This window comes from Harpia harpyja, chromosome Z, assembly GCF_026419915.1.
Source record: "Harpia harpyja isolate bHarHar1 chromosome Z, bHarHar1 primary haplotype, whole genome shotgun sequence".
NCBI lineage: Eukaryota > Metazoa > Chordata > Aves > Accipitriformes > Accipitridae > Harpia > Harpia harpyja.
Genome location: NC_068969.1, coordinates 61143430 through 61663995, shown reverse-complemented (window position 1 = coordinate 61663995; position 520566 = coordinate 61143430). Strand labels below are relative to the sequence as shown.

Sequence of the window (520566 nt, the reverse complement as noted above, 5' to 3'; positions counted from 1 at the left end):
ATCCATGGAAACCACATCAGATGTGGGAAATACCTGATCTGAAAACACATGGAGGTTGTAGAAGGTGGAAATATTGTGTACACTTGCCCTGCTCTTACCCTTCTCCACCTATCTGCCAGTCTTGGAGAGAGGGCAGGGCAGATATCTGATCTGGCTGTCCTTACATGATATTACTATGTAAAGTCATTTGCTATTCACAAGCATTAAATAAGAGGATGAAAGCTAGGAGTAAGCAAAGGAGGGAGGAATGCAGCAAAGACATCTTGGATGTGTTTCACATCCATTTGTTCCCAGGCCTGCTGGAAACTTGTAGGTCAGATTCCTTCCACCTACCTGTAGGTACTAAATCAGATGCCAAACTGAGGAGGGATGGAGGAATGGAGGGATAGAGGAATGGAAGGATAGAAGAATGGAGGGATGGAAGAATGGAGGGATGGAAAGAGGGAGGGGAAAAGGGAGGAAGTGAGGGAGGGAAGGACGGGCATAGGTTTTCTGTCACCCTCCCTCCCCCATTCTCAACACAAAGAGTGAAGACCTAGTGGGCCAGTCAGACATCAGAACAGGTTCAGTTCCCCTCTGACAACATCCCTGTCTTGCCATAGCATGTAGAGGGATTCTGTAGCCTGGAGTCTGGGTGCTCAGGCTATTTGCCTCACATGAACATTTTAGTCGGGTAGGGCCTTGTCACCTCAGAGCAAGCCCAAGCCAGCATCCCATTGCACAGTACTACTCTTGAGGAAAGGAAGGTGCTCCTCTTATCTTCCACTACAGGCTGTTGAAACAGGAATGGGTTGCTCTGAGAAGCCAGTCTCCTCCTGAGACATCCCCACTGGCCTTTCCTGGATGGGAAGCAAAGGTAGAGGATTTCTGAAGCAGTTAAGTACTGTAAGAACCACTCAGAGTTCAACAGGACTAAGGACCTCACATTTGACACAGACCAGAGTGCTTTAGGAAGCACATCCTTGTGTGTCCCAAATGGCTGTCCTTGCAAAAACATTGTTTGTCACTCCATGCTGTCTTTATCCTATTGTCTCTCTCTGCCAAGCTCCTGCTTCTGCACTTCTCCACAAAGTCTGGAAGCAGTTGGCCTCAGGGAACACTACAGGAAAAGCAAGCAAACCCTTCTCCTCATTTCTGCAGCCCACAGCTGGGTATGCTCTTAGCATGCCAATCCCACCCAGTTATGAGCGCATCATTTGGATGATGCATTCCCCAAGTTAGTTCACTTTGTCTCAGGTACTACTGACGGGAAGAAAACTATATCAAATGTGTCCAGATGTTGCAGCTAGTGGCTGATAATTAACCTGTGTAGCCCAAGCAAAGCAACATGGACTGTGCTCAGGTTATGAGCCTGATAACTCTTCTTTAGTGAAAACCTACCCATAACAACGGCACTGGGAACACTTCAGGGCTAAATCTCATTTTACCATTCAGAAAAAAGGCACAGAGCCTTGGGGATTTCTGATCCCAGAGTGTTCCTTCTACCTGATGCTATGAGCTTTTGCTGGAGTCATTACAAAGTAGCCCTTTTTAGAAAAGTTCTACTGATTGCAAAATTATTCCCCATGTCTCCAGACTAAGTGTGGCAGGACAAATGTCACAAATCACTGGTATGTTCCTGATGCCCCCATTTCCACCCATCAAGACAAGGACTTAAGGAAAGTCCCACATCTCCCAGGAAGGAAGAGGTGGAGCATGATCAGGCCCACGCACATTTAGGAAGGCTGTCACATCAATGGAGTTGAGGACAGTATGGCTCTCTCTACCAGGTGCTATTTACAGCTTTGCACTTTCTAAGCATTGCACGGATTGTCTGAGCCTGAGACAAAGCTGTCAGTATGAACAGAAGGAATTCCCCTTGAAAGCTAGACCTCACTCTCTAAGACTTTAGGTCCAGGAGGTAACCTACCATGAACTTTACTTGGAAGCTGGACTTTTAACATAAATGGCAGCTGCTGACATTTCCTTTTTTTTTTTCTTCCCCTTGGGGATAGCAAGACATTTCTCTGCACTGGACACGATGCCCTGGGAACTCAGGAGATGGGAACCCTGGCAGCAGTGCATAGAAAACACCCAAAGTAAGGCCAGGTCTTCTGATGACAGCAACAGAGGGGGTGGCGAGGGAGTCATTGCAAGGTTACATGTTCTTCAGTTGGTAGGGAGTACAGTGATTGTTAACAACTGATTAAATCATTACTCTGGTAATGGCCAATTTGGAACCAAGCTTCAGAAGCCAAATATTGTGTGGGAGGTATTTTAACTTACCCTGCACATTACTGCAGAAAATTGGGTGATGTGTTCACTATGTGTACACACACATACAGTCTCCCAAATTACTGTAATGATTTCCTGATGTTCAGTGCATGCTCAGTGACAGGAAAGGAAAAAGGCCTCAACAAGGCCATTCAGCAGCTGCAAAATTGCCTGCATCCAAGAGGAAACACCTTTTGCACAGCAGAGAGGGAAAAATGAGGGTGATATTTGACCTGTACAGCCATGAAGAGATGGAAAGGGAATGTCTCTTGCTTCCCCAATTGTACAGGCTGGATCACAGCTTGCAGAGGAGCCTTCACAGGGCCACAGCTGAGAAGAGACTGGCAAGGTGGAGGACTGAGGGGACTCAGACTAGGGTCAAGGGTGGCAGCGTGTCTCTCATTTTATTGAAATAACATGAGACACAAAAGATTCATCCCAAACAGAAAGAGAGTCACTGAAGAAGCCCAAGTGATGGGTCCTGGGCCCTCCATATGTGGTAAAGAGAGAGAATCTCCAAAGAGCTGTTCTCATCCCAAGTTCTGGCTCTCAGGAGGTTCCCGTCTTGGGCTCCACCTTCGCACCCTAAAGCTGAGGGTGAAGTAAGTTACACCCTCCACAAAACCAGACAGTAATCTGCTGAATGTATATGAGGAGACTCAGATACTTGCACCTACAGTGTCATTCCTGGAAAAAGCAATGGGAACTATTAGGGTTGTGAAAGCAGTAATCCAAACTATAGGAAATAAAGGCCACTTACGTGAATGCCACAGTATAAATTGAGGAACCTGCAATTCAGTATCCAGTTTTAAAATCACCCCCTAGTAAAAGCTCTAGAAGACAAAATAATACTGTCCTAGTGATACAGGAACCATTTTAATCATTAAAAAAAAGCCCTGCAACTCTGACATCTTACCATCTGCACACACCATCTTACCATATTCAACTAAAACATGCAATATTTATCTGATGGCTAATGATTATGAAATAAAGCTCAAAGTAATAAAACTCCAGTTAAGAACTGGCAGACCACAGCTATCTTGTATCTGTTCTATAATCAGCAGCTCAGTTTTCATGGTACTAAATCATGCATTCTGGGTCATATCAATGAAATAACAGAAAGGAACTCTTACACTTTAGTCCCTATTACTTTCATTTCCAAGTGCCAGCTTCCTTCAAATAGGCCTGTTACAAACAGCTTTACCAAATCCAAAGAGCAAATTGTGATTACTGAAGTCCAGGTACCAGATTAGAAGTCCAGGTAACCTGAAGTCAAGGTAACAGGATTGTCTTCCCGGTAATTCTACCCTCAGCCCTTTCCTTTATTTGGCTGCCTGATATAGTCCAGAGCCTATCTGAATATTTCTGTGCCTCTCTACAATTAGTTAAAACTGCCATTCTAGGATTTCAGGTGTGGCAATCATAGTATTTTTAGTAAACTTCACTTGCTGCCTTACAACTTTATTTGACTGACAAGTGCTCTACTGGCTCAGCAGCAGAATAGCTCTCAGCTTCGTCCCTAGGTGACTGCAATAGGTTCTCAGCTGCAGAAGAACAGCACGCTTACTGCTCCTTCTTTGGTATTCCACCAGGATCACATCATCAATGTCAGCACATAGTTCCAGGATGTTCTTCAGAAATATTTTTGGTTGAAGATCTAAAGGGGTTGAGTTGGTCTGTTTCCCACCACCTTCCCACAGGCATGCACCACATCTTTCAGATTTAAGGAAATGGAAAGAGCTTTCAAGGGGGAGCAGACCAGAGGGAATGCTTTGAGGTTCTATGTCAGGAGTAAAAGATAAAGAGCTTTGCCATTGAGCTCATATTTAACTTTGTTACATTCACCGAGTAAGGTATTATTCATCACAAACTGAGGTGATGGGAAGTGTGCCATACTGCGTGAGGAATACAGTGATGCTGAACTTCAGAGCAGAGGCTCAAAAACCCTTGCAGTTAAGGAGTGGCACCCAGAGACCTGGCTGACCTGGGAGCTCTAAAAGTATTCAGAAAGGTGGCCATCTGAGTGCATTGCAGTGCGTCATGCCCTAGGCACATGTGGAGGTTTCAAAGGTCAGCCAGTCTTGGCTGCAACTTGCTTTCAGGGGTGTTAAGAGCTCCCAGACTGGCAGGTAAGCCCTTTGCCTTGAAGACACCTATCCAGGACTTTCTTCCTGAAGCCAGTGAGGAGACCCAGGATCTCAGCAGTGCTCCCTCCAGCCCAGAGGAGGAGGAAACAAATGCCCAGCTTGAGTTTCAGTATGTTGGCCTGAAACCAGACACCGTGTCAATACTCTGCTATGACAGCTATGGTAGTGAGAATTACTTTAGAACAGAGGCATCCGGTGACTGAGAAGCTGAAAAATCTCTTGCACCAAAGAGCAAATGTTTTCCCTGATTTCTTGGAGGAGTGGTGGGTGGGAGCTGACATGATGAAGTGCAACAGAAACTTTGAGGCTGGAACCTGGGTTACAGTCCTGCAAAGCCTGGGGGCACAGGCAGCACTTCAACAGCAGATGCTCTTACCCACTACCAACATGGAGCTTCAGCTTGCTCCCGGTGGCAAATGTACCGCAGGCTCTTCAGGAGAGGAGGGCGGCTGGCTTAAGCAGTGCTATTGCTTGGTGGCTGAGGTTGAGACAAGGTCACAACCATCTTTTTACATCCAAGCAGTGACATGAATGTCCAGTGACTGTAGTTCTGTAACCAGCTGTCCCATCCACCTATAGATAAACATTGTACCTGTGTGGCAAGAACTTGCTGGATGTTATCCACCACCTGTGCAAGATGTTTATTTTGCCTAAAGCACGTAATGCACTGATCCAAATGTAAACTCTCCCAAAGGACTCACTTAGTAACTCTAAAAGGTATGATCTCTCTGTAAGAGTCCCTAAGATTTTGCAGACTGGAATCCCTCTAAGGGGAGAGGATATCCTCTTTGCTGCTGATAGCGAAGTAGCAGTGACAGCAGAGAGCCTGGCATGCACTAGCCACATGGCTACTTAGCTAGGCTTCTGTAAAGATTTTGAAGAGCAGATCAAGATCTCTGCTACGGTAAACTTTGATCTACCAGGTTGGCTATGTCTGTGTGAACAGTGGAAAAGTCTTCAACAGTTGACATTTCCAGGAATTGCTGAGCTATCTCTATGGCTAAACATGGTGGTCCTAACTCCCACTCTTGTACTCAGACTAGTAAATTACCCACCATTACTCTCCCCAAGGTACCTGACTCAGGCAGACCTGAAACAAAACAACCCACCTCCTGTATGCTGAATCCTGCCTCCCCAAAACAGCCTTTTCCAGTATTGCATTAAACAGGAGAAATGCCTGAGGTCAGATTCTGTAGGAGGGGCCTGGGTAAGTGCAAAAGCTCTAAAGCAGTTGGGCTAAGAGAATCCTGCTTATGAATCATTAACGCTTTTCTGCCTTCCCACAGAGGAATTTGCTTTTAACATAGAAATTAAGATAACTGGGTTAAATGCACAGAGTCTTCACCCCTACCCTTCCCAGGAGAAACTTTGCTGCTTTTCTTGGTCTTTGATGAGTAATGACTTGCCCTGGAGGAGAAAACCTTCTAAAACAATTGTAGCCCTCATTTGCATGTGCTGATTAGCATCAGTATCACCATAGTCTGGTTGTGCAGATGAGCTCTCTGCAGCTTCTCAAAAGATAAGGATGTTCCTGGCCAAAGGTTTGGCAACAGCATGAATAACTGCTTCACTAATAGCAATCACTAATGCAATGACTGGGATTAAAAACAGGACTGCTAATGCTATTAATGCAAGTGACAGTGATAATGTCACAGTGCTGTATGGTAGTAACCTTGTTATAGCTGATGTTTGTTACCACTAACATACTTTTGGGTTCTCTCTAAGCTAATTTGCAGGAAGTTTCAGCTGTAAATGGCATATGTTTGGAGTATGAAATACCAATCCCATGCAATGCCCTAGGTCTTGGAAGGACCCTGGAACAAAAATGCATCTGAGCCTGGTGCCGTTAATAGAAAAGGAGAGGAAAATGTCTCAAGGGCCCTGCTGGAAGCTGAAACACAACGAAGCTGTTTGGAGTGCTCAGTAATATGGTTTGGTCTTGTTCCATGATCGCTGGTGCTCAGAAGATGACTTTTAGGGTGCATGTGAAATAGGGCATGACCAGCTTCAAAGACAGGAAGCAAAGAGCATCTCACTGCTGCTCCCATTTCCTATGGACTGCCTAGTAAGTCTACTTGGGCATCTCCATGTGGAATAGGGCAAGAAGTTGACCAGCAGTGAGTATTTAGGACCTTTGGGGAAGGAAGGCAGGAACAGTTCAGAAGGCATAACTGGAAAGGAGTGGCATAAATTTCTTGCTAATGAGAGGGAGTAAGAATTCAGCATAGGTATAACACTTAGGAAAACCCCACCCCTGTTAGAGATAGCACCACAGACCTCTGGGCTGAATAGCTGGGAGTTGCAGCTCTGCTTTGAGCCCATGCATGGTCCCCATTCCCCTAACACCTACATGCTGCAGCCAGAGTGCAACAGCCAGGGACAGAACCAATGCTTTGATTAATTCACAGAAAGCTTATTCTAGAGAGGCTGCGCACAGCAGTTATTTTTCTTGTGTCTCCTAAGCCAACAGGAACACCTGCTTGGTCATCAAGAGCAATTACTAAGAGGAAGAAGAAAACCAATGGGACTGCTGAATTATCCAGCTCCATAAGGTCACAGGCTGTTGCTGAAGAAGCAGACAGTACTTGCTTCTCCATTGCAAACAACTGTGCACAGTGGCTAGAAACATCCCACTAGAAGTTACCCCTGCACAAGCAGGACTGGAGGAAAATAGATGTGAAATGAATAGTGCTGTTCAGTCAGCAAGGGAGTCTGCCGCACAGCAGGGAAAGGTCTGCTTGCCTCCTGGCCAGCTGAAACCCTCCCTGGCAGAAAAAAAAGTAAAATGGATTTCTGCAATTACCAGCAGTACACTTCCAGAAACTGAAGCCTTCCCTCGTTTACTCTAAGGATGGAGGAAGAGTGACTTAACTGATTGGCTGGGGCATGTTTATATGGTCATCCACTAACAAATCCCAGGCACTGTGCCAATTAGCAGGCCTGTGTGATGTCTGAATTATGGTCATTAGAGCATTCTTGCATCCTTGCTGCTCTGACTTTTCCACACTTCCGAATAGAAACACACTCGTCTTCCAAAACAGCACCTAAGTGCTGAGCCTAATCCTCAGTCTGATGTTTGTCCTGGTTACCATGTGTCTAATTCTACCCTGGCCTCAGAGAACAAAAACACAAACTGCTAGAAAACAAAACTCTGTTTCTTACACCCAAATGGGGACAAAGTTTTGCCTTTGGGTTTGTGCCCATATAATTCTTCTCCGAGATCATAGCTTAACTCCTGGGTGGCTGCAGCCAGGGCACCTTCCTGTAACAACATTGTTCTGGTCTTGCCATGCTTCATCCAGCTGATGCAGTTTTTCACTTACAGAGGACTGAGAATTTTGTTTCTGCAGAGGGGTTAGTGACAGATTGGGTTAAGTTTTCTCATTGCCCCACAGGACCGTGCAGGTTGGTAAGCTGGGTTTCTCTGAAGTGTGCTGTGGACTTCTTGCAAGGATCGCCACTAATTACCAGGTTGCACTTTGGCATTGCCAGTTTTGTCTGTTCTTCAGTTGCCACAGTCTGTAGGAACTGCCATGCCTCAGCCCAGAGGCTCAGCTAGGCTCTCATGGACTGTCATCTCACTACAGCTATTCATAGATGGAAAACAAATTGATGTATACTGCCAGAGAAGACCTCTTATGCTAGCCACAAGGAAAGGAGTGGTCCACCTGAACAGGACCTGTGTGTTTCAGGGACGGGCACTGTGAAAGGTGAAGATGGACCAAGGTAGACAGGTTCTTCAGTGGCCCACCTTCCCCCTTGGCCGTCTCTATTATTTTCACAGTTAACAGTCTACATTTCCTGTGTTCCCCCAGGTACTGAACCAGCCCCTTCTCACAAGAGGGTGCTCAGCAGCATTTATGTCTGATACTAGTTGCTGTAGCTATAATTACTAAAACTGTATCTCCATTAACAATCTGACCTACATAAGGTCACAAGCTGGGGGAGGCTACCCTACAACATTGGCATTCTATTGCCTCCCTACCCTACTCTGCACCAAATGGAGCCGAAAGTCCTCTGTTCCCTAACTGTTGTAACTTTTTGATTAAAAACATCTCTTAAAGACATACTTGCAATTCTAAGAGTTTGTCACTTGAAACTGCACTTAGAAAAAGAAAACATAAACGGCTTATGTTGAAATGCACCGTCTGGCTTCTTTTTTAGTTGATGGTGCTGAATTACATTCTGGTTTCTATGCAATTGGAAGAGAAGTAAAAAACACTTGTGGAAGTGGGAAATAGCCTAAGCAAGGTAAAAGTCAAGAAGGTTAATTAATTTTTTTTTTTAGTTAACTTGTGCATTGAAGTGCAGCCCCTCAGAAAATCATTTTCTGGATGTGTAGACTATGTTGCTGTAGGCAACAAGAATAAGCCAGAAATTTGATCAGATTTCTGGTCTCACTTTAATGCTGATCTATCCTATCCAGTGCTATTCGTGCATTTAAAAAGCCTTGGTAAGGGGCAGGCAAAGTCAATTTCAGATTAAGAGCACTGAAGGCTAAAAGAATGCAATAGGAAAGGGTTTCCAGAAGTTATGAACAAAATAAAAGGGAAAAAAGGATATAGCCTCAGTTGCCCTTTAGGGCAACTAAGTCCCTGTAGTGCCTTGATTCTGTCTTATGCAGGGAGGTACCCAGTCCTTGAACAGTGTCAGGTGATTAATTTTTAAATTAAAGGGATCTGGGAAAAAAATCGGTGATATCTCCAGTGTTCCACCTAGTTACCAGCTATAATAAATGTTTTCTTGTGTGTATTCTTCAAGTGGCATGGTCCCAACTGCATAAATGCAGACAGCACACATATCGAGACATGGGCTGTGCAAATGATTCAGTACTCAACCCAGTTATGTTTAGGCCATTATCAAAGGTCTGCTTGCTGCAAGGTCTCAGAAAAAAAGGACATGCTAAAAGGAGGCAGAGACTGTGAAAGCAGCTGCTAGCCCATTTAGTCACATCAGCATTCTCAGGCTGTTCTATAGCAGGCAAGAAAAATTGATTTAAGGACACTGACTCAGCTTCAGCCAAGGCATCTCCTCTGTGAGATGGCTGGAAGGGTTAAATTCAACTACTTACTTCAAATATGCAATTACTTGTTAGACCTCCCTCCTGTCCCTGGTATAAGGAGGGGTGGATATGCTTTATCCAGCTGCATGCACTCTGCTGTTTTGCATCTGCCTATACTTGTTCTGTCTCTGAGGGACTTCGGGATGAGGTACTTGAAGTGGATGGGAGTATTCCCTTCCAGCCTTGAACAGCCCCAGTTCTGTTCAAGACAGACTGACTATGGCCAGCTACACTTTTCTTCCCTTCCAGGACTAGGCCAGCAGTTTATAGATGACAATGCTATGTCATCTGGCTCCCAGGCTGCCATATTTTATGCAGGACTGCCAATAGAGGGGTTCCTTTTAACCTCAGAGGGCTAAATTCAAGCTCACTGTTTGGATTAATCACACTAATGTCCTGAGCTGGTCTGGGAGGCAAATGCAGGGGGCAAGCCTTGTGACACCACCCAAATGGGGCTCTGGGATGGAGAGTGTACAGTAAAGAAGTGGAAAGGCAAGTGTACTACCCATATGGAAGACACAAACGCATAAATAAAGACTGAAAAGTCTCCTGTGATGTTGACAAATCGGAAGGGCAAAGAAACAGGAAAGATGCAGACATCTTGTCCACCACAACATCAGTCTCAGTGGGAGTCGAGTCAGACTGGGTCACAAACTCCAGCCAGTTTTACCTGCCTTTCAGGTTAGCTGTGAATACCTTGTGCACTGAAGGGCTGGACTTCCACTTGCGTGCAAGGCATCAGCCAAACATGGGCCATTTTGTGCAGCCTAGAGTATCAGATGGAGTACGTGATCAGGCAAGCAAGGGAGACAAATTTGAACTAGTTGCAAAGGAAATTTTTGGCTGTTCTCACACTTCAACAAACTTTTCTTTAATTCCTGCTTTCAGGATGAGATCTCTCCCAGAAAAGGGGATGATCTTTGGTTTCAGGGGTACAAAAGCATCTACCTATTTGCGTGACTAGCATTTTTACGAGTGTCTAAGGACTGTTAACAGAAGCACAGTATACCTGTTTAAACTATTTCAGCAGCTAGGAGAGTTACATACAGTGTCAGATATTTTTCAGATTAGTCCTTTTAGCAGCTGATAATGTATGGGTCTGAGCTGAAATGCTGCGATGTAAGCCACACAAGAGGCCCACAAGGCAAATTAAGCAAGAACATGCTTGATGCTCTGGCATCATAACAAACCATGTTTCTTTCTAAGCGGTGCACAGTGGGGAGAGAGATTCCCTCCCCTTCACTCTTCTTGCATTCACCCTCAGGCACAAGATGACAGGCTCTGTGCTAAGTATCTCAGGCTGCTTTGTACATCTGAGGGTACCAGCTGTCCTCCGGGCAGCCCCCAACAGCGAGACAGAAGGGCAGCACCTGGAGGAGCTGGCAACTCCTTGCCTCTCCCTGTGGGCTCCTCCAGCCTGCCCCAGAGCCACTTAGGTGGGGAAAGCAGGGGCAGACCATCCAGGAGAGACAAGCTGGGGGAAAGCAGGAGACCAGAGAGAGAAAAAGGCAGAGAGGAGAAGGCTGCGGATTCGGGGTGAGGAGGAATAAAAGGCTGCTTTACACCCAGACCAGTTGCACTCCTCCTGCACACTGTTGCCTGTGGAGGGATAGGAGCAGAGATGGCCCCTGGAGCTAGACAGGAGAGAGCAGCGTGGAAACCACCCAGCAGCATGGTGCAGCCCTTCTCCACACTCTGTCAACAACCAGAAAGCTGTCCTAGGCTGGGCTGAGCTCTGCCTGCTGCTCCAGCTCTGAGTGCCACTGTGCATGTCGCTTGCTGCAGACCAGCCAGTTTGGGAGGGGGCAGAAAAAAAGGTCAGGAAGGGTGCAACAGAGAGTAGGACACACCTGGCCATTAGGATCTCGATCTCGGACAAACAGCCACCAATTAAAGGGTAAGAGGATAAGAGGGGGATGGGGACTACTCCTGGGGAGGGCTGCAGGACTGCCTCAGGCAGCAAGCAGGGGCCAACCCCATGACCTGCAGGAGCATTAGCAATGCTACCTGTCCTCCTCAGCACAGGGGCAACGTCTCTACTCTAAGACCCAAAACCACGTGGTGTCTGACCTATGATTACATGGTTTTCTGCCTGAGAGAGGGTGGCTGGCAGTGCTGCAGTGGGTCCAACATCCCCACACGAGCACAGGGCAATGACAGGCCACCTGCTGCCTGCCATAGGGAGCTGGCAAGGGATGCTCAGCAGCAGGTTTCAGGATGCCCTCATCCTGAGCCATGCTTCAGCTGGCATCCACCACCCTATCGAGGAGAGCTGTGGTCACCCAGCAGTAATGCTGAGATGGCCTCATCGCCACGCTGCTGCTTGGGCAGTTTGCAGGGAGAGGGATAAAAAGCCCCCCCCACAATGGGTCACAGACCAGCCACAATGCCAGGGAGAGGTGTAGTGTGAAGGAAAAAGGCAAGACTTTCGCAGTCAGGAAAAGCCACTGTTGCACACGTTGTATTGCACCCTGAGACTTCCTGAAGCCCAGCTGCATGTTGCAGTGGCAGTGCCTGCATAACTGGATTCCTGAAGCTAGTCCGGTGCTTTTCTGGATCCTTGGAAATCCAGCCTGGCCTCAGTAACAAAGTGCAGATACACACTGAACACACAGAGACATATCCTGTGCTGCAATGCTGTGATGGGGAAAACTCCTAGCTGAACTGCATAAAGTTCAAATAACCCTTACTGGCTGTAGTCTAGCCAGGAAACCTTGACCTCCGAAGTGAGGTCATTAAAGCTGAACTTCTGGAAACTCAGAGGTGTTTAGAGACCCTGTTAATTACTAATCCTTTAGACAATGCTGGCTCCTGGGATTTCCAGAGCATTAGCACTTTAGTAGCAGTTGGGCCCAGACCACTCCACTCCCTCCTCACAGGAGTACCTCCTGATGCAAATACTGCCAGTGTCTTCTCTAGGACCACGCATGCAGAGGTGAGACAGTTAGAAGAGTCAGAGGGTGTCAGAAGCTGGCCCTGAGCATTTCTTAGCAGATGTAAGTCCTTTTTGTCTGATTACCATGGAGATGACATCATCTGTTGCTATGTTTATCTGACACCTATGAAGCATCAGATGGTTCCTACCCGCTGTGGAATGAGCTGCCTATTTTTTCCAAAATCATGACCCTTCGAGTACCTTAACCCTGTAGGCTCAGCAAGCCAACAGGTCAGCAGAGGGATGGAGCACCCTGGAGGCAGACCATGGTTTTAATGACAGTGTGGAAACCAAATGCCTAATCCATGAAAAATGGCTATGACAAAATATGAACAACTGAATTCATAATCATAGCAACACGGGGAACAGAGCTCAGCAAAACAGTTGTATTCTTTCAATCAGGAGAAGTAGCTGTTGCCCAGCAGCTCTCACTCTTTCCAGCTGGACAGTCACATTCCCAAACACGTCCTGTTGAAGGCAAGCCTTCCTCAGAGGGGGGTAACTGATGCCCCTACACAGCAGAGAGAACAGCAGCTTTTTGTGGACCATTGTAGTTAATGAACTTTGTCAGGTTGATCAATGATATTCTAGCAACTTTAGCCGATCATGGTTGAAAAGCAACCACAACTGACTTGTGTTACTGCAGCTACAGTAGCAACCCACACCAGCTACACTTACATCACGGGCATGAGGATGCTGCTTAGCACTTCTGCCCATCAGCCTGCTTTCCTGGAACTCCTTCAGCTGGGCCAGGGACCTAGCACACTCAGCTAGGGTTGCTACACACGTACAATTTCCTAAAGACATTCAGGCATCCAAATCTAGCTGATCTAGGCCCCCAGGTTTCTAGCAGTGACTGTTAGCAAAGTGGGAGCCCCAGGAGCCCTCAGTGGGGTCCCCAACTCCCCCACAGACTATGCTTCCTCCCCTGCAGGCAGCACAGAGGACTCCAGGAGCTGAAATTGAACCCATACCCAACCTTATTGATGGGTGCAGGAGCTCCTGGATAAGGCCTTACCCAAGGACTATAATTTCTTTGGCTTTGTCACTTATAGAGCATGGAACATGCTGCACAAAGCATGCTGAGACAGGTGCACAATGATTTGTTAGCAGGGTCTGTAGCTGATGGCATGCATTGACTGTAATGGTGGAAGTTACTTTTTGGGGGAAAATAAAAATTAAATGAGAGAAAGAGAAAAGGGAAAGCAAAAAAACTCTCTGACAGCAAGTGGGAAGAGAAGCAATGCAGGTTCCCAGACAAGTGTCCTCTTCCTCATTTCATCTCCAGAGCAGCAGCAGATCTCCCCATAATACCTCCCCATAGCAACCATAAAGTTTTTCAGTAGGCACAGAGACTCCTTCCTTTTCCTCCCTGCTTATGGGATTCTGTACACACTAATGCACCCTTTGCTCAGCTCTAAGTGCTGCACACTGACTGGTTGTTAAGCTTTGTACATATATGTAACGGGCTCCCAAAGATAAACCAAAGCAGCCAAAGGCAGGGAAAAAGGGGGAAAGCAAGCAGAGTTCTCATGTAGGTGGCAGTTGCTTCCCATGGGAGCCCATCACTGCAACACTGGTAGAGTCACAGGTGCAAGACCATGAGAACAGCAGCAACAACAAAGACAGAACACTCCAGCAGACAGTCTGGAAAACACAGCCACAGCATCTCCGGTGAAAAGTACCAAGTTGTGAGTAGAAGGCAGGCTGCAGAGTTGCAAGTTTCTGCTTGCAGCAAGGCTATTCGCAATAGCCTTTGGCATTCCAAAAGCTAAGACACCTACAGCACCTTGCAACAAGCAGCTCCAGCAGGGAAGCGTGCAGGAGCCCTGCATTGGAGTAGTCAGTAAGCTAGTACATGAAGTGCTGTTTTTCACTGTGAGAAAGGAAGGCTAAAGTTCCTGCCCCATACCTACTATGGACCCATCAGTGCAAGGATCTAAGCTGCACTCTCCCTCATCCCAGTCAGGCCATCGCTACCATGTGGCTGTGGCTGTTCTGTGCAGGGCTGTGCTCCCATGTGCAGAGACAGGAGCACTCTGATCAGGAGCTGGAGAAGTGTTTATGCTGGGGATTCTGAGAGAGGTTACCTCTTCCTGCTTTGCTCTAGTCATCTGCAGCTCACTTGTGTCGGGGTTAGACAGGTGTAGGCTCATCCTCTTTCCTCAGGCACTTAAATCTCTTTATGCATTGCTTTGAAAAGTCTCTTCATCTAATCTGAATACAGAGGAGAGTCAGAGGCATATTCCTCAGCTGTTTCTGCAGATCTGAGCAATAGCTCTGCTGCACAGAGGTGTCCTTAGACAGATGATAACACTTGAGCCATTGTTCAGTGAAAACTGGGACCTTCAGGAAGGAGTAGTCAATTAATGGATATTGCAGACTAAAATGTTGTTGCAACCTGTGGTTTTCTGTCTCCCCTTATATAAATCAGGTTCAGCACTGGCAGTTCAGAGAAGATAGTCTGTGAAAGTACAGTTTCTTTGTAAAAGAAACCAAATGGCACTTTGCTCTTGCAGACTGTGTCCTCGTGTACCTGAGTAAGGGAGACTGCTGAAGAAGACTGGGCTTGGCCTGATGTCAAATTGAGAAGCATAAAGTTGGTTATCCCCATTCTAGAAGAAGTCTTTTGCTGCCTCTGTGCATGAAGTTTAGTTAACTGATTAGTGGCTAGCTCAGTTTAACTAACAGCCTGCTTATGGTCTCAAAATTGGGTCTAGACCATGTAGGTATCAATCAGGTAACCTGAACACCATTAGGTCTGGAATCATCATGACAGTTATGCTGCTTTAGTGTTTCAACAATTATTAGACAGCACTGCACCTTACGCCTACTTGTCAGCTTTCTCCAAAAATCATAGTGGCCAAACACACGGTCTGAACAAATCCAACAGTTCTTGCTATTTGGGTGTTATTTATCCCTCAGCTTCTGATCCATATGCAAGTCATGTGCATAAGCCATATTCTGCAACCTAGCAGGTTAGACACTGATATTCATAAGCACATCAACCTTAAGTTAAAGGAGCTTCAACAAAACCTTCATGTCTGTTATGAGCAGCAGTGCTCTAGAAGGGTCTCAACAGAGTCTTGCTACCAGTTTAGTAGTAGTTTTGATACTTAAGTCTATGTATTCTCTTATGTCCTGAAAGTAACATGATACAGGAGGGAGAAGTGGGGAGAAAGAGACAAATCCTTCATCTCTGGTCACTGATGTGCCATAGGTGATTTTCCAGTTGGAGAAGTATGGCAAGCTATGGTGGCTGAGGGGCACAAGAAGTGCAGTGCCTTCCTCATGAAACGGCAGTCTCTTACAAGGCCTGACAATGTTATCAGACCCTTGGCCCCTGAGCAGAGCAAGCAGCTGTTCTGCCCCAGCTTGCTCTAATCCCTCTTTCTACAGATGGGGATGAGAAGAAGACTCTTAGACTTCCTCTAGGTGGTACTAAATTACATGGTGCAGTGATGAAGAATCTGCTACAGTTAAGTTTTTTGGAAGATGAAATAGGGTGATGTTTTCTTTCCCCGTGTGTCTTGCTGCACTACATCGCCAGATACAAACAAGATTTGTTACTCTGAGGGGGCAGAGGGAGATCTTGTTCAGACTGTTATGTATGTCAGGAACAGCTTAATCACCAGTAGGGTTGCTTACTTGCCTAAAACCATTGCTGTATCTTTCAGGAATCATCAATGTTCCACTTACTTAGGAAATATTTTTGCCTCTAGCGATTTGTATGTGTGTGTTAGCTATCCAGCAAAAGATGGCATGACTAAATAATCCAACAAGTGTTTTATCAGCTTGTGTTTGCTCCTGATTCAAAGACAATGCCCCCCAAACAGTCATTCCCCAGGAATGTAGATCTTAGTGCTTTGGCATTAAATTTCACTTAATGGAATTTGCTGCACAGATAAAACACAAAAAACAGCAAGTCCTGACTCTGAGGACATTTCCTCTGATAACAAAGTTGACATAGGAAAAAATATAATTTATCCACTGGTTTGTCTGAGGTCAATGATTTAAAAAAACAAAGTTTTTTTAAAAAAATCTAGACAAGCACCCCAGAAGAATGGATTTCAAATTGATGAGGTATTTCATCCTGATTTTCAAGTCACATGAGCTCACTTGTTGCCGGACATGCTTTAGAGGACTGGCACCAGGAACTGCAGAGGAGTTGTGTTGCCATTTCAGCAGCCAGAGGAAACCATGGCTCTTATCTGGTACCCTAAGAGCCCTCTGGACAGCCAAGTGCGACAGAGATCTGGCCCTGGCAAGGAAGGTGGCAGTAAGTGTTACCCATACTTCACATGTCTTTGGAACAAAACCAGCATCCTCAGACCTGTTGGTCCTGATGGCCTCCTGTGTCTGATGCTTTGCCAGGACATTCATGGGGAACCTTTCTCTGGTACACCACAGTGCTCTTCCATACTGGAGACTGAACATGCTGGTAGAAACTCAGGGAAAACCAGAAAAGGCTTCCACCTTTCCAGACTACTGCTACCTTCTACAGATGCTGCTGTCTTTATAAGTTTTACTATCATGTCTTCTCTGCATCCTATGCCAGGGGCCACTGACCCCTCCTTTGTTGATTCAGCAGGTTGCAATGGGGACAGGAGGGAACTGAGATGGGTTGTAATATGTTTTAAGACCTTGGCACGTGAAGAATTTGTGCAGCAGGCAATTGTCTCCATTCATTACTGCTCAGGCATACCAGTCAGATACCTGGTACTTCATACTCCTCTGACTTGTCAAGGTCCCAGAAAAAATTATTAAAGCATCAGGTGGGGATCATGTAATGGGAGAGATATACTGTCCAGCTGCCTCTCAATTAAAGGGTACAAGCCCTGCTGTTGCCTTCCTCATGCCCCACCCTCCTCTCATGGCCCTCCAGTCTGAACTTGTGAAGTTCACCTGCATTGCACCATGGGATGATTGATTTTCTTACGCCAAAGCAAAGGCCTGAGCTGTTCCACAGTACCAGGTCAATCCTGCAGCATAAACTAGCTGGCAGCACTCCTTTAGTGGGCAGAGAAGCATGCTGTGCAGAACCGTGTGCCCACTGGGGATATGAAAGGGGAGCTTTCTTCTCGGTTCCTGTCTTTTGCTTGTCTTTCTGCATGACAGTCCTGAAATTAAGGTGTGCAATGCATTTGCTGTCTCTGTTAAAAAAAGCACTTCCACCCTAGAGGATATAACAAGAGAAACACTGAGTGGTTTGACATTTGCTATCAGCAATGGCAGCATACATGCTCTTTTCAGTAGATTTCAGTCCCCAGGTGAGATGATATTAGTAGCAGTATACCTGAATAGGCACAGACATAGGACTTTCTCAGGGAGAAAAGAAGAGAGCAGTAACTCAGTGCCTTGGGCAAGCAGACTTCCCTGCTCTGCTCTAAGATCATGGGTATCGCAAGAGTGTGTGGTATAGATCCATTTGCAAAGTTACAGAAGGTGTGCTATGGGGCTTGTAGGTTGTTAATGCCTTGGAGTCATCTAAGGAGCTCAGGTGGTGGTGGAGAAAACCATTTCCTCTGGAAAGGAACTCCGTTGTCTATAATTGCCAGTGGTTTTCTAGTATATTGGTCTGCCCATCCAGTCTCAGCTTTCCTAAAGTACAAGTGAAGATGTGGTAAGGGAGCCATCACCCATGAAGAATGACATCTTGACTAGCCTCCAACAGCACCCAGAAGCCTGTTCTCATCAGGAGCCAGGTGACTGTCCTCTTTCCAATGCCCTGCACCTGTAATAAGCTGACAATGACAAAAGTCACCTGGAGCAGAGCTCTTTCTGTTCAGCTCATATTCGCAATAATCAAGTACTAAGAATTAATGCATTCTGGCTGCTGGGAACTCTGCAGCATTCTAGCTAGTTCTGTAGTTTGGAGGGCAAAAGAAGATGACAGCAGGCAGGAGAGGTTATTTGTAGAGTGGGTCAGAAAATTGATTTGTTCCAACCATAAAGTAGTGTGGGTGAGAATAAAAATAGAAACCCTTAGTCAGAAATTTCTGCACTCACTATCCATACTTAAGGCATTTGTTAGAATGTGGATGTGAGCCCTTTGAGGGCACTGAAATTTACTTTTGCTTGTTTCCTTCCTTTTCTTAAGTATTTTTGTCTGTTAAAACCCCTAAATATCAGAAAACGGATCTTCCAAGAAAGAACTTTTTTCTCAATGAAAAACCTTGGTCTGATTTTCATGAGGAATCAGGATATATAAATATGTTGTCTGCTTGCCATCAGTCACTCTGTCCTATAATAGTCATTGAAGGTATTCACTAATATCTCAGAGGATTAAATTTCCACAAGTTTGTGGAAGCTGAAACTTGGGTAGGAGATCCACTGTAAAAGGGACTGCAACTTGAGTTGACCAGGTGTTTTCTTTGGCCTGTGGGCTGCATCATTAACTTATGTCTCTTGTCCAGCCAGTGGTTAAGGACCGGTTGGAAGGGTAAAACAGTGGATGGGACAAAGTGGGGAAAAATAGCAGTGCTGCTTAGAGTGAAATCCTGTAGAGTCTTCTTTGGAGAGTGAGCTGGAGTTATGAGAAAACTGGTTTTGTTAGTGCTTCTGCTTGTTTGATAAACTTTCTGAGAGGAATGAAATGCCCACCTCTCTTTATTCACTGCTCTAAAATGAGAAAAGCAAGTGGACAAATTGCATTTTCCTCTAACTCGTTACTGCTCTGAGTGAACAAATGGAGAAATCCAACTGTTTCCATTGCCTTTGTGGTCCCAAGACGAAGGAGGCATCTGCAGCTCTCTTGGCAGGCCATGGAGGTGTCACCTTGAAATAAGCATTTGGGACAAGAGTCAAAAACATACTTCAGCCCAGAAAGGAATTATGAAATCCTACCAATATCACAGCCTGTGCTTAATTTTCCTCTTGAGAACTTGAGGGATAACATGCTAAAGACACAAATGTTTAAGGCACACAACCTTTTTTGCTCTCATCATTAGTGTGATGGAAGAGCATCTAGATCTCTAGAAGGATCAAATTATGTGAAATTTGAGTCTTGCTCTCCATTAAAGCTGAAATTGGACCCCAGTTGATCTAGTTGTGTATGACACTCTGCTGCCTTGACTATCAAGCTGAGATGCCTTCTCATCACTCTCTGATGGACTTTGACCATAGTCAGTGGTGATTGGAAGATCCACCACTTCTCAAAAGTTTCCCAAAGCCAGCCTGTGATCTGCCATAGCAGAGCTGTGGGTTGTTAGGAAAAAAAAGATGGATCATGTCATGCTGCAACTTCCATCAGAATGCTTAGAGACTCATTTTAAAAGATCTTTCATTGATACCTGGATCCCAAACTAAAAATATTAGGAGGCTATTTTAATTGCTGGTTCCAGCTTACACGGAATCCAGCTGTCCTTGCATGGATGCAATTAAATTCTTCCTTGACTCCACAAACACTGTAGCTGGCAAGTGCAATTACTTTAACAGAATGAAAGAAATACCTTTGTTTGTGTGTAAGTTCTGACATTTTTCTTCTTTGGTTCTTTGACCTTTTGTACATGCAGCTGTTGGGCTAATTTAACTAAAACGTGCCCTTTGTGCAAGCCCTTCTGTAAAAACACTTTCAGTGATTTAACTAAATGCTGTGGTTTGCACATCTGAATGTATTGATGAAAGTTAACCCAGGGTAAGCCATCTTCTCTGAGGGAGCTTTTAAACATACTTTTAGGGCTCTGGCAGGTGAATTACAGTGAATCAGCTACAGCAGTTTAAGCATTTGTAAGATCTTCATAGATCCTAGTCTTTGCTACTGCCACAGGAGGAGTAACCACCCTGGTTCCCTCAACATGCAGGTGAGATGGGTTGTAAGCAGCATCAGCTGAGCTGCAGACAGCCCCTTCCCTCAGCAGTCCGTGCTGCCAATAGGCTGGGAGTTACCATGCTGTTCAGGACCCTGCACAATGACATGAGCCCAGGAACAGGCCCTGCCCAAAGTTTTGCTTTCAGGTTTGTTCTCCAAAGTGTCTTTATGGCTTGGCACAACTGGGCCTTCAAAGAGTCACTTAGACTTTCACTCCAGGTGGCCACATGCATTTGCATATGTGTAACCCGGCCAGTGGCACTGGTCTTTCTGCAGAGGTGCGATCCACTGTGCTGGGCCATGTGGAAAAAAATAGAATTTTATTCTTGGCCCTGAATGCCAAGAGCTGGGGGCAAATGCTATTTAAAACCAAAATCTCCAGTGCCCTGTATGCTACTTAAGGATTCCTCTTAATGGCAGCAGCTCTGGGAAGCTGGAGTAAGACAAAAAGTTTGCCAGCAGTGTCAGGAGGATATGGTCCAGTGAGGCATAGGAGATGTCCTGTGTGTATCAAATCTTCATGTGCAGCTAACCAAGCCTTCTTTTGGAAGGGCTAAGCTGGGCAAGAGTGCCTCTGGATTTCCATGGGATTAGCCGTGTTCTGCATCCTGCCTTCAGTTATATGAAATCTTATACAGGCACTATAACAAAAATTTACCTGGCTGCAGCAGTCAAACAGGTGCCACCAAGCTAGAAGAACATCTGCTGGCCCACAGTTTTGGCCTTACATAAAATCATACAGTTTTGACATGGTTTACTTAACAGCCTAGTGACATGAATCAGCCTGAAACTGTCAGCAGGCTCTGTGCCATGTGGACAGGTAGCATTAATTTATTTTCAGGTTTGCTTCTAAGTGTGTCAAAGGGTTTTCTGAAAATTCTAAAGTCCTAGAACACCAATCTGCTATTGAGATTTGATTCAAAAGCACCTGCTGGCTATTTGTTTTATCAGACAGCCTGCCTTACAGTCCATGAGAGTTGGCATGACCTTAGCTGACACATAACACCCTGCAGCAAGTATCAGTTTCTGCAGGCAGTGTTTCATGGGCCAAAACGGGACAAGGCATATCTGGGCTACCTCACTGCTATATAAGACTGGTTGGGCCAACATCTTAAGGACCTATTGGATGGAAGGGTAAGGGAAAATTTAGGTAGCCTTAAAGTCTCTCCTACCTGATATGAAGAGTCAAAGGCTGTATTGGGTTTGTGTGGCAGGGTTTTGGTAGCGGGGGAGGGGCAAGAGGGGTGGCTCCTGTGAGACGCTGCCAGAAGCTTCCCCAGCTCCAAGTCAGACCCACCTCTGGCCAAGGCTGAGCCCATCAGCAACAGTGGTAGCACCTCTGGGATAACAGATTTAAGAAGGGAACACCTGCAGCAAAGACATGAGTGGGGTCTGAGAGAAACACCAGTGCAGACATCAAGGTCAGTGAAGAAGGAGGGGGAGGAGGTGCACTGGAGGAGGTGATGCCGCTGCAGCCCGTAGTGAGATGACAGGCTGTCCCCCCCCAGCCCATGGAGGTGAGCGGGGGAGCAGATGCCCCCAAAGATGGCCATGACTCCATGGGAAAGCCCACGCTGGAGCAGCCTGTGCCTGAAGGACTGCAGCCTGTGGAAAGGACCCATGCCAGAGAAGTTTGTGAAGGACTGTCTCCCATAGGAGGGACCCCATGCTGGAGCAGGGGAAGAGTGAGGAGTCCTCCCCCTGAGGAGGAAGGAGCAGCAGAGACAATGTGTGATGAATTGACCACAACCCCCATTCATTCCCCATCCCCCTGCACTGCTGTTGGGGGAGGAGGTAGAGAAAATCAGGAATGGAGCTGAGCCAGGAAGGAAGGAGGGGTAGGGGGGAGGTGTTTTAAGATTTGGTTTTACTTCTTGTTACACTGTTTTAATTTGATTAGTAGTAAATTAAATTGATTTTGTTTTTTCCCCAAGTTGAGTCTGTTTTTTGCCCGTGACCATAAGTGGTGACTGATCCCTCCCTGTCCTTGTGTCAATCCACAAGCTTTTAATTATATTTTCTCCTCCCCATCCCACCAAGGGGATGGGGAGGAGTGAGCAAGGGGCCTCATGGTGCTTTCTTGCTGGCTGGGCTTAAACCCTGACAAAGGCTGCCCTACTCCTTTCCTAAGGTGTGTTCGGCAGTAACACAGTCCACTTCAGATCAGACTGGAAAAAGGGTGGCTGCAGCACTAATAGTCTTCAACAGTCAGGACAAAGAACTTTGGCCTACACATTGGGTGCCCTCCAAAGCAACCACTGCCATGACCGGATATTAGATTTTTCCTTTGTCTCCTGGTTGGACCTCTCAACTACATTTGTTATACTCAAGTTGTTAACTTGTAAACATGATGGCCAGAAGCTGGCTTTTGTTGTTGTTGTTGCATTTTTAATGAGATTAAATTCTACCATGTCTATCACTCCTGAAGCTAGAGGTGTATGCAAAATCCAGGCTATCACAGGAGGTGGTAACATTCATATTTATCTCATGTATTTGTTGCTAGATGATAGTTTACTCCACTTAATTCAAACACGGTGGATTTCTCATCTTATTTTTCCTTTCCAAACTCCATTCTGAGACTGGTGTGTGAACTGCCTCTCATTCAACTAATTGACAGTGTGTGGTCATAGCTCTAAATGAAATGAGAAGTTTTGCATAGAGAAACTATAGAGGCTTCAATCCATGGATTTTTGTGCTATACTTGCACTTCCAGATTACCTGTGGAGGAATTAAACCTCTTCATTCTGGTGATATGGATGACATGACAGGTCACTGGAGTATTACTGGTTACACATGTCAGTCTTCCTTTCCTTGCTTCATGAATTTGTTTTGCTATGTTTTTCTCAGTCATTCAGTACCTTTTCCCTATGACTTTCCCATCCCATCAGTCTGTCTGGAAAGATGGAGATTCAGACTTCCTGAATTTAGTGGTACCTACTAAATAAAATACCTGAAAGTCATTTATGAAAACAAAGGTTTAACACCAGCCTGAACTCTGACTTTGTCTATCTTGTTTACAAGGGACATGGCCAATCCCACATGTCCAATGGCTGAGAAAGGCACAGCAAGAAATCTGCCTCTGTCCCATGCCTTGCCCTTCTTCACTCCAGAACATCACATACTTGACCCATACTTTTGCTTTACCTCTTCTTCTTGGACACCTCTGTCTCCTAGACTCTTTCCTACCCTATGGCAAAGGAGATCACAGGCTGGATGAGGTGCTGCCCATAAAAATTGGGCTGTGGGGAAACTGAAGATGTTGGGAATTGTGGTCCTAAGACAGGAGTTACAATTTTGGCTTCCAAGGGAGGGAAGGTGAGGTCCTGTATTTGCAGGGGTCATGGCCCAGAAAGGACCAAAGCTAAGAGAAAAACATCCATACTGCACAGCTAGTTTTACACAGTCTGATGAAAACAACTAGAGTCCAGGGAAAATAGCTCTTATCTCTCCGGGTTTCCTCTGATACCTTCTTTATTTCAGTCTGTTTATGGATTGAGAGAACACATTTGAGAAACAGCATTAATTCCAGCTTAGTCCTTAGTCACAATCCCACTTTCTGTATGTAAACACTCAGAAAACACAAGCCCAAGGCACTGAATGAGGATTTTTACGGCCATTTTTATCCTGACCCTTAGCGTTATGATCATGCTAAGAATTTCTGTTATCAGTAACTCTGGCCCCTCAGAGACCATGGTCATGCAGTAGGCCCACCCAGCAAGGTCACCAGATATCCCAGAGCAAGGGTGGCTGCAGCCCTATGTACCCTGCCAGGTGTCAATCTAAGCAGATTTTTAAGACCTCCAGTCTTGGAGACTCCTTTTTAAAGTGAATTAGTGTTTATTAGGGAGTCAATCTTTGCAACACAACCTGCATTTAGCTACAGATCCCTTTTGCAGAGCTGGTCTGGAGGCACGATTTGCCCATCCTCTCTTTGTGCAGCTGAGTATTGATTCCTCATATAGTACCTTGGGCTTGTCCCCACTGAACAGCATCTCTAGTTTGCTGAGATTGTCTTGAAGGTTAAACCTTCCCTGCCACAGTTTGTGTACTCCCTCCCTCCATTTTGCAGAGTGAACAAAGTACAAGACTTGGCTATTTAAAGGCAAACCAAGGTGCTATTGAAGTGATGATCGTTCATCTACTGAAAATTATCATCAGTTATAAATTCAGACCGGCTCCAGCCTAGCAATGACAGCCTTGCAGGTTTATATGAGGCTCAGGAAGGCCCTCCTAACAGTCTTTTCCATGTCCAGCAATGAAACCAGCCCCACAAACATCACTAGCCCCAACCCGTGCTAGCACAAAGATGTTTTGAGCAAGTTTGTATGTTTCATGTTTAGGGGCTTTATTCTAGAATTTCAAAATTTTTAATAATTCCCTACTCTCCTACAACTTCTTTCTGTCCTGACCTTTGCACTTTTGCTTTTTGCTTACACTACGAGAAAGAAGGGCCTCACTATTTCATGTTATGGTTTTTTTACACACACGGTAAATCACAGGCAGAAATGCTACTTCTACTTTCAAAAGCTGAATTGATTTATATAATCAGTGTGGTGCTTTTGTGATGGGAAAGGAGTGCAGAGATGAAGAGATCTTGTTAAAGAAATGTGAAACTGAGGAGTGCTAATATGGAAGATCCAGAGGTACTATGGTGAAGTCATGAATTGCAGGCACCACTGAATAGAGTGGCCTTCAGCTAGGGTACCTGGCAATCCAGGGGACTTGGTAGCATTGACATAGCATCATGGAACAGAGATGGATGATGTGGAAGACAGGTCATATGGAAAAGTTAGGATGGTGTGGATGTGGACCACCCTGCTGCAAAGAGAAAAGATCATTGTGTTGTCCTGGACCACTCAAAAGGAATAGAATTGGGGCGGGGGGAGGGAGGAAGAGAAAAAAAAAAAGACAAAAAAAAATTTTAAAAAAAAAATTGTGGGCTGCATTAGCATCTTTTATTGTTAAACATTTCCTAAACTTAAAAAACTGAGGCCCTTTTTTTTTCATATAGTAAATGTCTTCCTTCACGGTCCACTGTTCCCTTCCTTAATGTCAGCCTCATGCTTAGCACCTTAGCTTCCTGTTGGCCTGCTTAATACCCACAAGAAGGAAAAGTTGCTGTAGAGCAATGGGAGACTGCCTTTCTCTTCCATGTTTGTACAGCATCTGACACAGTGAGGGTCCATTTGCAGATGCTGCTGCACAGATGATAATGAGTGTGAGATCTGCCAGTTCAACACACCCTGTTCAAGACCTTTATATGCCAGTCCTGGTACTTGCTTAGAAGTAAGGAAAAATTTATAAGAAAACTGCTGAAGAATGTGTCAGTCTCAGAATTGCGTCTCCTGAGAAATGAGCGCGTCCCTACAACAGTGCCTGTTGGCCTTCAGGGAACAGTGTGTCCTCAGCAGCTGGAGACAACTCCCTTAGAAGCCTCTTTCAGTCGTCTTTCTTTGCCCTCATCCCTGTTCTCCATATGGAGCCAACTAACTTAAACTTCTGCAGCAACAAGAATACACAAAGTTCAAATTCAAAGTGAATTCTGGCAGCTTAGAAATCCCAAGTGCATTTCCCTCTCATGGGATCCATTCCCACTGCTGCAGCACTACAAACCCAGGTTTCCTGGGGTTTGGACATCACACTTCATTGTTAGCATGAACCATAGCACATTTTTCCTCCACCACCTCTTCTCAAGAAGAAGTGTCCTGCTTATATTTAATCACTCACTCTTCATGCTACAGCCTTTCCACACACCAGTCACCCCTGTGCTGCTCCTCTGGCTGCACAAAATTCTGTGATGAATGAATTGGAGCTGGTATTCAAGATGTGGATATCCTAGGCATGTATGTATTAACATAGTAATATAGTCTGTTCTGTTGTTTTTCCATCTACTAATTTTTAACATTAGCTGCTTTTTGTATTTTTACTGTTCACTGAACTAATACTTTTGCAGACCAACCCACAGTAATAAAAAAATCTGGGTTTTAGTGAAACTGTGGAATTCACAATTCACCACTTTGTATGCAGCGTTGACACTGCTGTTTCCACATGGGGACTGCTTTGTATTATGTAGCACAGAGTTTCATCTACGAACTTTTCTTATGTTGTTTTGCATCTTGAGGGTTTTCTGCAACCGTTCTCAGCACCTATTGTTTTACTACCCCAACTGTGTGTGCTTTCCAGAGTTGGTTGCCTCATTAGGCAACTACCCCTTCTACCAATCATTTGTAAAGAGGCTGTGCGACATGCACTTCTGTATAGATCCACTTCATTAGAAACCTGTCTTCATTGTAAAATCTGACTTTTTAGTCACTCACTACTTCCTCTATTTTAACCTGTTCTTTACCTAGGCAATGCCTTTCTCTTTTAGCATATTAGAGCTTAGCTTCTCCAAAAACCTGTAGGGAATCATCTTGTCAAAAGCTTTTTTAGAAACCCACATAGTACCTATCAAATGGTTCTTCCTCACAAACGTGTTCAGTGGCTCCTCAAAATGACCCTCACAGATTGGTAAAACATGACTTCCTTCTGCAAAACCTGAGGAGACTTCTTGATCGTATTTGTTGTATCCATAAATTCTATCTTGTATTGCTCAGCGTGGATATCAGAACTACTAACCTGCACTGCCCACAACACCCCTCTCCACAGCTCTTTTAAAACTGGTATGTTATTGGCCACCCACTGTTAGTGCACTGGGGTTGTTCTAAGTGATAGCTCTCACGCCACAGTAACTGATGTGGGAATTTTATACTTGGGCTCCTTTTGAAGTTTTGGGTGAATGTCATCGTTCATGGTGACTTTTTTACTCTTTGTTTTATGAAGTTTTTCTGTAGGTTTATTCAGACACAGATCCTCCAGCATATCCTAAGAGAAAGTGAACTGTGAACCTTAGAGAGCAACTTTCAAGTGAACACAGACGTGAAGAATGTATTTAGTTTTCTGCTATGGCCTTATCTTTTCACCTTGACCTCTGCGACCACCCGCACCTTTTACACAGCCTGTGAAGGGCATCCTTCTCCTGCTGAGAGGGGAAGACAGACATGCCCTGCACAAGTTGCTCCTCCAAGGTTTTTGACCTGCCTGCTCATAACTCTGACTAACCAGAAGGACTCCTATTGTCCTCATCTGGTCTCACTTGGAACTTGTTTTCCTTCTCCTGGTAGCATCTTTTACCCTGCTGTTTAATCATGTTGCCTTTTTCTTTTGAACTGGGCCTTGCACATTGCTCAGGGCCAAGTATTCACCTGTTGTGACATTCAGTGCTCTTTTAATTATCGCTCTTCCACCAAGCTTCTGTTACAGCCAGCTTATTAGTAGTTTCATTTAAAACTGTGTTGTCAGTTCCCACACATTATTTCTAAGATGTCCAGTATTTGTCAAGAAGTATGTATATATACTTATATATATACATATGTATGTATATATTATGGTTTGATTTCCTATTGTCTGTGTTCTGCTTAAATGAGAATTGTTATCTCTTCAAACTGCTCTTTTCCTTTTCTTTTCCATGAGCTTCTACTCTGGCCATGTTTTGAGGGTGCAGTTTCTCTCACTTCACCCTTACAGATGCATTGCTCCTAATAGTGTGTTTGGCTGTACTTCATTGCTTTTCCATCTTTTTTATTTTCTGATTTGCTATTTAACTGTTTTAGCTGCAACCTGCTTCTATGCTAGTTTAGCTGAAGACCACGCACCCCAGAAATCAGTCCCTTGTGAGTTCTTGATGAAACTGAACATTTCCCCCTCACACCTTCCCTATGTCTTTTACTCAGCTACACATTAAGGCTTTGCTTTTCCACATCTCTGACTGGCCCTGAACACGCTCCTGGAAGGAATTCCAGAGATGATATTGTCTAAAGTCATACATTTTTTATACAGAATCTTCCTTCTTACCCATCCCTTTTTCAACCATAACAGATTGTTCATCACTATCACCTCCTTTCCAGTGCTCCCTAAGAGCCTATCTAGACACAAGGAGGGTTTACTACCTTTACATCTTCTGCCAAGCAAGTCTCCATCCAGCCTTCTCCAATATCCTAAGCAGATACTTATACACATGCTATTTATATGCAGGCATTGTAATAGCTTGTATCTTCCTCTCTGTTGGGATATCTCTTATCCTTCATGCAAGGCAATATATGTGCCCACTGTGGGGCTCATTTCTCACTTTTTTTGGTTAGCTGGCTGTTAGATTTATCCTTTTCTTAGCTGCAGTGCACTGCTAAAGCTGAGTTGGACTGCCCTGCAATGTCCAAGACATGTCATGATAAACTCCTCTTTCTCACTGAGTTTTTCCAGACCAGTCTGTGGGGTAAGTGGTCTGTGCATGGGAGCTAGGCAGTGATCCACCTGCCTGACAAGCAATGACATGTGTGGCATGAACAGGAATGTCTCCTGTGGTCCTGCATTTTGTAGGCTTTCCTGGAGGGGAGAACGAAATTCCCTTGCTACTATTGTTTGGGGTGATTGCATTAATTTATTCCTCAGTTTATACAACCTACTTGGCTTCCATGTGGGGTTGGTTTCTCCGTGGGAGTCAGGACAGACTGTTTGTTATACCACTGGCTTGGTGTTGGGGTTTGTCTTGCTTACACACACTACAAAAACCTACAGACATCAACTCTGTGTGCCTGGAGTCTTAAAAGCAGTACTTCTTCAGATAATGTTTTTTCAGAACTGTTTAGTTGAATTCTTGACCGACAGCCTTCCCTGAGTCGTCAGCACACTTGAAAGGGTTAGTTTCAATAGCCATATATCTGAAAAGGACTTTTCCACAGCACAACAAAGCAAATTCTGCCTGCATGAACAGCATACACAGAGTTAGGTGCAGCTAAAGACAAATAATTTTTTTGTAAGGGGTCCACCAGCCTGCCATTTCCATAATGTCAAAGTGGGGGGGATTTTTTCTTTCATACTTGGCGTTCATAATAGTTCTGCCAGTGAAGGAATCATGGGTGAACTTGAAAACATTAAATTGGAGAGCAACACATTTTCCTCCTTGCATCTTTTTAAACAAAGTGTTTGGGAATATTCCTGCAACTGTCAGGCAGTAACTCTGGACACCAGGTATAAAACCCTGGCCCCTAGTGGTAATTAACAACTACTACCACTAAGGCGGCGAGTCCTTTTGTAAAAAGGATGGTGAGGAAGAGCACAAAGCATAGCATCTCTGAAATAACGGTAGTATTTTTTATACTTCTTATCGCTTGGACAGCAACCAACTGTGGTAGGAAATAGTAGAAAAACACAGATAAATGCTCTGTTGTGAAGACCGAAGTCGACATCAATTCCCTAGGCTGCCAGGACCAGAATGAATGCACTTTCCCAAATGAATAAGCTTTCCATTGTGTTCTAAAGTACCCTTTCCTTAAAATAAGCATGGTCTGGGAATCAATAATGCCCGTTAAATGGATTAAAAATGGACCAAAAAATACATCTCAAAAAGTAATTGTTCAAGTGGACCAGTCTGTGAATGCAGATGATTTTAGTTGTATCCCTGAGGGTGGATTTCAGTCCAGGGGCTGTTCAATATCTTAATCAATAATCTGGAAGGAAACATGAAAATCATTGCTGATAAAGTTTGCAGATGAAACAGGAATGCATAGAATAATGAATGGTTAAGGAAGGGTTCCTCAGGGAAATCCAGATTGCTAAGCCATGTACTGCCCAGTATGTATGCCTTTGTATTTGATTAATAGTAAAAACTAGTAAGAAGCAGTCTGTGATGATGGGGGAGACAGTTCTGAAAAGCAGTGCTTCTGGCAGGGTAACTTGATGTGCATTTTGAGTGAGAGGCTGCAGCTAAAAAGGTTAACACAGTCCTCCTGTACATGGGCTGTGAACAAGGAGCAGGGACCAGGAGTTACAGACTTCTGGCTCTAGCTGTGGTGACACCATCCCTAGCCTGCTGTGTACAGGTTGGTGCCACTGGTATGGAGAGGATGCTGGAGGAAGAAAAGGGAAGTAGCATAAAATGGGAAATTGGAGGGCTCAGGAAACAGATACATAAGTGATGCAAGGTCTGAAAATGCTACCTTGAAGTAACAGGCTTCAAGCACCTTGGTTTATTTAGAGAGGGAACGGTGGGAGATTGCTTACTCTAAAAGCAGTGGCTTTCATCTTGCGGTTACTGATGCACTGACAAGAGACCATGCAGGAAAACTAAACACAATTGGAAGTTTAAAATTTGCTGGACTGGAATCAGCTTTTGCATGTGAAAATGCTCAGGAATATGTAAATTTTGAAGTCTTATAAAGAGTGGTTTGCAAATAACAAAACAATAGGAAGGTAAGATACTAGAGAGAGAAAATATAAAAAAAAAATCCTTCTAAATTCAGGAGCTGCAAAGACAAAAGAGGATGGAAATGTTTAGCAGATAGAGTAACTGCTGGAAGTTAAGTGGTGGATTCTCTTTTCATTGAAAGCTATGCATCTTCCTGCAGAGCAGAGTATTCTAACTTACCAGCCACACATGGCTTGCAGCAGATCCAATGTGAATGTAGGCTTGCCAGGGATATGTGCAGCATCTCACCAACTGAGAATTAAGATGCTTCAGGGGCCTGGGCTCTGTGGCCTGTGTCCCTCAGAAAGGTCACACTGGGAAAATTTATTTCAGGTGCTACTTTCATTTGACTTTAGCAGCCACCATAGATGAGAAACCTTTAGTGGGAAAACTTCATTTTGGAAAGTTGGACCAGGAAGAGGGTGAAAAGGTATTTCTGACCCTGAGCAGCAGGGCATGCATGAGAGGTTTAGTACTTATAGTTCACAGTGATTATTAAAGTGTAAAGACTCAGTAAAAATCTGAACTGAAGAGCTCCTAGTCCCCAAAGCTCCTTGACTTGATTTTGTTGCCTGACAAGTGTCCTGATCACAACATACCAGATGGCATAGTCTCCTAGAGGGACAGAGCTGTGCAAATGTGATGAGCATAGCTGCAGGTTTCAGTTTCGGTCCCAGCCCACTGCTAATTTTCTTTAGTCACTGATGCAAAATATTGATTTCAAGGCAAATTTAAAAGTGTTACTAATCCATGGGGGAATAGCAGTATATATTTAAATTCCATATGTTGATTAAAGCTGTCAAAGGTCTTATATGTAATTACCTACATGTTTTTTAATACATTTAGTTCTCAGTTCTGTAAGGCACACACAATCTTCAAGATGGGGAAAAGGAAAAAGAAATAAGATAGCATATTTGGATTCAGGATGACATGCAAATTTGTGAAGTGTTCAAAAAGGACTGTCGTGGTTTAACCCCATCCAGCAACTAAGCACCACACAGCCACTTGCTCACTCTCCCTGCCCAGTGGGATGGGGGGGAGATAATCAGAAGAGAAAAAGTGAGAAAACTCGTGGGTTGAGATAAAGACAGTTTAATAGGGAAAGCAAAAGCCGCACATGCAAATAGCAAAGCAAAACAAGGAATTCATTCACCACTTCCCATCAGCAGGCAGGTGTTCAGCCATCTCCAGGAAAGCAGGGCTCCATCACGCATAACGGTTACTTGGGAAGACAAACACCATCATTCCGAACATCCCTCCTTCCTTCTTCTTCCCCCAGCTTTTTATTGCTGAGCATGACATCATATGGTCTGGAATATGCGTTTGGTCAGTTGGGGTCAGCTGTCCCAGCTGTGTCCCCTCCCAACTTCTTGTGCACCCCCAGCCTACTCACTGGTGGGGTGGGATGAGAAGCAGAAAAGGCCTTGACTCTGTGCAAGCACTGCTCAGCAGAAACGAAAATATCCCTGTATTATCAACAGTTTCCAGCGCAAATCCAAAACATAGCCCCATACTAGCTACCGTGAAGAAAATTAACACTACCGCCGCCAAAACCAGCACACTGCCCCAGCTGCATGGTCTCAGGTGCGAGTGGTTGGAACCTTGCTCATTCAGTTTGGTGGCTTTTGCGTCCGTTGCACTGAGGATGTCAGTTTAGAAGGAGATTGCTCAATATTACAGGCCTTTGGCAAAGTCTTGGCAGCTGGGTGTGGTTTTCTCATTCCAACACCTTTTAGGAAGGATTCCTGGCCAGTAGAAGAGCTCAGTGTGGTGTGACTTTCCCAGGCAATATAACTACCAGTACCCATGATCCCTCTTTGATGCTTTGTTGTCTCCTGAACCTCATTTTCTTTCTTTGTGCCTTTGAGGGCATGTGGCCAAATCTATTTGTTACAGCAGCCAGCTCTGCTTCAGATGGAGTTCCACCCCAGCTTTGGTCTTTGACAATATTTCAGACCCTTTCCCTCAATTTCTGGGCTACTTTCTGCTTCTCTGTTGTCACCTCTTGGTCTTAATGAATGTTAAATGGAAGAAGTGTGACAACACAAAGCAGCACCAATTGTTTTAGGAGCATGAAATCCCTTAACCTTGCACTGGGCCTTCAGTGCCTAAGTCTCTTGGGTGCATTTGGAAACTACTAGCTAAATGTCTGATTAGAGCTGGTCAAAAATATTCTGACTGAACAGCTGTCTGACAGAAAATGCCCTTTTGATTAGATTGAAACATTCCACAGGAACATGCCAGTTTTGATGAAAATTATCAAAGTGTTTTATTTCTGCCAAGCTGGAGTTTTGATATGATGAATTCGGCACATGCATGGCATTATGAAGGGCAAAATGGCAACGATGAAGTGAAGAACTGCAGCCTTTACTGAGATGTTGCATTTTGATAAAATTATTTTCATTATATTTTCAAAATTAATTTTAAAGGGGGGGAGAGTGGTGGGGACAGCTTTGCAGGGAAATGTCAAAAGCAAGGCTCATTAGGAAACACTTTACGCTTTCAAGTTGCCTGTCTTTAAAAATCTCCAAATTCTGGGCAGCTTCCTTTTCAAACACAGCCTGCCACCAACCCTTCCCACATCAGCAGCCCAGTTCAGCCATGCTCCCCACCCATCCCACTGGGCGACTTCCCTTCCTTCCAGCAAGAAACCTCTCCTTGAGACTTGTTGCGTGACAGATGTCTCCTCAGTTCCTGCTAAGGGCCCATTCCAGGTCTGCTTTTCTCAGGGCAGAATTCAGGGAAAGACCTCAATGACAAACAGATGCCCAGGAGGAGTTGGCCCTGGGGAGAGAAGACATGCAATCCCTGAACAGTCCCTTTTCTGCTGGAACTATTGAAAGACACAGCACATCCACAACTGGATGCTGCGCAGTGTGCAGGGACACAGGTCCCACAGGGAACAGGCATTGATTTTGTGGCCCCAGGATGAAACCCTTGAGGCTCATCTTGCAAGGGAAAAAGCAAGGCATGCACCCCTGGGTATTTATCTGTGCACCCTGGCAGAGGAGGACAGGTGATCAAATTAAAAGGCAGGCAATCATAGGCTGACGGGGAATTCCCCTTGCACAAAGCCTAATTAAATTTGGGCTGCCATGCAGAGAAGCAGACTTGTCAGTAAGACTTCCAAAAAGGGATTAGATGCCTTAAATGGAGACAATCTGCATTTGTAATTACACTGCTTGGGATAACGTTTCTGTGGGGTACTTATGCTTGTTGTTTGGGGAATAAACTGATCTGCAGCTGGGCTTGGGACAGGAGTTCCCTGTGCTGAAGAGTCTTGTAATGAAAGGAATATTATGCACGTTTTATTGCTTCCTCCAAAACATTTGGTTGCCAGCCACTGCTGTAGGCAGTCCCTGGACTAGACTGACCATCAGTTTGTACCTCTGGAGCATTTCTAATGTCCCTGCATTGTATTACATTAGTGTGATAACGCAGGCCATTCTGCTCTGCAAAGAGCAAAGTCAGAGCATTATGAAGCACTGCAGTATTAATGCATCTTTCTGTTACCCAATCTGTTGTTGGGAAGAAATACAAGGAAATATAACTAAGTTTGTGATATTACAAAAAAAATTAAAATACAAGGGGAAAACTGCATTAAAGACCAGAATAGGCATGCATGGGGCTGAGTGCTCTACTGGTGGAAATCTGCTCAGTCAAAGAAACTGAGCAAGTGAGAACCACAGCCACTGTGTTCTCACATGAACAACAAATATGAGACACATGAATGAACCTTTGGGGAACATGAGGCTCCTGGGTGCCAGTTTATTGCTGCTTGTGCTGAGCAGTGTACCTTTCTGGTGTGGCAGTGGAGGTTCAAATGCTTGCTAAGTGACAATGGTTTCTCTCTTTCAACTGAGGGGTATTTACTTTCTATTTCAAATAGAAAGTAAAGCCTTCAAACACTGTGAAGAGAGAAGCAGCCTTTATGGGCCACGCACTCTATAACGCATGACTGAAGGGAAAGGTGAAGCGAAAGGTAAAAGGAAATGTTTTATCCCAGAAGACTGACAGAAATAACATTTGGGACTGAACTGCAAACTTTTCAGAAGCATGGAGTCAGTCACAGGGGAAATCCTAGAGAAGATCAAGAGGATTAAGACAGCCTTTTATATTGCCTGAACTTACTTCTGCACAAGGAAATACAAAATTTCCTTGCCTAAGCAAACAATGACCTTGCCTTAGGTTTGTGTATCTGGGATGAGGAAGACAGATGCACAGATTTACAGCATCTGTGTATTGCACCTCTGGTGATTATGCAGTTCATGGTAGCAATCCTTCAAAGTTACATACATTTGTAAGCAGAATGTTGTGAATAGTCCCATTAATCTCAGTGCAATTATTCCTGATTATATTACACACAGGTATAAGTATTTTTGGAACTCTTTATCATTAATTCCTGAAGAAGTAAATGGCCAGGATTAAGGAATTGGCTTTTTCTTTTCTGTATTCTTAATTTCTTTTCTTTGGTTCAAGTCCTGATCAGACCAAAGCTCCACTCCAAAAGTCAGACTATCTGATGACTACCAAATCATGCAGCTGCCCAGGGAGATGGACAGGTCTTGGATGATGACTCAGTACCAGCTTGGAGGGTAGAAGACCCTGGCTTGGAGCACACCTGCACCATGGTTAAGGGCTCCTGGTTTTGTACTCAGAGACATTAGAGAACCTCCAACCAGCTCCAGGCAGATCCTAGGACATTTTCCTGGGTTACTGAAATCCAAACATTCAAAGGCAGGTTTTGTTATCTTTGTTGCCTTTGCAGGATCCTGGTATCAGTATCCCTATCTAAGTGACTTACATTTCAGAATAGGAGAATTTCCACCCACCTGAGGAGTTTAAGAGAGACATAAAAGAGAGAGCATGTGTAAGCAATAGATATCACAGATGTTTAAACCACCATGGCTTATTGTTTGAAAAGACTACCACTGACATTGACAGGGTGCTTGTCCTTTCAGAGAGTTTGGGACTTTTGGTTTCTTTCTCAGGGGGTCTGGACCTACTGACATCTTTGACTAGTATCTTTGTTCACTCTGTGAGAACTTCAGCAAGTCAAGCTGTGCCCAAAGGGCATTGGAGGTGCCCCAGAGGACTGAGATATTTGGAAAGGGATACACACATGTAATGTGAAGCTCATGTGTTTGTTTGCTGAGTGTGTCCCACTGCTCACAACTGGGATAGTCATTGTTCGGGCCTCTGCTCAGCTCTCAAGTTGGTTTTGCAAGCCAAATGTTGAAGTGCATAAAAGGGCCACAGAGACAGCTGAAGATAGAGGATACCTATGTAAAAGATAGGAAAGTGTTGGGGATACTGTATCAAATGAGTTGTGCAAAAGACTTCAGCAGGGAGGTTTATGCTTTAGCTATGGGACACAAAGCCACAGGAACATAGGCTCCATAGCTACAGGGGTCCATGAACAGCCTGTCTGTAATGGCAGTAATTCTCCTCACGGTGCTGGCTGTTTATCTCTGATAGAGCCCGTGTCCTACCCTGGAGAAGACATTAAGGGATCGGAGTCCCTGGCATGTTTCATCTCCTTTGTTGCTGCTCTGGCTGCATAAAGCAGGACACACACGCTCTCATCAGAGACGGCACTTTGATGTCTTGTTTCGGCCCCTGGAGCAGCAGCAAAGCAGATGAAACTTATTGGTGAACCTGGCCAATGATTTCTGAAATCACAGTCTAACAAGGTTTTGTTAGAAAACATGTGAGTAAAGAATACAACACTTCTCATCTTACAGAGTAACTTATCCAGAGCTTGATCCCTCTGGCTCTTGTGATGGCCTTGACTTGCAAAAACCCAAGTCCACCATCAACAGGGGCATCCACTGTCTCCTGAGTTTCACGTGCTGGTCTCTGAGTAGGCCAGATCATGCTGTCTTACTCACTCTTCCCCTTCTTTCCTCTTCTGCCACAATGACGGTGCTGCTTCTCCCAGCTGTTAAAACCTTTCCTCCAGCATGATCTTCTTGCCAGGCATTTCCCTTCTGAGATGTGGCAGAGTCATCCAGGGGTCAACTGCTCTGACATATTACTGGAAATCTGACAAGGTAGGAGAGCTCACGGCAGCTCCTCCCGTCGCTTTTCAGGCCTGCCGAGCTCACCAGAGGCCGATCGCTAGCTGCCTGCAGGACGAAACAGGAGGATTGTGTTGGCAATTTGGCACCCAGCACTGAACATATTGGTTTCCCAGTCTCAGGCTGTTTCCTGGAAACCAAATAATCTCTGTGGCCAGCACCATCTCCTATTATTCTTTATTAAGAATTTAGCTCGATGCATCAAACTGGCCACAGACGCAATTTAATTAATTGGCCTCCTCAGTAGATTTGCTACTCTGATGTAAACAAGGAGGCTGGCTTGGGAGAGCAAAGCTTACCGAGGCCAGACTTGCCTTCCAAGAAGAAAGTGCAGAGAGGATGTATGTGTTGAACGACTGCAGGAGCTACACTTAGTGCTGAAGCTTAGCAGGCATGAATGGTGTGAGCTCATCCAACTCACCGTTCCCATAAGCAAAGAGCCACAGAAGACCTCCAGCTTCTGGAGAAAGGTTGAGGGAAAACATGAATGCATAGGAAAAGGGCTGCTCCAGCACATGTTGCCAGAGGGAAGTACCAAACTGTGATCGCTGGGCAATGCAGATGATTCAGCAAGTAGAAGGCCCTTTTGTTGCTCAAGTTTTCCTCGCAGCACGGGCCTCAGCCTGGGGTGTGACACCAGGCTACACCGGCCTCACCTTCGATCCTCATGGCCCTCCTGAAGGCACAGCCCCAATGAGTGCTGAGGTTGCTGCCTCAGGACTGTTGTGCTCTAGGTGCATGGGGCAGAGGAGGGTTGGGGTTTTGGATTTGGGCACAGCTGCATGTCCAGCTGTTTAATGCTGTTTGTCATCCCTTTCCTCCACCACTCATTTCTTCACTCCTTTCTGCAGCCTCAACCTTGTCCCTGGGTGACAGCCTCCCTCTAAACTCCTTACCATGTACTCGTCCATTTCACCTCCTTTTCAACATTTTTTTCTGATCCTACCACTAGAGCTGGTGCCAGGCCTGGCACCTTTCCTGAGGAGCATTAACATGCAGCAGCTGCTGATTTTTTAGCCACAAAACTCCATCAGACCAGGAATGGGCCAAATTCCTGCAACAGGAGGTTCTTGGCAGCAGAGTGGCATGTTGAAGACAAGATAGGTCTTAGGCAGGTTTTACATCGGTACAGCTAAAGATGAGTAGCTATGCTCAGGTATGTTCATAGGGAGTTTGTAGGTAGCGATGGAGACATGCACTCAAACCTGTAATCTGTGTATGTACATTGCATGGTTCTTCCTTAGTGTGATTCTTCCTTAGTGTGACCAAGCACATATTTTCTAGAGCTGGGTATGAATGCCTGTGTAATACACTCAGTCCTACTCCTGCAACCCAGATGGGACATTCATTTCTGCTAATGAGAACCGTTAGGTTTCTGCTAATTGCTTGTTTTATGCACAGGATTTTTTATTCTTAACATTACCTGAGGAATCACCACCCCTATGTACAAAGACTTGTATTTCAATGGAAGTGAAACAGACTTTTTTGCATATATAAAAGTATTCGTAAATTCTTCTTATTCATTCTTCTTTTAAAAAAAAAATCCAACAATATATGCCAGAAATTAAAGCACCACCCCGCTTAGAAAGAATTAACCACTAACAACATATCATTAAAGAGTAATTTTCTTGTGAAATAAAATTTTGTTCTTGACTACTTTGCAAACAGAGAAAGGACAAAATTTGCCACAAATTGTGCCCATCTCTGTTTCAAAAGATTTTTTAAACATATATCTATTTCTTAGTTGAGTTTCCAGATTGACAACAAGCCTTTAAATTGGAAAGCACAACCATACCTATTCTTAAACATGGAAATATTGGAAGAAAACTTGCTAGAGAAAAGCATAAATTGAAAGACTAGTGCATCCTTCATTTAGAAGCCTGTTTGCTGTCTGATAGGCATTTTTTTCTGACACGAAGACATGAGACTCATCAAAGATGTGAAAATACTGCTATAAAGGCAAAATTACCACTTGTAATTCACTACTCAGATGTTGTTGTTTTCCTGGAGACACAGCTCTGTGCCCAGGGGAGCCTCTTGCCAGAGTCATCCATGAAAAACACAGTCACATTCCACTTGTCACTGTTCCCTGTTCCCTCAGACCTCAGTACTCTGTGGATCCTGGAGTTCTGCGATTTGCACACCCCTTCTTTATGCTGCAGTCTCAGACATGGTGTAACTGGCTGTGAACTACTGCATTTCCAGCGTTTATGCATCCAAATGGCTAGGAAAGCACATGCTTTCGATGGTGAAAGTGACCGACCAGGGGAACCCACTTCTTCAGAGTAAGAAGTGCTACAGGCATATAAAAACTATAGGCTTGATGCAGAGGTAATTGGATGAAGTCCTACAGCCTGTGTGCTTTACCGGATATCGGCCTAAATCAGCTAATGGTCCCTGCCGATTTTTAAATCTATGAAATGCTGACAGTTAAACTGCTTGATCATAGATTTTTCTGATAGAAATCTGTCCCATTTGGTTTTAGACTGGTCCACAACACAGGATCCATACATTTTCACACAGAAGTAGTTGCAATAGGGGCATCCTTAAGTAAGTTCATAGAATGTCTCCAGTCTTCTCCTCCACCTCCCTGCTCCTTTTTTAGGGTTAAAAAGTCCTTTGGGGTTTTTTTCTTTCTTCTTCAGAAGTAACTTTCAGATCCTTTTGCAGTTTCTGAATGTTGGATGCCTGCTGTGGTGTTTGTGAAGGGTTGGTAAGAATTTTTTTGCCAGAGAGGGTGCTAGTGCTGTGAGAGCAGAGAGACCTCTCTATAAAATGCAAGGCTTAGGCATGTGGCTGGCACACACCAGCTAATCCACCGCAAGCATCGCTGTGTGCACTGCTATCTCATGCCCTTTTCCCCACCTATTCTTTGGCTGGGATAAAAGCCACCCACTGCCCTTGCCAGAGGGTTGTGCAGGTGGTGCAGTGTTCAGCCCTGCTTGCCTGCTTGCCAAAGTGAGAATGAGGCAACTGCTGGCTTGGGAACGGGCTGGAGAAGCTATGTGTTACAGCAGTGTCCTGTATAACCCAGAACTGCCCTCACACAGAAACTTCAAAGGAGACAGAACAAATTACAATCAAATTAGAAAAGTCAAGTACACTGAAACGTGCAGGAGTTGTTTTACCAAGGAGGTTGGTTTTGGAAGAACAAAGCTGAAATTAAAATCAAACGTACAGCCTCACTCTCTTCCTCGTTTACTAAAAATCATTAGTGTCACCACAACAGGTGTTATTTCAACACATCAGCATTTTGGCTCCAAAGTGATCATGAAATTATGAAAGGCAAACTGTTGAACTAAGACTGCATTAAGACTAGAAATTCATGGTATAGGAAGTAACGTCCTATCACTCCCTTGAGGAAGAAACAACTAGCCATCTAATAACAGGTTACTTTCATCTTCAATTTTTATAGGATTCTGTAAAGTAAGTTAATTAATGTAAATGTGTTTTTTTATAAACAGGGAAGGTGTGACATCTGCCCTTTATAAGTAACCTGAATCCTCAAAAATAATCTTCTTCGTAATAGCACCCCTGGGTTTTCAGACAAGGTTTCTCGTCGTCCTGCTCAGGCTGGGACTGAGAATGGTGCCAGCACAGAGCATGAATGTGTGGCTAGGGACAGACTGTCTCCTCTTGAACATTTTGTGTTCATGCTGATTATTCCAAATTCATCACAAGGCTGGACCAACATACAGGTCCTAGACAGAATATGTAAATTTCCTGAAATGCTGACATACCTACCAGCCTAAAGCACTCTTCTCTGGGAGGACATCAGAGTTTGCAGTCTCTCCTGTGGGGTGTACAATACTTGTGTGTCACTGAGATGTTCTCCATCTCCACCTGATAAACTGGGATCCAGCAGTTGTACTGGAAGAAAGGATGGAGACAAGGCCACACCAAGGTGTCCTTTCTCCTAACTTGCATTGCCTAGACCAGTGCTTCAATCATTTTTCCATAATCTCTTTTCTAGTTATGATGTTTGCTGTACATAGCAGTTATTCCCTAGATTGTCTCCTTGAATTCAGCCTCATTATTTTATGATTTTGACAATGAACTGCATTTGCCATCTGCTGGCTCCAAATCTCAATATAATCCAAATCCCTTGGAATCTGGTTACACTGTTTCTTGTTATTTGTTCATCCTCCAGTTTCTGCATCATCTGTAACTTGGAGCTCTCCAGTCAGATTCTGCTTTCCATTTTTTAACCAGGGTAAATCTGGACCTTCTCCACTAAAGCCTGTGGAATTACTCCAGAGTGAACAAACGGAAACCAGAGCTGGATATTGCTTAGGTTTTCAACACCCTCATCCAAGTAATTTTATATTTATATATAGACACATGTTATGAACAACAGATGTCCTAAAGCTGACCTCGAGGACACTTTTCATCTATTCTGTTCCTATGACATTTTTCTAGTTGACACCCATTTCACCTCAGTCCTCAGTGTTTGTTTGAAGTTAGTTCAATATTAATAAACACACTCTTACTGTTATGAATGAAGTTTTGGCAAAGTGAAGATACTTTCAGGCTGTGTTTACACTCTTTTTTCCCCTTTCATTTTCTTCATTTTTTTCTTCTTTTTCTGGATAAAGATTTTTTCTTTACTATAACAACAGAGCGTTACTATGTAGTAGACCGCTACACGTGCCTGGGGACAGTAGGTTTACTGTGCTCCCTGGAATAAACAATAAAAAACTTGCAAAGTGCCTCAATGCATGGAGTTTGATACTCCACGCCAATGTAGAGGAGAAACCTAGGAGAACTGCTGACCTGTCACATAACTCTGCAATTTAGTATTATGAAATCCCTTTCCCACACCTTGGGAACACCAGTGTGAAGCAGAAAGCAAAACATGTTTTGTCTTTACAACCCTTTCCCCTTCCCTTCTATTTCTCCTGTGCTGGTGAATCTTATTGCCTGTCATAATTACAATTTTCAGCATAAACTCCCCAGGGCAGACTAGAGCACACGGGAATAGTATGAAGGCAGATGCAACCTGCTATCAGGACATTTATGCCAAACACTGCTGCATGCTTTGAAGGTGTTGCATCTTAACTGGCTGATTTTTCTGCTTACACCTGTTTCCGAACCCAACCCTTTTCCTCATAGTTTGCTGGTTTGCATTTTAGCCCTTAATTTCTGTCACAGTAGCAGGAGAAACATGAAATCAAGCTTTCCTCCATCTTACAGCACCTAGTATTGTCTGTCCTGTGGAAACAGGAGTAATGTGATCCTGTAACTCGAGACATCTCATAATGTGCACACATGAGGGAGTTCAAGTGTTTTTAGCATTACCTAACTCCCAAATACTCAACTTTGAGCTCTTATTTTCTCTTGGCAACATGTGGTGCAATTTATATATGTATTTCTATGCAGTTTCCTAGGTTTTTAAAACAAGAAAATATAAATAGTTCCACGTGCAAATAAAACAGCCCACCCACGTGGTCCACCAGGTTTTGAAATACAAGAATTACCAGACATTGCTGTTCCCTGGGTTAAAGGTCTAATGTCACCAGCTAGCTGCTCTGTTTGGTGGCTGTACTCTGTGGACAAGCCTTAGAGAAGAGAGGCACCACACTGAATCATAATTCAAACAATGTGGGAGAGGAAATGTGCATTTTATGACTGCTTAAATACACAGCTTTAGGAGATCTGGCTTGAAAGTGAGCCTGAGAAAGCGCAAGTGAGATCTCGCCCTGTGTCATGCACCCCCCGGACCACAGGTGACCCTATTCCTCCTCTGTGGTAAAAGATGTGAGCAAGCCCTGGTCTTCTAGTTAAGATGCCAATTCTTCACTCCCTAAAAATAATGTGTTAAGGAATACGGGAAGAGCATCTCTCACAGGGAGAGTAGATGTGTGATGGCCTGGCTACCAGTTAAAGCACCTTGTCTGAACACAGAAGTTATTTAAGGTCAAAAAAGAGAAAAAGCCCTCCTCTTTCTGTGTCCCACAGAAAAACATAGAGCAAACTCAGACTACCATGAAAATCAGGTGAGTTGAAGAGCCAGAGAAGAACATGAATGTTTCCTTGGCTTCAGGATTAATTTCCTGCTGACCTTCAGACAAAAGCTACTGGAAACCTTCAAAGAAATTGCAGGTGTTTAATGATGATTAAAGGTTCCTCAGAATGAAAGAGAAAGTGTTTCCTTGGGGCTTTGTACTTTGTGCCTGGCCTTCCCATGTCCAAAGATACTTTTTCAATAAGGGTAGAGGAGGCAACAAGGCTGTGGCTCTGAGTTTTGCACCCCACTTCAGGAGAGTGGAAATATACAATCATCATCTCACTGCTTCAGTGCCAGATACCAGTCTATTGGACTGCTAGCAGGCTGGATCTCAGGCTAGCCTAGCCCTTGGGCATCACCTTGCAAGTGCCAGCGGAGAGGACAGCAGCAACAAGAGTGTTGCCCCTCTGACTCCCCTGGTGTGAAGCAATTCTCCCAGGACCTGAGCATCTCATTCTCACAAGGCCCATGATGTGCAGAGGTGCCCAGCTGTCAGCAAATGCAATGAAATGCCAGTATTATCTTCTTTGGTCAGTGACAATCTTTTAAATGTAAATCATGACTGACAGTTGGCATGCCTGGATTTCAAACAGTGGCTCTGCAATATTGTCTGACAGCAGTGAAATGTACATCACAGGAGCTGGAGGGGAAGGTGCAGAGGGCACGGTGATAAATGTGTATGCAATGCATTTTATGCTGCTGGAACAGAAGGATATGCCATGTTTTGTCCCTGGCCAGCTTTACCTGCACTCTGTAGGATAAAGTATCTCCACTGTGCAAAGATGCTGAAATGGCAGGGGCACCTCAGAGCCCTGACCAGACATGCTATGCCTCCCAAACCCCATGGTGGCCACAGAGCAGGGTTCAGGAACAGGTGGCTGTGATCTGCCTTGCCCAGCTCCTTCTTGCAGGGAGAGCACCTTCCCCGCCTTCCCTCGGCTGGATAGCTCTGCTCTGCTGGAGCCCTTATCAGCCTTGCGCTCTGAGCCACAGCATCTGCAGAGTACACCAGTGGCAACAGCACTCAGAATATGTTTTCTGAAGTGACTGCTGCTGAACAGGAATTCAGCAAGGTAGGGAGTTGTCGTGGTCCATTGAGCAGCCACCTGGAGTACCACACCAGACACGCAAAGTTGGAGAACAAAAGCAGATGACACAGAATTATCTCCCCTGTCCAAGCAGCCTGCTCAGAATTTCAGAAGAACTTACCAGGTTTTCTGATAAAGCTATCACCTCTGACTTTAATAAGTTTGCTTACTGCTTTCATCCAAACATGAAACCGATTGATTTTATGGCAGCTATAAAACACCACAGGCAGCAGATGTATGAGGGTAGAGCTGTTGCTGTAGCAAAGTGTGCCGTGGAGCAGGTGGAGTGGGACTCCTCCCAAAGTCAGGGAACAAGGACACCAGAGACGCCACACAGGTTTGAAGTTGTAGAGAGGTGGGAATCCAACACAGAAACTGGGGACAGTCGGCAGAAAGCTGCAAAATGGGTGCAGTCAAGTGCAGCGCTGGCTGGCTTATGTGGAGAGAGTTCTTTAATTTGCAAGTCTCTTCCCTCCAATTCTAGCAGTTGCCTTTCTGAGGGAAGCTGGGAGATATTTCTTTCAGTGTTAATCGATGCATACCATACTTTCCCAGCCATATTGCCTTTTCAAGTTCACACATAACAAGTTCCACTGCCATGGAATATATTGAAAAGTGACTAGTAGCAGCTTAATTGAATTATTGACAACCTTCCTTTTCATCTCAGTCATAAATTTATCCCCAGAGTAATCCAGTATTCCCACAATCTTCATGAAAAATGTTATGCAAATCACATTCCTGAACATAGATTTTTAGAGAATATGCCTGCGCACGTTATGGACCTAAGATCAGAGAGAACACACAGTTTGATGAGAGCAGCTCAAAATTGTGCATTTCTCAGATCTGCATGCAGGTAATGTCATAATTCTCACAAGTACCTGCAGTCTGATATCTAAAAATATAATAGATGCACTAATTTGGCTAAAGCTAACATAAGGTAATTGTAGTACAGAAGAATCTTAGGAAAAAAAAGCAACATAATTTATGTCCATTTCAATTCCACATGGTATGGATTCTCTCACTGGTGTTTGATTTAGGACCTGTTGAGTTGCCCATTCAGAAAACTATCCTTTAACTCCTTCTATAATAGCTATTCTGGGCTCTTACATTCCCAACAGCAAAATTGATTTCCGACTCTCAGGCCAAAAAAATCATTCCAAAGAATGTAGCTGAGATATGCTGTTGTTCACACTCTCTGTATGTGTACACATGCATATCTGTGCACACATGTGTGTGTATGTTTCTTGTTAGGGACAGAAGCCCATGTCTTTAGTAGCATGGCGCTGATGCTATAATGTTAAATTAATGCCACCATAAATCTCAATAATGTTTCTCTAGATTTATTCCGTTGTAAGAGGGAGCACAATCTCACCCAATCCCTTGACTGATTAGAAATGTCATTCCTCCTCATGTCATAGCTAGCTAGTGCTCACAGTCCCTGAGCTACACAAATTCATCCCACATAATTTTCAGATTAAGAGGTTTTTGTTAATTTAATTAAAGTTAATTTTCTGAAATTTACTGGAAAATGACGGGGTTTTAAAAAAATTTGTATATACTTTTAAAAGATATTTAAAAGTCAGTTAGACTGTTTCTGGTAAATTGGAGTTTGAGAAAACAATCTATAAGATCTATATATTTGACCATAAAATTTTGACTGTCAACATTTTGTTTGAAACTGTTTTTTAAAAACACTTAAAAACTCTGTTCCACCACCTCTGTTAAAATTCTGTATTTTTCTTTGTAATTTTTTTTGTTGGCTTTATGAATAAAAAGAGCTTATCTACATGTATAGTTATGTATATGTAATGTGTTTCCTAGGAAAATGCACCTGTAAATGCATTGATCTAAAAAAGTTTCTCTTCCTCCTTATAAGCTTAATTCTCCAAAACAAAAGTTCATGCCCACATGCAGTTATCCAAGAAGAGCTCCTGCTCTTTAGACGCTCACTGCCAAGCATAAAGAAGTATTACTTGAGTTCAGCACTTTCTTAAATAAATGAAATACAGGAAATTATTTTAGAAAAGCAGTGCAGCACCCTCTAGCGTGGACACATTTAGATTAGGAAACAATACGACTTTATAAATACTTGATTAACCTCGTGCTGACCCACCAGTCAGCCCAATGTCTCTGTCACTAAACTTCTGATGGACCTTGGGCAATTTGATTCACTTTGTCTCAGCTTCCTCATCTGTAAAAATCAGAAAATAATTACCCTTTTAAAAACACCTCAGACTGCCCTAATGACAAGTCCCTCCTGTACAAAAGGTGGGCTGGTATCTTAATCATGACCATATGATGGAGGCTAGAGTGACCGCTCTACCTCCCCAAAATATACTGTGCAACGGTGTGGCTAGGTAAGCTCTCTTGTGTGGTGCTTCACCTCGTCTGTCAGTCAAGCTCTTTGGTTTTTTTCCCCAGCATGACCTTTTCAGCAAAGGTGCCTTATGGACTGGGATCATAAGCTGTACTGTCAGGTTTTCAAAATTGGTCAATAATGGTTTTGTACTTCTAACTCTTGGAAAGTCTGCTGCGCACTGATTCATGTAAACCGGGATACCTCTCTCTCACATTAATAAATTCCATTGTCTTTGGGACTTAGTAAAAGGACAGGACTTGCTTGGGGAAGTTGAGTGAGGAAGGAGGACAGAGATTTGGTCCCCGTAGGATTTTCTAATGAGGTAAAGAGATTTTCAAAATGCCTGAGCTCTTATCCTTTTCAGAGACAACACTTAGCTTGACAAGAAACTTTCTGAGGAGCTCGTCTTTCACTTCTACTCTGTATTGCACTTTATCATTCTCCAATGCATTCCTGTTGGTGACCATTGAGCATAGCTATTGCTAAAAGCTGGAGATTGTCAGATGTGCCAAATGAAGCACTTTCTAACAGCTTGAGTACACTGGAAAGGATGGGGAAAAAAAGGAAGATTAGTGTGCAAAAGCCTTGCCTTAGAGTGATCTCCTGCCTGGAGTTTGTCTGGGACTGCAGTCATCATGCATGTATATATGATACACACATATATGTGTATATATCCTTTTAAACTCATGTTGCCATTCCAGTGCATGGCCAGATGTATAAATCCCAGGTGGAGTTAGACGGGATATCTACTTGTTGACACTATTGAGGGGACTGTGTTGCAGGACTGGATCTGTAAGGTAATAACCAAGAACTTCTTTGACAGAACTTGTTGGGTACAAACCACTTAATCTTGAATGTCTCTGACTCAAGCATTAAGTGACAAAATAATTAAGGTAATTAAGGACCTGTCTAGGCTGGACAGATATAGAGCAGACAAGGAAATAAGTGCCAACACACTCAGACAGGTGAGACGTACTACTGCCATCTCTATAGCTGGTTTTCACGTGCCATGGCCTGCCCATTGCTCAAGCACATGCAAACTCTGCTCAAGATGACCAGGTTCAGGCCGATTTTTTCCTAGTTAAACAAGGCTTTTACCATTTTGTACAGTGCCATAAACTGCCTCCCAGCCAGGTTCCTCTCCCCTTTCACACAGCAGTCAGTCAGTCACAAGACACTTCCCTTCTTCAGTTCTCTTTAGCCTCTGTAAGAAAAAAAAAACCATCTATCTACCAAAACTAGACCTGAGGGGAGCAGCTTTTCAATTCTCCCTCTGCAGTAAGATCCAATGCATAAAGTCAGGCGAGAGGAGTCTCTTTATATTTGAGAGACAGGAACCAAGACATAAAAAATCTACAGGATTTTCTTAGCACTACCTCATGCTTTTGGGTGTGCAATGATCATACTTCAAATTAGAAATCTGTGATTTAAGAAGAAATGGGAAAAAATGTTTCCTCTGTCTTGCAATCAGCAGTCTTCAAAGCCAAGATTCAGATTTTCAGCAGGAGTAAGTTAACACATTTTGATCTCCAACAGGCAGGGAGGAGACAAAATTGTGAAAAGTAGTAAAATTAGAGATGTGCAGGAAGGAGACAGAAACTTCCAGAGGATCCCGAGCAATATATTACCGGATTTGACACCAGTTTAGTCTTTCTTCTTTTATTTTAAATCATGTTCTTGGAACACCAGTTTATATCAGGATCAAGTCTTTCACCAGTGGGACCAGGGTTTTGAACATCACTGGCAGGAGGACTTGCACAACTTCCTTATACACAGATGTAAAAACCAACAACATGAAAGTGACAACAGGAGATTAGGAACAACCCTGGACTTAGCCATCCTAACTCTCTATTATCTTTTACTTCTTTTGTTCTGGGACAAGCAGGGTCAAAGGACCCTGATCCCGCAAGTAACGATCCAATTATCCTTAGCTCCATTTTCAATCAGTTTGCGGAGTCAGAGTAGGACACTCTGTGCAGAAAAATGGCCAAGGCATGTGGCATAAGTAAATATTTTTCTGAACATATTGCAAGACTTCCCTTAATAAATTTTTAGGTATTATTAGCTCTGTCTTTCAGTATCATGATGTCAGCATTGGTGCAGTCAAACTGCCTGTGGGCCAGGCCTGCTGTTTAGCAGTGTGTCCAGAACAAAGGGGCTATATATTCTCAGGATCACGCCCTTTCTGAGCAACATAAGGCTAAGACCACATCTAGTCTAGGATTTAGACATGTGATATTAATTTGTTCAAGCTAATTAACATATTTCAAAATGCTAGATAAAGCAAACTGCTTGGACCTGAGCTTGTGCTAAATTCAGCTTCAGCAGAGCACCTTGGGAAGTCCAAATGATTCTTACCTAGAGTTGTAGGGGACTCTAATTCATCTGAACTATGTTCACACATTTTAAAGCCAAGGCCATGCATCCAATAAGATGGAAAACAGTTTTCTTTCTAATGTAATCATGAGGAGAACACAGCAACAGTTAAATGCTGCTCTGTAGGCATCTGACAGCAACACTGGGAAAAACTGGAAAGCTGCAGAGAATCTGAAACTAAACCAATGAAGTGCACATTGGATAGCTGGTAATTCACATGGATGCTTTTCTCATATGCAGCAAAGTGAATTATTTCTCTGTTGGCTCTGTGATATGCCTAACGCAGAGAGAAAAGTACCAGGCAGGGGTATTACCGTGCTTCTCTTGCCTTGTTGCACAGAACTGGACCACAGAGAAGTCCAGATGAATCAGGTCCTGCAGGTTCTGGTTCTTTTGCTGATGCAAGGACAATGTACTGTTGTGTTGGTATGCCTGTGCTTGGATGCTGCTCAGGAGAGCTTTCTCCCAGTCTGTGCCTATCTGCTTGTCATACAGCTGGGCCCACATCAGTCCCCAGCCATCTCCCACTGTAGTCCGAGGCAAAGAGTCTGCAGATCCCACTCGCAACTAGGAGCTGTGCAGCAGCATCACAAAGGAGGGTGGAGGCACAGAAACCCTGGCACAGTGTTGGGCAGCACTCCCGTGAAGGGAAAGAGTACGCCCGCTGATGGATGACAAGACAGGGAACTGCAGAAATTTCATCATCTGTGCTAGCAGGATTTTTATATGTCTTTCTAACACTGAGTCACGTTTTGGGGAGGACACTGGAGGTTGACCAGATGGCACTGGGGATAGGAAACACTCAAAGGCATGTGCTTTCAACAGCCATGATCCTCTTTATGTTCTCTTAGCACATCTCAGAGCAGTCCTGTGTACTGCTGTTACTCAGAGCAAGTGCTGGGACCATAATGCACCAGCTGCACTTCTTTCCTGGGTGTCTTCCACGTTTGGGTTTTTCCACCATCATCTACATCTTGCATAAGCCATATTCAGAAGGAGATTTCACAGCCTCATGATAGCTATGTGCTTACTGAACAGCACTGTGTTGGCAGTTTTCAAAGAAAAAAACCGGCATGTTATTTTTGATTGTGAGAAACTGGAAAAGTTACCCAGAAACATCTCTTTTGGAATGCTATCAAATTATTTCTCTATCAAAGTTTATCAGATCACCTAGACTGGCAGAGATATGTGTATCATAGTGCCCCCTCGGTGATAGGATGTGATTTCTGCATTTGCAGCAGGCTGTCTTTCACCATGCTCCACAGTCTGAGCAAACAGCAAATACAGAATGATCAGCCGCAATTGCCATTACTGCTTTTAAGACACTTGCAGTGGCAAATCAGGATGAGGCCTGGTGAACATGACACACCTATGGTGGAAATTACATGGAATTTCAGGAGCAAACTTCATTCACAGAAACATCTCCGCAATGCCCATTATGCAGGAATGATATGGAAGACTAAGAAGATACTAACATTGAACCACATGTGGAAGAATTAACTCATGGTGAAACCATGAAGCTAGTGGGCTAGTGTGGCCTGTTTGCAGTGATGCAGGTACATCAAGATATTACTGCAGTTTTTCCATAGTGATAAACTTGGTTTTGTGTAGGCAAACCCTGTGTCACGGGTTGGTGAGCTAGTAGAGAATTCTCTTGTATCTTTCACATGTCTAAAATGTCTCCTCTGTAAATTGAAAGCAAACAAGAGAGCCAGAACAGAATAATATTGTAAAATGTTCAGCTCTGGTGTACTGTGCTCACTCTAGATTTGCTCATCTACAATTTCATCAATATAATATCTTAGTACACTGCAGGTAGCAATTAACCTTTATCCAGCAGGCTCATTTATCACATGAGGCTTCCCAGGAAAGCAGCCCAGGCACAGAGGAGTACATTCTGATGCCCACTATCTCCTCACCTAAGCAAGGCTAAGACTTTAAAAGGGTTTAAAGAATTTGCTTATATTTCTTTAAAAACAAGGACAAAGTTCCTTACTCCATAAATATGCACCATCAGCAGGAAATGACACAACACTGGCAACAAGAATTTCATTTACTGAATCAATGTTTCTTTCTAGGTAGAGCTGCATTTTGTCGGTTTCATATCTACATGTCTGCTAGTTCCTTCTCCTCCTCTGAACCCCCAGAACTAGGTTGTTTCATGGTGCAGACATCCCTGTGCCTCACTTGAACCATCTGTAGCTTATGTCTAGTCCAGACAAGACATCTGATTCCTCTCTACTTGGTAGGGCACCTCCAGCCTGCAACTCATCCAAAAGACAGGTGACTAATATGAGTGGACTGTACTGGCGGTGGATCTCTCTCCATACCTGTGCAGGCTGTTTGCAGGCAGCACTCAGACTGATTTATATTTTGGTTGTTAATGTGAAGAGAGCTCCCTGTCTTGGTGAGGCTCATCCTGCAGCACCTGTCTATGCATTGCACTACAGTAATGCTATCAGGTCCTTGTTGGAAATGGAGTCCCGGTGTGGCACGCACCTTGTAGACAGACAGTTCTGGACCTTTCCTAGAGAGACATATGGCCTAATTGGGCAAGACAGAACTGGACAAAGAGGCAAAGTGGCTCCCTGAGCTCCTAGGCAGGTAAGTGGCAAAGGGAGGAGAAAAGCAAGGCATCTTTACTCTTAAGTGAATACCACCCCCATCAAATCACACACTGCTTCACATTAAACTACTTGGATTCATCCATCGTTCGGGTCAGAAAGGTCCTCTGGCTCTCTCCAGTGGGAATGTCAGTGAAGCAAAATAGAGTCAGGTTTGACAAAATAAAATAGGAGGAAAAACAGAATTCTGGCTTCTTGGGAGAAAAATCGTGTATGGACTACATTCTTGCTAAATCTGTGGCTAATTCAGAGATAGATCTGAAAACTGGTCAGTTAGCATAGAATATGTTTTTCTGGACATCACAAACTTTGACTGAGTTATAAAAGGACAGAGAAAAAATATCAGAAAGTGTGCAAGAGAATGGGAAATGTCTATTTTCCATGAAATTATTCTGTTGGTGTCCTGGCCAAGTGAATTATTTCTTCTTCAGAGTTACGGACTAGAAAGAGGACTTATTTGGGCAGGTCATCCTTTTTGTTCGTTCTCAAGCTGGATGTTTTGGGCTGGACTTAGCTTTGGGCTGGACATACTTTAGATTAATTCCTTGGTTCCTCCCTGTTTCTCACCTTCAGAGACATGGAGATTCTTTTTTACTGTCCCAGCAATACTCTAAACTTGCTGAATGATGTTCCCCAGTGTGAAAAGCATTGAAAAGGAGCCAAGGAAAAATGGTTGTGCATTCAAATGCCAGCCTTTGTCCTGCTGGAAGGGGGCTGGGTAATGCACTGTCACACAAAGCCTTTATCCTAATGATGTCAGCTGTGAAAATTCACTGCCCACATGCAAAAGTGCTTCCTTTCCATGGGGCTATATGAGTTCAAGCCTCAGCTTTTCTGCCCTGGTGTGAGACCATCTCTCTGAAAGAAGAGACCATTACTAGGCAAAGAGCCAGACCTCCCTACACGGCAAGATATCCATGCATGGTCTTCCTACACGTCCTGGAGATGGGCACTTGGGATCCTGCACCCGCACAGCCCATGCCTCCTGCATACTGAGGCATCTTTGTGCTCTGCCCTCGCCTTGGCGCAGCCTAGCCTACAGAAAGCTCCCTGCAGCTGGCAACATAGTTGGCCCAATGGCTGTTATCCCACCTCTCTTCCACTGCCCAGCTTGGGAGAGAGGAGAAAGAGCAAGGCTGGATCTCATATTCTGAGTTACTGCTTTACCACCTACCATTGCTCTGGTGTCCCAGTGACACAGTCACCTGTGCATACAGTGACAACTAGCTTGGGCCATTAGCCCCTGGCATACCCCGACTCACTTTGGGAGCAGAAACCAAGGGAGAACAAAGCAGTCTAGCTGAAGTACTACACTAAAAGGGAAAGGTATAAAGCAGGCAATGCTTGAGCCAAGAAGACAGAAAATCTGCCAGCCACCTAAGCAGAGCTGGTACCAAGCACTCAAACCTCTCCACCACCTTCCTGCCGAATTCTTCACAGCCATCAGCTCCTGTCTGGATTTGGAGGGCATGGTGCAGTCATTCACCATAGCAGTGAAAAGCTGCCTCTGTGTGCAGAGTTGTCCGACTACTGGGGACTCGGAGCCAGTGAGCATGGCTGTTCCTTGCCTGGCCCTGGCAACCTGAGTTGCTACAGTGCACACTGAAGGAAGTGCAAGGTAATACTCTGAACAGCAGCAACCTGCTGCCTCATCACAAACCTTTGATCTCAAGATGTATTTTATTCACCTCAAAGCTATTTCTGGCCAAGATGTGGGCACTGAGGCCTCACTTTTTAAATTAAACATTCTTCTTTCTCTCTTTTAGAAGAGGAGAGAGACATTTAATTTTTTTTATTAATTTCTCCAATAAAGCACGCAGCACTTCTTGGCTGATTAAGTGCTGTGCCGCTCTTTGGCAGACAGCACTGTAGTGTAATTCCAACCTATTAACATTTTTCAGCTCTCCTTCTGAAATGCGAAGATTTCCATTCCTTGCCAAATGATGAAAAGGATCTGCCAGCTGAGAGTGGTTTTAAAATAATTGCAAGTACTAAAATGGCAAGGAGGAAAAAAACTTGTTGGTCAGAAAAACCACCTGTGACCAGTGCAGAACCATATTCACCAGAAGAGCCCTTGTTGGTTTAGGGACTGTTTTGAGTGATTCACCTGGTGACTTCTAATGTTAATCTGTGAAACAATGAAATCACCATGCTGTTTCAGCTCTAAGAGCTGCACAGAACATAGAGCTTTTTGTAATGCTACAAGAGAGAGGGGATGGTGTTCTGCATGGTGCATGCTGAAGAACCATCCTGTAAGGCTCCACATTAGTACAGCATCCCTCAAGGGAGCTAACAAGTGGCATACTACAGACTGCAGTCATGTCAAAGTCAAGGAGTGACAGAGGTTTCCTGTGGCGTGCAAAGTTTTTAAGTCCCTGGCTGAAGGAAGAGAAAGCATGTCACTTGTCTTACCCCCACATCTATGAACTCAGTATTAGCTTTGTCTACATATTATTAAGCTTCATTGCTTCATTGCTTCCCAAAGCTACAAGGCTTTCTGATGACCTTCCTGACTTCAAGATTTTCCTCTGTAATCACAGACATACAGCAGGATAGCATCAGAAGCCAGGTACAAAGGGCTATCTGTTCAAAAGCCTCCTCTGTGCCATGAGATGAACACAAAGGAATATGACTGATATAGACAAAAAAGAAAGGGCTGCTGTACAAAAGCCAGCTGGGACCTCTCATCCACCCCTATACAGTACATGAGGACTTTCCACTGAAAGGTGAAGATGAGAGATTGGACAGTGGAGGAAGCCCACATACCAGGACTATGTCCCAGTGGGAACTGAACACCTGATCAGCCAGACTATGGCTCCAAGGAACGCACCATGTGTGGTAGGTGCCTGGACATCGACACCAGCAACATCCAGCCCAAATCCCTTCTCTCGCCCCACCTTTCCAAAGCAAAGCACAAAATAGGGGAACCTCATCTGAGTTCCCTTGTAGTGCAGACAGCGGGGAGATGGTCTTTCTTCTCCAGAACAACAGTGACAGGGTGCTCAGAGGAGAAAAAACAGACTCCCCAAAAATCTACGGTAGGGATCATTACTTTCCACATGTCCCTGAAGGACCCGATTACTTTTGACTCTCATAGTGGGGGAGGCAGAGAAGGAAACCTGACCTTACCCATGAGTAGGAACTTATGCATAGTAGGAACTATGGCTTATCACTTTTACAGTATCAATCCCATGCTTGATTTATCAGCACTACAGTGCATTCAGAGCAACACCCATCTGGATGAGGACAGTGTAAATAGGGGCATCTGGCAGGGTCCAAAGCTGCCTTTTAATTTCGAAGACACTTTGCCTTTCTAGCAGGCATCAGTTTCTCAAAAAGACAATAATGTAATATGTTTTTTTTATAATAAGCTGTTTTCTTATAATCTCTATGGTTTCACAAACCATTATTATTATTATGTACTTAAATGATATTTAACTTCCAGGGCAGTCTCAGTCATTTACTCCAAATCTGTTTACATGTAAGTAAATTTCAAGCAACAGTGTCACTGTTGGCCAAAAAAACAGAATATCTCTATAGTCTGATAGTTTTGCTTTTCTATAGGAAAAAGAATGAGAAAACAAGAAAAAGAGGAAAATATTTGCAAGCTTGGAATGACAGCCCAGAATGAATGTCAAGAAACTCCCAGCAGTCATAACAAAAAGATCCTAAGTGTTTTCTTTTTCTTTATTTTTTTCCCCCAAAGGCTACATTAAAATAGGCATTTTATTTATCAAAGCTTTTGGAGTTTTCCAGCACACTGGGATCAATACTTCCTCTCCAAATACTTGGGCAATGAGTCACTGATCAAATGTCAGCCACAATTTATTCATTGTGCAATGTTCTGATCTCAATGCAAGGCCTGCACTGTGAATATTCCTAGGCTTACTAAGAGCCTATTCTGGTATTTCTCGCTCTCTAAATTGCTTTTGTTCTTGAATGTCACCAGAGCATCTTAGTGGACACATGCAGTCAAAGCAGTTTTCTTAAGACAGTCAGTTGTTTACTAAATAATTCATCAGCTGCACAAAAGCCAAAAAGGGGCAGAAAAGCTCCAGAATGAAACAGCACTTCTGTGCAAATCAGTGTTGCTCATACCCTTCAGTTTCTTGAGGCAACTGGTGCTTTGCACTGAGTTTGCAGAGCAAGAAGTATGCTCAGCAGCTCGCTCTGGGGATACACAGGGGGCCAGAGGGGCAGGGTGGTGTCTGCAGCTAAGTGAGACCTAGCTGGGAGTGGGCAAGCTGCAGACCTCCTTGCCATGGCATATTGGTTGCTAAATGTTGATGTGCCTTCCACACCCCTGCCACCCCTGAGCACGCTGCCGCAGAGATCCCACCCTACTGTCCCACCCCAACCTGTTGCCACTGCAGCACTGCATTTTGAGGCTCTGAGGGCAGGGAATAATTTTCTCCCCTGGGGACAGTAAAACGCAGGTTTTTTGCATCTGCCTGATGCCTTGGTTCCTTCTCACTGGCCAATCCCTTTTCTGCCAGGGTGGAAGAAGCGGTAAGCTGTGCCAGGAAAAGAGCTGATGTCCTCCATGGTGGAGGAGAAGTGGAGGATGACTGGAAACCTTCACTGGCAGACAATACCTCTGTGTTCTCCCTCAACCTGGACAAATCTGGAGATGTCTGGTTGTCTGCTCCTAGAAAACCAAGCCATTCCTTGAGCAATGGAAATAACGAAGCATTTTCCAGTGTGTCTTCTGTGTGGGTTTAGTTACGCCTAACACAAGCCCTCTCCTCAGCAGGAGAGTGAGCAGAGGCTTGTCTGTCCCTCCTCCTAAGACAGGGGAATGCAATTATTGCAGAGATATCTCCTCCTCTGTCAAACTGGGTTGGAACTGGCCAACAGATTCAAAACATGTTGGGACTGCTGGAACACACACCCTGTTACTGCATAACCTTAATTTTCTGAGGAAATTGGTCTGAAAATGTCTCTCTGCTCCTAAGCAAGCAGAATGGGTCCATTTTCTCTCTCCACTTTCATGGCCATGTCCGGCTGTGCAATTTCTCATTCAGTTTGTTTAGTTTACTACTATGGATTTAATTTAAAACATTAGTGTTACTGAAGCTATACACGTAGTGGTATTTGCAGCTGTAACTGCATTAAAAGGAATGTGCAATTTTCTGTCACCAGGGATGGGGGGTGGGAGTGGAGAGAAAGAACAAGACCACTCTGAAGATTACTAGTAATAGAAGTAAACCTGGCTTTGATTTAGCCAGCATTAGCCTGATGTATTTATAGATTTTCAATTACATATATCACAGTTAGCTTGAAATGCATTCCTAATACTGCTTTGGAATTTAAATCACTGCCTTACTTTTTTTCTTATCTGTTTCAAGTCTGAGCACTTGAAAAAAAAAAACCAGAGAGAAGAGGTAATGGTGTTAAAGTGGCCAGAAGAAGCAGATATCAGTTTTCTGTGCTATTGAGTTGCAAAGGTGACAAAGGACTGCCATTCAATACATTAAGAAATTAAATTTCAATTGGCAATTTGGAACGGATTTTTCTGCAGCGCTCAGCACTTTTCTACACCAGGATTTGTTCTGGAACAGCCACTCCTGATGGTCCACTCCATGACAACACTTGCTCCTCAGCAGATTGGATTAAATTAGTATACTTAGGCCAGCATGAGAATGGCTCAAGCACAGGGAGTGAACCACAAATCACTCTTTTGCTTTATGTTAATTCCGTAACAGTAACCAAATTAATATCCCTTTGCAGACAAACATTTGTTCTTTGTCGGCACAGGAACATCTGAGGAAATTAATTCAGAATAACTTTGAAAAGGGATTTGTTAAATTGCACTAAAGCCCTATGACCTCAGTTTAGTTTAATTCGGCATTAATTCGTTTAACTCAATTCTTGTCCTAAGTCTATTAAACTCAGCAGAATTATGACCCTTTCAACTCTGAAAGGGAATGCCCACACAGTGCTCTCAGCTGTTCAATTACTGCAAGGGAAATGTACACCTTTTGTTTAATTTGGATCATTTTTCTTCAGGGTCCTGTGCTGACAAGTCCTCTGTGGTGGCCCAATAAGACCAAAGACCCACTGACTTGCAAAGGTCATAAGGATTTGACACCAGACCTACAGCTGCCACTCTTGCTACATGCTATCCAGTGCTCCAGCCTTCCTCCCAGTACTGTGCCTAATACCGTGGATACCACTCAGGGATGGATCCCTTCTATTTGTACAGACATTAAACTACTCTAAGTTCACATAGGACTATTCAGAATAACTCAGTAGGGTTATTTTTGTCCTAGATACATGGCATAACTCATGTTATCAGCAGACCCTTGTTCTCAAGCAGTCTTTTCCACTGTTGAACAGCTAGTTGGGTACTTTGCACAGGGAAGGTCCTAGTAACTTCTTGATGCATCCTCCTCCATGATAGCTGCAGACTGGACATTACTTATAACAGCAAACCTGTCCTAAGAAACACTGCACTGAAAGCCACAGTGTTTCTGCCATTCGAAAAGTGGAGACACGTTCCACATGTGGCAGGTTGCAGAAGCACGATCCTGACTTAGTGAGCCTCTTTGTGGTCTGGCAGGGGATGTTCCCACTCAGTGGAGTGCTTTTGATAAACAAGTTTTTTCCTTCAGCGTGGTGTCCTTAGCTCAAACAAAGAGAAGGTGGTCTTTGGAAAGCTAGCAGGAGTTTCTTCCTGTTTTCTGGCCAAGAGGACTCTCTTTCACCTTGTCTGCTCTTTCTTTTGCAAGTCTGGAATTGCTTTGTCCCAAAAGCAAGGAAGAAACAAGCCATGGGCTCATGACTTAGGTCAAGAAAAGACATGTGAAGGTGTGAGTGTAGCAAACTAAAAGACCTGAGTGATGTGCAATAGCTGCACGTGCAACTGCTGGATCCTGATAGTTAAAAGGTCTGAGTCTTTGATCGTTTTATCAGCAAACATGACAAATTATCAGTTTTCCATGCCTGTAGGCATCTCAGTGGAAATGGAGTTGAGGAGATAGCTGAAGAACAGCTTCAACAGAGGAGAAAGGATCCACAAAACTACACTGAGATCTACAGGATGCATAAGATGCCCAAGAAGCTCAACACATTTAACCTGTCAGAGAGAAGTTAAGAGGTAGTCTCAGCCCATGCAACACAAGAGAATATATATGAGACCAGGTCATACCAATGCAGCAGATAAGAGCAGTGTGGGGGCCTACGAGTCAGGAACAGTTGTGAAAGAATGAAAATGGGCTAAGTAGCATCACAAAAGGGAGGTTAACTAGCCATTGCTGTGGGGAGGTATTCAAAAAGCAAGTGGATAGGGTACTCCAGAGCATGGTTTAGGGGGCATGGTTAATGGTTGGACTTGATGATCTTGAAGGTCTTTTCCAACTGAAATGATTCTATGATTCTATGATTCTATGATATGGTAAAGTCTCTCTCTCTCTCAGGAATGCTGAAGACAAGTTACCTTTTCTGCAAGGTATGTTTCCACCCCTCAAAATGCCTGGGAAGAAAGGACTTAACAGAGACAAGTGGTACAGCTTTGCTATACTTTGCCTTTGAGTCTTTTTTGGTGTCCAGAGAGGCACATGCTCACCGGACACAGCAGAACCCCTGTATTGGTTTGCATTGCAAGGTTTTGGTAGCGGGGGGGCTACAGGGGTGGCTTCTGTGAGAAGCTGCTAGAAGATTCCCCTATGTCCGATAGAGCCAATGCCATCTGGCTCCAAGATGGACCAGTGCTGGCCAAGGCTGAGCACATCAGTGATGGTTGTAGTGCCTCTGGGATAACAGGTTTAAGAAGGGGGAAAAAAACCTGTGCAACTGCAGCTGAAGAGAGGAGTGAGAATATGTGAAAGAATGCAGACACCAAGGTGTCATGGCTTAAGCCCAGCCGGCAACAAAGCACCATGAGGCTGCTCACTCACTCCTCCCCCTCAGTGGGATGGGGAGGAGAAAATATAACAAAAGGCTTGTGGGTCAACACAAGGATAGAGAGGGATCATTCACCAGTTATGGTCACAGGCAAAAAACAGACTTGACTTGGGGAAAAAAAAACAAAATCAATTTAATTTGTTATGAATCAAATCAAAACAGGATAATGAGATGTAAAACCAAGTCTTAAAATACCTTCCCCGCACCCCTTCTTCCTTCCCGGCTCAACTCCACTCCTGGTTTTCTCTACCTCCTCCCCTGCAGTAGCACAGGGGGATGGGGAATGGGAGTTGCAGTCAGTTCATCACACATTGTCTCTGCCGCTCCTTCCTCCTCAGGGGAGGACTTCTCACACTCTTCCCCTGCTCCAGCGTGGGGTCCCTTCCACGGGAGTCAATCCTCCATGAACTTCTCCAGCATGGGTCCTTTCCGTGGGCTGCAGTCCTTCAGGCACAGACTGCTCCAGCGTGGCCTTCCCATGGGGTCACAGCCTCCTTCGGGGGCATCCCCCTGCTCCAGCGTGGGGTCCTCCACGGACTGCAGGTGGGCATCTGCTCCACCATTCACCTCCATGGGCTGCAAGGGGACAGCCTGCTGTCTCACCACAGGCTGCAGGGGCATTCCCTCCTCCGGCGCACCTCCTCCCCCTCCTTCTTCACTGACCTTGCTGTCTGCAGAGGGGTTCCTCTCACCTTCCACTCCCCTCTCCGCTGCAGGTTCCCCTTCTTAAATCTGTTATCCCAGAGGTGCTGCCACCATCACTGATGGGCTCAGCCATGGCCAGAGGTGGGTCCAACTTTGAGCTTCTAGCAGCTTCTCACAGGAGCCACCCCTGTAGCCCCTCCCCCGCTACTAAAACCCTGCCACGCAAACCCAAAGCACTAGGTCAGTGAAGGAGCAAGGGGAGGAGATGCCCCAGGTGCCAGAGCAGAGATTCCCCTGCAGCCTGTGGTGAAGACCATGGTGAGGCAGCAGGCTGTCCCCCTGCAGCCCATGGAGGTGAGCAGGGGGACCAGATATCCACCTGCTGCCCATGGAGGACCCCACACTGGAGCAGGTGGATGCCCCCGAAGGAGGCTGTGACCCCATGGGAAGGCCACGCTGGAGTAGGCTCCTGGCAGGACCTGTGGACCTGTGGAGAGAGGACCCCACGCTGGAGCAGGTTTGCTGGCAGGACTTGTGACACCGTGGGGGACCCATGCTGGAGCAGCGTGCTCCTGAAGGACTGTATGCCATGGAAGGGACCCACATGGGAGAAGTTCATGGGGAACTGTCTCCTATGGGAGGGACCCCACGCTGGAGCAGGGGAAGAGTGAGGAGTCCTTCTCCTGATGAGGAAGGAGCAGCAGAGACAATGTGTGATGAACTGACTGCAACCCCCATTCCCCGTCCCCCTGTGCTGCTGCGGGGGAGGAGGTAGAGAAAACTGGGAATGAAGTTGAGCCCAAGAAGAAGGGAGGGGTGAGGGCAATGTGTTTTAAGATTTGGTTTTATTTCTTATTACCCTACTCTGACTTGATTGGTAATAAATTAAGCTAATTTCCCCAAGTCGAGTCTGTTTTGGCTGTGATGGTAATTGGTGAATGATCTCTCCCTGTCCTTATCTCGATCCACAAGCCTTTTATTATATTTTGCTCTCCCCTGTCCTGTTGAGGAGGAGGAGTGATAGAGTAGCTTTGGTGGGCACCTGGCATCTAGCCGGGGTCAACCCATCACAACCCCACTGCAAAAAACAGTCCCACAGACATGGAGATGCACAAAGCACGCAAGCTGCACAGAACAGCTGAGCCATACAAGGGGTGAACAATTAAAATAACTCCTTTTCTATTTGCTCCCGATACAGGTTTTTCTCCAGGACCTTGTGGAAGTTTGGCAGCTCCAGAGTAGAAATAGGAAAAATAGAAGATAAAAGCCAGCATAGGCATTTTGCTAAGAGCTTCTTATAAAATTCTCATTAATCATCCAGCAATTCTACATTCAAAACCCATCCAGCAAAATGTCTGCATTTTTTTGTCTCAAGATGAAGGGCAGAGAATGGTAATATCACTTCCTCTTTCCAGAAAGGAAATGGGAGGAGGGTTGGCATAGATGTGTGTAAGAGAACAGTGGCTGATGGAACACGTCACAGTGTCCTCCGCCAGCATACTATCGAGCGTATGTAGAAAAAGGTCATTTTCCTGCTGGCTGTCAAATAGACTAACCAGACCAGCCCCTGTGTTGGTGAGCACAGCTCAAAAGAGGGCAAGGTCTTGCATTGACTGATGACACTCTTTGTTTTGCTTGCATTGCAGTTTCAAGGCTTGGTAATTTAAAGGGGGAAAAAATGATATTCTAATGAATATACAACAGTTTTAAGAGTATCCAGACTGTGCAAGGCACTTTCTACACAGACAAGACAGAGTTTTGCATAACCAGCTCCCACATCAGGCTCTCCTGTAGGCAAGCCCCTGCCTCTCATGTTTGCAGCTATGCACCATCACCTTTCTTCAGCAGCTTGGCCTTACATGGCTTTTCAACCCGATTAGCACATACACAGCGAATGTGTCTGGCTTATAGATTCGCAGGGCTGTGGGGAGGCAGCTGAACTGGGTGGATGGGAATCAATGGAGGACAACACCAGGAGGAGTTTGGGTGTGAATCAGCCTGACAGCCATGGATTCTAAGGAGTTTAATGGACTAAAATCTGAGGTTCCTTTTAGGTACTTGAGGTAACATGGAGATCTACAGACCCTTGAGAAAGGTGAAATATCCCAACTAAGGTTAGCTGCGACCTGTTCATGGCTTTGGAAAGCTTACCTCTGCCTGCTTGTGATACTGCATTGTATGAAGTGAGCTGGTAACATCTGAGGCAGCAACCTGGGAGAAGCTGGTCATTTGTTATAGAGATCACTTGTCACATATAGTTGTCCTGCTAGACTGACCTGCATCTTCAAGACTATCACTTCCCCACTCCTTCCTCACCTCCACTGCTTCTCCAAGATCTTGGCTGTTACTTGCTTTCCCTCTTACAATTTGTGGTTCTCATGCAAGGGTTTTTCTCCCACCATAAAAGGCACTGCCTTTATGCACTGGGAATGTCTGAGGAGGGGAAGGAGAAAATAAATAGCAGAGTGCAAAGGAGCCCTTTGCTTGAGCTGACAGCTCAGAAATTTGAGCTAAAGTGAGTTTCTGCCAGGTTTACAGGCAGGGGCATTCAGCCCAAGAACAGTAATTGTTTTATATATATATCTCCAAAGAACAACAATCCCAAAGGAGGAATTATCCCTCTCACAGAACATACAAGCCCAGTACTCTATTGCATCAAGTCCATTGAGATTCAAGTTGTATTAAGCTTAGTTTCCCTGGTTTGCCTTTCTTCCAGCATTTTGCTACTGCAGCAAAATAGCTTCTTCTCAATCAGTGATGACTTTCCTGAGAGCAGACCTCATGGAAAGTCACAAGCACACTTTGAAAACCTAGCCCTGTATCAGACTTATCCTACCAATATGCACTTCCATGGCTGCCTCTAGTGAGGAGTCGAGCTGCTGGTGCTAACCCTGAAGATTCAGGGTGTATTTTCAGCAATGTCCTTCCTCCTCTCTCACTACTCCAGCTTCTGGCACCAGGTAGTCAGGATGATAGGACAGTAGCAGCTAAAGTCCTGCATGTGCTCAAATTTCTGAGTACAGTCCTTGCAACATATAGGCTTGAGGGAGCACAGTCACACACGTCTACATGCCTCAGGACATGCTGAAGGCTGTCTCATCTTGCAGCAGCTCTTGTGACTCTGGATGTGTACAAGCCCATACCAGCAAGGGTGCTCCTTAGTTGTTAGCACATCAAACAAGGAGCTGAGGAGCTGTGTTCAAATCCCCTGTTTGCCTGTAGACACCTGAATCTGCAAATTGCCTTGCCCAAGAAGCATATTTTCCCAGCATGTTTCAGAACCATCTCACAACCTTACCTCTGCTGGCTGCTTAGCTTCACACAGTAGACTTAAATAGTAAGTGATGCAAGAGGTAGAAGGGAGTGTCCTAACCAGTGAGAAAGTGGATGGAAAATGGCATACCATGAGCTGTCTCCCTCCTTCTTACTATGCCATGTCCTCCTTTGCCCAGCCATCCCTTTCCTTCTGAAGGAAAGGGCTCACCTGGCTGCAGGGTGTAGCATGAGGACAACATTTATGACTCCTCAGGAGTAATGTTCCTTCCTGCAGACTTCATGGCATCTCTTACCAACTGGTCTCAGCGCTCTGTACTCAAGTGTGCTGGATTCCATGAGTATTAATCTTAATTATCTACCTTTCCTTATGCATAGGAGGCAGCTTGACTGCAGGACACCTGAAGGTGAGCTGAGTTTCCCCCATTTTCCTCTCTGTCCTACCACTGTGCAGTAGCTGTTATGATGGCCATTCTTTTGCTCTGTATAAATGGCAAATTTTCAGTCTTGTGAAGTCATCAGCCCCAAGGAATTCTTGTGGCTAGAGGAATTCCCAGTATCACCATATGTGCTTCAAAAAGGACTGCCTTGTGTCCATTTTGAACATTCACCCCATATATTTGCAATGGAAAGATACATCGCAGATAATATGTATGATATTTATCATACATAATGGCTTTATCTATAGATGGATAGATGGATATGTGTATTTGTATTACATAGAATTATATAGATAAATGTATATTTTTCAGTATCCTCCTGTCTTTGCACTGAAAGCCAATGGTTAGCTTCTGGCAAACCTCTGATTATATTTTTTCTCATCTAAATTTTGTCTTCATATTTGAAATCTGCACCAATCTCTGAAGATTAATACAACAAAAAGGCATTACTGGGGGCTGCTGGAGGACATTATTCTTTTAAATTCTGATAAACTTAAGTGCTGCTCATTAAGTTTTGTGTCCCAGAGGAGTGCCTGGAGCCTGCAGAATAATTTCCTTCCAACAACTTGCATAAAATTTTGCACTGCACTTCGGATCCAAGCCAGGTTGTTGGGGTTGTTATTTATTGCAACTAGTAAAAATGATTCTCAGCTGTTGTAAGTCAGAGACATTTGTATGACTTTGGTGGAGCTGTGCTCATTTGCCTTGGTGGCCAGTGAATACCCTGTAACATGAATTAACAACATTGACATATCAGCTACTGTCACAGCAGTTATCAGTGGATTTTTAATTACTCAGGGGAGGTAAAGCAAAAAGGAGAAAGAAGCCTTCTTACTAAGATGCTGTGAGCTAGCTGCCTAGCTCAATACTCCAACATTATAAGCCCCCAATTTCATGCACCTTCATGCTCACACACTCCCTTATTTTTAGTTTTTCATGTAATCCATTAAGCAAACTGTAGCCACCAGTACTGACTAATCCCATCTTCTGTCACTATAGGGAGCTAAGGCCCCTCCTTGGGTCTTCACAAACAAGAACTAAAGTAAAGCCAACAAGCAGTTACCCAAGACAGAAGCTGCAATCAATGAAGGGGAAAGGGGCATGCTGAGGCAGTGACGCTAACAAGACCCATCAGTGACCACTATTAAGAATCCTCAGTGGCTTGAGGCACAGAAGAAACCTGAAGAGGCAGGCAATCATATCCTGCTGTACAAATGTCTCAGGCCAAATGCGTCATCTCACCTTAGAGATGACTGTTATCTGACATGTGAATTCATCAAAATTCAGTCTCTTCAGTAGAAGGTATCTGGTCTACTATATACTCTGCCAAAGAGAAGCAGAAACCTCTGGAAAAGGTTGAAATTGTGGCCAGGTTCTTCCCAAACCAATTGGCTTTTCATCTCAGCCATTGTCTGCTTGTAGAAGGAGCACGTAATATTCACACTGTGCCTGAAGAAACATGAGCTAATGGGTGAGCTAAGCTGTGACCTGCAGCTCCTTGCTGCATGGAGAGTTTGCTTTTAGGATGTCAGGTGGCTGGCAGACCCTGAGCTCTACCGGTCAACCTACACCTGAGCTGCACAAGCCTGGGAGATCCAACTTGTCTTCTCTGCATGTGTGCTTAACTCCTGGTCTAAGCAAAGACAAGGTGACACTGTGTCTTTCTATCTTGTGGGGTGAGTGGGTGTCTGTCTCCATGCTTTTGCTGTAATGATCTCTCTTCACATAAAACTTTTCTCATTGACATAGCTAGACAGTGATGTCATTCTTCCCCTCAAATAAACAGAGTTCCCAGCTCTCAAAATCAAACACAATCCCTTCTCATATTGCCCCTGGGCTAGATCCCAGTGCCTCCTCAGACTGCATATCTGTTCCTGTTGTTATTTCTGATTGATTTTTAATGTGTTGCGTTTGATTTTATATTTCCACATTCAACCTGGCCACCTGATCGATGTGTTAAATAATAGAAAACTTGAGGTGATGCACCCCAGGAGCAAGTCAGGCCTGTTAATATGACACAAACATTTTTGTGCTCTACATTTTCTGACCCAAAGACTCTTTGCAGTGGCTGTAAAGTTTGGCGGTCAATCAGGCCATTTATTGCTTTTGAGGTCTCTGCAACCTTTATGGACCAAAGCTTGACTGGTGTAGTTCAGTGTGGCTCCATTGACTTCAAGTCAAGCAACACAGGCTTCTGGCTACTGAAAATCTGGTCCTGCATATTTTTCTCTCTCTCTTCTGCCTTTTCCTCAGAATCTCTCTAAGTATCAAGGAGGCCAAGATTTTCAAACCTGCTGAAGGGCACTGGGTGATGAGCCCACACCAACGTTAATGGGAGCAAGACAGCAAAATGTCTTATCTGTTTTGCAGATTTCACCTTTAATGTTTAGCAGGTGAAGTGGATTAGTTCCTTCAGTGCAGGGATAGGGACTGATACAAAGCCATCTTTATTCAAGACAGTTTTGCATTGATTGGGCAAGTTTCACAACCATCGTGATGAGCTCCTCCTAGTCCAATGACTTCCACAGGTCTTTATGCAGCACCCACAGAAGAGCCTGGCTTCTCACGTAGTCTCTCTTTAGCATGAATCTGACATGCTGGGTGCTATAGACCTGACTCAGCAGCTATCAAGCATTTTATTCTCTTTCCCTTTTTAATGTAAAAAAAAAAAAATCAATTGATTGTAGCTCATGTTTTCATCTTTTATTTCACTCCTTGAGGTTAATACCACTGTTATTGGAAAAGCACATTGCAGAGCCCCTTCTGATCTCAGGAAACCTTTCCATCCTTGCTTCACTGCTGTTTAGTAACATTTTAACTAAGGCTTCAGTGCATGTGATGCCACTGTAGCCTTAGGTACATGCTGTCCATGTGAAAAGAGGGGAATGGAGTAAGTGAGGGTGGAGAGCTCTCAGCTCATGGCAGAGATCAGGATTTGAGATGGATGTCATGTGTGTAATGGCACAGTCTGGAAACTGGACAGAATCATAGGCAGGTAAGGAGAAACAAGTAAAACTAGAGCATAAAGCCATCAGGTTTTCAGAACTTCAGATGGACAGCAAGCAAATTAACTTTCTTTCCTGATGCTCCCATATCCTACTAGCTGAGGACCACCTCTGCTGGCTGAACAGATACTGTCAGGGTGGACCCAGAGAGTCCTGTAGGAGTCTGTGCTTGTGATTGCACCTGAGGTTATAGCCAAGGTGCTGTCTTGTTCCAGATGATACTACATAAATTCAGAATGAAGCAGCTTCTTTCCAAATCCTTAGGGTTTAATCAGGCAAATAGTAAGAAGGGAAAAAAAGTAACAGACCCAGCTGTGACAAAGGGCCTCAGAAATACCTACTGTCCCTCTTGTACTTTTCTGGTAGAGAAAAATAGCTGTTCCTCAACAGGCTCAAGAGCACTCAGACCTCTGCCCATGTCTCCTCTCTGCTGGGCAATGGTGAGGTTAACCCCACAGTGAGACAATAGTTCCTTTAAAGGGCCTTGGTCAGGTTTACTAGAGCCAGCTCATACCAAGCAAAATAGATGACATTGCTCTTGGGCTCTGAAAGCAATGCATTGCTTCCTGGGGCATCTCTGAGCAGCACAACTGCCAGCAAGGTGGGCCTACCAAACACAGGCATAAAATGTGCCACCTGTGGTTGGAAGCATGGGTGCAGTGCAGTTGGATGTGCACCAGGGAGAGGGACAAAGGGCCCTCTCTATTTCCACTTCAGCAGCCTTGGGGCTGAGAAGCAATTCCTTGTACCCGGTGCTGGTTGGGGGGATGGAAAATGCTGTGGTGACGTGAGGCAGCCAGCTGGCTTGATGAGGGGATGTTCATCTTGTTGAGCTTGGCTCAGCCTTGAGCAGCAGGAAGAAACAGTGACACCATTTCCCAGAGGTTTAACTGGCAATAGCGGTGATTGCAAATGCTTAGCAAAGTGCCTTTTGTCACATTTTGCTAACAAAGCAGGGGTCAGGTCCCTTCTACCTGTTGGGATATAAATATCTTAATTAGATCTTTGAAAAGGAGAGAAAAAGAAACTCTAGAAGCCTAGGAGGTATTTTTTTATTTCTTTTTTATTTTTAGTATTAAAAGTATAACTCAAGTAGTGTTGGCACCAGGATGCATAATCCACTTACCAGGGCAGAGAGGACTCTAGAGCTGTGCCACAAATGCATCACTCAATAACAGTAATGAAAAAGACAGCAATCTATATCTGCAAAGAGCATTAGAGCAGACTTTGTTTGTGGACCAAAGGAAGCTGATGCTGAATTTATGAGACAGACATCTCAAACATTTAAGACCAGTGCTTTCTTTCCTTCTCTGTTCTGTTTCATCCTTCCTTACTTTTTTCTTTTTTAATAACTTGACCCTTTGTTTGGGTCAGCTCTTAGCCCTATAATCAGAACAATTTAGTCAAGAAAAGTCATAGACTGAAGTGGGCCTGCCTTGTCTCATGGGCTGAGTGGGACCAGCCAGCTCCTGCTTGTTTACCCTGCTCTGCAGGCCTTGCTCCATCACTGCATCTCTTCATCGTGCACCTGCTCTGAGTTTTACATGCCACATGGATCCATGCCTGCAGTATCTGCTGCTGAGCTGGGGCTAGAAGAGCTACAGGGCCAGACAGGAGAGACGCCATCCAGCCAAGCACCAGACAGGATCTTCTCCAATAGAGATGTCCCACTAATCTTTCTCCATCCCATCTCACACTGTCCATCACATGGCTCCTAAAAGGAGCCTCCTAAAGGAGAAGTGAGCATGTTGGAGGAAATATGTGGGATCTGGAGGGAACAGGCAGGGAAAAGAGAGCACAAGAAATGCTCTACTACTGATGCACAGCAGTCCTCTTGGCCAGTATCCTGTCCCCAGCTGCGGCAGTAGGAAATGCTGCTTAGGGAGAAGACACAAGACCATCCACTTACAAGTTTCTCCAGTTCCTTTGTGAGACAGTCTTCTGTCACAACCTCCTATGCCAGCAAGTTCCAAAAATTCCCTTCCCCTCTGTATAGAAGCAGCTTCTCTCTTTTCTGTTTGAAACTAGTCCCCTCGGCTCCAGTGTTGCAGGATTTGATGAGCTACAGTTCCACTTCAAGCTTGTCCTCCATTTTACTGATTTTGCACATGCCTGTTTCATACCCTTCAGCACAGTCCCAGACTAAAAACTCTCAGCTTTTTTAGTGTCCTTTTTTAGTGAGTTTCTCCATCCACACAGTCATTTTAATTGCTTTTTTCTTTCCATTCTTTGCATCCATCATGTCTTTCTTGGAGACAAGAAGGACAAGACCTGCACTCTCTGCTCAAAATGCAGGTGCATCAAGATTTTTCCATTCACACTCTTTTCCAACTCTTTGATGGACATGCTGAATAAAACTGGTGCCAGCACTAATCTCTGGAGGATCTTCCATTAAGCCCCATCAGGGAAATGGGGTAGTATGCAGCTTTACAAAACCATACTGGTTATTTCTCAACACACTGTGTTTACCCATGTGCTCTGTGACCTTAGTCTTGACTGTAGACTTTTACCATCTTCTTAGGAGAGTACGTCACCCATTGGTTGGTAGTTCCAGCAGCCATATGACACCCTTGTTGTTTGCAATGACAGGTTATGCACCTCGGGCAGCAGATCTGCATGTTCACACCTGAGTTCCTACTCAGCCTGCCAGTGAATGCCATCTGGTCATAGGAGCTTATTAACATCTTATTAACCACAGAGCCAGACACTTCTCAGGCTTTCAGGCTCCTGTCAGGAAAGCATAGGAAGGCATATTCCTTGTGGCCAGCACATCAAATGCCCAGGCTTTACAGGGACATCGCTACCGTCCTTGCAACATTGCTGCTACGCCTTCCCTGGGAATCACCCTCCCTGCAACATTTCTCACAAATGTAGCGCACATGGCCACAGGATTTTGATGTCTTGGAGCATATCTTTAGCTTTGCCATTTATTGGGCTTCCTTCACCCAAAGCATCTCCAGAGCCATCAGGGATGATGGCACAGAGGGGTCCTCCTGGCTGAGCTGACTCAATGCCACAAGCCACCATCACCATCTCAGGCTGCTTTGCTTGCTGCTGTGAGGGCAGCAGGGATGCCTGCGGGCATCAGCTGCCTTTATTGCTCAGGTCTCTCAATGGCTGGCAGGAAAAACATATCTGCCTCTCTGGCAGAGCTCAGCTAGAGGCAACACCAGTCTTTCCTTCTTTTTACCAGGAGGTAGAAAATAAATTGTCTGCTTACCTTTTTTTCATTTATGTACATGAAAACATCAGTCATTTTTCTTTGTAAAACTAAATGCATTCCAAATTGCTTAAAATCAAATTAGATTAGTCTAGTTTAAAAAACTAGAGCAGCCATTTGAAGGGAAAAGGAAACTCTGAACCAGGGGAAATCCTTACCTGAGCCCTGGGGAAGAGGGTGTTTTGAAAAGGTGACATCAGCTTGGGAGAGCAATTGCTTCCAAAGGTGCAGAGAGAATATTTTCCTCATTCTGAAGGACTTATTTGGCTGTTCGGAGCTGAGAACTGGAATGTAAAAGGAAGGGCAGAAAAGTTTAATTTTCCTCTTCTAATCTATGAATATAAACAAGATGTAAAATGAGATTTATTACTGTTAAAATCTTGAAGGTCATCATGACCAGGAACTAAATTCAAATCACTGGCTAAGGATCATATTACTTTTGTTTAACAAATCACTTAGTTTTAAATGTTGGACATGTTTTGATAAACCTTTTGGTTTGCAGTATGTATATAGTACTTCCATGTAATTACAAAGGAAAAAAGAAGAAATGGACAGATACTTCTCTCTACACACACAAACCCCTAACTGAAGTGCTGTTTGGGGGCTAACTGAATCCCAGTTCTCTTCCAGAAGCTGTTTAACTGAGATCACAAGAAAGAACCATATAACTAGGAAAAGCAAATGGGTCTTCAACAGCCTCCAGCATCATAAAGAGAGTAAAAATTATTAATCTGAATAAACATGTTAAACCTTGTAACTGAGTGAAGAATAGCTGTGGGTCCTGAGTGTATCCCCAGCTCAGCCAAAATATATGTTGGATTTTTGTCAGCAAATGAGAATCAGATTTTTTTTGAGGAGAAAAAAAAAACCCTGAAAGTCCACACATAGCAAAATGTAAGCAATAATTTAAATTGAAGCTCCCTGCTTTTTTATTTAAATCATGATTAAACATGATGTTTTAAGTCATCACGATAAATGAATTTCTCCCCCTTGTCAGGACTCTCCTTATTAAGCTGACACATCTAAATTCTCAGTTAGAAAGGCTCAGCTATTAGTCAACACAGGTCTCCTGGAGGGAAAAAAAAAAAGAAAAAGTTTAATCCTGCTTCCCCATCCCCCTTTTTTTCACCTAATTCAATTTCCTTCTATTGATTCTGTTTTTATCACAGATACCCGGCTTCTTTGTCATAAGGAATGTCACCTGCAGTTAAAATCATGGTAAGGAGAACAGAGATTGCCCGGAGCACGTGGTAACGATGTACATAAAGAAAACACAGATGAAGGTCATACTGTGCCTAGGTTTTTTAGGATCTGTGTCCATGTGAAGTCTCCATCCCAGTCAGCCTTGTTTTTCTGGTTGCTGTTTTGTGGTGCTCAGACCAAACAAGACCCAATATACCTGCCCAAGCCAACCATAAGACTTGTGGCAGAAGGTTCCCCCTGCAGCCTATTTCCTCCCACTGTTACCCAACAGGTCCCCAGTGCAGCAGGAGAGGACGACTGCTTCTTGACTTGTGATCACTACTTTGCACACCCATACCTTTGTTTGAGCAGATGCTCCGCCAGTTCCTTGCGTGTCAAGGGGCAAGCAGATTTGTCTTCTCCAGCAGCCACTTCAGCAGTCAAGCTTGTCTTGACCCTCTCTGCCTGATTTTGGGCACCACAACGCCCAGGCGCAGAGACCCAGCTTACAGCACAACACAACCAGCCCACCTGGGGACCCAGGTCCAGTTGTACAGCAGCAACAAAACCTGACTTACCATGGAAGTGGGGGTGGCTGCAGAGGCACTCCTATAACCACATGCTGTTGATGTTTCTAGGTGGGTTGCCAAACCTATAGGAATTTTTACCTTACTGCAATATTGGCCTGGTCCATGAGGGGCTACTGCAGAAAGCTCTTCCCCACCCCTGACCTGGGTTTATTCTAATACGGTGCTCTTCTGAGAAGGTGCTCATAAACACCATTAAGCATGCCTCAGTTGTCTTTGGTAATTCTTTTGAATAATTTTATATATGCCTGTCAACAAAAAAATGAGGAGGCAAACTGTGAATTTTTACTAAAACACCTTTTCCTTTAGTAACATCTAATTGTCCATTTGTTAGTTGCATTTTGTCATACAACTTCTGGTGTTTTCCCTTTTTTTGCTGAGGGTCCAGTATACTGGGTTTTTACTGCTTTTAAGTAACAAATAAGAAAACCCAGATGAGGAAGCCCTGGTACATAGCAGGCATCTTTGTTGCATGCATGGAGTGTCGACACACATGGGGAGGCAGAAGTGTGATTGCCAGGGAGAACGGCGCAGATGACAGTGACAGACAAGCAACCCCAGAACCCAATGACTGAATTGAGTGTGGAAAGGCAAAACTGGGGTTTTTGTCAACAACCAGGACACCATGCAGAAATGGGACTTTCCCTCCCTACAGAGATCAGGGAAGGTGGGCCAGATCTTGCTGGTCTAACTGCACAATCCGATCTGCTGCCATAGAAAGTACTTTGCAAATAAAGCTTCAGAAATGTAGAACAAGGATTAATCATATTTCAGGTTGATCCTGGGTGGGATACCAATATGAATACCATAACATTAATAATGACCTGTGGATTCTTATAAAAAGAGAAGAAAAGCCACATAGCATTAAATGCTTGCAAAACAGCACTTTTCAATTTTCTTCATTTGTGTAAATAAACTGTAGTGTTAATATACTGATTCATATGCATTTAGTACTATGGTATTTCTAACATAAAACTACTGATGTAGTATTACTAAACTGATCAATAAACTGCTGCTTGGGAGTTTGTAAATACAGCCTCTCACAATGGGGTGTGTTAATAGCGTTGCATGGATTTGACATTTTCCTTTTCCTCCTTTTGTGCTTTCCTGCTGTCACTGACATTGTCATTTTGCAGTAAGCTTACTGTGCAGGCATCCCAAAGAACCTGCAGTGGACTGTGTGAGTATTACCATTAGTTGCTATTTCTTGGAGCATAATGCTTTTTAGGATGATAAGGGGAGGGCCACATTCATAGGATCGCAGGTGTCACCAGTGCCGTTGAACTCAGTCCTCTGTTGTGCCAGGCAATGCAGAGCAGATATATAACACAGACAGGACAGCAGGCTGCCTATGCCACATACCCTCCACATGCCTCAAAAAGCTTCCTTGTACAGCCTAAAGGACATGCGGGCTGATTATATAGTCACAAGCTAGTGCCATGGATCTAAGAGAAACAGTAGCTTCAGGTGATCGTAAAAGCAGATCACACTCCATTGTACAAAGCAGAGCCAAAAGAACATCAGCATCTCTCCACAAATCTGTCCTGAAGGGAAAACTGTCCTCTGAACCCAGTCTAAAATTTGGTGTTGATTCAAAGAAACTAACTCAATAGTTTGATTAACTATTAAGTAGGTATTCTTTATTGGCAGCGCTGGATGCACGGGGGATCGTTCCACCTATCGTGCACACCGTTGGGCCTAATTGTGCAGGTTAAGTACATGTTCTACACACATATTCACTAGATTTCCGAGAAATGTTATACATATTCATTAGTTTTCTGGGAAACTATTAGCATATGCAAATGTCCTTTATGCAGGCGCATTGAAGGTCTCTGGTGGTCTTCAGGAGTCCTCTGGTGGTCTTCCATAGTCTTCCTCACTTGTCCGCTATTTGACCCTCCTCAGGTGATTCTGCACAGTATGGTCCTTTACATGTTTTGATACCTCAGTGTTTGTTAGTGCTCCTATTATCTAAGTTTTCATTAGTAGTTTAGAACCATATGGTTAGTTTAAGCTAAATTATCTACAAGGACGAGAACAAAGGCAGGAGTTGTTATCTTTTCCGGCCCTATCTATTCAAGCAAGGCCTCTACTTGTGCCTTCTTAACAAGATCGTAAGTTCATCAAACATTTAATTAAGTTTTGTGATCGCTCATGGTTCCTTCTTGCTCATCACTCCCAAGTGCCAGTCTCTGACAGGCTTAATCCTTGACAAACACCGGTCCTTGATATGTAAAGTTACAGAGAGACAATCATTAAGCAATCAGCAGTTTGTTCTCTATATCAGTGTTAAGTCTGGCTGTGTTGCCAGGATGCACCAGAGGCATCCACAGCAATGTAAGGCTTATGCCACAGAAGTCCTGTCTTGACTATGGTTAGCTCCAGGAGCGGTGTGGGGAATGGTAACATTCCTCACATCATTATTCTATAATAATATTAGAATAACACACAGTTTGGTGTGAATTTGTAAATAAACCATGAAATGGTTCATATGCTAACAATTCAAAGTTTCTTGAATCTGATACAACGGCACTTTTCTCCTTTGCTGTACAAAGAGGATCTTGAAGAGAGAGAGCAGCGCACCGAAAGCCACTCACTCGCACCCACGTATGCCTGGGCTGCTTGCCAGGGCATACTCCTGAAGTTCAGTCCCTTCAGTCCACAAGTCTGAACACTTAATTCACCTCTCATTCTCATAACTGTTTGAGCACATCATTCCCATGACTACATGTCACAGGAAAATAAACAGAGCTTGGAGTACCTCCTTCAAAGCATACTTGAGAATGCTTGTGCTTCAGGCAAGGAAACATGAAGGATTCCCTGGGCTGACAGGGCAGGAACCACAAGTGACCATGTCATAAGCCGTTTCTTATATCAAAGACCATGTATTTTAATCTTCCTGCCCAAGTACTCAGCTGAGATACCGCCCCGGGGAGGGCTGGTTCCTCTCTCTTTACAGGTGAACGAGATGCAGAGCTCATACCCTGCTGTAGGGGAGGTTCACCCTTCTCGAGAGGGCTGCGAGATACCAAAGTGACCGACACCACGAGGGAAAAAAGCCCCGCGGGGGCGAGCGGCGGTCGGGCAGCGGTGCCCTGCCTTGCAGTGGCACCTGGTGGCCGTGCGGGACATTACACCTGCGGCGTGGACAGTCCCGCTCCTTGCCCCCCGCACGAGCAGGACCGGTGGGCTCGCCGGAGGGTTTTTGCCGGAATGTGTTTTGCTGCTCGGGGGGGTGGAGGGGTGTTGAATATTGATATCGGTGCTGAGGATGCGGTTGGTTGAAGCATCATGGATGTGAATTCAGGCTAATCGACAGGGGATGTATTGACCATGAAATGCATCCACAGGGCTGAGTCAGTCCCATCGTCTCTCAAGGTTATGTTGCCCCATCTGTTAACAAGTATCTGGGACAACTTCACAGCCAGTCCTGCTGCTGTTTGGGGCATTGGGATGCTGATGCACAGAATACTATTTTGGGTATCCACAGTCACCCCCGCTACCTGTAGCAGCCGAAAGGACAGACCCCGTATCTCCCAAAATTAAGCTGCCTCCACCGATCCACCCTGGACACCTTTCGTGCACTACACCTGCCATCCAGCCCATGTCAGGGCAGATCTCAGGGCCTCCTCTGAGGACAGCATGTCTGTCACATACCGGGGAGGGAAGCCAGCTCCAGGTGCGTGGTCCTGCTCCATCACATCACCATTGGCTCTAGCATGGTGCCTGACCCTCTCCGACACGCAGGAGCTGAGGTGCCAGTGAGCAAATCAAAGCTTTTGCTAAGCAGTATTCCCACCCGGAACAAGAAAGAGGCCAAGTGGGCTGCAATCTTGTGAGGCATGTCCCTGACTGAAAGGGTTTGAGGTGGGAGCTAAGTTGGGTCAGGTCTCCCAGTCCCCCAGCACCAAGCGGTACTTGAGAGGAGAGAGAATATTGCCCATGATCCTGGGTTCAGCGTTCAGGGCCTTTTTGGGAAGACACACTTCTGCCTCTCCTTTTCTCTCCATTAGCAGCCTAGCACTTACTCCTGACTCCTCTGCTCTTCCCCTCGGTAGACTTGACATTTACATTCCACAGGGAAATGCTCCAAAATCCCATGTTGCACTGTGACAGTCTGAGTCACTTCTGTGCAGAGCCACGTGTGACAGAGATAAAGGAGAAATCATTGTCAGAGGGCTGAGATTTGACCCCAAGCTGCCAACAGCTCCCTCTGAGGAAATACTGTAACACCTTTGACCCTACAAAGCATGGGTATATCTGGGCCAAGCAAAAAAAACCAAACCACAAAAAAACCAGCAACAACAAAAATCACATATAAGAAATCTACTGTTTGGCCCCCTTACAGAGAAAATCAAATTCTCAAAACCAGACTTTCAAAGTGGCAGACTACTCAGAAGTTTCCATTTCAGATGTTGAATTACTTAGCCTCTTTTCCAAAGATGTCCCTAGCAAGGTATGCTCCAGCAGGACATCTGCTTGAATCTGCGAAGAGCCTGGAAAGAAGTGCTGCCAAGGAAAATCTCCTCTGGCACCTTAGCAGTAGATTTGGCCACGGGCAGGGGAAATGCCCTCAGGAAGCTGACTCCTTCAATGCAAATGAGAAACATCTTTCTGGTGGCTTTTCCCTTAAGTACAGGTATTAGTACCTTTACATAGCAGCTAGTGAAGAGGTGCAGAACAGGTGCAGTACAGCCTCTGGCTGCTCGCCACTGGTGTGGACTTCAAAGGCAAAATACTGCCTACAAGAGTGAAGAGACAAGGAATCATAGACACACTTTAGGCTGACTTCACAGCAACTGCATCTGCTTCTCCATAAGCATAAAAATTTCTATAGCCTTGCCACTTTCCATAGCACCCAAATCACTGTTGCTGCTCCTATAGAAAGAACTCTGGATGTCCCCACCCTGTCCTCGCCAACACCCTCAGAGCTAGTTTCCTGCCCAGCAAACTAATTTTTCACTCTAGAGCAGAGCCCTGGTGTCAGGTAGCAGGCATGCCTTTTGGACAGGTGGGAGAGGGGATGCTGGAACAGCTGCAGCATGGGGGCATAGAAACGCTCCAGTAACCCTGCCCAACAGAAGTTGTTGGCTCTGCAGTCACCACCATCCTCCCACTATGCCACCCAGTATTTGAATTATCTACAGTTGTCTGTGTCCTGGTGATCTCACCAGCTCCCACACTGTGGGCTGGTGTTTCAAATGTTAAAGAGCCCTTACTCTGAATTTACATTTATAGTATTTTGATGACATACAGCAATTTCTGAGTAGTATTAAATTACATTACACTTACTATAAGCCCCTTTGCAACGTCCTAGCAGTATGCATGGGGATTTAGGATCCAGGGACTCACGGTTCCTTCATGCTTTGTTCTCTGTTACCAGGTTACTGAACAAATTTCCCTGTGCTGTTGGATGTAGCTTTAATTAGTTTTAATTAGCAATCCTACCACAGATGGCACAACCTGCGTCACAGCTGCACAAGTGAGTTTGGTGTTTGTGTGAACAAAGTAACATTGCTACATACAGAGGTGGGGACAGTGCGTATGCAACCGCCCATTCAGTGCAGGGACAGTGTGGCAGCAATTTCCACCACGCCTGCTGTTTTTTGACAGTCCTTCCCGCGGCAGTGGGGAAAGACTGATCATTTTCTTAAAAAGGATTCTTAAAAATCCAGTAATAATAGAAAATTGTGTGGACATCACCTTCCATCATCTCTGAGCTGGGCAGGCCCCAAAAAGGTGAGTTCTTGTTCAAGAGTGATTGCATCTATTTCCTTCACACACTAAACCTAGGTTTAGGTGATGTATTTAACAGTATTTGCTACCTTAATAACTATCCCTGTGCAGGACACAAGAGGTCTGTTTTTCCATGAGCCGTATGGCGAAGTGCCATCAGGTGCGCTGTGCAAGCATGTAACGGGGTAACTCTGACTGCAGTTAAACTATGCTCCAGTCACAGCAGCTCCCTGCCTTTACTTGCATGTCTCCAGCTCTGTGGAAACCTCAGTTTTAGGCCCCTACAGTAGTGGGATATCCCTCATAACACAACTTGGCACTCCAGACCATGTCACAGGTGTGGCAGACATGGCCAAGGCTGACTCCTGAGCAGGATTGCCTCCTCCTGATGCCATATGCACCGGAGCAGCAACCCGTCTCCCCCCCCCCAGAAGACAGATTCATGTCAGCCTGTCTAATCCAACCTGCCCCACCTTAAGAACAGCTCAAAGTTGTCTCCCAGAGGTTTTCAGGTGCGTTTTCAGCAAGCTTAGCTCAACCTTCACACCTCTTGGCCACTATCTTCTCTGCCTCTACCAAACAAACCCTGAAAAGCAACACCAATTTCGTTCCAAAGCACAGCCAACAGTCACAGCTCCCTGGGGAGCATCCTTGCCCAGTAGCAGCCAGCACAGAAAGCTGCTCTGCCTAAGAAGGGACTCCTTCCCTTCTGGGGCAGGATGACCCTGCCAAAACAAGAGCAAGTCTTAATGCTGCATACCATGGGGCATCTTAAAAACAGCTCTGCGGTGACAGCCAGTGTCCCTTAGGGCATGGGGCTAGCTCCTCTGCCCATACGGGCTATCTGTCTCCAACCTCACCTGAAATCTTCCTTTCGTCTTCTTTCCCACACTCTCTGGTGAGTGACCATCCCATCCCACCAGAAGAAGAGCCCTGTTGGACAGGTTGGCCTTCAGCAGGAGTCTGAGAATGGGCAGGGAGCAGAGTCTATCAACAAAAGGGTGTCACAGCAAGCCTCCCTTTCCTTTGGACCTGCCCTGGCTGCCCCAGGTGATATTTCAAGCCTTTGCTTCCTATTTTTAAAGAGTCGAGCCCAGCGAGCAAGAAGCACTTCTGAGCACGGAGAGGAACCCTCCCCCATTGACAATGGTCCCAACAAAGCTGTCTTGCACGCCTGTCCCCCATGCCTCGACAGCCCAAGGGTCTGGGACCAGCTTCGCTGTGGCGGACACTCATTTGAAGCTGGAGCAAGGCTTTTCAACCAAACAAAATGTGCAGTCCTTTGGTCACACCACCCTCCAAGTGATCCACAATGTGCAGTGACAGTCGAGATACTGTCCCTGTGGCCGTTGCCTACTGCCTGGATTTCTGGTCACATTTTGGCTGTGGGCTTTGACTCTAGTCATTAGGCCAGACAGTCCAATTCTGACCTCTCAGACAGAAGAAGGTTTTTATTTAATTCCAAGATTAAGTCTTTTTAGGCAATGAAGGGGCCTTTTCTGATCAGAGTTTGAATCTACTTCCATTATTATGGGGGCGGGGGTTGTGTGTATTACTCCTACCCCTGAAATGGATCTTCTTGGGTTTCTGTGGTCTTTGCACAAAATACATGGCATGGAGAGAAAGGATGTGTTTTTGCTGACTCTGGGAAAATGGCAACCAACCAAATGCATCAGTCAGGAACAGTGAGTAATAGCTTTAAATGCAAACAACTGTTAGCAGCACATTTTAGTGCATTAATAATTTACACTCCATGGAAAGTTTAATTTATGCAAAGTGAGAGTTTTGTGGCATAGTTACAAAAGGCACACATGATCCTGGGGTTAACGGATCTATAGTGAGCCCATGACTCCTCCCAGGGAGCCATACCCTGACTGCCAATTCTTTTGGTTTCATCACAGGTCTTGCTGTACAGTTTGTACAGTGTATTTCTCAGTGTGCCAATGGCTGGGACAGGGGTGCAGTACGAGAGCATTTCCTCCCCCATATAAAGAAAAAAAGGTATTCTGAGGCCTACCCATGCTAAAGAAATAACCAAAACTGCAAAGTGTGCACACCAAAACATTCCGAAAGGTTGCCAGCAAAGGGGAAAAAAATACAATTATCTTCCAAGGCTCATGACCCTGGAAGGCTTGCTGGATTATTACCAATGCACTGTCACTTCCACCTCCAGGTTGCAGCTGCTGCACCTCAAGCTGCCTTGGACCCTGCCCTGCCCTGCAGACTGCAGCAGCCAGTGTCCACTGGAGGCCCAAGGACACCCCACCATACAGAAGACATATGCTGGTGGGCCAGAGGAGCTGGCTTCTCTGCAAGCAACACACAGCATTGAAAGGAAGATTGACAAAGCTGCCAAGCAGCCCTGGAGCCTGCAGCAAAGCCCATCAAACAGACATAGCTTTGCTTAGGCTTCCCCAAACCTGCTGTGTGCAGCGTGTTTCAGTGCTCTGAGCCTACTGCCCCAACTTACTCTTCCCAGCCTGGGGACCCATGGGACCACAGACCTGCATACCCGGGGCACCCAGAGCCCAGGAAGGTTGTTCTCTGAAGCCACCAGAAAACAACATGCAGCCTCTTGCCATTTAATGTGGCTTTTTCTGTATCAAAGACTACTAGACTGGCAAGTCAAATGCTCCACAGGTTAGAGATGCCAGGTGTTTCCCCTGCTCCTTGGCAGAAGGATACAGCCTCTGGCTAAGTCTCTTTTGATGATGCTTTTCCCAGACTCTCACCTCACTCCAGGTTCAGGATGGACAGCAAGTGAAAGGAAGTGGGAGGAGAAGATAACTCATTTGTGTGTGTGTGTGGTTTTGGGATGGGACTGGGAATGCAAAATGGGTTGGGCTTCGTGGGCTTGGTGGTGTCCCAACTTCCCATTATATTTCACAGCAAAACCGCTAGTTTTAAAAAGACCAGTTGCACAAGTGCTCATCATTCTGCTTTAATTTGCAACCTTAGCAATCTTCAGGTAAGTTTTTTCCTGCAGAATATATGTACATGTATTAAACAAGATTGCTTTCAAGATATTTGATTGATCAGATGCAAAATAGCTGTCTCTATGCCCTATCTTTTTCCAAGGCGAGAGAGTTAAGAGATCAGCAAATGGCTGTAGGTTTTTAATAATTAATTCATTAACCCTGAGTTTAGGAGACACACTGAAAACAAGGTCTGCACATGAGGGTTCAATAATAGTGGTTTAAAAACACTTAGGGCGGAATGTCAGCCAGTGGAACAGAGCAGCATATGTCCACACCGCTCCACACTACCTGGTCTTCCATCCTTTCTGCTGCTGGAGAAAGTGCTCCTGTTAAGGGTAATCCAGGTGAGCTCTTTCCCTCCATTAATTACACAGAGAGAGTCTGGCTTTAACCTCAGTCTGTTTTTTGCTGTCAGCCTCCACAGTGCTGTGCAGTATGTGGCTCTACTATGTCGGCTATATGAAACCACCCCACTATTCACCTCATGCATACACAGTAGTGACACGCTTTTCTACAGAAGCATACAGCAACCCTCATTGTATTTCATGTTAGGCTAATGCCATGCTGCTGACAAAACAGAGCATCACATGCTTTGCAAATGTGCTTTATCAGCGTTGAGACCTTTGGCTTTCTTTAATGCCTGCCACAAGCAAGCTTTTGGCATTGTTTCTCTGCAAAATGCTGAATGAGGGAGGAAAGCTAGGATTTGACCTCTGAAGCCCACAATGCACAGTTGTGCACCCACAGCATAGGATTGAGGCTTGTCTTGCATTGAAATGAACACAGCCAAAGTCCTCCTTATATTTCTTTTCTCTAATCACTTCCCCAGTCATTGGCTTGCTGTTCATTTTCTGGGGTAAATACTCCATTGTGCCTCAAATGTATGCCTAGCACAGCAATCTCATATGACCTGCTCCCAACTGTGTTAACACCCCCACCCCACCAGCCCCTCCTAAAGGAAATGCAACAAGGCAAGTGTATTGGCTAAAGTCAATGTTAAGGAAATTTTTGAAGAGCAAACGAATATGCAAAAATGAACTAATCTGGGACAAACAGTTTGCCAGAAAAACAGTGGCCAGAGATCAGAGGAGGAAAGAAATTTTGAACGTGAAGTGTGTGCACACTTGGGATCAAAGTGTTGTGGCAGGCGAGCCCCCATCACTGGAGTGCTGCAGGAAGTTGAGGAGACAGAGCAAGGTAGGCGAAGGATGGGCCCAACTGCACAGCACTCTGCCATGGGACAGGAGATAAGGCTGTCAAGGGCTTGTGGGTAATGGTCAGGGGATGGACCAACACCAGGGGTGGTGCGGGCGCATCTGCTGCAGACCAGCTCACCAACAGGTGAAGCAACTCTTACACAGTTGGAGAAAGCCTCATGATGGCAGGACCAGTATTCCCAGGGGACTTTTCCCACCAGCAAGAGCTTCTGGAAGGGCCCCTGGGTGGGACACAAAAAATCCACTGGGAGTGAAGCCGATTGGGCAGCATCTCCACAGGGGTGGAGGGGATGCTGCACCACAGGCAGGGAGCGCAGGGCAGGGGTAGCGATGGAGGGCAGGGTCAGCCACAGCCCAGCAATCACCCAGCAGGTCCACAGGGATGAAGCCTGTCAAGATTGAGACAGAAGTCCAGGAAGTTGGTCAGGGTCAGCATGGTGGCCAGGTACCGGCATGGCACAGCACAGCCTGGACAGGGACTTGGGACCTCAAAAGCAGCTCTGGCGTGACAAGGGAGGCCCCAGGTGAGGCTTTCCCCAGCTCCTTCTCATGCTCACCTTAGCTGCTTCCCTGCAGCCTGATCCCAGGTATCACTACACCAGGTCAAAGCTGGCCTCGAGCACAGGCAGCCAGACCCCAAGGAGGACAGGGAGGAGGCTCAGGCCTCTGACACAGCGAAAGTGAAGTGGAGAAATGTCAGCAAATGCTTGCAGTGAAAAAAACACACCCCCTTGTATTTTGCTTCCCTACACGACCAGATGCCATGGAGGACGACAGGCACAAGGGCACAGGTACATCAGGGGGAGCTGGTGGAAGGCAGAGGCTGGAAGCAGAGAGGCCAGGGGAGTGTGGTAGGAAGGGTAAAAGCAATCCCTGCTCCCATTTGTCCATGCCCCAGTCCTGATTTTCCTCAGGGAGAGGGAGAAGGAGGACCATGTCCAGGGCTAACCTCCAGCGTTGCCTCTTTCCCTAGGCTCCCCCAGCCCCACCGGGACTGCTGCAAATTCCCAGAGACACCTCCAAGCTGAACACAGGCATATTCTGAAGGGGCAGTCTGGTCTCGAGGTTTTGTATTTCAGATGCAAATGCCACTGCAGGCTCAGAGGCCACTAATATGTATGACTCCCATGGGAGCTGTTGGATGTGGGTTCAGGGGAATAAATGCCAGCCCAGTAGAAACTGTCTTTGTGTCTTACATCCTGCAACAGGGGAAATCAGGACAGCTTGTTACCACTATGCAAGAGGTTGGGATGCATGTACTCATTCATCCAGAATCAGCTCTTGTTGGAAATACAGCTTTTCACAACTGCTTTACTATTGCCTTTCTAAGGCAAAAAGAAACCGAAGAAGAGAGGGCTGTGCATCCAAGATACACATAGGCCAGTTGCACAAATTAGATTCCTCTGTTGGCTAGAATTACAAACCTGTACATGTCAGGAAGGCTAGCAAATCAGCTAAAAAAATAAATGAATAAATAAAAAAGAGACTGGTCAGCTGCTTCTGCTTATTCCTTCTCAGAGCAGTAGGGGGAGAAAAGAGATCAACTTAAAATTCACGATGGTCAGTCTTTCCTACACTTGATTAGCCTGCACAAATCCTTGCCATAAGTCTCCCAGGGAGATGTTCACTAAGACCTCCCTCCACCCAGCACAGGAAAAAAGGCTCTAGAGGGTGATGAAAGACCAAGAGACCAAATTTAGGTTGCTCTGAACTAATCCATGGGAGCCAAGAGCTTAACGCTTATCTTCTAGAAAGGACGTATTGTGAGAGGATCTTGTGAGGCTGAGTGACAATTATCTTATATCATAGCACACCTTCAGACAGCTGCTCTGGGGACTCATCTTTCTACTTTGTATAGCAGTGAATGAGGATGTTACCTCTTATTCAACACCTGCTGCTGACCACTTGAAATTTCAGAATGTGGGTTGTAAACCAGTTATTTCAGTCCTCCTTTCCCTCGCACTACACCAAAGTAAAATGAGGGACAATAATGCACCATAAACTGAGATCAATATGCCTCCTATCTTTGGATAATATCTATCTACCAGATTGCTCAGGAAGCTCAGGATCTGACAGATTCCACCACAGAAACAAAGAAAAAAAAATCTTCAGTTGTGCAGCTGTAGATATTCTGTGCCATCCTAGGAGGAGAAACAGAGATTGATGGTAATGGGTGGGGATTCAGCAGTTCCCTCTGCAAACATGGGGTTTATGTCCAGCTCTCAGTCCTGATTTAGGAAAGTCTCTAAGTTAATGCCACTTTCCCAAAGAGCTTCATTTATGGAGCTTAGTTTTCATTTGCACTGTAGACCACTGGGGAAAGAGTTTAAGACGTGTCCAACAGATGCTGTGTGCCACACTGGCGAAACACTAGTGGTGAGAAATTTCAGTGGGACTCTTTTGCTTAATTGAAACTAAGTACGTGCTCATAGAAACAATGACCAATACTATATGGTTTGTGGCCACAAAACTACTCTTTCCCTTGCTAGATTTAAAAGTAATAAAAAATTCACTGGCTGTTTGATGAGGAAATTTCTGGTGAGGTAACTTTTCCAAGGTAAGTAAATTTTGCAGCTGAATTTCTTGGTGTAAATGCTATTCACATCCTTCCCCATGGCTACCCATTCATAAAACAGCCAGATGCTTGACAGCAATTTTAAAATAGCATGCTACAAGGAACAATTGCATGGGAATTACCAGACAGGTGAAAATCTGCTTTTCCAGCAATGTGAAGAACTCCGTATTGGTAGTGACATCTGCCTCTGTCATCATACATGGGCATGTGTATGAATGACTGTACCTCATCTGAATGGCTCCACCCAGACAACGCCATTTTGCAGATCCTGTGGAAGTTGACTCCTCCCTAGACTGAGGTTGGAAGAATTTGGGATGAAAACTGCAACAGCCTGCATACCAGGCAAAGGTGTGTCCTTTCGCAAATGATGACCAAGATCACCAAGGTTTTTTTCTTCATCAAGTAAAGTAATTTGGGGTTTTCTGTGTTAAAACAGGCAGGCTGCTTGTGTACCTCTCCTTGTGCCTATTGAAGACTTTTCAGCACCAATGGACTCTCAGTTTTACCCCTGCCCTTTCAAGCACGTAATTCCACATTTATACATGATACAAATACTCGTCCATCATCAGAAAGGCAAGAAGGAAAGTCAGATGGAGGCCAGCCCTATTTCTGGGGAGTGGAGATATTCATGTGTTCTGCTTATCTGAGCCAGCACGTTTTTCATTCAATCTGTCCCTGGACACTATCAGATGGTGCTTCCTTGTGCCAAGCACTAATGCACTTTACATTGGCACTGAGTGTCAGGACACAAAGCTTGCCAAGTCCCTGCTAAATCTGCTGATGCCAGGAAAATTGATAATAAACAGCTAGCCAGGGACACAGTCCCAAGTTTTTCTTCTACCACCAGAGCAGCACAGAAGCTGTACCAGTGCAATGATGTCAGCTCCTCTCCAGCTTGTGGCTATCAATGCAGCAAACAAGGGTCCTGGACTGGAAAAAAAGGGGTCCTGAGGCCATGAACACAGGTATGTATCTGAAGATGGAGGGAGATCGACCTGCTTCATGGGAATTAGCTGTGTGCTTAAAACTGCGTTTTGAGAACCTTGACGACTTGTGTCTTAATGCTCAAACATCTGAACTAATGACAACTAATATAAATATATATGTATACATATCACCTGGCAGGATGATTCTATTGTTTAGCACTCCTTAGTACCCCTTGAGCACTGAACATACTAAATTCAGTCTTACAGGTCTACTTCCTATGGCTACCAATCCCACATAGGATAAGGTCACCCACAAAAGAAAATTCCACAGACTCCTACAAAGTGCTCGCTCTGATTTACAGGTCATTGTGTTTATTCCTGGAAAACAAGCATCCAAAATTCTTGAGCTGTAAAATTCCTGTTCCTTTCCACCAGGTGCCTCAGCGCCCAGGCTTCTTTCTTGGATTGCTCAAAGCTTGGTATCCACATGTCTTGGAGAGAAGTCCAGCCAGGGTTTGAAGATGAGAACCAGAACGCCTCTGGTTTGGGGCAGCTCAGATGGTTAACCTGAGCCTTCCATCTCTGAGGCAGCTGTCCCTAGCAATGGAGAGGAATAAAAGGGGTTATTCAGGGGCCCTGGCAGACAGAGAAGAAAGGTGCTATGCCATTAGTAAACCATCAAACCATGCCAGTGACATTTTCCTTCCCACTACAGGCTCTAGCCATGTCCTTGTGGATGTCAGCGGGTCAGCTATCCCCATAGTGTCCAGGACAAGGCCAGTCATGCTGACAACAGTCTGAGTCTCAGATCAGGTCTGGCTGCAAATGAGCAGCACCAGCCCACCCAAACTGAAATTCTAAGGCAAGGAATTCTATTTTCATCATTATATTCTGTTTTCATCTTAAATATACACACACATAATGAGATTTTTTTAAGGAGAAAAAACAAGCCATGAATCTGACCAGGAGAGCAAACTGGTCTTCATAATTTTCTTTACTAGAGAGCCACAAAAGCATGGGGAAGGAATATCTGTATCTAACCTATTCTATACCTCTCCACAGTTGTATTTCAAACTCAAAGAGAGGACATCTGTCCACATTTGCACCAGACTCAAACAGGAAAGTCTGCTTAAATGTAATGCTTACCAGTCTGCATTCCCCATCACTTCAGCTCACCTTAGTAACTTCAAATGCTTTCTTCATCTCCCTTTTACTGGCTGACCACATAGTGTACTGCTCAGACTGTGACCAGCTAAAATACAGCCTAATGAATATAGGACAGCTGTAGGATACTAGAGTCATTGACCAGTTCCATTACTGGACATAAAAAGTTTTTTGAGTTTTTTTCTCCACTGAGCTCATGGAGAGTTTAAAAAATGGCTACTGACTCTTGGTATGTAAACCTGGAAACCTTAAACGAATGTGGCAACTAAAATGAGTATCCACCAACTCAGAAATATATGTGGTGAGAGTTTTTAGCTTCAGACTAATTCCAGGTAAAGCTCTGTTTATACCAGCCAAATCCACCACAGCTAGCAGCCTCAGGAGACTGAACAGCTCATGGTGCCTTTGAAATGGCCTGCTGGTGTCATGGCTGGCACCCTTGCAAGACTGCTGGACCCTCAGTGCTGGGCTTCCCTGATAAGACAGCCATTTCTAGCCGGTCTCTATCAGCATAATTTCAGGAGGATTAGTCCAGGAGAAAAAGGTCCAATTCCTCTCACAAACGCACAACCTGGCTTAAATATCGATGTTCCAATGTTTAGTCACCAAATGTGGCCACAGACAATGGCATGTTGTCACTACAGGTTTGAATGTACCCACACATATGCAGACCCAGACAGTCATAGAGTACTTAAGTCAGGAGGGACCTCCAGTGATCATCTAGTCCAGTTCCCTCTTCCAAACACGTCTAATCATATCTAATTGTCTAGGGCAGCATTGAGTTGAGTTTTAAAACACCTCCAAGGACAGAGATCCCACAGCCTCTCTGGGCAACCTGTTTCTAAATGTTCAGGTCATCTAAAGCAAGTCAGCAAGTTAGGCTACTCTCTGTAACCTGATAAAAACCTCCTCCCTGAACAATTCAAGCCGCTTTCTGCTGAAAGGACCACCAGCTCAACGGTCAATGTGTATGAGCTCAAGCACTGCTGCAGTATGAGGGACACATGCTCTGGCCATGCACCCACACCTTCTGCCAACACCTTTTGACGTGAGGATGCACAACCCAATGGCGTTGCAATACCAGTGGTTGTAGGCTGGACAGAAATCTGGTAACCAAACTTCCTGGGACAAATCTGAGCCTAGTGCCATTTTAAAGCCTCTCTGAGACATAAGGACAAAGTCACATGTACCTTTTCTTTCCTTCTGATGTTTTCCCACACTCTGTTACACACCATGCACTCAAAGGTGTCAATGTAGTTGTCCTGGGTGATATCTTGCACTCCCCACTTTCGTTCCTTCATCGCTGTAAGCAGTCTTGAGTTGGAAATGTCCCCTTTCAGTTTCCATCGTAGGTAGGACTCATATTCTTGATCGTTTGTATCCAGCATTTTGATATAGTGGGCCAGTTCCCGCGGGTGTGAAAAACTGGATACCAGGATTGCACTCTTGTTACTAGGAAGCCAGTCTACAATGCTGGGAGACCCAAAGTACACTGGCACCACTCCCAACTTCAGCGGCCGCCAGAGTTTTTCGGTGATGTAATCTTCACAGACAGCATTTTCAAAAGCAAGAATGAACTTGTACTGTGCCAGTATTTTATAGAAGTTCCGATCATCCATGGCAGTTGGATTTCTGAGATGTTGAGGAAGGTCTCTGTTACGCAGACATTCCCCGTAAGAGTCTACTTCAATGTGGCACATCAGCTCACGCACATAGCTGTCCCGATCAGAAGGAGGGTTGCAGTCAGACTGCACATATACAAGTGGTGCAAGCCTCTTCCTCAGGTTGTTCTTCATCTGCAGTGGGATCATGTACCTCAACGACTTCAGGACCTCTACACCCTCAAGGTACTGAGTGGTCAGCGGTAGGTGAGAATGGCGGCTAAAGGTTGCAGTGTGGTTGAATAAGGTGATGGTCGGTTCATGGAAGAGTTTGTAGTTGTTTTTTGGTGACTCTTCATGGAAAAGGGCCCAGTCATGATAGTCTCTACGAGGGAGAGGTAGGCTGTCTATCCTGAAGTCAGTACCTAGACAAAAGCAAACAGTGTTTAGTCTGCCCCTATCTGTCATGCAACACTAAGTACAATGACACAGAAGCCTAGTTTTAATTTAATATCAGCCCTACAACCGTCACATTTCTGACATTGTAAGGCAATACTGCAAAGAGAGCAATTCATGCAAAGACAGAGGAGTGTTATGACAGATAAAACTGAATTTGGCAACAGAATAACCTAGAGAATGGGGATCAGTAGTTAATATTAGAAATAGTTTCCTTTCAGGTCATATTAGTTTAAAGGCCTCTCATTTCAAAGGCTCACTAGGAATCTTATATTTTAATGCACTGAAATTAGACTACTAAGGTTCTGTAAATAGGGGAACAGATGGTATTGTCTCCATCTATGATGTGAGCAAAATGGTCACTGCAGGGCTCAATTTTGTTCTAGTACCAAAATAACAAAAAGATGCTAAAATATTGGACAGGGTTAAGGAGAAAAATTACAAGAATGTCTTCAAGTCTTGGAAAGACATTGTACTATAGAGACTCTGGAAGCCAATCTATTTAGTTTATCAAAGAGAGAATTAAGAGATAATGTTATCACAGCTGCCTCCCAGATACATAAAGAAGCAGCTTCTGGCAGAAGATGGCTCCTCAAACAAATGCCAATAGTAGAAGAAGAACAATGTCTAAACTCTAAAAACAGACCACTGCAGCTGCTTGCGCCTCCCCGCAAGGACACAGAGCCTCCATAACAACTTTGGAAAGCTGTGGTGGAAGCTTTAGGACAAACCTAGAAGCCTTTTCTCAAAGTCTGATCTGTGCAAAACTGAATTCAAAATATCAGCTCATGAATCTGACACTTGGTCTCCCTTCAGTACCGCTGTATTACACTTATACAACTAGCCTTATTGCAGATTAAATGCAAAGCTGATGAATCTCTTTCAAGGTACTTCCTCACTGTCTTGTAACTGTTTTTCACTTTTACTTGTATCTGTTTTTTACTTAAGTACAAGCACTGAACATACAAAACTTTTAACTGGTATTGTCAAGCGAGCGAGGTTCAGTGTTTTCCACTGAAGGGTGGTCCCAAGCCCTCAACACTAAAAGGACAAAGGGCTGTGCCACTCTGAAAAATGCTATTTGCTGCCTCTGGTTTTGACATGTTATAGTGATACAAGAAGGTGAGGAAAACTGGAAGTGAATCAAATTCTCACAGGGAAGCTTATAAGGCCTATCTGGTTTTGAAAACACTTTGTTCTAAGTGATCCCCAGAAGAGAAGCAGCAGTGCATACAGACAATAATGAAAATGCTGTGGATTGAAATCATAGCACTTCAGCTGCACCCCTTGCAAGGGTGCTCACTCCCTCTTTAAGGTAGTATTGCAGGGAAGAGAGAAGAAAAATGCAGGAAAGAATGAGACAAGGAAAGGGATGAGAGAGTGTGGCGGGTTGACCCTGGCTGAATGCCAGGTGCCCACCAAAGCCGTTCTATCACTCCCTCCTCCTCAGCTGGACAGGGGAGAGAAAATATAACAAAGAGCTCATGGGTCGAGTTAAGGACAGGAGAGATCACTCACCAATTACCATCACAGGCAAAACAGACTCAAATTGGGGAAAATTAACTCAATTTATTACCAATCAGCCAGAGTGAGGTAATGAGAAATAAAACCAAATCTCAGAACACCTTCCCTCCACCTCTCCCTTCTTCCCAGGCACAACTTCACTCCCGGATTCTCTATCTACCCCCCTCAGTGGCACAGGAGGACAGGGATGGGGTTTACGGTCAGTTCATCACACATTATTTCTGCCGCTTCTTCCTCCTCAGGGGCAGGACTCATCACACTCTTCCCCTGCTCCAGCATGGGCTCCCTCCCATGGGAGACAGTCCTCCACGAACTTCTCCAACGTGGGTCCTTCCCACGGGCTGCAGTTCTTCACCAACTGCTCCAGCATGGGTCCCTTCCACGGCGTGCAGTCCTTCAGGAGCACACTGCTCCAGCGTGGGTCCCCCGCGGGGTCACAAGTCCTGCCAGAAAATCTGCTCCATGGGCTCCTCTCTCCACAGATCCGCAGGTCCTGCCGGGAGCCTGCTCCAGCATGGGATTCCCACGGAGTCACAGCCTCCTTTGGGCATCTGTCTGCTCTGGCGTGGGGTCCTCCACAGGCTGCAAGTGGATATCTGCTCCACCGTGGACCTCCATGGGCTACAGGGGGACAGCCTGCCTCACCATGGTCTTCACCACAGGCTGCAGGGGAATCTCTGCTCTGGTGCCTGGAGCATCTCCTCCCTGTCCTTCTTCACTAACCTTGGTGTCTGCAGGGTTGTTTCTCTTACATGTTCTCACTCTCTCTCCGTCTGCTGTTTCTGTGTCCCAACAATTTTTTTTCCTTCTTAAATATGTTATCACAGAGGCGCTACTACTATCGCTGATGGGCTCAGCCTTTGCCGGTGGCAGGTCCATCTCAGAGCCGGCTGGTATTGGCTCTGTCAGACACAGGGGAAGCTTCCAGCAGCTTCTCACAGAAGCCACCCCTGTAACCCCCCCCGCTACCAAAACCTTGCCACATAAAGCCAATACAGAGAGAGACAAAAATGCAACATGCAAAACTTACTAAACAAGGAGAAAATTAGGCAAAGAGAAACTTAAAGAAAAATGTTCTATAGATCAGAGCACATCAGAATGACTGATTCTAATGCAATGCTCAGTCAATATCAGTCCAACAAGAAGACAAAAGGCTCTTAAGGATTAAAGGGAAGATAACATCAGCATGTTCCCTACCCCATGAGATGAAGGAAATAAAGGAGCTTATGAGGGAATAAAGAAAGCACAAGACTACAATTACAAGCAATTTCAACTTCCAAACTACTAATTAGGAAATCTTATGTATGTGGTAAAGTGCAGAAGAGAAAGACAGATGCTGTCAGAAGTTCTGCATCTAAGGAGACATCTTTCATTCAGGATTCATACTCCAAGGACTGAACACTCCAGTGCAGAAAAGCTGGACATCCTCCTCCCTTAGGAACAACACCCCTGAGGTTCTGACAGCACAGCACCAGATCCAGCTCATGCTGACTCAGTTGCATTGCACTCACTACATGCAAAACTCTGTGAAGTACGTGACAGTGAAAAAGTGGAGTTGGGAATCCCTCTCAAAAGCAGAGACAAAATCCAGCAAGTGGATGCCACATCTCACTTCCAAACAGGAGATGGTGGCGCTTGACAAAGTCATCACCTACACCTAGGGGGTTCCCAGGCTAGGACAGTAAATCAGGACAAGCTGCCAAGGTGTTCCTAACAAAGCAGTTCTGCTCAAAAACATCTGTACCCCATATTTTTGCATAATATTTTTCCTAAGCTTTGGATCATTCTTCTCTTGACTACCTCACTGACCAAATATTAGGGGGAAATTAATGCAGTTTCTTTCGAAAGTGAAACTGTACCCTGATCCAACCTTAGCATGGAAATGCAGATGTTCGAGTCTTCAGCCAGCAGGCTGTTTAGAGGGTAATTCTGGAACATCAAAATCTGCCTTTTTGCAGGCCCACGGCTCAGTGCATCAAGGTGGTTGGGGCAGGGGACAGTGGTGGTGGTGGTATTGGGGGGGGGTGTAGCTTTTCTGTATTGATGCAGCATTTTTTTCACCTTCAATACCACCTATGACCTTTGTCTCTGGAGGTTTTAGCATTGTGAGATCATTTATTGTGGTTTAAAAATAAGTAATATTTTTGCATATTTTGACATTTGCCTTTACACAGTTCACAGCCAGCATCACTAGAAAAATAAAAAAGCTACAGGGATAGTGTTTTGCCCAGTGTAAATAGTCCTTTAAAAATAAGTAAGTAAAGCATGTCCACAAGCCTGCTGAAAATGAACAATAGTCCTAATGTTGAAACAGAGTTACTACCAGAGACCAAAACCACCAGACTTTACAGCTTTCGTGTGATGCAAACACAGCTTTCCTTGTCTTTTATTGGGTCCGCTTCTCATTCCTTTGCTGTCATTCCTTCACTTTCATACTTGACCACAGTATTATCAACTGACAAAGCTGACCTACTTGGAGCTCTGAAAAGACTAGTGATAAGAAGTTTTTGGTTCACTGGTAAGAACCAAGCTAAAGGTCCTTCCTTCTTATATTTCCAGTTCACCTGTATCCTGACTGAGTGAATGAGATTCAGGACTCTTGTTTTGTTTTGTTTCCAGACAAAGGAGCTGAACCTGCCAGTCACAAAAAAGCATTTGGCTTTTTTTTTCCACCTAAAACTCACTTTTTCTCTGAAAAGCAACCATATGGGGAAAAAGAACAAAATTAACAAAATAAGGCCTACTTTTAAAAGATGCATCTTTTGTGTTTTGTAGACTCACTTTACAGTACAGGTAGTGGGAAGTTTCTGAGGCGGCTGAGCCAGAGCAGCTCAGAAATTTGCACTAGCTGCTGCTCCCTGTGCAGAATCAATAGATTTCTTTCACTACTTTCCATTTACAGTCTGCTAGCAATCTCTCAGCACATGAGGCAGGGGAGTTGCACAGTTACCAGCAAGGGCATTATTTTAAGACAAAAGACATGCACAAGTGCAACAAAGGCCTTGCAGAACCTCTGCTAGGGGTGACAAGCTGGAAGACTGGAAAAAGCTGGCTCGATCTCAGACTGTCTTTTCATGACTTGGCAACTACAGGAAATTTATCTTTCCTCCCATAAACAGGGAGCACATGTGATTGGAAAGCAGCATGAGACAAGGCAACAGTCATCCCACAGACGTGCACCATCACTTTTCAGAGTCCTTTTACAGGGAACGTACGTCTCTGGATCCCTACTGATGGTATTCACCACCAGGCAAAGTTTAGCACAATGAGCTGTGTAATTTTCCTGCTCTCAGTGATTGCCACCTAGAATATTTAATCTCTAAAGGAAAATAACTGGGCAGGAGGGAAAGTTACTCCTTTAAAAAGAAACAGATCCTTACCATAGAACAGAAACGCTCTCGTCATCTGATTGTGCTGGTAGGTCTTGTTGATAGTAAAGAAGCAAACATCCTGTCCGCACTGACCCAGTCTCCCTGTCTCTCCAGTCAGGGGAGACCACCAGAGCAGGATGGGATAGTGATTTACATCAGACTCTGTCTTGAAGCTGCTGGGAAATTCCTGCTTCTTAAACTGAAAAGCGTGTATCTCCACAGGCTTTAATGGGCCACTGTGTAAACTGGAGATTACTGCCACCTTATTCTCTGAATTGCCCAGTTCAGTGATAACCTTCAGGGAAATAAACACAAAAATCACAGCGCATCACTGTCATTAGCCAGGACACCCGCTTGACAAGTCAGAGTTTAAGCATCAAGCACTAACTAAGTCTGCATGTGAAGTTCCTGTCAAAGTGGATGCATTTCACTGACTGCAGCACCATCCAGGTGATCTTATGTCAGAACAGCAAAAACTTTAATTTGGATTTGTCAGAAGAAGGGAGAAAATAAATTTCTGTACTGAGATATGGCCACATCACACGACTTAACAACACAACTTCCGCTTTCTCCTTGGAAAAAGCACAAAACAGAGAACAGCCATTCAGTAGCGAGGTTTCTTCTGGAAATTAGCTGTAAATAAATCATGAAGTTTTCATGTCTCTGTGTGGCCATCTGTACTCACTCCTACTAATTTTTAAACCACTAACTGAATAAACCAGGTGCAGACAGGTCTTAAAAGACAATGTAACTACAACTTCATGGCTAGGTAGAGGACAAAAATCTCATCTGCATGCAGAGAAGTGAAAGACCTACCAGTATAAACCATCATTTACAGATCTGAAGCCCTATGAGGAACCTTAAAAACTCTCCACCCATAGGATAAGCCTCTAACACTGCTCACCATCTGCCATGAGACAGATGTCCCCAGAAAATCTGGGGGATTTCTGGTGCCCAGGAAGCCACTGCTCTTTTCTACAGGTAGTACCTGACATAAAAGTGTCCTGGGGCAGAGAAGTCTGCTGAGCAAAGTAACAGAAATGGTGCCAGCACATATTGCCACAGGACACATAGCTCCTGCTGTTAGCTTAGGGGCAAAGACCTTCCCACTACCGTGCAAATGGCTTTTTGTGCATACACCTTCACAGGCAGTGCATAATGGCACCCCAGAAACAGCTGCAAGAATGATGCAGGAACTCAAACCCACCAGTCAGCTTTGGCCACAGCACTTTTGCTTGTCGGATGGCTCTGAAAGAGGATACTGGAAAGCGGGAGTGTTGTTTATATTAAGTTGTTTGGAAACATTTATCTTCCCTGATAGTTTTGCTGCATGCATTCATTTGGCTGTTTGCTGTGTCATTTGCTCTTACTGTGTAGCAAAACACACTGATAGTAGCTAGACTAAATAGGTTCTGTGCAACGCAGGATACTGGGAGAGCCCACACAGGAGGCTGTGCAAAGTGCAGCTGTACAGAAAAATACAGGAACACTCCCACATTGGCAAGTGGACAAGATACTAGCTGAGGAAAAGATTCATACATCTAATAGTTTGAAAAGATATAACTGCAGCAATACAATTGAAGTAAGTCTGTAACTATTTGATGTCCAGGTTTCTGCAGGAACGTGCTCCTTCTTTGCTTCCAAATTTTGCCCTGGCAGAATTTAAGGAACCTCTATATTTGCGTAGAATTTCTAGTAGCTCTCTCTGAACTCCTGGGGATTGATACACCACAACTATATCAACAGCTCATGTGCTACAGCAGTCCCAGCACCAGGGCACCAAGTGTCACTGTCCAGTGAACACTCCCAGATAAAAATCCCAGGTCTTAAAGACAATGTAACTACAACTTCATGGCTAGGTAGAGGAGAAAAGTGCAGAGAAGTGAAAGACCTACCAGACCTACCCAGGCAGAGGGAAGCTCTAACAAGCTCCAAATCTGCTTAGCTGTGGAGGTGCAGCGGAGTCTCAAACCCTCCCAATAAAGGTCCTAAAGACTTGCTAGTGTTACTCCTGTGCTAGGGCAGCCATATCACCTTTGGATGCCTTGTTCAGAGGAACACAACTGAAAGTGACCATTAAGTGTCAGTGACTGCCCTCCAACAAATGGCTCCAATTTGGAGTGGGCAGCTGGCCTGGGAAACCTTCAGAGGTCCTCCTGCTGGCTCCACTGGGAGTTACCTGAGGTACCTGTCTGAACCAGAGCCTCAGTTCAGAGCACAGCCCAAGCGGAAAGACATCTCTGGGGCAGATCCCGGCCTTCTCATGACTGAAGTCTCCTACAGTCCCATGACTGCCAGACAAGGCTGATTTAATTTGTCTAAAAGTTGTTCTCCTCTAACAAAAATCTAGGGTAACCTGCACCAGCCACAAATTAATACGCCTCCATCTTGATTTTTCTCTTATGCATTTTTTCACTGACCAGCTACTGGACTTTCCAACACTAAGAATGGCCTTTGAGTCAGGACTGATGGACAGATTTCCATTACCACTTACGCATGTGCTCAGATTTCCCTGGTCTGTCTGCCACGTTAATATGAAACGGGTCCAGCCTCGCCTCCCTGCCTAATGAGTTCAAACACATGAACAGAGGAGGCAATACTGGATGGAGGCAACACAACATGGCATGGTATGGTACACCACTCCTGAGAAACGCCTCCAGAAGCCAAGGAGCTATGCAAGAAAGGTGTTTTCTGTGCGATGTCACTTCTGGAGTCAGCTATTACCACCAGGCCAATGCTGCTGACAGAGGTTCTTTAAACACTCCTCTTAAAGCACACACTTCTACAGAAAATTTCTGTCGCCTACAATGCTCTCTCTCATCTGACAGAACTGTGTCATACTTTGAGAGCAATCTCATGCATACACCCCCGCTTGCCCCTGTACCTGGAGTGTCACCACGAAGAAAAAGGCAGCTGCAAAGCAGAAGCAAGACGCCCACAGTTTCTTCCTCCTCATCCTAATCATGCTGCACTGCCAGGCCTGCCAGAGCAGTTAGAGCTAAGTGTCAGGAAGGCCGGCTTGTCTGAAGTCTTCAGCCTTTGCTGCAGGGCTTTCCCACTCCATCCTTACTCTTCATGGTGACCGCTGCTGAAAAAGGGTACAGCATCAATAAAAAATGCTCATTCAGCTCAGTGGTTAGCTTGATGTCTACCCATAGCTTTCTGTAGGTGCCAGAGCCACATTTTGAGCCAGGTATCCAGAAAGCAGCTTGCACAAAACAGCACTCTCATGCACAGCCCCAGGCATCTACTCTCCTTCTGGTCACCCTGGACTTGGGCATCCTCTCAAAGCAGGGTCACACATCCTCTCATCCTTGCAGTCAGCATAGAGAGACACTGATGGGCCTGGCTCGGTCCTGTGTGGGAACGGCAGCCGTTTTCCTCAGTTTCAGATGGCAACTGCTGCTTTTCAGCAGACTCACAAACAGGTGAGGAATGAAAGACTTTCCTTCCCTGGACAAGCCCTGAAAATGCTCCTGGAGGAGGCACACAACTATCTGGCCTTGGGACTTACTACATGGCACTCTTCTGGGACTTCTGTTCACCAATGTATCTAGCCCAATGCATAGAGAAAGTAACCATACAGCATACACACAAATGCTGTCCACACCTAAAAACATTTAAATTTAACAAATTCCCCTTCCCTTGTAATCTACATCTGCGCTGGTCTGCCTCTTCTCAAATAACTCTCTCCCTTCCCCAATGATTTTTTGAGCCTTCACAGAGCCCTACTGTTTTGCTGTATGCTGGATTTCACTGTGTGAAAATCCCAACTCCTGACAACAGGAGTAGGTGCAAATTCCAGCTTCATCCTACAAAAAAAAAAAAAAAAAAGAGGATGGGAGAATGGTAAGACTTTATTTCTCAACACAGAGGAGTGAAGTTTGAAAATCTGGGTATTCTGAAAGCTCAGAAAGCAGAAACACACACAAAAATGTTTAATAAATTGCTACTTTAATTGCTATCTCTTTCAGAGATGTGCCTCGTGTCATTTAGGCTGGTTTTCCATGAAAAGAAGGTGTATTTGATTGTATTGTCTCCGTATGCATGCACCTGCCAGCTTTCCCCCCATCCTAATCCCATTCACAAAGTTCCAAAAACCTGACAAAGAGGGATGGGTCTGAAAACTACTGCCTGTTGTAGTACTACCTCTGTGGCACTGGCAGCTAGAGATAAAAAAATGATCCTGTTTCTGCTTCCACTGCAATATGAGTTCATCCCTTCCCACTGACCTCTGAAGAAAAGCCTCTTTAGTAAAATCTTACACAAAACCATGCTGTGTGAGTTCTGCTCTGCATGGGACAGCTGCTTTTGAAGGTTTTGTGTGGGCACAGAAGTGCACGCCTGCCAGCTGAGCACTTCTCAAATCAGGTAGGATCTTTTATAAAGCCTCTGCATCTTCTGTGCCTCCCGCATTATAGCCAAAACGGGGCATCAGGAGGGGAAGAGGATGAATTCTGCCAACAACTGTTGGTGAAAAGCTACTCAAGGCACATCCTGGAGCAGATCAGTATCTTTAACACCACGTCTTACCCTGTGCACGGCAAAAAGTAAGACTCTGATGACCCACTGAACGTCCCCCTACCCCCTGCCCGGTAAAAGAGTTGTAATCCTCCCATTTTTAGGTATTCTTCTAGAGGGGGAACTGCCCACTCCATGGGTGTGCTGTACCAGTTGCCCCAGGGTATTGCGCTGGGTCGGGGCTTCATTCTTGCACATGCAGCGCCCAGCACTCAGTACTTTTACCTAGCGATGCGGTGCGGTCCGCGCATCCCGTGGGCCACACAAGCTTCTGTCCTGTCCCAACTCCGCTGGCAAAGATGACCTTGCAGCGCTCTCCCACCTCCGTCAGGCCGAGCGGAAGAGTTGAGGCAAGGAGGGTAAACCACCACCCCGGCTGTCCCGCGGGAGCAGCAGCTCCCTGCAAATCCTCCCAGACTTCCTACCCGCTCTCCCTGCCGCCTCTCCCTCCAGCCCTGCCTCGCTCCATTTCTCCGGGCTCAGCATCCCCGCCGGGGCTGCGCCGCACCCCCCAACACCGCCCCTTCCCTTCCCGAGGCTCAGCCAGTCCCGCAGCCGCGGCGGGGGGCTGCAGCTTCGGCTCTGCTCCCCGCCGGGGCATCCTCCGGTCGGGCGCCCGCCGCTGTACTCACCCGGAGAAAGTCGCTCCCGCCTCACCGCCGCCGTCCCCCTCTGGTTGGGCTTGAGAGGGGTTGGGGTGTGTGGGGGTGTGGGGGGTTGTGTGTTCGGTTTTTTGTTTACTTTCAGTTTGTGCCCCCACTTGGTGCGGGGAGGGAGGCGGGGGGCGGGTGCTGGGCGAGGGCTGCGGCGAGGGCCGCGGCGAGGGCTGCGCCGGGGCCCGCGGCGGGGCGGCGTGGGTGCGCGCTCCCTCCGCCCACCGCGCTGCCAGCCGCCGGGGAGGGGAGGAATCGGCTCTTTTCGGGGTCCGCCAGGCTCTGAGGAGGAAACGCAGAGGGCTAAGCGGCCGGAGAGCGCCATCGCTTCCCCCCGGCCCGACTGCTCTTCCCTCAAGTCCCGCACTGCCAGACCTCACCCTCCCCCCAAAATAAATCCATCGCCGATTCCTATAGCTGTTGGCGTAATCGCGCTTTTCGCCATTTTATTCTTTAACAACGGTGCCGGTGCTGTCTTGGCGAGGACCGAGATTGACTGCATCAAGCCAGAGGGCAGACCGGAACAGAAATGCATCATGGCCGCTGAGGAGCGCCGGAAGAGGCGGCTGCGGCCCTCCCGGGGCGGGGACGGACACGCGCAGGCACCCCTCCGCCGCGCAGGGCTGCGGCGGCCATCCCGGCGGAGGAGCGTGTCTTGCCCCCCGCCTTCCCGAGGCGTCCACGCAGGGCCGCGGCGAGCCATCAGGAGAGAGCCCTGTACCTCAGCTCGGGGTTCCCCGGGGCTGGGCCACTCTTCAGGCAGTCTTTGGCATTTGTAGTGAAAGATGCTCTGAAAATCTGGTTCTGCTGGCTTGGGGCAGAGCCTGTATTTGTCCACCCGATACAGACACATGAACCATCCATGTTTGTATTCATAACACGTCTGCGTCGTACGTACGCATTTGTATTGACACACAGATACCCCATGCCTGCACACTTCTTCATATGTGCTTGTATTTATACACAAACGCTGGAGAGCACAGTCTCTGCTGCTTCTAGCCCGGACATGGCAGGCAGGGGAGGTGCAAGGGGACGATTATCTGGGGGAGTGGAGGGAGGAAGAACCGAGAGGAGGCAGAGGGAACACCTGATGTGCCTCAATTGAAATGCACGCGTGATACAAATCGCACAAATGTTACGCACACAGCTCATCTCCTTACTCTACAGGAATGGGTCATATCTCTGGCTTTCCTGAGAGGCTCACAGGGGTACCCAGCAGACAACCTGAACCCAGCCCTCTGCAGCAGTTCAAGAGACCCCCACCACACTGGCTCTGCCCCCTTTTCTCCATAGCTATGCTTGCCTGCCATGCATTTGGAGCAGTGCCCACCTCTTGCTGCACATACTGCACCATGGAGCTCTTGATTTCTCTCTGAGCTACCAGGCTCCTCCTAAGACGAAAACTGGTAACTGACACTGCAGTGCTGGGACACGACACATTTATTTATCCTCCACTCTTTGTTTAGAGCTTCATCGCAGCTCTCGTTCTATTGTTGCTTCTTCCCAAATGTCCTAGCTGCCAGAGCCATATTTTTAAGTAGAAGCTTCAGGTGGCATTTTAATATTCTCCGTGAAGTGTGATTACAGATATTAGACCTGTAACATGAACGATCTCCACTGAATCTGAGCCAGGAGGCATGCAGCAAGAACCTCCAAGTATTATTTTATAAAGCAGATCCACGCTAAGGCAGAGTCCTGCTTTTGCAGGCCCAACTAAGGCTTTCAGAGTGCCCCAAGGCTGAGAGGACTGAAGACAGCAGGCCACAACAAGTGCGTAGTTCAGTAAATTAAATTGAGCGGTTGTAGACGGATCAGAAACCTGTACAGTTTATGGAAGGATTTGCTGTGATCTCACTGGGTTTTGGTCTCGCCCATCATTTTAAAATTCAGTTATACTCATGACTTTCAAGCTTCTTTAGCTGGCAGACTCCCGAGTTGCTCTCATGAGGACACAACTTGTTTGTAACATGCTTAAGCTTCCTGCAACAGCCTTGGTTTTCTCAGTTACTGGCCCTCAAGCCTTTAGAAGCAGTCCCCAGACCCCAACAACCCACAGGTTCAGGCTGAAAATGCTAGTTCTGAGGGCAGTGGGATAGCTACCCTATCTGCTGTCCGTCTCATGCCATCAGCAAGATATTCTTGTACCAGCTCCATCCAGTGGCTGGCATCAGAGAAGCTTGCTTTTGTTTCTTGTCCTGCCATGCCGTTCTGAGGAAGTAAGCTCCTATTGCAGGATCTGGCCTGTCTGTAATCCATCTTAAATAGCTGGTAAAGATGATACCAGCATAAGAAACAGCAATGGCAGGTCATTACGTGTTAGTTCTGGAGGAAGCGTGACCAAAACCCAAATTGTTCCTCAAAGAGCAGAGCTAATAAACCAGATTTCTTGAAGATCTGTGCCTCAAGTGCCCTCTGCCCATGGAGAGCTGTTGGTATCTAACGAACTCGCAGTGCAACCTTTCCCTCTGCAGGTCAGGAACAGCAACTTCCCCTTCTGCTCTCTTACAAAACAGGATTTACTGCCTTTGAGGTTTCTCTCATTCATGTGTGCACATATACTCTGATCTGTTTATAATATACCTTGTTTCTTTGTAGGCTCATCTTGGTTCTTTCTCTGTTTTTTTTTTAGAATGTTCTGCATTTTATAACTTTTTTCTTTCACTTAGGTACGGCTGGATATTCTGTCTTTAGGTACGTCCTTCTCCATTTCCTTTCTGTTCTATTCATAGTCCTAGAATCCAAAGCAACCTTTCAGTAGATTGCTCTGTTTTTTCCCCTCCACTATGATGTTACTATAGTCTACATTACTGTAATACCCAGAGGCACCAACCAAACTAGGGACTCCAAACAGTCACTGTACAAACATCCTGGCAGAAACGAAGTCCCCAAGTGCATTAAAACAGGACAGAAAAAAGGCAGAGGCAAGGAAAGTACAGAGGCTAAGTGACTTCCCAAAGGAGACAAAGTTGCTCGGTGACAGAAGAACCACCTGCAAGCCCGATTCTTCCTTGTCCTGGATCTTGTGTTTCAACTTGCAGCCGTGCATTTATACTCCCTCACTGTTGCTCTGGCACCATTCTTCTTTCCCTAAAATCACTGTAAAACATGTGACACACCTACACCCTTTCAACTTGAGCACCCCAGAATTAAAGACTTTAACCCTTTCCACCACACATGGAATGATTTCCCACCTCCCTGAATATAGAGCACAGATGGAGATGTATGCACTGCCCTTACTACACATGTGCTCTGCCTGTCTTTAGCCCTCCCCTCTCTAAAGCATCTCAGCATGCCCCGGACTATGAACCTGTAACACTGGGTCAGCTGCTTTTCCTAATGACTATCTTCAGCTCAGCTACTTTGTCCTTCTGACCCAAGACCACTTCAGAGGATCTCCTGCCTTCCCTGATTTCACCGACTGGTTACAACTGGCTGTTTCAAAACCTCCTCTAATTCCACCTTTTACAGAGACCAGATTCCTCAGCTTTGCCCTGTCAGAAAGTTCGACTCTAAATCGGTGCCATTCTGCGAGTTTCCATAGGGGAGGAACACAGCTCACCGTGCCTGTCGCACCCAAGATTCAGTAATGCCAGGGACCTGCTATTTGCAGCATTGTAACTTTCCACCTCACCTGCTGTATTTCCCAGAGCCTCTGTTTTCCCATGTGTTCCCATAGCATCAGTCTGGTGCTGTTGGTCTCACGGTCTTGCACCTGCAAACCCCGATGTTGGTGTTCAGGTGGGTTCTCACAGGAAATACGCTACCGCTAGCATGAGAAATGCCTCCCTTCACTTCTCATGTCTCAGATTTTAGTTTATAGTAGTGAAAACCCAAGCGTAAAGCACAGCAGAGTAGACAGCAGCCACCCAAATAACCGGTCAGCGCTAGCCCGTAACGCACAGGCAGGGACGTGACGACCCGTCAGGCCACAACGCTGACGGACCCCGCTGGCTCCACAGGTTTCCCTCAGCGCAGGCTGGAAGGGGAAGAGCCAACTGGAGAAGTACCCCAGCCCCGGGGCCCGGGGCCCGAGCCCGGCCCAACCTCCTGCCGACTCCCCCGCTACGTTTCTGAGGGTTAATTAGCAGACCCGTGGATTAAAGCTCCGCAGGGTGCTGCCGGTACCGGTGGCGGCTCCGGGGTCGGAGGACAGCCGTCCTGCCCCGCCGCCGGCCGCCGCGTCCCGGCCAGGCGGCGGCGGGGGCTACACCGCCTGTCAACCCCGCCGCACAACCCTGCCCTCCGCGCCAGGGGAGGCGGTAGCGAGCCACGCAGTAGCAAGCCACACGGCCTCGCGGCACACGGCCGCTCTGCCCCCGCCGCTCTCCATGGTTAGGCCAGGCGCCAAAAGCGGCGGCGGGGCGATGGCTGCGGAGGGGATGGCGGCGGTGGCGGCGGAGCTGCAGCCGGAGGGGGAGGTCGGCGGCGAGCCGGAGGGTGGGCTCGGGCAGCTGCTGGACGAGGAGGAGGAGGAGGAGGAGGAGGAGGACGCCGGCTATGTGCTCTACAGGTACGGCCGGGGCGGCCGCGACGGGGCGCCCTCCGGCACGGGCGGCCGGGCGGTGAGGGCGCGGAGCCTCGCCTCGCCTCGCCTCGCTTCGCCGCACGTCACGCCACGCCATGCCGTGCGGGGGCGCGCGCGGTAGCACGGCCCTGGAAGCGGCTCTTGGTTGTGAGGGGCGCGGGATGGCGGAACCGGGCCCGGAGGACGGCAGCGGGCCGTGGCAGCCGCCCCTGCTGCTGGGGCGGGAGGAGGAGGAGGAGGAGGAGGAGGAGGGCGTTGGCTACATGCTGTGCCGGTACGGGCCCGCGCGGGCAGGAGGAGGGTGGCGCTGGGGCCTGGGGATGACGAGCGCTGGAAGCCGCTGCTGACGCGTGCCGCGCGAACCCAAGTCACGGCAGTTAGGGCTGAGGGACGGGGGGCGGTGTGATCGACTACTCTCCTGTCCCGAGCTGTTTACAGCTGGACTGTGGTACGGGTACCTACGTCAGTACCTCCCGTACGCGTTTATATGCTGGTCTATGTCATAGACAAGAATACAGTGACCGTCGGGAACGAGGATGTGTTGGTGGACGTAGATCTGTGCGTGTAGTGGTTTGAGTAGCGCTTTGTCCTTTTTAGAAGTGCTGAAAAGACAAAACCGTTTATTTACAGGGACAGGAAGGAATGGGCAGACATTGAACCTGTCCCTCAAAATGATGGGCCAAATCCTGTTGTTCAGATAATCTACAGTGAAAAATGTAAGTTTTAAACATGTTCTGTACTGGGAACTTAAGGTGGTTAAACTTGTATCTGTCCTTAGCGCTGTTAAAGCAAGACTTCACATTTTGGATAACATATTTTCTAGAGTAGTACTGTGAAGAAGTGAATAGTTATTGTGTTATGGTGGTCGCATGTGATGTTTTCACCAAGCATCTCTGCAGTTGAATTTTCACCCGAGATGTTAATAGCCAAGGTTTTATTTTAAAATCATACAGCTTAAGAGGTAATACAACAGACAGTCTGGTTCACATAATAAGGCATTTCTGGCCCACAAGTGGAAGAGGTACGTATGAAGTGACCGCATCTGGGGAAATAGTGTGAGTAAGCAGCAAGGAGCTTTTCTGATTGTTTTGGATATTATTCGGCTGGTGTATTTTTGAGGTATTTTTGCAGCTTTTCAGTATACTAACATCATTTGGAGGTTTCAATCAACAGTGCTGTCAGAGCAATATGTAGCTATCATTTTAAAGAGGTATATTTAAAGCACTCAAAACAGGAAGTGACTTCAAAGGATTTTTAACCTTACCCACTAATCAGGCCATTGCCTTATAGCTTTGGATAAGATGCTGTTATCTATTTAGTTCGCGATGTCTATGATTATTTCCGGGCTGTTCTGCAGCGGGATGAGAGAAGTGAAAGAGCTTTCAAGCTAACAGCAGATGCCATTGAGTTAAATGCTGCAAACTACACAGTATGGTAAGTGATAATCTTGGGATTATTTCCGTCATCATTTGATTGCTGACCTCTTATGTCTTTAATAATTTTGTTAGTCTAATCAGTGCACGACTAGTTGAGTGTACACAGAGGAGTAGTGCAGACTTCCAGTGAGCTTCTGAAGAAAGCTTTTGTTCAGTATTTTCCATGTCTCATTTTGATTCGCTGGTTTTCATTCACTTAGCTTTGAGGATATTATCAATCAAGGTCAGGATAAGCCACAAAAAGAACTTTACTTTTTAAAATTAGATAGAATCATAGAATCATTTAGGTTGGAAAAGACCTTCAAGATCATTGAGTCCAACCATCAACCATGCCCACTAAACCATGTCCTGAAGTACCCCGTCTGCTTGCTTTTTGAATACCTTCAGGGATCGTGACTCAACCACTTCCCTGGGCAGCCTATTCCAATGTCTGACAACCCTCTCAGTAAAGAAATTTTTCCTAATACCTAACTTAAATCTTCCTTGCCGTAACTTGAGGCCATTTCCTCTCGTCCTATCTCCAGCCACCTGACAGAAGACACCAGCACCCACCTCGCTACAACCTCCTTTCAGGTAGTTGTAGAGAGCTATAAGGTCTCCCCTCAGCCTCCTCTTCTCTAGACTAAACAGCCCCAGCCAGCTCCCTCAGCCGCTCCTCATAAGACACATGCTCCAGGCCCCTCACCAACTTGGTTGCCCTTCTCTGAACACGCTGCAGCAACTCAGTGTCTGTCTTGTAGCGAGGGGCCCAAAACTGAACACAGTACTGGAGGTGCGGCCTCACCAGTGCCGAGTACAGGGGAGCAATCACCTCCCTGCTCCTGCTGGCCACACTGTTTCTGATACAGATCACTTACCTGATAACGTGGTGTCATGGTTTCAGCCCAGCCGGTAACAAAGCAGCACGCAGCCGCGTGTTCACTCCCCCTGCCCAGCCCCCAGCCACAGTGGGATGAGGAGAAAATACAAAGGCAGGCTTGTGGGTGGAGACAAGGACAGGGAGGGATCACTCACCACTTATGGTCACGGGCAGAAGACAGGCTCAACTTGGGGAAGAAACAAAATCAATTTAATTTACCACCAGTCAAATCAAAACAAGGATAATGGGAAGTAAAACCGAACCTTAGAACACCTTCCCCCCACCCCTCCCTCTTTCCCACCTCAACTCCACCCCCGGTTCTCTCCACCTCCTCCCCTCCACTACGGAGGGGAACAGGGGATGGGAGTTGGGGTCACCTCACCACACCTTGTCTCTGCTGCTCCTTCCTCCTCAGGGGGAGAAGGACTTCTCACTCGTCCCCTGCTCCACCGTGGGGTCCCTCCCACGGGAAACAGTCCTTCACAAACTCCTCCAACATGAGTCCTTTCCGCGGGCTGCAGTTCTTCCCGAACTTCCCTGGCGTGGGTCCTTTCTGCGGGCCGTTCTTCAGTCACACACTGCTCCAGCGCGGGCTTTCCCATGGAGTCACGGCCATCTTCGGGGGCCTCTGCTCCCCTGCTCGCCTCCATGGGCTGGGGGGGACAGCCTGCCGTCTCACCATAGGCTGCAGGGGCATCCCTCCTCCAGGGCACCTCCTCCCCATCCTTCCTCACTGACCTTGGTATCTGCATAGGTGTTCCTCTCACATTCCAATCCCCCTGCTCACTACTGGTTCCCCTTCTTAAATCTGTTCTCCCAGAGGTGCTGCCACCATCGCTGATTGGATCTGCCTGGGGCAGAGTCGGGTCCGGCTTGGAGCCGGGGGAGCTTCTAGCAGCTTCTCATAGGAGCCACCCCTGCAGCCCCCTCCGCTGCTACCAAAAAACCTGCACCACACAAACCCATAACACGTGGCCTTGGCAAAATGCTGGTGCCCTCAGCTGTCCTCAAGAAGAGGCATAAAAGCATGATAGCTGCTATTTCCTGCTAAATAATTACTAAGTAGTGCATTTTAGAGGATCTGTCAGGATAATGTTCAGTTAGGTAATGAATAAACTGAATTTCTGATATTCAGAGTAGGGTCTTTTAACTCGTGAGTGCTAACAAGTACCTCTTGTACATCTTTATTCCACTAACTTGCATAAAATCAGAAAATTTACATTATTTTTAAGCACTAAGTCATAGTTTCTGTGATGTTAAGACTAGTATGGGTAGATAGGTTAATTTGAAACAGGACTGCTGTGATCTTGGACAACATACTGTTGTAACCAGTTACAATCCAGTTCTCTACTGTTCTATAACTGAACGGCCTTTAACAGAACTAGATACATGGTTTAGTTTTTTGCACTCTTTAACTCAGTATCTGTTAGTAGAAGTATGAACAAAGATTCTTTTATGTTCTCCTCTGTGAATTTTAGGAAAGCCCTGTTGCAATGTTTGAATGCTTGACTTTTTTATACAGGCATTTCCGGAGAGTCCTCCTGCAGTCCTTGGGAAAGGATCTCCATGAGGAACTTAAGTATATTACAGCTATCATTGAAGACCAGCCAAAGAACTACCAAGTCTGGTAAAATCCTGGTTTCTTTTCAGTTCTTAACATTTTTTCAGATAATTTTTGTTTTGTAAACTGTCTAGAATAAGTTGTTATCATTGATCCTAAAAATTGTTAAGAGTTGCTTCCTGCACCTACTGCAGTGGCAGTAGTGAAGGAGTTAAATGAAGTTGCAACAGTATCACTGCCAAAGTCCTGTCTGGCAGTTTGTTCTAAACATATGATTATGACATGCTAAAATGGTCTTGGTTTTTTTCTATTTCAGTTTTTAAACTGTCAAAATAAGTGTGACAGATAAAAAAAAGTGACTCATGGAAAGGCAAACAAAAAAGACAAATAGAAATGAATGTTTTTTCTTTTATTGGCTTTGGAGTTTGCTTACCTATTGTGTTTTTCGCAAGTGAATGGGAATACGCAAAACAGCAATGCTGTTATTGCTAGAGAAATTATGTAGTACTAGAAAATTTTATTCTGCTGAAGACTTCGGCCATGAGTGTTAAAAGTGAAAACGTGTCACTTCAAGTAAACATAACTTGTCTAAATGGAGGCGATTGGCCAATGTGTACGTGTACTTAGAATTTGCTATAGTATCATATATTTCCCAGAGCCAAGTGAAATGTTTTGGTAAATTTAATTTGAAGTATTTAACTAGTGGTTTTTTCCTAAGTAGTGCGGTTGCTATATGCTGTTTTAATACAGACCACATATTCATAGACAATTTTTAGACTGTTCTAAAAATAGTTTCCTTCTCTTCTCATTAGGCATCACAGACGGGTGTTGGTGGAGTGGCTGCAGGATCCATCCCAAGAGCTTGAGTTCATAGCTGACATTCTTAACCAAGATGCCAAAAATTACCATGCGTGGCAACACAGACAATGGGTTATTCAGGTATTGTATCCACAGAACTCTTGATTCACTAAATAACCTGCTCAGGTTGTAGAGTTTTGCTTCTTAAATACAATCTGAATTGCATTTGGCACTTTGTTTCTTAAAGCTGAAGGGGGAGAACCAATTGCATTTTAATGTGTGGTAGAGGTTAGTTATAAACTTGGCTTTTAGGAATTGAATTCAAAAAGGTCTATTGTTGGGTGCTTACTGTTAAGTGTGAGAATTTAATGATGAGCTAATACCATTGTGTGCAACTGAATAGTGTAGTGTGTTCCTTTTGCACCCTTCCTTATTTTTCTTTGAACTTTGTGTTGCTCTCTTTAAAAAAGTGTCTGTATCTAATGTTCAGAGACCTTAAGAGCAAGGAAAATACATTTTAAAAAATAAAAACTTTTGATTGTGATATTGTCTTTTCCTTCCCTTTCCGTAGGAGTTCAAGTTATGGGACAATGAACTGGAATACGTAGACCAGCTTTTGAGGGAGGATGTGAGAAACAACTCTGTTTGGAACCAGCGACACTTTGTAATTTTCAACACCACCGGCTATGATGATCCAGCAATACTAGACAGAGAAGTCCAGTTAGTAATGCTGTTCATGCTCACATTAAGCATTCTCCCTTATGTGAAAGCAAAGGAATACTTGGACAGTCCCTGTGGGCTTGTCTTCCATGTGTTTAATCCGGTTTTTGGGCTTACTTTCATGGATAGCAGATCAAGTGCTAGTGCATATATAGATGTGTTCAGTACCACTGGCTTGTTGAGTAGTACTGGAGCAAGATAAGCTTACGCTGGGCAAGCTATTGTCATGAATCTGTCTTCCCACCCTGCTGTTTATTGTGCAAACAAAAATTTTGGCTTTTTATAGTCAACTAGCTATAGTGGAACAACCTGCAGAAAATCTGTGACACTGGAACCACTTAAGTTGTGCTGTTCATTAATATCTTACATCCTACCCCTAGAAAGCTTGGAAGGAGAGGCACTTGCAATATTGTACTAAACTGCTGTTTAGTAGTACAGTAGCCACAATGATTTAAAGATGACGTGGATTGTAGGAAGAATTGCCTTTTGTGAGGAATTTGATGCAGCTGGAAAAAGAAAGGAGCTTTCAAGGGTATGTGGTCAGCACAAATACAACTACCTGTGTGAGTTGGCTATTTTTGAGGAAAATGAGCTTTGGAAACTCTTTCAAAGTGGTATGTTTGTAACTGAAAACAAACTGGGCTTCTAGCCATTTATTTTACTACTGATGGCGGTAAGGGAAGCTTCACTGTATGGTTTTCACATCTCAGACCGCTGATCAGGGTTGATGGTTATGAGAAGATGTGAAGTGAAGTGAAGAAGCAATGAAAAGAAGGTACTGCAGTTTTTTTGAGTTACTCTTCAGACGAAAGACTGAGTCTCTGAATAGGTCCATTGGTACTTTGTTCGTAGAGGATCCCAGCCCCCACCACCTTTCACAGTTGTCTTTGCAAACCGCTGTAGTTGTGCTTGTCTTCCAGTTTATAACTTTACTGCAGATTAATAAATCTGAACCATTTCCATGACTTAGGCTTGGATATTTCCAGCTTTTCTCTCCAAAGGTTAGATCTGACATACTCCCTTGATCTCTTTATACATGGTGTTATGTTCAAGATAATTGGATACCATCTTAAGAATTGGACTGTCTAAGGTTAAGGCTTCCCAGATGTCATTATAGAACTGTAGTTGGGTTGCTTGTTGATTTATAAAACTCAGTCTTTGTCATAGTGACTGCAGAAGGTTAAAAAAGGTTTAGGGTTGGGGGTTTTTTTCCCGTACTGCTTATAGAACTTTTTATCAGTATCTGCTGTCTCTGAAAATCAGCTGAATGCCTGGTTATGTTGGGGAAGGGCAGAAGGTAAAGTCTGTTTCGTGAAGATGAAATGTGGCTTTGTGACTACACGGCAGGTGCTTCTTGTTGCTTTGCTTTTAGAGCAGTTGCGTAACTGCTACTTTAAAAGAACTGCTGCAGAAGGCTGTGTGAGCTGAAAGCTCAGGCCTTTCTGTGGGTTTACTTAAGTGCAGCCTCATGAAGAAAGTTCTGCAAATAGGTACAGAACATACCACATGCACTCATATTAACATAGCTCATCCTGGTCTTTGATTACTCCAGAACATTTCAGCCCCTTGCCATTTCTGAGCATCAAGACACAAGTTATTTCTTTAGCATACCGGGAAAGTATACCGTGTTGTTTCTTAGTGTTACTGCTCATAATTTTGAGAACTGTTTCATTATTGTATAAAACACAGCAAATGGAACATTGCAGAATTTAAAACAGTTCTCACAATGTCTGCCTCTCCAAGACTTGCGGTGATTATATTGCGAGACATTTTTGATCTGTGACCCAGCTGAGATGATCCACAAAAAGACTGAAATGCAGGCTAGGGGGATGTATTTGGAAGCGTCTGAGCACATTCTGGTAATTTCTAACTGCACTGTTAGTGGTTGTATTCATGACCTGTTATCTTTCTTACAGCTACACTCTTGAGATGATCACAGCAGTGCCACATAATGAGAGCGCTTGGAACTATTTAAAAGGGTGAGGCATCCTTCTCTGTGGAGCAAAGAGAATATCTGTAGAAGGTGTCTTATGCCTAGCTCTTAACTGGAAAGAGCTTTTTGCTGTTCATTCTAGTGTGGTGTACTTAAGCAGGCAGGCAAAAACCTCCACAAGGGGTTAATATATTAACCTAATTTCTCTGTAACTTTCAACTAAGTTTCTGGCTCTGTAGTTCTTGCAGGAGGATTGCAAGTATTTTTCAGGCTTTTAAAAACTTAACCTGTAATGTTACTGGGTTCAAGAGCATAGAGTAGGAAGTAATGAGCATGCTTTCAGGCTAATTTCTGTTCAGTTGAGCATAACTGTAGCAGCTTACTACAACATGAAGCTGCATTATTGCTGCATTCTGCTTACTTTCTGCCTTACTTGTATTTGCACTCTTATTTCAAAACTGATTTCCAAATAAAGAAGTTGTAACAAAAATTTAGTTCTTCACATCAAGTATCTCAGCATTATGTTTCAAGCCTATTAACCTCTGTTCTAGGATTCTACAGGATCGTGGTCTTTCTGAGTATCCAAATCTGTTAGAGCAGCTGTTGGATTTACAGCCCAGCCACAGCTCACCCTATCTGATTGCCTTTCTTGTGGACATGTATGAAGATATGCTTGAAAACCAGTGTGATAACAAGGAAGAAACACTAAACAAGGCATTGGAGGTATGTTTTGAAAGCTTGGTTTTGCTTCTCAGGGATGCCATCTATTGCTCTCTTTTTTATATCCCAACAAAATGGGATTGATCTTTGTACAATTGAGGAGTTCCCAGTGCTTTGTAGCATGAACTCACTTTCTTCTCTGTAGGTTAGTGAATCATCTTCTCAGAGTATCTATATCTAAACAGAATCTCAAGCTCCCTTTGCACTTCTTAGCTCTTTCCAAGAAAGCTGGCAGAATTAGCTTAAAGGCCAGCAGGCACTGGGGACATCAGTGAGGAATGTCAGGCACCATTTCCTACAGAGAATAAATGACTTCTGGCAATGTTGAGTATCTCCCTGTGCTTCATATTCAGGGAACTCCTTGCTGTGGTTTGCAGTGTAGTTTTTACAAGAACACTTTTCATTCACTGTGGGACAGACTGGAACTCAGTGTAATTAGAGCTGCAGTTCTTGCCTGGAGTCTCTGTGTTCCAACATCATTCTTTCTCAACATTTTCCCTGTGTTGTGTTCCAGGACCAGTGCAGCTTTACCTCCCAGATTCATGTCCCTTTATACTATTTCACTGAGTTTGACTTCTTCACCTATTTAGGCATCTAAGCTCCAGTTCCCAACTCTGGTTCACTGAGAAAGGCAATGTCATCTGCATAATAAAAGGGAATTGACTACAACATTTGTAGACAGTGTTCATACCATATAAATTTTACACAGCATATCCTGCAAGTAGGGTTGACTTCTGCTATGCCTCACTGCTCGCCCAGATCAAAATAATATAAGAATAGAACATGCAGAAGTACCTGTATAGCACCAGCTCTAACATGTTGTGAGAGAAGGTTATTGACTTGCATGGAGAGTCCTCCTGGGACAGTCCGCTAAGAGAAAAACCATAAACAAAATATCTCCTGTCAGTCCATCAGTAGTACTGAAGATGCAAGAGCAGGATGTTCCCCCACTGTTTTGAAAGAAGTGGTTTACAGCCTACTGGATCACTAAAAGACAGTCAAGTTTGTCAGGAAGTCTCAATTACACTGTAGTATACTACAGACTGAATAGGCTGTGGTAGATGGTGAGTGGTAGGCACAGAAAGGAGTCACAGGGAAGCAGTTGCAACTGAAATAGGACTGGAGAGATTTTTGTGCAGTGTCAGATGGGTTGACTACCAATTGGAGTTGACATCAGTTTGAGGTCATTGGACAGTTGCAAATCCCGTGAATAAAACAAATGTTGTTGCTAAGAAAGGTGTTTCTAATACTGGCTGAACCATATATTGTATGCATTTTATAAAGATAATTAAGGATTCCATAAGCTTTTGGTATAACACTCCAATCTCTCAATTTTCTTTCATAGCTGTGTGAAATTCTGGCTAAAGAAAAAGACACCATCCGAAAGGAATACTGGAGGTATATTGGAAGGTCCCTTAAGAACAAGCACAGCTCAGGCACTGAACAGAGCACACTGACAGACAAGCAGCAGTAACTGAACATGGAAGAAAACAGTGCTAAGCTCTCAAGCTAGAACAGCTAGTAAAGCAGTACTAAGTAGGGTCATCAACTAGTTTAATCTAGTGTAGTATTCTCCTGGTGAAGAGGTATTGCAATGAAAGAGGAGTGCAGAGTGCTGTATAGTCTTGGGTCGCTGCTGCTACTGGTGATAGCTCTAGGTGCAGTCAAGAAATGTATTAAGGCTTAATTATTGAAATGTACCAAATGAAGGGTTTTTTTCCTAATAATAAATACATAAAACTGTGCCTGCTATTTATAAGGCACTAAACCAATTTCTCATGCCCTGGCTTATCCACTCATGGTTCCTAGCACAGCCACATCACATGCTGCAGTAATGACTGCAGGTGACTTAGCTGCAGTGGATATGAAGTAACCTACTTCTGGTTAGTGCAAGCAGGTGCTGCAGTTGTTGCCTGATGTGCGAGCAGCTATGCAACACTTGACAGCACATGCTATTGTATGCAACTAACACCCAAGTGTCATTTTTTAATAAAAATTGATAACTTAAAAGTATTTGACATTTTTTAGTTTGTTTCTTTTGGTTTTTAGATATGCGTAGTCAGTTCTTCTCAGATGCTAATAGAGATAAAATACCCGCTTTTGGGGATATTGGATTCTATGGCATTGAGGTGTCTTTTGCACTGGAGTATTCTCATCCCAGAAACATTCCATACACTTGACGTATTCAGTGGAGCCTTGAATTCTTATATGCACAGTCAAGAAAAATGCTTTGAGGACCCTAGAAGATCTCCTTAGTTTTTTCTTGGAATTCTGTTCAGACAGCTGAAAATCTGAAATTCTTTTTTTTCTTCACCCTTTGTAACCAGACCCAACTGAAATTATACGTCAAAGAGTTTACAACTAACTGGTTAGGTTATGTATCTTCACTGAACTGGAGGGGAAGGAATGGTTTTATTGGGGACCTATTCGCATTAAATGTCTTAACCTTGTTGCTTCTATAGGCTTTTCATATCATCTCCATGCATATATTCAGCCAAGAAGTATTTTTCCTCCCCTTTATGAAAGATAAAAGGCACCTCCAGTACAGAACTGCAAAAGATGTGTGTACTTGTACAAGAAAAGTGCTGCATCTGCCCTGTTTTCAGTAAATGGCTATTGCAAACTGTGTTTTTAGCATGGAGTGCTTGTCTGATATGAAATATTTTCTTGGAGATGATCATAAAGAGAACAAATAAATACCAGTATTTATTCCATAATATGAACAGTCTTTCTGATACTAAACATTAAAAGCTGCTGCTGTAATTAAACCACAGTGGGATTATTTTAAATGCTTGAAATATGTTAATTAAATGCATTCTTTAAATTTAAAACAACTCATGGGGAGTGGAATTAATATATGAAAGCTACATGGTTTTTTTTTTAATGTTTGTGCTGCTTTCCCAGCAGTAGAGAAAACATGTTTATAGTGATATGTGAACATTTAAAATGGACATGAACTTCAAACTTTTAGAGATTTGTTACCTACTTTTTTTTTTTGCCCTTTTTTTTTACCACAGTTGAAGCTCCAGCATAGAACAAAAAGTGTATGTTTTTACCCCCATGAATTGTTCCTAACTGAAACTACACTAAATGTGGAGTACTGATCAGACAGGATGTTCAAGGTCTTCAGTACAAAGTAATGTATTTGCCACTACCAGTCAAGAAAGCTCAGAGAGATACAACAGACAAATGCAATCCTTAAACATCATCAGTGAAGAGGGAACAGAATTTTGCCTCTTCTTAGGGTATTACTAAGTTCCCATATCTTTCATAAACAAAATTCAGAGGCAGAGTATTCTTTATAGACACTGGCATGAATTTCGGAGAAAATAGCTCAGTCCAAGGTAAGATGAGGAACAGTGTCCACTGGGACAGTGTATTTTGGGATGTGACCTCTCAGTCACTTGTGGTCTGAGGGAAGATTTTAGATTTTGCCCTGTTTTGCTTCTGTGTCAAGAATGATGGGACCCTCTGACAGGACTCTTAGACTATTTTCTTACATGTGGTCAACTTATGGCCTTCTTATCCTTGAAAATGATGTCTAGAAGTAATCGGTAATCTACTGACACGGTTAGTAGGGTTTTATACTGGTTATACAAGCATAGTGATACTTGCAAAGATAATGCCATTTCTGAGCTAAGTTTACCAGTGAAGGAATAACTGGATACGTACTTTAACAGAAAAATACCTCATCTCATGTAAAACAAATGTGTGACCAAACAAATCATGCAAATCCTAAGAAAAAAACATGCTGGAGACTAGAGTCCAGTTTAAAAAAAAAAAAAAAAAAAAAAAGTCATGTTTTAACAGAACTGTTCAGTTTTTCTTTCAGATGTTTATGTTTACTGTAATTCAGATTGCAAGGAAGCTCTAAAATTCTCTTCAAAAGGCACCTCAATTCTGTGGTAGTCAACCATACTCAGAAATACTGAGCTGTCAGAGCTTGGAAAATGGCAGCCTGCCCAGCAAGGTTGCAACTGCAGCTACCAAGCCTTTAATTTTAAAAATGTGTCTGAGACAGAATCTTTCTCATGGAAGTGGGAGCTTGACAAAATGTATGAGCTATAGAGAAAAGGATCTTATAGTAGGAATTGTTAGATGACTTTTAACCTGTAGGCATTGGTACTGACTACTTATGATCGGGAGATAAACCCAACTCATTTGTCCTAAGGGTTCATCTGTACAAGAAAACCTACTCGTTACTGATTGTGTGTAGTGATGTGACTCTTGTGTACAATTTTATTACTGAAGAGCTGTGCTGGAATGGAAAACTGTATTGATACAACTGTCCCTTGTAAATCAGTGTAATTGGAACATTCAGTGAAGTTTGGAGAATTATTAAAGCATGTGAAATAATTCCTTATGCCTGCTTTCATCAGAGGCTGATGTTCTTGCGTTGGTCTAGCTGTGTGTGTCTGTGTAAGCTGTTACTGACTTCTACCTTGTTGTCTCTGCAGCTTGGCTGACAAAACAGCATGCAAGTCCCTGCTAATCTTTTCAGTACAAAACCACCTCAGCTAGCACAAAATGCTTCTATCAGTTGCTGTCTGTCTGTGCTGAGGCAGATTAGGAGTGTGCTGTTCAGCTGGATCTTCTGTGGGACCAGAATCCTCCAGCAGGGAAGCAGTGAGGTTTCTAATCACTCCCGCCTTGCGAAACATTTTTGTCCAAGTACTAGCAGGCGATTCACACAGTGGAGTGGTGACAAGGGGCTTATGGAGGGATGGGCCCCTACATGAGCACAAAATGCCTTAAGCTTCCTGCGGCTTTTAGAACAAAGGGGTAAGGGAACAACATTACATGATGGTGTGGAGTCATCCCTTATGGGATCACACGAAGGCTTTGCAGATGCTGGTAGATTTGCCTATGTGCAAGTTCAAAATGGGCAGGGGAGACACTGCAGCTGTGGTTTTCTTGCCCTGTGCACGTGAATGGAGAGAGGATATTAACACCTTGACCCACATGTCTCAGATGTCCCAGATATGGCATGGTGGATGCAAGAATCTGAAAAATGCTGCTCAGCCTAGCTCATGCCCTTTTCTGAATATCAGTGCCTTCTGCACATTATGGTCTTTGTGGGATAAGGTGTGTGCTTCTTTGTACTTTCTAATTCTGGTTTTAGTTGGTGGCTATCCCTGTGGCTTTTGGGTTGGCAGCACACTTCCCTAGTGTATCTTCTGCTTAAGGCGGACTGATTTGGAAAACTTGGGTAAAACGATGTTTGGCTGAGTTTTCGTAAGCCTGTTAATGTGGCAGTATGGCATTTTACTTATAGTCCACCAGTATCAAACATCCTTCAATATATAGTTTTTCCTTGTAAATAACCATCTCTTATTAAATACCTCAAGTTGAAAACATTTTCTCTCCCTTTAAGTCTGAACTGTCAGGCTGTTGGTACAATACATTCTAACAGCAAAGCGTAAAAAAATCACATCTGAATGTAAAAACTACATTATTTTTGTCCTATAACAGGTCCTTTCCAGAATCCCTGGCAGTCTGGACTGATCTGTATAAGTCTGATCATGAATAACATTGTCATTTTAAAGTACACTGTGTACATTTACATGAGTACACTCTCTGTGGGTGCCTACTCAATATAAGTGAACAGTGGATGAAATGTGAAACAGAGAATAGAAATGTCTAAAGTAGACAATAATTTGTTTTTCTCCACTGTATGTTATCTAATGCTTAAGTGTTCAAATAGGGATGATATGTACCTAGCAGAAGTCACAGTGTGAAAGTGACACAGTCATTTTCTCTATTCATCCCTGCTCTGCTTAGCATCCTTTTATCTTAATGCATCACTTGGCTTAAAACAGACACCCTCGGGACACAAGACATTTTGAAAATTAAGAGCCTATTCCTGGACCAGAAGTGATGCTGTTGACACTGTTAGGAAAGGCACACATTTACAAGTTCTGGGCCTCCCTGTGCCTGCTCTGAAAAGAATACTTTACCTTCTGCTGCTAGGGTGGGCCCTGAATTTGCAGAAAAGGAAAAAAAAGCATTATAGTATGTAAAGAGGCACACAAGTGTCTGCATATGAACATTCAGGACAAGACTGCCAAAATTGAGGGTGCATGCATTTATTTAGCTTTCTGTAAGTACTTGGCATGAAGAGCTAATAGAAGCTTCACCAAATTTAGCTAGGAACACCACCTCAGGATGTCTAGATGTCTACATCAGCTGTCCTATGCAAGCTCCTTGCACCTAGGACTCTGTGCTCTATTACGTGTGCCACCCATCACTGTTCTTCAAGAAGCCATGGGATATAAGCCTACCTAAGATTTCAGCCTTAGGGAATTAAAATCTTTGCTGTATCATTTTTCTGCTGCGGTCCAGCAGGGAAAGTGGACTGCTAGATGGCAGTGTGAAATTCACCCGGAGTTCACTGACACTGGCTATGTGCAGGCAAGCAGAGGTGTAACTAGCGTAACTCTTACTCCATGCAACACCACTAACTTCACACCTGCTAATTAAACACGGAAGAGCAGCTGCTTGGTGAGTCAATACATAGCACCACAGAGGGCTTGAGCATAAGTATTCTGGGAGGGGCTAAATGGTCGTCTTCCCTAAATATTGTTGGTGTTAATTGGAGAGCAATTTTTCATTAACTGAAATGATGTCTCCTCTGACACTAGACACCTTGTACCATATCTGGACTCTGTTGAGTCCTGGTGTTCTAAAAGGGCCATGTGACTAAACCCCTCTGCTCAGGGTGTGGGTTTTGTGGCCAGTTTACACCTTTTGGAGAGGTGCGTCCAGCCAGAGTGCTACACTCATGCACCTTCACAAGCTGGGAAGTTTTGGTCCCCTAAAGCCAGCCTTGTTATGTTAAGTTTCTCTGGTCCCTCTGTAATGTAGTGCTGGCCATTACTGGCTGTTTCTGTGAATACGAGTTGAAAGACAAGAAGACCTGCTCCTGCTCATTGGAAGTCAGGGGAGGACTTGGGCCTAACTGAGGAAATCGAGCATGGTACTGCAGGTCCAGAAGTGGTTGCATCACTCATTGGGAAGCAGGACTGAGGACTTTGGTGAAGAAGGGCAAAGACAGACCTCTCCTCCTCATCCACTGGTTTGTTGAAAATGAGTCTTGGGGGTTGTCACCACAGTGCAGGGGTTTTAAGTGAATTAAGAGATGCCATGTGTGACTTCAGCCAAGCCAGCCTGAGCACCCAAGGCTGCTTGGGCGCAGCTGCTTCCTATGTGTGTATGCACTGAGCTGCCAGGACATGCTGCCATTACTGCTTCCCGTGGGTACAATGCTAGCTCTGGTACCTCTGCCCTTATCTGAAATTGTCAGGTGACAGGTGTAATGCTGCTGTATCAGTACTGCTCATGAGCAGTGATCTTGCCACTGCAGAAGAGATCTTGCTGTGCTTGGGCTTCTCATTCTTTGGGGTTTGGGTTGCTTTGTATAGGTGTATTTGATTAATTACTTCAGTGGTTTCCTGATGTGTCCTGTCTGTTGTCCAAGTCGTCTTTCCAACAGACCCAAGAACAGCTGAATAAATGCTTGTGCTGCCAAGAAGCTTTAGAAGGAGGAAAAGAAAAGGAAAAGGGAGCTGTGTTTGTATTGTTGATGTACATCCCCTGCCCTTCCCCTTCTGCCAAAGTCTATCACCAGGACAAGAAGGTGGCAAGTAGATAACCTTCTTCCCTTTTCAGAGCCAAGGTGCTTATGCACACCTGTCCCTGCTCTAGCTTCCAGCCACACCATGAATGTAGTGAGTTTTATTCCTGGTTTTACTGCAGGACAGTGAGAACACACTCTCCCTGTACATCACAGCATATGGTGCTCAGTGGCTCTGCTGGCTGCTTCTTGCACTGACAGCTTCTCTGCTGTAAAATGAGCCAAAATGACCACTTGCAGGTACCCACAGCCCAGGTGCATGGCAGTGTGGAGGGGTCCCAAGCATATAAGCCTTTGCAGCACTGTGCCAGCACTCTGATACCAGTTGAGTGGCAGTGCCCATCATCTTACTAAGTTGTTTTAGAGGTCTAGCCTGCAAAGACCCTGAGCTCAGCTGAAGGCTGCAAAAAAATGAGAGTTCAGTGTTTTAAATAGGCAAATGAAACCCAGAAACATCTGTTTTTAAAAACGCATTTTCAAGTGTCAGTGTTGATCATTATTTAACTGAAAAATTAAAAACTTGTAAATTGAGAATAGAAAACTGCTTGGCTGCTGACATTCAGAGGGAAAATGTATGGGAGAGATTTGTTTTAGGTGAGATCTGGTTTTTTGTTAGAAGTGGATGGACAGAACCGCAAAAGCTGGATGACTTCTGCTTGTCATTAGCAGTATCCCAGGCATAGCTAGGTCCCTCTCAGAGCTGAAATCTTCTTGTGTTACTGCGGAAGGAAAGGGAAGATGAGGGATGACTCGGTCCAGGGCAATCCAAAATCACTACTCATGCATCACTAACAATAGCTAAAAATATTACAGCAAATGATTTCAGGAGAGGTGCCTGCTGCTGAACCAGGCAGAGCCACCTAGCACACCCAGCAATTCTGTGCTTTTGCAGTTCCCTCCAGGTTAGTCTGTACTGACTTTCTCATTTCTTTTTTTAATTGCTAATACATTGGCAGTTCTGTACTTGTCTGAGCTATGCAAGCTAAAACTTACAGGGAGAGCAGAGGAAGGGAAAGATGAGATATAACCCATTTTACTTCAGGATTGCTACTCAGCAGCCATGGCCAGGACATGACCCTCATTCCTGGGCTTTATATCCCATGCTGCCAGCTTTCAGCTGTCACTTTATAGCATGGGCTTTTTACAGCAGTAACCACATGTCCTCCTATGTTTGAAAATGCCAGGTGTACATAGACATGTCCCCCCACTCCAACAAATGCTAGCAGTCTCTTTGTCACCATTGGAGTTTCAACTTTCTGTTCCTCAGCTCCCTGCCTGTATAGCAGATACAAGCAGTGTAGGGCCATGCTTTCCCATGCTGCATTTAGCCTGTGTAGTGCTGGAGTTGAGATTTTGCAGTGACTTCTAAAGGCCCCCTCTGCTCACAGGGGTCCTTATGGAAAAGGACGTAGCCATGAAGGCCCCCTGCAATGCCCCCAAGTCTTGGGCCAGTTGCAGAGACTGGGGTATGTGACTCCATTGAACCACCTCATCATAGCATCCCACCCATCACATGATGCCAGCAGATGAGTTGATAGGTCTAGGCATAAGATAGCAGTCAGCTTAAATTTTACTGAAATAGAGGCGTATAGATCCAAAGATTAACCACTAATGCCTTGCAAAGAGCTGCTTGTCTCCTGTATCCGATGGCAGCATTCACTGCAAGAACAGGCACAGGGCAGCACTCAAAAAGGTCAGATAGGGTCACTCAGTGATTTGAATTCATAGGGAACCTGCTTAAGTGCGGATATTGTTTCAAAAGAGGGTAGGGATAGCAGAGAAGAAAAGGGCAGGAAAAAACAGAGGGTAATAAAAACCTAGCTCATAGCCTGAACCAGTATTGTAGCATGGCCCTGAGAAACGTGCATAAAATATATCTGAGCAGCAGAGAAAAGAGTGTTTACAGTGATGCGCAGATACTGTTTTATTTGCTTCCTCTTGCTCACAGAAACAGTGCTTTTTAAGTAAACAAGGTAAGTCCCTGATAACTCCTCCTTGCTGGAACAGCGCTTGGGATGCTGGGTTTGATTCATTCACGCGGGAAAACAGCAACATTTGTGGTTACCAAGTAGAGGCATATCAGTTGGTTCAGCGGTAATCTCCAAAGGAATAGTAATAATAATTTCAAGAAAGGATAAATTCTTTTTTCTTTGTCCTCTTCTGACAGAGAGCAGAGCTGGAACTTGGAGAATTTTTAAAAACTGTTTCTATTTCCTAGCACACTGTGACTTTAGGTCCTGTAAGAACAGTGTGCCTACTGGAACCATGCCACTACAAGGGTATGTGGTCAGTTTGGAATATTTTTGTAAGAGGACAGAATGATTTGATGAATTTTCAGTGTTCGTTTTGGCTCAAATTCTTAATAAAGGTTTGGCCAGAAAAGTAGGAGAGAAAGAGGTAGCTGGGGCACTTTTAGCTTTGTATCGAGATCTGGCATCTTAACAAACATAAAAAACCGACTGCTGAGAAGGATGAAAGCTCTCAGAAGTAAAGGATAGATCTGGCATAACCTGTTAAAGGATTTTCAGTCATGGGTATCTTTAGGTTTGCTTTATTAACAACTCAGAGTTGGGCCACCACTGCAGTGAATGGCAACTTCCAAAAATTTCTCAGTCTTACATGTTTTTACCACCCATTATCCCAGTCCAAAGTCTTTGTAATTTTCCAGTCGATCTCGGTTCCCATGTCGTTATCATTCATCAATTTATCTCATCAATTCTCGTGTCCCGGTTCTTCTGAAGTTCGTGGTCGTAGGCAGAAGGTCTTGGGTCACCACAATCACTTATCTTCTTACACATCAAAGATCACCTTTGAATTTCTGAAAATCACTCAGGTTATTCTATTGATTTATCTTGTTCTAAAGTTAATCACTTACTCCCATGTCTTAGGTTTAAGATGTATGATCCTTCTTCTGTTGATTCAGCTTGACTGGGTTTTTAGCCAGCCATGGTGGGGGCTACACATAGGACAAATAAGCAGCTTAGGCATATTGTTTTATAAGCACCTGCATTCTATTAATCACATCTAAAGCAATCTCTAATCATTAGTTATATGTCTGATACAAATAGTCTTAGAAACAATGAGGCTTAAGGCCTAGTTCTTTTTACAATTCCCTCCTTTTGTTTTTCATTGCATTCCTGAGATCATATTGATAACTCCACCTTTCTCTATCTTCTGTATTATCCTAGAGCTACAACTTATACAGCATTGAAACAAAACAATATCACACATACTACCATGATTATAACAACAAAGACTATTAATTACAATTAGTTTTTTCACCCAAGTAGTCAAATTTGGAAACCAAGACGTTAACCAAGAGAATGTGTCAGAAAATCCCCAGTATGTGTCATGTCTTTGAATTTGTTGCATTGTAGCACTAACCTACCAAATTTTCTGGACATCTGTTATTAATTCTTCCGATCGATCAGTATACATATAGCAACTGGTATTTAGGATAGTATAAACTCCACCTTGTGAAGCCAGAGTCATGTCTAAAGCCATTCGGTTTTGGATAGTCATTTTTGAAAGTTCAGTTACCTGTTTCTGGAGAGTGAAAAGTCTGTGACCAGTTGAATTTGCTAATTTTTCAATTTCTTCAGAGACATTTAAGACTGCTTTTTCAATTCACTTACTCCTAAAGCCGGAATTAACCACCTAACAAATGAATGGAATCCTGTTGGTCTTTCAATCAAGGGATTTAGAGTTCTTCAGGTTCGAATTAAAAAGGTTCTATGCCATGTTGCACTTGAGACAGCTTTTGGGTGAATTTCTAATCTGTAGACATTACTCCTAAAGTATAAATACCTCCCCAGTCTGGAGGCAAAGCTTTATAAGCTTTGCTCCCACATAACCAAAAAATACCCAAGTCCTCAGGTGCTTGCCAACTTAAACGCAATCCTGAGTTGATAGAAGTTGTGTTTTGGCATTGAGTCCAATTTCCTATAAATGAATAATTTTTGCATAAATGTTGATTATCAACATTTGGGGGATAACATCTTTGTAGACAGTGGACTTGTGAATAGTTTCCTGAATTTGATATTCTAACTTCCCAAATTTGTTATTCATAAGATTCGGAAAAAGTAGTATTAAGCCAGTTTTTTTTCCAATTTGCATTTTTAGGAATCGGTATTCCTACTAACTGAAATCCTTGATTCACTGTCTTTGGTAGAGCAACACAAATCTAACATTCACTTAAATTTAGATTATTAGTAAAAGATTTCAACAATGACACATGCATATTGTTGTTCCAGGCATTTTCTACTTGGTGAACATCTCTAAGTTTCCGTACAAATTGTTTTAACACATTCAGAGATGACATGTTATAATATGAATGAGGATAATCCACGTGACAGTGCCAAAAATTCCACTGAAGATTAGGTCCCCATTTGATTATTACAATCCTAAATTTGAAAGTAAAATGATTGCTCGATAGATGGAATCGATGACAGCACCAGTCTCCCTTACCATAAATTCCCCACATTTGATGGTCAAAGCACCATGTTCCAATTCCCCATGTTGGTTCTTGAAGGTGAATATGATATACAGGATAAGTTCTTGGAATGCCATATCCCCACCACTGTTTAGAAAAGCCATGACCATTGGACCAAGTATCTCACAAATTGTCAAGTCTACTTCTAACATTGGCACAGAATTCGAGAGAATTAAGAAGTGGATAAATAGGGTCTCTCTGTCTGGTCTTCGGATAACTAGCCAAAAAAATTACCTGTCCAGGCTTTGCCTGTAGGCCGGCAATTTGGCCCGAAATTTGAAAAGAACAATCACTATATGTAATAACAGTTCTATTGGTACGGGCATCTCGATAGCGCAATGCAAATTTTGTCCACAAGGTGTCACTCCAGGGTAAAATACAAACAAGTACAAAAAGGAATAATACTTTAGAACTGTCCATTATTCTTCAGATTCTTTGCGAGCATGCGAATGATGGATCCAAGTTTCTTTCCCAGATACCTTGACAGTATAAAAAGAAGTTAGTAGAACAGTATAAGGTCCTTCCCATTTTGGATCAAATCTGTTTTTTCTTTTGAAATTCTTTATATAAACTTTGTCCCCTGGCTGTATATCATGAACTTGGATTTCAGGGCTTATTCCCTGATACCAATAGGCACGGTTACACATTCGGAAAAAAGAATTTTGCAGATACAAAAGGTATTGTGTTACCTGTTCATCTCCATCCAAGAGGCTAGTCTTTGCTGGCACATACGTACCTGGAACAGCAAGTATTATCCCAAAAAGGATCTCAGCCGGAGAAACTCTAATTGGTTGCCTTGGAGTGTCCTGGTTTCAGCTGGAATAGAGTTAACTGTCTTCGTAGTAGCTGGTACAGTGCTATGTTTTGAGTTCAGTATGCGAAGAATGTTGATAACACTGATGTTTTCAGTTGTTGCTAAGTAGTGTTTAGACTAAAGTCAAGGATTTTTCAGCTTCTGATGCCCAGCCAGTGAGAAAGCTGGAGGGGCACAAGAAGTTGGCACAGGACACAGCCAGGGCACCTGACCCAAACTGGCCAACGGGGTATTCCATACCATGTGACGTCCCATCCAGTATATAAACTGGGAAGGGGGGGCAGGGAATCGCCGCTCGGGGACTAGCTGGGTGTCAATTGGCGGGTGGTGAGCAATTGCACTGCGCATCATTTGTACATTCCAATCCTTTTATTATTGCTGTTGTCATTTTATTAGTGTTATCATTATCATTATTAGTTTCTTCTTTTCTGTTCTATTAAACCGTTCTTATCTCAACCCACGGGTTTTGCTTCTTTTCCCAATTTTCTCCCCCATCCCACTGGGGCCAGAGGGGAGTGAGTGAGCGGCTGCGTGGTGTTTAGTTGCTGGCTGGGGTTAAACCACGACATGGAGATTCCTAATATCCCACAAAACTAAATTTAGAGCCTCAGGTCATTTCAAACTAGTCTGTTTACAAACTTTTACTAACTTCTTTAATGTCTTATTCATTCGTTCTACCTGACCAGATGATTCAGGATGGTGTGGAGTATGAAATTTATTAAAAATCCCCAAAGAATTATAAATCTGAATCAGGATAGCAGCTGTGAAATGACTCCCTCGATCTGAGTCAATTACTTCAGGAACCCCATGCCTTGGAATGATTTCTTTCAATAAGGCTTTTACTACTGCCTTAGAATCATTTTTCCTAGTCAGGAAAGCTTCTAACCATCCTGATAGCTGATCAACAATCACTAACGTGTAAGAGTACCCCATTGTTTTTGGCATGTCTGCATAATCAATTTAGAGTTTTTGAAAAGGAAAGGTGGCTGGAGGTCTTTTCCCACTGGGAGGTTTAATTCGTACCGAAGCATATTGTCTGCAAAGCTTACATCCTTCACAAATTCTTTTCGCTGCTGTATAAATTCCCGGGGCTGCCCAGAGTCTCTGGATTTGGAGCACTAGGTTCTCTGGTCCCCCATGTGTCTTCTCATGGTGCCACCGTGTTATGAGTAATAAATACCTTTTTGGAAGGAAGGGTTTGTTATCCAGAATCCACTGCCCTTCTCGCCGGTGGGCTCCCAGCTGAGTCCATTGTTGTTTTTCTTCTTCAGGGAGGTCTTCATACAGCTTATTCACATCTGGGAGCTCAAATGTTATTTCATGTTGTGACAGAGACATAACGGACACGACCTGCCGTGCTGCTGCTCTAGCGGCTTGTTTGGCTAGAGAATTTCCCTTTGCGATCGTGTCTTGTCTCTGAGTGTGTGCCTTTATATAGATCACAGATATTTCAGAGGGCAATTGGATTGCTTCTAAGAGGTCTTCGATCTGTTGTCCGTGGGCAACAGTTTTTCCCGCCAAAGTCAGAAAACCCCCTTCCTTCCATAAAGTCCCCATAGCATGACATACACCAAAGGCATATTTAGAGTCTGTATAAATGTTAACTCTTACTCCAGTTGCATATCTAGCAGTTTCAGTGAGAGCAATTATTTCTGCTCCTTGTGCACCTAAAGGTGCAGGCAAAGATCCAGCCAACAGTACCTGTGTTTCTGTGGTGACTGTGAAACCGGTACATCTTCGACCTTCTTCATAGTAAGATGAGCTATCCATGAAGAGGTTCAAATCAGGGTTATCTAAAGGTTGATCTCTCAGGTCATCTCGCCGCGGCTTGCTGGTTTTGCTTACAAAATAAACACAATTGTGGTTATCTTTTTCTCCGTCAGAGGGTAAAGGCATTAAAGTTGCAGGCTTTAAAGTATTGCACCTTTCCAGTTTCAAATTATCAGCTAATAAAAGAATTATTTCATATCTATGTGCCCGTTGTGGAGACAAAGCTTTCTCCGCATATTGCTTTAAAAAAATTTCTACCTCATGGAGTACACAAACAGTTAGTGGATGACCTAAAACAATTGTTCTGGTTTTCCCAACCATTTCAGCTGCAGCTGCTATTGCTCTGATACAAAAAGGAGTTCCTTTAGTCACTGAATCCAATGTAGAAGAAAAATAAGCAATGGGTCTCTCATGTGGTCCTAAAGTTTGTACTAACACTCTCTTTGCAACCCCTTTTGCTTCATCACAATATAATTTAAAAGGTTTTGAATAATCAGGAAATCCTAACCCTGGGGCAGATAAGAGTGCAGCCTTTAAAGTACGAATGGTTTTCTCCCTCTCAGTGCCCCAAGCGATTGGTTCCTTTTCCTCATTTCGAGTTGCTTCATGCAGAGGTTTAGCTATTTCACTGAATCCTGGGATCCAAGGACAGCAAAATCCTACCTGTCCTAAAAATCCTCTCAACTGTTTTTTCGTCACTGGTCTAGGTATTTCTTTAATTGCTTGAACTCTTTCAGGGTCTACTTCTCACCTTCCAGGCTTTAATATAAATCCCAAATATTTTACTTGCTGTTTGCAAAACTGCAATTTAGACGGAGATGCACGGAGTCCCTGTCCTGGTTTCAGCTGGGATAGAGTTAACTGTCTTCCTAGTAGCTGGTACAGTGCTATGTTTTGAGTTCAGAGCGAAGAATGTTGATAACACTGATGTTTTCAGTTGTTGCTCAGTAGTGTTTAGACTAATGTCAAGGATTTTTCAGCTTCTCATGCCCAGCCAGTGAGAAAGCTGGAGGGGCACAAGAAGTTGGCACAGGACACAGCCAGGGCACCTGACCCAAACTGGCCAACGGTGTATTCCATACCATGTGACGTCCCATCCAGTACAGAAACGGGGAAGTGGGGGGCAGGGATTCGCCGCTCGGGGGACTGGCTGGGTGTCGGTCGGCGGGTGGTGAGCAATTGCACTGCGTATCATTTGTACATTCCAATCCTTTCATTATTGCTGTTGTCATTTTATTAGTGTTATCATTATCATTATTAGTTTCTTCTTTTCTGTTCTATTAAACCGTTCTTATCTCAACCCACGGGTTTTGCTTCTTCTCCCGATTTTCTCCCCCATCCCACTGGGTGGGGGGGAGTGAGTGAGCGGCTGCGTGGTGTTTAGTTGCTGGCTGGGGTTAAACCACGACAGTCCTTTTTGGCGCCCAACGTGGGGCACGAAGGGTTGAGATAACGACAAACCTGACCAGAGCTTGTTAAAACAAATTTGTTATAAGCATTCATTATATCGGTCTAATAGTTGCTGGTCATTATGTTGATTTATGTGTTCTTAGAGTTGTTGCTCTGGTTTTTAAAGTTCTGTTATGTATCACCTCGCTTGCTGTATGTAGTCCCTCTTCTGCTGCTTATCATCCGTGGGAGGTGGATTAAGGTTTTCGCTTTGATGTATTGTATAACACTGGTTTATGGTATGATAAAGTCGTCGGCTGTGGGATTAATCCGGTACTTGCACCCAGCATTGTCACCTTTATACTGTGGAAGCCATCTGTGGGAAACTATTAATAATTATACCATTTACCTTTCCTCCTTGGAAAACCAGTCTATGGGTGGGATACCTTTCTTCCCCTCTCCTTTCTCCTTCAGTCCAGTTACAATGGTGTTTGAGAATTTTGAAAAATTTGAATACTCTTGGGATGTTGGGACCAGCACGGTCCTAGCCCTACTGCTAGGAATTAGCATGCTTCTGAATGTGGTTCAGCTCTCATTTAAGGTTAAACAACTATTTAAGAAAATCACCCAGAGATCTGCCCCAAGGCTGGATAATTATGAGTGGCAGGGTGTGTGGGGTAGTATGGGCAAGTACCTAGAAAAGTGGGCACCTCCAGTGTTTTGGAAATTCACCCCTGAACAAGTGCAGAATCCAGAAGAACTAGTAAAATATTTGGAAAAGGTATGCTGTCACCCCGGCAGCTCCAGAGAGATACAAATTACTGCAACGTGCTGGGGCCTGGCCCATGCCTATCGAGCCCTGTTCGACACCACTCAGTACCCTCAAGGGGAAGAGAAGGTCTCTGGACCTAACAACAAAACGATGAGCACTGTGGCTATCCAAACCTCAGCGACAGGCACTGCAGCCCCTCCAGCCTCGGCAATGAGCACGGCAGCTACCCAAACCTCGGCAACGGGCACTGAGGTCCCTCCAGCCCCAGCAACGAGCACAGCAGCTACCCAAACCTTGGCAACAGACACTGCGGTTATCCAAGACCCGGCGAGCGGTACTGCAACTGAACCAGTGGACCAACCTGCACCAGTATCAGTTGCCCCCGTACAGAAAAAGAAATATACAAAAAAAATCAGTTCGCTTAGCGAAGGATGAAGGCGAACCAGGGTCATCACGGGAACAGGAGGAAGAGGCAGAACCAGAGGTAATAACCCGGTCCCTATCCTTGAGTGAGCTGCGGGATATGCGAAAAGATTTTGGCCGCCGTATAGGTGAGCATATTATCACCTGGCTCCTCCGATGCTGGGACAATGGGGCTAATAGCTTGGAATTAGAAGGTAGGGAAGCCAAGCAGCTGGGATCGCTTGCCAGGGAAGGTGGCATTGACAAGGCAATTGGAAAAGGGACACAAGCCATCAGCCTCTGGAGGCGACTCCTGTCAAGTGTGAAGGAAAGGTACCCCTTTAAGGAAGATGTTATATGTCAATCAAGCAAGTGGACAACCATGGAAAAAGGTATCCAATATCTGAGGGAATTAGCTGTGCTAGAGACAATTCATCATGATCCGGACAACCCACAATTACCCAAAGATCCAGACGAAGTCCAATGCACACGACCCATGTGGCGGAAGTTTGTACGGAGCGCACCATCGTCCTATGCCAACTCACTGGCAATAATGACCTGGAAAGACGAAGAGGCACCGACAGTGGATGAAGTGGCTCGCCAACTCCGTCAATACGAAGAGAATCTCTCCTCCTCCCTACAAGCCTGCATTTCGGCTGTGGAGAAGCTGTCCGAGGATTTCCAGCAATTCAAAGAGGAGATGTCCTGTTGCCCACCTGTAAGGACCAATGTCTCAGCTATTAGGAGTGAGCGCTCCTCTGCCCAAGAGAAAGAATATAGAAGGTACACACCGCGAGGTGCCCTGTGGTTTTACTTATGTGATCATGGAGAGGACATGAGGAAATGGGATGGAAAACCTACCTCGGTCCTAAATGCACGGGTACGTGAGCTGCGAGGAAAAAACACCACAAAAGGGGATTCTACCAGGAAAAATGCCGCTCCGGTTTCCAAACAGAGTAGAAGGGCTGATCTTATTTCTGATCCTCTTGAAGGGACTTCTGAGCCAATTTTACGAGAAGTGAATACTGGATACTCTGACCAGAATTAGAGGGGCCCTGCCTCCAGCCAGGTGGAGGAAAGGGATAACCGGGTCTATTGGACTGTGTGGATTCGATGGCCTGGCACGTTAGACCCACAGGAGTATAAGGCTCTAGTAGACACCGGCGCACAGTGTACTTTAATGCCATCAAGTTATGAAGGGGCAGAACCCATTTCTATTTCTGGTGTGACAGGGGGATCCCAAGAGTTAACTGTATTGGAAGCTGAAGTAAGCCTAACTGGGAATGAATGGCAGAAACACCCCATTGTGACTGGTCCAGAGGCTCCGTGCATCCTTGGCATAGACTATCTCAGGAGAGGGTATTTTAAGGACCCAAAGGGGTATCGATGGGCTTTTGGTATAGCTGCCTTGGAGACGGAGGGCACGGAACAGCTGTCTACCCTGCCTGGTCTCTCTCAAGACCCTTCGATTGTGGGGTTGCTGAGGGTTGAAGAACAACAAGTACCAATTGCTACCACGACGGTGCACCGGCGGCAATATCGCACCAACCGAGACTCTCTGATTCCCATCCACAAGTTGATTCGCCAACTGGAGAGCCAAGGAGTGATCAGCCAAACTCGCTCACCTTTTAATAGTCCCATATGGCCCGTGCGAAAGTCTAATGGGGAGTGGAGACTAACAGTTGACTATCGCGGCCTGAATGAAGTTACGCCACCGCTGAGTGCTGCCGTTCCAGATATGCTAGAACTTCAATACGAACTAGAGTCAAAGGCAGCCAAGTGGTATGCTACAATTGACATTGCTAATGCGTTTTTCTCAATCCCTCTGGCAGCAGAGTGTCGTCCACAATTTGCCTTTACTTGGAGGGGTGTCCAGTACACTTGGAATCGACTGCCCCAGGGGTGGAAACACAGCCCCACCATTTGCCATGGACTAATCCAGACTGCACTGGAAAAAGGTGAAGCTCCGGAACACCTGCAATACATTGATGACATCATCGTATGGGGCAACACGGCAGAAGAAGTCTTTGAGAAAGGGAAGAAAATAATCCAAATCCTTCTGAAAGCCGGTTTTGCCATAAAAGAAGGTAAGGTCAAGGGACCTGCACGGGAGATCCAGTTTTTAGGAATAAAATGGCAAGATGGGCGTCGTCAGATCCCAATGGATGTGATTAACAAAATAGCAGCTATGTCTCCACCAACTAATAAAAAGGAAACACAGGCCTTCTTAGGTGTCGTGGGGTTTTGGAGAATGCATATTCCAAATTACAGTCTGATTGTAAGCCCTCTCTATCAAGTGACCCGAAAGAAGAATGATTTTCAATGGCGCCCTGAGCAACAACAAGCCTTTGAACAAATTAAACGGGAGATTGTTCACGCAGTAGCCCTTGGACCAGTCCGGACAGGACAAGATGTTAAAAATGTGCTCTATACTGCAGCTGGGGAGAATGGCCCTACCTGGAGCCTCTGGCAGAAAGCACCTGGGGAGACCCGAGGCCGACCCCTGGGGTTTTGGAGTCGGGGATACAGAGGATCCGAGGCTCGCTATACTCCAACTGAAAAGGAGATATTGGCAGCATATGAAGGAGTTCAAGCTGCCTCAGAAGTTGTTGGTACTGAAACACAGCTCCTCTTAGCACCCCGACTGCCAGTGCTGGGCTGGATGTTCAAAGGGAGGGTCTCCTCTACACATCACGCGACTGATGCCACGTGGAGTAAGTGGATTGCACTGATCACACAACGGGCTCGCATAGGAAACCCCAGTCGCCCAGGAATTTTGGAAGTGATCACGGACTGGCCAGAAGGCAAAGATTTTGGAATGTCGCCAGAGGAGGAGGTGGCACGTGCTGAAGAGGCCCCGCTGTATAATAAACTGCCAGAAAATGAGAGGCAATATGCCCTGTTCACTGACGGATCCTGTCGCATCGTGGGAAAGCATCGGAGGTGGAAAGCTGCCGTATGGAGTCCTACACGACAAGTTGCAGAAACTGCTGAAGGAGAAGGTGAATCGAGTCAGTTTGCAGAGGTGAAAGCCATCCAGCTAGCATTAGATATTGCTGAAAGAGAAAAGTGGCCAGTGCTCTATCTCTATACTGACTCATGGATGGTGGCAAATGCCCTGTGGGGCTGGCTACAGCAATGGAAGCAGAGCAACTGGCAGCGCAGAGGTAAACCCATCTGGGCTGCCGCACTGTGGCAAGATATTGCATCCCGGCTAGAGAATCTGGTTGTAAAAGTACGTCACGTAGATGCTCACATACCCAAGAGTCGGGCCACTGAAGAACATCAAAACAACCAACAGGTGGATCAGGCTGCCAAGATTGAAGTGGCTCAGGTGGACCTGGACTGGCAACATAAGGGTGAGCTATTTATGGCTCGGTGGGCCCATGATGCTTCAGGCCATCAGGGAAGAGATGCAACATATAGATGGGCTCGTGACCGAGGGGTGGACTTGACCATGGACACTATTGCACAGGTTATCCATGAATGTGAAACATGTGCTGCAATTAAGCAAGCCAAGCGGTTAAAGCCCCTGTGGTATGGAGGGCGATGGCTGAAATATAAATATGGAGAAGCCTGGCAGATTGACTATATCACACTCCCACAAACTCGCCAAGGCAAGCGCTATGTGCTCACGATGGTGGAAGCAACCACTGGATGGCTGGAAACATATTCTGTGCCCCATGCCACCGCCCGGAACACTATCCTGGGCCTAGAAAAGCAAGTCTTGTGGCGACATGGCACCCCAGAACGAATTGAGTCAGACAACGGGACTCATTTCCGAAACAACCTCATAGACACCTGGGCCAAAGAGCATGGCATTGAGTGGGTGTATCATATCCCCTATCATGCACCAGCCTCTGGGAAAATTGAGCGATACAATGGACTGTTAAAGACTACATTGAGAGCAATGGGGGGTGGAACTTTCAAACATTGGGATACACATTTAGCAAAAGCCACCTGGTTAGTCAACACCAGAGGATCTGCCAATCGGGGTGGCCCTGCCCAGTCGGAATTTTTACATACTGTAGAAGGGGATAAAGTCCCTGTAGTGCACATAAAAAATATGTTAGGGAAGACAGTCTGGGTTACTCCTGCCTCAGGCAAAGGTAAACCCATTCGTGGGATTGCTTTTGCTCAAGGGCCTGGGTGCACTTGGTGGGTGATGCGAAAAGATGGGGAAGTCCGATGTGTGCCTCAAGGGGATTTAATTTTAGGTGAGAACAGCCAGAATTAAACTGTATATTAGTTGCTATATAACCCTGCTACTGTATATTATCCTTACTATAATTATGTGCTATATCCATAGTACTATAGTAAGAATCACTTAGATCAAGCAAGAAAAGAACTGTGATAAAACTGAGCAAAGCGCAGTAGTGATGGAACCAGAACTGACTCCAGCATGCAACAATCCAACGGTGCACACCATCCTCCTGCTGCGCCAAATGTCACCTGCTTGTCACACTGCACTGAAGCCCAATTCTGCTCTACCGACTGAGAGGACTTTGCACCATCCCTCCTGCCCAGAAAGACTGGTATGACAGATGGAGCCCAGAGTCGGAAACTAAATGAACTCAATGAACATTTTATGAACATGACCCATGAACTAAAGGAATGATATCTCTGTGTGTGTATACATATATATATATATCATTGCTCATATGTCTTAAAGGGATGGAAAAGTGATGATTGATCAGGATGTAACTAAAGGTATGGGAACTGTGCATGACGTCAATGGTATAGAATAAGGGGTGGATACTGTCCTGGTTTCAGCTGGGATAGAGTTAACTGTCTTCCTAGTAGCTGGTACAGTGCTATGTTTTGAGTTCAGAGCGAAGAATGTTGATAACACTGATGTTTTCAGTTGTTGCTCAGTAGTGTTTAGACTAATGTCAAGGATTTTTCAGCTTCTCATGCCCAGCCAGTGAGAAAGCTGGAGGGGCACAAGAAGTTGGCACAGGACACAGCCAGGGCACCTGACCCAAACTGGCCAACGGTGTATTCCATACCATGTGACGTCCCATCCAGTACAGAAACGGGGAAGTGGGGGGCAGGGATTCGCCGCTCGGGGGACTGGCTGGGTGTCGGTCGGCGGGTGGTGAGCAATTGCACTGCGTATCATTTGTACATTCCAATCCTTTCATTATTGCTGTTGTCATTTTATTAGTGTTATCATTATCATTATTAGTTTCTTCTTTTCTGTTCTATTAAACCGTTCTTATCTCAACCCACGGGTTTTGCTTCTTCTCCCGATTTTCTCCCCCATCCCACTGGGTGGGGGGGAGTGAGTGAGCGGCTGCGTGGTGTTTAGTTGCTGGCTGGGGTTAAACCACGACAGTCCCTTTTTAACAAGTTGGATAAACAGATATTCAGTATCCCAAATACAATCATTCTCAGTTTTACTTGCCAATAATAAATCATCAACATATTGCACCAAGATCAATTTATTTGGAAAAACTAAATCTTGTAAATCATTCTTCAAAATCTGAGAAAAAATCGTTGGTGAGCTGGTAAAACCTTGTGGTAGCCTGGTCAAAGTAAGTTGTTTCCCTTGCCAAGTAAAGGCAAAAATTGGTTGGCTTTCTTCAGCAACTGGAATACTAAAGAAAGCTCCAGTAAGGTCAAGCGCTGTGAAATACTGCGCCCAGACTGGAATCTGGGTTAAAATCAGAATAGGATCCGGCACCACAGTGTGTGGAGCAATTACATGATCATTCACTGCTCATAAATCTTGAACAAATCTATATTCAGGATCTCCATCCTTATCTGTCCTGTGTTTACTCACTGGCAAAATTGGGGTATTATAGGGACTATGGCATTCTCTCAAAATCCCCTTTTCTAAAAAATGCACAATTTTTTTCCTAATGCTAGGAATGGCTTCATTTATAACTGGATATTGCCAAATTGAAGGAGGAGTCCCTCCTTTTGTTTTTATCACAACTGGTTCAGCAGATTTTAATAATCCTACTTCATCTCCTGATGTACTCCAAAGTTCTCTGGGAACTCCAGCTAATTCGGGTAGCATTTTTGAATCACAACAGTTTTGTTCTTTAAGTTGGATTACTTCAGAACCCATTACAATTAACTGGATCCCTGTAGGCGCCAAAGAGATAAACGTGCCAAATTCCTGCAAGAGGTCTCGTCCCAGAAGGGAAACGGGAGAGTCTGGAGAAATTACCAATCTTCCCCAGACTAATTTTCCATTCAAGACTACTGGTAGAGGAGTGGACAAATATTTTATCTCTTCCCCCACCACCCCCCATATTATCATAGCTTCATTTGACATCTTGGGGATTTCAAAATTTAACAAAGACAATGTCGCTCCGGTATCTACTAGGAAAGTAACAAGAATACCATTTACCTTTGCAGACATCTGACCATGCTCATCTACCTTGATTCCAACAGGTTCCATTGCTCTTTTAATTTCCAGAGAAGAGGAGTACCATTCTTTACCATGAATGAGGTCACGGGGCTCGGGCAGGTGGAAGTCCTCAGGTTGCAACAGGTCTCAGTGGACACTCTCTTTGCATATGTCCTAAATTTCCACAGTAAAAACACTCTAAAGAGTTAGCATGTTGGGAAACAGGGGGAACTCTATTTTGCCCCCCTCTTCCCCTAAATCTCACCTGAGAAAATCCCCGACCTCTCATTTGTGGGTTAAAATTCTGAGTAATTGCTGCAGCTAACAGCCCAATTTCTCTCTCCTTCTCTTTCCGCTCTCACTTTCTTTCAATTTTTAATTTCTCTTCTTCCTGTTTTTGTCTTTCTTCAGCTCTTCCATCAAAAACAAAGGCAGCAATACTTAGAATTTTAGCTAATGTCTCACCCTGCCAACCTGGCATATGTTTCTTAAAATATTTACTTATGTCTGGAGCAGATTGATCTACAAAAACAGATAGCTAAAGTCTCCTGGAAATTGTCACGGGTCATGCCCCCATATTTCAATAAAGTTGTCTTCAATTGTTCCCAGTAATCACTTGGATGTTCATCAGGTCTCTGCCTACATTCTAAAACCTTTGTCCAGTTAGTTACTCTCTCACCAGCTTGGTGAAAGGCTTCTATTAATTGTTGAATGGCAGCTCAGTGAGCCCTAGTTCCTTCTGTAGTTGCGAGATCCCATTCTGGATCTTCTTCAGGCCATGGGTTTAACCCCTGACCTTTCTGAGCAATTTCTCTATCCTTTTCAAAAATCTTTTCTCTTTCCTCTGCCTGAAATAATTCTCGCAGCAAAGTCCTCATATCATTCCAACTAGGGTTATAATCAGTGACAATTCCCGATAACAATTGAGCGCATTTTTCAGCATCATCACGCAGCCAAGGCATCTTCGACTGCCACGCTACTAAATCACCTTGCTTCCAAGGTTCATGCCTCATTACTGCAGTTACTGCAGGAACTTTAGCAGGTGCACCTGGACCTGCTCTTGGGTTTGGGATGTAGTCCAAACGCATCGGGTACATGCCAACACCCTTAGAGAAAAGCTCAGTTTCCTCAGCCTCAGGGGCTGAGGGAAGTAAACTTTTCCTCATTTTCAACAAGGGAGTTTTCCTCCTTTGTCGTGCCCAATTATACCAAATATACCAATAATCAATATCATGACTTCCGGAGTCTTCCAAAATCATTCTCAAAAACTTCTGCTTATGGGGTTTAAATGTTCCCTTAGGAGGCCACTCATACATTGGCCCCCCTCCTCTATTTCTCGTGAGGAATGGCCATTCCTCTTGGCACAATATTATCAATTACCTTTTTTGCAATGCCTGTGCCAAGGGTATCTTTTTCCAATTTTCTAAAACCTCAGCAAGGGGCGTCCCCCTTTCAACGCTGGGTGCTGACCCCATCTTTCTTAATATTTTTTTGCAAGTTTAAACACAAGAGTTTCCCAGGATAATTTTATCTGGAATTACCCATGCCCAAGTCTCTTAGGTGAACTCACCCGATTATTTCTGCCGGCAATTGAGCGTTGGTAATGAGTTTGTCCAGAGAAATATCCAGTTGCTCTCTTTCTCTCTTGTGTCCTAGAGTCCCATCTGGGTCACCAATTCTGTTAAAGGATTTTCAGTCATGGGTATCTTTAGGTTTGCTTTATTAACAACTCAGAGTTGGGCCACCACTGCAGTGAATGGCAACTTCCAAAAATTTCTCAGTCTTATATGTTTTTACCACCCATTATCCCAGTCCAAAGTCTTTGTAATTTTCCAGTCGATCTCGGTTCCCATGTCGTTATCATTCATCAATTTATCTCATCAATTCTCGTGTCCCGGTTCTTCTGAAGTTCGTGGTCGTAGGCAGAAGGTCTTGGGTCACCACAATCACTTATCTTCTTACACATCAAAGATCACCTTTGAATTTCTGAAAATCACTCAGGTTATTCTATTGATTTATCTTGTTCTAAAGTTAATCACTTACTCCCATGTCTTAGGTTTAAGATGTATGATCCTTCTTCTGTTGATTCAGCTTGACTGGGTTTTTAGCCAGCCATGGTGGGGGCTACACATAGGACAAATAAGCAGCTTAGGCATATTGTTTTATAAGCACCTGCATTCTATTAATCACATCTAAAGCAATCTCTAATCATTAGTTATATGTCTGATACAAATAGTCTTAGAAACAATGAGGCTTAAGGCCTAGTTCTTTTTACATAACCTCTGAATGCTGACTCCAAAGTGGAGTGGTCTGGGAAGGTGAGATTAACAAGACAGTCCTGGTTTTGCCGAAGTCCAGATAGGTTTCCTGACAGAAGGAAAAGTGTAGCAACATGTTAAGAATTCTGTGCAGTGCCTGCATGCATATGTCTGACTGTGTACAAGTACCAATCAGGTCAACTTCTTCACAGCACCTGTCTGGCTTCCAAAAAGATGTTAGGAACATGCAAAATCTGTTACAGACGGCCTTGGGAGAAGGCAGTAGTTTCAGGGAATATGCACGAGAATATGGGGATGCCACTGCTCAGGAAAGATGGCAGATGTGACATCTACACCTGGACTGCATGTCTAAAAAATGGAACAGCTTCTGCAACTCCTGGTTGCCAGTAAAGTACGGGCATGGCAGTGTAGCATTTTGCATTGCACATCCTAGCAGTGTTGAGCATTCAAAAGGAGGAGCTCTAGTAAAAGTTTAAACTGATGAACAGCATTTTATAGCATATTTAGTTGTGCTTCGCTCATGTCCTGGTTTCATCTGGGATAGAGTTAATTGTCTTCCTAGTAGCTGGTACAGTGCTATGTTTTGAGTTCAGTATGAGAAGAATGTTGATAACACTGATGTTTTCAGTTGTTGCTAAGTAATGTTTAGTCTAAAGTCAAGGATTTTTCAGCTTCTGATGCCCAGCCAGCGAGAAAGCTGGAGGGGCACAAGAAGTTGGCACAGGACACAGCCAGGGCAGCTGACCCAAACTGGCCAACGGGGCATTCCACACCATGGGACACCACATCTAGTATATAAACTGGGGGGGGGGAATCGCCGCTCGGGGACTAACTGGGCATTGATCGGCGGGTGGTGAGCAATTGCACTGCGCATCATTTGTATATTCCAATCCTTTTATCATTACTGCTGTCACTTTATTAGTTCTATCATTATCATAATTAGTTTCTTCTTTTCTGTTCTATTAAACCATTCTTATCTCAACCCACAAGTCTTACTTCTTTTCCCGATTTTCTCCCCCATCCCACTGGGGCCGGAGGGGGGAGTGAGTGAACGGCTGCGTGGTGCTTAGTTGCTGGCTGGGGTTAAACCACGACAGCTCAGTTTAGCTCCAAGGCCAAATACAGTTCCCACAGGAGGGATGTATCTGCTAAAAATTCAAGCCCTGCTCTCCTCCAGTGGGATGCTTGTACTCCATCGCAAAGGCTCTAAATGAGAGGCAGAGTGGGGCTCTAAATGAGACCCACTAAGCAAAGCCATCTGATGTTCCTGATGACTCCAAATTCGCTTGTGCTGTTCATCAGTGCTTTGGACACTTCAAGCTGGATTGTGAGACGCCATCAGTAGGCCTGGGAACATAGAAGGATGCAGTTCATGAGAAGTATTTATGCGGAAATACCATTTCCTACCTAGCATCCAGCCACAGGAGTCCCAGAGCCTTTGTGTTTTCTGGTTTGCTACCACGGCAGAACAGGTGTACTTGGTGCAGATGCCAAAACAAAACAGAAGAAGGTAAGTATGCAAAGTTCTTTTAGGTCTTTTCTTATAAATTAGAAAGCAGCGAGACTGTCTTTCTCTGTTTGATTTTAAAAGCTTTCTTTACAGATCACGCTGAACACAGCCAGTAAGCAGCTCCATATGATGTTGAACAACTACTGAACAAGAGGAGGCAGAAAAGCAGCAGTTAGAAAAGTGCAGTGGAAGGCCCTGACATGTACCAGTGTACAAATTTAACATTTGAGGATGTATGCAATCACAGTTCCATATTTATCTTATGATGGCCGGACTGATCCAAGCAACTGATTTATGCAAGTTTTATACCATTGTGGTGACAGCATCTCTTACCTCCAAGTGCAAAGCTGAACCATCAAACTGACAAGGAGCTAGTGTTGCATGTAGTAGGGTGCCCAACCTTAGTAATGACAAGTTGAAGCAAAGTGAAGCAGAGATCACTTCCTCAAATGGATGAAGCCTGGTAGGGATAGCACTGAAACAAGCAAGAACATTATTTCAGTGGGCTTTCAGTAGCCCACAAAGCAGTGAAAGATTTCAGGGAGATTAATGGACTAAGTGGCTCCTCATGCAAGTTTACCACTGAGGAGCTCTGCTGTAGGACATCACTATTCAGTTTACTATCCAAACTTGTCCTGCTCTGCTCCAGACACTGAACCCTTTTACAGTGGCAGGGAGACGAACCACATGAGTCTACACAAGCATTTCTTCCCTATTTCAGAAGATTTTATTGCTTCCAGGCACAAACTTCATCAGTATTTGCTGTATTTGCAGGGGAGATTATCAGGAAAATTCCCACTGAAGGATGTAACGCAGGTGCATTTTACATAGTATCGCACATGCAGGCATATTCTAATGTGATTCCAGAAGTACCAAGGCTTTTACCTATACTGTCTCATTGCATATAGATACTGGCCTTAAGGCAAGAAAACAGTATATAATAACAGAATTAGTTTTAATTTTGGACTCGAGCCTACAAAGATGGAGAAGAGGCCACAGAATTGTGCTTGGCTGCCACAGGCACCAGGGGTGTTTCAGAAAAGTCGTGTGCTGAGGGCTCACCAGCATGTGCTCGACCATGTGCACTCAAGGGATATCTGTGTGAGTAACACCTAATAGAGGCAGGAAAGGTTATTAAACCATTTTGCAACTGAAGCATGGAGAAACAAGATGATTAGCCGAAGGTGTTCCACGACCAAAGACTGAATCTTCTGGATCCCAGTGACATGCCTGGGTTGCAGTCTGTATTTTACCAGGTGCATGGGGAGAAGGTCCTGTGGGAGGCCACTCCACCAGAAACAGGGTAAAACTGAGCACAGGCCAACACAGCGTTGTAGTCCTCAGAGGCAGCTATGTACACAGGGAACCACAGCCTCGCACAGAGACAAGACATTGCTAGCCAGCTGAGTTACCAGCTTGCAAGTTAGCTTGGTCTTCTAGGGACTGGAAGGCAGCATTAGCCAAGAGCACCTGACGGTCTGTATGTTGCATCTGGGTGAGACAATTTCCATTTGCATTTAAAAATGCCGATGCTAAAATAAAGCAGTCGTTCACACGTGACCCACTGCCCCGCTCTGTGCACTGTTGCTGTGAAATGCTGGCAAGATAGTCACAGCTTTGCCTCCAGAACTGTCTTGGAGATACCACATTCATATTTTGGTAGCGAGTTTTACAACAGCCGCTGATCTATCTTCAGTTTTTTGTCATCTGTGGTGTGCTTCTTGCAAACTCCTTGCACGGTCACTGACCCTTCCCCTGCTTTCAGAAGCAGTGAAGCCGTTGCCCCCCATCAGTCAAAATGACCCCCAGTTTCTCCTACAGCTTATCCAACGCACAGGTATTGCTTGCTTCCAGTGAAAATGCCCACAACCCACTGGACTTTTAGACAGACTGGACCCAGGTCACCCTCTCAGCAGGCACTGTGTTTATGAAACTGCATGGGGCCAAGGGGAAGATGGAAGTTAAGCACATGGCCAGAGTACGGGGCACAGAAGGGCGCACAAGCATGTAAGGGGGAGAAGCAGAGGCTATATAATACAATTGGCATGGGAGGGAGGTGGTGCAAGGAATGAGGTTGGCACTTCCTCTTTTCAACACCGACTGTTCATTCCTGCCTTTCGTTGCAGCTTGATGCTTAGGCCACTCTGGCGCGTGGGCCCTCACGGCCTTCCAAACAGACTAACGAGGAGGTACTTCACCAACGTGAATGTACGAGAATTGCAGGGCTGAGGCAGACATATGGGGGCTGTGGTGTAAGGTAGTGAAAATGGAGGTGTTGGACTGGCAAAGATTAAAGATGGAGGAATGCCACGAGCAGGGTAGGAGGTGAAAGCTTAAGAGGAAAATGAAGGCAGGTGGGAGTAGCGTGGACAGAGAAGGTGAAGGAGATGGTGCTGGTGCCGATGAAATCTGAGAGAAGGCCAGGAAGTCATGGTAAGAAAGGCAGCACAGAATCAAGACGCTTGATGTATGTACCGCATACAGCTGAACCAGAGAAGGCACGCTGCCATGCTGTGGGTTTTTCACCCATCTCAAGACTAGCCTGCTTTCATGACACGGCACGCAGCAACCATGACGGGACGTAAAGTTCTCACGGTGTGGAGAGACCGAGACACTTGTCTGGAGTGTGATGACAGACGGCACGTGGGGCCGCGGCCGCCGCCTCCTCCTCCTCCTCCTCGACTGAGCCGGAGCCCGACTGGAGGACACTTCCGGCAGGAGTGCTCTGCAGGCCTGACAAAGGGGGAAGGGGGAAAAAGTAAGAAGGAGATCAACCTTGTGCCTGCCCTGGAGTCCGCAGCCCGAAAGCCATCCGTTCCCCACGGCTGGCAGAACGAGTAACGCCATCAGCAACTGACAAATTGGCTCGGCGCATGCGCCCTGGCCTCCGCCACTCTTTCCCCCTCTCCTTTTACATAAAAAGCTGATTGAACGCACTTCCACCGGTTAGGCCGGTCCTGGTGGTTTCCCCGTCGAGACCCGTTACCTGGGCCGCCTCTATCCCCCGCCGCCGCCTTTCTCCGCCGCCAGTCCTCCCGGGTGCCCGGCCGGCGAGGCCCGCCCGCCGCCCTCAGCCCCGGGGGCCGTGCCACCAGCGCGGGACCGCCGCCGCCTCGGCGGGGCATTTCCTCTTCCTCCCGACGTGCGGCCGGGGCGGGAGGAGGAAGAGGAGGAGGAGGAAAGGGAAGGGGCCGGCTGCGCTCCGGAGCGTCGGGCAGCCCCGGTGCCGCCGTCGCTGCGGCAGCGGGCGGAGCGGCGCGGGAGGCGGCGCCAGCAGACGTCGCGGCCCAGAGTCACCGTGTCACGGTGCCCGGGAAGCCTCTGCCGCCGGATCCAGCCCCCACCCCCCCCCCCCCCCCCCCCGCGGCAGGGCGAGCGAGCGAGGGAGAGGGAGGGAGGAGGACGAGGGAGGCCGGCTGGCTGGCTGGCTCCTCGCCGCCTCTTGTGTTTCTGCCCCCTTCCCGGCCCTGCCCCGGCCCCTCTCCTCTCGCACCGGGGCTCCGCGCGTGCGGCGGCGGGGGGCCAGGCCTCAGCGGCGCCCGAGCAGCCCGCGGGAGCCCCGAGACGGGCCTGGGCCGCCACCTCCGGAGTAGGATGTCCCGACATGAAGGTGAGCGGCGCGGGGCGCCAGGCCGCGGCGGCGGGGGCGCGTCCCGGGGCCCGGCCCGGCGTTAGGGCCTGGCGCGGCGCCCTCTTGGGCGGATCATCATGGCGCCGCCGCCGCCGGGAGGGGGGCCCGCGGAGCCGGCGGCGGAAGGAGGCCTCGGCGGCGGAGGGCGGCGGCCGGGCCCCGCTCTGCAGTGTCATGGGAGGGGAGGCGGCCGCGGCCGTTACGGCCCGTCTCCCCGCGCGGCCTGCGGCCTCCCCCGCCGCCCCTCCGGGCGCGGGGCCGGGAGCGGGTCGCCGCCGGCGGCGGCGGGCAGTTCCGTTCCGCCCCGCTCCTCTGCCTGAAGGACGGGCGGAGGGAGGTGCGGGCGGGCGGGCGCGGCGCCCCCGGCCGGGGTGGGCGGCGGCGCGGGGCGGCCTGCCGACGTGTCGGCCGCCGCGGCGGGTCGGGCCGGGCACGGCACCCCGGGGCGGGGGGCGGTCGGTGCGGCGGGGGGCCGCGCTGGGAGGGCGGCCTGGCACCCCGGGGGAGCTGGCTGGGAGCTGGGCCCCGCTCGTTGCCGGGGGTCGCGCCGGCGGGCGGGGAGAGGAGCCGGGCACCGGCGCGGGGCGTGGGGAGAGAGGCATGCGGGCGGCTGCCGTGGCCCTGCCGAGGGGCGGCTTGTGTGGGAGCTGCCCGTTTTCTCTCTGTTTCGTGTTGTGGCAGAGGAAACCGGTGCTGGTGTAGTGGCATGTTTTGAGGCGTTAAGAGAGGCCATCAGAGAAACGCGTTTTGTGCGTTTGTCCTGCTCCCCGCTGTGTGTTTACCGCCGTGGGCGAGTTCGGTGGGTAGTTCAGAATTAGTCAAAAGGAGCGGGATGGAGAGAGAGCTGGAAGCTGAGAAAGGAATTTCGACAGGGGGAAGATGGGTCTGTGAAACCAGGAGAGAAAGTTGCTTGATTTTTATGCCCTTTCTTTACCAGCGGGTGAGGTGCTTGGACTGGTGTTAAAATACTGTGTAAAACCGGGGTTTGTCACCTGGAAGGATAACTTTCTGCCATGTTAGGAACTTAATTCAGCACCTGTCTCCATTTGCTCTATCTTACCTAATTTCTCATTTCTCTGTTTTACCTAATCTTAAAATGTTTTGACAGAAACGTTATAGGAGAGTTCCATATTTGTGGCTGATAATGCTGGCTTTAGTTGGTAGCTTGGTGCTGGACAATGGTATAGGTGATGGATTTTCGGTGTGCCATCACAGTATTTTGCAGACTTCTTTTTGTGCAAGTATGTGTGCTTCTGTATCAAGAACTGTCTTCCCTAAAACCACTCACTTTTTTTTTTAAGTTAAAATTTTGTAGGGGTATCAAATTCCATCTGTCTTCTTTTTCCACCACCCCCCCCCCATGTATTTTTCCCAAGTGGGTGGAGATGCTGGATTTCTTTATGATTAAAGATGCAGTTTTTAACAATAGTGAATGAAATGAGCATTGATCACAAAGTTGTTGTAAGTGATGTGGGATTATGCAGTCTGTAAGTCTTTGCTGTGATGCATGTATCCATGATACTCTCTTTAAAGTACAGTAGTAGCATACAAGCCTTTTCTAGCTTGAACAGGTTAAAATTACGGAAGTGATACCATGTGTTGTTCTTTAGTGTTTATAGTGGTAAGTGCATGGGCTGTTATAAAAGGTAGTCACATTTGCTAAGAAGACATTTCAGTCCTGGAGCAGCCTTTTTGTTAAGACAGAAAAAATCTGAAAGTAGGTTTCCTTGTAAGTATGTTTCTGATGGAGGCTGTATCGTACATTTTTCTATTGTGTTAGGTTCTTTTTGTAGTAGGGAAAGTTACATTCCCTTGCTTGTCTATTTGTTGATATTTTTAGGAGTGACTGTTAACAAAACCAGGCTTAATATTCTCTTTCTGAAGCAGATTCATCAGTGTGTGTTCCTTCTAGACATGCCTAGTTAGAAAAAAAACTGTCTGTTTTTCTTGGTAAGTAAGTGTGAGTTTTGGTAATTCCATATTGTGGAGGTAGACTCCTCGGGTGTGTATGCGCACACACACGTGTGAGTGAAACCATGAGAACACTGTGAGAATAAAAAATATCTGTCACTGTATCCTTGTGATATATTTTTATTAAAAATCTGGTCTGTCTCTTAATTTCTCAGTGATTCTCCTCTTCACACTTCAGATATTTTGGTTTAGTCAACTTTAGTCACAGGGTTAGAATAACTCATATTAATATGGGAGGTATGCTTTTCCAACTTCATGGAAAAGGGGTTTGGACACTTAATTCTGTTAGAAATCTGGAAATCCTTGGAAATGAAATACTAAAAGTAATTCTTGTTTCAGATCTGTATGGTGTCATTCACAGCTGACAGGTTTTTTTGATCCAATGTGGCTAGTTTGGGAAGGGCTGTCTTGGAAGAATATGGTATATGGAAAAAGCAAGCTTTAATCATGTTTAGTAACTGGTATCTTTTCTGTGTGTTTCCTTTAAAATGGTCCATTCTCTAAGTTACAAATGAGATTTATTGATTGCTCCTGACAGAAACTGGATGCTGTACCAGTTTTATGATGGGAAAGGATGTCTCTGGAAAGGTAAATGCTGGAGACGTTGGAATTCTCAAAGTCTTGGGACTTTAAATAGGCCATGAAGCATCTTATGGAGATTTAAGCTTAATTTTTTCCATCGGGGTTTCTTGACTGTTTTCTTTGGTGTAATAATCCATAAAATACAATCTGTTGTTTAAAAAAAAAAAAAAAGAGCAATTGTTATCCTTCAGAAAAAGTCTAACCACAGCCTGCTTTTTCACTGTGCTCTCATTTCACACATGAGCTTTGGGCTCACGTTTCTCCTGAATTCAGGAAAATGGGCACAACTAGAACCTGAATTATTGTTGCTCTTTCTTGAAATCTTCATTTGGTGTTCAAGAGACTTTGTTGGTAGTACTGTCAAGAGTAGCTGTTAGTGTTTATCCACCTCTTGCTATTGCTAGTCACTTCTAATTTTTCAAAGCCATTTTTGTTCTGTGATTTGGTGTTAAGAGACTAGCTGTTCTCTGCCTTTGGTTTTCTAGAATGCAACATGAGGTTGTTCCCTGGTCTTGGATTTCATGTTGTTCCCTTTATAGGAGCAACATGCTGTGTTTCTCTGGGTTAGCCCCTCTGTTGAGGAGTATGTGGTGGTGTAATATTTGGCAGCCTACAAGGAGCAGGCAGGTAATTGTTGTTATCCTCTAGAAAGTATACCAGAAGGTATTCTGCGTATTACAGATTTTCTTTCTGTGGACATCCATCTGGCAATGATTCTCTCACATGGCAGTAGATACCACCCAGGACAGCAGAAAAATAGAGAATCGCAACTTCGAGGAATATCATTAGAAGACTATTTTTTGCAACTTCATTTGTGAAACTGGGTTGCTGCAGCATTACTGATCATACAAGGGCCTGGCTTTCTTGGTCTCTCACACTCTGCACCCCACTCCCAGCCTCAGTTCCATACATGTTTCTGATTTTCGCTAAGGGATTTATTCTTTAAGCTTTAAAGAGCCAGCAGCAATGCAAGTGGTGGTTGTTTTTGATGGTGCCCATTTGTCAGCATTTCTTATGAATCAGCAAAGCTCTGCAGTTAATCCTAGTCCCATGTGAAGTAAAGTTGCGAATGGATGGTGGTAACAAACCTAGGAAGGGAGAGCAGTGACTGTCAGGACCATGAGTTTCCAAATGTTCTCTGCTGGCTTCAAGCTCCTTGTATTTGAGGGAGCTGGAGTCTCAGTGCTCCTCTTTTTTTGTGTGTGTATGTATAAATGTCTTGCATAGAGATCTTTAAATCAAGTGCTTCTTTGTAATAGAAGGGTAAATAAGTACATCTTAAAAAGAAATGCACAGAACTTGGTCTTTGAAATTCAAGAAATCCTAGAGTTACACTTGAATACGGACCAACTGCTTGAAAACAGCTAATGTAAGGGTAGTGTTAGCTCCAGTCTTCTAGCTGTACAATGAACAGCTTGGGTGCCTGGGCTGTTGACATTTTCTGTATTATCATCATACAAAACATAAATAAAACTTTATCCATAACAAAATTTTTGAAAATATTAAAAGCAACAGTAATTTCTGCCCCTCATAATTATGCAAGAGCTGTGTCATACTTGAGCTGCAGAAGGGTACTACAAACTTCTCTCAAGACAAATAACACTTAGCAGTTGATGTGTAACTTTTAATATTTCATGCAGTGTCAGTTATAGAATTGCCACTAAATGTAGAATTAATCTATTTTTGCATGTGAAGCTCTTAGTTGAGGTAACAAGACTACATATTTTTCATACAAAGTACTCAAAATACTGTTGTGGTGAAGTATTGCATTTAATAATGAAATATGCATCTGTGAGACTAGTTATAACTTTCTGCCTTCTGATGCATTTTAATATTTTGCTTACATCTTCTCCCAACGTGGAATTTTGCTATTCCACAATGCAGAATAATCACAAATTCTTTCATATGTTGCTGCTATTTAGATCTGTTTTGTAGAAAATAAATCCAGATAAAGTTGGACACGTAATATAAAACAATGAGGTTTTTTGAATTGCACTAATACTGGACTCTGACAAAGCGTTTTCTAACTATTTATGTGAAAGTATTTCATACTGTTGTTAGTTTTACCCTATGGTAGCATATTAATGCATGTAATTACAGGTGTAGTGCAGTATCTGAAAATGAGTGTGATAATTTAACTAGTGAGAGCTGTGTTTAGGACAAAAAATATTATTGTTAAATGTAAACAGCTGCAAAGGTGATTAGAAATACTGGAAGACAGTAATTTGCTTTATTATTAAACTGTTGTTTGCTTTCAGTAAGAAACTGAATCATCATTTAATAATAAAAGGAGCTGGACACATCAGTGATATTTTAACTGGCAAGATACATGCTGGTTTTGAGGAAGCTAGGTTTTCATTTAAAAAAAAGGTTTCTGGCTCTGATGGTTTGGGAAACATACTGTGTGTGAACCAATATGCTGCTCTCCCTGCAGAGTCTGTGAACAAGGTCCTCCAAAAACGTGTAAAGAGAGACCATTTTTTCTCTCAGGTTTGTGAGAAGAAGTAATGCCATGGAACAAATATTCTTTGGGAAATAGGAGAAAAAGATTAGGTTTAAATGATTAGTGTTGAAAGGTCAATAGCCAGTATCTTAGGCAGAAAAACTGGAATGGAACTGTGATACTTTTAGCATTGTTGGGTGGGGGTGAAAAGAGAAGACAATAGTGAAATAACTCTTCCAAATGTTTGTTTGAACTAGTGGTGACTAGAAGGGATCAGGGGAAGAGAGCCATGCAAGTTGCTTGAGTGGTACTGCACAAATAAAATTCGTACACATTAAATAAAACGAAGAAAGCTTTTCAAGTATCTTTGCATGTTTACATTGCTGATAACGTTTGAGGAAGAGTTGTGGGTGTCGCTGTTCATAGCTGTGTCTTGATTGTTGTTGCTTCAGTTACTGTTAAGGAATAAAAAAACCTGAATAGTGACATATAAAAAGTGTTAACTATATTCAGGAAACTGCTGGACAAAGCAGCAGATTGGAAGAACAGTGCTCAGGAGTTGGGATGTGCCAGAATTTGGTTGCACAGACAGCACTAATTCAACCTTCTTTGAGTATCTGCATTGTGTAATTACACAGCTGCGTATTATCTATTCTGTATCAGCCCTGCCTCTCCTAGGGTGCGCAGGAAGGTTTTGTGTGTTAGAACCCTGCTCTGTGGGAGTGTACAGCAAATGAGCAGGTAGGAGGCATTACAGGAAGAAAGGATGGTCGAGGTGTTGACAGTGGAGTTTTGTTGTGGAAAGCTGGATCGACCCTCCTGCAGAGGGTCCTCTACTCCGGAGTTCATGTGGACTACTAGGCAAATCACTTCAGCAGGAATTCACAGGTCGTTGTTAGCTGTTTGCTCCTTATGTTATGAAGGCCTGATTTGGGGATCTGAGCATTCATGACTGCAACTGTAGTAACTGAGCGATAAGCTTTGAAAAACACTTAACTCTAGAAAATCAAAGACTCTGAAAAATGCATCCTTTGGCATCTCAGATTGGGCAGCTGGATTCAGTGGACTTGCAGTTTTAATCTTTACATGTCTTGGTTTACCTCTGTTTGAAGAGAAGGAAAATAGTGCTTAGAAGTGCTGTTAAAGTTAATTAATTGATATTTGTGCTGCACTGAAATGCTATAGAGGAATGCTTGCAGGGAAAAGGCAGTGCAGAAATCCATAGTCAATGCAAATTTTTCAAAGTGTGTGATACATAAAGGCTCAGACTGACCAGTGATGATAAAACAAATAGACTTTTTGGTTTGTTTACTGAACACTATATGCCCTGGTGCACTGAGTGAGGTGGTATTTTTCTAGAAAGGAATACAGTTGTGTTAGATTGCATTTCCTATGGATTCTGGTAATTGATTGATACTAGGATGCATATATTTTAATATGAGCAAAGTTGGGAGTTTTCATGTTTGGTTGGTTTTTTTATTTTTCTTGGAATCACTTGGGCTAAATCTTCCACATCTAATGCATTCTTCCCTCTACAGGATTAGAACAGATGAGTGGATTTGGTACCTGCAGGTACTGAAAATGCAGTCATAATGGAGAAGAGGTATATACAAGCTTAACTGTAGGCAGCAATGTTGCTCACCCGTACAGAAACAGCATTATAAGGCACTGTGAGCAGCTTGGGCACACTGAGTTCCAAGAACTCAAAAAGAGTGCTGTTAGTGACTCAGGACATGTGTGAGGGGGAATTACTGCAGGGATGGAAATTGAAAAGGTATTTACCTCAGGCTGATATGGAGAGGGAATCTGAAAGAAAGGCATCATCTATGCAAGAGTCTGTAATCCCTTTCTGAATACAAGAAGATATCTCATTAATTGAAGAGGGTGATTAAAACTTAAGTGCTTTTTCATACGGTATCTAATGATATTGTGGAGGATTTTTTCACTGAAGGTTCTTGAGGCTACCTAGTACCCAGGTTAAACAATTAAAGCTTTGGATTTTATCTTATGCTTTATATTCCAGGTCTCTCAACTATTTCAGGTTTGAATGCGGCAGTTGAGTATCTCAAATCTTATGTCCCATTTGGTTCTTGCACCTTTCTCTGAAGCATCACCTGAACACCTGGTTTGAACTTACTCCTATCATTTTTGCACATATGGTCCTTATGGTTATCCACATTTTTATGTCTGCATAGCATTATTACAATTAATTTTGACACAGTGAAGTAAGAGCATTTTGAATTCAGTGTGGAGCATAGAGACAAACTCATTAGTTCCACTGTTTCAGAATGTGTGTGTAAACCCAAGGTTTCAGTTTAGAGCTATTTAAAAAGTTTTATTTGGCTTATTGACATTTACAAAGTTGGTAAGTGAGGTTTGTACCAAGTGAAAATTGTGGGGCATCATCATAGAAGTGTCTTCAGCTTTAATATGATTTTTATCACTCACCTAACTAACTGATCTTCATCCATAGGTCTCAGAATTGTATTTCAAAGATGTGTGCAGGTGATGGCTTGATTTCTGCCACTTGAAGTCATTGGTTCTAGTTTGGAATTAATTTTCACGTACGGATAGAAGTTACTGGAGCCTCCAACATACTTGGAAATTCCACTCCCCCACCCCCACCCCCAGGTTTGTTTTGAGAATGTAGTTTGAATGAGTGTTAGGGGGAGGATGGATTTGTTTGATGGATTTTTTAATAATTTTTAATGTTAAAATATTTAAATATTTTTTTTTTTAGGCTTAGTCTATGATTTGCCTTTGTACAAGAACTCCTCTTTTTATTGCCCATTTGTCACCCTGCAGTGAATTTCATGAGTATGTTAATTCTATCTGTTGTGATTGCTTTATCTGGATCTTCTAGGAGACTTTCTCTAAAAGTTAGCCCATTTTCAGTTGGAGACCTGGGTAGAGCTTTTTTGTTACAATTAAACAGGGAACCTGGACACAGGAGACCATGATGTCTCTCCCATTTGCACATGGGATATAAGGTAGAGATTTTATGTCTTGCCAGAAGACACTCGGGAAAGTCTCCTAAAGATAGGAATTAGTGCTTTTGCACTCCACTGCAGTAAGTTTTATAGATGCAAGTGCATTCTTCCAAATTTTTGACTCATTGGGACATTTCAGTGGCATATACTGTTTGCAGCTATCATTTCATACAGCTTCACTATAGTATTTTGAATTTGTTTTTAATTCCAGTATTTACATAGATTTTCACATTTTTATTAAAATACTATTGATCCTGTTCCATATTTGATTTGGATCATCCCACTGTCATCACTGACAAAATCCAGCTGAAGAAAGACATTAATTAAAAAAAAAATTGTTTTTTTAAAAATACATTGCAAAAGTAAGATGAAGCAACAGACAAAGGTTAAAAAAAATAATCATAATTCCATTTTTTTTCTTGCCTCAGGTCAGATTTGGTCTTCCCCCATGACCTCTGCCACTTCCTGGTGCCAGATTCTTTTTGGGAGGCAATGTTTCTTGTCTTGACTGACAAGAGGTGCTGTCTCTGGTAGGATAAATTATCTTCTTTGCTTTCCTTCTTTTTGTCTTTGATCTCTTGTCTTTCACCCTCTTACTTCCTTGTTGTTGTTCTTCCTTCCCTTTACTGTGCTTTTCCTCTCCTACTTTCCTCCTTAGAGACCTCTAGGATGGGATTTTCAAAAACACCTGGGGAAGCTGTAGACCCATATTGGGTTCAAGTGCAATAGAAGTTTAATGCCTGCCCCTGTAAGCCTTTTTGAAAAGGAAAGCTCTGTTATTTCTCGGTAGCACAACTAGCCCTCGCTTACTTCAGAAAATAGCTGTTGCTGAAAATGTTTTTAGGCAGCAGTTTCTCTGACCTATTACAGAGATAGATTTGTGTTTTGGTTTTGTTAGATGAGACAAGGTGGCTTTAGTATTGAAGATTTTACTTACTAGCCTGGGTTATGACTGATGAATTCTTTAATTATTTGTTCAGGAGAGTCACTGTTTACAAAACTCTTCAGTAACACTTGATTCCTAGTGTTAAAGGATTTTTGAGGTCTGACTTCTGTTAGCTTACTGATATTAAAGCAGCCAGTATTTTTGGCTGAAGGCAATTACTATTGGCCAGCTCTCTTAGACTGCGTTTACCCTAAAAAAATTGAAAGGATGGGATGAAGTCTTTGTGTATAAACAGTTAGTGCAGAAATTAGTGTGAATTAATGTGACAGATGGGATAAAGTGGTTTGAGAATATCAATATTCATATTCGGATTGTGATTTTAAACCAATTTCTAAACAAATCCTGCTCCTCTGCAGACCAACAGAGTTGCTCTCCAGGTTGATAGTATGGCAGGAACTTCATGGCAGCTTCTGGAAGCAAACACCTGGGCATGTGCCTAGAACAACATTAGAATTACTTGGAGGCTGAATGGAGGCATCCTGGAGGTGGGTGGTTGGAGAGCAGTGCTGTGAGCTGTTAAATAGGTGATATCTGTGGATACCTATCTCAAGTATCCTAGCTCCAGCAGCAATAGATCATACAAGATTTTCAAGGTCAGAAATGCATTAGGATACAGTCATGTAAGGACTTCTTGTGTGATTGTCAGTAACTTCTGTCTTTACTTCCAAATAAATAATTCTAGTAAGAAACAACATTCAGTTTTACTGGTAATACATTTTTTGCATAACTTATCAGTTTGTGTGTGTATTAGCTGTATATGCTTAGAAATCGGTGTTCACCTGAGTGAATTTGAAAACTGCTGGGAGTCTGACTATAAACCTTTGTCATTTGGTCTTTCTTTTGAGACAGAATGAAATTGACTGAAGAAGTCTGTGGTTTGGGCACAAAGGTTTGTCTGTGCTCAGGATACCATCACCTCGCTTTCATGTCAAGAAAGTAAATGCTTTAATTATTGCAAATATTTGCATATGTTTTTAATATAGGCAGTAACAATGAGATGTGCCTAGTACAAACGGTGTTTAGCGTACAGATATTACGTATATATCAAGCTGAGGTGTGGATTGTCTCTGCAAGTGGAAAATTTCTGTCGGGAGAAGCACCTTGTGATTCACAGATGAAATTGGATCTGTGAGAGCAGCTTCACCAAGAGTAGTAGCGGTGGAACATAGGTTGCAACTGGACAGACATAGTCCTACCACTGCACTTTCCAAAGTTTCTTCTGACTTTACTTTCCGAAAGTAAATAAGGCCACTAACTTCAGCACCTGAATTATTGTTAGTCCAGAGTAGACTCTCTCCTTAAACCTAGCTGTGGAAAGTGATGTAGGATTGGGAAAGAGAATTTAGGATGCCCTTGAAGAAAGACTAAGCTTTGCAAAAGTAAGCTGTAGAGATGTGCATAAGATGGCTCATATGATCTTATTCCATACCTGTTCCCTGCTACTGTTTGTATGGTTCTGATAAGATGAAAGTGTCAGTAAGTGTAGTCTGATCTCCAGCTGGAAGTTGGTTACTTCTGCTGTAAACCATGACCAATTTTTTTAATTGTTTAGCCTTGTATTTGTTAATTATATTAATTAGATGCCTTACAGATTTAAGAAGATGGAGTAGAAACTGTGTAGAGTATCTTGACTAAGGAGGAGGTCAGATAGATTTTTGCAGCTCTCTTCTCCCTTGGTTATATTCAATTTTGGAAAACTGTGAAGGTGAATAAACCTATTTGCCCTCCTGAATGCAGAAAGAATGGATGCTGTGATCTATGATCTCCCAGTATCTTCTCCAAGATTGTTTTGGCATAAGGCCTGCGAATTGCCAGGCAGGATCTGAGAGCATACCAAGTGTTCCTTATTCTGGAAGACTTTTGTGAGGAGCTGAGAAAACAGCTTGAGATTTTGCTGCAGAAGAGTGGCTTTAAAAGTGAAGATTCCTTAGAATAATTGACTGTTATTAGTCAAACTTGTAGAGTTTGCTATTGATAACATTCTTGTGTTATTCCAAACTGCTGTCTGAAGTTTATTTAGAAGCAGAGGATCTGCAGGAAGCAAATTCTCAAGTTTAACTGATAATGTCACATTAAAAAAAACAAAAAAATAAATGGAGGATTTTAATAGGTTTTGGGGTTGTTTTGTAGTCTATGATGTTATCCAGCTCTTAAGTATTGGAGGCAGCTACTGAGAGGTGTCATTCTCATTGTATGTCAAAGCTCACTTAATATTTTGTTCCTGGAAGCATTAGGAATTCAAGGGATCATAGAATCATAGAATCGTTTAGGTTGGAAAAGACCTTCAAGATCATCGAGTCCAACCACCAACCATGCCCACTACACCATGTTCTGAAAGTGACCAGAAAGCTGAAGGAGCAGATGGTTGAGAATTACATGCCAGAGTACAGCTATCCAGCCACGAATAAAGTACTTTGGGGTGATAATTGAGGTGCAGAACTCCAGACTCTGTAGCTTTGAGGAATAGCATGATGTATTTTTTCAGAGCAAATGTTTCATGTCAGCAGCTGATGAATACTGTTCGTAGTGCTTGCATTAAACTTTGTGTTGAGTTTCTTCCAAACCTATTTTTCCTTTCTTCTAATGTTCTTACTCGCAAATTAATGCTTTTGAAGAAATGAGACACTTTCTTAGCTTGTGTAATATGATGTTGCATTAAATGTCCCTAATCTGTAAGATGGCACTGCCTGCATGCTCTTTCATAGTGCTGAGCATTTGGAGATCTTGGCAGTGTATAGCAATTGTGAAGGTCCATGCTGCAGTTTCTTCCAATTAATCCAGGAACTCTAGAGAAGCTGCTGGGACTCTGAGGAATGTCTCTCATAAATGAGAAACTACAGAGGAAATACTTTGAATGAGCTGATGACCTATATTCAAGTCAAAGCAGACCTTAGGGGTAAAGAAGACTAAAGAAGTTGTATGTAAGTAATAGGGTTGTGAATCCTTTTGTTTTCTTCCTGCAGCAATTGTAAGGCATCTTCTAATCATACACAAGAAAAATGGACTCACTATTGGCTGTACTGTAGGCTCCAAGTTGCTGTGTGTGGGTCTGTTGCCTGTACTGAAAGATGTCTGCAAATCCCCAGAAAGCTTCAAAACTCTATGTTTTATGTGGACAGTATTTCAGATGCAGTGTCATACCTCTTTCTTCCTGAAAAATTAATGTAGAATTGTAAACTTTGGGAAGGCAAGAGGTGCTGAATTGCTTCTGAGTTTTACTGCTCTGCTGAGAGGTGTGTCAGTAAAATAAGGTAGCTGCCAGCTGTAGCACATGCGGAAGAGTCTGGAAGGAAAGTAGTTAATGCTTACTGTTTCCTGTAGGACCTGGTGTGTTGTAACAGTTGATAGGGAGTTCAGAAAACCTGTTAAAATGACAGTTGGCTTAAAGTTGTAGCAGGAATGTGGACATGCTGTTCTGCTGAATGGGCTGAAGGTCTCTCTTCGTCCCTGCTCCCCAGTGACACCACCTTGAAGACTGCCAAGGTAAATGGATGGAGTTTCACGCTTATACCCAACTTCAGTTACAGGTATCTGTAGACTAGAACGCTGTGCTCTTTTGATGGTAAAACTGGTTGCATGTTTGACATGTTCCCAAATCAAACTTTAGAATCCAACATGGTGTGCAGTGAGGCAGTCTTAAAAAATATTTATGCATTTGAAGAAGGTACTAACTACAGAAGATGCAAGTATCACAATGAGTGATTTTGATCATAAACATCTGAGAACTTGAAATAGCTCAGCAGTTTAGTGGACGAAAACTACCTTTCTGTGTGGAATTCAAGCAGAGTCCGGTAGAAATGGAGAACAGAGCTTATAAGTTAGTCTGAAAACATAAAGAAAAAGTTGTGGTTGTCAATGTTGTGAATGCACTATGTCTGTCCTTCCAAGATGCAGAAATTGAGGTAAAACAGTGAAAATCTCTGGTGTCTCCCCCAGCTTCATTATCTAGGGTTTTTTTCAGTAGTATCTTTATATTATAGCACTCAATTATTTTCTAATAGGCAATCATGTAAAAACTTCTTTCAATGAAGATTTATCAGATTTGTTTGTACAGTTGATTTTTCTCTTATCCTTAAAATCCTGTTCTGTGCATTTTGCAACTGCAGCATGACACCTATGTAGTAGGGAGACCTAATGGGCTTTGATGCTCCCTCTCCTTGTTTCTTAAATTATGAAGTGAGGTATGTTTTATCTGTTTTGATAAAATGCTGTATTACTAGGCACCTGCTTTATTCTTGTAGTTCAGCAAATAAAGAAAAACTTGTCTATAAATTGCTGTCTGTTATTTTCATTTTAAAAAGCGTCTTTTTTTGTTAAAACAATTTCCAAATTTTTAGAACTCTGTGGGAAATAAGATTTTTTTTTTTTTTTTTGTAGTTCAGTCATTAAATTAGGTTCCTATACTAAGTATTCCTCTGCAACTGTAAGTTTCAGACTGTTTCCATCTGGCTGTTGATCCTTTGTGCAAATGCAGTTTTCCAAATGTTTTTGACATTGTTTAATTCTGAATGTCTTGTTCTAGAGCAAGGCTGAATGACTCTGTCTCCTATGCAGAGTAAGGATGAAGGACTGCAGAAGGCTTTTTTCTGAAGCAAGGTGATGGGAATTGTGGTACCTGTCTGACTCTTGTGGTCCAAGTTAGAGTGCTTGGCAATTTGCTTCATTAAAATTTAACGTGAGGATTTGAGAGATCTGAGTTTTGGCAGGATAGAACAAAAATCCCATTTTTTCGTCTTTATTCTGCCTTTTGGTGTTTATACCTGCAACAAAACAGTTATACTGAAACCACAGTGATTGTTTTGTTCAGAGTTGTTGTTTCCCCCTCCAATTGAAAATAGGTGCTCTAAATAGTGACCTTAATGTATCTTCAGTTTCTATACAGATAGAGATTGTTTTTTCTCTTTGAAATTGTAGGTGGCTGCTTTCAGTTCTAGGAATAAAAATGAACTCTCCCTTCCTGTCCTGAAAGTTCTTAATGATTGGGATTTTATGGCAGAATAATAGTGAAGCTGATGAACTTGTATTTCATGTTTCTACAGTAAATTGATACCTTGTTATCTGGTTTGACAGACTTACAATTATTTTTTTCATACTTGTCCCAAGTGATGCTTTCCTTTTTAGTGTGTTGGATTAAAAATCAAATTGTGTAGGGGTTTTCCAGGAATCAGGTTTACTTTGAGGACAGGTTTGAACAGAAATATTTTTTTAAAAGCAGTTTTTCTTAAATAAAAAGAGTTTTAAGAGATTGAGCTAATTACAGTGAAAAAACTATGAACTGTGATCTGTAAATCAGTAATGGCTTTTAGTGTTTGGTGATAGATTGAAAGCTATTTAGGAAAACAATCTCATAATTTTCAAATAGAGTGGTTAGTAAATTATTCTGAAAAGTAAGTTGGATAGATGTGTAAAGGATGGATGGGACTGTCAGGGAAGTGTTCAGAAGGTAGTGTTCTGATAGTCTTTGGTTCTTTATGCCTATGTGGTATAAGAGGAGAAGAAAAAAGAAACTACAAGTAATAAAGCTAAATGAAACTCTTCCTAATGAAAGGAAGAAAGAAAAAGGTGGGCATTTGGTATGGCTGGCAAATGGCTGGGTTGCCAATCCAGGGAACATATAAGCAATTAGCAAAGAAGTATGTGCCATGGAGAATCAGAAAGAAGGGGAGAGGAATGGAACAAACTCAAAGCCAGACCAAAATAGGCATGAAACCTTTTTTGCTTTAGGTTACTGCATTTCCCACAGCACTTTTCTTGTGTAGCTTTCACATCATAAGCAATTGTAGCTTCTGCAGGCATGTTATCAGCTTGAGAAGCTGTTCTCTGTAACAAAGAGTGGGAGTAATAGTGTTTGCCAAGGCAGTCTGTTTATGTTCATAGTACGCCAAATGCCTGAGAAAGCCCAGGGTAGAACACTGCTACTACTTAGATGAATATACGGTAGGTTTTTAACTTCCTGTTGCCATTGTTTAAATAAATTTATGTTACCGTTCTGTCTTGAGTTCAGAGAAACTCAAGTATTTTTACAAGTTCCTAGACCTCTTGTGGTGTTCAGGAAGGATAAATTTCTTTTATGCCATTGTGGTGCCATTCAGAATGGTGATTTTGAAGGTAGGCTGTAAGTTTGAAAGTGTTCTTGTGCTCCTGTCTGTAAACTTAAGTTGGGTGACAGGGAGAAATCTAGGTATGGCTGCCAGCTGTGTATTGGACATCGCTGCTTTCTTTAATGAAGAGGAGAACCACTTGTTCTTCTTTCCCTCCCTCTCTCAGCTGCTTTCTGGGTGTGTTTTCCTGACATGAAAAGTCTGTATATTTCCAGACCACCTTGTGCAAGTCTTTACTGTAAGTCTCGGCTATTGTGAGACATGAGTCTCATATTGTGAGACAATCACAAGGCATTACTGCAAGAGCTGGAACATTTGCTGCATGAAAACTTTGTCTTTCTCTTCTACCTCTCTGGTTGCCCAGCCAGTGCTGCCTGGTTCCTGCATTGCTGCCTGTGTTAAATCTTAACCTCTTCTCTGTGCTGCAGGGGAGAAAAGCTTGCTGCATTTGCCTGTTTGGGGAATGTTTAAGTCTAAGAGGGTCGGGAGTGAGTCTGACAGTGCAAAAGGAGGTAAAGCCGAGGGTGTATTCCAGACACCAGAGCTATGCATAAGGTGTACCTAAACAGAATACTTAATTTCTGCTAAGCTTTTTGCAAAGGTAAGAGTTTACAAGGGAAACTGATGAATTTGGCCTCTGCCGGGTGTGTTGAGTTATGATGTTTTTCTCTTATCTGCCTGAAACAGTGGCTCATAGAAAAAGGAGTCAAGACTATCGAGTCTTCAAGCACTTTAACTTCTGCTCAGTTGAGCTGTACTACTCAGTTCTCTCCCATGCCTGACTGGACATGTGTCTTGTTCACCTTGTTTGTTTTTCCTTTTTTTTTTTTTTTTTGTTACTCTTATTTTGACTTAGTGTGTTATTTAATAAGCAAAGGTTTATTTTCTGAGAAGACTACATCTTAATTCTTGCAGGGCTCAACAGAGAAGTACCAGTTCTTCCGTTTTAATTTCTTTATTTTCTCAATGTTTCTTCATGTTTCTTACACCTACAAAAGTCATTTTTGTGTGATGTTCTTCCCACCAGCCCAATTCTCTTTCAGTTGGTGTTTGCCTGGGCTGCATCTTTCTGTTGTCTCTTTAATCCTGAACGAAACTCAGGAACCTGTTTCTGTCCTATTAAATGAGAAACTTTGCCATTGATTTTACTATATACAGGATTTACCCCGGTGCTGTTAAAGTTATTTTCTTGCCCTGGCACTGTTTACAGCTTCCTCAGTTTAGGTATTTTTCTGTTAATAGAATTCACATGCTGTTTGCCATTTTCCAGATTAACAGAGTTGTTAAGTAAGATCACGTCTGATGCCACTGCCTTTTGCTGCCACGTTACAAACTTTTGCACTCTGATGAATGTGTTGCAATTTGTTTAATTTTAATGTGTTTACAGTACTCTAGCAGGCTTTCATGTTGTGATGGTTTTGATGGTCAAATTAAATTAATTGAATTATAAGAGACATGTGAGACAGTATCAAATATTAAATTAGAAATCCAAATCTGCTTGATCAAAAAATCCTTGCAGTGTACACTGTTTCTAGTTATACTTTAAATGTCTTAAACATGTCTGGGAAAACCTTTCACTAAATCAGTTCTCATGACAGGTTAAGAATTGTGCTGGTTTTTAAATGTTTAAATATGTTAAATGTAATTCTCTATTCAGAGAAGATACCTGACATTCTTTGTTGAAAATTTAGAAGTCTGTGGTACTCTGAATGAAAACATCTTTGTGCTGTAGGAGGCCAGGATTTAAAACTGTAACCTAGTTTTCTCTGAACTTAAGGAACAATTAGTGAAGAGTGTGATCAGGATATGAAGCCTAGAAAACACTATTTAGATTGTCAGTAAGTATTTAATATGCTTTTTGGGGGGCTAATATATCTGTTTCTGTTTTGTGGTGTTTGCAGTAAATTGTGAAAGTGATAAAACAGAAAATAGAAGGCATAGCAATACTCTTCTAGGAGGTTTCAAACGTAATAGCTGTCTTCCAGTAGCAGTGGATTTATATTTTGCTAAACAAAATGCCTTAGAAACAGGGTAGGCTAGTTAAAAAATGGGTTTTGAAAATTGGTCTCCTGTAGCTGCTTTCTCATCTTATCTGAAGGAGTTTCGCAGGACTCCTATGAACTTGTTAAAATCCTTTTTACATATCTGCTTGCTTTCTGTATTTTGGCACAGGGATGTGCATTATTTTGTCTGTCCTTTCTTGAATGTAGACAAGTTTGTTCTCTATTACAGAAGATTGGAAGGCATTCTACCTAGGTTGTCAGGAAAGTTGGGTTTTTTTGCATCATAGGCTTTATAGTGATTCTTGATAAAATGATGTCTAGATAGCAAGTCCAGAGTTTTCAGAAGCCTCTAGAGCAGTTCCTGGTTTGTATGTGTGGTGTCCCAGCAGTGTATCTATAGAGATGGAAGAATGTGTGGATTTCTGTGTAAAATCTTTACAAAGAAAGTGATTGCTCTTTTTATTGTGTAGAGAGAATATATGTTTAATATTGACAAGAATCGATTGAGATTCCATGTGTGTGCTTGTACAGAACATGTTTTAGCCTGTTTCAGGTCGGAGTACGTGAGCAATATTTAAACCTCATCTTACAAATGTATTTGTATACTGTCTCCTTTTTCAGTGATTTGGTACTTGGCAATGATATTCGGACAGTGATCAATAAATTAATATTGATGGGGTTTTGTTTGGTTGGAATTTTTTTGGAAAAGATAATATTTAAAAGAAAGTTGCGTGCACAGGGTTTACTAGTTGGCCGTTATGTCATCCATCTGGGGTTGTAAGAAAACAGCTTTCCTCTTTCAGCCAGTTTCAGCTAAGGTGTAGTGAAACCACCAGTGTTTCTGTTACCTATTTTTAAAAAATTAAAATGTTCGCTTGGTGTTTATATTTGCATTGATGGTGGCAAAGTTGTTCTTGGACCTGCTGTATAAATGTCTTTGGTGTCGTGGGATGCCATCTACTGGGCAGTATGACGTATGCATGAGATACATAGAACCTGCCTGTGAAAGTAGTAAATCCTGAAGTGAGGTGACTTAGGAATTTTTTGATTAAGGTGTTGAAGAACTGCAAGTACTTTGTTAGCATTTCAGTATGTTTTTCAAAGGAGTAAAAACAGCCCTACTTGTTACATTTAGGTATTGTGGCCTTCCTTTCAAAGTTGCATCTGGAGAAGAGATGTTGAGTGACTTTTTCAGTATTCATTGAATTTTGGATAGTGTTTTAGGGAAATATAAATGGTTGTAATGGCAGTCTTGTTCTTTGACTGATTTTAGTACTACATTATTAAAATAATTTGTGTACTCAAATAGAAATTGATGAACTGACTTTTAAAGGTTACAAATCCAAGTTAGGAAGCAGCAGAATGAAGCTAACTAGAACAACTTCATTTCATCCCTTACACATAGGCATTAAGATAATAAGTTTAATTACTTGGCCAGATATGAGTTTGTGTCTGGGACACTCCTTCCTGACTGTCTCGGTGCACAGGATGAACAGCTCTGAGGATGAAATAGAGACATGTATTTTATCGCACACCTGGAACAGTTATGAGGCAGTCAGCTGTGGGAGATTCTTGTTGTGGTGTCAGAATTGGAAGGCATGATGAATGAATGAATTAGGGGATTCCAGAGAGAAAAGGACAGTTTCGTGGGAAAGGCAGGTGACTGTTGCTGTGGGGAGCCATCTCTCCTGCATGATTCCTGCATAGTGTTGGGCATGTTTTGCAGTGCTTACTAATCGCTTGTCCTGATGCCCTAGATGACTGAAACCGTTCTGTGTGCAACTTCTACAACTTGGGGTGCGAAAGCAAAAATTGAAAAAGTCCTTTTGGTAGCACGCTGACTGATGCTCATGTGTTAGGACCAAGGCTGGAACTTGCTGGGCCAGCAGTACTATTCCATTCTTTCTTTCTAGACCAGCTCTAGACAAGTACCAGACACTGCGCATGTGGGCTTCGTGAAGCCTGTTGACAACAGGGAGATGACAAGATTCGGGTGCCTGTTTTTCCTGCAGACTCTGGAGAGGCAGGAGAAGTGCTGTCCAGAAAACAAAAGCCTCTTTGCCCTTCTGGTCTAACGTAGGCCTGATTCCCTCCCTTTCCTCCCCCCTTTCCAATTCCAAGTCAACATCATCTCTGCCTGCAGCTTTAATCCTGCTAGTTCTTTTTGCAGACATACTGGTCTGGTTGCTGCTTCTTCCACTCTGCTATAGGAAGATACTGCATGTTCAGCCCTGTTGCACACAGGATGTGTGAGGGGATGGAGCATTTTTAGTTACTTCAGGGGTATGGTGTGTGAATTTTCTGCTCAGCACTTGGAGCTGCCAGGGTGATGGAGTATGCTCTGTGTTGTAGGTCTCCTTGATGTAAACATCTGAGAAAAAATAAACAAAAATCAAAGTTCTATGGTTTGGCTGAATTTCTGGTGAAATTTTCACAGAAGAGAATTTTCTGTTCTAGAAATCAGGCAGTAGTCTACATTATGAGATGAGGCTATTAAACTGAGAAACATTCAGCATTTCTTTTTTTAATGTGTCGTGGTTTAACCCCAGCCAGCGACTAAACACCACGCAGCCGCTCACTCACTCCCCCCCCACCCAGTGGGATGGGGGAGAAAATCGGGAAAAGAAGCAAAACCCGTGGGTTGAGATAAGAACAGTTTAATAGAACAGAAAAGAAGAAGCTAATAATGATAATGATAACACTAATAAAATGACAACAGCAATAATGAAAGGATTGGAATGTACAAATGATGCACAGTGCAATTGCTCACCACCCACCGACTGGCACCCAGCCAGTCCCAGAGCGGCGATTCCCCACCCCCCCTTCCTAGTTTATATACTGGATGGGACGTCACATGGTATGGAATACCCCGTTGGCCAGTTTGGGTCAGGTGCCCTGGCTGTGTCCTGTGCCAACTTCTTGTGCCCCTCCAGCTTTCTCGCTGGCTGGGCATGAGAAGCTGAAAAATCCTTGACATTAGTCTAAACACTACTGAGCAACAACTGAAGACATCAGTGTTATCAACATTCTTCGTGTACTGAACTCAAAACATAGCACTGTACCAGCTACTAGGAAGACAGTTAACTCTATCCCAGCTGAAACCAGGACATAATGTTGCCAAATGGCATATATTTTCCTGTCTTCAGTCTTGGAAACAACTGAACTACTTAAGTAGAATGTCTTGCTTTAAGGCCTGGGGTTGCCATGTGGTCTGTGGACTACAGATGAGATAGTTGATATCAAGCAAATTTATTTAAAAACAAACCAACCAACCCACTGAAAGAACATCTTACACTGAAATGTATCAGATGCATATTAAAAGTATTAAAGTGTTACTTATGCTCTTCAGAATATAAAAATAAAATGCAGTACACGGGTTGCAACCTTTTGTACCACAAAAGAGGCAGCACAACTTTTTAATTTTCGCTTGCATGCTTAAGTTGGGGTTTTGAAAGGTAAGAAACCTTGAAGTTTGTCCAGTCCCCTTGAAATTCAGTGTGGTACTCTTGCATGTAATTTTGTCAGCCACTGAGAAGGGTGAACACCTTTAGTACTTCAGTCCTTCCCTATGGTAGGAAGAAATGCTTAAGTAACTGGCATTTTCATTCTGACAGGCTAATCATGTATTTATGTTGGACATTAAAGAAATTCAGTGATCCTCACTCTGAGCACTGATGAATTAAAAACAATGCCTAAATTACAGGCCGGAAGGTTGGTTTTTGGACATTTAGCTGCTGACAGGAATGTTAAATGGTGAAACTACCCATGAACCTAATGTCTTCCAATGTGTTGCTAAAACAAAGGAGTTTAATTCTCAGGGATAGCACACAGACTGAATACTGCTCTCCGGAGCCACATGTTGCTGTCTTCATTGTTTGAATGCTTCAGATGCAGGTTTCGTATGTGTTTTAGATGTTTTCTAGTGATTAGTGGATGGCATTTTCTCTGAAACTTCTAAAAATTAAGTGATACACGCAAAGTATTGATAAAGCCTAGCAGCTCACATTGTTTGATGCAGGAACATATTCCAGTGTCTCTATATAGCTTATCTTTGACCGTATGTTCTTCATAAGAAAAAAAAAAACCAACCCTGAGTTGTCCACAGTTTTTCAGGTCACTTTTATCTGGGCCAGATTATTGGGCTTCTAATGTTATTCTGATTGCCCATAGTATCTGAGGAGGAGGAGGCCCAGTGGGGAAAAAAACCTTTGCTCTGTTACAAATGGGTGTCTAATGGCTTGGGCTGCTCAGGACACTATAATTGATGTTACCTTAGCTTTGTTTGTAACTGTAAAAACAAATTAATCCTGATGTATGTAATATTTGAACCGCATGTCTGTCCAGTGTTATTCTCTCCATTATGAAATCAGATTATGTGCTCCCTTTGGTGTCTCTGTTAAACCCAGGAGAAGTTGCTTTCATTTTAGTTAATTCCTAGCAAAAACAATTCTGTGTCATAAGATCAAATTATATTTGGCTATCAGGATCAAAGTATGAAAGGTGTTGGGGAGGGGCGTTTTGTTTTGTTTTTAAAAAAAAAAAAAAAATCACGATTCAGCATGCTATATATAAAATGCTTGTGCAATAATATCTTCCCTGAAGTAACTGGCCTGCATCAGGTGAAGATGTGGGATGACTTGACATCAAAGTAGTGAGAATTTTTTACTGAAGGAGTAAAACATACTTTGTTAATGGGACTGTTGAGTATGTCCTGATTCATATCACCCAAAATGTGAAGCTGGAGAGACTGAGACTATTGATATTGTGAGGGAATACTGCTGAAGAAACTTTCAGAACTTGGAAGTTTGGTAATTAAAGTGAACTCCAACCCTTCAGGCTTTTAGCACAACGCTACCCTCTAGTGGAACAGTGTTGCATTAAAAAAAACTGTCAGCAGCAAGGTTTTAATTAGACCTGATACATGTTATGTAGGATATGTGGGTACTTGTATAGCAATAATAAAGTCGAAAAACATTTGAGGAAGCCACCTCTATCATCTATGATAATGAAAATGTAATCTGTAACTAAAATGGATATTTCTTACTCCGATCATTCCAAATCCTTGCTTTGCAAAAGGTGAATCAGAAGTCCTCACTGAACAGCAATTCATTTGGGGTTGATAGAATTTCATTCAAGGATGCTTTTAAAGTCAGTAGTGTTTCGTGCAAGTCGGAAATGTATGCTGAGTATCTAAATCCTAGTCACAATTTGTTCGGGCTGTTCTCTTGGTTGGTTGGTTGCTTTTGTTCCCTGCTTCAAAGTGAACCACGCCAGACCATGTTTTCTTCTCAAAACCTGTGATTAATGTGGATGCATCCAGTTTAATCTGACATTCTTGAATCGGTAGCATACCTACTGTATTTGCAAATGTAAGGTAAATGCAGGGAAATGTTGGATAGACATCTGGTGAAAGACATGCTGTGTTGACTGGGATATGTTATCTTTTAGTGTTTGGGGTTTGTGCAGGGAAAAGAAATGAACTTGTGGAATTTCAGTTGATGTAAAGTTTAAAATAGAGAAAAATTAAAACCAAATCAAAGCTTTCATAAGGAAATAAGTGTTTAGTAGAAGGAATAGGGTGGGAGGGGATTATTTGCTTGGGTATTTCAATTTCCAGATCCCAGGTTGGATAGATGGGTGGGGTTTTAGCTGCCAAGTAATAGCTTGAAGAAGAACGGGAAAAACTGTAACAGACTGGACTTTGAGGCTGTTGTAAAAGGAAGAATAAGTGATGTAACTTCTGGAAAAGAGGCCCTACTGAATTCAGGGGGAGGTCTTCGGATTTAGGCATGGGTTTAGCTCCCAAACTGAGGCTTTTAATTTAATTATCATTTTCCCTTTTGTGGTTTTCATTCTGCGCTACACAAAAGGATATAAAAGTAACTTGGTGAATCCCCTGCTGTCGGCCTGTTTGTCGAAGGCGAGGATGTGGTAGTTGTGGCAAAATACTAACCTTGAGAGATGTAGAAAGCATGCTGCCGCTGTAACTTTGCTGTTCTCTTGGTCTGACTTTACCAGCCATAGTGATGTGTTATGCTAATGCTAGTTTTTGTGTTAGAATCAGATTGTAGGCTTTCTGATAATTGATTGTAAGAAGCAAAATTCATCTCTCGTTTGAAGACCTTGTACATTTCCATTGGAAGTGTTCTGAAGTTTTAAATACAAACATTATGTTGTGATTTATGTTTGGCTGAATTTCTCTGAAGTTAATATCACAAAGCGTATGAGGGTTGCAGTTTGGAATGATACGGAGAAGTATTAGCATAAAGAAAACATGTCAATGAAAACTTTTTAAAAAGATGTCTGTCTTCAAGTAGGAACAATCTAGATGTTCATTGTCTAGAGGACGTGACAGGAGGAGTTTGACTGTTGCAAAGAGCCTTACATCTGCATTAAATCAACTGGTTTGAGCTTAAAAGAAAAAAGTGGGGAAAATACGACTTACTGGAGAATGATGGCTTAATATTTCAACTGGAAAGCTGTGTCTGACAGACCTTGGGTTAAACTTGTCTGCTTATTTCAGTGTGATGTCTAACTTGCTGATCAACTGTTTTCTAGAAAATTTAGTAGGCAACAGAAGGACTTACAGTGCTTCCAATAACTGAGAAGTGGTTTCTGTATAGCATGCATTGTTGGGGAGATGGCAATGCTGCATAGGTAAAATTTTGTAGATCTCTATATGGAAAAAAGCAAACAAACCAACTGAAGCAATGAAATTAATTCCACAGAGTTAATAAGCAGGTGTTCTCAGAAGTTAGGTCGCTCTCAGTGTCCAAATCATCAAAGGTTGTTACAGATCCTTCAGAGTTTATGGATGAAACTTCAGAGAAAAGCATGTCAAGTGAGAGATTTTTAAAAAAACAAACTTTGAAGGGGGTAACAGGGCCATCCTCAAAATGTAGTTCTTCGAGGCTATTAACAAAGATTTTTGAAATATTTTCTTCTAATATAGTACTCCGTGTAGAGTGATGCTTTCAAAGTAGATACTGAGTGAGGCAATTAAAGAAATAGCCTCAGTATTCATATACGCATGGTGCTTAGACATTAGAAGTGATTAGATAATGCCTTAAGCTATCCCTGTAAGTAAAGAAACTAAAGGAAAAGAGAAATTTTTTTCCACTGTTCATCTAAGTGTGATGATGAAATTGTTTGAATAAGTAGAGATGTAAAAGAAATTACTTACTGTTGCATTCCTGTATTGTGTGTGGTAAAGCTTCTGTTCAGATGCTACAGAGCAGAGTAGCACAATAAAAAACTTCTGTAATTAACACCAGTCCTCTGGCAGTTAGGCTTAAAAAAAAAAAAAAAAAGGGAGGCGGCTAATGTGAATATTTTGTTCTGGTAGTTCTATTTCTCTAAAGTTGTCTGTGCTCATACGAAGCTATAAAGAACATGTCTTAGCTGATGCTGAAAGAGGATGTTCATCAAAATCCTGCATTAATTGTATATACTGGTTTCTTTTGTGGAGGCCCTTAATTTGCTACTGCAATTGAAGGAAGTTTGTGCTAGACTTGACAGATTACAAGATGATGATACTTCTGCACTAAACTAAATAACCAAGAGGGAACTGAAACCATGCAGAGAAAAATTAAAACCTTTGGAAGCTATAAAGCTTTTCTCTAACACATGCAGCTTGACTACCTTACAGTGCAAAGATTGAACTTGAGAAAGAAATAGGGTGGAGAGAACTGGTGTAGCTGACTTCAAAAAACACCTTAATTTTTTTCTGTTACTTAAAATGGAAGAAGATCCTAATTTCTACCCCACATATAATGCCAGGGATGGTTATGATGTTCTTCAGAATTAAAGTATTGGGAAGTGTGAAAGTAAAGGCTGCAAAGCTAGTGGATTTTTGTCAGTGGTTGGTTTGCTTGTTGTTGGTTTTTCCTCTTGATCAGCCATTATACCGTTTAGCTTTTAAGAGTGTTTGGCCCAAGATTCCTAACTGAACAGTCAAAATACCAGTCAATACTACCAGGTAAAGGTGCCTGTAGGAAGGTGCGTCCGAAGAGATTTTAGAACTTAACCTATTATTATTTCAGGTGCTTGAGCGTGCCCTTATTTTACTTCAGGAATTCAAGATTCTGATTTTGGGAGAGCAGTGTCTTTTAAAGATGTAAATACATTTAAAAATTGAGTCTTGTGTCAACTGCACATGTTAGAGGTGGCTGGCTTCTTTGGGTTGTTGAGAGGCAATAGTAACAAATCTGCCTCTAAAAAAAAAAAGTGCATTTATTGCTGTTTTAAAACAATTTTGTTTGTTTACAGGTGTCAGCTGTGATGCATGTTTAAAAGGAAATTTTCGAGGTCGCCGATACAAGTGTTTAATTTGCTACGATTACGATCTGTGTGCAACTTGTTATGAAAGTGGTGCAACAACAACAAGGCATACAACTGACCATCCAATGCAGTGCATACTAACAAGAGTAGATTTTGGTAAGTGATAATTTCAAACTCTAGTAATTTGCTGCTATGTTGTGTCTACAAACATAATATGGATTTTCATGTTTCTACTTATTAATCATTTCCCCCAGTAGCACACTGAAAATCGTGGAATCGTTCAGGTTGGAAAAGACCTTTAAGATCGAGTCCAGCCGTCAACGCAACACCACCATGCCTACTAAACCATGTCTTGAAGTGTCACATCTATGTGTTTTTTGAACACCTTCAGGGATGGTGACTCCACTGCTTCCCTGGGCAGCCTGTTCCAATGTCTGACAACCCTTTCAGTAAAGAAATTTTTTTCTAATATCCAATCTAAATCTCCCCTGGCGCAACTTGAGGCCATTTCCTCTCATCCTATCAGTAGTTACTTGATAGAAGAGGCCAGTACCCACCTCACTGCAACCTCCTTTCAGGTAGTTGTAGAGAGTGATAAGGTCTCCCCTCAGCCTCCTTTTCTCCAGGCTAAACAACCTCGGTTTCCTCAGCCACTCCTCATAAGACTTGTGCTCCAGGCCCTTCACCAGCTTTCTTGCCCTTCTCTGGATGCGCTCCAGCAACTCGGATGTCTCAAGCAAGCTCTTGTGTTCTAAAAAACGGACCTGTTTTCTTTGATTTTGGTGTACAAGAACTGATTTATATGTTTTTTTCACGCATATATATTTTTAATGTTATTTTGGTCTGATAACAGCAGGTTTTCAGACTAATAAATATACTTCCAATTAATTAATTAACTTCCAGTTCAGAAGATGTGACAACCTTCTCCCCCCCGTATGCTTTACCTAAGTGCTGCAGCGTACAAGCAGAAAAATCCTGGTGAGATTTTGTAGGAATGTTATTCACTGGTGACTTAGGTGGGACTGTAGGTACAGCAGGGGTAGTGATGGGCTGTACTGAGTATAAAAGATTAGTGGCAAGGATTAGCATGTAGTCTTCTTGGAACTCCTTTGAAGATCTACTAATTTAAGAATTACTTCTGTCTGTAAAGCCATGTCAGTATTTAAAATAAAAAGTAATTGTTCTTGTCTCCTATCCTGCTTATTGTTTCTGTTGCATCATTTGTAACACATTGTAACTCACAAAATACTTCTCTGACAAATCACTGCTCTAAGATATTGCTGATGCTGGACATGTATTTCATTTTTGTTAAGCCCATGGGGCTAGCATTTAAAAAAAAAATTTTTTTTTAGCGATTCCAGCTGTATTGTTCCTTATGTTTTGAATTGTTTAAATATGATGATTTCTTAAAAGCTGAAGTCTTATGAATTGTGAATTACTTCTTTACCTTTTTGATTAAAACAGAAGTAAAATCTACTTCTTCATTGCTTTAAAGATTAGAAAATATATAGAAACATGCAGTTCATTTCTCAAAATGGCCTTTAAATGAAGACGTCTTTAATTTTCTTTTAATTCTCAGGCCTCCGCTTGCTCTAAAGCTGCCTGGTCATGACTTCAAAAATCCAGGCCCTGGGAATCCAGGGTTTGGAAGGAAATAATCTAGTGCATTATCAAAAATGCATGTCACCATTTTAGCTTGCATATGTTTTTTCTCAGGCTTTTTTTTTTTTTTTTTGTCTCACTAAGGAGGTAAAATACTCTGGGTACAGTATATTCAGGATTCTGGTCACCGTTTGAGATGCACAGTTCAAACTTCTTAGCCCCTTAGCAACAGTTATTCTTGGATGTTACACGTGGGCTAAAAGGACAGTATTGCCACAAACTTTAAATGTTCATCATAGGGGTAAGAGGACTGAAACATGCTGGCTATGAAGCCTTAAGCTAACATTAAATGTCAAAGCTTTCAGTGTACTGCAATGAGGAAACTTGTTCTAAACAGCTACTCTTTTAAAAAAATGCCTATCATCAGAACCTTAGAATGTCTAAGAAGTATACTTTGTTTCTTGCAACTTGGATATTTCTCTTTTGGAACTCTTTGATAAACCTATATTTTGGTTTAATGCATTTTATTTGTGTATGGTGATGGGCAGAGAGGGGTTATTTTTTACTATTTAAATCTGCATGAAGAATACAGATGGCAAGGTGGGAGAAGGTTCACAGTGAAGTATCAAGATGGGTAGTAGGATTCCAAGGGCTGCTTCTGCATTGCTTGGCGTTTATGCTACTGTGGCTTCTTTAGATAAGAAGAATAAGAAAACATTTCATATGGCTTGATATCTGAGCATTGTTCCCACAGAACCACTGCTAGGGGAAAAAAAGTACTGCAGCTCAGCTCTGCAGCAAGACTCCTGGTTTGATTAACACTGCAGAACAAGAACAGGAAAGAATATATCACCACCAGACTGTGAACCACAGCAAAGGTTGATGGCACCTGAGTACTAGTGACCTTGTAAGCTTATATACTGGAGAATGAATTAGGGAATATTTATAAATAACATATTCCTTAGGGCTCAGGCAGGACTGTGATGTCATTCTTAAAATGTTTTTATTTTACAGTTCCCTGTAGAATGTAGGACATAAAGGAGTGTGCCTTTACAGTATTGTACAGATGCTTAGAGAAACTATGGTAACTTTTCAAAGGGCCTTGTGTAGCCAAGGAGATCATGTGACTTTGAGGAACATCCAAAAAATGGGAAGTTAAAGAACGTTTCATTATTGATCTTCTAATTAAATGTATGGTAGAACCAGTCTAGAATGACCTGTTTCAGAGTTGTCAGGATAGCTGTACTAGTGAATATTAAAAATCACCAAGGCAGGAGATATTAATGGGTTAAAAGGAAATAATCTCAAGGGGAAGATTGACAATGCAAAACTAAATGGTATAGAAGTAATGAAGTCTTCAGTCACTTCTAGTGACATGGGAAGTCAAAGAAAGGAGAATGTCTTCTAATGTATGACAGTATGAGTAGGGAGTTTACCTAAGTAAGGAAGACTTCAGTAGACACACAGAATGGAAGGCTGTTAGTATAGGTATGTGAATTGTAGTTTACCTGGCCATTCATAAAATTCAATACTGTTGTCTATAACCAGGTTTTATTCAAAGGTATGAAAACTGTTTTTAATAGGAGTAAACTTACAGGTTTTGCTGATGGTGGGGAAGGAAGTGGACAGCTGGTAAAAGATGAGTATTTTACCAAGCAGAAGGAAGCAAAACTGATGCAAGCGCTTCAGAGGAAGTCAGTGTCAGTTTACTGATTTTAAAAGTACATGTGGGCATCTGAGTCACTTGCTCAAGCTCCATCTGCAGCTCATGAAAAGGAACCTGTACCTCCAGTGCCCATCACCATTCTAGCCAGCACTGTCTATATGCAGATAACTGTGGAGTCAGCTTAAGTATTCTGTGCCTAAAGCTGTGAGCAAGTTCAGGTTTGTGGTGGACAGCTAATCACATGGAGGATCCTGTGTGTCTGGGATTGTTTTCAGTGTAGAAAAAGTTAATATATTGTATACCTCCATGAAAATCACAGAGGTAAGTGATCATCTGATCAGTTTTTAGGGTTCCTAGGTACTGTAATAATGTTGCAGAGTAGATTGCAAGAAGATGGACTTCTTCAGGTGCTCTGAAGGAGCTTTTGATGTCATCTTGATAGTTTTTGATCCCCTGCCCGGCCCCCCGCCCCAAGACTCGGACTAGTATAGGAGCCCATATGAGAGCATTGAAAACAAATAAAAAGCCCTACTGATCTCTGGCTACACATGTGTTCCCTCTTGTACCATCTGGTTGGCATATTTGTCTTTCAGGAGTCCGTGTATGACCTAGTATTAATTTTGAAGCAAGATGGGATCCAGAACAATGGCAGTGCTATTGTTCTTCAGTCCCCACAAGAGACACTGGAAAAAATGCTTTAACACACACCCACCCCGAGCGTGATATGCTGCTGTAACAGGGACAGAGCTTAAAATAAAATACGAAGTCTCGTATGTAATGACAAGTGGCCTTTAAAGCACTAATCCAATGAGTTTATTTCTGAGGGGTCAAAGAGTAGAATTGCAGTAGGCCTGTGTAAAGAACAGGAATGTGCTTACCAGGCAGTCACTGTACTTTTGTGCTTTTTGTAGGACAATTTTTCAGGCCAAGTTCAGAGCAAATTTCCCAGTTTTTTCTTCCAGGAAAGAATCCTAAGTTGTTTGAAACTGTATGATTTTAAGCATGTGGCTTGCTCATTACCCCCTCCATTTTAAAGGGGTTATACTGGCAGAGAAAGCAATACAAATTGTTAGTAGAATTCTCTGCCAAAATCATATTGCGTTACTTTGACAAAAGTACAGAACAAGTGTACCTTCACTTGTCAGCTCAGGTGCTTATGTCACTGTGGTAGGTTGACCCTGGCTGTGTGCCAGCTGCCCACCAAAGCTGCTCTATCACTCCCCATCCTCAGCTGGACAGGGGAGAGAAAACATAGCAAAAGGCTTGTGGGTCAAGATAAGGACAGTTTAATAAAGCGAAAGCAAAGGTCATGTGCAAAAAGCAAAGGAAAACAAGTGATGTTATTCTCTACTTCGCATCGGCAGGTGATGTCTGGCTGCTTCCTGGAAGCAGGACTTCAGTGTGTGTAGCGGTTGCTCTGGAAGACAAACGTAAAATAACAAATGCCCCCCCCCTTCCATCTCCTTTTACTTAGCTTTTATAGCTGAGCTGACATCATATGATATGGAATATCCCTTTCGTCAGTTTGGGTCAGCTGTCCTGGCTATGTCTGCTCCCAAGATCTTGTGCAGCACCAGCCTCCTGGTGAGTGGGTGTGGGGAAATGTTGGAAAGTCAGCCTTGATGCAAGCACTGCTCAGCAGTAGCCAAAACACTGGTGTGCTACCGGCACCTTTCTAGCTACCAGTACAGAGCACAGCACCGAGGGCTGCAATGGGGAGAATTAACTCCACTTCAGCCATACCCAATACAGTCACAGAAGATCCTGCAATCTTTTGTGTGTAATTCTTAGGGAAAGGGAGCTGCTTCAATAATGGTTACCTTGATAATGTGTAGTTGAGGTCTGACTGGATTCCCCAGAATTCAGCTTGAGGCTGTTGTGATTCTTTTTTTTTCCCCCAGCCTCTAGAACAAGATCTGTCTGGCAAGTGTGTATCTTGCTAAGTCAGAGCATCAGAGAACAGTCTAGTTTGTTTGGAAGGGGACTCTGGAGATCATCTGATCCAACCTTCTGTTGGAAGCAGGGACATGAGCCCATCAAGCCAAGTCTTGAATATTTCCCTCAAGGGATGTTTCACCACCTCTGGGCCACCTATTCCAGCATTTAGTTCCTACAGTGAATGTTGGGTCTTTTTGTTTACCTTTATCCAAGCAGAATTTCCTCTGAAGCAGCTTGCACCTGCAACTCTTCACTATGCTTCCTTTTGAAGAGCATACCTCTATTTCCTCTACAACTACTTTTTCAGTATGTGAAGTTGGAGATGAGATCCACCTTGAGCCTTTTCTAGGGTGGATGTACCCCATTCCTTCAACCATTCTTATGTCAAGTTCTCCAACTCTGTAATTGTCTTGGTGGACACAGACATGTGTGTGCACACATAACAAAAACCCCCCAAGATCTTCTCCATTTTCTTTCAATGTCTGTCTTGAATTGGAGACACCAAAACTGAACCCTGGGTTGCTGATGTTGCTTAGAAAATGCCAAGTAGCATGGGGTAATCGCATCCCTTGATTTGATGGCCAGTCTCTTACTGATTTAGCTCAGTTCGTCATTTGCCTTCAGTGATGCAGGGTCACACTGCTGGCTCATGTTTGGCTTGCTGTCCACTGGGATCCCCTGGTCCTTTTCAGCAGAGCTGCTTCCTAGCTAGTTGTCCCTGCCTTTGAGCAGCAGCTGCTGTTTTGGCACTGCTCAGTATTGGCAGATGGGCTGCAAATCCTCTCTCATCGTCATCAGCATCTGTGCTTGTTCATGGCTTCAGCATGTGGTTCTTATTTTTGGGGAGCAGCAAGACCAGGGCTGCTCCACAGGGAATAACAAACCAGGAGCTGAGGGCGACCACAGCACAGACAGGGGCCCTGTCCTCACTGACAGTGTGCAGGGCAGGATTGGCAACAGGAGCAGGTCCTGTTGGCAGTCCCAGACAAAACAAGTATATATAACAAGTCAACTCTGGGTTCCATGCAGGAAGCCCATCTAAGGCAGGAGGAGGGCTGGGTGCACCTGCAGCATAGTTCATGGCCAGATGGTCAGACCTTAAATGTAGCCCATGGGCAGAGAGTGTGTATGGAGGTCTGCTTTGAGGCTGGTCAAGGCAGCTAAGGCCTGTTGGTCAGCTCAGAGCCCTGATGCTTGCTGGGGAAACAAAGCACCCAGCTGCTGCTGGATGAATAGCTGAATACCTGCCATGTAATCATTGTCAGCCCCAGCAGCATGTCTTTCACACTGAATCAGTTAGCCCAGTGCTATCTGGCTGTGAGGCTGAATACTGAGGTTGGCTGCTGATGAAGCTGCATGTTGAAAAATGGACATGTGCTGTTTCTTCCTGCTAGATATAGCTGTACTGGAAACTTTCTGAAAGATTGAAATAGTGATGCTCTAGCTGGAAGGAATGAGCAGCTGTTTCCAGATTCAGCTGAGCTGGCATTTTACTCTAGCAAATGTGGCTTTTGCACTGCCTTTGTAGTGAACGGGGAGAGTTCCAAGTTAGGGAGTAGAGATCCCACCCATTGAGAGCAGATCCCTCTAGTCTGTAAAGCAGGACAACATTGGTGATTTACAGAATATTAGAGTCTAGATGAGCCTTACAGCTATATTACTGTGTATCTGTGTTTCACAGGATCAGTCATAAGATAATTCTGGTTGGAAGGGATCTCTGGAGGTCTCTGGTCCAACCTTCTGCTCCAAGCTGTGAGGTCAGATCAGGTTAGTTAGGGCTTTGTCCACCTGGGTCTTGAACACCTCCAGGAATGGAAATGGCACAGGGGCTGTTTGGGTATCCTGTTCCACCGCCTGTCTATGTAGGGGAAAACATTTTTGCTTATGTCCTATTGTCCTCCTGTACTGCAGCACTGTGAAGAGCCTGGCTACATCTCCTTGATCCTGTCTCTGTAGGTATGGGGGCGGCTGTTAGGTGACCCAAAGCTGCCTGCTCCAGGCTGAACCAGTGCTTGCAGCCTCTCCTTGCAGGGTGAGTGCTCCAGCCCTGCCATGTTAATGGCCTTCTGCTGAACTCACTTCAATTTGATGTCTCCCCTGTACTAGGAGGCCTCAAACAAGATGCAGTGCCTGGAGGAAGCTGATGGGTGCTGAGCTGAGGGGATCACCCCTACACATACTGCTCTAGGCACGTGGCTGGCCCCCTGCTCAGCTCGCTGCCTGCCCCCCCCCCCCCACCTCCCTGTACCCAGCACCATCTCCTCAGAGCTGCTCCCTGGCCCTGATGGCATTGCTGCCCGGGTCTGCCTGCCCAGGGCTGAGCTGAATTTCATAAGATTTCTGTTGGCCCATTCCATTCTGAAATATTTATAAATAGAAGGTCAGTAAGCATTATTTCTTTAAGTTTATAGCAGAGTATCTAGCAGGTTTTAGTATGTTTTTAGTTCAGAAAATCTGCATCAAAACAGAACTAACAGCAGTTTTAAGGGTAATACTGTTTTGAATAGCATGGCTGCTTGATCAGTGATACAGGATATATACTTTGTAAAACGTGGTGTATTGCCACCATTTAGTTTCTTCAAACATTGAAAAAAAATTTAAAGAAATACACTACAACTTGTATAATATTAGCATTTTTATCTATATGTATATATCAAATTGAAATTACGTTACTCATATGAAGAAAAGTGAAACTAAAATTCCTGACTGCTCTGTACCCTTGTAAAGAAATACGTCATAACTGAAAGCAAGGACAAGCTGTTGTAGTCCTGAATCATCTCTTTGAAAGATTGATTTTTATCTAAGGAATCCTACTGTACTTACGGCTCATTACTAACCTCCTGCCAAGTTGAGAATGTGGTAGTTAGATTTAAATGTTAAATACAAGCAGTCTGTAGCTACAGATAGATAATAAAGCAAAACTGCTTGTATTTTTGCTTGAGTTTTCACATTAAATTCAGGTGTTCTGGTTTTTTTTTTTCCCCAAGAAAAGCTATAATGTCCAAACACTGTTAGGTTTGAAATCTAACTTAATAAACTATTGTTGAGTCCTCTTTAAACAGTATTCTGATCCTTTTACTCCTTTGTATTCTTCCTCTAATTGATAAGCTGTGTGGGTAATGGATCTTCTTCTAGAGGAATGTGATTTAGTCCAGTTTTCTTTTTTACTAAGCAACTGTATCTTCCTAGCTACTTTGAAAAGAGGGCTTTAGAGCTCCAGAGGAGTTTGCCGCTTTTGTGTAGGAAGGTATTTGCAAAGAACCAAAATACACTATCTGATGAAAGATTTCTTTGTGGCCAGAAGGGATAATTCTTTGGTCATGGGCCAGTTCCATCATAACAGTAATACAACTGTAAATGAAAACAGTAATACAATTGTAGGTTGCCTCACTTCTGCAGCCATGGGGGCGTGGCCTTTTCATTTTTTCCCATGCTACCTCTAATTGTTAGGGTCTTCCTTAGCAAATGAGCCTTTGATAATCAATAACAATGACTGTTCTTGATTTTTAGGATTTTGATGTACTTGTGAAAACAAAACAGGTCGAGAAATATCGATTCAGTAACTTCAATGCTAAAACTGGGCACACAGATTCATGATATCACCTAATTACCACGTGGGGGGGGTTGTGTTTGTTGTTTTTTTTTTTTAAATTTGTGTTATATTTTAGAAGGAAACTTACCTGGTGACCTGTATTTCAGATTAGAAAAGGAACAGATTTTGATTGTTAGTGGTAGAGTGAGATTAGAGTTGAGGAGGAGAAAAAAGGGAGGTATAAACTTTCAAGGGAAAAATATTTGGATTTTCCAGTGACTGATTTCACTTCTGACAGGCACATTTTAAAATTGTTTTTCCAGATGAAGGCATATTTATTCAGCATGTGCATGTACGTTTGCTGTGCATTATGAGAAAGATGTGGAAGGAAGTATATGCAGGAGTATAATCAGGAGGCTGGAAAGAACTCAGATTTTTATTTTTCTAATTAATAAATGGCTTGTTTCATATTCTCTAAACGCAAGGACCAGAAACACAGAATTTGACAGTACTCATCAAACCTCTCCCCTCTGATAGAACAGTGTGTACTGCTGGAATTCCTGACATCTGGACTAAGCTAACAACATATCTAAGGAAAAGATATTTTTACCTGCATGCTAATCTATTTACCACTCTCTTCAAATTGGTTCTTGTCCTGTGCCCTTTGCTCAGCGGGGAAGTTGGAGTTGGTACTTCTGCCTTACTTGAAAACACATTCATGAAGTAGTAAGGTTTATAGGTAGAGTTTTTTAGACCACCTGGTAATTTTGAGGGATTTTTTTTTTTGTTTAGGTAGTAGATGCAGCAGTTACTTTTTATATGCAGATCCTCTAAAGAATAAGATGATTTGCCCTTTTTTCCGTTAGCTTTCCCCTTTGAATTGTCATCATCATCTTGTTTTATCCAGATCAGTATATAAGACTCCAGGACTTGGAAAAACCCAGAAATTAGTCTGCTCAGCTAGAAAGAGTCCTTAAAGGAGAATTTGACTTGGTGTTATTGCATGTGTGTGTGTATGTTTGCAGTGATGGAGAATTTCAGTTTTCTAATCAGTAAATAGGTATTTAATCATCATCATAGCAAAGCTTGAGGGAAATCAGAGGATCAACTAAACAAACTGTCATTAGCTTTTGATGTGTTTGTGATGGGCATTTTTGCTATTCCCACAGGTATGCAGACCTTTTTTGTAGAAGTTCTTGTTCAATTACTGAGCTTCAGAGAACAATACAGGATTTGCATGTGCTGTCTTGGGCAGATTAAATGCAGTTAAGTTTGGAATTTTTCTTAACTATTCAGTTCAAAAGTTTGGCCATCTTTCTTACTTTGTTCCCAGAATCTTTATTTAACTTCCAACTCTGTTATATCTTTAGGACGCTGAAAAAGTGAGAATGGAAGTTTACATTTCTTCTGTGCAGTGACACTGTAGAAGAAAGAATGCTTTTAAAGCTTTCCTTTTTGCTGTATACTGCAAAACTTGTGTAATGAGCTGCTTTAATTAGAATTTTTCTTCATTTAATTGCAAGGAGGATTCTTTCATCTGTCTTCATTGAAGCATTTTGCTTTTATCTGTTCTAGACAGCCATCATTTTGAATTCTTTGCCTTACAGATACATTTTTCTGAAAGAGTATCTGTTCCAGAGTCTGTATGGCTGCTCCATTCAGAGACTGTTTTATTGACTGCTTAGAACTTTGTCCCATGTAAACCTTGTTCGTGCTTTCCTCATTTGAAACCATGACCCATGTAAATTCTTCATATTTGAGTGTGCTGCAGCATATTGGTAATTTTTTTACCTGCAGTCAGGTTTTTGGCTGCATCAGAATGGGAGCCTGAATGTGATTCTTGGAGAAACTTTCAGAGGAGCACTCAGTGAAATATGTACTGAAGTGGCACCGGTTAGGAGCTCCAAAATGTTGAAGTTCTGTGAATTCTGTAGATCTGTGTGTTGTATCTGAAACAGTCTCCATAACACCTCAAACTTGGAGCAGGTTAATTTTCATGTAAGTCTTTATTGCGTATCATGTAAATAAGAGGAGAATGGAAGACTTGGAAACAGGACTGGTCACTACCTGGAAAATACGTTCTGTAATTTTAGAGAACTATTCAAGTCAAAAGATAGTTGTACATGTAAGTAAATCTAATTGGTTCATCCTGTGCTCAACACCTGTACCCAGGGGCTGTCACAGTTCTGAATGCTAATGGAGTAATCCTGCCTCAGACCCAGCTTTTTGGTCACCTGCCAGAGTAATTGTAGTACCAATCTACTCACATAGAATAAACACAAGCTTACTGTGAGTAATGGATAAGAACTACAGATAGTTTTAAAAGCTTTGATGTGGGGGAATTTGCTCCTGTTCCTGGTTTTGAGCATTCAGAACATGCTCTAAAGCTGAGTGATACTTAGCTTATAAACCGAACAAGCAGTTTTAAGAGTTTGTAAGAAGCTTTCTTCCAATCTGGTAGTATTGTTGTCTTCAGTTGAATATGGTGTATTTAAGTGTTGGCCAGCAACCTCTCTTACAAATGTGGGGAGGTAGACCTTCCTCTTCATAGCTTCACTGGTTCTTCCTGTGGGTTTATAGGGCATCAGGTAAGGACAGATTAAGACATACCACATGTCTTGTTGTTAGGATGCCAGCTGGATGCCTGACAACCTGTTGAGGAAATGCCCATCGTTTGTGTATTGGGTGACTCGAATACATTCAGAACTGAGTCCTGATACATGTTGTGCAAGGACCTTTGCGATTTCTCTCTAGTAATGATTCCAGGCATCTGTTTGTGTCAGTACTATATAAACAGCTTTCAGGCTGGGGGGCAGGGGTTGCTAATCTTTCAGGCATGTCTTCTGACTTGCATTCGTGAGGACTTTCAGTCTGTATAGTTCTCCACTTCAGTCATATCTGATGTGCAATTCCATTCTTTAATGAAAAGTTACTTCTGTGCCTTACTACTGTATAAAACATTTAATGGCACCTCAAGTGCTGCTTTGGAGACTTACATAAGACTTAATTGGCTGGGAACGTTTTACTTTGAGTAGTTGGACATAATGTTTTCCTCACGTGTATGTGAATAAATGAACCTAGATTCAGTATGGTACTCCAGTGTAGTGTCATAGTTAATTTGATGAACCAGTTAAAATGCTCGGTGTGTCGGGTAGTGTTTCTTCTTTGACAAGGCTGTCTGTCTAATTGGGAATTTCTTACCATACCTGTTAAAGGGCTATCTTTCTCTCATCCTCCAGCATTTAAATTCTCTGGAAGCAGTTTCCAAATAAGGGGAACAGGGTGAACATAAACTTTCTTCTGCAGTGTATTCAATCTGATTGTGTATTTTTAACTCTGAATATTAGCATGTTACTAACAAGTTCATTTCCTGTATTGGTCTTGGAGTGTTAGCCCTCAAAACCTAGTTACATGTAAAATACTATCTGTGAATTATAGTGAATAATATAGTGAATTATAGATATGTACATTTTTAGCTTAAGCATTATCTTTTCTAAGGCCGCAGAAACAAAAGTACAGTTCTGTTTATCCTAGTCATGTCCTAAAGAGAGGTCAGTAGCAGAAGATGTCATAAACCTTAGGAAGCTGCAACTTAAGCCATCCGAAGGACATATTCCTAACACATTAGATAGTTTCTGCCTTGTGGTGCAGAACATGAGTTCTAGTATCTGTTCAGACTTGTCCAATCTTTAATTTATAGCAGAATATTCATAATTCTATGAAAATATTTTTCAGTTACTTATCAGTGAGTCCTAGAAAACATGTCACTGAAAAGATTTTAAATTACTTGCTGGAGAAAATCATACTTTTTATCTTGATGTGAATGTGAAGTTTATTCATGTGTCCTGTAGAATACATAATAGCTGCAGAAGACAAGAGAAAAGCATTCTTTTCTTGCATGGTTTCGTAAGTTTTCATGTTAAGTTTGGGGAACTTTTATGTTAGCAACTTAAAAGTGTCTGCTTTTCAACAGTAGTGCTAAAGTGCTTGAATTCAACACAAAGTTGCAACCAGTGTGTAACCTAATCAGATTCCTTTTTCACTGTCAATTTTTTATTATATATTTAAGACACTTCTAAAACTACTTATTGCAAAGCAGTGGTTCAGCTATGGCATAAATATTGACATAGTATCACTGAGGACTTCTAAATTTTAATCTAAATTTCTGAGGTACTGTTGAGAGTTCAGCTTTTGAAAACTCATGTTATGATTGAAAAATACCATCGGTAACCCTGTACGTGGGATAAGAAGGGTAGCGGAAAAGTGAAGGTTTGACAGTATCGGCATCATCATCATAGGAGTCTTTGCTGCTCCTGAATATTAGAAAACTGTGTTATGTTTGCTAATGAAAATGAAAGGTAGTCTGTCTGGTTTTTGTTATCAGTAATTGAACACTTCTTGAGTATCAGCCTGTGGCCTTTATACAAGATTAAAATAGCCATTTCAATTAAATACCAGATTAATTTGGCAGTGATTACATTGAACTACATTTATAAACAGAGGTTTACATGAACAAAATAAATTATGCTATTGCTTTGAATTAACCTCTCTTTAAACACTTTCTGTTCCAGATTTGTACTATGGTGGAGAAGCTTTCTCTGTAGAGCAGCCACAGTCTTTTACTTGTCCTTATTGTGGGAAAATGGGTTACACAGAAACATCTCTTCAAGAACATGTTACTTCTGAGCATGCAGAAACATCAACAGAAGTGGTAAGAAGTTTCAGAATTGGCTTTCAGTTGTGGTGGAAATATATTAAAAAGAATCTCTCTTCTGGAAAACTGGTGTCCTCCTGTTTCTCTTTCTTGAAGTATGAGTTCATTTAACTGCTTTTTAAGAAGACATACCTGCATTTGACAGTGACATCAAAATTATTCTATGTTTCATGGGTATCGTAATATAATGAGCTTGCTTTTTCTTTTATGGTTGCTGTTCGGTTGTCCTGATGTAAATGCTGCTATGTTTAGGAGTTTATTATCCTGCAAGACAAAATTTAGAATGTTCTCGTGGTTATTCTGTGTAGCTGTGTCTCCCTTTTCACAACCAGTATGTAATTGTCCTGGAAGCCCATAGCTGTGCCAGTCTTTTGTAACTGTAAGAGAGAGTAAGACATGCAGACAGTTTGATGTGTTTTTCAAATAGCTTTTGTAATGGACCTGGTGTATTTATGTGGTGGAAGTTGTCATTCTTTTGAAACCCCTGTTGTTAAAGCAGGGGTTTTTCCTCCATCCCTAACCATTAGGACACTTGACATGGTTAAAAATGTACTTCTTAAACAAATGTCAACAGAAATACTTTAATATGAGTTGTTAGCTCCTGCTATCCTGATTGTCTTTGGGAGTAGGAGAAACTAGGTTAGCAGAACAACATCCAGGGTGCTCTTGTCTGGTTAACTGTTGTACCATAGATTCCTAGAAAAATGTGAATGCTTGAAGTGGATTACTCATCACTAATACATTGTGAAGAAATTACTTACAAATAGGTCGTCTATTCTAATCTTCTAGTTTTCTTAACTTCCAAGGAATTCTGTGGAAGAAAAAGGACCTTTCCTCTCTAAGCCTGTTAAGGATTGTGTGTGAAGGAGTGATAGGGGAGGTGGTTTGTGCACCTTTTTGAGACTCAAAGGCGTTCTGATCTTTCCATAAGAAGTGAAACAGTTTACTTCACCATCGGTTGCACTGTAGGATCATAATTAAACATACTGACACACTGCAATTTTTATAATCTCCTTGAGTTTTTTCTTTAACTTTGAAACAGTGTCAACCATTCTAAGTTCCACGTTTGGATGACTTTCTTCGGTGGCTTAGTGTTGCAATTCTGAGTTGCACCACTTGATGTCAGTGATATGTTCCTGACACAGAGTGTTAAGATTCCAGGTTTTTAGGTTTGATTCATCCTTATTTGCAGCTGTGACTTCTAGAACTCAGTATCTAAAGCCTGAAAAAAAAAAAAAAAAAGATTCTTTCCGTTTTGTGAGTCAGTCTGCAACATTGTTATATCTTTGCTCCAAACAATGATAAAGGACAATATTTTAATCCTTGAATTTGATTGTATATGTTTGTGCTAAGTTTTTAATCTAGCTTTTGTGATAAATGTTTAGTGTGCATGCACATAAAACTACTTGGGTATTGCAGTCTTACTGTAGATAGTGAAAGAGTACAACATTACTAAAGAGGAAGATGTTATGGATTCTAAATGCTTGTGGTCTTAGAAATAATTGCTTGAAAGCCTGTTTAGATACTGAGCTTGTAGTCCTTGTAGTATCTCTGTCCATCCAAAGATGTGTTTTATTTTGGATATTTATTTTTAGATCTTTAAGGGAAGTTTACAGGGATGGAATCACTTTTATTTTACAGCCCTCAACCCCCACTCCCCCCACCCTTGTTTTTCAAAGAATAAGTTGAAGAATTTTTGGTCCATTAAATTTTGCCATTTCTATGCTCAGGGCGGTGCAGATAAGTTTACTTTCTGCTGATTTTTCTCAGGTATTTGGCATTGGTATGTGCAGCAATGTTAGGTACTTGTGGGCAGGAATCACAGACAGACTGAGGTTGGAACGGACCTCTGGAGGTAATCTCGTCCAACCCCCTGCTCAAGCATGGCCACCTACAGCTGGTTGCCCAGGACCATGTCCAGACAGCTTTTTAATACCTCTGAGGATAGAGACCACAGCCTCTCCGGACAACCTGTGCTAGTGCTCAGTCACCCTCACAGTGAAGAAATGTTTCCTGATGTTTGGGAGGAACCTCCTGTGTTTGAATTTGTGCCCACTTCCTCTGGTCCTGTCACTGGGCACCACTGGAAAGACCCTGGTTCTGTCCTCCTTTCACCTTCCCTTTAGGTATTTTATATGCATTCATAAGATCCACCCTGCTGACCCTGCTCTTCTCCAGGCTGAACAGCCCCAGCTTTCTCAGCCTTCCCTCACAGGAGAGATGCTCCAGTCCCATAATCATCTTTGTAGCCTGTGGACTCTCTCCAGCATGTGCATGTCTCTTGTATGTGGAGCCCAGAACTGGGCAGAGCATTCCAGGTGTGGCCTCACCAGTGCTGGACAGAGGCAAAGGATCACCACCCTTGACCTCCTGGCAACATGCTTCCTAATGCAGCCCAGGACACCGTTAGCTTGCTTTGCCACAGGACACATTGCTGGCTCATGGTCCACCAGGACCCCCAGGTCCTTTTCTGCAAAGCTGCTTTCCAGCTGGGTGGCCTCCAGTGTGTGCTGGTTCCTCCCCAGGTGCAGGACTTTGCACTTTCCCTGTTGAACTTCATGAGGTTCCTCTTGGCCCTTTTTTCCAGCCTGTTTAGGTCCCTCTGAATGGCGGCACAGCTCTCTGGCATATCACCCATTCCTCCCAGTTTTGTGTCATCAGCAAAATTCCCAGTGATCACCACCTTCTGAGCCCAGCCATTAAACCAGTTTTCACTCCACCTCACTGTCTGCTTATTCAGCCTGTGCATCAGCAGCTTGTCTATGAGGACCCTGTGGCAGACAGTGTCAGAGGCCTTACTGAAATCCAAGTAGACTATATCCACTGCTCTCCAGTCATCTACCAGGCCAGTCATTTCATCATAGAAGTTTATCAAGTTGGTCAAGCATGACTTCACCTCCATAAAGCCATGCTGACTACACTTGATGATTTTCTTGTCTTTTAATGTGCCTGCAAATGGTGTGCAGGGTTAGCTGCTCCATCGCCTTCCCAGGGATCGAGGTGAGCTGACTAGCCTGTAGTTCCCCAGGTCCTCCTTCTTACCCTTCTTTAAGATAGGAGTGACATTTGCTTTACTGCAGTCCTCAGGCACTTCTCCCAGACACCATGATTGATCCAAGATTATTGAGAGCAGCCTCGCAGTGACATCTGCCATCTCCCTCAGCACTTGTGGGAACATCCCATCACAGCCCATGGACTTAAGTATGTCCAGTTCACTTAAGTATTCTCCAACCTAATCTTCTTCTACCAGGGGAATGTCTTCCTTGCTCCAGACTTTTCCTCTGGATGCTGGGGCCTGGAATTCCTAAAGGCTGTTCTTGCTAGTAGAGACTGAGGCAAAGGAGGCATTCAGTACTTCAACCTCTTCTGTGTTCTGTGTAACCAGGTCCCCCATCTTCTGAGCAGTGGGCCCCCATTTCCCTAGTCATCTTTTTGTTGCCTGCGTACATCTAGAAGCTCTTGTTACTGCCTTTGACATTGCTCGCCGGGTTCAATTCCATTTGGGCTTTAGCTTTCCTCACTTTGTCCTGGGATGCTCGGATAATATTTCTGTATTCATCCAAGGTTACCCTAGGAGGTTAACCTCTGTATGCTTCCTTTTTGTGTTTGAGTTTGGTCAGGAGCATCTCGTTCATCCACATACGCCTCCTGGCATTTTTGCCTGACTTCAAGAGTGTTATATCCCAATGGATATGAGCTTGGAGGGGACGGTCCTTCAATATTGGCAAGCTTTCTTGGGGCCCTTCTACCCTCCAGGGCCTTATCCTATGAGACTCCTCCAAGCAGATATTTGAAGAGGCCAGAGTCTTTTCTGAAGTCCAGGATTGTGAGCTTGTTTTTCATCTTTTTCCCTGCCCTCAGGATCCATCTCAAGGTCACTGCAGCCAAGGCTGCCTTTGACCTTCACATCCAAAATGACCCCCTCCTCACTGGTGAGTATGAAGTCCAGCACCTCTCCTCATTGGCTCCTCTGTCACTTGGAGAAGGATGTTATCATCAGTGCACTCCAGGAACCCCCTGGACTGCTGTTATGCTGTGTTGTCCCTCCAGAAGATACCGGTGTGGTTGAAGTCCCCCAAGAGGACCGGGGCCTGCAAGTGTGAGGCAGCTCCTACCTGTCTGTAGAGGGCCTGATCCATTTGTTCTTCCTGGTCAGGTGGCCTATAGTAGGCCCACTATAATGTCGTCACCTTTGCCTGTCCTCTCTTTAATCCCAACACATAAGCTCTCCATCTTCTTTCATCCCCAGGCACAGCTTCATGCACTCCAGCTGCTCTCTCACATAATGGGCAAGCCCCTCTTCCGCTCCTTTCTAAAGAGCCCATATCCTTCCACTGCAACACTCCAGTCATGGGAGCCATCCTGTCATGTCTCTGTGATCCCAAGGAGACCGTAGCCCTGCAACTGCACACAGATCTCCTAACTCATCATGATTATTCCCCATGCTGTGTACATTAGTATACAGGCACTTTGGAGAGGAACCCCACCATGTTGAGGTTCTGGAGAGGAACTCCAGGAGGAGAGTTTCATGATACTTCCTTGAAGGTGATTGTTTTAATTCTGGGTACTTTAACTGAAAATTATATGGGTGTCTGTGGGAGTAGTCATAAGTTTTGTGATTAAGTCTCTAAGGTTACACGCTAAAAAAATTAAATCATATGATTTTGAGTACTAAAACCTTAGTCATTACCAGCATTTCTTCACCAGTAAATGTCCAAGGGTAATGGTAAGTGCTATAAGGCAAGTGCAGAAGAATCTGGCTGTCAGTATGATGATTGTTATTGTTGGTGTTGGGTTTCAGGTCAGTCAACTGTTCCAAATAAAATGCAGCATTCAACTACAAGTCTGCTAGCATTGTAAATATAAAAATTTTAGGAAACTTCATCAAATGTCATATTCAAATCTCATTTCAGAACAGAGACACAAATTTTCTACTATTCCATTGCACTGCAGCAACTTTCTCATGTTTAGCAAGGCAGTAACTAGGCTCCTTGTTCATGGACTGCAAGGACTAGGTTGTTGATCTGTTGCTGAATAAATTGAGGAGAGCTTTTCTTGCAGTAATGAAATGGACAATCTGAGACAGTCTGAATTGTTCCTGTTTCCTTCTTGAAGATTACAGTGTCTCTTGTTGAGGTTACAGAAATACTGTCACTTGAAGTGGTTATCTTGTATGTAAATAGGGAGGCAGTGGTAATACAAGCACAATTCTGGAAACTGGCAGGTATTCTGTGAGCATGACTTAAGACTTTGGAGTCATCTTTCAGACATCATTCAGGGTAACATGATTTTTTTATACAAATGATCATAACTTCAGGAGAAACTTCTGACAATGTTTTCCTTTCTTCTGCACCATTTGTTCTTGCATGTTCTATTAACAATGACTTTTAGCTGTGTCACGCTTTATCAGTGATACTGCAGTCTTTGTTGTGAATTTGCCAGAGCTTATGCTTAATTAAATTTTTGTGTGTAACAGTGCTTCAGTAACTTTTCGCAGTCAGAGAGTTCTTGGAAGTTTAGTTCATGTTTAGAATTAGGGTTAGCATACTTAGATTCCCTCCTCCTCATTTTTCCTTATAACTTTTTCTTAGCTGATGTTTTTCCAAGGACTGTGTCTCCTTTTCAGGCAAATATGCGCAGTTCATAATGCCTTTGTCCTGTTAGCAGGAGAACTTTCTTTTCTGTTGCTGATTTCAGAAGCGTGTTTTTCTTAAGTTGGGGTTCTGCTTCCTCAGAGTAGCTTAAATGAAAAAAGATTGCTTTAAAGGTGTTGTCTCCTGTTGGTATGAAACACATTCTTGAAGATTAAGCATCTTACAAGTTTATGGACTTCAGAACCATCTGTCCAATATACATCTGTTCCTATGTCCCTACAAGGTAGCTGTATGATATGTTGGTATAGTTGAGTATTTATTGTATTACGCTGTAATAAGATGTCTTTGCTCTGTAGTGTGTCCACTTGTATGGCTTCTGTAGGGGTGAAAAATCTGGGAAGAGGAGTTCTGTGAAGAGAAATGCTTAACATGGGAAATAAAAGGGAAGGGGTTGTAGCAAAAAACTTAAAATGCCTTGCTTTCTGCTCAGAGCTGACTGCTAAAATTAAAGTGGTATTAAAGATGTAGCAGCTGCCATCAAAAGCAGCTGAGATTTTACAGTACACTATTTCAAGACCTTGTCCTTACTTCCATAAGAGTAAGACAGATGTGTGTGCTGTTACACAGGTGTTCTTAGTGTCCACGGTCTTTTGAGATCTCCTGTCAACAACTTGAGTATATGCATGAAGAGCACTGGGAACCTGGGCTTTATGTTGCAGCCAGAGTTGCTCCATAAAGTCAAGACTATTTGACTGTGAGGAACAGATAGAGAAATTAATAGACGGCAGCTGCATTTAACTGTCAAAGTGCTGTTAATTTGAGCACTTAACATTTGGGGGAAGAATTTTGTGGAATGGATTTTTTGTTTGTTTTTCATCTGTAAAACTTTAAAATCAGTCTACAAAATGACTGTAAAGAAAAATGGAAGATGCTTTTCAAGCTGTTTGTGGAGTCATTCAAAAAACAAGTCATAATTATGCAATTGTAATGGCACTGTTTGTCTACTTAGTTAACGTGTTTTGGTTTTAAAAAAAAACAAGCAAGCCAAAGACAGAAGTCAGTGCCTTCTCCCAAAATACTGTTTTGTAGGCATATGGAGATCAGCCCTTCTCTGCCAAACCTGTAGTTACGCACTGCCTGGATGGATGGTCTCAGTTTGATACTTCAGCAAACATTTATATGTGGTTCTGATTCCTTTGCTGGGATGAGTGTCAAGCAGGCAAATAGTAATCCTGTGTAATCAGACTCTACTGTCTGTGGCAGAATTGGAGTACAAAGACTAATTTTCAAGACATGCAAATTGAATTTGAAAATTTTAGCTCAGGTTTTCATAGCATTCTGAAAATCATAAAGTTAAAGATATCTAAATTGATGTCTGCACTTGAATAAGTTTTCTGGGTTTTTTGAATATGTTGCTGTCCAAGTGTTTGTGAATACCTAGAATGTGATTTTAAAACAGAAGAATCAATGTCTAATGATTGACTCGATACAAGTTCTGTTTTGTGTAAAATGTATAAAGTTGGGTTTTTTCTCGCTTTGTCATTTCAGATTTGTCCAATATGTGCAGCATTACCTGGAGGGGATCCGAATCATGTCACAGATGACTTTGCAGCTCATCTTACACTGGAACACAGAGCTCCTAGAGATTTAATATCCTTTCCAAGTTGAGGCAAAGAGGCTAGACTGTTTCATCTCATAGCCGTGATGACTTGTTTTGATTTTTATAGTAAAAACCAAAAAGGTTCATTTGCTAGTTTAAAAAATTATAAATACCAGATTGTGAACAGACTGTAGGTATACTTGGCAGTGCTTTTTGCTCTAACAGCAGAAATATTTAAAGAAACTTTGACACTGAGATGTTTTTCTGCTTCCACTGTGGTTTATCCTGCCTGATCATTAGTCTTGATGTATCCAGATTCAGTAGTCTGCTGTAAGTATTTGTGACATGAAGATGATGATCCGAGGGTGATTTGAGCTGAGCTGGTCTTGACGAATGATTTTAAACTTGCTTAACTACTTTTAACACCATATTTTAATAACATACTTTCATAGGTTTACTGACATTTTGTAATTAGCAGCAGGTTATGCAGATGTATCTGCGCTTGATGGCTGAAGAGCTGGAACTATTGGGTTTTTTTAATCCTTGTTCTAGGAATATTTTTCTTTTTTAATTCTTCCCACCCACCCCCCCAAGGATTAACTGATGAAATGTTTTTTTGTTTGGGCTTTTTATTTAATAACATGCAGGCTATGCAACCTACCTACAGTAAGTAATCTCTTTGAAGTATTGCTTTGTGTCTCATTTAAACAAACAGACAAAAAGACTGCATTATTACCTTGATAGTGGCTTTGTTGTTTAAAGATATTTAAAAAGGGGGGGGAAAAAAAAGTCTAAGTCCTAGCAACTGGAGTTAAAAAAAAAAAAAAGTCCAAGCCCAAGCAACTGGAGCTTGTTATGCTAACAGAAGGGAGACAGCATTTAAGAAGGGGGCTCCTTTTCAGTTATGATTGTGTTTGGTTGCATTTAAGTTTGTTAGTGTTACCGTGATTTAGGGTCAGAACAGACTAAATGCACTTGTTAAATACTACACAATAATTGGGTCAGTGTAAAGGACTTTGGGTGTTTATTGGTTCTGTGAAGGCGTAACTAATGATGCAAAGAACACTACGAAGTTAGATAAAAGCAGTTATCTCTACTTCACCTTTCTGTGTAGACAGGAATGGAGCTCTCAGCAGCTGGGAGGAGCAGGGTGCTGAGTGTGGTGGCTCTGGCCATGTGAGCTTGGTCCCAGGTGTCCAGGGAGGTCTTCCACGGTCAGGTGTCCCCCAAGGCAGAGTTGTGCCATCCTCTTTTGGGTGGAGGTGGGTTGGGCTTGATGAGGGGAGAGCATCTTCCAGACCATTGAATCTTTCCTGGCCTTTGGTCTCCGAGATGTTGCTTAATGACTGGTGTAGTGAGTCACTGAGCAATTTTTCTCATAGCAGTTTAGTTCTGCTCTTTCCACCAGTTACGAAGTTTTTCATAGCACCTGCCTAATACGCTTTTTCTAACAAAATAGACATCCCTAGTAACTACACAGCAATGTACCAAAGGTCAAACTGTGTGCCTCCAACATTGGTTTAACTGCTCTGTAGGCCAGGAAGTTTAAATTTTCCCAGTTAGAGTGAAATTAATTTCCTACTGAAATGAACAAGATGTCTGATTAGAGTTCATGTTTCTGCAGCTTTTTCTCCCCATCCAGTGTCAGAGATGGCACCAGATGACTTTTGATTTGGGAATGTCTGAGCTAGAAAAATCAATCTTTTCAAATGCGGAGTAAGGCTTCAATGTCAGCCATCCCAAAATGGATCTTTCTTGGATATATTTTGGGAATACATTGTCCATGACTCAGCATTAAAGACAATGCATGTAGAATTTTCTGTTTGTACACTATTGCTTCAGTGATCAGTGTTGTCAAGTCTACAAAACCTGATAAGTGTATCCTGAAGTGACTATTCTATGTTTGGCTGTACATCATGTCTAGCAACAGGCAGGTCTAAAGTAGGAAAAAAGGAAGAGGAGATGCCCCTTTTCATGCAGGGTCTGGCAGCATAGGAGAGAATAACTGTCAAAGTCAGGGACCTGTTAGAAAGCTGCTCTCTGATACTGTTATATTGCTGTTCTAAACATCTTCATAGGAAGTTAAAGCTGTACAGAACAACTCTCCATGCTCTGTAACAACCTTCATGTACAAAAAGGAGATAGAAGGCTCTTTGCTTGCACTTTTTGTAGAGTGAAGATTTCTGTTACCGTTTGATGTAAGTTTTTATTGTTGGGTCTGCTAGAGTTCTGAGGAGTGGTCTCATCTTCCAAGTATTGATTAGACATGTGTGATTTATTTTGGGTTTGGTGGGGTTTTTTTCTTAAGTTGTCCCAGAAGGCTGCATGTGTTTCTTGTTATAAACCATGTGCAGCCATTGCAAGGTATGTCCTTTATTCCTGCAGTTGGGGGACAACTCTTTAAAGCCCAGTTTCTTACTTTAGCAGGAAAATACTTGAAAAATCATGAAATACAGCTTTTCAGCATCAATTATAGAAATAGTTCGCGCATGGCTATTCAGTTTACCTGTTTGTCACAAGTTAAGATTTACAAAGGTTTTTCTTACTCTAGCATAGCAGGTAAGACTTGGGTGCATGCTTAGCTAGTATTTAAAGAATGATGTTTATCTCGAAACATGTTAAAAACTGCAGTTAGGAAAGTTACCCCGTAGTCCTGTGTCTGCTTGGAAAATCCCCAGATACTGGCCTTTTCTATCAGGTCTAGTTATGAAAAGCCTGTCAACCTGCACGGGGGCAGTCGTCCATCTAATACAGTATCTTGTCTCCAGCAGCTTCCAGTTTTAGCACACTCAGAGGTGCAAGGCACTCTGTGCTAGGCAAAGTGTGTTCTGTGCCAGGGGAGATTTTCCTCTTACACCCTAGATGTTAAGTGTTTTACACTGTAGCATAACAAATAGGTTTGAAAGAGCCAAACATTCTGTAAAATCTTTTTGTAATAGCCAGAAGTTCTTTCTTGCCTTGAGAAGTCTAGTAATTTCTTTCAGTCTTAAATTCTTGACCTCCATGACATCCTGAGGTTCTGCACCATAATTGTTTTTTATGAAAAGTACATTGGACACTACTCTTACACAGTAATGGATACCATACAAGTGGTAAGCATACTATTATAAAAAAAAATAATCATGGGAGATAGGAGGATCTAAGCTAAAAGTCTAGTAACAGTAAAATGAAATGTTCAAGCCTATGCTATTTCATTTTGCACTAGTGAATTATACTAGAGTTTTTTAAAATAAAAGGAAGCCTTATCTGGACTGTCTTACAGGAATCAATGTTAACAATTTTCTGACAAAAATAGTCTTTAAATAATTTGTTGATTGTCCCTGAATGTATATGAGAAAATGTATAAAAGGTGTGACTTGAAATATAAGCATCTGATATGGAGAAGTGGGGGAAAATGGGAAAATGAAAGGCGTTGTTGTCATAACTGGAATTGGTGGTATTTCTTTGCCTAAAAGAGGAAAGGTGAAACAAAGTGGTGTGATGAAAGTGCTGAATACTCTGGGAAACCTACAATTTCTTAAGTATTGAAGTGATAAAATTTCTTGGATAAAAGCATGAAGTACAAAAGTCAGAAGGAATACAGTAATTATTATGTACTTTAGATAGGAATGGCAATAAACTTTTTTATTCTTTTCAATACTTAGCATAAGAATTGGGGAGGGAGAATAAAATCCCTGTGTCTCTGTAATAAGCTTGGATGAACATGCATTTGTCAAAGTTTACTGAGTAGAAAACTTTGATCTAAAAAACCCTAAGAAATTAATGCTGATGTTTATTCATCATTATAAGCTGGAGAAATACATGGAGTTTGGTGTACACAGCACTGGGTATCTTGAGTTCAGATCAGTAAGACTGACTTGCACCATAGCTACAGCGTACCTTAGCTTTGCTTCTGAAGCTGAATCATTATTCTATGAATGAACAGCGTGCACTTGAGTATTTCACCCGTCAAATGTCCTTGTCATTTTAATACTCAATGCCAAACAGTTCTATTTTCTTAACTTCTTGGTTACGATGAATCCAGTGGTGTTCGGCACGTACGTAGGATGTTCCACCCAGGCCGGGGTCTGGGAGGCCCCCGTGCACGTAGATCAAACATGCACTTTACTACTAGTTCCCCTGGTGGGCTTTCATCTTCTCAGAGTTCATATTCTCCAAGCAATAGAGAAGCCATGGATCCTATAGCTGGTAAGAGGTGGAACCGTGAATTTTACCCCAGTGTCCTTCTTACACAGAGAAAGTAGAATTCAAGATGATAGTAGTTCCCCTGCTTTCTGTCGTTACGAAGCTGCATATATACACTCCACAGTGCAAGTGTGCTTGATGGCTGCTTGCAGGTGAGTGGTGTGCTTGGCTGGTTTTTCACAGGGCCTGTGCATGGGGATGCTGAAGCTGTAACCACTGCCTGTAGCTTGTGCTTTTAATTCCAGACAGCGTAAGGCTTATTTCCAAACCTAATCTATGCACAGGTGTTGTGTATTTTTACAAGTGATTGCATCCAGCTTCCATCACCTACTTCAGTATACCTTATTTCAATTTGCCATGTGGATAAAGATGTTTATGGAGGAGAGTATCTATCTCAGTGAAGATGAAATTAGCTGAATTTGAGTATTAATGGACCTTTGAGTATTACTGGACTTGCTAATATCACAGATTTTTTTTTTTAAGGTGTACTTGTAAATTCTTTTATAAATGTACTGTTGCAAGTATTTGCAGTGTATTTTGGTCAAGTTTAGAAAAACTGAAGGGGGGAACGTATCTCGTTTTCAACACCAGAAAGTAATGAAGATGCGTCTTTAGGATTCCCAGGAATAACTTGTTTGGCGTGTGTTTAGCTTTGGTGTGAAAATAACTTTTTTTACAGGAAAGTAAAAATAGAGAATGAAGACAATTTTGAAAACAAATATAACTTTCCCTAAGGGCAAATCTAAACATTTTTACGTGGTGGTCTTTGACCATGCCAGTGTAAGTGTCAGCGAAACCTCAGAACTTCTGCCATAATCCACCGTTACTTCAGATGCCAGGAAGGCATAATGCTTCAGCTGGAGCTTCCTACTATCATGTTGTGACTTCTTCAGAGGGAGGTAGTCAGCCAATGTAATGAGGCATTGCCCCTTGAAAGGGGAGGGGTGGCTCCACTGCCTGCCTTAATCATCCCCTTGCCTGCCTTAATCATCCCCTTGCCTGCCTTAATCATCCCCTTGCCTGCCTTAATCATCCCCTTGCCTGCCTTCTACTGGCTCTGGTGCTCTGCTGGCCTGCTGTGACCTGATTTAACTCATTAAACTAGCTGGGAAGAAGTATCCAGAGAAGAAAATAAGTTAAGCGAGGTCACAGGAGGGTCTGAAAAGGCCTAGAGTTTGTTCAAGGAGGTAGGATGTTTGTGAAGCCTCCAGTGCAGGAAGACCTTGTCTTTCTCTTACAAGGGCAGCTCGTTCAGGTCAGTTAAATGTTGAGTGGCTGCTGAGGTTTGTTTCCAGCTTCACAAGGCCTTCCCACTTAGCAGCATTAAATATGGGATAAAATGGCATTCTTCTGAATCTTTTCTTTTTTGGTGGAAGGTGTGTTTTTGCATTTAGAGTTCAGTTGCACACTGAACTGTTGCACAACTTACACCAAAGCTCTGTCTTGAGCTCACATCTGCTTCCAAAATACTGTTTTGCTATACTCTAACTTACACTTTAACTTACAGTGAGAATAAATACATGTAAATCTTGTCTGGAAGTTTGATATGTGTTCCCCTTTACTGGAGTGATAATTAGGAAAGACCACCAGAATTTTTCTGTTTAAAATAAATGAAGTTTATAACATCTGTTACATATTTTACTCTCCCACCACCCCACCCCCCCACCCCGCCCCGGCATTTCTTGTCATTGCAATGGAATTAAAAGGTATTTAATCTTGGTATTGCTATCAGTGCTGGTAAAAATGACTTGACCATCCTGAGTTCTTGACATGGAAAACAACTGCATTTTGCTTTATTGCCTCAAAGAAAGCCTTATTTAGAAGGATTATATTTTGTTAATGCAATGGAAGGAAAATTGTCATGACACGTATAGTAACTTGTAATGTAGAGGTGAGGTTCAGAAGCAATATTGTCCCCTACTTCCTCTGCCCTTGCCTCATCTACAGCAAGCAGGTGATATAAGAAGTACCTTCTACACAAGGTGTAGAACAGATTCCGCAGTAATGCACTGAGCAGTAATTTGTTGCTATATTTATTTCAAAAAATTCTTTGTGGATGAAACTTGCTGTAAACATTCTATCCCTCTGTATTGGAAGACTGAAGGACAGAGGTTTTTTAATTGCTAGTCCTTCTGTGTACTTCTGGCAGAAATAAATTAATACAGCAAAAATGCTTGACCCTTCATGTTTTGATGTGAGGCAATACCTTAATATGTTTTCTTAACTAAATATTTTTTATTAAATGTTTGAAGCAACACTATGATATTTCTCTTCGCTGCAGCACAGCTTCCGTCTGTGATATTGGGATGGTGAAGCCTGTGTTTTGAGGGAACTTGTGTTGAGAGGAAAATAAAACCACCAACCAAAGCCAAAATGAAGCAGTTTTAGCCAGTTGCTATTTTGACTTCAAGTTTCACAGAATTGCTGCAGAGGACATAATTTGCCAGGCATCCCTGTGGTTTGGCTGTCCTGTTATTTTGAAGGCATTAAACTTTGACTTCTTATTTGGATAAATCTGCATAAATGAGTCTTAATCTTCCTCACCCTTTGAGACATTGCTAGGACTTTTTTCAAGAGTTTCATGGGCTCTTCAGCATTATTTGTTCTTTGATTTTTATTGATTGAAAAAAGGACTTGATGCACTAGAATTCAGGATGTATTCATTATATTGTGTAATGCTCACTTAAGATCTTTCATCACAGAAACTTTATTTTCTCTGGCAGAGCTTTTATCTCAGCTATCAGGCGTGAGGCGTTCTGCAGGAGGACAGCTCAACTCCTCTGGCCCTTCTGCTTCTCAGTTACAGCAGCTGCAGATGCAACTGCAGTTGGAACGACAACATGCACAGGCAGCAAGACAACAACTGGAGACTGCACGCAATACAACGAGGCGCACCAACACGATCAATCTCAACACCACTATGACACAATCTACAACAACAACCAACACATCTAACACAGAAAACAGTCAGCAGACTATCCAGAATTCCCAGTTTCTTCTTACAAGGTAACTTGTTCTGTGTATTTACTTATATTTACATTTTACCATTTCTGTTTGCCTTAGTCCTGATAGACACATAGGACTCAATGGAACTGAACTGTTTGGAGTTAGGCACATACCCTAGTAAAGCAGCGTCTGATCAAATATATCCCGGAGTTAACAAGCTAATTAATCATACAGAATATATTCACAGTAGACATCAACAGTGGTCACAGAATGTGTAATACACAAAACTTGCTTCATCCACATTTCTAGCATGAAAGTAAAACTGGTAATTTAATATCCAGGAGTAGCATTTTATAGCTGGCCCAAAGGGAATTAGTCTGCTTTTGGAAAGCCAACTCCAGGAACCGACTGCAGAAACAATCCTGTGGTTGTCTACTGTTTGCAAAAAGGAATGGCAATCTCACAAGTGCACTATACTTTTTTTGCTGCACCTAGAAATGTGTTCAAAGGATTAGACTTGAGTATGGATTTCTGCAAACCTTGAAAAAGAGGCTGGGTTTGAGTTTTGGCTGAATAAGTTAATTATGACTCCAGGCAGGGGACTTCTGCCAGATCCTTCAAGTTTGTAGCCAGCATACTGCGCTTTTGTTTGCATTTGTAACATCTTTTCAAACCTGCTGCCTGTCTGCTCCTGTAAGCCATGGGTAAACATTATTTGCTGCATCTCAACTTCAAGAGGAACAAAAGGAGTATTTCTTAATGAAATTGTGCTTGTTTCCCCTACTAGTTCCAACAAAACAAGTGCATTTCCAGTGATGCAAGCATATAGACTTGAGCCGTAATGGAGAGGGAGTGAGTCAAAAGATAGTATTGTTTAACAGGAAATTAGTAACAGCTGAAGGTTGAATAGGGGTGCTTATATAGTTATTATTTCTGAGACTGGATAACAAAACAAATAGAGGATGTCTTTTTACAGAATACTTACCTGGTGTAGAAATTATACTTGGATCCCAAGGTTATTTTAAAAAGGAGTCACCCACTATGTCATTCCAGTTCTTTTAGAAGGTTGGCTATTGACCTGAAATAAAAATGTTTTCCACAACTCCCCTGCCATGCCACCCATACATACTCTTGTTTGTGTGTTTGCTATTGTGAAAGAGTGTGGGCCTTTTAACAGCTTATGTGTCAAGAAACCTGGATTAGAGTCAATCTGATTTTTATCTAAGTGCACAATAATACCATGTGGCATCTTTCAATCAGAAACTCATTATTATTTGAGAAACTTAACTGAAGTACCTTCAGGTGTCACAGATTGCAACTCTTAGAGTTGGAGCGAGCAATTTCCTTGCCTATGAGGGCATGCACTATAACCTAGGAGAAGTGGTGGAATGAGCATTGTATAGTGCTTTGGGAATCCCTAGGCTTTACACATGCAGTAATGTGGCTTGTGGCATATGTGAATTTAGAAGTTGACCTAGGAACAAAACAGCCACATAACAAGAGTCTGGGAAATCAACAGCCCTCCCTAAAAAGACTCCTGAATAGCAGGAAACCTCACAAATAGTTTTTTATTTTCCTTTACCTTGAGGTGACACTTGGAATGCTGTTGTAGCAACAGGGAAAGGGTGGTTTTGTTAAATGCATGCCTGTTGTACTGAGGTGTCGGAGGTTGCCAGAGCTGTATGTGTCGAAGGGCAAGCAGAACTATCCTGAAGGAGTGGTTTTCGAGTGCCTTTCAGCGCCTGTCAGAGGTGTCATCAGTGAAATGGGCTTTGACCAACTGCCTGTCTTCTCTTCCCTTGCTGCTGTACAGGTTGAATGATCCGAAGATGTCGGAAGCAGAGCGTCAGTCAGTGGAAAGCGAACGGGCAGACTGCAGCCTGTTTGTTCAGGAGCTTCTATTGTCCACTTTGATGCGGGAAGAAAGTTCCTCCTCAGATGAGGATGAGCGGGGGGAGATTGCAGATTTTGGTGCTATGGGCTGTGTAGATATTATGCCTCTAGATGTTGCTTTAGAAAACCTAAATTTGAAAGAGAGTAATAAAGGAAACGAGCCTCCTCCACCTCCTCTTTGATGACATCCCACTTTGCAGACAGTGTCCTCTGTGCTGTATTTGCCAATGAAAGTGGACAACAACTATCTTGGGTTTGTTTTGGTGATTGTAATTTCAGGTCTGTCACTCTTGTTACATTGTGTACATTCAAAAGAAAGAGAGAAAAGATATATATGATAATCATTTCCACTTAACTAATTTTTACTTCTAGCAGGTAAATGTAGGTTGCAGTGCAGAGCAAAAAGCTCTGTGTCCTGTACCTTGACATGCAAAAGGCTCTCCTAATACTCCACATTCAAACTGAAGAGGAAAAAAAATGAAAAATCTCTAATGAAGCTGCTGTGTGTATTTATGAATATTAATGAATAAAAACTGCTTGGATGGTTTACCTTAACTACTGCATGACGTTTTTTGCAGCGTGCATGAGTTTTAGTGCCCTTGTCATTTAAAAAATTTAAATACAAGGAGTAAAACTATAAAACCCAAAGCTTTCCCATAATTCAAAGGTTACGTGACAAAAAGGTTAGTGCTGACTAGCAGTTTGTGGCCACAAAGTAGCTTTTGAATAAAATGTGACAGAATGACATCTTTATGTGCTGTTCCTGCACAGGATGGAAACTCTGCAGTGGGATATATTGTTGTGACCAGGGTGTGGCATTTTGCTGTATGTGACCATTTTGTTGCCCTGTTAGCCATCACCTCAATGTGGAGTTGAACTTCATTTTATGCATCTGTAGGAGACACAACAGTAAGGCCACTGCTGGAAGCTACTGCAAGGGGCTTTTGTGTGCCCTGAAATCAAATGATGTTCACTTTTGTTTAAAGTTTTTCCTTTTTGTGGTTGTTAATTTTTTAATTGTTAAATATGTTTTATTCAGGTGTAGAGAATTCATATATTCACTGTGTTAAAAAAAAAAGTTAACCTGGATCATGTTGTCTTAGTTTAAAAAGCCTTTCACAGTCTCAATCATATTTTGAGTTATTTATGTATTTGCTTCATAGTTTGCAGAGACCTGTCGGTGTCAGGAGAGCTTGAGGATTTGGATTCCCAGACTGTCAGTATATTACAATTGAATTCTTAATGCTAACTTTAGCACCTTTTATTTATTGTTTCTTTTGGTTATTTTTGCTGGTATAAAAAAAGTTGAAAAAGCCTTTTAGTTAAATCATGCCACCTACATGCCTATACTGTTAACCCTACTGGTTTGGAAAAAAAGAGCATGGTGTTCTTGTGCATAGAAGTTTACAATAGCCCCAAGACAAGGACAGAAGGGGTATGTTTGGTTTTGGTTTTCTTTCCTTTTGGGGGGGGGGGTTGAATGTAAAGTTAGATTATAAAATCAAAAGTGCACACAGCTTCTGATGAAAATTTAAACTAGGCTTGTATCGTAATGGTGTCTTTCCAGATCTTTCTCACCTCCCCCCCTCTCTCTTTCTCTGTATTCTTCCATCTCTGCAGCATTGCTAGCGTTTTAGAGTAAATTTACAGACTTGAACACCAGATGGTGTTCTCAGCAGAACTGTGACATGTATGCTAATCCAAAATAACAGCAGCAAAAAGAAGCAACCCCATAGACTGAAGTTTAAGTTCCATTCTCCATTCCTTTTTTGTTTGTTTGTTTTTTTAAATCCTCAAATCCTGATTGTTTCCACATAGAGCAGTACTAGTTTTGTTTTCTTTTAGTCTCTGCAGCAGAAAATGTTTCAAGGGAGACTTTACATGAGGCCTCTGGTTATCCTGAGAGTTACCCCCAGTAGGGACTTTTTTATTGATTGTTGAGGATTTTAAAAAATTTTTCAAGCTGTAGTCTTTTCAAACACATCTTCTGCACATTACAGTAAGACACACGGTTCAATAAAGCATTTTCAAGACTGTTGTTCAGTTGATTTTCTTTGGTTTTGATGTATTATCCAGACAGTTTCATTCCAGAGATTTCTGCAGTTGTCTTTAATTCCAACTGTATATAAAATCAGTTCATGCAGAAATCCTGGGTGATTTACATAAATATGTTGTAAAACCGCATGCTTTGGCAGGTGATGAAGTATGTAATCATAAACTCTTCACAGGTAGGTGAATTCAAGTTTCCCTAGAACAAGATATATTTAAAATAGCTGTCTTCACTGTGCTACTTTGAATTGGTCTATGGCTGGTCTCCAGAGGACCCTTGCATGACTTCCACACGCCACTCCACTTGCTTTGAAGAGAACACAAACCAGTATTATCTGTGTTTATTTAGAGACTGAATACATGCTGACTTGGATTTAAAGGTATTCTTGGGTACCCCATTAACTCTTACAAATCTTCAGTTGTTTGGGGGTTTTTTAGGTTTAGAAATAATATGAAATGGCTACCAGGAAGGTGTTTATTCTAGTAGTCTGCCAGTTCCTATTTTCAGGGAAGTGTTTTTCCTTCACAAAATAAGCTTTGTCAGGACGCTATTTTGGGGGTATTTTCACACCATTTGTGTTTATTTTCAAGTTGCTCTGGGCTACAGTGAAAATAGCCATGGGGAACTTTGCAGGAGAATCCTGCAGGGGGTTATTGCCTTGTCCCTGTGAGGGGACAAAAACTGCCACCAAACCAACCCCTGGAGCCACACCCCAACACACAACCACCACCCTTTCAGAAAAGGGAGCCTGAGTACTTGGCACTTGCCAGATTCTTGGGAGCGGAGTGAAAGCTGCATCAGACACCAGTGTGTGTTTGTGAACTCGTGGTGCAGCTGGTGGGAGCCCTCAGGTTTTGATGCTGGATGTGGGCTCCTGTGGCGTGCAGGTTCGTAGCTGGGCTGGGGCAGGTGCTGCCTCATCTTGTACTGCACAGCGTGTGCCAGCTTTCCCCCTGGAGTCAAGTCTTCAGGTAGCGAGGACCTGCCAAAGAGCCATTTGGGGCAGGGGGCAGGCAGCAGGGCATGTATTCGTTGCCACTGTTTTGTAGCAGCTGAAGGGATATGTACACTTCTTTGAAGGTGTTGGGGAACAAGTCCAGCTAGACTGTCCCTGGAAAACTTGCTTGAAATTGCACTGTTCTGTTTGTAACTTTTAATCTGCTTTAATTAGGGGTCTGTTCGGGTCTGTGCCAAGGACAGACATGAGGTGGTGTGATGAGCAATGAAAATACATCTTAACTTCTGTCCACCTCAAATTTTACTTGCAGTTGTTGTGACTGCCTTCCATCAGTTCCCTGGGATGTTTAGGGGGTGGGGGTTGGTTGCATTTGGGGATTTTTTTTCTCTTCCCCTGCCCTGACAAACCCTTCCTGAGGTAAGACCTTCCTTCTTGGGGTGGAGTTGTGCAACCAGGTTGCTTGTGGACATTGTAGCTTGGTCCAGAAACCAAACATCTCAATCTATGCACATTTTGCAGTTTTGAGATGCTTGTCTGTTGGGAAGGAGTAAAGGGAATTCTCTGTTACCAGCGAGAAGACTGAGATGCTCCACTGCCTCCTGGGACTCAGAAGACCTGAAACAGGAAAGCAGTGAATACATTTGGTATATGAAGACTTGCCCAGTTACATCACTTCTTACTTAGTATCTTCCTTTCTTCTTCTCTGACATACCTGACCTTCACTTCTGGATCTGCCTGCTTTGCCAAATAAGTGGGATGCCTTGCTGTTTTGAGGCCCTTTACTCTTTTAGGTCCTGAGGAAAAAGCACTACATACATGTGCCTAGCGCTTGTGCAAACTCCCCTACACTGTGCTGAAGGGCCGAGTGACATTGTCCTCCCTGGCCACCCTGCAGTCCCTGAAGCCAGTCTGGGCTCTGCTTTGTTGCACAGAGGATCTCGAGACAGGCCTGTGTGCACGAAGATTTATTTGTAGATATTTATGTGCACTGCACTGTGCTCAAAGTTACTTGGGGGGGGAGGAAAACGGGAACCGTGCAGCTTCTAGCTTGTGCTTCTACCACATGTCCTTTTAACACAGCAGTAGCTGTTGCCTTCTGCAAGAACACCTAATACAGCACAAGGATAAACACACAGGATATAGTGGTAAAAGCAGGCAGGGGGGGCAGGTAAAAGCAGCTGTGTGGGGGTGTAGGAGAGGTACCACTGGAAGACAACCTGCAGTACTGCATCCTCCCTGTTGGGCCAGCAACTGAAGGGATAGGGTGAGGGGTGGGCCACAGTTCCTCCCCCCCTCCCCGTGGGGCAAAAGGAAGGGGGTAAATGGTATAGGGAGGTGACCATGGCCTTGTGGGAATTGATGTAGAGGAGTCTGAGGGACAGGGAAGGGAGGGGGGGAGGCAGGAACAAGAGATGCTGTTATGGGTCAGTGCGCTGGGGTAGGTGGCTCTGGGAAGGAAAAAAAGCACAGCAAAAGGAAGGAGCAGTTGGCAGTGGGGAAATGACAGGACAGCTGAGGGGATGATGGTCAGAGGCAGGAGATACTGAAGTAATAACGACCAAGATGAAGAAGAGTGACTGGGCGGACGACCAGAGTGCACCACTGTCAGCTGGTGGTGAGGCTCTGGCAGCTCCCTGCCTGCACCCTACACTGCCCGTGACCCGGGAGAGAGCTGGCCGCCCCCTCTGGGGCTCTGCTGCCCTCCTCCCCAGCCACCAAACACCTCACCTCACCCCAGCCCAGCATCCCGGGGCTCTCCCATCACTGCCACAGCCATGCTGCAGCCCACGGCAGTGGCTGGCAGGCAGCGCTGAGCACCCACCGGGGGACATGGGCAGGGGATCCTCTTCCTTCCACAGCGCAGCCCCCGAGAGGCTGTGGCAGGGTCTTGGCGCATCCCTCTCAGACACAGCACGTTGCGTGACACGCATGGGCTTAGTCCATCTTGCTGGCTGTTGCCTTCCCTTTTGGAACTCGCAGTGTTTACCTGTGTCTGACACCACCTCCTCCTCCCACCCTGGATGGCAAAGCTGCTTACCAATGCAGAAAGGAAGGACAACTGTTTCTGTCCATATTAGAAGTGGTTTCCCGCCCCTCCCCTTCCTTTAGCTGCCTCTGTAGCTAAACTTCCATCACCAAGAGAAAATTGTACTACTTCTGCCGTTTAGCCTTGGCCCTTTGAGAGGCAAACCAGGTCAGGCAATCCTTGCTGTGATGGGGCAGCCAGATCGGATGCTTTCCAGCAGAAGTCAGGAGGTTTATGGTTTCTGGTGGACTCCTGCTGCTGTCTGCCTCCCTTTCACCCTCCTTTCCACAGACCCAGGAAATGCATTTCCAAGATGCCATTTGTATATCTAGGAATCAGACCAGCTGACACCAAAGCAGCCCAGGTGCAGCTATACTTTATAAAAAGTCCAATTTTTCTTCCCAGGTGTTCTAGAGTGACTGATTCTAAGTGCATTTAAAGGCAAGGTTTTTATTACCCATATTACTCCTACTCCACTGAGGTCCCTGTTAATCACCAACTGGCTGCAAAAGCCCCCACCAGCTACCATCACCTCATACAGGGGAACAGTGCTTCAGGCTCAACCCAGTAACTTCAACATGAACTGTACCTTGGCCTCAATTTATAACCAAGTATCAAATAAAGAAAAAACAAGAATTTACATTTTATATAAGCATTTATTTACAACTTGTTTAACAACTGTACACTCTTCTGTCACCTTGGAAGCATTAGTGTATTTGACTGGGAAAAAATATTAAACCTTTTGATTCCAATGATCATTACTGAGTATTTTTTTTTGTCTATATACAGGTATGTATATTAATACTGCTACCATGACAATCTGGTAGTTACACAATTCGTAGATGAACTGAAATGGGAAATTAATGTTTTGACACTCTAGGAATCCATTCTTTTACAGAAAATATATCACTGGCAACTTCACAAACAGTTACTTTGATAACTGGTCAACACTTAGTTCAGGACTGTCAAACAAGCTGCTATAAAAAAGTAAAAGTTTCCTACGCAGCACAAACGAAGTTAGTGTATCAGAGACATGCTGGAGATCACCTCTGAGTTTTGAGCTCGCAACCACTTCATGACAGAGATGCTAGGCTTATCTAACTAAAGTAGCCAGCTCACTTGCTGAAAGTTACTGGCTACACCTGACATCTCTCTGTTGCATTAGTGAACTCAAACAATTTTTGTCAAGCTAAACACACATACATACAAATGTCTTCAGGCTCAAGAACAAATGATACTTCGTCTCTAATATGCACAGACCACTTGGAGAAATGAGGTACTGCTCGGCTTCACCTCAGGACACCTGTGCAGGCAGGTGCACGAAAATACAGCCATCCCCTCCTGCCCTGCACAGAGCCCCTGAGTTCAGGGATCCTGCACCCAGCCTGGCTTGGGGCAGAGTGTGGTCCCAGCCAGAGCAGCACTTGCAAATGAGAAACAAACCATGCCTTTAACACCCAACAAAAAGAAGTTTTTCTAGTAACGCTTGCCCTGACGTGTTAACAAGGGACCTGGAAAGACACAAATCCTTTAGCTCTCCGCTGGACTCAGTCTGATGACAGTGCTGCTGCCTCTGCTGCAGGAATACCTGACTTGTCACCACCAAACCCCAGATCCTGCCTGCAGGTCACGTCAGACTTCACTGTCCCAGGTCCTGGTGGACCAGAAAAGACATATCCCCCATCTGGGAATCTTTCCAGACTACTGTCAGCCAGAGCACCTGGCAGCCACAGGCTCCCCCGTCTGGTATGGTATCCAAAAGGGAACATGCCACACAATTCTCACTGGGATCTTAACGCTTATCCTTCCCTCTCCCGCAAAGTCTGCCTGGAGCCCATTCCTACCTGCCCTTCCCTTCACCGGGTAGCACAGACCCCCTGTGGAAACAGAGGTGGGGACATGATCTGTCTTCTCTCCAAGTCATTCTGGACAATGCCACTGACACAGCAGGTGTCAGGATCCCTGAGGACTGAACACACGCAGGCAGCTCAGCACGCGAGGAGCAGCTCTGTCCAGAGCCCCATTTGATGGGCCAGGGACGAGGCATGCACTGTGTTTTGTGACCAGAAGTGACTGCAGAGACTAGTGGACACAACATTTCTCCAGTATGGGGGTGCTCACATTGAAAATGGGGCTGGTGGTTACACTACTGCCTGAATAAGCAAAACCATTCTTGGAGTAAGCAGAGTACATATGTGTTTATATTTTTGCAGGATTAAGATCCAAGTGAGCAAGAATGGGGTTTGTCTAGAACTGGGCTTAAACCAAGCCGCTTACAGTACTCATCATTCAGACTCTCTCCAGATTTTCCAGCAAGTCCTATGGCTTAAAAGCCCCCATCCCCATTTGTTACATACTAACTCCTATATAATAAACCTCTTAACTTACAACTACAGCACTCCCTCAACTTCTGAATCTTACCAGTACTGGATGTCCAATACAAAACAAAGATACAGTAGTACAAATGTGCAGATATTTAAGAATATTAAATAAGCAGCTTTTAAAATTAATATAGGCAGTACAAAGCATTTTGAGTTACACTGTCTAAATATGGCAAATCTTATAGCTAAACTTCACAATACAAAGAAACAGCCAAGCTAGTGCAATTGGAAATTAAATAGCTAAGACTGCGATAAGGAGAAAAAAAGAAAAAAATAGTACAGATAGAAGATAAACGACCCAAATTATAAACTGGCAAGGACAGTCTGGATAATACTGAAAGTGTAGACGGCTTTCATACTTATCTCCATTCACGTTCTTTCCTCAGATTGTTTTAACAATTGTACACAGATTGAAAAAAAAGTTTCTGAAAGAAACCGACAACACAGCTAAAATGTAGAGAGAAAAATACAACAGCCACAAACTACTGTGTATATACATAGCAAGGAAGCAGGCAGTGTCTGTGAACAAAATACCGCCCAGTAGTTTGCCTGGCTCGGAGATAATCAGATGAACCTTGCCTGGTTTTCTAAGGAAGATGGGATGGCCAAGCAGCAATTCATTAGTCATTTCTCCTGGTAAAACATCTCCTTCGCTTTACTTTAATTATTTAAACATTCAAAGTGGATCCTTTAAGGGTGCAGGTGCTTTGAAATTTTAACAGTAGCCAAAAGGCATTTTTAGGAACTCATTAAGACTAGATTTTTATAGTTCAGTATATGAAAATGTTGCAGGAAGTCTGTGTGTTAATACTGTTAATCAGAATTAAATAAAGTGGACAAGCAGAAGTAAAATGAAGAGCTGACAGTGCTCTGTCAGATTGCAGAACGCCTCCTGTCGAGTTCTGAATACTGGATTTCCTCTCTTCTAGCCTCATAGGAGACTTTTTGTGAAGAGAAGGAGTAAATGGAAGCGGGAAATGGGAAAGCCACTCCCCAGGATGGTAAGCTTCTCTGCAAGTAGATCTCCCTTTGAAATCAGATGGCCATGAGTCTTAAGTGTAGAACTGGTTAAGTTTTGGTTATGCAGTCTGGACAGAAAAGCAAGTCATGCACTGAACAGTCCCTGTTATAATAATGCTGCAGGTCATGCAACCACATCACTGCAAATAAAAGAATAAAGAAGAAAGTTAAAAAGCAGATAACATATTACTGTTTAAAAAAACCAGAGAACAGAACAGGTATTTTTTAGAGCAGTTTAGTAAGGCCATCTCTACTTAAAGTTGTGCAAATTCATGGGGAAAACATCTTTGCCAGAGCCACTCTTCAAATAAACAGGAAAGTTACACACCAATAATTCGAAAGAGCAATAAACCAGCCTTGAACAGTATCTACATTTAGACATAATTCAGACAAATTTAAACACTTCTGAGTAAAGTCCTTCAGGGCACCATTCTCAACTAACACAGCTATGGAAACTGAAGAAGTCTCAGGCATTCCTGCTGTCTGTGAGTACAACAGTTAAAAAACCAAAGCAATATAAAGTGAAAGATGCCTGTCCAATACTGCATGTGGTTATATACTAAAAGACAAGCAGGGTCATAATGACTCTGTCTGACCCTTCGAGCTCCGAGCACCACAGAAGACTTTAAGCATTTATGTTTCATCAAAGCTCATCCTGCGCATGAGGCTACAACAGCATCACTGCCACACTACACTGGCAAGTTCTATTCATTGCATGCAAATACAGGTTTATATCGCAAGAAAACATTATGTATTCCTGTTAAAATAAGCTGAGCAGGAGCCACTGAGCAGTCCAAAGAGCACGTCACAATGCTGTGGAAGTCATTCTAAGTTTGGAAGAGAATTGGAGAGGTTGGCATATTTCTCCATCCTTGCTGATGCACCCTCTTTCTTGGCCACTGTAAGTGGACAGGTGGAATGCTTTACTAACACAGCTACGGTGCTTTCAGCTTCCCCAAGCAACACAGATACCCCTACACAGCATGGCACAACACTAACGGCTAGTTCTCATTTTCGCATTGCATTCACTGTGACATTACAAAGAACAAAATAGCTTCACCAGACAGAAATCAAAGCACGCAAACTGTTTCTCTCCCCATTTCCTTCTCCTTAGTATTGCACTGGTCAAAAATGATTCTAAGAACAGTTCTTATGACAGGAAAATCCAGGTTAAATAGATAAGGAAGAATATTTCTAACTAAACTCAAGGACTTATTGCAAAAAAACCTGTCCTTCCGGTACAAGTCTTGCAGCTTACGTATCCCTCTTTTTTCTCCTTCTCATTCACCAACGCAGAACGCTAACCATAGTTGAAAAACAAATAGAAACATCAAGACATAAATCAAATGGAATAAAAATTCAAAAAAATTAACACATTCAACACATTCAAAGCAGACCTCGAGAGTGTATTTTGAGTAATCATTGTCTGTTAAGCTTGCTTGGCACTGCTTGGGTGCATAAAGGTACAGAGTTCAGGATTAATAATATGAAGATTACTGTAGTTAAATTAGTAAAATTATTACTGTATTTACTGTAATAAAAGATTACTGTAGTAAAAAATTAAAAGTTCAAGCTACATAAGCATGTATATATTCTATTGTGCATAAATGAATATAGCCTATTCCTTTAGCCTCACCTGGCTAATACTTAGTTCAACTTATTATTTAGTAGCACTTCAAGTATCCTGTTGCACATAAACAGAAATGACATTGTAGGTTGCTCTGAGTCAATAGTACTTTTGAGAGATCTTGTAAACTCAGGACAGTAAATGCTCCTTCAAGGATATAACAAATTGGACCTGCTCAAGCGGGTCTAGAGGAGGGCCATGAAGATGATCAGGGGCTGCAGCACCTCCCCAGTGAGGGCAGGCTGAAAGAGTTGAGGTTGTTCAGCCTGGAGAACCCTCTCTCCGGGGAGACCTTATTGTGGCCTTCCAGTACTTAAAATGGGCCTACAGGAAAGATGGGGAGGGACTCTTTAACAAGGAGTGTAGTGATAGAACAAGGGGTAACAGTTTTACACCGAAAGGGGGTAGATCTAGATTAGATATTAGGGAAAAATTCTTTACTGTGAGGGTGGTGAGGCACTGGAACAGGTTGCCCAGAGAAGCTGTGGATGCCCCAACCCTAGAAGTGTTCAAGGCCAGGTTGGATGGGGCTTTGAGCAACCTGGTCTAGTGGAAGGTGTCCCTGCCCGTGGCAGGGGGGTTGGAACTAGATGATCTTTAAGGTCCCTTCCAACCCAAACCATTCTATGGTTCTATGAAATCCATCTGACAGTGCCCTTTCCTGACTAGAAATTCTAATCTTGATCTAAAAAAAACCTGTCTGTTGATTTCTCTTGGAGAACTCAAAATTAACCAATATATTTTGAAGCTACCTGTTGAGGCAGCAACATTTCAGAAGACAACAGAGATGTGAGATGTGAGGGTAAATTCACTCAGCATAACCTGTCATTACTTCTGCAGGATCTTCAGAAAGAGAAAGTTTATGCAACAGATGATGTGTCTATAGAGGAGTGACTTTCTCTTACTTCCTTCCCTTGCCAGTCCAAAATATTCCAGCTGTAAGTAGAAGGCTTGTTGCCAGCCTGGGGCATTATTTCTTAGTAAGGCATTTCCCTTCAATATTCAGTGCCTAATCTCACTAGCTCTACTTCATTGCAAGTAGTTATCCATCCCTTAAAATCTTAACTTCCCACTGTCCTCTTCTGTTTTTTTCAACACACAGAAGTGACTGGGACAACTCCAGCACATCGAAGCCACAAAAAGGATGGCAAGCCTTTTTCACTAACCTAGCCACCTTGGAGGTACTTACCAACACAAGAACTTTTAATTCAAAGCACTGCTCACACAAGTTAAATCTGATATTAAAAAACCAACCACAAAACCCAGCCGCTCATACTCTCTGAGCAACTACTTTTTTCCTGTTCAGTCTATGTTTGGTCCCAAGATGGACCAGGCTTTCTGTAGCCAACAATCTTCTGTCTGTAAGCAGTACTTTGTAATGCAATCACCAAAGCTATCAGAACAATGCAGTCTACTCACTTTCAAGTCTTAACACTAGACACTCTTCCCAAATATTTCTGCCAAGCTTCAGCTTTGAAGTAACTGCCTCCAGATTTCTCTTCCTGCAGACTTCCTAACTTCATTACTTACTGGCTTCTTACCGCTGAAGTTTGTTTTTCTTTCTGTATCTATTCTTTCTATGTCTTCCTCCATGGTATTTCCTTTAGATTTCTTAAAGAAGCCTTTCAACACAGCATCTTCCAGAGCTGTATTAACACCACTTTGCATTTTTGTAACTCTTACAACCAGAGAATACAAAGCAGACTAAAAATTCTATGAATTGTGGCCTTGTAATGTCATGCTTATAACTATTCCAAGATTTTACTGATACTGCTAAATGAAAGCTTTAAAATCTCTCTCGAAACCACTGATACGTCCAGATAATAGGTTTACTCTCCTGCTTACTAATCTTTGGTGACTGAGAACTATAATAGCTGCTTTACAAAATCTTAAATTACATAATGAATATTATATTCAAATCCAAATCAAAAGTCTGATGGTCTCACTACAGCTATTTTATAACTCCATAAATATTACACCATTTAGGATTTTCTCTTAAAATTCTGCTCGTTTTCATGATCATGCTAACACCACAAGCATGCTAACAAGCTAACAGTTGGCCTTTATGTTAATTTTCTCTTCTCTTAAAGTTAGGGATGACCATTAGGGATTCAAGTTCCATTTGCATAATAAGCTATCCTATGCCTGTGGAAATACTTGCTTTTACAGTATTTCAGATTTGTGCCATGCTACAGTAGTTAACAGCTCTTCAAAGTGCTGACAAATAACCACTTTTGTAATGATTAAAATAACCATGTTGCTCTTTCTGAAATGTGATATTCTAACTTCACCTGTTAGTAAAGGACCTCTCTAATGCAAAGCAATGAATAAAGTCACCACCAGGCAGGAAAGGCTTCACAACTGTCCTGGATTTCCCTCTACTAGCAATGCCTTTCATGTTGTATGGATCAATCTCTGAGATCCAAAACAACAAGACAGCAGGAAGAAATTTTTATCTGACTAACAGAACCTGCTTTCACTCTAGAACCAACATGCAGTGCAAATGAGACTGAAGGATATGCAGTTTTCCAAATGACTTTATACACACAGCAAACGCAGCAGAGGAAATTCCTGATATGCCACCAGAGCCAACTAATGCAGATATCTACTTCAGTACAGTCCTGCATTACCTTGGCAAGGCCTAAAAGCGAAGGTTAGAATCTGGGCCATAGTAAAGTTAACAGCAAAACCAGACCCTAGCAACTGATAGATGAGAACTTTAATTACTGCAGTTATCACGAGCTCCTACTGATCCACTGACTACAATCTGACACCAGAACCATTTGTCTGGGAAGCTGCCTTGGCTATACTGCCAGGTGTTGTTTAAATGCCCCATGGGGCTATATAGTTTGTCAAGTTTTCTAGAGCTCCTCAACTGACATTCATTCATTACCTAATTCAATGAGCTGACACATTTAAAAAATGAACTTTGTGTCCCAAAATTTCAATGAATCCACAAATGTAAAGCCAAGGCGAAACAGAAGACAAAGCCAGATAAGTCCTCAACATCTCCAAACGGTGCAAGGAAGCTGGCAGCAGAGTCATAATCTCTGGGGGTTCACTGTACCAGATGCAAGAAGTCTGAGGCTGCTGTGGCTGATAATGACAGCTGTTGCCTTATTCACATAGGTAAAGCCTCTGATACTTAATTTACTGCAATTCAAAATTAATTAAAAAAAAACCAAACCAAAACCCAGCTCCAAAAGCTCAGGTTCTGTTTAATTTTTAAATTAAAACCAAAAAGCAAAATGGTGAAAGACATACTGCTCTTCAGATTTTTGTACTTAATAGTTGCTTTCATCTGTCTCCTCCACCTTCAAACTGAAAAAATCACCCCTATTTTTTACTTACAGCCTACAGATTCACTGACAAGCTTCTGCTCCTTTTCTGGACTTCCAGAGAGAAGAAAGATCACAGGAGCAAGGCAGTGCAATCAGTCATGCCAGGACATTTTCTTGATTTCTTTTAAGTGACAAGCTGGAGGTATGGTTAGGATCCTACCTAGAAACTGACATCTGCCACAAGCCAATAATATGATTTGGCTTGTGGAGGTGTTCTGAGCACAAGTGAGGTTCGTTACTTGCTTGTACACCAACTTATGAGATAATGCAAGATTTCAAGTCAAAACGCAGTGCTCTTGTCAATACAGAAGGGAGCTGGACTGCTCAGATTTGGGAGCGGACACGTGTCTGGGCTGTGTGCAGTTTGTAAGGTTCAAAACATCATTAACTGAATTTCTTGCTTACCTGATCTTTACATTTAAATTGTTATAACAATTCACCTCTTCATTTTAACAGAATGCTAAATGTATCATACTGCTAGTATCAGGTAATACAGCTGTTCTAAGGAAGGGCTTCTGAAAAGGTTTCTTTATAAGTGCTTGATTTCCTGAGATCACATTTCAGTTATAATCCAGCTATCGAACTACTCTGTAGGTGACACCCCTGAAGCATGACTACTTAGCTTAGAATTAAAAACACAACTTGAAAGTATTCCTTGACAGAGTAACCTCTTTTAGCTATTTATTTGCACAATACTGGTGAGGAAAATGCCCGCAAAATTTGCTAAACTAGCTTTGGAGATACTGAAGTTTAACAATACAATATTACTGCAAAACACAGAGTCCACATTCTACCTAAAACACATGTGCAATAACCCATAAGGAGTCAGTATTACATAGCTGACTGAGTGCAAAAATACCTCCCTCATCAATCCTTGCAAAAAGTCAAAATGTTGGGCAAGAATAAAAACCTCTATAAGATGTATAAAATTCAGGTACTGTTTTGCTTTGTAAGAACAAGAAAAATTAGCCACATTCAGGACAGTATTCCTCCAAATCACTAACTAGAAGAAAACCAAGTGGTGAAATTAAAATATTTTCCAATTACCAAAGCTACAGAAAATGTCAACACATCAAGACAATTAAACCCACTAAAAATCATCCCGGATGCTAAGTGGATAGTCTCATATACTAGAGAACTGAGCAAAAGCTACTTGCACATGTCAGAATACCGAGGACTTTAAGATTGCCAAATCCTCTTAAGTTTTCTTGACAGCTTGCACACACCACTTACTATTTAAGATCATCATAAAGCAGTAATAGGAATATTCACTGTTAATTCTTGCATACATAATGAATATAAAATTGCCGGTGCTCCTTACATGAACAGAAAACCACAGAAAACTTGCCAAAGCATTACTGCTATCTCAAGTGACATCAGAACAGGACAAGATTACCATTTGCTTATTTCCAAACAGATAATGAAAAGCATCTTGTACCCATTATATATTTACTTCATTTTACACTATATAAAGCTGTGTGCTCTAGTTCTTTATTTCCCTTTGCACTGTGGGTGGAACACACAACCTTTAAATCAGATCACCTCAGTTTTCACAGCACTTACAAAATAAATGTTATGATCCAAGTGGTTACGTGTTGCTATCAAGAAAATGAGGAACTTGAATATTCTTTTCTGTAATGTCTGATCAGATGTACTAACTTAACTCTCCACAGAAGTATATGAACTGGACTGCACACACATCCTTTAAGACCAGAAACTAAGCTTCAGCTCTGAACAATGAAAAATATTTGTCCATTTAACTGTTATCTTTTATTGGCATTAATTAAAATCTCTCAGAAAGATTATTCTGGGTAGATCTTCAGCCCAGTGCTCAGGAACAGACTCTAATGAACCCTTCAGCTCTTTTATCACTGCCCTGGAGAGCCTTTTCTCTTTAACCTCAATCTGCAGGGGGGTTTTGTGGTGTATCAGGGCAGGATATAGCATTGGTTTAATAATTACCACTACAATTTTGATGTAAATGGTCTTTGTTGCCCCAGAAAAAGTGTTCCTAAAAGCTTCTTAAAAATATCTAATGTACTGAGAGAATTCTGTTTTATGGGGTTTTTTTGCTTATATTCTTTTATTATTGAAGATAAGACAGACAGCATTCACTGATAACTCATCTATACATGTGCTTATTCCCTGAAGTCACACTCTGAGCCCCTTCTTTTTCTTAATACCACACTACTTCCATAGCTACATAATAAGCAAGGAAAATAATGAAGCTGAACCCTTTCAATAAAGAAGCTGTTCTTGTGAGAGAGAAAGTTTATTCACCACCTGCATTCATCCACACCCAAAGATTAAGAATAGATGTATGCAGCAAATAATAGAAGTAAAACACTGAAGAACAAGGAATTAAATTCCTGATGATTACCATTAGAAGACAGAACAAATGACTTACTGGAACTGGATAGCAACACAGTAGTATATTTCTATAAGATTGCAGTATATTTTTAGATTTTTATAATCAACAGAAATTGTGGGAAATACCAGGATTTCTACAAGTTTGCAAATTCTCAAAAGACAAATGCTTGTTCAATCTTGCCTAACAATTACTATGAGCAACAGTAAAGCACAGATTCAGTATTAGTCTTGCTGTGGTCTTTGATGGTATATAATGATGCTCTATATTCTTGAAGGGAACTATAGAAAACACTTGAGTGTCTTATCTCAAAGGAAATGGAAAGACCAACCAGAACTACAAAGCAGAAGATAAAAGCCAACAATGACCAAGAAGCGAAAGAAACCATGAGAGATAAGAAAGTAAAACCTAAAAACGAGGCTTCTAATCAGCATTTGTTCATCTCCTAACCATCAGAGGCATTTGCCTGCCATCAAAACTTTGGGGGCAAAATGGTAAAACAGATGTTAAAATAATAACAGCAAGTAGTTTTACTGTAGTGTGCAGATTGTGTTCAAGTTATTTTATACCTGCACCTAATTAATAGCAACAGGAAATTAAATTATTAGACAAAATTAAGAGATAAAACTTCCCATTAAGGTCCTGCTATTCCTTGCTTTCACAAATAGGCTTTAGCAGTTTGGTAACAGACAGAGCCAGCCACATGAAAGTAAAAATGGAGCTTTAGGTATTCTTAGGTTCTTTCTCTGGGTGATATAAAATGCTGTAATCTCAGAAAGAACATCAAATTTTCTCAGAGAAGTGATCTTACTTGCTCCTGTTCGCACATGGCATGTGGTAATGAGTTCTTCAAATGACTAGAATGGATTGCACAGTAAGATCAGTAAAAGATGTCCCACACAAACTGTGGTCATCTTGCTAGGTAACACATATGATTTCTTATCCCTTTAGTATTCTGTATCTCAGTAAGAGACAGCAAAATGAGTATCAGCCCATTGAGCTTCAGAAATTGTCCTAAACTTCCTTTACATCGTTACCTTTCTGCACAAGAAGATACTTTCACTCTCTTATCTAATCTTGCAAGCATAGCCCAGACATGTCATACGTTGAATAAGAGAATTTTTAGAAAATCAGTTTTTTCCAAATGTGAAGAATAAAAGACAAAACCTATATGCAGTTAATAGACTTCAGCATCTGTTTTCGTGTTACTGGGGGGAAAAAAAAAATCAGAACTGATAATTTTTTTCAGACATACACTGAATGCATTTCTTAGCCTAGATTAAAACAGATGAGGTATTTGAGGATAAAACAGTACCTAAAAGTGTCATTCACCTGTTCCTTACCCTTTAATCTAGGTGTGCTTGTTTTAATTATCCTTTGCTCATTCCACCCAAGCTGTGAATTAACATAGAGCTTCAGATGATTAATAAATGCAAATATGTCTTTTCTCTAAAGGGATTTATGAAAAAATGTCTTCACTTGGGAGAGCATTAAAATAAGGTAAAAGAATAAATTTATAAACCAGACTGCATGTGCATTAGGGTCCAAACAGTCTCTAAATGAAAAATGTTTAAAACTGAATCAGCACAAAATGTATGTATATGAAACTTTCAACCAATACTCAGATCCTCTGTGCCCATCAACTATTTGACAAAAATGATACAGAGAGCATAGAATTAGTCAGGGAAAAGGGAGAACTTTGTAGGAACAGAACCTACATTAATAGTAGGGGCCACCATCCACCCCACTGATCAACATGAAGGTGCTACAATGAGTTACATACAATTAACTAGCTACACGCTACAAAGGCAGTACAACAAATCACAGCCAGTTTCCAACAAAGTCAGTAACAAACTCACCTGAAGGCACTGGTACCATTAGTAAGGCAACTGATACAATTATACCCTGAATCAATATATTAAAAGCAAGTCTTTTAGTAGGGGATGATAACTGGAATACAATAACATCAACAATATTAACTGGGGCCTTGATCCATTATGTACTGTTCATCCTTAATTATAAAATTTTAAAACAAATGTCCTTTTTAAATGGATGATGCAGTAGCATATTAGAGCATTCTAAATATTTCCCAACCTTTTTATAATATATATTAAGCATACACTTGACCAAGAAGAGTGGAACAAACCATTTGAAAACACTCAGTTCTGCCAGCAAGAGGTAACACCAGTAGATAAAGAAAAACCTGAAAAAAATCATCCTGCTTCCCTATTAAATGCCAAAAATAATAACAAACTTTGCATGTAGGAGTTTAAAAAAAAAAATTAATTCTTTTTGCCATTGGTAAGTTTTTTAGTAGCAAATCTATTTCACAATAATATACTAATTCTGCACTTCTGTACTGAGTTTTCAGCATTTTTTTAAAGCAACAGGTTAGCACATGAAATAAAAAGCCTAATTCCCTTTGAACAAAGACACTCTTATAAAGCATAGCAACCCTTATAGGCACAAACGTATCAACTGTGACAAGAAATTTACAGTTACACAGCCCATATGAGGCTTTTCCTAAGAGACCAGGCGTGATACAAATAAGACTGTTATTATACAGCACTCCTCTAGATGTTTTCAAAACTTTGGCACCTTTAAAAAATGCAGCGAGAAAGAGATGGACTCCAAAAAAATATAAGCAAAGGGTATTACAGAACAATGAGAAACCATAATAAAACCCTTTCCTGAACTGTAAAATAATAGCAGTAACAAGAGAGAAAGAGAAAGGATGCTGGCTGATTTTCCTTGAATGTTGTCACTTGCAACAGAAGTGGCCTGGATCACAGGGCAGTTTTCTTTCTAAGCGCAAGGCTTCTCTACCTTGCTGTTGCTGGCTGGACATGACCAGGGTAAGATCTCCTTGTGCTCGTGGCTTGCCTTTGTCTAGCCAGGAAGGACTGTCCTGAGCCTGTACTAGCCAGTCTGTCTTCTGCTGCTTTTTTATGCAGAGTCATTCCCTATGGACAAAGAGAAACTTCTCAGTGAATACCAACACATAACACTGATCAGCGTTATTCATTTACATTTTATTAACTCCTTCTTCACCAATACTGACTAAGCTATTTTGAATTTCAAACATATTTTCAAGGATAAAGTTAAGATATTCTTCCTAATTCTTTGTGTGTTCTCTTCCCCCTGCCCCCCACCATCATAGTCTGGTTTTGGAGTAACCATTGAGAGACAGGTCCCCCAGTGTCCCACATCTGAACATACGCTTCTCTACATAAACACATGGTAACTGGATTAAGTCTTTTCAAAAGTGCTTCCCCTCCCCACCCTTGCCCCCTTCAGCATGTTGAGCTACAAGAGTACTTTTCTTCTGAAAATAGTTTAAGTGTTGTCATCCTCTGTGAAAATACCAGCTCACGTGGCAGGAGCACAACTTGAGAGAAAGTATGTTTTCAGCAGGAGTAAATGCAAGGAGGAAACAAGGGAAGCTGTGATGGGTTGTGTAGCTGTGCATAAAAGCAGAGGCTAATTAGAGAAAGAGGAACAAATCTATCAACGCTCATCTTAGCGTTCATGACAGGCTACTGAACCACAGCTCTTAGCTCAGGCTTCTCTTCGCTTATCAGTGGGACTAACATCACAAAACTGGTCAAGGACACTAGTCACTTGAAAATGCCTTCAATATTTAAAGGATTCAAGCATTCTGCTTAAGTACCATTTTTGGCTTACTACTCATGGACATAACAAGGACGTAGAACAGCAAGAAGAAAACTCTTCGAAGGGAAGACAGAGAGGAGGAATTTGAACTCTGTGATGAAGCAGAACGAAACATGAGTGTTACACATCAGGGATTCTTTCTATCTGAAGAACAGTTCCAATGCAGCCACACTCTGCCAAAAGTAAGTCTTGAACACATTTGACGAAGGTGAAAAATCTCCCAGCATACAGGCCCAGCAAAAGCTGTATGGCTGCCCAGATCACTGGTTTGAATATGGTTTCAATAATTTAAGTGAGGGTCTTGCCCCTGTGCTCACCCTTTGCATGGGGCTAAACTTGCACCCAAGTTGAAGGGGTTGTTTCTCAGAACACTTACTGCAGCGAGTAAGCTGTATTGCTTTTCTTGTGCCCCTTTATTAGAAACAGCTGTAAGATGGAAGACTGGAGAATCAAATAAAGTAAATTTGAGCACTGTATCTCAGTGTAACAAAAGGGCTGGAATTACAAAATAGTAATCTGAGGTATCCTTCCCTCCAGAAAGTCCATTTCTGGTTTTAAAACTTGAAAATAACGAACACATTCTTTTTCATTTACTTCAAGGTTATCACAGGAACATACTCTAATATAGTGATAGCTTAAAATTATTAAAAAGCATTTGTTTCTGTGTCTGTGTGTGGAAAACACTTTTCAAACAAAAAACCTGTAAATGAATGAATACTGTTATAAACAACCCAGAAAAAACAAATATAGTTTCTTTCCTTTTTTTTTTTTTTTTTTGATAAAAAGTTTGGGAGATTCTTACCATATTGTACCAGGCACTAACAATAAATTTCTCCTCCATTTCTCTTTGACTTTTTGTTTTTTCATATTCTTTCTATAAAACAAACATCAAAGAAGCGTACATTTAAAACCAAAGCATAATAAAAGTATTAGTCTGTATGTAAAGAACGAGGAAATACACATCTACCAGGAAACTTGAGGATTACTACCTCCAATGAATGAAACATTCTGTCCCGCTCCTGCAACTGATTTTTCAGAGCCTGAATCTCAGGAGCTGCACCCTGGTTCTGCTTAGGATCTAGGGTGCGGATGACCTGTAAGAGAAAACAAGTTTGTTTTAAGTTAAATCCTGCAAAAGCAAGCTAAATGAAGGGAAAGACATCAAGAACTACAACCTTTTCAGTCAGGTTAAGAAATAAAAAAGTGACTTAAAACATGTCAGTGGTAAGAAATGACACTCTAAAATGTGAAACAGAGGGATGTGCAGTTTTAAGACGCTGACTCCTGTAAACCAATCTTGACAGCCAGCATGACAGAGGCTCTGCCTCTGAACATCAGCCATGATACATTAGAGCATCTGAACTGGGCTCTCTTTTACAGGACTGTGAAACAAAACTACCGATAGGAAAAAGTGACACCTAAGAGGCTCAGTATCCCAGACTCACATATGCAGTTCCTACCCCTAGCTGCACTACCCTGGGGCCACAACGGTGGAAACATTTTCTCAAAGGCTCCTCTATAGCTAAGGTTTACCTACCTGTCAGTTCCTCCTGTTTGAGGAAGGACTGCTTCGGTCCTTACAGAAAGATGCCATGATTCACCTACCTGGGGTACCAGGTGCTGACATTTCTAGATAGCTCTGTTAAGCCAAGAAGCATTCTGTGGCACATGCATGATCATTATGTTACTAATAATATGAAGGGACACCTGGTTATGTTCATATGTGGCGTCCATCATGGGTAGCATGACTGCTAGCAAACACAGAGCTAAACCAAGAAAAAAATCCAGCAAAATGCCTAGATTCCTAAGCCTTTAATAGAAAATAGCTTAAAACCTTTTAAGAACCTCTGGATATAAAGAAAGAGACTTCACATCTTTTGATTTTTTCCTCCTGTTTTAGAATTGTGTCCAGACACTGAAATAAAACAATGTTTTAAATTTTAGTAAGTCATTTTTACTGAATGGTACATATTCATAGAAGCGTACTATGTTTCTAAGAAAATACACATTAGACCTGGATACAGTTTCTATAGTGTAAGGCCATAATGATTGTACTCACCGTCCCCAGAAAAACTCAAAAAACCAAAACAACTAAAACCCCTGAAAGTTGCTAAGAAGATCACAAAAAGCTAACCTAACTAAAATAATTAATGCTACTGTTGTATAAAACACCCTACAATAACACAGTACATACAAATAAACAAAACTTATTGGAAAGGGAAATTGTCACTTGTGTCTTTCACTGGAATACTCTGAGACACAGTCAGCAACATAAGATGTAAAAAAGACGTAATTAACAATTATTTGTTTTGATTTCCTGAAGACTTTTGAAACATCTCACAAGAAGTAATTGAGGAAACTACACAGAAATAAAGGAAGGAAGCATCAAGTTTTGCCAAATTAGGAACCTACTTACAGATTCCAATTTAACGATACGCAGCCATAGCAAAGATCTTGATACTACCGTGATCAGATGAACGAAGGCACTGGTACGCTTTTAAGAAACTCAAATAAAATATCAAGGTATAGTAAGAGAAGTAATGGGACTATGATTGAGACCACAACATTGCCATTTCAAAGCTGGTAGTATACCCACATCCTCAATATCATACTTAAATATTAGCCACCTTCTCAATAGAAGCATATATTAAACAGTAAAGGCAAAGAGAATGCTGAACATCAGAGAAATGTAAAAGCTCTCTCAAAGATGGTTCAGTTAAAAAGATCACTTTACTTGGAAAAAGCATCAATAAAAGAGTCCATATTAAAACAGTTTCTAAACCAGTTTGCTAAACCAGAACATGAATAGAAATCAGGGGCAAAAGATGAACAAAGAATGCAAAATCAAATTTCAAGTGGTAAAGATGGCTCTGGCACATGTGCAATTACCTCTGCCTCTAAATTTTGAGCCCCTCAAAAAGAATAAGCAATTTATGTGAGCAATTAGGACCTGATGAAATCTGAAGTAGCTACAAGCTACATTTATAAAAAAGGGTATCAAATTATCTGCTCCAGGTAAGACAGACATTACTGACTGAGCACCACAAGAAGCCTATACCACCCAGAAACACACATAAACAGATCCAGGCACTTGTGAAGGGAAGAACCCCAAACTGCCTTTTCCCTCTCTGCCAAACTGATAAAACCAGAGTTTGTTGGTCCAACTGTGCCTGTACTTGGTGTTACTGAGCTACATTTCTATGTACAAAGAGGTAGAACTCTTCATGACAACTTTGCCAGAAGTCCTCAAAAGTCTCAGCACAAATGCCAATTCAAAGTACTTTTGCTCACAGAGCTTCCTTCCCTTGAGTTGGTTTAGATAGGTGGTTCTCCAATGTTAAAATACAGCACAGCTATTGCAGTTATTTCTAAACCACCAGTCCTGGTTTATTTCTAAACCACCATGGACACTGCTTTAGCTGCTCTATACGTTTCTCACTCAGAGACAGAAGTCCAGCAGAGTTTCTGCAAAGAAATAGGTTATCACAGCATTAGAAAGAGTTTTAACACCCTTTCCTTGTATCAGTCGACATGAAACGTGGTTAAAAAGATTTGTCTGGGTGACTCAAAAATCTGTAGCAGTGGGTATACATTTTTCCAGAGGCATCAGAAGGGCTTATGGATAGGTAGCAAAAGGGGACAGTCATGAACACAAAACCAGGGTAAAATCTTCTGCAGAATTAATCTGTATTACATACCATAACAGTAAGAAGATACAAAGAACTCACTGGACCTTCCTTCTCTTTTACTTGCTAGTGTGTATACAGATACTGCCTTTATTTTTATTCCTGCAGAGCAGACATGTGGTGCAGTCTGTCAGAGAGGGATCATTAACATGGAACACATATACTTACACTTTTGGCCTTTTCCAAGTATTTTTTGTATCGTTCTTCCATTTGCTTCATTTCCTCCTCCTTTTTTCGTAAAGCTTCTTGTAATTCTTCAATTTTGAGTGCTTTATGTCAGGAGATTCACACATTGGAAAATAACATAATTATGTTTATTTTGATGTTTTTCAACAGACTTTTAAGGCACAGCTAGAATTTGTTTCAGTTGAGAAAAGCTAACATAAGGAACCTGATGTAGAAGACACCATAGTTTTAATTACTGAACAGCTCAGAAACACATTAAAAATGTGTATTCCTATATAATCTCATGAGATGGCTGTTTTGTACACAAATTTTGCTTTTTTAAAAATTATGAATAAATAAAGAGAAATGGAATCATAAGTCAATCCCATTACAGAACACACTTAGAAAATGAGTTTACTAATGAATTACAGATTCCATAATATCTTGGTATTGTAACTCAGATAAATGAGTTTTCTTATTTTATGTAAGAGGAATAATTCTTAACAGGCACAATTCTTGCTTAAATCTTCTAAACTGTAACACTGGACACAATTTATCAGACTTGTGACATGAATATACTCAATTTTAATTTTTCCCCCTCATTTTCTTAAGCAGCAATGCAGACCAGTAGGACAATTTCATTGCAAAGCCTTTTCTTGTGTTGATACAAGAATATGTCAAGCCACTATTGCTTATACATCTTCTATACATTTTCTCAGATCCCAGGAAAAAAAAAAAAAATTCAATTGCATCATCCTGGATCAAATAGCATACAACATCAACGTCTGGTTCTTGGAGAAAGTTAGATAATTAGCAATCCTGAGTCCATTTGTTTTGCAGCCTCATTTTGAAACATTCTTTCATGTTTTTCCTACAGTTTTCTCTCTAAGTACTTGGAAAACACTAAGCTGGTAACAGCACCAAGTAAGATTTTCATTGATCAGTAAGAAGACCAATAGCAGATGGTCTCTGAGATTGCAAGAATCCGTTTTTCAAAACGAGCCATGATTCTTGTACAATGCCCAGGCATTTTGGCCATATCCAGGATAGTTAAAAGAATCTGAAAAAATAATTCACACACATTTCCTGAGCGTGGAAAGAACGGAAGAAGGTACAACTATTTTTATTTTACCAGGACAAAAGATCAGACTTGGATTTTTAAAAAGCAACTTCTAATTTCAGTAAACTAAAGACAGAAGCCTCAATATGCTCTAATGTTTAGAAGCTAGCAAGTCAGAAGACTGCTATTACACTCGCACTGAAGCTTATCAAGTATGTTAGGATTATGTGTTTATTAGCTACTCATGAAGTCCCTGGACCTCATTTCCAAGTGTTCTAACATTTCCTAAGATGTGGAATTTATAACATATTCTGCCGTTTTAGCTCAGCACAAATGAAAATTCTTTTTGGATACAGAATGTATGTAACGAATACTGAACTGATATTTCTATCTTCCTCAATGTCTTTATAAATAAAATTGCTTTGGCACAAACCAGAAAAGCTGCCATTAGTTGCAATCTTTTGCCTTGTTCTATAATAAGCAGGCATGAAAAAACCAAATCTACCTCCTTCAATACTTCTCAGGAAAAAGGTAGCATTAATGTGCTGAAAAACAACTGGATGTTGGGTTCTGGATACCATCTGACCAATATGACATATATCCCACATTCTCTTTGACCAGTGTCCGAAAATTTTCTGAAATTACAATGCAGTTCTGGAAACACACCAAAGGAATATATGTTGGCAGTAAAAATAACCTGGTGGTGGTGGCAAGGATCTCCTAAATTAGGGTCTTAAGAGACATGACAGTTCTGAACAGCTGAGGTTCAATGACAGGTATGACAGTGACTCAGTATTTCTATGGCCATTGTCATTTCTTACTATGGTGGTCTCTAAAATGTCATCCCCTGCATTGCAAGTTTTAGAAGCATCTTTTTGGTCACCATAGCTTCCAGAGAAATTAACAACATATGTATCATTGCCATTTAAAATGTACGTTTTGTTTATCTAGCACCTCCTATAGGTATTATAATTAAAGATGTTGCACATGAAATACTTTACAAAGAAAAGAAATGGTAACTCACAACTGTTATTGCATCTTGGTTCCAAATCCTCAATAATAGCTCGTTTTTTCTGTAGCTCATTGTTAGCTTCGTGGAGCTTCTCACTGTTACAAACCATAAAAGTACATATTGTTTTCACAATATTATTACTGTGCTTGAATGAACATTAAGCAATCAGATAATGATATATTTCTGAAAGCACGATTGATTTTTGCTGTGGGGCATGAGAACAAGTGACAATGTCACTGTGGAAATATTTGTTAAATAAGCTGAAAAACATCACAGTGTATGGAGAACTGTAACACCAAACAGCTTCATTCTCAGTAATTATAAACTTAATTTAGAATTACAGTTAATTGTACAATGCATGCCTAAAACAAATACTTGTAATTGAGACTACATTGAGGAAGAATGGCTAAACCCAAAGGAAACAGAAACTACTTTTTTTTTTTGCAAGCCAGTCAAAAAGCAAACAGCTCTTTGCATGTTAGGGAAGTAAGAGATGCAGAAATAGCAGAACAAAATGATAACACTTCCTAAAATGTTACCTTTTATGCCATAACGTATACTAAAAAGTAAACACATTAGTTTTGTTTACATTAACAGACTTTCCTCAGAACAAAAATACTTACTCCTCTTGAGTAAAGATTTACGCAACATTAAGCAAAGTTTTCTAACCACCGCAAAATGATGGTTCCTTCATCACTCTTACTGTCTTCACAAAGGCTTTCTATGAGATGAAAATAGTATCTGAACAGCATATTTCCAAACATTCCTGTATTATCTAATTTCTCTTAGTTGTATATTTTCCAGATACATGATTAATGACTGTCTGCCTTCCTTACCATATGGAAAACACATCATTTCAAATGGCAAACAAAATAGGCAAACAAAATACTTACAGATGTTCTTCAAGTTTCTTTTTCAGAAGAATTGACTAGAATAGAAAGTTAAATGTTTTATTTTAATATATGGCAGAGCTTTAACATAATTTCAAAATTATTTTAAAACATGTAATTTTGACATTCTAACCAAAACCCAACTTTTTACTTCACTGTTTTAGATCACAGCTGTAAAGCCATCCTCTGTGGTAGCAATCCTTCCCTCCACAGCCGTGTGACTTTCCTGAAATTACAGTGCTTTATAACTTTACAAATATTTTCCCAAGAACTAGGTCAATAAAAGCAAGATCCATAAATGACAACATTCTATGGCTGTTGTTTTAATTTCTTCAGTACTTTTGTAATTAGACTTAATAAATTAACCTGATATCGGACAGTGCAGCAAAATTTGCTAGAAAAGCTGTCCTACTAATACTGCAATGCAATTTGCATGAAGACATGTAGCAAATTAGTTGAAGTAAATTCCTGTCCCCATAGAAACTAAAGGGAGTAGTGTTTCTGACTGGAGTATAGCAGAAATTTTACCCTTTTTCTGTTTCTCATCCTTATTTGTTTCTGACTGGAGTATAGCAGAAATTTTACCCTTTTTCTGTTTCTCATCTTTATTGATTACAGACACATAAAAATTACCATACAACTTACAGTGTTCCACTTCCCAGTTAAATCACATTTTGATAAGCTCTTTGAATAAAAGCTTCAAAGTAAATTTTATTTTAATTTTAAACTCACTTCATACACAGTGAGTCTCTTTCAAAAAAAATAAACCCAATAAATGTCTATAAACTGAAAGTAGTGTTAAGTAAATAGAAAGCCATACTCACAATAGCCTTGAGCAGAAGCCCATGCCAAGAAACAGAGATGACATTAGTATAAAGCAAAACAGCAGCCAACAGAAGAAACTATTTAGAAAGTCATGAACAGAAAAAGTTAAAGCTATGCATTTTTTCACGCATGTGCATTTTTCTCCTCTGTTCTCATCAGCAGTTTCATCCTGTAACATTTTCTAAAACATATCACTAAAACCAAAAATATAAAAATAGTAAAGAAGCACATTTGTAAATCATTGTGTTTAAAAACCGGAATTTCAAAGGAGAGCAACCGCTATTTTGGAAAGTCATTTCAAAACAAAAATCATAAAAGTAACAAAACAGGAGAAAATATGCAGTTTATTGGGCTACAACCAAAATTAAGAGATGCATGTGTTTTTGTGGAGCGATTCTGAATTGAGTTACTGCCACACTGATTGAATACAAGACAAATGTAGAATATTTAAATCAGAAACTGCCTTTTTGGCTTGTATTTATCCTATACCAATCACATTGGAGGTCTAGCATGTGACTGATGGTCCAGAATGCCATCAAAATATAAGATAATCAACAAAATTACTTCATTGCTTTTCCTCCAATGGTCTTTCAGTAAAGGTTTAGACACCTGGCCAACAGAGACAGTTACCATGTGCACTCAAAAAAGCTTTTAGCTTTGTTATAGTGTAAATACTTCAAAATACTGTCTTTGATCACATTCCTGGGTGATGCTTTTTCATTATTTCAAAGTAGGATTTCCTTATCACACTATAGGAAAAGGGAGGAGCACATAAAAACAAGCCAGTATGACTCTACTGACTTCAGAGCCAGAAATCTGTAGCAGCTAAGGATCTGCAGGTTTTGTCCATTTGGCTTTATTCTTTTGCAGTCCTCTGAACAACTGCAGCAACACCACCTTTTCTGTAACAATAAATGTTTGTATGTATCTTTCATGGTCACAAAGCTTTTGAACTGGCACCATCATTTATGTCTGATCATTTAGGGGACTACAGGTAGGTTTGGCAAAAAAGGGAAAAGTTGGCAGCAGTGCCGATTTTCCTAAGGTAAGAAAATAAAAATTGAACTCAGCTTTTCTTTTGGGACCCTTGTATTGCACTTGGGTTTAGCTTGGAACAGACACAACTACTTGTCAACATTGATTCCACTGGTATATTTTCATATATATTATTCACATAGTACCAGCATTGTTGTGGGAGTAACCACTCTCCCATCTAGACAGATCATATGTTCTCACAGGCAAGAAACTAACAACAATAAACAGCACACACAATTAAAAGAAGCAGGACTGAGTTTACCCAGGGTAATTTACCCAAGACATGAAATTAGGAAAAAGAATAAAAGCTAAAATGTGCTATTTTAGCCACCCAAAGATCCTTGTATATACTTGTAGCAAGGCAGATAAATTCAAATAAATTACTCTAGAAATGGGCAAACATTACTTTTTTTTCCTGAAGTCTCAGTCAGCTTCAAACACACATATCCAAATCCTCTGCTCCTAAAAAATACTGTAATTGTTGTTCTCTCATAGGAAGACCAGTCTCTTAAAAAAAAGCCCAATTAAAAAAAAAAAGCTTTATCTAATTTTGAGCTAGTTTTACATGTAACTTCATTCAAATGTTTTATCTGTTCATAATGGAAGAATATTTCTATAAGAAAACTGTAAAAATCAGCAAATGCACACTCGCCATTTTGCTTTTTCGTCCCACTGCTAACAAGTTCCACCTACAAAACACCAGGAAAAAAAGAGTTACTATGGCGTGGTTTTAGAAAACAGGTATCCTCCCCAGTATTTAATTGTTGCCTTTCTTTTACATTAAAAAAACTACAGAAATAAAGTCTTTTTCCTGGAAATTACTTTCATGCTTAAAGAAGCCAAAGGAACAGGTCTGTCCCCTTTTTGAGGACAAAGTTTGGTTTTGTTCTGCATGTTAAGGCCACAGGCAGATGGCTAGGCTCTGGCTTGAGGTTAAGCTAATGTAGCAGGGTAAGGGAAGCCATGGCACATGACTTGAGAAAATTGCTTGATCAGACTGGTAACACTGTGAGAATATGAGAGAAGTTATAAACAGTGCCATGAGGGATGGTCAGATTTCACAGATGCTGAGAGTAATTATAGAATCATAGAACAGTTTGGGTTGGAAGGGACCTTTAAAGGTCATCTAGTCCACCCCCCCTGCAATAAGCAGGAGCATCTTCAACTAGGTCAGGTTACTCAGAGCTCTGTCCAACCTGACCTTGAATGTTTGATGCCCAGGGATGGGGCATCTACCACCTCTCTGGGCAACCTGTTCCAGTGTTTCACTAAACGAGCAAAGTGGCTGAACTTCACAAGTAACCAGAGGTAACGGAGTTTTGAGGACCTGTATCAGTAACAGCATATAAGGCCAAGATTGCGTATGTAACAGTATGAGAAACACCAGACGTGCTATGGATTTAGCAAGACTAGGTCTAGTGGGGTAGAAGTAATTAAAGGCAGGTTGTTTATAGAGGAAGGGATTAGGGCAGAGAAAGGGAGAACAAGGTGACAAAAGAGAGTGATAATAAGGCAAGCTGTTCAGGGTACCTGTTGAGCCCTACACATGACCACTGCATTCTGGAGAACAATAAATCAAACCTGTTATTCTGACCACACCAGGCATGTCTGAGTTGATTCTGTAGTCTGGAAGAGTGGTGTAAGGAGGCCTTTCCCTGGCTAGGAAGGCAACAGCCAGGGTGAACTAATCATGCATCTCAACAGGATGTGTCAGTTCCCATTATAGGCCTAATGGCACTGATACCTTCCTAACATCCGCCTTCCACTGCACTTCAAATACAAAATCAAAACTGCTTCCCCATGTGGACCGAGGCGGCAGCACGTATCATTGCAATGATACTTGCCTGGGTTAGGATAGTGCTTTTACTACTTTTTGGGCAAGCCTAAAAATTACTTCAACTTTGAAAACAAACTAAACTAAAAAAAAAAACAAAAAACCCTCCAAGCCCTCATCATACATTTCTGGACTGAATACAAATGGGATCTTCAGTTGTCTGGGTTGAGCATATTTACAGTATAAGCATACAAAAATACGGATTTCAGTGCACTGTTGCAGAAAAGTAGTGGAAAACAGAGGAAACATGCTGAAAGGGATGCATCAACAAACTGTATGCCATGTCTCTCCTTATCCTTTTTCTCATGCTTCTGAAGAATCACTCTTTTTGTAAGTATATCTTAAGTGTAACTCAGGTGGTCCCAGCACTTCCATCTACTCAAGCAGCTGGTTTTAATTTCAAGGTTTGCTCTGCTTTCTGCGGGAGATTGGATGAGAGAGGTGTCCATACTGTCACAGGTTCTTGCAGCCTCAATACTTCTCTGAGTCTATACTCTCTCTTTTGCTTCTTTAAGAGTAAATGAAATCCTACACACCAAACGCAGCAAAACAGGCCATGGGATTAGTGCCTATAAATCACCACTGGCATGGTCAGACCTACGTAGAAGCCAGGAATGCAGCAACTGCATCATGAACCTGCCAGCTCTGATTTGACAAGGGCTGCCTGGTACACATAGCAGGCTGTACCGCAGTGTTGCAATGGTGGTGTTTTGCTGTTAACAGAATCATCTCAGATGATGCCTACATAGGCTGCAACCAGTCCTGTAAGTGAGCTGCAGACACATCCTAAATTACTGTCCAAACCAGCACCTCAAAAAGGGACACAATAAAAATTGCAGTAAATAAAGCTGAATTCAATTAGATAGGGATCACTTAGAATACTCAGTATCTGAGAATAATTTTTTCATATTCTTGTTCACCCTGAAAAGTCTTATTTTGGCCAATAACCAAGACAACAATGAATATCTCAGAATCACATAATAGTATGGACCTATTTTAAAATGCATTCTAAACCGCATTTTAAGTTACTTAGGAAAATAATCATAGTTGAACTCGGCTTAGGTGTTTTACTTTCATACCATTTATTCTGAAAATTAAAAGGATAAGCTAAATTAAACACACTCTTAAATGAAAATAAGCATCTAATAAGAACTTTCACTGTTTTATATATATTAGTTAAAACAAAACCACAAAAATAGAAAGCAACACATTACAATTTGTTGCCAATTAGCAACACAATACACTGAGATCGTGAGCATACACTGTGCACGTACAGTCCAGCAAATCACTGATTTCAAGAAAGTTCTAGAGCTTCTTCTCTCAAACACAGGAGATGGCAAACACAATTTTTGAGTGGAAGACTGAAAGTTGTTTTCCACACTAATTCTGCCACAATGTGTATCATTACATTAAAAATAAATTTAACTCTGTATACAGAAACAGAAAATGCTGCATTATGTTGAGGACCTAATTATTTGACTTTTTTGTTTGTTTGGTTTGGCCTGCCTGGCTTCTTGCATTACAAGATACATTTACATCCACAATTACAGGGCTTCCACTGGCAGGAAAGGCCTTAACTTTCATTAAGGAAACTAAACCAAAAATAACTTCAGATACTTTATTAAGACATGGAGAATTAACATTTCCTTAATTCCCTGAAAAACTCTCTATTCTAATTAAATAAATTTAATGTTAAGTTTACTATTGGAAGAAACACAATTAATCAAATAAAACATAATTGACACATTCTCTGCATAGGATGGTTTTCTTTTCTAGACAAATGTCTTACTATGTCTTACATCCTAATTAGAGAATCACTACTTAGTGATAAGACCATACGAGTAAATATGGAAAACTATGAGAAATCTCCATTTGCATACTTCTTTTACATATTTTCTTTACAAAAAGATGAAAGTTTCAAAAATGGTAACTACTTGAAAGTAAGTTTCATGTACATTTCTACTTACATCTTCAGCTTTTGAACCTTGATCCTGCAAAGATTTTTGTAGTTCTTCAACCTGGGACTGCACTTCTAGAAGTCTCTGATTTACCAATCTAGGAAACAGATAATATTTTGGTTTTCAGAAAAAACGAAACTGCAAGAGGAAGCCTGAGATTTCTAGTGTTCAGTGTTTTTAGGTCATCCACACATGACCTGATGCAATACTATATTTTATTCACAGAAAATTTACAACAGTAGTTAGAGCATACAGCAGTTCCAGAGATTATAGCCTCCAGTCATCCAGAACATTCCAATACTCTTCGAAGACAACATAAATGGATGTATTAAGAAATCATTTCTGTATACATGAAACAAGAGTTTCTAACAGTCAGTTTTACTGTGTGAGAGCTACTAGCTTACTGCTTTTACACACTCAAAGAGTCCTATAAACCTGTAGGCTGGAAGGGATCTCCATAGGTTGCCTAAATCCCCTCCTCCTTAAAGCAGGTGCACTTAACAGCAGATTGCTGGGAACCGCGTCTAGTCCACGTTTGGACACCTTTAAGGATGGAGGTCTGACAATCTCTTTGGGCGTCTCTTCTAGAGCTTGGACCCATACTCCATATTGTGTCTGTTGCCTCTTGTCCTTTCACTGTCAATCTCAAAGAATAGTCCAGCTCTCTCTTCTTGACACGTTCCCATCAGGTAGATGTAGACTACAGTATTATCTCCTCTATGCCACCTTTTCTTTGGCCTGAACAAGCGCAGTTCTCAGTCTTATCCCTCACACCACATGCTGCAGTATCCCTCCTTAGTAGTATTCTTCTGCATTCCTGTACATCCATGTCTTTCTAGTACTGGGGAATCCAAAATTATATGCTACGTCCAGATGTGATCTCGTAAGTACTGATGAGAGGGAAAGGATCATTTTCCGAGACTGCCTGCCTGCACCCTGGTGAGGACAGCCCAGATCACAGTCAGCTGCAAGGTCCTTGGCTGACACATCCTCCTCTGCTGCCCACTGGGACCCCAGGGCTTTTGCAGCAGAGCTGCTCCCCAGCCTACTGGTCCTAGCCAGCATTGTCAGGCTCCTCCCAGCCAGGGACAGGGCTCCCGTCAGCTCATTTCTCTGAACTGCTGAGTTCCTCTGAATAACAGCTCTCCCTTTCAGCATATCAGTCACTCCTCCCAAAGTGGTACCATTCTCAAACTTGCTGAGAGTATAGTCCCTCCCATCAGGTAAGTTGTTAATAAAGGTGATGAACAGCATTGGTCCTGGCACTGATGCCCGAGGAACTGGTTGCGAGTTGGATTTTGTACCACTGATGATAAAGCTTTAGGCTCACCTGTCCAACCAATTTTCCACTCACTTTACTGTCCACTTAGACTATATCTAACCATTCTGAACATAAGGATACTATGGGAGACTATGTCAAAGGCTTTCATAAAGCTAAGTACGGTCCACTGTTTCACCCTTCTTCACGTACGCAGTGGTCTCATTGTTAAGACAATTGGATTAGGTAGGTATGATTTTCCCTGAATAAATTCATGTTGGCCCTTCCCAATTACTTTCTTATCCCTCATGTGGCTGGAAACAGATTCCAGTTGAGCTTGCTTTGTGAAATTCCCAGAAAATGAGCTGTGGCTGACCAGTCTGTGTAGTTCTCCAGACTCTCTTTCTTGCCCTTCTTGAAGGTGAGTGCGGTATTTACCTTTTCTCAGGCTTCAGGAACCTTCCCCAATCAAAGGGGAAGATTAGATAGAGAGCAGATTCAAAGCTTAGATAGAGAGCAGTCTCACAATAAGATCAGCCAGCTACCTTAGCATGCTCAGATGTATGCTGTCTGGTCCCATGGACATCTGTATGCTGACTGGCTTAATCTAGCAGGGTCATCTAGAGCAGGTTGCCCAGGAACACATAGTGTTGGGTTTTAAATACCTCCAAGGATGGAGACAACCTCTCTGGGCAACCTATTCCAGTGTTCAGCAACACACCCAGTAAAAAAAAGTAAGTTCTTACACTTAGATGAAATTTAATGTGTTTTAATTTCTGCCCACTGCCTCTTGCCCTGTTATTGGGCATCACTGCGAAGAGTCTAGCTCCACCTCCTTTAGACCCTCTGTGCTGGTTTTGGGTGGGATAAAGTTAATTTTCTTCACAGTGGTTAGTATGGAGCTATGTTTTGGATTTGTGCTGGAAACAGTTTTGATAATCCACAGATGTTCTCGTTTCTGCTGAGCAGCGCTTACACAGAGTCAAGGCCTTTTCTGCTTCTCATCCCACCCAACCAGCGAGTAGGCTGGGGGTGCACAAGAAGTTGGGAGGGGACACAGCTGGGACAGCTGACCCCAACTGACCAAATGCATATTCCAGACCATATGATGTCATGCTCAGCATATAAAGCTGGAGGAAGAAGAATGAAGGGGGACATTCGGAGTTACGACGTTTGACTTCCCAAGTAACCATTACACGTGCTGGAGCCCTGCTTTCCTGGGGATGGCTGAACACCTCTCTGCCGATGGGAAGTGCTGAATGGATTCCTTGGTTTGCTTTGCTTGTATGTGCAGCTTTTGCTTTACTTATTAAACTGTCTTCATCTTAGCCCACAATTTTTCTCACTCTTACCCTTCTGATTCTCTCCCCCATCCCACTTTGAGGGAGGTCTGTGAGTGGCTGCATGGTGCTTAGTTGCTGGGTGGGCTTAAACCATGACACTCTCCCATCAGATATTTATAAACGTTGATAAGATCTGCCCTGAGCCTTCTCTTTTCCAGGCTACATAGTCTCTATCCCTCACACTCTCCTTATATGAAAGATGTTGCAGTCCTGTAATCACACCCTTGTGGCCTTTCACTGGACTGACTCCAGTAAGTCCATATCCTTCTTGTACTGGGGAGGCCAGTATTGGACACAGTACAGTCAAAAGTATATGGCATTGTTAGGAAAGTCAATTGAAACAGAGGACAAAATTTATTACCTGTTTTCTGTCTCCAATTCATTCTTCCGCAAGTTTGCATCATCAAGAAGGCTCTGCAACAAGGCAATCTTTTCATTGTCAGAACCTTCTTGGTTCAACTTTAACATCTTGTTCTCATGCTGAAGGCGAATGAGTTTCTCCCTAAACACATAAAATAGAATTTTGTACAAAAAGTATGCCAGTGTCTATAAAGAAGAAAACAGTTTACCACAGAAGGTGTAAATATAACATAAAGATCATCTTTACCTCTTTAAGGGAGACAGTTGAAACAAGAATCATGTCTTCAAACCCCCAAACAGAAACCTGATTAAAGGAGTTGTAATTGTAGAAAGCACAACACAAGGAAGCTGCCTGAGTGCCTCCGTAAGATCTCAGAATACAGCTGGACAGATTTATAGTTAGAAAGTGGAGAATGCAAAGCTTGGTGCCAAGTGTTAAAGGAGGTTGTAATCTCAGCTGTCACTGAACTACTGCATGAACCTGGCAAGTCACTTCTACCCTGTTGCTCTGTTTTCAAAGAATCATAAAACCATTTAGGCTGGAAAAGACCCTTCAGATCATCAAGTCCAACCATTAACCTAACACTACCAAATTTACCACTAAACTATGTCCCTATAAGCCACATCTACATGTCTTTTAAATACCTCCAGGGATGGTGACTCAACCACTTCCCTGGGCAGCCTGTTCCAGTGCTTGACAACCCCTTCAGTAAAGAAATTTTTCCTAATACCCAATCTAACCCTCCCCTGGTGCAACTTGAGGCTGTTTCCTCCTGTCCTGTCGCTTGTTACTTGGGAAAAGAGACTGACACGCACCTCGCTACAACCTCCTTTCAGATAGTTGTAGAGAGTGATAAGGTCTCCCCTGAAACCTCCTTTTCTCCAGGCTAAACAACCCCAGTTGCCTCAGCTGCTCCTCATAAGACTAGTACTCTAGACCTTTCACCAGCTTCATTGCCCTTCTTTGGACGGACTTGAGCACCTCAGTTTCTTTCTTGTAGTGAGGGGCCCAAAACTGAACACAGCATTCAAGGTGCAGTCTCACCAGTGCCAAGTATCATAGAATCATAGTGTCCTGGTTTCATCTGGGATAGAGTTAATTGTCTTCCTAGTAGCTGGTACAGTGCTATGTTTTGAGTTCAGTATGCGAAGAATGTTGATAACACTGATGTTTTCAGTTGTTGCTAAGTAATGTTTAGTCTAAAGTCAAGGATTTTTCAGCTTCTCATGCCCAGCCAGTGAGAAAGCTGGAGGGGCACAAGAAGTTGGCACAGGACACAGCCAGGGCACCTGACCCAAACTGGCCAACAGGGTATTCCATACCATGTGACGTCCCATCTAGTATAGGAACTGGGGGGAGTGGGGTGGGGAATTGCCACTCGGGGACTAGCTGGGTGTCCATCGGTGGGTGGTGAGCAATTGCACTGCACACCATTTGTACCTTCCAGTCCTTTTATTATTGCTGTTGTCATTTTATTAGTGTTATCATTATTAGTTTCTTCTTTTCTGTTCTATTAAACCGTTCTTATCTCAACCCATGAGTTTTACTTCTTTTCCCGATTTTCTCCCCCATCCCACTGCAGGGGGGGGGGGGGGGGGGGGGGGGGGAGTGAGCGAGCGGCTGCATGGTGCTTCGTTGCTGGCTGGGGTTAAACCACAACACATAGAATCGTTTAGGTTGGAAAAGACCTTTAAGATCATTGAGTCCAACTGTCAACCCAACACCACCATGCCTACTAAACCATGTCTTGAAGTGCCACATCTACGTGGTTTTTTGAACACCTTCAGGGATGCTGACTCCACTACTTCCCTGGGCAGCCTGTTCCAATGTCTGACAACCCTTTCAGTAAAGAAATTTGTTTTAATATCCAAGCTAAACCTCCCCTGGCGCAACTTGAGGCCATTTCCTCTCGTCCTATCACTAGTTACTTGATAGAAGAGACCAGCACCCACCTCACTACAACCTCCTTTCCCGTAGTTGTAGAGAGCGATAAGGTCTCCCCTCAGCCTCCTTTTCTCCAGACTAAACAACCCCAGTTCCCTCAGCCGCTCCTCATAAGACTTGTGCTTCAAGTCCTTCACCAGCTTTCTTACCCTTCTCTGGGCACACTCCAGCAACTCAATGTCTTTCCTGTAGTGAGGGGCCCAAAACTGAACACAGTACTCGAGGTGCGGCCTCACCAGTGCCGAGAACAGGGGAACAATCACTTCCCTAGTCCTGCTGGCCACACTATTTCTGATGCAGGCCAGGATGCTGTTGGCCTTCTTGGCCACCTGGGCACATTGCTGGCTCATATTCAGCTGGCTGTCAACCAGCACACCCAGGTCTTTCTCTGCCAGGCAGCTTTCCAGCCACTCTTCCCCAAGCCTGTAGCGTTTCATGGGGTTGTTGTGACCCAAGTCCAGGACCCGGCACTTGGTCTTGTAGAACCTCATACAATTGGCCTCGGCCCACCGATCCAGCCTGTCCAGATCCCTCTGCAGAGCCTTCCTACCCTCAAGTAGATCAACCCTCCCTCCCAACTTGGTGTCATCTGCAAACTTACTGAGGGCACGCTCCATCCCCTCATCCAGATCATGGATAAAGGTATTAAACAGAAATGACCCCAGTACTGAGCCCTGGGGAACACCACTTGTGACCAGCCACCAGCTGGATCTAACTCCATTCACCACAACTTTTTGGGCCAGGCCATCCAGCCAGTTTTTTTACCCAGTTTATTCAGAAAAATGCTGTGGGAAATGGTGTCAAAGGCTTTACTAAATTCCAGGTAAACAACATCCACGCCATTTCCCTCATCCACTTTCCCTCATCCATCCTGTCACAGGAGATCAGGTCAGTCAAGTAGGACCTGCTTTTCATAAACCCATGCTGACTAGGCCTGATCACCTGGTTGTCCTGTACATGCTGTGTGATGGCACTCAGGATGATCTGCTCCATAACCTGCCCCAGCATCAAGGTCAGGATGACAGACCTGTAGTTCCCTGGATCCTTCTTCTGTCCCTTCTTGTAGAGGGTGTCACTTTTGCTAACCTCCAGTCAACTGGGACCTCCCCAGTTAGCCAGGACTGCTGGTAAGTGATGCAAAGTGGCTTGGTGAGCACTTCTGCCAGCTCCCTCAGTACCTTTGGGTGAATCCCATCCAGCCCCATAGACTTGTGTGTGTCTAAGTGGTGCAGCAGGTCACTAACCATTTCCCCTTTGATTATGGGGGCTTCATTCCGTACTTCTTCCCTGTCTTCCAGCTCAGTGGGCTGTGTACCCTGAGAACAATTGGTTTTACTATTAAAGACTGAGGCAAAGAAGGTGTGAGAGACCGAGAGACTGGCAACCATTTTGTCTCAAAAGCAGGTAGCTGCAAGCAGCCAAAACAGGACGTGCCCTGTGGAAGTGGGGTAGTGAACTGTTTTGGAAGGCTTTCTAGCAGTTGTGCCTGGAAGAGGCTTTCTGGCAATTGTCTTTCTGCGAAGTTTTCTAGTGGTTGCACTTCAGACGTTTTATCACAGGTTTGGACTTTTGGCACGGGCCCTTACCACGGCAGTTGTGTAAACAAGTTAAATGGGATAAGGGGGCATCAGCAGCCCCCCCCACCCCCTACTCCCTCCTCAAGAACTTTCAAGAAAACCCCACAACACATGCGCAAAAGGCTCTTGGCCGAGGGTATAAAAGGGGGGGTGTGGCGGGGCAGACCAACCCCCGAGTGTCAGCCTGCTGCCTGAGGAATCCAGGGAGCTACTACTGAGACTTTCTTCACTGGACCCAAGGGTGGTGATACTTACCACTCCTTTTCTCTCTCTCTCTCTCTCTTATCTCCTCTCTTCTTCCTACCTCGTTGTTAGGGATTTAGCCACACTTGTGTTTTAAGTCAACATTAAATAAAACATATTTCAAGCATTTAGGAGCCACTGTCGTGACTCCTGCCCTGGGATTTGCCAAGTGAAACAGGGTGTTGAAATTTTCCCTGTCCCTCCTGAGTCATTGTCGTGACTCCTGTGTGCGGCAATGGAGTATCTAAAAGATCACCTCCCCTGAGCCCACCGAGTGGGACAGGACAGAAGGCATTAAGTAGCTCAGCCGTTTCCTCATCCTTTGTCACTATGTTTCCCCCTGCATCCAATAAAGGATGGAGATTCTCCTTAGCCCTCCTTTTGTTCTGAATGTGTTTATAGAAATATTTCTTATTGTCTTTTATAGCAGTAGCCAGATTAAGTTCTAGTTGGGCTTTGGCCCTTCTAATTTTCTCCCTGCATAACCTCATGACATCTTTTTAGCCCTCCTGAGTTGCCTGCCCCTTCTTCCAAAGGTCATAAACTCTCTTTTTTTTCCCCTGAGTTCCAGCCAAAGCTCTCTGTTCAGCCAGACTGGTCATCTTCCCAGCCAGCTTATCTTTTGGCACATATGGATGGCCTAATCCTGTGCCTTTCACGTTTTCTTCTTAAAGAATGTCCAGCCTTCCTGGACTCCTTTGCCCTTCAGACTGCCTCCCAAGCAACTCTCTCAACCAGGCCCCTAAACAGGCCAAAGTCTGCCTTCTGGAAGTCCAAGGTAGCAGTTTTGTTAACCCCCCTCCTTACTGCTCTGAGAATCGAAAACTATAATTTCATGATCGCTGTGCCCAAGATGACCTCAAACCATCACATCACCCACAAGTCCTTCTCTGTTTGCAAACCAGTCCAGAGGGGAGCCTTCCCTAGTTGGCTCACTCACCAGCTGTGTCAAGAAGTTATCTTTCACACAATCCAGGAAGCTCCTGGACTGTTTCCTTTCCGCTGTATTGTATTTCCAGCAGACATCTGGTAAGTTGAAGTCACCCATGAGAAGAAGAGCTAGCAACTGTGAGACTTCTCCCAGCTGCTTATAGACTATTTTGTCTCCCTCTTCATCCTGTTTGGGTGGTCTATAACAGACTTCCACCATGATATCTGCCTTGTTGGCCTTCCCCCTGATTCTTACCGATAAACACTTAACTCAATCCATCATCATCAAGCTCCAGACAGTCAAAACACTCCCTAACATACAGGGCTACCCCCACTGCCGCTCCTTCCTTGCCTATCCCTTCTGATGAGTTTATAGCCATCCATTGCAGCACTCCAGTTGTGTGAGTCATCCCACCATGTTTCCATGATTGCAACTATATCATAGTTTTCCAGATGCACAATGGCCTCCAACTTCTCCTGTTTGTTGGCCATGCTGCATTGGTGTAGATGGGCTATCAATCCTGCCACCTTTTTTGGGGGAGAAGCCCTAATTCCTATGTGACTGTTCTCTGGTGCTTCCTTGGTTTCTAACACATCAACAACTCTTATGCCTTTTCTGCCACATGCATCTCCACATCCCTCACCTCCACTGAGATGGCTAAGGTTTTGCGCACATTAGTACAGGGACATTTCAAATGTGCTCATCGTGGAGCAGGCTGAAGGACCTTGCTAGCACACCATCCTTCAAACATTGGCATGCCGCCCCCATGCTTATCTCTAGTGAGCCTGGTTTTACCCCCTTCCCCCTTCAAATCTAGTTTAAAGCTCTTTCAATGAGCCCTGCTAACTCCTAATATCACTTAACTTTTTGATTTCTTCAGGTGCAACTGAGAAGCCACAGACTGAATCAGCCTCACAAAACTCGCCCATTTGGTCTGCAAATCTTCTCTACAAGATGGAGAAAGGTACTTAAGCACAGACCCATGCTCTGCCACCATGGAGAGCACAAGAGAGGAGTAGTAGCTGCTCCTATGGGTGGGCTGCCTTGTGCAGTCTTCCCCCTTCATCAGCAGAAGCAGCAGCCCAGACCTCCGGATCAGGAAGTTCCAGTCCTACAGCAGCCACTGCTACTGTCCACCTCTATCAGATAGGCATGGAGGCCAAGTTTGGCAGCTGCAAACAGTCCACATTGATGTATGTTCGCATAAAATCCAGAATTTATCTTCAGGAGCCAAAGATGAAAAGTCAGTGAAACCACAGGCTATGCTTGGATATTTAGGGTCCTGTCCTCTCTCACACAATCATGTGGAAAGTTTATGCAGTAACTCCATACTTCACTAACACTGCCTCAAAACATTATTCTTCTCTTTTGCTGTTTCTGAACAAAACTAAAAAGAATTGCTCTTGTACTAAGGTGCAGCAGCACAGCTGGAAGGAAAACAAATCTTTTATTATTAGCTTTCTAGAAAGATATTATTTTACTACTGAACAGTATGTTTTGACTCATATTGAGCTTTCCAAGTGGTAAAATACTGTATCAGTATTGATAGAGATAAAAGAAAAGATTTTCTGAAGACCTAACAGATTTCTGAGATGCAACTGTCTTGAAAATTTTTAGCATTATGGCAAGGCTAAACACAGCCTGCAACATCTTAAGACACAGTGATTTTCAGCTCTGCCACTGCTGTTCCTTCTTTTAATAGATTGTAAACATTTGGCATGATACAAAATGGAATTTATAATCTACACTTTTCACAATTTCAGTCATTTTTTCCTTGTACAACAACAGGTTCAACAACATCGTCTTGTTACAAACATTTTTGTCCATTAATGCACATATAAGCTGCAGTTATATGAAGTCTGGAGGAAAAGAAGAGGCACAATGTGAGGATAAAGGGGTTTCTTGTTTTCCCTTTTCTTTGGAGCACAATACAAACTCAAAGAGATGTCAACTGAATTTTGTCTTAGGCATAACACCTTCTGTCGTGCAGAAATCCAAAAGGAGAAAAAACCAAACATTAATTGTAGAAACTTTCTAACACTGAAAACTAACTAATCATCTATGGGTACCTGGTAAAGGTTAGTAAAACAAAGCATGTATTAGCTTACTTTATTTCGGGAGTAACAATTTCTGCTGCTAAACTGTCTGAAGGCTCTTGTCTTCCCAAAGGCATCAATCCTGGGTTAGGAAAAGTAAAAAACCATTAGCAAGAAGACCAGTAACTTTCTTTAAAAGACCAGAAGCAAACATTGTTCTAGAAGTTTACAGCTTTAGAGTAATGCTAGACAATGGAAAATGACACAAAGCCAGGCTACAGCGAGACAGACAGACAAGCACAATTTCATTTGGAGAATAATCATTATTTCTGTCTTCATCCAGTCTGATGAAGTAATTTTGTGGTGAATTTTCTGCTCATTAGCTTACCTAAGAACTACAAAGCTGTGCAACATTACACATAGAAATAAACTGCAACACATGAAACATCATACATACATGACAATACTTAATATCTCTCCAAAGAAAATTGTGTCACTACACAGAAATCAGAAATACATTATAAAAACATCACACTGGGGAGGAGATTAACATTTCTGATTGACTGAAATAATGTCTGAAGTTTTCAAATGTTTACAAAGTTGTGAAGAGCTGAAGCAGCTTTTCACTGCTGATCTTAGAGGAGCTTAAATTTATTCTGTGCTAAACAAAAGCGCATTCAAGACTCTCCAGAGAAGTCCTGTAAACTTTAGAAAAGATGCATTTAATCTCATTTGTTTTTTACCTGTAGTGGTGAGTTGACCCTCCTGAGCTTGTACACATCTAAGCTCTTCAATAGTTTCTTTCAAAGAATCTCTTTCTGTTCTTAACCTCTGAATAATTGGAAAGAGAATGAATATCAGCCTTGGCGCCACAAATTCATCTTTAACAGCACACAAGTCACCAAAAGTCACAGCCTTCAACACTTTAAAAATAATGTAATGCAACTCTAAAGATAATTTTCTAATTAAGGCATTTCAGTCAATTTCATAACAGAATAAACATAAACGTAAAATATTCCACATGAACAGCGGGGAGCGGCGGGGCGGAGGGGGGGAGTTGAGAAGGGTTGCTGCTCTGTATTACACTTACAGGGGTAAAAATATCAGGGTATAAGCTTACAAAATCAAGACATTAGTGACACAAAGTTCTGGTACCAGGTAGTAAACAGCAGCCACTGGGACCACTCAGCAATCCTCCTTTTCCCCTCATTGGGACTGATTGCAAGGGAAAAGGAAGTGAATTAAGAGACCGTAGCTTTTTCCGTCACCAAGAAACCCAGGTTTAGCCAGGAGTGAAATAAAAAGCAGGTGAGTACACAGTCAACATAAAGAAACTGCATTAACTTCATTTTGTTTGTCTTTCAACAGTGAAAATGTGAGCAGCATTTCCACATCCACTTCCTCCTGGGTAACCTGGCCTTGCCATTCACCAGCATCTTAGCTATGGAAGAAAACCAGTTGCTTGAGGCTCAATTCAAAGAGAACTGAAGAACAGGACTGGGCCACCTTGGGATCTAGACAGATAGGCTCTTCAGTAACATCAGGCAAATACTCTCCCAATCTGGCACAAGTCCCCGTTTGGCAAAAAATGAGAATCTGCAGGTAGCATCAAGTTTTTGTCCAGAAGGTTGTCAAGACTCAAAAATGAAAGGAGAAAATGGCAACTATGTAAAGATCCAAGTTGTAGATTGCTCCAAAATCAGATATGTCCAGGTATGAAGTTGTGTCAGCTGACAGCTCCTTGCATTTCATCCTATTAACAGTTTGATTCAGATATATTTTATATTTCAGCCCAAATGGATCCAGGACTTGGAATCCCTTTGGCAAAGAACGTTTTGGTGAGGTGTGACAGAGGCTTCTGCTGTATTTCTGAATCCTGCAGGGTGAACTCTGGTGCAACTGTCAGAACAATCTGAATAAAGTGTACATTCTGTTAGCACTGAAAGTCATTTCACAAACCCCACAGATGAAAAAACTGGTTTTATCATAAATACTACAGAAGAGCCACACAGAGGAGCACTCAAATTCAGTGGATGAAAGCAAGGATTCTGCAGTCTGCTACCGTCAGTCAGAAAACACGAAGTTGATTAATCAAAAGCCAGAATATTTTAATGAATAGAAAAAGCTCTAGGGCTTCATTTGCACACCGCAAAGTCAACTCATCAAATTACCTTAGTGCTTAACATACAACACGCCACAGAGGTGAAGTTCCAAGCCACATAGCTGAAAGATATCAAACAGGCTACCACACTTTGCCAGAACATAAAGACAGGGATAAAATCAATTTCAGCCAACTGTTTCCAAAATACAACTGACAAGATACCACTAAGTGGCTTGTGACCTGTGGTGGGCAACCTTACTGATACATATGTGACAACAGGGAACAGAAAAAGTAGGTAACACGGGTAGTGAATCACTAATTCAAATGTTGAGAGACTTCAGCTGTAATCTACTTCTCACAGGTGCATATCGGTTTAAAAGAATGCATTGAAAAACATTTGCCCCCAAAAATGCTATTTGCCAGGGGATAAAACAGAAAACTATAGGATGGCCTGCAATTCAGATCCTTTGTGCAAGTGAAATGGTCCACCAAGCAATGGGTAAGCCACAGACACAACCTTACCGTAGTCAAACATAACAAAACTGGAAAACCAAACTTTAAATAAAGAGCAGGAAAGAAAGCCAAAGCACAGCATGACTACAGTTATTATGGGCAGTCCAATCTGAACTGAACGGCAGATGGAAGTGATATCAAGGACAAGTGTCCACAACAGTTTGAAAATCTAATAAAATATGGAAATCAAAGACCTATGAACAGAAAATAACTGAAGACTTCCAGTTCAAGTGCTACTCAAGGGCAGGGGCAGGAAATTTTGGAAAGAATTGGGCAGGAAATATGACTATTGAGGTAAAAGCCTACAGAGATTGACTGATGGATAGATGGACTTAGCAACTTAAAACAAGCCTAAGAAATTGCTAACTCGAAGTGCTGGCCTTGGTTTGAAGTAGTTTGAGGCACCTGCATACACATTCCTAAGAAACAAGCCAAAATAAACTGGTGAGAAACAATAGTGTGTAAGAGAAGTCTGAAGGATCAGTCTTGGCAAGAGAGGACAGAGCAATTAATCGCAGAATCACTTGCAGAAAATGACAGGAAGGGAATAGACTGGTATCCATTCTGTGTGTTCCGTGTTGGCAGTACAAGATAGATCAACAAGGAGCTGTCATAAAAAGGCAAGATTGCCATAAAGGACACATCCCTCCCTCTACAAGACTCCTAAGCCTCTTGCTGCAGTAGTCATGACTCCACAAAGAGAAGCATGCTGATGGTACCTCAAAGAATGCTTTAGAAAAAACACAACAGGAGTTTAGTTCTAGGATGATACTGCAGAAACCCTACTTTAAATAGTTTTTCAGAACGTATTACAATTACCCTGGGTGTTTATTAACCTTCTTATGGTAAATGGTCAAGAAACAACTTCAGATCCCAAATATGAAGGCATTTCCTCTTAAAAATGGGTTGAATATGTTTGTACAGTCACTTCATTCCATGCTGTACAGTTCTTAGGTTTAAAAAGGATCTTGTACACAAACATTTGAAAATTTTAAGTGAAAAAAGACTTCCTAAGTTAAAAAGTTTGCTATAAATGGCTAACTATAATTACCACACCTCTGTGTTATAAAGGACACAAAGTTGCTATTGCTACTACAAAAAAACAACACCTTGGCACTTACATCTTTTTCTTTTTGGAGGCTGTCTACTTTTTCTTTCAGTCGTTTGCATTCATAATCTAATTTATCAGCTTTCTTGGATTCTTCAGATAACCTGTTTTGTAGTTCAACTGCCTGTGAGAACAAGAATCAATAATGTGTCTGCAAATATTAATATTAGAACAAAATACACAAGACAAAGTAGCCAATTACCATGCACCACAAGTCATGTTGTAAACAAGTGAAATAGTTACCTATAGGACATACTAAAAACTGCTTTCATCAGTTGTTCTGTGTTTCAGCAAAACCAACAGCATTCAAATATTAGGTCTCAGCACAAGCAAAAGAAGCAAAAACTGTGAAGTATTTTCACTACATCTGAAAACAAGAATTTAAGCCCAAGCATGGTTTACAGAAAAAAGCTGTATAGTTCTATGGATCAAAGAGCTTAGGAAAAGTAGAAAAATCCTCCTGCATTCTGAGAAGACCAGGAAAAAGAAAAAACTCTGAAGAAAGCAAATTATCTACACCTTTTTGTTAACTCTGTTTCACAAGCCTCACTCAGAATTCAACCACCAGTTTATGCAGTCAGGTAATGTTTCTTAACCTGAGATTTTCCTGATCATTTTTAATATACTAATATAAAGATTCAGCCACAGGCTCATAACTAGTTTGCTTTACTTCAGAAGGAAACATTGCTAACAAAGTCGCATATATACTTTCAACTACAGATCAGTAAAGAGGTTTTAAAATTAAATGAGCAGAAAGCTGAAAGCTGAGCAGAAACAATCAGTGAACGGGCAGCAAATCAGTGAAGTCTTGCCTTTTCAAAACTCTCAGCCTTTACTAGTAAAGGCTCATTCCAAGTACACTAGTAAAGCTCATAATGCAGAGAGCATGGAAGCAAGTAAGCTGAATAAAGACTGACCTGCAAACACAAAAGCTGAATGAAGACTCAGCTAAAGATGTACAGCTTCTTCTGAAGCAATTCATAAGAAGGCTTTTTCATGGCTTTTAGATTACAGAGAAAGTGATTAACTTAAATTGTGAAGCAAAGCAGTAGCCATAGCTACATTAAGACTGCCTAGTGGTTCTAATTACCTTTTATTTTCAATGTGTATAGCTACAGCAAAATAACTACCAGGCCTAAAAATCTGCATGGTCTTAAGTCTTAGACAAGGACTTTGCTGTTGTTGTTCTTAAATTAAAGGCTGCAAAAAAAGCACAGGCCTGCCATTTCTGAAATTATCAGATTTAAAAAAAAAAGTATCACAATGTGAGATATGAAAATATTTCATTTCTCATATGTGACATCCATCACTGGGGCTATCAGAATAACTACAGATATAAAAAAACCAAAAATGCAGGCCTCCACCTGTGATTGTGTCCCTACTTGCAAAGTAGGTATATTTTCACCTCAAATGAAAACAAATGCATTAATGTTTGTAATCACTCATGCTGTGGTAATGGTATGCAGAAGAACACAGCAGAAAATAAATTGTCTTGAATCAGGACCTGGGAGTGTATAGAAAGATATACAGCTACATGGTAATGCAGAAGATTAAAAAAAAAAATTAAATACCATCACATTTACTGAGCATTATCTGACACGTTGGAATGACTAAAGCAGGAATCTTGCAGCAAAGAAAAACAAATATATCAGAATGTACATGCACAAAGGGGCTGAATTAAAATTACAAAAAATAATCCTGGAATCTTCACATTTCAATTCTTCATGTTGCAATAAAAAGTTTCTTAGAAAATGCTTGTGCTTGCTTTCAGAAAAGTGAACAAAACCTCTTAAATAACTAAATGCTATTACAACTCTCAGCACAGTATGTCACCATTAACCTCATCTCGCAAAGTGCTGGATTGGGTGAAGATGCAATTTCCTTGCAGATCACTATAGGAGTTTGAACCAAGCACTTTCATCTGCACAGCACAAATCTTCTAAGCCTAATAAATAAATTCTCTGACTACATCATCCTGAGTGGGATTGGATCCTTCACACACCAGACAAGACACATTCCATTACAGGGCCACACTAGTGCTCAGCAATGACATAACATCAGAATCCTTATACCTGGCTTAATTCTTATAGCACAACTTAGGATTCCCACAAATTAATTTCGTGACAGCTCATGATTCACAGGCAGGTCTCAAAAGGAACACAGCCTTACAGACACTGACGGCAAACACACTGTCTGTTCATTCTGAGGCACTGTGGTTAGGTGAAGAAAACTCACATCTGTCACAATACACCTGAGGTTTATTCCTATCTCAGCCAGTGGAACAGTTTTGTACAAATCAACAGCTCCTCCAACATGAAATCCTACCCATAAAACACAGGGAATGATGAAGAAAAGGAGGAGTACTTTTGCAGCACAAATGATGGGACTGCCCCTTCCAAAATCCTTATTGTTGGTGAAGTAAGAACGATCAGATGCAGATGTCAAGGTTACACAACTATATCACATGCTCAGCTGTTCAATGGAGTGAAGTATTTGTTGCCAGTAAACATGATACTATTTGTGTGAAAGGCCATTGTTTTCCACATTTACTTTTCCCTTTGATTGTCTGTTATTTCAGCATTTTTCTTGTCCAAATTATTTTTTTCTGGTGGAATCATTTGGACTGTATCTACAGTTAGCACATAGAGGCTGAAGCTAGTTGTCTTAATAACCAAGATGGCCAGGTGCAGGGAAAATGCTATCAAGTCTTAGGGTCACATATTGCTCCTGGGCTTACAATGTTGTTAGTGGTTGTTTCTGTATTTCATTCTGCTGTAAGCTGACCTGTAGGGACTCCTGTACCATGACCATCTGAGCTTTTGAGCAGGCAGAAATACAGAGCAGGCACTACTACTTTAACAAACCACGCTCTGTCTGGCCCTGTAACAAGAATCCCAGAATGATGTCATGTCAATGTAGTGTAGAAGCAGAGAGAAGATGAAGCACATCTTCCACCTTTACAGAAACAGGATCACATGGCACTTTGATAAGCAGGAAGATAAACAGATGCCTTTCACTCCAGAGTGTGGTGGTGACACATTTTGTGCTCTGCTGGGTGCATATAAACAACAGGGATGATATCCATCCTTCTCTCTTCATAACTGGACAAATTCAGATGTATCAGACAAACTAGAACCTTAATAAAAAGAAGTTACTTAACCACAGGAATAACTTACCTCAGCTGTGGTGCACTCCTCACTGCTGGAAATTTGTAAGTGAAAAGCAGATACTTTTTCTGAAAGAAGAGGCTCTAATTCAAGCCCCGCTACTGAATATGAATTAGGAATAATTTGAGAAAAAAAATCTGTTGATTTTTTCAAAGGAAGAAATACTGCTTATTGGCAAACTAATGTAAACTTGAAATAATGATAAGAATTGCAGGAAAGGAGGACAAAGGTAGTACCTACAAAACATGTAAGTCTTTTAAACACAAGGAGCTGTTTGTTCATAATGTCTTTTTTACTTTGAGGTATTAGCCATGTTATGAAGAGAAAGTGCTGAACTATACAGAGAACTGTTGCACTGATATCTGTTCTCACCTGTCTCTTGTATGTTTCCAGCTGACTGCGTGCTGCGTTGGCCTTCCTTAGCTCTTCTTCGAGGCTCACGGTATTTTGCATGTAGATTGTATTCTTCTCTTCTAAGAGTTTCACTTGCCGTCGCAAATCACCCAGGTCTTCCAATTTCTTTTTGTATGACTCTACCTGGCTTTCTAACTTGGCTACTTTATCAGAAGAATGCCTGGAGGGACAGATTTGTATCAAATTTGTACTCTGAAAACTTCCAAAATGAAATGTCCTGAAGCTTCCTCAGTATTTTGCCTTAATAAAGAAGACATTCTTACATCATGGGGAGAACAAGAAAGCAATCACATCCTCCTACGACTAACGTTTTCACTTTTAAATTGTCTCCTTCTCTCTCATAACTATTTGTCAACTGAAAGAACTGTTGATGGAGGTACTTTTAGACACTATCACTCTTCCTAATACAGCCTTCTTATCTACTTCCAATCTTAAAATAACAGTTAAAGCCCCTTCACTCCCACTCGTTTCCTTTCAATTCTAAATCAATCTTTAGTCCTGCATTTTACAAGGGTAAAGAATAAAATTTTCTGCCCTTCAATTTGTTTTAATGATAGCCAGGAATAAAATCATAAAGATCTATCTCCTGGGCAGCATATACTTGGTGACACAGAAGTACCATAACAGCTTTGGAGCCTGATTCCTTTCTAAAGAAAATGGAACACCAGGCTCCATTCATAACATTTCAGAGTTTTTTTCCATCCACCTGGTGCACTGCCAGGACAGCAATAGCCCTCACACCCACCCTCCCACCCCCCCACTCCTATAACTGTCCCCAGTTTCATTTTAGAACCAACTGATTTACCCTCAATTTCCTATGAAATCTAATGAATCCCCCATTGAATTGACAGTCAATTTATGGAACACTGCGACAAGCCAAATCTCCTTAATCTCCAATGAAGTGCAGAACCTCTCTCTGGGGCAAGGGATTACTCTTTGAACCCATGCTGCCCACACAGATGGTTTATGGAGTTGTGCAGCCTGATGAGCTCATTCCGTATATTAATGACAGAGGAGATAAAGACAGATAGCTTTGGTAGAAAGCTGATGGTGAATTAGAAAAGTCAGCATTAAAATAAGCCTTGCTAGACTTGCTAGAAAGAATGATAAAGGTGGGTAGTAGATAACTGTTCTGAATAACCCATGCAGCAAGACACCACTACTGAAGGATTATGTTCCATAGTAAAAGGGGCTGCCCCACCCTCTAAACCCCTAGCATCATCATATCATGATAACTTTGGGTGCTAAAATCCAGTGGCAAAGACAGCTGTAACAGATGCTGTTCATATTAGCATTATATGATGAACCAAAAGTGCCACCCTAAGTCCAAATAATGCAAACCCAGGAAAGGAAAGGGTCTAGTTCCCTGATGAGAACAAATGCCCAAGTCATGATGAAGGTGAGTAGAGAATACTCAGGAGACCAGTGAGTGACTTGTTATGACCATAAGATGGTGTAGGATTGCTAAGATTACTAATATTTATTGATTAGGTACATAATAAATAACTGTATTACTTAAGCAGAACTGTGTGGTCGTCCGTGTACTTAACTGGAGGATCCAAAAGAACCTTGGCATTGAGAAAGTGTTTATATTTAATATTAAAATTATTTAAACAAAAGCTAATGAAGACTCAGTACAGAAATGGTATGGATTAAAAGTTAATAGTTGAAAAAGGGTTAATGGAACAGAGTTTACCTGAGTATATCTATCTCATCCTTCAAAGACTGAGCCTCCTCTGCCAGTGTAGTAAGTTCTTCTGTTTGTTGTCTCAATTCAGCAATTTCCTTTTCTAGTTCTTCACAGCGTATTCGATAGTCATCTTTGGCAGCTTCTAATCTGTAGAAATGAAGTAAAACAGAAAATAGTTTCTCAGTTTGAGCCACAGTTACCTTTCCTCACCATTGTGCTCTCTAAAAATACATGAAACAGCCTTCTGGTGCAGTGAAGGAGAAGAGCAGCCCAATGTGCTTATTCAAAAATGTAGAAGCAGACTGACTTTAAGGCTCCAAATTTGATATCAGTCTTTATATTTGGAAGATCACAAGGTAACATATGTTCTCAGAAAGACAAATCTTGAGTTTTTTCTGTCACAGTAATTTTTTGCAATGGAAGCTCAAGCAGAAATTTCCATCTTTTTTCATCTTGGGGCATACAGAGTTTGAGCGTGACATCTTTATCCTAAGATTTTGTTCGGCTGTTCAACTCCTATACACCTTCAACAATATTGACCTGATTGTCAGATGTTCAAAATGCCATAGAGCTTTCACCAAGGTGGCTTGCTTTATTTACGTATAAAGAACCTGTGCCTGCCCAGTACCTCTGAAGAACCAAGTCATACATTTAGTTATCTAGTTAGCATGTAAAGAACTCAGACGAAAGTTTCTGGAGTGAACTACTTACATACAGCATACACAGCCAAAGCTGCATTAACCTGGCAGTGAACAAAGGGAGTAACTGAGAAACTTTGTCAAAGCATTTTGTACAAATGGAAGAGGATACAACCTAGAACATGAAGTTCTACTGTGATATTTTGATCTGAAATTAAAATAAAAACAATCCAGGAAAGGAGGTATGGGCATGGCAAAAAAAAAAAAAAAAAAAAAAAAAGAGAGAAGTAGTCTATCCATTAATTCAAGGAGTCCAAAAAGAATCTACAAGCATGGAGACAAGAGACAGTCAGTAGGTCATCTAAACCATATACAACAAAGATTTGGATCGTGATAGACTGGAACTGTCAAAGGACATAAAGAGGCAAGAGTGGAAGAAAAACTGTTGTACCACACTGGGCATCGGTTAAGCTGTACATACATCCTGTTTGGTCAGGTAGAGCTGGAGAAGGAACACACACAAACTGCCTTCAGAAGCCACATGATATGAAGGCAGGGGAAGGAGGTAAAGGAGGTTGGGAGATGAGTCTCACATGTGAAAAGGGTTTTCAGAAAACGTTCAGAACCTGAAACTAGAGTAACAGGCAGTGCAGGTATTGCATATGGGGACAAAACCTGTTTGAACAGCAATTGATAATAGACTCAGGCAGGAATCATTCCAGAGCACGGAGATGAATAAGGAGAGATAAAAAGGGACATTAGAGAGACATCACTACATTACATGGTAGATGTATAGAAAGAAGAAAAACAGGCACTAGCTGCTGTGAAAGAAAAACACTGAACATTTTTCAAGAAACTGAAGGAAGTGGGTGTGTCTAACACACAAGGAAGAGGTTTAGCAAGAGAGTGGAAAAACAGCAAAACAGGCAAAAAAGGAAAGTTACGTGGCAGCTGACATAAGAATTAACAAAGGGCAACCAGAAGAGGACAGAAAGAGAAGAAAAAAGTGGCAGCATAAAGAAATACCATAGTTTCACTCACAAAGGATAGGGAAAGTACAGCAACAAGAATGAAGAGATGATGGTGAATTGGACCAGCTTTCTTCAGCAGAAGAGGCTTACACAGTCTGAAAGCAACAGTCAAAAGGACCAGGAAGGATATTTAAAGAGGAACCGTATTTCCACGTGTTGAGGAAATGCAAATGAAAAGCAGAGTTCACTTGCAGATAATCTCCATCTTTCAGATATGAAACAATTTGTTTTCAAATTCAGAGAAGGACACACTTTGCTGCATAATAATACCACCTGTAGTACTGCCCATAGCAAACTTCCAGCTAGGAATTCCTACACCCTAAAAATACAATCAGAATAATCTACATACAGGAAAGCATGCTACTTTTCATTCTCACTAATTCTGAAAAACATGGGTGAAGTGACTGCACATAAACAATTCAAAATAACTTCACAGAGTAGAGAGTAACATGTATACAGCATTTCATACTTCTTCAATGAAGAAATTATGTATTTTTTAATGCTGGAGCTTGTAAAGAGGTAAATCATAAGATGTACATCACATAAAAACTTTACTACTGTGGTTATACCACCCATTATACATAATTGCCAGCAGAACCAGAAGTATATAATTCATGTCTGTTGCCAGTTACAAACAAATAATCTGACCAAGTCTAGCTTTTCTACCTGAATGTTTCCTCCTGGAGTTGTTCTAGTTGTGTCTGCAGTTGCAAGTGCCTACGACCTGCAGGGCTGTTGGGATCTTCAATAGAATCAGACTGATTTAAACGTTCCATCAAAATCTGGTTCTCAGCGAGCAAGCTGCTCTTCTCCTCCTGGAGGGCCGCAACCTGTTGTAATAGGAGCATAAACTGGAATAACTGAGCTATCTAGCTATAGAGAGCAACTTTTTATCGTTTGTATCAACAATGGCAATACACAGGCTTCAATAATCACATTTCACAAGAATATACTGTAACATTAATGGGTATTCAATTGCTATCTGATGTAACCAACATACTGCAACATCAGGGGCAGATTTACCACACCAAAACCATAACTATTCTTAACTGTATTTCGCACAAGCATCTAAAGAAAAAGTCTCAGTTACCACAGAAGGTAACTTCATTATAATAAAAGTATGCATACTTTCGCAACAAACAAATAAAACTAGCCCTCCACAGTAAAGCTTTTAAAACTAATTTCCAAAAGAAACAATGCCTATCAATCAGACAGAATATCCAAATATGGATACGCAACGGACGGCTGTGCGCTTCCTAGATTTTTTTTAATCCAGTGGGCAACTGCAAGCAGACCTGAAACAGGAACACAGTCCCAAAGATAACTCAGTTTCCGCCAATGTTGTAAAAACAGGCAGCACTGCAAAGAACCCAAAGTGCTGCAACTCAAAGCTGAAGCATGGGTTCATATATCATTAAATAGTATAGAATTAACATGCAGGAGGAGGAGGGGAAGAGAGGGAATGTGAACATCTCAACAGAAGGAAATGCTTCAATAAAAGCTCGAATCAAGTAAACCAAAATCAACCATGACACACAAATCAGCCTCATTAATTCTAACAGTTACTGAACTGCTTGGCAAAAGCCTGAATTATACTCCAAAGTAGGGTTGCAATGGCAATGCCTTTTGGGGCTACCACTCTACACTCCTCATGTCTTCCGGACGAGGTATGCTTGATTTACAGTAAGGCTTAGTCTAAATCCATATACAGCTGACAGACTACAGTAACTTCGGATTGGGATTTAACTCTTAACTGAAACTGTTACAGCAGCATAACCTCTATTAGTTCTCTAATGCAAGAGTTGAACAACAGAGCTCAACCCCTTCCTACCTGAAAGAAAAACCATTTTGTTAGTATGAATCATCTTAATACTGGCAACATTGTATCAAGATAAGAAAACAATGAAATTCACTTAGCTAGCACAAGTAAAGCAAAATAATTACTGTGCAATTTTCATTTCCCTTTTAAAAATTATGTTTCTACACTATACTACTTGATTTCAGCTGCCTAAAAATTAACACTTCTCTTTCCCAGTTCAAAATTAATATGTACAATATAGCAAACCTACCTGCATATCTAACTCATGACATCTCTGGGCAATTTCTTCTTTTGTTGCTAGTGCTTCATTTAATTCTTCTGTAGTTTTCTTCAGCTACCATAAACAACAAACATTTATAGTTTCATCACTCTCTGTGAAGTGTCTAAAAATACTCTGAACTACATGACTGTACAATCATTTTTACATTTAGGTAATATATTAATATTTTTGAAAACTGAGGCAATTCTGCTCTTATAAAGAAGCAGAAGTGATTACTGTTTAGCCTGTATGACAGTAAAAAGTAAACATACCTAAAAGTAAGATTTGGTCTTACAAAGATACATTAGAATTATCACATCTATTCTATGAATTGAGTCAAAAAGTCCTGAAGAACTTGGGTCTGAAGAGCTCATCAACTCTGTACACTGAAAAAATTGTCAATACCACTTTTCTTTACGGATGCAGAGTGCATAATTTCAGTTTTCAATCTACTTTTCAAATACGGAAAGGACTGGAAGGTGGAATACAGGGAATGGACAATTAGGGTAAAATCTCTCTAGTCACTGGAAGCTACTCTTACTGCACAACAGGAATAGAGCCAACACAGTGAGGGAGAAGCCTACCCTCCTGAAAAAGGGCACTGAATCTTGTAAGCAGTGAGAAATATCCAGATAATTCCCTTCAAAGGTATGTTCAAAGATATGTATCTTGCAAGTTCACATATGAATGCAGTTAGGATAACATAAAAAACAGCTACACGAAAATTGGCCTGACAAAACAGGTGCATGCATATTATGTATACAGAGATATAGACATATATTATTATATATGATGAATTTTAGATGGGCCTTCCTAAACAGCATCATCATATCTTATTTTTTCAAGTTTATTTCTCAAGAGCCTGTTGACATACAAAAATTAATTCCATCTGCCAGAATTTACATACTTCTGCAGAGAAAGCATGATGGAGGAACACAGGGAACACCACTGTGCTATACTTCTTGATTACAAAAAAACTGAGGAAGTAGGAGTGTTAGCATGAGGTTGAGCCAGTAAAAGACAACTGGGTTTGCATATTCTTTAAATATATCAGACAGGGAAGGATTCTCTTTGAAAACTTCCTTTATATATTGTAACAGTTCCCAGGACTGCTTTAATGATTTTTGAGCCATATCTATGGGGTTTTTTTAAACTGACTTTGGAAGTAGGAACTGGCAAAGAAAGTTTTATTCAAATACTACCCACTTTATCCTTCTTCCTCAATACCCAAAGATTTGCACCTGCCTGCAGCTTCGCTATACTATGTCATACAGCTAAACTTGTTTTTCAAACTGAGCTTTTCTCTCCTTTAAATATACAAAATGCATAAACTGAATTTATAAAGCAAAAGGACTTGAAATACTGAAATTTAGTTTTCTTCTCCTTATTTGAATTTCCCACAAAACTCTTTCATGATTATAGAAAAAAAGACAGACTTCTTAACAACACAAAATGACTGGCCACTGATGTGCTATGATTGAAGGAAAAGAAACATCTAGTCTTAGATACCTGCCGATCAAGTTCAACGTAAGCATCATTTCCAAGAGAGACTGGAGACTCCTTACTCATCAACTGCAATTAGATTACACTGGATTAGAAAAAGCAAGGATTTACTTTTAATATAAAAGCTAAGCTTCAATGAAATAACAAGCTGATTTTAACTTTGGGGAGCTTCAACTTGACTTCATTCAGAAGTTTTTAACTTCATTTTTATGTATGACATATTCAGAAACAATTACAGAAAGAGTCTTCAGAATTTATAATACTTAACGCACTATAAAAGAAATCTTACATCATCTCTTTTTCTTCTGAAAATGCACAGTCTTTGTTTATGATGAAACCTACAGTATACTCTGCTAAGCATTTTACTGAAGTGGCAATGGAATGATGGTAGCTATCAACACACCATGCAAGACCTGCCTTTAATTGTTCTCTGCCAGTGGTTTTCATTTTTTGATCACATGGAAGTTCACATCAATTTATTTATTTAACTAAAGTTGGGGGCGTATCTATGTCAGCTAATTGGGCAAAACAAAGATGATCAAAATTCCTGCTCTGGAGTTGTCTGTAATTTGCAGATTTAAAAGGAAAGTCTATAGAGAGTATTCCTGAAATAAGTATTACAATTCCTTTTATACTAACTTATTTTTTTGCAGGAATGACTGGTAATGGCTTTAAGTCCAGAAAACATGACTTTAGGCATGACTTTAAAAAAAAAAAAGCCCTTCAAATTGACTGATGTGCTTACTAAATGATAAAAAGCTGATAAGAAACTAAATTTTCTTTCAGTAACCCACTGCTCAGCTACATACATAGTTAAAAGCTAAAATCAAATGTAACAGAAGTAGTAGCCCAAAGACCTCCTCCCACCCACTTTCAGCAAACATATTAAGGCAAAGTTATTACTGAAAGCTGTAAGATACCAAATGAGAAATATGCTGTAACTAACTCAAAAGGCAGCATTACGGAATGACACTGATGGTTTCTGTCATCCTGTCTAAACGCAAAATGTTTTATGAGTTCTCCAGTGACACAATTCATGGAAGTTACAATCAAAAAAGCCCTATCCTAACCAAAATCAGAACAAGATTTCTTTCCTAAGGCCTCCTGTCCAGTTACTCTCTCCAGAGACAGGGCTTCCATTATTCCTTCCAGAAATCAGTGCTTTTGCATTACTTTTCATTGGCAAAGTTCCTCAGATACACAGAGCTTTCATTTCTTCTCCATCCTTTCTGTTTATACCACTGTGTACAAGAGAAAAATCACTGTTTGACAATGACATCATTCAAATATTTATATACTTACGTTTCTCTCCTTTTCCCCATCTCCTTAACTGGGATTTAGCTGCGTACCACATGCTTAAATTCATCTATTTGTCCTCAACAGTTCTCAGACCTTGATGATGTTTGTTGCTAACTGCTGAATTCCTTTCATTTTGTCTACATCTTTACAGTGACAAACTACTCTGAAATGAAGCATTCCATGAAGCCCAGATTCTCTGTAAGTAACTAGAAAGTCCCTAGCCTCAGAGCTTTTCCCTGAAAAACAAAGTCATGTCTTTTTCATTACCATATATAGTGGCATTACAAACTTGTATTTAATTTAGGTCCGTGTTTTCTAAGCTGATTATAATTTTGCCATCCAAAACAAGAACTTCCAATCCCTCTCTGCTCTGTGATGTTTATAGACGTTTCAATTACTCCATTTCACTAGCTACTGTTTAAATGCTTTTCCAGATGACTAACAGGGATATCCATATTAACCAAATACTGAACTCTTCTCCCTATTCTATATCCCACAACACTGTTCGCAAACACACTTCAGACACTAAATATGTTCCACCCGTTAAGCCAGTACTTTCCAACTGGCAGGTCCCAGGCTGCATGAAGCCTGCAGAGATGTACAACATGTCCCTGACAGCCACCACCCCTTTCTGGCTGTAGCACAACTTCCTCTTCAGAAACCCAGCTTAATAGGCCTGCCCAAGACTTACTGTAGGAGGAATACAAGAGGCTGCACAACCCCCTAGAGGCCACTGTGGTGTTGCTGTTTTCTGTGGATTACCGTAAAGAAAGCAGGCTGAGGCCAATAATATAATCCCTTTATTCTTCAATGAGTTTTGCCATCTGTCCCAAAACTTCCTGTCCTTACGAACCCTTAGCACAAATGTCCAGAGGACATTAGCTGGAGAAGGATTAGGTGGCGGAGATACATGGCGTGGGTGCAGTGTGAATGTTACACAGAATTATTGGGAACGTCATGGGAATGACGCATTGTGCATGAGGCACTGAGGCCAAAAGCCACAGGCAGATGACTGACTCAATGCAACAAGAAGCATCTTGCAATCTTATGACCTGTGATATTGTGGCGATGCTAAAGAAGAAATCTAAGTGATTGTGCTGCGTCCAGTAGCATGACCAGACAAGGAACAGGAACGAGATTGCCAGATTATTCACAAGTAATAACAGGAATCCAACTTCTGATCATCAGTTAACAATAAACTGAAGTTAAGTGGGGAGAGTTATCAGGGTGAGAGAGTGCTTCCATCTTTTCCGTACACATCTCCCCACACATTGGAGACAACAGTGGTATATATAACCAAGTTACCTTGACTGTGCTCTGCTTCTGAATTGCCTCTACCCAGTTTCTCCCTGCTTAGTAGCAAACACTTTACCACAAACAGCACAGCTAATAGGGTACAACTCTACCCACTTATCCAAACTTCTCTCTCTTCAGTAAGATTTACCAAAAAATTCAAGAAAAGTTTTACTGAATGCTGTTTTAGGATTGCATACAGATATGTATGTCAACTCAAAGCAAACACTACACCTTCCATCCACCTAAAAAAGCATAAGGTAACAGACTTGCCTAGTTTCCCCCTATTCTTCACTTCATTTCTTGTCCACCAGCATTCTCAGATACTATTGAAGTTTAGAGCTCCAAAACACTCATTTCATCAGTTACCTGCTTGATGGCATACTAGCTCTTTCTGCATTATTTGCTACTAATCTGATGATACTAGTAGGCTGTTATTAATTTTTAAAGCAAACTTACTTACTGTGTTCTGCTATATATCTCCTTTACTTACAAGCTCGCATTCAGACAAATTCCTGAAATACTGCTCTAGTTCAGTGCTTCACATGCAGCCTGCAAGTGTGATATTAGAACACATGGTCTTAACAGGTATGGGTCAATGCCAGTACTTTTGAGTAGCAAACTTTATTTCATTTCTATTTCAGCTGACTGACTCAAAAGAACAAAAAGCAGAAGGAAGTGGCCTTCTCATTCCCCCTCCACAGCTGCAAGTTTTCTTTTCTTCAGAAGCAAACTACAGGCGGGCATAAAGGTCTACCTTCACAATTTTGCAGTGCTGGAACTGGTTTTCAGCTCCAAACTCACAATGTAGCTAAAGTATAGTATTATCTATTTTCACATGTACCTTTAATGGATGATGATGATGTGCAGAGATTTTAAAAGTGAATTGATTATAAAAAGGGAAATCAAAAAAGTGCCTGCAAAATCAAGCAGCTGCATTAGGCCTCTACAGTAGAAGGAAGAGTCTGCTTAAGAGCTTCCCACAGTGAAAAAGCAAGCAACTAGTATTTACTTCCTTGCTCTTTTTCTGGTTTATTTTGCATATTTAGAATGAAGACTTGAAGTAGCACAAGTACTTGTTCAAATAATCAGAAAGTCATTTAAAATCAAAACAGCTTATTCTGTGGTGAAGAGGTCAGTCTGGATTTTAAATGGTATGATAACCAGGACATGACAATTTTTATAGCTCTCTGTGTGGTGTTATGAGAAGCAGTTGTCATTCCCTGTTATCCTTTACAACTATACATTTTCATGCTTATAGCTTTGGTACGATGTCTTACAAAATACTTTGTAAGATCTGCTAATTTTATATTATTAAAACCTTCACTTCTTAACTGCTTTGCTTGTGAAATGTGAACAAGTTGTGTTGTCATGGATACATAAAGATTAGGGAAGGGGTAAAACTATCACAAAAACTGCATGCATGAATAACCTGAATTTCGAATGCTTTTTTTCCCTACACATGATTTGCATGATTTTGCAAATGCAGCTGCACCACTTAGTTGATGATGTTAAAAGTTCAAAACATTTGCTTTTTCTGAAATGCTTCTTCTACAGTTGCTAACATTGTACAAGCTCATTTAAGTGCCCGTGAAACAATGTCAAAATCCAGCTTCTGTATTCAGAAGGTTGTTTTTCTTTTGTAAAGCATCTTTTTGTTTGTTTGCTTTTTAAGAGTCAAGGCTATGTATGACACAGTGTGTATCCTTTAATGCAGCTGAACTTTCTTCCTCCTCCAATACTGCTGACAGACCCAAGGAAATATTTTTCTATCATTTTGTAGCTATTCAAAAACCACTTTTACTTCAGACAAGATGAACCTTCAAACAGTCAGGACAAAACACAGGGGGAAAAAACCCACAAAACCAAACAATTTCTACTTTGTGGAAGTAACACAGACAGTATTAATCCAGACAGGAAGTACCTTTTGCTATGCGCCCCAGACAAGCTTTGACACTAGCTCCAGTACTTTCCTGTTAAGAGCCTATTCTGACTCTCAACTTGACCTGCACAGACACCTGCTAAGTGATCAAGTTTACATATGTTCTAAACAGCAAAGGCAAACAATTTCACCAGCTACCACTTTCATCAATAATGAACTTGGCTGCTCAAAGAAAAGACTTAGGAAAATGACAGCAGAATTTCTAAAGGATGTCAAAGAAAGGAGAGGAAATGAAAGAGAAATACATAATGGCCAAAATAATTTCTATAAGGCAAGATTTTTGGCCTTTAAAAAAATCCTGCAAATTATGAAATTAAAAATGTTACATTATACATAGTAATATATTAATTGCAAGTAATAATAGATTATAATAATACAAACAGAATATAGGAGTATACATTACAGAATATATAATACATAATTTATACTTTTTGTAATATTTTTGATAGCTGTATCGTCCTTCTCTTCCTCTGTCTTGTGCACAGCTTGCATTTAGAAATGCACACCTGCAGATTAGAATCTAAGAATCTAAGTGGTGGCAGCACAACAGATCAATTTGACTGCACTGAAAAAATAACAGAAAAGCATTGTTCAATTTATAAAATCTTTATGGAGCATAAGGCATATTTTATTATTAATATTTTACTTTAAACATTTAAATGAGTGAAGAAAGGAAATGCTGAAGAGTCACAAGTTACTAAAAAAATCAAAATAACCAAATAAAATTTAAAACATAAAATGCTGCTTCTTCCATTTAAACATCAGCTTCTTCATGCAAAAAACAGAAAGAACAGGTCAGAGGCTTGTTCTACTGTGCCTCATGAAATATTTTCATGAGTAAGTTGATTTATGAAAAGCAAAGAAGTATCAAAACACATTGATATGTGCTTTGCTGAAACAGAAAAACAAATTACATAATACATCAGTAAAGCTTAGAGGTCTTTTTACATACCTAATTTTGAAAAAAGAGTACCTGCATGTCAAACACTTTGAAATGTTTAGATTAGGCGACATACCAACTTTTCAAATATGCATATATAGCTACTTTCCTAGGCACTTTATTATGGTGTCTCCTACATATTGCTTAGTCCAAGTCACTTGAGTCCAATAAATAGAAAAACCTCCTTAAATCCAGTGAAGTTTCACCCCTCCAAAGACACAGACTGCAGGTGCAGCTCTGAAAAGACTCTCTGGATCTGAACTCTTGTTAGAATCACAGAATATCTCGAATTAGAAGGGACCCATAAGGATCATTGAGTCCAACACTACCTAAAACTGAACCATATGACTAAGAGCATCGTCCAGACACTCCTTGGAAGTCTGACAGGCTTGGTGCTGTGACCACTTCCGTGGGGAGCCTGTTCCAGTGACTGACCACCCTCTCGGTGAAGAACCTTTTCCTAGTGTCCAGTCTGAACTTCCCCTGATGCAGCTTCATTCCATTTCCTCGTGTTCTACCACTGGTCACCAGAGAGAGGAGATCAGCACCTCCTCCTCCACTGCCCCTCTTAAGGAAGTTGTAGACTGCGATGAGGGCACCCCTCAACCTTCTCTTCTCCGAGCTGAACAAACCAAGTGACCTCAGCTGCTTCTCATAAATCTTACCCTCAAAACCTTCCACCATCTTGGTCACTCTCCTCTGGACATACTTCAATAACTTGATGTCCTTCTTACATTGAGGTGCCCAAAACTGCACGCAGTACTCGAGGTGAGGCTGCACCAGTGCGGCACAGAGTGGGACCATCACCTCCCTCGACTGGCTAGCTATGCTGTGCTTGATGCAGTCTAGGACACAGTTGGCCCTTGGCGCTGCCAGGGCACACTGTTGACTGATATTCAACTTGCCATCAACCCAAACCCCCAGATCTCTTTCCATGGGGCTGTTCTCCAGCCTCTCATCCCCCAATTTGTACATGTAAGCAGGATTACCCTGTCCCAGGTATAGAATCCAGCACTTGCTCTTGTTAAATTTCATACAGTTGGTGACTGCCCAGCTCTTTAGTCTAACCAGATCTCCCTTTAAGGCCGCTCTACCCTCGAGGGAGTCCACAGATTCTCCTAGTTTAGTATCATCAGCAAACTTCCTTAATGTACATTTGATTCCTGTGTCCAGATCATTTATAAAAACATTATAGAGCACTAGCCCTAAAATTGACCCCTGGGGAACCCCACTGGTGACTGGCTGCGAGTCTGATGTAACCCCATTTACTATAATTCTTTGAGCCCAACCCATCAGTAAGTTGCTCACCCAACATATTACGGACTTATCTAAATGTATGCCTGATGTTTTGTCCTGAAGGATACTGTGAGAGACAGCATCAAAAGCTTTGCTAAAATCCCAAAACTCCATATCTACTGGCTTCCCTTGGTCAACTAGATGGGCAACCTTGTCATAAAAGGAAATTAAGTTAGTTAAGCAGGACTTTCCCCTCGTGAACCCGTGCTGGCTATGACCAATGACTGCATTGTCTCTCAAGTGTCTTTCAGTAATCCCCATCTTCTCCATAATTCTGCCAGGAACTGAAATGAGACAGAACTCTAATTACCAGGGTCTTCCTTCTTTCCCCTCTTGAAAATTGGGACAACTTTTGCCAGCTTCCAGTCAACTGGGACCTCTCCAGACTCCGAAGAATGTTGAAAAATAATGGAGGGAGGTCCTGCTCTCGAAGTGTCTCAAAGTTTTTGAGACACTTTCTGACCTCTTCAATAAGCACCTAAGATCCTCCTCATTTGGTTCTGAATGCCTTGGATTTCTATGCAGCTTGGAAGACAGCATTAAAATCGCTCAGAACTGCATCAGTACCTGAATAGTAAGCTTTCTGATTCACTAAGTTTCAAAAATCTGTTACAGATAGAACAGACCCTCATCCTGTGATTTCTCCTCCACATCTCTGAGAAAGGGCACAAACACTAAACAATTTCAATGTCTACTCATCAAATGCCAAAAAATGTGGGCTACTTCATATCTGGCTATTTTTTCAAATGAAGGGGATTTTTACAAAAATCAAACAGAAGATTTTCAACAGAAGGAGGGAGGGTAGAAGGTTTTCTATTTTAAGACAGTGCAGAATAAAATGATGCTGGAAGTTGGGTTTAAAAAGAGGGCATTAGAAAAATCCACCAAAACATTGTATTATAGTTAAAAAGAATGCAAAAGTAAAATATCCCAAAACTCAGGCAAACTGATGCTTGGCAGCACTGCCTGGAAGATGATTTAGCATAAGGATTCTTTCAATGCTGATTTCAAAAGTCCTCTCTGCAACATTATAGATAGCAGTCACACACAGACAACAGGATGTATGACTGCATGGATACAGCATTGGTCAAAGTGGTAATACGGGAAGGGGTTCCTGTAGGCTCACCAACATCTCTTTCTCTATTCAGACATTACATAAAAGTGAAATTGCTCTAGAAATCAATATGGAATTTGGTTTCTCTTGTTCAGGTTCAGAAGAAATGGGATTACCAGCAATTTCCTGCTTTCCTTAGTGGCCTGCCCTGCAGTAAACCTCCATCTATGAAGACTGATAGGTGCTTCACTTATATGCACTTTGGGCTCCTAAGAAGTCACATGGGGGCTTCATTGCTATAGTGGTCACTAACACTGTGGTTTAATTTTCACTGTGGTTTTAATTTACTACTGAACAGCACTTTCACAAAATACACTGCAGAATACTTACTAACTTGTAAAAACATATTAGCACAAATAGCTTCATTAGCTTATTCATAACACTACAGCTGACGAAAGAATACTCTGCTATCCATTTCTCTGTCTTTTCAATTATCCAATAAAACAAAACAAAACAATTCATGGAGTCTTGCAATTCCAACATACAAATTCTGAAGAAGTTTTACAGTATTTGGTTACTCACATAAAAGCAGTCTAGTGCACTTCAGGAGCCACAGGGTAGGGAAGGTAAAGGAAAGGGAACCCAGTATCAAAAGTATCTAGAAGTTTCAATCTTCTAGATTTAAAGAAAAGTGGGACATTCAACCAGAGTTCCTTGACATAAAGAATCTTTACTGATTTGTTTCTCTAAGGAAAAATAAATATTTTTCAATGTACAACAGCAAAATCTATGCCCCTTCTTTACTTCCAGCTAAGTTTTTCCAAGGTGGGAAAAAGCATACTTTTCTAAAATACTGAAAGGCTGAACTTTTACACACTGTGGACATCCCAGCATACCTCCTGAATGGCTGTCATGACAACATGTTGAACCGATTCTTCCATCATCATTATGGTCTGGATGTACTCTGAAAATAAGAGCATTCTGAAATGTTACTGTTGAAACTGAAGTCACACAGAACATGAGGTCAGAAGCTGCATCCTTTCTACAAAATGAGTAGGTGCCACAGATGACACTGAAATGTATAATTACCAGTCAAGTCCCACCCCAACAAACTCAACAAGACTTTATCAGAAGTCCATTCAGACATAAATTCAGGCTCATTGGAACTCTGCAACAATGAAAAATGTACACGATTGTTATCCTTTTTTTTTTTTTCCTTCTGGCATCTCACACTTCTGAAATAATTACTTATGCTCCTTTTCTCACTTTGTATAGCCTGAATAGTTTGGGAACAAGTACATGATCCACGCATAGGTTGCCCTTTTCCATAAGTTTAACAATAATGTCCTGCCTTCCTAAGCATCGTCATTTCAAGGCATTTTCATATCCATTCCTGGTTTCTGTTCTTATTTCTGTGCTATATCACAAATGAGTCCCCTTAATTTTTTCATTCCTCACCTACGTGTAGATGTGAGCTACACAGCAGGTACCTTGTAAGATGATACAGTGCTTTGAAAGACAAATTCCGACATTTAGATCAAGTCAAGGAGTTTATGACTTGCCCAGTATCATATGGTTTCCAGTCAGATATGATCACCTTTACATGCGACCTGTATTTTTTTAATGATTTGCTCAAAAGGAAAATTGCTGGGAATCAGTCACCTCAAAGTGATTAATTGCCAAGTCTCACTCAAAGTACATAAAACTAGACTGTTCCAGTATTTCAAACATAACATTTTTAATGTCCAGACTGAAAGAGTATGAGAAACATGGAAATAAAATATACTTCCCACTGGAGGATGCCAAATACTCACCAAAAGTAAGGAAGTTAATTTTACATAAAACAGAGAGGACAGGAGGCCTAATAAACAGAGTTATTTATGTACTCATGGAAGAAAATTACCTCTATTTTAATTAATAGGATAGCCAGACTATCTCCTGATTAAGGGAAGAATAAAAGTAATTTCAGAAGGAGAAATTAAAGTGATTTAGACACCTGAGAAAACTGGAAAGGGGAAAATAGCTATAAAAGCTAAGATGCACCATGCAAGAGGAAGACAAAAGGTCTGAAACCCTGGCTGCCATTTTGTCAGAAAACAAACCAAAATGAGCTAAATCAGGAAGGGACAGATAATCTGATGCGGCTTTAATGTAAATACAGCAAACAGATTTATTTACCCACATGTGTATTTAATAATATGTTCCTATGCTTCCTGTTTTAAGTGTTAAGAATAAATGTTTGTAGTTGGTTTGTTACCTTAACCTAGCTTGAATTAAGTGTAATTTAAGGTGACTGGGTAACAATAAGACACCCTGCACCCAAGGCAAGTTTAGACTATGAGATTTGGGACACTTCAACAAGTGTCTCCGTTGTTCATCACATCCTCTGTGGCATGTGCAGGAGAAATGAATGGCTCCCTATTTTACCTGCGCAGGACAGATAGACAGTTGGTGCCATGGGAATCAAGAGAGGCAGAAGTCTCTTTCAGTGGCTGCTGAAGTGGGATTCAATCGGCTAACAGATGCCTCAAGCGATATTTTGGATGCCTTTAAGGTATCATCACATGCTCAGTCTTCAGCTGCTGTCCAGAAGGGCGTTATTGCCAACATTACTTTTTCCTATTTGCCAACCCCACGCAAAAGTCTCAGAAACTACAGTATCCCACATCACACCAGACATATCTTCAGACCAACACCCAGTCACACTGATGGCTCTAAGGCCATGTAGTAAGATGCTGACAGGAACGCATTCCTAAAACCAAGAGTCATACAGGATAGTGCAACAATCACATTTTTTGGTTCTTAACTATCCCGATCTACCTCATAAATGGTTAAAGGGTGGGCCCAAGAATTTTCCTTTGCAGAGTGCCTTTTCAGCTCAGCAAACAAAAATTGAAAATATGTATGTTGGAAGCAAAACCACTTCCACAGTTTGAGACTCCAAAACTAGTGAAGCTTATAACGAAACAACAATTTTTATCTGTAGGACAAAATAATGTCATCACTGAAAAAAATACGTTTGTCTCTGACAGCAACCTGAGAGGTATAATTTTTCTCTTAAGTAGCTACACAACAAGCTGTATTTTCATTCACTGCCTGGAAGAAACATGCTTTCAAAATTTAATACCTTGCTTCTGTTCACAATTCACAGCGCATCCCAAAATAAGCTGAAGCATTCTCCCAAGCTCTGCAGCATCAGCGTGCTCTCCAATCAGGTTAACATCAGGAAGCGTGAAGTCATCAATCTGCTGCCCTAGAATCTGCATAAAGACCCAATACATACATGTCTGTATCACTATACAAATACATACACACACATTTCAAAATACAAATATGATTCAGAATGAACAAGAGCAATTCACTCATACTTTAACATAGTTTTCAATCCACCTTTGCAACAAACTAAATTGCCTAACACCTAACATCCAAATATTAAACCATACTGCTTGACACAACTAATATTTGGGAGAAGACAAACCTGACAGTCTCAATGTGGCAGGTTGACCCTGGCTGAACGCCAGGTGCCCACCAAAGCCATTCTATCACTCCCCCATCCTCAGCTGGACAGGGGAGACAAAATATAACAAAGGGCTCATGGGTTGAGATAAGGACAGAAGAGATCACTCACCAATTACCATCACGGGCAAAACAGACTCGGCTTGGGGAAAATTAACTCAATTTACTACCAATCAACCAGAGTGGGGTAATGAGAAATAAAACCAAATCTCAGAACACCTTCCCTCCACCTCTCCTTTCTTCCCAGGCACAACTTCACTCCCGGATTCTCTATCTACCCCCCTCAGTGGCACAGGGGGATGGGGAATGGGGTTTACGGTCAGTTCATCACACATTATTTCTGCCGCTTCTTCCTCCTCAGAGGCAGGACTCATCATACTCTTCCCCTGCTCCAGCATGGGCTCCCTCCCACAGGAGACAGTCCTCCACAAACTTCTCCAACATGGTCCTTCCCACGGGCTGCAGTTCTTCACCAACTGCTCCAGCATGGGTCCCTCCACGGCGTGCAGTCCTTCAGGAGCACACTGCTCCAGCGTGGGTCACCCGTGGGGTCACAAGTCCTGCCAGAAAACCTGCTCCAGCGTGGGATCCTCTCTCCACAGATCCACAGGTCCTGCCAGGAGCCTGCTCCAGCGTGGGATTCCCATGGGGTCACAGCCTCCTTTGGGCATCCACCTGCTCCAGCGTGGGGTCCTTCACAGGCTGCGGGTGGATATCTGCTCCACCGTGGACCTCCATGGGCTGCAGGGGGACAGCCTGCCTCACCATGGTCTTCACCACGGGCTGCAGGGGAATCTCTGCTCCGGTGCCTGGAGCATCTCCTCCCTGTCCTTCTTCACTGACCTTGCTGTCTGCAGAGTTGTTTCTCTTACATGTTCTCACTCCTCTCTCTGGCTGCCATTTCTGTCTGTCCCAGTAACTTTTTTCCCTTCTTAAATATGTTATCACAGAGGCGCTACTACTATCGCTGATTGTCTCGGCCTTGGCCGGCGGCGAGTGTGTCTTAGGGCTGGTTGGTATTGGCTCTGTCAGACACAGGGGAAGCTTCCAGCAGCTTCTCACAGAAGCCACCCCTGCAACCGCCCCCCCCCCCCCCCCCGCCTACCAAAACCTTGCCACACAAAGCCAATACATTCAACTAATAAGAAACTATTAGTTTCAAACTTAGCAAGATTTTTTTCTTGAGATAAGAAAGGTAGCAAAGGCAGGCTTCCATATTGATCAACAGCACATGGATAACTAATTTTTTTTTTTAAAGCATTCCATTTAAAAAAAAACCCTGTATGCCTAAAAACACCTTATGTAGCATAAAATATTATACACAAATCTCACATTTCTTATCACTAGGAAGCCAGAAATTGAAATATTTCACTTATACAATACGTGTGTCTAGCACTGATGGATGACAAATGTAAGACAGTAAAGAACTCAATCACTCAGCCTCACACTTTCAGAAAACTGAAGGATAGTTAGCAAATTTCAGAGCTAAGAAAGCTGGTTCCATCGAAGAGAATTTGAGGTAGTAGTACAATACATAATTAAACAGCCCACATGCAGAAAGAGGAAAAAAACCCAAAACAATAGAACCCATGTGACTTACAATTAATGTAATCTGATTTATAATTAAGTAGGATTTATATTAATGATTGTCAGTAGAAGGAATTAAACAATTCTGCTAAACTGTTAATAAAGATCTTTAAGGGGGCTGAAAATATGAATATGAAATATGGAATTAAACAGATCTGACACATTAATTGCAGATAAAAAGAAACTGTCACTTCTTAAGCAGGGTGCAATACAGAAACAATGACTATGGAGGGAATCAGTCATTTGTTTGCTGGATGCCCTTTTTCGTGTTAATACTCAAGAAAAACAGAAAATCAGGTAAAGGTATTTATAAAAAACATTTAACAGAAGTATATGAAGAATACACGGAAATCAAGCCATTCAAAAGTTTGCCAGGGTTGGGCTTTGTGGAACTGTTGTGGTTGAGTTTGTTCTTGTTTTGTATGGTGGTTTTTGTATTGTTTTTTTAAACAGCTTTCTCAAAAGAATGAGCACCAACACTACTAAGAAATCTCTGTATATTTTAAAGGACCCAGATTCATTCTTGTTGGAAAAGACTTCCTTTAGGTCATTCTAGTGAGAAAACAAGAATTCTGTGAATGCATCAAGCACAACGGAAAATATTACCTTTGTACATAGACTGCAATAATACAGTAAAGCACAATATTCTTTGAATTATACAAATCTGATATGTGTTTATATATTGATCTGTTGTTCCTGAATTTCTTTCAAATGCAATGCCGGATTTAAGTTAATAGTACTACAATGGCTTCACAGTTACTGATAATGTAATTGCTGTTGAAGAAAGCTGAAGGGAAGACGCATATCAGCAGGCACTATGAAGAAACCAAGGATGCGAAGTTGTAAACAGAGGATTTTGAAATAAACATGAGATACAATTTTAGTTCAACAACAACAAAAATCTGAAAGAAATATGAAAACAAAGGATAGACTCTGCAATAAATATCTTGAGATGAAGAAGAGCATTTTTCCCCGTTTAAAAAATAAAAGATCTTTACAAAAGAATGCAAGTTTCAATTCCAGAGCAGCAGAGTTCTGCAGCAAGATTACTGGGGGAATAACAAAGCATGTAAGTTACAAATAGGTAACTTTGGCTTCTTGTTCTGCCATATTGACAAAGAGAGCAATGTAGAATAGCTATTGAAAGACTGTCCTCATGAACGCAATACATATTTTTATATTTCTGAAGATGAAGAAAATTAGCATATACACTTTTCAAAGGCATTTAGCTACATCAGGTAAAATCCATATACATTCAACATCTGTATTTTTGTAGAAGGTGACTGCTAGGAGAGGAAATCAGGTTGAGGAAAACATAACCAGGATTCATAGTAGAATCCAGATCATCTCCCTTATCAGCACAAGCATCGCCTTAGCAGAAAAAAAAACCAGAAACCAAACCAAAATCCAGTCAAACTTATAAATGTGCATTACCTTTGCAGAACTTAACCAACTTGAAACAGCTAAAAACTTGCGTAGTAGTAAAGTTTTCACACCAGAAACTTAATCAACATATATGCCAACTAGCCAAAAAGAAGCTGGCATCACTTTGTCATAGTAATATTAAATGTCTATAACAAAACCCTATTTGTTTCCTTCTAGAATTGTAAGTTATGACCAGTTTGTTTAAACATCAATTTTCAAAATTTATTTCAACATGGATACCTGACCATTTATTGAATATGAGCTTGTAAGTCTAATTTTTTCTTTCTGAAAATCTGTTCGTTTTTAAGACTTAAGTTTATTAACAAATATCTTCCTCTCCAAAGCATTTATGACAAGCTGATATTTTGAGACATGCAATTTCCAGAACATACATATTATGGATTTTGTGCTGCAGCCTGTACGGATCAATTTGCCTCAAAACATCACTGAAACTAAAAGCATATTTCAGCTGAAGATCCACCACAGAAAAAAATACTGTATTGTATCTCCTCTGAAGTGGTTCATTTCTGAGTTTGCTCAATAGTCTGAGAGAATGCCAAAGGCAGACTCCAATATCCCAGGATTAAAACATTTTCTTGAAAATTTTAATGTGGGGAGAGTCTAAAAATGCTCTTTACTCTCTCTCCTCAAGAGAAAAAAAAGGAAAGAGGCAGTCTTCAGCTGGAGCAGAGGAGGGGGAAAAAAAAAAAAAAAATCAAGCACAGGTCCTGTTAAATTCCATCATCAGAACATAGTCAGCAAAGACATCTACTGTCTGTATGACAGAATTTGCACACCATACTCCTCTGGAAGGTCTGAGTATTCAATAAAGCATGTGAGAAGTTTTAGAGAAGGCTAACACCTGGGAAAAGGCCATGAAACACTGTATGCCAAATACTTTGCAAGAAAAAGTCAGAACTTAATCAGTACAACATAATTTACATTAAACAGGTTAACTGAAATATGCAACAAAAAGGAATGTAGATAACTTAAAACAGTTCCTACCTCATGGTTGTAATCCAATATTCCTTTTAAAATTTTCTTCAGATTGCTTACCTATTTGACAAGAAGAAGGAAATACAATAAATAGAGTGAATAAATTACAGAGAAATGATCATAAAGTAGGCAATCACAGAAGACTCACACAAAAGAATCATACAATTATATCTATTTGCACAATGAGACTTTCTGTTTGAGCAGTTTAATTTAGAATCATGAAAGTTATGCAATAGTCCCTTATGATCGGACTTCCAGACACCTGATCACAAATCCTTACTAACTGACAGAACCCATTTAAATTTATGAAAAACATCACATTGTCTTGGACAGGCTTTAGATCAGACTCTATAGCATGAACCTTTTTTGGAGTACTTGTTTATCTTAGGATTATTGTTGTATCCAGAAGTTGAAACATTCTTTTCCTCCTGTCTTCTCTTAAAGTATCTTAGTGATCTACTTTCTGCAGAGATAAACCTCTTCTTGCAAACCAAAACCAGCTACTGCTCAATATCCCCCTTTATTTCCAACCTAAGTAAGCTTAATTTATTAACTTTCTCATGAATTATTCCTCTTATTTCTTTCATTTTTGTTCACACACCCCCTCCCCCAGTTCTTTACAATTGAATGTCTGTCTTACAGTATCAAGGCAAAATTCACATTTCTCAGCGATGCCTTCACTGCCATACAAAGATAGCTTCTGTTCACTTGCATAACCAATGGCATCAGTTAAGTGTCTCCTGCTGTACAGAATCTATGCCACAATTCTCCAGCACTGAGTACTGCTCCCTTTCTGGCAAAAATCCATTTACATCAAGTCTCTAAGATAAAGAGTGCGTTTAAAAATTATAAAAATGCCCAATGGATCTCATACATGATATTTAGAAAAAATCTTTGCTGAAAGTAACTGCTACAGATTCCCACTAATTAATGTCCAAGTATTTAAGCAAGGAATTTAGATAATAGTAGCAGCACACTGTCTCCTGCGAGAGAGGAGCGGCTGAGGGAACTGGGGTTGTTTAGCCTGGAGAAAAGGAGGTTTCAGGGGAGACCTTATCACTCTCTACAACTATCTGAAAGGAGGTTGTAGCGATGTGCGTGTCAGTCTCTTTTCCCAAGTAACAAGCGACAGGACAGGAGGAAACAGCCTCAAGTTGCACCAGGGGAGGGTTAGATTGGGTATTAGGAAAAATTTCTTCACTGAAAGGGTTGTCAAGCACTGGAACAGGCTGCCCAGGGAAGTGGTTGAGTCACCATCCCTGGAGGTATTTAAAAGGTGTGTAGACGTGGCACTTAGGGACATGGTTTAGTGGTGGACTTGGTAGTGTTAGGTTAATGGTTGGACTTGATCTGAAGTGTCTCTTCCAATCTAAATGATTCTATGAAGTCTATAAACATGTTCTGCAAGGACTGAACCTGACTAAATTAGGATTCACAAAGTACTGTTGCTGACAACAGTAGCCACAGAGGCAAACGGTGGAACTATAATGAAGGGAGAGTGAAAACTCTCAAATCCCAACTGTCTTTAAAGCCCACAGAAACTTCTATTCATTACATTCCCAAAATATCCAGCTAGGAGATTCTGTCCACTGACAGAAGCCATCTATCTTCCAAGAGATCTGAGGAAACACTAGAGAAAACAGTTAAGAAACATGATCCACCAGGGACAAACTCAACACTTCAACACAGTCAATAGACAAAATGAGGTGATGAAAGCAAAATCCAGTCTCTTTTCTAAGACAATCTCAAGAAAGGAACAGGCTACAGACACACTAAAAGACTTAGCCATGAAATCCAAAGTGATAATGATCCGATTACTTTATTCCAATTAATCCACTCTCTTTTGGAAACAAGCGGCAATAGCTGACCACTTATTACAATATAAGAACATTCTGATTGTCTTCATAATCACTGAATTTTAAGTCTTACAAGAAACAAAAATTAACTTGGATTTGAAAAGTGACACATCAAATATTCTGACAACCTAGAATGAGAACTGGAGATGCTACATGATAGCAAGTATATAACAACACTTACTGTCCATCCCATAACAGCGTAATACTTGGTTTCCTCTCAGGTTTACACCTTCTACTCCCAAACGCATACTATTCCTGTAATATTACACGTAACATATCATGTTTCTGTAAGAACTACAACTATCTGCTAGCTGTCTGCCCAAAAGCAATCACCACCACTTCTCAAATGGTATGCACAATCATAACCAAAGTCTCCAACAGATTTAAGAATGTAAAGAAATGTAAATAATTTTATTTTCATGTCAAATCACCAAAAAGAATACTGCACTGATTGGAATATAATTGTCAAACTTGATTCATTAAAAACTTCCAGTTTATAATTTACCTGAGTCTGCTGCAGAAAGCGCCATAGAAACGCAAAGGTCATGTTGCAGAATTTAAGTCCAGTTTACCAATGAGAACATTGTGAGGAACCTTGAACTTGAACATAATCCCAAAAAATGAGAAACAACATGGAAAGGACCCACCTACAAAATACTTCTTTTCCCCTTCCTTTGCAAACACTGTTTGAATTAAAATCCCTTAAACAGAAAGAGTCATCTTCCTCTATATAACTTCCATAGAGCTTAGAATTGAGATGCTTGAACAAAATTTATATTGATTAAAATCTGTCATCAAAACTAACATACAGGGCAGCATCCTTGGAAAAAGAAAACAGCAAACAAACTGAAAAAAAAAAATCTTATCTTTGAGGTCCTATTTTATTCCACTGTTAATCAGCAGTACTAGGATAAATTGCTTTCAAGAGTTAACTGTACCATCTTTGTATCTAGCACACAATCAGACAATTATAAAGCTAAAGCAGCTTCTTTATAGACTGGCTTAAACTTAACAATGATCTTCAGTATTACTCAGACGGCTCTCTTTTTTAATTTTTTTTTTTAAACTTGTCTGCAGTGAATACACTTAGATGGTTCTACTGCCACTAGCAGAGAATTATCATGGTGGGGGAAACTACCACAAATGTTTTCTGTTTTGAGATGCAACTCAGTAGCTCCAGTAACATTTATCAGGTCATAGCATAAGGTCTTAAAAGGAAGACTTCAGAGATGAATGAAAATGAACAACAGCACAAGAAAATGTTAGACAACCAATTACATCAGAACTCTAAATCACAGCAGGTGATGGTTGTTCAGAATTTTTTTTTCTCTTTTTCTTAAGCACATGGGGAAAACCTAAGTATAACTAGTTAACAAAGACCATTATAAATCATGCAATGATAGAACACACCAGACAGAATTTCCAGTATCAATCATAACTATGAAGCACTCTATCATCCTTTGGAGACAGCCCATGGATGCTTATTTGCTTGCATCAGCGACCTGACTTCCTCCTTTTCCATACAAACCATGTACATTATCCTCCCAATGCCTTTCACATCCATGCCCTGCACCTGTACCTCTGTTGGAAAAGACATGATACTTAGTGGGGGGGGTGGGGGGGTGGAAATAGTGACAACTATGCTTTATTCCACTTCAAAAGCTGTTGCAACTAACAATAGATTATTAATTATTTCTAGATTAATCTCTATTAATTTTCAATCTATTTTCCATCTGTCATTTCCTGTTTTATTTCCCCAGCCTCATATCACCAAGGAGAGGCCATCCACTTTGAACTAATGCATCCACAAAGGCAACTTGCATGTTATCATTGATTCTTTGAACACCTAAATTTCACTAATATCCACAGCAGAGCTGTGTGGATGTTCCTGATGTTAAATGCTCATTACCCTCTCAGTTTACAGCCATCTTGGCTGTAGTACAGTATTACATAATCGGCACACACTGTTCAGCATGAGACTAACCTTTATTACACAGCATTAACCTCATAAACTGACCGGAATGAAAGCAGAGATGATGTGCCCTGGGTTACTGAAGTCAACACATGATCTGGCAACACCATACGACTCAATATTTTCAGGTTTTTTCTCAGATTTTCTTTTTCCTCACGTGTCATATGAAATCTCTATTTTTATTTAATTACCATTTACTTACCAGTTCAAAACTGAAGGTCCGTAAGTGTAGTCTGTCTAGATTTCTCTCTTTATAAATATACTTGAGCAATAAAAGGAAAGCCTGATGGCGTGGACAGTAAAAATGCCCTTAAGCTTGTGATGGCTAAGAAGAAGGTAGTATGGGTTATCTAACTTCTTGTTTTCTCTCTAATGTTATGACAGCTAGTCCCCAATTTTCCATTTATACTTATATCACATGGATGACTGAAATCTTGTTTGTGCTGAAGACTCTGTGTAAATTGACTTATCCTTGTACATTTCAAGTCCTGAAGTGTCTTTCCCTTCACACAGGTTATAATTAAGAACCTTATAACCTCTGAAGGTGTTGATAGGGCACACTTGCAAGTGTTAAGAGAATTCTTAATCAGGTTCAGATATCTAATTAAGGTACATATTCTTCCCTACTGCACTTAAAAGGGGCAGGGGGGAAGGAGGGAAGGAAGAGTGTGCATGCATCATTCCCACTATGTACATTAGGTTTCTGCTCTAAACTGCAATCTGTGGGAACCTGTCTCTTCACTGATTATAAACGGAGCCTGGACAGAGACTATACCACTAGCTTTGGGCATTATCCCCCTCCAACCTGTCTTCTGCAAAAAGAAATCCCCAAAAGAACAAATACAGACATTTCCCTGAATTAAGTGACAAGAAAAAAAATATTCAATATGGCTCGGAACAAGAAGGCATTCCCACATTAAACTTTTATCTGGAGACATGGTTGACTTAGGAATTAAGGGTATAGTGAAACAGAATTAAATATATCAGTTGCTAATTATCTTTTTGACAAATGAATGCTGGCTTACAATACACCTATAATCTCTGGTTTGTGCAAGCAAGAAGCATTCACATGACAGGCTTCCACCCTTACCAGAAAAAAAACTTCTAAAAAGCTGCTCATGAATAAGTGCTCCCTTCCCTTGCAAAGGAACAAGAAAGTAGCAGAAAGATGATACTGTACACTGAAAACTAACTTCCATTAGTCCACCAGTCAACCCAGCTTGTACTATAGAAGAATTCAGAGCAAACATAACTGTACTACTGCAGGGAGTCAAAATTAATTCTCAAAAATCACGTTTGTTTACTTATATTACAGCACTAAGTAGTCTGTGCTCTAATTTAATTGGTTATTCCATTTTGCAATATTGTATCAAACACAAGGCATTCAAACTGTATGAGCTGCAGAAAGTCTAGTGGCTCCTATTGTTTGAATGAGCTATTCAGTAATGGAACACAGTATTGCTACTATAAACATCAATAAAATTGTACTTTAAACTGATGCTGTAGTCTGAATGCCAAAGCGAAAAGTCCAGCAGAAAAAGTCAGAAATCAAGCTGAACAATGTATTTCCTTCCTTTCCCAAGCTAGGTAGGACCACACTGAATGGAAGGCGGGGGGGGAAAGGGTGTCAGTTTTATCCCGTCCCTCAGTCAACCAACAACTTAGTCTGTAATTGCCAACACTGTATCACATCATTAACTGTTTAAACTTCTGTTCTATTACTGGTATTCCTGTATGACTTGACATTGAACTATTCTTATTTCTTCATTAGGGAGTTTCATTCCTGCAAAATTTTGCCAAGAGAATTAAATTTCCATGCTGTTTCCCATTTTCAATAAAGGCTGTTTTATCTTCAAAATGCCTTCTTCAGCACGAAATACTAGTGTGTACACAGTTTAAACTCTGACTATATTAAAGTGTTCAGTTGTACATCAGGAAAGAGATATGCCTTTGCCTGCCTTTTTTTTTTTTTTACCACAACATAAAATTGCAGTTAAGGCAGCAGTGAGAAGTAGGTTTTTTTGTTGCCCAAGGGAAAACATAAACTACTATGTACACTAATGTATGCTATGCCCCAGAAATTTTAACCCCAAAGAAGTAACAACATGTTTCTCTACTAAAACATAGTAGACAAAGATCTGGTCAGCTATAATACACAGAATGCTTGCTCAATGCTTCCTACTTTGCAAGTCCCTGAACTCTAACATTCCCCTTTTTCTATCCTGTGCATTACTCATTCTCTCAAATCAGACAACCTGCCCTGAAACCAAGAATATAACAACATTCCTGTGAATTTACACATTTGTTTTAAACTGGTACAGCAACAGGAAAAGTATTTTTAATGAGATTGCATTCTTCCAGTTATCGGAAAGTGGGGGGGGGGGGGGGGGGAGAAAGCTGAGATATATTCTTGTTTATTCCTCATACAGGACAGTGTCCAATTCAAAGTTAACAATCACATGATTTTCTGTTTATCTCTTTCAAGAGTGGTTAGGAGGGCTGTATCAGGCCTACACTAATATCTATCAGGGCCTCCTAATCACTGTTCCACAAAGTACAACTAGCTGCATATTACATTTGGTTTGGTTTTTTTAACTTATTTCCACTACTAGGCTGGCTCCTTTACGTGGTCCACAATACTGAGAGCTTGTACAAGTAGAGACTATTAACACCATATGATATTAGAGGCAAAGAGCGACCATGTTTAGCCACAAGAATATAATTCAGCTCATTATCATGACTTGCGAGGTAGTGAGATAATCCAATTATTTCTCATGGTGTCTTTATCATCCAAGTCATGCAGAAGTACGTTGCCTACATTTTAAATCTAGTCACAAACAAACAGAAGTGCACAGATTGAAAGTGTTCTTACAAGCCAGACTATGAACAATGGATTGACTGATAGACATTTGAACAACTAGATTACTAATAGTGTTTACTCACATATAAAGAAGAACAGTTGGCAAAGTATAGAATTACTTTCCTGGTTACAAAATAAGAGTTAAAATATCACATTTGTGCCTTCTAGTATTCTTCACGAAAAGGGAAGTGATATAAAAAATGTATACAAAAAGCTGGAGTATACATCTCTCAAACAAAAAAATACTCAGTCTTTAGTTCTTATTTACATGGATATATGAAAACCAAGAAGGAATGACATCAGCAAGAAACTGAAATTTGATGTGATGTTTTTCCAACTTCAGTCATGTAAGGAAGTTACTAGATTGCTCAGCCTTTTTTTTTTTTCTCCTTCACTTCACACCTGCTAAGCCTTAGTATCTGCCAAATTGGTGGGAGCCAAAAAAAATTTATTCCTCAAGCTCCATATGAGAGTTACAGAAGCTGCTGCTCTGCTTTCAATCACCTGAAATGCTATTATAACAAACAGCTCTCAATTTGTTGTTCTCCAAATTTAATATCCAAGACTTCAATATGCCTTAGAAAAAAGCCACAGAAGTATTTTACAGAAAAATGAAACCTTGTATCCAGCTGTTCAGCTGCAATTCCATATGCTGCTTTGAAAAGTTCATTTAAACTAACTGCTCTACAAGCAGCATAACTAACAAAGCTTTTTTAGGGATCACATCTTTTATTCATCAGCCAGTCAATATATCCTCATCAATGTACCCACATTTTTGCTGGCAGCCATCGTAGACAAAACATTCTAAAGAAGCCCAGACTTGCACACAGCTGGGCAGAGAGCAGAGACCACACTGACAGGTTTGCTGGCCAAAAGTCAAAACATACACAGCAGCAGTATGCTCCATCCTTGTCTCAGGTGGTGCTTACCTGTATGTCCCTTCTGTTCAGCCAGTGATGTTGATAAGCCTGTAAGTAGTAGAGCATTTCACTGGAAATCGAGTTGTAGCCCTTCCCCAGATGCTCAGAAGGGATTTTGGTGGCCGGAACAAAATGTTTTTATGGGAAATGAGAACTAACAGACAAACTCACAATTTTGTTTCCCCAAGTAGTCAGGCTGGAAATGGCAATTTAGAAAGGTACATATATCATTCTCTGAACAAAACTGTTCAGAAACTACACTAACATCTGCATCTGCATGTGAAACTATGTTCTTCAGGTTTTATAAACCAAAATGTTCCTCAGCCATAGCACTGTAAATTCTATTGCCTTAAGGTGTGCAGAGAAAGAAAGTACTAGAATACAAAGTGACACAAATGACCAAGCAAATAGACCATGGTTAAAAAACATGCCAAGTACAAACAACACAGAAAAAATACAACTTCCTGTCCTAAAACTCAGTAGTTGTGCAGAGCTGACAAAGGAAAAAGAAACAACAATTTGCCATTTTTATTTAAATAAATTGCTTATTATGCTGTTCTTTTTATGGAGCTGCTTCTCAGAGGTCTTTTTTTTTTAATGCTACTTTCACACTTTCCATTTTAAAAAATCTTTCATTCAACTTTTGAAAAACAGAGGTAATTGATGCAAAAAAAATTATTTTAATATTTTCCTTTTAAATTATTGAAACCTAATTACAAAGTCAAAATGTCTTTTCTTTGCTAAACTATGCAGGACTATAACATAAAAAACAAATAAGTGTAATTAGAATGGTCCAAAATTCAAAATGCTGTACTATAAAGCAAGGTCTTAACCTAGGAATATGCTAATGTTTAGATAAAATATTATATTAAGAACTGAAATACAGATTTGCAGACAAGCAAAGTAGGTCAAATACCTTTAGCCTCCAATTATCTCCTACTTCTGTTTTGATCCTGTTCAGCCAATTTTCATGAAAGTAAGTTGGATCTCTGAAACACAAAAAACATAGAGTATTCATTAAAAACAGGTTATAGAAACTGTGAGGATACCTTAGTGATAAAGCCCCTATCTCAGGCTGAGGTTATTTAAACGACTACCTCTGTACCCCACACATGGCCTGTATATAGTAGTTCAGAATCCTGTTACTACTCACTTTTCTAAGGCCTTACACCCTGTTGACAGCACAGCTTCATTTGTGTACCATGAGTAGCTAATACTTTTGAGGAAGCTGCTGTACTTGGAATGCATTTTGCCAGTTTTTCCCTCTCTAAATTCTTCTTCCTCTAATTAATCAGCTGGTGCTAGAGCAATATTTGCTTGCATTACTTGAAAGTGTTACAAAAAATATTACTTTTCCACATATTATGTATCCCTCCTGCTATACACTGCTTACAGCTATTTGAATTCTAAATGGGAAGCCTGGGACTGAACAATACATATGTTGTCTTTATACAGTGAGAAGAGTTTAAAAGTATCACTGAAGTTAAGTGTTTACTACTGAGAACACACTGTACTATTATTTCATCTACCAAACCCTACCGTTTTTTGCAAATCTCTTTTCGTGGTAACCCTAGACAAATCTTTTTGTGAATACCTTTCCTTAAAAGTTTTTCTATCTTCTGCACTTTTGACAAGGCAATCAAGTTAAAGAACAGAACACCTACTGCTTGTAGAGTATACTTCTATTTCTATAAATTTCTTCAGTCTCTTTTGTGTTTGCAGTCCAGAAAGTCAGCCATATCCTGGGGCTGCATCAAAAGAAGTGTGACCAGCAGGTCAGGGGAGGTGATTCTGCCCCTCAACTCTGCTCCCATGAGACCCCACCTGGAGTACCACACCCAGCTCTGGGGCCCCCAACATAAGAAGGACATGGACCTACTGCAGCGGGTCTAGAGGAGGGCCACAAAAATGATCAGAAGGTTGGAGCACCTCTCCTATGAAGACAGGCTGAGAGAGTTGAGGTTTTTCAGCCTGGAGAAGAGAAGGCTCCAGTGAGACCTTATAGCAGCCTTCCAGTTCTTAAAGGGGGCCTGCAGGAAAGATGGGGAGGGACTTTTTACAAGGGCATGTAATGATAGGACAAGGGGTAATGTCTTTAAACTGAAAGAAGGTAGATTTAGATTAGATGTACAGAAGAAGTTCTTGACTATGAGGGTGGTGAAACACTGGAACAGGTTGCCCAGAGAGGTGGTAGATGCCCCATCCCTGGAAACATTCAAGGTCAGGCTGGACAGGGCTTTGAGTGGAAGGTGTCCCTGCCCATGGCAGGGGCGTTGGAACTAGATGATCTTTAAGGTCTCTTCTAACCCAAACCATTCTATGATTCTATGATTGTCTTCCTTCTTCTCACAAGCCCATTCCATAAGTTGCTTCTTCAAGACAACTCCCAAGACTCTCTTGCCCCAAGTTCCAAGATCATCTAAAAGGCTAACATTTTCTACTGTTCACTTAAGTCAAATTTTCCTTATATCATACAGAATTTTGAAAAGGCTATTATCAGAACTAAGGAGAGAGAATGCACTACAAATAACTGGTTTTAAAGAAGGTGGTCAACATAATATAAGGAAAGGTTCATATTTCATCCAACATATAAAGTTAATATAGTCAGGGGAAAAAAAAAAAAAAACAAAACCAAACAACTTTCCTTTTTTGTAGCCATAAGGCTCTTAAGAGTTAGTGTGGTAGGCCAGAGTTAGAGTTTCATGTGAAGTATTCCAATTTCTGGACTTACACTGCTGCATTTGCCACCAAGTACTATTAGATTTACTGCTGTATCCTCTACAGATAGAAGGGTTCTGGACTGAGCTCTTTTTTAAGGGCAAAATGCCATGAAATCTTTTGGCAAAAGCTCAAGGAAACTATGAATGTGTCTGGAAATTCCAATGACATCTGTATCATATATGCTGTAAACCAGCAATTACATCAGTACAGGGCACAGACTGTGTAGCCACGCTTTGTACCTGATGCACAGTATCTCCCGTACTGTATCTTTCCCACAATGTCTTCACAACACATCAAGGTCTGCAAACAGCCCGTGATACAATACACAGCAATGGAGAGAGATCACAAGCAGCAACGTTTCTCTACTGACACATTCCAATTGCTATTTTTACACATTCTCTGGTGAAGATTACGGCATATTTCCTTTACTCTGACATGGCATCCACAAACATATAGCTGGAAGAACAGCTTTAATTACTAGTTAAGTTGATGACTCCAAATTACTCCCATTCAACAACAGTGCAGTTCTAGCACAGATGACAGAATCTTAAATTATGAAACAGAAAAAGCAATGTCTTATCCAGAGTTTCATCTGGTTTTGAAACAGATGTTTTCAAATAGCTTTCAAATGGCCTCTCTGCCCTCAGAAGACAGGCAAACCTAAGAACAAAATTGATTCAAACACATGCAAGATCTACTAGAGATGAAGGCTCACATTCAGTTTTTACATGAAACGAATGGTTATCCTTGCAAAAAGTCTTAATTTGCATAACTTCTACTCAACCACACAAAATCATCTGGACAGTACTGAAAAAAATGAGAGTTCAAACCCCATGTAGCCTTGATTCCGTTTGAGGTGTGGAGTTCAAAAAGCACACTAGTATCTTTCACATGGGTCTTCCGGGAATTGCCAACAGCCAAGTGAGCCTTGCTTACAATAGACTCACAACTGCAAAGTGTTTACGCAGCTGAGTGAGAAAGCAGGTATGCCTAATTACCTGTGCTTCACCAGCAACAAAGACCAATAGGACTTTCTTAAGGACTGTATCTTGCCATTTTAAGGATCACACTTGGTCACTAACATCTTCAGCTGCTTCAAGTCTGCAGTGCCACAAATATACCAATTCCTGACTTACAATTTTCATTGTAAATAATGACACTAAGAAGCAACATAGGTAAGCATAAACTACTGCCCACAAGCAGAATTATATTTGGACTGACTGGATGGCTAATATTGCATCCCTGATTTTCAACAATAAGGGCATCAGCTGAGGAAGAATAACAAGATTTCAGGGTCAGCTCCAACTCATTCCACTCTGGAAGCCTGTACTTCAATAGCAACTAGGCAGCTTTTCTCAGCTACTACTGCAATAAAAGTAACACATGCATCTGGCCTTCAGTGTCTTGATGGAAGTCTTGGGCTACCTATGTCATCAGACATACAAAGGAAGGCCCCTGAGAATTAAATCTAAAGTCAGTGTGGTAGTCCCCTCCCACAGATCCCATTTGTTTTTTCTTTTTAAGTATACAAACCTCATGGAAGTACCAAAGGGTCCAGCAGGTGATAAACAATCCACTCTAAACCATCAACACGTAACAGTGGTCAGAACAGTACCAACAATTCTCTTTACAGCACCTTCATGCAGACTTCGCAATAATTAGTAGCATATTGCAAAAACACTCTCCCAGGAATACAACAAGCAGAAAAGCAACAGGTTGGGTATCAACACCAAGCAAATCTAGAATGACCATCCTTTCCTCATCTGTAAATCACCTCAGAATCATTCTTAGTGTGCTGTTATAATTTCATTTCTGCCCTCGAAAGTCCAATTAAGGTTCAGAATTAATATTAACAGCAATGCTTTCTCTATCAAACTAACAGAAATCAAATCTGAAGTAAAAAATCTTCCATCAGAATTTCTACAAATACTTTTCAAAAGGGCCTTCCAGACATTAGGTCATTCACAGTCCTTGCTGCAAACAAGTGCCCCTCTGCTGAATCTTTGGGAATCATGACTCAATCATGTTCAGAGTTCTTTAACTCCCTTAGTCCATGTCATTAAGAAAGATGCTGTCATTTCTTACAGTGTTTGAAAAAGCATCACCTAAGCAAATATGAAAACATGTGGTTGAGAACTGAGCAGCTGTGATTACAAAACCTACCAGCTCATTTTGAAAAGGTACTGCACTAAACAAGGGCTGCAGAAAACTGACTGGAGCATCATCATTACCATGAGATGACTTGTTTGAACCAAGCATTTTGAGTTCAGTAAGTTCCTGAGCCTAGATCCAAACTTGGACAATCTCTTGCACTAGATAACTTTCCAGGTTGGAAAGGTATTTGTGTATCAGTTGACTGCTGCCTAGTATCTGAATAATACTGTAGATAACCAGGACTTTTCTTCAGAGCACAAAATACTTACGCTGTTGTTAATGCTGTGTCACTTCATGTGATGTTGTTTTCAGCAATGCTCATTTATACCATCTCCATCTTATTTTGTATGCAAATTTTCCTTTATTTAAGCGATCATCTCTCCACATCATCGATGCCAAGAGACAGAAATATTCTTCTGAAGAAAACCAGCCCACAGAGCATGTAGTGTAACTCATGATTATTACTCATTTTAACAGTGGTACAATAAGCTGCTTTAAGAAATGACTGTTTACAAAAGTTTCTCTCCCACAGCGATATACAAAAGCATGGCTTTTGTGTTCTGCATATGTCAAAACATACACAGCATGCTGCAATGTATAATATAACAAATGAATAATTCATTAAGTGGGGCACATTGCACAGATGACAAATGAAGATGTATACCATCTCTTACATTTACCAAGGCCAGTATGACGGACAAAGAAAGAATTAAAAAAAGAAGGACACTGGGTACTAAACAGTCTCCAGAGTAGGATAAAAAGAAAATTTTAAACTGCAGTATAAAACAGGGAATTATGCTGTTCTAGGGATACCAATGGACAGTGAAAACATAGGTAGCATCAGTGAAGCCTAGAAAAAAACAAGAAGAAAAAGAGGATGCAATTCAGAAGCAAGCTATGGCACTTCTATCTGCTCTAAACAGCGTAAGCTACATAACTTTAGGCAGACGGTCTACTCATAGACAGTTCAAACATTTTATTTTGCTTCCATTCTTTATTTCTGGGGTACAGCACTCTCTCAAATAATCATCAACACTGATTGTGTGCAGGCATCTTATCTTACTGTATTTCATACCAATTCTAGTCAGAAGAACCAGTAACCTTCACATCTGAACACAAATAAATAGTGAATCTTACAGAATAATACAAAAAAAGTAAGCTAAAGCATAGGCTGAATTTCTTCCTCCAAGATAATATAATTAGCATGGGAGAATTCCATTCAATGGTACTTTAACCTGAAATTCGAAGATAAAGGTTTTATGATAAAAAGAAAGGAAGTGTTGTTCAGGGATTTACCGACATGTGTTTATTAACAACTGAATCTGTAAGCAAAATGCTTATGCTTGGTTACATAGCACACATTTCTGCCATTTTATATCACACACTACATCAGTGAAAAGCTTTTGAAGGTGTCAGTAATTCCCTCTGTACCCTTTTCTTCTCACAGCCTCTTCCAGCAAGTTTATTACAGAAAATTCTGCTACATGAGTTGTAACTTCTGATGAATGGCCCTTACTTACAAATGGGCTCCTACCTTGAGTGCAAAAAATATTGAGAACAATGTACAAAAAATTGAGAACAATGGAAGGAGAGCTGCTGGCCCCTTCTGAACACTTGACACAAAGCACAGCTGGTTTTTTGTCAGCTGATGAGTAAGGATTATTCTTCCTTTTTTTCTTTTACTAACAACAATCCTACTGTTCTGGTGTGCAAACTTTCTATATATCTAAAGCAACTAACTCCCTGAACTAGGGATCTCTTTGAAACTGTTCCTCTTCATAAACTACTGTCTTAATTTCATCTTGTTTCCATTACCTCCTTCCCTCATAAGTACCAATGGACTCCTTCTATGAAAGTGGAGGTTAAAAAAATAGAAAGAATAGAGAGTTCAGACTTTTAAACTTTAAAGTTTTCAAGAAGAAATGCTATCCTTACTCTTCTATGGAAATACATCCAGATCACTGGATCAGCCCAACATCTTTCATTTTTCATCAATGCTCTACCTCACTTATAGTTCTTCACTGACTGCATTTTCTTCATCCACAGAAAACTCTTTTTTCTTTTTTTTTTTTTAAATCTCACTGGATATATTAATCTGCTCTTTCAGCTATTTCTTTAAACATTAATTAACTGTAGTAAAAGTCCTCATCCACCCAAAAGTCGTCTGAATTCTCCCCTCCCACCTTTATGTAATTAACCTATTAGTACTATTAGCCTCAAAGAACACACATTGACAAGGAATCCTAAGCGGGAGGCAGCTATACTGAAAGACACCCAAATTTAAAGGCACGTGCATTACAGAAATAGTAGTTTACCCTTCTCAATGGAATAAGAGTAAGAGCATTTAAGCTTTGTGTCTCCAGTCAAGACAATAAATTTGACCTTTGAAGATTAACTTTTTGAGAGGTTTTCATGCCAAAGCAACAACTGTTCAAGTTTTCACTGCAAACATCTGTTTGCAGTGACCTGGTGCTTTCAGGCTGTGCTTGCTCTCTGCTATTTAATGTGACTGCATGACTTTTCAGAATAACCTTAAAAGCACCCAGCTGTCTTGCTCTTACACATTTCTATACCTGCAAAAATTTTCTTCTATATGGTATCTTTCTTGGCACAGAGAGGGAGCCATTGCTGCTAATACAAAAAGAAGAGTACACTGGAAAAGCATGCTCTAGACTTGCTTCATATTGTTGAACATTCCCTGATTCCTGACTAAGTATTCTTCCTGTGCTATCTGTTTGAAGGAACAAAAGGAGCATTTCACTACAAGTGTCAAATTTGGTTTTGTTTTCAAGAAAGAATACTCAAAATGGCTTTGTCAACATGCTCCTGATCAGTTTGCTAGTCAGCTATACAAATGCTGATCCCTGTATTTGGCCTATGTTCCCATCTCTAGTATCCAGGGAAACAGACAATGTTTGGCTGTTCTGCAACCCTTGGTATCCACTTCAAAAATCAACTGGAGCCATCTTCTGTTACTACAAAAAAAAGGATCAATAATATTTTCCCTCAAAAATTGTTCATATGTTACCATTCCTGTTTTACAATCCAAGATCAGCTTGCTGCTGCACTTCAAAGTTTATCTCAACAGGAATGCAGTCAAGATTTAGTAATATTATTGCTAAATCTCTGCATGTGAATCAATGTATTCATTGCACAAATATGCAAAATGGTAAATCTGAAGCACAGCTATAAGAAAGTAAGACATCCAAATACTAATTTTGTCAGGTTCAAATTATTACCTAGTGCATAGAGAAAGAACTTTAAATTGCTTAGCTGATCTTTACATATAACTGGGTAAACTAAAGAATTCCCACATTCAGTATCAGCATGGCAATTGTTACAGGAAATATTTTAAAATCATGCTGCAGAAATGTAGTATTTGTGTTGTACATCTCTTTTTAAAACATCAGTTCATCAGCTGAAAACAGTATCTCAGAACAGTTTTCCTTTCTTAATACCGAGGCAGGGAGAAAGACAGTATTTCAAGTGATGGTAGTACCAGGCTAAAATAGTCATTAAGGTTATTGAGGGGCCTTTGACACTGAAGTTTCATTTTGGTTTGTATTAAGGTATATTATGTCTTAGATCCAAATTCTGATTAGTCTTTGAACTAGTCAATCAAGAATATATACAGTTATCAACTGCTGGCCCATCATTAAGTCAAGTGGAACCTGTAGCCTACGGAAGAACTACAGAAGTTCAAGACAGATAAATACCCATATTAAATATGTCACTATTACATTTTTTCTAAATGCTCTGAAAACAGATTAACAGATGATTACACTGAAATCCTGACTTACTATAAAGTTTACTGAACACACCATTTATATGGTCACCACCCTTTTTATACTCCAGCAGGCAAAAAAGGACAGTATCTTTCCAATCCTAAAAAAATAGAAACAGTGTCCAATTTATATTGTATTTACCTTCAGACTTGTAAACTTGGTGTTCAGACTTCGGAAACCTTGCTCTTACAAGTGAGCTGATTTAAATGCTGGGTTGGAAAATCCATTTCTATTGTGTGGGGTGTTGTGTCATCTTTCGTGTACCAGCAAAAAGTAGAAAGACTGCTTCAATTACTCTGAAGCAAGAGGACTGCTGACGTTACTTGAAATTAGTTTTGTTTGATGCAAAAATATGTAAAGATGGGATAATTCTTTTAAGTGATGCCTCATCTTCCTCGAAGAAGGAGAAATTAAGTGCAGAAAGAAACTGTGCGGCATTTACATTTTCTTTGAAGTTTCATGGAAGAAAGACTGTTCTCTACTTCAAGCCTTTAGGATTCTATGCTCCAGATCTTACCTTTTCACATGCTAAAAAGTGTTCCCTTGAAATATTTAACTACATTGAGACCTCCTCCTTCCCCCTTTTTTCTTCCTGTGAATTGGCAGCTCCTTCTTTCACTAGGAGGAAGGCTCCTGCTCCACCTGAGGATTTGCAACTACAGAACAGATTCAGTGCCCTCATAGCAGTTAAGGGGCTAGGAGCTCTGTCAAATGAATCATCTGTGTTCAGTAAACCTGAGCCATGCAGCAGCACAAGAGGGAAGTGGCAAGCGTTAGCAAGGGATGGAGGGCCCTCATCTTCTGACTGACTCGTCATCTAAGAAGTGTTGCTGCTTACTAGAGGTTTGAATTCATGGCATTGTTAAAAGACTGCCAAAGCTTGTCCAGCCCTCAGACTATTACTTCTTCTGCTCTTCCACCTGGGCACCAGCTATACAGCTAGGGAGACCTGAAAAGTACCAAGTGTGATTATGTGGCTCGGGAAGCTATATAGGTCAAGGCCCAAGTAGTCTTCTCCCCAATCATGCCAGTTAGCAGGAAGGGCTTGAGGAGCAGACAGATCCTGCAGATCAACAACCAGCTGTGAAGTGGTGTTGGCAGCAGGGTTTTGGTTTCTATGACCATAGAACCCTCTTTGAGAATCAAGGACTGCTTGGAAGAGATGGGATCCACCTGACTATGGTGGGCAGAAGCATCTTCACCAACAGGCTGGCCACCCTGGTAAGAACAGTTTTAAACAAGGAACAATAGAGAAGGGAAAATACAACCAAATATCAAGTGACAAAGTAGCAGACTCTGTTGGCAAGCAAAGGATGTGGGACGATGTGAACAAGAGATACCACCTCATAGTTATCAAAAGAGGGCTGAAGTGGGGTCACCCCAAGCATATGCACATAAATAAGGAAAGGCTTACAGAAAAACACTACAGGGAAAGCTGTCATTCTTGGGAATCAGCAAGACTGGCTGCACATGTGAAGTGCCTCTGCCCTAATGCATGCAGCATGGAGAACAAACAGGAGGAAACACAGCTCTGTGTGTAGTTACAAGGCCACAGTCTCACTGGGATGATGAAGACATGGTAGGATGGCTCACATGACAAGGTTGCTGCCATGAATGAATACAGGCTCTTTAGGAGAACAAGCTGGGAAGGCAGTAACAGAATATACTGGGTTTGTGTGGTGGGGTTTTGGTCATGGAGGAGGGGCTGCAGGGGTGGCTCCTGTGAGAAGCTGCTAGAAGCTCCCCCAGCTCCAAGTCAGACCCACCTCTGGCCAAGGCTGAGCCCATCAGCAACAGTGGTAGCGCTTCTGGGATAACATATTTAAGAAGGGGAAAACCTGCAGTAGAGAGGAGTGGGATGTGAGAGAAACACGAATGTAGACACCAAGGTCAGTGAAGAAGGAGGGGGAGGAGGTGTGCCAGATTCCCTTGCAGCCCATGGAGGACCCCACACCGGAGCAGGTGGATGCCCCCAAAGATGGCCATGACTCCATGGGAAAGCCCACGCTGGAGCAGCCTCTGCCAGAAGGACTGCAGCCTATGGAGGGGACCCATGCTGGAGCAGTTTGTGAAGAAATGCAGCCCATGGGAAGGACTCATGTCAGAGAAGTTCATGGAGGACTGTCTCCCATGGGAGGGATCCCACACTGGAGCAGGGGAAGAGTAAGGAGTCCTTCCCCTGAGGAGAAAGGAGCAGCAGGGACAATGTGTGACAAACTGACCACAACTCCCATTCCCCATCCCCCTGCACTGCTGAGGTGGGGAGGAGGTAGAGAAAATCGAGAGTGGAGTTGAGCTGGGAAGGAGGGAGGGGTAGGGGGAAGGCGTTTTAAGAGTTGGTTTTACTTCTTGTTATCCTGCTCTGATTTGATTGGTAACAAATAAATTGATTTTGTTTTTTCCCCCCAAATCAAGTCTGGTTTTCACTCATGACCGTCACTGGTGAGTGATCCCTCCCCTGTCCTTCTGTCGACCCACAAGCCTTGCATCATATTTTCTCCTCCCCATCTTACTGAGAGGGAGGAGTGAGCGAGCAGCCTTTGTTGCTGGCTGGGCTTAAACCATGACACAGGGAGATGCCCTTTATGTGAAAGAGCACCAGGAATGCACAAGCTGCCTTGGGATGGATGATGAGCCAGCTGAGAGATTATGGGTCAGGATGACCAGGCAAACCAACATAGGTGGCATTGTTACAGGTGCCCACTACAGACTGCCTGATCAAGATATCATCATGGACAAACTGATGAAACATGGCCTGGGTAAGTGGACAGTGAGGTGGGTTGAAAAATGGCTGAACTGCAAGGCTCAAAGGGTTATGAGCAGCAGCATAAAGTCCAGCTGGAGGCCAGTCCACCAGCAGTATACCCAAGGGGTCAATACTATTAAACATCTTTAATAGTGACCTAGATGATGGAACAGAGCACAAGTTTTCAGACAATACAAAACTGGAAGGAGTGTTTGACACACCTGATAGTTGTGCTGCCATTTGAAAGGACCTCAACAGGCTGGAGAATTGGTCTGACAGGAACCTTATGCATTTCAGCAAAGGTAAGTGCAAACCCCATCCACTGATATATTCTGGGGGTCAACTGCTCGGAAAGCAGCTTTGCAGAGAAGAAGCTTGGTAGAAACCAACCTGAACACATTCCAGCAATGTGTCCTTGTAGCCAAGAAGGCCAACCACATCCTGGGCTGCATAGGGAAGAGTATTGCCAGCAGGCCAAGGGAGGTACTAGTCAGCTCTGGTGAGACCGCATCTGAAGTGCTGTCCTGGGCTCCCCAGTATGAGAGAGACCTGGACATACAAGGGAGCTCAGCAAAGGGCAATTAAGATGATTAACAGACTGGAGCATCTGCCATATGAGGTGAGACTGAGCAAGCTGTCTGTTTAGGCTCAAGAAGAGAAGGCTCAGTGGGATCTTGTCAATCCTGTGTATAAATACCTGATGGCTCCTTCTTTATACCCTCACATAATCTTCTCAGTGGTGTCCAGTGAACAGACAAGAGGCAGTTGTCATGGTTTAACCCCAGCCAGCAACAAAGCACCACACAGCCGCTCACTCACTCCCCCGCAACCCAGTGGGATGGGGGAGAAAATCAGGAAAAGAAGTAAAACTCATGGGTTGAGATAAGAACAGTTTAATAGAACAGAAAAGAAGAAACTAATTATGATAATGATAACACTAATAAAGTGACAGCAGTAATGATAAAAGGACTGGAATATACAGATAATGCACAGTGCAATTGCTCACCACCCACCGATAAGACGCCCAGTTAGTCCCCAAGCAGCGATCCCCCCGCCCCCACTCCCCCCAGTTTATATACTAGATGTGACATCACATGGTATGGAATACCCCGTTGGCCACCTTGGGTCAGCTGCCCTGGCTGTGTCCTGTGCCAACTTCTTGTGCCTCTCCAGCTTTCTTGCTGGCTGGGCAAGAGAAGCTGAAAAATCCTTGACTTTAGACTAAATATTACTTAGCAACAACTAAAAACATCAGTGTTATCAACATTCTTCACATACTGAACTCAAAACATAGCACTGTACCAGCTACTAGGAAAACAATTAACTCTATCCCAGATGAAACCAGGACAGCAGTGGGCACAAACTGAAAGACAAGTACTTCCACCTGAACATAGAGAAAAAACTGTCCCCAGCTTTTTGTTTTGTTTGGGGGGGGGGGGGGGGGGATGTTGTTTTTAAACTGTGAGGGCAATTGAATACTGGAACAAGTAGCCCATAGGGGCTGTGGAGTCTCTATCCTTCCATATGCTCAAAATCTGACTGGATACAATCCTAGGGGAACTTGCTCTAGCAGACTCTGCTTTGAGCAGGTGAGTTGGATTAAACACTCCAGAGGTGCCTTTCAACATCAACTACTCTACAATTCTTTGATGCAAACCATAAGAACTCTAACAGAAAACTGTTCATATCTATTCTGTACCTGTCCAGTCTTCATTTTCAACAAATTACACAGAAAACATTTTATTCTGCATTTACACTCAAGACAGTACCCTCTTCATGTTAAAAGGAATAAAGTGTATCCTTTTTAAAAAAAAAAAAAACAACAAAAAACAGGCCTGTAGGAACTGGCGTGCTCCATTTGGACTGCTGACTTTAGTAAGTGCTGCTTAAGTTTCTAATTAACAATAAAAAGTTGTTTTTCTGTGAAAACAGGTAATTCTGCATATAGCTACTTTCAGATTCATATCTGTAGTCCCCAGAAACATCCTAGATTACACTGAGATGTTGAACTAATGCATTTTACCCTAACTGATCTTAAAGTTCAAAAGAACAAAACCATTATCTAGTGTAACAGCTATTATTCCTTCACTTACTGTAAAGAACATAGTATCTTTGCAAACAACTAAATTGACAGTTCCATTCAGTTCATCACAGAACTTTTATTGCACGAAACTAATTCTAACATTACTGATACACTGACTGTAGTTTGCAACAATTATCAGGGCCCAACACCTTACCCTGCACTGGTTCCAACTTTTTAAAAAAGTTTGAATTTGTAAGCTTAGTTTTAATCCAACTTACTTTGCAGTAAGCTCACACTTGAACAAATACCTCCCTAAAACAAAACTTTATTTACTTTTTTTGCATTTAAGATAGTTATCTGAAAACTATAGGAAAACCCCCCCCCATATTAGTCATGTTCCAGATTAAAGTACTGTCTAAGCATAGGAAAAGCCATATCCTTATGGAATTCCAGCCAAGTTTGAACTAAAATACTTAGATACAGAAAAATGTATAGACAATGAAACTGTGTGTTTTTAATTCATGAAATAATTTCTTACATTTTTTGAAGAACCTGTGCCATCACAACCCCATTCGTTAAATCTTCCACAGTCTGGCATGGTGCCTCAACATTAAACGTCTGGATCTGTAGGAGGAAGGAAAAGGTTATCTTCTTCTACTTTAATGTCAAGGGACTTTCAAAAGTAAAAAAAAAAAATGCTACCAAATAGCAAATAGAACAGAGTAAACCCCACATGTTTAGTGTACAAGTTAGGAATTAAGAAGCTTTAGATTTAACAGCAATCAAGGAAATGAACTACTCACAGGGCTTAGCATCTTTATTTTCAGAAACTTGTGAACTTTGCTACAAACAACACCAGTACATTCTCCAAAAGACAAATTTTCCACAGCATTTTCTAATTTGGAATGTCACTGGGCCTGCTGTTCTCCCATTCAAGTGCTTCTGGAGTGTAAATTCAAGTACACTCTCTCTACGAACATATGTAAGAAACTCAGCATTTAGAAGTAACACTGATAGCTCAAAACTCTCATAGGCTCCCCACAACCAGAAGATCAAACATAATGGACATACATAGTCCAGACTTAACTATTCCCTACTATCAGATGGAAGAGGACAGCACAACACTGCTAAGCTCTAGTGGATCTACGTACTACTAGTGTTCTGAATACTTCAGGGTATTTTATTAACATAGTGACAGCCAGTAAGGTCCATATAATGGCACACCTCTGGTCTTCAGATGGAAGCTAAGATCTGAAAATGCTGCTGTTCTGAAGGGGAATGGCAAGGACCATAGGACCTAGCTGTTTGATAACAGAATTACTTAAGACTAATGATGAGTTAGTTCATAAAAAATTCCCCTCCACAGACTGCACACTGAACACACTTACTGAGACCAACCTAAGGTTAATTTTCTGAGGATGTTGTGCAATATTCTAGATTACGCAGGAGCAAGAATAATCTCTTAGAAAGCCACTCATCAATAGACATAATTTCTGTATGGCTTCTATTCATCAACTCCATTTTCATGCATATAGCATACAGGCTATCTGAAACCCTCCCCCTACCATATCAGCAAACATACAAACACACAAGGCAAAGCTCTTTTCTCACTTCCTCCCTTGGTGCGGAAAAGAGCCTTTCTGCTTCAGCACAGTCTTTTCAACTGGTCTAAGATATTTGATCATTTACTTTAAATGAACATTATTTTAAAAGGATGCAGATAAGTTTTGTGAAAACAGTTTTGATGACATGTCATTTGGAGGGTATCTGCCTAATACTCTCTGCTGTTATCCTCCTCCTAGGGAAAGCCTGGGCTTATTCGCTCTATAGAGAGATCTGGACAGGCTGGATTGATGGGCAGAGGCCAGTCATGTGAAGTTCAACAAGGCCGAGTGCCAGGTCCTGCACTTGGGTCACAGCAACCCTATGCAGTGCTACAGGCTTGGGGAAGAGTGGCTGGAAAGCTGCCTGGCAGAGAAAGACCTGGGGGTGCTGGTTGACAGCCAGCTGAATATAAGCCAGCAGTGTGCCCAGGTAGCCAAGAAGGCCAACGGCATCCTGGCCTGCATCAGAAATAGTGTGGCCAGCAGGAGCAGGGAAGTGATTGTTCCCCTGTATTCAGCACTGGTGAAGCTGCACCTCAAGTACTGTGTTTGGTTTTGGGCCCCTCACTAAAGGAAAGACATTGAGCTGCTGGAGCGTGTTCAGAGAAGGGCAACCAAGTTGGTGAGGGGCCTGGAGCATATGTCTTATGAGGAGCGGCTGAGGGAGCTGGGGCTGTTTAGTCTAGAGAAGAGGAGGCTGAGGGGAGACCTTATCACTCCCTACAACTACCTGAAAGGAGGTTGTAGTGAGGTGGGTCCTGGTCTCTTCTGTCAGGTGGCTGGAGATAGGACGAGAGGAAATGGCCTCAAGTTGCGGCAAGGAAGATTTAGGTTAGATATTAGGAAAAATTTCTTTACTGAGAGGGTTGTCAGACATTGGAACAGGCTGCCCAAGGAAGTGGTTGAGTCACCATCCCTGGAGGCATTCAAAAAGTGCATAGATGGGGCACTCCATAACATGGTTTAGTGGGCATGGATGACGGTTGGACTTGATGATCTTGAAGGTCTTTTCCAACCTAAATGATTCTATGATTCTATGATTTGTAGGAAGCACTACTCATATGCACCAGGGGTAAGAAAGCCTACAAGACAGCTTGCAACTTCAGGCTACATAAATGTTAGATATATCAACCATTTTTTTCTGAACATAATGTACAACCATTCATGCTTTAGTGGCATTTGAAACACCAATGCTGGTCCAAGCCATTTCCCAATAAATGCCCTCTAGATATATGAACTGTCTTTTATTGTAAGATACATAACAGTGGGAAATTTTGCAGGTCCTTTTTTGAAGAAAAGGCTCTCAAAAAAATCAAGAGCACGATATCCAGATTCTCATAATAACTTTGGAATGTCACATAAGGACTCTGGCAACACCATTTAACATTAATTTGGAAAACCAGTACCTAGGTGAATGTTCCTTTCTTTCCTTTACTCTGAAAGGAAAAAAACCTAGCACTCAATTACAAAAAAAAAAAAAACAGCAATGATGTCCACAAAGTGCCAAAAAAAACCCCCAAAACCAAAAAACAAACCAGCTCTCAGAGCATGTTTGCTGAGCAAGTTCAACAGTGACCAGCAAAGAGTCCTGAATGATGTCTGTGTTCCAAGAGTACAAGAACAAATTACTGTGTGGCACACGAAACAGACAGAAGTGACTTCTACACGTCAGATTCAGTAGATTTTCCTATAGCTTGGTCTGAGCTACCCAGAAAACACAGCTCCTCATTTCTCCAGGGAATCAAGGAGCCATCAAAGATGGCCAAGACACTAGGTGAAAATCAGGGTGGGTCAGTGGGAACCCCCCCCCCCACACACATGGAAAACAGCACATAACGGGATATAACATCAAATTGCTGTGTTTCACCAGAAAATTGCATTTACCTACAACCTCTAAATTGTGGCAATACTGTTGAAAGAATACAGAGACAACTGAGTCTGAATCCACAAACTCAGCAACACATTAAACAGGAAATAGCACTTCCTAGCAAAAAAACCCTGTAATGACAACATGGACGCTTATGCTTGAAGAAGTTCAAGATGCTACAACAATAAAATTCTCAAGCACAGACAATGAAAACTTGTTTCTAATTCTGCATATTATACTTAAATAATGAGTATTTAAATTACTTTGCTGCACAATAGCCAAATCAAAAAATCACTTAAGAACTACTACTATTATGATTTTTCAAAAATAGACAAAATTAAATGCTCTTTTCAAATAAGCAATACCAACATTAAGGAGGTCTTCAAACAGATTGCAAACTAATCAGATTTTTTAAAATCCATTTTGTATCTTGATGTATGAAACACCTCCTTGACTAAACAAAAGTGTACGTAGGAGATACCATGACACTGATAGAGGAAGAAAGGTTGCTAAGCCTATTTCCATGACACAGAGAAACAAGATGCATACTCTCTGCTCTTTTGTAACTAATTTTATCATCATACTTCCCCCATAATTTATACACAAGAAAAGGTCAAAACTGTCATTAAGGCTCAGGTAACCAGTCTGAAAACTTAAAGAAAGACTAAAACTCATTATATGACTTGTTTCTTCACATACATTTAATTTTTGTAATAAATGTCTTTGCTTGCATAGGAAAGGAATAGACAGCATAATATTTCAATTAAGGTGTCAAATTTCTGCTACAAAACATTTATTCAACTCTTAAAGGAACTGTATCTTTTTCAAATCCTTCAGAGATACGACAGTAACAAATTTTCTTGCAAAAAAAACCTACATAAAACAGCTTTACTAATTTATTTCAAAGTTAAACTCCTATACCATTCTCAGATAGTTCTACAAAACACTAAACCACTTTAAGTAACAGTAGAGTTCAGGAGGGAGAACAATAATAATGTGGCAATGCAGAAGCAGAGTCCATCTGTGGAGGCAAAGAAGTAAATATTTTTCTGTGTGTGCCTCTAAACAGCTATTCAATAACAGCTGTTAAAACACTGCCGTTCCTGTGCATTGTGATGTGTTTCCTCCCGGAAGACTTCTCTCTCATCCTGCTGCAACTGCTCCTGCTTCTCGAGTGTTTGCAATACTGCCCCCATCGTTAGCTGCCCAGAGCTGTAAATTAATTCCCATTCCCTGTTATGATTCTTTTTTTTCCCCACTTCCTGTACCACTATGTGGAGCCTTGCCATCATGCCTGAGGGACAGGATGCCATCCAGAAAGACCTGGACAAGCTCAAGAAGTGGACCCATGTGAACCTCTTAGGTTCAACAAGGCCAAGCGCAAGGTCCTGCACCTGGGTCATGGCAACCCCTGGCACCCATACAGGCTGGGGAATGAAAGGGTTTGTGAGCAGCCCTGCAGAGAAGGACTTGGGGGTACTGGTGGATGAAAAGCTGAATGTGAGCCAGAATGTGCACTTGCAGTCCAGAAAGCCAACCATATCCTGGGTTGCATCAAAATAAGCATGACCATCAGGTCGAGGGAGGTGATTCTCCCCCTCTACTCCGCTCTGGTGGGACCCCAGCTCTGGAGTCCTCAGCGCAGGAAAGACATGGACCTGTTGGAACGGGTCCAGAGGAGGGCCACAAAAATGGTCAGAAGGATGGAACACCTCTCCTATGAGGAAAGGCTGAGAGAGTTGGAGTTGTTCAGCCTGGAGAAGAGAAGGCTCCGGGAAGACCTTATTGTGGCTCTTCAATACTTAAATGGGGCTTATAAGAAAGATGGGGACGGACTTTTTAGTAGAGCCTGTTGCGACAGGACAAGGTGTAATGGTTTTAAACTGAAAGAGGGTAGATCCAGACTAGATATAAGGAAGACATTTTTTACAATGAGGGTGGTAAAACACTGGAAGAGGCTGCCCAGAGAGGTGGTAGATGCCCCATCCCTAGAAACCTTCAAGGTCAGGTTGGACAGGGCTCTGAGCAACCTGATCTAGTTGAAGATGTCCCTGCTCATTTCAGGCAGGTTAGACCAGATGAACTTTAAAGGTCCCTTCCAACCCAAACTGTTCTATGATTCTATCAGACAAGAGTCTGGAGAAAAAAGGGAAGAAAACCCCACCAACCACTTGGCTCAATCACTAGGTCTAGTAGGCCTTCACACCTTCCATCAACTATCACGTAATGGCAGAAGAGGGTTCTCTGATTTTATTAAGTATTAATCCAGACCTCTGACTCACACAGCCATGAACATGAGCTGTCAATTTTTATACAAACCTTAGAATAAGGAGTAGCAGGTGACTGTTTCAATGTGAAGGAGGCTATCACTGGGGACTAAATTGCTGCAGGAAGTCAGAACCTTAGAAAATCTGAGTTACGGTTCCAGATTACCTATATGACTAGTGAGGATTTGTTAGCTACAAAGGATAGGAGGCATGAAAAATACTCATGATATGAAGGTCAGAACTGGAAAAACACTCAGTTCTCAAGGACAGTAGCTGAAGACCAGTATAAAAGTTGTGGTGGGGAATTTAGTATCCCATGAAGCTGGAGGAAAACAAACAAACAAAAAAAAACCCCAAACAGAAGAAAACCCAAACCACCCCAACAGCCTTCCCCCAAAAAGACTAAAAAAAACCAAAACCAAAACCAAAAACCTCTCCAGCACCTTTCCCTTCTCAACACTAAGAGTTAATGAAAGACCTGCTCTTTGCACAGTGATTATATACATAGCTTGGTTTTTATTGCTGGTGCAGTTGCACAATAGACCTTTTATGTATTCTTTTGTAATAATACCTGAAATCTTTATTAGAAGTTCTTAGCAGATAAAACACTGTGTGACTGGTTACCTTATGCACAAACACAACAAAAGGTAATGCCCACTTTCTAATTAGTTATTTATCAAAGTACTCCCCAACTTATAAATGATCCTTTAGAATTATTTACCCATTATTTCCCTACATTTTTGGAAATGACTATGCAAGCTTACAACTAGCTGCCATGTAGAGCCTAGAACAATACTGTATCACCACAGAAGAAACAGATCACACAGCTAAGACAGGGAGAAGTGGCTAAAAGGAGTAAAAAACAAGAAAGAAACCAGCCTCACTGGGTTGGATGCAAATCACTACTCAAGCCATTAGCAAGAACACTTGAAAGAGCAAAGCGGCAGAGAAGATTAAGGATGGTTGGATACTTCTGTCCTCATACATTTACCCAATATTACCTATGACATCTGCAAGAATCCCACTAAAACAAATTTCACTCAGCTTCAATGCCTGGAACAACAGGAAGTTGTTCTTCCTCAGATGCCAAATTCTTCTATTGAGCCAGACCTGTCACAAAGAGAATTGGATTCCTATCCTATAACCAGATCCTGTGCTTCTGGACAACTTTAAGGTTTCTTCACCACTCTTCTCCTCCCAGTTGGTAGCAGTGCTGTCTTCTACTTGGATAGTCATGCCATAAGCTATTTTTTCATGCTTTCCAAGACAGCAGCAGACTGCATGAAGCAAACAAAGGGGATCCAGACTCTCCAACAAGCAACAGTTTTATTCCATGATTTGAATTTCCAGATGTTTTGGCTGATTTTTAGGCTGTCAAACTTTCATCATTAAAATCTCAAGAGTTACTTTGCAATCCAGCTGTAATGTTAGGCACTCAATTAGCCAAACAACAAAATGGCAAGGTCTTTACATTACTGGCCAGGGTGGGGATTCTTCAGGGAGGAGGAGTTTAACATTATTTTTAGTAATTTCCTTCTCATTTTATATATACTGTGTTTGACGCCAAATACTTGAATAGGTCAAAGCCATGAAAGGTCTCAATCAAATTATTTCATTCATAATTTAAGTTTTCCAAAGATTAAATACTTCCTTTGCAGAAATACAGTGCAGAAAGTAGAAAAGATACCTTGACTAAAGCTTACTTCCTAAAGAACTGTGAAATGAGAGCACCATGACAGCACAAACCAGTTATTACTGCACTATCTTGGCACTGCCACTAAACTGCTGCTAACTGAAGTGTTCAAGTATGACACATCATTGAGATACAATGAACTGAGTCTCAAGACTGAATGATGTTTGGTTTAACAATTCCAGAAACATCCATGAGAAGACAAGCTAATCTACCAACTCCTGGGGAGAAAATGAATGTATTCTTGTTTTCAGTTGAAAGCCAGATGAGCCAGCTGATGAAAGAGAATATTACACAGCATTTCTGATGAAGATAAAATGAAAATAGGATACATAATAGGAAGGCCTAACACAGTACTGTAAACCAACAGTTCTTTCCAAGCTTTCATCTACTTAATCATGTTTTGTTTAAAAGTAATAGCTACCATTGATGCTTTCTCTTCTTTTCTCAACATACAAGCTATTAATAAGTGCAAAACTGCCAAACATTACCTCAATACACCCACATTTATAGGATAGACGCATTCACACTCCACCAAGCACCAATGAACTTTAGAAACCCAAAACGGTGCCTTTCAAGACTAGAAACATCTTCTCATGGAAGAAAACACATGGCAGGGTTTACAAGAAGTGAACCAATGGCTTCCTCTGCTGATCAGAGTGCAAAAATTTCCATCTCTATTACCCAGAGTTGACATATATAACATAGTTAAAGTGATGTCACTTTAAACATAGGACGTGTAGGATATCCTCTGTCTTCAGCACTCTTTGACTTACAGAAGCCTAGATTATAATGCAACCCATAGAACTGGGATGCTTGAAGTTTCACCAAAGGAGGATAATGGAACTGTTCTCTAAAAGCAGGTGTTAAATACAAATAGCAGAACAGTGCTCAATGAACAAAAGAGCAAAATTCTTTTTGTCCTGAATGAAGACTGCTAAGCTACTAGAATACTAGAATACTACCTGAATAGCACCAGGCAAATGTGCCCAAATCAATCCATACTAAGACAAAGAACAGGCAGCAAGGCACAGCTTCTGTTTGATGGTATAAAGCAAAGCAAAGTCCACTAACTCCTCAGCTAGTGGTTAGTCAGAAAAACTCTGCATACTAGTAGTCCAAATTCATACATATTTCTAATATTACTTAAAAAAAAAGTGAACATAGATGACAGCTTTGCCCTTGCAAAACACAGAAAAAGAACAATAACTATTTAAAGCCCACAACTCCACCCTCTTGCAGCTATAATTTAGATGAAAAGTACTGTCTATTGACAGGCGGAATAAAGAACTCTCCCCCAAAGGCAGAGAAGATGAATCCAAGAGCAGTAAGCTCTACTGAAATACCATCTGCACAAACTTTCTGATCAGTGTGGAAACAGTCTTTCACAGGATCACAAGAGTAAGAAAGACTTAGCAGCTAAAATATAGGATTCCAAGAGAGTTGGCAATGAGTTTTCATCAGGCTAAGAATTTCAGACTTAACAGATTCTAGAACTGGTAACGCAGATGTATAGCACACCACTAAATTTAGCATATCTTCCTGTTCAAGTCTTCTCCATTTCCAGGATTTATATTACAGCAAACATTTTCCTGAACTTCATGGAGACTGTGTAGATAAGCAGAACAAGATTTTTCAGAGGCTGACCAAATTTCATGATTCCTTAAGGAAGACAGGAGCCACCATGGAACAGGCTGCCATCTTTTGGCATTGTCCATAAAATAAAATCAGCTGAATCATGCTGGAATAATCAAGTCCTGATGGGTTTTTTTTCTAACCACCAAAGGGGCAGTAGCATTGATAAAACCACCATAATCTCTGTTGCAGTTAAACACAAACTTATTTCTACTTAATCCTGTCCTGAAGTAAAACTATGGATACCTTGCTGCCATGGCAAACAAGTTCACTCAAAGGTTTATCTTATGCAATCCAGGAATGCAGGAAGGGCTATAACCCATTTAACACTTTGCAACTCTGCAATGAATAAAATACAGATGCTCATTTCCCAGATCTAATGCCCCCAAAACATACATCACACGGGGTGTGAATACCCACTTGTTTACCTTAAGTATCTCAACCTAGCCACCCTGACAGATTTAGCTCACAGATTTAGCTCCAAACAGTCAATGGGACTTCCACAGAGGACACAAAGCACTACACTTCCAGCGTAGCGTACACTTGCAAAGAAGCTTGCAGCTACAGGGCATGAAAGAGCCCTACGAATTCTACGGCTGAAGCACATTATCATCAGATTTACAATTCACCTTTTTGTGCAATACTTGCTCCACTACATGCACCACTCCAAAAACACTTCCTGTGCGCTCCTTTTGAAAGGCTGCCATCCTTTTGTGGCCCCAGCTAGTCCACTGAAACACAACTCCAGCTTTGTATTCATTCAGAAGCTTTTGCCTGCCACATGCAGAAGCGGAGTGCTGGCTGGACTCCCTCCACCTTTAACCTTAGAGAGCTTTTGCTTCCACCAAAACCTTCCTCCCCCTCTCCATGCTGTCTCTTGTTCATTGCCCCAAACAAGAAGCACTAAGTAACTCAGGAATGACTAAATCACATTTGGCAAAGTAAGGCAGACATGAAAACAGCACACGCATACTCTGCAGGGGAGGAAACCACTACCAGTAGGCTGGGGAAGGCGTTAATTCCTTTCCCTTTCCTGTATGGCAGGACCTGCCAGGCTGTCGGCAACAAAAGCCGCAAGAAAGACGCTACTACCCTCTTCCCCTCACTTCCAGCCAAGCATTCCTGCCTTAACCTTGTGCTAGTGTTAGTTGCTGTGTGGCCAATAACCTCGCTGGGTTTTTTTTAATTAATGACTAGGACTTGCAAATCAATTTGATTAAGCAACCCTGGACTTAGGCTCTGAAGCTGCAGGCAAACCAAAGTTAGTTAAGTCTTTCTAAACTATCACAGTACTCAAGAGCCCTCGGCTCAGCCAAGAAAGCAGATAGCAGCAAGTGCAATTGAGTCTTGGGCCCCTTTTCTTCTCCTTCTCCTGCTCCACAACTTGAAAGTCTGCAATTGCTCTACAGAAGTCCAACACATAGCAGCAAATACTTTTGATGGTCCAGGAAGAATAAAATGTCAGAATATTATCTTCCAGTTCAAGAGCCTCAAAACTGTCTCGCAGAAAGAAAGACAAAGATAATTGTGCAAAATTCACAATTTGACTTCATCTCTTTGAAACAACTGTTTAAATATTTCAAAAAGAAGATAGAAACAGCTTTCTCTCCTCACCTCCCACCTTGAGATTAACAAGCTAACAGAAAAGTTGTTTCCTTTATACTGTTCAAGGTTCACAGTTCTCAGCAGCAAAATCTGTTTCTTCCTCAAGCAACATCTTGCAATCCCCCCCCAGAAAAATGAGGGGGCAGAACTGGGAGCTGAAATTGAGCACATACTGAATCACATCTACGTGTGGTTTTTTTTTTTCTTCAGAGAACTAGCAATTGTTATAAATGTACCACTGCTATAGAGCAGCTCTTCAGAAAGGAGTAAATTGAAAAAAAGGCAGAATTTGGGACAAGGCCACAAAGAATGAAAATCTAACACTGTCACAATGCACACATGAAGAATAAAGTCTGCACTGCCAAACTCTGTGTTCAGCCTTCCTTCCTGTTGTTGACTTAAAAGAAGGTGGGGGAAGGAATACATACAAACTGTACTTTATTATCTTTAATTATCACATTCATACATTATCAGCCTGTTATCACTTGCTCTACAATACAATCTTTAAGAGAAGTTCTTCTGCCTCTGCTTGACCTCTCAGCAATAGGTCAAAAAAATGCCTATAACATAATAATGGTGTTAGACACCCCAGCTTCTTCAAACACAGTGAATGATAAGCTCAGAATATCACTCTTGGACAACTACCCCTAAAAAGGTGCAACAACAAATTCTTTACCTGAGAGGTCATCAAAAATAAAAAAGTTTGCTCAGCCTACTGGTCTGTCACAGCAGATAGAGGGGCTGTGATCTGCCAGATACCTCAACCCATGCTCCATGACTGCTGGCAAGCTCCGTGTTTTTTCCCCTGTCTCAGCAGCAACATACTCAAACAGAACTATCTTCTTGACCTGCTGTCATCACCAGCCCAATCAACCACTCCTGAAATTTGATGTTTTCTTCAAGAGGTAAGACATGCTGATGAGATGATATCATCAGAAGAAAATGAAACCCTATACAACTTTGTGGTCAATGATGAAGGATTGAAAGAAGAAAGAGTTTAAACAGGCTTAGCAAGTCTCCTACAATCTTGGAATCTACAAGAAACCAGAAGAGCACTTAAAACCATGGATGCACAAGGATCAAGAACAGTCTAAAAAGGATGTAACTGGACAGTAGGAGAAAACACAGCTTTCCCAGTAAATTTCAGCAGGTTTGATCCTCTCTGAAAAGCGTGGCTACAAAGCATTTACAAGCAGCCTTCCTGAAGAATCAAAATCTGTTTCAGTGCTTGCTCACATGGTCTCCATATTTCAGACTACCACAGGCAAATCCTCCCAGCTGGGGATAGGCCACCACACAGAAGACAGAGATACACTGTACTGAGAAGATTTTTCAGCCAAAAAGGAGAAAGGTCAAAGGATTGATACCACATAAATGGCCAGAGTGCTGCTTTCAAAATGGAGTGTGCCTAAACAGGGGCCTTGTACAGCATTTACAAAAGTCTCACTTATAAAAGTTTTAACCTGTCTACCACAGAAACTGTTTTGGCATTCAGGGTTGGAAGAGAAAGAAAGCAGGCAAGATGCAGCTTGGTAGAGGCAGCGCATGGCAAAATAAGAAGTATTTACCATAATGAAGGAAAGGAAGTTCATGACATCTCCACAGCAATCTGCTACTTATAACCAGACAGCAGTGACCTCTTTGAGGAATCCTGCTGTTTACAAACCAATGCTAAGCAATCTTTTCAGTATCACACCTTAGTTCTATGTTAAAAAAGAAAATTTCTCAGGTTACATAGCAAAAGCCTGTAGCCATCACACTGATTTCAGATATAGACGTATTAAAGTGTAACTGCCACATGCACATTTGATAGTTCTCCACATTTTAAGAAATGACTCAGTGATATATCTGACTTAAAAGCACTCCTGACACTACACACAAAAAAGAGAAGAAAAAAAAAAGTCCGTGTGTTCATATGTGGACCAGTCATAAGCTTTAAAGAGAAGAGATGTTGTAAATCTGTATTAGATCTGCTGAAACAATTTTAGTATCATTGCAGGTTTACCCCACAGCCACGTTTTTCTATGCTGCTTTGGCTGCAGTGCAGCTTGGATAACTATACCACAGTGCCTAGAATAATCTCAGAAGAGGCTTCTGGGAGATTTTTGGTAGAGTAATAGTTCTGCAATTACAGCAGGCTGCAACCACTGCTGAAGTATAAATATCAGCTTTGAGATGTCAGTAGTTGGGCTCCAGTCCTTTCCTCAGTTTCACTCAAGTTGCCACTACCCTGGCTGCCTCAAAATAACATCATGGTCACCTGCTAAAGTGGTAGGAAGCAAAAGCTCTCCCAGCTGTTTAAAATCCTGAACAAAAATTATTCAGGAACCCATGTGACCATGCTGTTGAAGAGGTAAAAAAACTGACAGTTACACCCCAAGCTAGAGCATAATGTTAAAAATGGGGGCATTGGTGAAATATTAAAGAATAAAACAAAACATATTCACAGGTAAGCAGTTTGCTCCAGCTTAAAGATAACAGAACAGGAATCACAGGCATGCAAGGTAAGAGGCATGAGGGATATTTGCATTCATTAAAATCATGAGCTGGCAAAAGGAGGAGCAGTTTCATCTCACTCTACATCCATCTGAGCAAACACTCAGCTTAAGCTGGACCGGTTCTCAGACTTGTGGAAAGCCTTATCTATTCAAAACACAGACAAACCAGTTCAAGTACTTCTGTATGAATGTGAAGCAAGCAATCTGGGAGGTTAAACCAGTTCTTAAGAACAGCAAGCTTCTCTGGCATAATGGAAAAGATCGGCTATGCCAGGTATGCATAAACTGCAATTAAGCCAGCTCTATTCTCCCATCTAAATGAATGGTTTCCCAAGAATCATTATGAGACTCGAAAGCAAGGCAAAAAAAGCATCTTGTTTATACAGCCAGTTTTACTGCGGACTAAAAAACTTTACTGCCTCTTTTGCAAGTTTCACATATCCTGGAATAAACTGAAACCATCTTTCTTCATTTTTTTTTACTGAATCTGTTTCAAAGCCACATTCACACAAAAATACTGAAATTGTAAAAATAACCCAGAACTCCACACATTCATCTAAGAAATGTGTTGACTAATTCTAATGCTGTTTAAGAAGGATTTACTAATATTTCTGCTAACCAAAAAAAGATGCAGCTAGTTTCTTGATTAACTCAGTATCTGAGGGGGTGCAAAGGTTAGAAATGTAAAGGGATCTGCATGGACTATTACTACAGACAGGACAAGACTCCACTGGATAGGTATAGTTTCAGGACCAAAGATTATAAATACTAACTACTGCTCAAACATGAGCATATGGATGAGTAATAATTCCTACAGATGGTCAATGCCACAAGACTTTTTCTGTTGCTGCAATTTTTCTCTCTCTAAGCTTTCCATTTTTATGTCTGCTTCTCCAGGACAGCTTTATGTGCCAAGGTAATTTTTTTCAATGGTTTAGCTTTTCTAAGAAAGCGCAAATTATTTTCAATGGTAACAGTAAAGTTTGCTGCTCAACAAATCAATTGCCTCAACTACCAACCTCAAATGTGGCAAGGAAAAACAAACAAACAAACAGAAAAATCACTAGTTCTTTCCACTACTTTTTTTGTTTAATGCAAGAAAATCAGTAGAGATTTTCACTAACACAGAAGATTTCATATAGATACATTTGTACTCTTCATCTCCACAAACAAGAAGCAGTGACTCTTATTTTCTATCAAGACTAATCCAGCTTCCACCGCATTTGAACATGTGCGGAAGTTGATAAAGCAATCCTCTCGAACACATATAAACCACTGGTTTGTACTGTATTTGGCTGTACAAAGAATTCTTTTGGGGAACAGGGAAGTAGCCACTGCCTTCTGACTCTGCATTTTAGCATCTCCCTCACTAGCTCGCAAACACCTTAACCTTATGAAGTTTTAAAAACAACTTTATTGAAATATTAACACCTCAAAATCAAATTTGAACAGCATACTGAAGTAACAGAATATTGGAATATTTTTAGTTTTGAAATCTTTTCAGATGTGACACAGACTTCTGCACAGATGCTATACTTTAACAAAATATTCTCAAGTCATTAACAATTTTGTCCAACCTGCGATTGGATAATAGGTAGGATCAACAGTTCAAATCACTCGTAACAGGCCAATACCATACAAGAGAAAATTCAATCTCTTTCATTCTGCATCAGCTTACATGTTTTGAGTACAAGTAGTCCGACATGCAGAGGAAAGAACTAGTCTGTTGGTTACTTGGAAATCTGGGGAGTTAAGAACACATTGGGACTGCAACCGCTTGCTAGGTTAAGCTTTCAAGCATGCTTCTCCCATTGGCACAACTACTTTACTGCCAAAGAGCACAAGAGAAGCATCTCTAAAACAGCTAAAACGAAAACACATGGAAACTAGGAGCGTGTAGCAACAGACCTTCCTCCATCACCCCCACCAGTAAACCTTCCTCCTTCTCCTAGCACTGAGCCTCTCAATCAGCCTTTCTTTGCAAGGATTCACACACGCCAACTTCCGCATGAATTCTATCAGTAAGAAGACTTCCATTCCCAATGCCTGAAAAAGAAAGCGTGGGAAGCCAAAAGCAGGATAAGTGGCCAGCTGCAGCAAAGATTGGCAGGAACGTGAAGGAAAGAGAAACTGGGTTACTTATTCCAGACCTGTATGAAGCACTGGGGCACACTGCTCCCCAAAACCTCTGCCTTCTCTACTTTCCAGGCCACCTGCTCACCTTTAACAATCATTGAACTTCCCTTGCTCATCCCCTTTTGACTTTCAGGGAGAAACTTAACCTGTCATTCCCCAGTAACTTACTCATCCTCATCACAGCTTTAGCCAGCTCTGGCCTTGCACAGGCTAAACATCTAAAAGAGAAAAATCTGTTTCTCTTCAACAATCAGTTGTACTCCAGAGCTTCATATAGTGGGTATATCCTTGGCAATTTAGCTTGGGGCGGTGGGGAACCCCCCAAACCAAATCCAGTGGTTCCAAACAGCTAACCAATAAATCCGCAGCTACAGAAAAACAAGTTTCATGGCTGTGTTACAGTCACTGCTCAAATTACGGAGTAGCTGCAAACCCAGGTTCAACGTCCACTACGCTTCAGCTGCTCTGTGAATGACAGCACAATCTGAAGATGTTTACGGACCAAGCTCCGAACACTGAAAGGGGAAAAGGTAATTCTTGTGCTGGTCCTGTATTGCCTTCGACTTCACAGGTGATTTTTGTCTCTCGAGCACTACTTACGAATAGAAACAGACGAAAAGAAAGTCTCTGGTCAGAAAGCTTGCGCAGCCCAGCCGGCAGGTTAGGAAAACGTGGCACCGACACGCCGGAGCGAGGCCAGGAAGGGCGCGGGTCGCGGGGGAAGGATCAAAGCTACGGGCAACACCTCGCCGGCCGAGCCCGGGCGCACCAAGGGGGGGGGGGGGGGGGGGGGCGGAGGGCGGCGCACCTCGGCGCGCTTCCTCCGGCCGCGCCGCCACAGGCCCCGGCCCACCCCGCCGTGCCGGTCGCGGCGCCGTGGGGCGCCCGTTCCTTTGTTCCCCCTAAGAGCCAAGGCGGCCGAGGGCCCCGCCGGGCAGCCCCCAGACCGCCGGCCCCACCGCAGCTCGGCTAGACACAAGGGGAGGCGAGCCGAGGCGAGGCGAGGCGAGGCGGGGCGGGTCCGCCAGGGCTCTGCCGACCCCGGCCGGGCTGGAGCCGGCCCGAGCGCCAGGGCGCGGTCCAGGCAGGGGCCCGGCGGCCGCGGCACTCACCCAGGTGAGGAGGCTCTCCCCGAGCTCGACCCTCTCCAGGCTCTCCACGTTGAACATGGCGGGGCGCGGCCGAAGGGGCTAACGGCCGCGACCGGATCGGTACTGCTGGCGCCTCCTACCCGCCCCGTCCCGAGCCAGGCCGTGACGTCGGCACGTCAGAGCGACCTGACGTTAATCGCCTGCGCCGTGCGGGGGAGGTGCGGCGCGACGAGGTGCTGCGAGGCGGGCGGGGGCGGGGCTGGGGGCGGGGCTGTGGTCGGTGGCGAGCGTCGCGCGCGCCGGGAGCTGAGGTACCGCCGCGCGGGGCCGCGCCCCTCCCCGCGCCGCTGAGGAGAAGGGGAGGGGGCGGGGGCTCCCTCCGGCCCGCCCCGGCGGGGGGGTTCTCCTCCCCCCGCCCCGTTATAACCGGTGGGGGGGAGGAGAGGGGGGTGCGAGCTGCCGGCCCTCAGAGGCGGGGGAGGGGGCGGCAGCGGCGCTGTGGATGGTCCGCCCCGTCGCTCGCGTCTTGTTCCGGTCCAGTCGGGCGTGGCGGCCTTTAACCCCGCTGCCGGAGGGTGGCAGGGGGCGGGGGGAGCTGGCGCTGCGGCGAGGCGCGGACGGCTGCAGGCCGTGGAGGCTCTTGTACGTCGCCGGGCCCCTGAGGCGTGTAGGGGGCCGGAACCGCAGCCCTCCACGGGGTCTGCCCCCTTCCCCCGGTTCTGCGTGCCCTCGGCTGTCGCCGCGCAGGCCGGTGGCGGGTAGGAGCTGGTTTGGGGGCGGGGGGGGTCTCGGGCAGGGCCGGGAGGGAGCTGCAGCGGCAGCCAGACCCCCGGCTGTCCCTGGCTTCGGGAGTGTGGGCTTGCGAGGACGCTGCGCTCACAGGCATTCTCTTGCTAGTAAGGAAGCAGCCTCTACGGGGCTTCTGTCTCTTTTTGGAGTAGAAAATAACTCTAACGTCGTCACTCTCAGCAAAACTCTGCTGTGGTAAAAATTAATTAACATAAAATAAAAGTTACTTACTTAGCGTTAGCTGCAAGTAATTCAGTTAGTTTTTAATCTCAAAGATAAGTGCGTTTTGTGGCCAGAGTGGCTCTGCGTCCTTACTGCCCCAGCCAGAGTAGCTCTCCATCATGCTGCCAAGGGATTGCCTGAGCTGTTCAAGAAGCTCCTTCTCAGTAGTCAGTTGAATTTTGGCCCGTCTGAGGTTTGCAGTGAGAGTGTCGGGGGTGATGATAAACTGTACGGCTCCCTATCAGTTAGCAACTGGTCTGAAGTGCAACAACGTGGGGTAGCAAACACAGTGCACTGATAACAGCTGAGGGTTGGATAAACAAACGGGAAAGGAAGGGTTGCAGATCTAGTAACTGTCACTTTGTTCCAGTTTGCTCTCAGTTCTTCCATTAAATAAGGTAATAGCATGGACAAAAATCTGAGTTTTCCTTTATGTCAGCCTGTTTTGAATTAAAGTGTATTGTAAAAGCTATGCAAATTCTCAAGTTTTCCTAGTAAAGTACATTCTCACTCATCTCATTGTATAACCTGCTGTTTTCATTTTTAAGTTACGAATTTGGCCTCCTTTCATTTAAAGGTAGCTTTCACATTCAGGAATGAGTTAAAAAGTCTTAGAAAGCTATGTAAGCTGTGCAACTGTAACTTTCTGTTCCAAGTTTTAAGGTGTACTTTAAGCTATATGCTTGGTACTTTTGACAAACAATGCTTTCACGGGTATATTTCAGTGTTTAAGGTTTTCTGCCACATCTTCCTTTACATACCTATTTCCCACTCTGCTTTGCCTCTCGTCATGACATGTAGCTTACGTTTTGTATTTCGTTGATGCAAACGTAGTACTGCTTTTTGTCTTGCTATCTATTTTAGATGTGAGGTTTTGTACTGAATCATTGCTTTCCACAATAAAGAATTCTTGGGCACTTTTCTTAAAAGAGAGATTTAAAGCCTTTTCTTTCTCAGCTGAAGTATTACCATATTTCAGTAAACATTATTATCATTAAGTGACATTCTTTCCTTTCTCTTCCTGTCTGATCAGAAAAGTCAGATATCCAAACTGAAGGCATTGGCAGGCTCTTTCTCATGTTTGTATCTGCCTATGAATTCAGTTCCACCCTCTGTTTTTGGGGGTTTTTTTTAGAACTCTATACCTTTCAGTATGTTTTAGCCTTATAAAGCAGTGGAAGAATTTGTTTAGGATTGTTTTACACAGGGCATGCGTCAGCCAGACAGATATTCCAAATAGTAATGCTATACAGACCATTGAATTTGTCTTTTTGCTTCGAGCCATCAACATTGTTTCAGGCTCATGAGAAAAATGATTGGACGCTTTTTGTTTTCCCAGTAGAATGGTGTATTAACTTGGGATTATTTTCCCTTACAGAATTGCATCTGGAGTTTGCATCTGTAGTATGTTTAACTTGCAAAGCATGATTCCACCAGCAAAAGTAGAGTACCTACTTTTGTACTTTAGTTTTTTTCTTTTTTTTTTTTTTTCTTTTTAGGAAAAAATGTACCTCAGAGGCTGCTGACCTCAGACCTTGCAGAGACCTGCTTTACCAGGCAAGTGCCTCAGTATTGGCCAAGGTATATGGAACAAAATTGTTATTTGCTTACTGAAATTGCCCTCTCCCCTATTTTGGCAAGACTCTCTGGGCTTTTTCCTGTCTCTTTTGCAAAGACCATGCATGTAAGTAAATGTAGTCAGCATAGTCCTGAAAGCAAAGGTGGTTTATGGTGAAGAGGTGACTGAATATGATACAGCTGAGTTTGGCTGTAATTTTGCTGTACCAGGTGGGCTGATTTGTGACTCCAAAGTTGCTGCTAACTCATAATAATGCTGTATCAACAGACTGCATGAAATCCTAGTAAGATATTCCTAAATCAGTTTTAACAACCTTCTCACAGACTGTATCTTGTCAATTTGTATGTTGCTATGTTTGGGGTTTTTTTTTTATTTCCCTTAGTAAATGTGCCCTTTGGGTGGTCTCCTTGTGACTTTTAAAATGTATGGAGATACTTAATGCTAGAGATTATTGCGTGTGCTTTATACAGATAAGACTATGGTCATGAAAATGAAAAGCTAATAAATCCTGTTTCCTCAAAACCACTTTTTCTGAGTATACCATCTGTCATTTCCCTTATTTCTGTTTTATAATTTTATATAGTTTTAGTTTATATATAGTTTATAGTTTTATATATTCTAAACGGCTATTTCAAAGTCCTATTTTGGTACCCTAAAGTACCTGGATAAAATGTATCAGGTCAGGATTTAGCTGATTTAGGATTTAGGCTTGTAAACTCACGCTAGAGTCTTCAACACTGTTTGTACATTTACCGTTCATCATGCATGCTTACTGCCTGCTGTTGTTAATGCTTTCTGAATCCACTGTAGGCATACTTTTGAGCTCGTCATGAAGGAAAGTAAAAATAACTATAGGATCTAGTTTGCTGGGTCAAATCCATTCACAAAGTCCCATTCTCAACCACAGACAGTGGCCATGACCTGCTGCTACCCTGCAGTAGGAAGTACTTGGATCACTTCTGATGCAAGAGGTCTCAATTATTGCCCCACGTTTAAGAATTTGTCTTTATTTGGGGAATTTATGTCTATTTTTCTCTGAAATGAAAGAAAAACACTAAATTCATGCCTTAGATATTTCAATATAAGCTAATATGCATGCACGGGGTGGGTTACAGAATAATTATGCTCCATTTTAATATGCTCAAATTCTTAAAAGTTGATCTCTGTTATCTGAAACAGGTCGATCTTATTAGAAACCTGTTCATACAAATGAAACCAATTTTTTTTGTTGTTCCTTTTACCATGGAAGAAAATTTTGAGGGGTTAAAGCCTTTTTGGTCTTTAAAAAAAAAAAATGTGACTCATAGTATTTTGCTAGTTGGAGAGGAATTAGCTTATCCTGGAAAACACACGATCTCTACAAATTAAGCAGCATTTTTAAGGAGGGGGTAGTGCTTCTACTAATAAAAGACAGCAGGCAAAAGGTATTACAGGTTCTGACTTGCACTCTGGCCCACCACCATTGTCTTCATTTTATAATTTTTTTTGAACTCTGAGGGTGGTTGCCAGTACTGCATCAAGAAGAAAATACTCAAAATAAAAATGAAGGTAAAAAAAAAAAAAAAAAAACCAAACAGCAAACCCCGTTTTCCTCATCCAGTTCACTCCCAGCCCATCCTTGAAAGGACACGTTATCCAACGTATCTTTCAGGTGTTGAGCAAATTGTACCATGCTCTTAAGGTCAATAAAATGTTGCTCTTGGTTACTAATTTTTATCTCACAGCAGTGTTGCTTGTGTGTTATCTCATTGTTTACTTCTCAGATGTGAAGACAGCCTCTTCTTTTACAGTATGCTTGTATATTCCTTTGGTAGTGGGTCCTAAAATCTCTGTGGTTTTGAGAGTATATTAGCATATGGTACTTCCCTGATAAACTTGGAAAAGTTCAAATCCTTCAGAAAACTACTCTGACTTTGGATAGCTGGCAGCAAGTGCTTAATATATCATAGCAAACACTGGATTGTTTTTCATTTCTTTATGAATCATGGCATGGGGTATTGTTCTAGCTGTGCTGTATGTTGAACATTGAAAGTCGTCATAATACTTTTCAAATCTGAAAAATGAAAAAAATAATACATCCACACTAGAGTATCTTCTCATGCCCTCACATTTCAGTGTGATCTGTATAGAGTTTCCAAGAATAAAAGCCATTGTAATTGCAGTATTGCTTATTATGGTTCTCCTTTTTTTGCATAAACCTGCATGCATTGTTCATACTTGACCATAGAGGGAGAAATGTAACTTTTAAGGCCTGCAGATTCTTATTTGAAATGTAAGTAAATTTGTGTTGCTTTCTGCCAGTGATCACTCTCAGAAAAACTGATAATAAACAAGTTTATTTTGTGTTCAGATGCTTAGTCTGTGATGGTTTTTACAAACAAAACTGTGTGCTTTTACAAATGATAAATTCCATTCCTTTCTATTTCCAAGCATTTTGTGGACAATTCCTTCTGAGGTTGCTTACATTCAGTACCTATCAAGAATCCTAACGCAGATGAAGCTGATCCCAGTCTAAGTACTGTGCTGCAAACTTAGCTAGCACAAATGGAACAGAGGAGTTAACTCCTTCTCTTTTTTCCCCTCACTGGGTGGTCATATTGTTTTAGTTCATGCAAGTGCCAGTAGTTTGAAGATGAGATGCAATGAAACTGGAAATTAAGTTTGGGGCTCTTTTGTTGTTGCTTTTAATGTAGGAAAAAAGCCCAACATTTTTGTCAGATTTTTAAACTTTGCTACTGATACTTTTAACACTGTGAAGTTGATTGTATAAATTCTAATTTTGATGTGAGTATTGTTAGATGTGGTTTGGTTTTCATCCCCTAATTGGAACACAGGGTGGGGTTATGCTTTCATTTAAGAAAGCTGTCCTTGTTAAATGGCTAAAAAGAGGAAAAAAATCTGAAGTATAACCAGAAATCAATTCTCAAAATTGAATCTATTTTCGATTACTGCCTTTTTTTTCCCTGAAGTAATTCTATTAATTTGCTACTTTTCTCAGATAGCTACTGTAGACAGGAATTAATTTCTTGTATAAGAGAGTAGAGGCACAGCATTCAAAAAATTCAAACCTTCTTTGTAATTATAAAAAGAAACAAAAGTAGCATAAATCTACAGAGAAGAAAGAACAGCTTTAGAATTATTTAATGTCTGAAAAGCCTGTGGTATAGAACGCTGATCTGAAAAGGATTATATGATGAAAAGTTGATGAAATACTGTTATTTTTGCATAACAAGACAAATATGATGGATCAACATAAAAAGATTGAATTCAACCCAAACCACATCAAGTTGCTATTAATGACATCAAATTATTATCAGTTATTGTTTTAGGAGAGATTAGATGTCTATGATAAAGTCTGGTTCTAGAAGTCTTCTCTGACATATACTTAGTCCTTGTCAATGCTGGTTGTCTCTGAAGACTGAAGGGTCTTTATTACATCATTTAAGAATTAAGTCTTCTATAGCCTGCTTATTAATTTTACCAACTGAAAGAGCACCAGTGCTAAAGACATGCACTGGGAGGCACGATTCCTTAAGCGGCTATTTTAGGACTGTTAACTAGCCTGTTACACATTCAAACCACTGCAGATGTGTTCATTGGCTGTTGTGGTTACACCTGAAAAAACATGAACTGCAAGCTTGCAGTTCTAGATATTATTTTTGAAAATGTTCACAACAGACTTGAGATCAGAAAATTCCTTCCCCCTTCAGTCAGACAATTTTCAAATAGTGTTTTTTAGCTGTGTTCTCCTTGTAGCCATTGCTTTTTTTACGTGCTAACCCAGAGATAAGAGTAGGAGGCAATTGTTACTGTCTCTACTGAGGCTTGAATGATTAATCTGACAAAGTATGTATTGATCTTTTGAAGTGAAACCCTTCTGTTTGTAGTTCCTAGTTTACACAATTCATGTCAGCCCTGCTGTGCAATGGTCTGATTCAGAAAAAGTGCTAGAGGTAATGAGGGGAATATGCTCAGCCCTTGTTGGCTGGCCAGAAGCAGCAAGTAAGTTAAAACATGAGCAACATGAGTCTTAAGCATCTGTAGCCTGTCTTCTCTAGAATTTAGTAATAGAAGCAGCTGGAAGAGAGACAGGCAGAGATTCCACTCTCCCCTCTATACATCTTGGCAGTATTGATAGGTAAGTGAAGACAAAGTGTTTGAGGGAGTGGCATTTTATGTAGCCAGAAAGACTGTGCAGGAATTTCTTTTAGATGCTAAGTTTGTGTGAAAATGGTTATTGGGAAAGTCATATATGGTAAGTGAAGGGGTGAAGTAGATACAAGTAACTGGCATTATGTGCGGGAAGGAAGAGAAAGTGAGGATCTGTGTATTTCTTATTCATATTCTGCTGCTAACCTTGGCACCATAGTTTGGTATTTCAAGAGGAGCGCGCGAGCAGAAATGAAGGCAAGCAGATGTAGTGAGTGCTATTAATAGACAGAAAAGGATTAAGAGGGTTGTTGCAAGGAACATGCAGAGAGGGAGAGCAAGCTCTAGAGTAGATGTCTTGAAGGCTGTTCAGGGAAACTGAGTTAACTTTGTGTGATACTGACAATTCATGTGTTGGTTTCAGAGTGCACCAAGCAAGCAGTGACACAGGAAACCTTTGAGGTGTCAGTGTGGGAAACACCTTCTAAAGGTGCAGTTAAATCAGCTGTATGTCTCTGCCACAGTGTCTATTTCTGAAAAAAAGTGCATAATACTTAATGGGATGTAGTTGTTATTAGCGTGTTGGTCTATTCTAACAGAGCTGATGCAGAACAATGGAGGAATCATCACATACCAGTTCCTTGCCATTTACTTCTGGTTTTATACTGAATGGTCAACCCAGAGATGACAGTGTGACACAGTAAAAATTAGTGGACTGATGATGGTACTTAAGGAGAGAAAACGTAGGAATTGAAGACAAAAGCACACTGCCTGAGACAGTTGTGGAAAATGAGTGTCCCAGAATGATGTATTGTAAGAGGGAGAAGCATCTTCAGGATTGGATATGCAAAGAAATAAAGTATACAGGTTGGGAATGTTGAGCTGGGGAGGCATCACAGCACACCTTCCAGTCCAGATCCTCAGCACCAAGGAAGTGCTGCTCAGAAAACTTCCATAACACCTTAGCCTCATGGCTTTAACTATAGCAATATAATTGTGTAACTAGCTACACAGAGAAATGCTGTAACTCCTTGTGTATGCTCTTGTTCCTATGTAAGACCTTTTCACAAAGATCTGGTCTTTTATTCATTAGTATATATGAAACTTGTGTCAATACTGACCTACTTTAAACATGGCTCCTGATGAGTCACTGGTGTTCTACCTTTGGGAAAAGTTACTCTTTCCAAATATTAATCAACAGTTCAGTAGTTAGACTATGACACAGTTGCTTGTGGAAAGCTGTAGTTAGCAAAAACTATGACTATAGTTAGAGAAATAATAGTCTCAGTTCAGATGGGGACACTTAGGATAACTTAGTTTATTGTTTGACTTCGCTTCATTGTTTCATTTGGGTTTTCACAGTGGAAGCCCAAAAATACAACAGCAATTAAAGGAATCTACCCTTCATTCTCCATGAGTTTTCTCTGCTCTTATGGTACTTAATTATACCACTTACCCTTTTTTACAATAATGTTAGAATATACCAGCTTCTTTTGCATTGCTGCTGCAGAGGGCAGCTCCCACAAATGTAAGGAAGCTTGGAAAAAGCTCCACAACTCTTACAAGAAACGATCTGGAGAGTGAGAGTAGCTATCTTATGGAAAATATGACACTTTTATATTAGCAGTAGACTAGCATGTTGAAATCTTGCCAGGGTAGTCATTACAGGTATCCACTAAAATCCCAATGACTTGTATTCCATTTCAATTTGGCAGCTAATTCAGGACCAGGCAGTGTGTCCTGGTTTCAGCTGGGATAGAGTTAATTTTCATCTTGGTAGTTGATACAGTGTGTTATGGATATAATGTGAGAATAATGTTGATAACACACTGATGTTTTAGTTGTTGCTAAGTAGCGGTTATCCTAAGTCAAGGATTTTTCAGTTTCCTGTGCTCTGCCAGCAAGCAGGTGTACAAGAATGTGGGAGGGAGCATGGCCAGGACAGCTGACCTGAACTAGCCAAAGGGATGTTCCATACCATAGAACGTCATGCTCAGTATATAAACTCTGGGGAGTTGGCTGGGAGGGGCAGATCACTGCTTGGGTACTGGTCAGTGGGTGGTGAGCAATTGCCTTGCGCATCACTTGTCTTTTCTTGGGTTTTATCTCTCTCTCTTTTTGTTATATTCCTTTTCATTGATATTATTTATTATTATTAATGTTATATTTTATATTACTTTAGTTATTAAACCATTCTTATCTCAACCCATGACTTTTACTTCTTTTTTTCAATTCTCCTCCCCATCCCACTGGGAGGGGGGAGGAGTGAGCAAGCAGCTGTGTGGTGCTTAGTTGCTGGCTGGGGTTAAACCACAACACAGTGTCTGGTGATGTTTGCTAGACAGCATGGTTCAAATTAAAAAATTACACATGAGCTATGAAGTAGAGAGAAACACTGATGAAAGCTTGCAAGCTTAAGGCACACACACTGGACTAGGAAGTAAAGTAAATGATACCAGTCTTACCTGACCTCATAAACTGATGCTGAGATTTTGTCAGCTCTGTATGAAAAATACTTTAATTATGATGGACACAGCTTCAATATGACTTTTTTGGTCATTTGCCAGAGTTAGCTTCACTCTCCTGGTTTTGTAATATTCACAGCTGTTGTTCATTTCACTTCCTGATTGCAACAGGAGTGATTTAGCAGTGTGTTGGAAACTATTTTACTTTGCTTGTCTCCAGCTGTAGGTTAATGCTGTAGGTTAATAAATGTTAGTGTTGGCAAGTCATCCTGATTGTTGCATATGTGAAATGAATATAAAACAAACGAGTTTGTTTGATAATACTCTTTTTCCTTCAAGTTTTTCCCATGTTTCCAGCTGAAGGATGGTAATGCATAGAAAAGTCAGATAAAATATGAAGTGCATCAGGTGATTCCTGTGTATCCAAATGGGCATTTAACACTCTAAATAAACAGCTAAACCCTACATGTCCTTATTTCTTTCTTCACATAAGTGGTTGAAAATTAGGTTTCTAAAAATTATGTTGTCTCAGCCTAGCAGCAATGATGTGTTGTGTAATAGCTAAAATTCTTGATAATGCAGAGTCATTATACTTTTTTTAAATGAACTGTTCTTAGAATATGTCTAATTCAGCAATGACCTATTCCTAGGCAAGTTAGCTGGTAAAGATTCCCAGGTAAAGTATCTGACTGATGTGTTTTAAAAAAAAATCTTTAGATCACAACACAGTCATTTAAGACTTGTTTGCTACTGTGCAAGACACATGTTTTGCAGTCCTCTGCAGCAAGCTCAGTGTTTGGTAAAAAGGTATCTCTTCCTTCTTCTTTTACTGTTTTTTCCCCCAGCAATGACTAATCTGTTGCTTCAGCAATTTATTGTGTGTATGAATAGATTTATATACATATTATTCGTAACTATGTTTAAAATGTATGTGTGCACTTGTATGTTTTAATATGTATATATTTCTTTTTACATTTTAGAGCTGTGATGGCCAGTCACCAAGCAGAAGTTCAGAGTTTGAAGCTAGATAATGACTCAGTTATAGAAGGAATAAGTGACCAGGTACTGGTGGCAGTTGTGCTCAGTTTCACTTTCATTGCTGCTCTGGTATATACACTTTTAAGGTGAGAATATGTTGACAGGAATTGATCAACATACCTGTATTTGTAAAATTCTAACTTTCTCAACAAATTTTTGCATTGGTATATTAAACAACTGTGATTTTGTGACATTAAGGAAATGATTGTTTGATCACTTACTCTGTTTAACTAATTGCTTGGCAGAGTTTCATAATTTAATTCACAGTTAGAATGAAGGGATGCATTTCTAAAAGGGAAGTTTAACTCTTCTTTATCTTCAGACGATCAGAGTAGTGTTCACCATTCCTTAAGACTGAAAATGTCTGAATTCACAGTCTATATGGCTGATGTGTCATATTTGGTTACAAAGTACAGATTTGTCAATAATGACTCCACAATTAAGATTGTATATAATCCTCCAATGTATGTTCTAGTTGCAGTCTCCTTCCAAAAAAAAACCCCCAAACCTCAATAAATTGACTTATTTGTTTATAAATTAATGCTGGAAAATAATGGACTTTAATATGCTTTCCATAAAGCAAAATGTTAAGTTCAGAATTCAATAACTTTAATGGTCAAGTAATTAAACTGGTCAAGTAAATGGTGAGGTAAAATTATTTTTCATTTCAGAGTCTTTGCTTGCAACCTAACAAATATCTTAGCCTATGTGTTTGGGGAAAATAAGTCTGAGCTTCAGATGGGCTCTTTTTTTTTACAGATGTCTGTAGACTTTTGAACACAGGAGAGTTTTAACAACTAGGAGAACTCAATTTTAGTGACGCCTTGGCACTGTGGAATTTACTGGGGAGGATCCGTCCATATGAGAAGTATTAGCAGGGTAGGAGGTATTTGAGAGCGAGCTGCAAAAGAAACAGGAAGTGGGAAAGCTTGGTTGGACTTCAAGGCAGTACTGCTGTTCAGGACCAGGAGATAGCAAGGGAATCTAAGAGAAACGTATGCACTTCACCTTGCTTTTCTTTCCAAGGCTGTTTTAGTTATTCAGATGGCTTCAAGAGTGCCTCTTTTCCCTCTGTTCTCTTACGCCTTCTCTACCCCTTATATTGACATTTTTAGCATTTGTGACTTGAGTTTTAAGTGTTTAGTTTAAAAGTAAACATTTTCTTTTTGAACTTTGTAGAGGAAAGTAAGTTAGGAACATGAAAAAAAGTGAGTGGAACAAGGGTCAGCAGTGGGCAAGAGTAGTGGGAGGACTGAAGTTCTGGGAGATGATACATCAATGATGAAGGGTTACTTGGGGAGGGAGAAAACAGCTAGTTACTAATTACCTCTGGAGTGTAATAAGCTAAGTAAAAAGTTTATCTGTAGGTCCTGTTACATGCCCTGATGGTTTATTTTCTGGAGGGGTAAACAAACTCGGACACAAGTCTTGAAGCTTGTTTATTTCTGTATTGTTTGACTGACTACTGAAAGTCCTATCAGCATCCTCTTAGCTCTCCACTGTGCCTTCTGGTACCTTCTGAAATTGTATTGAGCAGCATTTTTCCTCTACTCCTTCATATTGTCTCCATCAAAATCTACACAGTACAGTAGAAAATCTATGCGGTACAAAAAGTATAGTAATTTTTATTTATTTAGTACTGAAGGGGGAGTGGGGGAGAAAAGGAGTATTTTCTTTTTATTCTCTAGTTATCTTAGGCAATACAGTGGTCTGTGTGCTCCTTATACTGTGTCCATTACCCCAGTCTCTGTGCTACCCGTACTTCTGTATGCAACATCTGAAGTACTTAAATTGGGTAGGAACAGGTCCTGGGTAAGAATACAGGAAAGAAGGCTTAGGGTAATGAATAAGGTTGCAGGAACTGAATAAAAACGGAAAGTAGGCAGCAAGGAGTGTATGTTGCAGTAGATTTTAGGGGGCAGAAGTAGAATATAGGAAGAACTGTTAAGGGATATGGTTGCTGTACTTGTTTCCAGCAGGGAGAACTCAAGGAAGCATCACATCAAGGCATAAGCTGAAGGTCTCTGTGCTTTTGGTGGTGAAACTTATTAGCGGTAATTAACATATATCCCAAGTTGCAGATTTTCAGTCACTATAAGATACTTTTGCAAAGCATGTATGTCTTTGAGTTACAAATTTTGATAAGATGCAGCCAGATTTTTTCCATCCTCTTTTAAACTTGTGAGTCGATTGTCACATTACAAATGAGACTGTGAAAAGTTAGTTTATCCAACAAATTAAAGGGAGCCTGGCCCTCCAGTGTTCTGTATCAGAGATTCCCTACTTGTCCCAGATGGCTTACCTGACCCATGTTTATGAATCCGCAGGTTTAGATCTTTTTCTCTCATTTTTCTATCCCATCATATGGTTTGATTATAAGATCAAGTCAGTATTTTCAGCAGAAGTGAGATCTTAATCCTTGGAAATTAGCAATGGCCATCGTTGCACAGTGATACACCAGTCCCCATAAGTACTGTCCCTCACTTTTCCCTGTGTGAGACTGCACACTGAATGAGTCAGCAGTCTATCTCCTGGTAATGATAGTTTGGTGTGGCCTTTGCGATACATAATAAAATCTTTCCACATCATGGGACTTTTTTCCTCAAGTTATGGAGTGCTAACACTCAGAACTGGGGAAATTAAAAGACTCTGCATCTAACTTTTTTTCTTTCTGACTTGTGTTTGATAATGCCTTTAATTACATAGCACCATACTGTCTTTCATTTATTTCATTTATTTTCTCACACTAATTGCATGACAGAAGTTATGAATTGGATATATCTTGAGCTCTGCCTGTCCCCTCCTGGACATTGCGCAGTGTTCTGCTACCTCAGCATCTTATGCATAAGTGACAAATGTTGTACATATTGTACCTCCACAGCTCTACAAATATTCTCATATATTCAATGTAGTATGTGATACCAAAGTAAAGTCATATAAATGAACACTTTAGCAGCAAATTTGCAATTAGTTCTTTATGAAGGAATCAGAATAAACTGGCTTATAATTCACACCTTCCACTTGTGCGTGATTTGAATTGAATTTCAATATATATCAAAGTTCTGGCAAACTGAAGGTGCAAAATATGCTCATTTGTAGCATCTAAACAGGAAAATACTTTTATATATATAACATGTATGACAGACAACATCCACAAAATCTGGCTCATGGAGACCCAGGATGGGCAAGAAGGGTTTTAATGTAAGCTTCCCATGATATAACATCATATAGGTCACCCACATTAGTGTTAAATAACTTTTTACAGATAACCATGTAAATATTAGTATGAAAAATACGGGGTTTGTCTGTTTCTCTTTGAAGAACTAACGAAGGAGACAAAATGTTAAAGATAGCAGTAATACTGTACTATGATTGTCCACATCAGATGAAGGAAAATATTGCAGAAGCTCCTAGAGCCACTGAGGAAATTATGTAAATAGAACTGCAAGCTGAAAATGTCCTAAAAATTCAGCCAGTCCAGCCCTCAGGTCTGACAGAGGATCAGCTTGCCTAGATCATCCTTCAAAGCAGTGCAACCTGTTTTTTGATTTAACTTTTTGTCAGGATAGATCAAAATACCCTGAGGTAACCTTTTCTGATTTTGTATACTTAGTGGTTAGAAATGTTTTTCCACCAACCTTACATAACTGTGGGAAATAATTGCTCATATTTATAGAATGAAAGCCTTATCCTGTCCCCTTTTCTCTCCATGAACAGTCTTCTATATGAACTGACATTTCTTCACTCTTTCTCTGATGTTTAAAAAATGTGGGCAGTAGCTCTTACTCTCTTCTGAACTTCCTCCAACTTCTCTATGTGTTTTTATGCATTTAGCCCAAAATGGAAAACAGAATCCAGCTGAGACCTCAACAGTGCTGAGCAGAATGTACCACCAGTGAAATCCATATGAATAAATAAAGCATAAAAATTCAGTTTTGAGTATGATGCTGTTGACTCATATTTATTGTAACGCAACACCTCTTAATGTTGTCAGCATTAGTTTTAATTCCAATTTTGTTCCCATTGTGCTTTTGAATTTCAAACTTGTAACATATCCAGCCTCCTTTCTTCAATGAGTCTCTTCGCCATGATTCCCCTTGGCATCTCTAACCTGTAGTTTTCTTGCCCATAGAGTCTTTCTTTTTAGAGAGTGATTTAAAAAGAGTGATTTCTTTTTATATCTTGTCTGCTGATAGTTACATAAATTCAACATTCTAAATCTAAGAGTTTGCCAAACCCTTCTTATGTAAATGTTATGTCTTAATCTTTCATGTAGCAGATAAAATTGAAGTAGTTAGGATTTTTCAACTCTATAACTTAGGCAGTGAGTGAAAAAAATAAGAAATTTACAAGTAGATCAACAATACAAAAACTAGCAGTGGAGACAGAAATTAAAAATATTTCTGCATGATGAATATAAAAGCTTTCCAGCAACTTGATTTTTTGCAGGTTAATGGCTTAATTTTGTTTCAGATGAAAATCTAGTTTTAACATGATTTAATGATTGATTATGGAGTCTCTGAAAAATCTTGCTGCTGTACAGCTCTAAATGTCCAAAGTAACTTTAGGATCTATAATAAATGTCCTGTTTCCTTAATTGTTTGTGTGCCTCCTTCAAAATCCTTTATAGCAGGAAGGAATGATTTTTTTGCCTTTGTTCAAGTTTCATGTTTTTTTCAATCAGTTATTTTTCAGTGTTGGGTCACAGTGTTCAGTTTTTCTTATTGCTTGTATTTCCTTTCACAGAAATGAACATCAGAATATACACCCAGAAAATCAAGAACTAGTGCGAGCTCTTCGTCAGCAGCTTCAAACTGAGCAGGTGCTGTGCTAAGTGTTGGCGTCATTCAACTGTCTGGTTTGGGGTGGGGTAGACTTCTCTGAGGTTCTGGAAGAAGCTGGTCTTGAAAGTTATGGAAGCTTACTTACTGTGCAGAGGCATCAAGTAATGAGATAATGTGGGCTTTTTTTAATGGATAAGTTAAGTAATTAAAATTAAGTATTTCGCTTGGTTTTTTTCAAACAAGTTTTTGCCACAAGGTGGAGTATGTTAGATTATGTTGTGTGCTTCCTGCCATGTTCCTGGGAATTTAGTGGTAAAGGAAAGGAAATCTGGAGTACAGTTTGCTGCCACAGGACTGGGGTTAGATGTTTAGACAGATAATGCGTGTGTAGCAGAAAAATGCACAGCAACAAGAGCCAGGCAACAAAGACTGACAGAGAGAAACTTTTTACCAAAGCCTTTAGTGACAGGACAAGAGTCAATGGTTTTAAACCGAAAGAGGTGAGGTTTAGATGGGACAGAAGGAAGAAATTTTTTATGGTGAGGGAGGTGAGACACTGGGCCAGGTTGCCCAAAGAAGTTGCAGATGCCCCATCCCTAGAAGTGTGCAAGGCCAGGTTGGATGGGGCTTTGAACAACCTGATGTAGTGACAGATGTCCCTGCCCATGGTAGGAGAGTTGGACTACATGATCTTTAAAGGTCCTTCCAGCCCAAACCATTCTGCGGTTCTATAACTGCATCCAGTTCTGACATGTAGAGGAGAGGGTGGGAGAGACTGGGCCACATTACTGGAAATTGCTGAGTCCCAGCCCTAGACTGAAAAGCCATACTTTTGGAGAGTATTGAGGAGAGTCTTTCATCATAATACTTCTTGAAATAATGACAGATTTTTAACTACAGTGCATATTTATGTGAAAAACAAATATGGCAAAATGGGGAGAAAAACCATTTCATGGCAGTGACATACACAAGCAGATGTCTATGCTTGGGCTTAGGAACACTAAATACTGCAACTGGTAAGCAATGCAGTCCAGTTACCTGGCTCTGGGTAGAACTACTTAGGATAATACAAAGTAACAGTCTAGATCTGACTTAGTCATTCTACAGCATATCTAACCTAACAATGTAGAGGAGCAAGGGGATTCTTTCTTAGTGGTCTTTAACTGGATTGAAGCACACACATAACAGATGAAGGGAAAATAATGGGCTTGTCACAAAAAGAAGTTGCTTAGTGAATCAGTTTTTGCATTTAAGAATGTTTGATTTTTTAATTTAAATATATTTCTCTTTCATTTCACATGGTTTTGCATTTGACTTCCAGTAAATGAACGCTGGATTTATTATTATTTTTTTCAACTCAGTAGACTTATATAAAAATAGTATCTCTAACACCTAGCATTTCTCTTCTGTTCCAGCAGGATGCTTCTGCTGGTGATAGACATCGCTTCTATACAGATATGTCCTGTCCAGTCTGTTTGCAACAGGCTACATTTCCTATAGAAACAAACTGTGGACATCTCTTCTGTGGTAAGCAGGAAGAACCCCAAGCCGCAAAGATAAAACCAAAACAGAAATACAAATTTTTGGCACTAGTACAGCCAACCTAATGCAAAGCTTTGTTTGATTTTAACTGCTTGTCTGCATTAGAAATAATTTTTATATAAATAGTTGAGAAAATACATTTGTAAATAAACAGTCACTTTGAGAGTGTGCTGCATTTTTTTCTATGCTATCAGGATTGAAACTGTGGTTAATTTAAAAATGTCAAGGACAGAGAGTATAATTTATTTCCAGTTAGTAAAAAATGGAAGAGGCTGAAAAACACTTGGAAATGTACCATTTAAAAAAAAACTGGTTTAGAAGGAGTAAAAAATTCTGCTTGGTGTTATCTTTATCTCAGAGTGGCGTTTTTTTTCTTGGAAGTCCTGAAGAATTAAGACTTAAGTTCACCATGCTTAAAGTGTTTCCCTTTTTTTTTGTGCTCAGCTATTCAATTTTATATATAAACGCCCTGTGTAGCATTTTGCTTCCTCTCCTCAAGGTTCCCAGTAGGATTTTTTCACTGCATTCATCTAGTTTTATGGAGCATTTAGTGCATACCATGCCTAGTTGTTTGAACAAAAATATTTACAAATTTGGAAAACTGGTAAAGTACTCAGATTTTTATATATTCCTTCATCTGTTGAAACTCTGAGAATAAAGCCAGGTTTTTAGAAGAAATTTTACATCTCTTGACATTTTTGTGACTTCTGAATTTTAAACTGGTAAAATTTTTCATTATTTGCTTCTTCAGTTAATGATTAAGAAGTTTTCTGTCTTTTCAGGAAATAATACCTTAAAGTTAATCATGCAGTTGAACCTATTCAGGATTTTTATCATTAATAGCTTTGAATTCAAACACAGTGGTTCTTGGTATCTTTAGTGAATGCTGTATACAAAATTACACCAGAACAGATAGGTTTAACCTAACTGCTCATACACTTCTGTTGTTTTCATTGGTGTGTAACATTTTACCTCATGCAGTGGGTGTTTCAGCTCAGAAGTTTAAATGTGTGTAACTTACCTTCATCAGGTTCCTGCATTATTGCCTACTGGAGGTATGGCTCATGGCTTGGTGCCATCCGTTGTCCAATCTGCAGACAAACGGTAATATTTTAAGTAATCATGGACCTGATAGTTTGGCTATCTAGTATAGCTTACTAAAAAAGCGCTTACATGTGAACTGCAATAGTGAGACTGAGAGAAGAAGTCTGAGAAGCTGGAAGAATATGGATATGTGAGACATAGATGGTGGACATGTAGGTTTTTTTTAACATTTTGCTTTGCCAAATGGCTCGGAAAATGCAGATTGTTCCTGCAACTCAAATTTAAGTGAACAGCGCTGATAACTCAGCCATTTTTCTGTAGAGTATATGAAAACAGAAAATTGTAAGACCTTAACTATGATTCTTCCATGCTTTTTCTTTGGGATATTACATAACTTGTTCACCAGAACTTGCATCCGAAAGACCTGGCTGTTGTGGAAGACTGCCAGTAGGCAGTATACTATTGGTTTCTGAGAAGTACCCTCTCCCTTCCTTCTCTCTCTGCCAAAAAAACCCACCCATGACAATTTCTTATTTTGTCCCTATTTTTAGTTTGTATGTATTATTAATTTGAGCTTTGTAGAGCAAGCATTAACTTACTTCCTACACAACTTTACTTACACTGTCAGTTTGAAATATGTCCCTGCAACTCATTAACACTTAAGATCTCTGAGTCTTATAGTGTATGTTTTAACAAAAGTATATCTTTAATTTAACAGTGCACAAACTACAGAGCTAGTGACTTCTGATTAATTATATAACATGCTTCACGCCCTTGCCCATACATTATATCCTGCTTTGATTATGTGTGTGAGCAAGACAAATGACTGTAAGAACACAGAAGGAAAGAAAAATGGGTATGACTAGAGGAAGAATGTCTAGGTTTAGAGTGTAGCCAGTGAGGAGAGATACACAAAAAATAAAGGTGAGGAAGATGGAAAAGGGGAAAATAAGTGATTTTTTAGTGTCTCTCCTTACATAGATATTCTTCTACCTTCCTCTGAGTAACAGGTAAATTGGGTGGTACTGCTTGCATGGTTATGCATTCATTCTCATTCACAGTGCCTGCATTTAAAAGGCAGTTGCACATGTAACAAAATCTTGCTGTGCCTAGGTAACATTGTTTTTACCACTCTTTGGTGAAGATCAGCAGGATGCAACCCAAGTATTTCAAGATGTTAATGATTACAATCGGAGATTCTCAGGACAGCCCAGATCTGTAAGTTTTGGGTAAATATGGGTGGAAGCCCGTGATTTTAGGGGAGATTAACAGCATTTGGGGGCGGGTCCTTTTTTTTTTTTTTTTAATCCCCTGGGATATGAATTTTCTCTTTGTGATCCTTGGGGACTATGCAAGTTTTCCTTAGGAAATTCGTGTTTATATAGTTATACACACAACCCACAACCTTGAAAATATGTATTTGTAATTTGTGGAAAAGTATGAAAACTTGCATTTTTGTTATGGGTGAGAACTGCTGATAAGTCTTGAGTTCCCTATTCATGTGTTAAGCTCTTTTTTAATTATGACTTGTTAATTTGAAAGGATTAATAATTAGTCACTAAAAATACTTAATGAAGTACATGACCTGCAGGGAAGAATATTCACTTGATTGATCTCTCTACATTGATTAGAAGAATCTGAAGTTCTACTCTGTGCCTTTCTTCCTCAGATTTCTAACTATATGCTGTCTTAATTTTTTAATTTTCTTCCTAGATTATATTAGTCTTTATTCTGCTCTCTGAGTGAAAAAAACAGGAATTTTTTTGATAAATAGCTAAGAGAGATGGTTGAAGTTCTACAAACTTTAGAAAGTCAGCCTTATGAACCTGTCTTCTATGTGCATGTTCTGGTCGCAATGTGAAATGCACACACATGCATACCAGCAACTTCCTTGCTGTCATCATCTGTTCATTGGATTTGGATGTAGCAACAAAACATTAGCAAGAAAAATTTACAGTCCAAAGAGACAAAAGAGGTGTGAGATGGGATTTTTTTTTTTTTTCATGTTCTGAACCACCAAACAGTTATGTTTTGATCCAGAATAGATTGAAACTACCTTTCAGGCTCCATTAGACCTCTCTGTGGGCTCTGTGTCTAGTCCCCAATAACCTGTTTGAGGTCATGCCAGAAGACTGCATTAAAACCCTAATCAGACTAGATAAATTGCCTTTGATTTATACATGGTCTGTTGCCTTAACCACATACAAAATTCCTTTCTAGAGAGCTTTTTCAGCCTTGGCAATAACTCATTTTAGTGTCGTGGCTCTGTGTAGAAACTGTCTACAGTAGAAGAGGAACCAGTATGAAAAAAATTTCAAAGTTAACCCCTCCCTACACCTCACAACAAAAACCTGAATATTTTCTACTGAGCAGTCCCTCACTAAGATGACAGAATCATAGTAGAAAAATGGAAAGGAGCTAGGGGTGAATTCATTTAAAGGTTCTTTAATTTACTTTGAAGCTTGATCCATCCTTCGGAAACTTGTGTGAATCACTGGTTATATGCCAGGGGAGGGGGTGTTGTGTTTCTGCAACCAATTCTACTTTACCTATTGTTTTTTCCTTGCAGTCCTAGCTGTCTTCTATTCTGATCAATATTTCACTCCAGTTAACTTGTTAGCTGTTTCTCACTTTCTCAATTATTTGTTTTACTCCAGTAGTCACTGCTTTTCTTTCTTAATATATGCGAGTGTATTTTGCAGTGAGTTAATTGTATGTTTTACAGTACAGAATAACACAGTTTGACTGTTTCTTGAAAACGTATGTATTCTAAATCTGACTTTTTACCCAGCAAAACTAAATCCAGGAAGTCTTGTCTTACTGTTTTTTGTTTTAATTCTTATAAACTAACAGATTCCAAAACTCTAATGTAGTAATAGAAACTTTAGACTGAAAAAAGACCCATTTAGCATGGGCCTGTTGCTAAAGCAAAATATTAACTTTTGGTTTCTTTCTTCATAGATTATGGAAAGAATTATGGATCTGCCCACTTTATTGCGGCATGCTTTCAGGGAGATGTTTTCTGTTGGGGGCCTCTTCTGGATGTTTCGCATCAGAATATTCCTCTGCTTGCTTGGAGCCTTGCTCTACCTGGCTTCACCTCTGGATTTTCTTCCTGAGGCCCTCTTTGGAATTCTGGGGTTCTTGGATGATTTCTTTGTCATTTTTCTTCTACTGATATATATCTCTATCATGTACCGAGAAGTGGTAACACAGCGGCTGAATAGATGAAATGGAGGAAAATGACCCAAATGCAGAGGCGGTTGTGGTATGTTTTAGAAAGAAAGCTACAACATAAGTATGATATAGCAAGGCACCTGTGTGCAGTTTCAGTAGTTACAATTTCATAGCTGGTCATCTTACACAAATATGAAGAGTTACTATATGGTGATGCTTAACTGGAATCTTTAATTTGTATATTACATATGCTTCATAAGGATGAGGTTAGTTTTATAATGTAAAAAACTACCTTCATCTACTTCCACCTGATGAACAACTGTATGTAATCAAAGCAGAAAACACCTTTTTTGGTGTGTGGTTTGTGAAAAAAGAGTTCTATTAAAGGACTTCTAACAAAAAATCTGGTTGGGTAATCTAGACATGCATAAGGAAATTCAGAAATTCTTCACAGTACAGTTATCATGGCTAAATTGTTTAATGTCTCCCTGTTGTGGGCTAGAGTTTTTTTAAATAAAAGTAGTTTTGTGTGTTTCTGTGGAAGAAGAAACCCAAGGATCACGTTACAATTATCACCCTGCAGTCTGCTGTTGTCCACATGCTTCACAAAACCAAGGAGAACACCTCAGTATTACTTGAACTGCACTATGTACGGTTGCATGCAATTCGTACAATTTTATTTTATGTTTGGGAATATACACACAGTATCTGGTCTAGGTAGAGAAACCAGTATTATGCATGCCAGTCTGGTTAGCACTCTCTTTTTAAACAGGAGTGTGGTTTTTCTCTTCAGGCTTGTTTATTTGGTGGGTATGTATGTTGGAAGCAGGGGTTTTATGCTACTTGGGGTCAATGCAATGTACCTGAAGTGAGAGTTTGCATTCCTTAGTTTCATTAAAGCATTTAGCCAATGGAGAGACCCCTCAAATTTTAGATAGTGGTTGAAGAAAAGAAATCAGAACTGGATGTTTACATTACAAAACTTTACCCGAATGTACATTCTGCAATACAAGTATTAAGCAACTTGGATATTGGGGTATTTGATTTTCAGTTGGGATTTTCTTGTTTGGTTGGTTGATGTGGATGTGGGTAGAGGGGGTTCTGGATTACCTTGAAAAAGATCTGTGATAAGGGACCACAAAAAAATCCTGGAAATGTTTTCCAAAATACCAGGGTATTAATTATCCTTAAAGTTGATTTTTTTTTTTATGTTAAATTTGAATATAGGTTATCATAGCTACAGAAGTAATTTGAAAATATTTTCATTTTAAGAAATGAATGCCACTAGAAAGGTCAAGGGTATGACAGATCTATGTACTTTTTAGCTAGAGGAATGATAATTACCATTTTATTTTAACTTCCTGAGTACTTGAAAGACAGTGATTAGACAGGTGATTCTTTGAGTGTTTACATATATGGGATGAGACTTACAATGAAAGGGACCTTTTCACAACTTCTGTGTTTTGCCCATGCAGGTGTCTTTCCACAACTTCTAGCAGCTAGGCAAGTGCAGGAAGATGATAGAGCTGGCATCTGACGTGTTGGTGGCTGGGGTCAGAGATTGTCCTTCAGTGTCAGTGTTTTAAATTACATTCATTTAAGAGTAAATTCACTGATTCTTCATTTGAAAATTTGCTTTTGAAAATCCAAAGACATTTTACAAATGAACTGGAAAGCGAAATTTTTCCATGTTGCTCTTTGTTAGAGATGGGCAAGAGGAGAAACAGGAAGTGAAACGTGGGAGGAGGAGAGCAAGACAGAAAATTACATTTTTGGAAGCAGATGCTGTTGGTTTTGGCAAACTAACTGTTCTTGAGCATCTTAGTTGAGCTTTTCCCTTTGTGTTGGCATTGCTAATGTATTGTGATGGTTTAGTGGCTACCTCGGTTAAAAGTCATTAAGGTATTATTGAGTAAGCGTGGGATATTCATAAACTGTTAGGTACATTTACAAAGCAAGATAGTTGTTTAGGATGTTAGGTAAGACAGGATTTTGCAGTTTGGCTGTAAGCATTGTTTTGGTTTTGGGGTTTTTTTCCCAAGAGATCCACCTGAGAGCAAACTCAAAAAAAGTATTTTTAATTGAGTAAATTTAACACCCCCTTTTTCTTCTGGAGCTTAACTTGTGGATCTGCTTAGAGAAGAGTATGAGCTGCTGTTGTAGAACAATTGGAGTCTGTTCATAGAATCTGCTGATCTAGTACCTCCTCCATATGTTTATCTTATGATTGTGTTTATACTTTTTCCCATGACTCTCTAAATCCAGAGTGGATATAGATGTACATGAAGCTGCTTACTGATTTGTTTTCTCTGAGCTCCCCAATTCCATATGCTACTGTGAAGTTCATGCAGAAGTATCCATCTAGGGGGTTTGGTCCTGAAGAACAGACCTTCTTGTATACCTGAAATCATGACAAGCCACATCTGAGTAGCTATATAAAGCTTACTTGTGTTCTGTTTCTTCCTTCACTACATTTCTGCTAGCCAGAAGGGTTTCACTCAGAGGCATCTGCTTACTTTTGAATATTGAGTAACATTGTAAGCTTAAATTCAACACATTAAGTGCTTGACAGAATTAGGACCATCCTTCCTTTTCACCAATAAGCATGCTTGCTTATGGAGACTTTTTTTTGGTCCTGCAAGCCACTGATGAACAGTATTATGACTTGCTTAGGCCTTTTTGTACAGCTGTAACGTGAAGATGCATCGGTCCTGCAGCATCTGGCTGCTGCTCCTTTACACAAATCTGAGCTACCTGTAAATTAGCTATCTTCGGTACTTAGCTTGAGCTTACTTTAAGCTCTAGAGCTCCCAAGAATCTGGAGATTAATACATGAGCAGGTAGTGTTCCTGAACTGTGTGCTGCCAAGTTGTTCTGGCAGCAGTGTTAAAGGAAAGTGCTAGAGCTAAGCATTGGCTTCAGAATGTGTAGGAAAGACGTGATGCTGCGTGGAGAGCGACTGCAAACGTTGCTGCTGTTTTGTCTCCTGGAATGGGGCAGCTGTGTCACTAAGGGGGGGAAAGAAAAAAAGGAAAACTTTAGCAGCAAACAAGAGATACAGGGAAAAAATAGTTCTTTAAAGATTCTGACATCTTCACCAAAAAATGTGTGAAATATTTGATTGTTCCAGGGGAACAAAGGGGAAAACTAAAGTTATACTTAAGAGCTCTTACAGAATAACTTGTAGCATCTTGAGGCCTAATGATCGTCATGACAAGTGCTGTATAGAGCGGTCTGTTTCTGTGTTGTTTTGTGTCCCACACCATTGATGTCTATGAGGATGAGACAGAACGGTGTGATTTGGGGATACAATTTTGCCATAGGTTTCATAGAACTGTAGCAGTGACCTCTGTGTTACACTAGATTTTTAAGACAAAAGGATTTAAGCCTACTTGTTATTACTTTTAATGATAATAAATTGCTGTTGAATTAAGAGATTGTCTTGATTAATTTTATTTACTTTCTGGGTGGGAAATTGTTTTATTCCCCCTTTTCCTCCCTCCCTGGGCTAAAGTTGGTGGTAGCTCTTCTGCAGTCTTGATCGATTTTTATCTTGATGTCTGTGGACATGGTTTTCATCTTCATTATTGCCATTATAAGGATTACAAAATTTCAAAGATCTTAGTCCCAAAAGTATATTGTACATCAGATGTCTTTTCCCTGAGCAGTCTGACCAGTACCTTCAGATCCATGGGCACTAAGCTTTCAGGATGGTAAACTAGTACAGATGATTAATTAGCACCTTCACATATCAATCTTCCAAGCAAACAAAAGCATAAAGCAGGTGGGTCAGAATCTAGTTAGTGAAGTAAATTGAAGGAAACAGCAAATAGTCTCTGTAGGTTTACAGGAAGGATGAAGGTTGGGGTGGGGCAGGGAAGAACTGGATGTGACTGACCTGTGCTGCAATCCTGTGCTTTTCCTGATTCATGCCATGAAAGGCCCCTGGGCATCAGGACAACATGATCCATCCCGGTAAGAAATGTCCAACAAGTCTTAGCTGGGAAGTCCAGAGCCAAGTTGGGTCTAGTGTTCTGGACCCAGAACTGAACTCTGTAGCCTGCTTTGGTATACGGCTCCAGTGTTTATGGAAAAACATGTAATTACATATTTGGTAAAAAGCTATTAAATCAGGTTTAAAATTTGATGGGTACACACTTGGCCTTTCATCTGATGCCTCCATGCTTGCAGTAGGAAGCTCAGTGAGACACTTGAGAGCTCCTCAGCCAAGGCTGCCAAAGTAGATGGCTGTTTTAGAAGGTCTGTTGTACGGTTGCAGTTGTGGGTATGTTTTCTACTTCCAGCTGCCAACCAAACAGGCAACTGCCCGTTAGTCATCAATACTGGAAGTCACGTGGGCATTTGTTCCAAGGAGACAGAGCGGTAAGTCTCATTATCCCTGTTTCTTTGAGATGTAACATCCTAGTGGGTTGCCTTCTTCCCTGTTGTGGGCACTGAGGTTTTGACCTGGGGGAGAATTTCATTTCACCTGCTAAATTTCATTCTATCTATGATCCCCTCAGCTCAGGAACTGCAGATATTTAGGGCAGAGATAGGACTGCAGGTGCTGTTCCCATGTGGACAGCAAATCATTAGACACTGTGGTAAGTAGAGGTGCTTTCTGTAAACTGGGGATTTTGTTCATTCAGGGAGTAAGAAGTCAATCCAAGTAATAAATAATTAATACTGCAAAATGAGGCAAGCAGGAGGTTAGAGTTGAGTTTCCTATACTACAATTTGGATTCAGTCTCTTTGTATGCCCCTGCTCTGTACCACATTGCCTTCTGTAAGATGTTTGCCATTTCAGCATGAACATAAAAGTCTATCATAGACACATTTCGTTTGTGCCTACGTAATCTCAGATCTTGCCATGGGTACTTGTATTGCAACTTTCATGGCCAGTGTTAGGGCTACTCTGTTTATTGGATTAAATCAAAGGGTGTGGCTGGGTGAGGGAGAACAAAAAGAGTCCTCTTAAAGAAAATTCCTAATTGTGTGATCTACTCTTATTGGTACTGTATGGCCCTGTACGAGGACATCTAAATATCCTGTCTCTCTTCATTTATTCTAATACTAGGTAAAAGGCACAAGAATGTTGAAAACTCTAGAAAATGCTTCCAGAAGGAGAGATTGGAGAGACTGGTATTTTGCCTATAGGATAGACTGAAGAAGACATGAGTCTCTAAATATGTTAAAAGGGGATGCTGTTCTCTGAATTAGGTATGACTGGAGGAAGTAGCAGGGAGCTTGAATTGCCGCACATAAGACTTAGATTAGAAGAAACTTGCTAAAGTGTATTGGAAGAGGTTATTGTCTGGGCCATTGGTGGAACTGCTGCTGGGAGGCTTCTGAAGGCAGGCTAACATCTGTGGGGACTGGTTTCTGCACAGCTAGTCCTGCCTGTGGAAGTGGCTGCTTTCAAGGCAGCTGGTCTGGGCCTTAATGGACATGGGACCAGAGAAGTCCTGATCTGACCAAGTCTGTCTTGCTGCTGGTGTTTCTGACACACATGACCTGTATGCATCAGCCGGCAGACCTGACCAGCTTACCTTTGCCCAGGAATTTTGCTAAATAGCAGTGCTTAAAATCCCTGGGGTAACGATATGGCTCCACCTTATTTCAGGACACCTTAATGATTATTTACAATAATATTCCATTTTATTACAAAAACTCATGGTTTGTCCAATATCTTCCAAGAACAGGATTATTTCTCATGATTAACAGATGCTTAATTGGTGGGAGGGAAGGAGATGGGAAAGGAACATAATTGATAATATTGAGTCAATTGCTCATTGCTGGCAGGTAACTGATGGGGAACCATGGGTGTATCAGCTGTTACTAATATTGGCTAGAATATGTTGCATGGAAAGCTGTTCAGCCTCATGCTAGCATATGTTGTGCTTCACAGTCAACAATCGTTTTCTCCCCCCTCCCCTTTCTGCCTTAATTCTGTAAATTTATTTCTTCTTTTAGCAAGATGGGGAGGCAGCAGAACTTGAAAATAATCTATGCCACACTTTATACAGGGCAGTGCAAGCACTCCTGAGTAAAGCACCTTTTTCAGGGAGAGGCGTCCCATTATCCCATGGGACATGCCCTTACTCTCCAAAGCGGAAGGTCATGCTTTTGTTTTCCTTGCCTTCTTCACTGTCTGGGTGCCAGGGGTTGGTGTTGCCTGATGCTGTTGCCTTTGTGCTTGGGCTTTAGGGAGGGTCACAGTATGCAATTTAACGCAGGTTGACTCAAATAACTATTATAATATGCCTCATCAGTGAGCTGGTTTATGACAAGTTTATGTCCCATCCAGGGTCTTCAGCATCCAACGAACAAATCTGAAGCTGCTCTAGTCTCATTTCTCTTTTCCTTGTAGGTTTTTTTAGTTTTGTTCATTCCCCTCCCATTTTCTTACTATGGTACATAAGGACCACGGTAAAGATCACAAAGCAAATTTTGATGAATCACTTGCTCATATACCACAACAGTTCACACCTTACCACTGAATCCCTTCCAGCCAACCCCTTAACTCTCTTGCATTTCATAGGCCATGCATGAGGAAGGAAGGTAGAAATGTGTCTGGTTAAATGGTTAAATTCCTCCTGTAGCAACCTGAAGAAGACAGTTCAGTACAGCTCTGGTTCTGCCTCCTTCCCATGCAAGGAGCTGGGCATCCTGTGTCTGCTGCCTTTCCCCAAGAAGGATGAAGGACCTGAAGTCCAGCAAACTTTTGGCTTATGCCCGCAACTTCCCTCAGCAATGCCTCCTGGTTTGATAAGTGGAAGTGGAGAATGAAGACTAGAAGCATAGCATCAAAGCAGACCTCCAGTTAGGCAGGGCTGTCTGCGCCTGGGAGGCTGGAGACGAGCCCATGTACTAAGGAGCTATTGCATAGTTTCAGTCACGTCTGGAGAGACTGGTTTTCTCTGTCACTGAGATTGTTGGGTGCAAGTCTTTTCTTGATGAAAAACAAGGCATTGCTTTGAAAATAATCTCTGTGGTGTTGCCCTTTATTTACACACAGGTATTTTGCGCCCTTGGGGTTCTTGTTCTCATGGTTTTGTTCACAGGTCCCACAAGCAAGGATTGTCTCAATATGAAAAGGAGAGAACTTGGTAATCATATTGCAACTGCAAGAGCCCTAGGAAAAAAAAAAAACACCAAACCAAAAAACCAACATACAAGACTCATGATTAAAACCACAAGGACTGGCAACATGGTGTCGGCAAAGCTGCTTCTCTGGAAATCGCTTGAACTTCCTGTTCTGGGCTGCTAGGCAAGCCCTTTCCTATATTCAGATCTTCACTGTTGATCCATTTCACCTTGCTCAGAAGAAACGGGCAATTGATAGCAGTAATTTTAGATGTTAGATCATCAGCAGAAGTAGCCACACTAGCCCAGCCCCAGCAGTCCTTTTCTTGTCCTACCTCCAGCTCTGCGGTGGGCTGCTGCCCCCACAGAAATGCCTCACTGACTTGCAGGGGCCCCTGCAGACACCAGGGTAGATCTGGGGCAAAGGGAATAGCTGAAACATCTCCGTAAGCCGGCGATGGCTGGTGTTTCATTGCCAGGAACAGGAGAAGGCAGATCTTTACCGTTCGGAGGAGAGAGAGGGACAGAGGAAGCCAGGGGACCACCCACCTGCCGGGAAATGCCTAAAAGAACAGACCCAGGAAGGTACACTGCCTTGCAAAGGGTGGTGAGATCAGATCCTAACAGGGGCCCATGTTGATCCCATGAGGAATATGAGACAGCCAAAAAGCAAGGCCAGGGTGCAGCTGCAGCCTGGGCAATGGGCGCCAGCGTCGGCAAGCTGATGGAGGGGAGCCACAGGAAGGCAAGCCCTGCCCCGCTGCACCCTCAGTGCCACAGAGCTGCTTCACCGCACACCAGAGAGGCAAGCCAGTCCCTGGGGCCAGGGCTGAGCTGGAGGTGGCAGCGGGGCCACCACCCCTGCGAGCCGGTGGGGTTGTTAGCAGGGTGGGTCTTCTCACGCTGTGCTCCTTGATGTGGCTGCACGGCTCTCCAGCTTTTTTGAGGGCCACCTGGCTGCTCAGGGTGTCTGTTGCTGCCTTTCTTTGAGCTGCTGCAGACAGAGTGACCTGAGCCCAGCGGGAATTAATTAGTTGCACAACCCTTCACAAAGGAGCATAGCATCAGCTTGCTTGTGTCCTCCTTGCTTTGGCCGGGGGGGTGACTGCTGGGTAGTGTTGTTCCTGGTAAAGATGACAGCAGGTAAGCAGAGGCTCCATGGCCCAAGCTGTCCCTGCCATTATGGGAAGTTTCAGGAATAGACCCAGGATGGGTGGGCTCCTTGGGGTAGCACACCTAGTCTTGGTGTCTCGCCCAACTCCTTGCAGGCATTTTCCATAGTTTCTTTTGCAATCTGCTCTTTCTGGGCTTTTTCCTTAAGTATTTATACTTTCTTGGAGGGGCTGTGTCCTATAATGTCCATTACCTTTGTTTTTACCATAAACTTGGGATTTGCTGCTACATATAAGCAGTATTGGGGTACTGCCTTAGAGCCAGACACTTGTCCTTATAGCATGTGAAAAATCACAACAGGTAGACCCTAAATGGTTAAACTTTATTAAGCACCAAAATCTAGTGAAAATAAAATAATCCAAATGGGAAAGGGGAATCAACTTGGGGATTAGTCATTACTGAGTAGGATTTACAGAGGAGTAAAACTAGCGTAAAAATGTAAACTAGCTTTGCATCCACCCACCATACCATGTTTGCTTGCTAAGAAACACCAAGCAAGAACCACTAGGCACATCATCTGATTTACTGCAGCAAAGGTCCATGGGTCAAAATAATGTAGCAAAAACCCAACATCTCAGACAGCAGATGTACGTGCCTGAGCTGGGAAAGACCTACTTACAAGTGCACCACCCACTGGTCCATTGGGCACCGAGGGGTCCTGCAGCCTTTGCCCAGAGCTCTGCCTGCAGATCTTGGTATTGCCTGTGTGCCCGTTCTCTGAGAGATGTTTCACAGGGACTGTTGCAATCAAAAATATTTTCCACCCAAAGTTGTACTCAACTCCTTCCTGTTGGCACAAGGTAGATCAGATACTTGCCTATGGACAGTACTACAGCATTGATGAGGTTGTGGACAGATGTGCTACCCCACGGAGGGCTCCCTTCCCTCTGATACAGTCCTTTGCAGTAAGGATACATATTAAACCCCCTGTGTCCCAACAGCCTTCTCATGTCCTCCTCTGACAGCCCTCTCCCACCAAGGCCCAGCCACCTCCCAACAGATGGCAGCAGCTTTATACGTTGCCAGTGCAGAAGGCTTGACACTGTGCACAAGGATGATGCTTGTGTCTGGCAATTTTGGGGATGGTTTTCATCCCTAGTCATTCAAAGACCTTTTGTTTTCCAGGCAAATGTAGTCTGATAAAGACATTTCAGTACCTTGGTTGCTCTTGGTCTATCCTGTATCTCTTCCCGTGGCCTTAATAAGCCCCTCTTCTTTTCTTCTGACAGCAACAGCACTGCTGAGTCAAACCAAGCTGGCAACTTGTTTACAGCCCGAGCTTTGGGAGTCACACGAACATGGGAACGTCCTGGTTTACATTAACCCTCCTTCCCACCAAGCGTCATATTTCCTGAGAAAAATTTGATAGCAGAGAATCAGTGCCTACAGTCTTATATGCCAAAAGAGGAACAAGAAGAAACCAGCTGTTGAACTCAAGTTTTGCTAAGTTTTATATTTCTGAAGCATGCTCATGCTTTTGTAGGACTTGAGTGAGTCTGATCAGCTTTTGAAGGTGGGGTTTGTCGGCACTAATGCTTCTCTTCTTCCCCTCCCCTCCTACTACTGCCCCTAAGTCCGTTTCTTCTCCCCTTTTTGTCTTTCTTGCTTCAGAGCTGCCTTTTCCTCTCCCCCTTGCATGATTGGGACAGTTTCTGCTTGCTTACTGCTATCCTCTCTACCTGCATCTTTGGTGTGACACCTCTTCACAGAAGGCAATGGAAGGGTGAGGGAGGTCCCTTCACTAAAGACCTCAGCATTGGTGCTGTAAAAGTAAAAACCATAGGCTCCAGAACATGTGTGAAGTTTTAGATACATTTTGCCCCTAATTTAAAAAAAATAATTATGCCAAGCCATCTGTTGCTAATGTAAAAAAAGATGTAAATAGATGATACATAGTGTACAGAGTATCACATGAGTGCTCCATCTGCTGTGAGGAAAGTCACCATTCCCCAGCAACAACACTGGGTAATGAAGTGCAATCCAGGGTTTGGAGCAGCCTTAGGCTTTCCAAAGGCATAACCAGCTCCAAAGGCTGCCCTGAAAGGAAAACAACTCAAACAATTGTGGATTGATATCTCCACATATCAATCCTTCCTCTCTGTTTTTCTGACAAGTAGCAATAGTGGCTGTGTTGGGGACAGGGCAAGTTAGACATTTATGCTCTTGTTTCAGACTCTTTCCAAACTCAGATCCCGCTCCCTTATGTTTTCAAGGTTTACCTGGCAGCCAGGAATCTAGCAAGCTGTATCTCTTTATTTAATGACAGCAAAAGACTCACACAATGTCAAAGTAATTGGGCAATAACGTGGCAGATGAAACTCATCTTTGATGAACATGAAGTAGTGTGCATGGGGCAACAGCAACCCTTGCCATGGCTGCAGACTGATGGACTCTACATCAGCAGTTGCTACTCAGGAAGAGACCCAGGAGGTGCTGCCAATGGTTTGGTGTGCTCAGTAGTGGTCAGAAAAGGAAATAAAACGTTCAGAATTACAAGGAAGGGTCTGCATTGTGAGCCTTCTGCCTAGTTCTGGTCTCCCTATCTTAAGATCGGTGCAGTGACAGAACAGGACAGACTGAGAAGCTGGAAGTACGGAATAGCTCTGTGCCAGGACACAGCAAATGTACTAGGACTCTTAACCTGCAAAACAGAGAAGGTACAGTAGAAGTCTAAGAAACCACGACTCAGATGGGAAATGTGAACAGGGAAACAACTATTCAGTGCTTCTTATGCCACCAGGTTTGGGTCACAGCCCATGGAGTTAGCAGAGAATAGGTCCTAAACTCAGCAAAAGGACAAGCTGCTTCATAAGATGCACAGTTAACTTCTGCTGCCAGAGCTGGCGATGTCAGGAGTTTGTGCAATTTCCAAAAGCTTCCAAACAAATCTGTGGCATGAGTTCCATAGGAACTGTTAAATGTGGAAGCCCCAGAGCAACCTCTGCCTCCAAAAGTTCCCAAATGCTCATTGGCAGTAGATGGGGAAGATCTTTTATCCCTCCTTACTCTTTTCTGAAGTGCCTGCTGCTGTAGCAAGCCAGGTAGCTGCATCAAATGGCCCCAGGGTCTCACCAACTTTGGACAAGCAGTTTCCCAGAACCCAGTATCATCTTTTCAGCTTGCAACAGATTTGGGACAACAAGGGAGTGCAAAGCAATACAGGTAAAAATCCTTTGCATTACCCTGTAGGAAACACTACTTGATTGAGAAAATGGTCTCCTTCCCAACAGCACCAACATCCCTTCCTCCCCCAGGTGCCCCGGGGCAGGGGGTGTGGGGTAGATGCCTGCGAAGGGCAGGCTTTTCCCTGGGGGCAAAGCCCATGCTGCCGTGGCCTGTGTGCAGCCCAGAGGTGGGGAGAAAGGCGACGGCACAGGGAGCTGGGCAGGTCGTGGTGACTGGACCCCACGTGGGGATCCCCACCCTGTGATCTCCTCCTACCCCTAGTAGTTTCTGCAGGGAGGAAACATTATCCAGTCCAGGGACAGAGGGTGAATCATCCCTCAGGGGTGTTTCTCTTTTTTTTTTTCAGGTGTTGGGGTGTATCATCCAGCCCCTCTTCATTTTCAGAGGGACTTGGAGGCTTTCCCCCAGGGCTAGAGTTGTACATTAACAGCTTTTGACCCCCGAACATGAAGGTGGTGTCTAACACAATGTGGATTTTCACAGTGAAGGCATGACCGAGAGAAAACTGAGGAGAAACAGTCCAAAACCTTTTAGGAGAGGGGCAGTCTGAAACATAAGGATGGTCTTGTACTCCCTGCCTGGAGTAGGCTTGTACAAGCCCTGCGAGGGCTCCTTGCTCCAGTGGTTCCTGGCGCTGGGGGGGACATGGACACTGTCACATCAAGACACCCACTTCTGGGGCCGAGACAGCTGTTACTAGCAGGATGAAGCCTCCTCTGTGCTCCCCTCTGTCTGAGGAACCAGGATACACACAGATTTTTTAAGCAGCAAAACCAGGTACAAAAAAAGAGAATTTCACCCCCTCACCCCAACCTGAACGTGCTGATCCAGCCAGAGCCTGAGTTCTGCTATTGCTCAGAAAAAGGCACTACAAAATACAGTTTTCTGCCTTTTAAAATGTGATCCCTTGAACATAAAGGGGTCTAATTCTGCCTAGCCCAGTAGTTTTTTGGGGGGAAGAAGGGGGCAAGCAGGGTGGTGATGCATGATAGGCCCTTGCACCTTACCAGTTAGCAGAAAGGTTCCCAGGTGGGAGTATCATGAAACACCCAATGCCACAGACACAGCAGGAGGTAAATGCAGTTTGTTTGACCACGCAGTAAGGAACGAGTAGGTCTAGAGGCTCGAGATGGGGTCAGGAGCTGGTGCCAGCTGTGTTCCCCCCCTGCACACCAACCTCCCCAGCCAGAGCTCAGCGACAGGCAGCTCCTGCTGCAGACGTGGAGGGAGAGAGATGGCACAGGAAGGTCTTTTCCTTCCCTCTCCCTACCTGGAAAGCTGCTTCTCAGAGGTACAAGCCAGCAGATCAGAGGCAGGTAAGCTGCCTCTGAGATGATGCTCATACTTGTGCTCAGAGGGCATTTGGGCATGTGTAGACCGGCTGTGACTGGCCCACTCCTGTTTTTCACCTCTTATGGCTGCTTGAGAGGCCTGAATCGTCTTGGCTTTGCATTTATGTCCTCTGCATGGCTGAGCAAACAAGCAGTGCCTTGTCTCCACTGGACTTCTCCACCCTTTGCTGGCTGCCTTTCAGTTATCTGCCAAAGTGCATTGCAGGCAAATATTTGCTCTGTGGTCTCAGACGCTACCTCACTCCTGTTTGCCCAGGTTCTCATTTCATTGCCTTGAACATTGTGCTTACTCCACCCACACCCTGGGGTGTTCAAATAGATATCAAGTCACAAGGGCATGGGCTGTGTGCGCACTGCTCTTCTGCGTGCCTTCCTTTCCTGGTGCTGGCAAACGTGGAGAAAGAAGAGACAACACGGGGACAGAGATGTCCTTGCTGTCAAACTCACCTGGAGTCTTTGCAACAAGCGTGTCCTTGCTGGGGATTGCGCCAGCCATGCCCAGCACAGCAGTAAGCACCAGGAGACAAAGAGAAGGAACAGGCGCCAGGCCTGCTTTCCGTGGACCTTTGTGTAAATGCTAAGCCCCTGTGTCTCAGTTTGCTGGGACTCTGGTCTGCTGCAAGCCCAGACGAGTGGAGGCTTGGGGCTGCACCTTTTTCAACTACCTGCGGGTGCCTTGCGTGCAGAGCTGTCACTTGGGGGGGCTGCATTTAATTATATGTGTAGTTTTATTCCGTTGGGCTGTGCTCCCATGAGGAGATGCAAGCTAGACAAAATTATTCGTTGTGGACCATGAGGAGTGCTGTGCCTGCAACAGCCTGGAAGGCCACCTAGCTCTCCTCATCTCAGCAAAATTGTCTGATTAAGGCAGCTACAGGTCCATCCTTCACGGGACTCTCTCAGTGGGGTGCTCAGTTTGGCTGGGTACCCCGTACTCCCCTCAGAAGAGCCCTCAAGGAGCAAGAGGAAAATTAAGTCCCTTGTTCTCTTTTATTTCTTTTTTTTTTCCCCTGTCCTGAGCTTACAGCCTCAAAAGCTCAGAAGTGCAGCCTGGACCCTTCCCATTACACGGCAGTGGGGCAAAGACCCCTGAAGTGCTCCCTATGTGCCCTGATAGCAAAGATGGCCCTGATGCACCCAGAGAAGTTTAGCCAGGACTAACACCACTGCTAATGCAGACCCCGAGGACTGTCGGATTGGAGCAGCAACTTTGCAGAAGGCCACGCATGGTTTTAATTTGGCAGGTACCAGGGAAGGACAGCACACCAAAAGGTCAGGCTCCAGCTGTTGCGACAGTTCCTGGCCAGACGGACACGCTCTGGTGCAGGATGCCTGCTCTGGGGAGGCTGTGTGGCTGCTGCAGCGGCATGAAGCAGTAAGAAGCAGTACAAAGGGGTGAATATGATGCACCAGCCTGGCTGCCAGCACCACGGTGCCCAGCTGTAACAGCCATTAATCTGTCCGAGAAGGACAAACTCACCTTCCCGCAGTTTCTTGCAAAGCTAGCGTGTGTAGCGAGGAATCAAAGTATGTGGTTTTAATAAAGCAACGCAGGCACGCAGTTTGCCATGTAGCTAATTTTTCCCTTTAAGCAATTTCTCTTTCTAGCCCAGCACATTCACTTCACATAAAGACAACAGAGGACACTAGAAAGTCTCTCCTGGTTTTGGCTGTCAAAAGGAAAGTAGCGATGCTAATTTTGAAAGTAGAAGGGAAAGGGAGCGAGGGCAGGAGGCAGCTGCACATCAATCCCAGCTGCGCGGCACAAGGCAGACACTCCCCTGGGCCACGCTTTGCAAATCTGTCATTTCTCGAAAACGACAATGAGTCACATTTGCCCCATGTCTCATTTAAAGAAACTGAAAGGATTAACTGGTATGGCATTGGGAAAGGCTTGTCATGAGTCACGCTGCCAGAGCCATAGCTACACAGGCACTGGAAAGCCCACGTGGCTATTCCCAAACAGTGACCCATGGGCAAGAGTGTCCTTTAAAATCTCCAGAATCAGTGATTAGTGGGCCTCCAACACTTTCAGAAAGGCACAGGGTGATCCAAGGAGGATATTGAGGGCTGAAGATGTTCAATGATTTAGTGAGATGACCAGTCATTTGCACAGCTGGGTTTTGGCTTGGGTCTGCCTTAGCCACAGAGCATGCTCTCAGGAGGTCTGAGAACAGGCTTCAGAATAGTCAGTAAGAAAGCATTTTGTCCACCACCCACTAAAAATAGCCGCACTATTTTTCACTATTGTGAAAGAGAGAAGTTACAGGTGAGGAGGGAGAGTTGTTAATCTCCTGAGATCCACCCAGCTGGCCAGCACCTGGAGTTAAATCTCTATCTCTCCGCAAAAGACTACAGTGAGGAGAAGAGAGACTGGAATATATCCCCCCCAGTCAACTGTTACTTAATATCCAACTGCAAATGCTGGAGAGCCTTGCCCTGTGGCAAAACAGCAGAGGCAATATGGCACCTCTGTTGTGCTTTCTTAATTACCTTCAAGTTGCCAATTTTCTAAAGTGTGTTTTGGGGAATAGTTACAAGAGCCCCATGCTAGTGTCTTACCCCAAAGTATTTATATTAGTCTCAATTTCGTGTAATTTTCTCTCTGGGATTTTCTTCCATTTTCTTCCCATTTAAGCGTGCTAAACACGAACCCCAAAGAGAAGTGAGATCCAAGAGCTCCTTGGAGCTGAGGGGCAAGTCTGCAAAGCCCACCCAGTTTTTAGGGCCATGATCTCTCCCATGTGGCTTTACCCCAGTCCTGCCCAGCATAGGACAGCGAGGCCATGCTGACCCTGTGGACTCATGGCGCTTACGTGTTAGGCAGTGCCTCTCCTCTACAGCTGCAGTTGTCGGTCAGTTTACTAGTTCATTGAACTGAGATTTTCCTCGTTTGTACATCGACAGATGAAACCATGGAGGGGAACACTCCTGCCAGTATGCACTCTCTCTGTCCTTCTCTCTTCAGGAGGGTATATTCAGCAAGCTGCAGAGCAGAGAAGTACCCACACACACCTGGGTGAGGAAGGCAAGGAGAGAGGGAGGAGAGCTGGGGAGGCTGCCAGCTGCAGCCGGAGGGAGCAGATGGAGACGCAGCATTAGGGTTAGAGAAAAGCAGTGAGTGGGAGGCACTGAAGGAGAGCTCAGGCATAGAGGAAGGATGGGAACGGGGTGGAGAGGAAGGCAAAGAGTTTCTCTTTGCAACTGCGTATAAACATCAGGACTTGCAGAGCATCAGGAGGTCCAGCTGTTTGCTGAGGAATAGGGTAATGCAGGGGCATGGCTATTCCACTGTAAAACACAGGCCATGGGTAGCTGGAAACCTTCAAGGGTAAGATTTGCTTAAGGCCCTCATAGAAGCTGTCAAGCAGATGCAAGGGTTGCAGCTAATAACCCATTTCATATTCCTTTCAGTTGGGCCCACAGCTCAGGGCCATGGATGACTGAGTTGTTTGCTGTCCTGCCTGCCAGTCACCAGGAGCAGCAACCTCCCTATGGAAACTGCAGAGAGACTGCTCTGCCAGGTCCAAAGGAAAAAACTTGCTTGATTAAAGAAAAAAAACCAAAACAATAAGCTGAGTGAAGGATGGACATTTAATTCCAGGCTTATTTAGCTTAGGTAGTGCAGTGTTCAGAGCTGCTGTGTTGTGGCTTATGTGACTCTGTGGCTACAGGTGCACAGGAGCTGCCAGGTCCAAGCAGAGCAGAAGTCCATCTAACACAACTGTATGGCTCTAAGGGTGGCTGACTGCAGTTGCCACACATTAGTAAAAGCTGCAAGGAGCTGGTTGGAAATTATGTGATCTGGCTGCCCTATTTGTCTTTCCTGCACTGGGTTACTTTATTCCTAAAAAATGAGCTTTGAGATACCCTCCAAAACTCAATCATTAGGATGCATTACCCATAGCAGTCAAATCATGGGACATGACAGGGAGCTATGATGGGCATTTGCTACTTGGACTCTCAGGAATCAGGTCTCCAAGCCCTGCCCAACTTGCAGACCTCAGGCTGACAGTAGGGAACAGCCTCCATCCATTCAACCACCTCTCTGAGCTGATGCACCCATTGATTGTCAGCTCCCCACCTCCCCTGCAGCAGGGCCTTTCTGGGACTGACATTTGAGAGCTGCAGCAAGAATGACGAAGGCACAAATCTCGGATTCAGCAGGATGGCTCAGATGAGACATCTGCCCAAATGGGCTGAAGTCTTGTCATTTACACTTCCTGACCTCATTTACAGTTGGTGGGGGGAAACCCAATGCAACTTGTATGTCATATCTTGCACATTGCTACATCACACCAGAAAAAGGAAAACTTTAAAAAATTACTTTAATGCAGCCAGCTGCAGGTGAAACAGAAAGTAACAAGCCCACATCAGGACAAGTGAGAGAGGTTCACAGCTTTTGTGTGTCACCTGCTATTTGACTTCTGGCAACTGATGCAATTGCCAGATCAACCTGAAGGGTGTATGCCAGAACCAGAGTCACCCAGGCTGAAGGAAAAGAAATAGCAGGCTGCAGGAGCACCATTGGGCCTTTGTCTCAGTCTAGAAAACAGGCTGTGCCCAGGAATAAGTGATGACCTGTTGAATTACTACCTTAGGACAATGTTTTTGGAACCTGTGCCAGGGCCATATCTGTTCCACTCTTGCAAGGACCCCAGAGACAGAGGGGGAGGAGAAAGAGACCATCTCAGAAGCAAAAAAATGAACACAATCCTGCAGGTTATTCAAGCAATGCAAAGCACCCAGCTTTTACTCCTCACCCTGTGGATAATAGAGTCTAATCTATCTCCTTCCTGAACACTTCGGAAGGCACCACTCTAAGACACTCAAGGCCAGAAGAACTGAAAGCTTAAAGAGAACAAGTAGATCAGTTCTTATACAACATACTTAAAACACTTTCCTATGGAACTAGGCTCTGAAGCTCAAATTGACATCCAAAATTAGCAACAATACCCTCAAGCATCTATCAAAGCGTTAAAGGCTCTCGCCATCTTGTTGTTCTGCCTCCCCTCTCTATTTAATTTGGAAACCATAAGATTATTTCAAGAGTGCTACACACTCTCCCAGGAAGGAATGTGTATTAGAGTGAAGTGGAAGTCTGCAAGGAGTGGTCTGGCTAGCATGTGTGAAACACAGCCTGCAGCCATGCACAACATGGAGATTAAAAAGCATTAAGTAACTCCCAGAGCACTGAAGGAGGCATGGTTCACATTTAGAAGTCACAATAATCCCACACCAAACTGATTATACAGTCATAAACCATAAGTGCCAACATACAACAGCTTGAACTACAGTACACTCACAGCTTCCTCCCCCCCCCCCCCAACTTTTGCATACTTCTAAAATCTTAGTGTTCCTATCTTAACCAGAAGAAACCAGTCCCTCTACCATTTCTTCAGTGTCAGATCTGGAACCCATGCACCTCTAGAGAACAAGCCAGGGTCCAGCTGTGTGCTGGGGTGTGAGCTGAAGTAGCCAAAGGCACTGGCACCACTGCGCTTCTCAGCTCTTCCTTGAACTTGGCATCCTTGCAGCATTCTTGGTGGGGCTTGGCACTCAGTCCTTCCCCTCATCACTCAGTTTGGAAGGATGTATCTGGAAGGCAGGGATGCCTTCCCAGAGCAGGGGAGCTTTCAACTGGAACTTCAGAAGTGTTTTTAGCACGTGGCAATGTTTACTGAGTAGCTCTCTTTTGGGAATATGTCAAGATGTAGCAATGGGCATAAGAACGATCACGGGAAAGAAAAAGAGTTGCCTTATTCAACAGATTTGCTCCAGATGTGGCTTCAGAACAGTTTGAACGACAAAAAGTTTTTACCATCGCTTGTTCCACTGAAACAGAGAAGTCACGACACAGGCAACTGGAGTCCTGTCCCACAGTGCAGACGACTCTAGTCAGCATTTTCTAGTAATGGCCTGAAATCTGATGTCACAAGAGCTGGACTTTCTCTTCTCTTTTGCTCTGTTTAAAAGTTTACTTTTTGAGTTTTATCTGCTCTAGCATACAGGGAAGTTATCCTGAAGAGCAGCATTTTTACGAGAAGAAATTCTTCCTTCCTTGTACTTCAAAATGTTGATACAATTGAAAGAAGCAGCATATTAAGCATGATTTTAAAATATATTTTAAAAAGCCCAGATCAACAAATTCTTCTTGGATTTTCCAACAAAATGACAACTATGCCTTAAGCTGACTCCTAAATTTCTTGCTGAAATAATGAAAAACACAGCCAAAAATATGAATATAAAGCAATTTTAATTTTCCTCTAGATATTTATATCAAAGAAATAATACTCATGTCCAAGTACTGTACATACAATATCTTCCTTATAAACTCTTTAGTTTAAAACACATGTACAAAATTGCACATTGCAGTTTGCAAAAAATCATAAATACCTTTTTGCATGTAAACAATTCCAGCACAAGGATCAATGTTATACATTCCAAAATGTCTACATGTCTGTTCAGAAACAAACAAAAACAAACAAAAACCCCACTGTGATCTCCATAAAGGTCCTAGTGTTACAAATCAATCATTAACAGATATCTAACTGATGTACTACACACAGGGATACATAAATGAGCACAAGGCAAGTCGCCTTTTAGTCATAAGTACTTAAGACAGAGGCTTGGAATACAGTTCTGCTGCCATTTAAACCCAAGGTATCCATCCCACAATATTTAGTGGTAGCAGCATTGAGTTAATTTTTCCAAGATTGCCAATTGCAGTATGCCTTACTTTTAATTCTTAAACAAATTGGCTACCACTGAACAGTAGGAACTGGAAAATTCTTGTAAACACAGTTATCACTGTTGTATATTCAGTAAGTTACAGTATGCTAAACACATCACTAAATTAAGAAAATGTTTTACATTTAATCAATTGCAAGATGCCAACTAATATCCACTTTGTCTCAGAAATAAGTATTTTGAATATAATACTACATAGTTTGTAAAAGTAATGTAAAAAAATTACAATGGACATAATCCTCAGTTGTATATTATTAAGCCCTGTAGCTTCTGTTTACATAAAAAAAAAATCACCGCATCAGAAAAAAAGCTGTCAGAAGTGTCCTTGATAAACCTCTCCTGACCAAATCCAGCAAATGAGTAGCTACTGAATTTTGTTTCACTATTATTACCTCCATCTGTGTGCAATGTCCTTGCCAGCACACCTGTTTGAAGAGTTCCCCAAAATAATCAGGTTTAAAAAAAGGGGAAGTATTTCTGTACCCATACAAAGTAATTTGTTTTGTTGTTCGGGTTTTTTTTGTTTCTTTGGGGTTTCTTTGAATCTATTCAAATACTGTAATTTTTTGAAATTCTTCCTGAAGCAGAGATTTTGAAAGGGTTTCTCAGAGGCTTCCTCTGTGCCAGCTAATTTAATAAGGCAGAATAAGAAGGTACATGTAAACCCAACTTACAAGAACCCAGGAAAGGATGTAGGCAGACAGCCACCCACCCACTAGTTGCACGTAAGCTGCTGGAAGAGCAAAGCCAAATTTGAACTGCTCTGTCTCCACCTTTTGTTTTGAACAGCTGTCCTGAACGAGAAAGTTTCAGCGCCATGCCCGAAGGCCTGGGAAGAACCAGTCTGGATTTGAGAGCTGTAGGAAGTGGAAGTTTGCTCACACTGCTCCTTTTAGACAAAAAGAGAGCTTGGGGATGCTGGCAGCTACCCAGCAGGGAGGCGCTCCTTCTCCTCTTCAGGAGATCCCTTTGGTCCATTGATCAATAGGTGGCACAACTCTAATCCCAATGAGGACCACAGCACTTGCGTGATCCTAGCAGCAGCCCCAGCCCATGATACTGCAAGGCTTATGGTACTGCAGGGCATTAAATGTTTTCTGCATCACGGACGTTCAGCAAGAACCAGGCACCAGAAACCACCAAGTGCTTTCAAAGCTGGGTCCTATTGCCCAGGAGCTCTCTCCTTTTTAGTTGATAGGAGTTAGTTGCTCTATTCAACTGATGCAAACAAAGACATATTGTTCAAAGAATGATGAATTTAATCTTTCCCAGTTTGCACCTATCTGGAGCTGCTCCCTTCTCAGGGGGTCTATTTTGAGTGATACATTAGCCATCATGAACACCACACAGCGAGGGCATGTATGTGGTCCCCTAAACCTCAGAAAGATTTTCAGTCTAGGCAGAAACTGCAGGAAGAACAAGCCAGCCTTCGATGAGCCACTCCAGGAAAGAGAAACTGCCCTGGAAGGATGTCCTACAACTCCACAGACTGAAAAACACAGAAAGCTGAAGAGCTACTTCACCAACAAGACTTATTCAGCAATACAGACCAAGCCACCTTTCCTGGTAAGATCCTGCATAGGGAGCCTAAGGATTACCTTCAGACATCATAAACTAGAGGTAATCCAACAGATTAACTGGAGTTTTAAGACCCAGGAGGCTCAGGGCCTCTCACAGCAGAACAGCCCTGATACTGCCCTCTCTTAAGATCTCTACCCTTCTTTCCTTTTGACCTTAAGAAATCAGTAGACCCATTCCTAATTAAGAAGAGTGGGAGTGGTAAGAATCAGTGGCCAAATTTTGGTGGGTGAGAGGCCTATGCAGACTTGCTCATCATTTTCTATTTGAAAGCCAGAAATTGCACAATACTATATTGCAACACTTATTCTCTTCCCTTTGTCCCTTACAAATTAGCCAAGAGCAACCAAAGCAAAATGACTGGTGCAAGTAAGTGTTTATGTTGATGGCTCACGTCAGAACTGCGCCAAGTGTCTCTGTAATTAACAAATAGCACTTTGCAACAAAGTGAAACAATTCTCCAAGATTTGCTTGTGTTGTGTCTTCTGTTCTGTGTTTGGGGGGTTTTTTTTGGGGGGTGGGGCGGAGGGAGGAGGAAAAAATAACAAAGCCTGAATATCTGATCTGTTACATACGGAGGAATGCTCAAGGGGCTCGCAAGAACTTGTTTTGCTACATGTTGAGCAACACCACATGGGAAAGCCTTGAAATTAGAGCAAATGCTTGAAGACTGGGCGTAGCTGCCTTTTGGAGCTCATCCTTCACGGGCCACATTTTATTAGAGAGCAGACCTTTGCATCATCAGTCAGCATTCAGACCTGGACTTTACTTGATGACATTTCAGTATGGTGGTTGCCATGGCTTTAAATAAATAAGAGTAAGTGTGAAATTACCAGTCATCAGGCCAAACCGGGAGGGGCACAATTTCCAAAGAAGAGAAGTTTAGAAGACACTTAAGTAGTAACAACAAAACAAAGCAAGCTAAAAAGCATTCTGAAGAGCAATCTTAATAATCTGCCACTTAAACATACAGTAAATAGTACCATTAAATACTGTATCGGAGATAAGTTTTATTTCTTCCTTGGATTCGTTGTTTTTTTCTTACTGTCGCTGATTCCTCCAACTATCATCTCTAACTATTACCATGGGGAAAGGAATAAAAAAGTAGACTTTATTACACCCTTTTGGCCTCCTGGGAAAATGGCATCATACCACAAAGATGCCACAGACATACAGCTTGTGCTGTGATTTCAGTTACAGTGTGCCCCGAAAGACTTTCAAACATCGCAAGGATTTACAATACCATTTTAGTAACTGGCACAAAATGGTTTGGACTGGTAATGACACTTGGGCAGCATTTCAGGAATCCCTGCTCTGAAGGCATCATCTTGCAGACTGTAAACAGAATAGGTGTACTAGCTACTTATGACCATAGCTTATGTGACATATTATATATAACAAAATTATTTAACTCTCCAGTAGTCAGTATTTTCCCACTATTTCTATCACCCTTCCATGAAGGATATTAGAAGACAGAATGGTAAAAGTTGGAAAAAAACAAGAGTTTGACCTCTGGCTCTATTCATTAAGAAGTGCAAGTTTTCTACCAGTATCTTCTACTGGTATCTTCCCCTAGCAGTTACTAGTGAAAAAGAAGGAGGGTATCCTAAATACGCTCTCTGGAACAGTCCATTAACTTTATTCTATGCCACCACGTTGCTTGTGTTCTGCATTACAACAAAATCTGGAGATTTATGAAACAGTGGTGTGGGAAAGGTTCTCAAGCTCAACATGTTATCCTTCAAAAGGCTCAGCACGAACCACAAGACTTGTAAGCCTTGTTTTTTAAGACTGTTTATTCTTAAAGGTCAATTTTCCATGCCAGGCAAGAGGGCCACACACTCCTCAGGGTGGTGGAAAGTGTTCTGGAGAGGATAAGAAAACGGTATCAAACAGTTCTACAGAGTTCAAGCTACTCGTTATGAATATTCGAATGTTCCGTCCATGGTCTAAGAAGAGGGATGCAGTGAGAAGCCTGACTTTTAAGAGCTTCAGCTTTCTCCATCTTTGACAGAAGTAATAACACAATCTCACTGATTGTAACTGAACAGTTGCAAGAGATGCTTTAAGGTACTTAGCAGAAAAGTTTTCAAATTTATTTAAATAAATTCCAAGGGAAGAGTAAAATAGGACTTAATCTAGAAAAGTAACCAAACTTGCAAAACCAAACCCAAAACAAACAAAGACTGCAGCCAAACATTTTTTTTCTGGGATGGGTTGGAGGGTCTGTTACTGATCACCAGTGACACAGCTCTCCAGACTGCGTGGACGTTATTTAGGTGGCTTACAACACCACCCATAATTAGTAGTAAATCTTATCAACAGTGTGCTAAATATCAGAATCTAGCAGTGTATTAGTGCACAGTGAACTGGTCATATCTATTATCTCCATGTGTTAGCAAGGCTTCATAGTCAACCATCACTCCAAAGCATTCCTACAGAAATCATAATTCCTCCAGAAAAGCCATTTAGCCAGCACACATACTCCTTAAACTATTGCAGACCTTGTTTGTTACTAGCACTAAAAATTCAGAGCAAAGCTCAATTTACAGCTAGCCATGCTACGGATACAGACATTTTGATAACAGACAAAAAAGCAAACAGCAGGTAGGTAATTATTTACGGTGACTCCCTTGCAAACATTATTTATAATAACCTTCCCTTCACTTTGCAGCAAATTACTACATATGAAATGCAGCACTTTGAGATAACATTAAGGCTAAATGTGACTTTAAAATAAATGATCTTTTTGTGTTAATTTAGCATTGCAGGTGTCGTGGTTTAACCCCAGCCAGCAACTAAACACCACGCAGCCGCTCACTCACTCCCCCCCACCCAGTGGGATGGGGGAGAAAATCGGGAAAAGAAGCAAAACCCGTGGGTTGAGATAAGAACGGTTTAATAGAACAGAAAAGAAGAAACTAATAATGATAATGATAACACTAATAAAATGACAACAGTAGTAATGAAAGGATTGGAATGTACAAATGATGCGCAGTGCAATTGCTCACCACCCGCCGACCGACACCCAGCCAGTCCCCGAGCCGCAAATCCCTGCCCCCCACTTCCCCGTTCCTATACTGGATGGGACGTCACATGGTATGGAATACACCGTTGGCCAGTTTGGGTCAGGTGCCCTGGCTGTGTCCTGTGCCAACTTCTTGTGCCCCTCCAGCTTTCTCACTGGCTGGGCATGAGAAGCTGAAAAATCCTTGACATTAGTCTAAACACTACTGAGCAACAACTGAAAACATCAGTGTTATCAACATTCTTCGCTCTGAACTCAAAACATAGCACTGTACCAGCTACTAGGAAGACAGTTAACTCTATCCCAGCTGAAACCAGGACAGCAGGATTTGACAGTCCTCCAATTTGACTGGAACTCTAAAAAAATCACCTTGCAATCACGCACAGAATTGCAGCTTAGTTTTCTTCTGGGAGAACTCGACCACGACAAAGAATATGAAGATGCCCCATTGTGCACCGATGCAGCGAAGAAAATCACAGTTCCTACATTTGGCCATGCCCTTCTCTATGCATGCTAGTGTCTGTGCACAACACCTTGACATGTGTTTGCCGGTATCTGCGTGCTTCAGAAGAATTTGTTCATAAAGGCTGGATTTGCTGGCTTTTCCCCTAACAGTGGCTGGCACTGAGCTGAGAGGATACCACCAAAAGCAGAACTCCAGCACAAGAACTCATGTCCCCTGCAGGCACAAGACCAAGATGCAGTGCTTTTACATCAGTGATACACTTTTGTCAACACCGCTCAACAGAAAGTTGCATTTCAAAACATGGTGTTGGTGTGAAGATACAGATCCTAGACTGGTTTCCTTCCTCTCCCCGCCACTGTTTCCGCAGCAGGACCCTGCGAAGACAGCTGGAGCATGGCATTCTGGTTGACCTACATGCAGTGGACTGTTTCAACATCCAAGCAGAGATCTGGTTTGTGACTATACTGATGCAGAAAGTAAACCTTCTGGTATGCAATAGCTTAGGAAAACTGCTTCCAGACTAAAGAAAGCAGCAAGGATCAATGCCTCTAGCAAGTCAACAGGACACTGTCTCAGAAAGCCACCCTTGTTATGAATTAGGTGTGTAAGTTTCTAGATTCTCTTAGCAACACATGGACAACAGCAGGTTCTCCATTGTGCACTCACTGTTGCAGTGTTTTTCAGAAACCCACATTTAGTTTGTCACACATGACCACTTCATGCAGAAGTTGCTTCTGTCCTGCCTCTGAGTTACTACCAGCCATTATGAAGAGGTAAGTTTCACAGCACAAAGAGGTGCAAGCCACTTCACAGGCAGGATAAAGAGAGAGAGATCTTTGAAACACAGGACAGGAGTAGCTGAGAATTAATAAGGCCTCTTGTCTCCCATAATGCACTGTAATGGCCTAAGACTCCCTAAATTCAGATTTAATTCAACAACACCTTCACAGTAAAGTTTCACTATGTGCAGTAATATTAACAAGTTTATAAGAAACTCCAGATTTCAGTAAACCATTATGCAGCCCCACAGAGGAGACTGTGGCCTTAGAAAGATCAGTCAACATTTGCAGGATTACTGTGCACTCTGAAAGCTTTCTGTTCAAGGCTTTTTCTGCTGATAAAGGTCTTGCCAAATGTTAAAAAAGGTGAATCCCTGATAGATCTTACTGTCCACCTCTGCTGGAAGATGCACAGTCACTGCACACAATACTGATCAGATGAAGTGACCAAAGAGTATCAAAACAGCCTAGGAACTCTTTCTCGGTTACAGTAAAACTGCAAAACAAAATATTTGGAAAACAGAAGGGGTTTTGTACAAATCAAATATGCACACAGATATGCCATACTCCAATTTGTCTACTTGCTAAACATAGAAACTTAAAGAATCAAGTAAGGAAAGAAATTATCCACCAGCAGTTACAGCTGCACATAAGAATAAATTAAAATATAACTCATCGCTTTTTCTTTTTTAACTTACACTTCAGAAGCAGAAGGACACATAAAATGCATTGAAGAATAACTTCTGTTACAGGTAGATGGTTTTTATTTCTTGCATATTAATTTCAGATATAGAGAAATTTTCTCTAAGAAGCTACTGGATTCAAATAGCCAAGACTCAGGTTATGGCAGCCAAGTCACTATTTTCAGCACAATTAGTAATTCAGACATCGCATGCATCTGTACTACAGGCACCACCGAACACCACTATACAATAATTTGCAAAGTATCATCAAGCCATGTAACCGATTAGAAATTAGCTGCCAAATAAAATTTCCATTTTAACAGCTGCAAACTGCAGAATGCCTCAGGGCTTAACTTTGGGAGATCACTCCTTTGTCAAAGGTGAGATGGACACAGTCAATCGATATTTAAATGAAAAAAAAAAGGATGCCTCATGACTCTTCCTTCAGTAATGACAGAAACACAAACCAAGATAACAGAGAATTGTAGTAGGGCCACCCTTTGATCTTGAACAGTGCATGACAGTCAATAGTGAAGAGTCCAAATCCTTTGAGGTATTTACCTCTTGCAAGACCATCAAAGGCTCATGACAAAAATGTCACCACCAGAATCACCCCTCTCGGTAATCAGGACTTATCACCCCCAAACACCTACACTTCTCAAAGTATGCAAAGTACTTGTGTTTTGGGAATTCCTCTCTAAGCCTGCCAAATGGGCTCAGCTTGGAAGTCACAGTGAAAGTTCTAAGAACCACTCACCAACCACCCAGACCTGTCTGGACACCTTGTGATACTGACAGATTTCACTACCCTTTCTACGCTGGGGAGCAAACCAATCACATTTTCGAGCAATGACATCATTTGAGTTAGGCGTAGCGGAGTACTTTCCCTGCACCCACTGCAAGCAGGGGCAGATCTGATGGGAGCTCCTCCCTCTGCCCAAGGGAGGAGTGAACAAGACTTCCCTCACCACAGACACTCCTCCTCCTACTCCCCAAGACAGAAGAGATCTGATAACAATTCAAAGAAATGAAAGCCATTTATGAATCAAACTGTTTTGCTGTAGCACCTAAATAGGAAGGCACTTCACATCTATATCAAGACATCGGTTCAAGCACATTCAAAATCTGCTGATGAGCAGCAAGCAAGATGCAGACGACCAAGCATCCACCAACCTAAACAGGCAAAGGAAGGGATTGCATAATTTCCAGAGCAGAGATTACACAGAAGGCAAAGAAACAAAGAGGGATGTTTATTTGTCATGGGTTTGCACCTGGAATGCAAAACCAGATCAGAAGGGCATGAGGGTAGCCTGCAAATCAAGTCATGCAGTGAGAATCTTTCTAAGGACTAGCAAATAGTGTGCACAAGTATAACAAAACATGGTACAGTTTTGAAGGATGAAGAAAAATGCTAAAAAGTGCTGAGGTTCCACTAAACATAAACTGACTTTTTCTTTTTTTTCCCCCCTTTTTTTTTTTTTCACAGTGACACTTACACAGCCAACTTGCCTGCAGTTACTGAAAAGGAGCTGCATTGATGGAAATCATATAAACAGTCTGGAAAATTTTTACCCAGTTATCTATCTTTTAGCATCTCACAGTGACCAAAGTTTTAGGCAGAAAATCAAAACCTAAAAGAAACAGACATGAAAAATGCTGCAACAAACTGAAGAAAAAAGGGAAGACAAAATAAAGAAGACCTATTTAAAGATTTAGGAACACTGCAGGGGTAAAAGTCAAGAGTACCGATACATTTTAGAAGACAGTAACAATCAAGCCTGAGGGCTGCAGCAGGCAAGCACTCCTGAGTCTTGTTATATTGGTTTAAACTGTTAGGTGCTCAGGTTATCCACCCACATCTCTGCAATAGGTGCAGCAACCTCCAGCAGAATCAATACGGAAGAAAACCCAACCACCCCCCACTATTCTCAGATTTTTGTCACATCACTGTTAGATCCTGTGTCTTAGCCCAAACACCAGATAAAAGAAGGCATTTATGAAGGTAACCTGTCATGCTACAGGGAACACATTTCTTTCAGACAACTCTAGTACCACAGTAGCAGCCTCTGGCAGAGCTGGAGCTGCCAGCCCCACTAGTAACCTCTCGTCAGCCATCAGGGTAACAGAGCTGGCCTGTCAGCATTTCTACCACCTAACAGATGTCAGCTAGAACATAAAGCAGGCTATCAAAGAAGTTACCACATGAGATCTTTGAGAGGCTGGATGCAGGACTGCTCTTGCAGAAAGTTCAAATGGGAGAGAGTTAACGTGTGGTCGTTTTCAGCTTTAACATTACCATGCTGAAAAGGGTGAGCTCATTATATTCCTGCCAGGTTATAGCCCATTATAGCCCCGCCCTTGGCTTGGAAGAGGAATTGCAGGGATTCCTTGTGTCTTATGGATCCCCCACTTCTCCTTGGACATTGCTGATTTATTCTGACCAGAAATGGTAAAATAAGTAAAGAACAAGTACTGCACAGCTGCATTTATCGCTGTCCTGTGTCCTACTGCAAGATCTTTACCTAGCCCTACATTCATTTGCAAATACAAGAACTGAAACAGCAGTGTCCACCCATGTAATTTTTAATAATTTTTCCAGGATCTCTTAAAAAAAACCCACCTCACTACACACACAGTAAAGCTAAGCATCTCACATCAATGTTTCTACCAGGCAGCATTAGCTCTCTCACTAGGGAAAGCATGTTAAGTGTGTGTGTGTGTGTGTAAAAAGTCTTTATCAGTTTCTCCAGTCTTGCAGCATCTTTGCAGATAGGTGATGCCTGCCACATAGTAAAACCCAGTTATTTTTCACCCAGTTATTATATAACAGGCAGTGCTACAGATTGTATGCTGTTGGGTTCAGAATACCTTTAAGAAGTCTTTAAACCTGTGTTAAGATCAAAATAATTTTTTATCTGTTCACTAGTATTTCTAACAGCAGAAGGTACTGTTACAGACAATTTCAACCACCGAAAAAGGCTCTAGTGACATGATTAAACAGTTATACAATGACTAATATGGCTTCTACCTAATTTGCATATGCATTAAGAAAAGAAATATCCTCAGAGCATCTCAGCTACAATAACACAATTACTACGCATTGTCATGTCATTTCACATGCATGCCAGGAATGACTATGCACTAAAAGAAAAAGCTCACACACTTGACTGCTGCAGCTCAACTTTCTGAACAGATAGCACTCACATATCCCCAATAAAAGCAAGAAAAACTGTGAGTCTATCCCATTCTTCTTGAATTTCAAAGCATCAAGTGTAGCCTTCAGAAGAAGTAAGAGATGTTTAATAGCTCCTGAGTGGGTTTAACAGATCTGAGCAATGGCTTGTACACATAAGGATGTCTATGCCCCCTTGGATCCTTGTGCAATCCCCAATTTTCACCAGCTGGCACAGACACGTATCCCCATGTAAGTTTTGCCTCTGAGTTCAAGCAGAGTTTTTAGCACAGTTTCAAAGAGGGGAGCGGGCCCCGCTCTGCAGCTGGATCTGCTCAGGAGAAGCCCTTGCCCTCCCCCAGTGGCAGGCCCGGCCCGCGGCCCCCGCACCAAGGGGCTTCTGGTGGGGTGACCCTCACACTCCGACAGACCCTTCCCACTGCACCACGCCACAGGGCTCAACAGCGCGGCGTTGGCAGCTATGCTCAAAATACACAGGTGCAGCAGAAGCAAGATAAGCAGTAGTACCGAGCAAGGGATCTAAAGCTTTCAAAAACTTATTGAGGATTATGTCTAATCAGAGGAAATAGTTTCTTCGCTATTCTCTTCTACCAGTAAAATCTTGACAAAGAAATAAATCACACCAATTCTTCCCAACCAGAAAAACATTTCACGTTCTAGCACTGACTTTCTGTCTCTAGAGTATTGCAGAAAGTTTCTTTAGAACAAAGCAGACCAAGAAGCAACATACAGAGATTTCTACTGAAAAATAAATCTACTTCTCCATAATATTTCTGTGATTTATTCAAACAGAATACAATGGAATTACCACCTTTATAGCTAACCCGCCCCAAACCTGAGCCCTTTTCTGTATAGCACTAAATTGTTACTATACCATGTAAAGAGCTAACACTACTGGAATGTACACAGTGAAGGCAAAAAAAGTAAAGCTCTTCTTGCCAAAGTAACCATTTTCACTACTAACATGTTATCTAGAAAAATAAGGTCTAGGCAACGTCCAAAAGTGTTCAAGTTTCAATAAATAACTATCAATGCCCCAAGTTTGCACTGGCACAAGAAATATGAAGCGTACAGTTTAGAAAAGTATTTTCATATGACTGAGTCAGCAATGCGTTTCATCCTGCTTAAGATTTACAACAAAAATCATTCCCCTCCAGGGTTCGATTTTAAAACTGCAGCTGTGTAAGTGCAAGAGCACCCACACAGTTGTCTTAACTCTCAGTGGCAAATTAAAGCTCTAGAGAAAGATGATATTTTAAAAAAAGTTCTTTATCAATACCAAGAAAATATACATAGCCATATTATGTTTTAAATATATATATACACGCACATCTTTTCAAAAGGGTAGGATTCTGGCTTTTTTTTTTTTTTTAAATTTGAAAAGCTTATCCATTGGTATACAGTTCAGTAAGGTGTATTAGGAAACACACTTTTTATATCCCCCATGAAAATAAAGTTGAATCTTTCTGTAAACAGGAATTTCCTTAATTTCCGAAATCTCTGCAGACCTCAAGTACTTCACTGGAAAAAAACAACCACCTGCCCCCAAACCACCCACGGAGACCTTCGCTGCTGTGTGCAACATCGACAGACCTCGGCAAACGCTTAGCGACACCCGGCTCCTGCAACCGCCTTCTCCGGGCGCAAATAAATAATAATAATTAATAATAATAAGAAGAATAAAAACAACAGAAGAGCGGCGGCGGCAGCGGGCGAGCTCCTCGGCCCCGCGGTGCCTCCGCGCCGCCCCGGCGGCGGGCGGGGATGGGGCCGGCTGGCGGCGGAGCCTCCCCCCTACTCAGCAGGCGCTGGTCTCCGGAGCGGCGGCGGCGGCTGCCTCGGGGGGCGCCTCCCGGGGCTGGGAGGCGGCGGCGGCGGCGGCGGGGGGAGGAGGCTGGCCGGCGGCGTTGATGTGGCAGCCGGAGGAGAGGTGGCTGCGGACGCGGCCCTGCAGCTGGGTGACCTGGGCGCGGAGGAGGTTGGCGGTGGCGGCCAGCTCGGCGTTCTGCCCCTTCAGCGCCTTCACCTTCTCCTCCAGCCGGGCGATGCGCTCCAGCTTCCGCCGGCGGCACTTGGAGGCGGCGATGCGGTTCCGCAGCCGCTTGCGCTCCGCCTTCAGCCGCTCCTGGCTCTCCGCGTCCAGCGGCGACAGCGACGGCGGCGTCGGCGCACTGCTGCCGCCCTCCCCGCCCGCCGACGGCGGCACCTCGGGCACCGTCTGCGGCTCCTCCAGGGACCGCGCCGGCGGCAGCCGACCGCTCCCCAGACCCGCCGCCCCGAAGGCCAGGCCCGGCGGAGGCGGCGGCGGCGGCGGCGGCGGCGGGGCGGAGGCGGCGGGGTAGGCGCTGCCCGAGGGGCTCAGCGGCCCTGCGGGGTTGAAGCCGCTCAAGTTGGTGTAGACGGCCGGCGGGTCAGCGGCGGCGGGGGCTCCCGGCGGCCCCGGGCGGGCGGTGCAGCAGGGTCCCGGCGCGGATAGCGGCGGCGGCGCCGCCAGCAGCTGGTTTTGCTTGTGCAGGTCGGCCAGGGCCTTAACGAAACCGTCGGCGAAACCCTCCTGCTCCTGCGTCACCAGCTGCCGGTACAGAAACGGCCCCGCCGCCGCTGCCCCGCCGCTCCCCGCCCCGGGCGCCGCCGGACCCGGGCTGCCGGACCCCAGCCCCGCGCCCCCCTGGATCAGCAGCTGCTCCAGGTCGGCGGCCGGCGGTAGTTTCAGCAGTGGCAGCTCCGCAGCCGAGCCCAGCGCGGCCTCCGGGCCGCCGCGGGCCGCCGCCGCCGCCCCGCCGCCGGCCGCCGGCTCCGCGGAGCCGGCGGCCGGCGGCGGGGCGGCGGCGGCGGCCGGCGGCGGCGGCAGCAAGCGCAGAGCCGCCGCGCTGCCGCGGGCGCCGGCGGGCGGGCGAAGGGCGAAGGGCCCCGGGAGCGGCGCGGGGGCGGCGGCCGCCAGGTCCCGCTTCTTGCCGGCGCCCAGCAGCAGCTTCTGCCCCGCTGCTGCCGCCGCCGCTGCATCGGCTCCCGGTCCGCCGGCGGTACCGAAACCCGGCAGCGGCACGAAGTCGGGTAGCAGCTCCAGTCCTTCCTCGGGGTAAAACGGCGCCTCCATCTTCACGGCGGATCGCCCGCTACGCCCGCCGCTCATGCTGCCGCCCTCTCCGGCCGGCGGCGGCGGCGGCTCCGGTGCGGCGCGGAGCGGGCCGGGCTGGGCGCCTGCTCCGCGGGCCGGCCGCCCTCGGCTGGCAGCGGGGACTGAGCCACCTCCCGGCACCGCCGGCCCCACGCCACGCCCCGGGCCCGCCGCCCGCCCGCCCCGCCGCCGCCTCCCCTCCGCCGCCGGTCCCCCCCCCGCCCCGCTCCTTCCCCCGCCCGCCGGGCTTGCGCGAAAGGGCTTCCCGCCCGCAGCCCTGGTGTTGCCCCGGTGGGGTGTCCGCGGGGGAACCCGCGCCACTTCCCCCCGAAAACGCACCCTGCGGCTGCGGTGCGGGAGAGGAGGCGCAGCCGGGGGCTTCGCCCGGGAGGAGGGATTTCCCCCTGGGCATTGCCCGAGGAGGAACTCCAGCCACCGCACGGGTCCTGCAGGAGGACAGCGAGCAAAGCCCATGCGTGGCGGCTGCTGTGGGCAGGTGCTCGTGGGTTGGGTCTGGGATGGAGGGGCACAAGGGTAGCGCAGGTGTTAACGCTTCCCGACAGCGAGGGCTGGGAAGTCTGCCGGGCAAACGCTCGGCCGTCGGGGAACGTGCCAACTTGTCAAAGCAAAAGCCGCTCGCAAGGAGGTGATGGGTCTGACGTAGCTTTTCTTCTGAAAAAAAGTTCATAGGGAGGGTTCAAAACAGCTTAGACTCTTTTCAATGTTACTGGAACATGAAAGTACTGTTTTTCGCTTTGGGGGTGGTATTTATTTGTTATCTTCACTTGAGGCAATTCCCCCTGCTCCTCTCCAAGTCTCCAAAATTCTTACAGGATGAGGAAATTGCTTTCCACCCAGCCTTTTAAAAATTCCTTCTGCTGGGGATACTAATGTGGTCCTGAGAGAGCTGCTGAAAGCTCTCTTTTAAGTCAGCTGACTGAGGGCCTCAGTGGCTCATCTACATGTGCACCAGGTCTCCCCCATCCGTGCTGGGATCCACCAGCATCCCCTCAGTGAGGCGTCCACCCTTCTCCAATCTGCTCGTGCTTTCCCCCCAGACATTTCCTCCCCACATATCAAGACCAAGTGCCTCTTCTCCCAGGATCTAGCGACGCTGCTGAGCTCTGCTGTAGCCCCACCGTGTGCACAGCCATGCTGTGCCTCCACTGTGATGCTCCAAAACTGGGAGTGGGGGGAGGAGGCAGAGACACCGGTGTCAAGTCAGGAAGGACTTTGCCCCAGACATGCCACTTCAGATCCATAGGAGAACCAGTGCCTAAGAGCACTAACTAAGGCCTCGATGACCTTGACTCACCTACCCTGGGGGCCCCAACTACACACCCTGCCCGTGGGGCGAGCGCTCCACTTCAACTCAGACTCAGGGCCTTCAGTCCCTTCCCTGCCCAGCTACGTCGCAGGTGTTCCGCTCTCCAGCCCCATCTCCTGGGTGGACCTTGGACCTGTGTTTCCAGTTCTGTTCCTGGCACCATGTTCTGCTGCTCCTGCCTGGACTTCCCTGGGGTGGACCTCGTACCTGGTTCATCACCTTGCCTCGCCTGGGTGTGTCAGTGGGCCCCACCCACAAGTGCCTGCTCTGCCCACCCTGCTCGGGTGCTGCAGGACTCTCCCCAGGCTGGTGAGGGCCACCGCCTTGGCTTTGGCCACCCCCAGCTGGTCTTCACCCCCACTCTGCTGCTCCCTGAGGCTGTGACAGAATCGCTGCCCAGAACACTGGCAGCAGCAGGACTCCAGCGAGAAGAAAGCCGTCAGGCAAAAGCCAGAAACAGAGGCATTTGTGTGGATAGGGAAGGAGTAAGCATGTCTTTCTTGGTGAGGAAGCTAGAAAGAGCTTATTTTTGTTTCCCTGTCTCCTGGCTGACCTAGCAGCAGAGGGGCAGAGCTAGCAGTGCTTAGCCAACACCGAGTGCTGAAAATGGCTAATGCGAGTGGCTTTGTGGATGTATTGCTTTGTACGGGCTTTTCCAGTCGTATTCCTGGGCAAGCAAATGGCAGTGACTGGTACCTTCTCTGCAGCTGGGCAGAGGGCTGTCTAGGCAGAGAAGGCGTAGCCTCCAGGCTGAAGTCAGTGCACCTTCTCTTCTTTCCCTTGTGAAGCAAGTGCTGAGAGGGAAAGTAGACTGAGGAGAAAATGAGGTCCTGGGTGGGGAGAGAGAAAAAGGTGGGGAGGTTCACTTGGCTCTGGAGTCATTGTCAGAGAAGTTCTGGATCTGACGTGGTGATACTTGACAGAAATGACACTAAAGGTTGGTCCCTTTGTCAGTCCTCTGGCAAGACTTGTTGGTCAGTTATAGACGATGGTTTTACCTGCTGATCTAATGCAGAGTTGGAAGGTGAGCCTATGGAATGGAAAAGTGCAGAAACTGCTTGAAATAAACTTTGCAACGACAGATTGATTTAGTTTGATTGCTATCCAATACTTGCCGATATACCTGCAAGCCAAGTTTCAGTGAGTGAAATGGAGTTGTTCTACACATCCCTAATGCAGCTGTGTGTTATGGCAACGTGGTCTTTTTGTTGTTTTCTTTTTCTCTCTCCCCCCCCCCCGCTTCCCCCGCCTTTTTTCGCTGAAGAGAGCCTGGAAACCCGCCGGGGCTGACAGACCCAACTTCCTGCCCGCGTTACAACCGCGCTGTGCACGCCCGAAGCCCTGCCTGCCGGGTGGGGCGAGAATCCCCGGCCAGGGCCCCGGCCAGGGCCCCGGGCATCGCCCGGGCGGAAGAGCCCCCTGAGGGGTCTCCCTCCCCGCAGGCACGGCCGCAGCGCGGGCACAGCACCCGCCGGCCATTGCAGCCCTTGGGCCGGAGTGGGCCCCGGGTGGGACCCCTCCGCTGCGGCCCGCGGGGGCGCGGTCTCCGCGGAGCAGGCCGTCTGTCCCTCGCCTCAGCCCCGCGGGGGCTCCTCGGCGGACGCGGGAGGCCGGGGCGGGGCGGGGCGGGGGGAGGTGGCGGTTGAGCACCGCAGCCGTCGCTGCCCAGATGTGGCGGGGGGGGGAGGAGGGAGGGCGGGGCACGGCCACGGGAAAGCGGGCGGAGCGGGGGGAACCTCGCCTCGCGCTCGCAGGCGGCGGACCGATTGGAGGGCCCGCCGGGGAGGCTCCGCCCCCGCCCGCAGCCCCGCCAATGGGCGGGCGCGGCGCCCGCCACTACCGCGAGAGTTGCGGTGAAGCTGGCGCCGCCATCTTGGAGTCGGGAGAGGCCGCGTCCCGTTCCTGTCCCTCTCGGAGGGTCACGGGTGGGGGGGGGGGGGGGGGGCGAGGGGGAGGATGGGCGCCTGGCGGTAAATTAACGGCGCCCGCGAGCTCGTCTGCTTGACGCTGGGCTGCGGCGGAGGAAGGATGGTGCAGTCCTGTTCCGCCTACCGCTGCCGGAACCGATACGACAAAGAGAAGCCCATCTCTTTCCACAAGTGAGCGCGGGCGGCGGGGCGGGGCTGTGCCGCGGCGGGGGCGGGGCTGGGGCCGGGGCCGCGGCGCGCGCGCCCGCCCAGAGAGGAGGGGGCGCGCGCGGGGGTCTGTGGGGAGCAGGGGGAGAGGCGCGTGGCGTGTCGGGGGGGGTGTGTCGGGGCGCGGCGCAGCGGTCCCCCGCGGCCGCTGAGGGGGGAGCCCCGCCGGGCCCCAGCGCCTCGCCTTCCCTGTCCCTGGGGGTCTCTGAGGAACGGCGGGGGACAGCACGCTTTTTGCCGCCTTCTTCAGGGAGGGGGGGGACGCCCCCCCCCCCCCCCCCCCCCCCGGGATTTCAGAGGGCTAAGACTCCCATGCCGGTCCGTGTGCGAGGTCTGGGTTGGCAGGAGGGGTTTGGCTCCGAGGATGAGCCCGTCAGAGGAAAAACCAAGCGATCGTGCAGTCAGTCACAGCAGTGCTTAGCTGTAACCCGACCCCGAGTTAAAAAGCTTTCCAGAAAAGCTGAAAGTACTTCTTATTTGCAGGTTTCCTCTTACAAGACCTGATCTTTGCAAGAAATGGGAAGCTGCTGTTAAAAGGAAAAACTTCAAGCCAACCAAGTATAGCAGCATTTGTTCAGAACACTTTACTCCCGATTGCTTTAAAAGGGAATGCAACAACAAGCTTCTGAAAGAAAATGCTGTGCCCACAATATTTTGTTATACTGAACCCAGTGAAAAGGTAAACCCAAAGAACTCGTAGTTTAAGATAGTGGAATGCACATATCTTGCTTGTATTAGCCTAGCAGGGCTTGATGTAGCAGAGCAGCAGGGAGAAGATGCAAATTGTGAAGGATGCTGGCTGAGCATGTGCACCTGGAGGCACGTGGGGGGCTGTGGTGGCTGAAACACATCCAACTGCTATTCTTATTTGCTTTGACAAGAGCAGAGATGTAGGCTGTCCGAGGCTCCGGAGTACATAGAGCACCGTACAGACGTGCAGTAGCTCTGATCTGCTCTTGTGTGCCTACGCAGAAACCTGAGCTATATAACTTCCGTTAAAACCTTGTGCTGAATTAAATGGAACAGCAGCAAAGTGAGAAGGTTTTGCCCTGTAGTTAAGTTGTTCAGCTGTATTTGTGGCATATATGGAGTTTTAGAGAGCCTTCAGTAATACTTGCAAATTGCACTGTACTCTCCCATGCTGACTGGTGGCTACTGCTAAAGTTGAAGAGATGATGGACCTTAGTTCTGAAACTTGACTGTCCTCTCTAAAGGGCTCTGTCCTCTGGCTTCACAGAGTTAAAGGGAGATGCAAACAGAGGGGCAGAACAGTAGCTGCACCTGCTATCTGTTTGTGCTGAAACCACCTCTGTCTTGCCTTAACAGTTACCTGGTGTTCACAAGCCAGACCGGTCCCTAACTTCTGTCTCTGAACTTCTGATGGTAGTCTCCTGTGAGAGGTATTGTTCCCTTCACTGTGCTGCTAAAGCAGCTTACCGTGAGGTGCAAGTCAGTTATGAGGTCTTCCTTCTTGATGTAATAACTGCAAGACAAGAATGGAAAAGATTGATTCTTAACTCCTGTAAAGGATATAAAATATTAGATCTCTTGCCACTCTGCTGTAGAGGAAGTGACAAAGGAGAGAATGGATATGATAGGTCTAGGGGGTGAAAGACTGTAATGGGATGAAGTGCACAGAGGAACACCGGGACTTTTGCTTGTTTGATTTTTCTCTTTATATACAATATTGGATTTGACTCAGAATTAAAAGGGGAATGTATTTGAAAAATGAAAAGTGGCTAATAACAGTGAAGAGAATATAAGCAGAAGGTACCTGAGGAAAGACAGACAATTTCCAGGTAAATATGGCTGTGTTAAGATTTTTGTTTGATTATGCTTCCCTGCCATCTGTATGACACACGTTTTCTTTGTCATGTGTAAAATAGTTGCAAGTTTTTTTACAGTCTGGAAGCTGAGTGGGTGTACAGGGTAATCTGCAAAAGTGCAATTGGTGCAGCAGGATTTGTGGCGAGCCACATTCTCCATTTCATTATCATGCCTGGATCTACAAAAACAGAAGACTGCCTTTTAATTGCAGAGAAGCATTTAGTGCTATTCCTATTTGTCTCAGGGCACTTTTAAATGAACTGCCACATATATTCAAGAAATAACATAGTAACAAAGAATAGCAGTGGTTGTTTTGGAAATGAATCCACACTGAGTTTGAAATTCAGCTTTTTATCTTTTGCACTATGTAATTTGAAATACTTTCTTTTTCTTTACTTACATCTTAGGAGAACTATTTGTTGGTGGTAAGAAGTAATTAGAATTCACTTAGATGTGTCGGTGATACCAAGGAGCTGTTTTCTGTGATACATTGTAGCATATTTAGAGTGGTAGCATGTGCTGGATAAGCTGCAAATGGAAGTCTCTGTGAATTCAGCTGTCCAGCAATGATCTGATTTATGCTTGTGCTTCCAACAAGGGTGAACTTCTCTTTGCCGATTACATCTTTGCCTTTTAGTTTTTTTAGTAGAAAAGTTTGAAAGTGATAGCTGATAGGGTTAAGCTCCGTAGAACATTCATGCATGAATTAGGTACACGGTTAGGAGTGATTTCTTGTAATTGAGAAATAAGAGTGATAGTTGGCTGGTTTTATACTTTAAAGTGATCAGTAATATTTGAGTGCATGTGAAACTTCCCTTCAACACCTATCACAAAACTGCCTTCTCAGTTACTGCCTGCCAAGTGTTGTAGTTTGTACAAGAGGGATATCTAGACCCCCCAAATATCAAGTATTAGCTTGTTTACAAGGAAATTTGCAAAGTCGAGGAAGTTAATGATATGACCTTGAGATCTGATGAGCATGATATTTAGATGGTGAGGATTGTCAGCTGGTCTTATAGTCAACATTGTCCCTGCCCTTATGCTTTTATGTGTAGTAATAATATTGGAAACAGGTGGGTAGTTAGAAAGTTGGTTCAGTACTTTCACTGAGAATGTCTTAGGCTTTCTTTTTAACAGTCAATATGCAAGCTTTTTTGTTTAAACAGTGGAGTTTTTTTTTATCACCATGCACACAGAAGCATTTCTGAATTATAGTGCATTCCTTTGGGGCAGAAACAATCTGATTCTCTGCTCTGGCCTATACTGAAGTGGTGAGGGATCCATGTTGTCCTGAACCATACAAGTGAACCTATTGAGAGCAGTATGATAAAGATTGCAGTTTTGTGTGGAGTTGAGCCAATTGATATTCTGCTGCTGCCAAAAGGGAGAATTGTGCTTCTCCCTTCTCCATCCCATCTGCCAGCCGTGCAGTCCTGTTTCTCACTCCCTCCACACACCAGTGCAGGTGTAGGTCATACCTCGTGTTGCATTGCTTTGACTTTTAATAAAGGACAGAAGATTTCTGCAGTGGGAGAGCAAATAGCTTTCTGTCATCTTGGCAACTTACTATGTCTGAGCAGAGAGTAAATACCAGGGCTGGGAGGGCTGCTTTGCTTTTGAAGACCTGTTTATTTTGGCTCATCATGTCTCTTGAAACCAAACCCTTATGCTGCAGCCCAAAACCAGTGACACAGTCCCTTCCCATTTGTTGAGAGGCAGGCCTTGCTCTGTCTACCTCTCTGCTCTGGAGCTTATCAGCCCCCTCAGTAGGTGACCCTTATTCTACCTCAGCAAAAGATTATCCACTTCTGCTGTGTTTTTGATTAAGTTAGCTAATAGGTTCAAAGTATATCATGGTAAGATGCAGCAGAAAGGAGGAGTGACAAAGGGGAATGGGATGGCAGTGATGAATTATTAGGTCAGCTGAACTCCATTTTATGGAACTGCAGCCTGCATTCTTGCTTCTTAGCTAATCATGGATATGTATTTGACCTAAGTCTTCAAGGAAGAGTATTTGCTATGTTCTTCAGTTTTTGATTTATTTGAGACATCAAGGACTTGAGTTTCAAAGCACCCTGAAAATGAAGCTGCTTAAAAATATCTCCAGTTGAGAAGCCACACAAAACAGGCACAGAACTGTTTGTCAATTTTGAAAAAGTAGGCTTTGAAATTTATTTTGTTAATTTCAGTCCTGGTTGTTTATGTTATTCTGGGGCCTAGTAAGGAAGTTGTGTTGTAAACAATATTAAGCATGAAAATGTACTTTTTTTTCTTGTTGTTTTTAGCCTGAAGAATTTGCAGAACAGCCAGAAGATCCACCTCCACCACCTCCACCACCGCCACCACTTCCACCACCACCAGCAGCAGCAGCTCCAGTATTACCACCATCTCCATCAACTCCTTTTCATTTGTCTCAAATAGATGCCAGATTTGTAGATCCAAGTATTGGATTATTGATGCCTCCTCTCCAGACCCCTAGCAATCTTGCTGTTTTTTGTGATCACAACTATACTGTAGAGGATACAGTTCATCAGCGAAAAAGAATTCAGCAGCTGGAGGAACAAGTTGAAAAACTGCGGAAGAAGCTCAAGACAGCGCAACAGCGATGCCGGCGTCAGGAAAGACAAATTGAAAAACTGAGAGAGATTGTTCAGTTTCAGAAAGAAAAAGACATATTGGCAGGAAAAGGCTATGTGATTCTGCCCAATGACTATTTTGAAGTTGTAGAAGTACCTGCCTAGAAGTCATGAACACCAGTTTTCACTTTGCTAGGCCAAGAAATTTAGTTTAAAAATAAATGCTCTCTAATAATGTGTGTAAGACTCTCCAGAATTCTAAAACAGTAAATAAGCAGTCCTACAAATGAGATCACTTTTTTCTTCATTGTCATTTCAGTTCGATACACTTCTAATATATTGAAAATGCAAGCATGTCAGAATTAGAACATGCATTTAGTTTACAAAATCTGAATTGCTTTACAGAAGGAAAGGATGCAAGGTTGAATACATTTAAAATCTGTTAATTTTTTTCTTTTTTTTTTTTTCTTTTTTTTTCCCCAGTGGATGTCTCCTGCTTACAGGGGGTGGGGAACTGAATCTGGCTGAGAGTGAAGTTGAGGTTGTTGTACGCTTAGTGCAAAGCTTTGTCAAGGCATTTAATGTTGGCTTTGGTGATCCCGAGGAAGTAGTTTTCACTGGTTTCTGTAGGAGCAGAATTAGGCCTGCTAAGAACACCTGCAAGTGCTGCAGAAAGGTAGAGAAAGGTAAGAGACACATTTCAGCCTGGGAAGACTTCCAACCTCAGTTTGCTATGCCTTCAAAGCACTGCAAAGAGTCTAATTTCTGGATCCCTTTGGTGAGGTATGTAAATGAACCTCTTCTTTTGGAGTAACCTTTCACCATGTGTGTGTTGTGAGGGAGATGAGGAGAATTCGTTAGCATAGCTGATGAGAGCTGTAGAAGAGGCTTTTGTTTGGAGGGCTTGTAAAAATACTCCTGAAGTGCAGTGCTGCACTGAACTTATATAGAATCATAGAATCATTTAGGTTAGAAAAGACCTTTAAGATCAAGTCCAACCACCAACCATGCCCACTAAACCATGTCGTGAAGTGCCTTGTCTACGCGCTTTTTGAATACCTCCAGGGATGGTGACTCAACCACTTCCCTGGGCAGCCTGTTCCAATGTCTGACAACCCTTTCAGTAAAGAAATTTTTCCTAATAGCCAATCTAAACCTCCCATGCTGCAACTTGAGGCCATTTCCTCTCGTCCTATCTCCAGCCACCTGACAGAAGAGACCAGGACCCACCTCACTACAACCTCCTTTCAGGTAGTTGTAGGGAGCGATAAGGTCTCCCCTCAGCCTCCTTTTCTCCAGACTCCATGTTATTGGACTGTTGGCAGGATCAAGAAGGCAGTGTACTGTTTAGAGTGACTGCTTTTCCAAAGTACGCTGATAATATACAGTCCCTAATATGTTGGAGTGTGACATTCCCTTAAACACTGTAATGGGTAGAATGTTGTACTCATATTTGAAATTCTTGGTCTTAACTCACATTTCAACTGTGTGTAACTTCACGAAGTTTTTTTACTTATCCAGGGTGTCAGGCATTTGTGACTTTCATTGCAGTATACTGTGATTTTCTTTCTTCCCCCCCCCCCCCCCTCCCCAAAAGGCATCCACCAAAGGGCAGTTATGGAATTAGACTTTGGGAGTTGCTTGGTGCTAGACTGGTTTTTAATATCTCAAATGCTGCTGCCTCTCCTTCAGCCTTATTAAGACTTTCTAAAAATGAATTTAGCATGACAAAGTAGTGCACCAGTTTGCACTTACTGTCTAATAATTTGTTTAGTCAACGAACTCATTCAAAATCAGAGAAAATAGCATCATGCTAACCCTATTGTAGCCTTCACAGCTGAAATTCCTGGATATATTAGACATGAGGAAGATGACTTTTCTCAGTCCATGTCAAACTTTTTTGTGTAGTGTGGATTCTAGGTCTGATAGTAATCAAGCCCTGTTCATGACGGCTTTAAAAGCTTCACTTAATATCCTGTTAGCATGACATTTTGAAATGTTTCAAACCAGTCTTGGTACTTCTGACCTCACTCATACCATGTATCTACTATCCCTACCACTTCATATACTTAAGATGAACAAAAATGCTGATGCATCCTTTTGTGTACATTTATTATACCTGATGAAAAATAAAAAGCAAATGGTATGTTAGATTTTTAACTGCTATCTCTCTTCTTTTCCCAGGACTTTGCCAAAACTAGCTTGACATTTTGTATTCTTTTTCTGAAGTAGTTCCCTGGTTTAGATGCTGGGTTTTTCTCACGGTGTTGCCGAGTCTTGCTGCTGTTTTGCTTTATACTGAAAATAAACTTGAAAATGCTCAAATTCAAAAAGTGACAAGGAAAAGACATTTAAACAAATGTTGCTATGCTGTTGGCATGTGTGGCCAGATAGCAGATTGTTTCTGTTTTCTCTGCAAAATACCTTCTCTTCTTACTCTCCAGGAATTTAAAGTGTGACTTCCTGAGGCACGGTGGGTTGCTGCAACACCACACCTCTGTGGTTGGGGGGCTCCTGCCATCCCCCCTTCCCCTTGCCATTTGGCCGTGTACTCCCATTACCACCCTTCTTGTTTGCACTGGTTCTGGTGCTGGCTGCACCCTTCTGTGGGGCAATTCAACTCGATAAAGCAGCAAGTTTGGCTCATAAAAGATCCCTGTCTCCCCCCACCTTATGCTCTGGCTGCTGTGCTTGTTGGGCCCTTTCTTCAGGTATTTTAGCCTCATAGCCCTCCAGAAAAGCAGCCCAACAAAAAGTCAGCAAGGTAAATTTAAGGCACACTGATAAATGGCTGGTGTGTAGGGTTCTTGTGTGTTTAAGCTTTTCATGTTGGTGACGTTGGTTTAATGGCTGACTCAAGTAAAAGTTCCTTCCATTGAGAGGAGTGATTATTGATTGTCTTGAGGGTTTCAGTAGTACCACGCTGAAGAGGGGTCTGCTGCCCCACTGCTGATGCTTCCTTTCCTATTATCAAAGGATTTTTCTAAGAAGAAATGCAGTCCATTCTGTCAGTGGGCTTGAGTGTGGACTGCTAGGCCCGTGAGGGCTGTCAATATCGCAGAGCTCTGAAGTGGGGGAAAAAGGCTGGCATGGAAACAACTGATTGTCTTTCAGCAGTTGACTTTCCTGCACTGTGCCCTACCCCGCACTATCCTGCAATCTCTCTGGTTGATAGCAATATAGAAAGAGAAGATGAAGGCTATCTGCTACTGGCCAGGCTAGGAAAGGAATTCTAGCTTTTCTTGTAAAATTAATAAGCACAATATGTTCCCCAAGCATTTGTTAAAATTTCTCTTTTTTTTAAAGTGGGATCTGTTACATTCACACAATCAGCTGTAAAAAAGGGCTGCAGCACTTACTGTTTGTATTGGCCACAACTGGTACCTGCACATAGCAGCAATTTCATAAACGTTTCTCACAAAAATGATTGGGAGTTAAAAAGTGGAGGTGGGAATGTAGAATGGCATCTCGTTGTCCAGTTGCACATGAAGTAGCTGACATTTGTTTAAATGCATGTAACTGCACTTCACTGAAGCCTCTTTTATAAAGCAAACAGTTCAAGGAAATTAGAAAGTAGCAAAATCGGCAAAAATGCTCCATCCTTAAAATCTTGACAGAGAGATCAGTTTTGAAATGGGCTGATGCTTCAACGGGCAGAAATTACAGCTGCTTCCAAAAGGAGAGTGTTGGCTTACTTCTCCCCTGTTGCCCCAGTTTCCCTTTTGCTGTGGTAGGTTATCTATCATCTGACCTGCCTGTAGTGTTTACTTTTTTTCTCCTTACACCTCTGCAAAGTATTAGATTTCCCTATCTAACTGGGACAGTTCAAACCCAGAGGTATGTTTTATGGAGAAAATGAATAGCTAAATACTTGGATTACTGCTTGTCCCACTGAGGGAGTCCATCACTGCCCTTTTTTCTCCTCTGCTTCCAGTTGCGATCTTGTCTATGTTGTTACTAGCGTGGTCTTAACAACTGTGGCAGCAGATTAATGAAACTGAGATTCCCAAGAAATCTTCTGTCTTGCTGAGATTTCATTTTCCTTCAGCTCTACGTAGGGTTTAGGCTAGCGGTGCCCTGTGTGAATTTCGAAGGAGTTCTGCAGCTGAAGAAAGCACAAAGCAAATCCCAGTTTGAATGTAGGAAGAAGGAAAGCAAAGTAGTTACTTGAGTAAAGCTAAAACCACAACAGTTTCTAAGTCCATTTCAAAAGACTTCTCCTATTACATACTTCTCTGGAACCAGGCAGTTACTCCTAGTTGCCCTTTTGCTTTGTTTCTTCCCTGAGATCTGTTTCAGGTTGTAGTCTCTAGGCTTATCTGTTTCCTGTCAGCTTACACCTTCATCAGGTGGCTTTGGCAGGGTGGAAAGGGGTGTTCTGAGCTATTGTCTAATTTTAACAACCAAACCACAATCTGCCAAAGCATGTTGATGCTTGCAGTCTGTTGTGACTGCAAATTCAGGTCTGTAACTTCTGCTGTTTTAAGCACAGCAGGTTATTTGCCATACTTTAGCCATGATAATGATTTACTAATAAATGAGAAAGAGCAAAACAGGATACATGATTCAAAAATATGATGATGACAGTAATTGCTATTACAGATTTCTCTTTGTGCCCATTCAATGCTTTCTAAGAGAAATTTTGTTTTCTTATAGAGATCTTTGATCAAGCTGCAAAATTGGGCAGAAGGCCTTACAGTGTTATACAGACTGAAGGAGTTTAAAAGTGTGCAGAAAAAATGTGTTGCAAAGTTGTTGTTTAATCCACCATGAATAACTTGAAAAAGATCCCAAAGGAAAGTCATCTTAAATATTAAGTCAAAGAAAACATTTACATCAGTTTCTCAGAAGGAAATTTTCAAGAACCTCTCTTGAGAACAGATACATTACATTATCATAATTAAATCATTGCAATAATTAAATCTCTCCACAGTCCTGCCACAATTAGTTCATTTAGCATTCAGCATCAAGCCATTTATTGCCTGTCATGCAAAATCGTCTAGTGATCCTCCTGTAGCTGTCTCCTCCCACTGTACAGGGAAAATAGGTGGTAAGACCTGGGGTCACACATTCCTGGAACCTCTGAAAAAGTGATTGTCATCTGCATCTTAATTGGTTCTAGTGGTCTATTGAAAGGTCTTTTAGTTAGTGGTCTATTAAAAGTTCTTTTAGTTAAGGAGGAGCATGGAGAACACCATGAAGCTAGTCATTTGGTTGTTTTGGTTTTTTTTGTGTTTTTTTTAGACTCAGACAGGACTTGAGCAAATTAGGCAGGCTTCTCATTTCAGGTTTCACTGGATATGACTATTAAAGGTTCAGGGTCTGTGGCTATACTAGTCGTCTATAGATGAACCAACTTCTCAGTATTTGAGTCTGTGAAAGACATGTGATTTCCTATCGGGAGATCTTCAATTCAGTGACCTGGAACAGGTAATCCAGAAAAAGGAGGAGGTTTTGCCTTCAGTAATGCTTTCTTATTTTGTCTTGGGATCATTTACCAGCCCCTAGCCAGACTCCAATACTCTCTAACCAGGTTCTTGTGGATGTACCCAGGACTTTGATTTAGCAGAGTGATACAGCAATATACTGAAATCACAGCACAAGCACAGTATAGCGATTGCAATATACAGCAGAATTGCAATACAAATGTATTGTACAAATTCCTGTTACTGGTCTCTAAATGCTCACCATCATGACGCTGTGTGTCCCCAGTTGCCGGGAAGGAATATGTAGGTTAAACCCAGCTCAAGCCAGTTGCTCTCTTCCACACTGATTTTGTGAGTTATTCAGTTTTTATACTTTATATTGGGCTGAGTCACATACAGACTCCCCTCCCACACTGGTCTGGCTAGCTCAGGAAAACTAATCTCGACTAATTATTTCAGGGAAGGCTGTTTATGCGATCTGATGACAGTGATATAGCTGTATACCTAAAACAAATGTTACCACCCAGTCCCCCTCATGTTGAGATAATTTCAGCTTTCTTTACGACAATTTGTTGTTATTACTTACATTCTTCCCTGAGCTCATCATTCTTGCCTATCTCCCCTGGGCCGCCTTCCATTGTGGGAGTCAGTCACACATCCCCACACCTTCTCTTTTCAGGAGTGTCCTTACACATGTGTTTTGCAGGAAGAAGTGAACTTTATGGGGCTTCAGGTGCTTTACAGTTGTATTGGGTTTGTGTGGCAAGGTTTTGGGGGGGGGGTTACAGGGGTGACTTCTGTGAGAAGCTGCTAGAAGCTTCCCCTATGTCCGATGGAGCCAATGCCAGTCGGCTCAAAGACGGACCTGCCACTGGCCTAGGCTGAGCCCATCAGCAATGGTAGTAGTGCATCTGGGATCACATATTTAAGAAAGGAAAAAAGTTGCGGCAGCACAGAAACTGCAGCTGGAGAGAGGAGTGAGAACATGTGAGAGAAACAACCCTGCAGACACCCAGGTCAGTGAAGAAGAAGGGGAGGAGATGCTCCATGCGCTGGAGCAGAGATTCCCCTGCAGCCATGGTGAGGCAGGCTTTCACCCTGCAGCCCGTGGAGGTCCACGGTGGAGCAGATATCCACCCGCAGCCCGTGAAGGACCCCACGCCGGAGCAGGTGGATGCCCGAAGGAGGCTGTGACCCTGTGGGAAGCCTGCTCTGGAGCAGGCTCCTGGCGGGACCTGCAGATCCATGGAGAGAGGATCCCACGCTGGAGCAGGTTTTCTGGCAGGACTTGTGACCCCACGGGTGACCCACGCTGGAGCAGTGTGCTCCTGAAGGACTGCACGCCGTGGAAGGGACCCATGCTGGAGCAGTTGGTGAAGAACTGCAGCCCGTGGGAAGGACCATGTTGGAGAAGTTTGTGGAGGACTGTCTCCTGTGGGAGGGACCCCGCGCTGGAGCAGGGGAAGAGTGAGGAGTCCTTCCCCTGAAGAGGGTGAAGCGGCAGAGACAATGTGTGATGAACTGATTGTAACCCCATTCCCCATCCCCCTGCGCCGCTGTGGGGCGTCGGTAGAGGATCTGGAAGTGAAGCTGTGCCCAGGAAGAAGGGAGGGGTGGGGCAAAGGTGGTTTAAGATTTGGGTTTATTTCTCATTACACTACTCTGGTTGATTGGCAATAAGTTAAGTTAATTTTCCCTTAGTCGAGACTGTTTTGCCCATGATGGTAATTGGTGAGTGATCTCTCCCTGTCCTTATGTCGACCCATGAGCCTTTTGCTATATTTTCTCTACCCTGTCCAGCTGAGGATGGGGAAGTGATAGAGCAGCTTTGGTGGGCACCTGGCATCTAGCCAGGGTCAACCTACCACAACAGTCTGGACCCATGGCTCAGAAAGGAATGAATTTTCAGGGTGTCGTGGTTTAACCCCAGCCAGCAACTAAACACCACGCAGCCGCTCACTCACTCCCCCCCACCCAGTGGGATGGGGGAGAAAATCGGGAAAAGAAGCAAAACCCGTGGGTTGAGATAAGAACGGTTTAATAGAACAGAAAAGAAGAAACTAATAATGGTAATGATAACACTAATAAAATGACAACAGCAATAATGAAAGGATTGGAATGTACAAATGATGCGCAGTGCAATTGCTCACCACCCGCCGACCGACACCCAGCCAGTCCCCGAGCCGCGAATCCCTGCCCCCCACTTCCCCGTTCCTATACTGGATGGGACGTCACATGGTATGGAATACCCTGTCGGCCAGTTTGGGTCAGGTGTCCTGGCTGTGTCCTGTGCCAACTTCCTGTGCCCCTCCAGCTTTCTCACTGGCTGGGCATGAGAAGCTGAAAAATCCTTGACATTAGTCTAAACACTACTGAGCAACAACTGAAAACATCAGTGTTATCAACATTCTTCGCTCTGAACTTAAAACATAGCACTGTACCAGCTACTAGGAAGACAGTTAACTCTATCCCAGCTGAAACCAGGACACAGGGGTGGTACTTTTATTATGTTAAGAGGAAGGGATCTTGTTCTGGGCTTAAGAAATCCCAAGACTTTCACCTGCATTTTCAGGTTTAGGATAATAACCACAGCAGCTGGCTCTGCCAAGAAGGAAGCTTCTGGATACCCACTTTCACAGCTCAGTCCAGAGTTGTCACTCTTTTTTTGTGGGGTATGGTTTTTTATTATTTTTCTTTTTTTTTCTTCTTCTTTTCTTGTATTGATAGCATCAGACTCTTCATTCGTCAGTTCACTGATGTTGATGCTGTCGGGTCCAGAGGAATGGCACCTGCATGTAAAGAAAATCTAGACGGAGAGAAAGTTGTTCCCTTGTTCCCAAGCTGGCTGTGAGACATCAAGGTGGAGTCTTCTGCTCTCGCTCAAGCACATGCCACGTGACCTCAGGCCACAGAGGCTGGCCTTACTGATAAATGTTTCCATTTCTAATATTTTAACCTTGATCTACACTTGCAGGCTTGTCTCATAGGTGTCCTGAGCTGATACTGTCTTTTATCAAGTGATTTTGTGGTGGTGGTATATCTGAGGGACTTCAGGAGTCACTGCCAGATGAATGAATATTTGTGGTGTTACGTCCAAGGACTGGAAAATAATTTATTTATCAATAACCTCAAATTTTGTAGTCTGTAGGCACATTCAGTTCTTATTTTCATTTCCCTCTTTCTTAGTACAGACAGGAAAATCTTTTAATTAGTTTTCTTTTCTTTGACTGACAAAGGACTGAAATTGCTCAGAGTTTATTTATGTGTCCAGCATGACAAGGAACTGGGCAGGTTCTGCACTACAGGTACTACAGCATGGAAATCTCCTCCTTGTGGGTAATAGGAAACATATCTATCCCCCCCAAGTGAATGTGCATGTGGCTATTTCAGCTTGAGGAACTCTAGTTATTTGGAAGTAATCTATTTAAAGTATACACACACACAAAACCCACATTTACAGTATCAGTGGAGTTATCTTTCTTTGATACTGCCATCACTGACAAAATCAGTTTTCCTGATGGTAACTTTTCATAGAACTAAAATAAAAAAAAAAAAAAAAATTATATATGCAATATCTTTTACACTCAAATGTTCAAGCAAGCTTATGATGACATTATAATTAATCTAACAGTATCACTCTGTTGATAACCATTCTTCCATCAATATTGACATGTACCTCTTGGCCTGCCTACTAAGGTTCTTATGACTTACAATTTTTGCTTCATGATATACCAGCTTAACAGCTGTCAGGTAATTGACATGTATATAATTTCAGTAATATATAATTAAATTATTAAATCAATATCTGCAAATGGTGCTTTCTTGTGTTGTTCCCAACGCTGCCCGACAGACTGGATTCCTACAGCAAATCAATAAACAGCCTCCTTCGATGCCTTTTACTTCTTTGGTCAGAAGAAATCATAAGCCTACACATGCAGGAGATGACATTGGCCTTGCTTGTTTTTCACAGTATGATCACTACAAAGTCTTGTGAGCATGCTGTCTACTGAAACCATCATCTCTGTCATGAGATATGACTGTAGAAGTAAGACTTTTCTCCCCACTAGAAATCTTTCCTAATCTTGAATGTTATCTCATTTTTCTTGTGCTTTGTGTTGCTGCTCTACATCATTGCTCTTCTTTCCCAAAGATTCATTTGATCTTTTCTATTAATACTTTCAGAATGTAAACATCTGTGTTTCTTACCATATTTGTCTTTTCTTGTCTTTTATATATGGTAATGAGACACTGATCTGCTCAGTTACAGAAGCTGTCAGCAACTGGGCACTGGGGTATTTGGAACATGGGGCACTAACCTTTCATTATGGACTGGTAACTTTTTACTGTTTCATACTATGATATGTTGCCACAGAGATGAAAATGCAAAACACTATTGGAAACAGCATTGGAATGACAAGCATGTCTCAGCTGAAAACTGCTTCGGGTTAATGGATGAGTTTGGCCTGAGGAAAGAGGAGGCTTGCTTATTATTTCAATGGATTTTACTCTCTGTGCTTTCAAGCTGAGTTTTTACTTTTATTCTACTTGTCTCTTGATACCTATATATAAGACAATATATATAAGAGGTATAAAAGTGAGCTCAGCGATTCTCAGAGGAGCTGAGAGCATTCTGAGCAATGTCTTCACCACTGGCGTAACTTTCCTCCCACAGAAATCAATAGTAAAAGTCCTGCCTGTGCTGAAATGCTGAGACCCTAAATCTGAACATTTTGGGCAAAGCCTTGTTGAAACCCATGGGGCTGGGATTTCTTCTTTGTATTGCTGAAAATGGTATCATTGTATTGTTGGAAAGTCCACCACAGGTTTTTCTCATCAGCCTTGTGCGGAAGAGGGGGCACTGGGGCAGCGTCATTGTCTCAGACAAGACTAAGCAGCATCATTCCTTGGCAACAAAGTCATGAAGCCATATATGGCTTCAGCTGCTAAGTGTTTTCTTGCGATATCACAATGGGAGATGGGCTCCACAGCAGTGTAGTAGTCTGCTGCGCTGCTGTGAGATTATGCTAAGGTAAATCCAACTGCAATGATAAATGGTTATTTACCTGAGTAAATAAAGTGTCTGATAGCATTCCTAGCCAAATGGTCATCGCCATTACCCATAGAGGAGCTAAACTCCGAAGTGTTCTTGCAGTCTTTTTTTTCGTTCCTTTCAATTTTGCTGATTATCTGATGCATCTGGAGTTAATGCATCATGCTCTCTGGGCTTGCTGAGAGCCTCAAAACATTGCAAACCTTATGAAACCAGTCTGTTGGCTGACTGAAATGTTTGAGACAGGCACATTGCGTTGGAAGTGAATGTGAGGAGTTGCCCCAGTGAGGACAAATAAGGGTGATAACATGGAGAAGGGTGACAGCAGCCCAGTTTGTTTCATTAGGCCCTGAGGCAGTTAAAAGGCCTTTTTGGGCCTTTGTGGAGTTTAGTGTGGGTGGCATTTGTTCTGCGAGCTCTACAAGAGCCATGGCAAGTTGTCTCCTGGCACTCTTCACCATCATCCATCCACCTGCCAGGGTCTGGCCCTGCGCTTATCAGCCGTCCTTTGGAGAGCTGGACCTCTTCCCAGCCCAAGTCCCCCTGCGTTGCAGGAGTAGTCTGCAAAGCATTTTGGCTGTGGTCCCATATGTACCTCCTCCTACTAATACACACAATGTTGGACTGTGCTCCCAGTTCAGGGAGTTATTCGAACCCAGCCTTTGTTTGATATTAGATGAAGTAACCTAAATACCTTTAATTAGGTTAATTCTTCTGGCTAGGCACAGACAGGCCATTAAAACAGCTATAGGAAATAGGATATTCTGGCATGGTAGAAAAGGCAAATCTAGTTTTTACATATTTTTATAAGTAACATCAATTACACTTTCTAGTGAGGTGAAGCCGTAAACATTTGGGTTTGTATTCAGCTTCTCTGGCTTGTCAGAAGCAAGATAAATGATAGATATCAAAGATGTCATCCAGTAGAGATAGCTTTTTGGATCTCAAAACTTCTCAGTTTGCTGTTTTAAAACTATTTGATGAACTTACACAGTTTTAAGATACATCCATTGGTTACATATGCCACTAAATAATTACAGGACATTCTACTAGCTAACATTACCTTCATATCCCTTCTCTTATGATTATATGTTGCCTAAAAGTTAACTTTTGCAAATTACATAAAAAACATACTCTGATGCCACTCGGAAACTGAGAAGGTGTCTCATACACTGTGCTTTGTTTACACTCATGTTTAACATCCAGTGTTTTCATAGTCCCAGGCTAATTGTTATTACTCAGAACTGTTCTGTTGTGGATATAGACTATTATGCATGCATGTCCAAGGCCTTTATTTCTTCTATACTCAATACTCTTAGACATCTGGTATGAAAACTGAAAAACCACTGAAAAATCACCTAATATCCATCGTTTCATTTGTGCCACTCAGAAGTCTAACTGTGTTTTGTTTGTACATATTCATGAGCACAACTGAAAAACTTTAACAAGCAAATATCTGGAGGTAGACAACATTGAATTTTAAGCACATAGGTAGACATTCAAGGGGACTATATCTCCTTTTGAACTGGAAGTAATGGCTTCATATAGTAAGTTATTACAGATAGGAAATTCCAGAAGTTATGGTATGTGAAAACTGGTTTCTGGGTCTACATTTAAGTGTAGTATCTGTTCATAAGCCAGTGAAAATGGAAGTCAAAAATATGCCACAGATGTTCAAAATGATGGTCCTACATATTCTATCTCTTTGGTTGCTACCTGTGAACATTTCTATCTAATCTTAAGAAACCTCTAGAAGGAATAAATATTATTCTTTATAAATTATTTTACATTAACCCAAACAGTACAGACTCAGTATGGCAAGCAGGCATCTCTGGTTAGAAGGCTCACATCCCAGCTCAAACCATCAGGAGGTAGCCTTCAGAACAGCAGTGGGCTGACTTGAGCCCTGCTGTGACATATCTAGAGAAGGACAGAAGTGAGTTAGTGGGAGGTATTAAATGAAGAACCTCTTGCAAACTCCCCCCCCACTGTTTTTACCTGGAGAAGTTGGCTTTACAATGCCGGTTAGGGTGACCACTGCGACAGAGGTAAGGTCTGGTCTACTGACTGGCTGCTGGCAGAGCAGTTTCTGCTTTTTAGTCAGGGGTGATCCAAAGTAAAATGCATGCCCTTCATAGGAGCTGCCACATTCAACTGAGTGAGTGTCCTGACTGCTGTGTTGAAATTCCCACTTTGTAAAATTCTTGGCTGTAATGTAGCTAGGACTTTGCTCTCAGCATGCCACAGCCTCCAAAATATGAGTCCAGGCTGGGTCCAGCCCAGGGCCCAGAACTCCTTCTTTCTGGGCAAGAGTTGCAACCATTTGATATCACACAAAAGATGGGTGCATTTCAAAGATCAGGGGTCTTGCTCACAGGAGGACTAAACAGCCTGGATCCTGGGTGGCTGAAGATGCTTGGCATTGCCAGTAGCTCCTAACTTAAGAAAACCCAGACACCATTTGGAGATGAAGCCTTTCTAAGTGGAGCAGGCCTGGTTTCCCTTTGCAGGACTTCAGCACCTTCTCATTTGGTAGGCAACTAGAAGGTCAGGCATGTAAAATTTCAGCAAAGCAGTGCCTGAATGAGGCACTCACATTGTCTGTATGCTAATCGGAGCTTTTTAACATTTCTGCCTCCAGTTTTGAAAGGGAGGACAAGTAAGGGGTGACGAGGCATGCTGCTGATAAATGGTTGGCAGGGGAAAGTTTGTAAAGAGCTCTCAAGGTGAAGGGAAATGGTCAGAATAAGTCTGAATGAACCAGAGAGTGGCCACCTCAGCACTCAAGCAAGGATTTAACACCTGTTTGGTTGTTGGGTTTTGGGTTTGTTTTTGTTTTTTCCTCCTGTCCTCTTCCAATTTATTTCTGAAAGCTAAAGACAAAGGCACTGGCATCTGTCCTGTAGCTCAGCAGCCCATGTTGAGGATGTTGAGGAGCTATGTTTATAAGCCCCTCAGTTTTGTGAGGCTGAATGTGGCTGAGACAATTGTTGTTGCTGTTGCATTTTCTGTAAAAATAGTAGCTTTCAAAAAAAACCTCACAGTGTACAAAATTTCGAGTATGAAGTTTGTGTTCATGAAGCACAATCTGATAAGGTGGTTGTGTACTTGCAGATTTGAGTATACAATATACAACTTTTTTCCACAGAAATGCAACTCCTAATACAAACGCTGAAAATGCACATGATGGAGAACTTATTAACTGCGGAAATAACTGTCTTTCTGTAACCCAAGCAGGTAGGAAGAGGCATAGAGCAGCAGAGGAAAATGCACAACAGCAATTGCATTTCTTTTTATTGAAACATCATGAAAAAAGCCACAAGCACCAGAAAAACATCCAGTAACATAATGAAGAAAGAGACAAGAGTATGGGCCTCCAAGCATTCCTAGCAAATATGTTACGTTTTCATCTTTTGGCCAATAGAGAACTATTACCTGTGTCAAGAGCCATTTCTAAAGCTAAAAAGAAACCTCTTTGCGAATTGTGTGTGGATGATGTGGACCCACGAAGCAACCACCTCTGTTAATTCAGGAAAAGATTATGAAGAGAAAAATGCCCTCAAATGCAGGCAGGAACAGAGCTTGTAGCCCTCATCCAATCTCTGACAAAGCATTTGGTTTTGCTATGGTATCTCCAAGGGAGTCCCCCACCCTCCCATGCCAGAAGCAGTGGCTCCAAAAACAAAGTCTGTCAGCTACCATCATTCAGGCTGCGTGGCAAGGCTATCATGTCCGAAGAGAAGTGGACAAAATGAACAAAGCTGCAGCCAGGATTCAGGCAGCTTATCGAGGCCATAGGACACGGCAGGAATTACCCTTTGGGTTTTACGGTTGCCTTGGGCATAAAAAGCCTGTATTAAATTGGAAGGAGAAAGCAGAAAAGAAGATGATGGCGCTCCCTCTTCTCATGGAGCGCTGCATGTGTGGGGATAAGGGCTCCCAGGCACCAGGTGTTACCACTGAAAATGAGAGGCCAAGATGTCGATGCAGAGATAGACATGAAACAGGCACTTCTGTCATTCCCAGAGCAGTTGTCTTCAAAACAGAGTTTTCTCTCACACCCTGCAAAGTCTTGACCCTTGCTAATAGTTCACTTAGCCTTGAAGTCTTCCAAGCCTTCACATCTGAACAGCAAGTCCATGATACTGCAGATAAAATCTGGGCTGCGAGGAGCGTTTACCAAAGCAGAGATAAGCTTGGTAAAATGGAAAGACAAGCTGAGAAAATAATAGCAGAGCTGAGCCAGATCTTCATCTACAGTTATCAACTCAGACCAAACAGTTGTGAAAATCACCATGTTTCAGAGCTAGCTAGTGTCACCAAAATGCAGGAATTGAGCACAGAGCCCCAAGACACAGTGCCATGTCCTGAACAAGACCTCATTGTAAAATTAGAGCTGGAAAAGGAAAACAAAGAGTCTAATGCAGCGGGCAATGCACTATCTATTAGAAATATTAATGTGCATACAGTGGTGAAGAGCCCGTGCATTTCCAAAAGGTCCATCTCCCTACGTGTCTCCAGTCCCAATGGAGCAGTGGAAGGTTTTTACAGGGAAACAGGCAGCGGGAAGTGGCATGGACTGTACACTTTCAGAAGGCACAGGGACTCAAAGCTGTCTCAAGTCTGCATTCACGTAAATGTGGTGGATATGGGAAGGAGGGAAGGCAGAAGTTCATCATGGTAGGAAGGCGCAAATGAAACCCATGATTGGACCGGCTCTTGTTCTGCAAAACCTTGTCCCTGTGCTTGCAGGGTCTGGTCACCACTGAAACAACTGTCTGAGAGCAGCTTGGAAGTGAGTTCTGTTCTTTCTAGCAGCCTCCATCAAGCGTTCCTGTCAGCCCTTTCCCAGCTTGCTGTGCTAAGTGGCTGCTTGTTCCCTAGCTGACACAAAGGCTTTTTTTCCCTTGCCCACTGTGTGAAAGAGGTTAAATCTCTAAAGGCAAGTGGTAATTGCTGCCACAAACAGGTCCATGCACAAGTGCAAAATTCTTACCTATTTTTAGGCCTTGTTATCCAGCCCCAATTAACATTATGCAGAGTTCCAGCTATGAATGCATCATTCAAAGCATGAGTTTTCAAATCTACACATGTTGCGCTGGGGTCCCAAATAAAGCTCACTCAGCGTGTAATCTGCACTGTAGCCCAAACAAGTCCGACGGACCGACTATGTCCACAGACCTTAACACAGCACGGCCCTGGCCACTCCAGCCAAAGTGCTGCCTGCACATCCACGCGGTGCTGCCTGCACTGCCCGGGTCCTGCCAGCGAGGGGTGCTAAAACAGCACGGGAGAGGAGGGAGGGAAACGTCCACAACGGAGCCTGAAAAGAAAAAAGGCAAGGAGAAGGCGAAAGGACCTTCTCTCGGCATGTGAGAAGGAAAAAAAAAAGGAGGAGGAGGAAAGTGGCGGCTGTGCTGGGGCACGGCGGGAAGAGATGAAGGACTGTGGGATGCGGTGCAGCTCCCCGTGGGAAAGGGGTGCGGAGGGGGGTGGCGGGGGGAAAGGATGGAGGGCAAACAGCAGGCAGGGAGAGAGCGAATGGGTTTGTGCTTGGTGCAGCCTATAAGCAAGCCAAGAGTGACAGCAGGAAGGTGCCTGTGGGGGACCGGGAGCTGGAGGAGAGCAGAGAGTCTTCAGCGTGTACGGGCAGCTGGATGGCTGGCTGCAAACTCTGTGCCCTCTGGCACGTGAAGTGCCTGGTGCTGCAAAAGCTGCTGGTGAGCTGGGCTAAAAACATCCCTCACCCGGAGAAGATGCATGTTTTAGGAAGCTGCTGACGGGGAGAGGTGTCTGCTGACAGTAAAGACCGAGAGCAGAGAGGATCAGAGGGGACGTGCCAGGTTTGCGATGAAGCTCCAGGAGTGCTGCCCTTTCCCACCCCACTTTTGCACCAGAAACTGTCCTTCACCCCTTTGGGGCTGGTGTTTGGCTGCTGTCTCCCTGTGTGGCGTGAGGTGGCACAAAGGCAACTCAGTCCTCTCTTGGGAGCTCTGGGGGGCCTGACACCATCCCAAATACTGGCACTACAGGCATGACTCCCTTGGCTCCTGGCATACCAGCCCCAGGGACCAGGGAGGCTGAGTTGGGTTGGGGAGGGAGAAGGCACATCCACCTGGAAGGAGCCTCCTGCCCCATAGCTGCTGTAACAGCCTCTTCTCTGCAGCCCCTCTTTTCTCTTCCCTGCAGCTAACAACCCTAGAGGTGCTGCAAACCCCTCTCCAGCTCTTGGTTTTGGAAATGGGGCTTCTTGGTTCTGGTTCACAGCATCTCCCATCCACATCTTTCCTCCTCACCCTCCTTATCCCCTCAGTCCAGGTTCCCCACCCTCTGGTTGCCAGCCAGCACTGCCACCTCTCCCTGTAAAATGCGTTTTCCACTCTTGGCTACATGACACCTTCAGGTAACGTGGCTTGGCACTCTCCATCACAACCTCAGGTTTTCAGTTGCTCCTAATATTAACCATGTGGGCTCAAACTGATGGATTTGTGCCTCTGTGGCGGAGGAGTGATTTAGATTGCTTAAAGAATCACCATCAAAGGTATTAGCAAAAGTGGTTTTATTACGACATTGTAAAAGTATGACTTAACAAAGTTTGATGGCAAGGTTCACTCTACTATTTACTACATGGGAGAAACATACAAAGGAAAATTGAGTTAGAATTGAGCAGAATGATTTACACAGAGACCAGAGATGCAAAAGTGTAAGGAAAAGCCTCCCATTGAGTCACGAGTTTCAGAGCGGACCCGCTTGCTTTCTAAACTCCCTCTCAGACAGGAGCCTAGGGGCAGCTGGATCCACTCCTCATCCCAGACTTGGTTGACAGTTTATGTCTAAAGGATTATATATACAAAGTTTGTAATAATTAATATTGAGTCACTACATGGATTAGTAATGTTTCATCAGTATTAATTCAGCATGCTATTAGTCACTTACCGAGAATCTGTTGCGAAAAAGGCGTCTCTCTACCTTGGGTAAGGAAGGATCTCTTAGTCTCAGGTAAGGAATCTCAAACCTTGAAAGGCGTCCCCGCTCAAGGGGAGATCACTGCCATGCAGCCATGCTGCCTAGCAGGGAGAGCTTAAAGAAAGCTCACTTAGGCTGTCATATTTATGGGATGAATTGGTTGTCTTGTAATCAAATTGCATACAATGGGAAAGGTATGCATGAGACTCCTTGTACACATGACTTTCTTTGTTCCTTGATAAATGAGTCTTGGAAAAACCACACGCTATTCATGTGTTAATCATGTGATTGGTGTTCCAAGCTCATAGGCATCTATGCTCACTGGGTGACTCTGTTGCTTTGTGGGTTTCCTAGAGGTATTCTTGGCCCAGCTATGGCTCAGGTCTTTACCTCCTCTGGAGCCTGTACCAAACTACTGCAAGTTTGGTTAAGGGGTCGAGCGCATCCATCACAGCCTCTAGGTGGATTTCTCTTTTTTATCCCCAGAAGCTTGAGCTGCCCAGAGAGTGAGGCCCAGTCCCAGCATTGCTTGTGTTCAGGCAGCTCTTGGCTCTTTACAGCCTGGAAGTGCAGTCTCATGTCAGTTACAAATTCCATGAAACCTGTAGAAAAGCAAAGGCAGGTTCTCAACAGAGAAGATTCAAGTTTTACCCAGGAATTTGTTTGCTATGTCAAGGTAGATGCTCCCCATGCTTCATGGCCTGGCTGGTAAAATGGAGTATTCATGCATACTTCCCTTCCCAAAATGTTGGAGAGCATGGCTGAATAAAGACTTGTAACAGAAAGCATCATCAGCAAGCAGAGAGAATTTATTTCTCCAATACCCTCCTCTGGTTGCCAGATAACTCTGGGAGCCAAAGACCAGGCAAGCTAGGTCCTTACCTCTTGTCACAGTCTAGGCAGTGTGTGGAGGCAATGGTAAAGCAAGCATACATCATATTTTCCTCCAAGCAACTACCATGTAGTAGCAAAAATCCTACTCCTGTAGCCATCTGATAGGTTAACTTCATTACCTCAAGGTAGCAGGCTAAAGCCTTATGAAAACAAGTGTCTCTCCAGTCTGTGATACAGCATTGTTTAACAAAGCTGTTAAATGCCTGGATGCAATCTCAGGCAGTAATTATGATCAAACCTGTCAATGGGCAAAGGCTAGGGCTTCCAGTCATGAAGCTGTGGTTCAGCAAAGATGATGGATGATGCCTGAGGGTGCTGAGCTCTGTACAGGACAAGAAACATGCTGGAAAGCACAGGGTAGTCTGCATAGAACATTTTTAAGGAGTAGCTTTGTTGCAGAAAAATTTGCATCAGGCAGAATAATTGTGTTTAGTCCACACTCAGCTTTATGGCAGGTTGTGGTGCTATCTGTCTGCACCACTCCAGTCAAATGTCCACTGTTCTCTTGATGCCAGAATAAAAAAAGGACCCTTACTGTGAACCTCGACGAGTCATGTGCTTATGCCTGGCCTGGATCTAATGGGTAAACCAAGCAATCTGGTAGTGACAGCAGCTGGTGATAACAAGACACTTCATTCAAGACAGTCTTTTGATAGCACCATTGGTTTTGAGTTGCTTTCTGCAGCTGGGATGAGGAAAGGTGCAGAGGAAACCAGCTGCTCCTCCAGCCCTGCCAGGTGAACACCAGCAGAGCTGAGGAGCTAACAAGGGCCCTTGCAGATTTCCCATGTGTAGTACAGTAGTGGAAAAGGCAAACCCCCTGAGCTGCTGCCAGTGGCCTGCCTGAGACCTACGGATGAGGCAGCCTGCAAGTCCACAGCTGCACAAATAAAGTGGTAGGACACTACAAGAAGGTTACTTGTAGCAGCAACGTGACTCTGAACCACACTGAAATGACATCTTTTTCATTACAGGAAGCTGAATAATCTGATAAGGTTACAGCTGCCAGTTATCAGTCCTCTGTGAGGACCTTAGATAAAGCAAATCTGAATCACATAGCTTATGACTGTACCAAAATCTGGGCCACTGCAAGAAATGGGCCCAGCTGTTGCTGAAAAAAACAGGCTTCCCATACAAAAGTCAGCAAGCAATTAAATAACCAGAAAGAATAAATCAAAGGAAGAGTTTGAGGTCTCGGTACAAACTAAAAGAGTTTTGCACCACTCTTCCTTGAACTTCAGAACTTCAGGGAGAAAGCTCTTCTGCAGAGAGTTGGCAAAGTGACTTTCATTTGGGAAGAAAACTGAGAAGATTCTGAGATCCCTTGGCAGACGAGTGGCCAGGGGACAGGAAAAGAGGAACCCGTGTCCCTTTTGATATCAGCAATATCTGGTGGCTTCCGAAAAGAGCCCTGTCCAAGGTGTTGCTGAGGACGAGTGACACCTACAGAGGAACTGGCTAAATAATCAAAGGCCCCACCATTCTCAGTGCTAAACACAAGGCCCTAGGGCAACATACGCTGTTAAGCTGTGCCAATAGATAGTATTGTGCAAGCATTTCTGTGCTGTTGTCTGTGATGTTTTGTTTATGAGTGATGAGATATAAATTTAGAAATCATCCCTGTTTTCCCACCTATATCTTGCTGGATTTCTTCCTCCAAAACAAAAATCCAAAATCCATTTCATAGCTGTAAAACATCAGGTGTAGTATGAAAGATGAATAAGCTAATTCAGGTCTGTAGGGAGGCTGCCTCTTTTATTAGACCAACTGATACAGCTGGCGCAAACAGACAATCTTTCAGGCATGTGATCTATCTTTGGGTCTGATCTGCAGCCTGTTTTTTTCCCCAGCTGTAGCCAGCAGTATAATAAAAGACATTTCTCCTCCTTAAAAACCTTGCCTCACTTCTACTCCTAGACTACAGTGGCTACAGCCACCCAATACCGCCACAAAAAATCAGTCAGAGTTTAGGACCCAGAGCCCTGTTTTAGGCTTACGGGATATGACAGCTGACTGAAAATCAATGAAGTGTGATTTACCGAGCCTCATAATGAGGCAAGATAAGGCTGAAAGGTGCTGTCTTGCCTTGCAGACGCAATTGTCTGCCTTGATTTTTAACTAGATTGTTTTAGTCCCCTATTAGGATAAGACTGATTTGCTTATGAAAAAAAAAGATCAGATTTAAAGGAAAAGCCATGGTGATGCCCATGCTTTGCCTAGCGCTCTTTGTGCTGTGTCTGAGCCACTCAGGTAAGTGCAATTTCTTCTTCTTCCAAGCCGAGCTGCAGATAGTCAACATATTTTTTCTGCTGGCCAGTTAGCTGCTGCTTGCTGGGACAAGGTAGGTGTTGTCTTCCCTTGGTCCCCTTCTTAACACTGTCTGACTAGCAAAATAGGGTTGCATCAGCGGCTGCCTTTGTATTGCACCCACAGCCAGTTTGACAGTAAGATTTTAATAACTCTTGGGGGGGGTGGTCGCTGGGTAGAAGCCAACAAAAAAATGCTAAGCTCGACTCGCCCTGCTAAGGGGAGTTACAGGAGAATCTCCATCACCAGGAGGAAAACTTAAATGCCTCAGGTGAGCTGATGAAAGGCTAAGTGTCCTGTCTGTATTTCTTGGGGTGTTTTGCATGTTTGTGTAGCAGACTCTTTTGCCCCAGCAGCACTCCTGCTCTTGCACGTGTGGGGAACTGCTCCAGGCACGGACTGCAGAGAGAAACAGGAACCTGGGGGAGAGGGGAGATGGCAAACAGTGCTCAGTTACTTGTACGCGCGGTAGCCTGCCAGGGAGCTCCCCAACTTTTGCCTTTTCTGTGCACCATATGGTAAATTCAGGGATGCATCTGTCCTACAGCCACTTCTCTGTTTTTTCAAAGGCAGTGCTACTTTGTTCAGTGTTTTCTCCATGGTTTTATCTAACTTAATCATCAGACAGGGCTTGATCAAACGAGCTGTTAGGCTATTTTTCCTGCTTGATATGTCTTTCTTCTCATTAAAAACTTCTGCTTTTAAACTGTCCTCCTGCAAGTACTGAAGCTGTTTTATAACGGCACCAATCTTGTTCCTTCTGGCTTGCTTTGTGAGACTTCTCAGGTCTTTTTCACTCTTTTCTGTGGCTTCCCCAGCAGCTAAGAATCAACACATCCAGCTCCAAAACCAGTTTTACCACCTCTCTGCTATACCCTCTCAGGGCATTAGGGCCCTTGGACTTCACGTGAGGTATGGGCTGTGAAACAGCACCATTATCCTATGAGGGAGTTCATACACAGCCACGAACACCATGCCTGTGAGGTTTCTGGTTGCGTGTGTGTGTGTGCGGGCGTTATACTCAAATAAACCCAAAGCAATGTATTCCAGCATTAAGACAAAGCTGGTTTTGGTCCTGCATGTTTTGGGGTTGTGGATTTTTTTCTATTCAATAGCTTTCCTGTTAAATTTCCTGTGATTAACAGCCATGCACATGTATGAACCTCCTAAAGGAAAAGTGAAAGGGCTGGGAGCCGAGGTCTCTGCAGAGACTCTTATGTGTCAGGGGATTGGATCACTGAGGTTGTCAGTAGTGAGCTGGGAAAAATACATTCTTTCTTTCTCTTCCTCTGGATGTGGATGCGATGCCTGTCCGGCATGTTTGGGCAGGCAATACAGTTTACTAGGACAGATGCCAGACTCTGTCCCCCATTTGCTGTGGTGGAGCTAGGGTTAGCCGTGGCAGGAAAATAAACCCTGGAGCAAGCAGATGGGGGATTTGTTGCTTCCCAGTTGGTAATAGCAGACCTCAAAGGCTTGTGACAAAGCGGCAAGACATGGGGTGGCCACAGAGGCTGCTACAAACTGTATTGACAGCTGCATGAGCCCGTCCCTGGCTATGGTGCAGAGCAAGTGGAAAGGAGTGTGAAAGCTCCTTTTGACCAGCTGGCCTCCACCTCCCCAGGGTCTGGTAACCCCACCACCACTGTACATCCAACAACAGAGGACAAGCACAGCCTATGCTAGAATATCTGACAGTAAAGTAATTGTTACCCTGTGAATGGCAACCATTAGGCTTCAGAGTTTACAGCTTCTCAAAGTGGAATGGGCATTTGCTGTGGCTGGAAGTGGGGGATGACAGTGCCGCTTGGATCTTGTGCTATCCTGAGAGAATCCAGACTGCATTAGGGAATGATTTTGTCCAATGGGAAGCTCTGGTCTGGGAGCAAGTTTTTGCTTCAGGCAGTCCTTCAGCTGTGCCGCTGCCAGGTCTCCCCCTACCTATGGCCTCACACAGACCCCACCGAGGCAGAGGAGGCTGTAAGGCCTGTCTTGCCCAGGAGATGGGCAGCATCTGCTGGGGGAAAAGGACATGGCCTGGGATAGTGGTCTGTGGTCACGACCTTTCCTCCATGCAGATGGCAGAGCGTTACCCTCTGCCTCCAGTTTTCTGTCTGGAGGGACTGCTGAGCTTGGATGCCCTTTCCTCTCTCCCCATGGCACAGGGACTCTGTTGGGGGCTGCCTTACCTCTGATATTTTCTGCACAGCATGTGTGAGCCCCTCAGCTGTGCCCCCTGCCAAGGCTCTCCCATCGCCTGGTCCTCGCGCCATCCCTTGGCTGCGACCCTCTGTCTGCAGACCCCTCCTGCACCTAATGCCTGGCAGTGCAGGCACAGGTGTCCTGCTCACACTGGGGCTGGCAGGGCATGGGTGGTGAGGGGACAAGGTGGGCCCTGAGCAGTGTGCTTTGAGGACAGCAGTGTTGGCTGTGACCCCCGTGGCACAGGGCCAATCATCAGGAGCTCCTTGTTCCTCCATTGTGCCTTTGAAGAGAGGTGAAATCCTTCTCATCCTCGGGTGCTGTGTGTGTGTGCACAAGGGAAGAGTTGGAGGTCGTGTCAGGACCTCAGCATCACGGAGAGTGGGGCTGACATTTGGGAAAGGATGGAGGGTCTCAACTGCCCTTCCCCTTTCATGTGGGGCAGGGGAAGCATGATGGCAGGGACCAGGGGAGTCCCAAGTCTTGCAGGTACAGACCATGATGGTTCTGTGCTTGGTTGCGGACAGACCGGGCCCTGGCTGCATCACCTAGCTCCTCCTGCTGCCAGATGAGCTCCTTTTGCTCCACCAATGGTGTTGCCCACCCAACCCACCTCCCAACTGGGAGAATTCAGTTTTCTCAACGATATGCTGCTATCCCCTGGTTAACCCCAGAAGGAGGAGTCATTTCCAAGTGCTGCATGAGGCTCCCTCAGATCTGGCTTACAACCCTGTAGCTTCCAGTGGGGAAATCCCACCACCCCGATCCTCGTGCAGGGCAGCCTCTGTCCTAGAGAGGCCATAGAAACCAACCAAGTGCAAGTGAAATCCCTGGGCCCTGCAATGCCCATAGTATATTGCTGCTGTTTCTAGCCGCAAGACAGCCAGCCAGGGATTGCCCCACAGTGACCAGATTTCCCCTGCAGCCCCAGCTCCTTGTGGTAGACCACAGGTATCTGAAAAAACAGAACTCTTTCTCAGGGTGGCATTTATCAGGCTGGATATTTACTACTCGAATGAAAGAGAGCACCTGATGCTCTGAGCCTGCGGATCTTCTAAAGAATAATAAACAAGAAAGACTGGGAAAGTACATTTATGCAAGACAAAAAGGCAACACAAAACAGAAACCTAGTACAAAGTCATCACTGCTCTGGTCTGATGATTTTTTTCGTGCATGAGTTGGGCTTGGGCTGTCTTGCCTTCCCCTCTCTCCCCTCACCCTGGCTCTGTTGAGAGTCTGTGCATCTGAATTCCTACAGATTTTACTGACAGGAGGTGCTCTGAGGTGAATTTGTCTCACATCATCACTCTGCCTCCCTTCTTCAGGTCATGCTGTTCTCCACATCTGCTTTCTGGCACGCTCCCACTCTCTGTTGCTCTCTTCCAGATGTGGCTGCCTTCAGTTCAATCGCTGAAAATGAGGACGCGCTCCTCAAGCACTTATTTCAAGGCTATCAGAAATGGGTCCGCCCCGTGGAAAACTCCAATGACACCATCAAAGTCCTTTTTGGATTAAAGATATCACAGCTTGTGGATGTGGTAAGTGTTGTGTTGAGCTTGGTAAAACATCCCTTCTTTTATAGACAGTCGTGCATCCACCTGGGACAGCTGGTGATGCCATTGGCTTTTGCGTCCTGACACATGAAATGCAAAGTGATGGTCAGGCAACAATACGCTGAGTATGATGTGGTGCTGGTGATATGACCTCCTGCTGCACACACAGCATGGGCTGTAAGACTTGTTTGTTTTGCAGCAAACCTGAAAGTGTTTTTTCCCCCGCTGTTCTCGGGGAATAAGGCCTCATTGCATCAGGTGTTAATCAAATAGTCCATGCCAGACGGTCTCTGGTGCCTATGTTTGCAATTTAATGTCAAGGCAGCTACAGGACGGAGGTGAGGAAGGGTAGAGCTGGTTGGACATTGTTCACTCTAAGCAAGTTTGTATCCAGGCCAAAGGCAGCTCATATCTTGACCCAGCTGGCCGCTCAGATAAGACGCCAGAGGCAAAACACACAATCCCATGTTTTTGCCCACATGAAAAGTTTCCCTTCCCTTTCCCCTCCATCACTGCAATGCACAGTGGAGTTTGCACAGTGCCCAGAGGTACCCACACAACAGTGTGCTCCTCACATCCCCCAGCCCCTGGCAGCATCCCCGTGTGCCATGGAAGGCAGACTCTAATTTTGTGCTTTATTTACATATTCAGGACAATGTTTCAGCTTGTGTCTTTCCAAACTCACTTCGGGCTAAGCAGTGTGGGGAGATGAGCCATCCTGTGAGCCCACAGCCATGTGCATCCTGACCCCACTCACTGGCTGAGCCCTGCTGCCTTCCCTGCTCTTTGACATCTGATTCCTTCAGGCTGCTGTGAAATGCCAGACCTCATTTTTCCAGCCTCAGAAGCTCCCAGGGAGAGCAGGCACAGCACCTAGAAAGTCAGTTCACTTCCCCCAGTAGTGACTGAAGAGCCCAGGCCCATGGGGAAACAGGACCGTAGGGATCTCCTCTGCTTGGCACAGGGCTGAACTCAGCAGGCATAGGGGCTGTTTCTGCTGCCTGTTTTGGTATTGCAATCCTCTCTACTTTGTGTCACCCTAGGATGAGAAGAATCAGCTGATGACAACGAACGTGTGGCTGAAGCAGGTAAATTAGACCGAGTCAGACCTCCCATTTCAGTGCAGGGCTGCTGAGCTGAGCGACCATCCCAGCACACTGCGCCATCCATCCCCTTTCGGGACGCCGAGTGGCCAGACAAAAGCAGCACATTTTACCTTGCCTGACATTTTTACTTTACTCCTCTCAATTCAGCAAATGCATAAAGGGGCAGAAAGGCAGGTGGATGGGCCTTTAGGAAATAGGGTACCCTCTTCTCCTGGCCTGCACCCCAGCTATGCACTCAAGCCAGCTGTATTTCAGGGAAGCAACATCTCCTAATACTGCAGTGGCTGTCCCTGGGATGCTGTGTGTGCCCTGAGGGACTATCCTGTCTCTGACTTAGAGGTCACGCAAGTACTGTCTCTCTTGCTGGAGTTAAGAGTGGTGCCTTGGATAGATTTATTCTTCAGCATGAGTAAAGAGAAAGAAAAGGCCAGCATGTTAGATCCCACTCACTCACACCCACCCTTTGCCCAATTAAAATCTGTGGCAAATTAATCAGATCTCTCTAACATAATTGCTTCTCGAAGTGACAATAATTTATACAAATGGGGGAAAGGTGGAAGTTGAACTGTTAGGTCTCCTTTCTCTTCACTGCTGAAGAACACTGCATTTGGTTTAGATTACATTGCACTAGTTTATTGACCTTGTGACAATTATTTTAAGTCTCTCAGCCATATGAGTATCTATAAACATGTCAGCTGATCCTACGCAGGGGACATAAAACCCAAGCTGTACTTGAAATGATGCCATGGGAAGTGGTTCCCAGGGGTCGTTGGGCTGGTGGAGAAGCAACGTGGCTCAGTTTTTGTTCTCAGTCTGCTACCTGTAGTGCTGCAGTGAGTGTGAGCTTCTGGGTGGAGCATGACCCCTAAAGGCCGTATGGACATTATATGCAAAGATGGTCTCTCCCTTGAAGAGGGAGAACCTCAGACTTCCCCTCGCTGCAGGGAAGACAGGAATTTCCCCTTTTGCTGGGGAAATTTGCCACTGATCTGAATCCAGCTGCGGAGAGCCTGCCCTGAAAGAGCTGCAGCGTTACATTTTCCCTACCTTCAGCTGCAATTGCAGAGCCCCTCATGTGCACGGGGCCAGATCTTGGCTTCCTTACTCCGAGTAGCCACTTGGGCAGACAGCAGAGCCTTCCTACAAGGGTAACCCCTTGCCCCCTGTCTATCTTCTCCCATTCCCACCCTGTGTCCTTGCAGGCTGCAGCACCCACCTCCCCCTGCAGGTCCAAGTCCTGCAGTCTGCAGGTATGGAATCAACCCACCTCACCCTCCTCATTCTCTCTGTTCCTGCAAGTGTCCCCCAAAAGATTTTACAGCCTTTGACAGAATATTCCTGGGTCTGACCATCTCCTCCTTCTCAGGGAAGACTTGGCTGCTTGCTCCATCCAGGACAGCAAAGTCTCCTATGCCCTGGAGCAGCCTTCATCCCCCAGGCTGGGTGACATCTTCACCCAGGTTACAGTGACTGCAGAAGACAGGGACCTGAAATTCTGGCTCACATTAGCAGGTCAAATGCAAGTCCAGGCTGCTAAAAGGCATTAGGCCTGAGACACTAATGCAGACAGACACCTACTGATCCTCTCTCCATTGCTGCATGAACGTGTGTGGGGACATTTAGGGTTAGACCTTCCATGCTGAGCACCCTCTTTGAATCGCAGCATTGGCCTCCCCAGAGTCATAGCTTGGAGCCTGTGTCACCACTCTTGCTGTGGGAAATCAGGTTCTGCTGCAAGTTACTCCAAACATGCTGCAGGAGGTAGGGACATGCCACCATCCACTCACTGCGTCTGGGGTGTAGGGGAGGATGAGGGGGAAGCCACTTTATCCGATCCTTCAGCCTCATGCTGTGGCTAAAAGAAGGACCTACCCAGGAGTCTGTACTGTAGACATGCTGATTTCTCTGGAGGCCCTAAGAGACTCTGCTCAGATTTTATCCAGGGCAGCTCTCTGGGGTAACTCAGCACTGTGATTTTCAGAATTGTTGAGCAGGGCTCTCACTTCTTGTTACCGTTTCTAATACCGCTTCTCTGAGGGGCTGAGCACATCAAGGCCCAAATGAAATGCAAAGGGAGCAGAAAATAGGTGAGACACAGGTTCTGATTTTCACACATGTAGATGCCCCCAGGAGGTCAGGCTGAGCACTAAATACTTGTGGCCTGACCCAGGTGTCCTGCTTTGGGAATCATGTATTCCTGTAGGCTCAGCGTGAACTGGTTCCATGTGCAATCCAATGCTTGGGGGATTATTAGAGTGCATAAGCACAACAGCTAGGAAAAGGTCCATGAAACTAAACAGCATTAAAATAACTTTTTCTTTTGGGTAGTGAAAAGTGAAAAACATTAAACAAACCAGAACTCTCTAATGACACAGACCCTGTCCTTCTGCAGGAGGTGGGGAGGTCAGGGGAGACTGGTCCTCACCCTGGGGTGTGTGAGGTTGAGGCGGAATCACAGTCATAATTTCTTTGCAAAAGTCTGGCTTTTCTTAGGTGAGCAAAGCTTAAATCCGAGGGTTTTCTTTTTTTTTTAACCTCAAATATCCAGATGCTCAAGATGGTGGGACTTGATGATGTGCATTCAGGCAGACACACAAGGTGCAAAAGGAGCTTTTAGTGGTTACTGAGAAAGTATCTGGGTTCAAGCAAGCTATGGAGTCTACTAGCAAGTGTCGAGAATCTGGGTCCAGTGTTTCTTGGTCTGCTTGCTGTGGGTTAAGCACTTGAGTGACAGCCCAGAGACGGGAATTTGGCAGAACTGGAGGAAGAGGAGAGTAATGCGGGGGGGGTGGGTGGGGGTGGGTGGTCTGGGGCAGCTTGGAAGAAAGGGAGAAGAGAGGAAAGGGCCCTTCGCATCTGCTGCTACAGTTTGTGTCAGCATAGCCCATAGGGCGATTCCTGTTTTAAACAGCTCATCTTCAAAGTCTGCACACAATCTATTTTCTGCTCTAGTAAGAAGACACACAACCATTTGCCTTGCAGACAAGAAAGAGCACTTTAGCTGGGAGAGAAATCATTGCAAGGCAGGGGGGAGGGAAGAGTATTGCAGATGCAGCAAATAAGCCAGGCCAAGGGGCTGCTCCAATTCAACTCCAGAGGGATGATTATATCTCCAGGTGGCTCACAGGGTATTTGCTTCTGTTGTGTTAGTGCAGGCTATGAGCTGACTGTGTTGGCTGCTGCTGTCAGCCCTGATTATCCTCTTGCATAACAGGTATGTTTCCAGCCTAAGCTCCCTGGCACCTATTGCAGGAGGTGTCCAGGACACTTGTGAGTCTGTGCCCACTTAACAGCCCAGGCTGCTGGAAACGTCTGGTAGGTACCCACCAGCTCACACTGCAGGTGGTGTGCTCTGTCCCTGCTGCTGAGGCTAAGAGCAGCAATGACCCCTCATCTCTTTCCACACCTGAACAGCTCCCATCCCTCCTTCAGCAGCAGGAGGAGCCAGGGATGAAGGGCTGTGCCTGATAGCTGACACCAGCCATTTGGGCAGTTCAGAGAGTGGGTCCATATCTCTTCTGATGCAGGTAGTGGGGCCATTAATCCTGCTATGGTACCACCCTGGGCAACTGCCTCCTTTGCTTGTGCTTTGGGCCAGATTTTAGGAGGAATCTACCAACCACCTGCCCATGACGTTGGGCCCCATCCCTTGCCTGCACCTGGAGGAGGAGGATGCTTGTTCTCGCTGTCTGTGTTTAGGTCTCTACTGAGGATCTGGGTTGCTGTCACACTGTAAAGGACTGAAATAATAAGTCTCTGTAGGCATAGGTGTGAAAAGCATGTGGAACTGAAGAAGTAAGAGGGGAAAAATATGGTGGGAGAAGAAGCAGAGAATATCGCTTTTTGGCTCGTCCTTAAGTCATGCAGGAAATTGCTCAGAGAAGGCTGAGACCCCCACATCCCTGGGGAGCTCTTAGTGCTGGAGCTTAATGGAAAGTGGTTCATCTTCTGCTTCTTGGTATTGACCACATTCTACAGCTATTGCTTCCTCTCGCTGCTGTTCCTGTGGGCAAGTGAAACCCCCCATCAATAATGAATGGGGATCAGAAAGCTGCTTTTCCACTGCATCTCTGTGGAAATCTCCAGGTTGCTAGAGCCACTTTGCTAGGATCTCCCCATTTGAAAAACAAAAAGAGGTGAGAAAAATTATTCTGGAGTTCAGCATGATGAAAATGGACAAGACTCACCATGCTTTTGTTTTTTTAGTGTTATCTTTTCAGGATTGTAACCAAATGCTTTACAATAGCATTGTATTATTTTTCCTGCAATAGTGTGCAGGTCTTTCTGATGAAAGAACAATGATTTGGTTTGCAAACAGAGTGTACAGATATTAGGTATTGTATTCCGTTCACTGAAAAAAGCCAGGTCTCCACTGAAAAGTAATTAAAGGCCACCTCTCTGCCGCTTGGGTAGTAGTAGCCATGCCAGCTGGCTCTTCTATGGGGTCAGTGCCAGCCAAAGACACCATAGGCTGGTTGTCAGAGGGAAGAAGAGGTGCTATATCAAGGGAAGTGTCTCCTTCCTTCTGGACTACCCTCAGGTGGGCTGGGCAGGGTGGTGAGTGAAGCGAGTCAAGTGCTTACCGGGAGTGCCTGCCTTGAGTTTGCCTGCTGGGGTTGCTGGGGTCTACCTGTGGCTGGAAGGGCAGTGCTTGTGGGGATTAACATCTCCCAGCTATGCCTGCCTGGCATCCTCTCTGCAGCTGAGCAGGCTTACACCAAGCTCTGCCCATTGTGCTGTGCAATGTAGTCCCTCTGAGGCAGGTGGTGGGAGGAGGAATGAGGCTGTTGTGTATGAGTGGGCAGAGGACTCTGCTGGCTTTTTACAGGAATGGATTGACCACAAGCTCTCCTGGAATCCAGAGGAATACGGTGGGATCACTGCCATCCGCGTCCCGTCTGAGTCCCTGTGGCTTCCCGACATTGTTTTATTTGAAAAGTGAGTAGTGTGGCTCCTTGCTCTGGGCTTAGGCAAGAGCTTGGGGAAGGCAAGTCAGGCACCATGAAGCTTGCAAGTGCTGTCAGAAGGTTGCTTCTTTACAAATGTTGGCTTCCCTTGTGCTGCAGGTGATGGGTAGAAAGCATAGCCGGGGGGGGGGGGTAGGACTGGGGCAAACGTAGTCCTGAACTCGGTACTGTTTCTTCCTGTCCAACTCCCAGTGCTGATGGACGTTTTGAAGGATCCCTGATGACCAAAGTCATAGTGAAGTACAATGGAGTGGTAACCTGGACGCCACCAGCCAGTTATAAGAGCTCCTGCACGATGGACGTGACCTTCTTCCCCTTCGACAGGCAGAACTGCTCCATGAAGTTTGGGTCGTGGACGTATGATGGCAGTATGGTGGACTTGATTTTAGTGGATGAAAATGTAGACAGGAAAGACTTCTTTGATAATGGGGAGTGGGAGATCTTAAACGCCAAAGGTATGAAAGGCAACAGGAAGGATGGGCTGTACTCTTACCCATTTGTCACTTACTCCTTTGTTTTGAGACGCCTTCCACTGTTTTACACTCTTTTCTTAATAATCCCTTGCCTGGGATTGTCTTTTCTAACTGTCCTGGTGTTTTACCTGCCTTCAGATGAGGGAGAAAAGCTTTCATTGTCTACATCAGTTCTAGTCTCCCTCACTGTTTTCCTTTTAGTGATTGAGGAAATAATCCCTTCTTCTTCCAAAGTCATCCCTCTGATTGGTGAGTATCTGCTGTTCATCATGATTTTTGTGACCCTCTCTATCATCGTGACTGTGTTTGTTATCAATGTCCACCACCGCTCCTCAGCAACTTACCATCCCATGGCTCCCTGGGTTAAAAGACTCTTCCTCCAGAAGCTGCCTCGGCTGCTCTGCATGAAGGGCCATGTAGATCGTTACTCCTTCTCGGAGACTGAAGGAAAGGAAACCACCTTGAAATCAAAGCTCCCAGGCAAGCAGAAACACAGGCAAGCAAAAGACAGAGAGAAAATTGTTATTGCCTTTCTGGAAAAGGCATCTGACTCCATTCGATATATTTCCAGGCATGTTAAAAAGGAGCATTTCATCAGACAGGTAGGTAAAGGGAGGGCAAGGAGGGATCACAGTTTCCTTGACAGCAATGGCTTCCAAGCTCTTACCTTTTCTGCATGCCTTTCCCTTTGCATCTTCCTCCCGCTCTCATCTGAGACATGTCCTGGTAGCTTCCCTTGCTTGATAAATAATATGTTTTTTGGGAAAACACATTGCTTTAAGGAGAACTGCATTGTGCTGTGAGAGTCCCTGCTCTTCACAGATGCAAAAGGCACAGCAACCTCTCCTGGAGGAATTCCAGCACTTAGCTAAAAGATTTTGCACAGGCTGAAAGAAGTCTGATTACCATGTGCATAAAACTACCAAACTGTTTTGGGGTTTTGAGTGACTTGCAGCTATGGGTGCTGAAAAGGTGATCCATGTCAGTTTTAGGATACAGCACACTACAAAATTCTAATTTTAAAAACAGATTTGTGGAGGTGAAATATACGTAGCAGTATCAATGAAGTACTGGGCTCATTAGTGTTTATGTTTGTTCTCCCTCTCTCCTTCTCAGGTTGTCCAAGACTGGAAATTTGTGGCTCAAGTCCTGGATCGGATCTTCCTGTGGTTATTTCTGGTGGTGTCAGTGACGGGTTCAGTTCTGATCTTTACCCCTGCATTACAGATGTGGCTGAACAGCACTTTGTAGACAATGCTCCCACAGTAGCATACAAGTACAATGCCAAGGGATGGTGGTGCCTTCGAGCTTGGTCTCTATTGTACAGATGGGAAGCAACAGCAGGAACGAGGGAAGGTGATGGTAACAGCGGGCATTGACTACTGCTTTCTATCTTCGTACAACTCTACCAGTTACAGATTCAGCTGAGATCAGAGAAGGACTTAGTGCGCAGCTGAGTCCTAAAGTGAATTGGGGTTGCACAATTGGGTTATAAGTATTTTACTGGTAGCCTGGTTATATTAAAATAACAGCCAAGATTATTAGTTAAAATTGGAAATAGTACTTCTGGCACAATGATTATAATTAAAAGGCAGATCGGTCAGTTAAAATGCTACTTTATAAAAGAAGTTATAGTAGGAACACAAATCAGTACTCAGTTTATCTACATTTCCAAGTAAAACCCACAAAGTCTCTACAAATCACTTTGTGCATGTGTCAGAACTGGCAATTGCACAGCACATGCATCAGAAAAAGTACAAATACCTTTTAGATGGGATGCTCAAAACCGTGACTCTGCAGCCTCACCTTGCTGCAGGATTAGCTCAACAGTGGCAGAACTTACCACTCTGCCCACCTGCTACCAGCCTTTATGGCATGCACACTTCGTCTCTTCTGTTGGCCATCAGGAAGCTATAAGGTGTTACCCACTTTGCAGTATTACTTGCAATTTTGCCTGTTGCTCTGTAATGTACCAAAAGACTGAACAAATAAGGATTTTCCCCATGATCTGCATTTAGAAACTATGATTCCTGCACCTGCTTGTTCACAAGACAAATAGAAGATCACCTGAAGCATATCGCATGGAGAAAGGTGGCTATGCTACCCCATAAGGCAACAGTGATCTTCCTAAACAGTTCAGTTGCAGGGAAGCTGCAGACATCACTTTCAGCAAATGAAACTTGTGGTTGGAGCAGAAGTGGAGTTTCTCCTGAGAGCTGTGGGGTCGCTGTCTACTGGGAAGATACATATTTGGGTGTTGGCTTGTTCATGTTTCCCAGGCAATTCAGAATTTCATTCCTTTAATTTATTAAAATGGGATCCTTCTGCATGCTTAGAAACAGCCCTTAAAAGTGTAAATGAGACCTGACAGAAAATGCAGAGGTGAAGCTTTCACCACTTTTGCTGAGGCAGTGTTTTCCCAACATGGAGTGCTTCAGAAAATCCCATTCAGAACTTGCAGATGTTTGCAAGACTAGCAAAGGATTTGGAGATCCAATTTTCGACCATCTAAATGTGAATCTGGTATTAAAGCTTTAGTTAGCCTTGAAACTTTCTCCCTAGGAATGGAGGTTAGAGGGTGTTAAAAAAACACAGAGGTATTCTTGTGCTTGGATTATGTGTGCACACCAGACCTCTGTGAGTTAATATCATCCCATCTTATTGTGTCATCGAGAAAGCTCTGTTCACTTGTGCAATCACTATTAATAAAGATGTATTTAGTAAATGATTCCTGAGGTGAGAGGGCTCATATGCTGGGCTTTGTTGTTGTTCTCTTGTCAACAAAGTCTAGATTGTAGCACATTTTAAAATCCTTGTCTCAAATCTATTCAAATAGAGGGGTTGTCACATTCTTGGAAAGTCTGTGCGTAAGTTTGGGGAGGGAGCATTCAGATCTGGTTATTATATTGCAGGAATCTAGAACAGACCCATTTAGTTTAGCATATACAGATAGATGTCTTAACATAAGACACTGGTATAAAACTCTTACACATTGACCTTACTGCCAGCTGCTCCTCTCCTCTTGCATTAAGTCAGTTTGTTCCCCTGGCCAGTACTGTGAAACATCTGTAGGAAAAAGGCCAGGAAGCTCCTCTTCCCAGCATTTACAGACTCTTGAAATCACTCAGTGATAGGTTTTCCTTCTGAGCACTGCTGCCAGGGGGCTGCCTGCTAGGCATGACAGATGACAAAACCCTCTCCTGGGCAAGTGCTTCAGGTGTTTAGCTGGCAGATGGCCCTGTCCTCACCTTGTGACCCTTTGGTTGCCCACCCGCAGGCAGCACATGGCTGTGTCGCACGTGGCTGTGTCTGATGCCAAGCTGCTTTTTCTGGCTTATGCTAGTAAAGGTCAGCAGGGCTCAGGTCCTTGGAGTGGGAGATGTATAAACACTGCACAGGTATGGCTTTTGGCCTCTGGTCTTTCTAGCATTGCATCTGGGACTGCCGCATCTGTAGTCTCACTACTCATTATTTTCTTGCGCTGGCTGTTTCTGAGCTTCCCTGAATCTCTTTGCCGCTAGCCCACAAATGCATTCAGCATGTCCCACAGCCTGGCCTACAACTAAAAAACACAACTAGGGAGGGCAGATGGGCAGACAGTCCTCTGATGGGCTCCTTCCCTCTGCTCCATGTGCTCTGCCTGTGGATGACAACATTGCAAATTGCAAATCTTAAAAAAACCCAGCAACCCACTGTCTTACTACTGCCTCAACACGTGCTGCTTTGATTTCTTGGCACTGGTTTGCCAGGACCTTGGCACTGCTTGGCAGGACCATGTGTATCGTCCATTCACCAAGAGGCAAATATGACAAACTCCTCTGGGCCTGTTAGTAGGGGGGGAAGTGCAAAGAAGGTCTCCCTTGGGAAGAGAATGTGATGAGCTGGTTGAGCTGTCAAATTGCTTCTGTGCTTTTAAAATTAATTCATAGATGTCATCACTCTCAAGTAAAGGAGATTTCTTGCTGCCAGCGCTACACTTATCACTGGGAATTATAGTACGGGGTGTTGCTGATGTGGCTTTGGAGGTGATGGGGTGAGAATAGACACACCACTCTTGTGTGCCCTGCAATGAATATGGTTACTTTTCCTGTGGCTGTGTGTGTTGTGTGACCCAACTCAGCGCCTGGGATGGCACCAGCTCTCGTTGAAACTTTTCTTGGTATTTCAGTTAGAAGGTCCCCCGACAAGAATTGGGGCAAGCAAAAATGTCACTTTCGTGTGGGTTCTTCCATATGTGCTCAGATGTGGGCCCCTATTGAAGCTTTCTCCAAGGTGAGATGCTTGTTGTGTCCCGCACCTCCACTGTCTCTAATCAGCCAACTACCTTCACAAAGCTGACAGGAGTACGCAAGGCTCCCAGTCTTGAATGTGCCAAACACAGCTGAAAATGGCAAAAGAAGGATCCAAAAGTTACTGGGTGGGGGGAAGGAAGGGGAAATAGCACACTCAAAGAGAGACAGAACATGACTTCGTAAATCTTACTTTCCTAGGATACCAGGCTGATGAACTAAACTGTCCAAACCCTGTGTTTGAGGTCCAGAGGCATGACAGACAGATGTGTAGTATGGTAAATGTGCAGCGGTGTGCTCCCCCCTGCCCCAACCTGACCTGTATTTCCTGGTCAAGTGATAACCACCAGCGGTGGTTGTAGTAGATGCATCTGGCCATGATGGCTGCATCTGGCTCAAACTGGATTCAGGGGAGACAGGTAACAACACAATAGCCTATCAACTTGAGCAATGCGCCCACCTAACCACATGCTGGTCAATGTCGGACTCAAGCCAAATTTGGAAGAAGCTAACATCTGTAGTTGGTATGCAAATATGACTATGAGTCAATTATCTTACTCCATAAATAGTGGACAGCCCAGGGCCCACTGAGCTCTCCTGCACAGCAGCAGGCTGCATGCCAGGATCTCCCCTTGAGTATGGATGCCTCTCAAGGTTACTCCTCGAGGTTGAGAGATTCCTTGCCACAACAGATTCTCAGTAAGTGTTTAATAGCATGCTAAACTTTGAAATCTTAGCTAAGTGATGTAAAGGAGTGATTGTGCATGTATAATCCTTTAGACATAAGCTGTTGACCAAGTCTGGATCCAGCCACACTTAAACTCCCCTCTGAGAAGGATTTTAGAATGCAAGGGGGTCCTTTCTGAACCTCATGACTCAACGGGAGGGTTTCCCTGACAGTTTTGTCTGACCTTGGCCTCTATGCAGTAAATACCAAGTGAAGCTTGCCATCAAATCTTGCTAAACCACTGTTGCATTTACTATCAAACTTGGTTAAATCACCTTTTTATATCAATAAACATATTGCTACTTCTTTCTTACGAGTGAAGTGCATCACTCCATCCGCAACAAAATGACAAAGACATGGAGCTGGTGCTGGGGCACGGAGGCCTCCTAACTGGAGAAGAGGAGCTGTACAATTGTGAATGCTTTGACAAAAAGCCAGGGATTTTGCTGAAGTCAGCTTACTGGCTGCAGGGTAGTATGTGTCATGCCTAAGACACCAATGTAGTACACCTTCAGCCACAATATTTCATTGTTTGTATGGTCACAGACTGCAACAGTGAATGCTGGTGGTCAGATGTCTTTCCTGTAGAAATGAAGGTTTCAGGCTCAGAATGCAGCTCTCCTCCCTTTCTTTCCCCTCGCCTCCTTTCTGATTAAAGAGCCAGCATAACAAATGTAATTTTAGTAGCTTCTCTACTATGTTGTATAGCAGGGAGTTTTTAAAAAAATACAAATTCTTCAAGAAAGTATATCCCAGGAGTGGCATTTAATTGACAGGCTGACAAAACAAACCATGCTTGTTCATACATCTGTCTGTCAGTCGCTACATAATTATGCAAAATTCAGGGGAATTACAGAAAATACGGTTTTCTTCTAGAAAATCATGACTTTTTACATATTTCAACTACTGGATTAAGACAGTTATATTCTTGTCATTCCACCCTTATCTCTGACACATATATTTATTCAGTCTTATTCTCTTTATTATGGAGCATCAAAAGAGAGTAAAAGGCTAGTCAGGGACTTTAGAATCAGAGTCATACTTTCCAAGGACTGGTGATGTTCAAAGCAGACACTGGTACACGGCAGACACTGAAAACACTGCACTGACACTGTACAGTTAAATTTAGAGCCTCCTATAAGACAGAAGGGCTTTTTACTCTTGAAGCCGTTGGCTCTAATTGGAATGGTGCCTTTTAGAGAAGAACCCTTCAGCACAAAACCAAAAGGAATCTAAACAGGCAAGGGACCTGAGGGTAAACTGTCCACATCATAGTATAGAGACCACATCAGGTGCACATCTACAAAGTGTTTCAGGATTAAGCACACTAGGATTGGGAACCTGGTTACATAGCAACAACCTCAGCCCCAAAGGGAAGTGTCCCCACAATTACAGGTTTGAACACACAGCACTGACCCATGATGAGCCAGCAAATAGAAAATTGCTGCAGAGCTGTTTGGACCAAGGTGCCCAGCTTTGCATAGGCTTCATGATAGCCAGCCTTCTCCTGCTGTGGTGATGTGTGTAATCCAAGCTGGTCTTGAGTTTTAAAAACACAGGAAAACTTAGATCAATCCAATGCTGTCAAGCCAATTTTGTCTGTGATGAGTAGTTACTCAGGGACAAACCCTTCCCTGTTAGGCTTATGTCTGAGCCTGAGCAAGCAAGAGTTTTCAGAGTAGAACGTGTGGACTGGGACCACTGGTAACCTGATGAGAAAAATGTGGCTTGGAAATCCTACTGGAGCTCACCAAGATGTTGGTATTCAGTATCAGGAAGTAGAGGGGACTTTGGTCACATGCAAAGTTAAGTGGCAGATGAACTAGTTTTTAAAGGTCTTAGCAGCATGTAGATTTCAAATGTGGATGCCTTACACGGTAACCACAGATAGTTCAGGTCTTTTCTGGTCTTCCATAGTGCATCCAGGTTTTTCCTCTTTGGTGACTCTAGGATGCCTCAGATGATGTCAGCAAGGCTACATGCAGTGCAAAATACTAAGTTGGTTTGTCTTCAACTATGATTAAGTAGTTAAGACCTGTCTGACTTCAAACATAAATGTAAACATGTGCTTTGTTGATCTGGGACCCTCCTTTGTGTACATATACTGCAGAAGATGGGGACTGCTTATTTGAGATTGTATTGAAAATGTTACAGGGCCGAGGGATTGGTTTGATTGTACTTTTGTTTTGATTATGGTCTGCTCTGACACAAGAACACAATAAGGAACACTGATCCAGTCAGTAGGACTGTGGTACCTCGTCTAAGTGCCATACCAAAGACTAGTTGTTGTACAAGGAGAGAAATAGAGAGGAAATGTAAATTAACTTAAAGCTGAGGAACAGTTATGATCAGGAGAGAAAAATTAAGCCAGGTAGAGTCCTCTTTGGGCAATGCACTCAGAAGTGCCTGAACTGTCCTAATAGCACCCTGTACTGAAACCAAGGAAAAAGCTCAGTAACTTCAATCTGGTCCTGTGATCCTCAGTGCGATTGTTATTGCTGATCTCACTGAGGAAAAGACAGGCAGGCACTCTAAAAATCCCAGGCATTCCACCATAGAAAGACCACATGCTCATCTCCCATTTTTCAGTCCTCTTCTCATTCTGTTTTGGATTGTTTGCCTTCCCAGCAGACCCTTCCCTCTCCTTCTCCTTTCCTCTGTGGCTGGGTGCTGAGGAGGTGATGAGCAGAGGGGTTATGTAAGAGGAGAGAAATATAGGGGACAGCTCCGAGCCAAAAATGAAACAAGAACAAAAGTGGATAAAAAGGAGTGGCTCAAGTTATGTATCTGCTAGTAGTGGCTGGACAAAGAGCCCTGCAGTCCCAAACACACAAAGGATTATAAATACCCAGAGAAATACTCTGTCTATCACCATAGCTATGTATTTCCAATCATCTTCCACCTGCAAGAGAAAAAAAATGAAAAGGATAAACTACATGTAATGTAAAATGCAATTGCGAGTTGACATTATGCAGTAGAAATGTCCCTTGTACTTTTGAATGTGAGGAAGAACATACTTGCAGTCAAGAATGTTGCTTGTCATGCTTATAGTTGCTGCATTTTTCAAGTGTCTTTAGAGAGGGCTGATTTTCTAATAGTTTTACCACTTTTGGCTGAGAACATTCAACACTGTTCTGGTCTGCTGAATTCTTCTAAATCATAGAATCATAGAATCATAGAATCATTTCGGTTGGAAAAGACCTTCAAGATCATCAAGTCCAACCATTAACCATGCCTCCTAAACCATGCCCTGGAGTACCCTGTCCACTCGCTTTTTGAATACCTCCAGGGATGGTGACTCAACCACTTCCCTGGGCAGCCCATTCCAATGTTTGACAACCCTCTCAGTAAAAAAATTTTTCCTAATATCTAACCTAAATCTCCCTTGCCTCAACTTGAGGCCATTTCCTCTTGTCCTATCTCCAGACACCTGACAGAAGAGACCAACACCCACCTCACTACAACCTCCTTTCAGGTAGTTGTAGAGAGCGATAAGGTCTCCACTCAGCCTCCTCTTTTCTAGACTGAACAACCCCAGATCCCTCAGCCGCTCCTCATAAGACTTGTGCTCAAGGCCCCTCACCAACTTGGTTGCCCTTCTCTGGACACATATTCAAGTCTGTTGGCAAGCTATGGCTGTAACGCTGACATTAACAAATAGGACCTGCTCACATGATGGGTGCAGAGTGGGGTGGTTTAACAGCAGGCAGAATCACCATAGCTGCACATCACTAGACCCTGTCAGAGGATTTATCCTGACAGCCCACACAAGAGACAGTTTGCTATTCCGGCCTGATTTGCCACACTGTCACTCCAATCAAGCCCCACTGATTTCAGCAAACTGGACAGCTGCAGTGTCATGTGCTAAGCAGGCCAGAGTGGATTTTGTATGTCTGAGAGATATACCTTAGAACCACATTCAATGAAGTTGCTGTCCTTTAAACTGTGCCTACATACAAGGACCACTGCATCAGAACAACACTCACTCATATAAAACTAGTGGCTGGTTAAGAGCTCTCTGCTGAGGGATCTTCCACTTGTTTCCCCAATTTCTTGATGTTTTCCTCCAAGAGGCTGCTGCTGTACTTCTTGTGAAAGAAAATGCAGCAAGAACTCCAGCTGCTGTAAATGTTGCCACAATTTTTAAAGGGCTTTTATTTATACAGGACTAGTGCATGATATCACCCATATGGCTTTGTATGTCTGGCTGAAGCAGAAGCAGTCTGCAGAATCATTTCCTCAGTGCTTGCCTGAGAAAAAAACACCTTTCTTCCCCAAAGAGAGGATTTTTCTCAAATGAAAAATCCTGCTTCCCATCCCTAGTATGTTTTGAAAGGTCAGATACAGAGCTGCTGACACACACACCAGACTAAGAATACAATTTCATGTGGCAGGAGAGATTTGCAAAATGCAAATCAGCAAAACTGGCAACGGAAGACTTAATCATGAGCTGTATAATCAAGGTGGCGTGTTATTCGGACTGCTTCATGCAAGCCTCTTCTTTTTTGGAGTGCATCAGAGAAAACAGCTGAATACAGTACATGGATATGTTTCATGCAGCTGATGTGGCAGTAAGAGCTGGGCTAAAATACTGTGGTCAAGCAAAACATTGTCTAAATTCCAGTGTGTCTCATTTTCTATGACAGGAATTCCAGTTAGGATGAAAGACTTACAACCTCACACAAGCAAATCCATTAGTTCAAATGCCAAGTCTCATTTTTAAATTCCTCTCTCTCCTTTTTAAAAATCTGTCTTTATTCATCTGTTGTCTGTTTTCATTCAGCTGTCTTCCTCCAAAACTCAACCTTTATTTCAACATATGTTTGTCATGGCTGAAAATACTGTATTGCTGAAGCCACAATTAGTCAAATCACTGTAAAAAAATCAGAACACACCAGACTGAAACAAAGTACAGACAACAGCATTCTGAAAGGAATATCTTTACCAGATTTATCACTGGCTGAGAACAGTTCTTCTCCCGATCAACTACTGCGCTGCTAGACAAGCCCTGTTCTTTAAAAAGCAGTTCCCAAATTGGCTTGTTCCATTACTAACACAGAAAAGCACCCTGCTTGGTAAATAGCATGCTTAGTATTGAAATGTCACTGCTTACCAGGGCTGAGCAGTTGGTGAGCAGTGGAAGAGGGTTGCTTCTGAGGATCTACAGAAGTAGGGTTGGAAGAGACCTTGAAAGGTCCCGTCTAGTCTATCCCCTGCCCTATGGCAGGATCAACTTTGCCTGAACCGTTGCTGGTCAAAGTTCATTCCTCATGGCCGCAACAAGCTGATGCTCCTCTTCTTTTCCTTTGAAGGGTGAGCCTCATGTCTAATCTAAAACTGTCTTGCTGCTTAAATGATCCACTGGGGATAGAAGGAGAACAGAGGAGATCACTTTTCTTATTCCATCCCCAATGGATGATTTATCTTCTCCCTTTCTGTAAGAAAGTTTGACCCGTTCACAGGTCTCAAAATTTGCTTCTCTAGACCCAACAACTCCAGTTTCTGTGGGCTGCCCTCCTAGACCATGTTTTCACTTGCTGGAAGTGTGGCACCATGGGCAGCTGGGTGGTTATCTCTCTTACCTCTTTGGTTTCATTTTGAGACCTCATGTTCTCTGCAATGAACTGAACGCTGCTAATGACATCCTTCACTTCTGGGGAGTACTCCATGTGCTCTGCCATCCATTTCAGTGACTGATGGCTCAGTTGTCTTCTTTTGGTGCTAGTGAGTTCAGTTACCTTATCACAGTGGCTGCATCGCTGCTCTTTGTGTAATTTGGTATCTTCGTGTTTGCTGTGCTTTGACTTGCCTGGCATATTGGCCGATCCTTTCTTGTTTTTTCTGGAGATGTTTTTTTTCTGCTGTTCTAGTGGCCTCTGCATCAACAGGACTTTGGGGAGCAGGCTAAGAAAGACGGTTTTTACCCATTTGGGCATTGTGTGTGTGGTTGGAGTCCTGTAATGTATATTCAGGACAAACACCGTGATGACAATTGACAGAGTCACAAATATCATAGTGAAGAGTAAATATTCACCTACGAGGGGAATTACTAAGGAGGTGGATGGGATTGTTTCTGTGATCACCAGTAAAAATACAGTCAAAGAAAGGAGCACAGAGATGCAAAGAGTCACTTTCTCACCACAGTCAGATGGCAAGTAAAAAACTAACACAGTCAGGAATGAGATGAAGAGACAGGGAATGATCAGATTTATGGTGTAAAACATTGGCAACCTTCGAATATAAAAGGAATATGTTATGTCTGTGTAGATCTCTTCACAGCAGTTATATTTGATGTCATGTTTGTAGCCAGAAGCATCAACTATTTCCCATTCACTGTTTTCCCAAAAGTCATTCATATCTACTTTGGATCCAATGATCAGAAGATCAATTTTGGCTTTGTCATAGGTCCATGAGCCAAATTTCAGTGAACAGTTCTGATGATCAAATGGGAAAAAGGTAATATCCATAGGACAGGAGCTTTTAAAGATAGCTGGTGGGGTCCAGGTAATCATTCCATCATAGTGAAGGAGGGCTTTGGTCTTGCCTTCAACTTGAAAATCTCCCACAGCACTAGAAAGACAAATAAGGCAAAGAAAAGAAAATTAGAATGAAAGTAAAATGTCTTTCATGGACACTGCAAGAAGACACTTTTGAGAGAAAGGGTAAAACAGAAAAGTGTTCCTCATACTTATTATACAACACAATATCTGGTTTCCAAATTTTATCCGCTGGTACCCGAACAAATTCAATGCCATCATATTCTCCGGGATCCCATCGCAATTTGTAGTCATTCCAAATCTGAAAGAAGAATGGACAAGGATTTTAAAACCTTGTATTATCAGCGAATATCTGCTTCTCAGATCTTCCTGTAAAATGACAGGCTATGATAAAGACTGAAAGTATAGCACGTGTAGAAGGGGACAATGATCCGAAAGACAAGTCTTGGAGAAACACCAGACATATATGAGTATTGGTCACATTGATTTGCTACTCCCTCCTCTGTGAGGGGATAGGATGCCAATTTTTATCCATTGCTGACATGCTGAGATCTCTTCTCTGTCTTGCTACATCAGTATAGACCCTTAGTTGTGCAAGGTTACCTCCCCACTGCAGAGAGGAAACACAAGCCTTGCTGCTGCTGCCATGAGAGTGCACCCTGCAGGTTAAAGGAGGCCAGCATCAAAGGAGAGCAGCATCCTAATGAGAAAGGAGGTACATACGCAAACTAACAGGCAGCTGCTGCCAGGGGACATTATTGGTTCCACAGGAGTAGTGAATTACCAAGTCAGGGGCAGTGAGGGATGCCCAGCAGCTCTCTTGCATTGCTGTCTAGTGCCCTATCATAGGGCCATGCTCCATGCTCTCGCAGCCTACCCTGAAGATCCTGATCATAAGTACAGTATCTTTTATAGAAAGCTTTGTGTGGACCACAATCAGTGTCTTAAGGAAACTGGTTTTGGTGGAAGTTGGTTTGTTTTTCTCAGCAGTTTAGGTCCTCTAAGGATCTTTGTCTATGTATAAATGCTAAAACCATCAGGAAAAATGGAGGCATGCTCCTTTTTTTAAGAAATGTTTTGGTTGGAATCTTCAGTATGGAGATGACCTAGGACTGCAGAGCTGCATATTTAATCACTCTTTAATGGGCACATCCAGCTAGATTTGCCAGATAAACCAATGATCATGAAGTTGGAGGACAGTATACCGCACAGGAAAGATGGGAGATGTAACTTCTTGGAAATAAGAATAAAGAAATGACTTTTTCAGATGTGGCTTTGGTTAATGGAGCTTATCCTTATTCATACCTTTAATATCCTTGTTACAAAACAAGCACTTATTCTATAGATGTAGCTTACAAGGTAACACACATTTCATCATATCAATGCAAAATGGATGAGAAATGCAATGCAGACACTTACATGTCTTAGCCACAAATTTGTTTCCATAATCTGATTGACTTCATCCTAGAAAGAAACACAGGCATGCACATCTTCACTCCATAAGTCAGTTACAGTATCCTGAGATGGCCACAAACTTCTTCAATAAAAATGGAAACTAGAATTCCACATTAACTGATACCAGATTTCTTCTGGCTGTTTTCAGGGGGCTTACATATTGTGCACAGTCATGTGGAGATCTACTGAAAAGTTTTTAAAGCTCTACTGGAAAATTATGCCCCACAAATATCAGACATACAAAGAGTTGCACTGTTTTGCCAAGGGCCTGAGTACAGGGAGAACACAAAACTTAAAATTGCTCTGACCAGTACCAGAGGAATAAGGTTCTGCTGGTGGCTATATGTTTTGTTGGGTTCAGTGTTTAAAAAGCTCTGTTTACACAGTACGGTACTCGTCAAGATTCAAGGAAAATGGCATCTGTACCGCAGTGTTCTTGCATTTCTGTGCAAACCTGTAGAGCAGATGCACTCAACCAGAACTAAACTACATCACTGTTGTACTGAGACCTTCTTTTTACAGTCAATTGTTGCTATTGCCAACCAGTGATGAATCAGGAAGGTGCTGCAAGAGACACAAAAATAAAAGATGGATCCTGTTCTAATGAGCCTTCAGCCTAAAAGTATTCAGAAAGACTCATATTACATATGTTTATGAATGCAAGCTGACATTCACAATGAAAATATCTGCAAGAATATTGCTTCGGGTGGTTCTCAGTTTTTAAGCATGTGGACTCAAAAAAAATAAAGATATTTACAAGCCAAAGGTAGAAAACATTGCAGGTGAATTTTGAACATTTCGTACTGAAGATAAAGCATGAAGATCATTTTGAAGGGCCTGTAGGGTTCCTGTCTACAGGTTAAACTATCTAGGTTCTTGTAAAAATCATGACTCTTTCTTGAGAAAATTCAACTGATTTTCTTATGATGTTCCTTTTTTTCTCCAAAGACAGCACTCGGAGCCAGGGGCTGCGATGTGAGACAGAACTGCTGAAACCTGCCAAGCTACCTGTAACATGGAAACAAAATACTTTGACAAAGGAACTCTAAAAGATGACAACTGCCTTCACCATGAGGACTTACAATGCTTTCATTTACACTCTCAGATAACTTAGCTCCCTGGCTGCTGTTGAATATTGCTCCTCACTGTTTGCCTGTCACTTCATTATGGACAGGCACCTCAGAATCAAAACTCAGCCTCTGTTCTGTGGATAATTTGCTTCACAGAGCAGAGTTCAGCAAGGGTTAAGGTCAGGTTTTGCTTCTTCCACAGTCCCTCGGCCCTGCCCAGCAGGTCTGCCACCTCAGACACACCCTTGTATACAGTGCACTCCAGAACACACAACATTCATTCCCAGCCCCACACTTTAAAACACCACTCTGCAGGCTGCACGCCTCTTACGTTGTTTTGAAACAGACAGACTGAAAAAGCATGCAAAAAAAGAGATTTTCTCTCTTGGGACCACTGGGAAGTGACGCTGGCCCACAGGACAACTAGGCCACACTACCCAACATGGACACAACCAGGTGTCTCTGGAGTGGGCTAGCCTTGCAGAGAGTGGACTCGAACATGTGGTGCTGCTGCTTTGGGTGCCAAAGGCTGCTGCCTGGAGTGGAGGGATTTGATGCTACAGTGTAAGCAAATGAGTCCGTGTAGTTCGAACTGCTCATTTGAGCAACTGAGCCGACAGAAAGAACAGCAGAGGTCTCAGCGTGTACACATATGCACACATGACAATGATGTCAGCTATGAGAGTTGTAGGTGCAACCATCACAATTACATCTGCTGCTTTAGCAACTTGCGTGTGTTCGCAACCATCCCCAAATCTCAGCAGTATTGTGTAACAAGTCTTACCACATTTGTAAGCTGGGTAATGGCCACTTCAAAATACACTCTGACAGGATCAGACACATTTTCCACCGGCCTGATGAACTGGTTGTACTGGGAGAAGAGTTTATGAAATAAACGTTCCTCTGATTCACAGGCTGTGGTATCTGTGTTGGTAAAGAACAGCAATGTCAGAGGTAAGGAAGAGGGAGAGAAGGTGCTGGATAACATACGAGTCCATGCTATATTTCTGGATCCTGTGCTTGTGACCGTGTAATGAGCACAGAGAAAAGAGGGCTGCCAGTATGCTGTCAGCTGAAAGCATTCTCCCGCAGGACATTGCCCACCACTCCCTGTCCCCTCAAAGTGTAAGGTAATGGCCTGAATGGAAGCGTCTCCTAAGCTGGATCTAGCTTATGGGCCTCCATTTGGCCCACCCTGATATCAGACCAAATTAGAGTAAGGTGGTGTGAAGTAGAAAAAGAAATGTGGTGGATTTCATCTTTGGGAGTTTTATGGTAAAACAGAGTTTATGAAAAGCATAGCTACTTACTCAGAAAATAAAAGCCTGAGGCTGCAACTGCTGGATCAAAATCTATGTCAGGGACTCTGATTAGGTCATTATAATGATGCCTCCTATTCTCAAAAACTATGACTACATTTTATCCTCACATTTGCCATTTCAGCTCTTTAGATAGCACAATTTTTGCTCTGAAGGAAGTTAATTTAGTAAGTTCTGTGAGGAAAAAGAAAGTGGAAATATTGCAATTTCTTATAGAATAGCATGCATCTTTGTAATACAGAGCTGTTCTTTGGGAACAAGCAGATCATAGCTGTAACTACCAGTCAATGCAGGACAGACCAGTCTTAAAGGGAATAAGGTATATGACAGACACTGAGCTGCCTCACTGCAGAGTCAAGAAGAATGCTCTTAATCTGTTACATACAGCCCAAACCTGAAATTGTTATTTTCGCAGTGCTAAAGGCTACAGACTTTGATTTCAAAAGGAAAGATTAAATCATGTGGACTCTGGTGACATCAGCTTAGAAAAATAATTTTCTTGAATAACTTTGCTATTTCAATGCACTACTATAATTCAGCACTTAAATTCAAAATAATTAATGACACAAAGATTTAGAACTTGCTCCTCATATTGAGCACAGCTGTGTTATCAAAGCTATAGGATGATGCCAAAGATATTACTGATACAACTGAGGAAAAATTAGTTTTTCAGATACACAGTCATTAAGTTTTTGTGTTAGTCCCAGACTGCACTAGAACATGTCAGGAAAGCAATCATGCTAAGCCTTTATGACTGCAAATATTAAGCATAGAAGGGGTTTGTGTCAGGCAGCATGGTCTCTGGCACAGCATAGGACATAAACTTGCAACTGACATTTCCTTCAGTGAACATAAGGGCCTGTGGTTGCACAGGTGTCCTACAGGGAGATGCTTAGTCTCAGTACACTGCATTGTTTTCATGCTTAGGCCACCCTTCCCCCATTTTTGGAAAAAAAAAAAAAAAAAAGAAAAAAAAAGAAAAAAGACATTTCTGCCTCTAAGGTGATACAAAGTATGCTCAGATTCAGAGGATTATCACAATTAAAAGCTGAAATGTTGGTTACTGGTGACTTACATGTATGGAAAGAAAATTCTAGTAAAACTTCCATGACTTGATGTTTTGTTTCATCCTTTTAGCACCATCCAGAGAATATACATGAATGTCTGTAAAGTTTAGATGTTTGTATATCATGTATTGTGCCATTCAAAGAAGAAATTGCAATTTCCTTTTCAGATTTCCTCAGCAACATCCATCACACTGTGACTAGAAGTACCCTACTGTGGGAACACAAGTTTCTTACCAAAGTCTCATAACTAAAGCTGGTGAGTCTAAACTCACGTTTCATTTAAAATTTTCCTGCTGGCTTCTTAACAGAGACATGCTTTAAAGTAACAGAAACAGAAAAGTATTTAGGCCTTTCATTTTTATATTTGAGTTAGAGATTCTTATCCCATTGGTGCTGCTTTAAGACAATGCTTAACTAACACAAGCACTGTAATTCATACATGTCTTGGTCATCAGCAGAAGTGAGACTTTAAAAAAAGACATAGTGTCTTAAAAGCAAAAATCCTGCTGAACCTCAGTGAGACCTGTGCATGGAATCACTCCAGCGTATTTAACTATAGATCACAAACAACAGTGAACAAAAATACATCAAGTTCTCACTTTTGAAGGTGTGAGTACTGAATGTGCACACTTTAGCCTGCATTATTTAAGCAATTGCAAAATTCAAGCACCAAATAAAATTACTAGAACTCCTTTTCATTTTCATTCTTTGCTAGAAACAGTTCCTCAATTAGTTATCAAACCAAAATGAAGAGGTTTATATGTGAACACTAGTATTGGTTTAGCTCTCTTAAAATACTGTTGAAATGTTACAGATTTCAGGTTAGAAGTAGCTGGTAGAAGCTTTACATTGAATTCATTCAAGGAAAACAGAAGCAGAGACAGTGACTAGAAAATATTTTAAGAGACTAGTATCAAAGAGAGCCTACCTTTAATCAAGGATGTGAACACAAATGCCCACACACAGAAAGCAGGGTAACACCAACATAGCCACCTCTCAGAATGCATTGCTAGCAGCAGAATAGAGCTTCCTTTTGAGAAGAGAGGTTTACGGAAAGAACAGAAGGCAAGAAGACATATAAGCCCCCTGGACGGTAAGTAGGCGGTACAAAGATGGATTTCAGTTTTGCATTTGCAGCAAACTCTGCAGTCTGCTCAGCAGAGGAAAGCCTTGCAGAGTTGCTTCCACTATCACCAGGCGAGGAGAGCTTATGCTGTGCAGAGAAGGGAGTAGGGCAGCATCCTATCAGGTGACTTTTCACGTTTCCAGTCACCGGCACCCTTGCCTCTGGGGGAATGTATAAGAGTGCAGGAGAGAGAGGGAAGGTAAGACACAGGGAGGCCAGCATGGAGCGGGGGAGGAATTCACTCAGCCCTCACTGGTTAAAGAACACTCATCCAAAAGCAGCTGCTTTAGCTATTGTCTGGTGCTCACCTGAGTGAGTCCTTCAGACAATGCAGAATGAAACAACTTCAGTTTCTTGGTTGAGGACTAATTCTGCAGCAGGAGAAATGGATGCTATATGGTTTTAACACCTCTACCAGAAACCATCCAAACATTGAAATAAACAGCATCATGTGATAGAATTGCTTGACAGTATTCTGAGTGAATAAATCTGAGGCAAGTAGATTTATTATTGCCATCTGACAGGAACAACTAAGCATGTTAAGATCTTTCCTGACAGACAAGTCAGCTCACAACATAAATTTTTCTGTCTTTTTTGTGTGTGTGTGCAGTGATTCCTGTGCCAGTATCCTGCTAGTGTGGAAATGGCGCAGTAGAATAAAGGAAAAATATTGGGTGCTGTTACAGAAGTACCTAACAGGCCAAGTTCACTGGGACACAGTGTTACTCTTAATCACAGAAGTTAAAAAAAAACAGAGCTCATGATCCTGTAGAGATTAATGAGTGTTCACTCCTCAAGCATTCAGTATGCATGTCCTTGCAACAGGAATCCCTGAAAAGAATCTGTAGGCAAACAGTCTGAGAAACTGAAGGCCCTGTTTCACTGCAAGAGGGATGGAAGGCATCACAGGTTACTTGGTGCCATCCAGCCCCCCAGAAAGCAGCTCAGACAGTGAATCTCCTTTATGTGTGCTCAATCCAGCATGAACTAGTCTTAGTGACTGGGTGAATGATTTGATCAAAACAGAAATGCTGCTGATTTCCAGGCAGTTACATTGTTGTGTAAGTGTGGAGAGAAGAGAAAAGCCAGAAACAGAAAAAGGACGCCCTTCATACTGCCTAACACAGAGGCAATGCTGCAGCTCAGGATAAGAAAGTGATTTGTCTTCTACACAAGTTGTTAAAATACAGGTAGAAGGGAAGAGGTCTGTCTGGAAGAAAGAGACTAAGGAATGAGTTGTCTCTATAGAGAAGATACTTGAAGTGGACAAAGTTGCCCATGGCAAGTTTTGAGGGATGAAAAGGCCATCTTGGAGGACTACTAACAGAAGCCCTACTCCAAAGCTCACTGGAGTTGGGGAGCCTTGAGCAGAGAGATGACAAAACAAAAAAATCAAACCACAAGAGTGTTTGGGGGGCTGGGAGCCATCCTGCACTCTCAGAAGCAGCAGCAAACTAAACATGGTTGTAAGTGGAGACTGCAAGGCATGGCTATGAGGCGCATCTCCAAGCTGAAGTTAGATATAAATTCTCCTTACGAATGATTTTAAGATTAAAATGTGGGTTTCCACATAGTGATTTTTCTTGTGAATTTCCATTTTGCCAATATTTTGCAAGGGAAAAAAGTAAAACCCACAATACCCACTTTGCTTTCTGTCTGGTTTTCCCAAGTGGCAATGTTTGTTAGAATCATGTTAACAGTCAAGGTCCATAACCTTGCAGTTCCTTCACCTTATCCAGTGAAGCTCATACTTCCTCCTTGAATTTATGCTACCGTGGTGCACTGTGGCTAATAGAATTACGCAGCCATGCGGCATCACAGGATGCCTGTGGCTAGCTGTAGTCATGGCATATGCACTCCTGTTAAAGTCCAGTGCTTGTAGAAAGATGACATACAGTAACATAGTCAGATGCAATTTGGAAACAAACTGACCCCAAATTAAAACTTTTTGACATTTCCAAACTTCTCGTTCATCCAAGAAACTGACAGGCCAGGGAATTGGGTGTGAGAAGTTAACACACCTTCAGATGCGTATCTGGGTTAAACTGAAAGGTCTTCAGAGGTGAGAGTAATCGGTGCAGTTCCCCTCCCGGTGGGAGGCCAGCTGGCAAGGTGATCCTTTCTGCCACACTTGAGGTAAAGAGCTGCTTTGTTTTGAGGAGGAAGGGACTGGGGAAGCCAGCTGAGTTAGGAGGCAATACCAATCTTCAGTGAGTAGATGGCAGGAGGGATTGTGCCACACCTGCCGTGCTGGTAGGACGCTGCTGGAGTGCATGCTGCCTTTGTGAAAGGCTGAAGAGGAAGGCAGAGTTCAAACTGGGCCATGACAAGCGGCTGATCAGGCATCCAGATGGAGAGTCCAGAGAGACCAGCCGAGGTACTGCCTCAGCGACAAGGAAGCCAGCTGGAAGCGGAGCAAAAAGTTTGTGAATCGTTGCTGCTAGGGAAGGTACCTAATTGAATCTAATATGAACTGGCCAAGGAAGGTGTCAACAAGCCAGGCTCAAACAGCAAGCACATACTGACAAGCTTTCACTCCTCCTTTGCCCTCCATGTATGGAAGAAGAGGCTGATTTAGTCCCTTCACATGTGCTTTTACTCTCCAGGAACATACTGACTCAGAGCAAAATCTCTGGCCTCCTTTCCTGAGGTGAGGTGGCTCAGGCAAAGAGGACAAGCAGCTTGCAGGGATGCAAAAAATCTGCCCACTATAAAGGTTTCGAGCACATGGATGCACTTCACTACTGCAGCTTGACATTGTAAAAGTTGCATGGTGTTGACTGTGAAAAAAACATCGGGACCCATTTGGAGGGTTGCCTGTGTGCCCTGTAACTCTGGCTGAAGGCACACGCCCCAGTGCTATTGGCAATCCTAATGACAGATCCTGACTTTTGGAGTGAACAGCTGATTTTTCCCTCTAGACCCAAGTAGTTCACTGCTGGAGAGCCATATCTGAATTGTTTGTAGGCCTTGATAATGCAATGGGTTCATATGCAGTGGGGCTGTGACAAACACCTTTTCCATGGTGAGCCACTCATGCCGTGACCACCTGCTGAAAAGCCACTGAACCCAGTGTGGGAGTTCACTTCCCAGCCCTGTTGACTGTTTGCTAACTACCACTAGGCAAGTGAGTTTGCACCTAGGGGCTCGTGTTCCCCTTTCCATTGCTGGTCTAGAAGCACTGTGGGGAGATGAGCCACGTCTCACTATTTTGTTGCTCAGAGTTACCTGTACATTTGCTTGTTATGGCTGCGCTGAAATAGCTGTGAAGATGGCTGGGATCTCAGCAGCATTGCGTGTTAATGTCCACTCTGCTACTTACTGCTTTTGCAAGCAGACACCTGTTAAGGAAGCCATCAGCTTAGCTACAGCTCACTCCTATCTGGGTATTCACACACGGTGCTTCCCTGGGCATGGGACACCTACTGCTAATAAAAATGATGCCAAAGGATACTGTAATGGGATAGTGAAAGTATCAGCATCAGCATTTCACTGACTGTTCTGTAGTCAATCTCAGATAGCTTGTGCATTAGCTAAGTTAAGGTAAAGAGGGAACTTGGTAAAGCTCACAGACGGGAGATTTCTGAAAGTGGGAGATGCTTTAATTGAGCAGGCAAATGAAGGACAAGCTCTAAAGGCTAGGACATGAAGCTGCATTGCAGGCTCTGAGTGATGAAGGAATAGTTTAGCTTGCAGAGGTTATTGGTTGGGACCAGTGTTTTTTTCTGTGCCTGTGCTGCCTGGACAATTCAGCTGCTTGTGAACACTGACATTTTATCTTAAAATGCTCTGTTCTGAATTCATGGCAGGTGGAGACTGTCACCTTCCAGGTCCTTCAAGCTAAGCATAACTCGAGTTGAAATAAACTCCATAACCCCACTTGAAATAAAGCAGGCTTTTTAACCACTCAAGGCATTGCAGACCTTAGTCAGGGAGGCAGAGGCCATCTCTGAGACAACCCTCTGAGAGAAGTGTTCTACCTCAGCGAGCACTGGGCTCAAAGTGGAAATCACCAAGAGACATTTTTCACACAAGTAATTGGGCAAAATGGTCACAAAGATTTATGTCTTCTGGAGGCAAAACTTCAGAATCTATTAATTGTGTTGTCAGAGTTATCCTTCACTAACAAGTGTTAATCTATTACTAAGGCAGAGCAAATCATTGCTCCCTACATTCTCCCTTCTGATACCATCCAGGAGTTGTTTCGTCTCAGCTGTTTTTCTTGGTTACTCCTGCTCTTTGTTTCTGAGCTGCATTCCCCCAGCTCCACCCCCTCTGCCCAAATTCAGTAGGCAAATGTTTGTCTGATGGGCTTTAGGTCTCAGTTCCACCTCCCAGCTCCCCCACGTTTAGGTCCTTTCCGTGTTCTCCTTCTCATGTTATCCTTCTGTCACTTCATCGTGGCACTGCCCTAATCTCCTGTGTCATCCCTCAGTAATCTAGCCTCTGCCTGCCCCCTTGCACCTGCTTCCTCTTCCTCCCTCTCCCCTTCACCTTGCATCTGCCCATGTTGAGAACACTCCAGTTACCACAAAGCCTTCCACTCCCAACCTGCTGCTCTCCTCCAAACCTGTTTCCTTCTGGCTTTTTTTCTCCCCTCTCATTTCTTTTCTCCTTTCTTCTCTATCTACCCATCTTCCTGACTCTTTTCCTCTTGTGGACAAAGCATCAGAGGATCAAGAGGTGATGAGAAAGACAGGGGAGGGAGAGAAAAGTGGTAAATTTTCTCCTCCTCCTCGTATTCATTTTTGTTTCTGTTACTTGTTCTTATTCTTTTTCCTCCCTTTACACCTGCTACAACCACTGTCTTTCTAGTCCTCCCTCTTTTTCTTCTTTACCCTGATACCTTAGATCACTTTGTCTCTCTCTCTGTGTTCCCCCTTTTCTTCCTCCATCAATGTTTTGTCCTCTGAAGCCTGCTCTGCCTGCCATAGCTTAGTGTTCCGACACTGAAGTGCACAGCACAAAGCACAAACACATACCAGCTTCCACAGGTGCCGAAGCAGCACCTCCCATGTCCACACTGAGATGTGCACAAACACCCTCACTCTCAGACATCTCTGAATACATTATGTTGTCCTCTCTCCTCTATGTGCATAGATGCGCAGAGCCATGCACTTCCCCTTGTGTGAAATCTGGCTTATCTTCTCCACAAATTCTTGACATGGAAATCCAACTGGCGACACCAGCCTGCCAAACCCTAAATTCTTTAGAGACCCAGTATAATTTCCTACAGCTGCATAGAAGCAATACCAACAGCAGCACTTCTCCGTTCCCTTTTTAGTCTTCTTCTGTGGAGTGAGAGCCATAGGGAAGCGGAGAAACACAGCTCTTCCCGGGGCACTGAAGAACAAAAGCATTACATTGCTGTTTGCTCTGACATTTCACATGCTGTACCTGCCTTGTCTGTGCTGATTACAGTCTCATAAGGGCACAAGGTTTCTACTAACCTGTGTTAGACCTGAGTGCAGTTGGGATCCCCTGTTTTGTTTTACCCGTGGATATCACTACAATAAAGGAGGCTAATAAAGCATTTATCAGACGAATATTAGGAATCCAGTTTTCACTGCCTTGTTGGCAGACATTCAACTACCACAGAAGCACTTCCAGATTGTTACCCTTTGCTTAAGTGTTAGTACAGTCCAGCTCGTCAAGTCTCACACCCTGAGCAGTACATTCACATGGCTGGTTCATCTCCTGCACTCCCTGCAGCAAAGCCTGGATCTTGCCCATGTGTAGGCCCCAGGCTTTGGCCCCTCTCCTGCTCTGGGACCTCATGTGCCAACTGTGTTTGCTCTCTGATTCATTAGGCACTGACCAGTGTCTTCTAGCATGCAGAAGATACAAAGCATGAGTGAGGATGGAACTCCAACGGCTACTGTGTGCAAATGTGCACAGTAATGTGCTTATGCTTCAGGATCATTTATATTAAAGCATTTTTTTGTTAGTCAGATTTTAAATGATGGGTGGGAAGAGGCCTTGTAGCTTGCATTGATTAGGGCACTTCCAAATATTAAGTGTAGAATTTCTTCAGTTCAGTTGGTTCCTCTGTGATACAGTCCTTTCTTCTTTTTTCTTTTGTTTTAAAGAGGTTGAACCACAATACCTCTGCCAGACTTCCTCTGCTGCCCCAGCTATAAAGTCTGGTAAGTCAGGCAGTCATTAGACACTGAGTAGCCAAGTGTATTAATGGGGATGCCTATTCCCATGATGCTGCCTGCTAAGCAGCTCCAGTACCCAGAGTACAACACAAAGATCCATATTTTATAAGCTAAAGCATCACTGATGGCAATATCCTCAAAACAGCTTCCATTGTACATATGGGGTCAAATACCATCACTTCCTTTAACTTGAGTAACCTCCAGCTTGGACCAACTCTTCTTGTAACTTGATGGAGACTTTCATAGGCCAATAAAATCTGATCTGTTCCAAAGAACTAAAATTCAAACCAATCATCTCTGTTTGGCTTTTCCAGCATTCTTACTAAAGGAACAAGTCCTGGGAGTATGTTTTTGTTGCGGACACATATTTAGCTAACGGTCACAAAAGCATTCCAGACGCCTTTAGAAGGCCTTGAACAGAATAAACAAGAAGACAAAAAAAGAAAGATGCCAATTAGAAGAACACAGGTGCACATTCCAAGATAAAGGGAACTTGGCACGAAGAACCTCAATTCAGCAGTTTATCTTGACCAATTAGGCTGAGACAAGTTTCGCATGTTTTAGTTAGTATAACCAATTGTGTCCTATGTTTAGGCGCGTGGACAGAGTTAGTATAACCAATTATATTTTAGCTTATGGCGCGTGGACAGCTGATGTTTAGCTTGACAAGGTATATAAGCACGCTATTTGGGCAATAAAGGGAGAACAACTTTAACCGTATCGGTGTCTGGTTGTTACTTGGCTCACGTCTCCAGATGGTTCCCTGCAACATGTTTTCAACATGTAAAATACATGTTTCCACACTTCACTAATGTAAATACCTTTCTTTGGTGCAAACATACTTTTACATTGTAGGGAGGGGTGGATTGGATGTTTCTGTACCTTCTTTTGACCTTTTTGCCATAGATGCCATTTCTCCTTAATCCCAAAATCAAAATCAAGACATATTTTGAAGCAACTCTGAAAGGATATAATGGAGATAGACCAGCAGACAATCTCTTTGTTTATGCACATAGTTATCATAACATAAATAATGTAAAGACCACACAGGTTTGAGTAGGATCTCTTGGAAGCCACCTAATTCTACACTGACATCTGCAGTGCATCTGGGGATGCTAGTATAGCCAACATTTTACTTCCAAGAAATTTAGCATCTCATAAGAAGGGAAAAAAAACAAATCAAGCAGAAGTGTAAATGAAAATACTTAAAGGGATGCTATTACATAATATCCTGAAATGATGGATTTTGGGATTCAGTGAGTGTAGGGGAGTCTCCTAATGTCCTCTTCCTGCATTGAGGATAATGGATATAGTAGCAATATTGTTAGGGAAAATATGATAGCAATGAGTATGATGACTGGAAAGGGTAGGTATCTTGGAACAAAGGGTACAGGGTCAGATTGAGCAAGAGAGTGATGGGAATATGACTGCAGTAAAGAGTCCCAAACTGAAGATCTGAAACTTCCTAGCCTAAAAGGGATGAAAGAAAAGAAGAATATTAAAGGGTTTAGCACAACACGGAATGTTGCTTGGAAATGGGGAGAAGTATGATGGCGCTAGAAGAGAATTACTGGGGGATTATGTGGTTTCATCTGTGTGTAGGCATCGAGCTAGATTTCCTCTTCATCCATGTTTCTTTCTTGGAAGAATGAACTGAAGTTTAGGCTGCTCAAAATGACAATGCAAATGTCCAGTTTCAGCCCTGAGGAGTTCATTAAATAATAGACCATTGTGAGGAGCTGGTAACTCAAGCACCGTGTGAACACAGCCACACAGGTGAAGCACACCAAACGGTGCTCTTGCTGATCTGACAATTCATGAGCACACTCATACGCTGGCTGAATAACTTCTCCGAGGCCGTATTCTAGTGGACTGAGATTTCAAACTTAACAAGTGTTTTTGCAAATTCATGGGTGTGTTCCAAAGAAACAATAAAATCCACAGGGACCTTTGTGGCTGGAAACTGGGGGGGGTGGGGGTGTCCTTAAATTAATTAGTGTGGAAAAAAATACTAATAATTGAAAAAAAGGATCATAGTTACCATGAAGGAAATAGGCTGGTCAGTGAGCTGGAGGACTAATGAAACCTTATTTATTGTGCACGCATCTTTTGTCTCTAACCTTCCCATACCTCAACAGCTTTAACCATTTCTCCTGCTCCCTTTTAGATCCCTAGGGGGTACAAAGGAGCATGTGTAGAAGCTAGGCAAGAGCTATGCATATGCTGATTAGTGGGCTAATGCATATGTGCTGGCTGGCCATGTGGCTGTACGAGATATATAGTCTGTCTGTTGCTCCTTCAGATGGGGCAAAGTGGAAATCTGATTTGGATTCTTCCCTTTGTGCAGTTTTTGATTCACATAAAATTTGCAGAAACTTAATCACCTTTAAAATTCATTATAAATTGGTCTTTGGAGGGGTCAGTGAGTCGACAGAAAAAATATGTGACAACATAAATATTGTTTGAACAGGAAGCTGGGCTGAAATAAAGAATAGTTCTTCTATTCCTGCTTTAACCACTAGCAACATATACAGAAAATACAACCCTTTGGACAGGAAATAAGTAAAATACAGTACCTGTCCCAATTTTTATCCCAAAATCTGGAGTAGGAAGAACACCAAACACTTGGACAAGCAGAAGAGAGATACAGGATAAATCTTCTCAACATAGGTGCATCTGGAAGCTTCCAGCCCACCACATATCCAAGTGCAGCAGAGATAACAAGCGCGTGACTACATGGCAACAAACACTGTATCCATTTATGTCCCATTAAATGTCAGATTCCACCTGGGATAGAAACCTCAGAAATGCACCACATCTAGACCAGGCAGTTTGGCATTCCTCTGCCACTAATTTTCTGTCAGAGGACAGAAACAGAAGAGAAGCTAAGTGAGAGAAAAGTTTTTGCCAGGTTGGACACCTAAGTAAACTCTTGTACCTTGCTGATGTTGGAGGAAAGCCTTGACAATGCACTGGGTACGCTGAAAGTCTAGCTCCCAGCTAGCACCCCAGCCAATATAAAAAAAAGTGCAATTTGAGAGAACATGTAAATGTATGAGATGAAAAATCCTTGTCAGCAGGAATTCTGACATTCATTTCACAGATTTCCCCTGTAATAAAACTAAACCAATGCCCCTTTAATAATAGCTATGGTACCTCTGCCTGAAATCTGAAACGCTTTTCCAGGTGATGCAAATGTTGAAGGACACAGCTTCTCCACGGATCATAAAGAGACCATAAACTTTGCTTGAAAGTTGTCAAGAGTTCAGTCCTTACTCCTTATTCTGGAACAGTGGAATGATTTACAAATGTTTCTCTTAAAAATTCTTCATGTCTAGCCCCCCAACATCTCCCAGGACATTATGACATTTTCATGGACACTGCAAGGGTGTTTGCACATGGTAAAGGGGACTCTCGAAGACAGAGAAGAATATCCTTCTGGAAGCAAGATAGGTGCTGCAATATTTTGTAAGGGCTCAATATATTTAAGACATACCTCTAAAAGTTTTTGTGGGAATTTGCCATATTCAGTCAAACAAATAGAAAATAGCTGAGCAAAAATATAAAAAAATTATGAACTCGCACTCTCCCATCTTTGTTAAAACGAGCCAGGGAGCTGGGAGGGTTAAGTAATCCTGTTTGTTTCTGAGTCTGTGAGATGCTCTCATCCTTAGTGTCCTGTGGCTTTTGAAGAAACTATCTTGTTTGGGATTATCTCTGCTTGGTTTTGTGAGTAGTTTTAATTCCTTGTGATTACTAAGTATTAATGTTGTATTTTTAATCTGGCTTATTCCCTTTCTGTTCCTAAAGACCATATCCTCACTCTGGAATAACAAAAGCAGTAATAAAAGTGTTTGGTCTGAGAGAATGCAATATTTCTCTCTCCACTTATTTTCCCAACTCATCACTAAAGGTTTCTGGGGTTTCTCAAAGTTAGTGGGCACTGAAGATGCCATCCTGTAATGCAGGGGCAGCCAAATATTCCAGTGTCAAAAAGATCAGCTTTGCATGAGCTCTGCACAAACACACTGACAGCCCATCTTCAAAGGAGTCAGTCTCTAGACTAGCACAGGAGACAAGGCATGGAGGAAAAAAATCACCATGGCCACATGAACACCTGGAACAGCCAAAGCACTGAGCAATTACGGGAGTCAACAAAAATTGAACAGGAAATGTTGACTTCAGGGCACTAACCACAAAAGGATACTACCTGGACAATCAGGCATATTCACGATCATAATTTCACCTGAAACTATGCCCCTATTTCTGTTTTTCATCAGATTTCACTGGAAATTGGTCAGCAGGAGCCCTTCTGGCAAAAACAAAAGACACAAAATCCTGAGATATTTTGGAGCAAAATGAATGACAGAAACAGGCAGGAATTTAGTCAGTCAGACCTCAATGGTCCTGTTAAAATTCCACGTGGAACTGAGAAATTGTGTAAATTGTGGGTTTTGTTTGACTCCATGAAAACCTATCAAAGTATGCAGGTTTAGAGCAGCACTGATGTCAGATCCTTGACATGCAATAAAGGACATTAAGTGTGCTTGGATTTCCCATCAGCTGAGAACTTTGGTCAGAAATCTTCTCAGGGGACATTTTTCTTCTCCAGAAGGAACTGGTGCAAGTCTCTGGTGAATTTTGTCCTCTTTGAATGAGAAAATTGTTATCTCTGCTAAAACTGAGTCTGCCCTGTGCCACAGAACTTGTATTCAGATTGTGCCAACACGTCTTGGCAGTGTTGTTTTAAATAGCCCAGAGCTATTTTTCTGAGCCATTTCTACAGTTTGTCAGAAAATCATGCACATTTTCACATGACATTTTAATTTCCTTTTAGGTAAAAAATGAAAAATGAGGAAAAGAAGTATTGGGCCAAACATAAACTCCCTGACAGAGCTCCTGGAGTGAAGAGGAGGAGCATGCTATGACTGTAGTCATACAGCAGCCTCAGAAGAGCAAGAGGCCCAGTGACATCTCCCATGAAATCTCATCACAACATGCCTCCTACATGAAATATTTCAATTTTCAGTTGATTTACATGAAGGGCAGGGAGAGGACTCTTTTACCCTTAGAAAATGGTGCCGTCCTTCTGCAAACAGAACCACTTAGCCAAAAATCCAGACTTCAGCTGAAAATATTTTTAATCCACTTTATTCATTACTTAATTGCTGGCTCTCAAACAAAGTGTACTGAGAAAGACAGCTGTGGGACTAACAGAATGTAAATCAATCACCATCTGCAGAGGCGCAAAGAACAAAGACGCTGTAGTGTAAGTGACCAACACTCCAGTGGTCCTGAAACATGTTACTTGGGGATGCCTGAGTTACGATTTTTTAACCTTTTGGGGCTGGCCTAAGTTTGCATCTGGAAGGAGAGCACTTCAAGGCTGCCAAAGGAGACTAGCTGCCCATTCCCATTTAGATGGATGACAAGATCCAAATCTTCTGGTAATTCAGAAAGAAAAAAACCCCTATCCTCTGCTATGTGAGGAGCAATCCCACTAACAAAACAGTAACTCTGTAACTGAAAGAACAAATGGGTGCATTCAGGTTAACAGGACCCAAGTGGCAGGATCTTTCTTTTGGTAGGTTGGTAGACTTGCCCATCTCTCCCGTGGACACCTTCATATTAGTGAGGGAGGCATGGAGGTCATCTGCAAAGTTAAGTGACTTTCTTCTTTATGTAGCAATGCTTTATTTTTGTTAAATGACTGTCTGACAGCTACAGAGATCTGTACACTTCATTTAATGCATGGTTTTGTGAACCTTATGAGTTCAGACATTTCTAGGACAGGCTGAGCCATCAATACCTCTTGTGCCTCTGGCCAAAAACTGTAAGGAGAAAGCCTGATGTCATTACGGTCAGAAACCATCTTTTCTGTTGTGCTCTGAAAGAGCATTTGGAAGGAAGAAAGGAGAATAACAGCAACATCATAATAAGCATTGTGACTGAGGGAGGATGTGGAAAAATTAATTAAAACCATGATCTGCTTTAGTTACACAAGTATTGCCACTGATTATTAACTATGAGCAAGGCAGTGTCTGAAGGGGACAGGCTTCAAGTTTTGTGCATAGGCTTCGGATTAGACAGGGGTGTTTGGTGATCAGTTGCCATGCCACAGTCTTTGTGATGTGGTCTCAGGTTTAGGCAAAGCTGAGATATTCCTGTCTTTGGTTCAGACAGAAGTAGATAATCTGTTTAAAGGGGGATTAATTCCATCTAACTCTAGCTACCCAGAAATGAGGTGTCCATTTCAAGGCTTTCTCTGTTATCAGTGGAAGAAGATTTGCTGTTGCAGAGCTTGACTTAGAACAGGGACATCTCAGAACCTGTTCTGCAAGTACTAGATAACTCTGCCTTCTGGGTAGCTTAGGTTAGGCCAGAAAGATCCTACCCTTTTTCCTCCCCTTGTTTCATCTGGCACAACAGGGTAACAATGCTTTGCCTCTTAGATCTTCTCTAGACTGAGACTGGTAGAGACTCTCCATTTGCTGTACACTTGTGCCACCTGACACCCGCTAAAATTTGCAAAGTACTCAGTAACAAGGCAGATGTTCAGATGGATAATAATTAGGGCAGACTTACATGAACGATGAGAAGAATTTGCTTCTCTTTAAGGAGAAAACTGGGTGACAGAAGTGAGGAAAACCACAACAATTCCTTTGCAGGCCTCCAGAGGCTGTGCAGCAGGTCCTATGTTAGCTTCCTGTGCTACGTGCCTTAAGGCATTGTAACTAGAATATTGTACATATATTGTATTTGAGCTCATGACTATATTGAGCTCATATAGTCATTCATCTATATGAATATCTAATGAAGCAAAAATTAGTGCAAAACATATGGCAGTAATCAGCAACACACTTGGGCAGCAGAGTGCTGTAACTAACTGTAGTGATTTGCTTTTTGGCAGAACATCCAATAGCACATTATTAAGAGCATTTTAAACCAGCCTGCATTACCTGCATGAGGAGGAATGCAAATATCCAGTCACGATTGAAGCTGAAACATGTGTTGAGCTGGAATGTGCAGAGCAGGCCAGGCAGATTTCAACTGTCATTCATACATACTACAAAACATGCAGCAGTTTTGAATCAAAAGTAGTGAAGAAGGTAAATACAAACTGGCAGGACACCCCTTGGCTTCAGGGGCGCAAATTCAGCTGTAAAGTTCCAGGGCCACAAATGCAAACATCAAGGGAAAACATGATGAAGAGCAAGAAGTGACACAAAGTGGCAACTGTGATCCACTGGGCATCACAGCAAGTTGGTGCCATGTCAAACATCAGCACCAAGACAGGCAAGAGCGTGCCAGTGCTTGTCTAACATATTTACATTGTCAATGAGCTGCAGTTTGACAAGGACAAGCAAAGGGTGAAATTCCCTGAGCAGACCCATGAGGAGTGAGCAGTAATGACAGCTAACATCTGCTGGAACTAAAATGTTGCTGGCTTAGCCAATAGGACTCCCTAGTTTAGCGATGACTAGAAGCCTTGCAATTCAGGCAAGGTCAAAGTTTGAAAGAAGGCAAAAGTGGAAAGAAGAGACACATTCTTTGCAAAGACATCTCATTTTCCTTGGCCACTTCTATGGCCAGTAGGAATTTTTCAAGTATCCTAATTTGTGTTTTTCAAAGTGATTTCTCTTGAAAATAAAATGGTTAATTTTGGGAGGGGGGGGGAAATTAAAATTTAAAGCCAGTCTAATAAACATCTCTAGATTTTACTGCCTTGGTAGCCTGTACCCACAGAATACTTGTTATTTGTCACAAAAACAGCTATCAAAAAGATTACTGAGTTCTATTTTGTTTCTATTGTTTCCATAGTTTGTTTCATCCTTCCACCTTTAACCCCAAAATTCCAATGACTCTGCAGAAATTCCAATCAGTGTGGCTGAAGTTTGCAAAATACAAGCCAGAGGATATGGTTTGGAAAGTAGAGATTCCAGTGCTGTTCCTTCACATTGCCTTTTCCCCCAAAAAATCATCCTTTCTCATCCTTTCTGGTTAGATAGAAACTGTGAGGAGTAACATGGAAATCTGGGAGCAGCAAAATATGCCCCATGAAGAAAAATTAAGCCACCATGTAGAAAAATGGTAATACAGGATGTCATCACTCCAAGGAGACCTGTTTGTAGACAGCAACCTCTGACTGACAAGAAATTGAGAGTTGACTCCCCTGATGAGGGGAACATGTATCTGTGTGTTTGTGTGTGTGTGCATGCATATAAATTTTTACTAGTCATGTTGATAGGTTGGGAAGGCCCTAAGAGTTGCAAGGCATGCTTGAAACTGATGCACTGTGCTAATCTAAACCCTCTGATGATCCTGTCCAGTCCAGATCAGGCTGCATCACAGTGTGTAATGGTACAGAAGCATATGCCCATAAAATCCCAAATGAGTGTGCAAGGCTTAGATCTGTTGAGCTCCTAAAGCTGCTTTGGACTTTGGAGGACAGCAGTTGCTCTCTAGTTCAAGGAGTTTACCAGTTCATTTTCAGAAAGCTGTAAAACTGAGAAGTCTAACTGTGCAAAAGAATTCACAAGGTCTATTTAGGAAGCATCTGCAAACCCCTGAGGCTGGAGGACCTTGTGTTCTGTTTCAATATATTGTTTGAACTTCAAAAATTGCCAGTTTTAACATGTATTATTTTAAGAGTTCTGTTCCTTGAAAATGAGTACTTGGTTAACTTGAGCACATCCACTCCACCGCTGTGCAAATGGGAGAACGTTGCCTGAGAAATTTTCCCATTAATTATCTACCTACAAGTATAACCTACACCTTCTCATTGGACTGAAACCTGAGGGCAAGCACAGCAACAATCTTTCAAGCAACCCAACAAGTCCATCTTGCTTTAGCCTCGGTACCACAATGCACACATACTTTTCAGCGCTTGTTTCTCTCATTCTGTATCAGGCTAAGCATGAATACAAGTCTGAGGTGCAAATCCCAAGCTTTTCTTTTCACATGAGTGCACTCTGTGCTTTACCAGGCTCCTCCTGCCATTACAAAAAGCCTATAGAGAGAATACTGTATAAAATTGTGGAACAGCTGGCAAGAGGCTGTTGCCCTGGGACTGGTCATTGCTCTTTTAGAAAAAGGATGGGCTTCCTGGGGAAGCTGTATGAAATGCTGCATGAATATCCCGCACTATCATTTGGAATGGCAATGAAATGGGAAGATTATCACAAACTGTCACCATTTATTTATGGCTTGTGTACAACTGTGACCACAGGTAAATCTGTCAAGATACAAGGTCTGTTATGAGTCTAAGCCAGGTAGTGAGAGGGAGGGGATATGCCCGAGAATTGTATGCAAGTACCTAAAGAGACCTTTGGGGAGCATAGAGGAGAGGCACAGCCATTTCACAGACAGCTAGGGATTGTCCAGCCCTTGAGGGGTAAGGGCACAGACTTGTTCCTCTTTTGCAAGGCAATGAATGCACCTGTAGAGGTGCCCAACAGCTGAAGTTGTTGACATCTCTTCCCTTCTCTCCTGCTGTTGCCCTACCAGATGATGCCCAAACACTCAAGAACTGTAAAAAGGCTTTTACCAGCCTTCCACAGTGCACTGTCAAGCCCATGCTAAGACAGCACAGGTGTTTGTCATCCCCCACCCAGCTTCCGAGAAGTGACAGTTAGTGCTACTACTTGATGGGGAGAACTGTGTAAACCTGTGACACAAAAATATTCCAAGTCCTGTACTGCTGAGGCAATGTCCCTGAAGTACAGCTCCTCTTCTCATGGACTAGCATTAAGCCTTTGCAAAACAAAACAAATTAATAAATCTTTAAGGAAAGTACTTCCAGTGGCGTTCCTGAACTTTATTCCTTCAGTTTCTAAGTATCACTTAGTGGCCTGTTACTCTGTTCTGCAGTTCATGACTAAAATAGAAAGGCTGCAAAGCTGCAGGGAAGATACTGATGGACAGCTCTGCAAATTGTTCCAACTGAACCATAAAACTGTCAAACAAATGATACATGTTAGTTGTGATGGCCCTGTGCCTCCCAGAAATAAAGTGAATCCCTAATGGAAGACTTTGGTAAGGAATTAAACATTAATTAGGGCTTATACAAGACAGATATAAAAGGGATTAGAGACAAACCATAGGTTTGCCATAGCAGTCGTAGAATGAAATCCAGAGCACTTATTTCTGAACTTTGGTTTCTTGACTGATTATGAGCAATACAGACCTACAGCTGAGAAGACCATACGGCGGAGGAAAACATCTTTATTCCTTGTTTTGAAAGTGGCCCAATGCCCTTAGTTTTCTTTACCTGCTTCACAAGCACAGTGCTCAGAGAGTACTTACGTTCTCAATTATTGACATGGTTTCTAACTGGAAGAGCTTCTAATGGCTTGCCTCATGAGCTCATGTGATGGCCACAGGAGGTCTAATATGGAAATTAAGGCTATACTTGGTGTCAAAGTGGCAAATAGCTTTGTAACAGAGATGCAGTTTTAATTGAGTACAATTGGGTTGACTTGTTTAGTCAAAATGAGCCTTTTTAAAGGACTCAGCAGCCATTCTGATTTTTCTAGAGGACTTTGTGATTTGTTATTATTTTTGTCTCTGCCTCTCCACAGCCCACACAAAACATCAGTTACAATCCATGTTCTGTGGAACAAACAAGCGAGAATGTGTAAATCCTTTGCCTTTCCATTTTTGGGGCAGGCTTCCAAACCTGTATTAACTAATATGTTGACTGGCATCTAACCTGAACTTAAAGTTCAAACCATGAGCCATCATTGTTATTAATGCAACCAGCATCACAGATTTCCAAAACTTGCTGTCAGACCGAATACAGACAATTTTAATTCTAATTCACACAAAAAAATGTGTCCGTTGGATTCTGTTTACCAAGCATTATGACAAATGATAAGTTAACTGACCCATTAAGAACAGATATATAAATAATAAATACTCTCTCCTGGATCAGCTGCAAAACAGAAGCTGACACAAATGTTGTAGCAGCTGGGAGCACCTGGAAACTGTAACCACAGCTCAAGAATTTGCTTTTGCCTAGCTACAAGTGACTGGAGTCAACCTCCACTTGTTTAGCACCATGAAGTGCAATTCAATGCTGTGAAAGGTCCACTGGTTAATCTTCTTTGAATGGTAGCACACAGTACTACCACTGTTGGACCATAGAATTTGAAGCTTTTCCTTCTGGTCTTTAGCTATTCCCAGTCATGCAGAAGGAAGGTGCTGACAGAGGATAAAACAGATTCACCACCCCTTCCTGTCCAGACCCAGTGCACGTAAGGAATCAGAGAATTGCAGACAGTGTCGTTTCCTCCTACAACTAGACCCAAAACTTGTGATGGGCATTTCTGCATGGCACTTCTGAGACCATGCACCTTCTGCTGCGGCACCGCTACCAAAATTACCCCGTTTCCTAGCACAAGGTCTCCAATGAAAGCTAACTCATCAGGGTTCTGCCTGGTCCTTACACAGGCATGAATCCTTTCTCTTCCATCCTGGTAGGCATGTTTTCCTCCCCATATTCAGAACCGAGCTCCTGACAGTTGTGCTCTTTGGAAGCCACATGGCCCTCTACCTGTTTTTGGATATTCACATTTTTGCCCATCCAAAGGCACAAGTGATTGCGAGAAAGAGTTGTGTTTTTCCCCTTCTAATTTCAAGGTTACTCTGCATGAACATTACAAAGGCTTTGTGCATAAGTACAGAGTAAGCTTTGCTGAGCAGAGCAGAAAAGTAAAGTAAAAAGAATAGGCCAGAGCCCTCCTTTCAGCTGCATCTTTGCAACACCCAGCAGAGACAGTTTTGAAAGAGACCATGTTCCCCAGAAAGCTTTCCAGGAAATTATTGTGTCTGACATGGGAGGGAACCATCTACGCATGTTCACAATCTGCCTGAGATGTGCTAGACCATCACAAATTTGAGGAAAAGCCTTATAGCTGCTCCCAGTCAAGGAGGAGATTGCAACAAAAGGTAAATCTTTTACCTCTGCATGAGACTTGGAGAAGTTCACTAAACATTCCTCCAATGTTTCAGCTCTTTTTGTATGGTCTTGGCAAAGCGAGCTGTGGAAATCAACTCCCCACCCCCTGCCAACCCTGTGTGCTTATGCCAGTTCTAGTGAGCAATGATATTACTAAAGTCTGTCCAAGGTTTGAGGGATAAATCTGTTCTTTCCTCCACACTCAACCTCCGTTCCTCAAAACAAAAGGTGGAACATGCTCTGACCATAGGTAGATACATGCAAACCCTCATTCCACCAGAGGACCTAAAGCAGTTGAAAGAGAACTGACTATGCGGGTGCCACACAAATAAATGGCATTTTTTGCCTTGAAGAGCTGATGCAGCCAAAGAGGAAACTGAGGAGATAAGGTGGCTTGTGAAAAGGATGCAAGGCAGTATATCATCCTCAGCCAGCCAACATAGTGCTGTCTCTTCTATACGTGACCACAGTCATAATAGATGTATAGATGGTGACTGCTATGTAACATCAAGGCCATTTGTTCTGGTACCTGTGCAACACTCTCCCTACATTATAAACCAAATTTTGCTATGAGAAGAAAGGAACGCAGATTATATACAGAGCTCAGAATTTATCATTAGTCTAATTAAGGTCTTCACAGTCTAACTAAAATACAGGAGACGGCTATCGTTAGTTCAGTAACAGTAATATCAACATCCTAAAGTTAAGATTAAGACTGATATACATTAAATTCCTAGTATCTATCCCTTTTCTCTGCTCTTATGTTGAGCCTGCCATTGTCCTTCTGAGTCCTAAGACTCAGGGAGGACATAAGCTCTCCCTAAGCAGAAAGTGGATATCACACTGAGTCCTTGGCATGCCAATTTCCTCACCAAAGGTAGGCTAGTGGTGGTTGTAGGGTGGTTGCCTGAGCCCTGCTTGGGGCTATTTTTGTATGTTTTCTTAATAAAGTCTGCTTTGTTCTTATTAGTTTCCAGCTAAACTTTGACACTTGGACACAGGGTAGCTCTTCGCTCAGGGACAATGGAGTAAACCCAGAACTTCACAACCAGCAGTAAAATCTTTTGGATTTATTTCCCTCCAAGTGAAGTGCAGAAGGAGCACAGACTAGCATCAAGCTCAGCACCACAATACTCCTGAGGAAGAAGTACATAATCTAGCACAGGAAGAACACTGCACCTTCACAGTAGTACTCTCTATCAACAAAACATAAGTGTTGCCACTGTTTGCAACACAACCTCTCCCAACTTCAGTTAATGTAAGGAACTATGCAATGACTGTATTGACACACATTTGTTCAGGGCCTGATGCACTAACAGGCCTCAATGGCCCTGACCAGCCTCCCCTGAGGCCCCCACCTACAACCCCACCTACAAATGGGGCCAGGAACCCCATTTCAGTTCAGCCTGGGGCCTTCAAACCCTACCCCAGCTATTTTGTAGAAGTGCTGGTCTCAGCACTCCCTACATCTGGCCATGGACCTTGTTGATCTGGACCCTGATTTGTAGACTGACTTCCCAGCTTGACCTCAGAGCTGTCCTGTCCCCATGGATTTGCCTGGCCCAGATTTGATGGTCTGGACTCCAGCCTGACCACATCTGCCACTTCAGTGCCTGCCCTCCTCCTCAATTCAGAGGCAGTGGATGGGGCTGGTGAGGCCCCTGCCCCCCTTAGCTCTCTCTGCCTCAGGGAGCACCTGGCCCTTGCTGCACCCTGATGCATTTTACCCTCGATGGTATTCACCGAGCTAAGCTGAAAAAATTTAGGCAACAGTCACCCAACCACCAAACCACCACTACCACAGCTAAAACATACTCAGGCCAAGGCAAGTCCTGAGACAACACACTGTCCGGTTAATGTAAAGCCCCTGGCCTAAAACTTGTAATGACAGAATTATATGTACCAGGTTACATCTGAAGACAAAAATAGAGGTCCAGTGCTGAACTGTAGCAAAGCAACCCCCTTAAGTCATGTTGAATCAAGCTAGATTAGGAGGTGACATCTGGATGATACAGTCCATGTCCCTGGCAAAATGAGAAAGCATTTATTGAGCAACCCTCAGCTATACACACTTGGATGAAAGCCAGGGTAGAATGACAGGTATCACTAATGCAGGAAGACGTCCTGTTTTGTCCTTGAATGTATCCAGCTTTGGGTTATTGGAGACATGCACATGGATAGCATCTAGAATTGCAAGCATCCCCATAATACTTGTTAAATTTGTTGTATTCCGCAGAGGCAATAACAAGATCTCCTAACCACATCTTAGGTAAACTAAGTAGTGAGAAGGAAAGCACTTGTGAAGGGCTGAGAAGTATTTTCATCACTCTCAGTCTAACTATTTGCATCTACCCAGACTACGTTGTATACCAGCAACTGATCCCCTCAGAGTGCAGAGGACCTGCACCTTAGCTATGAAGTCCAGAAAGTCCAGTGCAAAAGCCATAAAACACTTCTAAAACTTGTCGGAATTGTATCTCTAGACCAAAAGTTGGAGTTGGAAAAAAAATGATGGTGTGGAACCAGGAAAGAAGCAGACACTGAAAAATCTGAAACCCCTGGAAGGAAATGGCACATCCCACCCTACACAGGGGCGTAAAGCACCCTGTTCTCTCCTACCCAACTGATCAGCCCTTGATAATCCCTAAGTGGTGACCATGCAACTCTAGGGTGATATGTCCCAGGCACCTTGAAGCTTTTAAGTGCCTCTCAGGAGAGCACCAGTGTACCTGCACTGCATCCCGCTGCTAGCTGGGGCTGAACACTGCTGCTCTGGAGAAAAGCAGGCACCAGCAAAGGCAATCACCACCAGGAAGCAGATATTATGTCTGTCTGCAATCTGCACAGCCTGTTGGCAGAAACCTAGTGCTAGAGGTACTGCAGGTCTTGAAGCAGCACAAGACTGTCCCACTGAGGGGAAAGGAGCAGATAGCCGCAGGCCACATCCAGTTCAAGTACTCATCCCAAGGACTGGGGATGAATCAATGAAGAGCAGGAAGGAAATCCCAGGGCTCACAAAGCCCACCAGGTCCTGGGGGAAAGCAGCAACACTGTCATAAACTGAGCTTTAAAAACAAGCCCTCCATAAGAAAAGCAGCACCAAGATCCATGCTGCGTTGCTGACGAGACTCCCGATGAGAGATATATATGTCTGATCAACAGATACCTTTAGTATGTTGCAGGCAATTACAAGCAGAGCGGCAAGTAGGTGGTCTAGATGGGTGTATACAGCTTGGTGGACTCCTGCAAGCAACAGGATCACTTTGGAGTTAGCTGTTTACAAAGGCTGCCCATGCTGTGGAAGCTATGGAGATGCACGAGTCAGAGTGCAGTTTTTGTACTGTGCCTTCTCCAGTCTAACAGCAGGCAGCTGAGTCAAGGCTCGTCTCATTCTCTCCCACCACTGTCCTTGTGCCTCCTCTGTTGTGGACCACCAGGCGCCAGAGCCACATGGTGCCGTGTCTCTGGAGCTTGCCAGTCCACAAGAAAACAAACTGACCCAAAAAAGCAAATGCTTCCCACCAAGTCAGCCAGCTGAACTATCCTCCCTTCAGAGGCCTTGCTGTCAGACCTGACACACAGGAAACAGCAGGAGCAGGCAAGCAGTGGCAGGGAAGAAGAGCAGGAGCAGCCCTTTTGGCAGAAGCCCTGGTTAGACTGGATTAAGTGTGACACGACACCTGAGACCGTTCAGCTGAGTCCATCTGCACAAAGACCAGCTGCTACCACATGGGAATATGAAGTTATCCAATGTGAAGTTATCCAAGAAGCAAAGGCTGTCTTAAGCCCTGGAATGCCTCACTATTATTAGTGCTTAGTTATTACAAAAAATATCCGGATATCTGTCTGTCATTTCTTCCCAGGGCCAAGAGCAGAACTCATGCTCTGGACAATTTTCTAGGCTTTAGGTTCCATATGTTATAGCAAAATTCTAGTTCCTGCCATGTGGCATGATTAGATGGCTATGTGACAATGCAATCTTGGCATTTCCAGGGATGCTCTTTGAGGCCAAGTTTATAATTCAGTTAAGTGCTGAAGGAGTTGGAGGCATCTGAACAGAAAAGCCTGCCCCCCTGCCCAATTTGCTGTGCATTGGTTTCCTCTGTATTGTGCAGGCACCTCCTGACAGAGAAAGAAAACGCAGCAGGAAGAGCTACCTGCTCCCTGCTATGCCTGAAGGAGCCTGATATGTCTCGGTTCCCAAAACACCTGCAGGGATGCTGCAAGGAGAGCAACTGGAGCCAAATGCTTTGCACAGCCTTTCTGTGAGGAGTGACTTAACTCACGAGTAACAGGTTTTACATCTCTCATCTGCCCAGTTTGAGACAGTGGAGGATTTTACACTGGCCAGGTAGCTGGGAAGGGTCAGCCTCAGCATACTGGAAGGGGCCAGTGCACAGTGCTGCTCTCCAGCAACTTCCCTTCCATTCTCTATTTCCTGTGCCCATGTGCCTCCTCAGGAATGCCTCAGGACAGAAAGAGCTCCCAGTCTGTGCAGGGAGACAGGAGGAGGCTGCTGTAAAATCCCCAGTGTCCTTTGGTGGGGAGTGTCAGCTGTGGGTAAAATGATCCACAGAAAACCTCCTACTGGGCACTTCCCAGCCCTTGGATGAGCAGAAAGTCAGAGGCAATAGGGGAGCTTCCCCTTGGCTAGGGCCTTTATCAGGGCTCTGTCTGATGGTTTCTAGAACTATGCTCACAGCAAGCTGGACATAGGTGTTCAGCTCTGAATCAAACTTTTACACCTGGGAAACTGCTTGCTGGAGGTCACCTGTGGTAACCCTGGCACTTGCCCTGTCCCTGGGAGAAGAGGCTTGGGAGAGTTGCAGAGCAGGCCACTGGGTTTCACGGGTGCAGCCTGGCATTTGGCCTGCAAATGCTTCCAGGCACACGCTGGTCCAGTTGGCTACATTCGTTGGGAAAAAGCAAACCATTTGGTCCCAGCTGCTCTTCCTGCAGCATCCCTACAGATGTTTTGGGAACAGAGGCATATCAGGCTACTTCACAGGGAGCAGGTAACTCTGCTGCATTGTCTTTCTCTGGCAGGAGGCACCAGAGCAACTGTGGTGAGCAGGAAAGATCTGCTGGGAATTGCAGTTCTTCAGAAAAATTACCTTGAAAAATACTGTTAGCTGCTTTCTCAGACACAGGAGGAGAAACCTGAGGGTGATGCATAGGTGTCTCCAGCTCTCTGTCTCTCCTCTGGCAGGGGTTTTGTTTTATCTTCTGTCTCCCAGCTTCTGGTCTGATGTGGTTGATGTGCTAGATGTAGCACTTCCCCATGCCTTGGGGAAGCTGTGGAACACAAGGGACATGGTCTCTTTAGCCACTACCCCCATGTCTGAGAAAGACCTTCTTGGAAACGCTCTGGAGATCATGGTCTTGTCAGACTCCAGAGAAAGAGTCTTTCCCTGAGCTCTGACAGACATTTCTTTAACATGCCAACACAGCACCATCTGCATCCATGGCTCTGTTGTGTTTAAGGACTTTGACAATATGCCTGATATCGTGTCTGAGAATAGTCAAGGTTTCCTGGCCAAATGAACATAGTTTTGGCTTGACATCTTGTCTTCCAGAGGCAACTTTGAAATCAGCCAAGCTGAAACGCAACAGCTCTGTTTTGGCAGTCTCTGACGGAAAGTCAGGGTGGTCTCCAGGGCCTTCCTGATGCCATTGGGGACAGTCTGTTGTAGGAAACCATGGGGTTCATGGGGTTTCTCCCTTGTAAATATCTTTTTGCTGAAATTTGCTGGTAGGTCTTTGGTTGGGGCTGAGCTTTTGGCTCCTCTGCAAGGGATAGCTTCCATGCCCATTGCAGCTAGGTGCTGGAGATGCTGGTATCTGTGTCTGCCCCGCAGTGAACCCTCCACACTTAAAGGCAATGAGGTGAAGGGTTGCTGTTAATAAGCAACAAACCACAGTATGACATTTGGTAGTCAGATGTTCATCTCCCCCAGCCTATCCCTCTGGAGGGGAAGCCAACAAAAGAAGCAGTGTCAGTGAGGTCCTTCCTCCCATGCACCATCCTTTACAGCTGGCAAAAAGTCTGCAGCCATCACAGAAGCCAAGGCAGCAGCATTCACCCCAAAGGCAGTTGCTGTCCCAGCTCAGGGTGCAGCTAGCAGCATAGGGCTGACTTCTCTGCCTATTGGCCCCCAGGTTGTCAGATCCCACTTGAGTTTGCAGGTCTACTGCCTGTTTAACACCTTCCTCAGGTCTTCTCAGAAAACAGAGAGTTTGGAGGAAACAAGTATCCCCCTGCAGAAGCCTCCCTGCCAAACTCGCATTTCCTGTAAGGATAAGGCAATCTCTTAAATATCCTGCATGGAAACCTCACTAGAGCTCAGCTTGGGCCTTGCTGCTCTTCCAAGGCATTGGAGTACTGAAGCTGAGCCACAGCATGAGCAGCCCTGGGAAATTCAGGGAAATCCCCCTTGCCAGAGTCAAGTCACAATGCCAGATCGCCACTCCTACCTGAGCCTCTGGGATATAATGCTGTTGCCTGAATTTTGGCTGTGAGCCTTGTAAGCTCACAACAAGTTCCCCAGGAACTGAAGGCCTCAAGAGGCAGATGAAGCTGCAAACAGAGGAATAACATATCAGCAATCAGAACCAAACCACTTTGCAATTTCTTAGGGATGGTCCCAGTTTGCCACTCTTTTTGAGACAGGAAACCTCCTGGCTCAAGCAGGATTACACATGGGATAAACTTACTCGTGCAGAATCCTTTCCTAGTTGCAATATTCTTGAGCTGAGGAGTAAATAGCTGTCTGACTGCCCCCCTGCTAGCTCTGGCACAATTGCTTCAGGGGGAGCTTTGGTGAAAGGTGCTGAAATACCAGAGCTTTTGGGGTGGCAAATACTGGTTGCTGCACTGGGACTGACAGCCTTGATTTCCATGAACACAGCTGTCACTTTGTTCTCTTGTCGGAGATCATCTGCAGCCCAGCTCTTTGCCTGGCAGCTCTCTGCAGTTTCCCTGGTGTGGGCAGAGTTACAGGGGCCCACTATTTCCCTTGCTAAATCCAAAGCCTGTACTGGAAACCAGACTGAAGAACCCCATCCACCCAATTAATCAGAACTAACGAACACAAAATGAGATGCTACTGTGGTGTTTGGGGATGTGGAAGGGAGGCCCAATTCCCCACATTCTCCTTCTAGTTGGCAAGGCTTGACGAGATTCCCGAAGGCAATGTGTAAAAGAGAGGGATCCTTCGGAAGAGAGTCCCACCCCCGTGGAAAACCCAGTCCTCAGATACACGTCGTAAGACACAAGCATTTAGCAAGTCAATCTACAGCCTCTCTATAATATTACAAAGTGCATTTAAAGCTCTTTGCCATACTGAGATCAATAAATATGTTTACACTGAAAAAACGGACATAAGTTTCAATCCTGCCAATATGTTCTTTCGGGGAAGGCTGTTTCGGTCACCAGCTCCACTACATAGTACTACACTCTTCCCTACAGGTTTGTCAACGCAGAGCACGAGGACGTAACAACAGCGTAAGAGTATACTTCCCTCATGTGGTGTGTAAGAGAAATGCAATGGCAATAACTGCACGCCGTGCAGCAGCTTCAGGGAAGTAACTCACTCCTGGTCGGTAGCTGCGCCAGAACAACAAAAGTACGAGACGCCTGGGCTCCAGGCGGAGACGTTACCACCCGAATTACCTGACCTGCGCTTCCTGAAGCGCACTACCTACGCTCACCACAGGGCCGGCGGGAGCCCGTGGGGGCGGGCGCCTGGCGTCGCGTCCGTGCTGCGTCGGTAGCGGGCGCCGGTGTCGCTCGGCTGGGCTCGGCTCCTCGTGCCGCCATGGGGCTGCTGCTCTGGCTGGCCGTGCAGCTGGGCGCGGGGTGCGCGGCGTACGTGGCATACGTGGACGTCCGGCGAGCCCAGCGGCCCCTGGAGCACTTTTGGAGGAGCACTGGCTTCTGGTAAGCGCGCAGAGCCCTGCGGCCGGCGCCCGGCGGTAGGCCACGCACCGCTGGCGAGAAGCAGGCGGGGTGAGAGGCGGCTGCCCTAGCCCTCCTCAAGCAGAGGATCCCCAGGGTGTGAGGATGCGGCCTTTCTGGAGGAACCTGGGCTTTTCCGGGCCTGCTGCGGTGGGGTCGGAGAGCCCGGCACCTTGCTGCCCGTTGCTGCTTAGCCCGTTGGGTGTTACCTGCCTGGAGCTGGTCGTGGGACGTGGCCAGTCAGTGTAAACAAAGCGGATCAGAAGATGGGGCCAGTCGACATCCCCTCTCTGACTTGCTCTCTTGCCTCCAGGGCCCTCGGATACGTGGAGTCCTTCCTCTTCGCTAGCACAGCACATCTGCTCATACTCAGAACTCATTCCCGTTCCTTTTCAGTGTTTCCATTGTCACAGTCCCTAAATAGGCCCAGGCAAAGCTTCCCTGCCTGTTTGTTCTAGGAGTTTCCAAGACACTTTCAACACGCACCATCTTCCTAATGTGGCCAGTGAGTCAGGTTGAGCTAAGTCAGGGGGATGGGTGGGAGCATGCATAAATGCCAGCTCCACTGCTTCATATCCTGGTAGTGCTTTGCTTCTTGGAGAAAGCCCAGTCTTGCTGAGCTAACTGGGGTTGAACAGGCTTCAAGTTTTGTGAGATACGTGAAGGCTTCTAGCAGGCTCAAAAGCAAGAGACGGTATATTCCTCAGCCATGTTCGTATCTTGCTCTAAACTCATTATGACCTTCTTCATTTAGGCATACAGTGGATTAAATAACAGTTGTGGGAAAAAGAGATGCAAAAGGGATGGAATCAGCAGTGTGCACTTTGGACAAAAAGGAGTTTGTGCATTTTTTTTGTATGATACATAAAGGTAGTCTAAAGCAAAACTTGAAAAATTTTCCATTAGTTTTCCATGTTGGTGAGAAAACAGAACAGGACCAAAAATACATTCTGATGAAGAGAAATGTTTGGGCTTTCTGGATTTTTTTTTTTCTTTTACTGTTTCGGTTTTTAATTTTAATTGCAATGTTAGAAAACATTAATGAAAAACTGCCCTAAAATATAGTATGTTTTGCCCATTTAAACTGCAGCCCAAGAAACACCCATGATTTTAATTGTGTGAAACTTTGTAAAGCTACAAACATGGAAAGCATGTGAGGGGAAGCCAGAGGAGCAGTAGCAGAGGGAGAGGCTCTCCGTGGGTCAGCAGCTACTCAGTTGTAACACCTGGCCAACACTGGTATTTCTCAAGCTGTAGCATCCCAGCTCCCTTGAAAGCTCATCCTGTGAGACAGCTGGGTTCCAGTTGTTAAAGCTTCTTTTCTGCATCACAGTTTCAGACAGTTGGGCAAATACACAGCTGTGGATCAGCAGTTGATAAAGCCTGGGAGAATGCAAGGCTTGATGTTCTCTGGGATGGGCACTGTCCACTCAGAACAGGAAAGGGCAGATACTGAACAAACCCGACTGTTCTATCAGCTTTCTTTTGTATCTTGTGATGGTTTCTGCTAGATTTCTCTCTAGCAGAGTGAAGTTCAGAGTGTTTATTCGGTGTGGACTAAGCAAAAATATGTGAATGCTTTATGCCTTGACTTCCATCTTTGCCACTGCTTGAACTGAAGCAAGTTTGAATCTCAGAGTAGTAGCAAAGCACTCCTTTAAAAACCAACAGTTAACATTGACCTTATCCACTGGAACAGTTAAAAAGACCCAAATGGCTGATACATTTTTAGTAAGAGTGGAATCGGTAACTTCGCAGTCTCACTTGTGTGACTTGAAGCAATCTCGGGGATGATTTTAAGTGAAGTTGCACAGAGGAGTTCACATGTGCTGGCTAATTTGTATGAAGCACAAGGATGTAATCTGTGTCAAGACTTGCACTTTCAAATAAGGATGCAGGTGATGGCGTAATAGATAGGCAGTGTCTTAGCTAAGACAAAAGTTGCATCAAGTTCTTGTCCAGGTGGGGTCAGGCTTTTCCCCCTTTGTGCACAGATGGCTATATAGTAGCAGGTTCATTCAATGGGGTCCTTGGAGGTGGGATGTGTATGTGGAGGGGCATAGAGGAGAGGATGACAGTATGACTTTTCCCTGCATCATTACAATCAGCACAGAGCTGATCCACCCATCAGAGAAGACAGATCACAGCAAGGCAAAGCTCTTTCACTTACACAGTTAATATACAGTCTGCAGTTAGAGCACAAGTCATCTCTCTTTGCAGTGTGAAGACATGTGGAAATATTTTACCAAACCTTGGGGACAATGTTGTTTTATCTTTCTTGTAATACAAATGCTTTAACACTCAGAATTTGCACATTACCAGGAGGCTTAATGAGAGTCTCTAAGGTTGCCCAAACTCAGTGAACTGGGCAGCGTTCTAAGTTTCTGAATCGTGGAGGGTGGGAGTGAGATCATCTTGGAGCTATTTATCTGTGGAGATAGAGGCAGCAGAAATCTGCCCCAGTGTTATGTTAATTGCAGTGGAATAAGTAGACGCCAAAGTCATGTTAACATGATCATTGCTGTATAGCTGTGAGCAGGTTAAACTGCTTACATCATCAAGCATAGAAACCTCAAGTCACATACTCCTGTGCTTCCTTATGCTTAGGGGTGAGTTGAACATGGCCGAAGAATGTAGAAGCTCTGAGGTCTAATTCTGCTTCTAACAAGTGCGGCTTCCACAGCAGAGCAAGAGTTGATGTCATTGCATAGACTTCAGCAGGAAGTTCAAGCCCATATTCGTCTTACTACAGACCTCAGCAAGTCTGACTTCCACTCCAAAGCCTAAAAGACATTAGTTACTCAGAGACAAGATGACTGTCATTGTATGGCTTCTTCAGGCCACTGCTGCCTGATGTTGCTGTCTGTGCAGCAATGACTGCTTGTAATACTTTCCTTTGAGCATGGCAATGAGATGTGCCCAGGTTGTGTTCCGCTTCGCCAAACTACATCTGTAGCCAGTTAGTCCCAAATAACCTGCAACTCCATTCTGCTTTCATCTTGTGTTAGACAGTGCTGCTCATACCAGGGAGGATTTTGCAGGTGGTATAGGGACTTAGTGTAGGGATCTTTGGATACCCAGTGGAGCTGCTAGTTAATGTTGGAATGTGTTTTTTCTTTTCTGTCCCTCCTTTCCTGAAGCCCTCCTTTACCTCACAGCCGTGCTGACCTATTTGACCTGAGCAAAGACCAAGAGATGAACCTTGCCTACATTTCTTCTGTTCCGCATGGCGGCATTGAACAAGTTCGAATTCACTGGTTACTGGAATTAGTTGCTCTCAGGTAAGCAAACACCTCAAGTCAAAATCCAGAAAAATGCGACACATTAAAGGGTCCAACAGGTGCTCATTTTGATATTTATCGTAGTATAATTGCAAGCTGGGCATGTCTTTGCTTCCTTGGAAGTCAGGTAAGTGCCAATGGAAGGGAATCAATTTGGGCGTGGATAAGGTTAAGAAAGAGAGAGGTTGTATTGAGAAAGGTGGGGCTAACCTGCGTGCATTACATCCTAAAAGCAGGTGAAGGAGCAGTTTAAGGTTTCCTTTCATCTAAAGAGTCTTCTGGGTGCGCTGGTCAAGTTTTACCAAGACCATCTTGAGTCATATGCTACAGTCATTCTACTTCTCCCCTGCTGGCATGTCCAGGCGTCAGCATCTTGATTCCCAGTTGTACCATGACCTCCAGAGAGTCCTCAGGCTAGCAGAGGTTTCATGGACCATTGCATGTACAAGGTTCTAGTGCAGCTTTTTTGAACTGGGTGCATCCTTTCTAAAATACTGCTTGGCACAACCTTGAAAAGAGAGCTCTGGAGGAGTCTCCAATGGTTCCTTAAGCAAGGAAGAGTTCTGCTTTGCAGTCAGGTCATCTATGCCCAGTGTTATGGAGAGAGCTCTCAGCTGGATGCCAGGCAACAGTCATTCTGACTGTTTTCAAGGCTCATACTGGGTGTTATCACTGCTGTTCCTTCAAGTCTAGCAAACTTTGGTCTGAGTGTGGTAACATCAGCAACTACTCAGTTCTGAGAAGAACTGCTGGGAGAAACCAGACTTCGAGACTTCAGCTCCTGTCCACATCCCAGCTGTCCACATGGGTACCTAGAGCTCCCCCTGGCCGTAGGTCTGCTTTTAATATGCAGGTCACAGTGTTATGCTCCCTTTCTAGGTTAGATGAGTCTTTGGCAAAAGCCAGGAATGGGATGGAATAGGCATAAATTCAGTCCATTCCTTACCAAAGCATTTCACGTGGCAATGCTGTCCCAAACAAGACTTCTCACCCATCCTGTTACGTGGTTTGCTAACCATTAGCTGTTCTAAGAGCAGTGCTGGGGGACTAGAAAGATGGCTTACTTTTGTGTCCTTTAATTTAGAAGACATGATACAGCAAAAGAAGTCCCACAAAGTTTAAAACAAGCCTGACTCATTGAGAGGTCCAAATGAAAGCTGCCACTATTTTATTACTATTGCTATCTTCCTTCCACTTAACTTGGGAGTTTCTTTTTGCATCCTGAACCCACCTGTGTGTGGCATCAAGTGACAGGTAGTGACAACTAAAACAGGGTGACTTTAGTTAATACCAGTTAATACCCTCTGCCAAAGGATTCATATGCATAATAGCATTTCTAGTTCTAGGGAAATGCATGTCAGAACAATGCTGGAATTCCTTGCCTTTCAAGTCCCATTTAACTCAGCTTAAACAGACTCATGCCCGGTGGAAAGAACCAAATACAGATGCCTAGAACAGGAATGACTGGTCTGTGAGGAAAAACAAACCATAAAAACCCCATCAAAAGTTGTAATAGCTCTTAAAGTTCTGCCTGGGTCAGGCTGTTGCTGAGCTGAGCATATTTACAATCATTACAATTTACAATGAGCATATTCACATCATTACTGCATCTGCTGTCCCAGGTACAGGAGGATGGGAATTTACCAGTTTTAAGTCTGGGGAAGCAACAAGGGGAAGGAGAGCGCAAACTCCAGAAATGGGATGTGAGCAGAAGAGTAGTGGGTTTCAGAGTGTACATTAGAAACAGGAGAAGTTTTCTTCCTAGGTTTTAGGGTGTGCTTGTGTATTTAGGTTTGTTTGGGAAGGTGTTTGGAGGTCCTGCACACAGATGAGTATTGCATCTGTATGCCAGAGCTGCCTCTGTATGTTAGTCCATCTGTGAATATAGCAGGTAACACAGCTTCTCCCTCCCATCTTTCCCTGTGGAAGTTTCCCAGTGAACACCCTTTCCTGTGCTGTGTCTCCCTCTCTTACTGGGCTATAGGTTTTGTACTCACTCTTGCAGTGACCCAGCTCCAGCAGGGGCAAGGACAACTGTCGCTGGTCACCACCGCTGGAGTCCCTGTCTTAGGGGTTTGTCCTGAGAGATGGCTTGGCTCTTTCAGGTTTTTGTAACCAACTGGCTTTTGTAACCAACAGGGAGTACCTTTGAAAAGAAAGTAGCTACATCTACACTTAGAGGCCAAAAGGCCTCCTGGCAGCCTGTCTCAGCTGTGCCATGTGTTGGATTGGGCTTTCCAAATGATTGAGGGAAAGGAATGCGTCTGTCATGGATTCCACTCAGCCTTTGTAGGGAGTGAGGCACTGAGTCCTTGATGCAATCAAAATTCTGGGAGCATAGAAACTTAGCAGTCAAGCAAGAAGTCCCAGGAAAGCTGTAGTGCCTCAAGGGTAGGATTCTAACCTACTAGTCTCAATATTTAGCCCAGCTTTTACATGCAGAAATTAGAAACTTCGCTACTGTTTAGAACCAAGCTGAAACTGCTCATTTTGCAAAAGTGGGCATTTGTCAAAAACAAGAAGACATTTAAGTTGTGGAAGGACAGCCAGTGGACTGCGTGGCAGCAATGGTTTGGAAAGGGAGAGAGCATGGAGCCTGCAGACAAACATTGGGATTGAAAGAAGCAACAGGGGCAAGAATGCAAGTCTGAACAGGAGTTCAGTGCTGATGCTGAATTCTATACATGTGCAATTCTCTTCCTGAACCAGCGATTTCCAGAAGGACGTAAAGAGGTTTAGAGTGAGAACCCTGTAACAGCAAAACTGTGTTATGTCATGGGGTTGGTGGTCGAGAAGACTTCTTGGAAGGTGGTGGTAGATGGTGGGTACTTAACTGAAGAGGAGCACTTACAGAAAACAGAGGACTAGGCGATACCACCACTGTGAAAGGCTGACAGATACGGGCATTGCTTTTCCTCACAGTTGTCCTATCTCTAAAAAGGTGCCATAAATGTTCCTCCCAAGAAGCAGATGTGCTCAAATAAGACTGCCACCCTCCCCTTCTCACTTCTATAATGATCTTTCTCATTATGTCTTCCAATCCCCCAATGCCGAGTGCATCCCAGTATTTTAACCATTTGCTAAGACAGCAAACCCACCTCTTATATTTTTCTTTATTCCAAGTTATCCTGTTATTTCACCACCCATGAAAGGATACCATGAGGCAAACTGTTTTCAAAGAACTGCTAGTTTTATTTTCCAACCAGAAGCACATATTTGTCTCTAGGTCATGTGACACAGGAATATGCATGGTTACGAGGGAATCTAACATGTCTTTCATGGACTGGACAGTCCACTGGTTCTTAGTTACCAGTGCCAATAAATACAGCCATTTTGACACCTAGACCACACATTCTGGCCATGCTGCACTAGTCAACAGGAGAGTTTGAGGTGAAGACTCCCAACTCTTTGCCCAGTGCCGTGGGACCCACACAGTCCACAAGTTAAGAACCCTTTCCTCTTCTTGTGTAGCAGCACTAAAGTTTGTTGGATACATGATTTATACAAGGCACCACAGTGAACAAAAATATAGTCCATCTACATGATAGATATAACATTTCCTAAAAGGCATATAATGATTTTATTTCAACATTAATATTAACCTAGCTGGAATTAGAAGCCCATCCCCAGCTTCTCTCCAAGTCACAGTACCCAATTCATGGTAGAACAGGACAGAAGAGAATCAGCATTTTTTAACATTTTCAGTCTTCATACCCTTAATCTTGGTGTAACACAGTATAGATAACATAAATGCGCCAGAAAAAGGCTTGTTTTTTTAGTTACTTTTACATACCCCTTAGCAATAATTTACAGTCTCCCAACATCCCTACATCATAGCACTGAAAGCTGTTCCCTTGCTGTGTTTGACATTGTCCAGCTCAACACCTTCATCGTGAGCCAGCTCTGCCAATGAAACTGAAACAGAAAATTGTTCTCATGGTTTCTTCTGGTCAATAGTTTCTTCCTAGTAAAAGTCTTAAAGCTTACCCTGCCTCTTATGCATAGCCAAGTTTCTTTGCTTAGGTATCCTTCGGTGCCATTCTTACAATAAATATGGTGAAAAAGAGACTTTTGACTAATTTCTCAGTCTGCTGGATAAGAGAAGGGCAGCCTCTCTTAATTTTTCTCCAGAGACTGTTGCAAGGACACACCTTCCATTGGAATCTCTCTTTTTTCTTTTTTTTTTTTTCTTTTAAAATGAGATTCATCTAGAATTAAGGCTATTTTTTTGCATTTTTTCCTTTATGTTCTAGGCTGGTAGCTTGACCCATAAAGTTAAAAGAAGTCTAGATTGCTGGGGTGTGTGTTCTTCTGCACTGAAACAATTTTATTTGACTTCCAATGACAGCTTGCTTTGGCACAACAGCCTAAGACTATCTATATTGATATTGTCTGGCAGTAACTCATGTAAAGCCACTTCCTCATGCTAGGCCCTGGAAGGACCTTAGAAGAGGTACTCTCTCATCAAAAAATGGTTACAAAGAAAAGCAGACACAAAGCAATACTTTGTCCTTGGTCTCTGCCCATTTGCTTTTATGACAGAAAGAAGCAAGTCATACCAAGTCAGCAATTTAAAGAATAAGGTAATTAAATTGTTTTATGGCAGGAAAATTCTGCCAGTGGTCAATCCTTTAATATCTTGACAGACATTTCTGTCAGGTTTTACTGCTTGGGCAGTACTAACAGTGTGCAGCTGATATGCTTTTTTATAATGAGTGCATGAAAATGTTAGCATTGAATCACTTACCTAATTGTGCTATTCTCAGTCCCTGTGAAGACATTTTTTTATTTTGCCTTTTGGGAATGCACTGCTTTTTCTTTAACAAAATACTTGCTCTTGAGAACCAGACAGGCTCTGGGGCACCTGGAGAACCTCAGTTTGAGTGTTCTTTCATTCAGTGACCTGAAAAGTTGAAATAAGCAAGTCACATGGTGTGTTGACCTGACTTTTTTTTTTTGAATGGCACAGTGGAGAAATGGCTTCTGCATACATGGAACCTGTTTCTAGAGTCTGCTAATTGTAAGAGGCACAGCTGTGATAGAATTGCCTTCCATGCTTGGTGCTGTGTGTGAACCAGCCATGAATAAGGAGAGAAAGACAGGGCAGCTGTCCTACCTTTTGTGCAGGTAGTTATAAGCTTGAGTATGAGAGAGGATATTCTGCCAGTGCCATGGGCCAGAACACTGAGTACTAGCTGTGTTACAGTCAAAATCTAAATCTGTGCTTATTTGTAAAGAGAGGCCATGCATATATAACAACACAACTGACTCTGGGGTTATCATTTGACACAAAGCAGAATGAACAGCAATTAATGCAAATTATTATAGAAAGTAACCCAGCCCTGGAAAACATGGTTTAGTGGACCTCGAATCAAAGAATAATATGATAGGAGGAAAAAAAACCCAACACCAAAATGTCTGTAGTATGTACAAACAGTGGTGGAATTTTTCCAGCATATAGGGTTACACAACTTACAAAGCGTTACTCCCTTTACTTGGCCCGGGTATGCTACTGTAAATCTTCATTAGCATTGTGTCAGAGAAGACCAGCCAGGCAGTTCTGACTGACCCATCACTCCCCTTCTAGGCAGATCACAGATTTACCTTCCCACCCTGCCCTCTTTTCTCCTGATTCTCTTTGCACCCAGGCAGGCAGTTGTAGGAGGAAAATGCTGTGCTGCATCACAGTTCTGAGGTTTTATGTTTGATGGTCCTTATGTGTCCCTGAATTGGAGTTGCATCTGCCCACCAGAGGCAACTTATTTTTACAGGATGGTACAACTACCTGGGTGACTGTATGACTTCCAGTTAAAGCCATTCATTTTTCTTAATCCTGTTTATCCTCTTACTAGTTATAGAATTGTGCATCAGAGTCATATTTCTTCCAGCATCATTAGGGTAACATTCAGTAACTAATTACCACAGATGGAAACCAGTAACACAGGTGACACCAGCAATAATTTTTGGAAATTATAGTTTTGAGAGGAACCTGTGATGGATCATGGTTTCTTCTCTGTGGCAGGTTGTGTCACTAAGCCTGTGTAATCAAGGTGGAGAGACATGCTACATTCCACAATATTTTACACATTTTATTTGTATGCAGGCAGTGGGAGTTGTTTAGGAGCACACCTAGAATGATGGAAGGGGCAGGGCCTTTCAAGCCAGAATTTAAACCATTATGTGTCCAAGGTGCTAGATTGATTGCATTTTCATGGAGGTGGCTTAACCCTCTTAACACAAACCAGCCATTAAACCACTGGGAGAGTCAGCTGGCACTGGGCAGACCTTCCAGCACAACAGTCGTACAACGTGCATGTTGGGTGATCATGGCACAAGGAGGAAGTCAATCCCAAACTGCCCTATTGCACATCACCTGCATTTTAAAGTGAAGGTGCAGGTCATAATCCAACCTGTTCCATCCTGGTCCTGGACTGCATCCCCAGTGGCTGTTCTGTGTGGCATCTGACAAACAGTAGAGCTCTTCAGGGGAGAATGGCTTGTAGGCCCATTGTTGTACACAGCCAACAGTGTGTCTGATAATTTAATTATTGCAAACTGCCCCTCCTCGTCTGTCACTTCTGTAGTGAGTCGTCAAGGAAGACATGGGATTAAACTGAGCAATCTGCTGGAAGCTTTTGGTCTTTTGCAAACTGCACAGCATTATGTATACTGTAGAACAGCATTTCCTGCATACTTCCAAAATCTTTCCCAAAGTAACCTCCTCTTTTCAGAGAGTCTATCACTGAGGGATTGCAGCAAGCCAGGAGAACAGAAATGTTTAAGTCCTTGTAGTCTTTCAGGATTTCCTTTAGAGTATTAACTCCAGTGGTATCCAAAAATGAGATGGAAGAGCAATCTACAACAAGAGCTTGGAAATCAATTTGCTTAGGAACTAGTTGCAGAGTGGTGTCTCCAATGCCCAGTCCATTAGCAGTTGTGTCACCTCCCTTTTTCAGATGCTGGTTTTCCTTCTCATATTTCTTCCTTCTAGCAGCTTCTAGGTTAGGATCTAAGTTAGTCAATCTGTACAGAGACTTTAGGAAGTAGTTTCTATTTGCATAGTAAAGTGGGGCCTCAAAACGGAATATTTTGACCTTTGGAACAGAAGAGAGATTTTCATATTCTAAGTCATCCTCATAAAAGCTGGTGTCTTGGATCTGACCAAGCAGGGCTGTCCGTGGACGCTGTGTTCGAACAATGATGCATAAAATGGAGAAAACAATGCCAACTAACAGCCCTATTTCTGTGCTGATCAAGGCAGAGGCTGACATGGTAACAACCCAAACAAGTGTGTCCACCTTATTCACATGGTACTGTGCTGGCACATCTCGGAACTTCCTTAGGGCTCCTCGGAGGCTGACAATGATGATACAAGCCAGGACACACTTCTGCAAGGAATAGAAGAGAGGTGCCAAGAAAAGCAGCACCAGCAAAACCACCATTGCACTAATTACTCCAGAGACTTGAGTCTGGCAGCCTGTAGATGTTTTGACGAGTGTTTTTGCTAGAGCTGCACTGGTCGCAAAAGAGTGGAAGAATGAAGGAATGATGTTGCAGAACCCCACAGCAAACATTTCCTGATTGGCTCGGATGGTGTAAGCATATTTCTTTGCACACATTTCTGAAAGGGACACAGTGAAGACAAAGCTGACTATGGCAAGAGGCAAAGCATCTACAGCGACTCGCAGCATTAAGTTGAAATGTGGTACCTTGGGGGGAATAAATCCTGTTGGAATAGCTCCAGAAACACTGGATGCATACACTTCGTTTAACTTCCCGTAGTGTGACACCAGTGTTGCCACAACAATAACTACCAGCTCTGTGGGAAGAGGAAATTTCAGCTTATGCTTATACCGATCTCCCAGTTCCTTAGCAGTGACCAGCACCACGATACAAATGGCACTTGTGATGACATCACAAAGGTTAGCCTGAGAAATGTTCCGGAAAATGTTAATCCAGGTAATAACAAGCATCCCATGCCCTTGGCTACGTGGGATTTTTATTCCAATCAGATACTTCACTTGAGCTGTTAAAATAGTTAAGGAAGCACCAGTTGCAAAGCCATCTAGTACAGACTCAGATAGGTACATAGATACGAAACCCAGACGAAAGATTCCCATTAGAACCTGAGGAGACACAGAAAAAAAAAAGAAAAAAAAAAGATAAGCCTTAAATGGTGCTGCAAATAATTAAGTACAGGTGGGAGAGAACTAGCTGGAGGCAGATAGCATTTGGCTACTTGAATCTTAAAACATGAATTATCCTGTGATGCTTCCAGTCTGCTTTTAATATGTGTGATTCCTTTTACTGTTGTGGGATACTACAAACTCAAGAGATGAATGAGGAGTTTGAGACAGCATCAATCAAACATTGGTCTGAAGTGAGTCTGCTGAAGTGGCTTCTCCGAATTTTACTTCCCACGCAAAAGAGCAGTGGATCCAAAAATGCTTCTGTTATACAAAAGCCGATTTTCTTTTTTCCCGTCTTAAAGTGAATAAAGTTAAAACTTACGGCCATTGCTTTGTAAACAGAACTTGAATAACAACAGCTAAGATCCCTACTTTAGTGGCACTGTCATATTAAACAGCTTTTAATTTTAGACATGTGAACAGAAGGGAAAGTGGAGCACAAACAGCCTTTCTGGCATGCCTAAGGTCAGAGGTGGCAGAAGAGCTCACAAACTTCTCCAGATCCCAGGATACTGTTCTTAACTAGTTGCTTCTCCTTCCTTTGATGGCTTTGGAAAATATAGCTGCACAAGGGCATTTTGTTGTTCATAAATGTGACCTGAAATTTCTTAGTAAACAGGAAGATAGCTAGCTCTTTCTTAGTTTATATATATACAATTAATAGGTAACGATGTTCATCATGCTTCCTTCTGTGTTCTCTTGATATCCTTGTGATGGGCAGCATGTTAGTAAGTCTCAAAAAGTTCAGCACAGCCATTGTCTGAAAAGTATGTTAGTCAGTCTGTTTCACCTCTTGTCCTTTCTGCTTCTGAATTACCTTTGGACAGCAGTTTGGTAGAACGTAGTACCCACTAGCAAAACACTGAGCAGCACATTCTGAACCTGTGTAGAAGTAGATGAGTGGGTCTGCACCTTTTTAAAGTACCTAGGGAAACAGAATTATTTCTTCATTGTTGAAGGACACAGTTACCTGGGAATTTCCATTACGGTAAGATCTGTATTGGATTCATGATCCCATGAAAGCAGCAAGGCCAAGAGGCAGTAGAGTATCAAAACAATGTTAATGGTCTTGCAGAAAACTCTTGTTTTACCTGTGCTTGCTAGTAGCTAAGAAAACTGCCTACCTAATGCTTTCTTTGAGGTGCCTACAGTTAGGCTTCCTGGAATAAACAGTCCAAGGTCATTCAGGTGAACTGATGCTTTATCTCTCATTGAAAGAGAGTCAAACCAAAGCTTAGGTCATGCAAAGAAGCTTTAAGAACTTAATACCTTGCCTCTGAATGTCAGTAACCACTTACCTGATACACTCCAGCCACAAATGTCAAGGCTGTAGCAATGCCAATAGCATAGCATTCCTTTCCACACTCAGCATTCATCCCTGTGATTGTAAGGTTGAAGGCAGTTGTGTTGGACTGACTGTCATTCTGCAGAGAGCCATCACCCAAGGCTGGTGGGGCATCATCATTCAAGTCAAACCCAGCCAAGAGAAGTTCTCGGTCCACAACTTGTCCTACCATTAAGCTTATCAAGCTGAAAATGCCAACTGAGACATGACGGGATGTACCCATTAAGAAATAGATGATGTTGGCAAAGAATGATGTGTAAAGGCTATAAATGGGCTTCAGACCTGCCAGCAGTGAGTATGCAATTGCTTGGGGCACCAAAATGATCCCAATAACTAACCCAGACATAACGTCCCCCCAAATATACTCTTTGCACTGGTACTTGGGAAGCCATCGTAAAACAGGAAGAAAGTCCATGACAAAGTTCTTTAGCTTCTTTGGGGTGCAGGAACAGCTCTTCCTCAGCTTAGCTAGCATGACTTCTTTCCTATTAATCTTGACATGAGTCTTTCTTTCCATGAGAAAGCAGGAAGAGGTGCTGTTTTCCATTCTGGTAGCCTCAAGTGGTCTTTCCATTGTCTCAGTGCCTACTTCATGTATGTTTTCCTGCAATGTGATGAAAACAGCTGTTAGGTTGCAGTTCGTGAAGGTTTTTTCTAGCACAGATACTTAACGCTGAAAGTTTGTCACCTGATTGTGCCTTTAAGGAAGTATCATCCCAACAAAAACATTACCACAGGGCTCCAGTGACACATAACACTAAGAAATAAATCTGCAGATTGAGCCCTTTCTTGCAGACATTTAAGAGTACATTCGATTGAATCCAGTTTGTTTTACTAAGGAAAAATGGAGTTAAATTAGTCATTTCTTTGTACAACTAATATTTCCATCAGCTCTTCTGAATGCTCCATCATAGAGGTCTCTGTGAATAGAGGCAGCACTTGATGGTGTGAAATAAATGCTTACTAGTGAGGTAGGCTATGGTTTTTCTAATAGTGCATCTTGTAGTCATTGATGTGGAACTGACACGTGGTATAGTGATCTGTCACTGCAGCTGTCCTCAATGCGCAGGAGAAAAAATTTGCTAGTAGAACCTGTAAAGCAGAGTTTTCTGGAGAGCAACCATTTAGTCTTATGCAAAAATTTGTACACAAACCATTGATGGACTCTTAGAAGCTGCTACATAACATGAACCTGTTGAATCGTAGATTGTTTTGATGCGCAACTTCCATTAATTAATAAGCATATCCTCACAAATACCACTTTGGCAACATATGAACCATGCACAATGGTGGACTCTGTTACCATCTCAGAAGAGTGCTACATGTTAATATTTTCAGCTTTAAAACCATAGTTACCCTAGCTTTTCTCTCCAGGGAATAAGATATAACAAATAATTCTGTGGGCAGCAGAACAAACACAGCAATGTTTCCTATGGTTCTCCTGCATACCAGTTTTCTGATACATAAAGACTGGGACAATTTGTATTCTCCAGATGGAGGTGCTTTTGGTGTCTCTTGTATCTATAAACACAACTGTTTTCACCAAACTCAATCTCTGCATTTTTTACTCAATTGTCAAATTAAGTTGAAATTAGCATAGTGCATTCATAAATCATTTGGGGGTAGGGGGGGACGTCACTCAGAGGCAAAACATGTAAGTGCCCTATCATAAACAGTTTAAAAGTAAAGATAGGAGCAGGAAGGTGGAAAATGTCAAACAGACTATGCCAAGTGGCAAATCTTGGCTTCTGGTTTGCAGTAGAAAGAAACAAGAGACTTCCAAGAGTGGATGCCCATATGTAAGTACTGGGAGATAAGGAATGATTCATATTGACCTAGAAGAAGAGAGTATGTGCTAGTACAACAGTATGCAGAATCTCTAGGAAAGAACAACTTCTCAAGCCCAGCCTCTCCCAGTGCCATAAACACCCAGGATCTCTGCAACAAAGCTTTTTGGTGCCAGCTGTGACATTGCAAGCTTGTCTTCACTTACAAGTAAAAGCTGTTTCTTTCCTCTTTCAGTATCTAGAGACAGAAGCCATACCCATCAGCTTCCTAAAACTTGAAGTACACTCACTGGCACAATATTCTGTTGGTATATTTTAATGTTTTTAACCGTTAATGTTAAGTTTAGACTCTAGTGACAGAAGTCATCATTCTCTGTGTAAATTTCGTACTTTGTTGTTGTTAAGAAGAGTATTTTGATTTGTTAATGTTTGGTAGCACCCAGTTAAAGTGTAGAATTCTAAGCTGAGAAAAAACAAAGGGTTTATGAGTCCAACTGGAAGCATAGTTGATAAGCAAAAGAATAGATTACCAACAGCCTGTAAGCTTTTGATCTGTAGCACTCCAAATAGAGAGAGGCTTGTTATAAAGTCTTCTGTCTATCCTCCTTACAAATTTTTTTCAAGATTTTAACAAATACCTTTTGCCAGCAAATTGAAAACAATAAGAAGATATGTATCTGTAGCTAGTGCAAAAGTCTTAAACAAGTTGCCAGGTATTATTTTAAATGACACAGCATGATTTCTAAGGCCATGCAAAGTTTAACCACAACTTGAAACAGGATGTTTAAGTGTCACAGGTATGTTATTAATAATTGGGTAAAAGGGAGAAAAGAGATTATTGTTAGAGATGTGTGGACTGATTGTCCAAGTTGAAAATGACCTGCAGAGTAGTCTAAATATATTTCAAAAAATCAGTAGCTTTCTACCCAACCCAATTACATTAAATAGTTGTTAGCTTCCACTGTATAAGTTTCTTTATGTTTGAAAGTAAGGTTTATTTCCATCATAAGGGAAAACTAATTACAATTTAATGTAATTATTTAGAAAGAATGATGGCTATTTTTTATCAGTAATGCCAAATTTACTTTAGACTCTAATGTACTGTGTGGTTATGCTAGGCAAGATCTGCTTGGACAGGAAATGGGTTGGATCTAGTCTTTGTTAGAATGCAAAGGTGAGAGAAAAGATAAAAGAAGTTACAACACCAAGAGAAATACTTAAGAGCATATGATTAAAATTTACCAAATACAGAATGCTAGCAACTGTAATAAAGACACTAATTTTTAAGATGCAAAACCCCAACATTTCCTGTCTTACCTAGATTAGTTGGAGAATGAGAGGCTTGTGCATGAGGACAGCAAGTCCTGTTTGAATGCCACCCACTTCTTACAGCCAAGTGAATTCAGACAGCCAAGAAATAAATGCAGTGCCCCTGTTCTACATACTTAAAAGCTAGTGGGCAGTTCAGTATCCAATGAGTGCTTTTGGTAGGCTACATAAAAAAGATTTCATTGGCTTCTGTACACTAGGTTCATATATTTAATTGTACAGTTGCTGTCTGCCTTTCTCTAAACTCACACAATTTACTTGCAAGTAAATTTGTATTTACAAAAAACCCCCCATTAAAATTCATGCATATGCATTGTTTGTGCAGCTTCCTGAGGGATAATAATAGTTTTTAATATATAAGATTATTCAAATATAATTTCTCTGGAAATCTGTTAAGAGGTCTTGTGTATGAATGATAATTTAGTAATATATCTCGGCTCTACTGCCTTACTGGATAATCAGAATAGTAGCTTTTTGTAAAAGCCAACAACAAAAAAGAAAAGCTAGTATGGTAAAGCATGTATCTTTTCAGCAGTTTTGATGCATTTTATACAAAGGTCAAAACCCCCTTCCTGGTGGAATAAATTTGTTCAAGCTAAAACACAGCCAAATGCTGACAGGAGGTCATTTTCTTAAATTCTTTTTTCTCCTGAAAATAAGGGTTTCCTTCGTATAAATAAGCATTTATTCTGCTAGATAAGTTTTCAGAATCCATGTCAAATGAACATGCTAGCTGTAAAACACTCAGCTCTAAAACGATGTTATTGTTTCCAGACACTGTTAATGTTTAGAGTTTAATCGTTGCTTTTAGAACATAGTAAAGCCACACCAAATAATGGAAGGGGTGTTGTTACCAGCAAAACATTTTTCAGCTGTGTAACACAAGAATTCTGAGGCTGTGATTCCTGTAGCTCAGTAATAACTTAATTGCTTCACCTGAAGAAAATGGGATTCCACCATGGCTGCATGCTATCCCCTGTGCATTTGTGCAGACTACCAGTGAGCTGGGAGCTTCCAAGGCTCTTGCCATCTCCAAAGACAGGAGGGTGGAGAGCAAATCTGTCTATTCCTGTGCACATAGGTAGACTCCAGCCTTCTGATTCTGGCACTGAGATACAACACCATCCTTCCACAGTGGTAATACTCAAGCAATATTCAGGAGCCTTAGGGGTGTCAGTAAATAGATTCCTCTACTGGCTCGCCACACTGACCCATTTTCAGCTCAGCCCATACTAAGTGGTTTATAAGAAAAGGGACAACCCCTATTTCAGGCACCCCCTCACTCCCCAGAGCTTCACAGAACATAATGTTTGCATTTTATTCAAGTGAAGGCTTCCCATCACTTGCCAAAAGAGCTGTTCTTAGCAGGGATGTGCAGATGAAGCAGCATATAGCACAGAACACATCTACCCATTGCACTTGACTTTGGTGTTGGAACATTCTCAACTGTTTAATACAGGTGAAAGTTACTTGCATGCACATTCATATACATATGTATCATCCATATCATTACAACAAAAAGTAGTCTTGGTTATTTTTAATTGTATTTTGATGTTTGGAATCTTCACAGTTAAATTTTTTCAAGTTGCCCTTGACTGCATGAGCAAAAGCACCCCCCCCCCACCCCAGCTTGAGCAGAACCTCTGTCTGAACCACTTATTCTTTCAAGTTAAATGCAGTGACTCAGTTTGTCTTGTGAAAAAGAGAAACAAAGCAAAGAACCATTCAAGCCAAACAAACGGCTGACTTTCCAACTGGCATTAGTCCCACCTTTCTTCCTGTCTTTGTACCATGCCACTGGCCTGACAAAGTCTCTCTGCAGGGGAGGAAACATTTATCACAACACTTTCAGTGGGATTTCTCTTTGCAGATTCCTTGGCAAACAGTTTCTGCTGGTATACATGTAACCATTCTGGCTGGATGAGTTGTTCTTCGTGAAACAACATAACCCCAAAAAACCTTTATTCTGATGCATCCTTTTGTCTCCCCATCCTAATTGTCCACCAGAAAATCTGAAGCTGTATCTCTAGAATGCCCAAGAGGGAGTAGGCATGGTGAGCCTGCCTCTGTGAGCTTGCCTCTCTATGCTAAGAGATCTCTTAAATGCTCTATTTGGGGCAGAATTCAGACAGTGTATCACAATTCTATACTAGAATCAGTCGCTCTTGCTTAAATAGTGGTTGCAAGTGTAAGTTAGGATAGAGCCCTTTATATAGTTTGAGCCATGTGATGCTTGCAGTTTTCTCCGTGTTTGACCTATGAAAAATCAGCTGAAAACTAATGTGGGTAGAACAGGTTTTGTGTTTATCATCTGAAGTTTCATTGTATTTTTGTTGCATAAATCACAGAAAAACATGAGAGATGTCAGTTTAGCTAAGCATTTGATTTAAACACTTGTAGGTGTTAAACTGTTCATGTTACTCATCTTTCATATCAGCAACCTTTTCTGCCTGTAAGAAACCTCTCTTGGTCTCTAATGGCTATAACTACATTACTGTTCTGGTTTTGAGCATAACGCAGTTCTGAAAAAAATCCCTGGTTAGCCTCATTTACAGTGCATCAATTCAATGCACAGAGGCATGTTATGCTTGCAAACCAGACTTTTTTCAGAGGAAAGTACCCAGGAGCTCCATCCCACTGCACTCCGACACTTTATGGTGGCATAAAAACCTGAGCCAGCAATTGTTCTTTGGACAGATTTGAACAGATGTGGTGAGGACATTTAGTCTGTGGGGCCTGACTAGTCTGAAATCAAATCCCCTGAAATGCATATAATATAATACTGCTTCAACACCTACTGCTTTGATTTATTCATCTGCTTTTTTTGTGCAGAATTACTTAGAAATGTCAGCATAACCTATGAGTTTTAGAAAGGATCAAGTGACAAAACAGAACAAGTGAAATGAACATTTCTCTCTGTCTTGTATAAGCTATTGTATTTTCAGCTTTAGAGCACCAGGACCTAGATGTACTTGGAAGCAGACTTAAGCAAGGTGCCAGCAACCAAAACCATTTATTTAAACACTGACTTAGCAAGCTTACAGCCTACAGGCAAAGAACATCACAGTGCTTTTTAGGAAAATAATGTGAAACTTGATGGGCTCAGTTAGTTTTTTACTGTATCTGGAGAACATACTGTGGCTTCAAAGCATTTTCCTGTTGAGTTTCAACATTATGCTAATCCAAAAGTGAAAGAGCTAAAAATAGTACAGTTTATTGGTCTCTGTGAGTCAGGAAAGCCAGAACATTAGTCTAAGTCATCTACAAATTAACACTCCTATACTAAGGAGTTACTTTGTGTCAAGCAATCTTTTAGATTTGTGTGTTTCTAATTAAGATCTCCAATTCACAACTTCTCCTTCCAACTATAAGTTGATCTATGATTTCCAAGGCAAGTTAGGCTCTTTTTCAAATGTCTGCATTCACCAGCAGCTGTGATTCAATTAATATTTTCCCAAGGATTCTCAGTCTAGTGTCCCAGTGAGTAAGATAACAGCCACTGACTTGTAACAATCCCAGAGGTGATGAGCAGGCTACAATAGAACTCACACAGTCAGCCAGCAGCTGTTGTTAAGGCTGGTCCATCACATCATATTTGAGAATGATCAGACCTTGGAAATAATGATCAAATAGTTTTACTGGTTCTCCAGGAACTGGTTTTGTTCAGGGGTTCCAGAACATGCCAGTCAAAATATTGGCAAGCACTCGAAGGCAAGACAGCGTTATTCTTCTGGAGAGGCTGAGGGCATGACCACTAAAAAGACATTTACTGTGGGGTCAAAGAGCATTCCTAAAAATCAGACTTCCTGCTTTTGGAAAGGTAGCTGGTCCAAAGTGAAAGTCTGTTTTTTAAAAAAATCTTTCAAGGCAGCTTTCCAAGACGTTAGTCATCAGTCACAAAGCTAAACACTAAGCTCTGTTTTCTGCCTTGTGGTTTTGCTGGACTTTGTCTAGTCACATTAAGCTGTTGTAGAGAAAAACAAATTGATACCCCATTCTCATGTTCTTTCCTGTTACCTTCCCTGGTATCTTGGGTTTACTACACGCAATAAGGACAATATTTTGGAAACGCTCTTTGAGATTTAATCACTAAGAAAATGCTCAGTTTTAATAAAAATGTAATACTTTGAGAACTAGATAAGCTTCATATAGGCCACTTTACTTAAGTGCAAATAAAAACTAGCCAAATGGCTGGTCTTGAACTCTTAGACCAGGGTTTGCAGGAAAGATTACTTCCATACCGATTGTAGATGACTACATGTTTTACAACCTTTGCCCAGTATCTACCTTGTAAGCAATATTTATGAAGAACAGAATAATGACAAAACTTAAAAAGCAACACCAGTGTGCAAAATAACTGAAAAGAGGCAGTTTTGCACCTTTGAAAACAGGCAAAGAACAAATAACACCTGAGTTCAGAGGTGTGGCAGGGAGGCAAATCTCTTACCTGGATAGCTTTTTGACAGGAATGTTCAGCTCTGGTTTTGCACGTTGGAATGAATGAAAGTCTTCAGTCAAGCATTGCTCTATTTGCATAAAGGATAATTATTAGCTAAATATTCCTCAAGGGAAGAATGGGTAGCTATAGAATCTTGAGCTTGCTGTTTGGTAGTGTGTTGTCACTTGTACTGCTCTGAAAACTTGGATATATATGCAGCACTCGCTGAGGATTTGAGTTTAAATAGTGCATAAGATTATTAATTAACTAACGCTGATCCAAAAATTATGCTGAGTTCAGGCTAGTACATCTCTGACCTTTGAAGCTGCTTCTCATCTGAGATTTGATCTGGTTTATGCATCCTCATACAGCTTTTGATTTTACATATTCAAGGTGTAAGAATAGAACGGCAGTTCTATTCTGCACTGAGATTTGTGCATTTTGCAGGCTGGAATAAGTACTGTTCTGCTCAGCACATAGGATGGGACTGCTGGAGGTCAGAGTTCCATTCCTACACGTCAGCGCATTCAGATCACAAGATCTCTGTTGCTTCTGTGTAAATCAAAGACTGTAAAACATAGGCAAATCAGCAGGACAAAGACTGACTTTCTGTTCATTCTTTGTGAGGTATGTAAATAACCAAGTCCCTTCTCTGTTACCTTTAGCTCTTTGGATAGGTGCAGACCTATCCAGATGACAAACAATCATCCATCTCCTCCTCTCAACGAAGGTGATAGGTAATGTTTAATGGTTACTAGGCAGTGTAGATTAACAGATTGGGCACAAGGCCAGGACTCACAGAAACTGCATTCAGTTGGCCTACAAGCTAAGGGATGAGGAGATGTGTATGTTTCTCAGCCAAGGAAGAACATGAACATGCATGCAATAAGAATTTGAGATGGGAAGTGCGAGGCCTGAAAAAGGCTGTGTTGCTGGATAAACAAAGATGGTTCCTCCTTCCCTGCCAGCAGGAGTGCTTGCAGCGGGGTGCAGTGCACAAGCATGTCTACAGAGGGCCAGGTTCCAACATCATCTTTTATCCCAGCAGAAAAAGTTGCTTGCTGCTCTTAAAAAATAAAAAGAAAACGTGAAAATTATGGAAATGAAAAGTCAAAACACCAACATGAGGGTGGAACAGAAAGGGAAGCTCATCTCACCTCTGTGATGCTAAACTAGCCATGGATTCTTAAAACTACTGGCTGTTACCAAGAACTCAAACTAGGTGACAGTAGTTGTGACATTCTAATCCCAAAAGCTAAAGAAGGTGATTTAAGTCTTAGTAGAATCCTCTTTCTTGCCCCTTTCCTGTAGAAAGTCTTGTCAAACATTCCTGTCCCTTTGCCATTCCCAAGGTAGCTCTTAGAATAAAAAGGAAGCAGTAGTGCACTTAATCTGCATAATGAATTTTGCACACTGGTGGCAGTAAGATAGTGTGTCTCCTTGGTCTTGTGCACCACAGAATAGAAAATGGCTTTATTGCTTCTCTTAATTTCTTTTCAGACCTGTGGTATTTCTTTCTTGAAGATAAAGTGACTTAAACTCAGTCTCTCAAATTTGCCCTTTCATCCATTTTACTACCTAATTCTTAGAACCAAGAGTCATCTTCTCTAATGACCTCTTAAAATGTGCATGCCATCTGCTTCAGGACCAAATTAAGCTTGCCTACTCTGTTCTCCTTTACATGTTTCCAATATTTGGAAACTCTGTAACTTCTAGTATTTGCAATCCTAGAATTTGCAGAATAATTGGGTTTTGCCCCACTTAACATTTTTTTGAAAAAGACCTCTCTGCATTTCTCTCCAACAGCACCTTTCCCAATATCAGGCTCCTAAGAGTACTACAGGATGTTTAGGTTATCATTTGACCCCTACCATATACAGTGGGTTGTAACTTTGTTTTGCCTCAAGCTAGCCTGAAAATAACACTTTCTGAAATTTTGAAAGAAAGAAATTTCAAATTATAATTTTGAAATATGTGAACACTGTTTAGGCACAGCACCATTCAAATGAGGCTAAATAGTTCTGGACAGGACAATTCCAGGTGGGGAAAAAGTGACAAAATGAAGCAGTCTCTTATTCTGTCTCTAGGAGTTTTGAAAATAATCTAGTTTTGAAGAAACTACATTTTGTGATGAACAAGCTTTAGTTAACATACACAAGTACTGGCAGCAAAAGGTTCATCAGTGCTTAATTATGGAGATGCTAGCTCACACTCCATAGCTTGAAGCCATTCATCAAGGCTTCAGTCCAGCAATAATTCTGAGTGGGCAGCTCCTGGCATCCTGGTTGAGTTCCGACACTAACAAAGCAGGACTAAATTCTAGAAGGACTGCCTTTCCATGTCAGATGCTCAATTGTGTATTTAAGAAACAATGGTAATGGGCCAAAATAACCAAAAGATGTGCTACAATGAAACACCTGTCTTTAAGAATAGAAAGTACATTAAGAAAAAAAAAAAGATGACCATTCACCAGTAATTAAGAGTTTACAGATGATTTTCCTCTGTGTGACTTGCTGTTTATCCTTATGAACAGATGCCTAATATTAACTGGATTAAGAACTGCAAAAGGTTAAAAGCAAGATCTACCTGAGGGTATTTATGAAATAAATGCTGTGAAGAGATAAAATGTATTTAGCTTTGTTGACACATTTGCTTGAGGATTTCAGAAGACTTCAGAGCAATTCATGACATTACTACATAAAATTCATATCTGCTAACCTAATTAAAACTTTAAAAAATAATGCTAAATTAGTCATACAGGGAAGGTTAATCATAGAATCATGGAATCATAGTTAAAAGTGTTTGTTTACTGGGCTACAATCAATAATATCAAATCTTCAAATGTACATAGTGCAAATGTAATAACCTTGTTCTTCCTTCTGTGCAAGTGTTTGAAGTTCATAAATTCAGTGAATTATGAAAAACACTTAAGCCTAATGTCTGCATTATTTAAAATGCCGTCATGCCTCAATTAGTCTACAATTTACCTTTATACCATAGTGACCTGATGATGTGCCTAAGAAGCACACATTTGGTTGCTATTTAATGGGAAAGATGGGAGCACTGAAAATATGCATCCACTCTTTTAATAGCCCCTATGTGCTATGCCTAACATTCCTTCTCTAGCTGTCGCAAGTGTCCAGTGCAGCTGGAAATGATGTGTCTACAGGAGGGGAGAGACATGTTATTGATTAGCTTTTTGAAAAAAAAAAAAAAAAAAATCTGTAGTCCCTGCTGGAGGAGAAACTCTGAGATCTGCAAATTTCAGTGCAAATGTATATATTTGAAACTGAGTAAGACCACTCTTTAGTAGGCATCCCTCCTTCTGTTCCCCACTACAAACATAGAAGCAATTGATTAGCACTTACCAAAGGCACAAAGTAGGTGCAGTAGTTCCACAGCAGATTTCTTATCAGCACACAGTAGCACAGTTCCTCAGGAGCACAGCTTTCTACAAGAGTAGATTAGAAATTCTGTTGTGATATAGTTTGGATCTGTCCAATGATATTACTCTAATGGTGTTTACAGTGAGATAACATAAATAAATAGTAGCAATGGAAAAAATCTTTGTCCTGTAGAGTGTAATCACAGGTAGAAGGTAAGCTTAAAATCTTTATATTACAGGGGCTGGTAATCTCTGCCTTCTTACTCATCCCTGCTATTCTGTTCTAATAGAGCCACTTGTACTATGTGGAAATCAAATAGAACTGCAGTCCTGACTTAGCTTTGACAGTTTCAGAGGTTTTGTATACTTACTTCAATTAGACAAAAAAATACTCTAAAGTGTGAAATGGGATTAGGATAGGCACTGTGTGGAACTGTCCTTACACACAGTGTTGAGCTGTCCATGGTCATTAACGGAGTTGTGTCCTTTGAAAAAGGATTTTTGTTAAAACACATCATGAAGGGTGCTTAGTTAATCTTATGTCTAGGAAGACTTTACAGACCTTCAGCTGCCATTGAGCATAAAATGTCTGAGCTTGTCTGCCTCGTAAACAAAACTGCCTGTTGTTTCATCCCTAAACAGCCAGAACTGTGGAACCAAAGCCTGCTTATTGATTAGTTTAGGATGAACGCTACGACTGATATTTGTAAATCTTAGAGGCAAATTTGCTGTGGCAAGGATAGTCTCTCAGGAATACTGAAGCTTCTTCACCCATTCCTTGCATTCATGTGTAATCTTAAATGGATATTCAAACCCCATTTCTATATGCAAAGAAAATAGAGGATTTCTTACTGCACTGTGAGGTAAATTTTCATGTTTCATAAGCACAGAATGTAATGCACTTTTATTCTCAAAAGGGAGGTATTTTTCGTATTAGTGGAAGTTGTTTGGGGGGGGGAGAAAGAAGAAAAAAGGGTTATACGTGAACATGGAAACCATGGAGTGGAAGAGCTATCACTGCCATATTTAATAATACATCACTAGCCTAAATTGTAATGCCAAAACCAGATTCAGAATAGAATTATCAGCTCTCAGTTTGGAGAGACGTGTAGGTTTGCATCTTATTGAAAACTGTCTGTAAATGCAATTGGTTGGTTTTACCTCCTTAATTGTATGAGGTCTTGCTATATTTTATATTCAAGAACCAAGGGATGCCATTTAAAGAGCTGCTCTTTCCAGATTGGGCTATAGTGCTCATTTGTCAGTTCTGAAGTATTCAGAAACCACTCATTGCAAAAATGCTGCAAGATTAAGAGCAAGACTGTGGATGACATATTCATTTTGCCTTTTCACCATCATAAGTAATTAAACATCAGTAAATTAGGAAATGAACTTGGTATTATTTGACCTCTTCTATGTTTCGTTTTGCAAAGAAGTGATATATTCAAGTTAGACATACAGTTGCCTATGGGCAGGCAAGGATTGATATAGAAAGACGCACCTGAAAGTACATCTGCCATGCAGATAGATCCAGGAGCATCTGGACTTCATCAGACACCATGTGCTATCTGTACTTTAGACATTAGAGAAGTACATCAGCTGAGAAGTCTAGCTGCAAATCTTCACACCTTCAGTATTTAGCTCCATGTTTTTCTTTTCTTAGACTGTTTGTTAGTTGTCCCATTACATGCTCCTCAATACAGATTTCACCAAGTGGAAACAAGTTTTGAGAACTGTAAGATGGAAAAAGTTAAATACTGTGCATTAATGCAAAATTTCAGGTCCAGTTACAGCATGTGAGTGGACCCTATGAGCAACCTGAGTGCTTGCAAGATGTACAGAGCAAACTAGGAGCATTGTTGAATTTGGTTCTTGTTGCATATTTGGCAGCAGAGAGAGCAATCATTCCAACTCCTTGTTGTGATATTACATAACAGTAAATAAGCTACGTCCTGTGCTGTAGTTGGATTCATGTAGTTTTGGACTATATTTCCACATAGAGCTAACAGGCAAAAGAATAGAAGGAGCATAAACGGAAAATAAAGATGTGAAAATGAAGGAGTGACACTAACAATACTGTGAAATGAAACCAGTAAGTCAAATATGTACCATGGAGACCTGTTACTGAAGGTGCAGTATTAGGCTGGGTGCTTGGATTAGAATGCTGGATGCATATAGAGAAGAGTTCTGCTGCTGCTTAGAAAGAAAAGTTCAGTGACAGCTTTCCCAGGCAGTGCCAAAAGGAGTTACATGCTTGAAGGAAGCTAGTTTTAGCACTTGGTCATCATTCCTCTTCCTTGTGCATCTGAAGAGTCACCCTTTCATCTTCAGTATGGATTTAGTCTCCCTATCCCCTCTTTGCACAACTTTTGCTTAGAGATGACATTATTTGGAGTTCCATCATCAAGGACAACATAAAACCACAATGAACATTTTACTTGTAGCCATGGGTTATGCAGGAGGAAGTCACTTCCATACATCAGACTCGATCAGAAAGGTGACCTCTAGCAGCCCAGCTCAAATACAGTGACTGAGCTATCTTTCAGTCACTGACTGAGCCTTTAAATTTGTAGTCAGTCAAAAAGCATTTCTGCTACTGGACTGGCTGCATCATTATTTGATTACTTCCCTTCGTAAACTAATGTAGACACAACAGATCTCAACAAGGGGTCACAACAAGATCTCACAACAGTCTAAATTATCTGTGCCTAGATGATCTGATGGATATGTTTGCATGTCTGAAGAGGCCAGATACTAAAATACCTTATGCCTTTGCCTAAATGCCTATGCTTTCGTAACCTGTTTTCCCTTTTACATCTTGAATTTGTTTTAAAAGGGGGGAAGTGGGGGAGGAAGAGACACAACAGTCTAACAATATTTTCCTAACAAGCTAACTCACCTCGGCACAGGAAGCTGTTGATGCTTTGTCTGCCTCTCTCTCTCTTCCCCCCACACACAGCACGCTCATTGCTGAAAGAAGGACTGAGGCTGTGCTCACAAAAGCAGGCTGAGTAAGAAATGGAAAATCATAGGCCGTGATTAGCATCAGCTTGAAAGCATTCATTGTTTGCTTGCACTTCTATGCATGTGAGTTTTAGCCAGATCACAACAAGGATTTTGCAAGTTGCTTTGCAAAGTAAAGATCAAATAACGCTGATTTCAAAGAGGAAAGAAGCTAATTAAGATGCTGTATAAATCAAAGTCAATTCTATTTTTATGTATTTAAAAAAAATAAAAAGATTCAGCTGAGTGCACAGCCTCCTGGCTGGCTTGTAGAAGAGGCAGTGATTTCCAATAAATAACAGATGTTGTATTTTGCATTTTTGAAGCCAGTTTGTTCCTAAACCACAAAGATTCATACCCGTCCTCCTTTTTGCGCATGTATCATGCTGGTTGGTTGTGTGGATGGATTAACTGTGACAAGCTGTGACATCAGCAAGGGCTGGATGCTGCCTGGCTATGTGGTTTTGTAATGCATCCTCCCATTATTGCTGGGCTGACTCATTCATGCTATAGGGTGAGTGAATTATGTGTAGTATGGGCCCAGCATAGACTGAAGTCTTCAGCATTGTGCTTCTGTGCAGAAGCTGTGGCATAATTGTAAAACAAGCAGATTTTTCAGTCCCTGCTTACACAATTGATATAGCTGAGAATCAAATGCAGAGAAGTATTAATGCTAATAAATAAATGCGGAAGTGATAAAATATGCCAGTTCTTTAGCATGTGTGCAGTAGTCTTGGCCTTGCAACTTTGAAAAAGCCCCTGAATGAAGTTTTTGGTCCGCAAAGCATGTGTGAAAAGCACAGGCTGTGTTTTGCATGGGAACTGCCAGGGGGAAAGAATCAGTGTTCATGAACCTGCAAAAGGTCAAGTGATCGTGGTTATTTTGGGATATGAGGATTTCAGGGAAGGGAGCCTATTTACCATACCTGTAATGATCATAGGAAGCGAGAGCAAGTGGAACAAGGACATGGTAGAAACAGCTCTGGTGTAAATGAGAACTGTATTACCAGCTTCCACTGAATTCAGAAGGGGGAAGTGTTGTTTATTAATAATGCAGGAACCTGCTGATTTCATAGTTATTCATTAAAGATCTTGTGCTTAAACCTGAAGTACCAATCTAGTAGGGTTTTTTTGGTTGCCACTGAGGAAGCCTGGAGCAGTAACTACTGAGAAGGCAGCCTGCGGAAAGGTGAAAGGTGAAGGGCTGTTCTGCCCTTCATATACTCTAACGCATCATTTCCATAGTGCTCATAGTCCCTTAGGACCTGCTTTTAAGGTCCAGAGGTTTTTAAAGTACTCAGCAGAACAAGAAGCTTATGTAGACGGTTGGTGGTTTTGGAGCAAACAAGGCCTTTGTAACAGCCTGAACTTTAAACCGGCTTCATTTCGTTCCTCATAGCTGCAAAAGTAAGTAAAAAACAAGGAGGCAGGATCCTTTTGTGTTGTAAGAGGGACTTGGAGGGCAACAAGTTGCCCTCTTGGAAAAGATAAACTTGCTGACATTTCCTATCCAGAGCTTTTGACCTTCATCTTGAAGATGGTGTCCTCACAGCTTACGTGCTTCACTGTCGCTTCAACAGCCTGCTGTCCTGGCTGAAGAAATAAGACAATTACTTCTGAAGACAGTTCCTTCTGAAGGATCTGGTAGCAGCAAGAGTTTGAACTGGCATACTTTATCAGTGTTTGTTCCTACATCTTTCCGGTGAACATCTTGGCTTTGGACACTGAGCTCCTCTCCAGGTTAGATGGGCACTTGTGTCTGTTTTGGAGTTTTATGATGCCTAAAATGGCATCACAGACTCTAGAAAGGCGGTAAGCAATTTCTTGAGACACTGTATCTAAGGATGCTCCTGATAGTAGTCACCTACTGCAACAACCGTTTACTCTTGATTTACTTTTTAGAGGGGGCATTTAATTGTCATGCATATTTACACTCATCAGAACAGTGACTGTTACCATTGGTCCACATCCTGGCACTGTGGCCAAGGGAGTGTATGTTTGCAGGAACCAGCTTACAAGGCCAGACAAAGATGGTCTAGCACACAACTAAGCATCTTTATCAAATGAATAGTGGTATGTAATAAGATCATTATCTTAGCAGACACCATAGCAGGGTAGTATCTTACACTGCACTTTCACTTCTCTCTAAGGCTGTAACACAGGAAGCCTCCCATGGAGCAGGGTCTTTTTCAGGTGGCTCCCTCATAGAGTGAACCTTTGAAGTCTGAGGCTGGCCAATACTGTGCTGAAAAATTTTGTTTACTGTTAAAGTGTCATTTTGCACCTCTCCTGTGCCAACACCTTGTGCCAGTTTGCTCTCCTTTTTTCTTGGCTGCATTTGCCACTAGGTGAGCAGTCTTTCCCAGCAGAAGTTCCCAGTGAGGATGTAAGCAGGCTCTGCTGCCATGGGAGTGGTGTTAGCCAGCCCCTATGGCCAATCTACCAGAAGAGAGACTGTTCTCAGACATTGGTGGAAGCAAGCCAGATTATGTTAGCTTCTGATATGCATGGTAGCTGTGTCCACCAGAAATGCAAAGGGAGGCCACACCAGCTGAGTGAGAATGTCAGGATGAGAAAGGCACTACTCCAGTATATAGGTATTTCCCAATCATATCAATCCTAGGCCAGACAAACTCTCTTCAATAGAATAGCTTTGTTGATGGTTACCCTACATGTTACCTTTGAGTTCCTAAATGGGCTGTGACCTACTGACAGGGGTCAGCCACAAGGCTTCCTATCCCAGGAAATTTTGTTCAGTACATTACAATAAAGTTTGATAAAGTTAGCTTGACATGTTATCAGAGATTCAATACTTGACTGAAGATTACCTAGAATGGAAGCAGTCCCTGCCTGTGTTTTTATTGCTCTCCTCTGCAGATAAGATATTTGGTCCAATGTCTGTGTGTGCGCTTTCTTTCCAGGGTGTGCAACTATATTCCTGGGCAGGGTCAACCCAGGGCAGAAGAGAAGCAGCAGATGGGAAGCTGTAGTTGTAGGCTAAGGAGCAGTATCCACAGCTGTGGTAACTGGAGCAGATCTGGCTGTGATGCAGGGTGTTGACAGCCACAGCTAGCTTATCCCTGCCCTCCCCAAGAGATTAAGTTCATGAATGGGAGTAGGCTAAATTGGCATGGATAAGAAGCGTAACCTGATTATCTCGTAACTCTTTGGCAAGCTATCCAGTAGCTGCCTATGGACCTGAAAAGAATTTCCCTCCATACTGGAAAAACCTTACTCCAGTAAAGGGAGGCAGTGGAAAGCTGTTAACATGGGCCTGTAATCTTTGACTCGGCAAAGGATGGCTGACAAAGCAAGCCTTTCCAAGGAAGACAACAAGATTTTGTGACAGCCAGCGACTTCCCTCTATACTCATCACTGCTCTGCATGTTGACAGCACAGTTATTGCTCTCAAGAGTCAGCACATACAAATGGGTCTGGAACTGAGACCATGACAAAGGCTGGTAAGACACCTCACCAGCAGGCAGCAGTCTCTGGAGTACCGCAGCCTCAGGCCTGGGGCTTATAAGGGCATTGGTGCCAGGATGGCAGTAAATGTGCTTTAGTGTAGTTGCTTGTTATGACTGAGGATCAGGAATGCCTTAACTGGCAAGTCTCCCTGAAAAAGCCCAGTTGAGGAACATTTAAAAGCGAGGCACAGACAGGACAGTGATTGCCACTCCACTTGAGAAATACCCAACAGCAGATGATGAACAGTCCCAGTCTGGCAAGCGCTCAAATGAAATGACAAGGACATAGTCTTCTGCACATTCACAAATGAACACAGTGGTGCCTAGAAACCATGACTTAAGGGCAGAGATATCAGAAGAGGTGCAGGCAAAAAAAAGGTAGAAGACTGTAAAAGTCTGTGAGCTTGCTACCAAGGACCAATCATAGGTATGTGATGCTGCACCAGCAGGTCCTAGGTCAGATGTACAAAGCTGTTTTGAACAGCTCTGACAGCATCAAGTGAATTTATCGTGGGTCAGGAATTTTCCTTGTCACATGCCTGTAATAGTTTTGGTCTGGTCTTCAGTGTCCTGAAATTATATTTATAGCACTCCTGGTAACAGCCTGACAGTTGAGCTGATCTTCCTCATGCAGAATGTGTGTAAATAATACCGGCTTGTGAGGTTCCTGCTGTGGTCACATGCAGCAGTCAGCGTGGCTTCCAGACATTGCATGGCATGCAACCATGCAACCCAAATTCTAGTGATCCTGTATAGGTTATTTTAAAAAGCATCAATTTCATATCAAAAAAGTAGTATGGGTAAGGATAAGATCAAGATCTGAGAAAGCGGCAATCCTATCAGTCAAGTAATCATTTTATTAATAGGAGCATACTGCCTAATCCATTTGCAAGCAAGAAAAGATTCTCATAAAGTGACATCAGCCAAAGGACATAAGAAGTGCCTGTGGATCTACACACATAACACGGGATCTCATGTACTGTCACGTCAGTCATGGCTAGCAATTGCATTCTGCTTTAAATGTTTTACTTGATACAGGAGGAAAAATGTAGATGTGCTGGGATGTTAAATGTACATGCATCAGCTAGAAGTCCTTATTTACCCATATGTTTTCACACAGTACTATGTAGACCTTAGGCTGGAGTCGGGAGGACACTAGTTCCTTTGCTATTATCTAAATGGTGTTATTAAGTTTTTACAAGACAGTAGGGTTAATCATTCTTACACTCACTGACTGTAAGTGTGCATGTAAGCAAATATTTCAATAGAACACAGGGTACAACTGGAAATAGTTAATGGATCTGCGGGAGCAAAGCTACCTTTTGCAACAAAATATTTGTCTTTGAACTTTGGAATAGGACTGTCAGACTTTTTTTTTAACCTCTGTCTAAGCCAAAAAACCCCCCTGGTTACAAATGGCCATTCTTTAGTTCAACGGTAACTTCTAAAACGCTCATACAGATACTAAAGATTCACTGCTATTTACTTCTTTCACAGCTGCACCATTTGACTCCGGCAGGAACTGCAAGCCCGTCAGTGGCTGCAGACATGACAATTTTTGTCATGGTGGGAGGACATACTTTAAAAGAGAAAAGCCAGCTTCAGGTCTTTGGTAAAAGAGTGTGACCATGGTAGGGCTAAGATTGTGTGCTTGGTTAAATCACAGGTGGAGCTGGTACAGTGGATATGGCTTATGTTACATTTGTTTTGCCTGTCCTGTTTTCCTCTTCTAGATCATAGTCAGAGATGCTGATGGTGCTTTGTCCTCTTCTGGTTGCAGAGTTCCCTTCTTTATTCACTAAGCAATTCTGCCAGCCCTTCTTAATTCTCTGAGAACTTTGGGATTGCTGTTACAGGTTCTTCACTGAAACTTTCCCTTGGCAAGAAAGCAGAGAGGAAGAGCCTCAATCTAAGAGGCTCAGAAACGCATGGGAAGGCACAGAAAGGAGCAAGTTGTGAATCTCAGCACAGAGCCCAGCATTGATTTAAGAGATCTGCTGACTGCTCCATTCTCACTTTTTATCCTGTGTGCCCACCATGCCTTGCTAGCACTGATCAGTTACAGAAACTGAGGTGATTGTCTCTCCCCCTTCAATCATACCTAGGACATTGCATCTGCAGTTCCTTTGTAGAGCTTTCCACCCAAGCAGAGGCAAAGTGCCTAGGAAAGAGTAGGCAAGACTGCAGAGGCAGAGCTCAGGCTGCACTGTACCAGAGAAATTGGGTGTAGTGCTCTGGCAAGGCTGGAGAAATCAGCTTGAGAGGCACTGGCAAGACCTTGATCAGCCCTCCTATATGATCAGGGCTGGATTTATCTCAAGGGTGCTTACAAAGCCTTTTGCTCAGGGCATACTGAGGTCAGAATTTGGGTACCAGGCCAAGGCTATGACATGGGCCAAATGGCAGTAAGTCACACTAACAGAATATTGTCAACAGAAGTTCATTTTTAATTCCCATTTGACACTTCATACTGGCAAAACTTCTCCTGTCCTGTCAGATTTCAGTTAACTCGGGCCACGAATTCAGAAGTTATGGGGAATCATACACCAACTCACATATTACATTATATTTATTTTCACTGAGTACTAGGCATGAAAAGCCTTTCAGGACTTTAAAGCATATCTTCAAATGTATGACAGATAAACTGCAAATTCCAGTTTTCATCCCCTGCGTAAAAGGAACTCCAGCGTGCCCATGCAGGTGCATACCCAAATTTTACTGCCTGTGCTCCTGCAAGATTCACTAACACAAAGGGATGTGTCAGGGGCTACTCCTAAGTCTTTGAACACATGTATTCAAAGCTGGGTAAAAGGAGTGCAGCCTGAGATCCTGGGAGTAGAGGAGAAATAGTAAGCAAATGCTAACAATGAAGTAAAAATTACAGGCATTGTGTGCATAAATTCAGCATTCTTTGAAAGATACAAATTTATTTTTCAGCTGGACCTAAACCCATAAGAAGCGCTACTAAGAAAGCTATATTAATATTGCAAATTAAGAGAACATTAAGAAAGACTGTATATGAGACAAGGTGGAAACCAGCTGCCCTAGCAGTAGGTAATCAAATGGAAACTGAAAAAACAGCTTAGCCAAAAAAAGTCTAGGTAAATTTCACTTCAGCAAAGAGTTAGAAATCTTAATATCCTGTTAAAAACTCAAAATCCAGCAAGCAAGTTCATTATGTTGCTTCTGTTGCTGCTGCTGGAATAGGAAAAGGGCATGGATTGGACAAGAAACAGGACTTGCTTATGGTAAACAGCCATTACTTTAGAGGAAGGAAGTTTGTGTACAGTTCCAAGAACCCTAGTTATATGAAAATTTTGAGAGCCAAAAGCAGGCAGACGTCTGACCCATTGTCTGCAACCAAGTGCCACCTTTGCTATAATATTTACATTTGTACTTTTTGTTATCTGTATTCTTCAGAGTGGTGAATGGGAAACTTCACTACAATTTTACTGCCTTGGATAACCTTATGGATCGCCTGTGGGAAAATAAGCTAATTCCAGGTAAGGGCAGCTCCATACCTCCACAACTTGCTACATCTGTTTGCCCATGTTGTGCAATCATCAGGAAATTCTTAGAGAGCTTTGCCAAAGCTGCTTTTGACGAAAATTCATTCTTTTCCTACTTGCCTTTACCTCATGTCCATGTAAATGTAAACAGTGTGAGCAAAATACTATTATGGCAATTAAGACAACACAAATGGTTTTACATTGCTTTCAACAACAGTTTGAGATGTATGAATTGGGAAATGAGAGCTCTTGAAGAGGAGAAAACTTTGTACCCATTAACTTGTACCTAAAAGGGCCAGAGAAGCAGATACTCAAGGTATGGCTTCCCTTGAATTTCTGCAAACATGCACTGTTTAAAGTTCCCTCTGAGCCCTGAATTTATGATGCTAAGTATTAGTTTTGATTACTATAGTCATTGACAAGTAACAAGTGTGAGCAACCTCAAATCTGAAATATTCCTGGTGGGGACACGTAGAAACGGGAAAGAAAGACCATTTAATGATGCTTCTTCATTAACAAGTTTGTTTCAGATAATGCAATAACCCCTTCATTGACCAAAAGGAGATAGCATTCACAAAAAAAAGGAGACCAATCTTTTGTGTCTTTTTTAGGATTTGAATTGATGGGAAATCCATCAGGATATTTTTTAGATTTTGAAGATAAAGAACAGGTAGTAAGATGGAGAAACTTAATTACACTTCTGGCCAGCAGATACATAGGTAAGTTCCCCTGCTGAAAAAAAAAAAAAAAAAAAGAGAGAGAGAAAAAATGCTTACTCTGTTGTAATCCCTTCTAACTACCTCAAAAAATTCTGTGTATTGTGATCAATTTCAAGACCCTGGATTTCAGCACAGAACAGGAAAAAAACCATGCCAGAACAGACATTGGGATAATAGCCCCTTTTTTTGCTGATCCATGACCAACATCCTGAATGAGTAGTGTGTTCTTGGTAGCACATTTGGCCTGCCTCTGAGGACTGACTTTTAACTTCGTTATGTTGTTGTGGTTGTAAACCACTAGCTTGTACTAGGACATGATAACCTGAACACTTCCCGCATGCCAGCTTCAAATACCTCTAATGAAACAGAAGCCTCAACCTTAATTAAGACTAGGTGAGTGCCCTAAAAACAAGGCTGTAATTCATGTCACCTCCCTCTCACCTTTCATCTTTTTCAAATGTTGCCGCATTTCATTGGAAATGAGAGATCATTTTGAAACTACCAAAATCACATTTCCCTCATTATTAAAAATAGGTAATATTTATAACCTGTTGTAGCTCTGGGTGCTGAACCTCACCTGCAGCCCTGATTGATAGGATTGTCTGGATCAGTGACTAATTGATAGGATTGTCTGATTATGCAGCTCACTGATAAATGAGGCCTCTTCTACAGATAGGTACGGATTGGAGCATGTTGCTAAATGGAATTTTGAAACATGGAATGAACCAGACCACCACGACTTTGACAATGTGTCTATGACAGTGAACGGTAAGCATGTTTTGGAGCATTTACTAGTGTAGTAAAGTGAGACAGGTGCGGGGGGTGGGTTGGGGGGTGACAATGAGAAAGGAGAGATATTGGCAAAGAATTAAGGTAGATAGGAGAGGTAAGGAATGTGAAAGGTATACCTAGTCTGTTTTGCTAAGGTCATCTTACTGACTACACTTTGTTCCCTGCTTGGACATCAGTGTAAATACAGGGATAGTAGAACAGGGAAAACAGAACAGGATTTACACTAAGATGCAGTTCATTATTTGGATATAAATTAAGGTTACTGGCGTTAAGGTGGTAAAGGTGGAGTAAAAGGAAAACTGTTCATTGACATCTGCATGCCTTGGGAACTTGTCCTCACAAGACCTTTTGTGAATGCAGCTCAGGTTTTGACATCCTCTTGTGTTGACAGTGCACAGGAAAGGGTGTGACGGTCCGACAAATTCAATGTCTCAAACATTCGTTAAAGAACTTCGGTGGAGAAAACGGCCTCTGTAAAAATGCTGGAGTTTTGTGAACAGGATAATGTGGCCGGAGGAGAGGGCCCCCCGGAGGGTGGGACCACGCTTCTCCAAAGCCGCAATTCCTTATCTTAAGTGACCAGAAGAAGGAGCACAGCATATGCGCCTGGAGGAGGAGGCCCCACGGAGGATGGGACTGTGCTTCTATCTTAAGCGGTCATGCCAGCAGAAAAAGAGAGGCAACTCTGCAATGACCCCCCCCCCCCCGAAAGCTCTCCAACCGATTCCAGAGAACCCCGGGAATGGGACTGCGCATGTCGAGACCATCGACTAACACGCTATAAAAGAAGGGAGAACAAGTCCTCAGCGCGCGCCCTCCGGAACTGGATCTCTACGCTGGCTGGACCAACGCTGGACCCAGCACTGGTGAAACCCTTTCCTTCTCTCTTTCTTTCTTTCTCTCTTTCTCTCTCTCCCTCTTTTCCTTCTCTCTTTTCCACAGTCCCTACACCTCATCCTTTTAAACATAAACCGTTGACCAAGTCTGAGACTAGGAGTGGATCTAGCCGCCCCTGGGCTCCTCTTTGAGAAGGAGTCCAGAAAGCAAGGGGGTCCGCTCTGAACCTCGTGACTCAACGGGAGGGCTCTCCTTCTGATACATTTCATGTTTCTTCTTCCATTTCTTTTTCTACACCTCCCCTCTTTTCTCAAACAGCGGCTTAATGACATGTTGCAAGGTTCATATTGATAAGTTCACGTGTACTTGGGCAAGGTTAGCTAGGTTGAATAAATGTTGATTGTTGTTTGAACTCCCCTGGTGTCGCTTCACCTTAATTCTGACAAAGGAGATCCACGAACCTGAGTCGCTCCAACTTTGGGACGCGACATCTTAATTGGCGTCACGGACAGGATTTCCCTTGTTGGAAGGGAGTTTCTAACGGGATACCAGACCTCCACTCAGAGAACGAGCGGGGAGGATCTGGGAAGGATCTCTCAACAATAAGTCGGGAGAGATCCGAGCAGTGGCAGACACAGGGGCCCGGGAAATATCTGTGTCTGACTGTTCCCCTGTTTTAGAGAGGCTAACTGCCTATACGGGATTTCCCGTGTTGGAAGGGAGATTCTAACGGGATACCGGACCTCCACCCAGAGAATGGGCGGGGAGGATCTGGGAAGGATCTCTCAACAACAAGTCGGGAGGGATCTGAGCAGTGGCAGGCATGGTGACCCGGGAAATATCTGTGTCTGACTGTTCCCCTGTTTTAGAGAAGCTAATTGCATATAAAGCCCACCCTTCCCCACAAGGAGTAGCCTGGGCACGAAACCACTGGCATGACCCAAAAGCCATTGTAGGAAGAATTGAGAAGCGAGCAAAAGAAGGCAGGTTTCACCCGGGAAAAGGGAAGGCTGTAGTGTGTGCAGTGTTAGGGGCTGCACTCGTAGCAGCCCAGGAAGACAGACAGGAAACAATGATAGCTGAGCAGGCACATAAGGAGAAGATTCAGTCCCTGCAGGATTTAGTTAAAGTCCTGCAAGACCAGTTAACTGCTGAGCGTAATACAACGCAGCGGCTTCATGCTGCCTTGTCTGATGCATTAGATCGGGAAAGAATTTTACGAGCCGAGGCGGATGAACAATCTGACCCAGACTTAGACCTGGAAGGTCTAGAGGTAGTTCAGGTGAAACAGCAAAAATCTTTATACCCAAATCAAGAGTTAGAATGTACCAGAAAAGTTTTTTACCCTGAGGATGAAGGGATAGCAATGAGGCCATTAATTAAAACAGAAACCATAGACAATGGCCAAAATGGCAGAGCACCACACGTGACCATTAAGACGGTACCATATTCTGCCACTGAATTATCTAAAATTCAGGAAAAGTATATCCGACTAGCAAAGGAGACCGAAACAGAGTATGTGTGGAGGGTGTCATTAACCGGTGGCGACCGGATTTTATTGTCAGAAGATGAAGCCCAAGGATATTGGGGGCCTGGAGTGTTCCTAACTACCGATGATCCTAGAGAACCATGGTCTCTGACACAGCGGGCAGCTTACTGGGCAGGGGGGATAGACCAAATGGAACGAGGAGAACCAACACGGATAGACACCCCTTCTATAAATCAGTTAACCAAGAGCTTACAGAAAACTGCTTGTCTCCAATTAATGCATGATAGGCGATTAGTGCCACAACAGCCCTCTCCAATGTTGTTAAATGCCAATCCTGATAGAATGACTCCTCTAATCCGAGGTTTACCAGATTCTTTGAAATTATATGCTGTCCAGCTGCAAGATAGATTATGTGATGTGATAGCACCTAGAGGAGGCAGGCAGAATGCAGGAGGGGCCCTGACCTGGGGAGAAGTGGCACAGGAATTGATTAACTATGGCTGGAGAATGGGTCTCACAAGGGAAGAAAGCAGGGCTAAGCCTGCTATCCGCCGAATAGAAGGGCCTGGCCGACCTCCCCCATCTAAGACTGTAAACACCAAAAAGCCGTATGGGGGTCAGCGGAACTTGTTGTGGGCAGAAGGGATAGAAAAGGGAATTCCCCGGGATGTGATGGACGGCATGCCCACCTCTGTCCTAGAAAAGTTGGTCGTAGGATGGAAAGACAAGAACAAGGAGCCTCCCCATACTGAGTTAAACATTCGAGACTATAAGGGGGCAAATCCACAGTTGCTGGCAACTCCCACTCCCCAAACGCCTACTGCCCCAGAGGAAGGTATGACTGTCCGCAGGACGGGAAACTAGACAGGCCATCCCCAGTAAGTGAGCCGGGGGATGGCCAGTGGGTTTATTTAAGGAGGCTCACTGAAAATAAGACAGGAGACCTGTTGATTACTTTTCCCCTTGGTCCCTTTAAGACCCCAGTAACTTTTTTAGTTGATACGGGTGCTCAGATGTCAGCACTCCGGGCGGATGTTGCTAACCGCAATGGAATAATTGCAGATAAGAAGCAGATATGGGTCACAGACGTTTTCGGAAGCTCCCAACCGCAGCTGACAGCTAAAGTTAAATGCTGGCTGCCAGGGGATTCGTCCCCTATTGAGGTAACTATGATACTAGGTCCTCTACCCACCAATATTCTAGGACTTGACCTCTTAAAGGGCCGGTCGTGGGTAGACTCTAAGGGAAGAGAATGGAAATTTGGGTGTCCTGCAATCTCTGAGAGGCTTTTGCAGTCTGCACCAACTCTTCCCCCTTCGAGGATAGTTAATGTCAAACCTTATGCTTTGCCTTTGGGAGCAAGGGAAGGGATCACTTCAGTGATAACTCAGTTACGGGAACAGGAAATAGTTATTCCTACGCATTCACCCTATAATTCCCTAGTATGGCCGGTCCGCAAGCCAAATGGGAAGTGGCGATTGACAATTGACTATCGACGCTTGAACGCCAATACTGGCCCATTAACAGCTGCAGTTCCCAATATAGCAGAATTAATTGCAACCATACAAGAACAGGGTCACTAGATTTTAGCAACCATTGATGTGAAAGACATGTTCTTTGTGGTTCCCTTACAAGAAGCAGATAGGGACCACTTTGCCTTTACCTGGGAAGGTGTACAATATACATTTACACCGCTTCCCCAAGGCTATTGCCACTCACCAACCATTGCTCACTATGCATTAGCCCAGGAACTAAATCAGATCACTCCTAAAGATGGAGTAAGAGTATATCAATATATTGATGATGTGCTAATTGGAGGACCAGATACCACTGTGGTGGGGCAAACCCAGAGAGAAATCATTAGTCACTTAGAGAATTTAGGGCTCCAAATTCCTGCTGAAAAGGTGCAACTCCCATCACCTAAAGTAAAATTTTTAGGTATCTGGTGGAAAGGAGGGACTGTGTGTATACCTCCCGAAACCTTGTCCACCCTCGAACAAGTTAAAATGCCTGAAAATAAAAAAGAATTACAGCATACCCTAGGCTTGTTAGTGTTTTGGAGAAAACACATCCCCGACTTTTCTATCATAGCTCGCCCTTTATATGATTTAACCCGTAAAAGAACTGCTTGGGACTGGACACCTGTCCATGAAGAGGCTCTGAAATTATTAATTTTTGAAGCAGGGATTTACCAGGCTCTAGGACCAATACATCCAACAGACCCACTCCACATAGAATGGGGTTTTGCAATTCATGGGTTATCTATACATATGTGGCAGCGTGGACCTGAAGGTCCTACTTGTCCTATAGGGTTTTTCTCGCGTAGCTTTAAGGATGCTGAAAAACGGTATTCAGTTTGGGAGAAAGGACTCTTTGTGGTTAACCTAGCCTTACAGGAAGCCGAGAGAATTATACGACAGCAGGCCATCATCTTACGAGGACCCTTTAAGATCCTGAAACCAATATTGGCTGGAACTCCTCCCCCTGTGGGGGTAACTCAACGAGAAACAGTAAGGAAGTGGTATGCCCAGTTAGACCACTACTGTCACACTAGACAGATAGAGGAGGGAACACCCAAAATGCTCCAAATACAGGATTCCCCTTCTGATCACCCAGATACAGAACCCCCTCCATCATACATCAAAGTGGCTCCTCATTTTAAACCCCATTTAACAAATGTGTGGTTCACTGATGCTTCCGCAAAAAGAGAAGGAAAGATGTGGAAGTATCGAGCAGTAGCATTACATATTGATTCGGGGGAGCATATGATAACTGAGGGAGAGGGTAGTGCCCAAGTAGGGGAGTTAGTTGCTGTGTGGAGCATAGTCGTTAAGGAAGCTGAGACAACAGAACCAGTATACATTTATACTGACTCCTATGCGGTGTTTAAAGGATGCACTGAATGGTTACCGTTTTGGGAACAAAACCAATGGGAAGTAAACCAAGTGCCAGTGTGGCAACAAGACAAATGGGAAGAAATACTGAATATTGCCAAGCAGAGATCTTTCTTGGTAGGCTGGGTTGCTGCACACCAGGCAGGAGATAACCCGGCTCACCTCCTAAATAACCAAGTAGATTCCTTAACACGTCTAGCCAGTCTTGCCATTGATGGTGAAGCAGAAAAATGGGAACACCTTCTGGAGTGGCTGCACGTGAAGCGAGGCCATTCAGGGAGTAAAGACCTGTACAAAGAGGCTATTAGTAGAGGATGGGCCGTTACACGAGAATTATGTAACACTGTTATTTCTGCATGTGGTCAATGTCGAGTTCGTTTGGAAAAATATAACCCTTTAAAGGAGCAACCCCTGCATTTAAGGACAGACAAAGGTTTATGGCAAACGTGGCAAATTGACTATATTGGCCCCTTTCGGGTATCAGAGGGAAAACGATATGTGTTAGTAGGAGTTGAGGTAGTATCAGGACTAACACAAGCTGAAGCTGTATCCAGAGCAACAGGAGAAAATACAGTGAAAAGTCTTAAAGTATGGTTTAGCTGCTTACCCAAGCCTCAATCAATTCAATCTGATAATGGGAGCCATTTCACTGCTGGAGTAGTGCAAGAATGGGCTAAGAGTGAGGAAATCCAGTGGGTTTTTCACACCCCTTACTACCCTCAAGCTAATGGTATTGTGGAGAGAAAGAACGGACTTCTAAAACGAGCTCTGAGGCCCCATGACCCAGGGTGGGCCTCATGAGTACCAGAAGCAGTATACCGAATCAATAGCCGGTGGGGGGCAAATGGCTGCCCCCGACTCCTAGCGTTCTGTCCCACACCTCCTTCTATTGTTCCAGGGACAAAAGGTGGCAAAGACCCTGTACGCTTGCTCCACTATGCTGGACAACCAGTATTAGTGGAACTGCCCACTGTGGGGCAAGTGCCCCTAACCCTAAAGACGCCCCTTAACCTTTATTCCTGGGTGGCCACAGATGCCCATGGGAAGGAGCATTGTATCAATACCCGATGGATTGTCCCATCCTTCTAAGTGGGCCTTCATGTCCTGAATTAAAGTTGTGCCAATGTTAAATGGCTGATGGGAATATGTTTTTTCTGTATCCCACTAGCTGGATTCTAACAAGCATATCAGTTAAGATACACAATATAACCCCAACCCTCTGCTATAGTGCTAAGACCATAGCTGCTTGATTGCTTGCTTACGTTTTTGTTACTTTTGTATTTCTGACTAGTGATGCTATATTGACTTCTCAGGATTCCTGAGTTGGGGGGAGGACATAGGGAGCTTGGCAGCAGACCGCGTTGGAGCCCTTGCAGCGACACCTATGCCACGCAAGGGCAAGAGGTTGCTATAAACTTATTAGCCTTTTTACGCACAATGAGCACATTCTGCTGATCTATGGATGCTTTAATCAGAGCAATTCCAGTCAAGAGAGCTTGAAGTTTAAGGCTAGTTTGTATGCATCTATAATAAGTAACACATCCTGCACATGGCCTGTATGAGGTTGTTTTACAGAAGCTGCATGAGTGCCTTGGAGGGTGCACCTCAGCCTCTCGAATGGATCCCAACCACTAGCAGCACTGCTTGACACCTCCTCCAATCCCATCCCTCTAATCATTGTTTATTTTTACATATATTTTGCAGGTTATCAGAAGCCCACGGCAGGACTTATGTTTTCACTTGATGAGTGGGCCATTATCTGTATTGTTTGTTTGATTTTGTTTGTGATATTTTTATGGTACAACAGGGAAAGATGGTTTGGAACTCCTTCCTTGCCTTTCTTACCTTTAGTGCATCCGGACAAGGAGAAAGGGCCTCCAATTTGGCTTGGGAAGTGATACAAGGATTCATACATGTCTGGAATAGAACGGATCAGGGGATCTGTATTCAGATTCCTACTTCTGCCGAGCAGGGGATTAGATTCGGTTTGATACCCATGAAGCTCAATATTGGAAAATATAATATGAGCAATGCCATTATAGGGTTAGTAGATGCTCCGTTTGAGTATCAATATCGAAGTGATTATACCTCTTCTGGCAGATGGTGGCGAGATGAAGCAACCTTCTATGAGATCCCTCGGAACACGGGGTGGCCTGACTTAATAAAACTTGTAAGCGATGGAGATTGGAGGTCAGTCGCGAAATTGATATTAGTCATAGCCCGCCGTGTCCTCCAGGATTCAAGGAAGCCTATTCTAGACGATTCCCACCTTCTCCATCCTGGTGGAGAATAACAGGCTGCCCTTCCTATCACAATATATCTTGTAATCTAGTGCCCTTTTGGCCTGCTTCCCTGGAAATTACCCCTTTTGAATTGCAATATAATGTAAGATGGGATTCAGCTTGGTGTGTTCACATACCTGACAGGAAGGGACAATATCTTTTAATGAATAATGTCCACACTGCTTGGGGATGGTCAGTGAAACACATGTTAAAAACCCAAACTCTTGACTTATTAAAGAAAGAATTTGTGGGCACACCCAACCCCAATAATGCCCATTTGTTAAACTGTACCCACATTATAGATTGTACCACAGGTGCTGGCAATCCCATCGAAACGTGGATCAGTTTGAAAGTTAGAACCTTAATTCGAGATATGTGCACCTGTTGGGGATATCCTAATTTTGGATACCGAAACCGAGATAGCCAATGTAATCAGATCACCAATAATGTTAATATCTGGCTAAAATGTGGAATTCCCATTAACCACTTCCCAAGACATAAGGTGGGGGAGGATAATCAAATACCCCGGGGAGATGCAGCTACTTGTCAAAACGCTTTGTATGCTGCCCCTAAGGGGACCGTCTGGGGGTGCTCAGATGGGAAAATGTACTCGCACTTGAATGTTATCAAACAGGCTGGATTGCGGTGTGGTTTGGGAATTCCTACTATGTGTCCCAGGCGAATCTTTGAATATACCACACCACCTATTCACAGGAAAAAACGAGAACTTGATGACCCAAGTAGCACCCAGAAGTGGATTCAAAGCATTCTAAAACCCGATTATTATACCTGGGGACAGAAGGTATCGTTAGAGCTAGAAGCATTCTTTGCACCATCTGGGTATATTGTTCGGCACCAATGGGTGCTAGAAAACCTAACTTGGCAAGTACATGTATTAAGTAATTGGACTCGATATGCCTTTGGGGAACTAAATCTGCAAGTGCAACAAGTATCAAAAATGGCGTTACAGAATCGTTTAGCCTTAGATATGTTATTGTTAAAAGAACAAGGGGTGTGTGGTATGTTAAACTTGACTGAATCCGAATGTTGTATTACCATTCATAATGCCACGACCTCCATTGAAGAAACCCGGGCAAAGATGAAGGAGATTGCCAACCAGATGGGGGAACTCTTCCATGCAATGCAACCAGCGGACTGGTTTGATGGCTGGAGTCCAAACTCATGGCTACATTCCATTTTGGAATCCTTGGGACTGACGGGATGGGGAAAATGGCTTGTAAATATTGGACTTATGATATTAATTGGATTTATATGTTTAATAGCAGGCCTTGCCATAGTAAAATGTATGATTAGCCACTTGCTATCCTCAGCTGTCTCTCTCTCTTCTCCTACTGTCCGCTATATTAAAATCACCACAGACGAAGATGATATGAACGAGAATCAAAGTCCAGCGACTGTTTGAGCCATGGGGTGGTGTGACGGTCTGACAAATTCAATGTCTCAAACATTCGTTAAAGAACTTTGGTGGAGAAAACGGCCTCTGTAAAAATGCTGGAGTTTTGTGAACAGGATAATGTGGCCGGAGGAGAGGGCCCCCCGGAGGGTGGGACCACGCTTCTCCAAAGCCGCAATTCCTTATCTTAAGTGACCAGAAGAAGGAGCACAGCATATGCGCCTGGAGGAGGAGGCCCCACGGAGGATGGGACTGTGCTTCTATCTTGAGTGGTCATGCCAGCAGAAAAAGAGAGGCAACTCTGCAATGACCCCCCCCCCCCGAAAGCTCTCCAACCGATTCCAGAGAACCCCGGGAATGGGACTGCGCATGTCGAGACCATCGACTAACACGCTATAAAAGAAGGGAGAACAAGTCCTCAGCGCGCGCCCTCCGGAACTGGATCTCTACGCTGGCTGGACCAACGCTGGACCCAGCACTGGTGAAACCCTTTCCTTCTCTCTTTCTTTCTTTCTCTCTTTCTCTCTCTCCCTCTTTTCCTTCTCTCTTTTCCACAGTCCCTACACCTCATCCTTTTAAACATAAACCGTTGACCAAGTCTGAGACTAGGAGTGGATCTAGCCGCCCCTGGGCTCCTCTTTGAGAAGGAGTCCAGAAAGCAAGGGGGTCCGCTCTGAACCTCGTGACTCAACGGGAGGGCTCTCCTTCTGATACATTTCATGTTTCTTCTTCCATTTCTTTTTCTACACCTCCCCTCTTTTCTCAAACAGCGGCTTAATGACATGTTGCAAGGTTCATATTGATAAGTTCACGTGTACTTGGGCAAGGTTAGCTAGGTTGAATAAATGTTGATTGTTGTTTGAACTCCCCTGGTGTCGCTTCACCTTAATTCTGAAAAAGGAGATCCACGAACCTGAGTCGCTCCAACTTTGGGACGCGACAAAGGGTACGCCCAGTTTGTGAGGTCCTGCCAATAAATGCAATAATAAAGTTATAATAAAAAAGTTATAAATAAAGTCTCCCTGAAGTTTTATATCAAGATTCTGTTTTGAGTTATCATCTTCTATATATGCATCTGCTTGCACTTCAGGGTTTCTCAACTATTATGATGCTTGCTCAGACGGATTAAGAGCAGCCAGTCCTCTACTAAAATTTGGAGGGCCTGGGGATTCCTTCCACCCCTTACCCAAGTCACCCATGTGCTGGAGTCTTCTGTGTCATTGCTACAATGGAACCAACTTCTTCACAGGGGAGACTGGTGTAAGGCTGGACTACATCTCTCTCCATAAGAAGGTCAGTCCAAGATTTCAGTTTAAGGCTATTTTTTTAATCAGTTCAATCCACGTTACATTTTATTCTCATTTATGAAGTTGATTTCCAGATGAGTGTCCGCCTATAGCAGGAAGAATGGCTACATGTTCTAATGAAACTTTGAAGATGTTCAGCTGCAAGACCTCACCTCAAAGCAAATTTGACTTTGCCTAATTCGCAGGGGGAAACAACTGCTCCACCTCTTTTCCATTTTATATTCTAGGAGGAGCTCATGCAAACAGCACTTGCTGTAATGGATTAGGTAAAAATAATAATACTGTCTGGCCCACAGCTCCTCAGGGACTCCAGGAATGTGTTTTCAGAATATGTTTATGTCTGTATGTTATGTCTGTGTGTTTACTACTGTTTGCTCACTTTCACTAAGCAGATACGAAATATTGTTGCAGGGAGGTGGGAGTTCTCTCTACATCTTGCAACAGGAAGTAGAAGCAGTTGAACAAATTCAGAAGCTGTTTCCAAATTTTGCTTCTGTTGCCATATACAACGATGAAGCAGATCCAATGGTTGGATGGTCCATTCCACAACTGTGGCGAGCTGATGTGACCTATGCAGCTATGGTTTTAAAGGTAACTCAGTTCATTGACAGTCTTGTCACAGCAGGGTCTCCTGATGCATTAACGCAGTTGCAAAAGTAGACTTACAGTCAATTCTTAAGCAGCTACTCAGAACAATAGATCCAACAAAAGGAGAGCTCCCTGTTGATACAGCTGGAGTTTCCCTGAATAGTCTGTTTCTGTAGCTTTATTTAGTTTGTATTAATTTTCTTCCCTTTAAAAAAAGCAACTGAGAACTAGCCTTCCATGTGTTGGAGAATGTGTCAGATACTGTATACAGTCCCCCAGTTAGATCCGCCTGATAAGACTATATGCACACATCCTCTCTTCATGTAATACTACTACTATTATCTCACTACTGCTAGCTATCACCTCACTTATGTGAGACATTATTTCACAGCTCCTTCATAAGTTTATCTCATCAAGAGACACCAGGTGTAATTAAGAAGTACCTTAAGCTCTCAGCATAAGCCCATTCTTTGGTTTTGGATAATGACTGTAAACATGGTCTTATTAGTTACTGCTAGTAATTACTGCTGTCGATCAGAAAAGCAGAAGGAGAAGAGAATGCTCAGCATTCCTGCCCCTGCAGGAGTTGTAGCCTGGCCCCAGAGCAAGCTCAGCTCTTGCTGCTGCATAACAATAGTTCCCACTGCAGGCCTGTTGCTTTGTGAGCTGCTACCTTATACAGCATCCAGAGTCCAAGCACTCATGTGCAAAGTAGTAATTCCCAAACCATGTATATCACCCAGAAACAAGATATATCTTATCAGCTGCTCCTGTGGAGACAAAGGCTCCCAGCTCCTTTAGGCTGCATACAGAAGCAGTCTTCTCCAAAGCAACAAGTCACTGACTGCATTGCAGGGAGTTTGTGTTTATAATGACATGGTGATATGAAGGGAGAAAAAAAGACACATCCAATGGAAAATTAATACTTGGGTGGATAGGAGCTGGAGCCCTGTGTTCCTTCAGGGATGGAATTATGAGACCTATTCAGTTGTCAGCCTTCTGAAGTTCTGTTTGATTCTGATATTTAGGCACAATCTGGTAAACAGAGCTTGGGAGCTCTGACATTTTGTGGAAAAGCAGCACAGCAACCAGTGAAATACTGGGACAACTAATTCCATGTTAGCACCAAGTGATGAAATGAGTCATTGCGGAACAGAATCCAGGACCAGCTCCCAGACACTTGTGTAATGGGTACAAAGTAACTTCAGAATTGGAGAATCATTTAGATTTAATTCAGATGATAAATCCAGATTACTAATTTAATATTCAAGACAGGGGAGCATCATTTGTAGTGCAGTAGCCAAGGAAATATATTCATAATTTATGCAGAGTACTAGTATAGTTATTTCAGAGACTTTTTACTGGCAAAACTATGTGGATACTTCAAATTTTCCAGTGGTTCATGTATCACCTAAAGATTAGTTTTTCCAAGAGTTGTGAGGAACAGTTTAGTTTTTCAAACTTTTCTAAATGGCAGAGTGACAGCTCTTTTCAATGTGGTGTAAAGTTTTAAAGAAAAGACATTGTGTATTTGTTGGATTTTCTCCAGTGTGAAGTTTCATCTTCTCTATGACTTTGCAGGTAATCATCCAGCATCAAAACCTGCTCATTGCCAAGGCCAATAACACCATCAACTACACACTGCTAAGTAATGACAATGCCTTCTTGAGCTACTACCCCCATTACTTCACACAGCGGACTCTGACAGCACGTTTTCAGATGAACAACACAAAGCCACCTCATGTCCAGATGGTGCGGAAACCAGTGCTGACTGTCATGGGCTTGCTGGCACTGCTAGGTATAGTAACCACTGATTAAAGAGCACATCAATAACCTTTTCTACCTAGGAGCTTCCTGCCTAAGAGAGATTATTCCAGCCATCTCAGCATTGATAAAAGCAGGTTTCTCCTACCCTCTGTTTATCAGCTGTGTTAAAATGAAACTTCATTTCCTCTGAGAAATTAATAGCTCAGTTCCTGACAGTCTGTTATCCATTTGATTTAATTTACTGCTTTGTTTATACCCTCTGTATGCCAGCCACTCCCTTTTTGTTGACTGGTACTTCCCTCCCTCTTGTGCCATCACATGAGGCTGTAAATGTCTTTAAGAAATCACCACAGCTGGAAGACCCATGCAGCATAATAAAGGAAGATTCTAATTCACTGTTACACGCTTAGATCTTGCTAGCTGAACTTCTAAGCATAAGAACTGCTGTAGTAAGTGCATGCTCTCCTGTTGTAAAATAAGCCTGACTGAATTCTATGCCTGGTAAAATAAGCTAGAACATAGGTCAACCTGTAGATCCCCATGTTTTGACCCTTCCTGTATCAGAACCTGGTACAGGACTGACTAGCAGTGATGCTTACAGAGTTGTCACATTTTTTAAAGGAGAAAAGCAGATTTTTGCAGAAGTGAGCAGCAGTGAAGGCAAAAGCACTCAAAACAGCACAATTGGTGTCCTGGCATCTGTGCATACCCCAAGTGAGATGCAACCCTCAGACAGCTGGCAAGCTACTCTACTGATGTATTCAAGTGAGGATAACAGGACTTCATCCAACATCAGCACCGTCACAGTGAACGCCACCCACTTCCCCAAACTTAGAGGTAAACAAACATCAGGTAGGCAGCTCACATAATTGATCTTTAGGATACAACATCTGCTGAAACACTTCTGCTGAGTTGCCTTTCATTGCAAGAGTGAGTTTCATTTGCTAACTTTCTCATCTTTTGGGCATGCCCAGATTTTCTGAGATATGATGGTGCTCTTCTAGGAAAGGGTTCTTTCCTAATGTCTGCACTTTGACCCTGCCTTTAATGGCAGCTGCAAGTGCTACCTTTTTGGAAAGCTATTGATCTCAGTGTTTTTGGCTGGATATCGCCAGGCAACAATTCCCTTACTGGGATGACTCCAAGACAGCCAACATGACCACATGATTACACAGCTGATGCAGTTGTCCAATAAATGCGTGCAGCACCTGTGCAATAAATAAGAGGGTTTCAATTCAGGTTATGGAAGTAAGAGCTTGAAATTTAAACTTGGCAAATAAAAATTGTAGAGCCTTGTAAGAGTGCTAGCCTCATGACTTTCCAGTGGAAGCAGGTGCCGAAGTGCTGAAATCACTTTTGAGAAGGTAGACTTAAACAGCTTCTGCTAAACTTATTCTTGTTCATCTGTAAATGCAAGTAAAGAGTTTACTCTCTTTCATTTGTGTTCCTAAAGAGCTGGTGTATGTGACATATTACCTGGATAACAACCAAACCAATCCCTACCTGAAGTGGAAAAAGCTAGGAAGCCCTGACTTTCCTTCCCCAGAACAGTTCCAGCAAATAAGGGATGCTGAGGTATGACCATGTGTTTGCTTGAAGTGTTGTATGGGTAAAGTGCTTGTGAATTGGTTAACTGCAGCTAAAGAGACAAGAAATCAGCTCAGGTAGTCAAAATTTCCTTAGCCCACCGTCATGCATATCCTGTATGCATGTGAAAATGCACTTGGAAGTCACGCAGAGAAATGTAGCTGATACACAACTGATACCTTCGCATTTATGTTATACAAGAGACTAAATGTAGATGACCAGCTTCTTTGCTGCCAGCCTACCCTTAACTAAAGAGGCAGAGTTGCTCCAGAGTAAGTTCCACTTTCTCTCTGAAACTTCAATGAGCTTGGAGACCCTTTCTATTCTGTCTCCCCAGATAAGTCACACGGCCCTCTGTATGTTACAGAAGGGCCAAATTGCTGTGTTAGAGAGTTGAAATGAATCCCTCTCAATAACAGAAAACAAACAGCTCCCTGAGGTGGAAACTACCCAGTGCAAGTTCAGAAGATGCTTGACATCTCTCAGGGGCTCACAGGGAGGCCTGCAGTTTCCCCTCATCCTCACCAGTTCTGAATGCACCCCAGAGTGGACTGAGGAGTAAGTCTCCTCTCCCCACTTTAGCTCCCTCTCCCATAGCTTCCCTATGCATTCAGACGCACGGGTTAAAATAAAGGAGGCCACCTTTGTCCCCTTCAGGGCCCATAGACAGTGACTGCCTTCTGACTTTGGTGTACAGTACTATGTCTTCCTTTCCCAGTCACCATAACCCACTATTGCTAAAGCTGCTGGGATACTATAGGAGTCATCAGATCTTCAAAGGGCAGCAGCAGGGTTTTAGATAGTTTTGGCCATCTGGTGAAACCTCATCCTCACAGACTAGCTGAGTGGCTGTTGTAGCTAGCAATAGCTTTCACTGCACGCTGGGAATCCATAGCTAAAAGACAGGGGTGTGGTTTGTAAAGACCACTAGCCTGAAAGACACCCACTGGAGGTTACTAAAATTGACAGATTGTGCCTAAAGGGCGTTTGTGATCAACCCAGTTTGTGAGATGGACAAACCCTCCATTTCGTGAAGAGCTGGAAAACAGGCAAGATAGAAGTCTCCCAGCTTGAAGAACTTTGATGGCTGTAAGCCACTTATCAGCACCAACTCTACTGGAAATTTACAGTCCCAAAGTAAATACACAGTCAATTTACACTGATGTAACAGTTGGCCTTCAGGTGCTGTAATGCAAGATTATTCACAACACTTCTCTTTTGGCTCCACAGGACCCGGTGGCAACAGGCCCATTCCCGTTTCCTGAAGGTGGCATCCTGACACTGAAGCAAGACTTTCCTGTTCCCTCAGTCTTTCTGATCCACATCTGTGCAAGACCCAGATCTGTTCCTGATCAAGTACGTGTTTTATTCTACTGTCACATTCACCAGATTAGAAACTGCTTCCTGCTTTAAGTCTCACTAAGAAGAGCTGGACTAGCATTTGGGCCTATTATTTGTTAAAAGACTTAGTAAATAAACAATTCTTCTATCCTTTGATGAGAACACTGTCCAAGGCATAATTCAAGATAAAGCATTCCACAGCAAGTGATGGGAGCCATCACTGAGATAAATGCAAGTTTATCCATAGTGGGAAAATAATAATGTAGTACTGGAAAGTGCAGTATCTTTTTTAAAATCGCATCATGTGGTACCAGGCTTGACAGCAGGTCTCCAGTTAATAATTGATAGCTAAAAATAAAATGGAATCATGGCTGGCATAGATTAGACATTGGTATCTGCTCATTCAGTCCCACTCACGTTCATAGTGGTGCCCAGAACCTCTGAAGGTACTCTGCAAGATTGACAGTTTGGAGACATAGGCTGCAAAGCCACAGAGCCAGGAATTTAGGTTTCTTCTCCAGTCTCAATGGAAAAAATCAAAGCAAATAATTAGTAAGGAAGGATGAACACAGAAATCTGACCTGGCTGATTGGTTTGTACAGTTTTCTTACATGGGCTTGTGTCTTTGGACAGGTGACCAGTGTTCGTTTGATCCCTCTCACAAAGGGGCAGGTCATTGTGTTGTGGGACGATGGCTGTGTAAATTCAAAGTAAGTAGCTTTTAAAATAAAATATATATAATCAAGTTACCATAACATTACTCCCTAAGCTGCCACCAGTCCTAGAAAGTGAAACGAGTGCACAAATTAATGACTACTTGCTCCTTTAGAGATGCTACAGTGCATTTGTCTGACAAAATGAACTGTAGGACCTACATGCAGTAACTATGAAGAGCAACCCTGACTAATTTGTGGTCTGAGCAAGGGAATCTGCCTGTTGCTCACCACCATCCGATGGCTTTTTGAGGGACTTGCCTTCAGCATAGCAGACAGGAAGATCCGTGATAAAAATTGTATTAGCAGCAAGTGCCTAAGTGGGATCTTGCACATACCTGTAAGGGATGTGAGCTGGAAGAGAAAACCTCCGGTTCCTTGCTCCAGCAAGCTGTACTAGACTGGAAACCCTCTGTAGGTGAATTGTCAGAGGTGACCCAGTGTACATCCAGACTCCCTCAGGAAGCACTGACTTAGCTCCTTTTCAAGCCAGTCTTCATAGAGGCTTCAGCCTTGATAACCCTGGTTTGGGAGTAAAAGATGCTTAACAGTTTGTGATGCTGCAAATACCCAATATAGCAAGTCAGTCTGGGTGTTCTTCTGTGGGCTGTTGGAGCTGTGGTTCTTCCTAATACTGACAATGCATGCTATCCCACATTTGGTAGGAATGAGTCAACTGAATATTTCCTGGTTTTGGCCTTCTTGAAATGGCCCTGAGATTAGGATTTGATTGCTCACTGCATTATCAGTTGTATTTACTGAGCTATCTGGTTTTCTTTTCTAGATGTATAAAGACATTTGAAGTGGAGTTCTCACCAGATGGAAAAGCATACCAGCGGATTAATGTCAAAGACACAATATTCACTCTCTGGGTCTACAGTCCAGGTATGGCAAGAATATGCATATTATGTAATTTGTCATGTTAGTAGTGCCACTCCATTTAATAACTACTGAAGGTACATAACTTGCTAGTGACATACACTGCCATCACAAATAAGAGCAAGTCCCTTCCTTTAGGACCATGTTCTCAGTGAAAGCCTTATTCTCAAGGACAAGCACTAATGGACAAATAGTCATGAGGACATTATTAGTATTGCCATGAGTAAATACCTTGTCACAGAAACCACAGTCACCCAGCTGCGGGCCTAGCAAGCTCCCTGAGAGGCAAAGCAGCACTTTTGTCTCTACCTGTAGCTGGTGTAGAAGCATGCAAAAATGAGAACAAAAACAATTGCTCCACGTGACCAGAGCTTGATGTTGAGCTCTTGGTAGTGGGCTCACAGCAAGGGAAGTCTAAGGTTTGGGCTTAGTCCCACAGGTGTTGGCCATGCCTCTGCCTAAATTTGTACAATGCTTTTGGGGTAGGGAAGTAGGAGCAAAATGCCTTGGTAACACTTGTTTTATACCACAGAGTCTTGAGGTACTAGACTGCCTAAGGATATGGCATCAACACGCAAATAAGTGGGAGGTCATGTCCACCTTCCATGGATTGGTTGGCTTGCATTTAGCATGTTCTGAGCTGCTCCAGGGGAAGGTTGCAATTCTGCTCTCACTGTGGTCACCTGTCCCTGTTCCCATACCCTTTTATGGCTTGGCAATCTTAAGCTACTGAGGTGCTCCCTTGTAAGAACAGAAGAGGTCCTCCTGTAGGACAGCTTGTCCCGGCTATCTGAACACCTAGACAAGGACAGAGCCCTCTTTTTGCTGTTTCCTAGAGCTTTCTTTTTAGCCCTGACTGGCTGCCTAAGTCTTACATGTTTCACATTAGAGGGCATCGAGTTTCGTCTTTGTCAACAGGCAAAGCTTCTCCCAGAGCCTGTGGCCATTTCTTCTCAAGTACCGCCTAGAGACAATAGAAACATACCCAGATGAAAAACACTGAAAGAAAGTAGTGATGTTTTGGGGGGGAGGGGGGGAGGTTGTTTCTTGGGGGGCTTTTTTAACCAAATCTGGTCTAATCCTTAATGTGACTGTCCAACAAGTATTACTAATAAGCACTGATCAGAGCTATGTGAAACACAGACAGACCTTGCCTCAAAGTGATACTAATAAAGAGCCATTCAGAGAGGTTTTCACCAGAAACAGAAGCTCATCTTAGCCTGGGAAAGGCTTAGCATCAGCAGTGGGTGCATAATAAAGTTCAGAGCTATTATTGCAATGTGAAGGCTACACAGGTAAGCAAAGACTGTAAATCATGACTAAGGAAAATCTTTGAAATTAGGATACATTATCATCTAGTGCTGCACATCTGGGGAACCTAACAGATTTAATTGTTTGTTTCAAAAACAAAAAAGAAAAGACTGCTTGAAAAAATCTCACATCTCAGCAGCCTTTATTGCTAGGTACTTCCTTCTCATTTATTATTTCTAGCATTCTTACTCTTTAGAAAAAAAAATAAATACTAAAGCACACATAAAAATCAAGTAAATAAATGAGAAAAAAACCCATTTATATTGCTTGTGAGGTTAAAGACTCTCCTAGTGAAGGCTGTGTTCTTTGAACTGGATCAAGGATGAAAACCAACAGAGCCACAGAACATCTACTCACATACCTTTGGAGCAAGTGGTGCTGCTTCCTGAGTTGAGCAGAGGGTTTTCAGTCAGCCTGCATGTTTCTTGTTCTGCTTCTTTGTTGATCCTGTCCCCACATAACCTGTTCCAAAGGCATAATTCAGGCAGAAAAGTAAGTCAGAAAAAAGGAAATTTCTAGTTGTGGGTTGCAGCAGATGTTGTAGCCTTCTTCCAAAGGGGCTGCTGGGACAGCAGTCCTGTAGCTGTACTTGCAAATCCTAATGAGGAGAGAGGAGGTCCTTGGTCCAACAAAGAGCCAGTACTTGGCCATGAGGAGTTTATAATCATTTTTAGTTAGACAGGCACAGACACACTTACATAGGGTGCAGAACTGATTTCACCACTTCCCCAGCCTATTCCACAAACCTACATTTTATAGGAGTTGTGCCTGCTCCACATCCTCCAAGCACCACAGGTGTCAGCCTTTCACAGTGACCATTTCTAACCTTTTCATTTGCAGGAAGCTCGGTCTCCGGCTTTTACAGAGTGCGTGCCATTGACTACTGGGGGAAGGCAGGCCTGTCCTCTCTTCCTGTGGAGTATGTTGAAGCTTTCAAGTGACTCTGAAGAGTGGTGCCTGGCTTGGTGACAGAGTGGTGTATGCTCCCTGCAAATGACAACTCCCCAGAAAAATAAACTCCTCCCAAGCTGAGGAGGGAGTATTGAAAGGAGCTGATGAAGCAAGTTAAGAATGCAAGTTAGAAGCAACTGCCCCTATTAACTCTTCAGAGCTCAAAAGACAGCGTTATCAAACAGCCACAACTGACAACTCAGGTGGTACAATTCTAAGAGGCTGCTGTAGGACTGGGATTCAGCTTGGTAACTAGGAATTATGGGCATAAATGTTTATTATTCCCTATTTTACACTGAGCTAATGGCCAGGACAATCAAAGATTTATAGAGGTCACAAACGGCAGCAGGAACAGGACCATCGCTTCACTGTATGAGTGAGGATGGCAGCAAAGGCAGAAGGAGGACCTATCTGAGAGTGAACTGCCTGCCTCAGCTACCAGGCTGTCTTGACATAATGGTTTGACGGAAAAGCGCACAGCAACCAGAGGTGTCCAGACTATGAAGTGGAGGATCCCTGCTTCCCTGCTGGTTAGTCACTCATGCTCCAGTGGGTTATTTCAGAGCACTTGCCATGTCTTCAGATGTATGAGGCTCTTCACCCTCTCACAGAGGGGTTTCCACTCTGCATTTGTGGCTGTTATTTGGATGCCAGAGCTATTCCCCTCAGACAGGCAGGGGAAGGGGTAGCAGCTCGTCCTCAAAGGGGAAGAAGGCACAGGAAGCTCTAGCCTCCAGACTTCCCTGCGTTTTCTGCTTTCTGCTTTTGCCCAAGTCACCTGTTTGCACTGGGGCTGTCAGCCACTGCCTCTTTGTGGTGGAGGCTGTAATTCTGAAAGCCCCTCTTTTTCTCCATTGCTGTCACCTAGCCTGCCCTTCTACAGTCCTTACAGCTAATGTTGCTCCCCAGCATGCCTCCCCTCTCAGACTGTAAGTGACCTGAGGCTTGGCTTTGAGTGGCCAGGAGAAAGCTGAAATGCTAGTTATAGCCTTTTGTGTTTTCGTGTTACAGGAGGACACACTCATGAATGTAACAACAGGGCTGCTACTGACAGCCAGTTAGGAAATTAACCAAGAAGAGTTTGAGCTTCTGTGCTTTGCAAAGCGTGTGCACAAGCGTGTGGTAGCCCCAGATCATGGGCTACAGAACATCTCTGGCTGTCCTTGCAGCTGCCAAACACTTTATGTAACAGCGAAGTTCACTGAAATTGCAGGGGTGTTTTTTTACTCTCCCCTTTACACAACTGGCACAGTTTGAACTGTGCCTTTAAAATGCTTGTAGAGGGAAGGGTAATGCCAGTGAAAACAGCCAGATTGTTTTGCATAAGAAGAGCAACTTTGTCACACAAACAAATCCCCTACTGCTCTCTTTGCTGACATCAGCCACCGCACCAACATAACAACAAAGACTGCATATTTGATGAAACATTCAGGTCACAAACAAAAAACCCACAACTTCGCACAGTAGGTGAGAGATGACTACCTCAAAAGGCCTCACTTTTACCGCACAGAAAAGAAACCTATACAAAAAGTCAGTATATATGAGATGAGGCCTTGCATCTCCTTAGCTTCTGGTTACTTGTTCATGTACTTATGCAGAAAGTTAGCCTTAAAAGATAGGTTTTGTCGCAGAATTCAGATGAAATACTTCTTGCCTCACTGAAGTTCGAATAAAGAGCACTTCTCACATCCTAATCTGCCCATAAAGGCTTGTGCAGAACAGAAAAGGGCCATCAGAGTCTACTTAATTGAGAACTTTCTCAGTTTCAGAAAAGTTAGTGAGAAGTTCAACTTGGATGGAGATAGTAAAAATACATTTCAAAGCTGTTGTAACTGCCCCTAAGTGAAGAATCAGAATATTTGGTTAAATAAAATCTAGCAGTTAAGACATACTCTTTCGCCAATATGAAGTGAAACCAACAGAAGAAATGAATTTTAGAAATATTCAAGTACAGAGAGATTTCAGTACATCTGAAGCAGGGGAAGATACATGAGCTTGAGAGGACAGTTGATCCCCTTAGGATGTCCTATTTAAGTAGCCTTCTGCTTTAAAATTTTCCCACACTGGCAATCAGAATATAGCAGTCTTTATCAAACCAAGGACCATGCACTAGTTACAGGTGTTTGAAAAAAAATGAAGCATAGCTGTTGTGAAGAGTATTGATTTTGCTACGCAGGGATGTAGTAGAAAATGTATAGGTGTGCAAATCATGAAAAATAGAAGATCAAAAATCACTGCCCTGCTTTATTTAGCAGACAAATTCACACAAGACTTCACAGAAGTGAAGTCAGTGATGGCATATATGAGGCAAATGATGCAGAGCTGATGAGTCCTGGTAGAATGTTTGGCTTTTGCAAAGGTGCAGAACAGAGATTGGCAATTCACTTACTCTTTCACTGCATTGAAGTCTGTCCCTATGGCAAGTGATTTCCTTTAGGGCAAGTTATTATCTTTTAGAAGATTTTAGGCTGGAAGTTCTGCTGGTCCAGGATTTCTGCTTCTCAGCAGTGACAGACATGACGCTTGCAGCTGCCTCTTTGAAGTGGTTTTGTAATTCTCATGCTTACTTTTTGGTCTTCTTAAAAAGCAAAGTAAGAGTGTTGTTTTCTCTAAAATTTCAAAGTAAAATTTCATACATTATTGTCTTGCTTATTGAAGCCGCGAAAAAGCAGAAATTTTATTTGCAAGGGCAGAGCTTAACAAGTTGTAGATGCAAATAATATCCAGTTTCTTAGGGTCAAGTCCAGCCACTTAGAAAATCTGTCACTAGGTCGTTCTTTTAGGGTTTTTACATTAAACATCATCCAAAGTGTGGAAGGCACAGTGCCTTTTCAGGTATTTTCCTGGCAGTGGCAAATATGCATGGAAAGCAGAGCTGACCAAAAATGGTGCACTGTCTGTTCAGAAACAAGTTTTGAATAGTCAGCAAGATTTTTTTTTTCTTCTTTGCTGCTTTGGTATAAACTTATTCCTTTAAGCAATGAGCAAGTCTAAACAGTTGCAGCAGAGAAGAGAATTTGGTATTTCCAGGCTTGAATTTATTTCCAACAAAGCATAGAAGTTTTGGGCTGCCCTTGTCTTTTTTATAATTTAATGTCTACAGAAAGATGCTGTTTAATACTTGAGTTTTCTGTAACCGTCTGTCACTGTAGGGCTTCCAAAATTGCATGTTTAACTCTACCATCCCCTCTGTTACCAGGCAGTGATCAGCTCCCCCCCCCCCCCCCCCAGTTTCACTTTTCAGAAGTGCCAAATGTGCATAGCGCTAAGTGGGATAGCAGGTTTGTCTCTTGCTGGCCATAAATCCAAATGGGAAAATCTAACTGCAACTGCAAGATGAAATTGTTTGCCTGCTCTTCAAGCAAAAGCTTCTGAGGCTATGTAACAGTTTTGCAACTGTTTGTGAAGATGAATGCTAGGGAAAAACCTTTCAAAGGAATGTTTTATATTGTCTAATTGTGTATATACTGCATTTGTTACCATGTTTTGTGCTACCCAATAAAATCAGTTTTTAATCTTTGACATGAAGCCTGTAAAAACAGGATTTGATCGTTGTGCTCTGCAAACTGCTCAAAACTCTTGTGTCAACAACTTAATCTTGGGAAGTAAAGCCTGTTCTCAAGATGTAAAAGATACCTTGATTGGTGCAAGTTCCAACATTACATTAAAATGAAGCGTGAAGGGAGCGTGACCATAAGAAATTTCAAGGCTGAAGTAGGAACTTAAATGCATAGATTGCCTCAGTTACCACAGCCTAGGGAAAACTGGTCTATCTCAACATGGTATCGTAGAATCAGTTCTCGGGACTTGCAGTGTCCTTGCTGGGAGGAGGTTCACTGGTGTGCGAAGGACAATATCCTTGTGGGGTTCCTCCTGCTGTTGCACAGTCATAGCCTTTCTGCCAGCACTAAAGGACCTTCTGAGGGCAAAACAACAGTCTTTTTCATTCGTAAACAGCTTTTTCTCTTCTCTTTTTAGTGGAAAGTTTGTGCAGGACAGATTATGACTTGGGACCTATACATGCACTTACAACCAGGAAAAATAGACTGGTTCTCATCAGCCAGCTCAAACAGCAGACAGAAGTGTGTCTGCCTCTAGACATACCCTGGGCATTTTATGCTGAACTCAGTGGAATAACAAGGGAAGTATAAGTCAGATCAGAATACACTCGTAGCTGCCTGCTCTACCCTATGTTGTCTTTCACATTTCCTGCAGTCAGTGGAGAAAAATGGATATGAGCTAACTCCCATCTGATGATTAACTTGCCAGATCATGTGATGAGGGTCTGCATGCAGTCCTGATGGGAATGTGTTCCCCCAGTTCCTCCAAGAACAAGGCAGATTCCTGGGGCAGGCATAACAACATGGTGTGCTCTCCCAGAACCACCACTATCCTCCTATGAACCTGGAGGCACAACCTTGTGTGGCTCAGGAGGGATTTCACTGCCTAACATGTCTGGACAGACTATACCAAATACAATAAGGATGCACTTGGTTCTGCATGTAGATCCTTCTTGCTGTAACTCCCATCTGCTCTAGTCATACATTTATTATAACCATAGACATTAAAAATCCCACTTCCGTAGGACTGGTAGTATTGGTCTGAATGTCCTGGCCAAAGGCCAGGCTCCTTCAGCTAAGGGTTAGCATTGTCTAATCACTGGTGATACAAGTCCTAAGTTCACAGGTCTCCACCCCAATACTTCCTCATGGGAGGGGGGGCAAGTGGTGAACCTTCAATCAATGTATTGACCTTGCACTTAGTCCAGCACAAAAGGCTGATATTTTTTCAACACTCAATAGTCTCTAGCTATGTGGGGTTTTGTTTGCATTGCCTGCTGCTGCTCTTCTGTTTCTGTCCTTAGCTTTAGATGGTAGTTCACCACCTTGTTCCCCATCAGAGTAGCTTTCCATAGACCAGAAGAGCAAGGAACACCTTTATTCGATGCTGGCTGAGAGCCTTAGGAGTCCTACCTGGAAATCCTGGGAAACACAAGCTTGAGAGACTTTCCTGCATCCCTGGGAAAATGTCTCTGCCCATGGAGAAGAGTCTTTAGTCAGGGGTTTTTATGGTCCTTTCAACAGATGCAGTAGATGATAGATAATCATTGGATATTGTAGATAAGATTGTGCAAGCATCATGCAGAAGTTGTTTATAGAGTAGTGCTCTGAAGGTCTTCACTCAGTATCAACCTTGTGCCACATATCTTTTGAAAGCCCCAGGAGCGGGGCCTGTTCAGCTTGATCTTCTCTCTATGCTTGGTAATCATGACTTGTAAAACTTTGTGCTGCTGAAAAACTGCAGGGTTCAGCAGGTGCTGGGGGTGTTCTGGACTGGTAGTTTTATTCATAGGAAACATTAAAAGTTAATGTGATTTTACTAAAAGCAGTCGGAAATATATGTCAAAAAATGTTGACTCGGGTTACCCTTTTTCTACATGGAGTTGTCTAGATACTATTCTTTTGGTTCCCTCTGTCTAGGAAATTCTTGGCCATAAAACCTGTCAGTTCTCTTATCTTTCAGTTCTACGCCTCTCAGATACTGGAGGTTGGATTATGAAGGCAGTGGGGAGTAACTGCTCATTTAAAGCAATGTCCTAGTGTTATTGAAAGGAACACCTGCTTTATTGCATTTGTGATTTAGGGGCTAGTTAGAAATACTCTGTGCAGACTTTTGAGTATTGAGATGTATGAGATACAACCCTAAGATATTACCAGGCAGCAAGGATCACACTGTCAGCCTCATCTCAGTGGTGGTGTTCAACAGGATTTCTTAGCTTCAGAATTTAAGTAGAAATGTTGGTGGAAGAGGTACGTTGTGTATGCCAGGGCCCTGCAGGTACCCACAAACCTTTGTTGCTTTGTGCAGCCTCACCTGGGACCTCCACCTGCCTTCCAGGGTCCACAGACCCTCTTCAGCTCAGCCCAGGCCCCTGCCCCCTTGGGAACCTTGCTGCAGGTTACTCTGCCTCTGACCCGCTCTCCAGTCCCGTTTCTGGCCAGAACCAACTTGCAGGCATGCCTGTGCCCTGCCCTGTGCCTTGCTGCCCTCGCTCGCTGGCTGGACTTCCCAGGTGAACCCCAGACCTGCCCCGTCACCATGCATTTGCCTGATGAGCAGCACTGTCAGGAGACCTGTCCCTGTCACCACACCTGCCCTGCTCCCCCTGCTTGGTGCCAGGGAGGGACACTGCCCCACCTGTGCCAAGGCCACCCTTGGCTGCTGTCTTGTCTCCCCTCAGCAAGCAGCCTTGCTCTTCCTGCTCCCAGACAGGACAGCAGGTAACAAAAAGCAGTTCCAGAGGTGTTTTTTTTAAAAACATTTTTATTGACAAATGCCACATTAGGTATTCCCTTGAAAATTCAAATATCAATACTGTATTCCACACAGTTCACAAAACCCCCAACATTTTCAGGTGTTTTTCAGGAAAAACACACTAGTCCATACTATGATTTTCTTTTTTTATTAGCTGCGTGGCAACTTCAAGAGCAAGAGGTCTGGTTTCTGTGCTTAAGGATAGGATCAGAAGTGTACTTTTAGCAGGCCCCTGGAAAGAAAGAAAAGTAAACTTAGTCCTTGGAAGTAAATTCGCAAAGAAGTGCTCAGTTTTCAGTGAAGCTGTAACTACAACCTTCCTAGAGTACTTCTGAATCACAGTACTAGATCAGGAGCTGGGGCGGGGCGGGGGGGTGGGGTGCAAAAGTTGCTGTTTGCATTGCTCTGTGTCTGTTGGCATAGCACTTGCGCAGCCTTTGCTAGTCACAGCTAGCCATGAGTTTTCAGCTTACGTGCATGACCCCGCAAACCAACCGCCCTCCCTCTGCTACAGTAAGCAATATGGAGGGGCATGGGGCAGGGATGCCCATACCAGTCCCATAACCTTGGATGATGCCAGCACCTGCTCTGTAGTGGAAGACTGCCTCACACAACGATGTGCCATTAAGGAGGTTTTAGCTGCTATTTCTTGACTAGCAGTGCTGAACATGTGTATTGTTACTGCAGCAATCCCTCAGTGCAGGTCCTCAGGCCTGGCTTAGTAAAGGGTCAATCTCCAGCAGGGCAGCGTGCGTGTGAAGGGTGTGGGCACTCAGCTGCCAACAGAGAGAAATTTCTGCCTCCAGCATAGACCTAAAAAGTTAACTGCCTATCACATGGACAGCCTATGAGCTAGAAGATCAGCTCCCATGCCTCCAGAAAAAAAAGTTCTTTCAAAATGGGCTTTAGACACACACTCTGTTCGCCTGTATGTGGTGCAACTGCTGACTCCCACTGCCAGCAGACATAGTCAGAACAGCCACTCAGAGTCCCTCATCTCTGCTACTCCCAGGACTGCCCAGGACACAAATCATGGTGGAGATAAGAAGAGTGAGGGTGCTCCTTCCTAGAGGCAGCTTCCCCTCCTTTCCTGGACGACAGTGCACAGACCTAAGGTAAGGTGCTGTTATCCAGGTGGCCAACTGCAGAAACACCAGGCTCTTAACACCTGTCCCTATCCTATCTATTAGAGTAACAAAGCTGATCTTCCTTTGGTAGTGTGCCAGTTTCAGCAAACAGGATTCCTGTAAGGGCAAACTTAAGGCTGCAGAATCACCCTGTAACAGGCTCTCACCCTTGCATGGTCTTCCCTTTGCAGCTACTTTCTTATTAGATATAACATTAAAAAAAGGTACTAAAAGACGACAACTTATTTGCTACGGTTCTGCTGCATTTACAGTAAATGTGATCACCTACTCTACAAGCTGCCAGCGCAGCCATTTCAGTGAGTGTGCTAATTAGCCCGAAGTACCTGACTGAAGCACAGGCTGGAACTGGCCAGACATGCAGATTTCTTCCTGCTTCTGACGTACAATGCGCTGAATGGCTGGGGGGAGGCCACGGGGATTGCGTGAGAAGATCAGGGAGTAGCCATCATCACAGGACCCATCCTCCTTTAGACTGCGGCAGGCATAGGTAATGGCATAGTTATCATAGTCAGTGTCAATCACCCAGTAGTTGTCCCCTGAAACATCAAAACACACATGTTTATCATGGTGGGCAAAACAGAGCGGAGGAGGATCTAGTCATCCCGCAGGAAAATGCTTCACTTCAGCACAGGGCAGGGATAGCTTCCCAAAGGATCTTAAGTCACTTCCCACATTCAGCTTATCTCCACACCATGAAGTGAAGAACTGGGACAAGCACAGGGCATCTTGAGACCATGTTGTTCCCCATGAACATTTCACCTTTGGTTTCTTCTTCTAGGCTGGAAGTATTAGGAGGATGAGGACTTTCGAGGTTTTCAATGAGAAAAAATTGCTTTTAAGTTTCTCACTCAAGCATGGGGGGCAGGCAGGGCATACAGATTAAACTTTGGCCATACAGATTACATTTCCTATACAAGAAGCCTCAGCAAAACATGGGTCCTGTTTTCCAGCCTTGCTCAACTAAAAGCATTTTGGTGTGGCTTATCTGCCACTACCAAATGAATGTACTTCTTTCTGACACATTAGCAGGCCAAGTCCTGCCCAACTTCCACAGCTGGAGTCCCACAGCTGTGGGAGACTCAGCCACAAAGTACAGGGTGTGCAGGCTGCATAACTGAGGTTCAGCACAAGCAGTTTCTGCAATGGGGACTTCAGTTAACAGCTCCATTTTGTTGAGTCCAGCTGTGTCTGTCTGAGGAGAACTGTGCCTTGCTGCTGGAGTGCAGATGTGGGTCCATATATTGCCTCCATTAGCTGTGAGGAGTACAAGGACAATTGAGCCTCAGCACTTTTATAATGCCCACTGCAGCACCCAGGACATACTGCTTCCTTAGGTTCAGCACCCCACTTAGCTGTACAAAATCTATGTGTGTAGCCCATTGCCTCTAAGCTGCATTCTCCCTGTTAATATATATGCTCAATAGGTGGGGTTTCTGGGGAGTCTCTGGATCCTGCCTCTTCTGTGGAGACAAAAAACACTGCTTGGATAAAGCATCCCCCAGAAAAGGATGCTTAGTCTCCGCTTGGAGCAATGTGAGCTCAACTGTTTTTCCTGCTCATATACTGAAATGCAGAAATCTGGGCAGCTGTAAGCTATCAACTAGCACTGTGGGGCTGGAGAAGTTCACTCACCACCGCTGGAGAGGTAGCTGGCCAAGCCTTGGTAGGTCATGTACATTTTTGCTGGAGTGGTTGGGTCAGGTACTGTATACTGAGCAGCCATGTCAGCACAGATCACCCAGAACCTGCAACAAGATCCATGAGACTGAAGGTAAAACCCTGCAGCATGTGAGCTTCAAATGGGTGTCCCTCATTCAGGACTCGGGCAAGAACCATGCTATGGTGCAGCACAACTGCCTCAGGCATGGGCATGGCCTTTCTTAATGCAAAGTCACTGTTCGTCATTAAGTAATGCAAATCTGTGACACCCCCCCCCATCACTGACAGTGTGTTGCTGCTGTCTGGTCCCCCCCTCTGCTGTGGCAGTGCCTTGACCGTCCTTCAGCTCAGCAGGTTTTTTCCCACCTGTTTCTGTACAAGCAGACAGCCACCAAGCAAAATGATGACTGTCATTTCTTGACTCCCTGTTAGCAGTTTGCAGAGTGAGCTGACCTGCATTTGGGCTCCTTTCGGATCATTTGCTGTGTCCCTGGGTGGAAGTGGGGAGCTGGCTCACAGCCACCCTGCTCTCCAAGCTAGTAAAAGTCCTTCACACAGGCTGTGGGAGCTCTGTAGGTGCCTGAACAGCCTATTTTCATCATCCATTTCTTCTAATGCCCTTCTCTAGTTGGCATATGTTTGCTTTGAATACCACCTGCATCTCAGCACAGTTTGCCAACTGTTACTTGGATTTGAAAAACAGTGGAAGGGTCTTCATTCCCTTCCTTGCACAGTCTGTGCTTTCCCTTTACCCTGCCATTGCAGAAAAAAATTCCTGGCAGCCTTCAGACCCCACTTGCTTTCTGAAGAGTCCTTTCAGGAATCTTCCCAGCTGCACTGCGTAGTATGTCTGCAAAGCTTTGTTTGCCCCAACCCAAAATATCCTGGAGTGCTGTGCTGTTAAGACTTTTAAGGTTCATAGCCACCTGCTCTATTTTATTATTCATGCAGTTAGACAGTTTTTGGTAGTTAAAGCACAACAGAACTAGTGCTAGCCTACTGAAAGCCCCAGATTTTCTTTCATACACCCAGAAAACTATTTAATCCCTTTACATGCTGTAATTCCTTATAATAACCACGAGCAACAGGCAAAACTCTTAAGCTTCCTTCCATCTGTCTATTCAGGCATCACAAGGGCATCCAAGAGTTAACCACATGTTTTCCTCTGAAGTCCATCTAACACTGTGTTGAAAGATCTGTGAAAGTAGTGCTCGTTTACACTCCTCTCCTTCCCCTGGACCTCTCAGTGAAATGAGAGCTGTCCTGCCCTTGCAGCCCCACAGGCTTTGCTAGCTCCTCTCACTTGGTTGCTATTCATTTACCTAATCATTCCATCATTCAAGATTTGACTTTATAATTGACTTTATGCAGTAGTTTTGTGAGGGACCCAGACCAGAGCCAGGCTGAGAAGTAACCCAGGACTCAAAAGTGTCTAACCTCTGGCTTCTAATGTATTACCTTGATTGAGCTTCCCTTTTTGATGAAGAAAACCTGGCCTTTTTTTGTGCTCAGGATAGATCACCATCCATGTCACTCTCCTCTAGTACCTCATGGCAGCAGGTAGAGCTGAAAGTCAAGGGAGCTCACCCAAAAAGCTTCACTCGGCCTTTGGAAGATGCTGTCATTGTGCCATCTTCCTCCACGGTGTATTCAGCAGAAATGTTGTCCTGAAGGAAAAGGCCTTCTGGATCCTTCTTGGCCAGGGCATACCATTTCCCTGCATACTAACATGAAAGACTATTAATACCTGGATTAACCACCATGGCAAGATTAGCACAAAAGCATTTTTGTAAACATAGTGCCCTTCTAACCACCCATTGCCTGGCCTGTGGAGAAAGTCTGAGTTTGGGTGGGTACGTAGCACACAGGTCCTGCTACGCCATCTGATGAACCCTTGCCTCTCTGCCAGGAGGAGTGGGTCTAGCAGCTCTGCACTTCTCTGTGCATGGACTCATGGTCATGTGAGACATTCCTGTCACAGTGACCCCACACTGAAAGCTTCTCCCATCCCAAGATGCCTGCTGGGAGTCAGGCTGGTTCTTCCCTGTTTCCATTCAGGCCCCTGCTTTTCCGTGGAAGATGCCATTGACGATACCAAACTGCAGCCACAAAGACCTTAGCAAGCTGGCTGGAGACACTCTTGTGGCTGCCGGGGGCCACAGCTGATCTCTGACAGTGAAAAGGGTCTACCCAGCGAAGCAGAAAGCGATGACTCTGTGCACTATGAAGAGGAAAGGATGTGTTGGGGAGACTAGCAGCAGGGGGAAACGAAGTGAGATTAAGGGGAAGAAAATTTCTAGGAAAAAAATAGGTCCCTGAAAATGTACGAGCAGTATCTAGTAAAATGAACACAAGATCTAAGCAGGTGACTGACAGGAAGGCCCTCAAAAGTTAATATTATTAGAAGAAATATTGAGGAAAGCAGAACTTAGCTGTGTTAAATTTGATTCTTCAGTGAAGCTAATGAGAGCTGTTTGGCAAGTTACATGCTTCAGCCTGAAACAGAGTCCATAATTCCTAAATAGTAGCCTGAGAAAAACTTTGACTTTTTAAAACTGGGATGTTCCCAAAGCTCTCCCCAGATGCGGGTTTGTTTCCAGCAAAGCCAATCTTGTATATAGAGGAGGTGCTGGCCCCACCCCAGCTGCAGCTGGAAGTGATGTTTGCTGAGGGACAGTCAAAATAGGTACTGGCACACCTCTCTGGACCTTTCCAATTCCAAGTTAGCCTTGATTTCCTCCTCAGAGGCAAGCAGATTAAATGCTGTGTTTAAACAAGAGTCAGTCTGTGTTCAGGATGCCCAGCTAGGTAAATTTTCAGTTTGCTCTGACTCCCAAGAATGGCTGGTTATGGATGCAAGTCCCCCAGGGCATGCGTTTGGGCTTTCTCTCTGATGGGGATCTAAGTTGTTTCATTCACGGGACGGCTCAAAGCTGGGATCTGTACTGAGCTTCGAGTTAACAGAAGACGATGCCTAACAGAATAACATCCCTGACTTTCAAGGCTGGTTTTACCATAATGCTCAGAAGGTTAAACATAGTGAGAAAAGCAAACTACAAGAACAGTGTCTCAGAGAGAGCATACAAAAGAAGTTAACTTCTTGATGAGAAACCCCTTTAGATTAACAGAACCCATAACCTGGAAAAACAGTTTATACATGAAGCTTCTTCACAAATACTGTTAAAGTAACCATAATTACCCTTTTTGGATCAAAATTGTCTTTCACAGAGAAAGACTCCACTGCACAGGTCTGAGCTAGGCTATATTCAACAGTGGAGAAGACCGAGGCCAGGAAAACATACTGTGCGTATTTCATTCTGCAAGACAAAAACAAATGTGGAATTTTATTTCATGCAGTAGATGTGGGTAGCTAGTGCTGTGCCTACAGATACAGTCCCCTCATTTTAAAAATAGGTACTTTCCATGCTGAGTAGACTACCAACTCCTCCACTGAGAAACCACTGGGTCATTGTGGTGCCTAAATCCAGCCAAAACTGAGCACCAATGGCAATTACTTTGCAAGTATATTTTGCTTACCAGTAGTAATATTACAGTTCATATTTTTACATTATAAATCAAGCCAGACTCTGGATAAGGTTGATAAAAATTTGCAATTTTTTGAATTTTTGTTTTCACAAGAAGAATAATGTTCTGATGAGCTCTGGTAAAGCACTGTAGGTTGTAAGGATGTTGTTTCTAATTATTTCATGGTGAGTGTCCACTTCGCTTTCAAGCCTGCAAAGCTGCGTTCTTTATGGCCAATCCTTATCACTGAAACAGGCTCTTCCTAGCTGCCTGCTTTAATGGCAAAATACATCTTGGTATTGTCAGCCCTCAGACCATTCCCTCTACAAACATGACAAATAATATTTGATTTCTAGAGGCTTGATCTGCCATTGCAGCACAGCCACAAGGTGGCCATGGCTTTATTTTTCTCCTCAGGTATCCCATCTCATCTGTATCCCAGCATATTTGTTTCTCATACTTTGGGAAGAGAGCACTCGCATATACCTTCTTGCAGAGTATTTGATCCTGAATAACTGTTCTGATGCCAAAATAAAACAGTTACCTGAAACTTGCCTGCAGGATCCAAGCTGAGCTACCAACCCAGGACTTCCAAACACCCGAGCAGCTACTCTGTTCCCAGCTGCTGCCATGCAAGCTGCACTTCCCTGCTGCAAGAGATGTTAATCTGGCCCACCTGTGCTGAAGAGAGACCTACCTGTTGGGGTAGAGATGTTGGAGATCCCTGAGACTACTCTGCTTCAGTCTTCGGGCTGCAGTCAGCAGGAGAGTTTTGTGTCAATTGCGCTCCAGCTGCCTTTAAATAATGAAGCTGCAAAGTCACTAATTGGTTATTTTTGCTCGTGTGCCTGAATAAAACACTTAATCTTGGATAATCCATTATGTAAAAACCAACTGTAATCCTCACACTGGTGGGTCTGACTGCTATACTAATACAACCACAGCTTTTACATAATGGAAAAAGCTGCCCAGAAAGCTAATAAGTCTGCTGATGTGATTGTGCCACACCTTTGTCTCATTGAAGTCTTTCTGCTTCTAACACGTGTTAGGAGAATAAGCACAGAGCATTAACCAGAGAAACTCATGGACTGTACATACTCATCTGCATAAGCACATGTTCATATTTGACAACTTGCATGGGGTAGATATATGATTAGCTCTTCCAATATCTGCATCATCAAATTAAGGTGATCCTTGCAAGAGTAGAAAAATGTTATGTATTATCTACTGGGGGAAAAAAAAGTGCAAAAATAAAGATTTTGCCTTCATGTTCATGATCAAAGTCTTGGAGTTCCCAGTTCTCCTGTGCACTGAAACATCTTTATACACATTCTTCCCAGCTCATCTTGTCAACATTTCCAGGTACATAAATACTATAGCTCTCTCCTTCCCAAGATATTCTTCCTAGAAGCCTTCCATGGGGGTACAATAAAGCAGAAAAAAGATGAGAAGGCAGAAATGGCTAGAAAAATATTTTTGGTAGCAAAACGTGCCTGCTGTTCTTACAATTTCTCCAAGTGCCCAAAGAATTTCCCCAACTGCAAAGGCTGCTCATGTAGTCTTTTTACCCAGGCTCAGCTGGGAGATTGAAGACTTCAGACACTCATCTAAGAGTTGCCAGCACTAGCAGTTACTTCTCCCACTGGTACCGATCCAGCAATCTGAACATTCAGAGTAAAGGCTAAAGCCTTCTGGATGTGTTGGACTTGCTGCAGAGACCACTTACAACCACTTGCCCAGGAATTCCTAAATGGAAGCATGCAACTTTGCCCTGTAGCTGGTGTGACCTGTGTTGCTTTCCAGGCAGCTTGTTTAATGTTGGCCATTATCTGGGAAAGACAGTCCTTGCTTGCTGCCAGAGGAAACTTCGATTTGGTCTCTGCAGCTTCCACTTACACTTTAGAGGGAGGCAAGGATACTTTGCACGTGCATGTCTGGCAGAGGGACTGAGCATACCCCATTCACACCATCTGCGTGGCTTCAAAGGCAACCTGGGCAAGTTCAGAGGGGAGTGACCTGCTAGTAACTGGGACAGGAAGGTGAGAGCACCCTTGTCCCAGGCTGGGGGTGACCAGGAGCAAGTGCCACAGCATGACTCCCTCCATCTGATGGAGGGGCTGGGTGTAGCCTCCATGCCCTTCCCAGCCATGCGCTCTTGGCTCTTTGTAAGTGGCTTTCTTTGGGGCAGGTGGAAGAATTTGGGGCTGGCCAGTATTACGCACAATGGCCCCTTCTTCTCCCTGGGCATTTTGGCTGGGTTTATCCAGGGACACCAAGACCTGGAGGTGTGGGGAGATGGCACACACCCAGCTGCTGCGATGAGCCACCGGCTGCTTCATGTCCTGGGCCATGTGGATCTACCTCATCCTTCTTGGACCCCTTGGCCTGATTTTCTAGAAAGATGCCAAACAGCTGTTTGCTGAACTAATCTTTCAGCGACAGCTGTCTGCTCACCATATGTACTGTGCTCCAGGGACGAGCAGTGTCCCTGAAAGGATTGCACAGGGCTGGCGGCCTCCAGCACTACGGATGAAGATAACCAGCTCTGTTAATTCAGGCACAGCTCGTTACCTATAGGCTTGCACACACACTGTGCTGCCTACCTTCAGCTCCCCTGGCACACGCTTCTTGTACTTGCATCTTCTTCACCAGCAGCATTTACTTCATTCCGAAGTGAAAGGATAATCAACAGAAAGCCCATTTAATTTCTTGAAATGCTTGGCCACTTAAAGAATGACGTAAAAAGTAACTTCTTAAACTGGTCTTTGAGGGCTAGATGCCCACTAGATTTTCAAAGGACTTGCCCTTGACACTGAATCCGAGTGCAGAAGTGTGCTTTTCCACCCTGACATGGAGATTTGAGAGAGAATGAACTGCAGTATTTTCTGTAAATTAGAAGGGCTTCAAAACACTTATCACTTCATCTGTTTCCAACAAAACAGATTAGTTTATGTCCATGTGAGACATAGGTGACACTCGAAGCCATGCTTAGGTGACCACTTAATCCCCTGGGGATTAGAGACATGCTAATAATAACTAATCACAGCACAAGATTTTGGTTGGTGACCATAACATCTGTCACTGCATTATCTGCTGTTTGGAGCAAGAAGAAAACAAAATCAAACTAACCTTCATTTTCACAGTATTACAGCAGTTTGTGCTGGGCATAGGGAAAAAAAGGGAGCCATCAAAGCACTGAAGCATATTCCTGGGCCTGTTAAATTTGATGTAACATGAAACGGTTCTTATAAAAACAAAGGTGCACTGCAGGGTCTGGTTGTTAAAGAAGATATCCAAGGGTCTGTTCAGACCTGCTCATCAAAACTGGCTGTTTTTTAATAGAAGAGGTGGCCTGACCAAATAAAACGTATTCAGTGTACTGGACTCAGCACAAGACTAACTGGTAGTTTTAACGGCCTGCAGTAAAACAGGTATGCAGATGAGACGATTAATCTTATCTTCTGCCCTATCCTATGAAATACAGCAGCAGCAGTTTTGGATTTCATACCCCTAGCATCCCCCCTCCTTCTGCCTTATTATCAGAATAAGCATTGGGTAAACTGCTCTGGGAATTACTGCAATTGCACCACCATCTCAGATTTAGCAACATGTGCTAGCTCAGCAGCCGATGGCACAGTACGAGATCTCTAAATAGCCTCCTCCATCAGGTATTAAGTTCCCTGCTGTCCAGCAGGCAATTAAGTTGTGGGCTTGTTTACCAGGGTGCTGGAGAACAACTACATGTAAATGCATTGAGTCACCCTTGACAGCCATTGTAGTGGTTATTGCACTGTAAGTCGGGAGGATTTCCTGCTCTGGCTTTAGATCTAGTTCATGCTGCTGAGGATGCAGGGCTTCCTTCTGGGGTGTCACACACATGTGCCTGCATTGCTGGAGGGCCCGCGTCCCAGTCCCAGGTCTGCCAAGGACTGAAAGGACAGCGATAATCTGCTCTACTCCCTCACCAGGGTGGGAGGCAGGAGAAGTAAGACTTTCCCATAGGGGCACACCACAAGAAGGCTGTTGGCTAAGAGGTTCTCAGTTTCTGTGACTTTTGCTCAGAAATGCTGATCTTTCCCAATGAAGAGAGTGATGCAATACAGATGAAAAGGAAATCGTTTGAAGTTTGTTCCTCTGTGGTTCAAGGGTAAGGTTCTTGGGTGTGTTACATCATTAGATAAAAAAGCATCATAAATCACTGACTTATGACTTTCAAGGTGCCATTCAAATACCTCACAGCTTTAAATGACATCATAAACTGAAAGACACCATTCCTTTCTGAATTATGATAGTGTCATTCTTGCTAAACATATTGACTGACAATTGGTAGAGCAGGGACTTACATGCTCCTGTGCGCACAGCACATCTCAGACACACACAGGTCCCCCCAGTTCGCAAGTGAAAACAGGAGGCTGCTCAAAGTGGGGAAGAGTTGAGGAGCCTCAGCTCCTCTGCTGTGATGAATAGCCAGCCTGGGGGTAATCGTTTTCTTAGGGCTGTTGTCAAGGGTTTGGCAGCAAAACTAAGTTACAGCCTCTCTCCCAAACCCTTCAGCATCTTGCTGCCTTGGCAGCACAGCATGAATGCAGAGCTGGCTAAAATCTCTCCTGAAGTGGGATTTTAACACACAGTGACTCGCCGGCCAAAGAGGCAGATCAGTTTTTGTGCCATGTCCTGGTTTCTGCACAACTGTGTGGACAATGGTTGCAGCTTGATCAGTGAGCTGCTGGATTTCGCTCTCCGAGACGTGACAGTTTCCCTAATGGCCTGTTGCTATTCTGCACCAAAAAAGCATCCAGGCTTGAGACAAACTGATGAAAAAGAGACCTTTTTTGACCATCAGATAAAGACGTGGACATTTTGGTGGTTGTTTTCTACTATTTACTACTAGGCATACTGTTGACATATCTATATACGTATCTAGCATTTACTACTATGGAATGGGTCCATTTGCAGACATTGGCAGGTTTATTCATTTTAGTTGCAACATTTGTTTAAAGATACAATATTTTTCTTTTCATGCCAACCTGCCAGCTCCTCAAGGGCAGAGATCAGCCCTTTTGGCACAGGAAGCCTGTAGAGCCTGCCTTTTCAAATTGGGCAAAGAGGGTGGCATCTGCAGACATGAGGGGAGTTCAGCTGCCTGGGACTAAGGTCTTTGCACTTAAAAACAGCTGTGGGGTATCTCCATGGCCTGATCCTATTCTTCTCGCAGGGGAAGGCAGGAAGAAGGGGTTTGTTCCCTTGAGGCAGCAAGTACCCCCTGCCACATTTTACAGTAAGGTAACAGACCAGGGCTTATTTAATCCCTGGTGTTATTCCTAGGATACCTTGCAAAAACAAGAGGCACAGAGGGTTTGTGAATATCCCTGAAGGTAGGATATATCACGCATGTAGTATTCTAGGTCCAGTTCCTTTTCTGTTCATGCAACAAAAGCAGCTTAACACCAAAAATGCAGGAATAAATCTATAGGCTCTCACTTGTTGCAAAGCATGATGTAATGGCAGAATATATGTCCTCCATTACATATTGCAGACAGTATGTGCTGCCTCCAGATTATTCCTACAGGATATTTACAAGTCCTTACATGGCATGCATCTCAAGGTGCTTTAAAAAAGTGATACTGCTGGCACAGAACTCGAGTAGTTCTGGATAAGCCAGGATGTCCATGCTGGCCCTGATGATGGATTTAAAAGCTAAAACCAGAAACACAAATTACCAAAGCCAGGGGAATCTCTATGTGCATGCAGCCAAAGGCCATTAGCCAGGCACCTGGCCTTAGTAAGCATTAGAGGACACAGTTTCCATCTGCAACAGAAGGCAGAAACAGACTAAGGAGGGAAGGTTTAGGTCAGAGCACCTCTCTGCACTCCAAGGAGAGGGCAGTTGTGAATGTGAGGCTGATTAGTGAGCCACAGAGCTAGAGAATAAGCCAAAGGCTTTCACATACAGCTGCATTTCACCTTCTATCTCTGCTTCCTTTGTGGGAGAAAAGGATGGACTTCATTATATTGCTTTCAAAAAGGGAAAAGAACTGTGAGTTTTTTTCTAATCTATCAAAGATTATTAAATTACTACTATTTTTTTTTCACAGAGGATTTTGTTTATTTTATGCTTTAAACAGCTGATTTTCTTTGAAGCTGCAAGACCTGAGATAGGGTAAATCTTCCATGGATAGGAAACTTTGCCATTTTCACCATGGCTTACTTCTTGTCAGCCGAATGCTCTCAGATAGCAAAGCAATTTATTTTACAGAAGGGCCCAGAGGTTCCAGTCAAATCTCAGGGTACCAAAGTGTTACCACATCTGTAAACTTGCAATGGGAATACACTTGACCCAAAGACCAAGCTTACATTCACTTCAGACTGAGCAACAAGCTGGAAACACTGAAAACTGCAGTGTTGCCTCAAAGAGATAGTTACTAATGCCCATTAAAAATACCATCACTGCAGCAACCTCTGCTGCAGGAATTGAACATTAAGCATCCCACTGCCCACAAGGAGAGAAGGAGGAGGAGACAGACTGTAGTGTGCCCAAATAATGTCAAAACCTCTGCAGGACTCCCTGCAGTTCTGTGCCTGCAGCCCCACCATGGGGAGCTATGGCCATTCCTGTCATGACCAGTAAAAGACATGTGTGACCAACCCTGTTGCTGGTCTCTGGAATACGAGTACTTGCTTCTTCTTTGCTGTAGCCTTGTACCTGCCAATGTTGCACTGTTCTGCTGTGTGCACTGAGACTACAGAGTCTCTCCCAGCTTCTTCTCATGATTTCTTGGCTTGACCTCTTCTTATCCATGGTGGCTACACTCAGTACCACACTTCTGCGTCCCCAGTTTTTCACAGTAGTCTGTCCTTTGAGTTAAAGCCACTTTCTGTGATTGCATCTTTGTGCCCAGCACTGTCAACTTATCCTGGCAAGGCCTATCCCTGAGCCACCTCCATCTTCATTATGTCAGTGCGCCATCAGCCTCTTTCTAAACTCACCTGAACATGTATTTCTCTTAGCATCTTCCCAGCCTGGTTTAGTTGTCCTGGAGCAGTTGTGTTGAGAATCACTTAGCATCACCTGTTCCTATCTGAATAGCCAAAAGCAAACTCTGAAATACTCCCTGTAGGACCCTTTCAGCCTTGATTTACCCCTACGCAACAGCCTCCCTGGCTTGCAGAAATGCTTCTGTCCCCTGGATCTTCCCTGATGAGAGGCCCAAGGATTTTCCTCAATAACCAATTCCAGAAGCATGGATGGGCATTTTCTGTTGGCTTTTCCCCCATGGCCCTCCTGGCTCATCACCACTCTTCTTAATCACTGTACTCTCCATGGTCTCCATATTATTTCCCAGGTTTCAGCCCTTGGCTTTTTCCTCAGCTTCTTATGGACTCAATAGCCCTCTTATTCTTCCTTACTACTTTATCATCTTCTCTGCTCTTTCTTTACTCTTGAAGTTAGAGTCAGTTTCTCTGCTCCACTTCTTTTCTGCTAAACAATCCTATCCTCTGCCTTTTTTTTCCCATTGTGTCCATGTTTCCCACAAATCACTTCACTCATCTGGGATGCTGCCCTGTTGTTCTGCAGACATATGCAAACCTTTTCTTAGAGCCTCTTCTCTCCTCTTCATCATTTCCCCCTGACGCTGCAAGAGCAAATCTATTTCTGGGTAGATCTGAGCACCTAGGTTGTGTTATTAGTGTTCCTTATTAAAGTTTCATGTGTCCTACCATCACATTTTCCTTAATTACATGCCCAGAGTATTTGGGGAAGGTGGTTGCACAAGGAGTGCACATGGTAGAGTTTGGGAAGAGTTTAATGATCTTTTTTGTTCTTCAGCTTCACAGGACATTTGATCAACTAAGTAATCTTCTTATTCAAGGTTCAGTGATTTGTGCTAAGAGCTTTGGATACAATCTGTCAATTGAAAGATAATTAACTCACGTAGTCTTACTGGAGAAATTGCCATTGCCACTGTATTGTCATAATTTTTTTAACTGAGCCATCTCTACATAAAATTAAGAGGAAGAGAATCTGTGCACTTTTACAACATATACAAGGCACATCACCATGCCAGGTCTGGTGGACTTACTCATGACTCAGGTACATTTCCAGTCTTCTGGCGTGGCAAAGATACCTTTTCTCATAGATGTCTCTCAAAAAACAACAGCCAGACATGCCAAATCCCAAACTGACTTATGTGCTAGAGTGCAAGGGAAGGGCTGCCACTTTCTGAAACCCAGAACTTATCCTGGAGCACTGGGCAGTGCAGAATAGTGCAATACTATTCCCTTGAGTGAAGTACCTCCAGTATAGCAGGTGCTCTTATACCTCCTCTGAACACTAGGGAATTATAAAAAAAAAAACAACCAAAAAAGCAAAAAAACAAAAAAACCCAAAACCAACAAACCCCCCCCTGGCATTTATTTTAAAAGTTTGCGAGATTCTGCATTTGGGAGGAGAGTTGGTTGTTGGTTTTTTTGGTTTGGGGTTTTTTTGTTTGTTTGTTTTGTGTTGTTTTTCAGAAATAAAATAAAACAATTAACTGAGAACTAGCCTCATGTTAAGCTGAAGACATTTCTGTGTCTTATCAATTTATGGAGCTTGAAAACATTTTGGAAAGCTAACCCAGCATGCCTATTGATTGTTGCTTACTCAGAACACACTACTATCTAAAGTAAAACTTTGTATTTATGTATGTGTCCATAGCACCACCTCCTTTCTGTGAGAACCATTCAGATTCAAATCTCTGTTTCCTGCAATTCACCTGCAATACTTAAATTAGTATGCTAATTTTAAAGTAATTCTCCAAGAGAATTAATAAGAGGAGGGCTGATATTACCTGGTCGTGACAAGATGGAGCCAACATTCTGGCCAAAATGCAAGCAAAATTTTCTGAGAGGTGTCCAGGTACTAATTTTGACTTAAGCTTATTCTTGGATACAAGCAGGTGGCATGAGAATATTACTTGGTAAATCAGATAAGCTGCAATCTCGTTATGCCAACGGATGAGTGGGCCAGAAAGGTTTGAGTGTAGCTGTCAATACAGCATCCTGTAAGGATAATGTTTAATCAAATTAGGCACTTGCAGCTCCCCTCCCCACAGCCCCTTGGTTAGGGGGAAAACATTGTTCCCATGAAGGAGGGGCAAAAGCATCTTCAGACCTAACATCCCCAACACTTGCCGTCACCCTTTCTATTTTGCAGGTAGTATCTGCACCATCTGCTTTGGACACAGCCACATAAATGGCTCTAACAGTACTGCTTCTCTTGGGCAGTATGTTTTGCACCACATCAGCTGGATGATTTTACTTCGTAATTGGAGTTTTTAGTAGTGTCCATCCTAGGACTGTGGAGAGACTATGATATGAGTTGTTGGGAGGGGAGGAATTTTATTCCCAGAGACTCCAGTTCATTTTCCAGCCACCAGCCAAGCCTTCAGGGCAGCTTAAGCATTTGAGGTTTCCATTTGAAACACTGTTTAAAGGACATCCACCAACACCCAACAAAGCAGAAGTCTCATGCCAACTCTGCAATTCAGTTTTAAAGCTATTAAAAACAAATGTGTGCAACCACACGTGCTCAGTTATTATTATGCTGTGTGACAGCCTAGTGCAAGTTTCCTAAAATAGCAACCTCATCCTCCTCCAAAATCCTCCATTGTCTGCCTAAGTCCAAACAAACAGCATTATCCTGTTGCAAGCTTAGACTGTATCCACCTCAGTTATCATTGGTATGCCAGCAATGTCTTTCATGGAGCCACCTAAGTTTCCCTGAAGGCCTAGGGAACACCTGCAGCCTTTGCACCATGCTTTAAATTCTGGGTATGTCAGTCCACCACCATTCTCCAAGGGGTTTGCTCTGGCACTGCTGGCTTCCTTTACACAGATGATTTAGATTTCCACCTGCCATTCCTATGGGGTTTCAACTGCACTGCAGTTATACAGCCCTGGCTTGGCTTAACCAATATTGCCTCAGTTTCTCCACTTCTGCAGCTATAAACTTCAGTACTTTATGACCTTTATTCTTTCCCCTTAACAAGGGGAAATCTTCTTGTTAAGTTTCAAATCCTGCATGCAGAGGAAGGAACTGAGCTTGGATCTTTCATATGTTGACCCTGGAGTGTCACTGTTGGACACTGCTTGTTTTTCTTACAAATGTTTCAAAACAAAAACATTTATCTTGAACTGAACAGAACATTTCATACCAAACAAAGTGTGAATATCTGGGAGATTTGGATCCAAAAGAGTGCCAACTTTGATTCAATATGAATAGTTCACCCCTTTGCAATTTTTCAGCTTCCAAATCACAAGCCAAAAGCACATCCAGCAATTTGCATACTCCTTAATACAGCCACCAAACCCATTTATGTCAGCTTATACATAAAGAGTGAAGCCATACAGCTTGGAAAACACCATATGTTACCAAGCCCAAAGGACCTTCTGTTCAGACATGGGGCATCCTGAGTACCTCCTCCGACTGTATAGCTCTGTGCTGTAATATCCATTTCATACACAGCCTGATTCCTGGACATTGAAATAATTCAGGGAAGTGGCTATGAGCTCCCAGGAGACCTTATCTCATGCCATAAATCTAACCTGGCACAAGGAAAGTCCACTAGATCAGAAAAACTGCCAGGGCACAGTATGCTCAACTGTAAGAGGAGCTACACTTCAGACCTCCTTCAAAGTCCAGGTGATAGGAAACTTCATTCCTTTGGGATACCAGAATCCAGAATGCTTTAGTCCCCTGGCAAGTTTTTAAATTGGTTTTATTTTACCCAGTATTTTTCCCTCCCCATCATTGTTGGATGAAACAAGGCTTGTACTTTACAGCACATTGGAAGGGCCCAGTTTGATACTGGGGTGCAGGCTTTGGAAGGCAGAAGGATGCCTCTGGCTTTCATTGGGCCTTAATCATCAATAAAATTACTCCCATCAGGCAGGTTTACACTGTTGCAAATGAAGTTTTTCCTGGTGTCCAAGCAATGGTTTCCTCACATATAACTGGTCTGAGAGGCCATGGACTGTGGGAGGCTGGACCCACAGAAAAATGGGTTTCCCTCCAGCTGTAAGAAGTTGTCTGTCCATACCACTTCCAGCAGGCTGGTGTCATTACTTGTGTATCACTTTTGACAAGAGGTGTTCACTGGGAAAAAGAATGGTGTCTCTGTTTCCAGGGGTATCTAAGATAAGGTGAGAGCCATCTCTTCCCACTGTTGTGGAAGCCCTTTCAGTGCAGATCTGAAATCTCCTGTCCTACATGACTATGGAGAACAGACTGTTCCCTTTTTCTTAGCAGTAGCCTTTTATAAAATTGGGGACTGTATTCTTTAGGAAAGAGATGACTCAAAAGAGACATGACAAACCTCAGTCTTTCCTCAGAGGTCACATTTTCCCACTGTCTTCCGGGTGACATATCTGTTTAGTACAACTGGCATAATCTGTTACACAATAGAAGGTTCATCCTAATGGATGTACACGTCCTCCTGCCTGGTAGTGTTGACATATGTTCAGCCTGTGATAAGCCCAGATAGTGACTCATCCCCATGAATTCACCAGGTGACTGTCCTCCACATAAATAGGTCTTTCCATGCATCCTTGGTGATTTCTAGTCCTCTTCTGTACACTACTGTCTGCAATTTAGTTTTAAGTTGGTGCTCACATTTACAGACACCTGACTGTGGCTCATACGCTGGCTTAATATGCATTTTTCCACCCATCAGTGGAAATACTGAGATGTTCTACATCTAATACAGCCTCCACTGAGAATCCTACTCAAGAAGTTCTTACATTTCATTAGTAAGCTACTAACCACTCTTCATCTTCCAAATAGATTTGCCACCACCTTTTAACTGTTTCATCTAAGCCCTCACCTTAAGAGACAGAATATCTTGTGTGTCATTTCCTCATCAGTCAAGAGCTGTGACAGTTGTTACTTTCCTTCTGTCCACAGTCTTCTTACTCTGACATGGAGGAAATTATGCCGGTATGACAGAGTTTGCTCTTGACAAAACCACACTTGCTCTTACGTATGTCCTCTAGTTATTTACAGAAACATGTTTGTTCCTGTATTTTTGTAGAAGCTATATTTAAAGCAGTCTGTTGTGGAATTCTCCAGTTCTTCCTTTGTTCTCTTTTGCTGAATGAATCATTACATCTACCTTTTCCCAGCATTTCAGAACCTCAGAACATCCTCTGTTAATTATCAGAAAAAGCCAGTGACAGCTTAGACGTTACTTCACACAATCCTCTAAGCACTCCAGTCCTTCAATACTTTCCTTGATATTCCTACTCTTCCCAATAAAACAACAGAAAATGCTCATTGCCTTTCATGTTCCTAATTTAATCTCATTTTGGATCTTGACCTTTCTGACTTTCCATTTTTACTCGTTCATGGTATTTTTATACTAATCTTCAATAATTTTGCCATGCTTACACACTTTCTCCCTGTTTTTCTCTTGCTTAAGATCAACAAGAGCACATAATTTACAA

At 42.9% G+C, this 520566-nt stretch overlaps 13 protein-coding genes across 68 annotated transcripts; 6 read left to right on the top strand and 7 right to left on the bottom strand.

Annotated features, from left to right (window-relative positions):
- Nucleotides 1-85064: 85064 nt before the first annotated feature.
- On the bottom strand, nt 85065-98150 carry FUT10 (fucosyltransferase 10). 6 transcript variants are annotated; one of them, XM_052775865.1, is made up of 6 exons: nt 97982-98053; nt 95981-96640; nt 95713-95916; nt 92838-93123; nt 87067-87902; nt 85065-85309 (listed from the first exon to the last, which is right to left on the bottom strand). In XM_052775865.1, exons 3-6 carry the CDS (start codon nt 95791-95793, stop codon nt 85085-85087), a joined length of 1428 nt encoding a protein of 475 aa, XP_052631825.1. In that variant the 5' UTR covers nt 95794-95916; nt 95981-96640; nt 97982-98053; the 3' UTR covers nt 85065-85084. The 6 variants fall into 6 exon arrangements, with proteins under 6 accessions (XP_052631825.1, XP_052631827.1, XP_052631829.1 ...); XM_052775867.1 differs by having other exon boundaries at nt 96561-96640; XM_052775869.1 differs by having other exon boundaries at nt 96586-96640.
- Nucleotides 98151-102315: 4165 nt separating this feature from the next.
- Nucleotides 102316-114917, top strand: FNTA (farnesyltransferase, CAAX box, alpha). 2 transcript variants are annotated; one of them, XM_052775875.1, is made up of 9 exons: nt 102316-102512; nt 103158-103243; nt 103847-103961; nt 106345-106449; nt 107196-107322; nt 107753-107901; nt 109818-109880; nt 110386-110557; nt 111900-114917. In XM_052775875.1, the coding sequence occupies exons 1-9, from the start codon at nt 102331-102333 to the stop codon at nt 112026-112028; spliced, it is 1128 nt and encodes a 375-aa protein (XP_052631835.1). In that variant the 5' UTR covers nt 102316-102330; the 3' UTR covers nt 112029-114917. The 2 variants fall into 2 exon arrangements, with proteins under 2 accessions (XP_052631835.1, XP_052631836.1); XM_052775876.1 differs by lacking the exon at nt 102316-102512 and adding an exon at nt 102660-102801.
- Nucleotides 114918-120700: 5783 nt separating this feature from the next.
- Nucleotides 120701-141049, bottom strand: LOC128136394 (uncharacterized). Of its 9 annotated transcripts, XM_052775884.1 has the most exons (5): nt 140752-141048; nt 138310-138451; nt 135758-137813; nt 134188-134361; nt 124101-125333 (listed from the first exon to the last, which is right to left on the bottom strand). In XM_052775884.1, the coding sequence occupies exons 4-5, from the start codon at nt 134211-134213 to the stop codon at nt 124454-124456; spliced, it is 906 nt and encodes a 301-aa protein (XP_052631844.1). In that variant the 5' UTR covers nt 134214-134361; nt 135758-137813; nt 138310-138451; nt 140752-141048; the 3' UTR covers nt 124101-124453. The 9 variants fall into 9 exon arrangements, 7 of the variants coding, with proteins under 7 accessions (XP_052631844.1, XP_052631839.1, XP_052631837.1 ...); XM_052775879.1 differs by having other exon boundaries at nt 135758-138451; nt 140752-141049; XM_052775877.1 differs by lacking the exon at nt 140752-141048 and adding an exon at nt 140452-140737 and having other exon boundaries at nt 135758-138451.
- A 293-nt stretch (nt 141050-141342) lies between these two features.
- LOC128136392 (E3 ubiquitin-protein ligase KCMF1) lies at nt 141343-197148 on the top strand. 3 transcript variants are annotated; one of them, XM_052775874.1, is made up of 8 exons: nt 141343-141586; nt 150022-150123; nt 166912-167079; nt 180233-180372; nt 187518-187608; nt 191572-191757; nt 194478-194760; nt 196514-197148. In XM_052775874.1, the coding sequence occupies exons 3-8, from the start codon at nt 167049-167051 to the stop codon at nt 196773-196775; spliced, it is 993 nt and encodes a 330-aa protein (XP_052631834.1). In that variant the 5' UTR covers nt 141343-141586; nt 150022-150123; nt 166912-167048; the 3' UTR covers nt 196776-197148. The 3 variants fall into 3 exon arrangements, with proteins under 3 accessions (XP_052631834.1, XP_052631833.1, XP_052631832.1); XM_052775873.1 differs by lacking the exon at nt 150022-150123; XM_052775872.1 differs by lacking the exon at nt 150022-150123 and having other exon boundaries at nt 187518-187619; nt 191583-191757.
- Nucleotides 197149-202263: 5115 nt separating this feature from the next.
- On the bottom strand, nt 202264-305409 carry HOOK3 (hook microtubule tethering protein 3). Of its 7 annotated transcripts, XM_052775857.1 has the most exons (25): nt 305237-305409; nt 289361-289446; nt 276310-276382; nt 275403-275441; nt 267795-267845; nt 263389-263521; nt 261158-261225; nt 252444-252506; nt 250926-251009; nt 249523-249686; nt 247194-247334; nt 245456-245657; nt 241930-242040; nt 238938-239025; nt 238267-238336; nt 231464-231604; nt 228511-228598; nt 223674-223751; nt 222853-222887; nt 221972-222054; nt 219891-219991; nt 217026-217130; nt 216839-216910; nt 215191-215327; nt 202264-205168 (listed from the first exon to the last, which is right to left on the bottom strand). In XM_052775857.1, exons 1-25 carry the CDS (start codon nt 305291-305293, stop codon nt 205153-205155), a joined length of 2286 nt encoding a protein of 761 aa, XP_052631817.1. In that variant the 5' UTR covers nt 305294-305409; the 3' UTR covers nt 202264-205152. The 7 variants fall into 7 exon arrangements, with proteins under 7 accessions (XP_052631817.1, XP_052631822.1, XP_052631820.1 ...); XM_052775862.1 differs by lacking the exon at nt 223674-223751; XM_052775860.1 differs by lacking the exon at nt 252444-252506.
- Nucleotides 305410-305471: 62 nt separating this feature from the next.
- Nucleotides 305472-329437, top strand: RNF170 (ring finger protein 170). Of its 24 annotated transcripts, none has more exons than XM_052777276.1 (9): nt 305472-305526; nt 307726-307807; nt 310033-310077; nt 315400-315543; nt 320204-320279; nt 321657-321768; nt 322814-322887; nt 323941-324045; nt 325789-329437. In XM_052777276.1, the coding sequence occupies exons 4-9, from the start codon at nt 315407-315409 to the stop codon at nt 326056-326058; spliced, it is 774 nt and encodes a 257-aa protein (XP_052633236.1). In that variant the 5' UTR covers nt 305472-305526; nt 307726-307807; nt 310033-310077; nt 315400-315406; the 3' UTR covers nt 326059-329437. The 24 variants fall into 24 exon arrangements, with proteins under 24 accessions (XP_052633236.1, XP_052633233.1, XP_052633238.1 ...); XM_052777285.1 differs by lacking the exon at nt 305472-305526 and adding an exon at nt 305811-305973 and having other exon boundaries at nt 307726-307783; XM_052777277.1 differs by lacking the exon at nt 305472-305526 and adding an exon at nt 305811-305973.
- A 22706-nt stretch (nt 329438-352143) lies between these two features.
- LOC128136660 (transcription factor JunD-like) lies at nt 352144-359836 on the bottom strand. Its single transcript, XM_052776580.1, has 4 exons — nt 359808-359836; nt 358736-358909; nt 358153-358505; nt 352144-358062 (listed from the first exon to the last, which is right to left on the bottom strand). Exons 1-4 carry the CDS (start codon nt 359834-359836, stop codon nt 357077-357079), a joined length of 1542 nt encoding a protein of 513 aa, XP_052632540.1. The 3' UTR covers nt 352144-357076.
- A 1823-nt stretch (nt 359837-361659) lies between these two features.
- THAP1 (THAP domain containing 1) lies at nt 361660-366479 on the top strand. The gene is made up of 3 exons (XM_052778300.1): nt 361660-361822; nt 362342-362537; nt 365971-366479. The coding sequence occupies exons 1-3, from the start codon at nt 361752-361754 to the stop codon at nt 366424-366426; spliced, it is 723 nt and encodes a 240-aa protein (XP_052634260.1). The 5' UTR covers nt 361660-361751; the 3' UTR covers nt 366427-366479.
- Nucleotides 366480-386503: 20024 nt separating this feature from the next.
- CHRNB3 (cholinergic receptor nicotinic beta 3 subunit) lies at nt 386504-399933 on the top strand. 6 transcript variants are annotated; one of them, XM_052778437.1, is made up of 7 exons: nt 386505-386847; nt 390493-390644; nt 391703-391747; nt 396594-396703; nt 396925-397454; nt 397542-397807; nt 398322-398580. In XM_052778437.1, the coding sequence occupies exons 1-7, from the start codon at nt 386793-386795 to the stop codon at nt 398454-398456; spliced, it is 1293 nt and encodes a 430-aa protein (XP_052634397.1). In that variant the 5' UTR covers nt 386505-386792; the 3' UTR covers nt 398457-398580. The 6 variants fall into 6 exon arrangements, with proteins under 6 accessions (XP_052634400.1, XP_052634396.1, XP_052634397.1 ...); XM_052778440.1 differs by lacking the exon at nt 397542-397807 and having other exon boundaries at nt 386504-386847; nt 398322-399933; XM_052778435.1 differs by having other exon boundaries at nt 386506-386847; nt 396925-397807.
- Nucleotides 399934-402967: 3034 nt separating this feature from the next.
- On the bottom strand, nt 402968-414900 carry CHRNA6 (cholinergic receptor nicotinic alpha 6 subunit). 2 transcript variants are annotated; one of them, XM_052778532.1, is made up of 6 exons: nt 414558-414900; nt 412028-412167; nt 410138-410182; nt 408910-409019; nt 407804-408791; nt 402968-405123 (listed from the first exon to the last, which is right to left on the bottom strand). In XM_052778532.1, the coding sequence occupies exons 1-6, from the start codon at nt 414634-414636 to the stop codon at nt 405001-405003; spliced, it is 1485 nt and encodes a 494-aa protein (XP_052634492.1). In that variant the 5' UTR covers nt 414637-414900; the 3' UTR covers nt 402968-405000. The 2 variants fall into 2 exon arrangements, with proteins under 2 accessions (XP_052634492.1, XP_052634493.1); XM_052778533.1 differs by lacking the exon at nt 410138-410182.
- A 25767-nt stretch (nt 414901-440667) lies between these two features.
- On the top strand, nt 440668-497686 carry IDUA (alpha-L-iduronidase). The gene is made up of 14 exons (XM_052776281.1): nt 440668-440814; nt 443973-444113; nt 474477-474559; nt 475177-475284; nt 475957-476052; nt 486083-486285; nt 486711-486890; nt 488469-488685; nt 489276-489491; nt 490108-490229; nt 491472-491597; nt 492216-492292; nt 493080-493180; nt 495326-497686. Exons 1-14 carry the CDS (start codon nt 440693-440695, stop codon nt 495424-495426), a joined length of 1893 nt encoding a protein of 630 aa, XP_052632241.1. The 5' UTR covers nt 440668-440692; the 3' UTR covers nt 495427-497686.
- SLC26A1 (solute carrier family 26 member 1) lies at nt 447285-495425 on the bottom strand. Of its 4 annotated transcripts, XM_052776277.1 has the most exons (6): nt 495312-495425; nt 494847-494947; nt 467486-467593; nt 464570-464652; nt 453601-454251; nt 447285-452239 (listed from the first exon to the last, which is right to left on the bottom strand). In XM_052776277.1, the coding sequence occupies exons 1-6, from the start codon at nt 495317-495319 to the stop codon at nt 450722-450724; spliced, it is 2469 nt and encodes an 822-aa protein (XP_052632237.1). In that variant the 5' UTR covers nt 495320-495425; the 3' UTR covers nt 447285-450721. The 4 variants fall into 4 exon arrangements, with proteins under 4 accessions (XP_052632237.1, XP_052632238.1, XP_052632239.1 ...); XM_052776278.1 differs by lacking the exon at nt 467486-467593; XM_052776279.1 differs by lacking the exons at nt 467486-467593; nt 494847-494947; nt 495312-495425 and adding an exon at nt 461211-461289.
- A 4104-nt stretch (nt 497687-501790) lies between the features above and the next one.
- Nucleotides 501791-508916, bottom strand: LOC128136523 (purpurin). Of its 2 annotated transcripts, XM_052776276.1 has the most exons (6): nt 508781-508916; nt 507758-507875; nt 506146-506282; nt 504532-504644; nt 503223-503435; nt 501791-501983 (listed from the first exon to the last, which is right to left on the bottom strand). In XM_052776276.1, exons 2-6 carry the CDS (start codon nt 507872-507874, stop codon nt 501973-501975), a joined length of 591 nt encoding a protein of 196 aa, XP_052632236.1. In that variant the 5' UTR covers nt 507875; nt 508781-508916; the 3' UTR covers nt 501791-501972. The 2 variants fall into 2 exon arrangements, with proteins under 2 accessions (XP_052632236.1, XP_052632234.1); XM_052776274.1 differs by lacking the exon at nt 501791-501983 and having other exon boundaries at nt 503209-503435.
- Between the last annotated feature and the right edge of the window lie 11650 nt (nt 508917-520566).

Excerpts from the sequence above, each read along its gene's own strand:
- FUT10 (XM_052775866.1), bottom strand. The coding sequence starts at position 95,793 with ATGATTAGGATGAGGAGGAAGAAACTGTGGGCGTCTTGCTTCTGCTTT. Across the intron at positions 93,124-95,712 it reads TCTTCGTGGTGACACTCCAG|GTTATCACTGAACTGGGCAA; the intron begins GTACAGGGGCAA and ends ATTTCCCTGAAG. Across the intron at positions 87,903-92,837 it reads GAGAGCGTTTCTGTTCTATG|GTACTGACTTCAGGATAGAC; the intron begins GTAAGGATCTGT and ends GCTTTTGTCTAG.
- FNTA (XM_052775875.1), top strand. The coding sequence starts at position 102,331 with ATGGTTAGGCCAGGCGCCAAAAGCGGCGGCGGGGCGATGGCTGCGGAG. Across the intron at positions 102,513-103,157 it reads GCCGGCTATGTGCTCTACAG|GGACAGGAAGGAATGGGCAG; the intron begins GTACGGCCGGGG and ends GTTTATTTACAG. Across the intron at positions 103,962-106,344 it reads GCTGCAAACTACACAGTATG|GCATTTCCGGAGAGTCCTCC; the intron begins GTAAGTGATAAT and ends TTTTTTATACAG.
- LOC128136394 (XM_052775879.1), bottom strand. The coding sequence starts at position 134,213 with ATGAGCATGGTCAGATGTCTGCAAAG. Across the intron at positions 125,334-134,187 it reads ATGGTCAGATGTCTGCAAAG|CAAAACCAGCAAGCCGCGGC; the intron begins GTAAATGGTATT and ends TTATTTTGTAAG.
- LOC128136392 (XM_052775873.1), top strand. Across the intron at positions 187,609-191,571 it reads TACACTGGAACACAGAGCTC|TTCTTGGTTACGATGAATCC; the intron begins CTAGAGATTTAA and ends TATTTTCTTAAC. Across the intron at positions 191,758-194,477 it reads AGCCATGGATCCTATAGCTG|AGCTTTTATCTCAGCTATCA; the intron begins GTAAGAGGTGGA and ends TTTCTCTGGCAG.
- HOOK3 (XM_052775857.1), bottom strand. The coding sequence starts at position 305,293 with ATGTTCAACGTGGAGAGCCTGGAGAGGGTCGAGCTCGGGGAGAGCCTC. Across the intron at positions 289,447-305,236 it reads GGGAGAGCCTCCTCACCTGG|ATCCAGACGTTTAATGTTGA; the intron begins GTGAGTGCCGCG and ends TTCCTCCTACAG. Across the intron at positions 217,131-219,890 it reads ACTTGGAAAAGGCCAAAAGT|GTCATCCGCACCCTAGATCC; the intron begins GTAAGTATATGT and ends TTTCTCTTACAG.
- RNF170 (XM_052777276.1), top strand. The coding sequence starts at position 315,407 with ATGGCCAGTCACCAAGCAGAAGTTCAGAGTTTGAAGCTAGATAATGAC. Across the intron at positions 321,769-322,813 it reads CTGTGGACATCTCTTCTGTG|GTTCCTGCATTATTGCCTAC; the intron begins GTAAGCAGGAAG and ends TACCTTCATCAG. Across the intron at positions 324,046-325,788 it reads TCTCAGGACAGCCCAGATCT|ATTATGGAAAGAATTATGGA; the intron begins GTAAGTTTTGGG and ends CTTTCTTCATAG.
- LOC128136660 (XM_052776580.1), bottom strand. The coding sequence starts at position 359,836 with ATGGGGCTGGAGAGCGGAACACCTGCGAC. Across the intron at positions 358,910-359,807 it reads GAGAGCGGAACACCTGCGAC|ACCCAACCCACGAGCACCTG; the intron begins GTAGCTGGGCAG and ends CCTCCATCCCAG. Across the intron at positions 358,063-358,152 it reads CCCGCCCGCCGGCGCCCGCG|GCGGCGGGGCGGCGGCGGCG; the intron begins GCAGCGCGGCGG and ends AGCCGGCGGCCG.
- THAP1 (XM_052778300.1), top strand. The coding sequence starts at position 361,752 with ATGGTGCAGTCCTGTTCCGCCTACCGCTGCCGGAACCGATACGACAAA. Across the intron at positions 361,823-362,341 it reads AAGCCCATCTCTTTCCACAA|GTTTCCTCTTACAAGACCTG; the intron begins GTGAGCGCGGGC and ends TCTTATTTGCAG. Across the intron at positions 362,538-365,970 it reads ATACTGAACCCAGTGAAAAG|CCTGAAGAATTTGCAGAACA; the intron begins GTAAACCCAAAG and ends TGTTGTTTTTAG.
- CHRNB3 (XM_052778435.1), top strand. The coding sequence starts at position 386,793 with ATGGTGATGCCCATGCTTTGCCTAGCGCTCTTTGTGCTGTGTCTGAGC. Across the intron at positions 391,748-396,593 it reads CGAACGTGTGGCTGAAGCAG|GAATGGATTGACCACAAGCT; the intron begins GTAAATTAGACC and ends GGCTTTTTACAG. Across the intron at positions 396,704-396,924 it reads GACATTGTTTTATTTGAAAA|TGCTGATGGACGTTTTGAAG; the intron begins GTGAGTAGTGTG and ends TCCAACTCCCAG.
- CHRNA6 (XM_052778532.1), bottom strand. The coding sequence starts at position 414,636 with ATGCATTCTGAGAGGTGGCTATGTTGGTGTTACCCTGCTTTCTGTGTG. Across the intron at positions 410,183-412,027 it reads TTACCCAGCTTACAAATGTG|GATGAAGTCAATCAGATTAT; the intron begins GTAAGACTTGTT and ends GTTTCTTTCTAG. Across the intron at positions 408,792-408,909 it reads GATATTGTGTTGTATAATAA|TGCTGTGGGAGATTTTCAAG; the intron begins GTATGAGGAACA and ends TTGTCTTTCTAG.
- IDUA (XM_052776281.1), top strand. The coding sequence starts at position 440,693 with ATGGGGCTGCTGCTCTGGCTGGCCGTGCAGCTGGGCGCGGGGTGCGCG. Across the intron at positions 488,686-489,275 it reads GGGCTTGCTGGCACTGCTAG|GAGAAAAGCAGATTTTTGCA; the intron begins GTATAGTAACCA and ends CATTTTTTAAAG. Across the intron at positions 493,181-495,325 it reads TCTCTGGGTCTACAGTCCAG|GAAGCTCGGTCTCCGGCTTT; the intron begins GTATGGCAAGAA and ends TTTCATTTGCAG.
- SLC26A1 (XM_052776277.1), bottom strand. Across the intron at positions 464,653-467,485 it reads CAACAGCTTCCTGTGCCGAG|AAAGCTGTGCTCCTGAGGAA; the intron begins GTGAGTTAGCTT and ends CTACTCTTGTAG. Across the intron at positions 452,240-453,600 it reads TTGTGGCTGGAGTGTATCAG|GTTCTAATGGGAATCTTTCG; the intron begins GTAAGTGGTTAC and ends GTGTCTCCTCAG.
- LOC128136523 (XM_052776274.1), bottom strand. The coding sequence starts at position 507,874 with ATGAAATACGCACAGTATGTTTTCCTGGCCTCGGTCTTCTCCACTGTT. Across the intron at positions 506,283-507,757 it reads ACAATTTTGATCCAAAAAGG|TATGCAGGGAAATGGTATGC; the intron begins GTAATTATGGTT and ends CTTTCATGTTAG. Across the intron at positions 503,436-504,531 it reads CAGCTACCTCTCCAGCGGTG|GGGACAACTACTGGGTGATT; the intron begins GTGAGTGAACTT and ends TTGATGTTTCAG.